At 44.4% G+C, this 513,706-nt stretch overlaps 27 protein-coding genes across 30 annotated transcripts; 15 read left to right on the plus strand and 12 right to left on the minus strand.

Moving 5' to 3' along the window:
- Nucleotides 1-5,003: 5,003 nt before the first annotated feature.
- LOC131260873 (probable serine/threonine-protein kinase kinX) lies at nt 5,004-23,407 on the plus strand. Its single transcript, XM_058262718.1, has 18 exons — nt 5,004-5,429; nt 5,509-5,637; nt 5,686-5,781; nt 5,861-5,989; nt 6,038-6,133; nt 6,213-6,385; nt 8,922-9,315; nt 9,395-9,523; nt 9,572-9,667; nt 9,747-9,875; nt 9,924-10,019; nt 21,930-21,952; nt 22,042-22,435; nt 22,515-22,643; nt 22,692-22,787; nt 22,867-22,995; nt 23,044-23,139; nt 23,219-23,407. Exons 1-18 carry the CDS (start codon nt 5,004-5,006, stop codon nt 23,405-23,407), a joined length of 2,949 nt encoding a protein of 982 aa, XP_058118701.1.
- A 2,615-nt stretch (nt 23,408-26,022) lies between these two features.
- Nucleotides 26,023-27,420, plus strand: LOC131260882 (uncharacterized). The gene is made up of 6 exons (XM_058262729.1): nt 26,023-26,448; nt 26,528-26,656; nt 26,705-26,800; nt 26,880-27,008; nt 27,057-27,152; nt 27,232-27,420. Exons 1-6 carry the CDS (start codon nt 26,023-26,025, stop codon nt 27,418-27,420), a joined length of 1,065 nt encoding a protein of 354 aa, XP_058118712.1.
- Nucleotides 27,421-30,035: 2,615 nt separating this feature from the next.
- Nucleotides 30,036-35,319, plus strand: LOC131260950 (probable serine/threonine-protein kinase kinX). The gene is made up of 12 exons (XM_058262816.1): nt 30,036-30,461; nt 30,541-30,669; nt 30,718-30,813; nt 30,893-31,021; nt 31,070-31,165; nt 31,245-31,417; nt 33,954-34,347; nt 34,427-34,555; nt 34,604-34,699; nt 34,779-34,907; nt 34,956-35,051; nt 35,131-35,319. The coding sequence occupies exons 1-12, from the start codon at nt 30,036-30,038 to the stop codon at nt 35,317-35,319; spliced, it is 2,082 nt and encodes a 693-aa protein (XP_058118799.1).
- A 2,615-nt stretch (nt 35,320-37,934) lies between these two features.
- Nucleotides 37,935-39,332, plus strand: LOC131260970 (uncharacterized). Its single transcript, XM_058262838.1, has 6 exons — nt 37,935-38,360; nt 38,440-38,568; nt 38,617-38,712; nt 38,792-38,920; nt 38,969-39,064; nt 39,144-39,332. Exons 1-6 carry the CDS (start codon nt 37,935-37,937, stop codon nt 39,330-39,332), a joined length of 1,065 nt encoding a protein of 354 aa, XP_058118821.1.
- Nucleotides 39,333-41,947: 2,615 nt separating this feature from the next.
- Nucleotides 41,948-45,786, plus strand: LOC131260980 (probable serine/threonine-protein kinase kinX). The gene is made up of 13 exons (XM_058262850.1): nt 41,948-42,373; nt 42,453-42,581; nt 42,630-42,725; nt 42,805-42,933; nt 42,982-43,077; nt 43,157-43,285; nt 43,334-43,429; nt 43,509-43,604; nt 43,684-43,746; nt 43,826-43,954; nt 44,003-44,098; nt 44,178-44,318; nt 45,484-45,786. Exons 1-13 carry the CDS (start codon nt 41,948-41,950, stop codon nt 45,784-45,786), a joined length of 1,929 nt encoding a protein of 642 aa, XP_058118833.1.
- Nucleotides 45,787-46,561: 775 nt separating this feature from the next.
- Nucleotides 46,562-48,293, minus strand: LOC131260989 (gustatory receptor for bitter taste 66a). Its single transcript, XM_058262863.1, has 3 exons — nt 48,071-48,293; nt 46,792-47,996; nt 46,562-46,726 (listed from the first exon to the last, which is right to left on the minus strand). The coding sequence occupies exons 1-3, from the start codon at nt 48,291-48,293 to the stop codon at nt 46,562-46,564; spliced, it is 1,593 nt and encodes a 530-aa protein (XP_058118846.1).
- A 1,295-nt stretch (nt 48,294-49,588) lies between these two features.
- On the minus strand, nt 49,589-51,547 carry LOC131261083 (selenocysteine insertion sequence-binding protein 2). Its single transcript, XM_058262992.1, has 2 exons — nt 50,554-51,547; nt 49,589-50,482 (listed from the first exon to the last, which is right to left on the minus strand). Exons 1-2 carry the CDS (start codon nt 51,426-51,428, stop codon nt 50,032-50,034), a joined length of 1,326 nt encoding a protein of 441 aa, XP_058118975.1. The 5' UTR covers nt 51,429-51,547; the 3' UTR covers nt 49,589-50,031.
- Nucleotides 51,548-51,853: 306 nt separating this feature from the next.
- On the plus strand, nt 51,854-52,456 carry LOC131261085 (mitochondrial import inner membrane translocase subunit Tim13). Its single transcript, XM_058262994.1, has 3 exons — nt 51,854-52,101; nt 52,175-52,243; nt 52,319-52,456. Exons 1-3 carry the CDS (start codon nt 52,000-52,002, stop codon nt 52,415-52,417), a joined length of 270 nt encoding a protein of 89 aa, XP_058118977.1. The 5' UTR covers nt 51,854-51,999; the 3' UTR covers nt 52,418-52,456.
- A 123-nt stretch (nt 52,457-52,579) lies between these two features.
- On the minus strand, nt 52,580-53,246 carry LOC131261084 (uncharacterized). The gene is made up of 2 exons (XM_058262993.1): nt 53,124-53,246; nt 52,580-53,054 (listed from the first exon to the last, which is right to left on the minus strand). The coding sequence occupies exons 1-2, from the start codon at nt 53,196-53,198 to the stop codon at nt 52,599-52,601; spliced, it is 531 nt and encodes a 176-aa protein (XP_058118976.1). The 5' UTR covers nt 53,199-53,246; the 3' UTR covers nt 52,580-52,598.
- Nucleotides 53,247-55,674: 2,428 nt separating this feature from the next.
- Nucleotides 55,675-60,273, plus strand: LOC131261460 (ATP-binding cassette sub-family B member 6). Its single transcript, XM_058263501.1, has 5 exons — nt 55,675-55,789; nt 56,985-58,257; nt 58,321-58,496; nt 58,647-58,852; nt 58,928-60,273. Exons 2-5 carry the CDS (start codon nt 57,045-57,047, stop codon nt 59,889-59,891), a joined length of 2,559 nt encoding a protein of 852 aa, XP_058119484.1. The 5' UTR covers nt 55,675-55,789; nt 56,985-57,044; the 3' UTR covers nt 59,892-60,273.
- Nucleotides 60,274-72,473: 12,200 nt separating this feature from the next.
- On the plus strand, nt 72,474-74,299 carry LOC131261039 (putative fatty acyl-CoA reductase CG5065). The gene is made up of 4 exons (XM_058262931.1): nt 72,474-73,099; nt 73,174-73,719; nt 73,796-74,053; nt 74,125-74,299. Exons 1-4 carry the CDS (start codon nt 72,474-72,476, stop codon nt 74,297-74,299), a joined length of 1,605 nt encoding a protein of 534 aa, XP_058118914.1.
- A 915-nt stretch (nt 74,300-75,214) lies between these two features.
- Nucleotides 75,215-77,378, minus strand: LOC131272347 (mitochondrial nicotinamide adenine dinucleotide transporter SLC25A51). The gene is made up of 3 exons (XM_058274054.1): nt 76,429-77,378; nt 76,227-76,356; nt 75,215-76,154 (listed from the first exon to the last, which is right to left on the minus strand). The coding sequence occupies exons 1-3, from the start codon at nt 76,905-76,907 to the stop codon at nt 75,870-75,872; spliced, it is 894 nt and encodes a 297-aa protein (XP_058130037.1). The 5' UTR covers nt 76,908-77,378; the 3' UTR covers nt 75,215-75,869.
- Nucleotides 77,379-78,027: 649 nt separating this feature from the next.
- LOC131261070 (mucin-2) lies at nt 78,028-85,994 on the plus strand. The gene is made up of 5 exons (XM_058262975.1): nt 78,028-78,253; nt 78,324-79,861; nt 79,925-80,201; nt 81,017-81,811; nt 83,061-85,994. Exons 2-5 carry the CDS (start codon nt 78,350-78,352, stop codon nt 84,914-84,916), a joined length of 4,440 nt encoding a protein of 1,479 aa, XP_058118958.1. The 5' UTR covers nt 78,028-78,253; nt 78,324-78,349; the 3' UTR covers nt 84,917-85,994.
- An 896-nt stretch (nt 85,995-86,890) lies between these two features.
- LOC131271578 (torso-like protein) lies at nt 86,891-107,564 on the minus strand. 3 transcript variants are annotated; one of them, XM_058273059.1, is made up of 4 exons: nt 107,513-107,564; nt 105,463-105,822; nt 89,811-90,337; nt 86,891-88,667 (listed from the first exon to the last, which is right to left on the minus strand). In XM_058273059.1, exons 3-4 carry the CDS (start codon nt 90,090-90,092, stop codon nt 87,837-87,839), a joined length of 1,113 nt encoding a protein of 370 aa, XP_058129042.1. In that variant the 5' UTR covers nt 90,093-90,337; nt 105,463-105,822; nt 107,513-107,564; the 3' UTR covers nt 86,891-87,836. The 3 variants fall into 3 exon arrangements, with proteins under 3 accessions (XP_058129042.1, XP_058129041.1, XP_058129043.1); XM_058273058.1 differs by lacking the exon at nt 107,513-107,564 and adding an exon at nt 107,417-107,505; XM_058273060.1 differs by lacking the exon at nt 107,513-107,564 and adding an exon at nt 107,306-107,410.
- Nucleotides 107,565-111,530: 3,966 nt separating this feature from the next.
- LOC131272475 (peroxisomal membrane protein PEX16) lies at nt 111,531-113,014 on the minus strand. Its single transcript, XM_058274216.1, has 3 exons — nt 112,742-113,014; nt 112,409-112,658; nt 111,531-112,337 (listed from the first exon to the last, which is right to left on the minus strand). Exons 1-3 carry the CDS (start codon nt 112,863-112,865, stop codon nt 111,674-111,676), a joined length of 1,038 nt encoding a protein of 345 aa, XP_058130199.1. The 5' UTR covers nt 112,866-113,014; the 3' UTR covers nt 111,531-111,673.
- Nucleotides 113,015-113,433: 419 nt separating this feature from the next.
- Nucleotides 113,434-117,948, plus strand: LOC131260914 (N-alpha-acetyltransferase 15, NatA auxiliary subunit). 2 transcript variants are annotated; one of them, XM_058262769.1, is made up of 6 exons: nt 113,434-113,571; nt 113,914-114,031; nt 114,665-116,305; nt 116,402-116,465; nt 116,539-117,197; nt 117,274-117,948. In XM_058262769.1, the coding sequence occupies exons 2-6, from the start codon at nt 113,975-113,977 to the stop codon at nt 117,583-117,585; spliced, it is 2,733 nt and encodes a 910-aa protein (XP_058118752.1). In that variant the 5' UTR covers nt 113,434-113,571; nt 113,914-113,974; the 3' UTR covers nt 117,586-117,948. The 2 variants fall into 2 exon arrangements, with proteins under 2 accessions (XP_058118752.1, XP_058118753.1); XM_058262770.1 differs by lacking the exon at nt 113,434-113,571 and adding an exon at nt 113,613-113,642.
- Nucleotides 117,949-118,509: 561 nt separating this feature from the next.
- Nucleotides 118,510-119,418, plus strand: LOC131271740 (uncharacterized). Its single transcript, XM_058273261.1, has 2 exons — nt 118,510-118,692; nt 118,763-119,418. The coding sequence occupies exons 1-2, from the start codon at nt 118,570-118,572 to the stop codon at nt 119,414-119,416; spliced, it is 777 nt and encodes a 258-aa protein (XP_058129244.1). The 5' UTR covers nt 118,510-118,569; the 3' UTR covers nt 119,417-119,418.
- Nucleotides 119,419-119,641: 223 nt separating this feature from the next.
- On the minus strand, nt 119,642-120,445 carry LOC131271741 (ATP synthase subunit C lysine N-methyltransferase). Its single transcript, XM_058273262.1, has 3 exons — nt 120,332-120,445; nt 119,890-120,263; nt 119,642-119,812 (listed from the first exon to the last, which is right to left on the minus strand). Exons 1-3 carry the CDS (start codon nt 120,432-120,434, stop codon nt 119,642-119,644), a joined length of 648 nt encoding a protein of 215 aa, XP_058129245.1. The 5' UTR covers nt 120,435-120,445.
- Nucleotides 120,446-121,012: 567 nt separating this feature from the next.
- LOC131261394 (protein O-GlcNAcase) lies at nt 121,013-125,569 on the plus strand. Its single transcript, XM_058263417.1, has 5 exons — nt 121,013-122,255; nt 122,433-123,283; nt 123,353-123,414; nt 123,812-124,365; nt 124,442-125,569. The coding sequence occupies exons 1-5, from the start codon at nt 121,052-121,054 to the stop codon at nt 125,296-125,298; spliced, it is 3,528 nt and encodes a 1,175-aa protein (XP_058119400.1). The 5' UTR covers nt 121,013-121,051; the 3' UTR covers nt 125,299-125,569.
- Nucleotides 125,570-125,736: 167 nt separating this feature from the next.
- Nucleotides 125,737-145,687, minus strand: LOC131260352 (3-hydroxy-3-methylglutaryl-coenzyme A reductase). Its single transcript, XM_058262052.1, has 5 exons — nt 145,242-145,687; nt 133,167-133,254; nt 131,252-131,827; nt 128,172-129,893; nt 125,737-127,553 (listed from the first exon to the last, which is right to left on the minus strand). The coding sequence occupies exons 1-5, from the start codon at nt 145,573-145,575 to the stop codon at nt 127,463-127,465; spliced, it is 2,811 nt and encodes a 936-aa protein (XP_058118035.1). The 5' UTR covers nt 145,576-145,687; the 3' UTR covers nt 125,737-127,462.
- Nucleotides 145,688-166,495: 20,808 nt separating this feature from the next.
- Nucleotides 166,496-168,817, minus strand: LOC131271891 (uncharacterized). Its single transcript, XM_058273458.1, has 3 exons — nt 168,653-168,817; nt 168,247-168,489; nt 166,496-168,174 (listed from the first exon to the last, which is right to left on the minus strand). The coding sequence occupies exons 1-3, from the start codon at nt 168,702-168,704 to the stop codon at nt 166,628-166,630; spliced, it is 1,842 nt and encodes a 613-aa protein (XP_058129441.1). The 5' UTR covers nt 168,705-168,817; the 3' UTR covers nt 166,496-166,627.
- Nucleotides 168,818-169,195: 378 nt separating this feature from the next.
- LOC131272101 (negative elongation factor A) lies at nt 169,196-173,665 on the plus strand. Its single transcript, XM_058273730.1, has 4 exons — nt 169,196-169,405; nt 169,801-172,965; nt 173,043-173,198; nt 173,306-173,665. Exons 1-4 carry the CDS (start codon nt 169,196-169,198, stop codon nt 173,543-173,545), a joined length of 3,771 nt encoding a protein of 1,256 aa, XP_058129713.1. The 3' UTR covers nt 173,546-173,665.
- Nucleotides 173,666-176,469: 2,804 nt separating this feature from the next.
- Nucleotides 176,470-183,568, minus strand: LOC131261329 (beta-alanyl-bioamine nonribosomal peptide synthetase ebony). The gene is made up of 6 exons (XM_058263338.1): nt 183,439-183,568; nt 179,374-179,838; nt 178,217-179,290; nt 177,738-178,143; nt 177,390-177,653; nt 176,470-177,310 (listed from the first exon to the last, which is right to left on the minus strand). Exons 1-6 carry the CDS (start codon nt 183,566-183,568, stop codon nt 176,977-176,979), a joined length of 2,673 nt encoding a protein of 890 aa, XP_058119321.1. The 3' UTR covers nt 176,470-176,976.
- Nucleotides 183,569-206,136: 22,568 nt separating this feature from the next.
- Nucleotides 206,137-207,269, minus strand: LOC131258961 (PBAN-type neuropeptides-like). The gene is made up of 3 exons (XM_058260365.1): nt 207,158-207,269; nt 206,809-207,082; nt 206,137-206,732 (listed from the first exon to the last, which is right to left on the minus strand). The coding sequence occupies exons 1-3, from the start codon at nt 207,239-207,241 to the stop codon at nt 206,548-206,550; spliced, it is 543 nt and encodes a 180-aa protein (XP_058116348.1). The 5' UTR covers nt 207,242-207,269; the 3' UTR covers nt 206,137-206,547.
- A 2,728-nt stretch (nt 207,270-209,997) lies between these two features.
- On the plus strand, nt 209,998-223,157 carry LOC131259383 (intraflagellar transport protein 81 homolog). Its single transcript, XM_058260863.1, has 3 exons — nt 209,998-210,353; nt 210,423-211,656; nt 222,723-223,157. Exons 1-3 carry the CDS (start codon nt 209,998-210,000, stop codon nt 223,155-223,157), a joined length of 2,025 nt encoding a protein of 674 aa, XP_058116846.1.
- Nucleotides 223,158-223,763: 606 nt separating this feature from the next.
- LOC131272252 (protein asunder) lies at nt 223,764-226,118 on the plus strand. Its single transcript, XM_058273918.1, has one exon. It carries the CDS (start codon nt 223,840-223,842, stop codon nt 225,937-225,939), a length of 2,100 nt encoding a protein of 699 aa, XP_058129901.1. The 5' UTR covers nt 223,764-223,839; the 3' UTR covers nt 225,940-226,118.
- Nucleotides 226,119-238,204: 12,086 nt separating this feature from the next.
- Nucleotides 238,205-456,650, minus strand: LOC131272524 (cytoplasmic polyadenylation element-binding protein 4-like). Its single transcript, XM_058274281.1, has 10 exons — nt 454,764-456,650; nt 414,608-414,713; nt 350,888-350,938; nt 334,174-334,203; nt 254,028-254,222; nt 245,749-245,861; nt 238,921-239,131; nt 238,735-238,820; nt 238,454-238,660; nt 238,205-238,321 (listed from the first exon to the last, which is right to left on the minus strand). The coding sequence occupies exons 1-10, from the start codon at nt 456,648-456,650 to the stop codon at nt 238,205-238,207; spliced, it is 3,003 nt and encodes a 1,000-aa protein (XP_058130264.1).
- Between the last annotated feature and the right edge of the window lie 57,056 nt (nt 456,651-513,706).

Below are 513,706 nucleotides of genomic sequence, written 5' to 3' on the forward strand. Positions count from 1 at the left end.
GCAACAGCAGCAGGTATTCCGCAGCTCGCAAGTGGGAGCCGTGTCCTCCACGATCACGGCCGCGGTCTCCTCCAGCTCGTCGACGTTGGCTTCAGCGTACCGCGTGCAGCAGCAACAGATGATGGGGGATATTGAGCTATTAAGTAGTGAAATGTTTCCAGGTTAGCGTGTTTTCTTTACCAAAAAACCAAAACCAACAAAACAAAACGATCAAATGATAGACAACAGAGTATCCGCCAAAGTTTAAAAAAAAAAAAAAACAAACAAAAAGAAACTTTTACCCTAACTCCATCAGACGCGAGTACCGAGCGTTTCCCGGGATCTTTCAGTTCAATCACACTGGGTCGTCCTTCAGTCGCTTTAATTTCACTTTTCAAATCGTTCAATAAGTTGTACTTTTCATTTATTATTGCTGTTGTATAATGGCTTCCTAAATACACACAAATGCGCAGTGCTCTTAGTAGATCGCTTAGAAAAATTAGCAAAACAAAAAAATAACACGTTACATTTGCCTTTCGACCTACAGCAGCTAGTTCTTCTTCGGTACACTTGCTTGCCTTTCCGGACGCCGGTAACGGCCGTTAGTGCGAAGTTTTACATTTCGTTTAGTTGTTTTAAAATTCGCTCGCCGAAACACACCCACACACGTACTTCTCGGAGGAAATGGAGCTCGCCAGTCTGGGGAAGAAAAAAAAAAGCTAAAAGGATCATGACTACTTTCGCAAAGCTAGTTTTTGTTCATAACCGTACCACAAATCTCATGGAATGTTGATCGATTTGAGTTTATGCGTTTTGTTCAAGTGTACCCCTCGTTTTTTGTGCTTCGAGTTTCAGTATTTTGTTTTACACATTCTTACCAGTTTTGCATGCGCCAATGGAAGTGAGAAACGGTGTGTGCCATCGCTTTTTTCACTAACTGAAAAACCTCTTTGATTTTCTTTCCATCTTTCTTCGCCGACGCAACAACACGACAGGCGACATAGCGTTCGATGATGTGAAGGAAACGGCCAAGGAACGATTGCACAGTGTGAGTATGGCACAATGAAGGATAAATTCGAAGGGATTATAATTTAATTTTTTTTTTTACTTGGCACTGAGCAGAAATCGACCGAAAAGGAAGACTAAGGAGAAACGACTAGCCACGCGGTCGGTGGGAGAACGCTACGAGGACAGTCACGAATTGAAGCAGTGTTATTCCATCGCACTTTCATCAAGCAGCAGCGGGGTTTTGGGATAATCGCTTAGCGAAACTTTACGCAGTAGACGACTCTACTTTTCTCCATAATTTTACCAATCTTCTAACCTTTCATAAACGGGAAGCCCCAGGGCAAGGCTACGTACCAGCGGTACATGTTATTATCACTTAGATAAGTATTTTTTGACCGTCAAATCTTAACGAACAGAACCTTATATATGCAACACGTGTAACACATTATTGTGGATTGACAATGGCTGTTTCAGCCTGGACGGAAAAGCACAGCGAACGAGACGTAGATGTACCACTACCAGCAAACACTAGAAAAAAGCGGCCAACAATGGACGATGTGATGATGATTGAAAATGGAACCACGATTCCGCAGAGGAATGCATAAGGCTAATAATCTTTTAAATCCATAAATGACGACACTCTAAAGTCTTAGCTCAATCTGTATGCTTTGAGTTGGAAGTCAATGTAACGCAAAACGGTGTACGGTAAACTTGTTGCCATTTTTTTAATCAATCAGAAAAATCAGATAATAATGTTTTATAAAGTATCAAAACATAATGAAAAGAAAAACAAATCTGACCAATCAATAATGCACTGAGGTTCGGAGGGCAGCACGTACCAGCGATCGTAGGTTTGTACGATATTTAAAAAGTTCACCAAACTCAAACCAACTACGAGATCGAATACGTTTCGATGTGAAGTAAAACAATGTCCCATGCCATGTAACCCGAACATATATCATTTGCGGAAGGCATTACCTTCGCTATTTCTGGGTGTCCTTAATTTTAGGCTTTAAGCATACGAACCCTTCTACCCGCTTTACGCTATTTAAATTTGCAAAATGTAATCACGCTTCTGTTGCTTATGGCGAATTTTTGTTGCGAATGGAGAACGAACGATGTGAAACGATAAAAATTAAGAAGAAACATACTTTACGCGGTAGTGGCGTACAGGGGGACAGAGGAAAACAGACAAATGATTACCGAAAGGGGCAGTTCGAGTTTTTCTTTTTAATAAAAAAAACAAAAATGCGATCCAATGTTGCAGACACACTCCAGTCGCAAAGTTATAGCTAAAATTTACAACTAAAGATCAAACCAAACTAAATTTGCAAACACTTTACCGAACGCGCCTGCAACTAAAGACAAAAGCCGCACCGGTACTGAGATAGATAAAACGATCAATGAAATCGACAAATGATAGCATTCTTTTGCGAAACGTATCGAATAAAAAAATACAGAAAGTTAGACATTTTATTGCAAGCATATTGCGCCATTTGCGTCTGAACAGATTTTAGGCCGAGAAGGCAAAAAAGAAACGAAACCAACCAAATATACCCACTGAGAAGTAGCAGAAAGAAAACGTTTGCGTCGCGCGAAGACAGTTGAAACGATAAAAAATGATATAACATTTAAATCGCTACCACGTGCTACCAATGAAATGATAAATGATGAAGATGAATCAACTTACTTCAACAAAACCAAAACAAAAATAAACAAACATTATTAGTGAAACGAACAAACACAATACAACACTTAACATACTTACATGGATGTACTATTTGCAAAAGCTATGAAGAATAAAAGTGCTTATGAAAATATTATAACATTAATGAGGCATTGCGTTGTCGTAATAAAAACAAAACTATGAAAGAAATGCACACAACATCCATTCCACCGTAATGACTTTAAACGAATACGTCCTTTGTTTTAATGCTTGCAAATAACTATCAATTTCACGGGTTTTCAATTTTCTGTTCTTCAAAACGTAGTAAACAACTGAAAATGTTTTTAAATTTTTCTGAAACCTTAGCTCACAGACACAACGCAATCAAACCCTCAAGCGGAAGGTAATTTTTAACCGCTAATGATTATGGTTTAGTACACCTGTTGACTATGATTTAATTCTCTCATTCTAACCTCCACTAGTAGGATGCAAACGAAAACAGATCGGTTCAAATCCAAAGGTTTTTCCTTACTTCTATAGCAGGGGTCGGCCAACTGGTTTTATCCGGCCTGTGGAAGCTTGTTCGGATGATGTTTCGGATTTGATCTCGTACGTCTTACTCGCCTGAAGGTTCGTGGTAAAGAGAGCGTCTTTATTCTAGACTACTTACAAACTAAGGTGGAATGAATGATCGGATGACCGCGTGAATGCATGAACGCATTATGATTAACATTAGGTTGGTCAGTTTATGGAATCCGTTTCAGGTGTCGGACTCGTCTGTGTCCGCCACAGGCCCATAAGAAAATTTAGATCTTCTTCTTGGCGTAACGACCTCTTGGTAATGCCTGCCCGTTAAGGGCTTACGAGACTTGTTTCCCTGTTGTACGTGGATAGTCAGTCCTCTCGTACAGGGGAGGGTCCGGTCTCGGATCGGATTCGAGAACCCACGCGTCGAGGTGGTGAGCCCCGGCGCTCATGGGCCGATTTTCTAACCGGCGCTACCGCTCGGCTGTCGCGGACCCCCACATATTTTTTTAATCATCTGACTCTTTATAAATTGTTTGCCGAGCCCTGTTTAAAACAATCGTGTTCTATGCTAAACACGATTTCGGACAATAGGGGTTCATTTCGCTTCGATGGAGAAACATCTGTGTTCTTTTCACCAATTCTACCAATCTCTTGAAATACCGTCCATCGTTTCGGTACACTCAGCACAAATTCTGTTACGAACGGACGATATGTTTCGTTTATTTTTTAGGATTTCGCTTAACCGAATTATGGCAGAAATTAAATTTGAAAGAATAGAGGTCGAATATCCCCTTTAAAGTGCGGCGAGATCGCCAGGCGCAGAAAATCGCGCCGGAAACATATTTTTTATACTTTACGATAGGGAACCTTCGGAAGAACTTGCGCGCTTAACTGAAATCAACTACGAGAAAGATCGTACATCCAACGCCTTTTAACCTGTCCAACCGCACGTCACGCTGCAGACCGGCTTCTCGTAAGAACCTTCCCTAACTTTGAGAAAATTCCAAAGGCTTCTCTCCGATGTCGGCACGTCACGGCTCGGACGGAATTTTGAGAAATTCAACAAGTTTCACACTAAAGCACCCCAATTCCTCGTCCAAAAGGAGTTAAGGATAACTCGCGGAACACCTCTCCGTTAGCGGCACGTCACGCTGCGGACCGGGTTCTCGGTTTGACCTAACTCGAGATTGAAGTATCATACGTCGATCGCACCGTTGTTGGCACGTCACAACACGGGCCGGACACGTTGATACCAAAATCGACGGACCTCCAAATCCGGCGGAAATTCTCGCGTGACAAACGACGACGCACTCGGTCGGGTCCACCTTCGCGCCCGCTCGGATAACCGCCTGGTTACAACTTCATTCAAATGTTTTCACTGCTTTTTCTGGATTCGATTCATATTGTTTTGTTGTTGATAGTTTTCAGTATGTGCCCAACGAAGTTTTCGTAAATTCTATTCTTGATTAATATCTGCTTACCGGCACCAGTTCACCAACTGGCCATGTCAACGCCAACAAATTCAACAGCCACAGGCCAAGAAAAAACAAATTTTGGTTAGTAAGATAAAACGAAAACATTACACGTAGTAAATATACACCTCAGATGGTTTACCATGTTGAACGCTGGTGCTAACTGGAACCTCAGTGTGCACTGAGACCTAAATAGAAATTGCGAAAATGTAAAATCAAACCGATTGCATCTAGTAGACTATGAAATGTAATTTGCGGCCTTCGAAACAGTCTATAAGTCAATCGCAGTATACGTATTTCATTATTTGAGCATTTGTAGCGATTAGATACAGATGCTAAAATCATACGGAATGAGATTCAAAGATTTCTTCTGTTGTTTCAGGTGTCAGAAGGAGCCTGAAGAGGACGAAAATAATCTTGTTGAGCTTGGGGAAGAAAATGGCGTTGAGCCGGACGTAGAAAATGTGATTGAGCTGGAGAAAGAAAATGAACCTGAAGAGGACGAAGATAATGTTGATGAGCTCGGGGAAGAAAATTGCATTGAGTTGGACGTAGAAAATGTGATTGAGCTGGAGAAAGAAATTGAGCCTGAAGACGACGAGGATAATGTTGAAGAGCTCGGGGAAGAAAATGGCATCGAGTTAGACGTGGAAAATGTGATTGAGGTGGAGAAAGAAAATGTGCCTGAAGACGACGAGGATAATGTTGATGAGCTGGAGGAAGGAAATGACGCAAATGAATACAGTATTCGGCCAAGAAAGAAGGACGAAGTGTTGGTAAGTAAAGGAAGAAATAAAACCTTACGTATGGTAAAACTAAATATTAGATGCTAAAACATGTTTCTCTCATGTCCAGGGCTGGCAACCTTCACTCGACGATATTGAAGAAGAAAACGCAATCGAATGCATCTCGATCGAAGAGATCTTCGAAGAAGAACAGGAAAACCAAATTGTTGAATTAAAGAACAGGAATGACGATGAGGGCGTAAGTTCCTCGGTTTTTGGACATTTAACATACTTTCTTTTTTTAAAGGAGCCGAAAGAGGACGGGGATAATGTTGATGATCTGGAGGAAGAAAATGACGCAAATGAATACAGTATTCGGCCAAGAAAGAAGGACGAAGTGTTGGTAAGTACGAGAAGAAATAAAACCTTACGTATGGTAAAACTATATATTAGATGCTAAAGCATGTTTCTCTCATTTCCAGGGCTGGCAACCTTCACTCGACGATATTGAAGAAGAAAACACAATCGAATGCATCTCGATCGAAGAGATCTTCGAAGAAGAACAGGAAAACCAAATTGTTGAATTAAAGAACAGGAATGACGATGAGGGCGTAAGTTCCTCGGTTTTTGGACATTTAACATACTTTCTTTTTTTAAAGGAGCCGAAAGAGGACGGGGATAATGTTGATGATCTGGAGGAAGAAAATGACGCAAATGAATACAGTATTCGGCCAAGAAAGAAGGACGAAGTGTTGGTAAGTACGAGAAGAAATAAAACCTTACGTATGGTAAAACTATATATTAGATGCTAAAACATGTTTCTCTCATTTCCAGGGCTGGCAACCTTCTCTCGACAATATTGAAGAAGAAAACGCAATCGAATGCATCTCGATTGAAGAGATTTTAGAAGAAGAACAGGAAAACGAATTTGCGAACGTACAGAACAGGAATGAGGATGACGGCGTCCATATTACGGTTTTTGGACATTTAACATACTTTCTTTTTTTGTACCTAATTGTAGTTATATTTGTTGTTGTTTTGTTCAATTGTTTTATAAAAATCTAATCATTTTGTAATTTTACCATTCATAAACATATGTTGTTGTGTTGTTTAAAATTTGAATTAAATAAATATATAAATAGCTGCAAAAAAAAGTGTTTTTGTTACCAGTAAACAATATCATTATACTAAAGGAACTACGAAATAACAGGGAGTTTTTTTAGTTTATAATTTTTATTTCTTTTCGTCGAGGTTCTTGGCATGTTCGATCCTTTCCGATTCCTTTTTTTGTATCTTTGGTGTTGCTCGGAATTTATTATCTAAAACACAACATCAATGAATAAATTATTACACACGTTATAACTTAGTCTAGCTAAAAACGATACCGTCCTGGCCAACGGTCGAGGAGCAAAGAGGATGAGTGCTCATGGGAGCTTTCCGGGAAGCCGGCGCACACATCAACAAGATGACAATTGCGTGTCGTCTGTGAGTGGCAATTGGCGCTATACACACACAGGCTCCCAACACCTTTTAGAGTATGTTTTCAAAATGTCCGTGGACTTTACTGCATGGAATCGACAAGAGAAATCCATTTCACTTTCCATTCTGTAGCTATTGGATATTCCGTAGGTGTATAGCGGAGTTCGAAACCGGTTCAATCTAATCCTATCAATTTCACGGGTTTTCAATTTTCTGTTCTTCAAAACGTAGTAAACAACTGAAAATGTTTTTAAATTTTTCTGAAACCTTAGCTCACAGACACAACGCAATCAAACCCTCAAGCGGAAGGTAATTTTTAACCGCTAATGATTATGGTTTAGTACACCTGTTGACTATGATTTAATTCTCTCATTCTAACCTCCACTAGTAGGATGCAAACGAAAACAGATCGGTTCAAATCCAAAGGTTTTTCCTTACTTCTATAGCAGGGGTCGGTCAACTGGTTTTATCCAGCCCGTAAGAAAATTTAGACCTTCTTCTTGGCGTAACGACCTCTTGGTCATGCCTGCCTGTTAAGGGCTTACGAGACTTGTTTCCCTGTTGTACGTGGATAGTCAGTCCTCTCGTACAGGGGAGGGTCCGGTCTCGGATCGGATTCGAGAACCCACGCCTTCGAGGTGGTGAGCCCCGGCGCTCATGGGCCGATTTTCTAACCGGCGCTACCGCTCGGCTGTCGCGGACCCCCACATATTTTTTTAATCATCTGACTCTTTATAAATTGTTTGCCGAGCCCTGTTTAAAACAATCGTGTTCTATGCTAAACACGATTTCGGACAATAGGGGTTCATTTCGCTTCGATGGAGAAACATCTGTGTTCTTTTCACCAATTCTACCAATCTCTTGAAATACCGTCCATCGTTTCGGTACACTCAGCACAAATTCTGTTACGAACGGACGATATGTTTCGTTTATTTTTTAGGATTTCGCTTAACCGAATTATGGCAGAAATTAAATTTGAAAGAATAGAGGTCGAATATCCCCTTTAAAGTGCGGCGAGATCGCCAGGCGCAGAAAATCGCGCCGGAAACATATTTTTTATACTTTACGATAGGGAACCTTCGGAAGAACTTGCGCGCTTAACTGAAATCAACTACGAGAAAGATCGTACATCCAACGCCTTTTAACCTGTCCAACCGCACGTCACGCTGCAGACCGGCTTCTCGTAAGAACCTTCCCTAACTTTGAGAAAATTCCAAAGGCTTCTCTCCGATGTCGGCACGTCACGGCTCGGACGGAACTTTGAGAAATTCAACAAGTTTCACACTAAAGCACCCCAATTCCTCGTCCAAAAGGAGTTAAGGATAACTCGCGGAACACCTCTCCGTTAGCGGCACGTCACGCTGCGGACCGGGTTCTCGGTTTGACCTAACTCGAGATTGAAGTATCATACGTCGATCGCACCGTTGTTGGCACGTCACAACACGGGCCGGACACGTTGATACCAAAATCGACGGACCTCCAAATCCGGCGGAAATTCTCGCGTGACAAACGACGACGCACTCGGTCGGGTCCACCTTCGCGCCCGCTCGGATAACCGCCTGGTTACAACTTCATTCAAATGTTTTCACTGCTTTTTCTGGATTCGATTCATATTGTTTTGTTGTTGATAGTTTTCAGTATGTGCCCAACGAAGTTTTCGTAAATTCTATTCTTGATTAATATCTGCTTACCGGCACCAGTTCACCAACTGGCCATGTCAACGCCAACAAATTCAACAGCCACAGGCCAAGAAAAAACAAATTTTGGTTAGTAAGATAAAACGAAAACATTACACGTAGTAAATATACACCTCAGATGGTTTACCATGTTGAACGCTGGTGCTAACTGGAACCTCAGTGTGCACTGAGACCTAAATAGAAATTGCGAAAATGTAAAATCAAACCGATTGCATCTAGTAGACTATGAAATGTAATTTGCGGCCTTCGAAACAGTCTATAAGTCAATCGCAGTATACGTATTTCATTATTTGAGCATTTGTAGCGATTAGATACAGATGCTAAAATCATACGGAATGAGATTCAAAGATTTCTTCTGTTGTTTCAGGTGTCAGAAGGAGCCTGAAGAGGACGAAAATAATCTTGTTGAGCTTGGGGAAGAAAATGGCATTGAGCTGGACGTAGAAAATGTGATTGAGCTGGAGAAAGAAAATGAACCTGAAGAGGACGAAGATAATGTTGATGAGCTCGGGGAAGAAAATTGCATTGAGTTGGACGTAGAAAATGTGATTGAGCTGGAGAAAGAAATTGAGCCTGAAGACGACGAGGATAATGTTGAAGAGCTCGGGGAAGAAAATGGCATCGAGTTAGACGTGGAAAATGTGATTGAGGTGGAGAAAGAAAATGTGCCTGAAGACGACGAGGATAATGTTGATGAGCTGGAGGAAGGAAATGACGCAAATGAATACAGTATTCGGCCAAGAAAGAAGGACGAAGTGTTGGTAAGTAAAGGAAGAAATAAAACCTTACGTATGGTAAAACTAAATATTAGATGCTAAAACATGTTTCTCTCATGTCCAGGGCTGGCAACCTTCACTCGACGATATTGAAGAAGAAAACGCAATCGAATGCATCTCGATCGAAGAGATCTTCGAAGAAGAACAGGAAAACCAAATTGTTGAATTAAAGAACAGGAATGACGATGAGGGCGTAAGTTCCTCGGTTTTTGGACATTTAACATACTTTCTTTTTTTAAAGGAGCCGAAAGAGGACGGGGATAATGTTGATGATCTGGAGGGAGAAAATGACGCAAATGAATACAGTATTCGGCCAAGAAAGAAGGACGAAGTGTTGGTAAGTACGAGAAGAAATAAAACCTTACGTATGGTAAAACTATATATTAGATGCTAAAACATGTTTCTCTCATTTCCAGGGCTGGCAACCTTCACTCGACGATATTGAAGAAGAAAACACAATCGAATGCATCTCGATCGAAGAGATCTTCGAAGAAGAACAGGAAAACCAAATTGTTGAATTAAAGAACAGGAATGACGATGAGGGCGTAAGTTCCTCGGTTTTTGGACATTTAACATACTTTCTTTTTTTAAAGGAGCCGAAAGAGGACGGGGATAATGTTGATGATCTGGAGGAAGAAAATGACGCAAATGAATACAGTATTCGGCCAAGAAAGAAGGACGAAGTGTTGGTAAGTACGAGAAGAAATACAGTGAGCCCAAAAAGTATTCGTCTAGACGAATATTTGGTGGAAAGACCCGATTTATAAGCCTAGTAGGCGCACAAAAAAAATTCCAATGGTCAGATTGAGTGTGGTACTGGCCAAGGCACTATCGATATTTGATAAAAATAAAAAAATAGAAAAACTTAACAGTAAAATAAATTAAAAACTAAAAAGTTGAAATTTTGCTAGTGCAAAAAGTATTCGTCTAGTTGGAAATTGTCCGCCTTCCTGTGAGCCTCTCTGAATCTAATTGATGGCAGATCACTCAAGTGACATGATATTTCAATTTGAATGAAATCTAGCATACCACGGTCTGGAATTAATGCGTTGAGCGCTCTCTTAGTCCCGTGGAACTGACAGAGTCTTTTTTGTAGGGAAACCAGCGTTTCTTAAAATAATATGGTCAGTTCGCGTTATTGAAACCTTTTCTTTAGGAGGCATCGGGAAATGAGCAAAAACTGTACAAAAGGCCTTGTTTTACCACTTTTTTGCATTGTTCTATATCGCCAAGGAATGTTTGAACATGCAAGCACAGCTCACTACTCAGTATCGATGGTCTATGACGAATTAACGACTTAACGGAAAGCTGTGCAAATGGACGTAGCGCTTAATGTGTTAATTCGGAATGTCCAGTTAGTTCACATCATAGGTCAAAAGGCGTCAGAGATAACCTTTGAAGAGAAAAACTAATCGTACGATTGCATAGTGTATGCAAGTCTACCAACAAGATAGCAAACCTTGTGGCCAGACCTTGTTTTAAAGCTCAATCGGTAATTTATCGATTCTCCAACTTAAAAACATTCGAAAATAACCAACGAAAAGGTCGGCCACGAGCTTTCACCACATAAAAAATGCAATACTGAGATGCAAACAAAGAATCTTATTTCAACGGTGAAATATGGTGAAAGTTCCGATATGGTTTGGAGGTGCATTAGTGCAGCAGGAGTGGGGCAGCTGCACTTCATTGATGGGATAAAGGATCACAAAACCTACGATCCAATTTTGAAAGACAGTTGTATAAAAAAGCGCCGAGAAGTTAGGATTTCAAGGAAGATTCTTATTCCAACAAGATAACGAGCCTAAGCACACAGTCGTAAATACCAAGATGTGGCTTGTTTATAATGTCCCAAAACAACTCCATTCGCTTCCCACAGAGTCCAGATATGAACCCGATAGAACATCTATGGAAGATTTTAGCTGATTTCCTTCGAAAACGGGCAATCTCTAACAAGGATGAGTTGAAAGGCGCCTTAAAAGCAGAATTGGACCGAATACCGCCTACCGTTTTGACAAATTTGGTAAATTCCATGCCACGTAGACTTAAAAGTGTCATTGAAGCAAAGGGATACCCTAAAAAAATATTAAATCTTAACACAGTAAGCTGGTTGCCTCGAAAATAGGACAACAATCCGAAGTAGACGAATACTTTTTGCGTTCATCATAAATGCTTTTTTTGTAATATTGCGCCATGGCCACCAGTGTTGTTAAGTTGTACTAGCAAATTTGATTGATATATACGAATTGACCAATCCTCTACCGACCATGGCCGTTTGAACGCATTGTTTGAGCCTACAACGCTCTAAAATATGGGTTTTTCAAGAAATTTTCGTCTAGACGAATACTTTTTGGGCTCACTGTAAAACCTTACGTATGGTAAAACTATATATTAGATGCTAAAACATGTTTCTCTCATTTCCAGGGCTGGCAACCTTCTCTCGACAATATTGAAGAAGAAAACGCAATCGAATGCATCTCGATTGAAGAGATTTTAGAAGAAGAACAGGAAAACGAATTTGCGAACGTACAGAACAGGAATGAGGATGACGGCGTCCATATTACGGTTTTTGGACATTTAACATACTTTCTTTTTTTGTACCTAATTGTAGTTATATTTGTTGTTGTTTTGTTCAATTGTTTTATAAAAATCTAATCATTTTGTAATTTTACCATTCATAAACATATGTTGTTGTGTTGTTTAAAATTTGAATTAAATAAATATATAAATAGCTGCAAAAAAAAGTGTTTTTGTTACCAGTAAACAATATCATTATACTAAAGGAACTACGAAATAACAGGGAGTTTTTTTAGTTTATAATTTTTATTTCTTTTCGTCGAGGTTCTTGGCATGTTCGATCCTTTCCGATTCCTTTTTTTGTATCTTTGGTGTTGCTCGGAATTTATTATCTAAAACACAACATCAATGAATAAATTATTACACACGTTATAACTTAGTCTAGCTAAAAACGATACCGTCCTGGCCAACGGTCGAGGAGCAAAGAGGATGAGTGCTCATGGGAGCTTTCCGGGAAGCCGGCGCACACATCAACAAGATGACAATTGCGTGTCGTCTGTGAGTGGCAATTGGCGCTATACACACACAGGCTCCCAACACCTTTTAGAGTATGTTTTCAAAATGTCCGTGGACTTTACTGCATGGAATCGACAAGAGAAATCCATTTCACTTTCCATTCTGTAGCTATTGGATATTCCGTAGGTGTATAGCGGAGTTCGAAACCGGTTCAATCTAATCCTATCAATTTCACGGGTTTTCAATTTTCTGTTCTTCAAAACGTAGTAAACAACTGAAAATGTTTTTAAATTTTTCTGAAACCTTAGCTCACAGACACAACGCAATCAAACCCTCAAGCGGAAGGTAATTTTTAACCGCTAATGATTATGGTTTAGTACACCTGTTGACTATGATTTAATTCTCTCATTCTAACCTCCACTAGTAGGATGCAAACGAAAACAGATCGGTTCAAATCCAAAGGTTTTTCCTTACTTCTATAGCAGGGGTCGGTCAACTGGTTTTATCCAGCCCGTAAGAAAATTTAGACCTTCTTCTTGGCGTAACGACCTCTTGGTCATGCCTGCCTGTTAAGGGCTTACGAGACTTGTTTCCCTGTTGTACGTGGATAGTCAGTCCTCTCGTACAGGGGAGGGTCCGGTCTCGGATCGGATTCGAGAACCCACGCCTTCGAGGTGGTGAGCCCCGGCGCTCATGGGCCGATTTTCTAACCGGCGCTACCGCTCGGCTGTCGCGGACCCCCACATATTTTTTTAATCATCTGACTCTTTATAAATTGTTTGCCGAGCCCTGTTTAAAACAATCGTGTTCTATGCTAAACACGATTTCGGACAATAGGGGTTCATTTCGCTTCGATGGAGAAACATCTGTGTTCTTTTCACCAATTCTACCAATCTCTTGAAATACCGTCCATCGTTTCGGTACACTCAGCACAAATTCTGTTACGAACGGACGATATGTTTCGTTTATTTTTTAGGATTTCGCTTAACCGAATTATGGCAGAAATTAAATTTGAAAGAATAGAGGTCGAATATCCCCTTTAAAGTGCGGCGAGATCGCCAGGCGCAGAAAATCGCGCCGGAAACATATTTTTTATACTTTATGTAACGAGGCGGTTGTCCGAGCGGGCGCGAAGGTGAACCCGACCGAGTGCGTCGTCGTTTCTCACGCGAGAATTTTCGCCGGATTTGGAGGTCCGTCGATTTCGCGTATCAACGTGTTCGGCCCGTGTTGTGACGTGCCAACAACGGTGCAAACAACGTGTGATACGGAGATCTGAAGTTAGGGCAAGTCGAGAACCCGGTCCGCAGCGTGACGTGCCGCTGAACGGAGAGGTGTTCCGCGAGTTATCCTAACTCTTTTTGGACGAGGAATTGGGGTGCTTTAGTATGACCGGTCCGAGTCGTGACGTGCCGACAACGGAGAGGACCACGCAGAAAGCAGGAAACTTGTCGAATTTTCCAAAGTTCCGTCCGAGCCGTGACGTGCCGACATCGGAGAGAAGCCTTCGGAATTTTCTCTAAGTTTTAGGAAGGTTCTTACGAGAAGCCGGTCTGCAGCGTGACGTGCCGCTGAACAGAGCAGAATCTAGCGTAAGCTTGGAAGGGTTTCAGGGTATTTCGGATTTTCGGTGCTTGGAGTAAAGAATTTCGGGTACTTTACTCGTAGGTGTCCTGGTGAAAATAACTGCTTTATTAAAAGTTTTGAGCGTTTATATACTAAAATGCTCCTTATCTTCTAATGAACGTAAGCGAGATAGAGGATCTCGCTCTAACATGCGAGATTTCCTGGTACGGTTCGATCCTCGTTACGCGATCTTCTATTCTACTCTTTCCGCGTGGAAAGCGCGACCTAGAATTTATCTTGTTTACTTAGGTCTTTCTAGAATCCTTGCGAGTTTCGATGTTTATGATCTTAGTTTGATCTCGCTTTCGAACGCATCGTTGCGTGGGTCTTATCTTCGTTTCATTTCGTTAGTCGACCACACGCATCGCCTAAACCTCTTGGTACCGACGCGTCGTGTCCTTTCATTATTGTGTTTATTTAGGATCACGATCGCGAACGTACCGAGAGTTTACATAAAGGATCTAAGCCTAGCGAAGTTTACGGGCGGTCCCGTTGGTACCGCGTTATCGGCTATCGCCGGTTATCCTTATTCTCGTATCCTTCGCGCTGTCCTAAACTAACGGGCGTTGGAAATACGATCTTTAACGTTGTAGATTTTAGTTAAGCGCGCAAGTTCTTCCGAAGGTTCCCTATCGTAAAACATAAAAAATATGTTTCCGGCGCGATTTTCTGCGCCTGGCGATCTCGTCGCACTTTAAAGGGGGTATTCTACCTACATTCCTTCAAATTTAATTTCTTGCATAATTCGGTTAGGCGAAATCCTAAAAAATGAACGAAACATATCGTCCGTTCGTAACACCGCCCCTCGTAAAACGCGTACATCAAGTTTTACGCAAAAATAGGACGATGTTTCTAAATATTCCTCAATTTATGATATTAAATGATTCAATTTTAGTATAGGTTGTAACTTGTCTCGGGATTGATTCTCGTTTTGATTCGTACATTTTCTGCTTCGATGCTGTGTAGTTGGGTGTCTTCGTTCTGCTAAAGACGTCGCTACGTTGCAACCTTTAAGCTACTGCGTCAGGTCATTTTAATATTGGTTTTTGATGAATTACACGTATGGAGCTGGTTGATCGTGATTCTTTGGTACCCGCCGTTTGTTGCCGAGATGAAGCTGTCGATTCATACACGGTTGTAGTTGAATATTTGCAATTACATTTTGCTGCTGGCAGGTCTAATCGTCGTCTCTTGTGTTCGAAGATGCCGGAAGGAGACGTGACGTTGTCTCCTCCGCCTGTCGATACAGATGCTTGATGCGTTTTTTTTTTTAGTCGTATGCTGATGAATGTGTTTAACGTCGATTGATTGTTCTAGGATCGTAGATGACTGTACTTTAATGCCTCTATCGATCTTGGACGCCGATAATCAATTCGACTAGTTGTTTTGCTGCCGTCGACGTAAATCTTTCGTTGTGCTAGCTGAAGCAACGAGTTTGCGGATGCATGATTTCAAGGGATGCTTTCGACGAAACCGGATGTGTTCTACGGCTCACCGGATGATTGGTGGGTAGCGTATCTAAGTCATCATACTTGATACGATTACATCGTTGTATCGGTTCGTAGGTAAGTTGCATCCATAATGAAGTATGTGGATAGTCGCCGGAATCAGCGAGATGGATGTAAATAGCGGATGATCCATCTCCTGTTGAGTATGCAATGCCAATGTTGTCATGGCGCTGCCGTTGCATAATTTGACACGTCGTCTGCTGCATACGATTCTCGAAGATGTCTCGATGGAAACTTCTTCTCGATCTATTGTTTCTGGTAGTCGCGAATGTTGATGTGATTTTAACGGGTGTAGGTTCTTCGAAGCTCGCGGCTGAAGTATCGTGTGGCCACCACGTCCTCAACCGATAACTGCGATGGAACATTTCTCCGCTGATAGCGTGCTGCGTCATCTATTGAGCAGCCTTCTGGTACCGAATTTTTGCTGAGATGATGTTTCTCAGCATACAAGTTTTTGCTCCTTCTGAATCACGTGTTGTACAAGACCTGACGCAAAGGTTGACTGACCGTTGAATGTTGCTGCAAGTCGCCAGTTGACTTCAGCGTCGTCGTGTCCAGGATGTCTGATGGAAGCACATGCTGTTGATGCGGCCCTCGTCGTCCAGTGAGTATCTCGATGTGATGAACTCCTTATTCGTACAATCGTGAGCAATCAATCCCTTTAAACTACTTTCAAGAATTGTTTCTAATGCCCTTTATATTTGGCATATTTTTATCGTATGATCTTCCTATCTTTCTTCGATGTTTTATCTATTTAATCATTTTCGAAGATTAATTGTATGCAGTATTTAGAATAATTTTTACTGCATTTTTACTATAAGTGAACTACCTTTTTTTTTTTTTAATTATTTATCTTTTTTAGTTTGTTTGAAATTCCTTTCTAAACTTCTTGGCAAGAATTTTAAGCACGGGCAGGTATTTTACCGGTTAAGCCGGTGCTGTTTTCTCAATCCTGACTGATTGAGCTTGTTTATACTTGCATTTCAACCTTCCTTTTCCTTTATGCTGGTTGCCTTGACCACTCTGCGTTTCAGCTCTTACCTTTACCGTTACCGGCTCGGAATTGTACTTATGGTCGATGTAGTTACTTGTAGTTGCACTAGAGGTGTGTTCCTGGAATTAAATCTCTTGAAAGCATATTCTATTAGTTTATTTACTTTGGATCATGTGTAATTTTCAGAATCTTATTGTATGTTCTCGTGCCGAAACCCGAGCCATCAATTTTATTTTGTATGCGAAACGCTACTCCTATCAACGAGTAGCTGTTAATGTTGATATCATTGCAATGGTAGGTAATTAATCCTTGCAAGATATTCTTAATACCTTCGTAATCATGGAAGGCAATGTCAAATTACGAGTGATTTTAATTCAATGAAAATACCTTTGATCCTCGATTATTGCCGTGGCGTTCATAATCGATTTCTAAAGGGTCCGCCTTGCATTTGGATGCCTTGGCATGTTTCGTGGCATTTTGAATTTCTCCATTTCTCCATAAACATGGATTGATGCTTGAATTTAATTTAGACCTCTTTCTGCCCGTTGTTTCAAGGGTGGTCTTTTTATGAGTTTCCGCGTGAAGAGCGACAAATTTTTCACTTTTACTATCGACAATTACCCTTGTCGTATTTTTCGCCTTCGCGTTTACCTCAGAATTTTTTGTGTTATTGTTTACCCCTGTTTGTTTCATTTTGATTTTAGGGCCCTTTTCGTTTTTCTTTTTCTCACCATCTGTTTTGTTTTTGTTAACTATGATGAATGTGGGAAGATAAAACAATGTTTTATAATCTTTTATGACTTCTACTGGGGATAATTTTCTTGAACATCCCTTCTCAACATTATTCTTCACTGTATAAATGGCGCATTTAATTAATTCAGGATCCTTGCGGATCTTGTGTTCATGGTTTTCAAACCTACTTATATTGTAAAGGAGGCTGTCGGGAAATTTATGATTATCTCGTTTCCACGATTGGCCAACTTGATAATGCCCATCAACGAATTCTATGGTTTTCTTTAAAATCTCATTTGCTTTTTTATTGTTTGTCCCTTCAAAAATTGGCAATTCTTTAAAGTTACTAAATTTGGGTAACTGCGCTAAAGTTTGTCTCTTTAGCATTGTTCCCATTGATACTCTTTCTTGAGTTCTAACCAAGCCTCGTACAAATTGGGAATCTTCAACTTCTTCATCGTCCAATGAGAGAGCATGAGAGTTCGTATTCACTGGCTTTTTAATTTGAGCTTCCGAAGAACATTTTACTGAAGCGGTTTCCGCTTGGTTTTGGTCGGCGCAAGAAGATTTTGAAGATTCCCCTTGCTCATCGTTGACTGCTACTGTATGAATTCTTTTAATAATATCTAGTAGCTCTTCAATTCGAGCTTCGAGTCTATAGGTATAATATTGAGTGGCATGGCATTTTGGACATAGCCATGGTTCAGTTTCCGATGGCTTACGAGTCTTCCTTGCGCAAGTTAAGTGGAACATATGATCACAATGATCACAACTTAGCATTGCGGAATCCTCACCATCTTCCTTCTGACATAAACGGCAATTGCCGTGCGGGTTGATTACGAAAACCGGGGAAGGCATAATGATACCCTTATACGTCCCTTTTTCGTTACTTTTTACGCGCCCTTCTTGGCGTTACGTAAATATTTTAGGGATCCCTTTTGGTTCCCTTTTATTGTCCGTTCGGACTTTAGATCCTTATTCTGAGGATCGAATGAGTGACAGAGAAAAAATGAAAAATAACCCACGTACCTGCCACTCAAATTCCGGTGAATTTGAAATAACTTCCGTTACCTTTCCTCCTTTTGGGCGTCCTTCGTTGCTGGGAGCGTGGGTTTACTTCCGAGGGCTGCGCCGCAATTGGTGTGGAAACTCCGCCGGATAATTGATTGGAACGGCGCCTTTCGCGCTTTCGCCACCGCTCCGTTTAAAGATGATCGCGTACTGTTACACGAATTATATTATAACACTGGGAACACTAATCCTAGGTTAATTAGTCCTTGCAGGAATTTTCCTCACAAGATTTTATGATCAATGTTCTGATCGTTTTTTAGGGGTGCGATAATCGCAATTCCCTATTTGTTGATGCTACTGTGCGTTAAATGGCAACGTTAGCCAAATTATAATAATAATTTGGCATTGGTGATAATTATCACGCCGAAGGAATTACTAATTCGAACTCTCTCTATTAATGAATTAGAAGTTATCATCCAATTCAGAGGAGTTGAACCTTCATTCACTTGTCCGTGTTTAATCACGGACACTTCGGCCGCCTTTTTGCCTAATGGCAGTGGTGCGGTCCGTTTGACCGAAGATATTTTCTTTTGCGTCGTCGTGATGACGCAACACCGGTAAGAGTTCTCCTTAGAGAGTCTTACTTAAACGCACTTCACTCTTCAACATAACTGGTTAACACTTACTGGGGCGCGTTAGCCCTAAGTTTAAGCCAGTTCTTGCAGGAGTACCTGCGTATCGACTACGCGCGTCGTCGACCTCTCAGTTGAGAGTTTTAATAGGTTCAAATTTATGAAACCTGTTGGCGGTTTATTCCGTTCTGGATATAAGCAGCCCTTGTCGTAACTTGTAACGAATTTTTCACGTTTTGAGGAATCACTTCTGATTTATCCTAAGGCTTAATGCATTATTAGTTCACGGGTTTTTATTTAGGAGTCACTTTTCACTCGAGTTGTCACTGGGTCCTCGTTGGCGTTTTGCCCGTTTAATGTGTCGTTATTTAACGACTATTTCACCAATGAACTGAACACTCGGTTGAATTGTTAATCACTAGATACACTTGGGCTTAATTTGCCCGTTTTAAACATGCCGTTTTTTAACGACGATTACACTCCGTGAACTTTTAAATAGCACTTGACGCCAAGCGCATTGAGCCTCTTACGACAAATTATGTGTCCGTATGCCGACGGCCTTTTTTGGGCATTCCCTTTGACGCATCGGCAAACTTATTGTTTCACTTGAAACTACGGACACTTCTGTTCTCAAGGCGACAGAAAACCTATTTTAACTGTTCTTTAGGCGACAGTACACCTGTTTTAAACTGTTCTTAAGGCGACAGCACACCTATTTTAAACTGTTCTTAAGGCGACAGCACACCTATATGTTTAAATTTTTACTGTTCTTGAGGCGACAGCACACCTATTTAGGAGAATTCGTTCTCCGAGTACAACCCGCGCGATGTTGTACTCCTCTCTGGAGCCACCATGTAACGAGGCGGTTGTCCGAGCGGGCGCGAAGGTGAACCCGACCGAGTGCGTCGTCGTTTCTCACGCGAGAATTTTCGCCGGATTTGGAGGTCCGTCGATTTCGCGTATCAACGTGTTCGGCCCGTGTTGTGACGTGCCAACAACGGTGCAAACAACGTGTGATACGGAGATCTGAAGTTAGGGCAAGTCGAGAACCCGGTCCGCAGCGTGACGTGCCGCTGAACGGAGAGGTGTTCCGCGAGTTATCCTAACTCTTTTTGGACGAGGAATTGGGGTGCTTTAGTATGACCGGTCCGAGTCGTGACGTGCCGACAACGGAGAGGACCACGCAGAAAGCAGGAAACTTGTCGAATTTTCCAAAGTTCCGTCCGAGCCGTGACGTGCCGACATCGGAGAGAAGCCTTCGGAATTTTCTCTAAGTTTTAGGAAGGTTCTTACGAGAAGCCGGTCTGCAGCGTGACGTGCCGCTGAACAGAGCAGAATCTAGCGTAAGCTTGGAAGGGTTTCAGGGTATTTCGGATTTTCGGTGCTTGGAGTAAAGAATTTCGGGTACTTTACTCGTAGGTGTCCTGGTGAAAATAACTGCTTTATTAAAAGTTTTGAGCGTTTATATACTAAAATGCTCCTTATCTTCTAATGAACGTAAGCGAGATAGAGGATCTCGCTCTAACATGCGAGATTTCCTGGTACGGTTCGATCCTCGTTACGCGATCTTCTATTCTACTCTTTCCGCGTGGAAAGCGCGACCTAGAATTTATCTTGTTTACTTAGGTCTTTCTAGAATCCTTGCGAGTTTCGATGTTTATGATCTTAGTTTGATCTCGCTTTCGAACGCATCGTTGCGTGGGTCTTATCTTCGTTTCATTTCGTTAGTCGACCACACGCATCGCCTAAACCTCTTGGTACCGACGCGTCGTGTCCTTTCATTATTGTGTTTATTTAGGATCACGATCGCGAACGTACCGAGAGTTTACATAAAGGATCTAAGCCTAGCGAAGTTTACGGGCGGTCCCGTTGGTACCGCGTTATCGGCTATCGCCGGTTATCCTTATTCTCGTATCCTTCGCGCTGTCCTAAACTAACGGGCGTTGGAAATACGATCTTTAACGTTGTAGATTTTAGTTAAGCGCGCAAGTTCTTCCGAAGGTTCCCTATCGTAAAACATAAAAAATATGTTTCCGGCGCGATTTTCTGCGCCTGGCGATCTCGTCGCACTTTAAAGGGGGTATTCTACCTACATTCCTTCAAATTTAATTTCTTGCATAATTCGGTTAGGCGAAATCCTAAAAAATGAACGAAACATATCGTCCGTTCGTAACACTTTACGATAGGGAACCTTCGGAAGAACTTGCGCGCTTAACTGAAATCAACTACGAGAAAGATCGTACATCCAACGCCTTTTAACCTGTCCAACCGCACGTCACGCTGCAGACCGGCTTCTCGTAAGAACCTTCCCTAACTTTGAGAAAATTCCAAAGGCTTCTCTCCGATGTCGGCACGTCACGGCTCGGACGGAACTTTGAGAAATTCAACAAGTTTCACACTAAAGCACCCCAATTCCTCGTCCAAAAGGAGTTAAGGATAACTCGCGGAACACCTCTCCGTTAGCGGCACGTCACGCTGCGGACCGGGTTCTCGGTTTGACCTAACTCGAGATTGAAGTATCATACGTCGATCGCACCGTTGTTGGCACGTCACAACACGGGCCGGACACGTTGATACCAAAATCGACGGACCTCCAAATCCGGCGGAAATTCTCGCGTGACAAACGACGACGCACTCGGTCGGGTCCACCTTCGCGCCCGCTCGGATAACCGCCTGGTTACAACTTCATTCAAATGTTTTCACTGCTTTTTCTGGATTCGATTCATATTGTTTTGTTGTTGATAGTTTTCAGTATGTGCCCAACGAAGTTTTCGTAAATTCTATTCTTGATTAATATCTGCTTACCGGCACCAGTTCACCAACTGGCCATGTCAACGCCAACAAATTCAACAGCCACAGGCCAAGAAAAAACAAATTTTGGTTAGTAAGATAAAACGAAAACATTACACGTAGTAAATATACACCTCAGATGGTTTACCATGTTGAACGCTGGTGCTAACTGGAACCTCAGTGTGCACTGAGACCTAAATAGAAATTGCGAAAATGTAAAATCAAACCGATTGCATCTAGTAGACTATGAAATGTAATTTGCGGCCTTCGAAACAGTCTATAAGTCAATCGCAGTATACGTATTTCATTATTTGAGCATTTGTAGCGATTAGATACAGATGCTAAAATCATACGGAATGAGATTCAAAGATTTCTTCTGTTGTTTCAGGTGTCAGAAGGAGCCTGAAGAGGACGAAAATAATCTTGTTGAGCTTGGGGAAGAAAATGGCGTTGAGCCGGACGTAGAAAATGTGATTGAGCTGGAGAAAGAAAATGAACCTGAAGAGGACGAAGATAATGTTGATGAGCTCGGGGAAGAAAATTGCATTGAGTTGGACGTAGAAAATGTGATTGAGCTGGAGAAAGAAATTGAGCCTGAAGACGACGAGGATAATGTTGAAGAGCTCGGGGAAGAAAATGGCATCGAGTTAGACGTGGAAAATGTGATTGAGGTGGAGAAAGAAAATGTGCCTGAAGACGACGAGGATAATGTTGATGAGCTGGAGGAAGGAAATGACGCAAATGAATACAGTATTTGGCCAAGAAAGAAGGACGAAGTGTTGGTAAGTAAAGGAAGAAATAAAACCTTACGTATGGTAAAACTAAATATTAGATGCTAAAACATGTTTCTCTCATGTCCAGGGCTGGCAACCTTCACTCGACGATATTGAAGAAGAAAACGCAATCGAATGCATCTCGATCGAAGAGATCTTCGAAGAAGAACAGGAAAACCAAATTGTTGAATTAAAGAACAGGAATGACGATGAGGGCGTAAGTTCCTCGGTTTTTGGACATTTAACATACTTTCTTTTTTTAAAGGAGCCGAAAGAGGACGGGGATAATGTTGATGATCTGGAGGAAGAAAATGACGCAAATGAATACAGTATTCGGCCAAGAAAGAAGGACGAAGTGTTGGTAAGTACGAGAAGAAATAAAACCTTACGTATGGTAAAACTATATATTAGATGCTAAAGCATGTTTCTCTCATTTCCAGGACTGGCAACCTTCACTCGACGATATTGAAGAAGAAAACACAATCGAATGCATCTCGATCGAAGAGATCTTCGAAGAAGAACAGGAAAACCAAATTGTTGAATTAAAGAACAGGAATGACGATGAGGGCGTAAGTTCCTCGGTTTTTGGACATTTAACATACTTTCTTTTTTTAAAGGAGCCGAAAGAGGACGGGGATAATGTTGATGATCTGGAGGAAGAAAATGACGCAAATGAATACAGTATTCGGCCAAGAAAGAAGGACGAAGTGTTGGTAAGTACGAGAAGAAATAAAACCTTACGTATGGTAAAACTAAATATTAGATGCTAAAACATGTTTCTCTCATTTCCAGGGCTGGCAACCTTCACTCGACGATATTGAAGAAGAAAACGCAATCGAATGCATCTCGATCGAAGAGATCTTCGAAGAAGAACAGGAAAACCAAATTGTTGAATTACAGAACAGAACGATCGAAGAGATCTTCGAAGAAGAACAGGAAAACCAAATTGTTGAATTACAGAATCGAATGCATCTCGATTGAAGAGATTTTAGAAGAAGAACAGGAAAACGAATTTGCGAACGTACAGAACAGGAATGAGGATGACGGCGTCCATATTACGGTTTTTGGACATTTAACATACTTTCTTTTTTTGTACCTAATTGTAGTTATATTTGTTGTTGTTTTGTTCAATTGTTTTATAAAAATCTAATCATTTTGTAATTTTACCATTCATAAACATATGTTGTTGTGTTGTTTAAAATTTGAATTAAATAAATATATAAATAGCTGCAAAAAAAAGTGTTTTTGTTACCAGTAAACAATATCATTATACTAAAGGAACTACGAAATAACAGGGAGTTTTTTTAGTTTATAATTTTTATTTCTTTTCGTCGAGGTTCTTGGCATGTTCGATCCTTTCCGATTCCTTTTTTTGTATCTTTGGTGTTGCTCGGAATTTATTATCTAAAACACAACATCAATGAATAAATTATTACACACGTTATAACTTAGTCTAGCTAAAAACGATACCGTCCTGGCCAACGGTCGAGGAGCAAAGAGGATGAGTGCTCATGGGAGCTTTCCGGGAAGCCGGCGCACACATCAACAAGATGACAATTGCGTGTCGTCTGTGAGTGGCAATTGGCGCTATACACACACAGGCTCCCAACACCTTTTAGAGTATGTTTTCAAAATGTCCGTGGACTTTACTGCATGGAATCGACAAGAGAAATCCATTTCACTTTCCATTCTGTAGCTATTGGATATTCCGTAGGTGTATAGCGGAGTTCGAAACCGGTTCAATCTAATCCTATCAATTTCACGGGTTTTCAATTTTCTGTTCTTCAAAACGTAGTAAACAACTGAAAATGTTTTTAAATTTTTCTGAAACCTTAGCTCACAGACACAACGCAATCAAACCCTCAAGCGGAAGGTAATTTTTAACCGCTAATGATTATGGTTTAGTACACCTGTTGACTATGATTTAATTCTCTCATTCTAACCTCCACTAGTAGGATGCAAACGAAAACAGATCGGTTCAAATCCAAAGGTTTTTCCTTACTTCTATAGCAGGGGTCGGTCAACTGGTTTTATCCAGCCCGTAAGAAAATTTAGACCTTCTTCTTGGCGTAACGACCTCTTGGTCATGCCTGCCTGTTAAGGGCTTACGAGACTTGTTTCCCTGTTGTACGTGGATAGTCAGTCCTCTCGTACAGGGGAGGGTCCGGTCTCGGATCGGATTCGAGAACCCACGCCTTCGAGGTGGTGAGCCCCGGCGCTCATGGGCCGATTTTCTAACCGGCGCTACCGCTCGGCTGTCGCGGACCCCCACATATTTTTTTAATCATCTGACTCTTTATAAATTGTTTGCCGAGCCCTGTTTAAAACAATCGTGTTCTATGCTAAACACGATTTCGGACAATAGGGGTTCATTTCGCTTCGATGGAGAAACATCTGTGTTCTTTTCACCAATTCTACCAATCTCTTGAAATACCGTCCATCGTTTCGGTACACTCAGCACAAATTCTGTTACGAACGGACGATATGTTTCGTTTATTTTTTAGGATTTCGCTTAACCGAATTATGGCAGAAATTAAATTTGAAAGAATAGAGGTCGAATATCCCCTTTAAAGTGCGGCGAGATCGCCAGGCGCAGAAAATCGCGACGGTAACATATTTTTTATACTTTACGATAGGGAACCTTCGGAAGAACTTGCGCGCTTAACTGAAATCAACTACGAGAAAGATCGTACATCCAACGCCTTTTAACCTGTCCAACCGCACGTCACGCTGCAGACCGGCTTCTCGTAAGAACCTTCCCTAACTTTGAGAAAATTCCAAAGGCTTCTCTCCGATGTCGGCACGTCACGGCTCGGACGGAACTTTGAGAAATTCAACAAGTTTCACACTAAAGCACCCCAATTCCTCGTCCAAAAGGAGTTAAGGATAACTCGCGGAACACCTCTCCGTTAGCGGCACGTCACGCTGCGGACCGGGTTCTCGGTTTGACCTAACTCGAGATTGAAGTATCATACGTCGATCGCACCGTTGTTGGCACGTCACAACACGGGCCGGACACGTTGATACCAAAATCGACGGACCTCCAAATCCGGCGGAAATTCTCGCGTGACAAACGACGACGCACTCGGTCGGGTCCACCTTCGCGCCCGCTCGGATAACCGCCTGGTTACAACTTCATTCAAATGTTTTCACTGCTTTTTCTGGATTCGATTCATATTGTTTTGTTGTTGATAGTTTTCAGTATGTGCCCAACGAAGTTTTCGTAAATTCTATTCTTGATTAATATCTGCTTACCGGCACCAGTTCACCAACTGGCCATGTCAACGCCAACAAATTCAACAGCCACAGGCCAAGAAAAAACAAATTTTGGTTAGTAAGATAAAACGAAAACATTACACGTAGTAAATATACACCTCAGATGGTTTACCATGTTGAACGCTGGTGCTAACTGGAACCTCAGTGTGCACTGAGACCTAAATAGAAATTGCGAAAATGTAAAATCAAACCGATTGCATCTAGTAGACTATGAAATGTAATTTGCGGCCTTCGAAACAGTCTATAAGTCAATCGCAGTATACGTATTTCATTATTTGAGCATTTGTAGCGATTAGATACAGATGCTAAAATCATACGGAATGAGATTCAAAGATTTCTTCTGTTGTTTCAGGTGTCAGAAGGAGCCTGAAGAGGACGAAAATAATCTTGTTGAGCTTGGGGAAGAAAATGGCATTGAGCTGGACGTAGAAAATGTGATTGAGCTGGAGAAAGAAAATGAACCTGAAGAGGACGAAGATAATGTTGATGAGCTCGGGGAAGAAAATTGCATTGAGTTGGACGTAGAAAATGTGATTGAGCTGGAGAAAGAAATTGAGCCTGAAGACGACGAGGATAATGTTGAAGAGCTCGGGGAAGAAAATGGCATCGAGTTAGACGTGGAAAATGTGATTGAGGTGGAGAAAGAAAATGTGCCTGAAGACGACGAGGATAATGTTGATGAGCTGGAGGAAGGAAATGACGCAAATGAATACAGTATTCGGCCAAGAAAGAAGGACGAAGTGTTGGTAAGTAAAGGAAGAAATAAAACCTTACGTATGGTAAAACTAAATATTAGATGCTAAAACATGTTTCTCTCATGTCCAGGGCTGGCAACCTTCACTCGACGATATTGAAGAAGAAAACGCAATCGAATGCATCTCGATCGAAGAGATCTTCGAAGAAGAACAGGAAAACCAAATTGTTGAATTAAAGAACAGGAATGACGATGAGGGCGTAAGTTCCTCGGTTTTTGGACATTTAACATACTTTCTTTTTTTAAAGGAGCCGAAAGAGGACGGGGATAATGTTGATGATCTGGAGGAAGAAAATGACGCAAATGAATACAGTATTCGGCCAAGAAAGAAGGACGAAGTGTTGGTAAGTACGAGAAGAAATAAAACCTTACGTATGGTAAAACTATATATTAGATGCTAAAGCATGTTTCTCTCATTTCCAGGACTGGCAACCTTCACTCGACGATATTGAAGAAGAAAACACAATCGAATGCATCTCGATCGAAGAGATCTTCGAAGAAGAACAGGAAAACCAAATTGTTGAATTAAAGAACAGGAATGACGATGAGGGCGTAAGTTCCTCGGTTTTTGGACATTTAACATACTTTCTTTTTTTAAAGGAGCCGAAAGAGGACGGGGATAATGTTGATGATCTGGAGGAAGAAAATGACGCAAATGAATACAGTATTCGGCCAAGAAAGAAGGACGAAGTGTTGGTAAGTACGAGAAGAAATAAAACCTTACGTATGGTAAAACTAAATATTAGATGCTAAAACATGTTTCTCTCATTTCCAGGGCTGGCAACCTTCACTCGACGATATTGAAGAAGAAAACGCAATCGAATGCATCTCGATCGAAGAGATCTTCGAAGAAGAACAGGAAAACCAAATTGTTGAATTACAGAACAGAACGATCGAAGAGATCTTCGAAGAAGAACAGGAAAACCAAATTGTTGAATTACAGAATCGAATGCATCTCGATTGAAGAGATTTTAGAAGAAGAACAGGAAAACGAATTTGCGAACGTACAGAACAGGAATGAGGATGACGGCGTCCATATTACGGTTTTTGGACATTTAACATACTTTCTTTTTTTGTACCTAATTGTAGTTATATTTGTTGTTGTTTTGTTCAATTGTTTTATAAAAATCTAATCATTTTGTAATTTTACCATTCATAAACATATGTTGTTGTGTTGTTTAAAATTTGAATTAAATAAATATATAAATAGCTGCAAAAAAAAGTGTTTTTGTTACCAGTAAACAATATCATTATACTAAAGGAACTACGAAATAACAGGGAGTTTTTTTAGTTTATAATTTTTATTTCTTTTCGTCGAGGTTCTTGGCATGTTCGATCCTTTCCGATTCCTTTTTTTGTATCTTTGGTGTTGCTCGGAATTTATTATCTAAAACACAACATCAATGAATAAATTATTACACACGTTATAACTTAGTCTAGCTAAAAACGATACCGTCCTGGCCAACGGTCGAGGAGCAAAGAGGATGAGTGCTCATGGGAGCTTTCCGGGAAGCCGGCGCACACATCAACAAGATGACAATTGCGTGTCGTCTGTGAGTGGCAATTGGCGCTATACACACACAGGCTCCCAACACCTTTTAGAGTATGTTTTCAAAATGTCCGTGGACTTTACTGCATGGAATCGACAAGAGAAATCCATTTCACTTTCCATTCTGTAGCTATTGGATATTCCGTAGGTGTATAGCGGAGTTCGAAACCGGTTCAATCTAATCCTATCAATTTCACGGGTTTTCAATTTTCTGTTCTTCAAAACGTAGTAAACAACTGAAAATGTTTTTAAATTTTTCTGAAACCTTAGCTCACAGACACAACGCAATCAAACCCTCAAGCGGAAGGTAATTTTTAACCGCTAATGATTATGGTTTAGTACACCTGTTGACTATGATTTAATTCTCTCATTCTAACCTCCACTAGTAGGATGCAAACGAAAACAGATCGGTTCAAATCCAAAGGTTTTTCCTTACTTCTATAGCAGGGGTCGGTCAACTGGTTTTATCCAGCCCGTAAGAAAATTTAGACCTTCTTCTTGGCGTAACGACCTCTTGGTCATGCCTGCCTGTTAAGGGCTTACGAGACTTGTTTCCCTGTTGTACGTGGATAGTCAGTCCTCTCGTACAGGGGAGGGTCCGGTCTCGGATCGGATTCGAGAACCCACGCCTTCGAGGTGGTGAGCCCCGGCGCTCATGGGCCGATTTTCTAACCGGCGCTACCGCTCGGCTGTCGCGGACCCCCACATATTTTTTTAATCATCTGACTCTTTATAAATTGTTTGCCGAGCCCTGTTTAAAACAATCGTGTTCTATGCTAAACACGATTTCGGACAATAGGGGTTCATTTCGCTTCGATGGAGAAACATCTGTGTTCTTTTCACCAATTCTACCAATCTCTTGAAATACCGTCCATCGTTTCGGTACACTCAGCACAAATTCTGTTACGAACGGACGATATGTTTCGTTTATTTTTTAGGATTTCGCTTAACCGAATTATGGCAGAAATTAAATTTGAAAGAATAGAGGTCGAATATCCCCTTTAAAGTGCGGCGAGATCGCCAGGCGCAGAAAATCGCGACGGTAACATATTTTTTATACTTTACGATAGGGAACCTTCGGAAGAACTTGCGCGCTTAACTGAAATCAACTACGAGAAAGATCGTACATCCAACGCCTTTTAACCTGTCCAACCGCACGTCACGCTGCAGACCGGCTTCTCGTAAGAACCTTCCCTAACTTTGAGAAAATTCCAAAGGCTTCTCTCCGATGTCGGCACGTCACGGCTCGGACGGAACTTTGAGAAATTCAACAAGTTTCACACTAAAGCACCCCAATTCCTCGTCCAAAAGGAGTTAAGGATAACTCGCGGAACACCTCTCCGTTAGCGGCACGTCACGCTGCGGACCGGGTTCTCGGTTTGACCTAACTCGAGATTGAAGTATCATACGTCGATCGCACCGTTGTTGGCACGTCACAACACGGGCCGGACACGTTGATACCAAAATCGACGGACCTCCAAATCCGGCGGAAATTCTCGCGTGACAAACGACGACGCACTCGGTCGGGTCCACCTTCGCGCCCGCTCGGATAACCGCCTGGTTACAACTTCATTCAAATGTTTTCACTGCTTTTTCTGGATTCGATTCATATTGTTTTGTTGTTGATAGTTTTCAGTATGTGCCCAACGAAGTTTTCGTAAATTCTATTCTTGATTAATATCTGCTTACCGGCACCAGTTCACCAACTGGCCATGTCAACGCCAACAAATTCAACAGCCACAGGCCAAGAAAAAACAAATTTTGGTTAGTAAGATAAAACGAAAACATTACACGTAGTAAATATACACCTCAGATGGTTTACCATGTTGAACGCTGGTGCTAACTGGAACCTCAGTGTGCACTGAGACCTAAATAGAAATTGCGAAAATGTAAAATCAAACCGATTGCATCTAGTAGACTATGAAATGTAATTTGCGGCCTTCGAAACAGTCTATAAGTCAATCGCAGTATACGTATTTCATTATTTGAGCATTTGTAGCGATTAGATACAGATGCTAAAATCATACGGAATGAGATTCAAAGATTTCTTCTGTTGTTTCAGGTGTCAGAAGGAGCCTGAAGAGGACGAAAATAATCTTGTTGAGCTTGGGGAAGAAAATGGCATTGAGCTGGACGTAGAAAATGTGATTGAGCTGGAGAAAGAAAATGAACCTGAAGAGGACGAAGATAATGTTGATGAGCTCGGGGAAGAAAATTGCATTGAGTTGGACGTAGAAAATGTGATTGAGCTGGAGAAAGAAATTGAGCCTGAAGACGACGAGGATAATGTTGAAGAGCTCGGGGAAGAAAATGGCATCGAGTTAGACGTGGAAAATGTGATTGAGGTGGAGAAAGAAAATGTGCCTGAAGACGACGAGGATAATGTTGATGAGCTGGAGGAAGGAAATGACGCAAATGAATACAGTATTCGGCCAAGAAAGAAGGACGAAGTGTTGGTAAGTAAAGGAAGAAATAAAACCTTACGTATGGTAAAACTAAATATTAGATGCTAAAACATGTTTCTCTCATGTCCAGGGCTGGCAACCTTCACTCGACGATATTGAAGAAGAAAACGCAATCGAATGCATCTCGATCGAAGAGATCTTCGAAGAAGAACAGGAAAACCAAATTGTTGAATTAAAGAACAGGAATGACGATGAGGGCGTAAGTTCCTCGGTTTTTGGACATTTAACATACTTTCTTTTTTTAAAGGAGCCGAAAGAGGACGGGGATAATGTTGATGATCTGGAGGAAGAAAATGACGCAAATGAATACAGTATTCGGCCAAGAAAGAAGGACGAAGTGTTGGTAAGTACGAGAAGAAATAAAACCTTACGTATGGTAAAACTATATATTAGATGCTAAAGCATGTTTCTCTCATTTCCAGGGCTGGCAACCTTCACTCGACGATATTGAAGAAGAAAACACAATCGAATGCATCTCGATCGAAGAGATCTTCGAAGAAGAACAGGAAAACCAAATTGTTGAGTTAAAGAACAGGAATGACGATGAGGGCGTAAGTTCCTCGGTTTTTGGACATTTAACATACTTTCTTTTTTTAAAGGAGCCGAAAGAGGACGGGGATAATGTTGATGATCTGGAGGAAGAAAATGACGCAAATGAATACAGTATTCGGCCAAGAAAGAAGGACGAAGTGTTGGTAAGTACGAGAAGAAATAAAACCTTACGTATGGTAAAACTATATATTAGATGCTAAAACATGTTTCTCTCATTTCCAGGGCTGGCAACCTTCACTCGACGATATTGAAGAAGAAAACGCAATCGAATGCATCTCGATTGAAGAGATTTTAGAAGAAGAACAGGAAAACGAATTTGCGAACGTACAGAACAGGAATGAGGATGACGGCGTCCATATTACGGTTTTTGGACATTTAACATACTTTCTTTTTTTGTACCTAATTGTAGTTATATTTGTTGTTGTTTTGTTCAATTGTTTTATAAAAATCTAATCATTTTGTAATTTTACCATTCATAAACATATGTTGTTGTGTTGTTTAAAATTTGAATTAAATAAATATATAAATAGCTGCAAAAAAAAGTGTTTTTGTTACCAGTAAACAATATCATTATACTAAAGGAACTACGAAATAACAGGGAGTTTTTTTAGTTTATAATTTTTATTTCTTTTCGTCGAGGTTCTTGGCATGTTCGATCCTTTCCGATTCCTTTTTTTGTATCTTTGGTGTTGCTCGGAATTTATTATCTAAAACACAACATCAATGAATAAATTATTACACACGTTATAACTTAGTCTAGCTAAAAACGATACCGTCCTGGCCAACGGTCGAGGAGCAAAGAGGATGAGTGCTCATGGGAGCTTTCCGGGAAGCCGGCGCACACATCAACAAGATGACAATTGCGTGTCGTCTGTGAGTGGCAATTGGCGCTATACACACACAGGCTCCCAACACCTTTTAGAGTATGTTTTCAAAATGTCCGTGGACTTTACTGCATGGAATCGACAAGAGAAATCCATTTCACTTTCCATTCTGTAGCTATTGGATATTCCGTAGGTGTATAGCGGAGTTCGAAACCGGTTCAATCTAATCCTATCAATTTCACGGGTTTTCAATTTTCTGTTCTTCAAAACGTAGTAAACAACTGAAAATGTTTTTAAATTTTTCTGAAACCTTAGCTCACAGACACAACGCAATCAAACCCTCAAGCGGAAGGTAATTTTTAACCGCTAATGATTATGGTTTAGTACACCTGTTGACTATGATTTAATTCTCTCATTCTAACCTCCACTAGTAGGATGCAAACGAAAACAGATCGGTTCAAATCCAAAGGTTTTTCCTTACTTCTATAGCAGGGGTCGGTCAACTGGTTTTATCCAGCCCGTAAGAAAATTTAGACCTTCTTCTTGGCGTAACGACCTCTTGGTCATGCCTGCCTGTTAAGGGCTTACGAGACTTGTTTCCCTGTTGTACGTGGATAGTCAGTCCTCTCGTACAGGGGAGGGTCCGGTCTCGGATCGGATTCGAGAACCCACGCCTTCGAGGTGGTGAGCCCCGGCGCTCATGGGCCGATTTTCTAACCGGCGCTACCGCTCGGCTGTCGCGGACCCCCACATATTTTTTTAATCATCTGACTCTTTATAAATTGTTTGCCGAGCCCTGTTTAAAACAATCGTGTTCTATGCTAAACACGATTTCGGACAATAGGGGTTCATTTCGCTTCGATGGAGAAACATCTGTGTTCTTTTCACCAATTCTACCAATCTCTTGAAATACCGTCCATCGTTTCGGTACACTCAGCACAAATTCTGTTACGAACGGACGATATGTTTCGTTTATTTTTTAGGATTTCGCTTAACCGAATTATGGCAGAAATTAAATTTGAAAGAATAGAGGTCGAATATCCCCTTTAAAGTGCGGCGAGATCGCCAGGCGCAGAAAATCGCGCCGGAAACATATTTTTTATACTTTACGATAGGGAACCTTCGGAAGAACTTGCGCGCTTAACTGAAATCAACTACGAGAAAGATCGTACATCCAACGCCTTTTAACCTGTCCAACCGCACGTCACGCTGCAGACCGGCTTCTCGTAAGAACCTTCCCTAACTTTGAGAAAATTCCAAAGGCTTCTCTCCGATGTCGGCACGTCACGGCTCGGACGGAACTTTGAGAAATTCAACAAGTTTCACACTAAAGCACCCCAATTCCTCGTCCAAAAGGAGTTAAGGATAACTCGCGGAACACCTCTCCGTTAGCGGCACGTCACGCTGCGGACCGGGTTCTCGGTTTGACCTAACTCGAGATTGAAGTATCATACGTCGATCGCACCGTTGTTGGCACGTCACAACACGGGCCGGACACGTTGATACCAAAATCGACGGACCTCCAAATCCGGCGGAAATTCTCGCGTGACAAACGACGACGCACTCGGTCGGGTCCACCTTCGCGCCCGCTCGGATAACCGCCTGGTTACAACTTCATTCAAATGTTTTCACTGCTTTTTCTGGATTCGATTCATATTGTTTTGTTGTTGATAGTTTTCAGTATGTGCCCAACGAAGTTTTCGTAAATTCTATTCTTGATTAATATCTGCTTACCGGCACCAGTTCACCAACTGGCCATGTCAACGCCAACAAATTCAACAGCCACAGGCCAAGAAAAAACAAATTTTGGTTAGTAAGATAAAACGAAAACATTACACGTAGTAAATATACACCTCAGATGGTTTACCATGTTGAACGCTGGTGCTAACTGGAACCTCAGTGTGCACTGAGACCTAAATAGAAATTGCGAAAATGTAAAATCAAACCGATTGCATCTAGTAGACTATGAAATGTAATTTGCGGCCTTCGAAACAGTCTATAAGTCAATCGCAGTATACGTATTTCATTATTTGAGCATTTGTAGCGATTAGATACAGATGCTAAAATCATACGGAATGAGATTCAAAGATTTCTTCTGTTGTTTCAGGTGTCAGAAGGAGCCTGAAGAGGACGAAAATAATCTTGTTGAGCTTGGGGAAGAAAATGGCGTTGAGCCGGACGTAGAAAATGTGATTGAGCTGGAGAAAGAAAATGAACCTGAAGAGGACGAAGATAATGTTGATGAGCTCGGGGAAGAAAATTGCATTGAGTTGGACGTAGAAAATGTGATTGAGCTGGAGAAAGAAATTGAGCCTGAAGACGACGAGGATAATGTTGAAGAGCTCGGGGAAGAAAATGGCATCGAGTTAGACGTGGAAAATGTGATTGAGGTGGAGAAAGAAAATGTGCCTGAAGACGACGAGGATAATGTTGATGAGCTGGAGGAAGGAAATGACGCAAATGAATACAGTATTCGGCCAAGAAAGAAGGACGAAGTGTTGGTAAGTAAAGGAAGAAATAAAACCTTACGTATGGTAAAACTAAATATTAGATGCTAAAACATGTTTCTCTCATGTCCAGGGCTGGCAACCTTCACTCGACGATATTGAAGAAGAAAACGCAATCGAATGCATCTCGATCGAAGAGATCTTCGAAGAAGAACAGGAAAACCAAATTGTTGAATTAAAGAACAGGAATGACGATGAGGGCGTAAGTTCCTCGGTTTTTGGACATTTAACATACTTTCTTTTTTTAAAGGAGCCGAAAGAGGACGGGGATAATGTTGATGATCTGGAGGAAGAAAATGACGCAAATGAATACAGTATTCGGCCAAGAAAGAAGGACGAAGTGTTGGTAAGTACGAGAAGAAATAAAACCTTACGTATGGTAAAACTATATATTAGATGCTAAAGCATGTTTCTCTCATTTCCAGGACTGGCAACCTTCACTCGACGATATTGAAGAAGAAAACACAATCGAATGCATCTCGATCGAAGAGATCTTCGAAGAAGAACAGGAAAACCAAATTGTTGAATTAAAGAACAGGAATGACGATGAGGGCGTAAGTTCCTCGGTTTTTGGACATTTAACATACTTTCTTTTTTTAAAGGAGCCGAAAGAGGACGGGGATAATGTTGATGATCTGGAGGAAGAAAATGACGCAAATGAATACAGTATTCGGCCAAGAAAGAAGGACGAAGTGTTGGTAAGTACGAGAAGAAATAAAACCTTACGTATGGTAAAACTAAATATTAGATGCTAAAACATGTTTCTCTCATTTCCAGGGCTGGCAACCTTCACTCGACGATATTGAAGAAGAAAACGCAATCGAATGCATCTCGATCGAAGAGATCTTCGAAGAAGAACAGGAAAACCAAATTGTTGAATTACAGAACAGAACGATCGAAGAGATCTTCGAAGAAGAACAGGAAAACCAAATTGTTGAATTACAGAATCGAATGCATCTCGATTGAAGAGATTTTAGAAGAAGAACAGGAAAACGAATTTGCGAACGTACAGAACAGGAATGAGGATGACGGCGTCCATATTACGGTTTTTGGACATTTAACATACTTTCTTTTTTTGTACCTAATTGTAGTTATATTTGTTGTTGTTTTGTTCAATTGTTTTATAAAAATCTAATCATTTTGTAATTTTACCATTCATAAACATATGTTGTTGTGTTGTTTAAAATTTGAATTAAATAAATATATAAATAGCTGCAAAAAAAAGTGTTTTTGTTACCAGTAAACAATATCATTATACTAAAGGAACTACGAAATAACAGGGAGTTTTTTTAGTTTATAATTTTTATTTCTTTTCGTCGAGGTTCTTGGCATGTTCGATCCTTTCCGATTCCTTTTTTTGTATCTTTGGTGTTGCTCGGAATTTATTATCTAAAACACAACATCAATGAATAAATTATTACACACGTTATAACTTAGTCTAGCTAAAAACGATACCGTCCTGGCCAACGGTCGAGGAGCAAAGAGGATGAGTGCTCATGGGAGCTTTCCGGGAAGCCGGCGCACACATCAACAAGATGACAATTGCGTGTCGTCTGTGAGTGGCAATTGGCGCTATACACACACAGGCTCCCAACACCTTTTAGAGTATGTTTTCAAAATGTCCGTGGACTTTACTGCATGGAATCGACAAGAGAAATCCATTTCACTTTCCATTCTGTAGCTATTGGATATTCCGTAGGTGTATAGCGGAGTTCGAAACCGGTTCAATCTAATCCTATCAATTTCACGGGTTTTCAATTTTCTGTTCTTCAAAACGTAGTAAACAACTGAAAATGTTTTTAAATTTTTCTGAAACCTTAGCTCACAGACACAACGCAATCAAACCCTCAAGCGGAAGGTAATTTTTAACCGCTAATGATTATGGTTTAGTACACCTGTTGACTATGATTTAATTCTCTCATTCTAACCTCCACTAGTAGGATGCAAACGAAAACAGATCGGTTCAAATCCAAAGGTTTTTCCTTACTTCTATAGCAGGGGTCGGTCAACTGGTTTTATCCAGCCCGTAAGAAAATTTAGACCTTCTTCTTGGCGTAACGACCTCTTGGTCATGCCTGCCTGTTAAGGGCTTACGAGACTTGTTTCCCTGTTGTACGTGGATAGTCAGTCCTCTCGTACAGGGGAGGGTCCGGTCTCGGATCGGATTCGAGAACCCACGCCTTCGAGGTGGTGAGCCCCGGCGCTCATGGGCCGATTTTCTAACCGGCGCTACCGCTCGGCTGTCGCGGACCCCCACATATTTTTTTAATCATCTGACTCTTTATAAATTGTTTGCCGAGCCCTGTTTAAAACAATCGTGTTCTATGCTAAACACGATTTCGGACAATAGGGGTTCATTTCGCTTCGATGGAGAAACATCTGTGTTCTTTTCACCAATTCTACCAATCTCTTGAAATACCGTCCATCGTTTCGGTACACTCAGCACAAATTCTGTTACGAACGGACGATATGTTTCGTTTATTTTTTAGGATTTCGCTTAACCGAATTATGGCAGAAATTAAATTTGAAAGAATAGAGGTCGAATATCCCCTTTAAAGTGCGGCGAGATCGCCAGGCGCAGAAAATCGCGCCGGAAACATATTTTTTATACTTTACGATAGGGAACCTTCGGAAGAACTTGCGCGCTTAACTGAAATCAACTACGAGAAAGATCGTACATCCAACGCCTTTTAACCTGTCCAACCGCACGTCACGCTGCAGACCGGCTTCTCGTAAGAACCTTCCCTAACTTTGAGAAAATTCCAAAGGCTTCTCTCCGATGTCGGCACGTCACGGCTCGGACGGAACTTTGAGAAATTCAACAAGTTTCACACTAAAGCACCCCAATTCCTCGTCCAAAAGGAGTTAAGGATAACTCGCGGAACACCTCTCCGTTAGCGGCACGTCACGCTGCGGACCGGGTTCTCGGTTTGACCTAACTCGAGATTGAAGTATCATACGTCGATCGCACCGTTGTTGGCACGTCACAACACGGGCCGGACACGTTGATACCAAAATCGACGGACCTCCAAATCCGGCGGAAATTCTCGCGTGACAAACGACGACGCACTCGGTCGGGTCCACCTTCGCGCCCGCTCGGATAACCGCCTGGTTACAACTTCATTCAAATGTTTTCACTGCTTTTTCTGGATTCGATTCATATTGTTTTGTTGTTGATAGTTTTCAGTATGTGCCCAACGAAGTTTTCGTAAATTCTATTCTTGATTAATATCTGCTTACCGGCACCAGTTCACCAACTGGCCATGTCAACGCCAACAAATTCAACAGCCACAGGCCAAGAAAAAACAAATTTTGGTTAGTAAGATAAAACGAAAACATTACACGTAGTAAATATACACCTCAGATGGTTTACCATGTTGAACGCTGGTGCTAACTGGAACCTCAGTGTGCACTGAGACCTAAATAGAAATTGCGAAAATGTAAAATCAAACCGATTGCATCTAGTAGACTATGAAATGTAATTTGCGGCCTTCGAAACAGTCTATAAGTCAATCGCAGTATACGTATTTCATTATTTGAGCATTTGTAGCGATTAGATACAGATGCTAAAATCATACGGAATGAGATTCAAAGATTTCTTCTGTTGTTTCAGGTGTCAGAAGGAGCCTGAAGAGGACGAAAATAATCTTGTTGAGCTTGGGGAAGAAAATGGCATTGAGCTGGACGTAGAAAATGTGATTGAGCTGGAGAAAGAAAATGAACCTGAAGAGGACGAAGATAATGTTGATGAGCTCGGGGAAGAAAATTGCATTGAGTTGGACGTAGAAAATGTGATTGAGCTGGAGAAAGAAATTGAGCCTGAAGACGACGAGGATAATGTTGAAGAGCTCGGGGAAGAAAATGGCATCGAGTTAGACGTGGAAAATGTGATTGAGGTGGAGAAAGAAAATGTGCCTGAAGACGACGAGGATAATGTTGATGAGCTGGAGGAAGGAAATGACGCAAATGAATACAGTATTCGGCCAAGAAAGAAGGACGAAGTGTTGGTAAGTAAAGGAAGAAATAAAACCTTACGTATGGTAAAACTATATATTAGATGCTAAAACATGTTTCTCTCATGTCCAGGGCTGGCAACCTTCACTCGACGATATTGAAGAAGAAAACGCAATCGAATGCATCTCGATCGAAGAGATCTTCGAAGAAGAACAGGAAAACCAAATTGTTGAATTAAAGAACAGGAATGACGATGAGGGCGTAAGTTCCTCGGTTTTTGGACATTTAACATACTTTCTTTTTTTAAAGGAGCCGAAAGAGGACGGGGATAATGTTGATGATCTGGAGGAAGAAAATGACGCAAATGAATACAGTATTCGGCCAAGAAAGAAGGACGAAGTGTTGGTAAGTACGAGAAGAAATAAAACCTTACGTATGGTAAAACTATATATTAGATGCTAAAGCATGTTTCTCTCATTTCCAGGACTGGCAACCTTCACTCGACGATATTGAAGAAGAAAACACAATCGAATGCATCTCGATCGAAGAGATCTTCGAAGAAGAACAGGAAAACCAAATTGTTGAATTAAAGAACAGGAATGACGATGAGGGCGTAAGTTCCTCGGTTTTTGGACATTTAACATACTTTCTTTTTTTAAAGGAGCCGAAAGAGGACGGGGATAATGTTGATGATCTGGAGGAAGAAAATGACGCAAATGAATACAGTATTCGGCCAAGAAAGAAGGACGAAGTGTTGGTAAGTACGAGAAGAAATAAAACCTTACGTATGGTAAAACTAAATATTAGATGCTAAAACATGTTTCTCTCATTTCCAGGGCTGGCAACCTTCACTCGACGATATTGAAGAAGAAAACGCAATCGAATGCATCTCGATCGAAGAGATCTTCGAAGAAGAACAGGAAAACCAAATTGTTGAATTACAGAACAGAACGATCGAAGAGATCTTCGAAGAAGAACAGGAAAACCAAATTGTTGAATTACAGAATCGAATGCATCTCGATTGAAGAGATTTTAGAAGAAGAACAGGAAAACGAATTTGCGAACGTACAGAACAGGAATGAGGATGACGGCGTCCATATTACGGTTTTTGGACATTTAACATACTTTCTTTTTTTGTACCTAATTGTAGTTATATTTGTTGTTGTTTTGTTCAATTGTTTTATAAAAATCTAATCATTTTGTAATTTTACCATTCATAAACATATGTTGTTGTGTTGTTTAAAATTTGAATTAAATAAATATATAAATAGCTGCAAAAAAAAGTGTTTTTGTTACCAGTAAACAATATCATTATACTAAAGGAACTACGAAATAACAGGGAGTTTTTTTAGTTTATAATTTTTATTTCTTTTCGTCGAGGTTCTTGGCATGTTCGATCCTTTCCGATTCCTTTTTTTGTATCTTTGGTGTTGCTCGGAATTTATTATCTAAAACACAACATCAATGAATAAATTATTACACACGTTATAACTTAGTCTAGCTAAAAACGATACCGTCCTGGCCAACGGTCGAGGAGCAAAGAGGATGAGTGCTCATGGGAGCTTTCCGGGAAGCCGGCGCACACATCAACAAGATGACAATTGCGTGTCGTCTGTGAGTGGCAATTGGCGCTATACACACACAGGCTCCCAACACCTTTTAGAGTATGTTTTCAAAATGTCCGTGGACTTTACTGCATGGAATCGACAAGAGAAATCCATTTCACTTTCCATTCTGTAGCTATTGGATATTCCGTAGGTGTATAGCGGAGTTCGAAACCGGTTCAATCTAATCCTATCAATTTCACGGGTTTTCAATTTTCTGTTCTTCAAAACGTAGTAAACAACTGAAAATGTTTTTAAATTTTTCTGAAACCTTAGCTCACAGACACAACGCAATCAAACCCTCAAGCGGAAGGTAATTTTTAACCGCTAATGATTATGGTTTAGTACACCTGTTGACTATGATTTAATTCTCTCATTCTAACCTCCACTAGTAGGATGCAAACGAAAACAGATCGGTTCAAATCCAAAGGTTTTTCCTTACTTCTATAGCAGGGGTCGGTCAACTGGTTTTATCCAGCCCGTAAGAAAATTTAGACCTTCTTCTTGGCGTAACGACCTCTTGGTCATGCCTGCCTGTTAAGGGCTTACGAGACTTGTTTCCCTGTTGTACGTGGATAGTCAGTCCTCTCGTACAGGGGAGGGTCCGGTCTCGGATCGGATTCGAGAACCCACGCCTTCGAGGTGGTGAGCCCCGGCGCTCATGGGCCGATTTTCTAACCGGCGCTACCGCTCGGCTGTCGCGGACCCCCACATATTTTTTTAATCATCTGACTCTTTATAAATTGTTTGCCGAGCCCTGTTTAAAACAATCGTGTTCTATGCTAAACACGATTTCGGACAATAGGGGTTCATTTCGCTTCGATGGAGAAACATCTGTGTTCTTTTCACCAATTCTACCAATCTCTTGAAATACCGTCCATCGTTTCGGTACACTCAGCACAAATTCTGTTACGAACGGACGATATGTTTCGTTTATTTTTTAGGATTTCGCTTAACCGAATTATGGCAGAAATTAAATTTGAAAGAATAGAGGTCGAATATCCCCTTTAAAGTGCGGCGAGATCGCCAGGCGCAGAAAATCGCGCCGGAAACATATTTTTTATACTTTACGATAGGGAACCTTCGGAAGAACTTGCGCGCTTAACTGAAATCAACTACGAGAAAGATCGTACATCCAACGCCTTTTAACCTGTCCAACCGCACGTCACGCTGCAGACCGGCTTCTCGTAAGAACCTTCCCTAACTTTGAGAAAATTCCAAAGGCTTCTCTCCGATGTCGGCACGTCACGGCTCGGACGGAACTTTGAGAAATTCAACAAGTTTCACACTAAAGCACCCCAATTCCTCGTCCAAAAGGAGTTAAGGATAACTCGCGGAACACCTCTCCGTTAGCGGCACGTCACGCTGCGGACCGGGTTCTCGGTTTGACCTAACTCGAGATTGAAGTATCATACGTCGATCGCACCGTTGTTGGCACGTCACAACACGGGCCGGACACGTTGATACCAAAATCGACGGACCTCCAAATCCGGCGGAAATTCTCGCGTGACAAACGACGACGCACTCGGTCGGGTCCACCTTCGCGCCCGCTCGGATAACCGCCTGGTTACAACTTCATTCAAATGTTTTCACTGCTTTTTCTGGATTCGATTCATATTGTTTTGTTGTTGATAGTTTTCAGTATGTGCCCAACGAAGTTTTCGTAAATTCTATTCTTGATTAATATCTGCTTACCGGCACCAGTTCACCAACTGGCCATGTCAACGCCAACAAATTCAACAGCCACAGGCCAAGAAAAAACAAATTTTGGTTAGTAAGATAAAACGAAAACATTACACGTAGTAAATATACACCTCAGATGGTTTACCATGTTGAACGCTGGTGCTAACTGGAACCTCAGTGTGCACTGAGACCTAAATAGAAATTGCGAAAATGTAAAATCAAACCGATTGCATCTAGTAGACTATGAAATGTAATTTGCGGCCTTCGAAACAGTCTATAAGTCAATCGCAGTATACGTATTTCATTATTTGAGCATTTGTAGCGATTAGATACAGATGCTAAAATCATACGGAATGAGATTCAAAGATTTCTTCTGTTGTTTCAGGTGTCAGAAGGAGCCTGAAGAGGACGAAAATAATCTTGTTGAGCTTGGGGAAGAAAATGGCATTGAGCTGGACGTAGAAAATGTGATTGAGCTGGAGAAAGAAAATGAACCTGAAGAGGACGAAGATAATGTTGATGAGCTCGGGGAAGAAAATTGCATTGAGTTGGACGTAGAAAATGTGATTGAGCTGGAGAAAGAAATTGAGCCTGAAGACGACGAGGATAATGTTGAAGAGCTCGGGGAAGAAAATGGCATCGAGTTAGACGTGGAAAATGTGATTGAGGTGGAGAAAGAAAATGTGCCTGAAGACGACGAGGATAATGTTGATGAGCTGGAGGAAGGAAATGACGCAAATGAATACAGTATTCGGCCAAGAAAGAAGGACGAAGTGTTGGTAAGTAAAGGAAGAAATAAAACCTTACGTATGGTAAAACTAAATATTAGATGCTAAAACATGTTTCTCTCATGTCCAGGGCTGGCAACCTTCACTCGACGATATTGAAGAAGAAAACGCAATCGAATGCATCTCGATCGAAGAGATCTTCGAAGAAGAACAGGAAAACCAAATTGTTGAATTAAAGAACAGGAATGACGATGAGGGCGTAAGTTCCTCGGTTTTTGGACATTTAACATACTTTCTTTTTTTAAAGGAGCCGAAAGAGGACGGGGATAATGTTGATGATCTGGAGGGAGAAAATGACGCAAATGAATACAGTATTCGGCCAAGAAAGAAGGACGAAGTGTTGGTAAGTACGAGAAGAAATAAAACCTTACGTATGGTAAAACTATATATTAGATGCTAAAACATGTTTCTCTCATTTCCAGGGCTGGCAACCTTCACTCGACGATATTGAAGAAGAAAACGCAATCGAATGCATCTCGATCGAAGAGATCTTCGAAGAAGAACAGGAAAACCAAATTGTTGAATTAAAGAACAGAAATGACGATGGGGACGTAAATTCCTCGGTTTTTGGACATTTAACATACTTTCTTTTTTTAAAGGAGTCGAAAGAGGACGAGGATAATATTGATGAGCTGGAGGAAGAAAATGACGCTAATGAATACAGTATTCGGTCAAGAAAGAAGGACGAAGTGTTGGTAAGTACGAGAAGAAATAAAACCTTACGTATGGTAAAACTATATATTAGATGCTAAAGCATGTTTCTCTCATTTCCAGGGCTGGCAACCTTCACTCGACGATATTGAAGAAGAAAACGCAATCGAATGCATCTCGATCGAAGAGATCTTCGAAGAAGAACAGGAAAACCAAATTGTTGAATTAAAGAACAGGAATGACGATGAGGGCGTAAGTTCCTCGGTTTTTGGACATTTAACATACTTTCTTTTTTTAAAGGAGCCGAAAGAGGACGGGGATAATGTTGATGATCTGGAGGAAGAAAATGACGCAAATGAATACAGTATTCGGCCAAGAAAGAAGGACGAAGTGTTGGTAAGTACGAGAAGAAATAAAACCTTACGTATGGTAAAACTATATATTAGATGCTAAAGCATGTTTCTCTCATTTCCAGGGCTGGCAACCTTCACTCGACGATATTGAAGAAGAAAACGCAATCGAATGCATCTCGATCGAAGAGATCTTCGAAGAAGAACAGGAAAACCAAATTGTTGAATTACAGAACAGGAATGACGATGGGGGCATAAATTCCTCGGTTTTTGGACATTTAACATATTTTCTTTGATAAGCTGGAGGAAGAAAATGACGCTAATGAATACAGTATTCGGTCAAGAAAGAAGGACGAAGTGTTGGTAAGTACGAGAAGAAATAAAACCTTACGTATGGTAAAACTATATATTAGATGCTAAAGCATGTTTCTCTCATTTCCAGGGCTGGCAACCTTCACTCGACGATATTGAAGAAGAAAACGCAATCGAATGCATCTCGATCGAAGAGATCTTCGAAGAAGAACAGGAAAACCAAATTGTTGAATTAAAGAACAGGAATGACGATGAGGGCGTAAGTTCCTCGGTTTTTGGACATTTAACATACTTTCTTTTTTTAAAGGAGCCGAAAGAGGACGGGGATAATGTTGATGATCTGGAGGAAGAAAATGACGCAAATGAATACAGTATTCGGCCAAGAAAGAAGGACGAAGTGTTGGTAAGTACGAGAAGAAATAAAACCTTACGTATGGTAAAACTATATATTAGATGCTAAAGCATGTTTCTCTCATTTCCAGGGCTGGCAACCTTCACTCGACGATATTGAAGAAGAAAACGCAATCGAATGCATCTCGATCGAAGAGATCTTCGAAGAAGAACAGGAAAACCAAATTGTTGAATTACAGAACAGGAATGATGATGGGGGCATAAATTCCTCGGTTTTTGGACATTTAACATATTTTCTTTGATAAGCTGGAGGAAGAAAATGACGCAAATGAATACAGTATTCGGTCAAGAAAAAAGGAAGAAGTGTTGGTAAGTACGAGAAGAAATAAAACCTTACGTATGGTAAAACTAAATATTAGATGTTAAAACATGTTTCTCTCATTTCCAGGGCTGGCAACCTTCTCTCGACAATATTGAAGAAGAAAACGCAATCGAATGCATCTCGATTGAAGAGATTTTAGAAGAAGAACAGGAAAACGAATTTGCGAACGTACAGAACAGGAATGAGGATGACGGCGTCCATATTACGGTTTTTGGACATTTAACATACTTTCTTTTTTTGTACCTAATTGTAGTTATATTTGTTGTTGTTTTGTTCAATTGTTTTATAAAAATCTAATCATTTTGTAATTTTACCATTCATAAACATATGTTGTTGTGTTGTTTAAAATTTGAATTAAATAAATATATAAATAGCTGCAAAAAAAAGTGTTTTTGTTACCAGTAAACAATATCATTATACTAAAGGAACTACGAAATAACAGGGAGTTATTTTAGTTTATAATTTTTATTTCTTTTCGTCGAGGTTCTTGGCATGTTCGATCCTATCCGATTCCTTTTTTTGTATCTTTGGTGTTGCTCGGAATTTATTATCTAAAACACAACATCAATGAATAAATTATTACACACGTTATAACTTAGTCTAGCTAAAAACGATACCGTCCTGGCCAACGGTCGAGGAGCAAAGAGGATGAGTGCTCATGGGAGCTTTCCGGGAAGCCGGCGCACACATCAACAAGATGACAATTGCGTGTCGTCTGTGAGTGGCAATTGGCGCTATACACACACAGGCTCCCAACACCTTTTAGAGTATGTTTTCAAAATGTCCGTGGACTTTACTGCATGGAATCGACAAGAGAAATCCATTTCACTTTCCATTCTGTAGCTATTGGATATTCCGTAGGTGTATAGCGGAGTTCGAAACCGGTTCAATCTAATCCTGCCTACACCCGATCCACGCGTGCCGGGGTTTCTTTCGCCGCTTTCGCGACACACTGCTCCTGATGTGTGTAGAGAGGTGCGTCCTGCCAGCAGATGCTTGATGTGCTGATGTTCCTATAAGTCAGTTACACGGCCAATATCGTCGCCCTGCTGAAGAGCCCCTCAACGTGGATCCAATCGTTGGACGATCTGTTCGCGTCACGGCTCAAGTTTGACACGCACGATACCGTGTTCAACCGGCACTACATCACGCACGCCACGGAGCGGACTGGTAGAGCGCTGTACGAGCAGAAAATCCGCATACCGGGCGGACGGGACACCTTCATCCCGCTCGAGAAGGGTGACGCCTCGATGAAGATGGCATTCAGTATCGGGAGAACCCAAAGCTGTACACCAAAAGCCCACATGCTCCGATGGTGGTCCACTGGCGAGTTCGTGCTGCTCGGCAGAAACAATTGAGGGTATTACAATTGGGAGGGCGGAAACGACCAACTTCTCGACGCTGGCCCATACAAAAGGTAAACAACACTTTGAAAAAAGCGATAAAATGGCTGGCCGTCTCGACGTTCCAAAACGACGCCACCTACGTGTCGAGACGATGCGCGGATACGAAACGACGCGCGTCGTTATCGTCAAACTAAGCATTTACTCTCACTTATTTAAAAAAGGTAAAGGTGAATAGTAAAAATGATTTAAATAATATGTGAAATAAGCCTTTTTAATGTGGACCAAAACAAATACACAGGTGAGCCAACATAGAAACAAAGTGGACCAAAATAGCGACAAAAAGTGTGTTCAGGAATTGATAATTTTTCAGTGAAAACATAAAATAAACTCAAAAATATGCATTTTATTGCATGCATAGACAGCTTCTTCACATTACCATACCAAGTTTATCGCTGTATGATTGGTACAATGATTGGAACGATTTCTTTTGTGGCGACCCTCCGAAGGATAGCCCCCCCCACCCTCACCCCCTCCCCCTCCCACCCTTTTGACGGAACGTTCTTAGTAACTCGCTTCGGAGCGTGGCCTAATCCCATTAGCGGATGTCCGAGCATTTGAAAAAAGGTTGCATCAGATAACCAAACACGCCGATAGATAGTTCACAAGTGCAACAACCGTTTATAAAAAATAACAAAGATGTAGCATTTTGAAAATCATCGGTCCAGCGGACCACTCCAAAGCATTGGAGGCATGGTCTCAAAGCAATGTACTCTAGTGATCAATCGAATTAATTAGCAACATAGGTCGATATAGCCGTGCTAACTTCTTCCACTAGCGATAGAGCAGTAGACGTGACGTTGCTTATTGCTGTTGAGTTGGTACTGGATTTTTGAATGGCCGCCAGGTTGAATTGGATCAAGATGATAAGATAGCTCGTAATGGCACCGGTAATCTAGAAAGAAAATACACGAGAATGTTATTCAATAATCGGCACGAAAGTTCCTCTCTAGCGCCTACCGCATACAACGTGGTCATGTCCAGGTCGAAAAATCCACACGCACTAAAGTTGAGATGATGGTTCAGTAGCTTCAGCGACAGGTGATTGACCACCTCGTAACAGTGACACTCGTCCACCACGTTCGCCAGATAGTGCATCTCGATGCCGGTGCGCTGGGAATCGGTTTTCGTCTTCCAGCAGACAAATATCGGCACCACGCACTTCAGGGCCGTGTAGAGGATGGAGGCGACCGAAAGTAGCAGCACCTCAGCAAACCGGAACAGTACCGGCACGTCCTGGCCGGTGAGACCGCAGTAGAGAAAGTAGAACTGAGCCGTTATAGTCACGAAGCCGTGCGCCATCGCAATCAGCATCTGCACGCTGTACATCCGGTTGATAATTTTCCCGATTTCGCACAGCTCATCGTGCGTCCGACAGATCAGTATCAGTTTGTTGTCCATCCGTGGGCCGATGCGTGGCCGCTGCCGTAGGTCCGTCGGAAGGTACTCCTGTGCCGGTCCAAACGTGTCCCCTGGTTTGGCCGCACCGGGGGCTAAAACAACGGCGCTGCCGTGCAGCAAGCCACCATCCGGCTTGATCGGTTCGGCGAGGGTAAGCGGTTTCCCTTCGTACGGTTTGACGGTTATTATTTTCGGAGTCGGTTGCTGGGTTCGCTTTTTCGGTGGCGTTCCAGCTAGCAGCTGTTTCTTGCGCTGCGTGTACACGGTGAATATTTCCCGCTCGAGGTAGTCGAGCGGAATGTCCGCACCGACCGATTCCGGTTCACCACCGTACTGCTCCTTGAAGTGTAGAATCCCTTGTGCGATTGCGTTCATGTGGGCGTTCATGGCATTGAACCGATGGCGAACGGCCAGCACCAGCGTCACGTACCAGATGCGGCTGACCGAGTTAAGTGCGGTCGGTATGGTAGTTACGAACCAAATCATTGACCACGGCGAGTAGACCGTTTCGAAAGAAATGAAACTGTACACCGTAATGATCGATTCGAACAGCAGCATTGCTAGTAGCAGAAAAATGGACGTTCGCTTTGCACGCCGATTGTCCAGCAGAATTCCCACGCTGGCCAGCTTCCCATCAACACGCCCCAGTCGGTCGAAGCATTCGATGAATCGTTTCTGGTTTATCATTGCCGCCAACATGTCCGTGCACATCATCAGTGGTTCCATGTAGATGATAAATATCCCAATGGCGTTGGTCAAAGTTTCTGCAATGGATAAGCAAACCAAACTCAAAAACCCACGATCATCCGCCTGGTAAAAATCAACGCCATCCACTTACTTTCCCAATCACCATCAACGTAGTTTGTGGTGGCCACATGATACAGCCCGGTATAGACCACCAAGCTGCACACTACATACACATTGCCAACAATTGATAACTGCAACACGTGGCGTTTCAGGAACGCCCACAGTGAGTAGGGAACAACGCCAAAGATGGACGAAATGTAGAAAAGTGCCTGCAGTGAGTGTAACAATCCGGGCACCGTCGGAGCAGCCGCCATTTTCTACCGGAGAATTTTCTTTGTTGCAACCGTAAAACAGGCACACACACCCGCCGTGCAGTGTTTCAGTCGCCAAGTGCAGTCGGGTTGGGTCCACGTTCGCTGCTGGTTTGTGCCTCAGGAAACGCATCCACCATTAATCAACCGCGCCCGAGGCGGTGGACAGTGTCATCAAGTATTGATGGGGAAATCATTAGCAAATTGATTAACCTGCTTGAGTCCTTCTCTGCCAAGCCAACAGGTGTACGGAACCGAGGTTGAACGTGGCAGTGAGCCTGTGTTTTTCTAATAAAGTTTTAAAGACTCTCTTCATTAACAAATGACGCAGTGAACTGTTTATGTGATGCAGGGGTTTTAATTTATAGCCATTCACTACGCAATACGGTGGATTTGCAAACATTTTCATTTACTAATGACACAACACGTGGGGTGGAAGTGGCTACTGAAAGTAATAATATGAGTTCTTCATCAGTCATGAAATTAAATATGTGAAAAGGCGCGAGTCTAACGACAAAAAGTAGCATACATTTGTAATGTAACTAAATAATAAATCATACAAAAAACAATAAATTAAACCTGTCCAAAATTGTTCTTCTTGAAGCTCTTTAATGTTCTTAAATTGCTTTCAATACAAATCAATACAGAAATGCTTTTAAATGTACATAACAACTGTGCTTTTTTCTTTTGAGAAATATTTTGTAATTACATTTGTATTAATTTCCAGTAATAACTAATTCTATCCAGTAAAAACGCAAAAATCTTTTTAGTTAATACCATTCTATTTATAATGTTCTCACAGGCTACGAATTGGGAGAGACTTTATGGTTCTACCAGTCTGAAACAAGTATCTCTTGGTTAAAAGAAAATAAATCATAAAATTATTCTTAGGACTGAAACTAATTTCGGTACAAAAAGTGAACTTATTTTTGTCAGATTAAGAATATTTGCACATCGAACAAAATAAAATCAAAATGTTAGTCGTTCGTAATGAAAATACAGTTATTTTACGCTTTTGCTCGGATAAAATAATTGCGGGCTGTAATATTACTTCTTAGGGGGTCCGCGACAGCCGAGCGGTAGCGCCGGTTAGAAAATCGGCCCATGAGTGCCGGGGCTCACCACCTCGACGGCGTGGGTTCGAATCCCAACCGAGACCGGACCCTCCCCTGTACGAGAGGACTGACTATCCACGTACAACAGGGAAACAAGTCTCGTAAGCCCTTAACGGGCAGGCATGACCAAGAGGTCGTTACACCAAGAAGAAGAAGAATATTACTTCCCACCGGCAATCGATGTTCTAGTGTAAATTATTTTCACAAGTACGCCAAGGTAAATTATAAAAATTATATCAGCAAAGAATTTTACATACGGGCGAAGCAGAAGAATGACGGGCTGTTTTTCGATATTTAATAATACGTTTATTTTGGTAGGTAATAATAGAAATTTTGTACACTTCCGCACACAAATGACTAGGTTCATTTCCAACCACTTGGATCCGGATTGGCGAGTCTCACATTTATAGGGCCTGCTAGACATGATTATAATTAAGAGATAAAGAGTCCGCCTACGGACTGGGGTACGAGCAAGGGTTTGTTTCACTATATAACCACATACACTATATGTACTGCCATGGAATGACTAGAATACGTTTATCCCTTAAGGGTATGCTAAATGCAACCTCAAACGCAACCCCGGCTACGAACGTTCGCCAACGCTTCGCGCACCTACGGCGCTGCCCTCAAATGCTACCGGAAGTGGCAATGAAATTACGATAATTTATGCGCTCCTGCTCAACGACGTCCAGAATCTGCTTGACCGTGTCCTCGCACCCGGCATAGCTTAGCATCCCAACGCAACTGATCGGGGCTTTCTTGAGCAGGTGGAATCCAATCTTTCTGCGCTTCAGGGCGAACAGGTACGGCACCTGGCTCTGGCGGCACAGCGTTTTCACGTTGTTGACCATCTGATCGATCGTGTCGTTCGGCTCGAGATCGGGTGCGATCAACACTAGCCGCACCTTGCGCAGTTCCAGATATTTCAGCACCTCGTTGAAACCCACCACGAAGCGCTTATTACTGACAGCCTTAATGGGATTTTTGGCATATGCTTTCGACTGAAATTGAAAGACCTTTACAATCATCTCCTCCGTTAGCTCGCGCAGACTATCGGTGATAAAATGATCGCAGTACCTGTATAAAGAGAGTGTAAAATATCAGATATGCCCGGGAAAATAAGGCTCCGGTCTGCATAAAATGCTTACGGTCTGAAGTTTCTCGAATGCCGTAGTGATGTCGTTTTTTGTGCGACTGAGGCAGGAGTTTTGAGCGCTGGGAACCCATTCTGATACTCAATCGAATCCCGACTTGGTGGCGGACCATCGTTAATGCAGCAACGTTCGATTGCCTTAAGAAATGGTGAATCGACCATATTCTGCTGAGCGGCCGCGTCAAACGAGTGCGTTTTAACGGGACCTGTATCTTTCTTCGGTTCGGTAACCGAATCCACATGTACCGGGGCGGATTTAGTCCCCTCGCTTGTAACCTTTCGTTCAGCGCCACGTTCGTTCTGTTCAGATGCAGCAGTCTTTTCTGTGCGGCTCTTAATAATGTCCTTCTTCAGTCGGGTTAATTTCTTCTCCTTTGGCACTTCCCGTTGCTTTCCCTTGTGCAGCAGCAGGGGTTGCTGGGGCACGATCGGTACGATCGGCATGATCGACTTCGTCTCCGTGCGGTCCCCGGCACCGGCCAGCTGCTCCCGAATACATTCCGATAGATTAATCTGCACGATGTCGGTGGGTGCTTTTTTCGAGCGCTTCTTTGTCTTCAGTGTCGGCCCCGGTGGCAGCGATTGCACGTGCTGGTACTTTTCGAGAAAACTCTCGTCAATAATCTGCAACTTTTGGCTTTTGGGACCGCGTATCTTTTTCAGCTGCTCCTCATACTTTTTCGCCTGTTTCTTCTGCCGTTCCGCCTCTTTGCGAGCTTTCCGTGCGGTCAATTTTTCACCGTCCGACAGTGGAGGAGCATTCTGGTGGCTGGTTTGATTTGCGTTCTGGGGCAAATTATTTGTGGCCATCGAAGCGGCCCCCGGTTGGGACCCGTTGTTGAAGGCCGGAGCTGCCGGGTGAAAATTCATTTCGATTTGTTGGAAAAGGTTCAAAACGATTCACAGCACTGTTTCATTTCCCTTTGGCACTAGGAAAATCCTGGAGCTTTCAATGTTTCGCCATTATTCTGCCGACGAAACGTCAAACTTTTTCCTCCTGGAAAAGGACACTGAAGTCTCGTTCAAACGATGGCCCAAGAGCTGGATGTGGCGAGGTTGCAATAATACCGATCCGATCATTCGAAGAAATCTAAACAAAATAAATTCATAAACCTCATGCTGTAAAATATAGTTTTAATAGCAAATAATGTAAGCAAACGATCAAAACAGATGCTTACAATACTGAATGGTAAATATGTGATTCATAACTGGAGCAATTTCATATTGCTCCAAACCAGCTCCACTGCTAACTTACCGGCACATCTCTAGGCAAATACGCGAAATGACACCCGAAAATGACAGATTCTCCGGCGTGTTTCGATTACACAACCGAAATACATTTCATTCTCGTAGTTCTTTTCCAACATATATTTACAATTATTGGCGGTTCTTGTGGGAGCAGTTATTCTGCAGCATTTACCAAACGACCCGACGAAGCACCATGGACGTTTCACTCGAAAATCTCTCCTCATCCCAGAAAGATGAACTGATGAGCACAATCAAACAGAAGATTGCGATAGCCAATGCTCAGGAGCTAGTGACTGTAAGTGGATGCAGCAGTAAATATGTCTTCATGCTGTTCAATAAACACATGTATTTATCTCTATTTGTCTCAGAAAATGACTGAAAAATGTTTCAGAAAGTGCGTCGGCAAACCGGGCCAAGACTTGGACGGTTCGGAACAGGTAAAGGGGAATAAACATTTCCCGTCACAGGTGTGATGGTTTTTTTTTTCAATGTTTTCTATCTTATCGTTACAGAAATGCATCGCAATGTGCATGGATAGATTTATGGATTCGTGGAACGTGGTTTCGCGAGCGTTAACGCAACGTTTACACCAGGAACAGTTCAAAGGATAATAGAACTATGCGAAACTAGTGGTACCGATGTAATTATAGCGTATCCTATGTTTAGCTATAGCAAACTGACCCTAACTGGCCCTCACAAGTACGGCGTAGGCAATCCATTAATGCCCTATTTGTTTCATTTACCAAATAGAGAATAAATTATGAAGAGATAAATTGTCCCTAAATTCTCATTTCACTGATTTGGTAGTATATTTTGCTTTTCGCCGATGTCGTCCACCTTTCCCGAAGAACACGCCTTGCTTTCCAGTGATAAATCGGTGACGGTATCGATTTCACAGCTATTTTCTTCAGCTTGATTTCGAGATTGCTCAATTAATGTTAGCAGTGCGGGCTGCTGATGTGTGTTGCTATCAGTGTCGTTGATTTTCAGGCCCAAATGACGATTCAACTGATCCTTAGTCATCGCTGTCCTTGTTAGTCCTGATTCAACCATGAAGATCTGCTTGGTATATTGTAAATTCATCGACTCGAGCATATCTATTACAATTTCTAACGCCAAAGTTTTCCCGTCAACTTGTGAATCGGAGTCCTTTTCGAAAGTGCTGGAGCTGATGTCACTTTCATTCGTACTATCGATTCCTGGTTGTTCCTTTGAGATGATATCGTACAAAACTGCACGTAGTTTTGCCTGCAATGGAATTTGTTTTGATTTGTTAGCCAAAACTTATCCCACGGCAAGGAAACATGGAAAACTTACTTTTATTTCCAGCAAAGATCCACTCTCGGTTAATTTTTTCAATACCATATCACGAAACTCTAAATCCTCGTCCATACTTTAAGCTTTCAAGAAACACTGATCACGGAAATAGAAAGCCGGTACATTCAAGCGAAGCGCTACGAATAAAATTTGTTTACATTCTGGTGACCCCTGGCAACTAGTGCTGGTAGAATCGGAATTCGGATGATTCGAAGAATCGATCTCTAGGCGGTTTCTAAAGGATTGGATCCCATTTAACGGATTCGAGTCAGATGATTAGGATTTAACGATTTAACATAGGATGGAGAAAAAAACATTAACTCTCCAAAGAAATGTAGTGGAACATTATTATTTAAGGTGTTCTATAATTACACGAACCTCCTCACATCGGGCATGTGTGACATGTTTTATTAACAAAGAAGCGATTTATTAATTGATAGGAATTGTGTAACAAAAGACTCTTTCGGTAAAAAAGTAAATGAGCCCCGGGCTTCGTTTTTCGGTCGAGGCTATACCTCTTGTGCGACGATACAGTCTGTTCTCGAGTTACGCGGTTCTCGACTTACACGGATTCGGAGATACGCGGTTTTCAAAGTTTGACAGTAGATTGGGTTTATTACATCGATTTAAATTCCTGAGATGTACAACCACACGAATAAATATGTAAATTACACATTTGCATAACTTACGCTTTTTATTTCGTTTGCTGCAATTTATGTTGTTTGAATACGCTTGCATTGCATTCATATTAATGAACAAAGAAAATTTTTGAATATTCTATGATGCATGTACACAAGAGCTCGATCTCTTAACTCCTAGTATAAACTATGTGTCAAGCAATATTCGAGATACGCGGAAATTCGAGATACGCGGATTTCTCTGGTCCCCATAATCCGCGTAACTCGGGAACAGACTGTATACCTAAACGTATGCAATTGGTGATACATTAATTCGTTAAATTCAACCTACGAGTATTTGAACCGTAGTGTGTACCTTTAATTTCGGCTACACAATCAACCTAGGGGTGCGGTATGAGGGGGGACCATGGGCCCCTGGGCTTTTATCTCAAAACTATAACAAACACTCTTTTTCGATAGACTTATGGCCTTATCACACTGGTCACCAATGGTGGCATGGAAAAAGCACTGGATTGTCAAACGACCATCGAAAACGAATGACATTGGAGTGGCTGGGGGTCCGTTGGTGAATGGGCTTACCCGTATCACCGAGCTGTCATTGTGTGGAGTTTGCTGTATCTGGCATATTAAGCTTGATTTGAAAGTGATTCATGTTTTTTAATTTTATTAATAATCAATTATAAGCATAATAAGATTATAAAATTTCGGTATTTTAATCTTAAACTGCCGAAAACCGCATGAACCAAAAGTGAATTATATAAACTCCCACTCCCAGGTGGCCTGCCTTATCACACTACCAAGAGGCACCATTGTGTCAAACTGGATGCCAAAACTAAATTTTGACAGTTCGGTGGCTTTGCAAAGCCACCATTGGTGACCAGTGTGATAAGGCCATTAGAGCAGTCTGCTCGCTGCGGGCGCGCCGCCGTTTCCAAATCATTTCTTCGGCTAAACTCATTGTTTCATGCTGTCCTTCATGTGTAGTATAATTTAAAAAGTAACTTAACATGTAGAATTATGTTGTATTCAACCTCCACTCCATTATTACCTGCATTCAAACTCCACTGCATGATTAGTTTAAACCGTTATGTTATTTTAAGCGAACCGTTAGCGATCAAACATTCGAAAAGAATGGATGCGTCGCGCTTTGCATAGCTTCAGGCGCTGAATATGAACCAGTAGGAAGAGGAGAATCTAGCCCAGGGCCTCATTTACTATTTTACCGAACTTTCCGACATTTCTTATTTTTGAGGAAATCAATTGCGTGGAAATGAGACAGAATTCTACAAGAACAAGATAGATTAACCTCAATTACCAATTTAGGCAAAAAATTGCAAATTTGTTAATAACGTTTCATTCTTTCAAACGATTTTCACCATTGACCCCTTTTGGAAGATCATTTCAAAACGCACAACTTTATGGATGGTAGAATTCATCATCGTTTCATGTTTTTGAGAAAACTCTTCGAAAACCCGGGGTTCATTTTCATTTTGACGATTAATTCTAAGTATCTAATTTGTAGTTTGTTTTTTGCAAAGCTGTACCAAAAAAAAAGTATATATAATTCTCATCCATGGTAACTTATCAATTTCAACCTCTATAAACTGTCTAAAACGAAAATGAGCTAAATGTCCCGCAACATCCAGGGATGTATCGATACTGGATCAGCTGTCATGATAATCAAAATAAAGAAAATGTTTTGGAACGTCATTGTCCCCAGTTGTGTTTCATCGTCTGCCGAAGTAGTCGGTTCTGGTAAATTCTCGCGGGGCACTTGCGATGTATAATATCTGCAAGCTGTTTGTAAATGAAAGTGCAAGAAAATAATTGAAGATTATAACACGATTTTCGTGTTAGGAAAAAGAATCCGTGTGATTGTTTGTCTAGGCGTTTTCACGTAACTGCTCTGTTGAGAAAAACTTGTGCGGAGAAAGGGAGAAGTGACTTTTATCTTAATCCCTAAGCTTTGTGCTGGCAAGTCGAAAACGGTAACAGATTAACTGAGTGCCGGAAACTAGTGTTTGCAGTGTAAGTAGTCAAGCTTTTGCCTTAGTACTTTTATGTTCTAGTGTGTTCTACAAAGCTGATGCATTCCTCATTAGGGGCGGTACGCTAGTTTGTTAATTAAATTCCGACGGAGAAAGCCTTGCATTGTCACCGTGATGTAACAAGCGGCTACTACGCTTCCGCTGAAACTATCACAAAGACAAGCGTTTTGCTAAATAGATGCGACAAATAAAATTGAAAAGGTTCAGGTTTGATGAATCAAATATTTACAATTTAATGTACAGTTTCCTAAGTTACAACGCTAATAAAAGTTACCATGGTATTTCAAATGGAAATGCTTCTTCAAACATAAAATTAAAATTACTTTCCATCGAAACATGGAGAGTAGATAGATGAATAATTAGGTTCTTAAAACATACCGTGTGCATGTTGATTAGGATAAATGATTTGCCTTATTAAAAACAATTTCGTTTATTCACGACATTCTAAACCATCTTTTACCGGTATTGCAAAATCGTCGCATCATTGTATTACTCATGGCATGCATTTATCGCTTATCTCTACAAACATGTTAAACAGCCAGCGTTGAAGTGACGAAACACTAAGCCCGACCATACATGTTGACCGATAAGCAAAGACATGACGATCACTAGACGACATCCTCCACCAAATGGTTTTTATGGTAGATCTGTAATGTTTGCTGTTAAACTAAAAACTCTCGGCCTAGGTACACAAATACAGGTCAATTGATAGAGCCATGCCCTTGTGCTGAAATTGGTTACAATGATTTTGGACCAAGGAAGATTCAAATTATTTTTGGCCTGAAGTACCGTTGGCCTGCTATTACGCCATGAGAATTGAAATATTCTGTCTTTGATCCCATTGCATCATATCGATGCTACTCAGAAGTCTATGATGATAATAATGACCTTCCAAAAACGTTGCGTTTGCATCATTTTCCGGCCTGTCTGTCCGGGTGTGAAGATTGTGCATATGCAGTCCCAAATTAAATCACCTGTTTCAACATCAAGTCGAATGATAAGCCAAGTGTATGGTCGTCGTTATCATTAACTACAGCTTAAACCTTAGATTTTCAAGCATTCACGCTTTTGCTCATTGCAGGCTTTTCGTCAGTCGTGGCACCACGCTAACACAAGTTGGCAGTTGCCTAGTACGTACATTTTTTAATTTTTATTTCCCTCGTGTCCATTTACAGCCTCATTGACTGCGGTATTTCCATTGTGGCACCACTCAGCTTCCCCAAATCGGCATAAAAATGATACAGTACTGTCCAAACGACACGTCCATGGACGTAATTTGGTTCAATCATGGCGTCTCCCAGTGCTTTATGGATACCGTTGCCATGGCATCGATCGGAGGCTTCATGCTTCTCTTCGGCACGCTGCAGCTCGTCATGTACCGGCGCTACGCAACGGAAATCAACCCGCTGCAGATAGGAAAGTCCCGGCTGTACAACTTTCAGCTGTTTTTGTTGGTGCTGCTTCCGTTACTCACAACCGTCCGGTTCGTGCTGGAAGGGTTCGTCTTCGACGGTGCGCAGGTGTACGGTTTCATGATCCTGTCGATCTCAGTAGCCCTGTTCGCATACCCGTACTCGATCGTGCTGCTCGTAAGGGAGCGGTACTATCAGCTTCCGTCCGTCCCAACGCGTGGCCATGGTTTGGTGTTGCTCGTCTTCTGGACCATGCTGTTCGTGGTGCAAAACATTGCGTTCATCAACCTAAACTATCGCGACGGATGGTTCCGTCTGGTGACGCTGAAGGATAAGGTGGAGTTCGGAATGTTTGTGGTACGATACCTGACGACCATGTTGCTTTTCGTGATCGGCCTTAAGGCACCGGGAATAACGTCGGCGCAGCTAAGCGATGAGTATCAAAACCTCGCCCAGTCGCAGGAAAACCAGTCCACGTTTCGTAACGCCTGGAGCAAATTGCGCACCCTTTTGCCTTTCCTGTGGCCCAAAAAGGATGTGATACTGCAGTTTCGTGTGATCATCTGCTTCGCTCTGCTGATCGGTGGCCGTGTGATCAACCTGTACGTGCCGATCTACAACAAAAAGATTGTAGATAGTCTTTCCGCGCGACCGATTGATTTTCGTTGGGACTGGATCCTGATGTACGTCGGGTTCAAGTTTCTTCAGGGAGGCGGTACCGGATCGATGGGTTTACTGAACAATCTGCGCAGCTTCCTGTGGATTCGCATACAGCAGTACACGACGCGTGAAATCGAGCTGGAACTTTTCCGCCATCTGCACAGCCTTTCGCTGAGATGGCACCTGAACCGTAAAACAGGCGAAGTGCTGCGAGTGATGGATCGAGGCACGGACAGCATCAATAATCTGCTGAACTACATTCTATTTTCTATCGCGCCGACCATCGTCGACATTTTAATTGCGGTTGTGTTCTTCATAACGGCATTCAACTGGTGGTTCGGATTCATCGTTTTTCTCACCATGACGCTGTATATTGGTAAGTAATCCAAAATGAAATAAAAATGTAGTCATTTTATAACGCCGGTTTCTCTTGTTACAGTTGCTACGATAGTGGTTACGGAGTGGCGCACGAAATTCCAACGCCGCATGAACTTGGCCGATAATCAACAGAAGGCACGCAGCGTCGATTCGCTGCTCAACTTTGAAACGGTCAAGTACTACGGCGCTGAGCAGTACGAGGTAGACTGTTACCGAGATGCAATTCTCAAGTTCCAGGTAAGTGTCGCTTATCGGACATATCAGCAGCATTGGAATCTAAATAGATTACTAGAGGAAGAGTGCTTCATAGAGTGAATGAATGCGATTCGAAACATTTTTTCTTTCAAATGACCTTCCTAATACTGTGCTTTTTGTACTGGACTACAGGAAGAAGAATGGCGTTCGATCATCACATTGAATATCCTGAATACCATGCAAAATATAATTGTTTGTGGTGGATTGCTCGCCGGTTCTCTACTTTGTGCCTATCTGGTCGTGTACGAAGAGGGATTAACCGTGGGAGACTACGTTCTTTTTGCCAGCTACATCATTCAACTATACGTGCCACTCAATTGGTTCGGCACCTTCTATCGGTAAGTTCGTAAATTGAAGGAATGTTTCAATTTGTATGTTTTAAAACTGTCCTTATTCCTTTCCTTCAAACACAGTGCAATCCAGAAAAATTTCGTCGACATGGAAAATATGTTTGATCTGATGCGCGAAGATCAGGAAGTTTTGGATGCGCCGGGAGCTGGTGAGTTGGCCGTTGTTCGTGGGGGGATCGATTTCAACGACGTTACGTTCGGATACAACGTGGAGCGGTACGTTTTGCGTAACGTAAGCTTCACCGTACCGGCCGGCCGTACGGTTGCCATCGTCGGGCCGTCGGGTGCGGGCAAGAGTACGATCATGCGTCTGCTGTTCCGGTTCTACGACGTCGACACCGGGTCCATATCGGTCGATGGGCAGAATATCAAAACTGTGCGCCAATCATCCCTGCGTCAGGCAATCGGAGTCGTGCCCCAGGACACCGTACTGTTCAATAACACCATCAAGTACAACATCCAGTACGGGCGTGTGGGCGCACCGGAAGCGGACGTTATTATGGCGGCCAGGAGTGCCGACATTCACGAGCGAATTCTCACCTTCCCGGAAAAATACGAAACGCAGGTCGGTGAGCGAGGGCTACGGTTGAGCGGAGGCGAAAAGCAACGTGTGGCAATTGCGCGAACCATCCTGAAGGGTCCATCTATTGTGCTGCTCGATGAAGCGACCAGTGCGCTGGACACCCAGACGGAACGTAACATTCAATCGGCCCTCGCAAAGGTGTGCGCCAATCGAACAACCCTCATCATTGCGCACCGACTGTCGACGATTATTCATGCGGACGAAATTCTCGTCCTTAAAGAAGGTTCCATCGTCGAGCGGGGTCGCCATGATGTGCTGCTCGAACAAAATGGTGTATACGCGGCCATGTGGCAACAGCAGCTAGAAAACCTGGAAGCGGGAACGAATGCGACGGACGTCAGTACGGCCACCAATACACAAGTGCCTAATGGAACACCCAACGGAACACCCAACAAAACTGCACCGTCTACTGGTCCACCAGCGCATCGTCATCCCCATCATTGAGCTTACCGGGGGGAAGTAAGTTTCCCAAAAGGTGTTGTTTATGTGCCGGAAATGAAAGGACAACGAATAGTTGGTAGAAGGTGACAGAGGAATTGTGATAGCGTAGATAACCATTTAATCGATCAAAAGATTATCTTGGTATACCAAACTGAAACGATTGGAAAAGGGAAGAAAAAATAAGCTAGAATAATTACTAAAACAGTCCTTTTAGATTCCCGCACCGTACAAACATGTGTTGGAATATTGTTTAGATGTGATTGTGCAACTCGCGGAGAAACCTTTTAATACAGCTCTTAAACTAAGTACAAGAATACTGATTATACCGTTTTCCCTTTCTTGAACAAATAGAAAAGAAAAGATCAAATAAATCGATGATGACGAAGTGAAACTATCATCTGTCTTTGTTACTTTTGTGTTCAATTAGATGATTTAAAGTTATCTATATTAATACATCGTTTAACGGATAGCGGATTGTTAATATAAGTAGACCTGATAAATCACCATTTATAAATATCAATCATAATTATGTGCGAACTTGCACACTCTGTTTCCTACCTGCATGTAATTTATGCATGTACCAGCTCATGCCGGACGCGCAAACAACTGCCCGACACAGTGGGTCACGGCCATTCTTTAGCTCTGGACCGTTTTACGAACAGGTGTCGCCTTTTTTCTGTTCCATTTCCACAGCTCCACACATGCTGGCCACCCACCAACACCTAACTGCCTGATGCTGAGTGAAGTGAAATAGAGACCCCGTTGCTTACGACCATCGTGACACCAATCAGATGAGGCCGCCTTCCGCAGCGTGGCCTAGTCTTCTGTAACACCGGTAACATTTAAACGATAAAGTTCATTAAACGGTCGAGAGAAAAAAAAAACTCATTACGCTCGTGGCTAATTGCGGCCGTAGTGCAGGGAAACGGTAGAGGTGAAGTTTAAGAGCACGTTGTCTGGCGTGGGCAAGTGCTAAACGAAAATTTCCCACTGTAACCATTCACTGCGGTATCCATAGACAGAGGCACAAAAAAGAGCAAATAGAACAACCATCATTGTGATACAGCTGGTAGCATAAGAGAATACACCTTCTTCTAATGTACGCAAATTATCCGTTGGGACGCAGATTTTTACATATTTACGCATGGACGAGGCAGCATTTTCAGCTTTCGGACAATTTGATATTTGTTCAGAAAATTTGATGGCTAACAAAGTCTTGGTTTGCCTTTTTCATTAGAGCTTCCATGATTGCAAGCACGGCGTGTCATCTTGGAATCTATAGTATTTAGTTCCTGTTCAATAAATATTGTTTTCTTGGTTCAAAAAAAAAAACGTTTGATTCTATACACTTCGCTTCACAACAGGATGTGAGCATAAAATACAATCTGCACAAAAAATAACAAAATGAAGAAAAAAATAGATCAAAAAGTTTCAAACCTGTTTTTTAACTCATTAATGTTATTTCAATTTCATATTTGCATTGTTAAAAAGTCTAAAAACAAATCTGCTACAGTATTTATTAGAGCGATCATTTATAGAACGCCATTGGACGTCTCCTTTCACCCTGTATGATCTAGCCAACTGGTTTAGTGGCTATAAGAATAATCTAATAAATGCAAAGGAAATAATGTTGTGATGAGACATGGGGGGTTAAAAACAAAGAATGATGCTGACATGCAAATTTCAAGCAAAACTTTCACAATAATGCAATTACTTAGAAAACCAACTACTAACTTAGATAAAATATGTAGCTTTTGCTTAGATTAAATGCTTAGTAAAAAACTTAGATAAAATATGTAGCTTTTGCTGAATGGGTTAGCTGAATGGGTGGTACAATAAATAATTTCCCTCTTTTCTACCTTGTGAGAACGAGGTTCCGCTGTATTGCGCTAATCTTGCACTAGAACAGACCGAAACATTAATACAGGCGTGGTGCAAACCTGCTGACAACTTGCATTCATTGAACAACCTTGTGGTTCGTGGCAGTGGCAAAAATGCATCATTATGATCGCGGCAAGTCGGTGGCCACGCTATGAGATTTTATTGTACGCTGGTGCACATGCTAATGACATACCGATCGGTGCAGAATGTGGTACCAGGCCCGCCGGCCAACGCCAAGTTTGAACCAATTTTCGGTACACACCAGGGTATTTCCGGCACGTGCATGGTCCGTTTGGTTTTGGCCGAGGAGAACAATCACGGGGCGAACCGCGAAACCACACAAGCAGCACAACAGTTCCGCGAGCATTGTCTGTGGTAACTGCATAGGGGGTTTATTGGATTGCCAGAGCATCCAAGTGCATAGGCGCCCGCCCGTTCCCACTTTCGGATGCACTTTCGTGCTGTGCTGCAAACGCGTCGGCCAAGTGTGCTGATTAATGATCTGCGAAGCAGGGACGGGCGCACATCTAATGACTTCTCAGCACCTCATGGGTCGTGCGTAACGGATGACGCTGCAAAAGCGTGCGCGCCTACGGCCGGTTTTGGTTTGTTTTTGCCAGCTCGATCCGACACAACCTTCGTGTGGCAACGCCGATCTCACTACCGTCTAAGTAACCTTATGCTGACGACGATGCACCGTTATAAGAAATGATATGTTTATTGTCGCCCGCTTGCAAGGCCTACTACTGGTGCTGAAAGTGAAATTTCGTATGGTTCGTTGATATTCAGGCTTGTCTGGAGTAGGTGACGGGATTGTGAAACGGCATCAGGTGGCTACTAAACGCATTGCTCAGGACTTTAATTAGAAGCAGCGCATATGCAACGTGATTCATTCTTCAGTCTAAAGTCGAAACAACCAAAAGAAGGCACTGATGCGGTAACACGTTCTTCAACTTACATGTCGTAACAATAATTCACACCACAGGGCGGCAAAAACCGTGGTGGTGGATGACACATCAAACTGGAAATATAAATGAAAAGCTTGCTTTTTGGACTCCCGCCCCACATTTAAACGTTCAAAACTACCCTATTGATGCAACACATACCGGTTGGAAGGCCCGTGACCTTAAGAACGAAGGAACGAAAATCTGCAGTGTGTCAATGTTGGGGTCCCTTACGGTTTTCCCGACAAACCAGCCGACTACTACACGCTCATTACATCGGCTCACTGCAGCAAAGGTATTTCTAATTACCGCTTGCATCCTGATCGATATGTCGATTACTTTTTATGAGCCGGAATTTGCACGAGGTAGTTGGCGATAAATCTGATCAATCTACAAATCACCTCGCGTGATGATTTTTAATCATTTCCACTGGTTTCCAACCAGGAAGTGAATCTGATCCCAGTAAAACATAAATTATGGACGGTTATTCAAGCTGTAAATACATTCAAATGCGTAGTTCTGTTTTTCAGTTACATTTTTGTAATGCCCGAACATATTTTTTATATTTCACCATCGTGTCCCAATGGCGAAAAAACGGTGGAAAAGTAGTACATAGTGCAGTGTAAATTCTATTTTTTTTATATTTCAAGCAAAAAATTAAAAAATCATTGTATTAAAGGCTTTTTGAAACGGGTATCAACTGAATGATTTAAAATTTACAAATGTATAGATACATATGGCGAACCATTGATGCATGCAAAATTTTTATGACACTACAATTCAAATTAATCTCAAAATCTGGCTCACACATAACACGGAAAAGTTTTATATTTAGCCATTATCTGCACGGTGGTCAATTAGTAGTACTTAGTGGAGGTGATCTCGAGCAGCATTAATCGATAAGATGAGCGTTACATCATCTTTACATCGCAAAAATTTGTTGTCGATCAACAAGCGTTACTATGATTTCCAGATGAAAAATGTCCATCTCATCGATGTCAGCGTAGTAAAGTAATCCTATTACTACATACTGAGTTTGTAATGCCAATGGATTCAATAGTCCCCGGCCTAAGTGATTAAAGCTGCATACAACGATCACGAACAGCCGCATCGTCATCCCCTTCTTGAGCGGAAAGAGAAAAAACTGGCCAGAGCGCATCTCAATTATTTGTAATCGCCAACGGCAATCTGAACACCCGTAACGGGTACATAAGATCTCCCGTACCTTAAAGTGGTAGTATCAGTATCATCATGACCTCACCAGAAGTATATAATTGGACAAGCAAACCCGGCGGTTGGAGCGTCCCTTTCGATCTTATAATGGCAAAATCTTGCAAAAAGTGAACAAAGGTATCGCCTGAAGGTCGAGGAGGTTTGTAAGATTAATTGAATTCGCGTACGTAGTCAAGTGCTACCCTCGCTGTGCAATTGTCCCACCGAATATAACTAACTTGGCACGACAATCATTAAAGAAAATACTTAAGCTTCCATCAGTCATTTTGGCAATTGTGTTACACAATAGGTTTCGTGTGGAAGTAAACCTTGTCATAATCACGCAGTATGCATGAACCGAAAGTTTAATTGAAAGTTTAACTCGCCGATGGGTTATTGCATGTAACCTAAATAAATGTATCTGATTTTAAACGGTTTCTTTCGGTTGCTTTAGGAGCCCCATGGGTGCATCTAAAACTGCATGCCGCCAGCAACCATTCACCGTTGGCTGCGGCCGTCAATCGACATGCCCAGATTAACATCACAAGTGCATTTAGATTTTCCGCCATTTGTTCCACGCACTCATAAGAAGAAAAATGCCTTTGTTTATTACTCCCAACTCCACCGGATCGATTCCGAGGAGGCAATTGGGCAATGTAAAACTATGCATACTTTAGCAACAGACCAGAAATGGAAAGGAACACATTCTTCTTACAGCCGACTATCGGAAGGGACGAAAGCGAACGTGGTTCAATGGGTTCTTTGGCGTACCAACCAGCTACTCCAATGTTTTAATACAACCACACTTGGGATGGATCTGTTCTGCCTCGCTCTTACAGCAGCATCGCCGTCGTGGATGGTCCGACTTCTCTTCGGTAATTGATTTGCGCCACTCGGAGGCGGGTATTTTGCGCGCAAAATGTTTTATTGTTTTTGAATCGTCAGATGCGGTGGGCGTACCGAGGAAAACATAACCAACACTAGAGGCACCATTAGGGGTTAAGATAATCGCGGCGAGTCGCATCTAAAAGTATATGCAAGTAATAACGGTCAGCACGGTACCAGCAAAGGTTAGTAGGACGTCTTTCTGCAGGCTATAAAAGGTGGTCCGGAACAAGTATTAGTCTGAAGGGCTGAAATGCTGGCCTTACAAATTCCAACCAAGCGAGAAAAGGGAGTATAGTTATTAAATCGCTGAATATTTATTCAATCCGTTACCCTTGTGCTTTTCTGTTCATTTTTTTAAAAACCATTTCGCAGTTGTGCTGGACTTTTAATTAATTGTAAACATTTAATTTATTTAATGTTTCATAAATCACAAATATTTTATTACTACATGCTAATTTATTAAATAAGTGTACTCACATTTTGTGAAACATCTTTCATTAATCATTAATCACAAGTGAAACATTTTTCATTAATCTATTTTATCATCAAATTATTCTTCTTCTTCTTCTTCTTCTTCTTCTTCTTCTTCTTGGCGTAACGACCTTGTTGGTCATGCCTGCCCTGTAAAGGGCTTACGAGACTTTTTACCCTATGTGTACGTGGATAGTCAGTCCCCTCGTACAGGGGAGGGTTCGGTCTCGGTTGGGATTCGAACCCACGCCGTCGAGGTTGTGAGCCACGGCGCTCATGGGCCGATTTTCTAACCGGCGCTACCACTCGGCTGTCGCGGACCCCAAAAAAAAATTATTCTACAGCTTGATAAAAATGGTAATTATTTAAACTATAGCAAACAAGGTCAACTTACTAAATTTTTTGCACTTGTAATTTCCAGCGTATTGACAAAAAAAAGTTGACATGTGAGAAACAATTAATTATCAAACAAACTGGTTACCAAATCACTATCTATTTTGAATTGTGTTATATTGAAAAAACAAATCTTATTTGAAAAAAACTTCTGCATACGCTAGTTTTTTCTTTCTCCGCACCTTTGACTAAGCGCGAGCTAAGCGAAAGAAACTGGATTTATTGGATAGGGATGGAAAAAGTTTCGTTGGAATGCACCTACGAATAATACACGTACAATAGCGTGGAAAAATGTGGTAAAAATATACCTTCCACCGATCCGATCGTAATTTCTCCAGTCCAAGTTCATTTACGGCGGGGGAAAACTGGAAAAACGGGCTACCAGAATTGGGTCGCCAGGATGACCCTGACGGGACGCTCGGGACCCACGGTCGACCCCACCGTGTGCACTGACGTAATAGCGTATGACCCGCCGGGGGCAGTACGTCGGCCGCACTAAGGCCGCATCTTCCATTCATTCCACTGGCCACCCGCCTTCTCCCACACCGGAAAAATTACGGCTTCCAACCGTCTTACATCAGTCAAAAATCAACAGCGTCACCGAAAAAAAAAGGTAAAACAAAAATTGCACGTTCCAACAGCCGAAGAGTCCCCGTGGCCCCGTGGCCAGAATGGAAAACGGAAATTTGTAAACATTTACCAGCAGCATGGCTGCACCCGTCAGCGCAGTGGCCCGTCCAAGTCGTGGGTCCCCACGGGCGTACGCTTGATGACGGGGGCGCCCAGCCTATGTGTGTGCGCGGTTTCTTCTGGTTCCGTCGGTACGTGAAGTTATATCTGATTTGCAGTCCGGAACGCGCCGTTCAGTCGCTGGTGGACAGTCTCTCGGTACGGTTGGTGGTGACTTAAAGTGGACGGCCGTCGTTTGGTCGTCGATATCGGTGCGATACCAAGCCCGAACGGCGTCGTGTTCGCCTTCCTGGCCTAGCCCAAGGCCATCCGAATTTGTGTGCAAATATATCAATCTGGCTACCGGCCATCCTTTTGGCAGCGGATTCAAGGTTTATGGTGGCGTAGCTTTTATTGACTGTGGGATTCTCTCATCTATTTGGTGTGCAAACTGTGCCAAACCAGTTCATCGCTGTGTGCTGTGTGGACTCGAACTAGACGCGGATAGTTTAAATCGTGAACTGATGGCGTGCATGGTTTCAAGAATCAGTTGTGTCACATTTTACTTTTTGTTTAATTTACAGGATATCTTTGAACGTAACACGAAGTACAAAGGTTTTTTTCCAAAGAGATTCCAAGTGATTTTGTGAAGTGACTAGTTCGATACCTACGACAAATAGTGTAACTCGCATCGTGATAAAACGTAAATATTTTTTCATATTCAATATAATCCTTGTACTTTACAAATAAGTATATCGAAAGGGTATAACAGTTTGTTATGTATTTCAAAGTGAAACGATTTTAAACCTTCTGTCCAATGGATGGCAAACAGCCTCAAATTGGGTAGGCTCTGAAGAAAAAGAACCGCCATAATAAAATTTCTACAGTTTATTGTATTCGCAGAGATCATGAGAAAAACTGAAAAACATGAGTATAATCTGGAAACCGTAAGATTTTTGAATCAGTATAAACATCGAGAAGTGGTTAAAATTTCCAGATTCAAAAACATACATTTCTACGGTTCGTTGAAATTTTGAAGAGCTAGAAACCCGCATAAAAATTAGGGTATCTTTATCTGCCGTATGCTAGATTTCGTTTCGATTTCGGCAAGAACTTGTCTTTTACTATGAAATAATCTTTGCCAATACCAAATCATTGACCGCAGGCAGTTTGCAGAATTCCGGTTGAATCTTATCATAGTCGAAGTAGTCCAACTAGTGGAACTAGCGAAATTCCCTGTGCTCATGTTTAATTCATGATTTGTGTTTTCGCCTTTTGTCTATCATATGATCTTGGGCTTCGAAAGATGAGTTCTCACCCCGCTCGAACACATACACACATACACAAATTTGTAAGCATTTCATTGCCATTGATCGCCATGATCGGTTTAGGATGCAAACGAAGCGACTAGCCCGTATTTTAGCTACACACGTTTGCTTCCAGTATTTCGTAAACCCGAAAAGAGAATTTAGTTTCAAGGTGCACTGAAGAGAAAGGATATTAATAGATGCCAGCCAATATGTCGAAGCTGATGTGCCCGTTGGGGCGAATTTAAAAGATTTAAAAAAGATAAATATTATAGCATCGAATGCTAATGGCACGCCATGCGTCAGAAGGGGCTCGCCACATGGATAAGTTGATAAAGTTAATTGATTCATTCGACTTATCGTAGGGGATGGGTAAATGAGGATGATGTGGTTGACATTGCAGCATACACGAATTAATTCCAGGAATACATCCTTTAATCTATATAGTTTCTACCACGCCCCTCGCTAACATTTGAAAGCTCACTCATTCAAACAGTTTTAAGAAGTACGCCGACAGCTGATTTTATAATTAGAGATATAACAACGACACAACCATGTCCTGTCTTATCTTTACACGGGTTTATTATTTAGTTTTATTTGTTTGAGCACACAAGAAAATGCTGTAGGTAAATGCAATAAGTAAACTAAGTACATAAACCGATGAGGGTGTTCGGTACATTATTTCCCCCCGCCCAACACACTCGTACAGATGCATTTGCATGCTGCAGTCATTGTTGTGCGAGGTACGAATTACGAATCCCCGTCGTCCGCCCTGCAGGTGCCGTATGTTTGCGACAGTCGGTATTTACAACGGTCACGTTAATGGATTCCAAACCGGGCTGATATGTGTGTATTCTTTCGCCGCCATGATTGGAGGGGATTGTTTTATCCATCCAAATGACACATTTATACCCGACCACAACTCGCGAGCCGGCAGCTCTTCCACCGGCAAATAGAAGTAAGTGAAATTTGTAATAGCTGCCTGCACGTGACGCAATACCGCGAAGGGGGCGAAGAATGAGGAGAATAAGATAATGATAACAATGTCGTATGGATGTAAAGAAAGTGTTTTTTAAAGCCGTAAAATAAGTGATAACATACTTTCAGTATTAAAAAATATATAAAGCTTTTGTCGATGTGTTAACAATTCATCAATAATTATTGAGCTTCCATGTGGACTGTATTAACAGAAAAGTTATTTGCTATGATGAAGCTAGTTACCGCTTACCTAAACAGTTCCTTTGAAGTTATTTAGTTTAACGCGTGGTACGTCCGAACGATGACGCGGAACTGTTTCGATTCCTTCAACAAAACGAGGAAAGAATGTCAATTAGCCCTGCAAACTGAAACGGATACAAAAAGTCCCTTAGTTATTCACGTCATCGATGTGCTGTCTTTGGAATATTGACGCAGTACCATGACATATTACCAACTGAAGACACCGTCGATCATGCGTTTGAAATTCAATATAGATTTAAAAAACAAAAAGCGCTACCAGCGCATTTTTATCGAAGTTGTTTCGATTTTTCAAATTTAAGTATTGTAAGCATTGTCTCAGCGAATGAAAAAAACAGCGATAAATCAATAAGTAACACCGACTAGGCATATAAAATCCCACACCTATCAGTAATGCATCCCGTCCGTCAATTATCAGGGTTCGTCGCTTATGCTACCGGTTGAAGTCTTTTGTTTGAAATACCTTCACGGGCACGCCCGGGCGAGCATCGGGTGAACGACCATCGGCGCCTTAGCGTGGCCGCATGTTTTGTCATAAACGGTTGGAACGATCCGTTTTTGGTGGACTCTTTATGGCATCCCCAGCTTGACCTTAAATTTTAATTTCAAGTCCACGATAAGCGCTCCATTGCCAAACCGATATCCATCGGTGGCCGTTTGATAGCCGAAAACAGTATTCACTGTTAAGGACAAACCCGAAACCTGTCCCCTCTCTTGACGATCGATAAAAAGGTGCATCCGATCGCGTAACCTTCAAGATATGCGCGTATGCATATGAGGTATGGTTGCTTCTTTCACACTAGAATTTTTCTAGAAATGAAACGTTGTAAAATGTTTGCTAATTGGAAATATGCCATTACCGCAGAAGGTTCACAACAACATGCTAAATGAATAATGAAACTGCGCTTCGGTGAAAAAAAAGGTCATGGTGAAATTTTTACTGTAACCGAGGTGAACTGGTACGATTTCTAGATCGCTGTATATATTAAGATTCCTGGGCCGAGCGGTGTCTGGAGTGCAGTAGTTCTTACCAAGTTTATCACTTTTCTTTCTCGCTTGCCTTGACCCTTAATTATCGCGCCATTTCTTTTGCGCCTTGCTTGATTTATAAACAGGATCTATAAGTGTCCGCAGTCGCGTGTGCTGAGCAAAGGGTACAGAATTCATGTTTTACTCTCCACTAGTGCCCATTGTGTACTTCATGACGAATACTTTAGTGGGGAGCAGATTGCATGCTGAAGAAAACAAGGTGTCACCAGAGGACCAGCACTCCTCCCTGCTGGTGCCATAAGTGGTTGGAAAAAATGATGTCGAACAGCAAGTGTAGGTCGTGCTAAGGAGGTTACAGTCGTTGGCATGCATTATAACCCTCCCCGGTAAATGTTGAACGATCGAACGTTCGTAGGATATGTACAAGAATCTCTACACTTGATTGAAGCAAAGCTAAAGCAAACCACTAGCCCGAAGATGATATCTCATTGCGTAAGGGTTGCGTCGATGGATTTGTTGGTCGTTTACGCATCGATTGCAGAAAGTATGGAAAAGGTTATTAAAACTTGTTTTTATTTTACCACCTTCGGTTGGTGCTGCACGGATACGCACAGCTGCACCGTGCCCAACTCTTCACGTACTAAAGTAATCCACTCCCGGATCAGGCAGAGTAGAAAAGTGCTAATAAAACTCCCGCACTGTATAGCACTGTAACATTTTATTATTTAATGTGCACATGGTGGCTTACCAACGATTGTATAATTAAATTCCTTTTTTGAGAGGTTCGTTTAGACGATGAAATAACGTACGATTTTGAATACTCTAACTTTTTTCCACTGGCATTAACCCCAATACGTTATCGGATGCCCGGGGTTCACATTCGTCGCATCAGGCACTATTCGCACCTACAAGACTTTTTTTTCTACGTACATTGGGCCCTAAACTGGTCTCATACCGTAGGTTAACCAGTTTGGGAGTTGTTAATCACCCCAAGATAAACGCATACGTTCAGTTTGTCACATAAAAGAAAATGGAGCTAATAGGCAAACTGATGTAAGAAGCCATAACTGAACAACATCTAAACCACGTCTCATTGTCATAACCCATTTTATTTTGATAGCAAAAAAGGTGACCAAACCTGTTAAAAGAGTTCAAGAAATTGCAAATGAGGTTTCGTTGTTCAAAGGTTGTGATAAATGCTATAAAAAAAGTTTCAATTTCAAACATTTCTTAAGCAACGAAAATAATACCTTTTTTGTGACACTCTTATAGTTGTTTCTTTTTCAAGCCTACAACATTTGATACATTTGACTTCACCGTCAAGAGTATTTTTAAGTTAAGTAAACGTATTCATTTTTGCTCCAGTCAAAAGGGAAACGTCTTTTGGTTCATGAAATTAATTGGTTTCTTTTTGTATCTATCAATTATTTTGTATAATTGCTATGATATCTAATATTTGAAGTACAACGTTTCCAAGGCGAGAACATTCCAGAATCGATACGAAAAAGTGATTGAAAAACGTGCTTGAACATTAAAATTCACCAACAGCCCTGAACAACTCAATCACGTGTATAATAGAGTAATGAAGCAAACTTAATTTACAAAAAATCTTTAAACACGCTTCCATGCTCATGATCCCTTCAAAATATCACCTGCTATGGTAGAATAATAATAATAATTCTAGAATACTTTGCTTTGGAATCTTATCCGAATGCTTTGGAGCGGTCAATCTGATCGTTTTTTTTCGAAACACTACTTTATGAAGATTTTTCTGATCAGTAAAAGGCTGCTATTTGATCAATTCGTTGACTATTTTTTAGCGTTTTTGGTTTTTCCATACACATCTCCATAATTCCGCTCATTCGTTGTAAAGGAAAAAGATCGGGTCAGAAATCTTACAACAATTTTCAGACTTACAAAAGAAAAAAATGTCAATCCAAAAAACAGGTGTGCGTAAGGAAGCAAATACATTAAAATACATTTGAAATGTAGTATCACATTTTTACAGTGAATAATGATTAGGCTAACAATGGTTTCGTTGCAAAATATACTAAAACATACAAAACATAAAAAAAACACAGTAAAAGATGAAAATTTTAAATATCCAAACTAGCAGCAAAAATGCCAAAAGATAGACAACAATTGCAGAATGCAATTTGAAAAAAACACCAGCACTTAACCGGTTCAAAATTTTGAAAAACGAAAAAGCATTCGTACATGGTCCTGTTGGTTCTAGAAACGGGTGTTTACAAAAAAAATCTAGTTTTGGAATGTAAGAAAAGGCTTTTATTTAAAGGGTTTAAAAAATATTTAGCCATTTTCGACATATTGAAAAAAAATTTAGACTCTAGTGCTAAACGAATTCACCCATTAAAAAACAGTTGGTGTTTTTTCTATGTATACCTGTTTTAATCGTGGCTTTGATTATTTGTAAATATTTAATCTCAATTAACTTTTGAAAAACAAATATGATCAATAAATACGGCTTCCATATTCCCTACACAGACCATCAACCGTGTGATCGATCGGGATTCTTTTATGCTGTGCGAGCGCGCCATCACCTGAACAGCGAAGGCGACCGAACGTTGAGCATCATGGATGAGGATCTCGCGATGACGAAGTTGCCGGACCCACAAGCGGGCAGCATCGCCGAGGCGTATGCCGGCCGGGCAATTTTTATCACCGGCGCAACCGGTTTCATGGGCAAGATTATGGTGGAAAAGCTGCTGCGTGACTGCGGGGACATTCGATGCATATATTTGCTGATCCGCTCCAAGAAGGGCGTAGATCCGGCTCAGCGCAAGGATGAGTACGTGAAGAATCTGGTGTTTGAGCAAGTGCGCGAGAAGTACAGCGATCGGTTGGAAAAGATCCGGCTCATTCGGGGCGACATACTGAGCCAAGGGCTTGGCCTGAGCGAGGCGGACCATCGGGAGCTGGTGGAGAACGTCGAGATGGTATTCCACTGTGCCGCAAATGTGCGCTTTGACCAACATATTCGACAGGCGGTCGACATAAACCTGAACGGTACGATACGAGTATTAGCACTCGCAGAAAAGATGCACAAGCTGGTGTCCTTCGTACATGTATCTACGGCTTACTGCCAGTGCAATGAGGCGGTGCTGGAGGAGAAACACTACACTGCCCCACAGAATCCGGAAGGAATATCGAAGATGGTTGGGCTGCTGGATGACGACATTCTGGATCTCATAACACCTAGGTTGGTATGCTACCCATCGTCAGCGTTTGGTCAATTTCCTCATATTGCTACGATCATTTCCTATTCGTTTACAGACTGCTGAATAATCTTCCCAATACGTATGCCTACACGAAGGCTCTTACCGAAGATCTGGTCTATCAGTCTCGTGGTAAGATACCGCTCGCCATCGCAAGACCATCGATCGTAACGGCCGCCATGAGGGAACCGCTACCGGGCTGGGGAGAAGGTACCAATGGGCCGACGGGGCTTCTGATTGGGGCCGGTCGAGGCGTCATTCGCAGCATGCACTGTAATCCCGAGTACTTGGCTGATTTCATGCCTGTCGACATGACGATGAACGCAATCATCGCAATCGGGGCCGAACGGATGCGCAATCCGCGTAAGGATGACGTGATGTACTACAATCTCACGTCGTCGGCGGACAATCCAATCAGCTGGGGTGAGGTGCTGGAAACTGGCCGCCAAGTGTTGAATGAGAATCCATTCTGCTTTGCTCTGTGGTATCCGGATGGGTCGATCAAATCGAACTACTTCTACCATCTACTCTGTGTCATCTTTTTTCACTTCTTGCCTGCCTACTTGATCGACTTCCTGCTCTTTCTCCTGCGTCGTAAGCCTTTGTAAGTAGCAAAAGAAGACCGTGAAATATCTTATGAACCATCGCGTGTAACAACCTTTGAAATCTTTTTCTTTTAGCTTGGTAAAGGTTCAGAAGAAGATATCATCCGGATTGACGATACTCCAGTACTATACGACCAAGGAGTGGATTTTTAAGTGCAACAACACCAAAAACTTGTACAAGCGGCTTTCCGAGGCCGATCGCAAAAGCTTTTATTTTGATGTCACCGAAATCAACTACAAAACCTATTTGTACGATTTCATTCTCGGAGCCCGCCAGTATATCCTGAAGGAAGCACCCGAAACGTTACCGCAAGCCCGAAAGCTGCTACGAAAGTAAGTCGAACAAGAGTTTGTTCAAATTTGAAAACAGTTAACTTGATTATCGCCAATTTGTTTACTTTTAGACTTTACATAATGGACAAAATTGTCCAGGTCGGAATATACGTCCTTGGGCTTTGGTTAGCTTGGACCTACTTCGAAGTGGTAACCGGTTCGATTCAGTATGTGTTCGACAACGCTATCGCAGGACTTCGAGGTAACAGCTACCCGTCGACTGGTGCAGTGAGGCAAGGTCTCTGATTTCATGTTGCTAGTACTTAGACACGTTTATACGAAACATATACTCTATACATGTTAGACATATTTGTAAATGTTAGAAAGTGTGTATTTTTATAGATAAATCCGATTTTAAATTGATACACGATATACATATTATTGCACTATCTCACACTATTTTCAAAAGCCTTCGGAAGTGAAAAAAATTAAAATTATTTTCAAAAATGCTCGATCGACCGAGATACAAATGCAAAGTGTGAACTACATCAATAAACACATCTCACATACGGCAAATAAGCCTATTGTCGGCAAATAAGCCTGAAAGAAACATTATTTCTTCCTTACTTTGTGTTCCTAAAATATGTTTTACTTACCTCCTTTAGCTGAAACTGCCTTGGGACGAACTATCTCATTTGAGTTAGTTTACATACCGCCGGCATTCTTGGAGTTCACGTTATAAACCTGACCAGTTCCCCGTGGCAAGTTTAAATTCATGCATTTAAATAATGACGATTCAACGACCGTTGCCTTTGAAAATAACGAAGAATTACTACATTTACAGGGGTTTATCAACATTCTTCGGTTGTGCATAACCCTATCACGATATCGTCATAACTTTTAGCAACGTTTTAGATTTAACATTGTTCTTAAAAAAAAATCGAAGTACGTAGAAATCAAATGTGTTAAAACTTAAAGCAAAGCTCTGATGGCTTGTCATTATTCTGACCGTACATATCAAACTTCCTGACTCTATACTCGAAGCCACTGGACCGTGTTGCAGTATGTGCTCGAAAATGCACATCATTTACGAAAAGGAGGTTTAGTTTAGCCTCTTAAACGATGGGGTCAAATTTGAACACATACACTATATAGTTTGTGAACATTAACTTGTGACAAGTTTGTTTTTTCAAGAAAGTCTAGCATACTTGTAACTTTTAAATTGTGCATATCATGGCAATTTTATTAGGATAGGTCACATTTTGTACGGATAACGTCATTCGCTACATATCGGAAAAGGAATTGCTACAACCATTATTTAATTACACATTAACCACCATTCACTTTATCTTGAACGTTTTATTGTACGACACAACCCAATGATATTGGGATATTATTTTGGTTTTAAGATTCGCTTCGAGCAAACTGCGGCTACATAATTTTCCTAAATTAATCATAGCTAAGCTAACCGTTGAACTGCGCACGCGAAATACAATAAAGTACAGCAAATGTGTTGTACACACTATGTAGATATTTACAAATCGATATTTACACGACGAGCCAAAACTACACTAAATACTTTTTTGTAACACGTGGTGGTGATTGGGAAAAAACAACTAAAGCCCCCTGAACGGCGAACCCGACAAGTGAAATCGCATTAAATGCAAAGGACAGAACATGCTGTTGAGGGTACATGAAACTGTAGATACGCAGTGAAACATAGATCTTTGATCGCACCGCACGGTCATTAGATGCCTTGTACTTCGTTCGGCGAGTAACTTCTGTCAAACGCGTCTGACTAGTGTATCAGAATGATCGATTAGCTAAATTTGCATATTGCAAAAGAGATGTTTGTTTCACGGTTCACTGAACTGCTTCAATAAAACACTTTTTTCAGCTGCTCGTAGGCCGTATTCATGATTCCCCAGCTAAAGAACGCACGAGTACAGTTCATAGAGACACCTTTGTACACGTTTCGTAGCTTCCGGTCGCGGTCATTGTACACTTGCTGCAGAGCGGCCCACATGTTTTCATAAGGTCCACCCACCCGACACTGCATTGTTACTTTAAGCACGTTTAGCGGGTAGAACAGGGAACTAATAAATGCACCAATGCACGCTCCGGCGACAAACTCTTGAGTACGTTGAGAAATAATGGTTGCCTGGACAAAGAGTAAAATAGAATCAATTACAGCAATCTGTTATACGCAATGGTCTTTTAACTATGTGCTTACTCTTTTTGGTAATCGACTGTCGGCTTCTTCTCTCAGTATGAAAAACATTGCATTCGATGGGCCGTTGCGCCACAGAATCGGTACTAATCCGCGGTACAACTCTTTAATACCATTTTCCATAATTATGATTCTGCAAACATTACAAAAGAAATATAGTATTGCCGCTCTGTTAAAACCTTTCACCGTATCGTTATTAGCTTACTTAAAAGCGTGGTGGGTGTTGCGATACTTTTCGTGGTAAGCGGCGTCTGCTAGCAGCGTTTGGACCCTCTCGAAAGGCATCAGTACAGCTTCCACTGTTCCAGCAGCCATGCCAGCCACTGTTTTCGCGGTGTAAGGATTCACGTGACAGTATTCTACCAAAGGCCGCCTGGTGCTATCGTACACGCCGAACATTAGCGACAGAGAAATGGTTTTCTGTGCTAGCGGGGGAAATATCCCTCGATAGAGGAAAGTCATTCCTTCGCTGCGTAGCTGGCCAAAGGCCTGCGTCAAGTGTACGCCATGTAGCATCTGCCGGAAGATCATTTTGTAGATCGGATAGGTCGCCGTTATATTCACAAATGCTGCTCCCCAGCCACAGGCAAATTCTCGCCAGCAGAATATCGGAACGGTGGTTTCATTTGCTGCTGCCGTCACCGTGGGAGGCACTCCGGCCGTTTCTGCCCGTACGATTGCCATGGTGATACGGTCAACCAGATTGCTTTGCAAACAGAATCGAATCTTCCCTCCAACAGGTGCGTGTACGTGTGTTTGTGTGCGAGTGTTTTGTGCTCATATAAATTAGCATAAAGTCAACAGCGTGTTCCTGTTTTCTCACACATCATTGTGCGTTTAAATGTGGACAGCCTCGGGACACAAATCTGTTGGCCATGCTTCGAAAATGTTACCCTTATTTCGTGGGTTATATAATTTAGGGCCACAGCTGGGTATGATTGATGATGCTTCTTTCGGTAAGAATCGAACGTCAACAAAAATGCTACCAGGCGTATCCGCTGCGCGCTATTTTTGAACTTTTTTCGAGGTCTTGACCGCAGCAAAAGAACGTTTCGCGAGATTTCGTTGCCAAACGTTTGGCTTCACGCCGACACTACGATCCGTTCATTCCTAGCTTTTACAACAAAACTCACAGATAAAATTGATTAGATCAGAACCGTCTCGTGTGGTTTGTGGTATTATTCCTAGTTTGTTTTTTTTGTTCCTCGCTTCACAAATGTCAATATCAGCTGGCAAAATTGCTGCATGGGCAGAGCTGGAATTAACTCCGATCCAAATTTGCCGAATTATTTGAAATTAGCGTTTTGTCTTGGCTTATGAGTTCCTGTGCTTTCTGAACGAAAAACAATAATTACTTTCTTTAAATTTGTATCCGCAGATTGCAAGCATCGCCTTACAATATTTCAAATTTGATTAATGTTCTTTTGGCGAATCGAAATAATTTCGGGTCTTTCCGACTGATTCAGTTATGATTCATCTTTAACGGCACAAACTGCACCGTTTTGGCAGAGTGGATTAATAAAATTATCGTCTCAAAACATTTTCTTCTTTCAATTTACGAACAAGCTCCAACAATTTCGAAACCCACCAATCGTGGGAACGAATTACAAGATTTGGAACTGATTCTGGAGTTATCGGACCTCTCTAACTCCTTGTTCCCTTTATGAGCTTACACCACTAAGTCGCAGGTGTTACGAACGAGTGAAGCAATTTTCTTCGTGCTTCATAAAGTGGAAAATTTCATGTTTTCTGCACTAGTGAAATGGTGAATCAGTGGAAACGAAAAACATTTGTTGCTTACACGTTGCTCAACGCAGATTAAAATGTTACATGATTAAGATTGAAACCGTTTAGTTGACAGCGGGTTCGATCTGCTACTGCGGGTCGTCGAGAGTCGTCGTGTAGTGTATTGATTTGCTGGCAAATTGCTGGACGACAAAGTGCTGGAGAAAAAGTGACCAACTGCAGCTAAAATATCGTAGAAGCGGCGGTTTTACTTAATAATTTATTGATCGAACGTAAGGAATCAGGTATGGTAGGCCTCCGGATTGTTTTTAATTTTGCAGCAAATAGCAATTATTCTAAATGAAACATTTCAAGGTCGTCGGCAACACCTGTGTGCAGAAATGTCTAGTCAGATTCCACCACTGGTTTGTCATACACCTCCCCCGATTGATTTCGACGACGCAGATGACGATGCCGATGATTACGGACCGGAGGACATTCCAGATGATGACGGAATTGATGTCGATGACAACAGTCGGGCGGATTGTTTGGAGGATGATTTTGGAGACTTCGCAACGGTACCACCAATGATGACCCCGAAACTGATTCCTGGCGAACCTGTGATAGAGAAGGAAACGGAAGAAGTCACAAGTATCCCGGGATTAGCAGAAACTAAAGGCACATTTGTGCCACGAGTTGGAAATGATAGCCCTCCTTCGTTGATATTACCGACAGCGAACGTTGATTTCGATGAAGATGACGAAGAAGCGGTAAGCGGGACGGTAGACGAGGAGGATTACGATTTTCAACCCTTCGGTTGCCCATCACAACCGCCTGAACCACCACCACCGGAGGACAGTGTCAGCCTACCATCGTTGCACTTCGATGCAGACACGTCGAAGTCAGAAGATGACGATCACGTCCCTACCCACCCGAACCCGAGCTCAGCTACCGGGTCGGGGATTGAGACGGAGGTTGATCTACCAGCGGTGGCCGTCCCGACGACAGCCGAGCGAACTACACCCGTAATTCAGGAGGGTGGTCGATTTGACGATAACACGGAAAACGACTTTACCGATTTTACCACCGCCTCAAACGAACGATCCTCCGTCGTGCTGGAAATACCAACGGCAAACGATGTCTCGTTCGAGCTGGATGACTACGCTCAACTGGAATCGACACCGTCGGCGGACAGCAACTTTGTCTCGCAGCAAAGCCGTACCGATTTTGCGACATTCGATGCTGATTTTAGTAAATTTGACTCATTCCAAGCATCTTTTCCGGCGACAGTCGATGATCCGGTTGTGGTAAAAACTCCACTAGAAGAAGCCAAGTCGATGCCGAATGTCGAACAGCAAGCGTCAGGAAAGAATCAATCCTCCGAGCAAGGCTTGCCAGAAGATGACTTTGACGATTTCCAAGAGTTTGCCACTTTCTCGGAACAACCTGTCGCGTCCAAGTCTGCAAACATATCGCTGGCACCACCGACGACATCATTCCAAGTAGAATCGACTAAGGACGCGTGTTCAGAAGTTGCTGTTAAAAGTGAAATGTTTAACTCTGCCCATGCAAAGCCCATTAACGATCCACCCGCGGATGAAGACGACGATGATTTCGGAGAGTTTAGCGATTTCAAGCAGTCGGCCTTTAGCAACCCGCCGATCGCTTCGGTACCTTCATTTTCACTGGAAAATGTACACAGTCTGCTCGAAACGATGTTTCCCAGCATCAATCCGGAACCGTTCAGTTCAGATACGGGTCAGCTATCGGCGGTGGGACATAGCATTCCTCACAACTCGCTACATTCCCAGCTGCAAGACTTTGACAATACAAGTGCGCTGACCTATCAGTACAGCAAGTCTACGAGCAGCAAGGCGCTCGTTACCGCACTTGGAATCGATTCGCGAAATATTGTAAGTCGTTGGGGAATAGTTTCAAGTTGGGGTTTTCCACTGAACCAATCCTTTTGTTTGCAGATGTACGGGCCTAAATGGAATAGCTCAATGCCACGATTTGCAGCAAACCTTAGCTTTAACCCTCTGGAACCGTTGAAACCGGATGCCATGGCGTCCAAAGATTCCGGTTCAGCCGCCAACGAGAAACATGCCAACGCGTCGACTATTGCGTCAAAGGTTGTGGGCCCGATGGTCGCTGGTCTCGATCCACTTCAACCGACAATTGCACCAAGCTCATCGTCGGTTCCGGCCGTGCAGTTCGATTGGAATAGCTCGGGGTTGGTGAATCCACTTGAAGGTAAGCAATCGTTCATCTACCTCGTCTCCTGTTGGCCCCCAAACTTTCCCACCGTCGTGGACACTTGTTTCGTTTGGTTTAACTTGTTTTGTTTTCAGCAATGCAAGCTGTTAACGAATTTTATTTAACGCATACATTTTTTTCACAATCATATTCACCTCGCGCCATCACCGTAACATCGTGTTCATACCGCTTGGCCTTTTAATAAATTTTATTATTTTCCCTCACCAAATGGCTGTATATTAGCGAAAATAAACTTTGTGGTCTCCCCTTGATGATGCACCTTTGAATCCATTTATATGTTAGGTATTCAAGCACTAAGATTAACAACCCATAGTGCTAGAATGGTATACAAACCTGAACATGACCTCAACCATATTTAATATTGTTCCTCTTGCGTATATAATTTAATGGCCGTTTCCTCTGATATGGCCTTTGCCTTTCATATGAGTAGGTTCCATTTTTCAATTCTTTCCACATTCGGGGAGGAAATGTTGAAATTTAACTTAGAAATCAATGTAAGTTCACTTCATAAAAGTGCCACGTCATAAAAAGTCCATCTATAACGTGTTTTCCGCTATCTATCATTGCAAACATACAATTTACATGCAAAACACATAAAATTTTGTTGCTCTCTGCAGCTTCATATTTCAATCAATGTCTATTTTCTTTTCTTTCTTTTTTCCTTTGTATCTCTGTTCATTGTTGAATCAATCAATATCTTAATATATAATGTACCAATCAACATGATCGCATCTAATGAATTCCAACAATACCCCTAACGACCCCTACAAAACCGCCCAACTTTCCCTTAGCATCACATGCACACACTTTATTATTGGACCTAGAACAGCTAGAGGTGATGGCAAGTCTGAACGATAAAATAAATGTTGATTCCTCCTCCTACCCCCCTGCACTCCGGTCCACGTCTTACGTTGCTAACACTGTGCAACTACCGCAATGTTCGCCAACAACTCCGGCGGCAACAACATCAACAACTATAACAACACCTCTATTGTTATCACCAACCTTACCACGAACTTCACCACCATCACCACCACCACCACTACCACCACAACCACAACAACCACCTATACAACCGTCTACTGCACCAACAACCCTGTTGTTGGCATCAACAAACCATACGCAAACTTACCGCCCGAACCAACAACATGGCACCGGTGGTAATAATGTTCGACAATCGCAAACGAAAATCGACGCAAATTGCTCCATTACTGCTGGCACGGATGTTAACCCTCTTCGCGCACCGTTGGATTGTACTATCGCTTTGCTTTCCTTTGCCGACGATCGCGATTTACTGATCTCCACCTCCACCACAACGCCAACTACGCCGATTGAATTTGAATTTACACCGACGGATAACATAATTACACACACTTCGACGCCACTCCTCATGCCACCGCCGGTGGGCATGATGGTGATCGGCAACACTTGCCCATTGCTCTCCGGCACTGACCGGATCACCGATCGGCAACTGGTCGGCGGTTTCGAACTGATGGCACCCGGTGCAATGCACCACCGCCCGGAACCCACCACTACTACTTCCGCTTCCGTTCGTGCGCAATCGTTTGACGATTATTTGGATCTTAGTAAGTTGCGCCAAACCTTCTTGGCCTCCTTCGTTGATGTCGTGATTCTGCGTTTTATTCTTACTTTACTTTGTTCTTCAATGCCACTGATGCATGAGTTTTGTTTTTGGTTTATTGTGCGCATAGAAACATCATCATGCTGGAACGATTTGATTCACTCTCATCTATTTCTATCTTTTTTCCATACCTTCTCCAATCGGTTACGATTTTTATTGCAAAAAACAATGCATGCCTGCATAGATTTCCGTTCTGCATGTACTTGGGTTTTTCATTTGTGGTCAAAACTTAGTAGGTGTGGATTTTGCGTTGCATGGTATTGTTTGGGTAGGGTATGTACATACTATCTGCAAACTACAGGACATCTGTTGCATGCCATGATGTTCTATTCTATTCTATTTTGATAGAGGATGGTTCCCGATTGGATGGTCATAAAATATGTATTCTTTTTGAAAATGTTGAATGACGTAATAGTTTCTACTTTCTGGATAACCAATAGACTCTCCATCATTCGCAGGAGTTTCGAGTTATTGTTAACTGTTTTTAAATAGTTACTCTTTCATTTACTGGCTAGAGACATAGAAGCACAGCGTACAATATTCAAATTAATGTACCAGCTGTTAAATTATTCGTTATCCGAAAATTAAAAATTTGTTAGTACCCGGTTGACAAAAAATCCAGTTTTTTGCAGCTATCGTGTAGTTACAGCAAGTTTTTCCATGGCAAATTGCTGGGACTCATGCTGGAACTACATAGTAGCGGCAAAAATTTAAATTTTCGCCAACCGGGTAGTATCTAAAAACCAAAAGCTGGTGATTGGTTTTAAATACAATAAATCAAGTTAAGATAAGTTAGCTTAAAATCAAAATTATTATCATTTGGAAATTTTGTCTGAATATCTAGAAAAGTCAACATAATCAAGATACTGAAGAGTTTTTTTTAGGTTCACACACTTTTTTTAGAATTAGCCGACATACAATTGATTGACCATCTAATTGGGGAAAACCCGTTATGTATTTATTATTGAAGAAATATTTACACAGGGCTGAATGTTAATAAATTGAGCAGCCCTTCATAGTGCATAAGACAATCTGTGAAGCAAAACCAGAATGCTGGCTCTGTAACATCGAGTTGGATTCTTATTTAATTTTTCTGTTTGCACACATTTTCGGCCTTGTTTTGCCATTCTCTTACCATGCCATTTAAAGTTACTCACACTTGTATACGATCAATCTTCAATCTTTCAATCAAGGTGTCCAAGAAATGCTCCAAAAAGCCACCACTGGTCAGCCCGCGGATGGGCCAAAGGGCGAAATTTTGGATCCGGAAATCCCAGAAGACACAGGCGCGACTGCTGCAGATGACATAGCAGTAATGGCTGCGGTGCCAGCGTCAGCGGTGCCGCCACCGTCGTCACACCTAGAGGATGACGATGACGTTCGTTCGTTAGATTTCACCGCCAACGTCGCCACCGCAGCAGCCGCCATCGCCACCGCTGGTAGTAGTAATGTTCAGCATGCTACCACCCTGCCACACGCGAATCAAGAGCCAGGGCCCGTTCAGCATTATCCCTCCCCACCACCACAGCAGCAACCTATGTCAATTTCCACTTCTCCCAACAACGTACCGCTGGTGCGTACCATCAAGCTGCAGGAAACACACATTTTTACGCCCAGCCGGGGCGGTACGCCGGTGTCGCGTGATATTACCGATCGTGATATTGTTGTGCGCGAGTATCATGATGTCGAGTACAGTCTGGACAAACCGTCAGCAACAACAGCTGCCGGAATCAGGAAGGAACCCGACTTTGATGAGTTCAACGACTTCCAATCGGTGCCCGTTAACGTACCGCCTTCAGCCATTCCCGGACCAATGGCAGCGTCTTACGCACGGCCGGTGATTGGACACTCCCCAACGGAGGAACTGGAGGACCGATCCGTCACTGCTCCCAACGGAGGGAAACGAAATGGTGCAGAAGATCCGATCGCTAGTGAGGATGACGATTTTACCGAATTTCAAGCGGCCACCATACCACCACCAGCGCCCATACCCACTGGTAGCGCTTCGCAGCCAGTTAACAAGTCCGTTTCGAACGTGCAACAGCACAATCGTTCGAACACTAGCTCGCCGGTGATGCTGCTTAGTCCGGCGATACTGTTGCCACAGCAGGCTTCCACACCGGCGAGTGGCAAAGATGCGCAGCATTCACGCAGTGGCCCCCAGTCGATGTCCCAGATCAACTGGCCCGAGCCGGGAATCGATCCCGATGAGCTGGCCCGGTTTGAAGCAGCCTTTGCCAAACCTGCATCATCGAAAGCACCGGCAACGAGGGCCGTCCCAGCGGCGGGGGTTCCGAAAGCAGATAGCAACCAAAGCGTAGCAACGAGCTCGAAGCCAATTTCGTCGACTGAAGAGGACGAATGGACGGATTTCATCTCGTCCAAGCCGATGCAAACTTCCGTCCCTCCGAAAGCATCAGCTACTACGAATCAGCAGAAGGCACCAGACACATCGTCGGCAACCCCGTCGTCCAGTGTAGCGCAAGAGGAATGGACTGACTTCATTTCGAGTACGCCAACGACGGCCGGTTTTACATCACACAATCGTCTTTCGTCTAGTCAAAACAACTTCAACTATTCTCGACCACCCGCCGGAGGAGCCGGTGGAGTGAAGGCGGCGTTCAACAGCTGGAACCAACCGCAGCTACCGCCGCCCCAGTTCAGCTCCTGGAACAGTAACAGTCTGTATTATAATCCGATGTCTTCACTTGCTGCGGCAACAGGCCAGCAGCAATCTTTGCCGTACCACCAGCAGTACGCGGGGCTACCACCACAGCAACAGTTCTATGGCCGACCAGACAACAACAACGCTGGCGGTGCATCGCGAGTGCCAACGCATCCCGCACACCACCATCACCACGCGTACCACCAACATCACCAGGCGGGCATCGGTGGGCTACCACAGCAGCCACAGATGCATTTGCTACCGGAACTGTCCTTCATCACACCGAACGCAGCGGCGGGTCCAACGGGTACGGCCGGGGCCAAACCAGCCACACATTCCTTTCTCAGCAACGTGATATCGAGCAACAGTTTTACGAAGAAATGATTGTTACTTCACCACGGTTACGATCGGAGCCGACGTCGTGACGTGGAACGTGAACGAGGCAGAACGATCGATACCGACGACGCCGACGACGACGACCGCAACGGCGCCCAACGGCGACCTAGTCGGCGCTTTTGTCTGCCCACGACTGCCAAAGTTGACGCCTGCAGCAGCACCAGCACGGTAACCGTTGGAGATATAATTATGTAAATAACCATACCCCGATTCCACTGTCCCCCCGGACGCCATGTCCTATGCGTGTAGCAGTTCTGTGTCCTGCCTAGCAAATCCCATTTGCTGGATTGTTCTTTTTTTTACACGTTTAGCTAGTGAGAAAATATTTATCGAAACCTCCAACTCCTTTGTCATTCTCTCAAAGGTGTTGGATTGTGGATAGTCGTGAAGGTAATTGAATTTTGAGAGCCGTGGCAAGTGTTGCCGGTATTAGCCAAAAATCGAAAACAAAAATCAAACATACACTTCTTTACCGTCTCTAAAACAGAAAACCGCTTTCTTCGAGCGCATAGTGTGACTATTTTCTCTAGATGCTTTTCTTTTACTCTTTTTCTCTTAAATTTTCCTTTCCGGAAAATTTGAAGTTGACTTGTCCAGCAAACAAGATTGGATATCATCCCCATTTAACCCGGCATCTTCGTACTTAATTAGGCGTTGACTAAAGATGAATTTTGTTAGGACCAATGTTAGTTTGTAGGTTTTATTTATCTATTACAATTTTGTACTTAAAACAAAGGCTTACCCCCTTACCCTCACGAACGAAACCGCAGGCTGGACTAGCGATTTGGATGTCCTATACTTTCTACTTGTGACCGGCTAAACCGGGCAGTATGAAATGCTACGCAATGTGTTATACATATTTTCTCGATCTGATTGTTACTGCAGCAAGCAAAACGCAAAGAAGAAAAGATGGTATTTTGTGGTCAGCGCGGAAGAGGGTTGAGGGCAGCAAATGTAGCGAGGATATGGTGGAATAAGGATAAAAAGAAATATAGAAAAGCTGAACATTTTGAAAACCAGGCGTTTCGAATGTTGCGCAGTACTTACCACATTTTAACGAAACGAATTAACTGTTGGTGCTATGATGCGAAAGAAAATTGCCACCAAGCGAGGTATTCCGTGATATTTACGCATAATTCAGAGAACATTGTTTGGCCAACGGTGGTTGAAATTTGTCAATGGCAAAGCTTCAACATCATGATTGAATCATGATCTGGTTAAAAGTTGTTGACTTAACTGTTTGTGTGTGATAAAAAATCTTTTTATCTCATTCATCAACTCATGATGAAAAAAAATAGTCAAAGTTATGGAGTTTAAAGCAAATACTTAAAAAGAAAAAAAGACATTTTAAACATAAGACAAAATTTAAAAATTCTTAAACTGTGAAAGACGTGAAAATGTGCGCAGCAATATTACACGAAAAAACACTTTTAAAAACCACTTAGCCCGGCAGATATGTGAAAGTACCATTATACTTGTATTGAATTACGGTCATGTTTATAATCTATTGATTTTGGATTGTTCTGTTGATTTTTAAACAGTTCAATTTCGTAAATAGACTGTATAACAATTTGAAAATTTGTTTGCGATTTAACACGCTAAAGTGGTCCTACACTTTTATAAAAGTAAAACGAACCTACTAACCTAGACTCGACTCCTAAAAGCACATCAAATTTTAAAATTACATTTTTAAATTAATACATTTAAATTTTAATTTAATTATTTATATTAGATTAATTGAATTGATTAATTTAACAGTTTTTTGTTGTTAAAGACTGTAGTTCTACAAAAAAAAAGGATGCTGGTGATTCTTCGGTTTAGAAAAAAAATCAAGTCAATTACTTTTTATCATTATCATTGACATACAATTATAATGGGACTGTTTGTTAATTTGCAACAACATTGGGCCTTTAAAGACAAATGGTTCATTTAGAATTCGTACTATACAAATCGGTCGATGTGTCTCTTTTAAAGCTTGATTGGTTTATTTACTTCCCACTTAAATATGACTATCACTAGTTGATTTTAAATCGATTGCTCTCGCAAACCTCTGTTGGTCGTACTTTCGTCTATATTAAAACCCTCCCGTCCCGGTAAACAAATCGGTCCCCACGTGCTGGGCTGGCTTAGTTGGGGGACCACCACCACCACGTGTCATGGCCACCGGAAACTACACTGTAGGCTGCCGTTTCGGTTCTTAAATCCTGTGCGTACTCTAACCTTCCCTACCTTCTATTTGTCGCTCTGTTTTTGTCAAAGGATGGACCTACCGAACACACAACAAGTGGTTTTCCCCCCCTTGTTGATTTAGCGTCCTTCTCCGCTACTTGCTTAATTTCTGGCAACACTATAATAACTAAGTCTATCACAGCATGTGGAAGTAGTACATTAGTGTGAAGTAGGGTGAAGTCCAGTGTGTATGACACTACGGATTCCGTGCAAATCCGGTCTAGTCTCTAGTCTACGCTATTGCTTGGCTCATTAGTATTTGCACCATTGTCGTCCATATTGGTCCTGCGGCGTGCAGATTTGCATTCGCCTTCTAGTGTTTAAAAACGGTGGCCACCAGGGCAAAGGCTGATGGCCGGAGGAATCTGCATGCACGCGCTGCACTCGTTCGTCACTGGAGCCAGTCTCGGATGCAGCGCTACCGGAAGCAGTAGGCTATGCTTGACTCAGCTTTGTACGCAAATGCTTCGAGTTGAAGAATTCCTACGAACTTAATTGCTACACCTTGCTACCGGGTCGGCCTGTCCACATTGCTAAACTAAACGTTACAGGCGCCCATCCTGCCCTGCGTATAAGGAGCGAGCAGCAAATAATGGCTGCCACGTACGATTCCTACCGCTAACAACTAATGCTATGTCCACTAAAGTTGCTAATGACAGTGAGTTACGCTACACGTGCGCTACATGTTGACTTCCCAGAGTTTCAAGTAGTTGTCCAGGATCTCCTCGTACCAGGCGCGCTTGGCCGGATCCTTGAAGATGACGCTGAGCGAGCGCAGATCCAGCTGCAGGATCGCCTCGTTCTGCAGCAGCTCGCTGAGTATCCGCAGCAAGGCGCCGTCACCGTGCAGCTTCAGCAGGCTGCTGTAGGTGAACACGTAATACGACAGCCGCAGCTTCCGGGCGGCCCACGCCTCGACGGTCGCGTTCCCGCTGGCGCACCGTATCTTGCCCATGTGCTCCACGTACCACGGCGCGAAGTGCTCGTACAGATCCACCTTCGATAGCGCTAGGACGCCGCGTGTTTTCAGCTTCTCCTTCACGTGCGCATAGTTGCGCTTGTTGAACACGAACACCTGATAGAGCGAGTTGCCCGTCACGTACGCGTTGATATAGTGCGTCCCGTACCGATTCATGAACTGGACCGCGGACGTCGTATCACCGATGACGACACTCTGCACCTTGCGACCCACGTCCGGCTCGAGCGTCTGGTTCGGGGGGATCGGTTTCGCGAACCGGGCACTGTCCCGGAAGCGGGACACCCGTACCAACACGTAGCAGTAGTCGTCCCGCTCGAGGTACTTGCTTTGGATGCCTAGCTTCTTGGCGGCCACCTCCGGGTGCCAGCCCTCGGTGTACGCACGCCACGGGCTGTCGAGCCGCTCGATCTGGAAGTCACGGAAGTACGCCTGGAACAGCTGGCGCCGGTTGTCGCAGAACTCCATGTGGAAGTCCCCGTTGAAAATGCCCGGCTTTACCTCGTACTCTTCCGTCTTGAGCAGATCCAATCCCTAGCGAAGATGAAACAAATTATTACAAACGGGTTTCATGCAATTGAGCGAATTGAGTAGTAAGGGAAATAGACAATACAATAAACCTTTTCATACTAGATGAATGAACTATCATGTACACAAATGTACTATCTCGTAAAATTCTTATCATTATTTTTTAATATTATATTATAGTAAATTAAACAAAAAAAGTAAGCTTAACATGACTAATGTAACAATTAGAGTTATTCTCATGAATGCAACGTACAATTATTTCAATCATTTGATTTCATTTTAGTCAATTTTTCACTATAAAAAAGAAAGGAACATCTTGAAACTACTCCAATACAAAAGAAAGAAGAAATTCAAACAAAAATTGAAGTATACAAAACGCAATGGTTGAATTGGTCACAAATACGGGCCAAAGCGATAGTAAATTTGCCACTTGCTGTTAATAACACTAACGAATGAGTGCCGAACCCTGCGTTCAACTAAGCTGATATTTTATGTACTCCTTAAATTGATCTACTTGTAAGGATCATCGATCTGTAAATTTTTACGCCCTCTTTCCAAGTTTTATTTTTTACACAATGTTTTCTCCTACAAACTTTGTGTGTTTGGTCTTGTACACAGCCCAAACATAAGAAATGGTATTGTAGCGGTTTTTAAATAGCCCATTACATGGTTCAGATGTCTCCCCATTTACTCAACTTCCATGGTAAGAGGAACGATTTTATTACTTGTTTGACATTGCATTTGAGTAGTAATTAGTGAACGTTTTGAAACCTATTTGGCCTTTCAAATTTTCGCTTGCCAAGGTATTACCGAGACGTTACAATAAAGCCTATTACAGTACGCTTTAAAGTCTCTTGGTGTCGTTTGGTGCTTTAGTTTGGGCTATTTCGGTTAGATAGACTATTGAGTAACTGTACATCAGAAGCTACTGTGATGACCTATTTTTACAACGTTTTGTATCTACACCGACTGGACAATTGGGCCAGCAGTAGAACTGTTCCACGGTGATGGCACGGATTTGGGCAGCGCTTTTTGCTGGCGCATGGAAGCTTACCGCCCGAGCGCACGCACCACTAGTAAACACAACCCCTTATCGAACCCTAGAAGGAAAAAGGTAAAAACTGCCGTGGGCAATTAGGGGCTCCCCACCTTGAAGATGTTGTTCGTCGGCTCCTTGAACAGCCATCGCTCGCTGTCGTTGTACGAGATGACCTTCATCGATATCGAGAGATAGCCGTAGCGCAGGAAAACGTTTACCGCCTTGCCGAGCCGCAGCTGTGACTCCCGCTGGCCGATGCATCCGCCGGGCAGAATGCACAGCACCAGGGCCACGGCGACCAGCGCTGGTACCAGCGGAAGGCTTCGTGTTGTTGCATGCTGCTGCTGCTGCTGCTGCTGACGATGGCAGTCGGGTGTCGTAGCTTTCGTCATAACTTCGGTAGATCTGTGAGGCCCGGCACACGGTTTGGGGACACCTCTAGGGCCGGTTCACTCCTCGCGTGGGGCTCGAGGATCCTCCTTGCTCGACCGGCACGGCACACTTTGTGCCCGTCCCAGTTCTTCTGGTGTGTCCCGCGGTCACTCCCGGCGTCCGTTACATTATCGTATTATCGCGGTCCTCAAGCTCGAGCGGCACGCTCCCCGATTGCGACTTCCCGTCTGGTGGCGCGCGGGTTCTACAATTAAAACGGTTTATGGAAGAAGAAAAGAGGGAAAAAGAAGAAAAAACCAAAGGTAAATTACACACTCATTACTATCAAGCTACACTCGACACGACACGAGTTTGCAAAAGGGACGATTACGAAACGAATACACACGGGAGACCTTGGCGAGTTCAAGATCACTGCCATGCGCAAACCGCGACATCTACGATCTTACAACCGGGAAGCCATGTTATTTTTCCCCCGCCTGTTGCTTCTCGTTACAACCTGTAATGTGGCGCTATTTGGTAATTGTTTACCAAACAGAAAGCGTCCGAGTTTCCGACGACAGGTGAGTCTCGCCCAAGATCAGCCCCGGCGGCGACGACAGTTGGAGGAAAAATTGCAAATTGTTGTCCACCCCTGGCCATTTGTAGCTTCTGTCTATTTTGGACCGGAGAGCCTCATGGGGCTAGGTGCAACATGCAACCGCTTGCACAACCAAACCCGTCCCTTGACCGACTAGCGAACGAATCTCCTCCTATGACAGAGATTCTCAATCTTTCTTAATCACGATAGTTTCTAAATTTTGACGATGTGGTTGGATGGTTTAAAATACCAGCCCTTTTTTTAGAAAAATACTCAAAAAGTCGGCATGTTTTGTCTAATGTCTTTAAAGTATTACCACAGCCAGTCAAATTCGCGGATAACGCGAAAATACAAGTTCCAAGGAGAATGGTCAAGTTCAACTACAGGATGCTGTTTAAAAAACCATATACAGCTCAAATTCCAAGTACAGATGGACCTATTTTAAAGTTAGAAAATATGTAGACATGCTCTTTATGCGCAAAATCCGCTTTAAGTTGCTCATCGCACGTTCCAGATTCAGACACACAGCTCTTTGTTTTGTCGATTTGTTAATTAACAGCTGATACTGTACCCGGGACATCAAAGGAAATTTAGAGAATTTGCTTTCTTAAAACACTTCGATTTTGGTATTATTGGAAAGAGGTTTTCAAATTATTGACGACAGAAAATCGTGTTATTGCTTGTGTTCGAACTGATATTCGTGTATCTCCCTATTGCCTTGATTGTTTAATCTTCCATGTCAAGTTAAATCAACGTGAATTGATAAAGAAATCTTGCATACTTCACTATACTAGATTGTATAATTTTAAGTACAGATTTTAAGATTCTATAATAACAAGCATATTTGAAATAATTAGTTGAAGTTATTACAGAAGTTTGTTTTAAAACACTTGCTAAACCACTGTTTTATTTATCGTACATAACAAAATGAAAAGTATACAATTTTAAAATTTTCTTCTTTTCCGCGGTCGATCAGTCGATTGAGAATCTCTGGTGTAGGGTTATTTGTTTCGCTATAGGCTACAATACGGGCCAGGGGATTTTACATCTTCCATGTATGGGCTGACCGTTCCAAGTTCGTTTCGTTTCGAGCGGCAGGCGTTCCTCCCACCCTCTTGCAGATGCAACACCACCAACACTCATACACCCAGCGACCACAATGCAGGTCCACACGGCGGTGCACTGTTGCACCTCATCAAACCAATCCAACCCAACCCAACCCAACCCTGTCCCGATGGAAATTATTAGCGCCGGATCGCGGCTCGATTACGAAACGTCCCCACACACAAACGGTTGGTGGAGCTTCGCGCGATCGCACAAAAAGTCAATAGAGAAACCCATACCTTTCGCACTGCCCCCACGCTCCGTCCCGCGAAGGGTTTCGCGCGATAGGCCAAAACGGCAAGCTCAAGTGTTTGACGGGGGGAGGTGAAGCAAAACAGTCTCCAACACATCGAAACGGCATTGGCTGGCTGGGTGGGCAAGATATGGCGGCAAAGAATGGCTACAGAATGGGTGGTTTTTGGGTTTTTGGAAAGCGGCACGCAACGCAACGGCACGTTCTTTTCCCGCCGCCGGCCAGCCAGCCAACACCCGTAACCGATGCCAAGGGCAACCGCAACACGCTGCAGACCGGTGATGGTGGCCGCAGAGGTGTGAAAGGGGATGAGAAAACAAATTGCATTACCCAACGGCTACCGGGGATTGCAACTTGATCGGTCGATGATCAGATCGGGGTGTGCTGCATCACGATGACGTTCGGTTCCTTTTCGTTGAGGGTCTTAACCTCTCTTCTCACTTGGCACACTCCTTCCAGCCGGATGTTTGGTGGTGGTCGTTTTCCGGCAATTGTTTTCTTCAATCTGGCTCGGTTTGAGTTTGGCTTTGTAAGTGATCTTACGTGCGCGAAAGATTCTGAGTCATCGTGGTTTTGTGCGGTCAAACCGGTTGAATTCGTTGTGCACAGGTCATTAACATTCTCCAAAGTTTTGCAGTAGCAAGTTCCTGTTTGTCATGTCGCTTAACACCTTGCCCATTTTATACGAAGCTCAACATGCTAATGACTAAGCAAAATGGTTTTTGTTCAATGGCACCATACAAATTCTATCTTGCTCCAAGGTACATGTAAACTATCCTTTACAACCCACTACATTGCTGACGTTGTTGAAAAAGAGATACAAAAATCAACCAAACATGAAAAAATTAAATTCACAAACCGAGGAACTTTATGTTGACACCTTACAATCTATGTGTTGTTCTTATTAGCACATGAACGCCCTTTAAAGTATTTAATTGTCTTCGACATAAACATAGTCCAAAAAATACATCATTGGAATATAACAAATGACTTGAATAGTAATCCCAAAGTCCACATCTTAAGGTTACCTATGATATTTATTTCTCGTAAAACTTGAAGATTCGAAAACTATTATTTAGAAATACAATACTTTAATGGCTAAGTTGAACAAACAACCAAACTGCATAAACAACATTACCAACTTAACAATTTGAGTTAAAACCTGCCGATACTTGAATCTGCCGTAACCAAGTTTTAATTAAATTTGCCTATAGCACGTAAAGAAACTAAACCAAAACCACTTAAATAAGTTGAACCATCCTCAATGTGTATGTGCAAATTTATAATTTTGTTTTCAACATGCTCACCCGTTCGTACTGTTAACTTATCTTTTTGTAAAGTAAAGAGTATTACAAATGAAATCTGTACCGAAATCGAAAAATTACGATCAGCGATCGTTACATGGTCAATTAAAAGAAGTAGCAAGTCTAATTGAAAAAGTTTTGATCAAAGCATGGGCTGGTGTAAGATGCTTCGACTAAGAAATAAGATAAATTAACCAAAAATAAGAGCATACATATGGGACTGTAGCCGAATTCAAGATCACGATTTTAAGTACAGAACAAGTCCTAGTTATATAAAGTTTTCAGGAGTCATAATTCAATTCAACAATACAAGTTTCAGACGATTTCAAATATTTCCTTGAATACCTCCCAAACATGCTAACCATGTAATTCTCTCCATCTTAAAATCCCACGAACCACACTACAACTTACATTCTGGAGCTATAAACTAGATTTCTGTGTCAATAGCACAATGACAAACGCAGACAGTTCTGATAAAAAAGCTGCCCCTTTCGAGCAGATTCCAAACAAAGCCCGTTGCAGCGTTGGTCGCATCGATGCCTCCTCCGAGCGTCGATATCCTTGACTCAGATCCAACCAGCACACACGACGCGCCATGATGTAAGAATCATCTTACGCCCGGCACCGATCTCTGCAGCTCATCCTAAAGTGCAACGGCACGTGAGCCATCGTTCGGTTCGGTGGCGAGCAGATATTCGTCATTAGCGACTAAGCAAGCTATACAACATGCAACAACTAGAATGTGTGGAAATCATCGCACTGAAAACACATATTAAACCTTGACCTCTCCGATGGAGGAACCCAAAACTGTTCGTCGAAAAATCAACAAATCACTTTGAACTTCCTTATGCGCGAGGGGCACGAAAACGGTCACCACAGCGAGCCCTTGCCCGTTGCTTTGATGACATGCTTTTACCAACCAATGTCAATGTGGTCATGGTTCGCGGATGCCATTCTTTTCAGTATCTTGCCATCCGTGGCGCCAACAGCCGCATGAAACCCGAAGAAGACCATTAATCATTGCCGTGCATTGTTGCTGCGCTGGAAACTGGAATTTCAAACCACGACAGAGTGGTCAATTTTTGAGATGACCTCGACGATCGACCGCTTGCGAACAGAAAGGGTAGTAGCAGTTAATATACCCTGGTTAATCCGTTTGCTCACCCACCGTGGTGAAGATGTCTTAGCGACTCCTAGAGTGGTGTAGATTTTTTGTTATACTTCAAACGTAAAAGGAAGTCACAATCCTCCAAGTCATGCGATCGGTTGTGTTCCCCTTCATTAACCAGTTTAATACCCAGTATAGTTGGCGTATTGCAGGATTGCGATCGTGTGGATCTCTGTTTGGGTTTCAAATTAACGTATCATACATGTATTCTTCATTACTTAAATCATAAATCACTCTTAATGACAATTAAATTTCGATAAAATGACAAATGATCTAATGACAAGTTCACATAAACATATTAGAATATATAAAATATTATTAATTGACAAAACAGATCAAGTAATTAAAGTAGCCTAAGCCTTGGATAAGTTTTTATTTATTGTGGTTAAATATTCATTTTATATCAAAATAAATTCAAAACTCAAAAACCAAATAAACTAACGCATTGTGGATTGTTTGAAATGAATGTTGTTTAAAAAACAGAAGGCAAAATGAACCTATTTGTTCATGATTTATCAATTATTGGTACATTTAAATATTGGGCGTTTGTAATGGATGCTGCCAAAACAAAATTTCTACAACATTCAGCACCACTATATCTAATGTACACTTCAAAACTTAAACAACATAGTGTTTATTTCTTTATCGAGTAACATGCAATGATTCAGCTTTATCTATAACCTCTTCAGAAACCGAGTGCCACCGACACCACAACTTACAACAAACACCTATGCATGGAAGGTGTCCATACGGTTTGGCAATTTCTTACGTCTCAGTGCACAACTATAGATAATGTAATACCGGTTCAGTTTTTGCCATCGGTTATCGTTTCATCGGTCTGGCGAGTATTTTCTTCGGCGCTGCAACTCGCTCAATCCAGGAAGTAAACCTTCACGAAGGCTGACTTGGGGGTTAGAAAAAATCAATTTAAAACTGCCACCACCGTAGGCCATATGTAACTTCCCGCAAAAGATCCCATAACAATGGTTGTTGCATCGATATCAACCAACTGACTGTGGACGATTGGACTGGATCCCGTGCCGTAACGGAAGGGGCATCGATGGGCAAACCCATTCCGCGACACTGATTTCTGTTTTTAACGAAATGGCAAGTTGGTTGGCGAGAAATGACACAAAGAAAGATAGGCGCACGTGTTTGGAATGGGGGATAAGATTTGCATCGTGCCAGACACACGATGCCGTGCCGTATATGCGCTCCCGATCTGATTGACGACAGGTTTGCAAACAACGGAGCGCGCCGTTGGAATGGAAATGTACTCGAGTGGACACTCGCGCGTCGACTTACTTTCATCGTAACACACTGACCGGCCTCCGATCGTACGCACGAGGGAAGGGAAAACAATTGGGTCAAACCGAAACCGAAAGCGGAACAATCCCGTCCCGTGTTGCAGCAGGTGGGGTGGGGGTTGGGGTTTAAAACGGGCGCAATCGACAATTGCAACTGCCGAGCGGTGCAGTGTGCAGCGCCTTTTTGACGTCGATGGTGTGGGTCGCTGCGGTACTACGGCCCCCGTTTCGGGCCACATTGTGTAATCGACGCCACACGTTGGCAACTTATTCATTCATTAGTCGGCGAAGACGTCGGCATAAACGTGTCATGTTTGGTGTAGGGATGCAAGGTGGGGGGGGGGGAGGGGGAGGGGAGCCCTTTCGATCCCTTCCTTGGCTTTGGCTTCTTCGATGCCACCGACGATGATGAGGCGGAAAACATGAGGTAAACCCGAGCAGATTAGTGAAGGCTTTGATTACAGAAACAATTACTTAACGATTAGTTCCGGCTGGCCTCCGGGGAGGTGTTTGCAACGCACGGAGAAGCGTTAAGCGATGATGATTTCCATCAACCTTGGTCAAACGCTGTGTTTTTGAGCGTTCAGCGATCGGCGATTGACTAGGGGAGTGCTACGATACATACAGATTTCAATGAACACAACATAAAGCTCATTGATTTTAAATCACAGATCAATCGATCGAGACAAAAATTATCGATTCATAGGCGACCAAAATAATAGATAAATTGCTTTGGCTACCACAAATATCCGCTTGACAACAGCTTAACGAACGATCTTGACCTGACAAAACTCCAATCCAAACTGGTCCAATTCGACTTCCTCGAGATGCCGGTTTTGTCTACCTATGAAGATATAGGCTAGGTCATCCGGTGCCATGCAAATGACATTGCAAGACAACCGGAATTTGTCGATTCTATTTCGCTGAACGCGTAGCTTAAATTCGAGCGATTTCTTACATACGGAACTGACAATCCTTCTGAAGACTTCGCTCATGAAAACTAATTGAGAAGGTTTCGCCGTTGTTTAACAAAGCCTATGCTCGTACGCTAGGCATTGAATATCCACAGATTTAAACATGTTAAATATATTCGTAGTCCCCCACAACAGGTTTCAACGATTCCTTTCAGGGGTACGCATGGTGCTACTATGTTCATGCTTTTTCGCCTTGTCCTGTGTAGAACGAGACTATTGGCCAAATGCACATTCCTTTTACGCAATATAGCATAATTTAAGTATTTATGCAAAATTGGCAGCGATCTATTCTGGCTTGAAGAAGATGATGAACTTAAAAATTCGACCCCGAGTCTCGGATGGTTGACTAGAGCACATAAGTAACACTACTTTAAAGCTCATACTTCTGATAGAAAGGCAATTTCGCTTAAGATACCTGAGACATCCATCCATCTTCTCCTGACATGCGACGTTAGTCATGGTCTTTCTTAAAGGTGGAGCCAGTTCATCCAGAATCGATATGAACATGGTATAATGTGACACTAACTATACTTTCTTAGAAAACGACTATAGACTTTTTCAAATCAAAAACATTTTCAATAAAAATAATAATAATAATCAATACGTTTCAAAACGCTTGCCTCTCATATTATGAGTATGGGATCATATGGGTTTCCTACAAAAAACATGCACAAAAACAAAACAACTCCTGTGTTTAAAGATTAGAGATACTGCTCAAAATGCAAAAAAAATTTGTGTGCATTTGAAACAGTTACAACCTCACTTAATATAAATCTATGCAAGCTTATTCGAAAATAGAACATCTGTTATTTGTCCCCCGTAGAGAGCAATTATATTGAAATAGGAAACAATTCCTGGAAGTAGAATTGGGAAAACCGTACTTGTAAATTCAATCAATACCGCGATGAATCAATCGCACCACAGGGGCTCGTAACTATCTAAATTAAACACAATTCTTCCCCATCCGGACGCCTCTGATTTGTGGCCGTCAATGAGCATCCAATTTATCGATTGACTCAATTGGGACGCTCCCATCACGTTGCGGCCTAGCGGGCCAGAGTGACGACAGAGAACTAGAAACCGTACGCTATAGAACATTGAGTTGGCATTCGCTTTTGGATCTGCAAATGTGATGCGCTTTTTGCGCCGGCGTGACTTTGGCCGGTTCGGGTGCTAATGAGTGTTGATTTTTTTTTTACTCTGTCCGCCTTTACCTTGCACGATTGAAAATCATTGAGGTTACTTCCTGGCTGACGCTGGATTCGATGCTGCCAGTGCGTGCTCGTGTCAATGCTGCGCGATGAACTTGGCGGAGGTCATCACGGCCCTGGGAAAACAATGCAGTTCCCACGTTGCTGGCCACCTCGAATAGTGATACGGTTTGCGAGGGAGTTGGTAGAACGAAACGAGAAATGTAATCCAGCGCGCGGATGAAACCGTTCTATGGTGGGTGGAAAGATATGCAAATATTACACATAAAGGTTTCATCCTCCACCCTGATCTACAGGGAAAATAATAATTAGGCCCACGAATAAAATTGTAAAAGAAGCAATTTTTGTGGATTTCAATGAATTCGCATTCATGCTTTTCAATTTGTGTTTAACAGGTTTTAAAACATTAAAGTACAGTAAATACAGTAGCAACGAGTAAATTTACAGTAGCAACAAGTAAATTTGTTAAAACATACATTACGCAAAGTTAACCTAATCATACCATATTTAAATTCTGTGACAGTTGACAAAAAGGTGGTAAAGAAGATTTTTTATTAATTTATACTAAAGCCAACAACTAGTTCGACATGTGTGTTCTAACTTTGTGTTCATTATGTCCTCTCTTGACGTAGCCAGAACGAACACGTTGGTTGAGACTTACGTCGTTCATAAAGTTTAACGTACCTTCATTTAATGAGGTTTTAATTGTCCACCACATATTATCAACGAACAAAAAAATCAAAAATGTTTCCTCTCTGAGAACCGGACAAGTTCTGCTCAATTATTTCATAAGGCGTTAATTTATCCGACAAGGACCTCAGTTTCTACCGCGACTCCGTCCTCTTACAGGTTACAGCACAGGTTATAGCACAGCTAGCATGGATCTCACTTTGCGCGTGTAAAGAGATCATAGACGAGGAAAGTTTCGTTGGATAGAGAAAAAAAGGCCGGCCTCTAGAAGAACACATCCGGTGCCGGAGTTCACCACCACCATCAATGCCAGTCCACCAGGGTGGAGGTCATTATGAGTTAATGATTCTGTTTTCCCGTTGGCTACCGTAAGGCTTCACGAGAAAGAAGTTCGGTTGCTTTCGGTTTCGTTATGATTTTGTTTCATGTCCGTTCTTTTCCAAGCTGATGGGAGTAAGTTTTTCCTGCGTCTTACGAGCAATGTTCGTACGTGCGTCCATCAGTGTTCCCCACATCCATTGCCAGGCCACCTGCCGTCCATCTCGCAGTTTCTCTTTCCGCTTCCACTGCACTGAAACCTTCCATTCCAACCTCGAACATCGGTAGCCGTTGGTTCAAGGCGATCAAAGTTCCATGAACTTCGAGCCCATCGAGCCACCACATCAGCCCGTGACCGCCACGGTGCATCCGGAGGTTGCACTGGTTCGCGATGCGCAACCGTGGACAGGATGATACTTTTTGCCACGGACAATCGGGGAAGGACAATCAACAACCCCCAACCCGTACGAGATACGAGGTGAGATCGTGCTGAAACAATCGCAACTGACCGCCGCCCCCCCCCCCCCCTTGGGTGGGAAGTTATTACAACGCACTCTTACGGACCGGTTCGGTTTTGCGGGAACAATATAAAACGGCCTCCCGGTTGATCGGTAACCTACACGCCGTAACATAAATTGGTTTTCCCATTGGGCTGGTGTAGGTGCGGGAATCGTGGTCAATAAACGTGCAACAACGGTGATGATAGACAATGATTCGCAACAAGATACATCTTAATTTCCCTTACCCTTCGCACGACGCGGAAGAGCCGATGCAGAATCCATGAAATTTTAATGTGTTTTTTTTAAAGGAAAAGGTTAAAGAAAACAACAAGTTACTAGCTTGGTATTTGTTAAGATAATAACTGAAGAGTTATTATATTGAACAACCGAATCACGAATTTTTATCAAAGACAGCCATTGGCAAAAAAGTACTCTGAATTTTAAACTCTTGTAGAAGTGGGAATTTTCAATTTCTTAACCAATTTGGCTCCTATAGGCACAATTTGTCCAAAACATAAAATATCGAATAATATAGCAGCGGCCTTCAATTATCGTAAAGTATATAAATATAACAAACCTTCTTATTTTTTCATCATGTTTTATAAAAAAAAATATTTTATCCAATTTTATACCATTTAATAAGGGATCTAAGTTTATGTCGTCCACTAGAGCGGCTACACCCATTAAGTAAGGTTCAGTAAGATTGTGCTGTTTTCAATCCTCCTAATAGTGACGTAATGGAATATTTGAAAATCCATAAAGTTAAAAAATTTATGGTTGGTTCAAAACGAATTTCAAAGCATCTAATACCTTTCTCTATGTTCGAACTGTTGTGCTAATTCACGGTTTGCTAACTCATCGATCATTTGTGGTTTCGCATCGATCCCTGCATCCAAATGATCCACCGGCTCTGATCGCGAAGGTCTTCGCGTTCGATCAATGGAGACGCACCAGCAGCGTGGTTTAAAATAAAATACGCCATCAGAGCTTTCAAGGGTGGCCCTGCCTTTTGATTGATTGGGCGCGATTGCTTTACCGCATTCACGGATCATGCACCGGTTTCGTCTTCACCGAGTACAGCTCCCCCCCGGCTCCTTCTAATGGGTCATCGAATGAAAGACTGCTAACGGTGACATTTAGGACATAAATAACCCGTTCTATTTTAGGCATTGTCCGTCAAGCTGCCGGTTATTTTTGGAGATCCGAACGATGGTCATTTATAATTTGGTTTTGTTTTTTCTCTTCTTTGTCAGTTCAGTAGTAGTAAATTAAAAATTATCGAGGAAACAACAAATGTACCTCTGGAATCAGTCTTGACTCTCATAGTACACATAATTACTTATTGCTGAAAAATCTAATCTCATCATTTCAAATTGAAACTTAAGAACTAACAAAAAGGGGTTTGTTCAACTTAACATAAATCACTTTTAATTATAAAACAATAGAATTGGCAAGCCAAAATTGCCAAACCTTTCCTCGCCGCCAAAGGTTGCGGCCGGCTCCTGATCAAACAGAACCAGTAATAACTGCAATTCAAGTTCAACCAACGATCGACGCGATCGGTAGATCATGTGATTGGGACCGAAAAATAGGCAAGGCGATCGACAAACGCTTTGTTGACCATCCTACTCTTCTGCCAACCCGGTGACCGCGAACAAATCCACCATTGTTTTGTGCGACCTAGAAAACGAATTTTCCAACGACAATCGAACATGAACAGTTCAATTTACACACTCAATACCGGAGTGTCGCCGAGCCCCGAAACGAGTGTTTCGTGTGGGTATGTGTGTGTGTGTGTCGGGTGTTAATCCCTCGCAAACCGTCCCTCGACATCCGCCACACCGACATGCGATCATTGTCCGGGCTTTGGTTAGCATCGTTTTCAAGGGCCCCGAGACCACCGAACCGAGAGGCTGTGAAATGTCAACGCTCCAGACAATAGAGCACACCGCAACAGCCATGCGAACCGCCAACACGCGATCCATCGATGGGATTGTGCATCGACATCGCATTGTCCGTCCGCAACAACATCGATATCGACACCATCGATGGTGCTGGTCCGGACATTAATTTGGGCTTCAGCCCGTTTTTCCTGCGGTGTGTCATTGTTCGGATAGGAGAGGGAGGGACGGAGAGAGAGAGAGAGGGGTTGGCCACACCGGCGCAACGGTCACGGAAGGTGGCGCGGTTGCATGGTGTTCACGAGCGCCACCGACACGGTTGACATCTCTTCAATCCACCGTGGGAGCAGTGGACAGTGTTCCTGCAGTTCGCTGGCTGGAAATGTCACTGTCAAGGTGAACGAGGTCGTTGAGGTTGAGTCCGAGGATCTAACGGTGTCAGAGCAGTGCCATTACGCAACTTCCAATATCTCTCGCGAGTCGCGTGCTTCGACGCACTTGAAGCGTTGCACCTGCGCTTCGCTTGTGTGCCTTAAAGGGTAGCTGCCCCATCAGTGTGCCGATAGGGCGAAGCAAGGCTTACCATAATCCTTCCCTCGAAATGGAGCTCCCCTGGACTGACATTGACCTGCGATAATGAGCCCCCAAACGCTTTAATAAGTCAGTGAATAAAACATTTCTCCACGCAGCTCGGAGGGAAGAGAAAAAAAAGCATTCCAATTTAGTGTTCCACCTCCACCAAGGGGCCAGTTCGATGGCTTCTGGGGCCCGTTTGCCTTGGAACGAATCTCGTCTCGTGCTGCTGCCAGGGCAGCATCCTTCACGGATCCACCAGGCGTTTCACCGGCTAGTGGGCTCAGCTGCTGTCGATCCGTTCATGTCTTCCGCACCCCGTTCGGAGTCACGCGTTTATGCAGACCCCGACGGACGGTCTGAAATATGCTAATCGGATAGTCGAAGGATGCACAGATGGCATCCGAGAAAAAAAAAGGGAGATCCGAAAAAACACACTGCCAGGGGTTCGTCGCTGAGGTTTCTGACGATGTTTCAGCCTTATCGGGCCATCGCTTGTGGATCGAAACGCATAAACGAGCCGTTGGTTGGTGGAGTGTCAGTAACGTTTTGCAATCAGGAATACTAAAACAGTCACACACACACAAAATAACAAGTTTTGGATATAGTAGACATGGACAAAGAAAAAGAAATATTCTTGGTTCTCTTGGCAGATCAATATATGCGGTCATCACAGCCATCGAAATTCAACGAAAATAATTTCCATTCATTTGAAAGTGAAACTACAGAATAGAAACTTTTGCAAACAAGTTTCTGAATATTTAATCTGTGGATTTAATATTGTTTTTCTAACATGCTGCTATCATTCTTTTCTTTATTTTGGATTGAAATTGTATGAAAAAATTAAAAAAACATGTTTTAGATAGAAATTAAAACTAGTAATCTTTCACATATTTATATTTTTACCTTGTTTATTAATTATTTAAGGAACATGCTTTGTATAAAACTATAGAACTCATCATATCAATTGAAATTTGATTTTCTAATTATTCATTAACTATTGCTTACTATAACGAGTTTTACGGATAGCTTACAATATACAATAGTCTGCTAGTGTTAGATAAGGTTTTAGAATGTAAACGCCAGCAAAATATAAAATACAGCAGCAGCCAACATAAAATGTCTACGATATAATACAAAATGATATACTTTAACGTTCTTATTGTTTGCAATAACTAACATACTAACTGGCCAAACGAGAATCGATGCATTTGTGTTATAACGCTTTTGAAAATGTAAGTTATCAAACTTACCAAACACCAACAATGCCCAATAGAAGGGTTTAGAGCCCTGATCGTGTGTTAAACCTGGTGTTTTTAAAAGTTAATTAAATGGTTTTATCGCTGTAAAACAACATGTTTAAAATGGTCTTCGAGCACGGTGAAATACCAATCAAATGTAACGAACACCCATCTCGTAAACGCATGAGTAACATTTGTGTGTGCCGCATTAAATAGCGTCAAGTACCATTCCTGCACACGTTTACGCACCATCCAAATGCTCCAGGAAATGCCAGCGGTGGCCAACACACTCGTATCGATTTACGGGCGTAATCCACCGGCGCACTCAGGCACAAACGTTGGTAAACGTTTGGAGAATGACCCCTCCGCCAGCTGGCTCAAAACGCTCGCTGTACGCGTTCTTCTGCTACAAAACCGATTCGGTAATCTTAAGTTCAGTAGGAACTCGTATCGCCTTACGCACCTCCAGGGCTCGTACCGGTGCGTTATGTGATCATCACAGCTGTGAAGGAGGTGAAGAAGATTCATCGGCCGTCAAAGCAACAAACTAACAGAAGCGGCAAAAAAAAGGCCAGAAACTGCGGACTTGGGCCACTTGACGGTTGGGTTGACGCCACCACCGGTGGCGTTGTGCAGCAAGCGATTTACATGAGACTTCCCATCGATGGACAGGTGAGTAAAAAAATTACACTTGGCAGTAGATGTAAATGGGCACTTGATGATTATATCATCGGCGGGATGATCGTGTCGCTGACCATTGCGGCCATGCCATCGGATTGGGAAGATAGGAACGCCTCTCCGAAAGAACCGTCACTGACGGCGGGTTAGAACAATGGAGCCCTTCGGATGTAACAATCTGATGAGATTTTTGATGTGAGGACTTGGGAGAAGAAGCGGAAGTACATGAAGGGTGGATCGTAATTAGAATCGTATTGTTTTTCCAACACACGGACAATTTTTGTGATCATGACGGCTCCACAGAAAACGTCAATCGTGCAAGAGGTTAAAAAATTTATTTTCAAACATCTAACAACGCTTCGCAACCTAATCCGATTTTAGCGGCCGTTTTAATTGTTAATTGGTTGAATGATCTTGACTGTATATCCAATTACTGAAACTGATTTTACGCTTTACATTACAACACCTATCTATTTGCACCTGCCTTTATGTATTCTGACTATCTTCTGCTTACAGATTTGAGCATGACGTTCGTGGAATATAATCACCAATATCCATTTGAAACGATGATTATCAATCAGGCTGCTTGCGAAACCAATGTCTGCCAACTTCCTCGAGCGCAGGCCCGCCAATAATCATCTAAAGTACCTGACCAACACAACCACGGCACCACAAGAACCTCTCGGCCGCTTCCAGTGAAATAAAAATGACGCAAATAGAGTGAAGGATGATGATGATGATTCGTTCGATGCCACACTCGGTCGTTCATCTTGCTGAAGAATTACACTTTATAGACTTGAACACACACACTCCACTTGGCGGGAGGCTCGAGTAAATGTTTGCCCAAACATCGGCCCGCGTACCGTACGTAATTCGCGATCGACTCACTTGTTAAATCCGCGACTGTTCTAATCACAAAGATGTGGAAACGATGGCTCCAACAGTCTTAGCTACCCTATCGCTGGCCCGACGGCTAGCAGGAGTCAAGTGGTATGGAATGAATAATATTGCAGATCTCAAGTGGTAGGATTAGACGAAAATTGTTTTCCGGTCTGCCAGCAATGGAGCTTGCTGGGGCCACGAAGAACGAGGAGATTACGCTTCATTAAAGTCAATGATTGGAAAATATCGTGCAATCGCTTATAATTTCCTGCTAACGCCAAGAGGAGTAAATAAGAACCTAATTCGAATAGTGCGATCCACTCAGAAAAAAGGCATCGACTAACTGACGTTGCCGGAACTACCAAATAGGGGTTCTAAAAACAGAATTCTAAATTCTAAATTCTGCTTTTCCCCCCTACGCGAAAAAAAAACCTAACGACCCTCTTTACCAGCATCTTCAAAGTCTTTAGATTGTTGGCGTTCTCCAGAAGAGTGGGGGAAAATCCATTTTATTTTTAGACATTTATGAGTCCGTCGAAATACCGTCGGTCGTCAGTAAACCTCCCCGGTTCATCCCTCCAAGCCTCACGTGTCGTGTCGGTTCGTCGGCGGAGGTGAATACCATTCTCTTTTTTCTTCCTCGCCCTCGTTAAAACTTCTTTCTTTGATGCTCTAACATTTAACTTACCCTCTTTCGGCCGGCAAGGGGCGATCTTTGCACCGTTGTACGAATTAACTGTTTGCTAAATTAATTGATGCTGCCGGTGGGCTGTTTGTGCCGCTAGTCCGTCCCTTCCAGAGGACACACACGGCTCCAGAGCATTAACATAAAACTCCACACTGTTCACTAGCTGCCGGTACTACCCCTCCTCTTGAACTGCTTGCAGATGGAACACCGTGACAACCGATCCCAAGTGGTAGTGACAGAGTGTGGTGCTCGCCGCTTCGTATCACAACATTGTCGTACACAAATTTGGGACACTAAGGCTTGCTTAACTCTTATTGCACAAGACGGTGTGACTTTCTCGTTGAACAAAAACTAAACTAGCTGCAATAAGGGAGAATAAGTAATTTCTTCACAAATATCCGAACATCTTGTTGTCAGCTCCTGTGTTCCCGGCCAGTCCGCCAGTTTCCCAGAATTGAACATATCTTGTTAGTGAGTCTGTTTACTAAGTTAATCGAAATGTCAAACAGCGTTTATTAGCAACCAGCGAACTAGCATAAAACACATTCCTCCCATTGCACTGTGCGTATCCCCCTTACTTTGCACCGGCTTAGGTCACAACGCCAACCTCATGCGTTTGGGGATGTGTTGATCCATCTTCAACAGCTCCACAAATGTGCTTGGATATGACGGTTGCAAAACACTTTGCTTGGACCGACACGAGCCGGCAGCTTTGCCATTTGGATGTCAGTTTTATTGCCTTCCTACGTGTCGGACGCAGCGCACGTTGGATTTAAATAAAAGTAACAGCGAGGAAACTGCAGTCGCGTTCGCCAATTGGTGGAACGTTTCGGTCATCAAGCTTTATTTCAAGACTGGAACGAATTTTCGATGTTCAAAGAGCTAAAGACCGTACTAACTACATATTTCAAAAATATTTTCGATCACACAGACACCATCGGTCGGGCAGGGGTTTGAGGACAAAAGTCGATTAATTTAGCAGAACAGATTTGAAGTACTCTGTTCGATAGACTAAGCACGATGCAGTTACATTTTAAACATTCCCTGGTCGATATTTTGGTAAGTTTCCTCAAAAGACGCATTTGAGTTTGTTACTAGACAAGTTTTCCACGTACGATTGCAATCGTAAATTATACCCTACACCCACCACGTGCTCACGAAGCTGAACGATAAACAACATTCACTACACTTAACAGATGTTAGCTATTCTTCGATGGATCTTCGTTGGCCCGATTCTTACTTAGCAAAGCTATCTTACTAGCATTAGCCCCGTTCTCAAACGGTATCCGAAAGGAACACTAACTTTTTCTACAACGAGCCTCTTTTGCGCTAACCACTGCGGCTATATTTCGTCCAATCGGAACCTGAACTACACACTCCGACTCGATCAGCGATCACCGATCCGCACCGAGGCAAGTCGCGCACTACTGACCAGAACGAGTTCTCGAGCAGCAAGAGCGAGCGCAGATAGCACACGCGCATATAGGAGCAGGGAGGCCCGCGCACACAACCGAAGAACTGAAAGCGAAACTGCCCGCGGACTGCACCGCGGACTTCATCGTTCGCTTCTCCGCGTGGTTCTCGCGGTTCTCGGTAATCGCACGGCACAATACAAAAAAACCGGCACACACAAACAAACTGCCACACGTCACTGCGCGCACACGAACAGTGTGGCCGTGTGTGGTTGTTGTTTTAATTTTTTTTGTTTGCTCTTCTGTTGTTCAAAGCGGCCGTGGTTATTGGGCCCCACCGCACGGGTCCATACACCGCAGACTCCAAGGTGCACGCTCTCTTGTGTACCACACCGCATACGCACACCACACACCGGTGGCGGATCACTTACACTTTTCCACACTAAGATCACCGTTTCCTGATCAGGCACGGTGGCCAAGGTGTAACGATCGGGTGGTACTTTACACGCCTCTGTAAGATTGAGGATGCGGCCAACACTTACTGCTTCTTCAGACTTGCATCCACTACACTGGATCGGCGGCCAGGTAGAAGGAAGAGGCACAAGCTGAGCTACTAGCAAAGGGAAGGTAACACTAACAGCTTGCTCCCACGGACGATCGGCGATCGTCGGACTCACGCGGCGCTACGGCGTAAGCTACTACCGTTGTACCGATGTTGCTCGGCACGTTGCACCTGGCAGACTGAAACCGGTGTCGCCGAAGATACTTGCTGCGGGGTCCGGTGTCCATGGGATCGCGCACCTCACCACCGCGTGCGGATGACGGGTGGTGCTTAACCCGAGCGCGCCGAAGGACGTTCCGGTGGCATTGTGCATGCCCGAGCTGCGCGGACACCAATACCGAACCAAACGGCGCAGACGAAAAGGCACACCGCCAAACCGCGAAAAACGCTCAAATGCGGTGTCGGTTCATGGTTGCATGGTTGGTCTCGTTTTGGCGCAAAGTGAGCGCGCTTACAACAGCTGTTTTTGCCGGTTTGGCAGGAGTCCATGGCTATGCGATGGAAGCGATCGTGGTCGTGTAAACTGGTCCATTTCGATCCTCCATCGATTCTCATTATGTGCTGCTCCATCCATCCAGCAGCGACCATATTTCAAGCCCAATAACAAACGGTAGCACACGGTTTGACGAACATAAACGAAGAAAAAGGGAACCGAACGCCTGGACGGTGGACAGTCTCCCAAAAACCACTTCCAGCATTCGCGATGATTGTGCAACCGGACAGGGTCGGAGGGATACGAAACTTTGATTAACTACATTAAGCCACCCAGCCCGGCGCGCCCGGCGCGAAAGGTAGCATGGTGCTGCTGAGGTTGCTCGGCCACACATTTCAAATGACACACCCACCCACAGAGGCCAAGAGGCGTTGCTGCCGCTCAGTCTGATTTAATAGAAAAGTCTAAAGGAACCAGGCATGCCCAAAACCCGACGGAGATCCGCGCACTCGTGGTTCCTAAACGAAGCATAAAACATGTTGGCACAAACGGCTGTAGTGCGGACCAGTTTTGTGCTGTTTGCGACCGATTGGCATTGAATTCGATAGAAATGGGCAGGATTGGTTGGATGTGGAAATTTGGAGAGGGGTAGGCAAAAATTCATCAGCATCATCACCCATCCTAACGGACGGCTGCAGACATTCAAACATCTCTCATTCGCCAACAACATCAGGGTCGTGGAGGAGTTTGCTTATTTTCCATGTCGGTAAACTTTGGATATCGGAAGATTTACAGAAACTGTTACGAGCAAAGGACAAATTCAAATTCTCCAAACAACAAAATATGGGTGCAGCATTTATGCCAACTAACAAAACTTCTGACCTACGCAACACACCTAGCAATGTTGACACAGCAGGCCCGCATTTAAATTACGCAATTTCATGTTCCCTCTAACCAGGAAATCTTTTTTAAGGAAGACCTTCTGAAAGGAACGGGCTTGGCCAAAAATACCGTACCTTTAAGCCAAACTTCATTTCATTCCTGAAACAAACTAAAATTAATATTGGCACAGGTGTACCAATTCCCAAATGGAACGTTGTTGGGGGACCTCCCACCCAAAAACCCAACAAAAATCGAGCTTATGAAAGTTATCCCAAAGTGGAGTGGTTCGTGGGTGCTGCTGATCCAGTGGATGGACCAGGGCAAATAGTGGAGCTACCAGCGACCAGTTACAAGGTTACTTTTGTTTTTGGCGGTACATGTAGCCATTCACTTACTTTCAGTCGAAATTCAAATTCTTCTTGTCGGGGGAAAAGAAAACACTCCAAACACGCCCCGCAAGAAACCGTAAGCGCGAAACACACCAAAAAATAAGCGCGAATGAACGACTAAAGCAGTGCAAAACAGAAATCCGTAAAATCCGTGCAGCATAGGCCTTAGGTTAGAGGGTCTCGCCTCGTGGTGGTCCGCAGTGCGGCTCGCCACAAATGTAGCGAGAAATCTGATCTGGTGAACCAAACGTTTCAACATCGGCGGAGAAAGGAGCGGTTTTCTGCAGGGAAGTCTATTGAAGGTTGTACACGAAGGAAAGCTTGCTCCCAAGGTCCTTTGGGGGGAGAATGCCGCTTTGAAGCTGGTTTTCGCTCGAATCGTATGTAAGGAGATGTTCAACGTTGTTAAGTTAAGGTATGGTTGGAGGTGATGAACCTTGGATATCGTACTAAAATAATATCAAATTCATATAAGTTGAGCACAATCTAGAAAACAAAAAAATAAATAAAAAAAGACACAAACATAAAATTCACAAAATTGGTTATGATTCTAACAATCACTAACATAAGTCTTATTAATTTAAAACAATATTATAATTTCTAAAAAAAATCAAACGTAAAAAGAAAATAAAGGATATGGAAATAGATTTTTGTTTCTATAAACCATCCATTAAATTGCGAAGCTTTAACGACCCGGGTCACAATTGATTAGTTTAATAATCACGATTAACCACTATTTTTGATCAATGACCATCGCGAAGTCAATGATCTGTCATGAGTACTAATTGGAAAGAATTGAAAAAAAAGTACGCTTCAAACAAGAAACATAGTTTTTACATTTAGTTGAATGCATTTTTCGGAAAATATCAAATGAACTGGATGGATAGAATCGCATTGTCAATTCATGAAACGTGCGATTTGTAATTAACCGGTAATTGACGAACCAACCGCATGTCTTCAGTGGCCTTAACCAACAAACCTAGAAAATAACTGACAAATTTGCAAATCCGAACAGTTTCGATGGTTGCCCTTCAGGTAGCTTTGCTACTCAGCGTTTAGCTGAGTTTGTTCCAGTTTGGTGCTGGCTAAAATTGAATGAAATCCATCCACAATGAACTGCCATTCGCGGAACCAAATACCGAAGGGAACCGTTACGATACGGGTGTCGTACGGCTGCGACATATTCCGGTGCATTTCATGTTTTCTTGAGGCGCGACGGACGAATTACCGGGTGGACGCAACTGGAACCACCTATAGCCAACATTTGCGGTCAATAGCACTTTTCTTGGTGCAAACAAACGGGTGGAGGGTCTTTCTTTTTTGGTATGGCCCGTAGATAATTCTGCCGATCGACAACTGAAGGTTGTGATTTGAAACCGTGCCTTCGAAACTGTCCGCGTGGCTCAACGATCGATTGCTGAAATGCCGTTCCGTCCCGAATGGGTTGGTCAAACATGTTTCATCCAGCGCCAGCGAGATGCATGGTGAAATGGTTTTCGTGGACGGAAAAATGGTCAGGTTCTAACATAGCCGATGCACACACTGCCGACATAACTGGGTCAAAGGGAAGTAAATACCATTTTTTGCAGCGCAAAATGAATCATAGAAGGAAAAATTTCACCCGGATACACACACAAATGGTTTATGAAAGCGTCACCAAGGCAGCGGGACATATGACTTAGCGCTGTGAGGACCGGGCAAAAGTGCATCGGTCAGTTAAATGCACTTCAGCAAAATAAATCCATTCCGGTGCAATATACATACTGTTACACATGATAGCGCAAACAACACCTGCACTCGAGTGGCGTTTATTTAACGGTGTTGATTTGCTTGTTTTAATGCACTGAACATTTGTTTCTCTATTTTGTAAGTCAAACAATAACGCTACTTTTGCATGGGCATGATGTCGATATCATATTTAGACGTCATTCTAAATAACGTTCAAACACTCTCGCAATAATTCTACAATAATCTATAAGCTAAGTCCCACACAATAAAAGATATGAAATAAACTATAAAATATATAAATTGCTGCAGGCATTGTATAATCCAGCTATGTGCGTAAAAGATAGTTAAAAATGTTATATATTTAACACATTATTGTGCACGACAAATGTTTCATTGGATTGCTCAATTTCTTTACCTTATTTCCGCAATCAGTAAACAGATGCAGATACAAAACAAACAAACAACCTGTCGCCAGTGATGCGCCTTGCAATCAATGCAATATAAGGGGCTCTAGCAAAGCCCACGGTTATGAGCGATACGGATTAAATTGAAGTGAATTGGTTCCAATCACCCAACATCTAAGGACAGTTTCGTCAGCGGGTGCGTCTCCCCAACCGTCACAAATCGGTAAACAACCGAAACATACTTGAGACGCACTGGTACTCAATTGGTAGACATCGTTTATTCAATATAATATAATTATGTGACAAAATAACCCCACACTGTTAACCCATAACAAGCATTATGCATCCGTGCACCAACGAAACTTAGCTTCCTCTCGAGAGAACTGCTCACCCGATTACGACTACGTAGACCACATGTAGAAGTACGTCTCTTGCCAGTGGGGAATGTAGGAAAGTATCAGCCGCGCAATGCTACCAGTCAGGGGCACATTGTTCCCGATACCGTTCAGAAGGAGGGCAATTTTTTCGCGCGTGTATCGATCGTAGAACGGCGACCGGAGCAGGTACAGTAACATCGCAACGCACCTCCGAGACAGTTCCACTCGCTGATCCTTGGATAGTACCTCGCGATTTTTATAGTACAAACGCAGGCTTGCACTGTCCAGTGCCAGGGCCACCAGGTAGCTCGTCCAGCTCTTAGTGCCGAAGCGTTTCATGCAGGCGAGGTGGACGAGCGGTTTGAATATGTATATAAGTTCCGCCGATTTCACCTGTTTGCCACCGTACAGGGCCGGCTGGTTGGCGTAGAAATTTTGGCCATCATCTACGGAAGGCAGCTTCCAAGACCGAGACATCAACGATGGCGAACAGTTGACCTTTCGCATGACCCGACCGGACCGTTTCAATACGATTCCGGAAGTTTCTCCTCCAAGATTGTCATGGAATGAAGCGTTAGCATGGGGATTTGGTTCCCTTACTGTCTTCCTGTTTAGGGCAGGAATCGGGGGATTGGTGACCATTTTGGTACTGGGACAGTACAACGTTAAAATTAATCGACATATGCACCTAAAATGATAACAATAAAACATGAAACATTCGATTATACGGAACAAGGCATCACTGTACTAAGTGCATACTTTACGACTTGTATCACAACGATAAAAAACCAACGGCCTCTTGTTCCCCATATTTTGTGAGCCGACAGTTCTATAAAAACTTCACAGTAATCGAGGGTCGTCAGAAACACTTTGAGCCGGCGGTCCAAGGTGCGTGTGTTATCGAATACTTTCTTATGTGCTTTCTCTATAATGCGATCATTGAAAAATACTAGCAAGTTCGACAACGAGTACACCAGCTCCGAGACGGCAGAGGAGTTGTTTATTTTGCCTGCAAACAAATCATTCTTAAGTTTTTTGCTTCTGACGGTGCAGTAATTCCGTTGTACAATCCAATCGTGCAAGTAAACTCACCGGCAACGAAATATGAAAGCCACTTGATGGTCAATTCGACGTCCCCCAGGGCGGACGGGTTTCCCGCTACCCATTTCACGTAGCGTTCGTAGAGGTTTTGCAGTTCCAATAGCGATGACGACATGTTGGTTAGGTTAGAGAACCTCGTTCGAAGGGTTCAAAGGTGAGAATGTATAAAAACTTGTACTCCTAAACGTGGTACATATCAGTGATACAGACGAGTGGAGATAAAATCAAAAATGAACTTTTCGGGACACCAATGTTTATCTTTAACTGCGCTTTATGTACTAGCTGTCATTGACCAAGGTCTGTTTAGACCAGGACCCGCTATGGCGGTAATAGTTTTGTCAGAATCGATTGTCAATACAGATGTGTCTTGTGTAGGAGGTTGGATCAACATTTTTTCCCCATCTGCCAGCCATACTAGAACGAATGTTTGCAAAGCCGACTAAAGAACAATTTCAAGGAAGTAATGGAAAACAATCCCTTCAAGCCATGCACATATTTGTAAACCAAAATTTAAAAAATCTATGTAATGTCATTTATTTGACAGCTTCGTTACGCAACTGGTACCGCGATTAGCTTTCTGAACACCGTATAGGAGTAAAAGGCACGAACGATAAGCAAATACACGCCAGAAAGAAATAAATAGCACTTACCGCAAGAGTTCTTCCTTCAGCGAACTGACGGATCCATGCGTCTTGCAGACGAGAATAGAGAACTGTTTCCGCGAGTTTGGCTGCGCGAGTGTGCTTCTGCCGTCGTTCGATACCGATTCTGCCCGAGAGGTGGTTCACGTTATTTTCGGAACTCTTGGATCCGCTTTACAGGTGCGTGTGTTCACAGAAACTCCTTCTTCCGAGTGCATGTCGTACGCGAAAGTGTATCCTGACCGAAAAAAGTAAATAGTGGACCAGTGCTTAAAGCACTTTTGTTATTGTACTCTGCCAATCCTGCGCTTCGTCTACCCACGGTCATTTTCCTGTAGGCATAGTGCACCGAGCGTGTGGTTACAAAATCGAGGGTTACATTTCGATAGCAGATAAGTGGTTTAAAGCGCTGCCTATGCTGCATCTCCCCGACAGTGAACCGTGTACGACCGCCGAGCATTGCGACTGGTTCTACTTTTTCTTCGTTCTTCTGCTTCTTCCTCCCGTGGGTCTTCCCTTTAGGTTTGCTTAGTTGAATTCGATCTTCTGACGGAACGGGAACGAGAGCGCAACATACCGCAAAATGCCTTCCAGTGATCCTTTGCCATCGAAGGAAAGTGCCCTGTTCCGTAAGATACTGGTAAGTAAAAGCCGAACGCATGGCAAGAATCCGATGAATGTGTAAATTTGCTGCTAGACATGTAAAATAATGAAGATTATCGCGAGCGCGATACATAATGTGTAGGTGCCTGTGTGCCTGTGTGACATGAAGTGTCAAAAGTAAAAAAATCGAACTTCATGCGGTGGACCAATGCTGTAAAATTTGAAACTCCTGCTATAAACCAGCCTCAGTGGTATCGAAAGTTAGTTTGCTAGATTTTGATTGACTTAAATTTTCACGGATCCGGATTATCTGGCGTGTTTTGTCCATTGTAGTGCGATTGTTTTGGGAGTGCTCGGTATTCGCCGTAAGCGCCGCACCTAACCTCACAATGTTTTCGGTTGTCATACCAACTTCAAGGAGATGTCAATACACCGAGTGCTCTGTTGCGGACCGGCAATATTGGCCGATTAAATAGATTGCCTAGTTTTGGTTAAAAAAGTACCTGCCTTCAAACATTTCACAAAAAAACGAACCACAAACTTGTTTGTAGTAGAATAGTGAAGAAACGTTTAATTCAGAGGGAACAGTTGGTAATAGGTAAAAACAAACGGCGAGTTGATGTACAATTTTTACTAACATTTTCTTTCCTCGTATTCTATCTCTGCACAGAAATGTTACGAAATGAAGCAATACAAAAATGGCCTCAAACTGGCCAAGCAGATCCTGTCGAATCCAAAGTTTACCGAACACGGCGAAACGTTGGCCATGAAGGGGCTTACGCTGAACTGTCTAGGGCGTAAGGATGAAGCTTACGAACACGTACGCCGTGGGCTGCGGAACGATCTGAAGTCGCACGTCTGTTGGCACGTGTACGGACTGCTGCAGCGTTCGGACAAGAAGTACGACGAAGCAATCAAGTGCTACCGGAACGCGCTGAAATGGGAGAAGGACAACATACAGATATTGCGCGATCTGTCACTGTTGCAGATCCAGATGCGCGATCTCGAGGGCTATCGGGAAACGCGGCATCAGCTGTTCAAGCTTCGTCCGTCCCAGCACGCCAGCTGGATTGGCTTTGCGATGAGCTACCATCTGCTTGGGGACTACGAGACGGCCATGAACATACTGGAGACGTTTCACAAATCGCAAACGATGGAAACGTTTGACTACAAGCATAGCGAATTGCTGCTGTACCAGAACGACGTGATCCAGGAGGCGGGCCACTACGAGAAAGCGTTAGAGCATCTGAAGACCTACGGGCAGCAAATACTGGACAAGCTGACCGTGCAGGAAATGACCGGGAATCTGTGCCTTAAACTTGGCCGCCACGAAGAAGCACTGCCCATCTTTAAGGAACTGATCGAACGGAATCCGGACAACATGGAATACTTCCGGAAGTATATGGAAGCGAGCAAGCTGACCGATACTGAGGATATCATCCAGGCGTACCGTACGATGCAGGCGGAGTACCCGTATTCGTTTTGTGCCCGGCGGTTACCACTCGACATTGCCACCGGGGAGAAATTCCATGAGCTTGCCGATGAACATTTACGACGCAACCTGCGGAAAGGTGTTCCACCACTCTTCGTCAACTTGCGCTCGCTGTACCGCGACGACGGGAAGATCAAGGTAATCGGCAAGCTGGTCGAGTCCTACTATCAAAACCTGGCCAGCAGCGGTTACTTCTCGGCTGCGGATGCCGAGAACCCGTCCGTACCGAAAGAGCCGGCATCGGCACTCCTGTGGACGATGTACTATCTCGCGCAGCACTACGACCACCTGCGCGAGTCGGAAAAGGCACTGGACTTTATCAATGCCGCAATCGAGCACACCCCCACGCTGATCGAGTTGTTCGTAACCAAAGGTCGCATCTACAAGCACGCGGGTGATGTGCTGGAAGCAGTGAAGTGGCTGGACGAGGCGCAGAGTCTAGACACGGCCGATCGGTATATCAATTCGAAGTGCGCTAAGTATATGCTACGTGCGAACCAGATCACGGAAGCCGAAGAAATATGCGCCAAGTTTACCCGCGAAGGTGTATCGCCGATGGAGAACCTAAACGAAATGCAGTGCATGTGGTTCCAGACGGAGTGTGCGCTTGCTTACCAGCGTTTGGAAAAGTGGGGCGATGCACTAAAGAAGTGTCACGAGGTTGATCGTCACTTTTCCGAGATTCTCGAAGATCAGTTCGATTTTCATACATACTGCATGCGCAAGATGACATTGCGATCCTATGTAGATCTGCTGCGGCTGGAGGACGTTCTCCGAAGGCATCCGTTTTACTTCAAGGCAGCCAAGTGTGCCATTGAGGTGTGTATAGCTGCTGATATGCGGCATAGATGTCGAGTATCACATATTTTAAAAGTTTAATACTAACGAATTTTGTCAATACATTATTTATTTTAGGTCTATCTACGACTTTTCGACCAACCCTTAGCCTCAGAATCGGCTGCAACAGATTTGGATATTGGTATGTGAGCGTGTGAAATGGTTCAAACATGTTTTTCTAATCTTGCATCTATTGATTTTTGCGCTACCCGTAGAAAACTTGCCTCCACGGGAACTGAAGAAACTTCGGAACAAGCAACGAAAGGCAGAGCTGAAGAAGGCACAAGAAGAGAGTGCCCGAAAGGAGCAGCAGAAGAAGGAACAGCACAATAGAAAGCAGCAGTGCGGTGAAGGCGACCCGGAAGCACCCCAGCTGGACGAGCTGGTACCGGAAAAACTGGCCCGCCCCGACGATCCGCTCGAGAAGGCACTAGAGTTTTTGAAGCCACTACAACTGCTGGCCAAAGACAATATCGAAACTCATCTGATGGCGTTCGAGATCTATCTGCGTCGCAACAAGCTTCTGTTGATGCTGCAGTCATTGAAACGTGCGCGGAAAATAGATGCCAGCAATCCGATCCTCCACGGTTGCATTATTCGGTTCCATCGATTACTGGAGCAGCGTCTCGCCAGCAAGGAGGACGATGACGCGCTGGACGTAAACGTCAGAACCGTGATCGAGCGCGAACGGGAAAACCTGTTCCAGGGTCATCAGACGGCAGCGGCACTGAACGATGCGTATCTCCAGCAGCACAAGGGTAACCTGGACGCGGTATATGAGGCGGTGAAAGTAATGTACACACTGGACGAAAAGCGACGGGACGAAGCGATAGCGCTAGTGACAAGTGCCGACTTACAACAGGTTCCGTTGGAGGTTCGTAGGAATTGTAATGAAAAGAGTAAATCTTTCAATCAAATTCGCTCATTTGCATTATTTTTTTTCGTTACAGAAAGCGACGAAATTATTCCTGCTGCTCAAATCGGGTTACTTTGGCCAGTGTGACGAGCAGCTGAGTGTGTTCAAGAAAATATGCCAAAAGCGGTACCCGCTGGCGGTAGTGTTTGCCGACGTTAGCGCAGCCCCCGTAACGACACTGACAACGACTCAATCGTCTAGCGCGGAAAGCACCCAAACGACGGTAACGGACTCCAGCAATACCGGTGGCCGAGGCACGATGTCCGCTAGCGAACACCAGACTCCCACTGTGTCGGTGGAAAAGTTGGCGAAAAAGCAGAACGGGCCGCAGATCAAATCAAACTAACAATTCATCCCGCCATCCCTAGTATGAACCGCTCGTCAAATATCGAGTAAACGAAATATTCTCTCCGGTTGTTGGATCCTCTATCCTCTCGTTCCTTTATTTTTAAATTCTGCCTACCCTATCCGCAAACCTTCCCGCCGGACTCACCCACCCGATGGGAAGACAAGAAGTAGAGAAAACCATACTCCCCCGGAAATGAAGAGAACCATCCATTACCGTCGCAAAATCCAGCAATCAATCCGAATGCAATAGTCGCTTTGGGGCATTTTATTTCTTTCGCTAAGCCACAAATTGTGTCCTTTCGTTTGTTTGTGAAATGAAACTAAAATAGAAAATAGAAACGCGATAGTCCAGAAAAAGAAAAGTAATCGGGTCCTGCGTAATACATTTTTAATTTACTGATTTTTGGAACACAATGCACCAGCCGGGATAAGGGGAAAAAGTGTATTTTTTTAAAAGTCAAGAAAAGTAAAATAACACATTCAGGAATATTGTTACCCCTTTCAGGCACATCGCAACAGGACCAGGTTGGTGCTGTACCCGATAAGTTTTCTGAACCAGTGGAATGGACCCAATCGATGCCCTTCTGTTTGTAAATGTTTGGTGCTCCCGAAAAACAGGACCGTGGGCCGAAAGCATTATGATCCGAAACTTTTTCCACCATTACAAAAATTAAGTAACAGATGGTTCTTTCGATCGCGTTTTTAGCATGCGAATAGAAGAAGGAAGTAATTTGTGTTGATAATTTTATAATAAATTCAATATGAACCAATCATAACCGTAATTTTAAAAATCAAAACATTTAGTTAATTCTGACAACTGACATTTTTAATGACAACTGCGGTCATAAATTGTTTATTTGCACTTTGTTGTGACTTCGAGCTTATGTGTTTTTATGGCGTCCTCATAAACGATCGCGTGAAAGAAAAGTGCCGTCGTGATCATCAAATCAAACTCTTTAAAACGCCCCACTGTTTGGACCGAATGAAACCTTTCGTCGTAATTCGTAAGCATGAAAATCAGGACAATGTTGCACTTCAAAACCTTATCAAAGAGTTTGTCATGTCCGGCGCTTGGGAAGCTTTCGTGTCCTGTTTATTTAGGGAGGTAAGTGTGTTGTGTGCTGTTCTTTTGGTAAACTTCTATAGTTTGTTAAAGTTTTTGTTTTATTCCATAGATTACTCTCCAGCTGATCGTACTTGGTTGGGCGTTGATGTTTATTTTTTTCGGCATTCCATTGTACATGTGCGCCATCGCGATACCGTGCGTGGTCGTTCTGATCTGGTTCACGGTGTACGGTAGCTACTACAACAAATCCAATGAACTTGCCCTCCGCCCGAATAAGCTGTGCTGGGTGGCAGAAGTGTACGAACCTTTGCTCTCGGTCAACGCCAAGGCTCAGATGACGACGATAGAGAAGTGCTTTGCCGATCGACCCGGTCCGGAGGTGCAGCAGGAACTGGGTCAGATGAGGAAAAGAATCATCGGTACCATCAGCTGCCGCAATCACTTAGCCATGGAAAACGCAGGATTCATTACGAGACTCGCCGTCAGCCCCAGGTATGGACTATCGCCGGTGACGGACTATCTCATTCAACGAGTGTTGCAACATGCCTCCGAAAGTCAGTTATACGCAATCGAAACAGTGACTTCAGAATGTGATCAGGATGTGCGGGAAATTTATCTTAAAATTGGTTTCAATATACGCCAAGTGTACCACAAACAAATTATCGGCAATACGCTGAAGGTAATGAAATCGCAACTCGGTATCGATCTGCACGAGTGGAATCAAAATCGGGAGGAAATCAACGTAGAAGTACCTATCGAGTAAAAATGACTTTACAATTTCATTTCATTCACTTTTTTTCTATCTTTAAGAAAACTGATATGATAGCCAGTTTGATCAATTAGTTTTGGAAGAACATTAATGCGTATGAAGAAATCTCATTCGTGTTCACTTCACATATGAAATCTACACTAATAAGTAAGTTATGATACAACGACTTTTTTTTTATTGACTAACAATGAACCGACTAGGTTTAAAAAGCGATTGGCGTTAATTAAAGGAATCTTTCCCATCGGTTTTCACCGGGCGATACACCCAAACCGAGTCCACTCCTTCGTCTATTCGGTTCTCCACCTTCATAGAAGGAAACGGAAACCGGCATGCAATGACCGTCGTGCCAGGGGAAGCTTCTTGTTGTATTTTCTTTTCCAAGTCCACCATCTAGGGGAAAACAATAAAACAAACAATTGTAAGGCCTCTACTTTTTTAGCCCCAACAAATGGAAAACCCGTGCTTACCATTTGTTCTACACCGAATATCACAATATGATCGTACGGAGCAAGACTAAACTTCCATAGGTCTTTACGATAGAAGTTTGTTTTTCCTAGTACGCCGTGGCGAAGGGCGGCAAATCTGGAGTAGTAAACCAACCATGGATTGAGCTCGACACCATCGGCCTTTAACGATCGTTGGGCACGGGCAGCTGCAATAACAATTCGACCGTCACCGGAACCTATGTCCAGCAGCCTGCTGCTACCGCCCACAGGCTTTATGAACGATAGCACATTTTTTATCTGATTTGGCGTGGCCGGTACGTACGGGAGGCAGTGTTTACGCAATGCTGGTGCAACGAAAGGGTAGCAAACAATCGAGAGACCTACAGCAATACCACCTGGAAATAATAGAAAGTGGAAAGGTTTACACAGCATGCTACAATTGTTTGACGAAGCGAATACTTACCGGTAATGCTAATGAGAATTTTCCCCGAAAGAGATGTAGACTTTCGTTCTCCGGCTTTTACCGGAGGCACGGAAAATTGGGTTTCCAATTCGTTTGTTGACATCGTATAGGCAATACCAACCCCTTGGAGGGGGATGGAGGGTACCGGCGAGTTTGACACAACTAGACATCACAAAAATCCCATGTAGCAAAAGTGAAGTGAAATCGATTTCAAAAATATCTAAATTAATTCAATTTAACAGCTACTTACACTTGTAAATGAATTGCCAAAACAATAGAAATATTTCCTGAGTTAACAACAGAAAAAATCGAAAAGAGCAACGTTGGAATATATAATTTTTATTTTTGAAGTTCTCTTTCTACAGAAAAGGATTTCTCCTATATCGGGGTAGCTGTCAAAACAAACTGTTTTTGAGCAGCATCATAGTTGTTTCGGCTGATCCTTTCTTCTTGTACTGAAAATAAGATATTAGTTGGTTGATGTTTATGTATAATTCGTTTTATCTAGTTTACGATCAAAGTGTATGCTTTACGTTATAAGAAAAAGGACTATAAAAACAATAACAAAGGCGATTGATTAACCATCTGTGTATCCGGGACATTGTTTCGAAGTTCGTACAAGAAAATTGGGAATTATCTCCTGATTTTCGGGAACTAACTAGCATTTAGTCTAAGCCAATAGATAGAATAGCGGTGGCACAAGAAACATTCGACTACGATATGGCAGAAGCGACTGGAGAAACTCCGTCGGAAACAGCACTCCCGGAGGACATAGTACTGCAAGAGAAAGTGGAAAGTCCTCCAGCCAGTTCCACCGCACCGGGAACTACTAACGATTTATCCAACGGGGAGACGGCGAACAATAGTTCTTCGGCCGATGGATTCATCTGTGGCGTTGTGGAGGGCTTCTATGGGCGACCGTGGACGACGGAGCAGCGGAAAGACTTATTCCGCAAGCTGAAGCAATGGGGCATGGATTCGTACATTTACGCCCCGAAGGACGACTACAAACACCGGGCGTACTGGCGAGAACTGTACACCGTCGAGGAAGCGGATCACTTGACCGGGCTGATAACGGCGGCACACGAGCAGGGTATTAACTTTTACTATGCCCTCTCACCGGGACTCGATATCACGTACAGCAGCTCGAAAGAGGTGGCTACCTTAAAGCGAAAGCTTGACCAAGTGTCGCAGTTCGGGTGCAAAGCGTTTGCGCTGTTGTTCGATGACATCGAGCCGGAAATGTCCAAACCCGACAAGGAAGTGTTCCAAAGCTTTGCCTACGCGCAAGTATCAGTGACGAATGAGATATATAACCACCTAAACTGCCCCCGCTTCCTTTTCTGCCCGACGCAATACTGCAGCTCGCGAGCCGTGCCAACGGTCAAGCAGTCGGAATATTTGAATACGCTTGGCTCAAAACTGGTAAAAGCCATCGACGTGCTGTGGACCGGCCCGAAGGTGATCTCGAAGCTGCTGACGGTCGAATGCATCGAGGAAATCACGGACGTGCTCAAACGGCCACCGGTAATCTGGGACAATTTGCACGCGAACGACTACGATCAAAAGCGCGTATTCCTCGGCCCGTATTCTGGCCGGTCGCCGGAACTTATTCCACTGCTCCGAGGCGTTGTTACCAATCCCAACTGTGAATTCCACGCTAACGCGATCGCCATTCAAACGCTCGCCTTCTGGAGCAAATGTAGTGCGGATACAAAAATATCGAGCTCCATCTCGTCCGATATCAAGCTGGAAACGGAAAACGAGCAGGGAATCTGTGAGGGCGATGCACCGGCATTTCTTTCCGAAAACGTCTACCATCCGCGACTAGCACTGAAGAACGCAATCGCCAACTGGCTGCCGGAGTTTTTCGAGGAAAAGGAAGCCTGGGGTCCGATTACTAAACCTCAGCCTGCTGTAACTAGTAAGTAGAACATTGCTTATTTCACGCTCGCTTTTCGTGAAAACACCGTTATCATTCTTCCTCTTCTTTGGTGTAACGACCGTTTTAGGTCATACCTGCCTATTATATGCTTAATAGAATTTTTCTTCTTGTATTTTTTTGTGTAAAATCGTTTCACCGTTTTCATCTGTATTTTAGTGGTAATGCCCATAATTCCTATTATACCATCGGTGAACACCTGCATGACACTGACATCGACCAGCACGACAACAACGACCACCTCCACCGTCCTCCCGATGCCAGAGGTAAACCCAACCCAGCTGCAAATGTTCGCCGAGGTTTGCAGTACCGTGACGAACGTGGCTGAAGCGCTACCCAACCCCATCATGAACTCGCTCGTATCGGCCACAAAGGTGGTCACTAATGAATCTCTGCCGAATCCCGTTGCGGCCGCGGTCAACAATATGGCCATCCCATCGACGATTCCCATCTCCAGCATTCCGGTGCCGATGCTGAACATGAAATCGTCGGACAACGACGATGAGCTTCCGGCGTGCGTAGATGCTTCCAGTGGGGATGATATGGATAAGCATTCTAGCCCACCGGTTGAAGCACGAACCGAAACGAATGACGCACCCGGAACGGCCTCACCACTCGAGGGCGACGCGGTGATAGCAGATGGGACGGAAGTAACACCGCTGGAGGAAACGAATCATCAATCGATGCCCGGGGGCGGTTCGGAACAGGAATCGAAAATGCTAGAACTGGACGACAATGAAGTGAAGATGGTCGATGCCAGCGAGGAACCGGAAGGGGATGATAAGATGATGACCGTGAGCGAGGAGCTGATACCGGTTGGGTCACTTCAGCAGCCCCCGGGGGATCAGATGGTGGAGGAGGACGATAAAACCGACGTTGTGTTCAGCTCGGCCAGCCCACCGGCGGCACCGGTTATTCCGGAGCCGATGGAGTGCGGGAGCAATCTGACCTCGCCAAAGCATCAGCTAAAAACGCACTTTGATGATATTATAATGTCTGAAACCACGTCTGTGAGTAGAGCTCTTGCATTCTAAGCTTTAGATTGGACATCAACATCTTGATTATTTTTCGTCTCGCAGACATGCTCGGGAACAATGCAGGTTGAAAGCTCCGATACATCACTCGAAATGGCAGAAGACAAGTAAGAAACACTGACTAATAATTTAAAATATACACAAAATGTGCATCAATCTATTCTCTCCTCTACTACCAAAAATAACTCTCCAAGATCCAAATCTCCATGTAAGGTAAATCTTACATGATTTTCGGCGTAATTTGTTTTATCCTGTTTTATTTGTTAAATCTTTTTGTGGAGTCGTTGTACTAAACACGCCAACGAATGTATTATATTACTTCATTTTGCTTAAATGGCTTAATTTAGTGTAAAAAGTGCCTCTACATTTTCCCTCTTGCCACAATTTCTACCAATATAAAAATATTATCAAACAATTGTTGCGATTTTTTTATAAAACCATCTCAACCACACGATCTAATTTTGTGGACATTGGTTTGTAATTACTTTTTGTTTTGGTTTGCAGAAATTCTCAAGAAAAGGATATAACTGCCGCTGATCTTATGCTGCTCTGTGATCTCTTTTACCTGCCGTTTGAGCACGGCTCGAAGGCCCTCCAGCTGCTGGCCGAATTTTTCTGGCTTCGAAACAACGCCTACGTTCTGTCCCAGCGCAGCAACAAGTCGCGGGCAGGAAAGCAGCGGACTGCGAGTGGAACGAGCATGAGCAGTTTGGTGGGGGTCGGCGGAACTCATCCCGGCCCTAGCAACGCCCCTTCGGCCGATGACATCTCCGAGGGCCCGAGCGAAGGAGGACCGGTGCTGGAGGGACGAGATTTAAACAAATGTGATGCCCAGGAATGGTTCCGCCGGTCGGCGTCGTTTCAGAGCCTGTGTCAAAATATCTTTCAGCTGACGAAAAAGATTGCCCGTTGCGCCAACAAAGAAATGTGCTACGATCTGTTTTCGTACGTTTGGGACATTGCCGGTGTGCTGTCGTTGCTGAGCGCGTTCGTGAAGTGGCTTGCCATGGGGAACTTTCCGGCCAACATCAATTCCAACACCCAGGGCGGATACACATGTGAGTTACCGAAGGCATGAGGTGGTTGGAAGTGAGGCAAGTACGATTTCGGTGATTTGCCTGTTTTTCTTTCTAGGGTTCAGCAAAGGTTGGAAGGAAACGTTCATGTCGGGTGATCAGGAACCGTGGGTATTTCGGGGTGGTTTAGTGGCCGACCTTCAGCGCCTGATCCCGCTCGATGCCGGTAACGATCTATTCCTTTACAAGACACCCGAAACGTCCGCCGTGAACGTGTACACCATGCGACCGTACACGTTCAGCGATGAGGCGGCACTGTACGAGATTTGTCACCGCACGGCACAGGACGGAGACGCGCTGCAGGATCGGCCGACCGAAAGCCAGCTCGAGCAACTGATAGCTGACCGTTACCTGGGTCCGTTCCTTACGATGGCACCCGAGTTTTGCATGGTGATCGAGGATCACAATGAGCAGCTGGTTGGGTACGCGTGCGCCGCCCTCGACACGAAGACGTTCATCCGCAACATGGAACAGTGCTGGATACCGGAGATGTGCCTCAAGTATCCACTGTCTCTGGTGCCCGCGCCCGGGTGTTCCGAATCCGAAAACAATGAAACCGACTCGAGAGAGGTCCCATCGACCGGCGCCGGGGGACGGGCGGCCCAAATGGTGCGTGATAGTATTCACTACTTCCACAACTTCCAGAACGACTACCCGGCGGCCGTGCTGAGCAAACATCCTTCACTCCTGTGCTGCCGCATCCTGAAGGAGTATCTCCTGGAGGACGAAACCGTTAGCAAGCGGGTCGTGACGGTACTGCTGGCAGCTCTGCGTTGCTGTGGCACCACGGGTGGCGTTCACGTGTGCATCAACCGGAACGATCGGTTTCTATTCCAGTTTTACGCGAAACTGGGCTTCGTGGAAATACCGCACACCGAAACCGACACGAGCATGTATTTGGGGAGAAACTTTTGAAAACGCATCCCAAGCCAACCGTTCGGGCCAACGTCTCACGTGTCCGTCCGATGATACCCAGGTTCGTTTGCACCGAACGACGCGATGCGTTGTATTGGTCCACGCAAACACCGTCTCTCGCAATAAGTCCTTCGTGGACGCACAGGAAAAAAACGGTCTTGAGGAAACATGTTTTCTTTGGCAAATGCTGAACAAATTTAATGTGCAAGTTCGCGTGGCGTATTAATATAGCTTATCAAATGAATAAAATACACATACCGTGAAGTGTAAAGACAAATTGTCGGACTTGTTTCTTCCTCTCCGCGTTCCGAAAGACGTACACATATGGATCTAGAGATTTTCCGTCTTATCTTCTTTCAAACATACAATCAATGGAAGATAAAAAAAACCGGAGTTCGAAATTGTTAAACTTTTTTATACAAACGGTAGTAATGTAGCTTTTTATTTGCACTAGTTTCCTACTTTCACTTTTTTATTTAGCTTATTGTTCGTAAACGTAAACGATTGCTAGACTACTGCAGAAAAAAAAAGATTTGTTGCATATCCTTGACCATTAGGATCGCCATTCGTACGATACCGGGGGTTGGGCATCTGGGTAATGGTTTGTTTTATCCTTTTTAACTGGGAACGGATTTGGTATGCGATTAAATAAAAAAAAGTTTGGAGTCAACTGTTGAATATCATCTCGCATCTGCGAACAAGGATCCGCGATTGAGTTACGATTCCCACCAGCGTGTTAGATTGAGAAGTAAACTGCGAAAAAGTACAACATTTGCAGAGTTGCAGTATACGAATCTTCTATTTTATTCAAAGTTTTTATGATACGGTTTTAACGGCTACGCCTGTATTATTACAACTCTCTTTGCACATCATCCTTTCTGGCCTTTGCTCCAACTTTTCTGCTTATGTCGTACTTTTTTTAGAACATGCATTCTGTCGTTTTTAGAAGAATAGTAGCGTTTTCCTACACCATTGCGTGCGTCTGAAGGACCGACCGGCAAGGAACGAGTGTTGTGATGAAAACGGCCGCTATCTCTATGCGGACAGGAAACGTCATCCATCCACGTATCACACTGTTTCGGAATAATGTGTTTTAATGTACGGTGGCCACGTTCTGCGCTTTTTCCATTTAATTCCGCGATCCCGGTGATTTTATCTCTAAAAAAGGTGGCAAGGGAAATGCATCCATCTTGTCCATTGTTTGATTGACTTGCCCTTTCGACGTTATGTTTGTATCCTACCTCAACGTTCAACCCAACACAACATCAAGTAGGCCAGATACTGTTGATTAAAATTAAGAACATGCTAGAGCGTCGTTCACACACACACGACATGGTTTCTTCTGTGTCTCTGTCACTTTGTTGATTCCCAAAGTAATCTTATATCTATTTTGCATTATTTTGCGCCCGTTTGCAATTCGGCAGTATCCGTCATGCGTGAAAGACGGAGAGTAAGTAGTTGACAACACTGGCCGCGGTAGCAGTTTCTCTCTTCCTTTTTCGAATTGTTAATGTCCGTCCATTTGTTGTTACCCACAAGCCAAACCCAACCCAAATGAATGCTATTTACAAAAACGAAAAAGATATCATTCATTCACTCACGGATGCGCGTAGCTACGCGGAGCCCCTGCCAGTAGCATTTAACACTCTTATATGCGTAATGCTTTCCCTACGTCTAAGGCCATACCGACCACTTTGTGTTAACCTCGCGCAAGACAAGTACTAAGGGATAGAGTAAGGTATCGGCAAGCAGTGTGCATACCGAAGAGTTGTACGTACGCCATGGTTTTGTTACTTTTCGTACGTCCCTTTGTCTTCGAGTCTTTCCCAGGCCTATAAACAATATATTATTGTCGGTTTTCGTAATGCAAGGAAACGTTGGTCTATTTGTTTCAGTGTGTGTGTGTATGTGTGTGTGTGTGAAAAATAAATTATAGTTCTATGGTGATTTTCTTCTCCATACTTTATAGATTGACCCATCTCTTGGAGACCACGTCCATTGGGTTTTTTAGAACGCGGGACGACGGGGTTGCTTAAAGCTGCCCAGCTTGACCCAGCTACTGTTTCTGCATGCGTTGTCTATTATATATCGTCGAAATTAAAGAAAGATCATCGCTATCATATGTTGAGTGTATCCGTTCTACGGCTAGAGCATGATTAGTTTGTTAGGATGAAGGATACGATTCGCCTCCTTTTGCGGGCGCCTGTATCGCTGGTGCCGGTGGAACAACATTTGGGTTGACTGCTACAGATGATCTGTGGATGAAGGTGGAAAAAGCAAACGAAAAAAGAGGGCCATACATTAGTATCAACTTTACTTCAAAGGACTTTTTAAACATCTATGTATTCCGGGCAATTACTGATAGAAAACTACTGTACTGTCGTTCGTTGATTTCATTTGAAAAGAGCACACGCTATAATTTCGTAATTTTTAAAGATTTTTTGAATCTGTAAACGGCTACTTTTTAAGTATTCACTTTCTTTTGGCGATTTTAGTTTTTTTATGGACATCTCCATCACTCTTCTGGAGAGCAAATAAATTGAGCCATCTTTAAAAATTTATTTTATATTTTTAAGATTTTGTTGGCACGATTTGTTTGGCTTTAAATTGTAACATTTTTTATAGAGTGGTCAAAAACCCGCGCCTAAAAGGATTCAGGCAAGACGTACACTACCTACATAAAAGAAAACCAGCATTTTTTCGCAGTTCATTAAGAACTGTGCATCAAATTTTCAAAACAGTAACATCTCGTAGTCCATCAAGAAATATACATCTAATTTTCACATCTTTTCTCTCAAATAGATGAACAGCTTGATTAATTAGTTTTAGTTCACATAATAATCTTTGGCGAGGTCTTTGGCGTGCACACTTACCTATTGTGTCGCATATGGCTTTTGACTAGATCGCTCGTGACCAGTGCCGCCAAAAGACTCAGTTCCCCGGCCATCACGGTGGCACAGATGATTCGCGCCAGCTGCTTCGAGTTCTCGGCCGGCTGCGTCGGGTGTGACCCACGCACGCCGAGCATATCCAGGCAGGCGCCCTGGCCGGGCAGGCCGGTACCGCCGCCGAGTGTGCCCACCTCGAGCGAGGGCATCGTGCAGGTGATGTACAGATCTTCGCCGGTGTCACCGCACGTCTCCATGTTGGTCGAGCAGTTGCTGCTGGTGACGTTCTGGGCCGGGTCCTGCCCGGTGGCGATGTAGATCGCGGTAACCATATTGGCCGCGTGCGCATTGTTGCCTCCTATGCTGCCCGCCACCGCTGAGCCGGTCATGTTCTTCAGCTTGTTGCATTGCACCAGCGTGCGGGCGTTCGTCTTGAAGATTGCCTCCAGCTTGTCGGCCGGCACGATTGTCTCGCACACGACGCGCTTGCCGCGTCCCTTGATCCAATTGATGGCGGCCGGTTTCTTGTCCGAGCAGAAGTTGCCACTGAGCGAGATGATCACCATCTCCGGGAAGACGGCCTGAATGTCGCGGAGGGCGCGCTCCGTTCCCTTCGACAGCATGTTCATGCCCATCGCGTCACCGGTGAAGGCGCGGAAGCGAACGTACAGTACCGGGCCGTCGATCGCAATGTGAAGGTCCTGTAGACGTGCGTACCGGCTCGTCGAGTCGAACGCTTTCTTGATGCGCTGGAAGTTGTCGCTCGACTCCATCCACCGCTTGGCCTGCGCCGCCAGCAGCACGTTCGGGAAGCGGATGCATGGGGCTCGCGTCATGCCAATATCCTCGACGAAGCTCGTCACGCCCCGGATCGAGATCGCTTTGCAGCCACGGTTCGTGCTGGCCACGAGGGCGCCCTCGGTCGTCGCCATTGGTACGTAGAAGCGTTTGCCATCCAGAAGCAACGGCCCGGCGTATCCGACCGGGATGGGCACATAGCCGAGCACGTTCTCGCAGCACGCGTTCATCACCTTCGAGTAGTCGTAGTTCAGGTAGGGCAGATCGTTCAGCGTGCCCGGGTTACGGCCAGCGTCCTTCATCACGATGTGGCGCCGCAGTCGTACACCCCGCTCCGCATCTCCGATGATCGTTTCGATTTTGTACAGCGGACAAACACCTCGTCCACCTCGCACGACCATCTCTAGCTCCACATCGCTCAACAGCTTACCGCCACCGTCCTCCTGCAGGATCTGAATGCACTCCTCGAGTGAGCGCGGCTCCCGCTCTACCTCCTCCTCCTCCTCTTCCTCCATCTCCTCCTCCTCATCCTCATCCACGTCTTCATCGCTGGTTGAGAGGGCCAAGACTTCGCCGTACTGCTTCTCGTCCACCACGGTGTGTCGGCGGGTCCTACGAACATAGCGCCGCTTGCCGATCAAAGTCAGCTCGCTCTGGGTGGCTTTTTCCTCCAGCGACACGGCCGCGGCCAGTGTGAACGTTACCGGCGAGGAAGGAACGTTGTTTTCGGCGGAAGCAGCGGCGGCGGCGGCGGCAGCGGCTGCGGCGGCTGCTGCTGCCGCTTGCTCATTTGCGACGGAAATAAGCAGTTGCTCGGACAGATGGTGACGGTCAAACACGACGTACTTGACGCCCAGCACGATGATAAGGCTGTACGTTACGATCTGCTCCAAACTGATGGACAGCCAGCTGAGGGAAAATGCAATGTAAAGTGTAAATACGTTAGTTCCTGGCAATGACGGATTAATGCAAAGAAAATGAGCAAGTGTGTAGACTAGAGGAAATGAATAAAAGATAAAAAATATTTCAAATCAAGTTTTCTTTTGCTTTGTGAAACACATATTGGGGTAGTATTAATCGAAGCTGAGCAAACGATTTTTTTCTTTATACGTGGTAAATGCATATTTACGTTATTTATGTTTATCAAAAAAATATATTTGTATATGGAATTAAAAACAAAAACATTTGAAAACAATAGTAAAATGGTTTAAAAACATAACAAAACTCATCAAACTTATTGAAAAACTAACATAGAATCAATGTTCACTTTTAGCATAGAACGATGGAGGCGCCTGGTGGTTTTGGTACAAGAACATTTCCATTCTAAGTCGATTGTAAAACTTGTTTTTTTTTTCTCACCATCTGTAAGTTCTATCGCTCCCTCCCCTTCCTCTATTCTATTCTTACTGTTTTCTCGTTATCTTCTCTTATTTTTTATTTATTTATTTTAAATATAGTGTTAGTAAGCTTTCTGTTAAGAGGGGTTAAAATTGTAAAAAAGGCATCCAAAGGGATCGGAAATAAATTTGATCGAAAAGCTCCTAAGGATCGAATTTGTTTGCTGTTCTCTATCATTTAGACAGTATCTCCTCTGCTAGATATTTTGAAATAAAATCACTGATTACTGAAATTACTAATTGAAAAAAATGAAGATAAAATTATTACAAAGAATTAATCAAACTCAATCTCAAAGAATCGAATCTATTTTGGCTACATACAAACCTCACTAAGCGCTTCAATGGATATTAGTAAACGAAATTTAATTGAATAGTTTATGAGAAAATAACTATATTTAAAAAAAACTATATTCATCACTTCGATGAGATTAAATGTAATGTCCACAAAAACGAGAGATCCAAACCGTATGCCACCCGGGACCAAGCGGCACAAGAAGAAAAACGAAATTCATAACAGCGGATAGCTGGATCGTTGAAGAAGCTAAAAAGCATGTCAAGATCAACAGATGACACCGATACCCAGGCCCCGCCCGCTCGGGGTCGGATTATTGCCAAGCAGTTGTTAAACAAATGGTGCAACGATGTGTGACAATAAATTTCCACCTTTTTCCCCCCTGGTGCCACGCCTTGCACGTCCCCGGAGGGTCAAGTGCTGTCCAGCGGTAGGTGAGTGTATTTTTGTCTTTTTTGTGGCGGATAAAAAATTCCATCGAAATATCGATATGTGAGACAAAAAAAAAAGTAAATCCATTGCTCTACAAATGCTCCAAATTCCATTGCATTGTCATACCCCGGGGTGCCGACACTTACCGCATGATAAACTCGGATATCTCGTTCGTTTCCGTCTTGTTCATCGCCGCCAGGTGTTCGTGCGTGTGCGCCACGATGATTTGATCGGCCGCGTCCGACTCCTTGTCGGAGATGGTGAACCGGCTCATGACATGCACCACGAACAGTCCGGTCGACATGATCAGCTTGACGCGCTGCACCACCGGGTTCGGCTTTCGGTCCTCCTCGAACAGCACGCGCCGGATCAGGTTCTCGCCGCCACACTTCTGCACCCGGTTGCCGCCCCCGTTGTGTGTGAGGTCGAGGATGAGCGACAGGCAGGCCGGATAGAACGTCATGAAGACGACGTAGTTGACCAGCGCGGACAGCACGGCGAACCCGCTCAGCAGCTCCAGCCGCTGGACGCCGGACAGGGTGCCGACCCCGATGACGAGCGTCTCGACGAGCGTATCGAGCGTGAGGGCCGGCCCGAGCACCTCCATGCCGCGCGCAATGTTCATCGTCACCTCGGACTGGTTCGCTCCGCAAAGGGCCAGCTGGGCCAGGATGCCGGCCTTCGAGAGGTCGATCAGCAGCAGAAACAGGAACAGAGCATCCCTAGGGTAAGTGAGGTAAGCGAATGCAATTAGACGTGAACCAAAAGCACAACAAACTGATCGAGTGATAATGTCCCATTCGCCTCAACCCACTTTGGCCGCCTAATTTGTCGTGACCATGTGTCGATCAGATCGACCGAAACAAAAATAAATCATTTTCCACTTTTTGCACCGATGTGGAAGCACATACGAAACCGGCCAAACCAAAGCGCAGCATGAACCACCCCGATAATGGGCAGTTTCAAGTTCACCGTCCACCAACCAACCCAACTGTCCACCACCCGCGCGTTTAATTCAATTTCCGCGCATCAAATCCGCACACCATCCGTGGTGCAGTAGGCCACCGGAGCTTTTGGGGCCGGCTTTCGGCTTTCTGGTTTTGCGCCTCAAATGGACCAAAACCGAGATTGAGGCGAGAAGCGCGAGCCAAAAAAAAAACACAACTGTAACGACGAAGGCCATGGCGTTTTCCTGTCTCACTTCAGCAACCTCCCCCAGACGTTGGACGTTGGGTGGGCAGGGAGATCGTTAGCTGATCTTGTCGCTGCAGCTGGGTGGACAAATTATGAAACTCAATGTTAAACGCGTCGATCAGCCTGCCGGCGCAACTCAAGGTTTCATGTCATTATGGTGGGCTGGCGAGGGGGCCAGTGAGGGGATTTATGAAACATGTAAAAGGAAGAGTCCGACCGATGGACACATTTAATTTGGAGAAATCCGGTCTTGCTATCGCAAACGATAATTGGCGACAATTGTTGGTCGTAAAATAAAATCAGTGTTTTGTTTTACACTGACAAATAACAACAAATCGACGCTTTATTGGCTTTGTGCGCCTACTTCGAATATCTAATTGAATTGACATCCATTACTCGACCGATAACCTTAAACAGTTGTGAACATGTCAACAATGAATTGTATTTTAATGCGCTTACAACTGCATTGTTTACTTGGAAATTGAATAATGTTCAATGAAGGAAGAAACGTGTTTGTAGCATAGAGAAGAAAAACAAATTTGTTGAACAATATTCGTAATATTTGATTGTTCTGTGACCACAAAAAAAAATCAAGTGTTTGCTTATGCAAGGGGAAATGAATTTGTGAGTACTTTTTTTTTCTCATTCACAGCATGAAGGAAACCGATGCCAGGGCAGATATCACCGAAAAATCCGTGAACAATGTTTAGCACAGCAAAGAGTTTGGCGCACAATGGTTTACCTTAGGTGTGTGTATTTGTGTCTTTTTTTGCGAACAACGTTCAACTACCAACCCCAAAAGCCATCGCCAAATGTATGCACGAAATGTATCGGCACCATTTTTCGGCTGCCTTACTGTTTACTTACTTAAGATCGGACACTTCACAGCCGAGGAAGTTCAGCACGGTCGACGTGAAGATGAAGCTGGAAAACACCGTGAAAAGGCCGGCAATTCCTACCAATGGGAAGAGAAAGAGAACGAAAACAAAAGGTTAGCAACAAACTTCATTAGCGAACGTAATCATCCAAAAATCAACACTTTTATTGTCAGGCGATCGGAAGTAGCCGAAGCTGTAAATCAACGTTTTACGATAGAAATAATGAAGACAAACTGTCGAGGCGGAAGGAATGGAAAGGAGAAAAAAAAGGACACCCGGTTCGGAGCGAGAACTCTTCTTCCTGCTAGCGTAAGGTAATGGACATTGCTTCTTGCGTTGGAATAAATGACTCCCATTTGGTCCCCCCCACCGAGGTGTAAGTGCACCTAATGTCGGAAGCGTTGCCACCGTTGTAAAGTCAAGGTTCGCCACGCTGTGTCATGGATCGTTAAAGAGGCACGTGAGTGATCGCGTGATTTAAGACAGCCTCTGCACTTCGTCTCCCGCGGGGCGCGAAGATCAGGGCAATTGTTTGGTCCGTGTTTGGTGCTTCCAAAATTTCGACCACCACCACTGAAGAAGCGGGAAGGGAGGAAAAAATTCAAAAGGGTATATCTATTCAGAGCCGTGTGCTGTCCGCAAATGGTTTGGTTCGGTTTTCTCAAGGCAAGCTGGACGCGAACACGCGTGGACCGATGCGAATGGTGGAGCTGTTGCCACATTCGCGATTAACGGTTTCTCGGGCATCGCGCATCGACGGGGAATGGGATTTGATTTTCACGGCCCTGCCATGGCCGAAAGCGTCGCTCGGTGTTTGGTGTAGTGTTGTTCCAGCCGAAGGTCGACCCGGAAGCTTACGACAAACCCACCGAGAGTGATGACGGGAACTGATCGAGCGGAAAGATTGCAGCAGAGCGGGGCGAGCAAAGAAAGAAGGTGGTAAAAAATGACATCGTACCCAGCATGAACTTTATGGAACGGCAAACCGGTAGGGAATACATATTCAATAGAAGTCATTTAGCATAAGTACGATTGCGAGATGATTGCTGCCGGTCGAACAATACGGTACAATACCGGTCAAATATTTCCGGGCAATTCATTCTCGGCGTATAGTTTAGTTGATGCTTTGTGTTATTGAGTTCCTGTATTGAGATAATTTTCAACAAAACTTTGAGCTTCACGCCAGTGATCTTAACCTGCTGGCCTAATCTTTCTCTGTCCATCATCTTACACTGCCTCAAAGTTAACTGTTCAAAAAACAAGGGAGAAAGTGTCAAACTGGTACAATAAATTAATTTCAGTGTATGTTAAGAAGTTGATAAATAAAACAGTAGTTTCTTTGTACGAAATGAAATAATATCGCTTAAGACTGGTGAGCTAACCTCATATTTCGCACACTTAAAGCATATTGAAGTGAAATAACACCCAACCCATTATTTTCCTCCACGAATTTTGTCAATTGTTCTAAACAATTTATACAATTTCACAATTTTTTCAATTTTTTTATACAATTTCACTCAACTCGCTTTGGCAGATGACCCTGGGGACATGATTGAAACCAACGATCAACGGAAGTAAAATGAAAATGAAAGTGAGAGCGTGGTAATACAAAAACATAACATTAAAGTAGGCGGTCGAACTGAGAGCAACATCGATGGTGTTATGCGAGAAAATAAAAAGACAAAAAAAAATAGAAACGGAAATAAAAAGGTCACTGAACATAAATTGTGATTTAATTTGATTTATATTTCAGTTCATCGGTTATTACCGTCGTCTCATTACTTCTCGAGGTGAAAATATGCTTCCTTTATCTTCAAACTTGCGTGTGTGGTAAATAATGAAAAGAATTAAATATAAAAAATAATATCTTGGAAAACTTCGAAAAAAGAGAATATTTACACGCTGAGGGAATGTGAACAGTTTGGAAAGTAGATACATCGAAATGAAAAGTAAATCTGGGTTCTGATATTATCAGCCAAAAATAATTGATTTAATTATCCATCTTTTAACCTTCTGCAAATTGATTTGGCACGTTGTTAGTGCGGCCCGTTCACTCATTTAATAACGAGACCATGTTAAAAATAATCGTCGAATAAAGAAATAAATTACCGAAACTGCAATCGGTCGTCGTAATGGTACACTACGACCGCAGCGTAACGGCGCAAGGAGGGAAAGGATCGGTGTTGTATAAAACTATGTGCTAATTGTAAAGAAGGGAAAAAATAATAAATTTCGTGTTAAGCATCACAGACGACGTGAACGTTGGAGCAGCCAGCACATAACGAACAATGGCGCGGTAAACCCTTGCTCCTCTCCAGGAAACAGATCCATTTCAATGGAATCCACCCGGAAAAGTAACCCACCAAGCGGCCCGGGTCGTGGGAGGTTCGAGTTTTGGCCGACCCATGCAGCGTTCCAATGCGTTCAGCCATGCGTTGATGGCGTGGCCTTCATCACCGCGTGTGTGTGTGTGGGTGTGTGAGAGTGGGGGGTTGCGATGCGATTGGGCACCCGGTATCACTTCCCCATGCAAGCTCCACCAACGCAAGAAAAACACATGAAAATATGGACGGCTTATCGGTGGAAAGTGTATTTCGCGGCGGATTCGAGCCTTCGACTCGGACCGATTCCGAAAGTTTCCCGAAACAACAAGCAGACGCATGGGCAAGGGGAAGGGGTGGGGTGAAAAAATAAACAACACTACACACCGAACGAACACACACCGGTCGGTGGGTCTTCACAGAGTGCGCACGCGGCCTAACGGAATGTGTGTCCGAATGCGCCGTGCGTGCGCCCGCCCGCGGGTTGGCGTTTACTTTCTCCGCAAACTTACTGTGCCCCAGTGCGGGCCAGCAGCTAGCAACGGCGTGCGGACGCAACGAAACATTTCTCGAGCGCTGGCGGAATGGCAACGAAATTCACCAAACAAAACCAAACTAAAAAGCCCCCCCCCCCCCCCCCTCTCCCCCTACCCTAATGGGCGCGTAATATGGGCAGTGAAAAATCGGTCATGCGTTAAGGTCCGTGTGTTTGTGGGAGGGTATGCGTATGTGCGCGACCTGCAGCAAAATGTGGACCTCACAAGAAAAGGCCTCACCATAAGCCACGGCGTCGGAGCATTTTTACCGCAACTGCAAGGGAGTTGTATGTTGAGGCCCTAACACACCGCAACGCCAAGAAACCACCTCCATCCCCCCGTAGCATGAAGGCGAATAGTCACGATGGGGTGCCCCATTATCGCGATCGCGCAAAGCAACGATCGAACGCAAACCCTGTGACAGTGACGTTACGCTTAGCACACATTCGGCGCTGGTTGCGGATGATCGACGATCGTTATCACCAACACCAAAATCTGGACCACTGCGCTCCGTCTTTGCGAGCGGCTCAATACCACGTTTCGTTGTTATCGCGCGGCCATAATTCGCGCGTTCGCGCATGGAAACGAAAAGTGTCTTACGCAACCGTGGCGATTAACGAGCGTCAGCAGAGGTAATCATCGGTGGGCAGCATATTTTCCGCCCCGATGCAGGAATGACAAGCAGCGCCACGGAATTTAAATTCGTTACTGCCAACGGTCGCTGGCCGGGGGCTCGATGGCCTATTGTTTGGGGTCGTCATATAAGCGATCCAGTTGGACAGTTATTTAGCACAATGAAGTAATCTATCATAAGGATCATTGCTGTGTGATGTCTGCTTAGACTTCCATATCCCAGAGGTTCTCTTTATTCCTTTCCGTTATATAAGTATGAGTTGGAGAGGCTCGTCAACTAAAATACTGAAGAGTAATTTACAAACATTGTATAAAATACGCACATCGGAATTTTTTGTTGCTCTGCAGCTCTTTTGAGGCTCTGCAACTCAGTATCCAAAACCCCGGTGGCAAAATCAGCATGCTTTCTCATTCTGGCGGTATCAATTGTCAATTGAACAGAATGAGAAAGTATGCTGATTTTGCCACCGGGGAAGATGTTCACAGGCTGTAGTCATTCATAACCGGATTTAATGACATTTGCAATCCTTTACGGTTTTATCATATCGCTGTGAGAATATCCTACGCTTTGTTGTGAATTTATAATGTTCGATAGCTTGATAAACGTTGAATAAAAAAAGGGTATCAAAAAATAACTAGTTTGATACGAATAAACCAAACGGCGCCATGCGAGCTGGTGGAAAACGGTGGCCGTGTGAGACGCCGCTGTTCCTTAATTGCATAGCAACTACTGATTTTCCGTCACGCAGCCAGGGTCACCGTGACACACAGGCCCGCAATGTTGTGACACGGAATGTCAATGTCGGGTTAAACGAACACTTTCGCACCGTGACGTTGTTAACTGTGTCCACACTTTCCACCCGTATCGGACCGTTGCATGGAATCGACGTATTCGAGTCGGTGAAAGTGATCCGACCGGGCCCCGGGCGACGTACGGCACACCGGAACGTGTTGCCCTTTTGTTTTACGTCTCACGTCTGCCCGGAAGTCGAAAAAATGACAAAACTGGGCAAATAATCGGCGCCGTTTGTTTTCGACTGCGCATTAACGAGTTTCCGCTATCGAAAAGTGAAGATTCGATTGACCCCAAAAGAACCGTGCCTCGGAGTTTATCATTTTGCCACAACGCACACCAACAACCCGCGGCGCGGTGGAATCGGTGTTCGCTGTCCGATTTGGAGGCGCTCGAAGGCTTTCGGCAGGGGTTTCGGTCGTGCGGCGGCCTGAATTACACGCCGTGATGCTTTGATTGTGCGTTGACTTTGGAAAGGTGTCAGCCTCCGAGCTGCACGCGTCCGCGCTCGGGCTTCTCTCTCTCTCTCTCTCTCTCTCTCGACGACCGCGCGCGCTGCTGGTGTTCGTGGATGCGGTTTGGCCCCATTAAAGTGGGTCAGTGAATCGTGCGAGGGCTCGCGAGACGGTCCAAACGCCGATATCATTCGCCCCGGTCCGCGCTGACCGACCGATCGATCGAGATCGAGATCGCTACCGAATGGTACCAGCGCGTCGGAAGCTGCATCCACACAGACACTCACAAACTAGCTCGCTCAAACGCTACAAACAAACTGCTGCCCTCTGCTAATCCTAGCTTCAGTGACAAAACAAGCCTTCTCTACGATGACCTTGTTCGGTTGGACTGATAAACGTTTTTTCAAAACCCAGATAGATTGTCCCGCTTTACCGCGATCTGTTTTCGAGCGGATTTTCTCCCGTTCCACACACTCAAACAGTTTCAAATGCCGGTGAAGGAATTTAAAAATCCTTTGATTCTGCCTTGCGTTGGGCGCATGGTTTAGTACATGGCGTAAATGAAAAAGTTGTATAACAAGGGACTCTATTAGTTGCCCTGTTTGAAATAATTTCGAACACATTTACATAGAGCAGTGAAAGTGTGGGACAATATCTATACATTAAAACATAGTTTTACGCAGGTCAATAATCTTTATGTAGGATTCCAACGTTCCACTGAATCAATAAATAACTACACAATTAATTCTTCTTCTTCTTCTTCTTGGCGTTACGACCTTGTTGGTCATGCCTGCCCTGTAAAGGGCTTACGAGACTTTTTACCCTATGTGTACGTGGATAGTCAGTCCTCTCGTACAGGGGAGAGTCCGGTCTCGGTTGGGATTCGAACCCACGCCGTCGAGGTGGTGAGCCCCGGCGCTCATGGGCCGATTTTCTAACCGGCGCTACCGCTCGGCTGTCGCGGACCCCCCCACACAATTAATTAAGGACCTCTAATTATATTTTTCCCTGAGTGAGCTGTACTGTCTTTCAAGAGCTGTGGGAAAAATGCAAAATATTCGAAAATAACCGTATAACATTTTCAAAATATTCATTAATTAAAAAAAACATGATCATTAACAATACTCGCTCCTTTTTCGTACACAACGTAATAAATTTTAAGCGTTTTAAAGCGCCGTAATCAAATTCCCAAACCCCCATTGATTGGCAATGCGGTTGTTCTTGATAACGATCAATAAAGATGTTTGACGTCACGAGACGTATTAGGAACGGTCACAGTTAACCGGTTTTACTGCAGAACTTGAGCAAAGTAACATCTACATACCGTTCGGGCAGCGTGCTGTTTCAGAAACCCGAAGCCCTAAATGTTCGGAGGCGTTATTTTTAAACTGGCGTTCGTAAATATCTACTTTTTAACACACACACACACACACACACACACACACACACACGCACACAATCCCTAGCCGGTCCAAGGTTCGGGTATAGTGGAACTTATTAGTATTCTTTTTAACATTTTAAACAGGATGTATGCAAATGAAGAAGTGAAGTAAGAATCTTTCCAAATGTGTTCATTTGCATTTGGACAAAGGAAAAATAAAGAAAAACTTAGCACACAGTCATGACCGATACCAGTGAAGGGAGATTATACGGGAACAAGAATTAGTTTACTTTAACCGTATCAGTTGTGAAGCCACGAAATGGAGTGAGATGAAAGTCACGCCAGTCGGTATAACACTGATGACACCGTTGGTCACGATACTGCCGTAGACTTGAATGCTGCGAGCGACGCGAAACGTCAGACACCCTTAGTTGGTCTAATGAATAATCCATCCCGTCACCGAATGGATCGAGCATGAATCGTTTAATGGTGCGCAGGTTGATTTTCCGATTTGAATGCCGATCCTAGCCTCACCGGGGCAGAGATATGACATAAGCGGTCGAATTGAGCAAATAGTGGAGCAATTAAAATTGGATACTTTGCGTCACGATGATACTTCATCACATCGGCTTGCTTGCATGCACCTAGCACTTCTAGCGCTATCTCTTTGGCCGACAGAATGCTGCCCTTCTTGCCCGGGTGCTGCCACCTTCGTGCCACCTTGCTTTGGTCGGTTCGAAGTTGAAGCAAACAAAAGTCATTAGTGACGTCACGGAACCATTGCGACACGAACGAGCCCACGGCGTAGAAGAAGGAAGCCTTCAGAGCTGGCCGACGGAGCGGCGTTTGTTTAGGTAAAACCGAGTACTATGGCAAGCTCCCCGCTCCGATGCGTGCGGTGAAACAAAAACGAGAAAAGATCGAAGTGAATGGCAACAATTTAGGACTTTGTGCTGCTTGCTGGGCCTGTGCGCGTTGGTGAAAGAAGCCTCGGACAAGACGGGCTAATCCATCATTTACACGCCACCCGCCGCCGCTTGCAGCGTGTTATCCGCACGATAATGTATTCCAATTTTTGACATCCTCCGACGATCCTCGTTCCTTTCCTGACTGACGGCTTTTATGTTGAGTGTTACATAAAAGTGTTCATTTATTGATACTTTCACCAGGTTGTTTCAATAAAGCGTCAGTTCTAATAGGAGGAAGATTGAAGATCGTTAGGAATTCGAATGAAAAAAAAAAAATAGATTCATTCAGATTCAGATTCATAAAACTTAATGACGTTTTGCTTCGTTTTAGTAATTCCTGAACCTTTTTATACGATATTCATGAATCCCAACGATTCATTAATGTTAAAAGAGCAGAAGTGTAAAGCCCAAAAACTGGGAAGAGACACTTTCTTTGTCACTCAATTCACGCTCATGAAAGAATCATGAAGATTCATCGAAGAATCAAGGCTTTAAGATTCGAATTCTAAAAGATTAATCTAAATTAATCTTAGGTGAAAGATTCATATGAATGAATTTAACCTCAAGCTTCATAAGGCACAACACTATAAATAACCTATGAGGACTATGAGAGGAGTGAATGAAGCAAACGCATATTTGCATAATAATCATCCTTTCGGTTTCCCATTTGGGCCGTGCGGCTCTTTTATTGGCGCAAAACTATGCCAATATTTGCTAAATAAAAAAATCCATTTGCGTCATTGGCATTCAGCATCGGGCGAGCAAAAGATGTCCGCGCTCAGGCAATATTTAGAAATTTATAGTTTTGCTCAGAGAAACCGCGTTCTAGAAACAGATCCCACATCCAATTGTGATTCGAATTTCGATCGACCTACTCATCAAGCTTTTGGGACGTCACACCAACGTTGTGGAGATTTTGGACCACTCACAGGCGGTTTTTAGTTTACTTAACACGGGCGTGATAATTTTTCACGGCGACACTTTTCCGACAGAACCATTCGGAGATGCAGATGAATCAATGCGCCTCAAAGAATTCGCACAAACAATGATGTGCGGCGGACCGCGGAATACAAGGGCGATAATTTCTCAGGATTTCCCGATGGAAACAGGTCCGCGTCATTAGGGTTTGACGCAAGTCCAGCTTGGAGGGGGAGTGGTCGATGAAAGGAGGGGTTCTTTTACCCCCAACCAAGCATCGGCATGTACGGCGATGTCCTCTCATTATTCCCCCCATCGACCTGGGAGGCACGAGCAATAAAAGAAAGCTTGTGAGTTCTTCCCGATCAACAACCCTGCGGATCGTGTTATCTCTTAAGTCGCAGTCGGTTTGACGTCATTCGAGGCGTTGAGGATCGCCAGGACGATGCGCTGGTGGTATTGACGTCCAGGGAAAACCACCACCGGGGTCGGGCTAAGATTCAGGAAAGGCGAACAGGTTTGGCAGGTTGCCTGCCAGGTGGGGATCGACGATTGTTGCGATGCATGGCACCGCCGCTACCATGGTTCACAGCGAAGATGACTTCAATTGGCCTCTGTCCTTGAACTGGTGGCGGCATGGGTTCTGGTTTGCGGCAATATGGCGGTAATCTGTCTGTAGACGCATTGCGCATGTTAATGTTAATAATATGGAAGAAATCGATCGGCCTACGATGACGTAGGTCGGTCTGAAAGGAATGCAAAATGCCGTAGCATGACGAGAACTAGGCACCTGCCTCAATCGCAAGACGCACCACGAATACAACGGATTTAACGCGTATAAAATTCCCCGGAAGGCATCCATGATCAACCGTGAGAGAAGGGGAGGGGTGCGTTCTTGTTTCTTTTGTTGCCCCGAAAGACACTTGCGACCTTCTTTGTATTAATAACCATCGCGGGTGTGGCTTGCATGTGCAAGATGCAGCGTTGTTTGCGCAAGTCCTCCAACGAGGAACGAAGGCTCGAAAGAAGTGTTTTCTACGAGTTGGAATAACGTCGTTTTGCATCAGCCCATCAAGCCTAAGGGGGCCGATCGTATTGGCAATTGGTTGACGGGTGGGAAATCGGTTTTTCGTCATACCACCAACGTACCACTGGATGACGATCGACTGCAAGAACCTTCTTCTGGTGCGAGATCGCGAGGAGCGTACGATGTGAACTTGATGGCAAGCTGGAAGGCTGCGCGGTCGTTACACAGCAGATTAAGAACCTCCACCGTGCGCCCCGGTGGCGCTACTAATGACTATGGCAAACGTTAGGTGGCCTATGTGGCCAACCTTGACTTCCTTCCACTTACAAACACTAATGCACACACAATACCGGTACACGGTGCAGGTGGTGCATGACCTGATGTGCTTGTCAACGCCGGCAAAGGGTTTCTCTTTCTCTCTCCCTCCGTTGACCCGTCGTACATAGGAAGGAAGCCGATTATGGGCGCGATGTTGGCCATGTCGCACACTTTATGCAAACGAACGCTTACGGATCTCTCGTCTCGTCGGTTTTGGCGTGTAAAGATTCTCACGCGGAATGTGCGCGATGGGCTCGCCCGAAAGCCCGAGGGTTCCAGTAGCAGCAATGTGGCCCTACACATCCGGTGGACGCGAGATGGTAACGCTTGATGTACCGTTGCCATGGACTTTGGTGTGTCAAGCGTGAGTGTGCTATCTCGGTGCGACACACTACTTCCCTGCGGTCGTGGCTGAACTTTTCAAATCGTCAAAACGGCATAACCGAAACGGGGACGGGTCGTAGATGATCTGTGACGATACCGACGGTGCGGCTTATCGTGTGTGCCGTTTGCAGGAAGCAGTTCAACGAGCATTGTGAATATGTTAAGTGCGCCTTTTTAAGCGATAGGACTATGTTAAGTACGACACACATTCAATATCTGAATTCTTTATTTCGCGAACCCTCGTGCGCACGGAAAGAAATTGAAAAAGACACTTTTTTTTTTGCAATAGAAACAACAATCAACGAAATGCTGGCTCAATCAACAAATAAGGGAGGCCCAACAAAGTCGTGGAGACCAACACCCGAAATAGCAAATCAAACAGCAACACATTGATTTAGCCTCCATCGCGCTTGTCCAAACACAAGGGTTCGTTGTTTACTAACTTCCAGCGTTTTTCTAGCGTGCATTTCCAAACTTTTGTGGGATTCTCCCCAGCCGCTGCCTCGCCGGTGCCCCGTAATCGAACCTTGACCGGTTTCATCGGCCCACGGTTTCAGGCTCGATCGTTTAGCGTACGGTACACGACGGCGGCGGTGGCCTCGAAAGCATTGAACATGAACCGCAAACAGTCCAATTTCGTCAGCTGACCGTAAAAGAGAGGAGGAAGAACAAAACGGCACCAGCAGTACGTCCCCGTTCGTGCTCGGGGCTGCAGCATCTTAGCCCACTCTATGCTGGGACAGAAGGCATACAGCATCACCGGCCACCTCTCAGCAACCAGGGTGCTAATTAGCATCTCTAACCGTATAAGTAAACGACTTTACTCTCTACGGACCTCTTGAGAGATGCCTTCTCCCATCGCGGTGGCTTTCCCTGTGCCGTCCGCGCGGGGATCTTCCGAAATAGCAACGTGCCCGCCAAGAGTCGCTAAGAGAAGCGAACGCCAAGCTATATGCTGCTCACGACAGACACTCACCACGCGGTTGGTTGTGGCTGATATCTACCGTTCCAGGTCGGTTTGGACTTGGAAACACAACAACCGAACTCCGGGCCGGGTGTAGTTTAAGCCAGCACGCAACGCAGCCAGCGTGAGCCGCCGATGGAAATTGGTCCGAGCGAAAGAGAAAATTCGTTTTCGGGTGAAACCGGGCGGAAGGTCAACGGCATGGCGAGCGTTATTGCACCCCGGAGCGGGAGAGGTTGTCGTGTTTTATGCAACCTTCCGAAAAGCGAGCCGAATAAATAAGAACCGAAAAGACAAACTTCATCTGCCCGAAAGCTGGTAGACCGGACCGATTAAAGGGCGTCCGAAGCGCCCCGAGAAGGCCGGCGTGGCACTAAAAGCCGTGCCACAAAACAACGATTTTCTTTAGCCAATGACGCTGCACGCAAACTTGCATCTGTTGGAATGGAAACAAAAAAGAATAGTGTAATAGGAACCTTGCAGTGACCAAAAGAAGCAGAAAGTCGACCGTTTCGAAGTAAAAACTAATGTCGTCTAGAAATTTGTCGCATCGTTTTGATTTTCGAATTAGAAAAATGATGATTAAAATTCTTGGATTAAATCTCCACACGGTTCACTTTTAAACATCTCTTTCCATGTGCACTATTTTTTATATTGATGCAAACGGCCACCAAAGCGTTGAGTAAAACCACACTGTAGTTTTTCAATCGCAACAGAAACAAACAATTCATGCGCATCTGTGAAATTCAAAAAACAGACGAACAGTAGTACAACCCAGTAGGCATTTGTAAAACGAATGTAAGTCGTCTGCTTCAGCTGCAGAAAAAATAAAATGATAATAATGAAAACGAAGTGGTAAAAATGGGAGCGAAAACAATTGCAGTTGAAGGGTAAAAACGGCTGGAAGACGGTTTTTCGGATGACCTTAGCTCAGCTGCGGACATTTTTGCACGACGTTTGCGCGTGCCCGACTGCAACTGGCCCATCGAAGGAAGAAGAAGATTCGCTTAGCAGATGTGTTAAATATGATGAAGGAGATTGTAGATGGAATCACATACGGATTTGTTTAATTTCACCGATAGTTAAAAATAAACGATCGTCCAATTTCATAGACCTAGGAGCTAGAAATTAGGGAGCCTGGGTGAGTAACGATCGTTTGTACTGATTATAACGACCATTTCGATTTCGACGAAAACGATTGACAAATGCATCTAACTAATCAAAACTTAACGCTTGACGGCAAATTAAATGATGGTTAAATAAACAAATCCGCGTTACAAAAACAATAGAACGATAAGGAAAAACAGTAACACCAGGGACTGGGTGATTCATAAGCGAACAGACTTTGCCCTACATTAGTACTCACCCAGAATGTACTTTGAGCCGAGCTTTTGCAGATTGCAAAAATGATAATAAACGTAGAGGATGGCCGTGCCGCGCACCACCATCATCAGGATGATGTCGATGATGTTCTGATCCGCCTCCTCGCAGTGCAGCAGCCCCTCGCCGACCGTGCGCCCTCCGTAGCGCCAGCTCGGGCACGACTGCATCCGCTCGGCATCGCTATCCGGCGGCTGGTGTGCCGTATTGCGTTCCAGCGACAGAATGCAGGCCACCACCGTGACCAGCGCCACAATCACCTCCCACGGATGGGACGCACAGAACTCGCCGTGCACGCGAAACAATCGCCCGAGACGCATCGTGAATCGGTGTTTCTGGTGTGTCGTCGCAAGGGGCAAGTCTCTGGGCGACACGTTTGGGGGCAACCCTTTGGCCTTTGACTCAGGCACAGGCACCCGAAGTGGTGCAAGGCTGCACACCGACACACAAACACTCCCTACTCTCCTGTTTCTCGATTGGGCCACGTAGGACGCGCGAGGGATAACTGGACACTGAATCGAACGATTAAACGAACTTGCACACACAAAAACACACAGGGAGACAGACACCGGATATCGAGGTGCACCAGGGCAGTTCCTCTTGAACTTGGTACCGAGATTAGAAATTCGTTTGCATCACGTTGCGTTGGACTTTGGACGCCGGCATCAGTAGCACGCGAAACAACATCCGACTACACGCGGGCGCGCGCGCACTTCTCCTTTTCGGTTTCGACGGATTTCGGAAGTGCAGAGATCGACGTATGACACACCAGACACACCGCGCCGCAATGCTGCTTTGCCTGCACTCTGCCAAACGAACCGATTTGGTTTCCCCTCCAGGCCGATCGAGAGACGATCGAGAGACGTTCGTGCGTGCGTGCGTGAGCGTTGATCTTACGGTGCTTTTCACCCTGGGAACGGGAAAATGTGGTTGAAACGGGTTGGGCCGCAGCTCGATGTGGGAACACGGTCGACACAGCGCGAAACCCGGAGCGAGGGAAAACTGGCAAGCGAACGAGCTGGCCACAAACACACTTCTTCACCGTAGCGCGGTTCCGACGAGACTGAACCGTCGGTCGTGCGATCCGCGGCCTTTGCTGCTGCCTGATCCCGAGACCACGTAGCACACAGCTGCGCTGCTGCAGCAGCTCGGTGGCCTGTTCTTTCTCTCTCGCGGTGACACACACAAACCCCGCTGCCCGGTCTGTAATGCTGATGGTGGCGCGATGTTGCTAGCGTTCTTCTTCGCGGAATTTTCCCGCAAGGGGTCGAAGTCGAGCGGACGGCGGCCTGCACACGACGATGACGTAGTGTTCCAACGAAAGGAAGAGCGCTTATTGGACGACGGAGCTTGCCGGGACCCGCTGGACTTTGCACTGGAAATGGAAAGAAACGTACATGAAGTTGCCATAAGTTGGTTGCTTGTGAGTGATAAATGCTCGATTCACAGATCGCCCTCGATCCGTCGTGCAAATCAAGGCGTGCCCTCCACGCACTCCCAAAACCCATTCAACGAGCACCAAGGAGCAAGGAGGAGGATAAAGGGTTTGTGCGTGTTGTGAGCACAAGGGGGAAAACATGGCGGAACCCCACTGTTAGATAACAGCACGCAGCAGATTCATTGATGGATACGGGACCGAAATCGACAGATGGATGGATGGATAAATGATGCTTGTTATGTATGTGCAAGGCCACACACTCTGGCACGCACGCACGCACGCACGGGGCACCGGGGGCATAATCTTTGGCCGGGCGAAGGGGGAAGTGTGCTTAACTCATCTTAAATAAATGGGTCTGAGGGGACGATTGATGCGCCCCGCGACGGTGTCACGGTGGTCTGGCAACCTTCGCGGCAGGATTGGGCCAATATTTGTCGATGTGCTTACACACGATTTATACCTGTTGCGGAAGTTTAGCATCAACTTCCCCCCACCCCGATCGCAATGCTCTTATCTGTCATCAAGCCCCTCTTGAACCCGATCTGTCGTTGGGCCGGTACGAAGGAGATGTCACGCGTTAATGTTTCCCACCATATTTTGCGCTTGGCTCCTCTTTTTTTTTCGTTCGTGTACCCAACGTGATCAGCGGGTAGATGTGAATGAGCGTTTCTTTGGCATCATGGCAAATTCAAGCCAAATTACCCAAAGCCAAATCATAATGGACAGCGGAGATCGCCACAGATGGTGCTAACTCAACGATCAACGACTGATAATTGATTTTTTTTTTATGAAAGCAAACGATGCGCACACATGGTGGAACACTGGTTCAGCTGTAACATTCTATTCTATGTATGCTTCAACGTATTGGAACCAGGAAAACAATAGAACGTAGGGGATTTGAAGCTCTCCATAGGATTTAAATTTCTGCGATGACTAGCAACTGTCTAAACATACTCTTATTTCTACACTTTTACTCATATACTTCTTTAATTCAGAACCAGAGGAATGATTCCCTGTTTGGGCTCCAAATTTTTGTAGCAGCTGATTACACATTTTGTGTACTAAAAATATAAACAGAGTTAGTATAATTTTGGTGTGTGTCTTCCCACAAATTGTGTCTATAATTTTCGTTACTTCTAGCAGCATTTTTCAAAGACATTACGTGCCATTATCCATGTCCTTCATAATTAGAAACAAAAAACAAAATCCAGCACTCGTTTTAAAACATAAAGAATTATATACACCATTTAAAATTCAAGAACCTTTGTTATGCTAGGGATATGGGATGGGTATATATGCTGCGTCATGCATTTTATGTATCATTATAACAAATAACAATTGCAATTTTAAAACTAGTGGCTGGAAGTGTTTTTTAAATTTTCAAACCAAAGTTAAACCAAGCCATTTCGATTTGGATATTGCTTGTTTTGCGATCCCATGTTTATGTAGGACAAAGGGGGACTTAAATGAACTGCTAAATGTTGTCCTATTTCACTTATGTAGGAAAGAAAACTAAACATTTTGGAAAACAATCCTTGTCAAAAATAAAACATTGCAAAACAATTCAATGGAACGGACACGTCACCATCATCCCGTGAAACCACTTTTGCAGCTTTCGATTATCTCCTACGCTTTGGGGCAGCAAACAGCAACCACTGACATAGACCATATCCCTGCCAGCGATGGGAAGAAAGTTATGAGTTCACAACCTTTGGCCGCACCACTTTTCGGTGAAATCAACAATTCATTAATTTGCAGCTTGCAGATTTCGGATAGCGAAACCATATGGTGGGTCGATATTCTGGCATCAATAATCAACCTACCGACGCAAGCAACGGCCATTTGTTTCGGTTAAGTTTGGTTTAGTATAAGTTCAGGGTACGTTGGGGGAACACGCATTTGTTTATCAACAGGTTGTGGATAGACATTTCGCGTGTCAGAGTCCATTCGATTATCTGATAAGTCTGATGGATATTTTGTCTGGGAAATGTTTGAAACCACTAAACGAGCTGTAGAATGTACCGTTTTTGTTCTAATATAATTTGTTAAGTACTTCTACTCATCGGCCAACCGATGACGCATTAGTCTTTGTTTTCCTCAAAGACGTAATTCGATAATGGGTTAGAATTTGTTCCTAATTACCAAATTGTACCTTAGTAATTAGCAAATTAGTCAGTACGCAATTAGTGTTGCCGGTAAAATGGTGTTTTTACGCGCCCTTTTCCCCGATCACCAGGGAATGATCAAAGATTAGCGGCTGCATGGCTAAAGTTTGTCTTCCATCAAAGGCATTGGAGGAGGGTAAAACGATGGTCTGCTTGTTCGCATGCTTCTCTCTGCGCTTATTAATCACTTCGTTTGGCCTGAAGATCGGCTTAATGCGTACGGAAATAGAACAACCGCCACACGCCTCCCAACGATGGTGGCGTCTTGTTGTTAACCACTACCGTAACGCATTTAGCAAGTACTTTCGATCCGCGGTTCCCGGTCTTCACCATCCGCCGGACATCCACGAGATGTGCTGAGCGGAATCGGTGCGATCGGTTCCCGGGATTCAGACTTGTAAGATTTCGCACGGAGTTTCCAGGCAAAGATGGCGCGCGGTCATTCGGTTTGTTTATCTTGGGGCCCGCGCCAGAACGGTGTTTGTTTACGTTGGAAAACTCGGGCATTTCCACTTCACGATCGTCATCACTGTTTCCCCGTACCGGCGCACGGAGATCGGCGTGAGAGTTCGCGTGTTGTTTTGCACAACACGAGGGAAAAGGAGCAAACACACCGAACGTGATTGGAAAGAGGTTTGCAATATCCGGTACGATAAGTGACAACGTGAGAAGAAATGTAATCAAAACAGTTAACTGGCCAGATGCAACAAACACGTTGATCATTACATGACAAGTGTAGCTAATCTGGAGGTACACATAAACAATGTCTATGGAAAATTTTGATGGATATTTAACGTGTCGAACGATATGAAAGTTCCATTTAATTTTTGTCGAACAGTTCACTCTCATAGTATTAGTAAAATAATTTCTAACAAACGTTAACAAACGTTCTGTTATGCAGTCCTATGACTTACCGGAAGTTTCTATGAATACTATTAACTACTGATAAGAATAACAACCCTTTCAGACGATTCAAATCGCACTGAACAATCATCACGATGATTCTTTTAGTTACTCTTTTGTAATTTAAAATGCGAAAAATGAGTTCCAGCTAAAAAGAAGATTCAAACAGGAGTTACAAAAACTCACCGTGAGGAGTTTAATTAATCAATTCAATAGTAAAATTCTAATCATTCATTCTTACTCAGTACGCGCATCACTTCTATTACCTACCGTTTCTACTGAAGATTTTTTTAGAAGAATACTAGAAGAAACTCTAATCCTGAGTGTGTATTTAGTGTTCTATCATCTCGACAGCATATCATAAAAAGATTTCTCTTTTCTTCAAAGACAAATCGTCGTACGATAAATCATTCCATTTTATCATTCGATCGCAGCATAAGGGTCTAGGTGCTATTAAACTAAACCGGTTCCAGGCGTGCCCCGCCCGAGCTGGCTCGAAAATGTGTCCAACTATCAGCCGAAACTCTACACGTGGTTAGTTGGCAAGGGTTCAGAATGACACTTTTTCTTGACAGAAACACTAAAAAAGACAACGCCAACGACCAATCCCACGCTAATTCGCGAAGACAACCGCGCTATCGCGGGGTTCTCTCGGTGGGAAAATGGAAGAAGATTTGCCGTGATGCTAGAAGGTGCTGTAAAAAAAACCCCGACCGAAGCGGTTTGTCCGGAGGTATACCGTGTTTAATTTTTGACCGGTTCCCTTCGTTTCTGGGTGGTGTGGTGGTCCGGGCTCATTAGAAACACCCTGAAAAGGGTAAATAAATGTTGCGATCACGTCTTCGCACTGGCCCGCCGGAATACTAATGGGCACTGGCTGATGATGGCGAAGGGGTTGGTGCTCCTTCCTGCGTTTTCCCTCCCCCGCGCACCCATCACCATCCGCCGCCGATCGTGGTGACATATATGACCACCCTTGTCTCGCATCCTCCCCTCCCGCCTGAAATGTCCACTAACATTCGTGACCATTCGGCACACCCGTTGCGTGGCGGAACTACTTATTCATGAGGCCCCAGACGCGCGAACATGCTAAATGTTTGCAAAAGCCGGGGGTTCCTCTTTCGTCAAAAACTGCTCACCACCGCCGCTCGCAGTCAAAGTGCGATCGTCTAGTTCTTTTTTCATTTCGCACACCGCGATGGCTTATCTGACGGTATTTGTCTTCCGCTTATTTGTGTAGTGTACTATCCTTTTTTTTTGTTCGTTTCGTTTCCCATTTTTCTACCCCCCAAAAATCCCATCAAACTTTACCGACGGTCTGTCTACGATTGTCTTCCCGGCGGGCGGATTTATCCAGCCTCGCACCCCCTGCCCTCTCGCAATGTGCTAAAAGCATCCCCCCGTCTCCCTTCATCCGTGCCACTCCGTTCTCGATCATCATCAGCATGACCTCCGGCGTGACGGCTGGGTAGTTTGTCACTTCCACGACCAATATCCGGCTCCTGCGGACGACCGCTAACGCCTGTTGCTAACGAACGCCGCAGAATAGCCGCTAGATTTATTCCCGAAAGAGAAAATGCTTAATAATTAGCTTTCCTTTTAGAAGACGAGTCCCTTTTACGGATGCTGCCACCGGGTGGCTCTGGGTTTCGGATGTCGGCAAAAGGTTCCCAAAACTTGTTCGGCCACCATTTGGCTTTCAGTGTCGTGTTTCTTCTCCAAGGAGCTTCTCCAAAGCAGTTACGCGGATGTAGTGAAACAGATGGACACCAAAGTTGCGGGCCGTGTTGTTCTTCTTCGTCTCACCCAAGGCCCTTCGCTGTAGGCGGTGATTTAAGCCGTTCGATCGAGCGCGAGCCGGATTGATCGTGCAGCGCCTCTTTTCGCCGTCATTTTCGCCCCTCCCAAGCGGGTGACAAAGTATTAGAGGGTGGAAAAAAAGGCAGCGACAAGGAATTCCGAACCAGACGATGCGTGATGTTGTAACAAAGCGTTTCACCGATACGGTGAGGAATAATTTAAATTTTTATTGACCCTCGAATATCGTAAAGATCAGTATATTTTGATTCCTTCCCCGCCGAAGGGGGGAGTAAAAAAAAAACACCCTAATGATTTTGTACACAGGCTCTTTTTTTTCTCTTTACAACACACTCCCATGGCGGTGATGGGCAACCGGTTCTTTAACGGGAAAGAGGGTCAATGTCTTTGGGTGGCAAAATTTGCATGCCGATGAAAAATGACACCTGATTTGTGTCTCATTTTTTTGGGCTCCGGCTCACCCCCGACCCGTACCCCGGTCGGACGATCGCTGGCCGGGTTGGGAAATGTGTGTTTTTAGGGCTTGACACAAAGCAGGATGTGTGGGGTGGCGCCGTGGCCGCGGCTCGCGCGACGGTTACGAAACGCTAGACCCGAGCGTCATCCTTCGCTAGGGTCGCGGCGTCAGGTCCACCTTGAGCGCCGGTGAAGGTTTCGTGAAGGCAGACCTGAAAATCCGCCCCAAAAAACATGGAAAACTTTCTGCCCGCCCAGCAACACAAGAGAGCTGATCGAAATCCAGTTTCCAGCACGCCTCGGCAGATGATACATCGAGTGGCCGGATGGACATAGCACCGTGTCGTGGCGTTAGTCGATGGATGCTGCCTGCTTTCGACGATGATCCGGTCCTTCACGGCTAAGGCTACGCGGCGAGACCTTTGATGTGGCGCAGGAGAAACGTCGGGGAATTCGTCGTAAGCTGGCGAAGGTTGCTTTCTAGTCACGTGCGTAGGCCCTGGGCGAAACCGAAGGACATCGATTCGTTGTGTCCTACCCGTATAGACCGTCCTACCGGGTGACAAACGCATCGGGCTACACTTGTCCTCTCCGGCGCGGGGAGACTTTGCGACGATAATAAGCAAACGACGTTTAAATCGGGGGCTACTGGTTCGACGGATCTTAATTACGACCTTTTCATTGTATGCTTATGCCCGATCGCCAGGGAAAAAAAACGGCCAGCACACATTACACAATCATTAACCCGCCCTGCCATCCAATGTTCCCTCCTTCCCGGTTCCCGGGAAACTACTGCCGAGCCTCTACTTGTTCGGGCTACATCTTGAACCACTTTATTGACCATCGAGCAGCTTTCACAGGCCGCTGCTTGGTGGTAAAAGTACAGCGAAGGTCAGCTTTACGCAATCATCAATGGAAAGGACCACCGATCGACTGGTAAGGCTTTTGGTCGAGGGTTTTTAAAAATATCCTAGCCTGTTCAAAACGCTTCCCTTTTCCAGAGCGTGCCGCGCCTCTGTTGCTAACCAACGCTGTCTTTCGAACACCAGACCAGAAGTTTAAGTAACACATAAAACAATGCCGAAAACTAAAGTGGTTGACGTACAGCAAGTGGACAACTGGTACGAGTTGGAAAGGAGAAAGATCCAACCGTAAGAGGCTTGGTTGCCGGCCTGTCTATGCTTGCCGGGGAATGACACTACACCCGGGGGACCCCAAATGGGAACGCTCTGCTCTTCTTACGGTACGATAAATCGGGCTCGAACCCCTTCACAGAAACACGAACCTGTGTGCTTTCGAAGCGCCAAGAGTGTGTTGATGCGCCGGAACGCTTCACAGCATAACCTACTTCTGATCAGGTCCGTCAGGCGGCGTGTCAAACCATATGCCCAACGGTGGTACATCCTCCCAAAAGCAGGCAGACGATCGTTCGACCGACGATTAACGACGAATTCAACAACCTGCCTCGCCCTCCAGGGGCAATGTACGATCGGCAGTACTCCATGATCTCCTCCTTCATGCTCACCTCGCGTTTTCCTTTCGCGCTCTTTCTCCTGCGGCGACATGCGCAGGGAAAACGGGCGGCCATGGGGAAGAAGGTTCAGCTCAGTTCATCCGCCCCGTTCGTCCGCGTGAAAGTGCCGCGCAAAATTCGAAAAAGTGAAACTCTTTTGATGACCCACATTATCATTGCCCGTTCCGATCGCCCCGGCATCGTTGCTTCGGCCGTTGCGACTGAAGCTGGCAGGATACATTTAGTTTCATTCATCGAACCGGGACCGCCACGGGGCCATGGGCTACGGGTTTGGTTCCAAATCTTGCGGGCGCATAGTAAAATCGATTAGCATAATTCGGGCGAGATAAGGCAAATTATCGAAATCGGTAGGCAATCAAAGAGAAAATGAGAAAGCTATCTATTGAACCGATGGGAGAGAAAACTCCAGTGTTCGGTATAACTTGTTTCATACAGTTCACATACGGGGTCACCGCAAACGATTGTTGGCGACTGAGTGATCTTCAAACGTGGATATTTCCTTTAGTGAATGGACAAGACTGTGACGTAAAGATCGGAATAAAATTAAATACTTAGTGAAGTTTCAAATGTCAAACAAAGACGAAACTCCAACGAAATGCATTTGCACTGCCAAGAAATGTTGAAATAAAGCAAGGTGGGGTAAAAAAGTGCATCCAGTTTTTACCTTAATTACTTTGCAAGAGAAAAACCAGTGGAGAAAAATCAGCCTTGTGTAATGTTAAGATAAATTACTGAAAAAAGGGTGAGTGGTTGGAATTTTTACTCAGCTTAGCATAAATCATTGTAGGAATCACGATCGCAATCTATCAAGTGAAGTTTGCAAATATTACGAAATTTCAACAAAAAGTAGCGAAAATAAGTATACAAAAGTATAAATAGGTTAGTTTACAATATATGTAAGAAGTCAGAACATCTCTATGGTTCGTATTAAGTTGTCGTTTTCTGGCAGTTAGCTGTTAGACACTCTCATTTTATTCTACTAGTTAGTAGAAGCAAATTTGAAATGGACGCCCATTTTATATTGGAAACCAAATATCATTACTTACATTATAAACTAAAATTGATAGATAAGACCAGAAAAATAAAATGTTGCTAAAATACCAAATATGCTCGTATACCATGCGTACACTTTATATGAGGGCACTTTCATCCAACTTGACATACGAAATCTATTAGAAACGAAATCTCGAAAAAATGATTCTCTATGTTTATTCAACAAACAAATCAATTGGCCTTCAGTAAAAAATACAAATGAATATTCAACTATTTATTACTGTTCGAAAATATAATTTCTACTGGTTGGGAGACATTATTATAAATTCATATCAACCAAAAGTACCCAATTTGTTTATTGGGTGACTATTGACCGACAGATTAATTTTATTCTACGAATAATTTCGACTCACTTTACTCTACACTTCGCCGCAAGAAAACGAAATTCAACAACCTGTTTGGCAATCTAGACGCCATATACAAGTTATCCCCCTCAAAGATTATTTAGTTTATCTGTCTTATTATAACTTTTTGCACACATATTGGCCAAAACATCTAATTCTGGAACGTGTTAAATGAGAACGAGCAACCAGTTGGAAATAAGCCTTCCGCGTTAGTTTAAAAGACGTGTTTGTGGTGGCAAGAAACCGGACACGGTAAAAGGTGGTTGGCAAATCGAAAACCAGTACTGAGCGAACAAAGTAAGCGGTAAAAAAATCATAAACATAACTACCACTCCGATGGCATATTCCTGTCCGACGAGTTGCAGGTTGTAGTGTAACACCACCGGTTTTTTTTTTAACCACCACTACGCGACACCTTATCCGATATTACACCGTTTGCAAATAAATAAAAAACTGAACCGCCCAACTGCACTTTACCGAAAATTACTGCCCGTAAAACAATGGGCAATAAAAATTTGCACCGATCAATTTGCTTTCGGGCGGCATGATGATCGGTTGGGCGTCGATATGTTATAATTGTATGCACACCCCGCCGATGCGCGTGACTTCCATGTGAATTCATTAACTATCATCCGACCGAAAAATGGCCCAGGTCGCCAGAGGCAATGCCGCGGGTGAGCCCAGAGTGTGTGTGTGTGTGCGTATTAATGTTGTGGGAAGGAAGGTTCGCCCACATTCGGGAGGGACGCTGTCCTACTTCCCGGTACCGGTGCGATGAAAGAGAAAACGTCAAACATTCCATCCTCGGGGGGGAGGGAGAGAAAGGTTGTGGGGGGAGATGGTGGGAGCCGGATCTTTCGTGCCTCTTCGCAAGGAGCAGTTTGTGGGAGAAACTGGGAAAATTTCAGGACGCACTTGCCATCAAACTCGGCCGTCTCGGGTACGCTTACGGTACGTGGCCGCCATCTTGAGCCATCGACGCACCTACCACCATCGCACATTGTTAATGATAAAATAAAATACATTCGAACACCGAAGTAGGAAGCTTCACCCGGGGAGGGGGAGAGGGTGGTAGGGGCTGCGAAGCCACCACATCACGCACGCGGTGACCGCACAAGAAAGGCCTTAAGCTGGAAAGCACGAGGCACCACCGCATGTTGAGCGAGACACACACACACAACCACACAAAGCCATGCCGCAAACACCGCGCATGAGGTAAAGGAAGACGCATTTCGACGGGTCGTCGCTGAGAAAGTGAAAGTTACGTCACCATCCGTCGCATCACGACACGGCCTGACGACAACGGTGAGGCCTTTTGCGTAGATTTCTCGACTGCCGCCGTTACCCATCCCCGTTATGGCCGACGACATCTTTCGACGAACACGCGACGATCGCCCGAGCCTGCAGGTTCCGACAGGGGGAGGAAATACTATTTTAAACGGCTAATGAACCGAACGTGTGGGCCTTACCTTAGCAAAAAGGTACACATGCAAGCCCGCCGGAAAGCGGTGATTTAAAGCCCGTTTGGGTAGTTCACACCAGATCGTGTCATTATATTCATTCTTCATACTCGTACAGAAAAAGTGGCCCTTTTTGGTATCCTTTAAATGGTTTAGTTAAAATCACAACGAGTAAGAGTAAAAAGTGGGAACATCTTACAAATAACTGCACGATCGCAAGTGCACCACATATATTTGTGTTTTAAATGCGACCGCTTTAGACTTCATTCCATGAACTGTACCCGGGAGTTATACAGGACTTTCATATTTCTCTTCAATTTGATAAGAGTTCTCAAAAGCAAAATAAACGAACTGAGTCTGGCCGTGTCAAAGTGTTTGACGATTTGGCCTTGAGTAAAATTAATTAGAAGAAAAGGTTAATCTGTATGTTCGTTTAAGCCATTGATGATATTACTACTCAGCCATTGATGAATACTGTTTAGTGTATGGCTTTGACAGTAGAATGAATGTAGCCTGTTGGATTTACACAATACTTCCAATTATCTGTGTTGACTTCCGTGTGTTATGAGAAAACAAACGGGGTGAAAAATAAAGCACATTAAGCTCCGAAAAAGTTATTTTATAAGGGATTTGCCAGGGTCTTTTCTTTGTTCTATTTGACATTTTGATTATTTGCGTATTATATTGCGTATAGTGGAACGTTCTGTTTAAACACAGTACCATTTGGTAAACACTTGCGATATACTTTTTTCTAAATATAGGAACATTGGAATTTCCGTACTGATAAGGTTCTTCTTCACACTCAAGTGCTACTTAGTTGATGCGACCAAGGCATAAAGCTGTAGCGCTCGTTTGGATGAATCATTAAGACAGCCAGCGAAATAGATTGAATAGTTGGCAAGATCACCGAAACAACTAATCAGTCGGCATAGAAATTCTTCGTAAAAATTATTACTTGCATTTAAATTAGTTTATGACTGGTGTCACTGCTCTGACGCATGCGATATTTTATATATTGAACAAATGAAATCGGACGTGCGATTTTATCGTACGATGAAATTAAAATCGTTTAAATTTATCGGATCAACCGTATGCAATTTTTTCTGTCAACCCAGCGTGATTTTATAAACCCAAAATTGAGATTTTTATCTAGAAAAGATTATCAAATTGAGCTAACTTTCTTCAACTTTAAACCCGATAAAATCGGTTGGATCGAGCATTGACAACACCCTCAGTACTTATTTCATATGCATGCGACATACAGTGACCGGCAGGAAGAAGTGGACACTTCGAATTTTGTTGATTTTCGCTCAATATTTTTTTCTCAATCCAACTAAATATACTGCAAGTATTTTTCGTGTATTGATTTACATATTTCATATAAGATCGACTAATGAGTAAGCGAAAACAAACATATTTTGATTTTGAGAAAAAAATAATAAAAAAAAAGTATCTAAAAAAACAGTGACAAGAAAAAGTGGCCACTTGTGGGGGTTCTCGACAGCCGAGCGGTAGCGCCGGTTAGAAAATCGGCCCATGAGCGCCGGGGCTCACCACCTCGACGGCGTGGGTTCTCGAATCCCATCCGAGACCGGACCCTCCCCTGTACCGAGAGGACTGACTATCCACGTACCACAGGGAAACAAGTCTCGTAAGCCCTTAACGGGCAGGCATGACTAAGAGGTCGTTACGCCAAGAAGAAGAAGAGAAGAAGAAGAAGAAGAGAAAAAAAAAATTGAGCGAAAATCAACAAAATTCGAAGTGTCCACTTCTTCCTGCCGGTCACTGTATAGAGGATTTGTTTTCTTGCACAAGTACACACCATTTAAAAGTGAACGCTAATTAATAGTAAAACAGTTTATTCAGCCATTGTGGTTCTTCGTTGCACAAGAACAACGTCGGTGCAAGCGTGCGCATATTTTTAGTGTCGACTAAACCGTCGATCACTCGCTGGCTCGGTCGATCGATCTCGCCTCAGCATGAATCGAAGCCCGCATACGATTGATATGCGATGTCCTCACACTCGTTTGAATTAGGTGCCAAAACGCTTGCGACATCTTTCGCATCGTGCAGACCTTCAGAGACCGCTCTCGGCGGCGCGTCTTTTGCGCGCCTGGGGACAGCTTTGCCAGCGGTTCCTTCATTCTACCTCAACCCGCAACCGTTTCCCCCTGTGCCCCCGCCGTTCTTGTCCCGTGTCCTTTGCATCCTTTTGCTGTGTGCGAAAAATGCGGTGGGGGTGAGCAACGGGTTGAATGTCGCAAACCATGTGTGCCATGTGTGTGCCACTATCAACACCACCACTCGTTCAAACGTGGCCGGTACCGTTTTCGTCATTTCATTCAAGTTTTCGTCGTTTTGAGCGGGCTTCGCGCTTGCTGTCTTTTTTGTCGTCGTGTCGTGGCTTCGTTGAGCCACTTTTTTGTCACCTCCCTAGGTTCCTCCCCGTCAAAGCCCCGAGGCTTTGTGAATGCGTGTGTGTATTGGTATGAAGTCGCTACGACTGCGTAACCGCACCCTGCCTCTGCCCTCTAACTTTTCCACTCGCGATCCTTCCTCGATTTCCCGACGCGTCGTACCATCGACCTCAGAGGAATCCGTGATCACACCCAGCTTCCTATGGTGGTTGCATTAACCACACACATACACAAACACATACACAAGCACAACCAAATAGTGCGATCATTCCGCGTGGTTTACCAAAAAACCACCCCGGGAATATCATTCCTGAAGCGCGTGCTTCCCGCAAAGGTCGAATCGAAACGGAGGAAATGGGTATGTGTGTGCGCCCTGCATGTCCCATCCCACACCATTTTCTTTTCTCTTGCCACTGTTTTACTACGCCACTTGCCGATTGGTTAATGGTAATCTAACGCTAACGCCCCGATACCACCATTCGTTGTGCTTCGATTTTCCACCCCGCCCGAACGGTAGGGGTGCGTTTTGCGGTGGTTTCGGTAAAACAAGTCCGACATCATGGGCCAACCGATGCAACCTCCCCGCTCGCCCTCACTTGGGCGGCATGCAGTTGCAGCTCCGTCGTGGCTCTGGACATCCATCGGGGCAAGAAAGTTGGCCACCGTTGGCCCAAAACCGACAAGTACAAACAGTACGATACGATACCCAAAGACCTGTTTGGTCATATGTGCAGTTTGGTTTGATTCTCTAACCGCTTGCTCCACGGCTTGCACCGCTGTCGAGCCGGATTGCGTCGGAATCGGCCACAGGTACCCTCGGTTCGCCCATTGCAGCGTAATGTGATCCGGAACGCCATGTTTTGATCGTCCTCCTGTGCGCCATACGCTGCTGGCAGAATGTGCAAATTAAATACTATTTTCGATCTCTTTAGCCACCGCGAACGATTGCAACGAATGCCACCCCGGGGTCTGCCTCGTACGCATAGCTTTTTGCGGCAAATCGTTGAGCATAAATAAAAGTCGTTTATTCAATGAAATGAATTGATTGACGGTTTTTGTGTATAATTTACCGCTGTTCATATATTTCACCCGTAGTTCCTGCTCCCGGGCCATACATTCGTACACCTTATGCGGCAGAGCATTCGAATGGGGTTTCGTATTTAAAATATCTCAACGTCGTAGCTGTTATTTAAGGTAAAGAATTACCATTATTTTCCTTTCACATACCTATTCATATAAAACCAGAATCATATGAATCACGGTAGGGAAAATAAACGAAACAATGTGTCTGGGAACATATTAACCATTTTTTTTTTCTCCACAAATTCATACTTTGGTATAATGTTGTAGAACTCACATTACTTTTAAAAGTAATCATCTTCTCGCTACATCAACATTATCTTTGTTTCCCTGCCGTAAGATAGGATGGCGTTTTGTCACAACTTGATTAAGCACTAGCAAATCGATTTGTTCTATTGTAAACATGTTTCGTTCGGTGCATAGAAATAAATAATTATTAAATTGGATACTTTTTATGTACCTTTTAACCCTCATCACATTAGAAAATACATTAAGATCCTAATCACATCATGTAACAATTATGCACAAAACCATATAAAATCTGGCAAACTCGTAATAGTTTTTTTTTAGTAAACTGTGGTTTGATTTGGTCTCTAAATCTCTTTACTTTATTTAAACATCCTGTTTGAGAATTTGTTTTCGACCTGTTTATTGGCACAACATTCAATTAAATGTTGTTGGGGTTTGAAAAGATTATGATGCTGATGTTGTGAGTATTTCAATTAGGTACTTCGGATGATCAAAGTTGGGTATTGATCAGTAGTATATTTCTTTTCGTATTACCTCATTTCGAAAATGTATGCGTTCTGATTCGGTACAAAATTAAAAAAAAGAAATATATGTGGAAATGAAAAATTCTGGATGAAATTACTTAACTTACATTTAAAAAAGATCTGAAGATTACTTTTATCTTAGATTGGAAATCTCCAAATGCTACCGCACGAAATCTGCATGCAAACACGGTCTCGGTGGGGATTACGTTTGAAAATTGTAGAAAAATTGATATTCACTCGGTGATTGATTGAAACCATGCTCGCCCACTGTTGGCAAAAACCTAAGAGGTTGGGAGTGAGTGGGAAAAGGAGAGAAAAAACAATCACTGCGATCCGGGGGTCATTTCACATCCATTTCCCGTCCGAAATCGTTCAACCTGGTCACGGCTCCACCCGCGGAGGGGAGAGGGAATGACTAAACTTCATCCAATAACATCTTGATCGGTCGATCGGATAGTAACCACCAGCCAGCAGCAAATCGTCGGCTGCCCCGGGGGAAGAAGTGCACATTTATCTTTGCCACGGCCATCGGCGGCCAATGCGGCAACACGGGTGTGGAATGGCTTTAATGGCTCTACAATGTACCATGACGTAATGGTACGGCGATGCGTCAGGTGAGGTGTAATGGTGTTGTAGGAGACGCGTGCAATAACGGAACATACGCGCGTTGTTTTGATGATTGCTTGAAATCCTTTTTTGTTTTCGCTCTACTGTGCGGTGTTAAATTACGATTGTACAACTGTTCGTCTACTTCGTCGGTTCGAGTGTCGAGATCGGATCGATCGAGTAAAGATGCCACATCCGTGTTACCGAAATGATGCCATTATCGGGAGTTCATTTTTTACAATTTACCGTTTATTAACTTAACAATTTATTGCCAATGGGGACGGTTTGCAACGAAACAATGTAAGTGTCTTAAGACTATTCGAAGACGTGTGTGTGTTTGTAGTTTTTTAAATGCTCCCGCCTCCATAAGATCAACCGGATTTATTACCAATTATTTGCTTCCTGAAGCTTGGGCTTTTAAGTAAGCTTCATTCAGCTTTACATCCGATCGTCCCAACACCACACCGTTACGATCGGGCAACACTTTTCCTTTCCGTGATCTATTTATGCTAATTCAGTGCTCTCACTCAGGTGGAATAAGCTCAACACTTCGGTCGAATTTTGGTTACGTCGTTCCACTGGTACGTGAAGCGGTTCCGCATCCGGGCCTCACTGGCCGGTGGTGCCCATATATGTGTAACTCAGACCAGACCCGGGCCCAACCACGCCACACCGAATGCAGGCAAACGAATGAAAGCAAACCAAAACCAGATAACCGGGCCCCAAAGGGGGTGAGCTCGAGAAAGAGAGATGCGTACCACCGCCTCGTACGTAAACAACCGGCCAAGGAACCATCTTGGAAGCGATCGAAATAAAAATCATTTTCCCCTCAGAACTGGCAGCCGGCACGTACCCGGAACTCGGCTGTGGGCCTCCGGTATGGCATGATGAAGCCCGACTCAAGTGCGCTACACAAGTGCATTATTGAATTTGGACCGTTTCCAACGTTGCCCCTGGTTTCGGGGGAAAAAAAACCGGACGGAACCCGTCGTCGTTGTGCATGTCCGCTTTTTAAAGCCTGACACACGGGTGGTGGTGCACTTCCGGAGAGATTTGTGTGATGCACGGGTGATAAGTCGGTGTTGGATGTGAGGTTTGTTTTTTTTTTGTTGCGTCGTGATTGTTAAAACGATTTTTGGCACAGATTTCGAGCAGTTACGTTCATTGGTAAAACATCCGCTTCCACTTGGCCAGTCGTATTATTTCCTGGACGAATACCCCCACAGCGTACTTAGGATATTTTCGTGTTATTCCACATTATTTCCAGATCATTAAGCAATGTACCAGCTGGTAAACCACGTGCGGGATATTTTTGGCACTGCCATGTGGTGAATGTACTTCCCCTCGAACTGCAATACTGACGGTCACTCGGGTAAATACTACATCCGGGTTAATGGGAAAAATGTAAACACAAAACGAATTGGATTTCAATGATTTAAAATGGGAAAATAAAAAAAAACACGAATATTTAATTTTTCTACGCTAATCTTGTTCTACGCAGGTGTCTTGAAGAGAAGGGTTTGTTATAGCTTACTAGCTTCAATTTATTTGTGAGTGATAGCAAAATTATTTGTGTTGCTATCGTTTCTTAACAAATTCATTGCTTTCCATATTTTACCATCTTCCCCGAGGATCAACAACAGGAGCAAGGTATTTGAAATTGACTGTTCATGGAGGGGCATCAATAGGAGGAAAATATTTCTTGGGAAAGTTAGCTTTAATATTCTAAATAAGCGTGGAATTAATATACATTTTCAATTGAACTGTATTTCTCTCAAACGAAATACAGAATTTGTTTCGTAAATTAAAATTTTAAGAAAGCGTTCTATTATTAAAATTCAAACTTCTTAGTATCTTACATATAGGGTGGCTTGTCATATTTTATAACATGTCTAACAGGTAATATAAGTAAATCTTCCCTAAAAAATATCTCTATTTACAATCAAATTGCTTCATCTCTTGATTCAAAACGAGATTCATCATAGATTTGTTATTGCCTGCGGCGTCCGTTACTGTCTTTTACGTTGGGGATAGTCCTGTCCAACAGGTTGAAATGTTATGAATTTATTAAAAATGCTAGTAACAATTGAGCTATATGTGAACGATTTATAAGTCGCTTGAAGAAATAAAAAAGGTAAAGCGAACATGTCTGAAAATGAACATCTATGAATAAGGATGGGTAAGGATCATAACGCAATCAAGTTGAAAAGTGGTACAATATGATGCAATACAAGTGACAACCAATAGCGCGAGCTAATAGAGAAAGAGAGCAACAAGGGTCCATCACCGTGTGTCGGTATCACGCGCCGTCCGTGACGTGAAGCTGAATTTTCATCTCCGCCAGAGCTATTGTCTCGCGGGGGACAAACTCCGGCGTCCTCGGTCGAATTCGATCGTGATGGTGCGAATATTTTTTCGCCATCATCCACCGATAAACCGACCGAAGGAGAGGGAAAAAAACCCGATCCACAACGGCGCGAACGGACAAGGCCATCCACCTCGCAAGGATAGGCCGAGATTTCCACACACCAGTCGAGCAACAGGGGGGAGAGCCAGCGGTTAAGTAATCCGTCCGAGCGGACATTTCTCGCGTCCACATTCACGCAGCACACGGCAGAGGGGTCAACTAACAGCGGCTCTTAGGTGGTAGGCGTTCGGCGCGACGGCGGACGGAGGCTGCTTACCAACGATTAGAAAATGTGACGTGCAATGATAAGGAAAGTGACGAATGCCGCACGAATAGCAATCCTACCTTTGCTTGCAAATCCTGGATGAAAATTCGAGAATGTCGAGAGGATGTTATCGGTACGCGGGGGGAACACTTCAGTTACGCGATGGGATAAACAACTTCCATTCCTATTTTGCAACCGATCGAACCATGCGATACGGACTACTGGTGCCTTTCCTAGCGACGGTACGGAACTGCACAATTTTCATCACTCAGCTGTCCGCGATTATGCACCTCTTTTCACCACACACTGAAACACTAGCGTATAGTACACGTGCTCCTAGATGCTGTCGTTCTTCGTCTTGCACACATAACTTTCCTATTCGAACGTTCTCGCTCGCACCGTCGCGAAAGTGTGGCGCTTACGTTTTTACAAATGATCCCGTTCGATTTGACGTTACACCGTTGGTCTCTGGTGAGCCGTAGAACAACAGAGATGCACCGATCGTTCTAGTACTGCAAGTTTGACAATTCCTCTCAACAAGCACAACAACCAGCTAGGTTTCGCATATCCGCACTGCAGTATGTGTTCTCACTCTTTCACTCCGCACAGATGTTTTTCGTTTTGACAGCGCTTTGTTTTTGTGCTGGACAAATCATCTATATCTCGATCCGAGGCGTTTGGTTGCATTGATGCTGAAGAGTATACTAAACTTTTAAGCAAATACGTGCCTGCTCTTTACACCACCTTTCTATTTGCCTGGTTTTCCAATGTTGTTGACTGAACGATTTGTTTTTTTTTTATAAATGCCCTGCACACACGGGGTTTACAGCTTGTGCGATTACGACTTTTACCATCAAAAACGAATCACAGTCACGAGGGGGAAAGACTAGCGATCGACAGCGGAATGCAACCGATGCACCTGTGCATTAATCCTCCGCTACAAAGCTTCTCTCTTTTCGTGGCCGTAGAAGCGGTAACGAGAATCACATCAGGATACACCTTCGTCGCGGGCTGCGCGAATAACAACCGCCAACGACACGCTCGGCGGCGAAAGGGACATTAGCGACTAGTTGGGCTAGGAACTCGTTTATATACACGCACGGAACACACTGCGGGCAGTAGCAACCCGTTTTACACCGACCAGAGGAACGCGACAGCACCATCCAATCGTCAGCGAATGACTGACCGATACGGTCGAAAGTTTCACTACTCACGGCACGATTGCCACAGCGGCAGCAGCACTAAATACTGCAACCCCAAAGTCGACGACGAAGCCACAACACGGACAGAGCGTTCAGCCATACGGCATTCGTACCTTCGGCTCCCCTACCACCACTCCCATAACGGTGGACGAAAAGAAAATCTTCATTTTTATGCTTTTCTCGCCCTGTCGTCTCGGCAGTTTACTTTTCAGTGCGATTCATGTTGCACAATAAACAAATCGATTAGGCGGGTGTCTATCGCGAGCTTCTTATGTTTCCGATTCGTACGAAATCGCTTTATGAATTCTATTTTCGATACTGGAGACTTACTACCACCCAATCGTGCAGAAATAGAAAAATTTTTATAAAATGTAACTATTGAAATACAATTTTTCAAGTAAAAGAAAACTCGTCCGAATCAGAGTGTTTACGAGTTTCACGATATACGCCGTTATCTGTCATGATGGGAAATGTCAATGGAGCAGTGCACTTCGCAGAAGGTAGTATTCCTAGTCGAATACTAGGAAAATATTGCAATGCATACGGAATTGAGAAACGTGTGAAGTAAGTAATCGTTAATTTTCATAAATTGTGGTATTTGGAGCCGATGAATGAATTCCTCATTGTCTCTCATGTATTATTCATATTAAAGCGCACGTGCTTGATGATTAAATGATGCACTCATGCTAAAGATGCACGTGCACACGTGCTAAAGATGATTTAAGGTTAAAATTAATGATACTAAAAAATACCTTTCAAAGAGTCGGTTGTTAACAGATGTTTTTATTACTCATTTAGATTTAATTAGCACAATAAACCAAATTCATATTTTGGTAAGGTTATTTCGGGCAAACGATTGAGTATGATAGCAGTCTCTTTCTGGTTCTTGTCGTCAGTACGTAACCCAATCTGTTTAAAATCGTTTTACTTTTGTACTTCATATTCTATTCATGCAAATAGTCATAACAATATGTAATTTCAATGGACAGATGCACGTTGTACGTAAGCAAGAGTATTTTGCGCTTTTTCGTGGCTTTGGAACACAAATGCCGTTTGTTCAGATTTTCCTTCCAATAAGGAATTTGCATGCAAATACGATGTTATCCCGAGGTGGCATCTTGCGTAGTTTTACTTTTGAGCAAAACTTCAATAAGGTGTATTTTTCACGTAGGTTGCACTCTTAAAAATAACCAGCATAAAGATAGCTCTAATTAGCATGACGATGAGATCCAGTGTTTAGCCTGTTATTTTTGTTCACAATACCTACGTTCACGTGCGCGCTTTGGGGAAGTAAAATAAGTTATTTAAAAAAGGTGAGGTAGTCTCTATCCATGTCTTTATTGCTTATTTTCATGTGGTTACTACATTTACAATTATGGACGGAATGAAGGCACATATGGGCACGGCATACGTGCGAGTTGGACGGAGAAAAATGAAGATCTTAGCTAAATTTAGAAGAATACTTTCAAAAACACTGCTGCCACCGAGATAAGCAACGATGTAAATGTGCTTGTGAAAGCAGCTGTCGAACGGTAAATTCTCCACTGGAAAATTGTGACCAAATTTTCGGTCTCCTTCCACGGATTCGATCCGTCGTCAAAGTGCATAGGGCACTGATCCCTCTCTCGCTCGTATTCGGTCATGTCGATCGCAACCACTGCTCCCTCGGTCCAGTTCCACGAGGTCACATCCTGCTTTAAATTACAGAAGGCACCGACGGCTTGCGACATCAGGATTCGGTTCAGATCTGCCCGTTGATACACCCAGCAGCGATATTTAGACAGTGGATCGAGGTCGTCGTACGTGATGAGATATGACTTGAGATTCTCCTGCCAGTAACCAATGCAGCTCATCCGATAATCCGGATCGCTGTAGATATCGATGGGACGACCGAGATAATCCACCGACAGACAATAATCCGCATCAATTGCCATTTCCTTCTGGTCGCCGTCGCACACGGAAAAGTCGGATATGTTTTGCTTGCAGCGAATGTCTGGCCGAGGGCTCAACGTCACACCGCCAAGGATACGCGTCTTGAACGGTGCCTCTCCTTTCTGGGTGAAGTTAAATTTGCCCGCCACGGGGCATCGAATCGGGACCGGCTTTGCGGCCAACAGTAGCTCGTACCGCCACTGCTCTTTGTTGTCGAACTGTTTCCACGCGCATACCGTCGAGAAGTCATCTTCGATTAAGGCACGTCCACGCCGATAGCGGATTATATTGTGGTGTTTTGGGACGAAATCAAAACAAACGTAGTCTGTCTGGCAACCATCGACCGTAAGACGAGCCATCATGATACGCGTGTCGCGCTGCTCTCGGCAAATATAAATCGTGCGTCGGTAACGAGACTGATCCGGTTTGTACGTTTCAACTATGTGCGTTTCATTGATTTTAACATCGCCGTCAATGTTCGCCGTGTTGATCCATTCGCCGGTGAAATTCTGCGGGAATCTGCAGCCCGGTTCGATCACATCCGCCTTCACCGGTGTGATGCGTAGACGTTCTGGAGATTTTTCTACCGTTTTCAGGGTATTGCATTCGGCTGTAATCGACACACCCAGGTACAGATCATCGTCACGATTCTTCAAGAAACAGCGATACTTTTCATCCTTTCGCGATTCCTTCGTGTTGGCTACGGCAAAATAGTGATTTTTGCCCACAAACCAATCACCCAAGCAGCTGTACTCAACCACTCCGTTGAACGTGTCTGTCATTCCGATACACTGCTTGTAGGTGATGTTGAACTTTTCGTTCGATATGAGGAACTGCGTGCCGGCCTGTTGGCACGAGTGGATCCTCGCATCCGGGTGATCACATTCGCCCGTGAAACGGAACCGATTCTGGTACGCAAACTGCCACACCCCTTCCAGCGAAGAACGACAGTTTACAGGGACGTAGTTTTCGTTGAACAGTGTTATCAGCTGCTGGTCGGTTGTTATACCGCGACAAACTCGATTTATCGTTGGATCTTCATTCTTGCCAAGAGTAACGCAGGCAGCTTTCGAAGGAAATTGAAGGTTTAAACAATAAAATTACTACGCATTGTAGCATTAAACATTGGTTTACTTACATTCATATTTTTCGAAGATGTTTAACGTCCTCGGGAATGCATGTAGACAATGAAAACAGCGTTGGCCTCGGAAAATAAACGTATAATTTGACCCCACACGCTCCATGTGTATCAGTTCTCCTCTATCCGACATAGTGTGGTCGTCTAGGACGGTCAATGTTGGCCTTCCAGTTTCCCAGGAGAACCATGATCCCTGGAGTATTTTCGGTATCGTTAGGTTGGATCGTGCTGATTGACCCGATGCTGCAATGTTCAGAACAGACAAAAGTGAATACCATTTAAAACTCATTAACCTAAGCGCCTATGCAGGTGCAATCCATTGTTGCAGGTTGAAGCTGGAAGGAATGTTCAGGGACACGCCCCGCCCGACTGCATGAAGCTATCTTGTGGGAAAACATATACTTACCATAGCCCAAAACTACTGCCAACAGCAGTAACTTCGATGTTATAGGCTTCATTTTAAGCCAAGCTTTGTAATAAAGCTAGTTTCACAATGTTGCACTAAATGTAATGAATCAAATTAACGAAAACATCTAGCATCAACTTTAATCGAGAAGCGTTGTTGACGGAATTAAAATCCAACTTGACGCTGATTCACATGACATTTACTGTCAAACATGCAGTGCTGCTACCTGTTCGAGAGACTGCCGTTGAACCGGTTGATAAAGAACCGCTTTAAATTGAAATTGGCAAATCAAACCGGTTACATATAAATTAATGATTCTCTACAAAGTAAATAATTTTAATTGTTATTGTAATCTTTTCTTTTCTGCTGATATTAAGCACCAAATGATATTAGCGAAAACAACTGAATGCTGGATGCATTGGCGCTGTCAAAACTGACTGTCATTTTCTTGCGTTGACGTGAAAACGCAATCAATGACTTAACCTCGTTGTATGTAGCTACCTATGTCTCGCGTCGCTCTTCGTCGTTCAGTTTTTATTCAAGATGGCGAACGTGCGGGACAGCGATATTTCTCTGTGGCTACATAATAAGCTTGGTACATCAAACGACTCATGGATAAGTGGTTCAATCACGTCTCAACTGAATAAGGAGGTGCTGCGCAATATCAAGGAGTGTTTTCCAGACCTACAGACGCAGGTGAAGCTGAAACTGCTGCTCAGTTTTTTCCAAATCCCCCGACGGATCGTCGAAGAGGTAAGCAAAAGCGATGGTATCATCGTGGTGCACACCAGAGTGCTGCGCGTGTGAATAGTCATCTGTCCCGCATCTAAGCAGTCGTCAGCAAAAACAGTTGGGCAGTAAACGAAGTACGAAATACTTTCATCGTGATAGTGTAGCTCCCGGGATCAATTATAAATAATTAATCTATGCCCTACGCGTCTCCCGCCTTCGAGCAATGTCATCATAAAGCATCCGGAATCGTAATCGGTTAATTAGTGCGAAAATAACGCAGCATGCATTAGACGTGTTTACTTTCCCATGTCAAGCAGCCGATGTTTTCATCGTTCGTCAACATACATGCAGCTACATTGGAGAAGCTTTGGGGGCGGAATTGAACCCTATTTTTCTATTTTGTTTATTTATTCTAGTGGAAGACCGAACTAGAGGAAGTCATAGAAGTGGCTGGTCTCGACTCGGAGCTATGGGTTTCAATGATAGCGGAAACAATAAAAACTCTGCCCACCGCTGGCTCGCTGAATACGGAGATCTCCGATTACGAAGAGACTCGACCGATTTTCACAGACATGGTGAACGAGCTGCGGCGGCTAGTGGGGAAAAATGCAGATCTTGGCCTGTTGCCACTCGAATGTCAGTATCTGAACAAATCGGCCCTCGTGTCCGTCGTCGGGCAGCAGGCAACGCCGGTGAAACATTTTACGCTGAAACGCAAACCGAAAAGTGCGGCCTTACGCGCGGAACTGGTGCAAAAGTCATCCGATGCACAGAGTTGCCTCAAGAAGATATCCGCACCTACAGTGCCTTTACGATCGCGTGGTATCCCACGTAAAATGACCGACACAACACCGCTCAAAGGTATTCCATCGCGTGTACCGACCGGTGGTTTCCGATCGCCTCCGACGACACCGGGACAGTCCCGGCCAACCATGAGCAGAACTCCGGCCGGTCGAAAAGACGGTGGCATCAAGCTGCTAGAGATAGGTGAGCAACCGTTAGGCTACGCCGCCGCTAAGAAACGAAAACGAGAGCAGGAAAAGGAGGAGCAAGCGAAGAAGGTGGCCGAACAACAGACTCAAAGTGCGACCGATGTGAAACCTGTTGTGGCTACACCGACTACTTCGGCGCCGGCGGTTACTACCACGCCGGATTATGCGGCCGGTTTATCCGCCCCTTCGACCGTGTACAGCCAACCTGCAACACCGATGCCAGCGACCTCCGGAAGCAAGGAGACTTCCTCCAGCATAATGACATCAACGGTAACCAGTACATCTCAAGCCACGGCGCAGCAGGTGCAACCAGTGCCACAGCAACCGCAACTGCAACCGGTGCAACGCCAACAGCAGCAGCAACAACAACAACAGCAGCAGCCCGAAGCGACAATAACGACTCAACAACCTCAGCCGCAACAGCCGCAGCAATCGCCGCAAACTCAAATCCAGACACCGGTTACTTTAATGGAAGAAAATCAGGTAGAAGTGAAGGCAGAGGCTAAGAAGGAAACCATCAGCATAGTGACGCCAACATCGGTCGCCGTTAGCTCGGTGCCGGTGAGCTCCGTACCCGTTCCACCGCTGGCCTACCCAACAACGAAAACAATAACCGCAACGATAATCAAAACAGAGCCCAGTGGTATCGTGGCTAGCCAATCGATTGCCAATCCTTCCCTCACGCTGTCATCGCAACCGCCATCTTTGGTGCGCACCGTTCCACTGGTATCTAAACAAGCCAAAACGGTCCTAGCAGCGTCACAGGCGAACATCTTAGCACCAGCGAGTACCGGGGGTGTGCAAATAATTCAAAAGTCGACCGGAAAAACGGTCAGCGCGGTGGCAGCGGCCGCTGCAGCAGCAACCAGTAGCAGCAACACCGCAAGTGGACCGCCAAAGATCGAAATCATTTCGTCGGAGTCGATAGTACCGGCGTCGTTGCACGCATCGATTCCAAAATCGACCACCATCATCAATCGCGGCGGAAATATTCTGTTCACTACGAAGCAGGTGCAGCCAAACACGACGGTCGCTTCCGGCGGGGCTACCATAATTCAGCAGAAAGCACCATTAACTTCGTACGTGCTAAACACTAGTTCGCCCGGCAAACAGTTGAACATCCAGCGGATAGTATCGAGCGTGAATTCCGCTGGTACACCGACTTTAACTACCACTATCTCACGTGCGCAGCATGCGCAGCAGCTGTTACAGCATCAACAGCAACAGCAGCAGCAACAACAGCAACTGCAGATTCAAGCACAGCAAGCTACTGCGCAGCCAACTAGGATCGTGCAGATTAAAACGGCGCCTACTGTTTCGCTCAACAACAGTCAACTGCTGCAGAACATACCGCCACTAATCTCGACCCAGATGCCGTCTGGTAACGCCCAGCCAACGATACTGAACATCCAGTCGCTACAGCAGCAAGGACAGCAGAGTCAGCTACAAATCACACCAACCGCCGTACCGCAGAAGCGTACAATAACGATAACGGCTCAAAATCCACCAACTGCTGGGATGACCACGTCCGTGGCGCAGATTCTACAGCAGCAGCAGCAACTACAGCAGCAACAGCAACAACAGCAGCAGCAGCAGCAGCAGCAACAGCAAGCGTTACAAGCGGCCGCCGGCCAACAGACAAAGTACACGCAGGTCGTGCTACCGCCGGGCGTAAAGGGAAACACGTACTACGTCACGAACACGCCCGGCGTGCAGAATGCGTTGAACCAGAAGGGCGTTATATTGCGCACGGTGGACGCATCGGGCAACACCGTGTACCAGCAGATTCCGCTCCACAACGTGTCTGGCCTGAGCGGCGCACTGCTGACCGGGCCTCCCGGTTTGGTCAAATCGGAACCGGACAAGTTGAGTCAAATACCTGCGCTCGTGCCGACCGGCTCGCTGCATCAAAACATTCCTGCCCTGACGCCAGTCGTAATACAACCGGCAGGGGTGCAACAGCAGGGTACGACAACGGTGGTTCAGCAGCAACAGCAGCAACAGCAGCAGACGACTACGATACCCGCGCTGATAACGAACATCACGCAAGCCCAGCAGCAGCAGCAGCAACAACAGCAAGTAAAGCAGCAAGTGATTTTCCGCCCCGTCGGTGGCGGTACGAACAGTGTGCAAACCATACTACCGCAAGGAATAACGCTTATTCAGCGGCCCGCCGCCGGTCAACCGAAGCTGGTGCAAACGATCCAGCAGGCAGCGGCCGGTGGAGCGACTGCGACGACGACTTCGGCGCAGGTTGTTGGCCAGCGTACGATCATCACCCAAATTCCGCAACAGCAGACGCAGCAAGTGCAACAGCAGCAGCAGCAGCAACACACCATACAATTCCAGGCACCGGGCACCCAGCGCACCGGCGGTACGACCATCCAGCTCGTTCAGCAGCAGCCACAGCAACAGGCGCAGACGCAAAGTCAACCGATACAGGTGCAGCGTATCCAACAGCAAGGAGCGACGGTAACGATTCAGCAGCAATCACAAGGCGGTGGAGCACAACAGCAGCAGCAACAACCACAGCAGCAACCGCAGCAGCCACAACAGCAGCAGCCGGGACGAAAAGGACTTTCCATATCGGTAGGGATTGCTTTTGTGCATCGCACGGGATTGTTTTCATTTTCTTTAACCGTTTACCTTTTTTCCCCTTATCGCAGAGCAAGTATTACATGGAAGCGCACGATATGTTCAAACGAGCCAACCGTGTGTCGCGGCTTGAGAAGGCCATCATCATCGGTTTCATGGCCGGCTACCGGAACAACCCTCGACCGAATCCGGAAAACATCGTTACAATCAAGCTGAACGAAAGTGTCGTACGTGTCCCCCCGTTCGCTCGCTGGGAGGGAGCGATCTCTGTCGCGCATCGATCCCGAATACTTATGCCCCGTTTGTTTTTGTTCCGTTTATTTTTTTTTTGTAGGAAAAAGTGCACCAAGCGGACGACCGGACGGCCCTCATGCTGGTGGAATCGCTCATCACGCTCGACTACAATTCAGGTCAGTGGAAAACATTCCGGAAGTACCGTGAGCTAGACCAGGCCCAGCAGCTCACCGAGGGTGGTGGTGCGGGTGGCGATGCGACCGCCGGAGGCACTGCGAGCGCCGCTGGAGCGGGCGGAGCGGCCTCCGCAGCTGGTCAACAAAACTCGGTAGTTATTTAATGTTTAGTATAGAGTGAACCAAAACAAAAAAAAAGGAAAAAACACGAGGAAACATTGGAAAATCGGAACACATTATATCATTCTGTTACACTGTGTCTGTCGCACGGCGCATTTAACAAGCTACTATCCCCCCGCGCTGCAATCGTAAAGCACGCTACTACCGCTAGTACTGCTTCTCGTTGCCGCGTAGCTGTGAGCGTAAACTATAGTGTTTAGAAGGGCATAGTGAGAAAATACCCTTAGCGAGTGGGCGAGGCGAGGGTGAATTAGGTGAAAACATTGTTAGGCAAAATATTATGGATATATATATATAAATATATATATTTGTACAATTCTATATGATAGTACATGCGGTTGAATCGAAGCAGAGGTAGAGATGGTTGGGAAACGAGAGGAATGCTTTGGCGATGCAGGATTCTAAGAATCGGGTATCTTATGTGTTTGCGCGCTGCGTCCAACAAGCACGCCCGGAACTTGTTTAATTTAGCGTGTTGCGTTGCTCAGTCGATCGCGGTCCCTGTTGTGGCTTTCTGCTTCCGGTAAATTTGAAGTGTACTGCATTCTCACTACACTTTGACACTGTCAGGAGTGTGTTGGCCGTTGCGATGGTTCATAGCTCGACGCAAGAGACAGGATTAACTGAGCCGGTTTATTTGTACAAAGTTGTCGTTATCTATACCCTATATCTTTCAGCGTATGGTAAAACCTGAAGCAGATTGGTACGCTTCCAACAATTTCGTTCAATTTGCGCATATTTTCCGTGCATCTTCTTGCATGGCATACCCTAGAGCCCAGAAGCCCACGCTTGTAATCGTGGTTTTTGAGTGGTTATGGACACCAGTTGTGCTTGTAATCAATTGCGATTGGATAAGGTTTCGATCGGACGATCGGAAAAACTTTATTTGCACATTCACTGTTAATGCGCAGTTCGCACTATGATTTGTTTTTTCAGAGTGGTTGAACATAATAGCAATCGTCACCTTAAAAATTCACAAACCCTTTCCAACTTCATAACATTCCATTCCAATTTCGTAGCATACAATTCCATCGACTTAGTGCTTTTTATTTTTTAAATGGTTTGTTCCGCAGTTTATTCACCTGGCCACCTTTCTCTGCTAGTTGAAATTGTATGTATCGAAGTTGAATGCTTTTAAAAGTTAAAAGTTGGAATACCTAAACCTAAATCCCTCCCACGAGATAAAAATCAACGTTGAAATGGATTGCTACTAAGTTGAATTGCACTGAAAGAAGCAAAAGCGACGATGCAATGGAGCATTTCGTTTTTTTAGTCTCTTAAAAATTTACGTTGTGTGTAATAGTTTGCAGCAAAGTGGGCTTTATCAAAATAAAAGAAAAATATAAAACTAAAAAAAAGTAGCTATAATTATCAAAAAGAATGCCATCGAAGGATAAATGAGGGAAGCTTTGAGTGGTTGAAGCAATTGTGAAATAACTGATCACGAGCATCCGTCAACACCAAGTGGTGTTGAACAATGAATGATCATGATGGGTGGGCATAGATTAATCGTTAGCCAATTATTGATTGCGCAGGTTATGATGGCATGGCGAATAGTGATTTTGGACTTCTGCTGTAACGATGCGACGGAAATAGTTAAATGTGCATTCATTATCGCTACAGCTAGGCGCGCGGGTCGGTATGAACCAATAAGGCAATCTAATGTTGCATTAGAATGTATACAAGCAAAACAAAATGGGTTAACTGTAGCACTTGTGTATTCAATGACTTTACACAAGCGTAAATAAGAGAAATTGCAAATAAAATGCACGTTGAACGGAGGTAGTGAACCGCTGGAAACCAGAGTGCATCGATAAAAATAGTGGACATAATGATACTATATAAAAACAAAAAACAAATCAAATTGATAGCTTTATTATTACACTTTGATGACAGCTTGTGATGAAAAAAAAAATGTATGGATCATGGATCGGTTTAAAGCTTTCCCCAGGCTGGAAACAGTATTGATCGTAAGGGATAACTATCCCAAATGCTGTGCTTGTTCGTGGTGAGTGAAGAGTAAATATGCCGTACGGACTGTGATCCTTTCATTCGAATTGGTTGCGATTTTCTTTTTTTTTTAACAAAATTTCAATAATTCAATATTTCAAAATTGATTATATTTTCTACCACACATCTGTTTGTCCCACAACTGCAATACGTGCGTTTCGATTTGTAAATATAAATCATCTGCTTTAGATCCTCATTGTTACATACTGAAGTAGCGAAGAAGCTTTTAACTTTATATAACAAAATATTATCAAACATCGTTTTGCGAATACCGAATGGATTTGCTGGTCCAGGAATATAATGTGGCTTGCCATACAGATGATGTAGTGTGCTGCCAAAATGCTCCCAGTAATCTCCCAGCTCTCTTGTGATCAGACATAAGTGAGCCGTAGAAAAAACGTCTAAGTAAATAGTGCGGATGTTTTGGTATCAATTTTTGATGGCATCAATTTAGATGAGTGTGCCTTTAGTACTTTAAGCCGATATGCAAATCAACAACTAGACGATTAAACCCACCATATTATCCCAAATCACCGTATATTGGCGTGTGTAACATCACATTTATATTACAACATCCCAAAACATATTCCCCAGCTTCGAGCTAGTTTTTTTTGTAACAAATTTTGTTTGTAAAGTTGATTTGTTTGTTGATTTGAAAAGATATATTTATGTATATAAAAAGTATATTTAACCCTGCTAGTTGCATAAAAACTGTTTGAAAAAACAAAATTCCCACTACTTCCTAGAGATAACACTACTTTTGGCAGCGATAATCGTAGATGAAGAAGGTCGCGTGTTAAAGTCCGGTACGTTAAAGGACTGCTAAAATATTGATCTGGAATGAAACAGGTATTCAGTGTTTTTTTTTATTAAAATTTTATTCATTAAAATGTGTCTCTTATCTTTCTAGTTAGCTTCCAGGGTTGACATGCACTCCCATAGCGGTGTGTGCCGTTTTTGGAACTTGTTCCTAAGCGTGGGCACACTTCCTTTCTGAACCGGTGCGCAGCTTAAAATCACAATTTTTTGTCATTACTAATGCAAAGAATGTTTGCATCTAGGATTTTTTTTTACTTTGAAAAGAGTATACTAACCGATCGCAACGAACGCTTCTATACCGTAACTAAAAAAAAAATACTGTTCGCTTAAATACTAAGGTCGACAACGACGGTTACGGCGAAGAACTGGAAACCCCATACCGAGTACAGAAGAGTAGGGTGTCGGTGAATAATAGTGTGAACCAGGGCATTCGGTGGCTTCAGGTTCCCTGTACTGTCCTCCCGTGTGCGGAGGAAGGATTGGTTGTGCGCGAATAGTGGTTTTTCTTTTTTTTATAAATAAAAATAACTTAATTCGTCGGCCGGCGGACCGACCAATCCTTAGCTTAACCGCTCGGCTCGGTGTTTCACTGCTGCCGAATGTCCTTCCAGTGTACCACCGCCCGCTGGCTGTTGGGGGCGGCCGCAAACGGTCTCGACCCGTCCGCGCTGTAGACGAACTGGTTAACCTGATAGTCCAGCATCGTCTCGTAGTGGTACACGTTCGAGCCAAGCTGCTGCGTGAGCGGGTTGGTGTTGGTGGTGAAGATGCCGGCAAAGTTTCGACGCTTGGCCAGCTTCAGCACCTCGCTCTCCATGAAGTGCATCGCTTCGATGTTCTCCTGGGCGGACAGTTCCGCACACGTGCCCATCATGAAGGAGTGTAGGATCTGGTTCACGCCTTCCGGCAGCACACTATCCCTGTGTGAGGGGAGAAAGAACCGGATATTAGCCCCCCGCCTCGCAAGAGAATGTTTTTAATGCGCCACCAAGTGCTTACCGAATCGGTCCTTCCACAAACTCTAGGAACTCAAACACGATGATCAGCTTGCTGGTGACCGTCACTTCCGGTTCGTCACGAGCATCGAAGTTCAGCGAGACGCCCACCGACCGGCCGGTTTCGTCTTTGATGATGAAGCTCAGCCCCTTCTCGATCAGGACGAGCCAGATGTCCTCCAGGATGTCCTTGTAGTCCGTCTCGTAGATCTGAGGCTTGAGCCACTGCTCCAGGTCGGCCTTCTCGAAGAAGCTCGACGTAATGATGCTATAGTGGGGACAAGTAAAGCGATCATAAGTTAGGTACTAAGCATCATCGGAGGCCATCCGAGACCCGAACCCTAAAACCTACTCGATGGTGTCCTTTTTGTGCTCCAGCGCCAGCGGAAACGCGGTCAGCTGCATGCGATAGTCGAAGCTCGGCGTCAGACGCTCTTTGGTATTGAGTTCATCGTCGAACGTGCACAGCTTTAGCTCGCGCTCGTCGGCACAGATCTTGTTGAGAATTTCGCCCAAATTGTTCGCCCCGATGAACGTGGTGATGCTGACCGGGTAGCCCTTACCGCACAGCTTCGTCACGGTGATGATGGAGTTCAGCGAGTTGCCGCCGAGCTCGTAGAAGTTGCTCGACAGGCAGATCTTGGCTCGCGTCGAACGCCCGATCACTTGGCCGACCGTCTCGAACAGGTCCTTCGCCACGGCTAGCTGGCTCACCGGCACGTCGCTGTAGTCGTACTCGATCTCGATCTCCGTGTCGTCTGAAAGTTGAGAGGACGGTTCGCGGTTGTTAGACATTGACATCGGTCGTTTGCCCGGTCACCCCAAGCTTACCGTTGTTGTTGGTGTTCTCGTACATCTTCAGCAGCGTCTGACGATCAATCTTGCCGTTGACGAGCAGCGGTATGCTGTCGAGGAGGATCACCTGTGGGATCATGTAGTGGGCCAGCTTATCCGCCAGCGCCCCCTCGACCTGCAGTCCCGTTTGATAGTGACTGTTCGCCTCGAGGGTGACGAACCCGAGCAGCGCCTGGTCGATCTCGCCGGCGTGGTAGCACAGCACGATACCCTTATCGATGCCGGGCAGGCCGAGCAGGTTGGCTTCCACCTCGGACAGATCGACCCGGTGGCCACGGATCTTGATTTGTGAGTCCGTTCGGCCCTGGTAGTACACGCAGCCCTTGCTGACCGACGCGTAGTCCCCGGTGCGATACAGACGCGCGAACGCCGGGTCGATCGACAGCGGATTGTCGATGAAGCGATCCCTGTCACGCCCGTTCACGTAACCCTCGGCCAGGTTCAGCCCCGACACGTACAGCTCACCGATCTCTTTCGCCTGCACCGGGTGAAGGTTGGGGCCGAGGATGTAGATGACCGTGTTGCTGAGCGGGTAACCGATCGGCACCTTTTCGTAGTTATCCAGCTGGCGCTTCGACTCGCACACGAAGTACGTCACGTCGCCCATCACCTCGGTCGAGCCGTAGAAGTTGCACAGCTCGTGCACACCCTCCTCGAAGTAGTCGAAGAACTCGCGGGCCAGCGATATCTGCAGTGGCTCGCCGGAGCACACCCACGTCCGGAGACTGTAGAGCAGCTTCGCGCCACCGTTGGCCTGCTGCTGCAGGGGCAGATAGAGCAGCAGCGAACGGAGCAGGGTCGGGACTAGCACCAACCGCTCAATCCGATAGCGCTCGAGCAGTTCGACCAGCCGCTCCGGATTGTTGGTGATCTTCTTCGGTACCACGATGATCGCCATACCGTTCAGCAGCGGACCCCAGATCTCCGTGACCGAGTCGACGAACGTGAGGGCCGTCTTGAACACACCGACCCGCTCGGTCGGCGAGTACGGGAAGCGGTCCCACTGCCACTGCAGCCGGTTCAGAATGGTCTCATGGTTGAGGCGCACGCCTGCAAACAATAAAATAAGGTTACCAGCACGCCTTTTATTACCTCTGTCACCGCCATTGTTTGTGCTAGTTGTGGTCACCTACCTTTCGGCACACCGGTACTACCGGAGGTGTACAGGACGAGGGCCAGCTGGCTCTCGCCGTGGCCGAGCATCGCGTCCGGCCGGATGTTGGCGTTGCTCATGTCGCTCGCGCGCTTCCGCAGCTCGGCGTAGCTGATGGCCGGCGTCTTCCCGAAGATGGCCGCATTGTCGTAGTCATCGTCGTACACGACCAGCACCGGCTTCGCCTCACCCAGTATGTGCTGGATGCGGTTCGGGGGGAATGTCGGATCGATCGGCAGGTACGCCGCACCGGCCTTCCAGATCGCCAGCAGCATCGTCACCAGCCGGTCGGTTGGGTGCATGCACACCGCCACGATGTGGTCCCCGTCGCTGTTCGCCGGCGAGCGGAAGTGCTCCTTGATGCGGTTCAGGGCGGCCGCCGCCAGGCGGTTCGCCGTCGAGTTCAGCACATTGTAGTTGATCTGCAGCTCCCCACGGCGCTCATCTGTTGGGGGTGAGGAAGTAGTCGAAGTGCTATCATGTATACTAACTTATCGACTCGAACGAATAGGAATGGCACGGTAGGAATGCTAGAGCACAATGTCAGTCGGTGAACACGGTCGCAGTGACTCTCATGGTCACTTGGAGTTGGAGTATTTTGTCACGGCAATGATTATCCCTTGCATCTAGCCTTTGTTTGAGCCATCTTGCCATTGTCTAATCTCTAGCAGAACGAACACTCACACACACCTCCCCGTCCCCTCTGCCCCCTTCCCCAGAACGTTCCGATCAGTCCCATTTTGGTTGCTCACGGCTAATGTAACAATTGTACTTGAGTTGCCTAGTCCTAGTTCATTGTCGATGTCGCCATGAGTGCGTTTTTTTACGGTATTGATGGAACGATTTTCTTAAGGTTATCAACCGCTACACCGTGCGCGCGCGCTCGTTCTTTGGCTGTATACCTCTCTCTCTCTCTCTATCCCTCTGGCGTCCCTCTCACCCGTCCCAACTGCGGCCAAACGGCTGACCAACGCTGGCAATGGCAATGCGAGCGCGCGCCGTTGCATTCGGTTGCGCAAAAACGCTCGCCGCGCAAAAAGTACGCCGTGCAACCGGTGTCGTGGTTGTGCAAGTAGGCAAGTAAGTAACCCGTTCACCTGTCCAATCGTCCGCACCACGATGGCGCGTCTAATGTGCCCGCCGCAGGGCAGGCCAACTCGCACCGGCCGGGCCAAACCCTTTCGCACCCCTTCGGCGCACTTGAAGTCATACTTGAAGTACGCGCGTTCCCGCTTAAAGCTTTCGCAGCCCCCTTTCCCTCCCATCATTTGCCCCGCGGACGGGGTGGCGGGATGTCGATTTGGCTGGGAGGAAGTGGGTGGCTTTATTGGGTAACGGCATGATGATCTTCGTTGACGCTGGTTTGGAGTTTGTCCTCCGTTAGCACGAGCTAGACGAGGTCCGGTGATCGGAGATCGGACGTGTGGCGTGGCGTGGCAAGACGCGGTGTTGTGTTTGGCTGGTGGTGGCGGTGAAAATGTTAGATGGAGAAGTGAGAAAAAAAAACACCACCCAAACACACACCCCGAAAAAAGAGAACTCAAAAAGAAACACCCAATTGCTCACGGTCAAGACGGTGGTGGTTCGGAGGAAACTCGATGAGCACGAAACAAAACGATGCCGATGGTTATTTTTCCTTGCCGTTGTTGTTGTTGTATACCGCCTGTTCCCTAACCTCCGCCGTCTCTTCGTCATGGAGCCTTTGCAAGAGGGGGTTTTTTTATGCCGTGGCCATTACACGGGCGTTGGTACGCTCGGCTCGCTGGTGGCTCACTTTCATTGGCCTTGAACTAGAATTCATGGTCCGCAGATTTCGGACCCACCCCGCTCCCGCCAGCAACCCACCCTGATCCGATGCTAAAAGTTAGTCTGTGCTTTCGGTTTCCTTTTTCTTCGGTTCACATCCAATAAAAGTACCATGGACCTCGAGGGCCTCCGCGGGCGAACAAACATGACACAGGGTTTTGGATTACCAACGAACCTAGCAGGCTGCCCGGACGATGCCGTTCAACCGGGTACGGTTGCGGTGAAAGGCACACATTAGCCGAAATTAAATGCATCGGCGAAGGTATCTAGTGGGTTGGTACCCGCTTCGTGCGATGCATTTGTCACAGCATTGATTTTTCTTGGCGGCTCTGGCAGGTTGGTGCGTGTCTGCACGCCATGCTTGCTATAGGTACCGAGAGACCAAAAACGATAACAAAAAACCTATGGATTGGTTCTTCAACGTCTCTTGTCACACGCAGACACCAATTATGCGCGCCTGATGTCATTGAACACCCTACCACCCTACACGGTCTTTGCCAATGTAATAATTATGAACCAAGCGTGCGGGCTCCACCAAGTGTCTCGCTTAAAAGAATCCATTCTATAAGAAATTATTTTCTTAAGGATGATGGTAGAACTGGCTCGATGAAATGGCTTTTCATCACCCGTCTTGGCTAATCTAAATATATGATGACTGCATTCTCGGGCTCTCGCTGAAACCTGTCCAATCGTCTTTGCCAATAATAATGTTGATCCAATTAGCAAATCATTCAATTTGAATGATTCCACTTGGCAATATTTTCTAGTATAAAACGTCCCTCAATTTGCGTAACAGGTTCTATTGAAATAGTTTCCAATCAACAAGATTGTATATTGCATGGCTGTAAATGATAGGCTGTTTAACACCTTTTTGCACCTCATATATATCATCAACTTGAGGCAACTAAACATTTCATCGATTAGTTATTTTCTTTGGTTTGCATAAATTTTAATTTAAATTCAATAAATGTCAATGTATGTTTCAGTTTTCATATAACAGCATAGCGTCACAAAATATCATGTAATCTGGAGGGCGTAAATTAATTTGGTTCAAACCCAAAGTGAACGAAGAAGTAAGTCTTACGCGAGTTGGTGTTTAGGTTTATTTTAATAGAGAGTACCGATGGGTTGTAAGAAATAGCCTCTGCGCCGTAGAACGGTGTCTGTATGATTGAATCTCATTTTGAATTTCTTTATACTGATCTAATCTCTTGCCTTGATGACGTCCTCAATTCGGAGAACCCCGGCTGAGTTATACTTCCAGATCAGGGCGTATAGATTTGAACTGGTAATAAACGCTTAAAACACGTGTACCTCACTCAAGCCTACATTTGAACAAGGTTAACAAGATTATATAGATTATTTTATATGTAAATCTTGTCCAACAGTAGCATTAATCGATGAATCTACGATTCACAAGCGTAACTATGGTAAACTGATAAAAAATACCTATCTCATCAATAAATGTTTTATGATTTTCAATAGTAATTGGAATAAGAGACTGGGACATAAGGATAAAAGTCGTAAAATCGCACGTCTTGCAATAAAACTTTGGTAGCTGCTGTTGTATAGATTAAATTGTACTGTAAATGTAAACTTATTTTTATAGTCATAATTTTAAACCATCTTCTACAAGAATTTAGAATCATTTTCGACAAGAAGAAGAAGAAAAATTTGTGAACAATATCTTCTTTTGTTGATGATTGTATAACAATAACTCGTGTGTTGTGTATGCAATTTAAAACTACGCTATAAACATAGGACCGTTTTTAAGCTAGCGCCTGTTATTTTAAACGTTAAATTTTAGATTTTAAAGTGATGAATAAAATTAGATTTTTGATAAACAATTTGATTGATGATTTGGATTGTGCGATTTAAAATGATTGTTTGGATTGTGCGATTTAAAATGACAGTTAATATGAGGTTTTCCAATAGAACGCTCCATGGCGGTGCGGAAATAAAAGAAAAACTACATGTAATCCTAACCTCATAACACCTGACCTTCGTCTAGATGGCAAGTCACTAGATGGCCAGAACAAACGTCAACCCTTCACGGCCGGTGCACCCGAAGTCACCCATGCACGGTGGCATCGTTTCGTGGTCGGTCAGTAGAAATCGAGGTACGTCCAATTGATTTAAGGGGGCGAGAGGGGAGGTTTGGGGGGGGTGTCTCCTACCAGTTGGAGGGGTTACTTTGATGTCAAAAAAAAAAAAAAAAGGTTGACGAACGAATGCTTACCGTCGTAGATGATGGCCGTATCGGTGCCGCAGAATTGGTCGACGTTAGCTTCGAAGGTCCGATGGAGCAGGGTCGTTTCCAGCGGGCACAGCTGTCCCTTGACGATGGCTGGCTGCGGCAGGGTACCCATGGTGGCCTGTGGATGTTCCGGTGGTTGCTTCGGGTCGACGGTGTCCTAGCCGGGCTGCTTGCTGATGGCCTTCTTGGTTCGACGCGTGTTTCGCACACTTTCGTCTACTTCCTTCCTCGGCCTGGAAAAAAGGGAAGGTGAAGCAAACAAATTGAATGGTGAGAAGCGAACGGGACCAAGGCTGGTGGTAAATCGTCGGTCATTTGACTGAAATCGCACCGAAAATCCTCGGAAATCGGTAAGGATTAATGGGCTACTCCAAAGTATGACCTATCGTGACGGGAGCTTTTAAGCTGCAACATTCTTCGCCCGGAATCGAGCGTCTAAACCCCGACATCATCAAAACACCACCACCTCCTGGGGCTTGGAGGTGATCGCCTACAGGGCCTCCGACCTCCCTCCGCCCCATGTTGTCGAGGGGAGATCGATTAATTTATTTGATTATTCGGCACGCGTGCCACTAACTGGTTCTGCCCGATTCGTCCTTTACGTTCGTCGCACGCCACTACATCCGGTCGCTAGCCCGGGTGGTGCCTCGGAAGGGGGGGTTGTGAGGGGTGAAATGTGTGTGAAGTAGATCCGCCTGCATTTTTTGTCGCTTTTGCTTCTGCGCCGTTCGCTAAGACAAACCGCGGAGGTTGTGCGTGAGGCCTGGCACGCGCCATTCGCGCTGATGAAGTGATACACTTTCGGCGTCCGCCTGGTGGACATCGTTTGAAGCAGCCGCATCTTGCCGCCCGTTAAAGACTGCTCAAGGTTTGCTCAAGTTTAAATCACATTCGAACGTTTTTTTGATCTTTCTGGTTGTTGCTCTGGTTTTTTTTTAAATGTTTTTGCAACTAGCTCCTTCGAGTGTTGCAGTTTTTTTGTCCACCATGTTCGCAAACGACTCGCTGAAGCTCGCCGTGTGCGTGCGTGCGTGCGTGTGTGCCTTTTTCTTTTTGGACTACACCGGTTTTCTTTTGTTCGGGCGCCTACGAACCCATTACCACCACCCCTCCCAGGGGGGTATGTCGTGGAGGCGAGTGGGTGGGCTTTTCTTTTCTTTATTTTTGCGTGTTCCGTATGTTCACCCTTGTGCTGGCGGGTGGGAGGGTTGAGTGGAAATCCCCTGCACCGTGGACCGTGGACAGCTTACATGAACTTGAAAGTGGCGACACACAGCCATCTCACGATCCAAGGTCGTCCCAGGCTGACCAGTACCTTGGCCGAGAAGAATTAATGCTCGCGGCTACTAAAACTGTGTACATACCCGCATAAGCACACACATACACACACGCTGATTCCCTTCGCTAAAAATATGCCGGGCCGAAAATCGTTCACGAGCTACCGTTTTCGTGTTGCGACGCATGCCAGTAACGATCATCGATCCTGCGGGGTGTGTTTTTTCTTAATTAATCATCATGCCGCTCCACTCGGAACCGGCGGTAGCATACCGGGCCCCGGAGCATAACCCAGCCTGGGGAGGATGCATTCTTTACAGAATGCTGCAACATGCATAGTTGCCATTCTACATGGTTCTCGTTATGGCCCGGCGGCGAGGGTAACGCGTTACGGCTATAAATAATGGAGTATGCTGTTCGTCCGGTAGAACAAAACATCCGGGATGCCCCCCTCCCCCTCCCTTCGCCCACGGGTCCAAAAGCCTGCGAATGTCCCTGGCCGCCGTCGTCGTGAATGTCATGAACGCTGTTCCATTTCGGAATTGGTTGGTCGGGCAGCATCGAGACACGCGCAGCATCGCAAACATCATTGCGCCGTTCTCCTGGTTATCCTTGGAGACATTTGGACAACCATTAACGTCAATTGGAAGGCAGTGGGCATTACAAAAAAAAAACAACCATCGCTGGACACTTTAAATCCTGCGCGTCCTACTGGTAGCCATCGATTGCGGGCTTAAGATTATAAATGCCTTGCAACCGGCCAAACGATTTGGCACGCGTCATGCGTTACACATTTTGTTTTACGTCTGTTTTGGAAGACGATCGGCTCGACACCAATCGACGACCGCTTCCGGTTCACAGGTGCGCCTACCTTTCGGATTTCTACCTCAGTGATTCTCAAATTCTCAACCTGTGATGTCCGCAACCTGCCCCCGGAACTGGAAGTCATTACTGGAAGCAGTTACGGATTTAACTGTCATAACTGGAAGCAGTGGCGAGGGGCCGCCGAAGCAGGCATGGGGCCCCAAACCTTCAAGGTCCAAGGATCATTCATAATTAAAGTAATATTGTATAGAATTTATAAATCTTCTTAATGATCGAAAGGTAAAATTTGTTTGTTGATAAAAAAATATGTTTCATAGTAAATCAATAGGAACCAATCATATATTTGGATGCAACAACAAGATTTGGGAATTTATCAAGCATAGCACTAAGATAATGCGTTGAAAAACTTAACAATTGGATCCAACTGATATCGCAATGCGTTTTTGACATATTCTGTTAGATGTTGCCATACATTTGAAAAAAGTTGCATACCATTCTTTATACAAATCGTGATTCCTTCTTAAACGAGTTATGTTTTGAAACGAATACTTCATGCGGATCTTAAAGGGGGAAGTAAAATTATATCATTTTTTATCCGGTTGGTTGAATAAGAATTAGACAGAATTGATAAAAGAAAACTTAGAGGAGACCGCCAGAAAACTTATTGATTGTGGGATAAAAGTAATAGCTAACATTGATTTTGTTGAAAATTTATCATGTTTTACGGTATTACGTAGGGGCCCCGTTCATTTTACCCGTTAGGGCCACCATGAGCGTAAATCCTTCGCTGGACTGGAAGACGAGAAAAACCCCAAAGCCACCGAGCGGGCTGTCGAGCGAACAAATTCTCCCCGTGAATGAAACTCCCCGTTTAGGAAGTCGAGCAGGAAGCGTCGAGCGTTGTTCCAGCCGGCTCGTGAAAGGCAAAGCGAAGGGTATTTGCCCCTTTCCATCGTAAATCGGTAACGGCGTCATCGTCAGGCGGAGTGACTGCTACTTATAGCATGCATGGTATATGGCCATCTACTCCCCCTCCCCAGCATCATGGTTCTGGTGGCGTGCTATTTTTGGATCCATCTCGGTACTACCCAACCTGTCAGCAAGGACCTCCGCGGCCTCCGGTTGCATTTCCGGGCTCGAATGCACTTGGCGCGAGTAAATGGGAAGCTATTTTTGAGCAATGCGAAGCAATTTAAGCTCGCCAAAAGCGCGCTGCTCGTGATTGTTGATTCGTTACGGTGGTGGTGTCGTGCTGTCCAGCAGCTTCTCCGCTGCACCGACCGCTCAAGGTGCGGTCAAGGCTTCCCGACTGGTTCGCAAGATGATATTTTTAAACCAACCCCGGAGCCGGTTTTCGGGACGGTTTATTTTTAGACGAAGGTAAAGCGCTAAAAAATTACCACCGCTTACATGACAGTAAGTGACGGTTGGGAAGTTTTCGCTTCCTGTATTTTCTTTTCGTCCTTGAAAGAACCACTGCAAGCTATGCAAGCTGGTTTTCGTGGGTATCCATAGTGCGCCGCCGGACACGCAAGTGGCTTCCCGTAAAGTTCTACGGCACCGGAATAAATTACCACCAATTGGCGCAGAATAATCAGTGTGCTGCAAGGATGGCAAGTTGATCGGCGGTCCAATTCGGAACGTGTTGGATCAGAAATAAAAAAGGGTAAAAGAGACCGAAAAAAGTTGTTGTAATTAATTGCCCACACGTCGGTAGAATTCTTAAATTGCTTCCACCCAATCAGATGAGCGTTCTGGGAGAGTTAATTTCGTTCGGTAAATTCGCATCATCAATTGAAGTCTGGCGTCGAAATCTGCGAAGTAAATAAATCTAATCGCAATTTTGCCCCCCCCCCCCCTTCCCTGCCCTCCCGGGGCCAATGGTTATGTGGGCAATTGGTCGATTGGTGGTCGGCCATGGGGTTGCAAATTTGGAAATAATTTCTGCTCATCAAGCAATTGACATAACAAGGTACCCGAAATGAGGAAACGGTCACACGAGGGTGGGGGGGGGGGGTAATCGGGCGGATGGGTGGTTTTGTTTACCCGGGGTTGGATTCAATGGCAGGAAATTTTAATTAGAAATTGTACGCCTCAAATCCAATCGTTCTCGGGGAAGGGGACCGAACTTCCGTCGATGACCTCCCGCGGACGTAAGGATTGGGAGGAGAGAACCAAGGACCACAGATCGCGCGGCTCATTACGTACCCCCCCTCCCACCACGGTGGACAGATTGAGGCCATTACGACAGAACCTCCCCCCAGCCTGACCGGGACACAAGGGCCAAGGTTGATCTTTTCCCCGGCCGAGGGGACCACACGCTGGGCGCGCTGCCGGTTTAGCGTACAAACACGCGAACCGAACCAATATTTATAATACCCGTCACACTGTTGGCCACTTTGGTGGTAATTTGATTAACCGCAAAGCTTCACCGCACCGCACATCGGCCCACCAATTGGCTCCGCCGAAGTTTTGGGTAACCGCCGACCGTGCGCCGTCGTTGGAAAATTACTCACAATTACTTTATTGAAAGATTACCACCGGTAATAGGGGCCTCGAGTTGGAGTCGGTATGTGATTTTGTTTTTTTTTTACTTTTTTTCTAACGACAAGCGGCCACTCGCCTGTGAAGGGGCCATTTCGTTTTGCATACAACTTTGCTGCCTACCGCGGGGCGGTCCGGCTTTCCTTGGGGCTTGGGTTCGGTCTCGGTTGCGGAATCGCAGCCGTTCTTTGTGCTTCAGTCTTTGATCTACCCGAATCGGCAACGCTAGGGGGTTGTGGGAAAACGGTGACATTTCTAGAGGAACTCTCGAACGCCTCCAAGTATCCTTTCGCCGGACGTTGTCATAAATTACGTCAAAACCAGATCAGGTCGCAACGGCAAAGGCAAAGGCTTGGTTCAAATGAAAAGTGTAATAAAAAAATTAAAACTGGGGACATAAAACCTCCCCGACCAGTTCCGCTTGCTAGACGAACTGCAACGGCCGGCGCAGGGTGGCAAAGCACGCCGAAGGTTGGCCAAAACGGTTTGAACTCCTCGAGCTTTGAACACCCGTACTCGAGGTGGCTAAAACATAGAACGTCAGAGGACAGCCAAGTGAACTCTCCCCTTCAATTTCCCCGCCTCCTCGGCGGGCAGCACTTCCTGTCAGTTCGCTTAATTGATCGCTGGCAGTGGCCGGAGTGCCAAATGGCACCGACAACAAATCAATTACAGTGTTGTTGGTGGTCGATAAATTATTCATTCTTAAGCCGAGCGTGGCTCTCGCCGCGGGGGGAGGCGAATGTGTGGCCGATTCTGCCAGGTGGGGCTGTATTTTTTTTTTTCTACCTAACTTTAATAAACTTCGCCTAACGCCTAAATTTTTGATACACATTGATTGCAGCCGGTTTTGCCAGAACCCGTCTTTTAGGACCCGGAGAAGCACGGATCCGTTTCGGCACGTGCCGTGGTCGTGTCCTTGATCAAATCCGGTCCGAATTTTAGCTTCCTTACCGAGCTCAATCGCTCAACTGTGATGACTAGGTGCTTTTCTTCCTGCCCTCTGTCCCTGCCGTGACACTCACTGTCCACTGGTCCGGTGTTTGATTGATCGAAAATAGCACCACCGAAACGGGAAAGGACGAAGGAACACGAACGGAGGAACCTCTTAGGAGAAATATAAATAACATTATTCGGGCTCCACTCTCCTGTGCGTGTGCGTGTGCGTGTGTGTAAGGCTACAAGTTCTCCACAACGGTTTGTTAGCACCCTTTTCTGAAATGCGTCCTTGCGCTTGACCATCGTTTGACAGGCTGTCACTGATTGAAATGGGAACCCGAACCGGCTCCGGGTTGTTGTGTACGATTGCTGGGAAATTGAATATCTGTTATGACTTTCAAAAACATGCCGAAACCCTTTTCAGGGGGGGGGGAGGGGAAAGGACATCAACCGTCCCGGGTTACCCGGAGGCCTTGACATTCGTGTACCGCGCGGTGCCAAAACGGGCCAGAACCGTTTCGATCGTAAGCCTCAGCTTTAGGATTTTCTGCCGGCTATAACGTAGATCGTTTACCGCCAAGGACAGCAGCATCACGCTATGCTAATCCATGAAATTGGCTTGGTGAGTGGTCGCGTGCCAAGGGTTATTCAACCCGGTGGCCCTGCCGAGCTGGCTGGGAAATGAAGATCTAGTTCCTCGGTTTGGTGCTGGCAGCTTCGATCGCTGCTGTCGCCTACTCCGTGGTTACACCGTGAGGCGCACGCGATCTCCCGCTAGCTCTCAGCAAGTGCTTAAGCAAACCCGTGTGCTTATGGAGGCCCTACGGCTAACGAGCTGTTTTGTGGCTGAAACTCTAAACAACCAACCTAACGATTTAATTACGGTCGAAGGTGGTTGCGGTCGAAGGCGTAACCTCTGACACTGCTCCAACACCGGAGCAACGCCGGGAGTCGGAAGCAATTAACGTGTAACATCTTCATTTAATTTGTTTGCGCCCCAGAACGGGCACGCAATCGAAACCAGTTCACTCCGTTGCGTCATCTTTCCGTCCCACGAGTTAATTCTGAGCGGGGAAACACCGCAATCGGAGTAACTGAGTTGTTTCCCCGTCCGGAAATCCACGCCAGGGATGCACCTCCATATGATGCACCGCGTATGAAACCGCGTGCGATAAGCATCGCCCGGAGCTAGTGAATGGAATACTAATGTAATGAGCAAGCAAAAGGGCGAAACAACATTGCTATCAACACAACACAACCGCTTACCATAAATTAATCGTTCAATCAATTATGCAACACACGTCAGCGGTGATGCCTCACTCCGGCCAACCGCCCCAGGACCTGATGCCGTTCGATGGCCTAGAAGGGGCAGCTGATCTACCCGTCGGTTGGGTGTATTCAAAGCTAATCTTGCTGCTAGCTGGGGAAATACACACACACACACACCCATACGATCACGAGTCAGATCAGCTGGCAGTGGCGGTGCAGCTGTTAGTGCACTTGTCGCGGTCGCATTGGAAACGAGAGCCCTGTAGCAATCGTGTTCGTTTTGCAAGCGGGCGTAAAAATTCAATTAAACACCCCCCGGGGAGGGAGGGTGGAGTCAGGGCCAAGCCATCGTCCATCGCCGGTCCGCTGGTGTGGCGCGGTTCCGGTGGGGTGGTGAAATTTCTCAGCCCGCGAGTTCACCCCAGGAGATGTTAACCCCCTCCCACCGAGCGCGAAGCAAGTCGTAGTAAATCTGCGATGGCGCTTCAACGGTCGGTTGAGATGCTTTCCGAACCCCAAGGGGGACGGGGGGTGGGGGTCGGCTTTTGGCGGGATTCGTGTCGCGCATACGCAAGCGAACTCCGAACCAGATAGTATTACTCATGTTCGCTGAACCGCAGCATACGCAGGCATGGGGCGGTGGAACATTCTTTCCATTTCCAGCCCGGCGTTATTTGCATTCGACGACACGTTTCGCATCTGCCCAGGCTCGTGAAGTCTCACCGCCTTTCCAGAACGGAAACACCACGATAAAGAAGGTGGTGATTTTTAGCTTTGCACCATGGGATTCCCGCCCATGCTGGGGGTCCTGAATTGTACGGTCGGAATTCCCGAAAACCCCCACGCGGTGATCTATGAGATTGTTGATTCAACAAAGAGTACAGACTCGTTTGTCAAAGCCTTTCTTCGGCAATCGTTTGGCAGGCAGGAAAAACCAGTCAACGGACGAGGAATTTGGTTTGTTTTGACCAATTTCCGGTTTGCGACAGATGTGACCTCAAGTTAGGATCGGAACTCCTTCCTCTAACGAATCCATTGACCAAAATATACACCTATTCCTGTCGTCCCATGCGTAGGTTGTAGATAAATCTCAAACTCTTACATTTGTCACCCCCATTATTACGAGCCCCGAGTCCGATCGAAATCGTATCGCAAGCGGGAGGGCGCAAGGGGACTTGGCAATTGGAGTTTTGATGGATGGATTAAGGTTAAGTGGCTATCTGGATCGCACGATCTTGATTATCAATATTGACTCGACTCGCTGGTCGGTTTTCTTTGCGACTTTGCATTGGTCCGCTCACTCTGAATGTCTACATAATGTACTGACCAAATATTGAAGTAGACCCTGCATGGGCTAATCTATTCGCTTTCGGGGACCCGACCCGAAACCTACCGCAGATATTAAAAATATTACCTCCACAGTAGTGGCTCCCAAAGTGCTTGTGTTCGCCCCTTCACCGACGAATGGTGCCTTAATTGGTGCACGATTTTGTTAAGCGTATGCTCTGCGTTCTGATCGAATGCTCCAGAAGGCCGATGTGATCAAAGTAACGATCGTATTTGAAAGTACACGAGGCACTTTAATTACATCCATACATGAGTTTTATAGCACTAGTTATGCCCGGTTCGGTGGAGGGTTTTTGGAGATTTCTTTTTTGGGAAGAAACAGTTCAACTAGTGTTGTGCCTAATGAATCTTTTGGTGAGATTCATTCACATGAATCTTTCACCTGAGATTCATTCAGATGGATTTATGAATCTTTAGGGATTCGAATCTTCAAACGTTTATGAATCTAATGAAACCGTAATAAATCTTCATGAATCTTTCATGGATCTTTCACGAATCTCCATGATTCTTTCATTGGTGTGGATAATGCGTTCAAAAAAAACAAGAGGTCTCTCTACCCATGTTTTGCTCATCAATTTTCACTATTGGATCATCACTTCTGTATCTTCGGGATTCTTGAATCTCTAAAACGATTCATGAATCTGAATTACACAACTCTAATTTCAACGCTTTTGCAACTGATGGTCGAGAAAGTGTGTGTTGTTTTACCGCAAATGTGGTCAACGTTTAAATTCCACGTAAATATAGATCGACCTTTGTCAAGGTAATACGGTTTCGGCCTTGCGTATGATCAACTGAGTGTTGAAGTGAGGCATTTACACCTGAACTTGCTGTTTTTGGCATAATTGGTCAAGGACACTGGCCCCGCGAACACTGGGCGTCGCTAGATGAGAGGCAGCCAGACCTTCCAGAGCACTTCTTGATTGCAATTTCGTCTCCGTTGTTGGCACTTACATGCGACATCCGTTCCCGTTCGGCGCAGGGCATGAGTTGCGGGAAAACCGTTCGATAAATTATTATTAGTGCGCCTCCATTGTGCGCCGCAGGTTCACACATTAATCACAGTGCAGTGCCGCTGGGTTTCGCTGCGGAACTGGACTAGGTGAGATTCCGGTTGTCGAGAGGTTCAGGGTCTCGGTCCCAGCTGGCAATTGCCCTCCTCTCCGCACGCCCTTTCCCATTGCGGTCGATTGGCGATCAGCGATCGACGCGTAAGCAAAAAAAAAAACAACAACACAATGTAACCAACGATGGTGTTTGTTTAGTGGCGACATAATTTCTTGTCCGTAACGCGACTGGCAATATCGTCGTCGTATCGAGAAACGTCGTCGCCGGGATGTGATGGAACGGATAACGAACACTTCGCGCCGGTACGACGAAGACGACAGTCGCCGATAGTCGTGGTGCGGAATAGTTTTGATTGGAATAAAGTGAAATTGATGCCGGTCAAGATGGCAGCGTTGGGGCGAACCTCTCCACGACCGACGGACACTTGGCCGTCACTTGAGATGAACATAGAGTGGGAAGCGATGTATGACTTCTGCCCGCAAGTGTCTTCCGACGAAGCGATCGTTACACAACGACATACTCCGTACCTACCTTCTTCGACCTGATTCTTCGTCTGTTCACTGACGAGCGGGTCTGAACAGGTGTCTAGACAAGCTGCGCAAGCTGGAAGATGTCACGATAAACACTGGAACTAAACCGACCAACGGGAACCAACGTCAAACACCAAACGTCCACACTCGACGGAGTTCTAAGTGCAAGTGAAAGCTGCAATTGGCGTGTGCGGCAGGCAGATCCAGCAGATGAAGTCGCAAATTCTAATCGATGTACGACGGAAAGGCCATCCACGGGTATATTAGCCCGTGGATCCCCGTATCTCCCTCCCACTCTTCGACTCACTAACATGTAGCTCAATTAGCTGATTGATCCTCCTTCTGGCCGTTTCCACTGCGGGGTCTCCCCCACCGTTGTGTCCCTACCGGAATACGGAAGTGAGGGCGAATCCCCGCCCGCATCTCAGCTGATGAATAATTGCATTGAGCTATGTATGAATCGGTTCGCCACGCGCCTCGATCGAAATCGTTCGATCGAAGACAACTCACGCCAATGGGTTGTAGGCATGCGAAGATAAGCGTTTGTTTGATGTTTATTGCCGCCTTTAACGCACCACCCGGCCATCGATTGCGCTTGGGATGGATCGGATCGCTAGATACCCGTTGCCGGTTGCCGTTGTTGGAATGCATGCTACGTTGCGCCACGCGCAGTAGCAAACACCAGCGCATCACGGCGTGAGGTCGGGCCCGATGCCTGATGCCGCTGACGTGAGAGATCTCCTCGGTAGTACCACCACAAAGGACAAAGATCGCACTCTGCAGCATGCTACGCGTTGTTCCGCAAGAACTGCTTCGCCGGACGCGAAATCCTTGTTCTGGGCGTTCGCGGTCTTTCGCTTCGCCAACCTGTTGCAATAGGATGCCTTTGTTGCATCAGCCGATTTCCGTCTCAAGCTGGCTGCCCCTTCAATTATCCACCCTTTCGGCAAGGATAGGACAGATCGGGCGTGCGTTGGGACGTTTTTTCTTCCCTTCCATACCACAGCTACGAAGAAGGTAAAAAAACCAAACACAGCACTCCGTTTCCTTCGCGTTCCTCATCGCGCTAGGAACGTTGGTTTCGCAAACGATTAAAAGGGTAAAAACCGGAGCAAGACATGCCACTGCTCGTGGCTCGTACGGAATTCTGCCCTGGCGCAGTTGTTGTATTCTATGCGTGACGACCTGAAGCTGTGCGTGTAGTACTCCCCCTCCCCCTCCTCACCCCTACCCTCATAGATCCTCTTTGGCATGGGTTCCATCGGATGCCCACTACAGATGGAAAGGTTCTCGCCCCTCGCCCACCGATCGCGGCAGTTTCCCGCGCTTGCAAACAATGGCAAACGGGGGTTGTACTCCACCGAGTGTGCGTGCGTGTGTATGTGTGTGTGTGTGTGTGTGTGGGTGGTTGTGCGTGGTATGCGGGGGCCATATCGTAACGCCACGATCGGACCTCGCACCGGCAATCGATCATTAAACAATTAAACCGATGTTTTGAAATTCAAATATTGAACCGATGAGGCGTGCGCTCTCCGTGAGGGGTGTGTGTGTGTGTGTGTGTAGATGGACCACAGAAGTGTTGCCACTTCGGAAAAACAACGGTTCACACATCGAACTCCCCATCCTCCCTCCGCCGAGCTGCGCGGGAGCGCGCGCAGATGCATTATGGGGAATGTGCAAAAAATTAAGCCATAATTCGAAGCAATGCGTTTAATGAATTCCTTTCGGTTCGCGCGGCGTGGAAAAACCGACCCCAAGAAGGGAGGGGGCGAGGGGGTTTGCCATTCGAAAGAATTTATCGCTCAAGTACGACAGCGCACGCAGTGGCGACCTGTTGACATCCAGCGCCGAAATGAAATGAAGCATTCGTCCTGTGTCCAAGCAAAGCGCCACGCTTGAGGAGTTTTCCGTTTTGGGTGAACCACGCACGATCCGGCGTTCAAATAATCCGGTGGTCCTCGCGTAAAACCCTCCCCGAGTTGGTGCTTTCTGGAAATATCGCACGCTAGAGGATACCGAAACACAGCGGAACGTTATTGAGCCATTTAAACACCACGGTTGTATATCTGCGAGTTTGATCTTGATTCGCGATTGATATGTACTCGCGATCGATGTATCCATCCATTTGTCATGAAACACGCTGTATGTTTGAACGGTTAATCTTTTCCTCGAGCTAATTGAAAAATTCAACGGAAACGCATGTATTAAAAAACTGCATCTGTTGACCGGACCTGGGAGGAACGTCAGGGGAAACGTTTTAAAATGCGTTCGTGTGGCTTTGTTTTATTCATGCACTTGGGGCAACCCCTTGTTTTTTTTTCTCTCGAAGTCCACCGCTTGCGGATAGTTAGTTTAGAACGAATGAATAACCATCTTTGCATAGTAGAATGTTAACTCAATTAAAACCGATAATTGATGGCATTTCAAATGAAATTGTACACATAATTAGTTTCACAGAAATATTTACCATCATCAAGCGGGGTTGTTTTTTTATCCCACTGATTTATCTTCTTGCGCTTGCGCAGGACAAAACCTTCGGAATAAACGGTGCACATAAATTTAAAGAAAGCACCCCACAATATGCGTGTAAAAGGAACCAATTCATCAGCGCACTGGTTAACTCCAGTGGCCCCACCTCGGCGGTGGCGGGGCCGGCGTTAATGGAACGAGAAAAACTAGTTTCGGACGGATAGTTCCTTTGTTCCGTCGGAACGTCGTCGGCGTTTCCTGCTGGCTAGAACAAGCCTTCCGTCGGCCACGCCGCTACAACGGTGAAACCAATTTTGAAAGGACCCCGAAGGGCGCACCGGACTACACTCTCTAGGACCTTCGATAAACGGTTGAGACATGGGCTTACGTGTGGTTTCCTGTTTCCGCCCGGCTGGCGATGGCAAATCTTCCGGTCAACCGAAGATTGTAACACGCACTGACACTTGCACAGCAGCAGCCGTTTTTTCTTTTTGTTTATCGCGTTTTCTCGTACCGGCGTGAAGAAGCTCACGAAAACTGTCCTCGCACTGTTTGGTTGTTGCGGTCACTTTTTCACGGCGCTTTCCTTGAGCGCTGAGTTTTTCACGACACACCGCACGATCGATCCGGCCCCCGGAATGGTTGTTCAGATGGTTTCGTGTGGTTTTCTTCGTTGGAAGACTTCAGGCGGGCACCTCGGAGTACAACAGTCTCTGCTAGCGTTGGCTCGGTGTTTTTTTCGATGGCGGTTTCGACACGCACGAACACTTCTACCCTCGTCCGATTTGCCCAATCACGAATCCACCGTACGCGTGGACACGTCTATTGGTAAGAAGCTTGGTTGCACTGGGTTTGCGTTTTCTATGTGTTTTTTTATTAATGTTTCGGCCACCACGGTGACAACGGTTAGCGACTTTGCTGGACGTGCTTGTTCGTGCGAAACCAAAAGGACACCGAACTTCTGCTCGGATCCGTGCTGCTGCTGGCAGTTTTCAAAACAAACTAATTGACGGCAAACTGCTTTACATTGCTTTTATACGGCCTCCGGAGCGATCGGCCCCGGGTGACCGGCACTCGCAAGTCGCAACAACGCGCGCGTTTGTTGGGCGAGATGGCGCTCGGGCGACCCGAGCTTGCCGATTCGCATCGAGCAGCTTCGTCGGGCGTTCACGCTCGGGCCGGCGATCGCAATTGCGATTCGGCGGCTGGAAAAGCGCACTGCCGCCTTGCGGGTGACTCGATGGGGGTGGGGAGGGTGATGAGGAGGGGGGGGAGGGGGGGGTCCACCTCCAAAATGAAGCTCGGTCGCGCGCTCGTGTTCAATATCGGGGATGCGATGCGTTCTCCGCTCCGCCGTCAATTAGCCTAGCATGAGATCCTACAGATTTAAGCGCTCCCCTACTCGATGAAGGATTCGCTTCACTTTGCCCTCTCGACGCGATTCTCTTCGCAACCCTGGGCACACCCGAACGCGTCACGGCGGGGGGTGTTCCGTCGGCCGAACCGGCGAAACCCTTGCCATGGGTTTCCTTGCGCCGCTCGGTGTCGCAGGGATGTGCACCTTGTTTGCATGCATAACCGGTCCGGGGGTTTGTTGCTTTTTCTTCCACCCTTTCTTGGGAATTCTAACGACAGCTTCAATCTGCGTCCCGGTGACACCCCCGGGGGCGGGCCAGATCGCCAAACTGTCGCTCAGGTGTAACAAGGTGGCCCCGGGTCGCGTCTCCGACTGCGCCAACGACTGCGAATCAAGGAGGGCAATCTGTAACTATTAGCGCGATTTTGAAATGTTGATCGTATGATATCGGACTGTCAAGGGGTGGACGCTGCACGCGCAAATAAGAACAAAAACCACCCCGAGGCAGGTGTGACTTTGATTCGAAATGGCATCTCCGGCACACGATGTCCCGATGGGGGGGGGGGGGGGGGGGGGAGGACAGAATATACTTGCCCAGCTCGACAGCGTCCCCTTTCGGCGATTGATCAAAACCAAAAAAAAGGCGCGAGTTTTACACTCCTAGCTTTTCTTGCCACACATTCTCTGGAGTCTGGAATTCCACCTGGCCGGGGGGGTTCGCCTACACAGCGCCACGGTCGGGCCTTATCAAACTCGGATAGCAAATTGTACCGACATTGCGCGCGGCACGATACAAAGTCGATGGCGGGGCCGGTTTATCCCCCGCGACCGAAGCTGAAGGTTGATCGATCGGAGCATGCACACGAATGATGATGAATAATGTAAGTTGACGGAGCGTCAGGATTTTCGCATTCGGCCGCACTTTATTTTGCCGTTTTTCTAGTACAGCATCGAGCGGGAAGACAAATGGATGCCATTAGCGGGCACAGTGTTTCTTAGTGTCGCCATGCCATTTTTTACTCCCACGGAATCGTTTTTAATGATCACCCATGTTGACTGTTTAGCACTCAGAACCAAATGAAAATAAAAATAGTTGATTTACTGTGAGGTCATTTTGCTCATCACTATCATCATTGTTTTCATTATCATCCTCTTCCCTGACATGAGGACCGATCTCGGTCGTACCTGTCGTTTGACTCTCTTGTCCTTTGCGTTCTGCGAATTTGCTATTTGCTATTCAGATAGTCAATCCTTTCGTTTCGATGGTCTAGGTTTGGTAAGGATTCTAAACAACAAATAGGTAAGTTGGAAACTAATGGACCTTGCGCTAACTCTAACATAAGTTTTCCAGCCTCTTACATTATTATTTCATACTTTTTATTAAACAGCAAAAATTAGAAATTGTTTTGTAAACATTATTTTTTCGAGCAGATTTAATTTCATTATTCATTATTCAAAAATATAAGTCTATAGAAAAGTAACCTATTTTCGTGGACAGATAACCGATAACGTGTATTGTTACCCCCCTGACGAATAATTCAATGTTTATGACGAAAAAGGTTTTTGTTTCTATCATAACTCAATTTTTACGATTTCATTGTAACAATTCATGGTTAAAAAATAGAATACATGGTATTGTTTCTGTTACAAACGTGACAGACTTTAGTCATTCAAAAACTAAAAGAGTTATGCACATTATAATATGGTAATTAGTTTACACACTCTGGCGAATCCCAACATTGACATAAAAAACAAAAAAATCAAGGGAGCATAATCACATACGAAAATAAATATTGTGAATCTTTTCTCGAGTTAGTAAAGATCAAGATTCTAAATATTTGAAAGATGATCGTTGGTATGTATAATCCATGTGATTGCCGACTGTTTGGCTGAACAAATTTGATCTACAACGTTCTTGATGAATCAGATTATAATAAAGCTATAGCTAATCGCAAAATTTAGTGACACAATTCAATATTAAACATTGCCCCACCACAACGCTTGAGAAACACTGCTCAACTCGTTCTCTTGGTTCCTGTTGTGCCATACCCTACCGGGAACGAGCTATTCATTAATCATTAAAGATTTAATAATAGCCAAGCGAAACATTAATTAAATATTCATTGCGTCACATCGATAATTATTGTGATGTATTACGTGTTCGCGCAGTTCTTTTGTAAAATGTTTCTAGCAAACATATTGTTTAGAGCAAGCTTGCAGGAATACAAAACTGGTTTGCATGATCTAAAATCGTCCACTGAGCCGTTTATTGTCGTGAAACGAAATTGCATGGGACGTAAAGGTTACTATATTATAGTAGCCGTTGGCGACTTGTTATAGGTTGTGCGAATTTAAATTCCATATAAATCACTACGAAAAACGCTGCTGAAAGCGTCATTTTAATTGGGTTATACTTTTTGCTGCCACCTTGCTCGCCACCCATATGCAGATCGCGGAATGAGGATATGAGCAAAAGCGCATAGCTAATGTATTGCTTTTGCGGAGGCACTGGATCGGAAGCTGTTGATTGGTGTTCGGAAAAGATGGCAGAGTGTGCCGCTGGACCAAAAATACGAAGAGAAAAAAAATAACCTGCTGGCACGCGACTGGCGAAGGGTAGAATTGTTAGTAGGAATTCACACCACGGCCGAAAGGGCCGTAAAGAATGTTGATAAATGTGTCCACTATTTGGTACAAACAAAAAATCGTGGAAAATAGTGCCAGAGAAAATGGGGTTGCATGCATGCTACGTTTCTGCTTTTGCGTGGTATACTAGTAGGAAGTGTCTGGAGCTAACCTATCCTATCGCAAGGGGAATCTCTTCACAGTTCCTTTCGTCGTTTCTTTGGTTGGCTATTTTATTTTTTTCGATTCGCCACAAGGTCGCGGGCACGCGTAGTTCAGGCCTACGAGACTGTGCACAAGTGCATCCGGGGGTCCGAGAGTACCTTCTCTGGGACTGTCCCTGCAGATTTGGCACAACGAGCGTTTCGAGGAGCGAAATGTCAGGTTATGGAGTTTCGTTCATTTGTTAACCTTGATGATCGAACGACGAACGGGTTGTGGGCCAGTTCCCCCTGTTGGCGCACGATAATGATGCGAAAATCAGTTCGATGGCAGCGTAGATAGGTACTCTGACGGAGCAATGGAGCAGCTGGGTATGTTTTGATTTATTATACGATATTGCGTAATCGACCGATGCTACTGTTCACTGGGACGAAAGAGAATGTTTATTGTTTCCATAAGACACAATTTTCGGTCGAGAAATGAAAAAGTACACAAGAACAACAGATTGGTTTTACAAACATAGGCGACAAATAAATATTTTGCATATTTGAACTGAAGCAAACTGATAATCGTAAAAATCAGACTCTTAAAAAATTAGCCACAATTTTAACGATTGTTTTTTTAAATTTACATCTACTATGAATAAAAATGTGTTGTTGTTTAACCAAGTTGTTGAAGTTCTTGCTACTTTACATAACGGTCGGAAATTATATCAAAATTCTTTCAAAATTTATTTGCATATTGCTTTTCTAAAGTACATTTGTTAGCATTTCTTACTTGTTCATATTGTTTTCTGTTTGGTAGTAGGTTGTTTAACGTCTAAATAAAGTTAAACGTGTAATTTTTGACAAAATTGTTTTAAATAGGGTATGTATAATATATTGATGGATAAAATCTCTTCTAAATTTAACCTTACAGTAAAAGTATACAAATATGATTGGAGTTAGTTGATCGTCTGGCATAAGACAAAAGTAAGCTAGTCTCTTGATCGTAATTTAAAAAAACCATGTCATGTACACATTTGCATTCTTCAAAGTTTTCACCAACTTTTGTCGTATGTTTAGCAAAAACTTTATTGCAACTAGAAAAAACTGATTGCAACTAGAAAATTTTTGGTTTTCAATTTTAATTCGTAGAATAAAATTTAGTGATGATCGTAGCTCTGTTTTGTTTTATTGTTTTCCATTATATTTGATTTCCATAATATAAGTACATACATTATTCTTATTGAAACAGGTTTGAAGATTTTTTTACATGGCTTCATCTCCGACATTTAGTTTATACTCAGCTGATCCAGGGTTGCCTCATAGCGCAATACTGAAACATACATCGTACGGCTATAAAGTTTATGATCCTTAATTGGACATCACGTTCAGCGTAGAGCATCGTTCCGAGTGGACTTCAACAGGAGTGTATTTTATGCTGGCCTCATATTGTTACGCACGGAATTTATTGCAAAAATGTAATGTTTCGTTCATGATCGTGGCCGCAATTGCGGTGACGGTTCGTTACGGGGCAAGGACCGATGAAAACGTTTTGCTAGGGCACTAGGGTTGGCGGGCAGCATTTACAAAAAGTGGCGGACATGCAATCGGTGATCGTGTGGAGGTTTTCCTCCCCAGATCCTTATAAAGCACGCGATCAGGATACATTGCATTATTTTTTATTAAAAGCGGAGCTGCCTGGATATCCTTCCATTCCATCGCTGTTAATTGTTTACATTCGTCTTCATCCAGCAAACAACCGGCCTTAATACAGTCATTAGAATCAGCAATCAGTTGACCGTGGGGGAACAGGGGGGAAAATTGAAAGTCACCCCAAAAGCAGCTCGTTCGCCTACCTTTTATTCCGTGCGAATTCATTGTCAACCGTCGATCTAGTCGAAACTGGTTATGTTCCCCGCGAGCATAAGGAAGCGTGGCACTAGTCCAATATCGGAAAAGCAACCCGACGTCGGAAGCGTGCCTCCTTGGACTTTAATGGGCGTCGTGTACATGCTACACAAGATGGCTTCCAATCCCCCTTGCGCTGCATTTAGCACCTCTAACGACCAACGAAACCGAGCAAAAGATTGTGCGAACTAATCGGAAGAAGGGACGGAGAAATACGACGGATTGTGGCCAATCTTCACCAACCCATTACAATACCTTTTCCTCTGCGCGCCCGCCGGTTCCGGCACCGAAATATTAGACGCGAACGCCACCAGAGAGTGGGCTCCAGTCCATTAATCCGTTCAGGTAATGGTCAAAATGTTAATCATGGGCACGTGCCGGGCAAGTTTTTGTTCTCACCTTAAGATTCCTTATTTTGCAAACAGCCGAGTGGAAAACAGAGGCATATCATAAATATCAATGAGCAGCGACCAATTGCGTCCAGTTCGAATAAAAAGGAGACTCGCTGAGCACGGTTTCGAAGAACGGACCAAAAAAAGTGAGAACGACTTTTTAGGGGCTAAAAGTTTGGGCTCGCTCGAAAACTGGAACCGACGGAGGCGAATTTCTGTTGATTGATCGTGTGTAAAATTGACCGCGGATATTGAACTTGAACGATAAGCCGTCGGTGACGTAGCAACTCTATTGCACAAGCGCATTTGATTGGGCGATGTGAAATGCAAACAAGTGCTAACCATGCAGACAATTCAAATATTTTATATGATAAAAACTGTTTATTGGTAGCGACTTTTTACAACTGTCTGAAACTGACGGCTCTTGGACCTAGAAAAAATCCTAATCTTCACTGACCCTGGCTAAGCTGTTTTAGGTACGGCGGTGATTTAGCACAGGACAGGCGTGTGTCTTTACGCCGGATTAGTTCCTTTCACAATGCCCGCCAGTTCCAGTTTTTGCATTCTTATTCCGATACATATTCCATTTTTTTGTCCATTGCTGCCAAATTACGACCTTCAGCGTTCCTACCGGTCTGCCAGCGCGAACCCCCGAACCGGTGGAAGAACCGTAAAAAAAAAACGAAAACATAAGTATTCCTGGGTTTGTTGGGGGCATTTCTTGTACTATTTCGACGTTGTGCACCGGGCACTGCTATGGCCGATTGATTCTCTGTCTCGTTTTGGTGCGTTTTTGTTGTGTTGCTCCACGAGCTCCCTCGTAAACCCGAGACAACCAAACAGTTCCTTAATTTCATGGTCATTATCGAAAAGATTGAGGCAGGAGCAGTTGCGGATCGGTTTCCCCGGGTCGGTAGCAGCGATATTAAAGGAAGGAAACATTTGCCAACATTCGCTAATGACTGACAATTCGCACAAGGAAATGGTCTGTGGCTCATTTGCCTACACGGCGGGTTTCTATTGTGCCCTGGTCGCTCCAGCCTCAATCAACGTCGCATTTTCCTGCCCATCGCAGCAGCACAGCATTTTTCCATCCGTTTTCAACACATGTTGGCTTATGTGTGTACCGGGTTAATATAAAAAGAAAAATATATTTGCTCAGCTTGAAGACAACATTTTCAATCTAAAGATAAACATTAGCACAAATAAAATGGTAATAACACAATTCAACATTAACAGAGCAGAGGTTCTTTTGCAAAATTTTAGATGCATTTTGTAATAAAAATTCTCGAACAATAACGTGTTCCGTATCGTAGACAGCATGGTGTCCTAATATTGAATACGAATAAAAAACCTACATTTTAACATTCAATAATTCAATTTAAATCTCGTTATGGCCATTTTAACGTTTTTTAGTATGTTTAAACTTTCGTGCATATTTGATGACATTCAATGTTTTGTTTTTAAGTTCTTTCTGTAATAATTAATTCAGAAATGAGTGGTAGGTTTACTTCCTAACAAATTCTATTCAAAAAAAACTTCTTTAACTTATTAAGTAGAATATTTTCCCGTTAACCTGGAATGGTTTGACGGGGTTTTTTTTTAAACTTGAACAATGACGGTTTTCAGAGCACAGACAGCTTGGTGTCATAATATTGAACACGAATTACCCAAACATCCGTAAACATGTTTAAAATTATTTATTATTCTGATTTCAATCTACTTTGGGTCAGTCTGTCAGTTGTTTAGATTATGTGATCGATAGAAGGTCTCAGATTCCGGGTGTGACTATTTTGATCACTTGATAGTTGACGTTGGTCTTTGTTTTTTGTTAGTTGCCAGTACAAACGGAAAGGTAATTGCGATCATATCTCTACCGAGCATTAGATGTGCGAATATGTATGACGAAACAACATGATGAGGAAGATTAAAAATTGCGCGTAAAATAGAATGTTTTTCGCTTGAGGGAACTTATGCATGGCACACGCTGAATTAATTTGCCCCAGGCCGCGCGGGCACAAGACTCTGCACACATTCCGATTTGCTTCCACACTTGAGCTGCACCTGTCATAAAGCTATGATCTGAAACGGCTACATACCGTCCTTCGGAGCGGTGAGCAGCAGGCCTTAGAACAAAGACACGGAGTTTCCATTTGGCAAGGAACATGGTTCTGCTGTGCTTTTTTTTTCCACGATCCTAATGCAGCCCGCGGTATACGAAAAGGAGGGTTGGTTAGTTTCGGTCGAACAGTTTTATGACGCACCTTCCGCGGCTTGATCGAGATACTAAGCTGTTTTATTAATTTTTCTTTTTCACACTAAGCTGAATTGTGCAAACCGATTGCGCCATGTGGCGAACACGCCAACCACCTGAAACTCGATTTGCATTTCGACAAACGCAGTGGGTGTATTGATGGTTCTATTAGAGGCAAATTTATGACACGGTGTTAAACTTGAAGCTGGGAAAAATTTATCTTATATTCTTGCAAACAGCATACTGAAAGATGAACTTTTCGTCCTTTTCGAGTCAGTTGTTGCACCGTTCGTGCTGATATTCCATTCTTTTCCATTGTTTGATACAGACCCAATGAAGCATTGAACCAATTAATGAACGTCATTCGACGCGATGCGATCCTTTCACTCGGGCGGGGCTCATTTCTGAAGAACGAAAAACACAATCACACTTTGGCGGCGCAGATTCGTTCAACTTTTGTTCTAACGATTCCTCCAGCGTGAACTCTTAATTGGTTTTTACTCGAGCGGATGCTTTATAGCGGCCTGCACCAGAACGCGTTGCAGCTCCTTCTAGGAAGAAACCGGTACGTTCGTCGCGTTGTTTGCGACAAACTATTGCACGTTGATTTGTGTGGTGTATTTTAAATTTTGCTTTAATTAATTTGTTTTGCGCGTGACACATGCGCGTTGTGTGCTCTCCTGTTGCGAGCCGGGTTTGGCAACAGTTCGTTTGTGCTTCGTTTTAGTTTCTGCATTAGCTAAATGCGGAAGTCTACGGTTACCTGCTGAAGCTGAATCTACATTAAATGAAACAAACTTTTTTTTAACGCTGTATGGAAAGGTTCGGCTGCATCTCGTCGTACTATGTTAATATTCCACCATATGGAGAGAAGTGGCGTGCATCCGGTAGTACAAAAGTAACAAAAATAATGGCTCCCTTTTTGAATTTTCATTTGGATTTTGAACCATACTTCAACACTAGAATTGGGCGGTTTGCTTGATTTTACATTTTAGTTTTGGAATAGATGGAAAGCTTTTTAAAAATGTTCTGACCCACCAATTCATTTTGTATACAGTGCTCGGAATCCCTAAAAAGCATAGACATTTTTCTGATACCGTATGTAACATTTTTTTCATGCTAGAGATTAAAAACGAAGGGTTTTCCACAAATCAGCTCTTTTTCCCTTTCCGTATCCCAGCTTTTTTGGTGGCTTCGTCGGCGTATCCTTGCACCTCAATTTAGGCCTACCTCTTCAGGCCTTGAGGACAGCCTAGAAGGACTTTGAAAATGAAAACCATCTTTGAAATGTGCAAGAAGTGCTTAGTATGTTGAATCATTTTCAGAATTGTTATCAACAAACGGATCGGCATAAACTTTTTTTTAACAGGATTTACAGCCTGGCCAGCACGGGTGTCTTAAGCCATTTTTCTCTGACGATCGCATTGAGCTCTCGATTCATTTCAAATTGCTTCCTCCTATGTAAAATCGTCCGGCCAGAATTCTTTCAGAATTTAGATCCAGAGAGTGATATTTCACCAAAGAAACTCTTGTTCCAATGCCTCATCGTCTCGATACATAAGTAAATGAGATCAATAAGGCGCTCATCAATTTTTTGTAGTACCGTGAAGGTGAAATTGAGATGAATTCAACCATTTAGAAATTTTGCAATAAGCAAAGTTCATTGTAACATCGAAAAAAACTGTAGCACATTTGGATTGTTTATGGTTTTGTATGTATTTTTCATATCTGCTTCCCAACAACAAATTATTATTCCGGATAGATACATTCCGAAATTTATTTATTTTGCTAAATTACCGAATTCAAAGCATCATCGCATAAGCTGTGCTTTGTTTTATTCGCTTTGCTTTAAACAGGAATTTTAAGAAATTTTTTAAATAACACTCATGCTCTTAGTGGGATCATTTTGTTTACATCACACGTTGACGTGTTACTTAATAATTTATTAAAGTAGAGAGCACATGTACAATTCGTCGAGAGGTGAGGGTGTGATTTCCGGCACACCTCAAACCGTTTGAGTTTATTGGATTCCAGCCATTCGTTTTTCGTTTTGTTTTTGTTTTTAATGCCAATAAACTCAAACGTTGAAGCTGTCCAGACCGGTCACAGTCCTACGGCGTCAGTTGGTGGCGCTGGTATCACTTTAGTACGGCAGCTGGAAAGGTAGCGGCGGGTATCCACCGTTGTACGATCGTCCCAGCCGCGGCGAGAATGGCAGATTTCGGCCCAGCCGTGGCGCAAACGGGGGCCTTTGGTGGTTCTCCCCGACGGAATCTCGCCGCCCGAGCCGGGGGGAGGTCGTGTGGTAGAAAATCGGCTGCGGTTTTCCTGCGGATTGAAAGGCAACACGTTAACGCGACACTACCACTAGCGATCAGACGGGGACGTTGACCGTTCTCCTTACGAGGTCTTGCCGTCAGCAGCAGCACAACGTACGGCGTGCCCTCGATAAGCTCGGTGGCCAGTTTTTCCGGCGACTCGCCCGCATAACCCAACGGTTCACTGTCGAACTCCTCCATCAGCTCGTCGTGCAGGTCCACCGGGATGGTGCGCTTGCCGAGCCGTGGCCCGAACCACATGGCGGCCGCCCGTTTGTTGATTCCGTCGTCGCCATCCTCCCGCCTTAATCCGTCGGTTTCGGCCGCACCATCGGTCACCTCGTGGGCGAATTTTTGATCCTACAAGAGTTTCGAGACGAATGTTACCCTTTCGCACATCCCAAACACATCGCAACACGGGGCTAGTGTAATTACATTTGCATCCATTTCCACGCTGAGGGCACTTTTGATCGCCAGATAGAGGCAGATTAGATTGAAGAAAAAATAAAATCTAAACATTTTGCTTTGAAATATATTGTTGGGCACGGGTTCGGAATTGTTCACTTCGCAAGTCGAAATACACTACTGCACTGATAGTAGGTTGGATGAGCCATTCTTATATAGTACCGGACGAGAAAGTTATCGATTTTCTCCTGATCCTGTACGGATGAATGGTAGCGATCGAAGCGCGAGTGGGTGGATTGCGAATTGATGCCCTGCAGAAAGAAGGAGCAACGAAAAGTTTCCGCGAATCTATACTCGGTTTTATCTTTCAATTTTTACAAGTGGAAAATACACGCTATCCCCACCTGCTGGTTTTATAGTTATACGAGAATTTATTAATTTGGCTCATGTTTCATTCATATTCTTCGATTTAAAAATGTTTTACGATAGTCATCATGTAGCAAATTCGTGGCTCCTCGGCAAAGGTGTCTTACAAGCATCCTGTCGGAAAAGAACACATATACACAAACCGGGTGGCACGCATGGCTGGTTCGTAGTTCGGTGTTATCCGCGTGTACTGAATGGGTAGCTTTCAGTTCCACCCCGCTGTCCAGTGACGAGCATTAATATTAATTTACGGTAGATCAGTCAGAAACGTGGACGCTTATTTAGAATCCCTTTCCCATGCGTCGACCATACCAGGCATACACACACTCATATGGTGTGCCGCGTCCCCGAATGGAGTCGAATGATTGAAAACAAAAGGATTACGGGCTCAGCCGAGGTGTGCCTGAGGCCCCCGAGGACGTGTATGCAAATTTAGCGTCCAGACGTCAGCGATCTTCACAGCGGGAGGGTTCGTTGCTAGCGACTTCCGTACGGCGCGACACTGCAGTTCTATTGAACGCTATCAGACGTAAGATGGCTGCTTCAAGTGTAACATGAACGGTTGCTCGTTTAAAGAATAGATTATTTTTGCACTCGACAGAGTTGAATACGTAGATATATAGAGAGTTGAACACGTAGTTAATATGTGAATACTTCGGTATTTTACGAAAATAAAGGAATGGGACAATATAATTACCTTTGTATGACACCATAATACGTCAAAAACAGTCCAGCTGTATTAAACACAACATTTATTCATTTACAGAGCTATTGGGAAAGGTTACTACAGCAAAATAACCGATATATTTATTTTGGTTTAGGATTAGTTCAACATTTTCTAAATTCATGTAATGGAATACCATCATCGAAATTTGTGGTATACTAAATTTGATTGAACAAGACGTGGTATACTGAAAGGCGTTCCAGCAGCCGGTGCGTTTAATTAAATATTAACTCGGTCCTGAAATACTCCAACGATGGGATAATTGGGGACCCTCCAGACTTTACCATTGTCGTTAATGTTTCTATACTAAAGGCTTGGACTAACTAAAGAGTTGGACTTGTAAAAAAATAGAGCTTGTATGTATGTTATTTAATAGTAACAGATTTTATAACTTTTTTCGTTATTTATGTCAACTACGTTTCATATCTTATGACGAATGTTAATTTAACTGCATGGGTAATATTTTATATCCATCGTTTAATTTGCCGTCCAGCGTTCATTTTCGATTAATTTGTCAAATGTTTTCGTCGAAATTAATGGTCGTTATAATCAGTATAAACCATCGTTACTCCCCCAGGATAATTTCCAGTTCCTAGGTCTATGCAAATGGGCGATTGTTTATTTTAAACCATGGTTAAAATTAAACAAATCCGTATGCTATTCCTCCTAATACTGATGTTTTTAAGCCCCTTTGAATTGTTTTACAATTTCCGATTGAATTTCGATTCAGATTCGATTATTTCTTTAAATCCATCAACAATTTTATGCGATAGGTAATTACCAGTCCCTTTTCCACTATTTGTATGGTTTTGTTAATGCGACTCTAGAAATTGAATAAATTCAGTAAAGAAAAAATAAATTACAAGTAAAAAATATCGCACCTTTCTGTTCATAATGGCATCGAAACCCCAAAGCGGACATTGGAAACTTCCCCTATTAATATCTTTCTGCGTTAAATACATTTTTTCGTTAAATACTTTATTACAAAAGATTTTTTTTTTCACAATGTGAAAATAGCTACCATATGATATTTTGAATTTCCATCGCACAATGTATTTAAAGTTACTCTCTAATTATTTAATCCTGCGATAAATTTGGACTGCGATAAGGAAAATAATTTAAATTGATTGAAATGCACACTTTTACTGGTGGTTCGTGAATCGAAGGTACTTTGCACGAGGCACAAACGAAAACATACCCTACCGAAGCTTTAAATTTGAAAATGAACAATGATTAAGCAATTTCAAAGTTAACCAAAAATACTGGCGGTAAAATAAAAGAATTCCAAAGTGAAACAAAGTGATAAATACCTGTGGTTACTTTTTCGCTCTTGCGTTTGCTCCCCGGTGCCCCCTTAAGCTCGAGGACCCAGGCTGCCGCTCATAGGTAGATCCACCGCTGGTCGCGTGCCAAGAGACCAGCCGGAGACGCCGGCTATCCGATGCTTCATCTTGTTCGCTCGTTTCGCGCTTCCTTTTTTGCCACACTTTTCGATTGTTTACAAATCGTTGTCACGTGGCGACGGTTCCGGCGGGGCGCAGGGGTTTCTCCGGTGGCTCCGTTTTTTCATGTTTGTTGTTGCCCCCCAATCACCATGGGAACCGTGGGCAGGCGGTTCGTCGCAAACAAATAGTCCAATCAAGCTTGCTGCTGATGAGTGTTTTTCCTCCGGTGTTAGTGTCACTCGAGTGTGCGGCATTCAGCTGGTTCCGCCGTGATCATGACGGAAGATTTGAAGTTAATTGTCATCGAGCTGAACAAACTGCTCGAGACGGATTACAATTTGATAACCTTTGACTCGCTGTCGCCGGAGTCGCTGCTGCAGGTGCTGGTGGACGTGTGCCACGCGTTCGGCGCCATCGAGAAGCTTGACGTGCGCGAAAACGACCCCGAGGACACGAACCTGCAGGTGATGGAGGCACTGCGGAAGGTGCAGTATCGCCCGGCGGAGGACATCGGCGATCCGGGCGCGTTCCGGCGCGGCATGGTGCGGGGCGAGAAGAAGCTGATCCATCCGATCCTTCGCTGGATACTGGAGAACCACGAGCGGGTCAAGAAGGCCGCCTACCTGGCCAAGTGAGTGTGGGTTTTTGGTGGACCTTAAAAAAAAAGGCGGTGCGTGACGACTTTTCCTTCCTGCTTTAGATTCTTGATTCCGCTGGAGCTACCGCCGGAGGCGATGTCGATGCCGGAACTGGGCACGCTCTGGGCGCAGTATCTGCAGACGATGGACGACTTCAAGGATGCTCACCGGGCGCACGAGCAGTCGGTGCACGAAGGGACGCAGACGCGCGAGCTCCGCAACGACATCAGCGCGATCGAGACGGAGATCGAGAACGTGAAGAAGCGCATCGAGCGCACCCAGACCCGGCTGGACAAGGTGCCGCAGCAGGAGCTGCTGCTCGAGGCGGCCAACAGCCTTCGGATCGAGAAGGAGCGCCAGAAGGAGCTGCTGCAGCAGATCGACGAGCAACGCCAGGGCCTGAACCGGGCGAACGTGCTGCAGGAGCGGCTGCAGAAGGAGCTGCACAACGCGAAGATGGCCGTCCAGGGGGCGACTCCACGCAACCTGATGGAAAGCCTGATCGAGGAGACGCAGGTGCTGCAGTTTATGGTGGAGCAGAAGCTACCGCAGGAGCTGCTCCAGTTGCGCTCCGAGGTGCAGACGCTTCAGGAGGTCATCGATGAGCCGAACATCGGGCGGGCGGAGTTGCAGGAAATGCAGTCGAAGATCGATGAGCTCAATCGCGAGATCCAGCAGCTCGTCGAGGCCCGGATGGCCGAGTACAGTACCCACAACGACACGCTCGGTCCGTTCCGGCAACAGGCCGCCATGGTTGCCCGAAACAAGGAGGCGGCCGCCGAGCAGCTGGACCAGGCAACTCGGGAGCTCCGCGAAGTGGAGCGCCAGCTGCAGGAGAGCCAGCGCCAGCTGCAGGACACCGTCGGCGAAGTCATCCTGCGCGGCGACGACCTGAAGCAGTTCGTCAGCACGCTCCGGGCCAAGAGCAACGTGTACAAGCAGCAGCGGGCGGAGCTGGCCGCGGTCAAGGCGGAGGTGAATGACTTGACGCAAACGCTCGAGAACCTCAAGTCGCAGGATCCGTCCCTGTCGACCACCCTGTCGCAGTTGACTGACGACGACGAGGCCGCGGCCGGCGAGCCCGGGGAGGACGGGGGTGGCCCCGGCACCGGGGACGAGAGCCGGCCGGAGTCGCCCAGCATGACGCACGGCATGACCGAGCTGGCTCGGCTCGTCGACGGCCTCCAAAGGGCGGTCGAGGCCACGCGAGAGCGCATTACGCCCCTCTCGCAGCAGCTCCGGCCACTCCGGGAGCGCGTCATCGAGCTGAAAGACGAAATGGAGTCCAAAAAGCAGGTAGGTGTGAAGCGCCCGGGTTTCTCTTTCGTGCGGTTGTCAACGTCTCCCCCACGGCGGAACCGACGAACGCATTTTCTGACCGACACCGGGTGGTGAAATTTATGGTTCCATGACAAATGGTCAGGTTTTATGGTTTCAACACCTGCTTTACGGCACCTGGTGCTGTTTCTATTGCTGCCTCGAACAGCTCACGTTCAAGGTGAATGGGCTGCATTTCCATCGGAGCTTGGCGAACGTTTCAGAAATGAGAAGTGTCAACCGGCATCGGAAAAACTACAATCAATAGCAGAGCAATTAGAAACTGCCATGTGACCCGTTGCATACCAAAATCGTAGATCGATGTATTCCTTTTTTGTCCCTCCGTATTTAACACTAATTGAACTTGATTTAATTGATTGAATTTAAACTGCTTGCGCGCAAGTAGTAGCTGAATTATGTGGTCTTTTTATGTACCGAACATAATTAATATTTACTCCAGGCTGATTGATTTGCAGATGTTTGGATAAGTTACGCTTTTTTTGTTAATCTGGAAGGCCATCGTGTATCTTAAAGGCGGTAATCCTTCACTGTATCTATTTCTGGATCAGTCGTAAGCACCTTCTAAGACGCTTGATATTTCATACGAGATGATCTTCAGACACATCACTTTTATTAGTAGAAGATTTTAAAATGAGATATACAACGAATTTCAAACATAATCACAGATGAAGGAGAAATCAGAATAAGGATTCAGTATGCCGTTTCCACGCTTCCAATAAAGTTAATTTTATTTTTTTGTAATATTGAAAAATTAACAATCCTGAAAAATGTTTGCCAAAAAAGAAGGAAATTCATGTAATTGTGGGCTATGAGATACACTGAAGACATATGCACAAACTGGTGAACAAATTGCTGCGCAATATGTTATTTATTTTTAGTTTAAATATTCTTCTTCTTCTTCAATGGCCCGCTCGCAGTTGAGCACGTCGTGCTGACATGGCCTGGTCACCAATCGTTCTCCAGGTAGCTCGGTCCATGGCTGCAGCCCTCCAACCCCGGTCGCATCCGATGTCTCGCAGGTTCTGCTCCACTTGGTCCATCCACCGAGCTCGCTGAGCTCCTCGTCGTCTCGTGCCGGGCGGGTCGCTGGTGAGCACCTTCTTGGTGGGGCATGAGTCCGGCATCCTCATGACATGCCCCAACCAACGAATCCTGCCGGCCTTCGCCACCGTCAGGATGTCCGGCTCGCCATACAGCTCAGCTAACTCGTGGTTCATTCTTCTCCTCCACACGCCCTGCTCGTACACACCGCCAAAGATAGACCGGAGCACGCGCCTCTCGAAGACTGCGAGGGCGTTGGCGTCCTCCGTGAGCAGAGTCCAGGATTCATGCCCATAGAGAACGACCGGTCTTATCAGCGTGCGGTATATGACACATTTCGTGTGCGGGAGAAGCCATCTGGACCGCAGGAGTTTGTGGAGTCCATAGTAGGCACGATTCCCCTGAACAATGCGCCTCCGGATTTCACAGCTCACGTTGTTGTCCGGAGTTACGACAGTGCCGAGGTAGCAAAACTCCTCTACTACCTCAAGTTCGTCGCCGTCCACTGATACACTGCTCCCCAGCCTGGCTCTGTCACTGTCAGAGCCTCCGACGAGCAGGTACTTTGTTTTCGTCGCATTGATCATTAGTCCAATCCTTGCGGCCTCGCGTTTCAGTCGGGTGTACGCCTCGCACACCGTCCTAGTGTTCCGCCCGATGATGTCGATGTCATCCGCGAAGCCGAGGAATTGGAGAGAGCGGGTGAAAATCGTGCCACGGATGTCGAAGCCCGCGCTTCTCATGACACCTTCCAGAGCGATGTTGAATAGAAGGCAAGAGAGTCCATCACCTTGCCTCAGACCCCGGTGGGATTCGAACGGATCCGACAGCATGTTCGAAATCCTCACCTTACACAGCACCCCCTCCATTGTGGCCTCTAACAGCCGAACCAGCTTCTCGGGGAAGCTGTACTGCCGCATGGTCTTCCATAGCTCCTTCCTGTCTATGGTATCGTAGGCCGCCTTGAAGTCGATGAAGAGGTGGTGCGTCGGGATCTGGTGCTCCCGGCACTTCTGGAGGATCTGCCGTAGAGTGAAGATCTGGTCGGTGGTGGATTTGCCTCCAACAAACCCAGCTTGGTAGCTTCCGACGAAATCTGTAGCAAGGGGCGCGAGTCTGCAGAAGAGTATCTGGGATAGGATTTTGTAGGCGGCATTGAGGACTGTGATGGCTCGAAAGTTGGCACAGTCCATTCTGTCACCCTTCTTGTACACTGGGTGGATGACACCCAGCTTCCAGTCCTCCGGTATCCTTTCCTGCTCCCAGATTTTCACAATTAGCTGGTGCATACTGACGGCAAGCTCTACCGAACCCATCTTGAATAGTTCTGCCACCAGCCCATCACTGCCAGCTGCTTTGTTCTGTTTCAGCTGCTTGATGGCACTAGTGACTTCGTCCAAGGATGGTGGGAGCACCTCGTCATCTACCTCATGGCTAATGTGCTGCTCAATTCTGCCTGCGTCGCTGCTGGACTCCCCCAATTCCGCTCCGTTCAGGTGTCCGTTGAAGTAGCACTTCCACCTTTCGATCACCTCTCGCTCGTCCGTAAGAATGTTGCCCTCCTCGTCACGACACATTGCGACGTTTGGCGTGTAGCCGCCTCGTGTCTTCTTCAACATCCTGTAGAACTGGCGAGTTTCCCCCGACTGAGTTAGCTGCTGCAACAGTTGTTCATCCGACTCCTCGAAGCGGCGCTTCTTGCTCTCGAAGAGCCGGGTTTGCTGTGTCCTCAGTCGTTTGTAGTGTTCCACGTTCTGACGGGTTTCGCGCTGCAGCATTCGGGCGCGCGCTGCGTTCTTCTCGGATAGTGCCCGCCTGCACTCGTCATCGAACCACTCTTTCCTCTGGTTACGTGGCTTATGGCCCAGTGTCTGCTCGGCTGTGCTGCTGATGACTCGCTCCACCATACGCCAGTGGTCATCGAGGGACATCGTGGCGGTCGCGTTGTTGTCCGGTAGCGCTTCCCCAAGCGCTGACGCGTAGCCCTCGGCAACAGCAGGTATTCGCAGCCGATCCGTGTTTAGGCGTGGGGTAGGCCGGTGACGCAGTGTATTGACAGCGCAGAGCTTCTGCCGTAGCTTCACCATAACCAGGAAGTGGTCCGAGTCGACGTTTGCGCCCCTGTACGTACGTACGTCGATGATGTCCGAGAAGTGCCTTCCGTCTATGAGAACGTGGTCTATTTGGGAATATGTCTGCTGTGGTGATCTCCAGGTGTAGCTGAAACGAGGTTTGTGCTGGAAGAAGGTGCTACGGATGTTCATGTGCCTCGAGGCTGCGAAGTTGATGAGCCGGAGGCCGTTGTCGTTGGTTAGCTGGTGGACGCTAAAGCTACCAATCGTAGGTTTATAGGCCTCCTCTCGCCCGACCTGAGCATTTAGATCTCCGATGACTATCTTCACATCATGTTGTGGGCAGCGGTCGTACTCCCTTTCCAGCTGCGTATAAAACGCGTCTTTGTCGTCATCGCTGCTCCCAAGGTGCGGGCTGTGCACATTTATAATGCTCAGGTTGAAGAAGCGTCCACGTATCCTCAACCTGCACATCCTGTCGTTGATCGGCCACCATCCGATCACACGCTTCCTCATAGCACCCATAACAAGGAACGCCGTACCGAGCTCGTGCTTGTCTCCACCACTCTGGTAGATCATGCAATCGCTACGGTAGGGGCGCTCCGAGACTCCTTTCCAGCGAACCTCCTGAAGTGCTACTATTTCAAAGCCGCGGGCTCTCACTTCCTCTGTGAGTATTCTGGTACTCCCGGGTGAGGTAAGAGACCTGCAGTTCCATGTACCGAGTTTCCAATCGTAGTCCTTTTTTCGTTGCGTGGGTCGGGCATGATTGGTCCAAAACGGGTATTCTTCGTGGTGACTATTCGTTGCAATTGTACAGAGGGTGGCTTGCAAGGCCTCTCCCTCCGCCTCCTATCTCGTCGGTGGAACAACGCATCCTAGCTGTTTTACGTCCCGTAGGATGCCAGGACAGGGTGTACAGCCGCCCCTAACATGGGGAACAGACGCTGGTTCGAGCCGCTCCTAACATGGAGAACAGACGCTCGGGGATGAACTACTAGCAAGTAGCAGTCCATTCCCCCTCTCAATTCAGCCTTGCCGCCCATCCGCCCAAGGGGGTGGGTTTCCCCGTGTACCCAAGCTTGGATATTTAGGCGACAAGTTACCGTTCTGTACGTCGCGGACGTATTGAGTAGGAGTTGGGGAGGAGAGCCTATAGTAGCCTTCAGGAGGCGTCGGATCCAACCCTTTACAGAACCTTACAGTTTAAATATTAGACTGTATAAATATTAGATAAATACAAATACAAAATTTAAATGCTTTATAATGCACTATTGTAAAATATGAACATTATCTCATCAAAGAGTAGAGGAACATTAAAAATTTGATCATGATCTATTGCTTGATAGCAGTTTTACAGTTCCTTTGAAGACTTGTGTCGCAGAGTTGCCTCAATCCTATATAACTAGAAATACCTTATTTTAGCCTTGAAATTTATCAGCTTGAAAGGGTTTTACTGTTTATTGAACCAATTTCTGGATTCTCGTAATATAAAACATCTTTTAAGAATTTTTAATTTATTTATAACAAATTTTTTTATTTTTTTTTAACACGAACGAGCCGCACAATTTTTAAAATTATTTAAATTAATGGAACTGAAGTGGATTTTTGAAAGTTCTATAGTGAACTGAAAAGGCCTCTTATTTAACTCTGACATAAAAAAGTTAAATTAAAAGCATAAGTAGTGCAAATAATATCGTTAAGGATAACTTCTTTTTTAATTTGTGCCTTTAAGGACATCACAATTTAAAAAAAAACATTTTTTTAGTAAACCGAAGGATGTTAATATACGTAGATGATATTATACAAGGGATAATACAGCAATTCTCAAAGCTGTTGCAAACGAAGGTGCTTCCTTATTTGTTTTCTGATTATATAGAACGTCCTTCCACCGGTCGCAAGTGTCACATGTATTGGAATCCATGCCCAGGCCATGCAGCGAAACAATTCTGGCCGATTTCCTGTATTGCATTTCCACCGATACCGGCTCTTTACCTCGATGCTTTAGAAATTCTCATCCAAAAGCAAGGAGGAAACTCTTCCTTCTGCAGGTTTATTCTTCCCCGAAATCACATCATTGGAAAGAGGATGGAAAGATTGCGTTTTCCCAATACCTCAAACGGCACGGTACACTCAGGTCAAAAGCACCAGATGCACCATATGTCCTTTGGTGCCGTCGGGAAGTTCTACCTCCAGTCGTGGGGTTTTTTCTTTGGGTCTCTGCATTGGTTTACATCCTTTTCGGTCACATGTTGGGTTGAGGTATGGGTGAAAGAGAGAGAGAGAGAGAGAGAGAGAGAGAGAGTTGAAGAAGGTACATCAAAGCAGGCTAGAAGTAGGTAGAAGTAGTCCCGTGTCCTTTCCCAAGTCCTTTCGAACACAGTCAATGTTCTGCAGTCGCACGGTGAAGTGATCACAGTCACAGGGTTCCGAGTTCCAGTTCCTCCACGTTCCACGCGATCGGCGGAAAGTGCCAGTGAAGTGAAGTGGAGAGCGGTGAAATTTGAAGCCCAAATTCGAAGCGTAAAATGAAGCGCAGTGAGATGCCTCGGCGAATCAACAAGTCGCTCAAAAAGATGGCCAAACTGAACCTGCTGACGCTGCTGAACGAGAACGTCGCCAAACCGATCACACGCTTCTTCCGGAACGACATCGTGGAGTTGCAGCGGAACAAAGCGATGGCCGAGTACCACTACTGCTCGAACTACCGAGTGTCCCGGGAGGACGCGCGGGCCCGCAAGCGGACGGGCAAGCAGCACACGGTCAAGTGTATCGAATTTTCGTGCCGCGAGTACAGCCCGAACAAGCCGACCCTGCGCGATCAACTGAAGGAGTTCACCATGAAGCACAATCCGTCCGAGGACATGGTGAAGGATCTGCTGTCGATCATGAAAGACAACGGGCTGGAAGTGTCGAGCACCAACAGCAGCAGCACCGGCAGCAGCGACGCGAGTTCCTCGAGCCTATCGATGTCGTCGTCGGCGTCGGACGCGGGTAGCTTCACCAGCGCACCGCCCGTTTACCACAACTTCGACGTGATCCCGATGTCGGTCGGACGCTTCCTGAACTTTGGCATCAAGCGCTCGATCACGAACTATCTGCAGCGGTTCGTGGACGAAAGCAACCACTGGTACATGAAGACACTCTTCCTCGACCTGGCGTTCTACGTGGTGAAATCGGAGAAGACGAAAAAGGATGCCACCACCACCACCACTACCACCGGTAAGCAGGGACAGCAGCAACAATCACAACTTCCACACTACCTGATCATCCTCGGCAAGCTGTCGATCCAGCTGGACGAACCGTTCGTGATCGGGATCTACCAGGGTGCGTTTCCCACGCCGACGATAACGAACGAAATCCTGCGCCCCCTTGTGGACGAGATGAAGGAGCTGGAGCACCGGAAGTTCGAGATCGAGTCCCGCTCGTACCAGCTCTCGATCCGTGCGGTACTGTGCGATCCGATCGCGAACAGCTTGGTGACGTGCACGGCGCTTCCGAACTCCCAGTACGGCTGTAGCAAGTGCAACCAGAAGGGTCAGCTGCAGTTCACCGAGGGTATCACCAGCTTCCCGCCGACGGCCAACCTGGCCACGCTGCGCACGGACGATGACTTTGTGTACGGGCTGGTGAACGGGCATCACGTCGGGGTGCCGGTGCTGGGCGAGCTGAACCTCGACCTGAAGTCGCAGTTCATGATCGACTACAAGTACGTCGTGTGCGAGGGTGTCATGAAGCGCCTGATGAGCCTGTGGACGACGGGCCGGTTGGACTACCGGCTGAACAAGGCCTCGCTGCGGCGCATCTCGCTCAAGCTCCGGTCGATGGACAAGACCAACCCGCGGGAGTTCCGCCAGCCGCCGAAACCGCTCGAGGCGCTCGACGACTGGGACGCGTACGATTGGCGCCAGTTCCTGCTGTACTACGCGCCGATCGTGCTGAAGGCGCACCTGCCGCACAAGTACTACGTCCACTTCCTGTACCTGCACCTCGCCATGCGCATCCTCATCAGCGGGGAGGTGTTCGTCGAGTGCAACACGTTCGTCGCGGGCCAGCTGCTGAACACGTTCGTGGCCGACTTCTCGGCCCACTACGGCCCGCAGCTGATCGACTACAACGTGCACAACCTGCTGCACTTCGAGGACGTGAACATGAAGGCGGGCCCGATGTGCCGGATGAACGGCTTCCACTACGATCGCCAGATGGACGCGATCCTGCGCTGCATCGGGGCGAACGCGTCCATCACGCTGGAGGAGATCGGTGCGCAGGTGGAGGACACCACCAGTGCGATCGTGGAGAACCAGCTGAACGAGTACCGGAGGCCGTTCCCGCGGCTTGAGGCGACCCCGTTCGGCACGGAGCTGCTGCTGAACCAGCACGTGACGCTGTCGACGCGGACGCCGGACAATTGCGTCATCACGAAGGACGGCGTCGCGATGGTGGAAGCGTTCGGGGTGCACGATGGCGAGATCGTCATCACGGGGCGTCGGTTCGCCGAGCAGACGGTGATGTACCAGGCACCGGTGACGGCGCAAAAGATGCTGATGGTGTCGGGCCTGTCCGATCCGTGCACGATCCGGGCGAGCGATCTGCTGTCCAAGGGAGTGCGGGTTAGCACGAGCCTGGGCATTGTGGTGCTACCTCTGCTGTTCCACTGAAACCGGGGCCCAAACGAGCCGAACACAAATGTGATATCTTGGGGTCGAAACCCGCCAAAGTCGTCGAACAAGTTCTCCTGTATACTCGCGTTAGGATTAGGATATATAACTATAGGGAAATTGTTATCCATGGGAAGGTGCCCTCGGTATCGGAGCCAACATTTTGTAAATAGGTGCGTTAAATATAGAACCCACTTCGGAAACAAAACATGTACAAAACATGGGCGTTACGTGCGTTTTCTTTTCCGAAAGCAAGAGCAGCGGTAGTAAAGCAATATTTTCTAAGACTTCGGTCTTCGGATATCTCTGTTCTGGGGGCAAGAACTGAAATTATTGGGGGGTAATTATTTTGCAGGTAAAAGATACCCGTTAGAGAAAATAAATATCTACTTTTGTGAAGCATCAAGTCTCTCTTCCCGCTTTTTTGCCAATTAATACCTGAATTTTAAGGTATCGTTTGTGTTGTACGAAGAAAAGTACAAATGGTTATAGTCAAGAGATAGATAGTTTTGCAATCTATTGTTTTCCTTCGTTACATTGTTTGGATATATAAATCCCTACCGTGCCATGTCCTTCAGATACATGTTCCTTCGGAAAATCAGGTGGTCTAAGGTACATTTTTTTAAAGCTCTATAATTATCTTTCATTGATCCTTCGAATTGACATCCCAGTGACAATTTCAATGGCACAAAAATGGAAAATTCACAAGACAAAGAATTTCGCCGACGAAAAACTACACTTTTTACGGACGGCCAAAGAAGAGCGTGAAGGTGGCGCATAATTGTGTCTTCCTGAGCTACCTGAGAAGGATCTTCTATTCCTACGCCCTCACCTTGGTTGGTTTCTTTTTATTGAGTATCGGGGAAGGAGGGATCAGTCTGTTCTTTAAGTCCCATCGTTCTCTGTTTATCTATCTCCTTTATTTTTTTGCTTTGGAAAAAATGAGAAAATCGATACAAGCTGCGTGATTTGCTGTTGGTGCATCGAAGGGGAAAAGTGTAAAGAAATTAACTGAATAACTGAAAATGTGCACCATGTCAAGCCGAGGAGAAACGGAGGACGGGCAAATGTTCCCGGACGGCGAATGTCATGCAGAAGATTGATCGGCTTCGGAGGATAGTTTTTCATGAAAAGAACTGACCGCCGAAATCTAAGATGAAGAGAGAAAATGAGAAAACGGAGAAAGGTGGTATTCTCGAGGTGCAAGTTTGTGCAAGGTTTCGACCGAACACCCTCGCGATGTGGATTCAATCGGTGCAATCGGTCTGGCACCGATTTGCAGTGAAAATTCCCCCGCTGGATTTTATGGGCAGCTGCACATTTTTCCGTTGACAAAACGGTCACATCAATTTAAGGTGAGGTGAGGCAATATGCACCGGCTATTAGGCAACGACCTTTCTTGCAGTCCATTGAAGAAGAATACCCAACATTTTAAGCATATCAATTCTTTCGTGTAACATTTCTTCCATTATCCAAAAACTACCAAAACAATGTTAAAACTTCCAAATCGTTTCTGAAGCCAAGCAAGCGATGTTTGTAATGTATCACACGATCTTATACTTATTTTGATTAATCTGCTTTTCCTTGTAAAATTTCAACTTGAAATTTCCATCGGTCGTAAAAACACGATAACAAACTTTCCATTACTTTGTAAATTTCAATGTATTACTTTGCGACAGGTGAACTTTTAATCTAGAAAAGTAAGGCTTTTTGGTTACTGCAGTAGTGTAGAATGGATGATAATTCAAACACTAATACTACACTGCGCCCCAAAATGATAGCCTCACCCAGTTTTTTTTTCACTCATTTGCTATTTTAAATGATCGCAAGGTAAAACAAACGACAGAAACATATTTCTTAATCTAAAAGAAATATGTTTCACTTCTAATTTATCAGAAAAAGCATTTAATTATAACATTTTGGTCAAAAAGTCAAAAAATTGAGTGTCCCATAATGATAGCCTCACTTCAAAAATCATTAAAATTAACAAAGCAACCCAGTTCCTAGCCACGTCATCAGTTGCCGAAAGTAATTTTTAAGTTCTCTTACTTTAATTTGTAATTTAATTTGAACATTGGAAGCACAAAACAACTCTAGGAACGAGAAAAAAGTCAAATTGATACTTATCGCTTTATGGCATGTCAAATCATGAGATTGGTGTACTAATAAATAGATCCACAAACGTCATTAACGATTATGTAAAAGAATCCAGTTAATAAGGGCTTCAGAAGTCTCCTGGTCGTCTTTAAAATCTTTCCTCGCGTGATAATCGGAAGATTTTTTAAGTTGCTTTCAGTTCAACCAAAGGTTGCCGTACGACAAAAAACGATTTCTGGTTGAATGTGCACAAAAATGCTGTTTTGTGAGCTTTGAATTCATGTTCTGATATTGTAAGAGAGTCCATGAAGAAAGTTTCTGCCCTCAAACTTCACCAAAAAGTCGATAGATTGGAGTTTGCTACAGCACATATGACATGGAAAAATGAGTGAAGGAACGTAAGTTGTCACTTTGTAGTCTTGTTCAAATTTTAAATTGATAATTCATGTTAGGTGGATTATATTGATGAAAAAAAGTTAAATATGGATGGATCGGATGGTTACATCCATTACTGGCGAGATTTAAGACGATAGCACGATTTTTCTATCGTCTCAATTTTGAAAGTGATTCGGTCATGATTTGGGCTGCGTTCAGCGGTCATAGTAGAAGTGAATTGGATCTTGTACCAACACGTATGAACAGCGATATGTTTATCGACATCCTGGCGAATCATTTGAAGCCTTTTCTGAAAAATCACAACACTCAACAGCTCATTTTTAAGCAAGAAAATGCTGCCGAGCACGCACGCAATACAACAAGAACTCACCTTGCACGGTCGGATATCAAAACAATGTCTTAGCCAGCCGTTTCCCCAGACCTTAATCCAACAGAAAATGTTTGTGGAAGGCTAGTTCAAGAGATTTATGAAGATGGGAGACATTACGAGACCATAAAGGACCTTAAACTTGCTATCCGAAATGCTTGGCGTTCCTTATCAGTAAATAACGTTAGAAAAATTATCGGAGAGCATGCCATCAAGAATTTTCCAAGCAATAAATCGTAATGGAGGACCCACTGATTATTAAACCATGACTTTTGAATCCATTTATGCTATTTTTGTTGATAATTTAATCAAAATCCTAAGTGAGGCTATCATTTTGGGACGCAGTGTACTAAGTTTTTCATTGCATTGCTCTCGTTACGTTTTTTCTCACAGAGCTACGATGCCCTCATCGCAACACTGGACGCCGAGTCTGCTACGATGCAGTCGAAAATAACGGAAACGGAACGTGCCATCCACACGCTGGAGCAGGAATGGCAGGAGCTGCAGCTCGAATACGAACGTTCGCAGATGTTGCTCGAAAAGGCCAACGAGGAGATGTCGGCGGCTGGCAGTGTGGGCCAGGTTTCGCTGAAGGAAACCCTTTCGCAGCAAATCCTAGAGCAGGAAACGATCTCCAAGCGGCTGCTGGAGGAGAAAACTAAGCTGATCAACAGTAAGGCCGATCGCGCCCAGCAACTGGAAATGTGGACCGACCTGCGACGGTTGTTTCAGGTCAAGATTCGTTGTTTACAGGAGAGCAAGCAGCGTGGCCCGGGTGGTACACTCTCCGTGAGTCGAGGAGGGGCGGAAACATTCACACTGCAGTGAAGCAGCGGATAGTTTTGTTTGATAGAACTAATAAATTGGTTTTATAATTGCAAAAGCATATCGTTGACCGTTGTATCAATTAACTGCAATTTCAAAATGTATTGAATTTGAATGATAAGCAGCGTCATCTGGACGTCACATATCAACGTTCTCTTTTCGGGAATTAGAGTAGTACGTGGCTGCGCTCACCAGAGGACGCTAAAAAAGCCACAAGAGGACGCTAGCGGCGGTCTAATTTCCAACCGGTTTGAACCGTGAACTCTAAGAGTAGTTTGAGTCTGTGCTCACCAGATGACGCTAGTGAGGCCATCAGATGGCGCCAGGAGTATTTACGGCATAACCGGTTCGCAGAACAGACCCCGGAAACGGTTCTTCAAGGTCATAAAAGGTCATAAATCGTAAATCACCGGGGTCTGTTCGAGCGAACCGGTTATGCCGTAAATACTCCTGGCGCCATCTGGTGGGCTCACTGGCGTCATCTGGTGAGCGCAGCTGGGTACTACTCATCCAAACGGATCAAATCCGATCCAAATCCGTCAAGGGAGCGAGTCGTCGGGTCTTCCGAATTATGCCAACACTAACTAAAAGATCCAATTGTGTAAACAAACCGATGTCGGTGGCGGAAGAAACGTGAATTTTATACACTTTTACACTCGTTGTAGGTTGATATTCTGCTTGCAAGATGGACGAAATCAACCATAAAACCGTGTTCGTGCTGGACCACACGCCGTACTTTGGAATATCATGCGAAAGCCCGATCGATTGTGATTTCATCAAGAGCAAGGTGCCGGTTCCACCGATCAGCAAGAGTTTGTGGACTTGTGCGGTCGAGGCGTCGGTCGAGTATTGCCGGATTGCGTACGATATCTTTCCCGCCGGCAAGCTGATTCGCTTCGTCGTGAGTGACACGGCCGCACACATCGTAAACACCTGGAACACGAACACGCAAAGTCTAACGCACATCATGAACGCCATGTCGATGGTCGGCGTTCCGCCCCGCCAGACGCAGGCTTCCGACTACTCGGTCATCCATGGATTACGGGCGGCCATCGAGGCACTGGCGGAGCCAACCGATTTCCAGAAGGAGCAGATGCTGGCCCATGCCAAGAACGAGAGCTTTAAGTTGGTCAACCGTGGGCGCGTGATCTGTATAACGTCCGCCCGGGATGACGCTAGTATGAAGAGCCTGGAAGACATCTTCCGGACGGTGCTCGTGCAGCAAAACTCCATTTCGGCTGGCCACAAGGAGTACATCAACATCGACCAGTGCCACCTGGTGATCATCAATCTCTACCCGGCAAACATGGAATCAATGGTATCCAACCGGGCGTTGGTGGACATTTCCCCCATTCTCAAGTCGGAGATACACTCGAACAAGGCGAACAAAATCTCGAACAAATTGACGCATCTTATTTTGCCACACTTCGATCTAGCCAGTACGACCGTGACGGGGATTCCGATGAAGGAGGAACAGAATGCCAGCTCCAGCGCCAACTATGATGTGGAAATTTTCCACGGGCGCACGGCACACTCGGTTTTTCTCGGCACGGAGCTTGTGCTGCCGCATAGCTTGAAGGAAGGTTCGGACTATGAAACCGTCACCCTAAAGTGGTGCACACCGAGAAGTTGTGGGTCATCGGAGATGCAACCGTGTTTAGCGCAGTGTAGGGTGACACCCGTGGACGTGACATCGCGGCCGAGCTCTTGTCTGATCAATTTCCTTCTAAGCGGTCGCTCGGTGCTACTGGAGATGCCGAAGAAATCGGGTGGCAAAATCACGAGCCATCTACTGTCTGCCCACGGGGGCGAAATTTTCATCCATTCGCTCAACACCGCGCGCAGCTGCCTGGAGGATCCACCGTCGATTTCGGAGGGTGGCGGGGGACGCGTGACCGACTACCGGATAAAGGACTTCGGTTTGCTTATGCAGCAACACCGGTTGGTTCCATTGAAACCACTGCCCGAGCGACAACCGGATGAGAGTTTGCAAAAGATGCGAGCTCGACTGACGAAAAATTCCCGCTACTGGCCGTTGACGCACGGACGGACGGTGCTCTATAACGTGCGGCAGTTTGTCGAGCCCGTCCTGGTACTGACGCAAAAGCCGGAAATCTCGGAAGAGGAAAAAATGCACTGCCTGAAGACGATTTACAACCTTTCGCAGCTGGAGGAACGCCAGGAAACGCTCGCCCTTCCAAACATGGGCCACCGGTTGAAGGGTAACAAGAAGGAGGAACAGTACCGGTTGCTCTGGTCGGAGCTGGAAACGATCGTCAACTACAGTGGATCGTCCCCGGCACACAAAGCGATTCTCAACTGCATCCGCGACTGCCGCCGGCTGTACCCGAACGCGGACGGTAGCGATCCGTACGAAAAATCACACACCGGTGACGGTGCGGCCGATGCACTGCGGGCCAGCGTTATACGGGCGACCACGGACTCCCCGATGTCGCCGCCACATTCGCTGGGTGGTACGGCGGGTGCCGATTCCGCAATGGCTGCGGCCGGTGCAGCCACGATCCTGCTCGGCACCGGGAGCAGCGCGGTTCCGATCGGAGGGTTACTTGGCTCACGGGGGACCGTTAGTGGGAAGAAACTGTTCAACACTGGCGCTCGCTCGCTGCTCGACGTGTTGGCCACCACGGAACGTACCAACAGTCAGAAACGTATCGATTTTAGCGGCCGACTGTGTACGCCACCGGGACAGATTGCAAAGCTGTACCCCCATTTAGGGTCGAAGGATGCGGACAGTGGCCCGGGACGTTCGGCGGATGTGAAGTAGATGCAATTGAAGATTTAAGTGTGTAGTAACTAACGTGTTTCTAGTTTTATCTAATGTGGGTTTTAAGTTAAGTTTTAATATTTTTTCATCCCGTCTTGGGCAAAGGAGGAGAAGCTGTTGAGGGTTGAGGTACAATAGTTTTAGTCTATATATAATAAATCTATTTTAATTAAATTAAATACTTTTTCTATTAGCGAAAATTTATGCTAGAGAAGCGATTGATATCACAGTCTTATTGATGGCAATTGAGTTGCTTTTAAAACTACATACATATCTCTGATATTAACATACACCCTTAAATGGCACTAAAGCGCAGAAAAAACAGCAAGGAAAAGCAATTACATACCGGATAATATTTTTCATTAACAAATAATTGTACACAGTAAATAGTGACCCCTAAGTAATTAAAATTCTTAGAAATTACATATTTATGAAAATGGTAATGTAAAATAAAGGAAAATTTTAAAAAAATCTCAAACTTTGTATTTATTTCTCAGCTTTCTCAGCTTTCCTAAAAATAAAACCAGCAGCAATAAACATCATGGTTTGGTCATTGAAAACACTTGACGGCATCAGGATATCTTACCTTTAGTGATCCTGTAAAGTGTTATTAAATTGAAGTTAACTTTTCTCAATATTTTATACTCGGTATTAAGATAGCCAATAATTTTTGAAGCATAAAAAATAGTACTTTTTTATTTTTCAGTTTTTCTTATCTTTTTCATTGATCAGTAAAAAATAGTTAAAAAATTAAACTACCTTGATAGGAATACAAAAATTTGCTCTACCTTTTTACTTCCATTTGACTTCATGTTTTTTTTCATCTGGGATCTCTTTTCACTTTCCATCTCTTATCGCCATCTCAACCCCATGTTTTGTTTCAATTTTAATATTTTTGCCACCTGCTGCAACGTGCTTATGTTTTTTTTCTCTGCAAGAATATTTATTCGTCCGTTTGCTATATCATTCTGTGTCCTTTCTGGTGGTCTTACGCAATCCTATCACTGTTGATGAAGGAGTTCTAGTGTCTTTATGGTTTGCTTCAAGTCAGTGTTGTTTGTTTGTTTCAATTGGTCTTTGCCGTTTACGTTCGTCGTTCTACTAGAAGATTGTTCGCTTGTCTTGACTTGCTCCATCCGTAGTTTATTTTTCTTTTTCGATTGAGCGCTGATGGTACTCTCCTCCTTTACATCTGTTTTATTTTTCTTGGGTAATCCTTTTTCGTTCTCATGGTTTTGATGGTCTCAGTTGCTTTGTCTCCTTTGCTTTGACACATCTTTTTGCATCGCGTTCTCGATCGTCATCTCTCATTTTCCTATATATTTTTTATGTTTAATTCTCCTTGTTTCTTTATGTTTTAGCTTGCTGCTTGCCTCCAATATTGTTACATTGTTTTATTTTCTTGTTTTGTTTTCTTCGCTAGAACCTACACTCTAAACTGTAAAAAAAGGGTCATCAAACTATGGCGTCTACATTTTGGTCTATATAGACGGATGTAATAAAAAACAGCTAGAACAGTAATAAACCTCTAAATATGTTTTGTTGTTATCGTCCCTACATGTATAATGTTTTTACGGTAGCTTTTCCCCGTGGTTTTCTTCATTTTTTTATTATAATTTATTATTATTATTCCATAATCATTATAATTCATTCATTACTTTTATTTGCTAATAATTTTACCTCTCGGTCTTATCCAATGCTTGTGTTTATGTACGTGTGTCTGTGTATGCATGTGTAGTTATTTATTTTTGCAACATTGCATTTTGCAACCATACTTCATATCTTTTTGTCGTTTGCTTCGGTTGGCATTCAACAGATGTATTGTTTTGTATGAGTGTTCTTGTTTTTTGTTAAACAGTGCGTAGCGGTGAAATCATTCATAAAATCGAACAATCGCCCAAAATAAAACCTGTAGGATAACATAATGTAGTAATCGTCAAATCCAAAGTTCAAACCAATTTTTAACATTAATAAAAGAAAACTATATCGAACTGTTTTGCAGGTTGAAAAAGTGTTTGTCTCAAAATATAACAAATACAAATAAAGTCAAACAAACAAATCGATGCATCGTGCAAACATATCGATAACAAGGAGTAAAGACAGCCACAGTGTTTAGAATGTCAAATACTTTGGAATCTGACGACGTCGAATGTTAAAAAGTAAAGAAAAAATTTACTCCCAATAGATCCTACTGTAACACACAAGAACAATTTCCGTTTGAACGCGTGAGCCGGAATCTAAAGCGCGTCTGCATGCTTAAGAATAGATAACAAAAATAGTTTTCAACGCTTAAAAAATTATTCTATCATGCAAAGTGGCAACATACTGTCCAAACATGTATGTCCCAAACGTATTTGCTAAGGTTTTACGACTGCCAGCGGGGTTTTGTGTTGTGGTTGTGTTAATGTTTCATGCTTGTTGTTTTCAATGTTCATGCTAGATCCCGTCTCCCGATTGCGTGATCCGATGTGGGATTAATGTTTCCTTTCGCTATTCCTTACAAATACCGCTTACTGTGATGTACCTCGTTTTCATGTTTTACCTCAAAAAACATTGCACAGGATGTTTCATTTTATTTTTAGAAAAATAACACAACTGCAAATGGCCGATTTCAAAACGTTTCTAAAGTAACGTAAGACGAATACAAATTGTTTTTCCACTTGCAAGAAAATGTGTGGAATTTCGTTAATATTTCGCTCCAGCTTCTTTTCCTTCCGATTCGGTTATTTATGCCTTATTATTTTTCTTTGTATGTGTGCGTGTGTTTTTGTGTGTATTTGTCATATTTTTTCAACTTCTCGTGGGTCATGGATGCTTGACGTGTTCCTTTTTCCACTCCGGATTTCCTTTGTTGAAAGAGTTATATATCTTCTGTTTTAGCACGTGTACGCATTTCTCTTCCGCTGTCTTTCGTATTTTTTGTTTTCCTCTCGATTACTTTGATCCGCCAGTTTTATGTTTGTATTTTTTGAATGATTTAGTTTTTGTTAAAAAATGTCAGCTACAAGTATAAAAAACATTTCATCTTGATCTAAAGTTTTACAATTGTGTCTCTCCTGGACGCGCGATGCCGGAAGTGTTTGCAATATTTTGCTTCTGTTGGGCATTTCTGTGGTGATCGCGTACCACGCTGTGCGTGTGTGTGTGTGTCTGTGTGTGACCCAGCGTTGTGTATCGTTTCCATTGTGTGCTTGTGTAGTGTTGTTTGTTTTCGATTGTTTTCCTCCAATGGGATTTTTTGTCCACCCATATATCATGGGTAGTGTGGTTTATTTTTTCACGTTTGCTCTTAGAAATGCCAAAATCGTACAATTGGTTTTATCATGAAGTGTTCATTTTTTCCTTTTTATTTTATTTTATATAATATATATATGTGTGTATATATATGATCTCTCCGTTCGGTTCGTCTGGATTCATAGCGACATCATCTTATTTTTTATTTATTTTTTTTCGAATGCCAAACGGTATCGTACCGTAAAGGTGTATGTCCGGTGATAGGGGGTTAGGGGGGGGAGAAAGTCATTCGCGCTGAACTGTATTTAACGTTTCATTTATATTCGTGAAAAACCTGCTCTAAAATTAGAATCCAAAATCTACTAAAAAGTTTTTACTTGATTTTGCTTACCGTGTACATCACCTTTTTCTTTTTCTTTTCCACCCTTACTACCTTTAGTCACTCTGTTGAGCGATGTGCATTTTTGTTTTTTTAGTTGTCGCTAGTTTTTCTTCATGCTTGTTGTTATAGAGTAATCGAATTATGCTTCGCTTTGAACATTCTTTTTCGCGAATTTTTAGTTTTTACTTTTATTGATTTGGTTTGCCTCCCGAAAGCGAAGGAAGATCCGGTAATTTCCCTGACCGGCATGTCTACACGGGGTAAATCGGGGGTTGGTTTTGGTGGTGTCAAAGTAATGCAACGTCGGAAGTGCTAGTTCTTGTTGGGGACGTCTAGTAAGTTATTTGAGCATTTGAAAAACGGTACGAAAAACAACACCGCTGGGTATGGTGGTTTCTATTGCATTTGTCAAGTTTGCCCTATTCATGGCAGTTGTTGGGGGACCAGTTATCCAAAGCGGCCAATAATTAGATATTCACCAACAGCCCCCCCTAGTTGCGACTTTTCTGCCCTCGTTTGTTCACCTCGAACATGTTCTTCCTTAAGGTGTTTTGATTTTTCTTTTCCCGTTTTATGTTGCTATCGAATTATGTTTATAATCGAATTTAACGAGCACATTTGTCACGCTTATAGGTGGTATATGAATCATGAAACTGTCTTAGAAAAGCTATTGTGGGGTCCGTTTGAAAGTCTTTAACAACGTGTGTGTGTGTGTGTAAGTGTCAAGTTTCTCCTCTTAACAGGATGTGGATGTAATGCAAGCAAGTTATGGCGGAGTTTTACACTCCTCTTTTTTATTTCGATACATGCTGACCACCATTTGGTATGGTTTGGCTCTTTCATCGTTTTTCAATCTTAACTCACACAACGGGTAATGTTTGTAAATCTGTTTTTGGTTTAGCTTCTGCTTTGGTTGATGGTTTCGTAAAAGCATAACGTTCGGTTTTCTCTTGCGTTTTATTTTGTCTAACATTATGTTATTTTTGCATGCTTTTCTGAATTAATTTCCGTAGGAGTGAGTAGTTGGAACAGTGAACTATAATAATTGCTATACTTATGATGTCGGTTGTTTTTATTTTTTTTTTTATTTTGCGAGCCTATACACTGACAAACATGCTTTTCCCGCTCATTGCTGCTGCTGTTATTTTTCTATTAACTTGAATTCATGAAATGTTCGCACATATGGCCATAGGTTGTTTGTTTATGTCTTCTCCGAGTTACTCTTTAACATTCGCCAGTGGGTTTTGTGTTTATGGTTTATGGTATTGCGGTAGCTGCCGGAACAGGATATGAGTACGTCTGTGCGCAGTCGGGATAGAACGATTTGTATGCATTTTTAAGGTATGTGTTTCTCGTTTTGCTAGGAATTTGACTTTCCATATCGAACCGTTTCTTGCTGGTTTGTCGGATTAATGGTTAAGTAACTATGATGATAGCGGGGAGAGTAAGAATATACATTATGCGCCTGTGCGCCTTTGCCAGCGAGCATCCGTAATTCGCATCCGTTGTACATATGGTTTGTTATCTTCCTATCTTCCTAGAGCAAAGTGTTTGGTTACACGTATCATTTCGACCGTGCGGACAAGTATTTCTAGTTAGATCGCGTACGCGTACCATTTTCGGCATTGCTCGTAGCATTGAGAGATTCGGTCTATTTTGTTTTGCTTGCTTTTAACTAGATAACGGTTCTGTATGAGTAGTACAAAAAATAGAGAAACAATCGCAACGCCTAATAAACAATGCTCATCATCAAGTTACGTTTCTTCTTTTAAGTCATCTATACCCTTTTTGCTATTCCTTTTACCGAGCCTCCTATTTCGTTTCGTGTTAGTTAGAAAAGAAGCATTTGTAACAAAACGCCAACTGCCCTGGGACCGACATGGGAGCTATTTGGAAGTGAAATAACACAATTTATGGTTGTAATAAGTTTAAAGCAGTTTTGTCGAACAAGAATGATAATTCGGTATCAGCGTTAAATTTGTTCTTGAAAGAACTTTATAAGTCTCGTGCTGTCAAAAATATTACATTTAAAAATTTAACAAAAACACAAATACTTCCGAAATGAATCGTTGTGTTGTACTGTGCAGTCATAAATTTATTTAACGCAATATTTAGTAAAATGTCGTGTCATAATGTTCGCTTTTCTAAAAAAAAAAACAAAAAGATATGCTCTGTAGTTTTTCTTAACGTACATTTCGTTGTAATGGACTGAATGGACAACCAATTAAAAATGTTTTGTAATAAACTAGCAATATTGGCATCTTACTAGTATGACACTGTACGAACCTCCCAGTGTTTTACGAGATTTTTTTTTCGTTTGTTGCAAAATGTACATTGCCGATGTGTAGCGACATAATATAGATGGTAAATGTTTCACACTACAGATAACCGACGTGAAAAGGTACAGGAAGTTTTAGTGTTTCGTTACAGATTGGAGCAGTACAAAAATATATATTTTTATCTCATCCTTATCGTTCTGTGCGTTCGATGGCCGCGTGATGGATCTTGAATTGCGTTCGTGGTTCTCCGGGGGGGGTCGGCTTTGTATCGCGGGCCTGTGCTCGGAGGTGATTTCCGTGATACTACGGAATCAAGGAATCAGGTACAACCATTTCACGGCGTTGGTTTGTTGTTTCTGCGTTCGCGTTATTCACGGGATAACGCGATTTCACTTAGAGGATCTTGCTTGGTCGCTGTTTCCTTGTTAATGCTTGCTATTATTTTTGCACTTTCCTGGCCGAATATGAACACAGTGATAGTTTGACTAGACTGGATTATTATATTTTCGGTTTCTCAAATTTTCCGATTAACAAAAACAAACGTAACGGTTTACAACGAAATCTTACAATCAAAACAATACTGCATCAAGGAATACTATTGGATAAAATCTTTGACTGCTAGGGAAGTAGGTGAAAAGAAGTTGAACCTGACGAAAAATATACACATTTGAAAGATAATAAAAGCCAACAGCTTTAAACTTTTCTCTTATTGCCAGTAGGATTTCTGCTTCAACTGCAATCGACTGAACAAAACAAAAAGTTAGTAAACCTTTCCAGCCCAATATAAAGCGCGTTTAAGAGCTTGAATGTTCTACTACGGAGGATTCTTCATTTGTAGAGGGATACATTTTCATGTTTAAAATTCCTATCCAACACCGCTATAGTTCGTCCACTTGATTCTGATATTATCCTCCCCGGGAAGTGATGGGTGTGTATGTGTGCTTTGGAGCGGTACCGCAAATTTGAATTTTTAGCTAATTTGTACTAGAAAAGTACTAGTAATTTATTTTGACTAGTTCCACCGCAGAGCCTGCTGTGTTCGAATGCTGCCTTACCGTTTCAGAGCGTTGCTAAACGGTTGCACTTCTGCTCGTTTGTTGATCACGACGCTTGCACACAGGTTTCGTAAAATTATTCTTTTCCCCATTTAGAAACAAAGTCCTACTGCCCAAGAATGAGGCTCGCGTTTAAAATACCCATACCTACGTCCCTTGCACTACTGTATCGAAAATTGAAATGTGTGGCTTTTGCCGGACTGTGCCGCGCTCTCGGTTCACTGTTAGAAAATTCTTCCGTAACAACTCAGAAGGGAAGCATGCCTACTCCGTTTACTAAGGAGAATCAGAGCTAGAAACCTCGTTGAACATTTGTGTGATTTTGATGTAGCATTCTCTCATCATTTTTGTCACAAGCCTACTTGGGGATGTCGAAATTAAAATATATATGTATACCGCTCGCAACTCCTAGCACATACCCACGTGAATTATCGAAGGGGTTTTGTTGTTTTTAAAAAGTGTTCACCTACTTGCTTTTATGCTCTACCGGATAGAAAAATATACTAACTGTTTCATCGTACCGACTCGCACACGTGGTGAATATCAACCATGCACTTTGGTCGCATCGGTTGTCTCTCTCTCACTCTCTTCACTAACCAGGGGGTGTCTAGTTTTGTGTGAAGAGAAAACTATGTTAATAACGATAAGTTTATGGTGGATCTCAGTATGCCTGGTTTACATTTGTTATTTGTTTTCTTTTATGTGACATTTTTCATAGTTATGGAAGATGAAAATGACGGGTTTTAAATCCAATTTTCGCCTATTCCACGACGCCTTTAGGGTTGATTAAGTTAATCTGCGTTTCGATATACAATAGCATATCGTTTACAACCCGAATACATCTTCGTTTTTTAATGCAATCTTCACAAGACAAACATTTTTCCATGTCCCATGTGGCTACACAGTAAAGTATTTGCTGCTCTTTGCTGTGTTACCAAATAAAGTTTCCATTGTTCGAAAGATCGATAAGAAATTGTCAATCCCTAATGTCTACGCTACCTTCTACAATGCAGTATGTGTGTTTGTGTGCAGTTGAACGTAATCGTTCCGTTCATTATTATAATTTTAAGTCCATTTTCACCACAATCACGCCACTGTAGCGTACCGGATAAATTTAAGCAATCTTTGGATACATTATCCTTCCCACCATCTGCCATTCACACGAAGCGTTATCTTTCGTTTGTTGATACGCTGGACGCTGTGAATCTGTCAATCTACTTTCCTTTCCCTTGCGTATAGTCTGCTGCTCATCGGCTTTTGCGAAAAATAAAAACTATTTTCAGCGAAACATGCTTTCGCACCATGCTCCTAAGATTGGTTTGTACTACTTAAAAAGGTATCCAACAACTCTTTAAAAAAGAAGTCAAGACATCAACGAAGTTTTGCGTCCATCCGCGCTGGACTCAAGTTTTTTTTTCTTCTTTTTTGCAGTTTGAAGTAATTCTCTAGCTAATAGTCTACTATTTGGGATTGTTTTGGGGGATATCCTTTAAACTTCGAACCCTCGTTTCTTCAGTGGGTCCATCCTAGTATTCATCGCAATCGGTCGTATTTTTGTCTTTTTTGCCTTCTGTTTCGATATAAAATTGGTTTAATACGTTTTGCAACTCTTTTACTGCTTATGGTTTTCTTAAAATGATATTTTATTCTTTTGTTTTATCAAAGAGTATATTACCTTAGTTGACCTATTATAGAATTATTTTACTCTAGACACACAACTCGCGGGAGTCGCATGAAGAAGCAGCAACAACGTACCGTAAACATTCCGTATTCTTGTTTGGCTAGTTTATAATTTTTGCCTGCTTCCGATCGTACCATAATATGTGAAGCATCAGGCTTGGCTACAGACCGATCCAGCCAGCCTCCCTCAAAGTGGACACCCTACGACTATTAGCCACAACCAATAAAGCTGGTCCTGGTATGGTACGTTCGATCTCTCGTTCGACTCCGGGGTAATGTACTCAGATTAACATGCTTAGTTTTAGTTCTAATGTTTTATAAAAACGTGTTCGATTTTGTTAGAAATGTTTTTTCAAAAGCTGGCGAAAAAAGTGATGCACAGTTTGCTTTCGCTTTGTGCAGCAACTTTTGCGCTCTCTCTCCTTCTCTCCTTCTCTCTTTCTCTCCATCTCTCTCTCTCTCTATTTCTTTCTCCCGCTGTTAAACAGTATATGGTACACGCGGTGCGATCGTCTGAATTGCAATAATTTGTTTCTATATTACAACAACCGATTCGGTTCTCACGCTACAGGTTTTGTGATTCGTTCCAGACTTCCTCTTAATTTATTACCAATTACCTATGAATACAATACATTTCCAACAAACGGAAAGCTACCCACCCACGCGGTCAGCACTGATTGTGTAGAGCCGCGTCGAACGATACCAACAGTATACACCAAGGAATAAAAAAGGGCTTTCTCCAACGAAATTAATTAAGTGGACTAAATTTTTGTACAAAACATATGCAACTTCCCCGTGGGCAAACGATAGGGTTGGTCAGTAATATGAACCAATATTCAGGTAAGTAATCAAGAATTACTACCATCGCCGTACCCTTCCGGAGGTCGACGGATTGATTTGACTAAAAGATTCTTCTATCTACGGCCTTTAAAGTGTGTTTGATTGCTGGTAACGTAGGAATAAAAATGGCTAATTTACCCATATCATTGCACACGATTTAAATGTACACCAGTCTAAATGTCTGCTGCTGTTACAAGCGCAAGATATATGCAGTTATATGTCTAGGTATATATGTCTACATGTATGTAAGGTTTCCTAAATCAGATCGATCTGGTTTTCCCTCCGCCATCAGAACTCTTGGTACAGCGGTAGTCTCCTCGTTTCACTCGATATCGAACTCGGCTGACTGGTTCGGGAATTTTTCGCCCCAAGGACTAGAGGGCGCGTTGATAATAGAAAATATAATCGCAACACACAACGACATTTAGCGGGCGCCAGCCTACAACCGATGGAAATAGGTATTCCGAGCGCCGGATGTCTTGCTTGTTCGATATCTGTTACCTATTCTATACTATCGACCTATTCTACACGGAACGTCCCGGAACGTTTGCCACGTATATATCAATAATGTACACGATGATTAGCAGCCATACGCGTTGTAGTGGCATACGTTGCCTTTGCTCCATAGATATAATGGATTGCAGAAACTAAATGTGTACTACTGTAAACTAAGTAACATTTACAAAAATAGCTTGCCTTTTCTGGTTAGTTTTGTGTTGCTCCTCTAGTCTAGCGACAATTGTAGATATGAGATTGGGGACAAGTCGGGGCCCCAGCCCAGATCACTGCTATAGATTTTATTGCCCGATCGAAGCGGTAAGTATGTGTATGTCCTAGCATAGATTATCCCAACGGTGAATGGGTTCAAAACAGAAAAGAACATAATACTTGCGTAAGCATTAAACAGACATGGTCACACACTTTCGTTAAAGATATTTTCATGCGCGCCTGATTTCGAACGCTTAAACATAAAAATTGTTGCAAATAAAAATATTTCCTATCATTCTACCGCTCATCGCGAAACATCCAGCCAATAGCGTTTATCCTAACGTAACGGGTAAAGAAGACTACTCTCTAGCTAAATGGTTAGGAAACATTCCCGTGATAACATGGGTTTGGGAGTTTGATTTGCATAAAGATTTACCCGTTATAAACAAGTGTAGGGGCTAAACAATACAAAAACGATTCACTAGACACTTGGGCAGTGGTTTCAGCGTAACCACGATATCGAGATAGTTCTCAGGACCCCCAATTGGCCGTGCGTCAAAAGGATCATTGACTCAGCCTTTCAGACTTCGGTAGATATCCTCGACGCTTTATTGCACATTCTACACTATCCAAAAACAAAACACTCGCTTCTTCTTCTTCTGGCATTGGTATCACAAAAATCGATTAAACCCCTTGGCTAACATGTTTTGTCTTTGTTCGTTTTCTTAAACAATGTCTCTACTATAGTTCGAAAGGGATTAATGCTTTCCACATCCATTCCGATACGGGCGCTGTGGTCTTTTTGCTTTTAAGAAAAAGTTATAGCAAACTTAAGGAAACGTTTGTTTCTGACCTATGGTGACTCTATTTACACAGGGGGCTCGTCGTAGCGAACCGGTTCGCCAAGGGGAACGTACCGTATGGGACGAAACACCGTGGAACCGGCAGCGCACTTGCATTAATCGATTGCTTATGATTTATTTCACCCGGGAAACCCGAGGTATTTATTTCTAGTTTCAAATTTTACAGAGCTATATTCATCCGTGGGAGTGATGAATTATTTAAAAAAATAACATATTTTGTAACGAACGGCCGAACGCATGCAATAAAATTATTAAATATTTGCTAATAAATACTATATGCAACAGCTTTTTGTGTGCTTTCTAGTATGTAGTAGAAAAGTTCACGGTTCAAGGTCCGAACGTATTTTCTAATTGGGTTTGAAGTGAGACGAACGATTAAAAAAAAAGAAGTACAGCCATGAAAGCGATATGGGCTCAGATGGCCAGATTAAGAAGGAGCTCACTTCGATTGCACTTGGGCAGGGCGGGTAGCTTGTATCGGCCCATCCATAACGAAGAGGATGATTACGGACTCACGTTGGACGTTGACGATGTTAGGGATTGCAGCTTCGCAAGCCGTTGTTTGAGAAGGTCCTCTTTCTTCACGCCAAACATGTTGGTGCCGCTACCGATGCTGCTGCTACTGCTGCTACCGCCAACGGCCAATGGAGCGTGTTGGTACTGATCAATGGAACTGCAACGACTTAAGGAGGACGACGACGTGGGTGGCACGAGTGGGCCCAGTGAGCTGTTGCCACTGGCTGCCCCGAACCGTGCCTGCAGCTGGTGGTGCTGGTGGTGCTGGTGGTGATGATGGTGATACCCACTCGCACCACCGAGAACCGACGAGGAGGAGTTCGATGTCGACGCTAGCGACGACGAAACCGCCGACGGAAGGGGCGGTGGGCGACTTAGCTGATGGTGTCGCGCGTGTTTCGATAGGCCGCCGGGAAGGCCGACGGCGGATCCACCGCCGATGACGCTGGCTCCAGCGCCGGTAGTCCAGGGAAACGATGGCGGTGGTGGTACGTAGCTGGTGGATCCGGAAAATCCGCCATTAGAGCCATTGCCGCCATAATAGAGTCCGGTGGAAAGGGCACCGCTGCTCCCGGCGATCGATGCGACGCTGCTACCGGTGGTGGCGCACCCGAGAGGGCCGAGGGAAGGGCCGGCAGTTCCACCACCCGTCCGCGCCGACGCCGGCGTCCTAGTAGTTGCAGTTGAAATTGATCGGGGTTGTTGGCGTTAACACCAACGAAAGGGCACCGCCCGGGGCCGGTCGGCGCCTTCCTTGACGAGGGGCTTGTGGTACTCGCGGCCTTCGCGCGAGTGAATCAAACTCCAGCATTGCTCGCAATAATACTGTCGAGAATGAGAACGACATCAAACATCATGAGATTATATTCGCTTGCAAGTAACACAGAGCTCGACAGAGTTAAATGCGGTTAGTTTAGCGTAATTTGGTGGCCCAGATTAAATGGACCAACAACTGACCTGCAGACAGGTGACATTGGCACAGAAGAACGGGGCGAACTTGCCACCACAACGCTGACCATGACACTCGTCACACATCTGATCGTCCAAAACGTACGGTTTCACCTCGACACGCTTATCGATATCGCCATGCTGCAGCTGGACGAAACGGGCTGAGATGGCTGCAATGTAGCTTTGCTGATTGGAGAACGCTACCCGACCAGCACCCTGGAAAATGGAGGTGAACTTAATTTTCTCCCCCGTTGTGTGTTGTGCGCGATTGCCAATTGCCCGCCCCTTACCTTTGGGTATTTCAACTCCGGATCGGTATCGATGCCGGCGTAGCACACGCCACCGTACAGGCGGTCCATAATCATGGCAAGCTCAACTAGAGAGGGAGACGGAAAAGGATGAGTCCGGGTTGAGGGGAGGTTTGAAGCCACTGTGGTCGGTCGAGTGGACGGGAGGCCACCGTCACGGATACTTACAAGCTTTCAGCGGTCTCGGTACACCTCCGACGAACACGGTCTTGCGCGGATCAAGTGGCATCGACGCGTCCAGCACGTAGTCCGCATCCGCCAGCCGCCACGGGCGTATCTGCACGGCTTTGTTCTTGATCGTCGGTGACGATACGGTGATGTACAGCTTGTCATCGTCCGGGACGCACGTTTCGATCAGCTTCTGGACACCGCGTTCCTCCTGCGGACACGAAGAGGCGGGAGACGAGAGAAAGAGAGAAAGAGAGAGAGGTAAGAGAAAACAATTTGCCAGGATTAATCGTTTGAAAAATCGCTCCATTCCCTAGGACGAGCGCTGGCCACTTATGTGGGGACAGTCGCTCCCGTGGCCCCCCTTCACACAAATCCCAAAGGTCGCTGCTTGCGCACGGAAAAATAAGCGGACAAAAACGCAGCATTCTATGGCAATCCTCTAGAACAGAGCAAGAATCAAATCACCCCGAAAAATACTTGTCATCAATCTTGCCCTGTTGCCGGTGGACTTTGCTTCAATTATCATCGCATCAGTTGTGGGTTAGTCGTTCGCTCGCAACGAACCGTGCAGTCGGTTTCAGTTTTTCCTCTACCCAAACGCATCGCAACACTGTCTACGCGAAGTTCTGCTGCTCCCTCCGCCGCTCTTCTGACGGAGAAAGATCATTTAAATAATGAGATTTTTTCCTCCAATTAATCTTCTCCTTTTCATGTTGTCTCTCGTTACACGGTGAGGATGTGTTGGCCGCTTTTTTTTTGTTGCCCTCTCCTACCGAACAAACTGCGGGGCGCGCTGCTTGCTGGTCAATGGGATTATTTCTCGGGTCAGTTTCCTTTCGGAAGGCGAGTTCCAATGGACCATTACCCTCGCGCGTCAGGGTGTGGGTGTGCAGTGCCAGGGAGGGAGTGTGCCCGGGCCAGGACCGTCGAATTAATTTAATTAAAACGTCTCTTGAGGACACACAGCGACTTTCGCGTCAGTTTAAAATAAGATGTATTTTAGCCGTTTACGTTACGTTACTTGCTTCGCGAAGATTCTAGTTAGAAGTGCTTAAGGTAATTTTTCTCCTTCTTCTTGACAGCATAATTGATCCGGTGCACCCCATAAGTTCATATTTATGAAGTGTATATAAAGGGTGTCCCAGAAAGTATAAGCACGATTTCTAAATTACGTTTCTGGAAAACGGATGACGCCAAACAGTTGATTCTTCGGGTGTTTGATTGTTTACATTCAAACCTACTAGATAGTGCATCCAAACTTTTTTTTCAACCGTTTCTGTTAAAATGCGAGGCATTTCCGTCAAAAAGCGCAAAAGCGTTCTGCACAAATGGTGTTCGACTCCTTACATTTCGCTAAGGAAATTGGCGAAATCGGTAGGTGTGAGTATCGGAGCCGTACGAACCGCCATCCAAAAGTTTCGGGAGGAGTCCAGCTTCGAGGATACGCTTAAAAGTGGTTAAAAACCAGGTCCTATCGACCAACAGTTGAACCGGGAAAGAGCAAAAGCAATCAAGCAAAAATAGGAAAGTTCCATTCGCGATGTGCCTCAACAAATGGGTACGTTAAAAAGTAACGTCCAATGAGACAAGGCAAGATTGAATTTAAAATCGTACAAAATCCAAAAAAAAAATCGAAACGGACTGCAAGTTAGGCTGCATGCATTAAACATCGGGCCCGGAAACTGTACGACAAGCTGCTGTGTGGTCAACCCTCATGCATCAGTTCGACGAAGAGTCGACCAAGACCAGACCAATTGAGATATTTTGGGCGCTAATGAAGGCACACTTGAGAAAACATGTTAAAGTTACGGAAAACATCAATAGTTTTCAAAAAAAGTGTAAAACCGTTCACGACAAGTATGTGCTGAGCCATATCGGAGGCGACAGATCAAAAGTGCGGTCATTAGAATACGATTAATTTTTTAAAAATTTTATCTCTCGCAAATAGTCCAGAACAGAACCCAAACACAATTTATGAAACAAAAATTCAGTTTCTGGAACAGGTTTTATTTTTTACCTAATTTTGAAATCGTGCTTATACTTTCTGGGACACCCTTTAAGTGTAATAAATTAAAGTCTAGTTGGAATAAAATAGGATAAATAATATGATCATTAGATGTACACGCTACAATTAATATACTTTTTACATATTTGTCCAACAATCACAGTGTTCATATAAGCCATTTGTTTTGTTGTATTATTACCATTCATCGTTCATCCATGAAAAAATATAAAAAAAGGTACGTGTTGGGTTGAAAAAATCATAGAAAGAATGCACTCTAATCATTAGAAGGTACAGTGAAATTTACTAGTTTGATGAGCAACACGATAAATTAGTTGAAGGCGTCAGGGAACGGACTAGACGAAAATCAAAAAGTTGTGTACGTAAAATAGATCTAAATGGCGTTGGAGCTCCGTACAAAGTACTTATGCAAGAACTGGGATAGAAAGTTGTCAAAAACCGTTGGATTTTATGAAGTTTTCCAATCTTTCATTCACTCGCCTGCTTTCGCCACATGCTGGCAAGGGCGTTTATCTTTACCGATGAGATCTACTTGTCCTGCTACAGTTTCATGGTTTTAACAAGATGAAACTTTTTTGTTGAAACTTTGACTCAGTTTAATGCCGTAATCTTTGGAATGCGAGAGAAAATAGCGTTGGTTGTTGTGCGTGCAGAATTCAACGGTTTAAAAAAAACGTTAAAACAAACTGGTGGCAGTATTATTCTAATACATACGAATTAAAAAATATAGTCATCGATTAAAAATAAAGACCAAGAAAATCGGACTCCGTGCAATGAAATATTTGATGTTTGAATTTGTACTAATGTATAAATACATAAGAAATCGTGCAAATCGTTACTCGCGCACATGCAACTCATAACATTGTCAAAAACGGATGTTACCACCTGACTTTGTTGATGCTTATAAAACATAAATCTTCACCACATAATGCGCTTGGAGGGACAAATTCTCCTTTCCGGAAACGTGTTTCGTGTATACACGACAACAAGCTGCATTCGGGGGCAACGGTTCCCGAAACGGCGGTGAAAACTTTTCAATTTTGTGGCAAAAAAGTGCTCGAAAAGTGATTACCATAGCTTGCGGCGTGCGATAAGTTTCCAGCGACCATATGTCGTGCACGTGCGTGGCAAGCAACGGGTTGCAACAAGTCAAGCCCCTTCGAGCATGGCATTTTCTTTGTTCGCCAAACTGGTGCTGCAGTTTGTGGGTGCGAAAACTGCAAAGCTGCAACTACTACTGTAAGAACCAAGACTGTGGGCGAGTTTGTTTTGAATTTTAGATTCTTGTACGTTACACGGGGTGTTGTGTGAACGGACACATATTACACACATGTTACAAGGAACTTCTTGCGGGGCCCATATGATGCACCAACTTTGCTGGTTCACAATTAGCCACAGGAACGAGCCGTAAGCTGGCCAGTAAGAAACCAATAATCCGGGCTTTTCGTGTGCTGATTGACAAAGAAAGTGTACCCCAAGAAAAACGAAAGCCACGACAGGCGCGCAGCAATAGGTTAGCAGACCGTTTGCTGGACATTGTTTGAAAGGTATGGGCGCAGACAATGGAAGCAATCAAAAGAAGCTATGCTCCCGATTCTTGCTCCTTTCCTGCAAAGCATACACACCCCATTTGAGATGTCCTTTTCAGCACCGGGCACAAAAACACACGCACACACACAAAGCGGTCACGGTATTGTTTTACGGATTTCCTACCCAAACCATCACGAGTGACGCTAACGGTAACGGGTCGCAAGGATTGGAAAATCGGTGCTATATTTTCCGTTTCCTCCCGGTGCTATTGTGACCCATCGGGGCGGAAACACAATTGAGCCTGTGTCGAACACGGTGAAAGTAGATGGCACGAGATAAGGGGCTGGCAAGATTCTGGAGGGATGGACCAAAAAAAAAACCAAAAAAAAAAAACAAAGAGCCAAATGTCAACAATGACATAAAAGACGATGTTCTTCCAATGGCTAAAAGTGGGGGGGGGGGGGGGGGGGGGGGTGAGATAACAAATGGTCACAAGGGAGGTGGTCGAGCGCGAGGGGAGGAGGTTCTAATAGGTGATGACTGGACTGGCCGAGCGCCGCGTTTCGGGTCTGCTAGTGTTCCGGCCGGTAAAAGAGGGTTGCGACTGGGCGGAACTAGGCCGTAAAGTACGACGAATGGTAGGCATTTATGGTGCACAAAGGAACCGTTTGACGGTCGATGATGTTGGCCGGTTTTTGGCAATTCTCTCGATCGAATAAAAGCAGGTTAGCGAGCGGCAGGGACATTGGCATGTGCTGTGTAAGGTAATATCATACAACGATTCCGGTGGTATTTTTCGTTTTCCTCCACCCATCCGCTGCAACAACGCCATCGGGTGTCATGATAAAATGCCAGCGATAGAACCCCGACTCCAACCCGTTTCGCTTTCAGGATGGTCGTATAAAAAAAAATCCAGGTTGTTTTTAGTTGTATTTTATGTTGTAATTTTTTTTTGTTACAGCAAACGTGGGAAGAAATAGAGCAGGGTTAATGAAGGACCGTCAATTTTTTAAATCGAACAGAAATCATCAAACGACCCTCCGAGTGGCCAATATTGTTGGGCGAATCAAGTTTTCCATACTCGTTTTACTTTGCTCCAAACTTTCCCCCTTATGGGAGACAAGTTTCAATATTAACACCCTGGCCCATCTTGGAAGAGTTGAACATGAGAGCCAGCGCGCTGAATATTGAGTTTATTTATTTCGAATAGGAAAACTTTTAAGTTGTAAGACAAAAAACATTCATTCGCTCTGACTGGGAGCAGCTACAGAGCTAAGAAATGGAAAAAGTTGTTTAAATCGTTTAACCTGTGATGAACATCCATAAAAAATAAACAAATCAAATTGTATTCCAAGTTGAAACAAAAGTGACAGCGTGATTATGGCCTTTCGTAGTACACTCCGGAATGGTATGATGGATGGAAAATTTTAGTAGTGGTGAAATATAAAAAAAAACAAAAAATAAGACGAAAAAAGGGGAAAAACGAAATGTAATACATCTGGACTTCAAATTTAATCGCAGGATGATACTGATCCAATTCGGATAATACCTTTTTATAGGCCAGCTGTGTTGGGAATAGGAGTGGGCAAAAGGAAACAAAACCCGGCCGGCCGGCCGACCGTCCGATCTGACAGAGCTCAATTGATTAAACGAAGTATTGCGGCCCAATTGACTAGTACCAATGGGAAATGGAAAACCTGCCGAATTTCGTTGGACCAGTTTTTCTCCCAAATTCTCGCCCCAGGTTTCGGCGGTCCATGAACAATTGGGGTTGGCAAAAAATAGCGACGAAAAAAAAACTTCCTTCAAAGGGCATGTTTCCGGCACTAGACAAAGGTTGAACACGCTCCACGACGGTAGTGGACATGAAAGGACTGAAAACGATCCATAGCTTTTGCAACTGTACCCTTGGGAAGTGTGCCTTTCTTTCTCCGTTGGTCGAGAAGTTGGCGATGGTGGTAAACAATAAAAAAGTAGAAAATCTCACCGGTCTAAGCGCTGTCGAGTTCCCAGGGTTCTGGGCTTGGTAGCGAATCCACGAACATCGAAGCTAAGATTAATCGTTAGGGGATAAATCTTCACTCGCTCCGAAGCGGTGTATGCAATGGTGATTGTTGGGGCGTGATAGTGATTAATTAGCTTGGGACTATTGTGATAAGTTGATATATTACTTCATGTGACTTTTTTCCGGCACTAAGTTTTTCTTGTAATTATTTTTAAGGTAGAGGATCAATCGCCCTCGATAAACGGGTAAAAATTGGATGCTTCAAAGTGGCATTAAATTGAGCTAAATGAGCCTGTTAGTCAAGATACTTTGGAGTTGAAATGAATCTCATGATGAAATCAAACCAGATATAAAATCAAAAACATCACGTAACTGAATTCATCAAAAACATATTTAAGTCTTAAAAATTGCACACCCGAGTTATGTACAAACATAAATTGGGCATTATTTCACCCTATCTCTAATTGTAAAGGCAGTATCTGTTTTGAAATGCTAATTTTGTAAAGGTTATTATTTTTTATCTGTTTCACTGTTTAACAACATGTTTTTAAGCAATGCCCTGAGCCTTACTCATCAAATGTTTTCCACCTTGCTAAGGTGTATTGATTTATTTCTCACTCGTGGTATAAGCATTACCCGATGGCATGATGGCGAGCACGTTCCTTAGATTTGGAACCTCATCTACCGACCGAAGTCGCCATCGGTGTGACTCATAATTCAATCAATCCTGTCATCTCTTCCAGCTCCCAGTGACCAACATACAACTGCAGGAAGGTGTAGGAGAAGTTTTCAAACTGGACACACAAACAGGCATTGGAGTGTGGAGCTGGCAGACATCTTACCACGGACAAGCCAACGAGATGGGACAATCTGAAACGATACGCAACGTCGTCCGCTTTTACATGCAGTTTCCTTGTGCGCTTGAGCTAGGCCAAGATATGTTCCCACGATATCCTACGAACGTGATTTTTAGTGATTTGTCTCTCGGCTCAACCTGTCACAGAACTGACGAGATGCTGACGCCGTTGCCGTAATCCAATTAGCACACTTTGTGGCCATTTTTGTTGACCGCTGGCGAGGCTTATAGTTTGGAACAATGTCGCCCGGGCACGGTTCACGCTACTAAGGGTCGTTGTTGAATTTCTCGAACAGAAGCACAAGCTTATTATAACTTATAACTTCGGAATTCTATTGCTAGTAATAGCTGGTTTGTAAGCGGCCACAAATTGAGATAAAGTGAAAATTTATCTAACTCCGGAAGACTTACCTGGAACAGTAGAAAAGCGTAGCCCTTAGGAGGAAAGTACGATTTGGACTCCGCTTTGTGGGGCCAGTCGACGATGAGATCCCCGTACTGATTGAAGGATGTAGTTATTTCCTCTGTAAAGAAGAAATAAAAGATAAAATATTAGGAGTTTTAAATAAACTTGATGTAGCGATGGGGGATTTAGATGATACCAGATGTCCACACCAAGATAGATATGTATATGGAATTATATTACATTCATAAATGTTTGTTTTAAATCAGGTAAGATGCTTATTTTTAGAAAATTAGACAATTAACATGACACCAATTTTTAAAATGTCTGTAGAGCATCTTGAAGCAATTTTGTTAAACAACAAAAGACGAAAACTTTTTATCAGCTAAGATATACAACTTGGACAGTAAAACTCGAGATTTTCCCGCTTAACTGTTGCACGGCTAAGAGGAATATGTAAAGAGTAAACCAAAATACAGCTCGCCAAGCGCTCTTCCAAGGATACAAGGAAAATGTTCTCATGAAACGACGAGCGAACCAACGGGACTAACCGTGTGGAACAATAGAAAACACCAATACTAGCAACAGGTGTAACGAGATGATAGTAATAAATCTGTTTATATAATAACGGCATAATCCCATACATGGCTGGGATTTCGTTTCGTTCGCTTTTTTACCCCGGGTGGGATGATAAAGCGACGTGTTGCAGCATTGGTGGTGGTTAGCCTTTTGGTCGTTCCCTGTTGTGTGTAGGGTTGCGGACATAAAAAAAATATCCGTACAATATTTAGACCACAGGTGATGATGTGTTTATTTGATTCTAACGTTATTTCTATCCAGGCCACCCACAACGAGCCCTACACGGAAGTAAATATTGAGCTTCTGTTTATAGTAATGGTTTCGGGAAAGTTAGTGGGGGAGCTTAAAGCCACGGGAATGGAAGCGACGACGAATTTGACGGGATTGGATCGTTATCCGTTGTTAAGTCACATCTGCCACTAACATTGGAACGATAATATTCGGTATTTTGGTTGAATAACTTATGGACCGTCGTAAGGCAAGGCAAAAGTGCACACTAAAATGTTTTTTCAGGGATGTTTCAGTGCGGGAAAGATTCTGATTGCTACAGTTAATTATTTTCTAGCAAATTTTCTTTTCGTGGGGAAAGTGATTCAACTACGCTATATTAAGATAGAAAAAAGGGCTCTTGTCGGAAGGGTATGCTTCGAATAAAGAAATTCCTTTTCGCCATCAACCCAAAAAAGGTACGGAATCACCGCTCGACCGTACTTTGTGGTAGTTATGTTTTATATGAACGTTTTCGTACAGTACCTCATTTGCGGAAAGACCAGCAAGACGCAGCGTGGGTTGGTGGCAGGAGCGGGCATTGCTCGACTTTCATCATTCTGATGAGATAGGATAATTACAACATTTATCTCTCCTGCTAGACGACACCGCCAGACGCACCGTCTGTTATCAATTGGTACACCGAAACGACCTGTCAAATCAATGAACCCACGGTTCCGGCGGGCTACCGGGAGGTTTAGGATCTGGACGGCGGCGCTGAACTATCACGTTGCCGCATCTCGTTTTCAGCCAAGGCAACGCGTGCGACAGTGTGTCCGGTACGGTGACTTTCCACGGGACATAATATACCCAAGGGGCTGGCTGAGAGGGAGAGACTATTCCGGGGATGCGAAACACAAAAGCGATGTAATTAGAATAAATGGGAGAAGATGATTTTCTTTCACCGGTGTGTGTGTGTGTGGGACGACGGTGTGGTCCCTGTGGTCGGTCACCAGAAGGCGGCGATGGTGTAACGCGGGCGAGAAAGTAAGTTGACTTGGGATCCGCCTAATGCCTGAGGAGACACACGGGGGCAGACGACATCGAGCCCGGATGGCCTATCATGTGGAGATTCGGTGCGACCAAAAACACATACGAAACGTCGGCTAGCACCAAAGACAGGCATGCACTCCGCCCAACACACATACACAGCGCCATATTTGCTAACTTAATTTGCCTTAATAACCATTTTCTGGACCGACTACACGTTCACAGAATTTGCGCAGAAGAAGAACATCCATCGGAGGGCAAGACGACGATGGACGTCCGATAACGATGGAGGCTTTTGTACGTGGTGCCTCCTTTCCAGTGCGGCACACGAGTGTGATGGAATTCTGTGATGACGATAATAGGGCGGTGTCAAATAGGACACAATTCCCAGGTTTCCACCCTTGCTCGAATATGTGTCCTTAACCGACATGTTTGCCTTGCCTAGGGACGTTTGCCATACATAGTTTTTCAATAGAGGATGGATCGTGTGTCGGAAAGTTTCCGTGGGTGCATTATGCCCAGCGTACCCAGTACTTATTATAACACTTGGAGGGATTTTGCCATTTCATTTCAACCGACTTACCTACTTTACTCGTTACTAGCATGCATTAATTGCTCGAACGCAAAGTAGTTGAGAGCAATGAAAAGGGATTTTCGTAGTGCGAATTGTGCCGGTCACTGTCTTTCCATCATTTCCATGCTTCGCACTGTGTGGTCCTCCGCTATCTGCACTCGGAGGAAATTACGAGCACTTTGCACTTCGTCCCTTCAGTGGCCGAATGGCGTGTCGAGCAACAGCCGGGGATCAGAGCGACACCGTATTCAGTTCAACAACGGCTTCAACCATTAGTGCAAGGGTGGGTTGATTTTCTGCCCGGTCAATGTCGAAGCAGGCTGCTGACCCTGCTGCTCGTGCATATGCATGGGAGGCAAAATAATGCAAGCATATTAAACCCGGAGGAGAGCCGGAGAAAAGGGACTCGAAAAGCCCTTATTCATCTATTTTACACTCGGTGGAAAAACTATGCATCGATTAGCCGTGGACCATGTCCACGACTGGCGACCCTTCTCAGAACCCACAGAACCCGCCGCTTGCGTGCCACTGGCTCCAGCTGGTTGGACACACAACGGGTGACGGGTGACATGCTTGCTCCCAGCAGCGACAACGAGCGGGCACCAACCAACGGGACAACAGCAGCATACTTCCAAGCAGGGCATGTGTATAGAATGTTGGGATCTGCTCAAGACGAGGCCAACGGAAAAGGTTACAGGCCGGCGTGGCATAATGAATGCAGCCTTTACGATGTCACGAGCTAAAAAGATAAGGATCGCATTACTACAATCCAATTTCGTTCGGGCGTCTCGATGGCCGCACGGGTTATGCAAGCGGAGTGGAGGAGTATAAGGAGGAGGCAAATGGCTTTTGACTTTCAATTGTTGTTGAATACTAATGAATTGGTAGAATATAACATTTAATAACTCCCTCGCTGTTTCTCTCAACTTCTGCGTCGGAGCAGCAAATTCGAGGAAAGCAGCGTTCTTAGCTGACATCTGAGATAGTTATCATGTTTGTTCTATTACGTTCAAAGAAAAAGTAAAGCAAAGTTACAATAGCTAAGAACAGATATCTACACATACAGACATGTTTTGTTAACTATTATGTATGTGGAAATAATAAATCATATGAAATCTTCCACGATATCCAAGCTGCTTTTAATTACCCAACGTAATCAACACTTTGTATCCAGGGCAAAATTACTGCGCTCGATGGCAAATTTGATAATAACAAGCAAACAACAACCGTTTTCGACGGCAAACGCCACGAACATATCGTTAGAATGACCACATATCCACACCGAGAACTCCAAGGCCCATGCAAACCATGCAGAGAGGTGGCATGATTTAGGAGATGGCCAAGCAATTCATTTAAGAATATCGTATCTTCTTCCGTTGCTGCGGTGGCCTGCCTTCGTATCGACGGTGTCACCGACCAATCTGGGAAACGACAAAGGCGCTCGTTGAGCCCTGGCCAAAGTACCGCGGAGTGCAGACCAGCGACCAACCCAAGTGACTGCCTTGGAGCGACTGGTGACAAAATGTAAATGTTGTTTGAATTGGACATTAAGCGGTATTTAATAGATCGTCCATCCACGCGATGTTCCGTAACTGGCCATACTATGGGCGGGGAGGGAGGTTGCAACATCGCGATGAGGAGCCGCTAACCGGCAACATGACGATGAAGTCTGACAAATTGCCTGAGCTTTTGCTAATGTTCAAAGGGTTGCCGTTGCCGCTACCGGGAACGCGGACTACCGTATCAGATCCTTGCACAGGAGAGCACCGATCGTGTCCATCGGGTGGTGCCTTTCATTGAAGGATAGTTTTTATGGTCGTTTATTTGATAGCTGGTATTTAATTAAAAAGCTACCGCACCATCGTCGGTGTGGTGGTCCTCAACGGGCATCAAAATCTGCGTGGTCCTGTGCCCAGACGACAAAAACGAGTATCAACACAAAGAGGTCTATTGCGCTCGATGAGTGGATGGCAAAAGGAAGAAAGAATAGTGTACCGAGCGCGTAGTGAGGCTTCGGTGGAGTTTCCTCCGCCGGAGGTCGGCTCGGGAAACAATTCGAGGCAAAGTGACCAGCACCAGAGGGGTCTGGGAGGGGGGGAAAGCGAAAAGTAGCAAAAGAAACTTTAATTGTGTGACCCAGTGGAGAGTAGTAAAACCGGTTGTTTGAAAATTCTCCATCGTACCAGGCGGGGGGGCGCCTGAGGCTCAACGCCCGTCCCACGATTCAGGATGTCTAAAAATGACTTTAATATTTCCAGTCGTCCTGTGGAACTGTGTATCTTTGCCTTTCATCCGAGTGAAAAATGCCCCTGACAAACACAGAAGAAGGCAATGAATAAAAAGCATCCTATTGAAGCATTTTGCCTCTCGCAATGGGGCAGTAAAACGGGAACCACTCTCGGCGCACAGGACGAGAGGACGAGGAAATTTGACGTCTTCATAAAATGAGCATCGTCAGGTGGATCCGAAAGGCGCATTCTGCCGTCGTCGTCGTCGTTTCGGTCCAACAAAGGCCGGCACCGGGGAAGGAAAGTACAAGCAAAGCACTGAAACCGGAAAGTTGGCGCAAGCACGTTGAAAGTTGAGCACTTTAGTGGAGCAGTTTCAAGTTTCGTTGATGGAGAAAAATGCGCGCCCGTTGAAAGGAGAGGGATTTTGGTCGATTGGTTCTGTACGATCCGCTTTCGCATGGCGGCGGCACGGCGGGAGAAGAGTCCGAAATCACCGGAAGGACGGAAGGAAAACATGAAAAATATTTCGTAGGGTATAATTTTTCTCCACTTCAATTGCACTAAGCTTACTGTCTACGACGCAGGGAAACGGCGGGCGTGGTGGGAAGTAGAAAAGAGAAGTAGCATTTGCAAGGTTTGCGTTTGTACGTTTGCATTAACGGCAACAACACGCGGTACCCACTGTTCTGTCGGCTTGGTGGTCCAACGCGTGTTGCTGAGGTGGCCACTGTGCCATGGGTACTGGGTCGATTTTTTGGAAAGGAAACACACGGCTGCTTTCAATCCATCATAGGCGAGTGGTAGAAACGAAGGGTAGGGCAACGGGCGAGAAGGCTATTATCGAACGAAGGCAGGAAACATTACACCTCTTCTTGAGAGATAAAAATGTCTCAATTTACTAGCACCGAATCGTCCCTCGTACTTTCCTTTGTACTTTCGTACGGATCCGCTTTCTTTCAAGCAACCCAAGATTATTCTCGCTTGTGGCACTTCACTTTTCCAAGGGACCAACAAGGCGGCGAGCGCAACGGTATCTTTGGATCATTAGTAAATCCTTCGTTGAATGTGAAAAATTGAGGATAAATAAGCGACAAAATTATTCTCAAAGTGCCGAAACCGTGGGATGCGCCGTGGAAAGCTAATGAGTTGTCTGTCCAGTTGTTGATGAATTTGGGGATTTGGGGAGTGCTCGAAAATTCCCACCACCCATCTTCGGGTCCGTCGTAGTTCATCAGTTAATCAAACCATCAAGATGATAGAATCCACGCGTCGGTAGAAGAAAATGAAGCCACAGACCGGTGGTGTGCGATGAAAATGTGGGCCTCGGCGTCTGGTTGGTAATTTAATTCCAGCACAACTCGAACGAACAATACTTTGATGTTACGCCAGGGGTTTGCTTTTTAATGGTTTCTTTGTTTCGAGCTCGTAACGCTATCCAGCAGAGATCCTTCGACGCGATTCGTAGAAATTTGATTTAGTTTTAGCACTGTGCGCGACGACCAAACGGTGGAATTGAAAGAATTACACTCTTTAAACACTTTCTCCGGCGTTTACTGAAAAATTAAAATCTTTTTTGAGTACTTTACGACCTACACAGAATCTGTTTGAAGGGCACTGGGAATGTTATTTCGAACCTTCTCCTCTTGCTCCGTACCCCGCCTCAAGTGCATCCGTGCCCTTCTGGTGCTAGGAAAACAAATTGTTTACCATTTCACACTTCTCTCACGGGTCAGCAGGCAGATGATGTCGGTTATTTATGATGTTTGCGAAGTTGTTCATCCCCGTAAATCATGCTTTTGTTTACCAGAAGACGCCCGGCCAAACTTTGTCCATGGCATCGCATCGCATGTCTCGTCATTTCGTCGGAGCTGCTCTAGGAATGAATTGATAAGTGTAGGATGTAAATTTCTTAACCCCACTAACGTCCGAAAACTCGACCCAGTGAAGGAGCAGTAGTTTGCCCCCGGGGGTAACATATACGTTTTACTCTTTAGTTGGCCCGATAGCAGTGCATATGTGTGTTTGTATTCGGGCGGTGTGTGTCTGAGCGTTGGAGATGATGGTCACGAGTCAGTATCAGCTGGACATGAGCCCGTTCCCAGATGACGCAGTAATTCATTAGGGCGAACAAACTAAACCAGAACCGGGAGCAAACATACTCGAGCGCCGCAGGACACTGGGCCGGCAGAGTGTTAGTATTCGGGAAGGTAAATGGCAATCATTCCTTGTTTTCCCAAGGCCTGCCCCGTGTGAGAAGCGTGTGCCCGTTCGTCCGTCCGAATCCATCGCCGACCAAGCAGGCCGTATGAAGCGAACGGTTGGGCGGTAAATGACGCAGAAGTGCAACGATAAATAACAGCAGTCTTGCAATTGGAAACATTCCGCACCCCGGGAGTATGTAATGGAGCCGACAGTTCATTGTAGTATTTCTCTGAAGGATGTTTGTACCGGGGTTTGCAAGGAAACTCATGGCTGCAGTAGCGCTGGAGTAGAGAAATTATTTTCTCAACGTAAGCAATCGTCTGTGTGTATGTGTGTCTTGTATGCTCAATTTTGGTGTTGAAGAAACTCCATAAACCACCACTTGTGTGTCCACTGTTTGACCGTATGGAGGTGTGCAGTGTCCAGAAACTCTCAGATGGAAATATTCTGTCGGGTCATAGATCCGACAATTTCATTTCCCATCGGACGTCTTCGCCGAATGGTATAACGACCATATGTGGGATGTTTTGTGGAAGCTTGAGCTCATGCAGCAAGTGCATCACTACTGCCAAGTGGACCACAAATTTCATTCCGAGACACCTTTTGTTATCTCTGAATCGAAGCAATAAACTGAATGATATGATAGCTTTTTAAAAGACTGTCAAGGTGGACCCTCAACTTCCAGTTGCAGTAAATAGCAAAAAGCTTTATCTGTTTCAATGGGTGTCACTTGCATACGATGGATACGCTATTGTTGGTTCGTAGAACATACTTTCAGTAGCCGTAGGACGACACTTGCTTTCCTTGGACGTCAAGCGAACCGGCATCATTCACGAAAAGTAATAAAAGATAACCATCTAGTAGCCGAGATTTAGCAATCACGTATTCACTTTTCATACTCGAGTGATTCCAACTATTAAAAAAACCTACTCAGTGCTGTTTTCATTTTTTTTCTTTTAGGACACAATAAACGCAACTACTACGCATTGGGGGACACAATTTGTTAGGTTAGCTTTTGAACAATGCAACAGCTTCTTTATCCATATCACCCTCAACAGTACTAGCAATTCGGAACAACTGTTTACTAAATTGCAATCAGTGTGCAGCTTTCACAAGCATCATAAAAGAAGTAGGCGGTGGGTTCGGCCGATGGAAGAAAACGCAGTCCATTTCACTTTTCGAACGAGCGTACCAAACGCAGTGGCCTTTGCCTTTGCTTGATAGTCAAGCTTGATGCTGAACAAGTAAAAATTTTAATATTCTATATTAATTCGACCAACGTTTCACAGTTCTAGTGTTGGAGAAATTTTAATATCCCCCCTCCAAAACAGACCGCTCTCCTTCGAGTAGAAGCAATTTGGACAAACCGATGCACAACGTTTGTGTTTAATTGAAAATGAAATTTCGGTGGAACCAAAACCTTCATGTCTTCAAGCTAGCTTACCTTCATCAATATCTGGCGGCAGTCCACCGACGAACACCTTCCGAGAGAAACGTTCCGTCGTTTCGGACCCATTGGAGTGCGGGGACGAGCGGGCCGGAGAATTCAACTGCAGCTGGTTACTCCCGATGAAGCCTCCGCCACCGTTTCCATCGTCATCGTTCAGCTGCTCGTCGAGTCCGGAGAAGAATGGTTTGCCTGGAAAGAAAAGGAGACCATTTGCAGATGAGGTAAAGCGCAAAAAGTGAAATATTTGCAGTCACGTTAGCGTAGGGTTTTCAGGGATGGATTTTTGTATCACACAAATAAGAAAACGGCACAAACCATGTAAATCGCGAATCTTTAGTGCTTGCAAGTATGGTACCAGTATTCGACCTAAATCGTCATTGCTAGGCGAAAAGTTACTTTTGGGCGGTTTTAATCCGGATGGATTTAATTGCATCATATTTACGCGGTACATTGAATCAAAAAGTGAACTGCAATCAGAAAACTATACAAGCACTTGTTCAATCGTTCTTAAACACTTCTGTCGCGTCTGAATGCTGCATCTAAACTGAACACACATATTTGGCGCTCTTTTTTAGCATTTTTGCAAGTCATAGGAAACTCGTGTTGTCTCTTTCGTATAACGGTAGATTATCCGCGGGGCATCTTTGTTGCCTAGCCAATGACGTGATTGATTCATCTCGATTTAATTGATAGTTTCGCGGATGACCCCACCAGATGGCGCTGACGGGACGGTGTAATTGACAAATTTGAAATAGGTAAACAATGGCATTTGTCACAATTGCACAGGTGGGATGCTGATTCAGGGACGCTGCAAGTTTTGGAAATTAATGAAAGATAAATTAATAACTTAGTTTTGATTATACCATTAAGATTAAGGGCGTTTTCTCTATTGCATAGTTATTTACACAAATGTAAAAGTTTAAAATGTTGAGGGCGAAATATCAAACCCATGGGATCAAATTAATAAATATCATTTGATTAAAAACACAGTCGACAGGAGAGTTTCAAAGCGACCGGACGTGTGTAAAGTGCTATCGACTAGTAGACAAAGGTTTTGTTTTTTAGACGAGAGGACAAAAGGACGTTTTGGACGCGTGGACGAGGGTTGAGAGGACAAGTAGGAAAGTAGGAAAGTACGAGAGATAAGAGGTAGAGCGAACGATCTCGGTGGGTGAACGAGGAAGGAGATGGGGGTGGAGGACCCCGGAGGGGGGACCCTCCTAAAAAACGGTTATGCCTTATTGGCAGAGCCAACAAAAGAAAAGAAAAAAAGGAAACAGGCATTGCATATCAGCGATGATGAGGCTGTGTACGAAAACGAACAATTTATGCTGATGGAATCGACGACACCTGGCAAGGACCTGGCTAACGCAAATCCTTTTATCCTGGCGAAAATATTCGACAAAGTTCTGGACGACAAACCAATTGAAGCACGACGTTTGAGAGACGGTAAAATGCTGATCAGGGTAAAGTCTAAGCGGCAAGCACTCAAACTGATGAAGATAAGCTCGATCCCGCATGGTAATGAAAACATCACGGTGAGTGTGAGGGAACACCCTACGCTCAACGTAGTTAAAGGAATTATCAGATGCGAAGATCTTCTCTTCTTGAGTGAGGAGGAAGTTTTGGAAGGTTTAACGAAACAGATGGTAACGGAAGTTACCATAATGAAAAGAAGGAACCGAGAAGGTGAAATCGTCAACACGAAAACGGCCATCCTAACGTTCAAGCTTGCTCGAGTACCAAGGAAGGTTGATTTTGGATTGTATCCAGTAAAGGTGGAATTGTATATACCAAGACCAATGCGATGCACCAACTGCATGAAGCTAGGCCACACTAAGAAATGGTGCAGAGGAGAAAGAGCGTGTGCCAAATGCAGCCGTAAGACGCATACCGACGAATGCATGGACCTAAAGTGCGTGACCTGTGGTGGCAATCACCACACACTGGATAGAGAGTGTCCGGATTTTATAGATGAATGCGAAATCCAGAAGATAAAAACGGAAAAAAAAGTCTCTTATGCCGAAGCTAGAAAAATCAGGAGAGAAAGGTGCCCCATGGTCCCGAGGACCTATACAAAAGTAAATAGTTACGCGAATGAGGTAAAAAAAGACAGCATGGATGATAACACACAAAGAAAGGATAATACGCACACAAAAAACAAGAATAATCAAACAGTAAATATCGAACTACAAACACAAAGTACAGAGAACACTAACACACACAATAATTACAACACGCTCAAAACAGATACAAATAGCCACACAGCCAATAGAGAACCACAAACACAGAAAACAATAAACACAAACAAAAACACAGAAAAAATGAAGGAAAAAACACAGCACGAAAGTGATAACGATAAAGAAACAATCATACAAGTAGAAGAAACAGTAACCATAGAATTTCTAGCTTCCTCACCAGAAGGGAGTATAATTGAGGAGACGCGTATGACGGATGTGGAGGACATGAACATCCACATCGCGGATGAGGAGCTGGGAGCAGACTTGGGATGCTTATAATTCTGCAAGCCAACATACAGGGATGGAGGCAGAACAAGGAGGAAATACAAAAACTAGCGATCCAAGAGCAGGCCGATATAATAACCCTGCAAGAAACATGGGTAAAGCCAAAGGACAGAGTGTCACTGCCAGGATATTCGGTAATAACGGAGAACCGTGATGACGGGTATGGAGGAACGGCCATAGCCATTAAAAAATGCTACAAGACGGGAAGACCTCTAGGGGCAGTAACTTCCAACAAGTATGTCCAAGTAGCAAGTGTCTATGTAAGGGAGCTAAACATGGTGGTTTGGTCCGTGTATGTGAGTCCCAAAACCCCCATAGCAATATTTAAGCAAGCTGTACGACAAATAATAGCCAACGTTGACAAGACAACTCACAAGACAGTTTTAACCGGGGATTTTAATGCCCACCATACGTCATGGGGCAACACATACTCAGACGCGAGGGGAAAATTCCTGCTGGAAGAGATAAACGAAACGAACCTCATGCTAGTGCACAACAGGGAGGAAACGTTTATAAGCCCAGACCGTGCGAAAAGAAATTCAGCCATTGACCTAACTGTGATACCGACGTCGGCTTACCAAAGAATACAAAGAACGGTCACGGACCTGCACGTTGGGGCTAGTGGGCATAGGGTAATTTTAATCAAAATGGAAGAACCAGTAAAAGAAAACCAAACTGTGATAGTAAACATAAGAAAAATGGCCGCCCAGATGCAGAGTATAAGTGTGTCACAGGAGTCCACCATCATGTCAATCACCAAAGATATCATTAGAATTAGAGATAGTAACACCAAAAAAACGAAGTACAATCCCAAACCATGGTGGAGCGCTGAGGTGGAGAAGGCCTGGGAGGATAAAAAAAAGGCCCAGAGGATATATGATAAAGACCAAAGCCTGAATAACCAAATAGAACTGAAAAAACGAGTGGCACGTTTCAGATATTTGAGAAAGCAAAATAGCTCCAAGAACTTCGAAAAATGGCTGGAGAAGGTGGATGGTCAGACCTCTTGCGGGAAACTATGGCAATTAATAGCCAAATGCACAGGAGGAAATAAGAGTGGAATAAGGGAGAACGTGGTACACAGCAACATAGAGATTGCCAAGGGTTTCATGAACAAAAATTTTCCCGGGAAAAAAGCAAAGACGGTCAAAGCACCAAGCGTAATCTACGAGGACAAGATCTTGGACCTGGAGAAGTGGAGCAACATTCTGTCAAAAAAGAAAAACACGGCCCCAGGAGTGGACGGTATTACGTACAGAATGTTGCAAATGCTAAATGAGGAGTGTGCTGTGCGAATAGTGGAAGAGCTGAACAAAAAATATAATCAAGGCAAAGCGGGCAACAAGCTCAAGACAACCAAAATCGTGGCAATTAACAAGCCAGGTAAGGACCCTACTAAGCCAGAGAACTATAGACCAATAGCAATGCTACCAACCCTGATGAAAGTAATCAACACGGCAGTCCTGGAAAGGCTGACGGAAACGCTGGAGAAGTTCCACACCATCCCAAGCACCTCTTTCGGCTTCAGAAAAAACAGATCGATCACCACCGCAACCAACTGGATCGTAAACGAAATCTATAAGAATAACAGGGCAGGCAAAACCACTGGGATTATTTTTGTGGACGTCAAAAATGCTTATAACAGTGTAGACACCCTGAAACTGAAGAAAATCCTGCAATCCTCCATGATCCCAGAGACTGTGATAAGATGGATTGGAGATTTCTTAACAAACAGAAGGCTGCAAATGGTGGTTAACGATAAAAAGATCGAAAGAGTTGTGTCACAGGGTCTCCCCCAGGGTGACGTCATGTCACCAACCCTATTTAATATTTATACTAGTCAGTGCCATTCCCTTAATAGCGATGGAAAGATCAGTCTAATTCAGTACGCCGATGACTTTGCCATAATCTCGGCCGGTAACCCGCAAGCAGTCAAAGCCGAGCTCCAAAGACTGCTTAATGCCCTCATCGAGCACACAAAATGGCTTGAACTAGACATTAACACAGAGAAAACAAGACTGATGACCTTTCCTAAGGATGAAGCCGCAATCGTAGTAAAACATAATGGCATAAATATTATTAAAACAAAAGTACACTCATTCCTGGGAGTAGCAATTGACCAAAAACTCAAATTCAACCGCCACATAGAGAATGAGATTCAAAAGGCACAAGGCAAACTCAACGTGATGAAAATGATCTGCAACAGGCGGAACAACGTAAGCCCGGAGAAGGCGGTCCAAGTTCATAGGGCAATCATAAGGGGGTCTATGGAACTTGGAGTAGCAATGACAAGTAATGCCACCAAGAAGGATTGTTTTAAAGTGGATAAAATACTACACCAATCACTGCGCAAAGCCACAGGATGCACAAAAACAACCCCAATCAATTCCCTGATGGCAATTGCAGCGGAAGTCCCTTCCCCGATACGAAGGAAATTCCTAGTTGCAAAAGAGATGGTGAAAACAATAGCGTACTCCAAACCAAACCGGCAACAGCTGGAGAAGTCAACAAGAAGGGGCATCCGGAAACGGAGGTCGGCACAAGAAAAAGCGTTTATGGAGAACGCGGATATGGTTAAAACGATCCCAAAAATTATGTACAATGATCTGAAAGGCTGTGAGCTTCGGATTACGAAGCAGATACCGGGACTTACAGTCAGCAAAAAGGAGGCCAACCCCATGGTCATCAGACAGTTGTGCATCGCCCACCTGAAAAAGGGTGACCAAACCCGACCCAGAATTTACACAGACGGTAGTATCACAGAGGCAGGATGCGGCATCGGGATCTACCTCCATATACCAAAGACAAAAGAAACCAAAGATTTTGCTTATAAACTGACGCACAATGTAGCAATAAGTACCGTCGAACTAATCGCCATAGATAAAGCCTTGGAAATTGCCATAGCCGAAAGACTGACACAACCGATAATACTTACTGACAGCATGGTGGCATGCAGCATCCTGAGCAAGGCCCCCGGGGAAACCTATGTGGAGGAGATGGTGCTTAGGATACTGAGCAACTGCCTATGTGTCAGGGCGTCTTTTCAATGGATTCCCAGTCACGTCGGCTTAGTTGGAAATGAGAAAGCGGACGCGTTGGCAAAAAGGGGAGCCCACAGCAGCAACATCATTCCGAACCATTGCCGATTAAAAGACGCCATCCTCAACCTGAAACAAACCATGATGCTTGAGGCAAACGAGTGGTACACACAGATGAGCTCCACAAAAGGCAAAACTTTATACAAGCTGCAGAGCACAATTGAAAAAAAGCTATGGCACCACAAGCTGAAGCTACCGGCCAAAGCGACTAAGTGGCTTAACAGACTCTTGACCGGACATGATCACAGCAAGTTCTGGCTTAACAAGATGAACATCGTAGATTCTGGAATCTGCGATATATGTAACGTACCTGAGACTGGCAGGCATAAAGTTTTTTACTGTGATAAATACAAACTAGAAAGACAAAGAAGTGATATTAGCATAGACAAGTTCGAAACAAGTTTCAAGAAAAAAGACGCAAGGTACATGAAAGACACATATAATTTTATTGTGGAAAATAGGATTACGTTCTAGAAAGAACAACAAAAACCAAAGAGGATGAAAGCGACCTTTCCCATTGCAGCACGATCAACCACCGAGTGAGCCCGGTATAAGGCCAGGGGCAAAGCCTCAGCTTCCAGTTGGAAATAGCTGGACAGCTCGACAGGCAACCGGGATGGTCGTCTGGAATCCCTAAGCAGGGACCGTAAACAGAACGAAATGACAGCAGCAAGACGTCACAACAAATGATCGAACATCACAACACATGTATAGAGCGTCAGAACAGGAGTGAACAGAAAAAGGACCACTATCAGACAGTAAAGATAGATACAGAAAACCAGGACATATGGCCTTAGCAGCCAGTCCTTAACCTATAGAGGTCTATGTCTCCAGGTTAGCTTGCGAAGGCCCAGGAAGCTGGATTCAATAGCCGTACTGGAGTAAATCCTCGCTGAAGAAGAAGAAGAAGAAGAAGAAGAAGATTAAAAACACGACCGCAAGCGCTTACCAAATGTTTGCCAAAGATTATCAATCAATCCAATTGACTTTTCGCCCCCGAAGCGACCGCTTGGATGTTTGCACACCAAAAAATGACTTCCGGCGTTATCGTGCATACACTTTTCATTTGGTTGTCTTTCAAGCCTATTAGTTCAGACGCGTTCAAAATCACATGAACCATGTTTGAATAGCTGATTGGAAAATGACGCAGATTTTAGCTGGTGCACGGGTCAACACAGATGCCAAGATTCGCTTGTTACGAACCCAATGAACCAGCCTTAGGGATCCTGGTAACGTTCCACTCGCGTTGAGCGGGGGAGGATTTTAATTGAAATTTCAGTTCCACTGCTTTGCTGTTTGCTACAAAATTGCCTGTTACTAGCATCATCAACAAACTCGATTAAGACCTAAATCGTGCCAAGCGCGTGCATGGGGTTGGGTTCTCAATATTTACGTTTGTAAATACCTACCAACCCGTGCGGGAGACCACGTTCTGTATTTATCCAATTGCCACAACGTGCAGCATAAAACTAGAGTGCGCAGTAGTGCGAGCACCCATTCCGACGGCTATAATCAAACGATTTTCACAATTTTCCCACTTTCCCACCAAGTCGAGTCACACATACAAACACAGACACACTCTAACTCCCTTGCACGCTTGAAGCGAAGTTCAGGAGGCACACAGGGGAAACCTTTCTCTAAGGGAAGAAAAATTCAACCTAACTGGTGGTTTAAGAAAACTACTCGTGTGTGTGTGTGTGTGTGTGTATGAAGTTGACTTGCATGGCATGCTCCTTTTTCTTTTCGTTTGCCCCACAGCGTTTTGTACTTAATATCTTTTCCCCATGGGGAAAAGGTCGCCCCATGTCGAACCCCATTGCGTGTGGCGCTCGGTGCATTCGGTGTACTACATTACTGCCGGGATTAACTTAAGCTCGCCGGTGGTAGTAGCGAGCGCAAAGGATGGGAGTGCGAGAAAAATTATTATCAAAATGATTGTAATTATGCCGGTAATTTGTATTTATTAGAAACGCCTACTATCGGGACGGGGCAGGCTGGTGTACGATGGAGCGTCGATTAGGGCAAGCAATGGTCCCTTTCCGATGGCTCCGAAGCACACCCACCCACCGCGCATGGCGAACGGTAAGATTGCATGATTTAATTTAATCTCGGTCCCGGGGTTTGTGTGTCCCGGTGTTGAGCCCTCGGGACCGTTTCGTTCCAGCACGGGCGAAAGAAGAGTGCTGTTTTATGGCCGTTCGGAAGACGACTTTCCCAACACTTGGCAGAAAAAAACGGAAGTTACGTGCCAAGAGCTTGTTGACATGTTCGGTCCCTGTTTTCCCGTGCAACACCGTCGTCCCGGTTTGAAGCTTTAATGAGAAACTACAAATACATCGGGCCACGTGACGGACGGGGTTGGGCGGTTGAGAAACTTTTACCAGGCCATGACTAGTGCTAAATGGGTAGGACAAGAAAAAAAAAAACAGCGAATACATTAATGGCGAAAGGTGAAATCGCATTCTATGTTTGACTAACCCATTAGAGGCCAAGGGTGAATGACGATTATCAAAATCATGATGGCGCTGGATTTGCAGCGCAACGAGGCAAATTGTCGCTACGATGGAAGCCCCATCGGGTAAATTTGATTGCTGGGAACACTTTCCACCTAACGCCCTAACGCTCAAGGGGTTCTTCGGAACTAGTTTTATTGGTTTTGTGAACAACCTTACCCTCTGCGTGCAATGGGGCACTAAAGCGCAAACACTCCAGAATGTCGGCGTGTGTGTGTGGAAAAGGGGAAAAGGTTTATTGAAATGTATATGGGAAATCGTTCAACCGCAAGGTGCCCTCCGGTTTGCGCTGAATGTTGCCTCCCGAATCAGCCGGCGGGTTCCAACATGGTGACGTGCTTGGAGAAAGAAACGAGCTCGTTGTGCGTCGATGAGGAACAATTTAATTCAATCCCAGCCACACGTCGTACACCACAATCAATTACAAACAAAAGAATGTAGCCCACATCAAACATCGTTTACAGAGTTAAATTGCCCCTACACCGGTGCCCCCGGCCTACGAACAGTCCCGCGTTCCGATGGCATAACTGGCCTGATTGCTGGTGGAACCGGTGGAGTTAAATATCATCAACCCTCTCTCTCTCCACCATCAAAGTTGCGACCGGGAAAACCATTACGTTCGCATAATCGAGAAAGTCAATTGTGTCCCTAGGAAGTCCTTCCCAAATATGCTGGACTGGAGGATCAAGGATCGCTCACGCGCCTCGCCTGTGTGTGTGTGTGTGTGGTGGTTGTTCGTGGCACGATATGTTGCGTACATGAGGTGAAGGAAATTCGCCTGTGTTCACCTCTTTGCGCACCACCACCACCGTCATAATCGGTATGAAAATGTAATTTACATTCAAAACAACCGCACACGCAGTGGCATCCCGTTTTAATTAATATTTATATTTACAACCATCATCGTCTGGCGTCCCGGCGTATGCGCTACCACGTCGGATGCCACCGGAATTAGACGGCAAGACGCCACGGCGGGCCTCATGGAGTGTGTAGGGGGTCGCATGCCGATGTTTGGTTGCCTGGTGAGCAAGCAATAACAGTAGTAAACGGCTTCGGCGACGGTGGCGTATCGAAGGATAGTTGGTAAATTACACCGAACCAGGATTCGGGAAGCACATTTATTGACGGTTCCGTATGGGACTGGCTTTCCGGGAGCACACACTGTGCGATCATCACCTGGCGCTTTCGACAATGTTCTTTTCATTACGATCGACTTTTATCGACGGCAGCAATGGCCGAGAGCGGACTGTTTTATTTTAGCGCGTTTTGTGAAACATGTCATGCCAAATATCATCCGGAGAGTGGCTGTCAATAGACAAGATAAAATTTTATCTACAGACCATTGGAGCGGATGGTCGCGACTGGACGTACATGTAAGGTTTAATTAAAGCGTAGGCAAATTTATGGAAATACTTAGACGATCGTGCGAGGGAAGTTTTATTAAATCGGATCCTTTTTGTCTCCCTCTCGACACGTGGTCAACGAGCACACGCTGGGTCAGATTTTTCATACCAATTTTACTCAGTACGCGACACCGCTGGTACGTGGCGAAGATGATGCTCGATTGGTCCTCGGAAGCGAGAGAAGAATAAAAATGGTTCCCACTGTACCCGTGCGACACACCATCATCCTAAACACGTACCCAAGGAAAGCTTAATCCGCTTCCGGGGAGCGGACACCAAGGGCCAAGCCGAGGAAGGTGCGAATGGTGCGCAAGGACGCAGAAGAAACACACCAGGCAAAATTAAATCAACACTTTACGATCTTGGCCACCGTTGTCATCGTCGTCGTCGTCGTCGTCGTCCTCGTTGGGCCCTGTAATGGCCAACGGCAAACGGCACGGCACGACGCCACGGAACATGGAAAACGTGCTGGTGGCATAAATCTTTATTGCAATCACAATGGCCACCCAGATAAGGAGGAGGGCCTGCGAATGGGAGGAGCCCCCAGCTGTAGGGTGGTGTTCCGAAACAAGTTTGAAAGTAATATTTCGTTCGACAGTCGTAAACTCGCACCCATGTTGGGGATTTTGTCTTTTCAAATCGATTCAAATATAGGTCAACGTTGCCACGTTTTGAACTGTTTCCCAGTAGTTACCCCAAACCAGCAAGGGACTTTTGAAACAGAAAATCCCTAGATTGTTGAAAGGTTTATAAGTATTTGAAAAACGCTTCACATGAGATGTGAGGTCAGGATATCGTTGGTCGATTCGTCGAAAGCCACATCTGCCTAACGAAAGTACGTAAATCTGTTTCGTTTTTCCATTTTTTTTTTCAGTCCACGCCACGTGATCGATGCTCCAAAGGATGGGTTAGGTCTTTTTTACCACCCTTTTCGTTTTGATCCACGGTTGGCGGGGACCTGGTAAACGAAAGAGAAGACAAAAATGCCTGCAAATGAATTATTGGCCATTGAAAGGTAGCGAAGTGGATAAAGCATGTTGACAGTGAGTATCTGTTTTTGCTTCACTGTGGGAACGAGGGACGGCGTGGTTTTTGTCTTCGTCCTTTCCAACTAAATCCTAAACGAGAAAACCATGACACGTTCGTAAAACCGGCTACGGCTGAGTGGTCCCACCGGGGGATCGAAAAGGATTGTGTACGAGCCTGCACCTAAACAACGCATCAACCCCTCCCCCCCCATCCGTACCGCAACCGTGCGGGGAGGCAACAATAAACTAACCTAACCACTGTCTAATCTGGCACCATCGAGCGCCGCCACAAACGTCGACAGCTTTCGGTGACATCTATGAACACCCCCCTTTGTCGAGGTGGGCGTCGGTTGGAGGACAAGCGGAAGATACCATCACCCGTGACACAAGCGCTCGACACACAGGATTGGTCGTATATAAATATTTTGCAACCGCGTCCATTGGTACGCCGAGGCCGGGCCGGGCGTGAATGTTTCGATTTCCGGCGCGGTGGTGTGCTGGTTGCGAAATATATGACCACTCATGATAAAATCTTTTTGGTTCTCGTGCTTTCGTGTGTCCTAATCGCATCCGCCGTTTGGGAATGTTTTCCACCAGTCGGCGGAACGGATCCGAAATGGCAGATGAGTGGGAGCAAAATAGATGGACTGACACAAAACACAACAAGCACGGACGGAACTAAACTGTGGAGTTGTGGATTTTTTTTCCTTCTCTCCATGTGTGTGTGGTATTTTCTTGCCAATTTAACCAACAACACCCGGACGGGGGAAAGAAAAAAGAATGACAACCGCCGAACGCCGGAGCGGAAGGCCGCTCTCCGGTTTCAACTTTCAACAGTGATAAATTACAACTCCTTTTTTAACCGGAAGCGGTCAGGGGCAATGTTTCACGTTAAATTTAATTTAACTGAAAACTTTCCTCCCGCGGACATGGTTTCGGGTGAGGGTCATGTGTGTGTGTGATGAGTTGCGAGGAGGTGTCACACATGCCATCATGAACGAACCCTGGCGCGAAAAGGGAAAAAAGATAACACGGAAGGGCGGAACGTACGAACCAAACAATAAAAAAAATCAACCCTTACCAAAGTATGAAACAATCTACGGGTTGAGCGGGGGGTCTAGCCCGAGCTGTGGTTGATATGGTCCGACCGAGTGTGGTTTGCGTTTCAGTGCGATGTTTTGGGGTGGGTTGGATGGTGTCCTGGCGTTCGTTAAACTCTTTTCCAACCGAAAGCGAAATTGCGGGATTCGTTTTGTCGGGACGGTCGGTTTCCGCGAGCTCCCGAAAAGCACCGTGTACAATTATTTTCGTACAGCTTACTTCCGCCCCATGGGACCCTGGGACGGGGAACTGACCCGGAAGTTTCCCACTGTCTGTGTGTGTATGTGTGTGTGTGCATGGATGTTTGGTTTTTATCTTACTGCTTGGTGACCATTCGTCGTCGCATGTGTGTCGTGTGGTTCACAGTAATAAAAGCTGTGTATTTTTCGGTCCACTGGTTCCGGAATTAGTCAAATGGTGAGAGATTTTTCGTCCGACCGTCAACATGAATGTCGGTTAATAGGGGCATACACAACGGAGGGATACGCCAGCATAGACGAAAGTGGCGGTTGTGTTTGCTTTCCTCGGGATTGTCTCCACACGTCCAGCGATGTGATACGATGCACGGAATGAAGCCACTGAAAACGGGGATCACCCCTGCCATCATAATCATCATCATCTGCAATGCAATACGAGAAAAATGTGTGATTAAAAATGGTACCGGAGACCATTGCCCAATAGAAGAAGGCATGTCTGGTGGAGTGGTGGTCTGTGGATTGGGGACATCCAACACCGGAACGCAACAGAGGAAGGAAACGATCTACTATCGCCACCATGCCATACCGAGTTACGCGGCTCCAAGGCGACGAACAAATGGGGCAGCAATCGCTGGAAGATCGTAATTAAATAACTTTAATAAATTTAATATCAAATTATATTGCCCTGTTATCTTCTCCCTTTCGCCGATGGCTGGGCTGTTAGATCTTCGCCCGGTTTTTGACGTACGCGGCCATCATCGAGTTTGTCAATTCACCGCCTACGTCCGTGGACCAGGAATCCGCGGAAATCCGGGAAACAGTTTTGCTGGTTTGGGAGATTGTTGCGATGAATTTCATTGTTCTTTGCGACGACAACGACACCGATGATGATGATGATGATGATGATGATACCGATGATGACGTTCGGAGCGGGGGAGAAGCGATGGGTTGTGTACTGCTGCGCAACACAAGTTTCGTAGGTTGCTTCAGTAGGAGAAGATTAATTGCCATTTATTTTTCAACAATTTAATTACACTTTTGTTGAATGGCCATCGTCCGCTTCCGTTGCTAAATATTTTAAAAAAGCGTTTCCCACGGAGTGAGGTGAACGAGTTGGGCGGTCGTGAGTGAGTGTTGTTGAGTGGTTGGCAACAGGACGACGACGGCCAAATGAGCAGTGTGAAGTTGTAGCTGGCCGCTACCTCAATCGTGCGTGGGGTGTAACAATTTATCGTGGACATACTTAATTCAAATATAATTTAATTCCTCCATTTCCGACCTCAAGCCATCCGATGCAATTATCGCGTATTAATGGTGGTCCAATAAACATAAAGATATTCATTTAAATTGGTGTAAAATTAACCATGTGCATCATTTTGTTTTTTGCTCGAGGGATGAATATGGGTTTCAGTTGAGTGTAGAAACCCTCCATCCTGCTTCATGAGCGTATAAACTTCCGTCCGTTATCGTGCGGTTCGATACTTGCACTTCGACACACGTGGCTCGGTTTGACGTGGGCGATTTATTTTCCACCGTGCACAAGCGTCAAGCATAGTTGTGCACCACCAAACTATTGCTTTTCGTCGTGCGAGAAAAGTACCCGCGGTGTTGCACCTAAAAAAGAAAAACCCTCCGAGGCATTCTAGTGGCAGGTGTCCTCCCCGCCAAATGGGAGGGTTTGAAAAATAACGATAAAAATTCTTCTGCTTGAAGCAGTTTTTCACTTCTGCTCCGGTGGTGACAAAGTAAGCGACGAGATTGCATGGCCAACATGCTGTGGACGTATGTTGGCGAAACAAAGTTTACCGGATTCGCTCTGCCTGCCGGGCGCGCTGATCTTGAGCGTTTTTTAGGGTGGACGAAACATTCGTCTGGTTGTCAGGATGCTCCTACGGACAGAGAACACACAAAATGTAAGAGGTAAAGCATCGGAATCCACTGGCACAATCGAGATATGTGTGTGTCTGTGGTATAGTTTTCGTGAAGCGCTTTAAGGACAAACAAGCGTATGGCAAATTCGAGATTTTTGTGGCTTTTTTTTAGTCGTGGTAATTTTTTGAAAACGCTCGCTTTTCCCCCTTAGGTGGGGCAGAGTTTTGTTTTGCCCCTCCGTTCTACGCTCGCTTACATTCTTTCTCTTCGCCGGTTTAACGACATGAGCAAACTTTGACCCGTTCGAAGCTGGGATGGTTGCGCTTGCGGTTGGGCTAAAGTTTTGGCCAAGAGATGCATTCGTTATCGGATGAAAATATTGTTCGAGCGCGCAACATTGAACCGCCCCGTCCGCGCGCGCCCAATCTAGTCCTGCCTCGCGTTTCGGGAGGGCAATGAGGTGTATGTTAAAAGTTGCAAAACATCTCAAACGTGGTTGAATTAACAGTAATGGCCCGTGGGCAACGGAGCGGAAACTTTTCGGCACAAAGTAAGGGCAACGGGCGAGCAGAGGCACCATTACGACATCATCATAGAACGCAACATTTTCCCGATGTTGGTTGCCGGTGGTGGTTTCTCGTTTTGAACTAAGTAATAAGGCGAAGTTTAGTACCCTGTACCTTGGGCCGGGGCATATTCTGAAAAGCGCCAACAGGCTAGTTGAAATGGCGATCAGCATATTTTTATGACCATAAAACGGAACTGCATAAAAGTACATTTATTCCCGTGCTCGGTGCCGATTGGTGGGGAGTTGTATTTTAAATGGATTACTGGAAAAATCGGACCATTGAGATTATTGTGATGAACAGTAAACGCTCAATTAAGCTTCATTCCTACCCGTTACTACCGTTCGACCGTTGATAACAATCCTTGGGATTTGCCGAGACGCGCGGAACGGAACACGCTGGGTGGACGGCAAAAGGATGGACAGATAATCCGGAAACTTTGGCTTGTACCAATTAGCTTCAGGCAAGTATTGCCTTTGTTGACACATTGAACGGTGGCAGATATTTTGCGGTGGTCTTGTTTTAAGCTAGCCAGCAACAAGCTCTCTCCCACCCTTTCGAACGGTAGTGGGAAAATTGTTGTCTATGTCCTGTCGTTTTTTTTGTGGATTTCGTTTGTGTGTGTTTCTATTATCTAGAGATACGTGGAATGGTAATGCATCAATTGGACCGTTGTGCCATTTTGCAATACCGCCAGGAGGAAATGAATTGGCGTAATTTATATTGCACATGGACTATCAATTTTGGAATGATTTATGATGTTTCTCAAATTCCTTCCAGTGGTATGCGTTCATGTTCGGGCAGGAATTTCATTATGTGAAGTTGAATTGTACCGGTGAGTCCCTGGAACCGTGGGACACGAAGCGTATCAGATAAATTTCCTAAAACAATGGATGCATTATTCTTAAAGAAAACTGTTCCACATTGATGATGAAACATTCCAAACGTTCACCTTTGAAAAGGATATGTACCAAATATCGATCAACGTGTGCTCGAAGAGCACTCACTAGGTGGAAGGTGGCTTCGTTCTTTTCTGCAATTTTACCATTTTGTTTTTACAATGTAAATTCAACTGCGATCGATACTATGACTGTTTATTCTGTTGCTAGTCCGGTTGTGAAAGTCTTTAGCTCGAAAGTCGTCGAATGTCACGCGAAGCTGAAACAACAGATGGCTACAAAAAATGATTCTGGCCCGTTACACACCCTTCACAAACCGCCATTACAAACGCCGTTGTACAAACCACCCAAGCTGGCTAGGACGCTTTCGAGAATCTAAGCCTTCCACAGTTGTGCTCGGCGGCTATTAATTCCGATGGCACATTCGGTGTTTTGTAGGCGGCTTCCGTCCGTACTTGCCAACTTCGCTGGCTCCTCTGGTGCTGGTGGAGTTTCTCTCCTAGCTGTTTTTTGTTCGTTTTTTGTCAACGAAATTTTAATTTAAACTTTTCCCGTGTGTCGTGTTTTCGTTCGTAACTGACAGAAACCGAAATTGAGAACAGTTTCTGCTTATTTCCGGCCCATAAAACCGAACCGAAACAAAACCAGCCTGCTACGCGAAAGGCACAACGGGTTGGCTGTTGTATCCGACCATCCCTCGGAGTGCGGCAGCAGCAAACCGGGCATCGGTTGGCATCGACTCCCCAAACACGCGTAGCGTTACATCGGGCCGCGGGTGTCCGTAAAAGTCTCGCTGGGTTGGGCAGGCAAATACGCCCACAAGATGAAGCGAAGTCCTCCAACCAACCAGCACCAACCCCTGGATGGTGGCTCAGGGTATGTGCAGCGTTTTCTGGAAAACGGTGAACATTTTCGAGGCCACGCTCCCGGTGTGAAACTGTAAAAACAAAGGCAATAAGGAAAACACACACGCGCTGCAAAGAAACCGGCAACCGGTGGGTGGTTCGGGCTGGTTGTTTCGGGATTGCCGCAAGTGCAAAGCTCCCGGTACACACGGGTTGGCGTCGTTTTAACGGTTGCCTCCGGAACGCTGACGTTAGGCCAAGTTCCCGACTCGGGATGTATGGAGCGTAACGTATCCCTCTCACCCGTGCGCAGCATCCGCAGGATCCGCAGGACGAGTCATGCAAAACCAGCACAGCATACATGGATGGTGAATTTTTGTTACATTGAAGATGAGAATACTTTTCCAGCTACATTTTCCGATTGGTCTGCCAGCGGGATGGATATAGAACATTTTCTCCTTTCATGAATTCTCGGTTTGATTGAGCGCAGCCAAAGGAGCACTGGACTGGAAATATTTCCAACAACTTTCTCGACCGTGTATGCGTCGACGAAAGCAACCTGTCAAAAGTCATCCGATGCCGCAGTAGGCGTTTCGGAAAGTTTTGTACCAAAACGAACCTGAACCACGAACAGACAGGATCTCCAAAAACCTGCGGAAAAACAGTTTAAACAGTCGGGTTAAGCAGCTTTGATTAGAAACTGCGCGGCAGTAACAGTTAGCAAATATTGTTCGCCCACCGGGAACCGTGGGCTTGAATTCTACCAACGGAAACACATTCCATCCGCTGTGTTATGCTCCGGAAGAGAACGTGGGTTTCCCATTACGCTGCGTTTGTCTTCCAACTGAGCTTTTGGGAAGCGCAAGAAAAGGAGAAATTTCCGATGATGATTTTTTGAACGGATTTTCTGTGGTCCCCCTTTTGCCGTGAAACAAACGATCAAACAACCCTGCCGAGAGCGAAGGTCAGCGTCAGATGATGGCTTAAACAAGCGCGAATAGAACAAGCGTGCAACAAAAAACAAGAAACGAACCGCGACATGTTCAACGAATGGCGTGCAGGTCTCCATTACCGGTCGGGGATGTTGTGGCTATTGCTTTAATAAGTTGATTGTGTTGCTTGCTCGTGTTTTAAAGCCCCAAACGTGACGATGTAACGCGTTTAGCCGATGCTGGAGGCAACGGGGGGTCGATGGTGAGGATCCTTTCATTCTGTCGATGTAACAATGTTTTTCCTTCATTTTCGTTCGAACTTTCCCATCTGTCCGAAAGTCGACGGCATTGGCTCAATCGACCGCTAAAGGTTAACGAGTGAAAACTTTACCCTGTGCAGCAGTGCGGCCCCGGAAAAAAGGGTGCTGGCTGTTTTCCTCCTTCGGCCAGGGATACTTTCATACTCACGCGGGGTCCGATGTACACACAACAAGCATTGCAAACGGGAGAAAAACACTTTCGGGTACATTCGCCAATTCACCGCATTCACGTTCGTTCGCGTCGATCGCAAAGTTTACAATGGGTGGGGGTGGTAAAGTACATTTTAAACGATAAGGAAAAAAATGCTTCTACTCAAAAACAGATTTTCACTTTGCTGTCAGTGGGAAATTTGATTGAAAACCAGACAAGCACACGCGAAGCGGATAGAATAAAAACTGATAAAGCAAAAGGTCAGTGCATGAATGTATCAAGACTTTCCTTTCCGTGAGCAGCTCGCGACGCTGATTGAATTGTATGGTAGTGTGAATGGCACACGTATTTTCTTGAAACAAAATCGAATGGTAATTTGATGAAAATTCCAAAATACTGATTTTTCAGTTCAACGAAAATACCTCAGTTTGAATTTTAGAATGTGTTATTTACAAGTGAAGGGTTGGTTTTACATCAAACCATTCGGTATCGTTTATGTTGCATAGCACAAAGTTACTTACTAAATAATTTAAGTTTTAACTATTTAATTATTAAAACATCTAGTTTCTGGAATTGATGAAATTTCTGTTTTAATATTTTTCTACGAAAATTAAGTAAAGAGCAAATTCTCGCTGTGCGTACACTTAGTATACGTCAAGTGGCGTATGTACGCCCAATCTTTCTGAGATTAGTTGTTCATATACACTTTACAGCTATAATTTTAGCAAACATTGTAAAGTGCCACGTAAAACATTGCGGTTTTAGAAGATGTATTCATCTCTTACAGTACAACACCAGCATTTAAGTATACATGTTTAAAATGGAAAATATCATATTTAAAAGAAAATATATTAATTTATCGAAGGTTGGTCCATAATATGACCAGAACTTTGCTAGCCAACTTTTTATATCATGTCTACAATCATATCTACATTAATCAAATAGAACCAAAAAACCTCAGTTCTGAGAAAAATCCCCCTACAAAATTAATAAAATTTTTAGAGCCACAATCAGGTGTTGGAAGAAAACGAAATAAAGCATTTTAAAAGCGAGCGTTTAATTAATCCATGAATTGATCGATCGAACGATCATCGTTTGGAGCGACCTTCATGGGACAGATTGATTGGGCCAAACACGCGCAAAAGTGGTGGGTGGTATAATTAGGAAACGATTGAATTTCTAATTAAATTACACCGCAACGATGTCAATTGATGCCCAACACCAAGCCTTCTCCTCGCGATTTAACCCATAAGGCCAATGCTAGAAAGAAGAGCGGAAAATGTGTTGCATAAATTGGACTAATTGCCTTCCCACGGAGTCTGGCCTGAGGCGAGCCTGAGCTGTGCTTTGGCCACTCGGTCATGGTTTGAGGAAAATTTACCACCGGTGCCGGGAATGTCCTTCAGCTACACCGAGTCAGACAGAGCGCTAGTCGACAAAAAAGGACTTACAATACCTCTCAATCAGTAGCAACAACTTTCTGCAACCGTAGGAAAATTTGGCTCTGTCGAAAATGTTATGACGTGTGACTTTTTAGGTTCGTTCCTAAAAAAGGTAGTTTTATATGGTTGAGGATCCGGAATGCGTGCTTTTGTTTTTGTCGCATTTCAAACTAACAATTATATGTATCAATAATTTTGATCAGCATCGTCACAGGGACTAGCAATCAATGCCGTTTTCTAATGATCCTCTGCTTGAAGAATCCTTGTTCCCTAACCTCACTTTTGCTGATCAGTGTGCAGTACCAGCAAATTTACTAGCATTGAGGATCGTTCCACCAAAATCCATTTACACATCAATCGTATATTTCCTTCCCTATAAATGATATGATACATCGGGAAGATCATCGTAAGCAAAAATTATCAAAGAACTATCGGGTTGTTGCACAAAGTATCATTCGATCGATATGAATCGTCCAATAATCAATTAGATTTTCATGCGGTGATTTTGTTTGCTTACTGCTGAGCAATTGAATTTATATGAACACTGGTAGCGTAGCGTTTGATCACAATTAGTTCGAACGACATACTCATCATTATCACATCAGTAATCACGTAAAATAATGCACTGTACCAAAACTCTTAATTCACGTCTGCAACACATGATCACCATTTTTGTGTAAAACGCGGTAGGGATCGACAGCTGTCAACAAGTCCAAACGTCAAATAGCAAAACGATCAGTTGAGGTGATTTGAAATTACTGTTGGCCGACAATTTCCATCTGCAAAACTAAAAGAAGTTGGAACCTAAATTATTATTCCTGTTATGTTCAGCGGTTAAATCTAACTAAACGGAAAGGATTGGGGTGCGAGAAATGGGGATGAGAAAGTCTAATATAATTAGTTGGAGTATAATTCATAGTTTAAATTAAACTTTCATTCGTGGTCTCAGCGCTTGCGGTCTTGGCCTATCGTGTGGTGAACATCGGTGAAACTGTATCGCGGTTAACGGATCACAAAACTCGCCCGCGTGTCAAAGCGCGGCCCTGGCATCGGCGAATAATTAGATATTTATCATCAATCACATCGAAATTATGCAGAACAAACAGCGAGTGGAAGCAGTAATTATCGTTTCACGTTTCGATCCCACGCCACACGGTATCCAGTCGGGTCACCCATTAGGAAAAGCCTCTACACGACCTCAGTAGTTCGCTGATGGGAAATTGAACTTTATGATAAAATCGATGCGGCTTCAGCCAAACTCCCGGTGAGCGGGAGAAATATGGCACCGGATCTCTTATAAGCCAGCCAATTTAGGAGCTTCCCTATTCGATAGCTGATTTGTTGGATACATTAACCACTCCGCAAGGCAACACGGAGAAGCCCGGCAATCGCTGATGATGAACACAAAGGCAGGACCGGGCCGGGACCAAGTGTGCTGCTCATTTCCCCTGCCCCTTTTGCTTCCCTTTGCCATGTTTTCTGCGGCTCGTCTCGTCGCATATCATATTGCCTGGCCAATGACTTTGGATGCGATGCTCTACGATTCAAAAGGATCAAACTGCACCAGGCACTCCACCGTACCGTTTCCCCTCTTTTACGGTGCAGGTGTCCAATGTTTACATCCCCAGCTCAACACATCAGACGTCGGGCGACGTGATTTATGGTGTTCGATGAACGATGTGGACAAAGTGGCATGGTTGGGAGGGTGTGCGTTTCGAAACGGCATCCTGTTGTCATCGCATTCCGGGACACACCAGTGATGGCATTAGATTGGGACCAGTAACAACATCCTCTTGCACTTCCTAAGGTGTGCTAGTGGTTCTTACCACAGAATCAGAAGCATTCTTCATAGACGGTTGCTGTAACGATTTATGTTTTCATAAATGTACTGCCTGTCGTTGTGAGCGCACCACTGATGGATGAATAACTTTGCTAGGACCTTAGGTGCAGAGGAAGAAAAGGTAGGTTTGTCACCCGTATGACAAAGTGGAGTTCTTCAGGGTGTAAACCTCTTGGTACGGAGTTGTCTACTCCTATTTGTAGAGCAAACTATCAAAATCGTCCAGGACTTGCAAGAGCTTACCTTCAGACCGACTGAGGGCAATTTCCAGTGTTACATAACATAGCCTTTCAGGTACACATAAACATAAGGTACACGAGAAAAAATGGGAACATAAATTTCCCGTCCTCTGGCAAGCGTCTCGATCTACCGTCCACTGAAAATATAATGCCGAGTTTGCGTTACCATAATTGAATGCAAAACTAATTGCAGTAAGTGCCAAACTTTCACCCCACACCAAATGGGAGTAGAAATTAAATTCAACGCTACTTCGCAAGGGTGTAATTAAAAAGATAACGGCGGTGCACCGGGAGTGGCAACCCTTCCAAGAACCCCGGAGGGGCCTCTGCTCCGGCAACCCACTAAGATGATGACGCACGCAGCCGGAAGTTATGCAACGGAGAAAATCCATCCAAGATCAGGAAGGATCCCTTTTACGCGGAAATACCTTGCGCTGCACAGGGCGCGTGCTGTAGCCGAGTTTTGACACTCGGGTTTGCTGCTGCTGCCGGTCCAACAACCGGAACGGAAATGGCCCGAGCGACGCTTAGCTCGGCGTTAATTAGACACTTAACCCCAAAAATCCGACGGATGCTGACGTTATCTAGTGTAATGAGGCAAATTTTTCGCCGTACACTGGCGGAAGACTGGGCCCCATCCGGGAGGAAATGGGTGCTGCAGCACGGTTTTTCGAGCGAGAGTTTTTGAGTGATGAAAATTGCGATTGCAGTACTCAAACTTTACAGCCTTCCCGAATAGGGCACCAGCTCGGGCAAGGGGCACGTCAGACTCGATAGGCGATAGGTCGACTCGAAAGACTTGTTGGAAATATTCGTCGCATGAAAGTTTAATTTAGACAGGCCCATAGTCTTAGCCCTCTTGCTTAAGTGATAAGCAAGATAATCGGATCGGTTTGGAATACGCCATAATCCGCTGATTTCGATTTTAAATCCAGATTCCAAGCAAGACATGATTCAAAATCGTAACCTTCGGATTATGGCGCAACCGATCCGATTTGTTTATGAAAGTTTTACAAAAAATGTTCACACGTTAGGATTTGCGTATTACTACACAATTTGAAGCAACACGTGTTTCGTTATAGGATTTCTAGACACGGTGCTATCATGTGCTGTATTCAACAAAATGAATATCTATTTAATCGCCCGTTTTTGTTGTAGGTTTATTCGACGTTGATAGTATCATCAAAGGATGTAATTTTCACCACTGACAATTATCAGCAGTAGTTGACAATATTTCCTTTTTTGAGCGTTTGGTTACATGATCGATCAATACGACTGATCGAACTTCAAAAATCAATATTACTCAAACAAAATCCATTCAATATGAAAGGGAATGGCATATGTGTATAATTTATTATTACTTTGTGAGTAAATAGCGAGTTATTTAGAAGCCAGATAAGATAACTGTGATGGCTTCCAGTGAAAATGTATTTCATGACATGTTCGATTCGGAACAAATTCTGCTGCAGCAACGAGTAATCCTTTGATTTGGTTTTTTTCATTCAAAAACACCGTGATATTGTAGGTGAAAGCAAAATAGAAACACTCGTCAATATTTTCATCTCCCCCTTGGTTGTCCTATGTTGTCCTCTAACACCAACAACTATGTTGTCCTCTAACACACGACTTTAACTGATTCCCTTTAAGTTGCCATTGGCAGAGGTGGTCATTTGCTAATAGGTGAATATGTACAGTCCGTCGGCATGCGGTCAACGAAAAGAGTTTCTGCTCCCTTAACCATCGGGAGCAGCGATTTTTTCTTCGGCATTCGTTAGCACTGGGGCTTGCGGTTGCTTTGGCGCTTCGTTTATTCACTGCGCCGCCGTATGGCGTTTGGCAGGAATTGCCACATTTTTTTCCCTCCTTTCTTTTAACCCTATGATGCGACCGGGGATGGTGACTCGTCGTTTGCGGTTAACCGAACGACAAACGCTTTGAAGATTTGTGAACTTTAATTAAAATTCCCCTCAGCTCCACAGTGCTATTCTTTTCACGCCGTCAGGTTGGGTGTGGATTGTCTAATGCCAGAGTCATGAAACCATTTCGTGCCTTCGATGATATGCCACCACGATCGGATGAACGAGCCGATCGGGGGACGGTTTTCCTTTGACACGTGTAATTGAATTACAGGGAAAAGTTACCTGCCTCGGTCCTTTGGAAAATAGTACCTGGGTCTTACCTGGAAAAGGAGAAAACGAGGAAATTGTTAGATAGTGTTTAAGAAAAATTCAGTTGAATGTTACATGGGTTTGTTGGAAAAGACACTCCGGGAAGCTTTACAAAAATACTCAATTAAAAAGTAATGGTGGAAGTTTATTACCATGCCAAAGGATACCCCATTGCTAAACGAAATCACCGAATGGTGTATTGTGTTTTCAGTTTTATATAACTCCAAGATGAACTAATGTTAATTTTTATGAACAAGTCTGGTGAAATCGTCAACAAAAGCAGTGTTGTATTTTAAATCAATTTATTTATTTTTTAAAGAAACTGATTTACTTCAACATATCAAATCTAAAACATATTTAATGATGATTGCATTCAAAACAAATCACTGGATCATATGAATGTTCTGTGTCGCCCAAACTTATCCCGTATCGTTCTGCTACAACGCAACGGGAAAAGAAATATGAAGTTGTTTCCTATTTCTTTTACATCAACTAACTGAAACTTTTTTATTATTTACAAAAGAGTTGATACTGTTCGAGCAAATATCATAACAAGCAAAAAACTTCATGAGGTTGATGAAAAGCATGCAAAGTATGAACACAGTTTCTCTCTCTTGCACAACGCTATTGTGGATCCTGTCGGTTTTCCATAAAAAGTTCCTGGTTAATCACGAACCGGTGAACGGAAAAAGGAAGTTACTAGCATTAAACAAGAAATTCATGAAAAAAATCGCTTCCTCCCTTAGTGAAACACGTAGAGGCTGAGTTCGAACCTGCTCGGAATTTATGCCACATCCGATACGGGTCCAATCGACCGGACACGCCGGGGGTTGTGTTTGGCGCGAGGGGTGCTTCTTCCGCTATTGTATTGGATTTGACACGTAAATAAACGGCGTGTTTATGGAAACGGTCCGGTTTATCTTCACCAGCGCAACCCGGAACGGTATGCAACCGGATGCGGATGCGAGGTTGTTATAAATCTTTTCCTTTTTTTCTCCAGAATTTTCCTTTTGTTTCTGTTACAGTTTTTTCTCGACTGACCGATTCGCTGCCCTAGGATTTGCCAATCATCAAAAGTGGAAAAAAATCCGCGTAAATATAAAAAGCAAAAAAGTTACCCATGGGGCTTTCGACCGAAACCGGCGTCCCTTCCTTTGGTGGTCGTAACAAGTAAACATGATCCATCCACCAAACGCTCTGGCAAACCTGGCGCACACGCAGCCCCATGGAGCTGGCGAAAGGGAAGTTTCGAGCACCAGCCACGCACCGGGAATGGGATTCAGCACGCAAATTTGCAATTATACCGGTATCGATCCTAAACGATTTCATTTCCACCCCACTTACATCGCGTGTTGGCATGGGCAGAGCCTTCCGGCACTGTTTACAATGTTGTTAACCAAATCAAAGTCCGGTCTGTTATTTGCAAAACAGCGATTCGTTTGATGACGGGCCGTGATGGTGATCGTTTTTCTTATGTACCCGGGGGAAAAGCCAGTTGTGGCACGTTGGTAGATGAGTGGGCATACATGCGTTTTGTTTTCGACTCATCTTGGCCTACGCAATCTACACGATGATGCGTGCACGAGGAGAGTTAATGATAGCAGCCATGTAAACGGTTACGTGTTTAATGTTGGCAAAGTATAATCAGAAAATTATTTTTCTTGCTGGTTTTGATAAAAAAGTTTCTTTCAGTGAAGGTTGAAGTTCAGTGAAGGTGAGTACATTATAAGGAAGTGAAGCTACCTAGATAAAAGTGTTTTAAAAGGGTTGCTTTTTACTTTCTGTGAGAAACAACAGGAGCTTGGAAATTGAATGGAAATTTAATAAATATCTTGATCAAACCTTAAATGTCATAATAACCCGAATGCAATACTCAAGAGCATCAAGATTGTACTGATCCACCATAACTGATTCGCTGACGAGATTGATGTTTTTGATTCGATTCTCTAAATCGTTTTTAATAAACTATTGTTATTAGGAAATGTGTTCTATAAAATATTTTGTTCCAATAAACCACGTCCGCAAAATTTGAGATCCATTTCGAGACATGACTAATTTGTACTACATAGTGTAGCTTAGTGAACATTTATCATGCCAAAAAACGCGTAACAAAGGTTGATTTTACATTCACCGAAGATACAGCGTGAAGAGACTAGAAACTTTGATTTGCATCAACACTGCTATTTAAAACATGATACGAAACGACAACCGTCAAACCCCGAAACAATTCGCTTCTCACATCTATCCCTTTCGAAGTCACACTTGACAGCAAAGACTCGCCGAAATAGATATCCTAACGAGGGCTGTCCTTTGCTCCGGTGAGACGGAATTGTAGTGCTCTCAAATCATGCGACATAAGTCACTGTAAGCTCCGGAAAGGCACGATGAGCCACAAACCACAGGGCACTAATTAAGACAGCACCGAGGCACCAGCAATAGGAAAGTTTTCCCATCGGATAGCGCACCGATATCAATCGAACCCATCCATCAGCAGTAATTAGTTTCATTTGCCGCAAAATTCCACTATCGAAATCGAACGAATTCTTGCGCTGGGGTTTTGTGGGGTTGGTCGCACGGTTCAGCTTGCGCGCTCAGTGATAAAAGGGACGTGTCGAAATCAAACGTTCCACCACAATTCAGTTAGCCCTAATCGTGCCACGCTGGAATGTAAAGGTTGTCGTTGGAATAAATTGGTTTTTGGAATTTCATCAAATTCCTCTATCTTTATTGCGGCCATATATCTATTGCCGTTCATCCCAAACTATTGTGTTAAAGCTTCTGGTGAGGAGATACAATTAAATTCATTAACTTATCTCGCAATTTCAATGTGCATGGAGAGATTATAGTTTGTCCATTGCCAACATGGAATAGTTTGTATTATTCTTTACATCTTTATTCCGAGAGATATATTACAATGTTATCGGAGGAACTATTATTCCCTTGGTTTTTCCGCGAATACAGATTTCCGAATCAGACACACAATGGCTAAAGTTTTAGTGGTGCGTGGCATATATTGCTTGAAGTACGAACACTTTGAAATACACTTACTCCCTCGTATGCAGAGTGCGCAATGGAAATCCCGAGCATGTTTTTCCATGCCAAACTAGCCCCACAGCTACGAGCCGTTATCGCTTTTCTGTAATCAGTGCTTTCGGAATTAGTTTACCTCCCCGCTGCTGCCCAGGGAAACCCTCGTAGGTCTAAGGTCTAATTATTCGCGTTATTTATTGTTTAACGATCACCGTGTTCGAAGGGAGCCTACGTGCACGTTAAGGGGGCCCTTGGAAAGACACACACACACACACATGCACTCATCCCATGGCGAGGATTGACCTATTTCGCAGCCCTCGAAACAAGCAGTGGGGCCACATTTGCATCCGATTGACATTGCCGCACGATGCGGCGAAGTGAAATAATTTGATATTCCATTTCCCAGCTCCAGCCGGGTGTGTGTGGGGGAACGCGTTATACTCGGGAACATTGGGTCCTATCAGCGCCCGCGTTATTACCGCACGTGTTAGCATGTCGATGGCGTTGTTAAGCGTAAAATGCCGCCGGGAAGACGCTCTCGATCGTGGTTTTACAAGACACAATCCCAAAGAATGGGGAAAGAAAAACATGCAACAACACCAACTAACTGTTGAGTGAATGTCTACCGATTGCCCACCGTTCGAACGTACGGAACTGATTGGCACTGAATTTCAAACGATAAGAATAAGCCGACTGGGCTGCCATAGGCATTGGGGGGCGAGATAAAAATCGATGCGAATGTTGTATGCACCCTTACGTGAATCGCTTCAGTGCGTCTTCACCTTTTCTCCCTCCGCCAAACCATCGGCCAATTGGTATGCTAATGTAGCTATATGTAGCGCAATATCGAGAATGAGACCGCGTACGATCAGCCGCAAAGAAGAAAATTAAAATCATATCCACGACCGAAGCATATCGCTATTATTTGTTATTTTCATTTTCATCCGCAATTTATTCATGTACATTCAATTTAAATAAATACATATTTTGTACGCTACCCCCCCCCCCCCCCCACCCCTCCCACAACCCACGGGCATCATTCTGGGCGCTGCGTCATTTTCGGTTCGGGCAATGCATAGTTTCGTGAGCAAATTCCCACCGATGGGAACGAAATTCAATTATTTTCATGTCTGTGCAGTGGATTCTTTTTTTGTTCGTTTTGTTTTTGTACATTGCAACCGCTGACCCCGTTGAATATGCTTTGATTATATGCAGTTTCTAGCGAGCGTTAAACGAACGCAAGGGGAGGAACGAACGCATCACGGTCCCGACGTCCCGACGGTTTTTGATGGGAGACGAGTTATGGCATTCTAAAATCGATTAATAATGAGCGACGAGTTTGAAATGTTTCCTGATGGTATGACTTGGGTAAAATCTGGCGTGATTTGATGAAAGTGTTTTTAAATTATTCACATTCGATGGAAGAGATTAAGGGTGGAATCCAAGTACGGTATTTTCACGACGAGTTTAAACGATCGATTCAACGTGCGTTAGTTTTTCCAGTTGTTCAATAGGATCGAGTTCTTTTGAGCCCTCTTGGTGATTTTGTTTTAATTTAAGAAAACAAATAATTTGCCTTAATATCACATAATCGTTCGCGGACGTTGTATGTATCACAAAGATTTCGATTTTAGAATTTTCAACAATATGTAACTTCATCCTTATTGACGATACATAAACTTCTCTTATTTGCTAGGTGGTATCACTTTACATCATCATGAACTTCATACAATTTCATGATATCTCCGACGACGAACTAAACAAAGAACGTGTTGTCATAAACGGCAAAGTTTCAGCGTTTTGCTAATCGTCAAAATTAAACTTATTGATCAAAACAGCATATCAGGAAAGTTTTAAAATTATTTTTTCACAACAGTTTCCAATTTTCAGAATGGTCTCTTTTTTTGAAAGTATTCATCAGTTTGGAACGGTGTTGAAGTTCCAAACAATTTTCACCCACGTCGATGGTATCAAGAACAGCTAAATTAATTACTCGATTTTCTTGGGGTAAACATGGTTGTTTTGTTATTTTGTATTTTCAGAAAATAAAGTTCTCTCCAATCCGACCTTTTCCAAAGTTGAAAATATCCTTATAAGGAAAAAAGATACAAAAGACAACATAGTGCCTTCAAATTTGGCGTGCATGGTATAAATAGGTGATTTGTTACTGGTTCTTAGAAGAAGGTGTGTATCTTTTGAAATTATGTCCAAGGTGCAAAATATAAAGCTTGACCACCATCACGACTTTTATGACAATTGAAACGAAGATTAAAAAAAAAAATAAATTTTGTCATAATGATGTGGTGATTTAATTAGTGCTAAAGCAACGCTAACTCCAATATTTACATGAAAAGAGGGTGCAACCATTGTGCTTTAAAATGCGATGAAATATATCTGTTGGCTTTTCTCCAATTAACTCACCATTACACAGGAATATAAACTAAAAGTAATTTAGATAGAATATGTCAAAGTTTTTTATTTGCCTATCATCTTGAGGCACATAATATGGAGTAGATTGTAGAGTACTACAATTGAAGATTTAATTGCTACGTTATTAACCTCCGCCAGTGTAATGCTGCCTGGTGGTAGTTACATGTTGAAGCAATTATTTACAACGGATTGAAACATTTAAAAGTTGAGCTAATAAACCCTAACGAGTGTTTAAATGAAGTGCTCGCCACTTGTGTCTGTTCTGTGTGTAGGCGTAGTGAAATATTTCCTCCATCGCACCCGAGCCCACCCTCGGGTTTGGAATGCGTACACCCACTCGGCGCCGTAGTAGCAAAACGGATGGATTCGGTAGTAAACATTTTCATCGCTCCCACGCGGATCGTCTTACATTGATTGAAATCGACTGGCAGAAATTGTCTCCCCAGTATGGGCCAGTGTCTCATTCTCTCTCTCTCTCTCTCTCTCTCTCTCTCTCTCTCTCTCTCTCTCTCTCTCTCTGTCTCTGTCTCTCTCTCTCTGTGTCTCTCTCGCCTTATCCGTCTCTCGGGAGGGACGGACGTAAATGTGCACGTATCGCACACGATTCCGTTTGTTTTCCACACGGTCCGGGGTTGGAAAGCTCCCGGAAAAACTGGGTTACGGGTGGGATTGGGCTTTTTCCTTCGCGCGCAGAGAGAGAGAAGGCGGCACGATTCGGTCGGCTGTAGCTTTTAATGCCTGCCCGGGGCTGAGGTAAGTTATCGTGCGAGGCGCGCAAAGTAAAAATCCGGCTGTTCAAAATTCAGTGGAGCAGCAAATTTTTAATCAACATCAGCTTCAACCCTCTGCTGTGCCTTCGTGCGCCCCGCTTGGCGCTTTATGGGCTCCCGATGGATCGCTTTGGCCCGACGCTGGCCGTGGGGAGTGTTTTCCTCTTGCCGAACCAGCTTTGCCGCGGTGGCAAAGTGAGACAGAGCATTGGCACAGCACGGAAGAAACCTCGGGCACGTTTAAATTGAATTGTGATCATTAAAGAGACCGATGGCGGAGGCTGAAGTGGTGCCGCTTTGCTCCATTTTTCCACTTAAGCGCATTCTTTCTGCCTCGATGCGGTGAAAGATTACCGAAATAACATAATCAAAATAGGATAGAAACTCGTATACCATCGTCGTAGCCGTTGTTTTCGCCCGAGTTGCCTCGCCAAGTTTGCTTTCCCTTCACGCCGAGGGGATGTCGCGTGCAGGGATGCTTGTAGGTGTGTATGAGTGTATGGGGTTTGTGTGTGCCTCATACATTTTACACTTCCGCCACACTGCTCCCGTGGTCCGTGTTTGCGTGTTTGCTCTGCCCTTTTGACACTCCAGAAGAAGCGAACCCGGAGCGCTCGGGGAAACGAGCACCGAAATCGAGGGCGATAAACCTCCCCCCAAAAAATCCTACCAGAGTTACCGGGGCTGCCGTATTGAAGACGCGAGGAGCCGCAAGCATCGGAACCGAATTCCGTAACAAACTTTTCCACACCTCCGGGAGGGGAGCGAAGGGAACGCGGAAAACAAGGAACAAAGTACATATAAACGTTCGCATTAACGAGTGCACGAGCAGGAAGGAAGGAAGCCGGCAAATGGTTGGCGAAATTTTATTACTGAAATTATGGCATCTTTTAGTGCAAATTTTCCATAACTTTTCATTCCGTTTTTCCGCGGTGTTTTTCGTGCGGGACGTTTTTGGAGCGCAAGTTTTGGCCCAGAAGTGTGAAGGAAAATAAAATCAACCCTCCCCTCCGGTGCGGATGCAGCGGAAGGAAAAATCGCATCCCAGGCAGTCCCGCACTCGGAGCATACGGGGCCGGCGTACGGGGTCCGACGGATGACACTGTTAATGATTCTACGCCCGACGACGTGCGGACGGTAACCGAGACCGAGGTGGATGGGAGCTGGCAGGCTAGATTATGGTTTCAGCATGTCGTCGTCTTGTGCCGTCGCTTCCGCTAGACACCTTAGGAGGAAATTCCTCCTGGCAGCCTGAACAGCCGTGGCCAGATCGCTCGGTCCATGTGAATGTGTGTCCACATTCACCCCCGCGGTGGGCGACAGGTGCGCGTGGTCGGAAGAGAAAATATGATTATAGGGGTGATATTTTACACCGCTTTTCTTTGGCCCCGGCGCTCTCATTCATTCGCTCGTTTAGTTCGGACGGTTCATGAACAGGCTAACGGCGTGGCCCGCGTTGGTCCGTGGCTGGCAAACTATTGTCCGGAGAAGGGGTTGCCGGCAAAAATGGGGTGGGAGAGGACCAGCTGGTGGTGCCTAACGGCAGGAAGTTCACTTATTAGCATACCGTACTGAGCGAGGGAAAGAAAGATATAAGAAAAACGAATAGAGAACGAGGGCTGGGTTAGGGACAAACTGAAAAAGATGTATTGGAAAACATAGTACCACGAAGCCTTCGAACGGAATTGCCTCCTTTTACCACGGGAAAGGCGTTGTTGCACCGGGATTGGGGATCGTCCTTTTTTTCTTTTTCTTCGCTTCCCCATATGTACCGCCCGAGGGTGACGTCAACCGCCCTGGAGGGGGGTTATGCAATCCGTTCCAACACACGCTTGCTCCGTGAGCTTCGCGGGTTTGGCGAACGGTTCGCGTATGCTGTTCGGTCGGATGTCGGAATGTCAAGCGTTTTCACCATCCCTTCAGCATCCAACCAGCCAGCAAAACGCAATCTCTGGTGCTGGCCGCGTCGGCTGGCAAGCCGAAGACGTTAAAACGAAATGCGAACGAACCACCACGACGCCAGACGGGAGCGGTGAAATATGATAATGATAATATTTTCGGGGCAAATCTTTTTATTTTCCACCCGCGGGCTCGAGAAATGGTTCATAAAAGTTACTGCAGGCAGCTTTTTGCGCCCCGCAGCCATTTCTGCAGCGTTGTGCGTGTGTGCGGGGTTGGGGAGATTGTTCGTCTTGTGTTTTTTCCTTGTGTCGTTCGCTAGAAACTCCCAGCTTAGCTACGAACGTGGGGTTGACTATTTCCGTGACTTCGGCGTCGCGGCATTGCGCCTCAAGAAAATCTCGCATTCCGGACGTATTTCCTAGGTGAAGGTACTTTGGAGCACAATTTGCGCTCCAGTTTTTGGAACTATGAAAAGTTACGAGCGCAAATATTTCTTCAGGCATCAAAAATAAAATGCGCAAGTTCTTTGATTCCAATTTCGTCAAATTAACTCTCCTAGAAGCAGCGTAAAGAAACATATGTAAATTAAAACTGATATTCAATGTTGTATTTATATTTTATATTTTATTGATTTAAGATGCCTGGCCCCGTTGTCCCACATAACCTGAATTGTAAAACAAAATGAATGAATATTGTTTTGTTTAATTTATCATATACATTGCTATTTCATGTTTTTAAGTCCTACACAGCCTTGATGTTTCCTATACAGTTTGTTTAAGAAGTTTTTTAAAGAAGTAAATAAAATAATTTAAAATCCGTACTGCTTTTATTTTTCGTTTTTAATTGTATTTTTATTTAAGTTCTACAGCTTTTGAGAATCTTTAGAGCAGGGATGTCAAACATGCGGCCCGCGGGCCACATGCGGCCCGCAAGAACATTGGGTGCGGCCCGCGACCCCTTTGAAACATTATATCGAAAGAAAGAAGATAACAAATGCGGAGCAATAAGTTAGCTATTGTAATTATATACCTTTACTTTTCTAAAATCTTTACCAAAATACACAATAGTGTTGAACTGCAACATATATTTCAATAAACTTGATTTGAATTCGTTAAAATTTGGAAAACGATTGAGCAACAAACCCTCTCTTTTACTCAAAATTGGTAAATTTTATAAGAAGTAATATAATATGAAAAAATGTGAAAATGTAAAACTGTTAAGATAAAACCACATTGATAAGAACATATTTTCATCACTCCAATCAATTATATGGTTTGGCCCGCGAGCCTATTTTGGGAGGAAATGCGGCCCGCAAGGTGAAACGAGTTTGACATCACTGCTTTAGAGTTCACATAAAATTAATTTACCATAGCTTGTTTGAATTTTTTACTCTATTGCAGCAAGGTTAATAATTGTCAAATTCAACTCCCACTTTCGTTCACAAATAAGAAAGTTAATAAAATGTGTAAAATCTTTGATCGGAATAATCTACTTTTTTTCTAGGGCTGTGACTGATCCTGGCTGAATTTATGTAGTAAAACCCAAACTGGTAGTATATTCCACTTTTTCTAACTCATACGTAGTTTAAATGTGGATTATTGTCACACAGTTGGCATTTTCCAAAACCGTTGAATTGGTTTTGAGTTTTACGAATAATGGACCAATGCGTTAAATTGATATCCTTCCTAGCAGCAGTGGGTTATGCAACGAAACCTATACGCTCACGGTGGCCCATAAATGCGCTTACGATGCACAATTGAAAGCAAACAAAACAATCATTTATCACCTTTACCCAAGGTACACACCGGCACAAAATCTCCTCACATCGTCATCCTTTACCTTGGCTGATTGAACAGCGATCCACAACAAAAGCTGGGGCGATGGCCGTTTCCACGCGATGGCAGCGATAAAGCTTTAGTACGCTCGCGGCAACACGGGAACGGCCCGGTACGTGAAATAACCTCAATTTCCTCGATCCGCACCAGCCGAGCCAATGTAAATTCCCTTCCAAACGACATCTGATTGAAAGCAATGACTCTTTTATCGAGCCGAAAAACCTTCCAAACCCTCCCCCACGTCCTACGTCCTGGGCGCTAGCAAAATGGCGTCATCGTAGCGCTGTTTCCGGAAATTGATTGGGAACATAAAAGTGAGATCCGTGCTCGCGCGGTTGCGTTAGCGACGACGTCGTGTAGGTGTGGGTTTTCTTTGCGCCAAGAAAAAAAAAAACACATGGTTCTCCTCTGGCTTAGCAGCTCGGTGAAGGTGGAAAATTGCCATTACTGGGACACCTCCTGGGAAAATGTGGCGTTGGTAAGAATTTCCCATTTTTTTTTCGGGATTGTTCGGGCGGGTGCTGTTGATTTGCAGATTTTTCCAACATTTGTTTGGCCCTTTTCAACGACCGCACCGCAGAGCCTTTTGTGCACGGGTGTTGAACCGTGTGAGTGTGAGTTTGGATGTGGGCAATGCTTTCGGGACGGGGCAATGCGAGACCAGAGAACACTGCACACGTGTGTGACGGGCTTTTGTAATTGATGTTCGTACACTGGATTGCCATTAGATTTGTACCGCGACGTTTGATTCATGGCCCAGTCCCCTCCTGCCCCTTGACGGTCCATCGAGCCACGGAAGAGTGCATGGGAATGCTACCGTTCCACGCTCTGACTGATGGCAGCCATTTTTCATGCTGTTACACTGAATCACCTCGCTTCCTTGGCGGGCGGATGAGGGGGCCGGATGCGGGAAGAAATAGATAAATATGTCCTTTTCTTTGGCAGGACACGGGAGCATACACAAAATGTGTTTTAACAGTACTCATCGTGGGTGAAGAAAAATTTCGAACCATGTAGTACATTTATTCACACTCAGACGCCGGATTCAATCGGCCAAACAATGCCATTGCCTCATGACCAACCACGCGGGTTGGCTGGAATGAACCAAAACGGGCACTTTCGGACGCTGAAACGAACGCGACCAATTGAAAGAAAATGCCCCACGAGAAGGTCCCGTTTAAATTCACCCAAATCAGCAAAATTCGCTGGAGAAACAAACGGAATCGCCAACCGGTGGTGGCCGGGGAAAGAAAGGATCGCCCCGTGATTGCTGCTCGTTTTCGAATCAGCAAAAATAATAACACTAATATAAAAAGATATCTACCAGCGTGACATTATCCGGCCATGTCGCCTGCCGAACGGCTGGCACCAGGTGGTGGGAATGTGTTGTAGGGTTTTTGTTTTTGGCATTTCCCTCCTTTTTTCTGCTGTTCTTCTGGCACCCGGGTGTCTGTCGTTGTTTGCGTTGACGCAATTTTCCAGTATCCGTCAGTGATAATTTTTTTGTTCAGGCCGCCACACTTTTTGGCCATCTTTTGGGCCATCGGGTGCGTCGGGCGTGGTGGAGGATGTGTGCAGCACAGGCGGTCCAAAAATAAAAACTGTATCTGACTTCAAAGCTACGCTCGCTAGCTGCTTCACGTCCGCAAGCGCAGGCTTAAATCGGATTGCAGAGTTTCTCAATGTAGGGTAAGTGCACCCATAGTGGAGCTAGTACCAATAGTGGTTGTAGTGGAATAAAATCCTAGCTCTACGCCGATATATATACAATGGAGTTATTTGTTGTTCTATGAAATGTTCTTTGATCTTCTGCGGAGTGTTAAAAAGATGAACCATCTCATTCCGTAATATATAAGCTCCAATATTCATATTTTCTAAACAGGTTGTCCCAACATGCTGCATTCCTTAAGAATCTATAACGAATATCATGATTTCCTTAAGGCTATAAATCACTACAAAATCATTAAAACCATATGATTTCGCTACTTACATACTCCAATATAATTGATTTATACGAACTTAGTGCATTTTACCATAATATTATTATATTTTTATAGTTTTTACTATAGTGCCACTATAGGCACAAAAAGCCAAGTTGTTCCTATAGTAGCCATAGATTTTTCCACAAGTATATTTTAGTTTTATTCCGGTTTTGGCCAATATGATCAGGTAAATTTAGAGATTTTATTCTGTTTCTACAAAATAAACAAAGCGGAACTGGAGAGAAGGCTCAGCAGAAGTAGCAGAAGAAAGAAAAAAGAAAGCGAGCGAAGGATACCCTATAAAGCATATACTATAGCTTTAGCTTTAATATTCAGAGCATTTTTTATGAATTAAAATTGGACATATTTCGGTAAAACAATACAGTCTTTTTGATGACAACGCATTGGTCAAGGAGTATTTTACCGTTCTGTTTGAAATATGCTTCAAAAATAAGTAATAGTCAAAATATATTCAAGTTTTTCGTACTACCACCACTATAGGAACACGATACCACAACTATAGGAACCATACCACCATAATAGGAGCGACCGACTAGGAAGAAAAATACGCCTTTTTTCGTGTATTTTGTATGGTTTACGGTGAAAATGGATGTTTTTCAGAAGAAAAGTCATGTTTCGATCATAATTGATTCAAATTTGTAGAATATTGTGTTCTTAACACTCATAAATTACACCTATTTGGTATTAACAGTACTAAGTGCACCACTATTGGTACAGTTACCCTATCTGAATTAAAGCAGTATATTTTATCCAAAGAAACAATTCAAAACTCATTTGGAAATTGACGAAAATATAGAACTTAAAAGGACATAAAAGTATAACAAGCGAAACAAAATGTAATAAACATTGTTTAAGATTGCATCTTCCAATTGTTTAAACTGCTAAATTTTCTTTGTTAACCTAGGAATAAAACTTGCAGAGCACACTACTTTTAAATCTATGTCTTTTCATTACTTATTGCCAAATTAACAATGGGTAGAATGCTATATTGCTATTTAAAATTAAATTACAGAGTTCCCAATGTTTTATTTGCTAAATTGTGAATTTATAGATTTAAGATCATCCCAAAGCTTGTTTTTAATGGCACACCTTCCCACTATGAGATTTGTGAGTTGACTTCTCTCTATTTATTTAAATATTAAGAGAATAATTCTCGTCATTTGGAAAACTTTTCTGCAAAATATTCTCTGACTCTGACACATTGTTAAAATAACTCGGGCTTTTTTTCTTCAATACCATAGTTTCTAACTTCAGCTGTAGGAAAAGTTTCTTCCTGATTGTTCACCGATGTTTTCGATTACGAGATGTTAAGCCATCTTTAACATTTGTACCTTAAGCAACCCAACGGTTGAGAATTACTGGCCTCTGTGGCTTGCGTTCGGTGTGAATTCGTCCAACTCGCCAAACATCACCGTGACAGCTCGCTCTTCTGATCCTGTGTCCTCATGGAAGGCACACTGGCAGGATGGCTCGCGTGGCCCGCGCTGCCATTTGACGCGTTTCGGCGCGCAGGCAATGGACAAGCCTCGGAGCTTGTCGTTCTTTTTTTTGGGACTTTCTACAACCTCTACCCTCCAGGAAGGACGCTTGAAGATTCGTGCCGGTTCGTTTTTCCTGCTAATTTTTTCCATCCTGCCCTCCCCGAACAGCTCCCTAACGCTGGAAGCACGCAGGGGCTCGAAATTTTAATTCGCGCCGCGGCAAAACAGGAAAAAAAACGGAAGCGAAAAAAAAACCGCCGTTCCCCGCGTCGCCGATGACGTGAGCAATCTCGGAATCCACCGCCAAAGGACGGCCAACACCGGCAGCCGGAGCATAATATGTAAATGTCATCCTATTAACTTTTGATCCGTCCGGACCGGCTGGCAAATGCTTTTACCTCGCCCGAGCCCGGGGCCCCGAGGATCGCATTCCGGGGTGTTCCAGGGCGTTCGTCCTTTCCCCCGCCCCCACCACACCACACTCTTTCCTTAGGCTCCTTTTCTTCCGCTTTTCGTTTCTCTTCCACCCTCTTGCCCTGCCTTGCCATTACGGTTGGCATTACTCGTTGTCCGATCATTTCGCTGTTATCAGATAATGTAATCTTTCTTGCTCCCGCGTGTACCCGCCCGCGCGCCGGTACCATCATCATCATTTTGCCGCCCCGTCCCGTGCCTACCAGTTGGCACAGTGGTGGTGCGATGGCTTCCGGTTCCGGCGGGATTTTCCAGTGCCTCTTTTTTCGGGGGTCCCGTAATTTTTCTGCTTACAACGACGCACCGACGGAATCGAGGAGCGTTCGTGAAGTCGGCTCGCGTGCTTCGGCTTCACGGTTTGGTTAGCTTCCTTCACATGAGAGGGGTTTCTTTTAACCGCGAAAACTCCTCACAAAACCCCTCCACACGAATCCCGGTGGATCAGCATAATGTGGCACCGGTGACAATGGACGGAATGGTTCATCCCAAAAAAAAAGAAAAAAAAGCCGGAGGGTGAAGAAAAATGTACCGATAAATTAATTCAATTACCCGGGAAGGGGGAAATTTCTCCAACAGGCGGAGTTATGTCATCGTTTCACGTCTCGTGTGACGTCACTGTCCTCTCCCTACGTTATCCTCACCGCTGTTCGTTAGTTCAATAGATGACGACAAGCATTTCAAACCAATGATGATGAGTTCCGGCTGATGAGGCGATGAGAGCAGACCAACCGACCGTTTTTTTCGCAAGTGCGTGCGAAAACAGGCCAACGGAGGCCCGGGTGGGGCGTGCGGTGGCAACGACAAGAGTAACAAATTTTTATTCAAATGAAAGTGGTTGTCATTTCAACTACCTTCCGCCGGGGCGAAAGGGAAACGGAGATCCCGCTGAGTCCGGTGGTGCGGATTCCAACCCGAGTTTCCCCACTGTGTGAACCATTCTAGCCACAACGGAGATGCGCCTTTTCCAGCCGGGGTTCAAGATCCCTATTTTCTCAACCCGGGTTCCCCTCAAATGGGGAAAACGGTGCAGCCGGGAACTGGGCAACGGGGGACGGGAAAAGTTTTCATATCGCAGACAGTTATTCAAATGCGCCCGAGAATGTCGGCGATAACGGGGAACGATGCGTATTGCTCATCCCGGGCCCGGTCCTATGAATAATTCAACTCCGGCAGCGTCCGGAGGTTCGCCCGGGTGAAAATCTCGTGTCCCGGGACCGCTGAGTCAATGTTAGCCGGGAACGCTGCATGTATATAATAATGTGTATGTAGGAACGGGCGCAAAGGCTGCACCACCTTTCGCGGTGGAAAGACACTGCCACAATTAGGCTTAATGAAAGTGCATTTATCGATGGTACGGGAAATGTCCCATTTTCTTCTCGGGTTGCATAGTTTCGGGACAAATTACCGGGAGAGAGTCTTGCAAACACCGGTGAAGATGGTTCCCATTTACTAAAGGTTTCTTTGAAACGATGGAAAGCAGGGAAGTCAGTCACTTGTCAACGGTTTATTTTACACAAGATCGTACCAAAACACGTGGCAATATCCTACCAATTTCCCTGGTATGGTGTCGACCGTAATCAGGTTTCAACAGACAGCAAAAGAACACCACAGCAAAAATAAAAGCAACAACACAATTCACCGCTTATACAGCACTCACTTAGTCCGTTCAATCTTTCAAGCATTAACGATCTCATCTCCAGCGACCGCTCATTCGGCTCTCGTCCGAAAGAGGGTAGCCTCCCTTTTTTTCCTCTCCTTCGGGATGGGAAAAAAACGCTTTAACCTTTCCACGATGCCATGGCATGCATTATAATTTGTGTTTATGTTCATAAGTCCGAATCAAATCATAACTTATTTACTGCAGCGCACACCTGAAGGAGCCCGCCGAACGTCAAGAGTGTGCTCGGCGAAAGCGTTAGAAGAGTCCACAACTCCGGCAGACAAATAAGCATTCGATCTCTCCCCCGGGTCCAAGGGTATGTCCGAGGGTTACCAACGGTTAACCTTTCGTCCTTCGCTGCGGGGGAAAAACATTGCATCCCATCCGGGGCAGAACCGTACTTCACTTGAAGGACGAGCCCTTTTCATCATCCCGGGATGGGATGTACGAGGGATGGGGCGAGTCTCTAAATCTCGGCGTAATTCAAGTGGCCGTTTGCCACCGTAAGCCCACAGCCGGACGGATGAGTTCGAAGGGTCAGGCAGTTATTTTTTTTCCCCCCAGCACCAAAACCAGATGGAGAACGGTTTCGAACCGGGAGATCCGGATTCGATCCTACCCTGGAGCCATCTTAAGGTGTACCGCGAGTGGGACGGTAGTATCGGTACGCAGGTACACAAGCGTAGTATTCAGCACTCACAACTCGGTAAACCAGAAGACAATATCCCGGGCTTGGTTCGTTCGTTCTACTTTGCCCGGGGGGAGAGGGCCGCCCGATGGTCGATGGCCTCTTTTTCACGTTTTTGGGAGCAAAGATTGGTAGTGTGCGGGAAGGGAAGCGAAACGGATTGCGGTCCCGGTGCGGGTGGTTCCGGCTTGGGGTACACCGCTATCTGCTATCGATGCTGCCGGTGTGCTTCTCCCGCTCGGTATGATAATGAGGATTGAAAGGAGTATCAATTTTCGTAGCATGTCTACCATGGGCCACCCCCAAGGGTGTGTGTGTGTGGGGGGGGGGTTTCACCGAGGGTGAGTGGTCCGGGTTGATTTGTCCAACCCCGGCAAGGCAACATCATCAGCCCGCAAGAGTACGCAAGCCCGCCGCCGGTGGTTGTGGTTTTTCACTTTCGTTTCGATGAAATGCTGCCCCATTAAAGATAATGATGGTTGGTAAATCGATAAATGGAGTGTGGCCGAAGCGAGCGGGGGTACGGGGTGAAAGGACGTTGCTTGGTTAGGGATTTCTCCAACCCTCCTACGCCGCCAAGAAGCGAATGAGCGCATTTGCAGGTGCTTGCGATTCGCGCGTTTCGTTGGAGCGTTGGAGGAGTTGTGTTATAATGTACGCCGCAGAACGCCAAGAATTGGCCCGTTCGCACGACCGCGGGGTGGAGCACGGTGGCGAGCGCGATAATGGCCTCGCCAGGGTAATACATTTTGGGTACTTGAGCATAATTGATGGAATTAAATATGGCTTCGTAATGCCCCCGCAAATGAATGCTCATCAGCGCGCCCGATATCTTAGCTCCCGCACGCTTGGCTCGAACTCGGGTATCATCATAATGATTGCAAATCGTACCGGAAAGGAGCGTTCAATTAGTGTGCGCCCCAAAAGTGGCACGCGGTTTTGCGGAACTGGGGGCGTATAATGCTGCTGCCTTTATGAAACAAGCGATCACGTGTTATCGACGGAGTAATCGGATACATCATCTGGCTTACAGGCTTTTGTTTGTTCACGCTTGATGGCTTTTCGTTAACAGTTCGATGGAAATGCACACTAAACTGATTGATATCAGGACCATTCCTCACAAACAACACTGAAATTCTGGTCACATATCTAGAAAGATGCTGTGCAATTCTAAAACTAGCACTGGTTTTGAAAAAATGCAATAAAGGGTCAATATAAACATTAAAGGACTGTTTCATTAGAATGATCAAAGCCTTTGTCAGCTTTGATTGCATATTACAGTTCTGAATTGTTGCCTGATTCTTCCTTGTAACCAAGTCACTATTGATTTTGTCCGCTTAATTACCTGTATCAGTGTCTTTTTCCACGTATTTCCATAGGCCGTACTGTCGGTCTACAGACCCTAATCAGTCATATCAACATGAAATGATGACAAGATGTCCACTGCTACTTTGGTTTGGATTCGAAACCAGGTTGAATACTCACGATTGCTTCGTAATTATTTGAAATTAAGGATCAATTTGCAATATTTTACGGTCATATGTGCTTTAGGATTTATACCGGCAGTGTATTTATAATTATATTGGTATAACGAGAAAATATAGAAGTGTTAATATAAAGACACATAATAAATTATATTTGACAGCATAGTATGTTCCAGAGGCTAGAATATTGCTTTTTTGATAAATAGAACGTTAATTGCAAAGCAAAAATACACATTGATTGTTTTGTAATTTTTTCTGAATAATTTCGAATTCTCAAAAAAAAGAACGTTTATACAATAGACATTTATACAATAGTGCAGAGTTAGCAATTATTTCGATGTGGATTTCAAACGTTTGAATAGAAACCATTTGCACGAAAGTAAAGCTTGTTGGTTATAACTTATAGTAGATTATAAACATCTGAACCACTTTGATTGGACCGAACGTTGTGAAAGTTTAGCTATTTCAGCTGTATTTCAGCTAATGTTGCTGTCGTATCAAATTTAGAAACTTATTTGTGAAAAATGCCGTAAAAACAAGTCAAATGAATGTAACAAAAATTAAGGTACATTCCGTTTATTTATCTTGTGAAAAACGGAATTTTCTTTGATGTTGATTTTAACACGAACGTCACTTGCGTAATATTTGTTCAAGTTACCACAACTCAAAACAGAATTGCTCTTGGTGCTTAAAACAACCACAATGTTGTACGACACAGAGGCGATCGTGATGGTATATCCTGAGACCAAACGTACGGTACGGACCTTACTTGTAAAGCTAACAGTCGCTTGGAAAATGTCCCTCAGCCAGTGTTGCACCGCTTGCGATAAATCAATGGTACTGATTCGTTCGTTAAGATGCGTCGTTCTCGGCGGTTTGCTGAATGGAATCAACTCTTCTTCATTCAGGCGCAGAGTTTTCAGGTTGGAAGACGCAACGGCATTGATTGGTTCGAGGTTCGAGGTGGCAATCCTTCATCGAAGGAAGCAAACAGTCGTTCGATTCGTTCGATTCCAATCCGTATCGATCCCCGGCATCATACGGCTGACCTTTGGCACAATTGCAGCTAACCCCACCAAGGGATGTGTGTGTGTCTATACCAAGGGGTGATGGGAGGAACTGTCCAGCCAAGGTTGTGGGGCCGGGACGAGCGTACCAGCGTGCAATAAACGTAATTGTGTTGCTTTTCATAGCTTCCCTCCCACCTGCAGCACACCGGAAATAAGAAGAACGACTGTCATTTTACGAACCCACCCACACTCGTCCTGCCGGACATACACCAACGCCACAACCCGATGTGCAACAATGTGTCCGTATGTGGCCATCGGCCGGGTGCCTGGTGCCCGTTCTTGTCCGGTTGTGCTAGATAGCACACCTTTCCCGGGGTCCTTTCGGGGGGAAAAGGGGCGAAAAAATCTATTTTCCCATCATGTGTCCGATTCCGGTGCCGTTTCCGGTGGGCGGCGCAGTGCAATGTAAACGGACGGTTTGCAGCATTTGCAACTGAATGCACTGTCAGTTGCATCGTCGCGTCGGTTGCGACCGACCGGGTTCGATTGCTCGATTCGATTTCCACGCCACCGCGTCCGAATTTGGTCGTCATTAACCTTTACAGCCACGCGTACGGTTCCTGGGAATGGTGAATGAACCTTCGAGCTCACCGAGGGCAGCATCCTAACGAGCCGGTCAAACTGTTGCAACCCGAAATGAGCGTGGTTGCACGTGGGACGGTTCAGCCGTTCGCGTCGTCCGATCCGTTTATCCACCCGGGACATGGGCGTGAACTACTTTTGACGTTTCACATTTTCCATTTCCCGGTATTCCGGCTCCAACGGGAGTATGTTTGAAATGTAAAACTCTAGTCTGTCGAACAACGCTTGGTAAGCAAAGAAAAATCATCTTCGTTCTTTTATAAATGTATCTTAAAATGTCCTCGGCGCGCTTTCGATGAATGATTTCTTTCCGGTCTTGCCCAGTGATACTGAAACAAGAAAAACCTTCTCCGGCTGTCCGGAACTAGGTGATAAAAAAAACGGGAACAGAACCTAAAGATACCGTCCCGAGCAGTGGCGCACCATCCAACGGTATGTTCGTTTGGACGTGACAACGTGGTCGGTTTGATAAGCTGAAGTATGGTAAACTCCCATGTTTTTTTCGACCAGTCCTTTGCATGGCTTTCATTTTAAATTGTGCCATTCTCTCACACTCTCTCACTCTCTCTTTCTCTCTATTTAATTTTTTTTAAAGCTTACGCCCGGAAGGTAACGCTAACGACTCACATCGCCAAACGCAGAAGCGCTGCCGACTTTTCTATGGTGGATCTTCCAAAGGTTTCTTGTGGCGAAGGCTTTTTTCGGTTTTGGTTTTGCCTTTTTTTTGTAACAATTCTTCGCTGTCGGCAGTAAAAAGAGACTCGGTAGCCGCTCGGAAGCCGTATTCCGGATCACTCCGGATCGCCCGCTCACACGGGGCCGGGAGTGTGAGCGAAAGTTTGAATTGCAAAATGTAGCCGCTCGTGGGAAGAGATCGAGACGGCAAAATGGCTAAGAGGGACGGACGGATGGGGGGTGTGGGGAAAAAACTTCCGCAAACAAAATCTTCCCAACTTTTTCCCTTTTATTGGTTCGGCCGGCCCGCCTCGCCCGGGGGAGTGCGGAATCCCCGGTGGGACGGACGACGGCATTGAGGTCACGCATTCAAAGACGATTACAAAGCTGATTTCCATTCGCATCGTTTGGAAGCCGGTTCGCCCCGATGGCCAACCAACCAACGGACACCCTCCAGCCCAGGCATGTGTTTGTGTGTGAGTGTGTGTGTGTGCTTGTCTCTGGGCAGTCCCGGTGACGTTAAAATGGGAAATCCATGGGCGGGATCTACTCAGTGAAGCGTGTGTCATCAAGGATCAGCGCTGGCTTAACTTTGGACGTAACGATGCGAGGATAATAATGTCCCATGATTACGACCATTACTGGCCGACATCATTATTGCGACCGGTGTTCGGTGTGAATCTGGTCCCGATGTGTCGCGGGAGGGGGGGGGGGGGCTGGTTTAGTCGACGAGTCGGGAAAATCACCCGCCCCGGGAAAAAGGAACGAATTTTCCCGTGCGTCGGTGGCGTCGTTTAGGTGGTACTCTCTTTTTTTTTTAATCAAAATACGACCGCAGGATATTTGCTCGGTGTCATATTTCACTTAGTGTATACGCACACACACACACATTGGACACCTACACGACGATCCCAAAGCGGTGTAACTAGGAAAAATGGCTTATCCCGTCGACGGTCAAGTAAATCCTTTTCCAGCTTCGTGTCGCACATCTTGCCCTTTGGAAAGGGAAAGTGCCCTCGGGGGGGAAGAGGCGGTGGGGGCGGGATTCCGGTGAAACTAGTTCGCTTGAACGATCCACTTACCTGAAAGTAGATAAAGAAGAGAAAGAAAAACAAAACGTTCACATCAGTTGACTATTATGCGACCGAAGCGTATGGCAATTTGCTTATATCGTTGTGCTGAGGGGTTGTACTTATGCGTGTGCTTCGAGGATAACGGAGGAAAATGGGTGGAACTATTTTCGTACACCCATGTTGAGGGTAATAAAAAGCGACAGATCAAGAGCTGGTTTAGGAATAAGACAGTTCGGTTTAAAAAATAAAACAATGTGTAAGGGAGTGTGCACGGTTTTGGGTCACACTTAATAACTGTTGAACCTTAACAGATGCGACTGTTTTAAATACTGTCAAACTTGTAGTTCAACCCAACACATAATGAGACCTAATACCAAGCGTACTTACATTTGGTCTTTTCTGTGAATTACAAAAACGATTTTTTTCGTTAAAAGAAGTTTATGTTTTAAATTGCACAAATTTCCCAAGGAAGATAATTGAAAGCTAACCGTTGGAAAAGTCAGTTATCGTACTTTATAATTTAGTGCATCAAGTATACTTTCTAACGTGATGTCAAGTTCAAATGTAGTTGGCCACTGAATGTTCCTAGTTGTACCTGTTTTCTTGGGTTTAAAAGTTAAGTTGGGTTTGGCCATTAGTCGGTAAAATATTATTTTTTCGAACCACAATGCCACTTTCTTTGTCCAAATTGCGTCAAAAAATACTTTACAGCTCAAAAAAGCTTATAAAACTAATAAGTTTTCAAAAATTGGAAATTTGTGACAAAAAAAAAACCAACCTTTCCATTAGTCTGAAATAATAGAGTTACTTCGGCGAAAAGTTAGCTAAAGTCTCTAGCTTTTCGTTGATGCTCATATCAACATCATCATAATGTAGAGAAGAAAACAATTTTCGAAGCGAAAAACCCCAAAATCGGATAGATTCCCATACTAATCAACTGCGGAAAACGCATTGCTCTATCATTTTAAAATTGAACTCATAAATACAAGCTCAACATTTGACGTGATTTTCCGTCCTCATTTGCCATTCGGATGACGTTTCGGAAATCGTTCGTGAATAATTCTACGCCAGCAAAATAAACCGACTGAAAGACCGTTTTCGTAAGAGTTATGTGTACCACCTGATCGAATAAAAAAAAACCTCTGGTGGATTTATTAAAATGGTCCATCTGGTTGGAATATGTTTTCGTATGGATTTATTGCATCGTGCATTTTGCGGTTCGTATGTTTTCTCTGCTCTTGTTGCCGCACCGCACAAACCCGTACCGTACACGTTTGGGTTCAGTTTAGTTTGGGATTTTGGAATTCGTTTTGCTCGGGGATCGAGGGCCCGCCGGATTTGTGGTTCGGTTTGGCTTCGTTTGACAACGTTTGGCGTTGTTGTAGCGTGTTTGAATGCATTAGGGGTGAGCTAGTTTTCCCCCGTTCGTCGTGGGGTGTTTTTTTTTCACCGGTTCCCAAATCCGTCCCCGGGACGTTTCGGGTGGGTTTCGTTTCGGAAAAATCGAAAACTGGGAGACGAAAAAAAATCTAATACGCCATAACAGCATCAGCAGCAATCGTCCCGGGGAAACGATGCACGAGGCCGTACGGTATGCCTGGCCAGAATTGGTGCATTTTCTGTCGGATTCCTCTTTTTTTTAGCTCTCCTCCCCTGCCGGTGGAACTGATAAGCCTTTCGAATAGTCTATCCTTCGTTCGGCCGGGAGACAACTCTATTGGTGGAACTGCGGGATGGTTTCGTATTTTTCCCTCCCCCGCACGTCGCTTTGCTCATGTGTGTGTGTGTTTGTGTAGGCCGGGGCTGAGGATACAATCTACCCGTTTGGCCGTTCACACCAGAGAAATAAATACGCAGCCCGGGGAAATGCAGTTCCTTTTTTCAGTCAGTTTGTGTTTATGTGTTAGTCGTTGCATTGCAAACTTAAACCATCATGCTGGTCCGGTCGATCGCCTGCAAGCTGGCTAATAGTTAGTTTTAATCGGGTTTTGGAAATGTACCGACCGTAGGGCTGTGTATTCAATTTTTGTTTGCCTGTTGGGAGGGCGGGAAAGTTTGGAGTGTTGTTTTCTTTTGGTCACTTTCCCCCACCCGGAAAGCCATCACTGGTATGATATTTCTTTCGTGTGGGAATTTGTTCCATTACCGTTGTGTTTTTCCAAAGGGTTTGTTAACAATAAACAGGCTTTTTTCTCCCTGCATCCTACCATATTTGGAGCTCGCTGTGTTTTCTTTGCGGCAGACAAGGGTTCACATTTTATTATTTTGTTCATATTGTTTAGCTTTGGAGTTGACGCCAGAATAATTGTTGTGTTCATTTGGGCTGAATAATATGTTTTTATTTCATTTCTTTTAATATTAAAATCAAATTAAAAACCAATTGAAACAGTTTAACAAACTACAACACAATCATTTTTATTGCATAAACATAATCAAGCAGCTGAAAAATCATTGCACCTTTCTACTGCCTATGTTAACCTTTCATGCTTGTAGAGTTCCTTTCACTGGCGAAAGGGTTAGGCGTAATAAATAAAAATCCCTCCATAAAGTGTTGCCCTATTTACCCACACAAGCACGTGCATTCTAGGTTTCCCACTCAGAACTGAGCACCGCTGGCCATTTCCCGGTACCGAAGGATCGAACACCGGCCACCAACAAGGTTTAACTCATTCCAGTGCGCTGGCCGCAAACAGTGAGCCCACGAAATGAACAACGAGTTCTGTGAGCAAGTTTGAAAATGGACTGGCCAATGCGAGATTCGTAGCATTAAAAAGAAGTACCATCAAATATTCATGGGTGTGTACATTCATTATTCAGACTGAAGCGGTGGAAACAAAGGGAAAGTTTAAATGGTGTGCTCGAACGAGACGCTCCACAAGCTAGAGGAAAAGAGAGCGTAGGAATAGGTAAATGAAAATTAAAAAAAAGGAAAAGCATGAAAAAGACGGATGAATACTTATGCTGCTCGGTATGCGCCTCTGTGATTGTGTTTGGCTTGGGAAAATGGTGCCTACCGGTGGGTGGGCAGCTTTCGGCGGTGCAAGTTTCGGCGCACGACGCCGTTGGAAGGAGTTTGTTGTTGTCCAGCCGGACCAACAAAAATGGCATCCATCATCGTTTGTCTTTCGAACGAACCCGTCACTCTGCGCCAGCGAAAAGCAGACGAAAGCTGCCCACTGCGAACGCACACATTCAACTTCAATCCTTCAAAGATGGAGCACGAGTGTGTGCATGCGGAAAATCGTGAACGTAAACAATGCCGGGAACGTTGAAGGGTGGTGGTGGCAAGGCAGGGCAGGACCGGCGGGTTTGTCGCACGGAAGCAAGAGGGTGTTTATTATGTATGCTCTGCTCCGATTTTAGGTAAACTAGGGACCCCGGGTTTTTCCGAGAATAGCGGGCGGCCGGAAAAGCACTGGTTTCAATTTCAGACACCACCCGCTTTTTCGGGCCTCCCCGACCGGCTTGTGCGAGTAAATCCTCTTTGGTGAGACGTTGGGCAAACATGGACCGTCGCTAAACCGCTTGACCGAGTTTTGCGAGCAGGAAAAACGCAAACGATCGCCCGGTTGAGATATAATTCCGGTTCGAATTGGTTAGTTTTTTTTTTGCTTTCACTGTGGAGGAGGTTTTCCGACCTTTTTTGTTTTGCCTTTTCGGTTGTCCCAGTGCTAGTGGGCCAGTCGCTCGTCACATTCGGTGAGTTGATTATTGCGACGCGTCCGAAAGCTTCGAACCACGTTGTCCTTGGAGTTGGACCAAAGCCGATCGCCACGAAAAGATAGGACCATCAATCAACCGATTTCGAAAGTTTCGAGCAAAACTCTCGCTCACAGTGGGTGAGATTATTTCGTGCCGATTCGGTAACCGTTGGCATCGTCACCGGGGCCGGTTCTGCCTCGGGACGGTTGGACGACATTCCTTGACATGCTGGTGATGCCTGCAGTCCACTCTTCCCCATTTTGCGTGTTTTATCTATCGCTATCAGTGTACATTTCGGCTGCGCAGTGCTTCTCTGATCGCGAGAAGTCTTTTTCGTTTGTTATGGCGCGTTTGCCCGATGGGGCTTCGGAGTTTGTGGCCGTGTGGGGTGGAGTAATCGAGCGAATCCAAAGTAAACACCCGGTTCCCGGTCAGTCCGTGTTTGAAGTGCGCACTCGAAAGAATGGCTTGCTAATAGACACGTGTGCACCGAACGGAAGGTAAACATTCAGCGATTGTGGTTTCGGCCTTGGGTTGGACGGAACGGGGTTGGGTTCTTCTGCACGGAAGGAGTAAAAAACACAAACACTCACGCTCCTAAGGCGTCTCAAATCCACAGATAGTGGGCTATACTTACTTGACTCGTTTGCAAATCAGTGAATGGCTCTAACTTAACATAACGAGTGTTTGTATTTGAAATTGTTTGGTTTTGGAAGAAATTTAAAAAGCTTCCCTTATGTTATGGGTTATTACTTAGTTTGAGTTAAACTAAGTTAGTTAGCTAAGTGAGAACACTGAGAGCTATATTTGAAAGAGTTTGTTACACTATTGAAATTAAAAGGAACGTGTTTAATATGTAGGGAAAGTAAATATTTGATAAGAAAAATTATTTGTAACTTGCACGTAGACTGGTCTTGTAAGTTGTTAATTTAAATATTTTTTAAATATATGGCTAAGACGAGAGAAACCAAATCAAATTAGATATTTTTAACATTGATTTTGACAGTATCGTCATACCATTTCATTAATCTTTGAAGCAATTTTGATGAACTTGATTAACAGGGAAGTTATTATGATAGTATCTTCTGGGATAGTCAGGACCAATTATTTTCTATTTTTTAAATAACTTGACAATACAATTGTAACTACAGGAAGTCAACACTTTTCTGCAATCTCTATATTTGCGATTATGGCCAACGAATGGAACACAATGCAGCCTTTCGAAACGCGCTGCCTGTCGAATGAGGAATGATTCGATGTTTTCATTTTTCCAATCCCATCATTCCAGAATTTTCACCACCCTCTCTGGCCATTGTTGTGCCGACGGAAGGAAGCATGAAGCAGGCATTCGGGCTTCGGCAGCAAGCTCAGCAGCGTAGGAAAGTGTTCGTGGGCTAAAAATAGACAGAGGCCATGAGGCACCCGCTTCGAGGCCACAACACCCGATCCGGCTCGGAACGCACGGCGTACGGCGTGGGTGTGGGAAAAAGCGATCCAACTTTTTCGCGGATAGATTAAAAACCTTCCGGCGGACGGACTCGGTCCGCTTTCTCGCTTTCCGTGCGGATACGCCAGGACCTCCCGGGGGGGAATGGCGATGGCGGCGAGCGGCGATAAATGTATCCAATCTGCTTCACCACCGCCACGAACAGCCCCTTCGCCAAATTTCGAACAGCACGCAAATGCTGCCGGATCTGGAACGGACCCGACGGAGCACACCTTAAGTTCTGTTGCGTGGCTCGGAGCGGTTTTTCGGTTTTTGGGAGACTGCCAACATCGACCGCATCGACCCTGAAACGGTTGGCCAGGTGTGTGTGAGTGTGCGTGTACCTGCCTGTGGTGTGATGGCGGTGAAAACTGTTTACCTACGACCTGCCGAATGCTCTGTGAACAGGTTTTCCCAAGTCGCAGACGACTCCAGTTGCGCCGCAAGAGCTGTTGCTACTTTCCGAAAAAAAATAAGTTCCGTTATCTGTGTACTTGTCGAGAGTCACAAAAAACCAAACACATACACACACTTACACATATATTTTCCCATGATTCGGGTATGGACAATCATGGTCATGGCCACGACGTGAAAAGTTTTAGTCGTACCCAGCCGAAGGATTCAATAGTCCTGGGCGAACGAGGCAAAAAAAAAAAATACCCACAAATTCAACGGCCTTCCTTACAAACATAACCGAACAACCGTTCGTTGCTTGGAATGTTGGCCATTTTCGGACCGCTCGCCAGAATGTTGGAGTGGAAAAAGGACCACGAAAATCCCAAATCTCCTAAGTGAATCGAAATGAAATGAAAATAAATTATGAGATATGTGTTTAGTTTTCGGTGCCGGAGGATGTTCCGTGCCGTTGCAGTAAGGGCTCCATCACTCCCCCCCAACCCACTCTCACCGGATGGATGGAGTGTGGAGTGTAAAAACCACCCCATTCAGCTGCTACCCCTCGACCGTTCCCATACGATCTCTTGGGTGGTTGCAATGCTCCCGTGGTAAAACTTGCCCCAACACTCGGATAATCGAAAATGGGCCAAAGTTTCGCCGGCAAACTGCGGAAAGTTTGCTCAGTATCGTTCAGTTTATGTGTGTTTGTGTTTTTGTGTGTGTGGGTTCTTGTTTGTGCGTACACAACAGCAGCCACGGTTCGCAGTTACACGCAATCGGCATAGTTCGATGATTTATTATTTGCTAGTTTTGGGTAATAGAATTACGCCGTAAAAGCTGCTCCACGGGGACGATTTAGTGGAACACGTTCGGGAGCTTAGTGTGTGTGTATGTTGCCAGTTCGGCCGGGCCTTTTTTTGTTTTCGTTTGTCAAACAACATGGGAAATGAACGGAATATTTAGCAGCTGTTATTGATTTTGATGAGTACTGTGGGTCGGGTTCGGAATCGAAATTAGCGCCATTAAATCTTGACACGCGACGGAAATGGCATAAATTGACGGAGTATCCTAATTACCTTTATGTTCGACGTTTCCAGCGTGATAAAACTGGGTCATAATCCAGGCAGTGGATTTTCGTGTTTTGAGATGAATAGGAAAAGGTTTTTGTCGGGTTTTCACTCATGAATATTTAGCAGGGATAGTTTTTATTTCTGTAATTATCATGGTTTTTGTTTTTTTTTTTGTAAATTTAAAGACAAATAAATAATATGACGCTCGAGTCAACAGACGCTGCGGAATAAATTTCAATATATTTGACAAAAAAGCATAACTACTCAAAACTTGAAAACAAACAGTCCATCGAGTTGGGTCCAAATGAGAACAGTAGTAGAAAATTGAATAAAAAAGTTTATTTATTATTGTTTATTCTCAAAACATCTCAAAATAGGCGTTGAAATAAATTATTTGGTCCACGACATCTGCTGCCACATGAAAGGAAAGTATCGGGTTTTAGGGTACCATACCTAATTTGAACGCTGAAGTGTAATTTTAATCGTTTTTGCCATTTTCAGTTTCGTTTCGAAAATTATTAGGACTCGTTGCATTACATTTATACTTACAATGTTTGCCCATTCTACATCAATTCAATCAAAACAAATTTAAACTTTTCTCAATATGTGGTCAAACAAGAAAAGTTTTGATGAAAAGTCTGCAGAACTAAGTTCGCTCAAATTGTGCATAATTTATCTTTGCTTTCTGTTAGTCCCAAACCTACACTTTACAACAAGTATCATTTAAACAAAAATAACATTAAATGGAAAAATGGATTGGGTGAGGGTGTGAGGAGAAGCAGAAGAAGTTTAGTGCAAAATGACCAACGACCAGAAACAAAACCGATTCTTTGACCAAAGGAGTAAACGTTTTGCGAAGCTTATCTAACAGAGCGCTTGTTTTTCAGAATGACTAGGGAAACGGAGGTCAACAGTTCCTCCGTTGTTTGGAAAATCAACTTTTCCAAGCTATCCATATCGATGTGCTATTGAAATTATACCAGACAGAATTCACAACACAATTTAAAAAATGATACCGAAGTCGACGATTTTATTAAGCGACTACAAGTCTTGTATTGTAGAACTTTTTTACATGTACTTTAAGCCGATCAACTTTTATTAGGTAGAAACATCACGAAAGTTCAGTAAACTCATCCTTAATGTTTCTTTCAGTTGATATTTCCAACCGATTAGCTAACCACCAGCGCCAATTTGGGAAGCTTTTGGAACAATTCAGCCGTCTAGTTCGTGCGTTCCGTTCGGTCAGCAATTAATTATCTTTCCACCCGGAAAATGGCTAGGAATCCGCTCTTCCGTCGAACGCTCCACGGCGGGCCCAACCCCTCGCACATACGCGCTCGGCCCACCGCGGGTCACCGTTAGGACTGAGGGAAGGCGTCCGGGAAGAAAAACGGCAGACAAATTATGACACATTCATAAATCTTCTAATTTGTTTTCCGCTTGCAGCGCCGGGCGGGCGTTGGCGGTTGGGTGGGTCCGTTCTGGTCTTGGGAAGTAACGGGGTAGGATCTGAGCAAAACCCGTCGACTGTCGGTTTTGTCTCGCACGTCATGATCACCGGCAGGCCTTGTCAACCCGGCGGCTCGGTTCGGGAGGCTTCTACCCCAACCCAAACACCCCGGGGTTAGCCACGTCGGGGGGAGAGGTTCATAAATTTCGGTGGCCATTCCTACCCGAAACGTTTTCCCTGCGTCTTCGAGTGGGCGTACGCGTTTGGGAGGAACCTTCATCAACAACGACCTTCGAGAATGTCGGAATGTGTTTTCCGGCGAATGGATTTACGTGACACGCCAAAGGGACGACCGAGTCGTGTTAAGGGAATCAAGCCCTTTTGCGACCGAAGAAAAAACGCCTCTCCATTCCCTCCAGCGTCTTTGTCTTACGACGTGGCTGTTACCGTTTGTTAGTGTTTGTGTAGATAACGTAACATTTGTAATATTTTGGTTGACTTTATTATTTACCTTCAACACGCACAGAGGACACAAGATTTGATCCGCAACTTTACTCACGGTTCTCAATCTATACACGATACAGATTGTCCAAGTAAAGTGAGAGTTATGCAGAAATCAAAAACTCGCTTTCAATTTCTCTTCGGGCAACATTTGCGTTGTGAGATGTTTCTTTAAACAGCATGTTTACTCGTGGCAAGGAGAAGCAAAAAGTTCACAAGCCAATAGCTTCTACAAAGTCGATGCTCTTTCAATCGACCGCTCAGTTGTCCATCGTGAAGTTAAAGCTGAAGCCCGGAACGTCAAGTATGATTGACGTCAATGTGAACGTCGAACGGAATGCGTAACGGGCTGGAATAATGCAACAGTTTGAATGATTTGTTTTCAGTTTTTGTTACAGTTTTATGCAAAAGCTTGGACGTCATCGTACGAATAACGTGCATTCGAATAACGTTCGTCCGATTATCTGTTTTTATTGATCAAAAGTTCAACGTTTGCGCTGAGGTCGATGGCGCTTTAAGGCGATCCAGTTCTATTTGATACTTATGAATTCACAATTGAAATATAAAATTCACTGTGGAATTAGTTTTGAGCAGCTTCAAGATTTCGGTATAAGAATACGTGGTATACAGATGATAATCACAAGGATTTGCTATGTTTCCTTTAAGTCAAAAACATGATAATAATTGCTTAGGATAGTAAGTTTAAAGTTATTCGTTTTACTGTTGAAACGCAATGTAAATTGTGTCCTGCAGCGATGTTTAGCATTATGGAAAAGGATAGGATTTTTTAGCTCTCCTTGAGCAATCAGGCATGAAATGGACAACTTTTATAAATAATACTTAAACCGTTGACAATATTAATTGGGTAAAACGATTGAGAAAGAATAGCAAACTTTGGTAATCCCATTAAGAGTAGCTACAAGGCAGTAAACAAGGTAAAGCTGGGGAAAATATTCAAACAACAATCAAATTTTTATTTTTTTTATTCAACACAATTTGAGCAAGCTGTAAATAATTTGATCCGTAAACTGATCCGGTTTCTTACATGAAGCTATGGAATCCTAAACCAGGCCTTTTTTCCTTGCATTCGTTTCGTATGTCAATTGTTGAGATTACTGGAGCTGAATATTCGGTGTTTAAAGAAGTGTTCACAACAATCTACGAGTTGGCAAACATTACATGTTATAAATAAAAAATAAAAGAAAACAATTTGCAAAAGAATGGTAAGGTTGTCGTAGTTGTGGACAAGGATTAATGCTTGGCAAGTTTTGTTCTTCAAAGCTATTTCACTGTTGTGTATATATTGATAATGTACAGGATTTTCGATCGCTTAAAATTTTCTCATGTGTTTCGGAACTAGTACATTAAAAATCACACTGGGTTGAAAAATACATAACAAATAAGTTTTCTAATTCTTCTGTAACGAGTTTTCTTTTTGATCTCCTTGAACAATGTTGATTGTATACATAATCTATGCTTGTTTGTGGTATTAAAGAAAATGTGCTACTATCTGCGAGAACATTGTGGGGTGTATGACAAACCACTCCGAGCGGGAAGATATAAAGTTGATTTCTGCACGTGGGCCGCATCGTAGACGTGACGATGTCTGCTCCATCCAGCATCTCATTAGCGGAAGGGATACGCCATCATTTTTTCTTACATCATACACAATAAGCCACCCCAAAAGATGATCGTTCAAAAAGCCAACTTAGCGCCCTCGGTATCCATCTTTCCCAGCCAGTAATTTCCTTCTGGCCAGCCAAGGGTAAAGATAGCTTTTGACTAACGATATCCTGTGTATGTGTGTGCTTTACGGTGATGTACATATATTTTTTGTGCCCACAGCGTGTGGTCGATATCTTCACGGGAACTAATGATCAGCTGTCATATGCAGACGGTGTGTGTGAGTATACGGCATCCCCGGTGTTGGCCATCGTTTGTTCGTGCTGTGAATGGATTTCCCACATTCAATGCACACAAACGCACATACACAACCATGTAGTACATAAAATATCTGTGCATTTAATTGTTTATCTCATGCCACGGGTTGTTTTCCTCACGCCGACCGATGATAAACCCCGTCCCGAGGCCTGCCTGGGTACCGATAGAGGGCACTAATAGCTACTGTCAATCGAAGCTGTCAAAAACGATTTCCTTCCGACCGGCTGAAGCGGTGGGCGGGTGGCTTATTAGCCGGCGGCATCGTGGCATGCTTCGGTTCTATTTTTGCCTCACTTCGCAGTATTTGACGTGCCGTTCGTATCGTTTCGATCCTGTTTGTAAACATTGCAGCTAGCTGGTGAAAAGACGGAGAAAATCGTTGCAGTAGTAAACCATCCCCTTTGCAGCCGAAGATAGAGTGCGGTTTCCCTCGACAAACCCAACGTGGTTGATCGATTGAGAAACAAAAAATCGACAGGTCTGGGGTGGAAGCGATTCCCAAAGCAAAGTTTCATCGCTGGCGTTCTTCGATTTCCCCCGTGGTATTGCCTTCGCAAAAAAAAAGAAAAGTAAACGATGCGCCGGGTATGCCGGGCGAACGTGCTGCACCGGAAGGAAGGAAAGCGAGTGAATAATTTAAATTTACATTTCCTCACCGAGCCAGAGGGCGGCGATTGGTTTCACCATTCTCCTCGCGTCTGCGTACGCCGATCGGACGGAGGGTTCCGTGCGGTTCCCTTATCACTCAATTTCCGTTACCGATTCGTCTTGCAAGCCAGTGGAGTTTCGCGATAAAGTGAAAAGTGATGCCACGAAGAAGGCAGAAAACGCGATCGGGGGAGGGAGGAGCAAAAAGTGGCAGAAACTCAAAATCGTCCAGCACGGTGGCAGTAGCGGAAAAATATTCGCTCTGTTCCGTCCGTTTACGATTGCTGGATCCGGATTGTGGGGCACGGCGAAGCAGATGTAACTTATGTAATGATGAGGGGAGTGGGGTTCCTTCGTGCAATCGCACCAGTGAGTGAGAAGGGCGACGAGGTAGCAGTGTGGTTTTATTCTGACACGTTTTGCTGGCAGTTGTTACGTTATCGATATGATTGATTAGCGGAAACATTATATTTGACAATGAGAGATTTGCTTTTATTGGTTTCTCATTTATGATGCTCTGCACACGGATGCCACGAGCAGAAATATTATGTATATCCTCCTTGTCGACAACCGATTCACTTGAAAGTATGTTCTTCCCCCGAACTCCTGCTTAACATATGATTTATTCATTAAGCCGACGGACTCTCAACCCCTTTTCCACTTCTTAAACTGGTGGCACTGGAGGGGTTTATGGGAAATAAAACTGATTTCCAACATTCATGACGCTCGACGCGGGGTTTCATTCCGTTTCGGCACCGTTCGGTTATTTATTTGCCTTCGCTCGAACGTTGATGGAGGCGCATGGTACGTCACACACCGACAACCATGCGCCTCCATCGTCATGCACATACGCGTGCCCCCACGGTCAGCCTCACTCACGAAAGCTGCCACAAGAGTAATTGTCGCCAAAATTAGTGGCTTTAACAAACTGCCAATTGCTTGGCCCAGTAATCTTCTCCGGGTCCCATTTGAGCACTTGACAGGGACTGTGTTTTATGGTCTGGCGCCCCAACCATTTAGATTTTGAATCATTTTATTGCCACCGGTTTGTGGACGTGCAATTCACCGTGGGGACGCTGGTGGCGGGGAAGGAAGAATCGTGTTTTATTTCCTTGCGTGATCGTTTCGGGTTTTCGTTTTTAAGCGCTTTATGCGAGACACACACTATGTGCGAAGTTAAAAAAAAACAGCAATTGGAGGGGGACTCCGTAATGAAACGTGTAGGAAAAATGTGTCAAAAACGAATGTAATAAAAACATCTGCTCGCAAATGCAACAACACACGCGAACAGTTACATCACCACCACATGACAAAGCGATAACGTATGGTTTGAAGATTAATCAAGCGTGACTATAAATTCAAGCCTACCGTAACCATCGGTCGACTCTTTTGGGGTGTAGGGCCCGGGAATCCGACCACCCGGTTGGACCGTGGTTGTATTGTAACAATTAACCCTTCACCTCACGCCAGCTTTTCCGCCCGACGGGGCGTACGAAAACCAAAAGCTATTACATGACGCACGGGGTTGCGCCGAGTCCCGTTTTACGCGTCGTTCGGGGGTGAAGAAAAAAAACACAGCAAAGGATGAATAATAAAATTACGCGCAATAATTTCCAGCGCAGTGCACACATCCGTCTCGTATAAAAAAATATACACACACATACACGTGAATCATCAAACGGATTCTGGAGGCAGCTTCTCGTCTATTGCTTCATCGGTTTCATTGTTTGCTGGTCAGAATGTGGCGCAGGCAGACGTATTTTGAGATTATCATGCATTACCATAAACCGAAAACAATAGAAAGTAAAGCAAGAAAAAAGTACAATAAAACAAGTGGAGTGTGAGTGGAGTGAAAATATGGTTTAATAAAAAAAACTCACACATGTAGAAAAGTGTGCGCAAGTGGAATAAATTGTGTTCGTCCTGCAAGAGCAAAGGAATAGCGAACTGCACTGCATAAACACAGTGTTAAAGCATGTTTATGGAGAACGAATATGAAGTCGATAAAAAAGTATGGCAAACGCTTTATTGCTTCTACCCCCTCTGCCCACTCTTTCGCTTAGGAAAAAGGCACCCCAGCCTCCCCCTGTATGCAGCCATTATTGTTTATTCAATGTCTTTTCCCTGCCACACGAAACCGTGGCTTTACTCTGTCAGAGTTGTAGAGAAAGGGAGTGACGGTGGAAGAGGGAGAGAGAGAGAGGGAGAGTATGAAGAGAGGTTGAATGCACGCCTAGGACACGTGTACCCATTTAGAAGAATCGCTTCAACGTGCGGAGGTGCCCGAGACAGGTGACGAGCGAGTGGATAAAACACCGCCCGGCCCGAAAGCATATTTGAGTTTCATTTTATTTGCCTCCTAATTTAATTAAATTTAATATTTTATTTGCTCTGCGGGGCTGCAGGCTGGCTGGTTGGCTGTGCGGTGCGGAGGTAGGTTGGTTGAACATGGTTTTGGCAAACTGTAAATGTTTGAAAATATTTCTCACGCACTCGAACTACACACTCGGACTCGGTGGATAAGCGTGGGAAAGCGCGGAGCTGGAGTCAAGCCAGAAAAAAGCAGTGTGAACGACAGGAAAATGGAGCAGGATCGTTAGCATACCGCACAACCGACAGGCGATCGCTGCACGGGGAGCAACACACGTGGAGGTTTAGTTTTGAAACCATGGCCGTACACAATTTCACACTTCAGCTAGCTCAGCTACCCGAGCCCGAGCTGGAGCAATTGAACACGGTGCACAATGAGTGAGTGTTGCCAGGACACCGGGAGTAACACCCATTTGCCAGCAGAACCCACTGCACGGTGAAGTGTGTTTTCGAGAGAATAATGTGTTTTAATTGCAATGCAACAAAGTAGCGCCGCGCTCGAACGAGCCCACAAATCTTCTCCAGTGAAGCGAACCATGTTGGGTGCGTTTGGTGTCCGGTGGACAGCTAGTAAGTAACTGGATTGCATGTTCATGAGCTTATTCTTCTGTTGGTGAAGTTATTTCGCTGCACCGGATACTGATCGCGTGTCGGGATGCGGGCGTAGAGTAAATTAGACCGTTGTTCGCAAATTCTCGCTTCCCATGTGTGAAGGGTCTGATGCAATTTGTACCGTCTGTGGTACACACAATGCAAATATTACAAACATTTCGATGTGCCGAGTAACGGATGTGTATGCTATTTTGAAATAAACTACCGTTCCATAAAATATGCATAGGACCCAACTTTGAATGCAGAGAGTATTAAATAAATGGTTTCTTACTAAAGGCTATAATTGCATTACGAAATTTTTTAGAATAATGTGTTATTTCGCAATAGAAACATCGATAGCAACATGAAGAACTGACTACAGGAAATTATGTATATATTGTTATGCCAGAAATATTTCCATGATAACATTACTTAAGTGTGAAGTGTGACAATTTGTCAAAATTTTTACAGAACATACTCCGGCTACAAAATAAAGAGTCTTGATAGACGCTCAAGTGCTGTTACAACCATTTCACAGAATCTATGAAGATATCGCTAGCTGGTAAAATGAAATGTTCAGTTGTGAGCTTGTCCGTGCCAAAATACGTCCCGTAAGTATTTCAGGGATAACAGTGTATAAATTTGTTGAATATACCTGTTGTTAACAGTTTTAGTAAACGCGCCACGTGTCAATCCTTCAGCACATAGAGAATATGAATTTTTAATTTTCCAGCACCGGATTAGATACCCTACCTACACTAAATCCAATAATTCCTACACGATTTGAAAGAGGTTGAATTAAATGGTCACAATATTCATCAGAAAGAGCCTTTAATGAAAAATGAATACGTCTTGTTACAATAACTTTCGTGCCATGGAATTAGTTCACTATGATTTATTTTGTATCAGTTTCATTTTGTTTTCTAAAATTTGGTATGTCAAATAAATGTCAAGATGGTACTTCAAATAAACTATAAAAAAAGCATAATATAGACGATGAGAAACGACAATCAGAGTTCTGACATTGTTAAAAGTAGTTTATTTTTACTTCACTTAAAGTACTCGATTAATGAAAAATGTGTACTGCTTTTATGCTGCATTTATTTTTTTCCTGCATTTAAATTTTCTGCAGCAATTATAAGAAATACAGCTTAATATGTGTAAAACAAGGAAAATTATTCAGTTTAATTTTATAATTTACTATTGGTAGAATTTGTATGATATTGCGTTGCGGAATGCGCAACACTTCAAAGCCACCAAAACATTCCACCATTTGGTTTTAAGTGACAGAAGAAAACTGGGACGCAGATGACTATGCGATAGGAAGACGGTTCGCGTTTGTTTGCTTTGTGCTCGATAAGAGGCTTAAAATTTCAACACCCGCAAACTAATTAATCAATGATGTCTTCGTGTTCTCGCGGTGCACAGGATTGTGTCCCAAGGGAACATCTTGTACAGCTTTCCCTAGTATACAGGTGCGGAAAGGTGAGCAGCAAATGAGCTATCGGGGAAGGAATAGCGGGAATTTGGTGGTAAAGATTTCCCGGCTCTTAAGCGGTTCCTTGTAATGGCATGGGAATGAGCAAATACGAAGGGATTAGCTAGTTTTGCATTACGAGAAGCATTTGGAGGGATTGCAGGGCATCATAAAACTGGGATTTCTGTGAGGTCACGAGAATTGTTTACATTTACCTACGCACCATGGCCTGAATCGTCTCTTCGGGAGTCGTTTAAGTTGCTTCGCAAACAAATGCCATGATTTCAAGCGGATAGGATGATCCGGACAAATCTTGACGAATCATTGCCTTTCCTTCATTTTCCCCTTCCGCTCTCTCCGTACCCATTCTGCCAATAACAAACGCTTGTGCGAATCGAGAAAGGTTTTATAGTTGATTCACTTCCGCTTCGATAAGCGGATCGTTCCAACGCTGCTGACGAGCGGTTGTGGTACATTCGCGTATGTTAAATTTTCTGGAAGCAAATCTTCCCCCTTTTCCCCTCGCGAAGGGGGCTTCTCCAACAGCCGGCACGGGATTCATAGCGCGCAATCAGGTAGATGATAATCGAGCGTTCCCGTTCCGCCGAAATTGTTTTACTACCGAACCGCCTTTCGTTCGTTCGTTCGTTCGATTTGCTGCTTCCCTCGTTGAAAAATATAATGCGAAAACGAAGAAACACAACAACGCAGCGCATTGGAATACCACCGGAGGCCGATGGAGTTTTATGGCACTGCAATCATACTGGGCCACATCATCGCGCCATCACGTTTGGGGCGAAGCGCGATCATCCGGTCAGCGCCGATATGCGACCATGCGACCATCGTGGGCCTCGGATTACGGACGGAAGCGATGCTTTCGTACCCTGGGTGGAGGCCACCAGGGAGGTACCGGGGTCACACGGGAATTGATGGTCATAAAACGACGTCGTTTACGACATCGTCGCCGTCGTCGAACACAATCCCCAGAAGGCGATAAGCCCCTCGACGGGTACAGGGATGCCAGCAACCATAACCCCGCGTCGCGGTGGCGGCCTAATCTTATCGCCGGAACGGCCCCTTCGGGTGGATATTTAATAATCGCTACGCATTGATACGCCTTCAGTGAGCCGTTAAGAAGCTATCAACGCGCCATCAACATGGAACTGCCATCGTGGAAGCTTGCGGTCATCTGTACGCTCGCGTGCCTCGGACCCGCCCTGGTGCACGGTACCTTCCTGCTGACGTACCAGAACCAGCTGGCGGAGCTGCACAAGCTGATGAAGACGGAAATTGGCCAGCGGTTCCGGCAGAACAGTGTGCTGAACGCTGGCCTGATCGAGCAGGAGCTGCTGCCGGTGTTGGCCGAGGGCACGATCGCCATCCGGAGCGCGAATCAGGATTTGATCGAGCGGATCGCCAACCTTCGTCCGAACGGTACGGAAGGTGCTGGTGCGTGTTGGGAGACGGTTGAATCGCTCGTGTACGTGTACACACTGCTGCCCCAGTGGGATCTGCAGGATTGTGCGTACGGTGGTTACTCGCAGTGGATGAGGGACGATGCCCGGGAGCGGTTCTATCCGAGGGCGCTCGAGTTGCACCGGGTTAGCAGTGAGGTAGTCAACGCGATCGTCGGAGTGGTTTCCGAGGACGACCCGGTCACGGATGCCACGGAAGTGGAAAGTCGGCTCGACGCTAGCTTGGATCACTTCAACGAGATGTGGATCGATGGGCTGCAGGATTTGGAGGAGGAACTCGAGCGGCACAACGAACGACAGGAAGCCATCGAGGCTTATATGCGTGAGTGCATCGACCGGACGATCAACACCAGTCAGGAGGACGTGGAGTACACGGTTCGGTACGCGGAGTTCTTCTGCGTTTAGGCTAGTAGAAATAAAACTATCTTTCGTGTAGATCCTATCACAAGGCTTCTTGTTACTTTATTCTTCTGCAAGCGGTACTCATTCACGTACTGATTAGTCCAGAGCATCTAGGCAAGTCTCCAACGCGTTGTCCAAGTAGTTGAACCAGTAGTCGACATCGTCGAACACACCGTCAAAGCACACCCTCAATGTACTGACAATCTCCTCGGCCACCACGGCGTGTCCATCGATTTCGGACTGCAGCACGTTCTGGTAGTTGCCCCACAGGTATCGCAGGTAGTCCAATTCCAGCTCCAGGTACTCCAGCTGCTCCTCCAACGTCTGGTGAGTGCTGTACGCCTCGGTGGCCAGGATGAGTGCCCGGGCCGCCTCACGGACGATGGTTTGCGCGTGCGAATGGAACGTGTACTGTGCGTCGGCGTTCGTTTCCTCGTAGGCCACCACAGCGCACCAGCTGATGTCCCAGCCGGTCAGATACGCGTACGTATTCCACAGGTTGAACGCTTCGTCGAAACAAACGCTTGCGTCTTCCTCCCGCTCCCACTGGTCGAGCTCAAGCTGTTCGCGCTTCAAGGCGACAACTTGACGCAACGCCGCCGTGTTGTTGCCCATGATCGAGAGGACATAGTTGTTGGTGGCCAGGATGGCGTCACCATTCTCCTCACGCTTCTGCTGCACGGCCCGTTCGATTTCGTTGCTCAGCTCGTTCAGTTCCTGCTGCAGCTCAAGGACACTCGATCCGAGTGCAATGCCAACGAGGGCCAGCGCGACGACCAGCACGATGGAAGTCTTCATGGTGCAAAAGTGGCACTACACAGATCAACAAATTGACGGTAGACGGTAAAACTACTCCCGAACTGTATCAGCGATCGATACGGCGCGCTATGCTATCGCCAAATGTAGTGCCGCGTGTACAGACCGCTATTTATGAGGTTGGGCGTTATCGAACGTACTCGTGCCTTTGGCACCGGGCTCGTATCGAAACCCTTAAAACAATCACGGGGTTACCGGGCAACAAGGGCCCCGAAAAGGCGACCGATTGTAAATTGCCTACTCATTCCCCGGTAGGAACCGAAACGCTTAGGAGCACGCCTAGGAGCTCAAGTGGGTGGCTTCGGCTCAGGTTGTACGTCAGGTTTCGTTGCGTCACTATCGAGGAAGTTACAATGGAGTTACATTGAAAACATCACTAATACCGCGGCTGTTCGTTATCGTCGCTAACCGATTGGCAATTTCGGCAGCTTTTGATCGGCTCTGCCGCGGGACAATATTTTCACGGGAACAATCGGAAAAGGTTTCCTCCATTGTGTGCACGAGCGTCTTACGGCTTGGGAGTACCGTATTGTTGGTGCCCGTGCCTAACAATGCATTCGAGACTTAAGCCGCAGTTCTTTGCTTCCGTTGCCATAAGGATACTAACAAGCTTTCCGGAGGCTTTCCGTCGGTGTGCAAGAAAATATTGAACATTATCTTTGCAAACCCCCACTGCAAGCCATTTGTTACGCACAGGTTTTAAGCGGCGTGATAGCAAACGTCTGGAAATTACCTATTATTTCCCAGTGTTCGCAGCGCGAGCGAATGTTGGAAAAATATATAGCGTCAGGTTGAGTGAGTCCCCTGGTGTCGCAAAAACAATCATTAACATTTCTTGACGGGTTCTTCCGGCCGAGCCCGGTTGAAATGTCCCGATGCGCACAAGAAATGCTCGCCCGGAGGATGGAGGACGAGGAGCGATGGATGAGGGGGGATTGTTGGTTAGCTTTATGACGGATGGCTCCCGAATGGCTTACCGGGATGGTATTTGGTCTCGTGATTTATAGTGCGCGCGATACGGAACGGGGCAAAGATAGCGGTGGGCAGCAATAAAACCGAATCCATAACTCTTATTACGATCGCTCGGCGTTGAGTTTTTTGGCCGATCGTAAAAGTGCGAGGCGCTTGGGCGTATCTTAACGGTACAAATGAGAGGGATTTTTGAGACAAAATTTATGCGACCGGAGGTCGGACGGCAATGGAATGCTTTGCCAGCCGGTCGTGCGCCGTGTCGATGGTTTTTAAACTTACACCGTACAAGCTACACGAAACATTGGGAAAGTTTGGAAGGAAAATTACCTCGGCTGGGAATGGGTTTGGGATAGTATAAGCGAACCCACGATAAGCATTTCGTACTCACTGCAACAATGTACGTATGGCCCGGCGGTCCCAAAATCGGCTGCATTTACCTGTAACGGAAAATGAACACGGGAAAAGAAAGAATTAAATTAAGTTTTGCAATTTCTTCCAACAACTCACACAGCACACATACACAACTAAATACACCCACGAGCATGGAGCAGAGTTTGTATTGTGTCGGCGCCATCCGGGCACATCCACTTTCGCCGTACGTCGAGTTTAGATATTTTACCAACGTCCTAACCGTAAAAACCCCGGAACGACCTTAATTTATCGCCTAAACCCCAAAAGCCTCATTAAGATAGGGAGTGAGGGAGGCGGAAAGATCGAGAGTGAACCTCACCGGCCGGGTGACCGGGGAAAGGAGGGGGGAGATAAGGAGCGCCGCGGGGGAGCAAGTCGTGAGTAGCAGTGAGAATTAGAGTTGAAGTTCCGAGGCGGAAAGTTACTTCAAAGTTTTAAGGGTCTGCTGAAAGTGCGGCTCGCTGGCGGAAGTTACCGAAATCAGTTTCTCAATTACATCGTAAAATTATGGACCTCGGTTCCGGCGGCCTCGAGCCCGGCCCGGTACTAGCAGGAGGAGGGGTATTAAGCTCGTGGTCCCACGCGTGCCCGGATGTGTGTGCAAATCAGCGTAGCTCTAGGCGTAGGAAAAAGGGCCGACAGACGGGATTGAAGCCGCAGCAACCGTGCGAGCGAGCAGGCCGAACGGTTTCGGTGCGAAAGGAAGCCGTCTCGCTTTGGCTCGCTTTTGCGTACGACAGCTTCCGGTTGCCACCGGTTACTGTCGCACATCATCAAACCGATGTGAATGTTGCTGCCAAGCGAGCGAATGCGATACCGTCGGAAAATGTGCGCCATCCAAAACCATCCTTATTGAAGGGCATAATCCACGCTAAACCGCCTTTGAGCGACCTGCCTCGGGTTTTTTGGTATTTTTTAAAGGAATATCATAAGCAAGCTTAAGCTCTCATTTAAAGCCCCTTTTCACTCACTCTCTCTTTTTGCCGCTCTATATTTTCGACTCGAAGTGGAACAGCTTTCGTTCGAGGGGTGATTCGCAAAAATACTGAAACTGATGCTGCCAACCCACGTGCACTTGAAGCTGTGTGAACAGGGTCCGGCCAAGTGCAAAACTGTCACAGCCGTTCGCCGGAAGAGCGGCCAAGATTTATGAGCGATTTTAAATGCTCACCTCCCCACCATTGGGCTCTAGGGGTGGAAGAGACGGGGGCGAGGAGGGGTTAAGCTCTAGCTCCGCTTGGTATGTAATGTTGTATCGTTTGTTTGTTGGTAAATCCGACCGGCAGCACTTCATCACTTCGACATTGGTTTTCGGTTCGCGCAGAGTCGAAAGGGGAAAGGGAGCGAGCCGTTAGTGCAAAAGACACATTTGCAAGTGCATTAATAAAATGTGTGTTTGAAACTATCACCGTTGCGTGGGCGCAACGCCCCATGCCCGGGCGCCTGAATGCAGCATGCAAATGGTGGAGGTTGGAAAATTTGTCCCCATGTTTTTCCGAGTGGGTCCGCGTCCCCCGAAAACTCGCTTTTCGGAAGTTTTTCCATCCTCTGTTCGTGCTTGCGGCGGGGTTAGCTGTAGATCGTTTATCATTGTTTCTGGTTGGACAAAGCCGGGAAAGCACACAACTTGTCCAATAATGTTGCTCGAACCAGTGGGAGAGGGCACCAGCGGATACGTTGTGTGTGCGACGCTCTAACCGATGGTTTAGTTGGGCATTGGAGTGTTGGAAGGTTTACCTCGCGTAGAAAAAAGGGAGAGTCCTTCGAAGTTATTTACGCTTTTAATTACTTCCTCCTCCTCAATGGTATAATCAAGGGCATTAGCTAAACTTCTTGAGAATTTTATACGGATTCAATGGAAATTGGTATAAAAATAATTATTTTTGGAGTTTAGTTCATCCCTTCAACCTTCTCATATTTTCCAACTTATCACAATGTCTGGAAAATATTGGGCGTTATTTTTGTGCCTTGTTGGTATTTAATTTTTAAAGAAAATTTCAATTCAGTCAATCAGCAAAACTAAAAAGTAGCAAATTCTGCAAAATGTTTGGTGAGTTGTTGAGGGATATGGTTTTGGTTTGGATTTAAACACAAATCGCATTGAAACTGAGCACTACCGACCCAGCTTTCAATATAACTATTTATTAGATTAATTATTAAATTCTTTTTAAACTGTTCTGGAAGAATTATTACCGTAAGCAAAACAAGACTTTGTGTAAAAGCCTTAAAGCAACTCCTATGTTTTATATAAATTATTATTCTATTATTTATTATGTGTATAATTAAAATTCTATCTCTTGAATAATACAAATAACTCTTGGCCACGCTCAATTTTCGATAGAGGACGGTTCCATCAATGATGATCCCCACTGTTACTTTTTCATAGCGCATTCTTCTCCTCGTTGGTGCATCGTTAAAAAGGCTGTGGGCTTTTGTTCCAAAACGAAAAGGTGGCCATATTGGTACAATAAATGCCAAACAACCATGAGTTTTATGGGTGGATAAGACAATTCACGTTATAAGCGAAAGTTATGGAGGGTGCATTTGAAGTATTGCATTTTCAGCATCTTGTTACAACCGTTTTTTTTCATGATCCTTTTGGTATTATGAATGCGCTGTGAACATTTAATTCACTGCACGCGTAAAGTTTATTGGTTCAGTGATAAAATGGGACCATAAAGTGGTTCAAAATGTAAAGTATTGGACGTAAGTGTTTTCCCCTTTTTTTCTACTGTTTCGAAAGGGGTTTTCAGTTGTCCATAACATTTTAAAGATTGACATGTGAACTGTTCTATTTTAAACATGGGTTTCAGAGTATGTGTAAACAATCTCCAATCAATAACCTGTAGGTGAAGGCAATATCAAAACAGCAATTGAATTTGCACCTATCTTCATCCAGTTTTGACACTCAATTACTTTCTATCGTCAAGTTTTCAGTTACATGAAACACTAACTGGGAGTACAGCCGTATTGGCCGCTAGGTAGTGGCAAGTGGGACAACTTTTCCATCGAAGCGTAAAAGTGTTCAAAATACGTGAACTTGCCTACGTTCGGTACTAATGTGTCACCTTGTGTCAAAGTGTTTTCGGTAACACCATACATTTTTGTCCGGAGGAAACTTTTCTAATTGAACGATGGTTTCCTGGAGAGGAGATGCAGGGTTGGGGGAAATCAATCGAATCGGACGGTACGGAGATAGAGGCTCCGGTATGTTTTCCTTCGGGAGACGGGGGTTCACATTCTGACAGAAATTTATTAATTTAACCTACGAAACTTTTCCAATCAGTCGTAAAAAAAGTGTTTACTCGAACATCGGGATCGGACGGCTGGCGATGACCGGAAGGGATGTAAAGGTGTCACACTGCTCTGCCGGGACGGTTCGGACGGGTGCCGGTTTTGATCAATGGGGCTGATGCTCATTTTCCGGCAGCAGGCGAGAGCATGCTTCACAGACACACACGAGGCCACCCTCATGTAATTGGGTGCAACATTTTCGGGCCAAAGAAGTTCGAGATGCATGGCGACGTGTGTTAGCTGCTTTTTTGTTTTGCAATGTTTTGACACACAGCTGCACTTGAAGTGCGTGACGGTGTGTGAGTAAGTGTTTCGGGGCCGGAGGTCGTAACACGCTGGAGGACACACTTAGGACACACCACGCTGAGGTTCCGTTTTTTTCCTTTTCCGGTTGCAGTGTGTCATGCTACGACTCCGATTACAACACCCCGGAGCGTGTGTAGTCGACATGCTCAGGATATCACAAGGGAGCCATCATTTCCTCGTTCGCTTCGGCTAGCCTCTTAGTTGACTTGGCCGCAGGAAGAACAAACTCCGGTGCAGTGGTGACGAACCGGAAACGGTCGGTTTATTTAAAAACAATGTCCGTGCATTTTCAAACACATGGAATTTGAATACACAATTTTTCACTTACCAAATCCCAATAAATCCGTCGCTTAACAAATTTAGTATATAGTAAAATATATTCAATCGGTTTAGTAAATGGAAACCGATAAATATTTGACACTTTTACTTCGATACAGTTTTAAAAACAAAAACGTTCGTGATTTTAAATGTACGTTTCGAAATTCAATTATAGGGGGTAACACTATTCCTTTTTAAAACCTCTTATCCATGTGAAATGGATAATGAAATGAGTCGAGAATGATGCTATGTATTTTTATACATAGCTTAATATGCCGTTATACTTAAATTTCATATCATTTAGCATTTGTAATTCGACAACAGTTTCAGTAAACATTTGTACTCATGTCATCTTGAAGTAATTTCAATAATGAAATAACTTCTGTATTTAACTCAGAATAAGGACAGCTTTGGTAGATTTTGTGGGAAAACCAACAACATTTGGCGTTTGCCATCACTGACTTCGCGCATCTGCTTCCTGTGAACAACGTTTAACTCTCCGAAGGCGGGCGAAGAAAAGAAAATTGTTTCCTTCCTTTCGGTGTCGCCGGTTCCGATGGCAGCCGGTTTCTTGTTTTTTATCTCATGTCCTTGTTCACTTCGCTTTAAAATATACCCCGGTGCACGCGGCGGTGCTGACTGGCCCCGACAAAGATGAAGTGAATCACGAACCTGGCGCGGCGGAACGTCACCATCTCGGGGATGCAAACGAGACAGCCCACGAAGGTCTGACTGATGATTATGATGAAGCACTCACTGTTGCCGAGCACTTTTTCCCCAGTGCATAAGAAATCTGGTTATGCACGTGAAGTGTACCGAGAACATGAGTTTTCTTTTTGCGCAAATAAGAATGCAACGAATTGTGCCAACGGAAGGGGTAACTGGGGTCTGTGATGAGGTCCGATGGGCACCGGAAATGCTGTCCCAAGATGACAAGCTCAACACGCGAGGTGAGTGGTCGATTCTCGTCCCACTTTCGGTGCCACCCAGCGCACCGGAAAACCCCCAACGAAACCGTCCCAGCGCCGTATGGTAGGACGTAATCTTCATCGTTTTTACGATCGGCGTCATGAAGCGGCTATTGGGCACCAATATTGGCGGTCTCTGGTCCTAAAGGGCTTCAGGATATGAAAATGTAATAAAGCCGGATGCGGAAGAAGCCAACGAACAGGGAGAAAGAGAAATCGGGGCAGCGGTAACGCTCTGATTTCCTTATGTTCGTCCATCAATGCCTTTCCTGCCGCCCTCGCACGTCTAGCCAGGAGGAAGATAAACATGTCTCCGTCTTGAATGTCCTAATGTATGGATCTACGTATGTGTGATCCACCGACCCAGACAACCGCCTGGCTGGTGGCTGGTGACTGGTGGTGGAAGAACCACAAAATGGTAAATGTTTCGGATATTACCGCTGACGATCGTGACCGCTTCCGCCAGCCGTTCTCGGACGTTCGCTCTGGTTCGGCGAAAAGATTTATGGATCGATTGGAAATAAGCCTCTAAAAAGCGTCCCCGAAGCCGACAGATGCTTCGGATGATGTGGTCGATACGGAAGGAAAAAGTAGGCAAAGTGGAGATCGATGCTGTCTCGAGGGAGTCACATTAGTGCCGGAGGAAGTTCGTGCTCGTGATTTCAAGCGATGGCAATCTGCGGCTCACGTCCATTAGAAGCTGATTTGCTGGGTATCGATACAAGCCAAGCTAGGTTTCTTAATTTTTTTTTTGTGGTTTTGTATATATGTGTAGTGGTATATAATAGTTTAGTTGAAACACAATGCATTTTCCATTGTGACAGAATGCATACTTTTTCCTACATTTTAAGCAGTTGTAAAGAATATTATATAGTATCACTTTTACACATCAAAATTCATTTTCATCACATTTATCACCCAATTTACTATTCATATGCCTTTAGAAATCATTCAAAATAACATAACAGCTGTTAAATTAACTGGTATGAAGGTTTATAAGAACATGTTCATGATTTATTCGTTCGTTATTAATTTATATTTTGCACGGAATAGCTTTCTTAAAGCTAAATAAGCTGTTTGAAATCTAAAATAATAGTTAATAATTTATTCAAACATAGTAGGTACACTCTATAAGCGTCACTAATAGTTTCTATAATATAATGTATTCTAATTAATGAGAAATATTAGCTTTACACTACTGTCAAAGTATAAATCAAGGACAATCCTTAGTCAAGATAAAATTGGTTTCTGCAAAATATTTTACAACTGGTGTTAAAAGTTATTCAAATATTTGTCCAGAAACTGTTATTAACGCTAGGCTGTAACCTGTTTGATGTTTTCCAGCAACGAGATCATTAGCAAAGGGCATTAATTTTGAGGAACTTGAGAGTCCATTATTGTTATGTTGCAGGATATAATTTCAATCTACTATGACATTTCGAGGACGGTTATGCGAAAGAACGGCTGGTGCATGGAGTATGAGATTGATGTAAAATTGAGTTAAATTAGAATACGAGTATCATGTATCCATTTATGAGGCTTTTGATGAGTTTGGGAAATCTATAAAATACAAAACAATATTCACCCGAAAATGTGTGCGGCTCTAGTGCACTCCAACGTAAATCCATACTTAAACAAACTTAGCCCTCTTCGAGGAGCTTTCATTGGTGGCAAAGTGAAGCGTGTGTTCTCTTAATCCAGTGCTACATCATATCATTCCGATGAATACGCTCCTCTTAATGCGAGCTTATAGTAAGCCCTGAAGAGATGGGGCATGGCGTACTAACATTTTCAAGGGTTACCAGGTGTGAGTGAGCAAACAATTTAAAACAAAAGCTTAGGTTACGTTCACTTTTCCGAACCCTTCCAAGCTCGTCCTCTGCCATCAGCACGAACGCCAACGCCATTGTTTTGTAACGCCGGGTTCAACCGGTGCACCGGCATTTTCATGCAATTCCAACGGTTTTCCATTGTTTCCGACAGGCAGAGGGCATCTAAGTGAAGTTTCGCGCAACTGCCGTTACGGTACTCACAGTGCAGGCGAATCAAACGGATCGCTCCTTATCGGGGCTTTCATTTTCCTTCCCCCTGGCGAGTGGTGGCGCGAAGGGGCGCGATCTTTTGACTGCCGTGCACTGCCAAAGGTCCTCTCGCCTTGCGTCAACGGGTGCAACAAAGTTCGCGCGCGATTCGCTCACCCATGGGGCGGCTTCTTGACTCTCCAGTAATTTCCGCACTGACGCAGCGGTGTCAGTTTCACCGAGCCAAAGTTTGGCAAACTGAGCACAACTAGTTGGCGAAATGTTAAGCAAATCCGACAGCTGGCTTTTGCAAAGTTTATGGCGCGCCTCGAGTGAGGTGAGATTTTTAATCCATCAACAGGTTTATTGTTCATCATAAAGGTGTAGACACTAGAAAATAAGCTGTGTTGAAGAATACTCCTACGCTGGTTTTTGTACTTTCATGACCATTATTTTAGTAAATAAGTGCCTACTTAGCTAATTACATAAAGAGAACAAGAAACGAACCTTTACGTCCAACCGACAAGGGAGCTGACGATGCGAGAATGATTACAAATGATTACCCGGGTCGGTGTCCCCATCACATTCACTAACATTAGCTTAACAACGATAGAAAACCACTCAATGATAAAGCGTGGACGACGGATCGAAAATAAGACTACTGGCTTGAAACAGCTAAGCTTCTAATCCTAAAACGTAAACCTGCATCCAGTTTATCACACAAACTGGATTGAAGTTATTAATAATTTAAAAAATTACTGAATAGAAACTTTTTACTGAATACAAATTTACTGAAATTATTTTGCTCGAGTATCAACTCAGTTATATAAAAATATCAATGTGTAGGTACGATTAAGATTGGTTGTTTAAATATTGATACGGTAATTGATATCCAAATGAACATTGCCACTGGCGTTAATTGGGTTTCACTTGTAAAGAGTATTTCTCTGACTCTTAAATTGATCGTAATTGCAGTGCAGGAATAAAAAATTGAAAATAATTGAGAATGAAACTTAAGTCAAAATTTTTGTGATAAAAGATAAAATTGTTGTATTGGATTTTGATCAATTTTTAATCTAAGCTCCATACATATTACAATGATTCCAAAATGTTGAAATGAATTCACAACACGAATTGTGAATAATCAGAGAACAGATAATAAAAAGGTATAGGCTTTCATGCATAGATAATCATTAAGTACACAAGATACATTTCTACACATTTGAACACTCTGGAATCTGGAAGCACTCGGAGCGGATTATGCGTGAGGGAAAGTGCTACTCCATCGCATTCCTCGCCAAATAGGGGAAGGAAAAAATAACTTTGACACCTGGTCCGTGGTCCGGAAAAGTTCGCACGAATCCCAAAGCGAGTCGGCAGGGGGAAGAAGATTTACGCCGCTGTGCCTGCTGCTGCTGCTGCTGCGCCGACTGACAGCTCGAAAACCCAAAACTTTTTGCCTGATTTTCGTCGCGCATATGATTAGCTGTGTGACCCCTGGCGCGCGAGTGACGGGGGCGATAATTTTCCACTTTTTCTGCCACGGAAAGTGTCAGCCTCAGCCGGGGCAACTGTTTCTTTCGTGTTTTATATTGGACCCTCAGTTCGGGGGGGTTAGAGAAAATGAAATACAACAAGCTGAAGCAGCCGTTCAACCACTTGCCAAAAAGTAAGCGAGTAAAAAGATATGCTGGAAACATGTAAATTTTCCTAAAAACTTTATCATTTGGCCTACTTTGTCGAGTTGGGCAAATCCGATGATGTATGTGACACGTGGGATGACACAGTTTGCGGAACGTGTTGCGAAAGTTGGCCGAAAAAGGGTGCGCGAAGACATATTGAGACGTTTTTGTGGATTGCGCGTACAGGCAACATAGGCACACGATGTTGATTTTAAAAGTGTCATGGAACATCCTTTTCTTTTAAATTTATTATGGCTCTGGTTAGAATTATGACTTTTTATTCCGTTATTGCATTCTTTTGGTGGCCTGAATCTTGTTGGTAATCATAAAAACCCTTATTGTTCGATGTAAATAGGTTTGCACTAAAAAAATACATTTAATACGGAAATACATTTTATAAAATGATGAAACTGTTAGTTTTAAGTTGTATTTCATACAAGTCACTTTTGTTGTATTGCATGAGTGAAAACGAAATAAGTCCACTATGCTAGTACCCATTAGATTGATGAATGTTTTATCATTAGCTCTTCAAGTACGCCCAGAAAAACATATAGTTCCGGATCTGCATGGTAGTATACCGCTTCCGATTACCCTACAGGACCTCTTCCTGACCCATATTTCCGGAACTAAATCACGCTGAAACGAACACTGGACCAAGTCAGACAAGCTACAGCCCATCGTAACTTCCCTTCAAGCACCTTGCCCGAAAGCTAAAGGCCTACAGTGTGGCTTTTACGTTTTCGACTTATTTACCAGCTTCGGAAGTTGCAAAAAAGGGAGTGAAACAAAAAAAAACAGACCACTAGTTGGCGCCGTACTAGCTTCGCTGGTGTGCTGATTGGCGAGTGGTGAATTTTCGTTGTGGAATTTTAATGAGGAAATTTAAAACGTGCCCATAAATTACTCCGTCCTAGTATAACTTACTTCCGCCGGCTGCCGAGGGACCGGATGAAGCCGCTGCCGAAGACAACGGAGCGTCTTCGCTAGCCGTCTTGAACCGTTTCGGCGCGAACGATTTCAAACGAAGGGAAATTTCCCCTCTTCTCTCCCCCCCTCCCCCTTCACCTGGATATCCGCGCGTGACTTGCGAACGATGTAGTTGTCAGATGCGTGGAGGGTGGGGGGGCAACTGATGTAGAGCAAGTTCGGCCCCGTTTCGAGGGAGTGCTTGAAAATTGGATTAATGTAGAACCCTAGCCCGGGCAGCTAACATTGTCAAAACCGAGCTACACAATGTAACTTAATTGTAAAATCCCTTAGCTGGAATACCATGCCAATGAGCTCCGCACAGGAGTAATGTTAAACTTCATATAAACAATGAAATGTATATTGTTTAGATCTCTTGAGTTAAATTCAAGTAGCACCTGCTTTGAAATAATGTACTTTGAAGTTGTAGTGTGGGTATTATTTCGAAAAATGTTAAACAACGGCGACCTAACAATTCTGTTACAATGCTCTTACTGATTTTCATATCAAAAGCTATGTTTTAAAAACGATTTTTTAAAGTCCAACGGTTACTATTAAATACTTGTTAAGAATAGAGTAAAAAGTAATATTCTTTCATGAGGAATTATTTATTGTTTTTAATTGTAAAATTGATGCAGAATTCAACCCAACATTGTATTATTGATACGATCGTTTACTGTAGGATACCTGTTTGTCCATATTCTTCGAGGGGTATAAGAACTAAGAACAGTCAAATTCTGGCAAAAATTATCACCCCACCCTAAAGGACAACGATAGAAATTATGCATGCGCTAACAAGCAATCACACAGCTCATCCGAAACGGGGTGTTCCAACAGGGCAGTGTTCCTCGAGGCGATACGGAAAACAGAATCGTTAGATTGGTAATTCTTGAACCGAAAGTGCTACAAACGGGGTTCTGACCCCCGGATTCAAAGAAAATTTTCGGGTTCCGAAGCTCCGGGCAGTAAAATCTGCTTGTGGTGCGTTCAATTTACGGCAAGAAAATGTAGGGAAAAAACGGTTCAAATCAACGGATTTCCTTCCAAAATTGACGGCAAAGTCCCACGAGCCGGAAAAGTGTTACTGCGGGGGAAGGAAACCTGGTGGAGCAGAAAAAGACGCATTCGACATCCGACATCAATCCCGTCCAAGGGTGGTTGAGCACTTCGGCTGAATTACCGGTGTTTCCGGAGGACCCGGTTCGCCACCATCGAGGGGTTTCATTTGTTGATTAGTGCTTCCCGTGTCGAGTGCAATGTCGAAGGACTTGCTCTACTGCCACATTCGTTCTAGCAAGCGTATGGCGCACGGGAAATCTCGGCAGCGCAGCAAACCGACCGGTCAACCAATTGGCGGGCGGACCCGAAGTGGTTCAGCGGAAATGGAGCCGCACGAAAGTGTCCACACGTACGGCGGCAGTCGGTATTTCCGTTGTGCACGATGGAGATGTTGTCCAATCGATACCGAGGGCACTCGAACGCTCATCAATAATTCGAAGTGGTCACCTATTTTTAGTGTCAAGATGAGTGCACTCTCGGCTGCGTTTTACGGTAAAGGGGGTGCCGGGGTTTAGGGGATGGAGGATGGCCTTTTGGTTTGCGTGAAATGCTCGACGTTGAAGCTTTTCGGGTTCAGAAATTTTAACTGGCATTTTACAAAAAAAAAAAAAAAAAACACGCACACACACTAAATACAGACAGCTAGAATAACTGGACAAAATAACCAAAGTGCCTCTTACCGATATTTGTAATGCTGATCCGTTAGAGCGGTATTATATTATAATGATAAACCTTTCGCATACAGACAATTTTAAATACTTTTCGCATAATGAATTGAAGAGCTGTTTTGTGCTTCATAGAATATTTCTAAATACTTAAATAGAAGAATAAAAACGCGCAAATCAAAAGCCGGCAACGTATCAAAACCATAATAGTAAAGACCTTTGCTGACTACTGTTCAAATTATTTAACAGAAACAAACTGTTTCATGATTGGTTTGGTAGAAATATCATAAAAGTTGGCAATATGATCCAAATTTGTATCTCTGAAAAATCATTTAACCTGTAAGGTTTATTGTGGTATGTGTTTTCGAGTTAGGTAATCAAGTTCGATTAGATTATCACTTTTTCATCAAAAAATAGCTGTTCTTGTTTATTTGGTAATTGAAGAGTTTATCTTAAGCATTTCATTAAAATTTTAAATTATATTCCATCAGTTCCACTTGATTGTGTTTAATACATTTAACAAAATTTCTTGTTATTTAGCTAAACTAAAGTGGTAAAAACAGTTCATTTTAAAACACTACTCTAAGAAACATTCACATAAAAAGTTTTTTTTTCAGAATTCTAAATCAATCGCCTGAAAATAATGTCTGTCAAATAGTACCTGAAAAAAATAATATTGTATTAGCCTTTATCTTGAAATAAACGAGTCCAGCCATATATTTAATCTACTTCCTCACAAACACTTAATGCATTTTTAAAGAGATCCAATCAACTTCAATTTCCATCGATTGGAATTTCCTTCGGAATTAATTTCACTGTAAAGGGGAGCCAGTAAAAAATCTAAGAAATCAATTCCACTAAACGCTGCCGCAGAAGCATTTGGAGCATATAATTCCGACCCTGTTTCGCCGGGCTCATCCATTCGCGTAAAGCTAGACAGAATTATTCGAAATCCGGATTCGTTCGGGTTCGGTTCCATTTTGTAATTTGCAAACCATGCCCATCCGCAGTGAGTCGTTTGCTCCATTATGTTGATGCTGGAATGATGTTTTTTTTTCACTTCAATTTTCGCTCGAACTGAAAAGTGCCACTACAGAAAATGAGAAAAAAGCACAAACGAATGGGCACGGGCTGGGCGCGGGGGGAGGGTGGGCAAATTTGCCAAATCTATTCCCCTCAAGCACCATGTGCCACGTGGTGACCTTTTTTTTCACGCTTCATTCACCTAACGATGACGCTGATGGTGAAGATGATGAAAGCAAGAAAATACCGTAACGCGCGGTATGATTTGTTTTCATCAACAAAACCCGACCCACGGGGTTGGCCCATTCATCTGCTTGCCATTTTCCGCCCGTTTTCAGGCGCCATTCGGAAGGTATCTTGGAAGGAACCGTCTTCTACGCGGGTTTTCTTTCTAGCCCGGTGGCAAATCGTAAATCTCCTCCCAAATTAATCGCTTTTCTTAAAACGGAACGTATCGTTGTGTTCGTTTTTATTCTCTTTCTCCTACCCTCTTTCTTCCCCGTACCTTCCAATATGACGATCAGGCAAACAACGTTCGCGGTGCAAGGCTTTACTTAATTTTCCGGCCGTTATTTTTACCTTCGCAGAAGACTGTCGATGAATGGGGAGGTTCACTTTCGAAATGAGGGCACAAACAAACACACACACAAACACACAAACACCTAAACGTCCTAAGCAAAGCAAATCAACAACGTGGTGCACTTGCAAATGGAGCTTTGGTGAATTTATAATGTTTGCACAGAGGATGCCAAGCTTTTGCAATAAGGCGCAAACATAAAGTCGATGGTGTAGGAGAACGTTAAAATAACGAAACAAAATGCTATACCGATGCGTGCCCACGGCATCAAATGTGATTACATCAAATGCTCCGTAACCTCAGCGGCCAACCGCTTTTCCGGGAGAAAGAACTTCTTTTTTGTAGCGAAGCTTGAAGCGCCCCCGAGCAGCGCAAACACTTGAGACACACTTTGCGCTGGCGGCGCTATCCTTCCTCCGGTGTCCATATGCGTATGTGTGTTTGCTCAGCTAACGGCAGGATCGTGCGTGTTCACAAACGCCGCCTCTGCTGCTCTGGTAAAGTGTGTTGTTTATTTAAAATTCACGCAAGCTCACGGCTACGCCAAACTGCTTGAGTTTGAGCCCCTCGTTCCGAGCGTTCGCAAAATGTTGGGTGGATCCGCAAAAGAAAAGCAACAACACCATACTTTCCCGGGTGGGACGATGTTCGGTGGGTTGGCGGCGGTAGTGAATTGTTGCGTGGAGTTAGTCCACGAATAAATCCCACATTGTCGGCAAATCCGCGTGCGTCTTTTCGATTGCTTGGAAGCCATAAATTTCCGCTTCCGATAAAATCTGGTCCCTTCTTTTCCGGCACCATTTTTTTCTTTCTCTCGGGCGTACATTAGTTATTCGGGGAGCCATTTCTCACACCGTGGGAAGGAGGTGGCGGGGTGGAAAGTCTCGATGTTTATTTTTTCCCACTCGTTCCAATCGTTAGGGTGGTCCACCGGTTTGAAACTTTGGTCAGACGCGTTTGCCTCATCCTCCAACGCACTCACGCACTTCAAGTGCGTGCGGCCAATTGTGAAGCATGTGAGAGATCTTCCCGCGGGTACTGTTTGCCTTGCTCTCACTTTCACTCAAGCACCTCCTGCATCTCCTCCTCGCCATCTCTCGGCAAATGACTTGGCGTCCCGATGAAGCGTCGGAAAAGTTTGTCCATATTTTTGCCATTTTATGAGAGGCCCCCGCCTACGAGCAGTGCGTAGGTACTTTGCAATCAAATTCACAGGTCATACTGTGTCGGCTTTTTTTTGTGTGTGTTGTTGTTGGTTCTCTTGCTTAGAGTTTTACCGGGAAGGAAAAGATTTCAACTTTAAATCCAATATTCCACGGCAATCTAGCGAATTTACGATTCGGAACAGGAATGTTTTCCGTGGTGGATAATGCTAGGCAATAAAATGTGATACGTAAATAAGGAAAGTTGAGCTCAAAGTTGTGCAAAGCGCTGGCAAGTATTGTGATTGCTGGGAAGTGTTTTGAAAATTAAATAATCGTTCAGTGTGCTAATGAAAGCTTGACTTTGAATTTCTCATAGACCGGTACTCGTATAAAAGACTGAGCGAAAGTTGTAACCAATGCTCACATATAATTGCCATAAAAACTGATTGAAAATTGATGAACTATGAAGGTTACTACTAGTAATTGATATTAGACTACAGAAAAAGCACAAAATCAAGATATGTTGGAAATCGGTAAAATCATGGAACTCAAAGTTGTATTTGAGAAATGAAATAATCATTCAGTCTGCTAATGCTATAACTTTGATTCTTTGAATTTCTATTTCACATAGAATGATACACGTAGATAAATATGGATTGAACGAAACATGTTACAAATATGCTAGTTTAAATGATTTGCTTAATGTGTGATGAAAGGGTGGTGGATATTGTTTTATGTGGTAATAGAAATATGCAATCAAAAGTAAGGAATAGTGATTTCACTACAAAAAACAATAACACGAAGTTTTATTCCGTTAATTTAACCAAACTCTGTAGCATTTTCGCCTTTGTTTCACACAATTGGATCGATTTTTTTAACTCCATATGTAAGAACTACTGTAGCGTAAAATGTGAACATATTTATCTTAAGAAAATTGAAATATTTTATCAAATCTAGAAAAATATTCTCTTATGTTGAATATATTCCATGCGAACAAGTGAAGCTAGGTAAAGAATTGCTTAAGAGTATTTAATTTGGTCTTTGCATATGTTATAGATCCTAGGTTTGTCCTTCTTGATTGTGGAATCCATTTTTATTGATGGAGACGCCTAGTTTTAGCAAACTTTGTTGCCGTAGGTCGATCCATCTGCCATTTTCTCCAGCACACAAGGCCCAGTAAACAACGGAAAGCGATAGGAGAGCAAGAGGGATGAACAGTCCGCTGGCTTTTCCTCGTTTAGCCTGGCTCCATCCCTCACCATGAAAAATCGTCCGTGGTACCTACGCTACAGGTACATGTTTTATTCATAAACAAATATTTGAAAGAGAATTTACTTTCCTTCTTTCGCGCCATAGCCGAATCGAAAGACAACGAATTCTTTCTCTCGCTTGGTTGGCGGTGGGGAATTCGCTTTCCAGCCTCATGCCAAAAACACGGGCGCTTGCGGTGTTGCTTGTGTTTGCTTTTTTTTCGTTAGATGTTTTCCAAAATGAATGCGAACATTACAGGAACAAAGAAACAAACACCTGCTCGATAAGAAACGATTTGAGAAATCGGTTTCCGCACCTTCACCGTGTGTACGTGTCGAAAATGTCATTGGCAGGAGAGGAAATCGTTCGCGAGTGCGGGAAAGTGTGGAAATTGTTGACATTTTTTACCCTACCTTCACTCGTTTGCGCCTCCCCCAGCGAGTCCCCTCTCCCTCATTCTTTCACTCGACGGTAGTAGGGATCAAGTTTTGACGCTCGATTCCGCGAGGGTCGCATCATTCAACTGTTCTATTTCGTCTGTTACTATGTCTTTTTCAGTGACTGGAAACTGGAGCCTCGGTAAAGAAATGGCAAAGAATTTCGTGCCGACGGTGCCCTTTGGCGCAGGGTACACGAACAAAACGGGCCAAACCAGGGGATGGGACGGGAAAAACTTCTACACAAGTACCATTTAGACAGATCAGGTGTGGTTCTGCCGAGCGACACAGCCGTTGATTGAAGAAAGCACAATGACTCCGGAATGCCGAAACCATGTAACCGGAGTGCAGTTGTAAGAATGTGAACATTTATTTTCTGGGCAATATTTGGGAAACCAATGAAACTGTGCGTTCTTACACCTACCTGGTATGAATTCGTGGAAGTCGAGTTTTCCTGGAAAAGAAAAAAACAAAAGCTATATGTTAGAAATTGCGACTGCAGTAAAAAAGGGAATTTTATGTTAAAACGTAGTGAAATATCATTGAAAACATAGGAATTTCCTAGTTTGCGAAATTTGCTATTGGAATTTGATTTCATAAAACCAATCCAATCAACCGTACAGCTAATGGATGTGAAATAATTCTTGGATGTTTTTTTTTCTAAATTGGTGTAGTATTTTTAATTTGTGAGTACCTCGATGAAATAATAATATGATTTTCATGTGTTTCAATTTTACATTGGTTATAAAGCAAAATAGATCAATTTGATAACAAAAGATGGTAAATTCTTACAATTTTTCGTATGGATGAAATTTATTACAATTTTCTAGATTACTGTTGAGTAAAATAGAGCAGAAGAACTCGAAAGAAAAACATTTTATTCAAACAAAGCATTTTGCTACACGGAATTGAGAGAAATGTCCACTTGAAAACAGTGCTTTCACTTTGAAATGAATCCAAAGGGGTTTTTCGAACCGTCAAGTAAGAATCCAATGCTCGTAATTTAAGAACCTTCCAGAAATTTCATGGTAAAATGATTCTCCACCACTGAATTGGGAGGCCCAGTTATTGTAGGCCTTATATTACCCAGTTATTGTAGGCGAGTATAACGACTAGAAGTTGGAGTGTAATTAACTTCAGCTTTTGAAATGTTCAGCTTCATTTTGAAATGCAAGTTGTTCGACTGAAACATAATTGAAGCGTTGAAGTGTTGTGTTTACTGATAAACGTTGCTTTTTTTACCTTTGGTTTTTGAGGTTTGGTTCAAAATTAAAATCAATAAACCAACTAACCAACATGGCTTTCTTGGAACATCAAAGTGAGAAATACGACGAGTGCAGTCGGATAACGTTTTCCCATTTACTAAAGTCACAACCCTTGATGATTGTTTTTGTAAAGGCTGGAAATGTGGTAGCCACTTGCCAGTATTGCGTAGTGCGATACGGTCCACTAACTTCACTTTTGCCATCCTCTTGCATCCTTTTCCACCATGAACCTAGACACGGGCCAACAACCGATCAAGACGGTCGAGTTCTTGGAGGCCATTGTTTTCTCTTGCATAAAGTACGCTATCAAGAGTTTTCCTTTCTTCTAAACGCCGCACCACTTCTGCTGCGCTGGAAGTTGAAATGTTGATAGATTTTATAAAGAAAGCCCAGAAATCATCAACTGGCTGGCAGGGGGGTGGTAGGGGATGTGTTGGGGGATGGAGCGAAAAACAATAAAAAAATATTTATCTTCATCTGGCAGCCTCAGCTCGGAGCCTGCTCAGTTGACGTGGTTGGAGGCAACACCGAGAAAGTTATCTCGACGTGTGGGGTGGTGTAGGAAATGCAGTGGGCGGATTGTTCTAACGCACCTCAATTTCTCTTCCTCTCCCCTACCCCCTCCACACTCGACCACTCTTTTCCCAAAGCATCACGGATCGTGCACAGGTACAGAAAAGGGTAAAAAGATAAACGAAACCAACCCCCGGACCTTTGCGGCCCGGGTCGACTCCGACGAGCCAGCTTTCGCTTCGCGATGGGCCTTTTCTGTTTTGTTGTCTTCCGGTTTTTGAATGTTTAATTTATGGCGCTTTTTCAAACAGATCGGTGCGGTTCCGAGCGCTGGGAGGTTTTGAGAGCTGGAAAAGGGAAGGATGGTTGGTCGTTAAAACTTTTGCGATACGCGCTGCTCCATCCAGTGGCATCCGTTGGCGAATGAACCGGGCAGAGCTTCCGTTTTCGTTTGCAAACGTTACTACCTGAACCGTACGCGCGTGAAAAGCATCCACGAGTGCGAGTGAGAGAAAGCGCCACAGTGAGAGACTTGATCCGGGAAGGGTGAAAATGATGCCGTTTTGCAAACATGGCCGACAACACCGGCTGCGCATGGGGAGAGCGGGGGGGACCCGGACTGTCGGTGCTGGATTGGATTTTAATTAAGATTTCTATCGTGCCGATGGACGGTCGGTTTGGACGTTTATTATTAAGCTAGCTAATAGTAATTATCTGCCACGCGGTCCCGGGCCACGGGCTGAGTTTTAAATCACGCAACTGTTGCCCGGATCTGGAAGGTATAAAGCAAAGCTAACGACGTAGAAAATGGTTACAAAAATCCCCCCCAACTTGTTTTATCAGATTTGGAACCGCACGGAGCGTCGAACGTTCGGTAGCGGGGTTCAAAATGATAGTAAACAGCGTACAGCGGATGAACCGATCATAAATTCGTATGATAATTTAAGTGATGGCAGCTCGATTCCAGATTAGCTTCAAGCCATATAGCCTAGTTAGGGTTAAAGAGCGATCGGATTTTCCACAGCTCTTGGCATAAATCATCTTCGAAATAGAAGGCAGAAAGAATGGGTGCCGTCATAAATCACGCCATTTGATAATAAACATCAGTTTCGATTCTTTCCTGATCCAGCAAATCTAACGAAATGTAAAAAGAATTGTAATATTTTTAGAGCTGTATATGTTATTTTTTTGCGCGTACATACATTGAAAAGATTATTCGTTCTCATAAAAAATCGTGGTGCTTCTAAAGCACTTGTTAATACCCAATATATCTCTCTAGTTGATTGTTCCACATTTGTTCGAATTAATTAAGGGTATGGTAGCAATTTAAAGGATACTACTGTTTGAGCTAACGTTTGTTTTTTTATGAACAGTCGTTTTTTTCTGGTGTGCAATTCTTGATTTGAAGCACATCTTAAATTGTTTATTTTCTTAAAGTCACGATTAAACTTGCGGAAGCAAATGGTTCCCAGTTGAATAAAACATAAATTTACCAATGTTTTTTATTATTATTGATGCCATACTCTAAATTTTAGGATTTATCCGATTTATTTAATATTGGACTAATATTAATTTGAAATATGAGAGATGTTGTTCACTAGTTAATGTAGTAAATTACAGATACAGTCAAGGCGAAACTTCTTACGTAAAAATTGTTGAATTAATATTTCGTGTATTTTATCTCATCCATTGATAACTAAATTCAAACAGAATTACAATGATGTGTTGTTATTGATCAACACTATTTCTTATAAATTTCTAGAGAAAGACTTTATTATTCAAGAAACCCCTATTTTGTAATCGTCATAGTTTTTGTACAATACAATCGTATTTTACTTAACAATTAAAAGCAGGTATAACTAGCAGATAACGGTTTTTAATTTTAAAACTACCTTGTGCATTCAGGAATAACATCTAATGTTCCCTGTATCGGCTTGCTAGCGGGCAAAAAGCCCACCAGTTGTAGGATGCTCGTATTCCTCGCGCTGACAGTCGATAATTCAATTTTTTAACTTCCCAATCGCTTCCAAATCTCCTACAATTTGCTGCTTATTCTGCTCTTCTTTTTCAATATCTCCCGCTGCCGAATCACGATATTTTGTCCTATTTTCACGTGTTTCCACTGCTTCCATCGATCAGCAGGATCTTTCGTGTAACTTGATGATTTCCAATCAATATCGATACCCATTTACCGGGCCAGTGAGTGCCTGCAGGAAATTGCTACAATCCTGTCCCTGCCCTGCCGGGCGCAGAAGAGAAAACTGGGATGGAAAATAAAAGCTCGGTACCCGAAAGCAGATGGTAGAAAGAGGTTGGAGGAGCTTGGGGCGATGTTTTTTTTCCCTCACCAGGACAGACACGGGTTGTGGAAGGAAGTAAGTTCAATTATAGTTTCACTATTGAAAATCCTCCCGCCGAATTGCACCTCCCTCCGAAATGCACAGCATACTTGCAAACACTCGCCCACCAGGAGGGAAACCATGGTCATGAACAGTTCATTTAGCCCGGCTACATACGATCCGACACTGCACTCAGCGAGACTGTGCCGTGCGATAAGAATCTCGAATTTCGGCACAGGAATTTCCAACAAAAATGCACTCCATCAAGAGACACCACGGACGGCAGTGCATTCCCGCTGGCCAGGCATACGGTTGGCATGGGTTCATTATTCATTTTATTTATTTGCTGTACGAGCAGGAAAAGTGGAAATGTGATCAATAGTCGATTGTAGCCACGGGAAGACAGGGCCGCGGGAGTGGGGTACGCGCTTCGCCCTGAAACCATTCAATCGACCCAAATTGGGAAACATCGGTTGGCTCACGGTGTATGTGTGCCTGTGGGTTTATGTGTTGCAGGGAGGCACAATCGGGACGCTCTTACACGGCTTGTGGCTGCCCGTAGCGTTGTAGAATAAGCCCACTGGGGATCCTGAAGGATCGAATTGAATTTCGCTTTTTTTGCAAGATACTCCACATGCCAAGTTGGTTTTTTTTACGCGATTGGGATGCTGTACTTTTTTCTTCTACCACACTTTGGCCTCTGCTAGCTTAGTGGCATTTAGACAGGCATCATCAGCCGTAAAGAGGGGCTTACCGAGTTCGAGTGAAACGTGAGATGCTCAGCTTTGCCAAACACTGAACCCTGCCAAAGACGGGGGAATAAAGGAAGAGCGCGGGAGGGGAAAATGTGGAGGAAGGATTGGTAATACGGCCAGTCCGTCAGGACGTCGACTGACTAGTCGTTTTTAATTTGTTTCCGTTGCATAGTCTAATTTTCTAAACTCAATAGAGGGTGCCTCTTATTGGCCGCCATTTGAATGTCCCACGGGTAAGAACTGCGAAAAAAAAACTATCTAGGTTGAAAAGGAATAAATTCTAGCGACCGGAATAAATGTACCAGTGTGATCTAATTCTTTTTGGGATGTATAACAAGTAAACAGAAAATTATTTTCAACCTTCAATTTCAGGTTTTTAAGTCAAAAACTGGCATGGAAAATTATTATTTTAAAAAAAAAGTACAAGAAACACGTCGGAATATTTTTTATTTGTCGTTATCGTTATATTTATCGAAAATTGCGCTAAGCCATATAAATAATTTTCGATAACTCGTTAACAATACATAATGACGTATGGAATCACATGAAAATCTATATCGTAATTTGAGTGTGAAACCACTTTGCAGAAGAATTATTTTCACGAAAGTAGGGTTTGAATTAGATTTCCGACGTACATACATCACTATTTAGATTGAACATTTGGCTGATTCAAATTTTGAAATAGATATTTTATATTATAAAAGGAAGCTACGCTCGTTTTTATGACCTATAACTATGTAAAACGCTACAAACTTAATGCTTCTGAAACAAGTGTAATTTCATCTTTCTAATATTTGTTAGCCGAACGAATAATACGGGGAATGTTTAAACATAAATCTTCAATAGCACAACATCTATTTATGTTCATTTGTACAATAACTTTGGGAAAAGTGTGGAATATGTTTAGCTTTTTAGACTAACAAATAAATAAATGGATGAATAAAATAAAATTACCTCTATGCAATCAAAAGCATGTGGTTTTGCGATTAATTGTGAGTTCATAAAATGAACCAGAGGCCTCCGCTTCGGACTCGCAAGGGGCATCGTAATTCGTGTATGAAATGTATCAAAGCATCTGTTTGTGCCGAGGTAACCGTTTTCTACGGGAAATAAAGCGAAAAAACTGCCCGAAATGAAACGAAAATTCGATCCTAGCAATTCGTAGCAAATTCGTTGCTGCTGCCAGAAAACTGTTCAGATTTTATCGCCAAGGCAACCCTGTTGGGCTGTTGTTGTGGGGTGAGCGCCGTAAAAGGTCAGCCAGAGCACACACTCTGCGGTTGATGACCGACTGGTTTTGATTTCTCTAGCCAACCGAGGCGAAACCAACGCTTCGTCGGCGATTGGTGGAGTGTTTGAGGAAAAGCCGAAAAAAAGGAGTAGAAACAGAGACATAAACGTGAAAAATCGATCAAGCTTCGGGCTGCGGCTTTGATTCACTTTCACTCCACCGTTCAATGGAGACGCCTCTTCGGATGTCATGTTTGATGAAAACAACTGACAAATTCAATTGAACGGCAGCCGAGAGCGCTGCCAACTGTCAAGGGTTTCTTTTTCCATCCCACCCATAGTTCAAATCGGCACAGAATCGGTAGCTCATTTATGCAACCATGGTTTTCCCCCCACCGGCATTTGATTATAGAGAAAATCATCTTCCTCGAGTGTTTGAAAACAAAGTGGAAGACATGGTGGGGGAGGGTGTTTGTAGTGATGGTGAAAAACGACGACGACGGTTTGTGCTTTGAAATTGAAAAGTGACAGTCCAATTTTATGCTTGCTTAACTCTTTCACTTGCCATTCGACAAAGCGCACCGCTTCGATCGAATTGAAAGGGAGACCGGGGACTGACAAGGTGGTGACGGGGTTTCTTCTGCGAAGGTTCCTATTTAGAAACGAAATGTCACCGACCAATTGAACGAAAGCTCTCACCCCCGCGTTGGTGTGAACAAAAGTGAAGGTGAAGGCTTGTGAAGGGAGAAAAAAAGGCAACGCCCGTTTTCTTTGCGGGATGAGAGTTTCAAAGATACCGAGAGGGCAAATAAAGCACAGTGTTCGTAGAATGTCTCCTTTTATCCTTTCCGAAACGGAATGGCGACATTTCAGTCAAAAAATGGACGACCACCCAAGGGATTTGTTTGATTTTGGGTGCGAAACGAGGTTCACTCCGAGGGTGGCCCCGTCGCTGCGATCCCGAGGTGTAGAGTGTCGTCCGATTTGCTTATTATCAGGTGCCACCATCACCGGCAAGACCACCACCACCACCATCATCATCATCATCATCGTCACGGGTAGCGGGCGTTGGAGATATCTTCATTGGGGAATGAGGTTCGTGTAAAGTCGGCGTCGTTATCTGTCGGTGTCATTATGTCGTTTTCGGGTTGTTTTTCAAGCTCAACAACCAAACGGGGTTGGACCGAATAATGACCGAAGGTAACAATTTGCATACGTCCTGCTCCTGGTGGTCTTTTGTGCGAGCTTGTCAAAAATTTCCACAAAGCCTGCATGTCACATCACTCGCTCGTGTCAGTGTAGTAGAACTAGAAGGTCTTACTGACCCACGTTAGATGGTTGATACTCTATGGGAACCAGGAAAATGTTCCATTCGAAAAGAATCCCCATGGTGGTAGGCATGAATTGAACATGTTCATGGGTTTTTTCCCACACAATCTGCTTCGCCTAACCCGTTTCAGGCTGTGTGACCCGTTTCATGGCATGTTCATATGCCTGTCATACGATGTATATTATAATTGGCCAACACCAACAGAAAGTAGATGAATTTCCAAGCCTACGCTATGAACCAGACAACGGTTTCTCGCAGCTTTAATAACAGGAACCAGGCGCCTCCATTAGCATTGAACATATTTGTAAGTACCAGGCGTCTCCATCAACAGTGTGAAGAGATTTTTAATTGAAAACTTTATCTGAAGTATGTTTCATATTGCAAAAATCATAGGTATCATATTGAAAAAAAGGTAAAAATTTTAAAATTCTTTAACCACAACTAACCCATATGGTATTTACATATTATTTATTAGATCCAACCGCTGAAATTCAGTCGTACGACACAAACACAACGTAAGCGTTCAATATTGGAATCATACTACAATCTATTTTATCAATTAAATGCGTGGAATTTATTTTTTGAATATTTCTAGTTTTTTCTATCCATCGAAAACAGTTTTAAACCGATTAAGGTTGAGTATTTGCAAACAATTGAAGACAACTGTTGTTGGCTAAATTCTTGACAAAAGAATAGATGCACTAAAAAATTGTGTATTCCAAGTAAAGAAATACGGTTATCATTTCTAAATACTGTGATTGATATGATGATAGTTTATTGAAAATTAATTTTAAACCTAAATTAAGCTGACTTGAATTTATGTTCTTCAAGTTGTCAAATTAAACACACAGGAGAGTCTCGATAATTCATGTTATTGAGTGATATTTTATTTTTTCTCACAAAATGTGTACATCTTTTGAGTTATAATCACAGTTCACACTTCAAAATTGCTTGAACAATCCTTTTGTGGCCAAACAATAAGAACCTTTGAAGTCTTCATCGTTTTAAAGAGTCAACCAACGCAGTCACCCAAAATTGTGGCCACTAGCGGACCCTTCCCAACCGATGCGTCTTCATTTGGGAGCCAAATACTCATTAGGCAAGCTATGATTGCTCTTTAAACTTTCGCATTACCATTCGTCCCCCAGCAATAGCGCCTGGTTTGCCGCAGCTACCCTCGTGGCGTCGGAGAAAAGTGTCCAAAGTTACCATAATAAACATGTTTGTTTTTGTCAGATTTCCTTGGACCATCTTCGAAACCGCAGCGAGACAGTTTCCCGGACAGTGTTCCCACCCTAGGGCAAAACACTCCCACCGGATGGCGCTTTTGCTGGCCCGAAAGTGGGCATGAGAGTGGGGATAAATTGTTTTGTCTGAACGGACAGCAGAAGGGACAAAAAACGGAACGCGTGGAGGAAAAGTGACCCCTCGGTCGGTTTAGTTTGGTCCGGAGTTTCTTCCCGCCCGGTGAAGATTCGCGTTAATGGTTATTATCCGCCCGAGGATTACCGGTTAAAGGTTTTCCGTAGGGCACTCCCCGAATGGCCACATTTGAGTCGAGTTGGTTTCGGTGGAAATTTCCTCCCGCTTTTATGTTGTGTTTTTCATCCACTCGAAAGCGTTCGACGTAAACCGGGAAAGGGAATGAAGCCGACCGAGAAAGGGAAGCGCTGTTGGAGTGTTTTGAATCAACTCCCCGAACCTCCCGGGTCACCCATTTTCTTCGTCTCTCTCTCTTCTTCGCTTCCTGTTCACTCCTGTGTATGAGTTTCCCAAAGGTCAAAGGCAACCGGACTTTCCAGTGCGGAGTAAACAGCAAACACTCAACTCATTTGAATAGTCTTGTGGATGGTACTGGTCACCATTTTACCTTCAAATTACTCGCCCCCAGTCCGACTGTAAGTTGAAAGTATGTTTTTTCTTTGTTGTTGTTGTTGTGATGTTGATGTTGGTGTTGTTGTCGGTGCTGTTGTTTGCCGCCAGTTTCACTTTCATCGTTTAGCCTACTTTGGTCCCAACAAAAGGGGAAGCTTCACTTTTTTTTTTGCTGTGTCTTGTTTCCCTTTTTGTGTGTTTCTTTTCTGTTCGAATACTTTCCTAAGTCCAATGGCTAAGTGGAGTCTGAAAACACTTCGCACTGTACAGCAATGGTAGCATCTTACAAATCCAGTTGCTGAGAAGTTGTACGACAAAAGAAGCAAACAAAAATGAGCAAAAAATAAAATACAGCAAAGAACCGGAATGACCTCAGAGGAATGGTGAAACTTTCGTTTCTGGAGCAACGAAACTGGCACCCTCTTTCCGACCACTTCCCGTAGCGGGAGTCAAGGGAGCAGCTAATGCTTACGAATTTAATTCCATTCAATTTTATTATCGCATTAATTAGGAACAAGTTTTGCTACTACAAACCGGCCCGTGCCAGTGGCGCCTGCGGCGGAGAGGTGAAGTGGACATTTTTTTCCCCCACCTAAGGGGTAAGCGTGGCCCTTGCACGGATTCCTCTCGTTCATCTTTCACCGTTTTTCGCTGCCCATTGTACTACGGAACCTTTGCTTTCGAAATTATATTTGTTTCTTCACTGTCCGGTGTGTTTGCTTTCTCACGCTTTACTTTTTCATTGGCACTAGTTTGGCCACATCCGGCACCCCCGGAAAAGGCCATCGGCTAGCCGCCTACCGCCTTCACTTAGTCCGCCGAAGAAGTAATTGAATAAGTTTGGATCATGAATATTTAAGTAGTTTTCAAAGATGCAGCCCTTTAAACCCCTTTTTCGCTCGGGCTTCTTCGGCTCCCTGAGGCTGATAAATAATGAACGCCGCCTTTAAGCTGGAAAGGCAATCGATTGTTGGTTGCGGGAGCAAACGTTGGTTCCGGGGAACTCGTGCTTTGGGGTGGGAAGCATAAATTAGAGCTATCCTAGGGCCGTTTGTGATGGGCGCGTTTGGCGGCGAATCGAATGGTGGTTGTTTGGTTTGGTTAGCTCCATTTTGGGAATTTACATCGATCGGAGAATTTTCCAACGATCCGAGTTTTTCTCAAACAACACAAAGTTCGAGTTCGAGGTATACAGGCGTTGTTATGGCGTACGAAAGGCATTCGATTTGTTTTGAGAAACATTCTAGGAAGCACATCAAATTCAGCAATAAGCCGGAAGTTTTTTTGGAAAACAACAGGAAACAGGAAAAAAGGATGCATACCAAGAAGGAAGCTTGAAAAAGGGACTCGCTATTTAGCGAGCTCGAGAGGGAGGGTTGAACTGTTTTACATGTGTCACTTTTGACGTGGCCTCCGGTGTGCACACATTTTATCTCGCCAATGTACGAGCCCGATTGCAGTGGCCTAGTTACGGGATGCGTGGTCTCCGGCCAACACTGGCCATCGCAGGCCGCCGGGTTCCCGCCAACTGGGGGAATGATTAATGGCAGTTAGCAAATGTGATGGATTTATTCTCGCTGCTCGTGAACGATCGTGATTCATGAACCATTTATTTTACTGGCACTGGCCCGGAAGGAGGAGGATGACAACGGAAGGACACTGTGTGTCCGAATGGGCCATTCGTGGCCTCTTGGGAGAAGCCTCGTTGGTGATGGAAATTAGTGTTACAGGCCTTCGACTGTCTGTCGCTTGCACTGGTAATGAGCGAGCGACGAACGGATGGCCTGTTGTGGATGTAAGGGTTGGTGGAGCTTCCAATATCGTACAATTTCTCTCATGGGAAGGAAGATTTTTTCTCTTTATAGTATAGTATGAGCACCTGGTGTATCTCCACGGAGATTTCATTTTGATTGGTCATGACGAGTAAGCTGATTTTCGTATTAGCAAATATTTTTGATTGATGTTACCATAGAACAGATAATTAAGTTCTGAAGTTACACCTGTTTGAACAAAAGCTAATGTATTTGAAACATTTCTTTAGTTTAATAGTTGCATTGGGCTTAGTAGTTTTGGAATTTGTTTGGACAAACAAGTTTTTTTTAATTATTATCCATGCTATGTGACCAATCATTGTTCTTGTTTTCGTCTCTAATTTTGTCCCAGTTGATCAATAGTTCGGTTTTGCTAATTTTGAATGTACAAAATCTACTTCAGTTCCAACATTGTTATTTAACTTTTTTCAATATTTTGAAAGATTTTTAAAATTATTTCATCCATTAAATATTTTGATCCAATCAATAAACATTAAAAAACATCACTCAAAAATATGAGGTTCAACTTAGAGGAATAGAGACTGACAGGAATGAACTGACAGAAATTGCTGCATGAAAGCTACAGTAAAAGCGTTGTAGTATGAATAATAAGGTATTACACAAGCGAAAAGGCTGTATATCCATCTCGTTAAATGTTCAAGCTGGGCATTCACAATGCTACATAGTACTCAAAATATGTCCAATTATTTTATTTGAGATTGCTTTGCCAAAAGCACCGTAATAAACCATATAAGTAAAATTTTCGTTTGTTGAAACAAGTCATACATTTCGAAAATTAGTAAAGATGCATCATTCCATGAAAAGTTCGTTATCCACTTACTATATTCACTGAGCTTCCAACGAATGACAGCATCTGCTAAAAACAACAAGCCAATCGGATGTACCACTTAAAGATATCAATCTTGTTGGTGCCTTGTTTTTTTCCGAAACCAACGAAACACCGTTTGTAACCAATAATCTTTCCCAGGGAACACTTCCTTACACCAAACTAGATTCGACAACTCAAAAAAACAAAAAGTAACCCGGTGTAATAAAAGGCGAATAACAGCAGATGGTCTTCAATTCCCGATTTCATATCCGCCCCCCGGTAAGCTTAACAAGTCCCAGCTCGTCGGAGATTCAAAGCTTTATCTGTTTTTTTTTTCGTAACTTTCCTGCCCAAGCCAACAACCAAGAGACACGAGTAAAAATAGGAAGAAAGGAAAAACCCCTGTCCGAACGACCCAAAAAGTACGACGCTTCAATCGATTGCCTTCAACTTGAGAAATGATACACAGGCGAATTGGTGAACGGCGTCCGGGTCGGATGGTTGTCACCGAAGCCACTCCGGAGCTCCGGTTCATAATCTGAGAAAAATCGGAAATTCTTTTTATTGCGACACTCGGTCAGCAAATGTCACGGATAGAAACATCCCGCAGCCGAAGCGGAAATCGAAACCGGGACGAACGGATGGACGGACGGTGGAATTCGGGTTTTTATAATGCTCTCGAAATGGTGTCTCGTTTTTTAATGCTTCTTCTCAATGGCTAGCAGTGAAAGGGCAGAAGTAGCTCGTTTGAAGTGAACTTTTTTCTTACCGGTTTGTTAAAACTGTAGCAATCTGTCCGGTGCGAAAAATACTTCCGAGAGTTTGTCCGCGGTTGTATCGGGACGCAGTGTTTCCGGTGGGAAAGTAAATATCAGAAAGCGTATCGATCGACCGTCGATACCTTTATGAGCCTGTTTATCCTCACGGAGGCGTCGACGCTGCTGGTCATATAGAAGACCATCGTGGAATGGCAGGGATTATGGCATCTTAAGGTTAATTATCCGTGAAATCATTACGACCATGCTGGTCGGTTTGGAAGGTCCTTTGGAAGCTTTAAACTCCATATCTTACCATATGGTGGCATTTAGAGCTGAAGAAACTATGTTATGTCTTGTAACGACGAGACTTGTGCAGTGGTGTGCTGCAGGAACTGAGTCAGGATGTTTCGATGAATGTATTTCCACATGCTACGTCCGGTTGGGGCGCAACTCGTACGCATTCGCAACTTACGTCCCAAATTTTGCCCACTGAAGCGAATTTAATTACGGTTTTGGTACCTAACGTCGCTTCGGATCCCAGAGAGTTCCAAGGTAGACTCGGAAAACGCCATGAGATGGTTCAAATTGAGCGCCGGCAAAAAGCCTCCCAAAGGCTGGAAGAAGGTTGTCACGCAACGGTGTGGTATGCCAAGATTTACATCCTCTTGCGTAGCATTCCAAACACGTGCGGTCAATAACAATTGAACGAAGCCATCGGTTGGCCTCTTCCGGGCAACATTTGACGCAAGCCTTTTGCTGTTCTAGGAGACCGGTACGTTTGGCTGCGAAGAATGGTTGCGATACACGAAGAACAAGTGGATGGGTCGGAGGGGGAGGTTCCAACGGCCACAAGATTGAGTGCCGCACATGGATGGCGTACTTTGTTCGGACGTCACAACCTCCCGGCTACCTGTTCTCCCGGTAATGGCTTTTTAATCGTTGATTTTATTGCCTCTTCCGGGCAGCCGGGGGAGTCCCTCCGGGACTGCACGCAGATTTTTCCCATTCGTTTATAACTTCCCGTTCGTGGCGTTGTTCTCTGACGAGACATTGGCAGGAACGAAAAAAAAATGCTATTGATTTGTCGTTTGGCTTACTCGAAACAAAGATGTTGTACGTGCCGGGTCCATCAAGGTCCAGCAGGAATCAAATAAAAAATAATAAAACACACCCGGCCAAAGCACCAACGCAAAGGAAGGTGGTTTCAGAGGCCGGTTTGGAATCAAATATTCTCAGATTGGTATTGCATAATTCAGTGAGACCAGTTATCTGTGTACGCATGAATGCATGATAGATATATTCTTCTGCAAAATAGACTCAATTAAGTAGGAGACAAGTTGGACCGTAGACCAAAACATATTTGTTGAAGAAGGTCATTAGAATTAATTTGACTTGAGAACCGATCTGTACAAAAATCAACACTATCGACAAAATGTTTTGGGATATGAAAAAAAATTGTGTTAAAATTGTATGTACCACAAAAATCCATCGATCCCCATGCAAAAAGTATGGAAAACCAGAGTATGTTATAGCAAACATAAAAATGTGCTCAACTTTTTTTTCCATTTCAGAGAAAATAATCATGTATATGAAAGCATATCATGCGTGGAAAGAGTTCCAGGAAGCTGGGACTCATGGAAACAGAACTATTAATGCTAAAAATTACAAACCAAACTCGGTTATGTTGTAGACGTTAGGGTTATCCCACAAACAACATCAGTTTGTCCCAGTGGGAGCAATTGACACAAAAAGTAATCAAATTGGCTGGATCAGTAACAAAACAGACGGATGAGGTTTGCTAGAGAGCGTTGTAAGTTATAAGAATCGATCAATATTAAGATAGAATTTGTTTTCTGCATTTCCTAGAAAATGTGATTCCTTTAATATTTGAATTGGTTATTGCTCTGACTCTTACTAAAATATGCATTTAATCTGCACATAGATAGCAATGATATATTTCTAACTAATCATAGCAGTAAGAATTGTTTCCAGTGAAATTTTAGCAGACTGGTTTTATGAAAACGATGTTCGCGTATGGTAATAAATACTAAGTAAGTTATAACATATTGATGCACATAAAGAGGGGATATTTCTACTGTCACGATCAGGATCAGGAGAAACATCTGTTGATGCATATTCATCCGTGCAGCTTTTGGTTCGGGCTTCTATGTTAGTTTTAGGGATCTTTCATCAACCAAAAGGTAATTGTTAAAACTGAAATAAAATAACAAAAATAATAACTAAGACATCCTGTCATGAAACCGATAGCAGTTCATGTGTTCAACGTGAAAGAACCCGTGAAGAAAAAAAAAGAAAAACTGAGAAAAGAAACTTCATAAATTCTACCAATTCTGTGGAGTAAAGTAAACTATTGAGTGTCAAATTCAACGAGTACAATACAAAATAATGTTGACACGGACCCAAGCAGCAGTAAAACGAGAAAACACTTACCCACCTACAACCATCTTCATGTAATACTCCCGTTTGCATAAAGTGTGTTTGGTATGAAATTACTCGATTGTCGAAAGTCGAAACATCAGCGCTTCTGGCGAAAGCGATACCAGGAAGAGCCGGCAATAGATCGACAACACAACGAATGCGTTCGTTTTGCGGTGAGACTATGGGGTGGAAGGGTTTCGTGAAACTTCGTACACGTGTTCGTGTAGCATCATAATTTAAATGTACTTTTCTTTTATTGCTGCTCACCCAAAACCCGAAAGGGCGGGCAGGTGTGCAATAACAGTAACAATAACAATAAAAATTATGCACATGTAAATGGTTCATCTGGTCTCCTGGTCTTCCTCAGCCGCGGCTCGCTTTGACGACCTGTCCCCGGTTGCGCCATTTAACACCAACCAATTCAGCATCGTTCCGAATGACAACCGGGGGCCGAGGGTTGGACGGAGTTAGCTTATTTCGGGCCCGTGGGTTTTTTTAAAATATTTACCATCTTTTTTTTTGTCGTGCTGGAAAATACTTCCCATACTTTTGCCGAACATATTCATTCCGGGTAACATCGACTTGCCCTGTCCCTGGGCTCGGCCGTGTTCCCCCGGTGTGGGATGTGGATGAGGAAAGGCGAAACGACGGGTTCGGTAAAGAGTGTCCGTGTGCCTGTTTCTAACTTTAACCAAACTCACCCGCCTGAACGTGATGGGCAATTTGCGGAATTGAAAATGTTACCACGACGAACGGGGTTTAGCCGTGGAGTCGGGGGAGGGTTTTTTTCTGTTCTGTTTTCCGCTCCCACCTCGCATTCACTGGGTCGGAAACTGCAAGGAAGTGTAGCATGATGGTGTGGAGTGAAGAAGGAGAGGAGGGGGGGGGGGGGGGGGTGGATGATTTTTAATTTTTCCAACCTCCCGATTACGGTTCCGTAAGCATTTCGACACTGCATCGTTAGCCAAACAGCCGCAGTCGTCAAAAAGTGTTTATTTTGCAGTATCCCTTTTTATGTGACTTTTCCGAGGCGTTTGGGCGTTTCTTTTGGACTTGTTTCTTTTTCCCCTCACCCTCTTTCCTTGAGCTTGGGTGAGTGTTTCGGAAACGGCTTTACAAACGTTAGTCGACTTTTAATTAAGTTTATCGAACATTTTCTTCACCTGTCCCCTGGACCGGCAGAAGACTGCTCGACTCGAGGTGCAATGGTATGGCGGCACTGATTGGCTTTCGGTGATGGTAGCGAGTTTTTCCTCAAGCATTCGTGCCCCAGTTGCCCCGTCTGCAGGATTACCCCACCCGCTTCGAACCAACCTCCTCCTTCTTCCCTAAACCCATGGTGACTTTCTACGCACGACTGTTTCCGACGTTAGCTACACGGCACGGGAAGGTGTGTTAATGGACTAATTTGCATACTTTTAACATGGTTGCCGAGGGACCTACCGTTTCACTAAGTGCTCCTTGCACTGGCACTCGCTCACTACCGCACACACAAATACACGTTGACGGACGGGTGGTTGGAGGAAGCGAAAAGAAGCGAACATGAACGCGCGCGACCACGCACGGTTTCACACTCGCTTCGGCAAAGTTGGAAATGCCATACGAATCGACACACGTCAGATATGTTGCCGGTTTTTCCATCACCACACCTATCCACACCAGTTCCACCCGCCCTGTGAAATGCAAAGATGAAACCGTACCGTTTGCATGGACGTAATTATGAAGCGGTACGTTTTTACGACCCACGTCGTCGGCCGTGTGTTAACATTTATTGACCATCAAAGAAACTTCGGACCGATTAACGGTGTGCTTGTGCAATTCGTGGTTAATAAACGATTCGAAATGGGAAAATTATTTTGCGCTCCGACGCACAACCGGGAACCCGCTGGAATCATTAGGCCTTTGGAGCGAAAAGACGAGAACTCACGCGATGACGAGACGGGTTTTACGATGTAGAAAAGATTCGGCCTCAAAAAGGATATTTGTCTACTCACCGTGTAGCTGCGCCAGCGATTGGAGGGTGTTGGTGTTGCAGTTTAAAAATCCTGTAACGAGAATAACAAGCAGAAGGGAGAAAAGGACCTTGATGAGAACAACATCATTAAAAGAAACCACCGAATTCTTGCGTAAAAACCCTTTTAAAGACGTTTCCCCGTGGTTGTCTGCCTGCATCTGTTTGTGTGTGTGTGTGTGTGTGTGTGTGCTTAAAAAAATTGGAAAAACCTGAGGGCCGACCCTACTTAAGATTCGCTTAATGGTCAAAACAGGTTGAATGGAACATGAAAATGTAATTATTTACAACCACCTCTGGATCAGGATGGGATGAAAACAGCAATCTTGGAAAAAGGCGCACGGGCGAGTAACGGGCGCGTGAATCACGAGGAAAAAGGCAAAGAAGCTTTTTTATGACACCCGACTCCCGATCGTGGTTTCGATCGAAGTGCAAAAGGCTGTCGAAAGTGTGCGTCCTGTGGTCTTGGGCGAATCTTGGGTGATTTCTTCGCGCATTATTAAATGGTTCACGAACTTTGCCTGGACACTTTAATGGAGAGAGAGAGTGCGGGAGGAGGGTAAGGAGGGGGAAAAAAGTTGACTAAGCTTTGTTCGTTCCATCAATTTCGGCGAAAACGGCATCTAATCGCGGGCGGACACTTCTTTCGCCTGGAAAAACGCCAGCTAAACCCGCGCCCGGTTGGGTTTTAATTTTTTGGTTTCACGCTGAACAACTCTTTCTTTCTCTCTTTTTTATCTCTCTCTTTCTCTCTCTTTTTCTGTCCAGATTTTCACCAACAAGGAGGAAAGAAAGGGCACGCGCTGGGTGTAACAATTTATTCTACGCCGTAGCCTTCGTGCGGGCCGCGCACGTATTATGCGTTTTATTTGCACAATTTTTCTTTTCACTTTCGTCTCCCCGCTCCGCCCCAAAACGCTATTGACCGTTAATCCGTCAAGGATTATTTTTACGACAGGGAATCCCCGGTGATGGATTCTTTGTGTCGACCGCCTATTAAATGTAGCGTCGCGAAGAGAGTTGAAGGTTGCGCCGTTGATCGGGGAAAAGCATTAGCAGGAGGACAACTTTCCGAGAATGGCGCAGAAAAGCCAATCATCCATGGGCTTCTCGGTACTACAGAAATATTCAAACGTGTATTTTAAGTTTGACATCAGCTGTAGGCAAAAATTACCCAATTTAATGCATATAAAACATAAGTTACACCTTTTCAGTTCAACCCGCCAACATACAATATTACACAATAAAGCTTGAGGGAATATCTAAACATGACATAGTACCTTCAACTGTTTATAATATACCTTTGCTCCTGATTCAATTTTGCCAGTTTTAAGGTGTATTTAAAAATATAAACAATACAAGAATCAACACTTTTTTCTATACAAATTTTGTTACTAGTAAAATTTTAGAAAATATAAATTTTGTCTGCAAATAACCTGATGATAATGAAACACTTCTACACTATTTTATTAGCAGTTTTAAAAGGCAAGAAAGTTAATATATTTAAGAAATAAAATGCTTTAAATGGAAGCCCTTTATGGGAAGCCGGAAAGATGAAACAACTTCGAAATCTCACATAAATTTAACAGTTGAAAATAGCTTCCTATTCTGTATGAAAATGTTTCAAAACTTAGACTTTCGAACAAGAAAACATAGAAAATGACAAATTTAAATAATTACTAACAGTCAAGACATTTATTATAGGTTTCAATATACAAATTTTTGCAGGCATCCAAAATTATGCTTTCTGTAAGATTGAGCGAAAATAAGTTTAATATACAGCAATTATACTATATAAAATGTAATCAAATTTAGTCGCTTTACTGATGAAACTACTTTGTAACTATCTAATCGGAAAAGTATGATTAATATGTTTTTTCCATCTAGGAGTAGCTTTTGAGCCATGGGGGGTGCCCATGGCGCAGCGGTAGCGCGAAGAAACACCACACCACAGGTGTGGGATCGAATCTCGAGTCTGGCATCCTCCGGTATTACGAACGGCTGACCACCGATCTATAATATACCGTCTTTCGATCACACAAACTCTCTTCGGAGAGAGGCCTTGTCCCACTTGGGGATGTCGTGCCACATAAAAAAAAAAAAAGTAGCTTTTGATGCAATGGCAAATAACGGAATCCGTTTTTTGACCCAGCTATCACAAAATTACACAGCTATCGATTGATTTGGTAACTTATCCAAACATTCCAAACTGTTATGTTTTAAACAATATTTATTGAAGTTTATAAAAAGTAGTTCCTTAAAACTGATTTAAGAAATTCCTGTTCTCTGAAGTGTTTGAAGCTTTATACAAATCCACGAAGAAGTCTCCCAAAAAAACGATCGAACAATAGAAACTAGCTCCAATCAATTATCACCTTCCCGCATGCTGAAAGGAAGCAAGCGAAATCAGAACCATCAATCGAACAACAGAAACAACGTACACGACCAACAACTCCCAAGCACCCACTGAAGCTAACCGGGGGTCGGGCTGTCCAACTTCCCAGGGTAGGTAGCAACCTCTACCCTGGAACCGCCCCAAAGCCCCGACACAAAAGAGTTTCTTCATCGGTTGCCATCGTTTCCTTCCCCGCCTCTCCCCATCGTACGAATAAGCGAACGGCCAAAAATCATCGCCTTTTGTCAATTGATTGATTGTCGAGAACTGAACCCTCCCCGGTGAACGAATTCTATTGTTCCCCCGAGTGGCGACCCCGGGAAGGTGGTGAAGGGGGGACGAAAATAGCGAACTGTGTGGCCCGCAGGCGCATTATTTGTGTGCGTATTATTTAGGGCCCCCCCCTTGTTTGTGTAGTAGACGCCCGACAGAAGCGAACCCAACTGATTGATACTCGAGTATCGCTAATTACCGAAAGTTGCTTTTCTTCTCCCGGGTGAGCCGATCCGTTTGGGCGAGGGTGGGCTCATTTTGAAAAATGTGTTTTCACCATAACACAATGGATAAACGGAATGAGAACGAGCTGTATAACAGCTTACGGTAGAGAAAAAACGAAATCACAGCATCCAATCAGGACTGGATGTCCACCAGGCGAGACAATTCGGGATCCTTTCCCAACGGTTTCGATGAAAACTCACTGAGCGGTGGCCTCGAGGACACACCGTTTATCGGGAGTACCGTCGGCCGGCGAGAGACTTTTCCACGCCGCCAATTAGGAGAAGGAAACTCGACGATGTGACACGACGACAATCGGCGTCCCTGATGGCTAATCGGCCATCTTGGACGGGCTGGTGACGTCCGTTCGATTCATTCGGCGCGCCCTAGCTCGGGATAAATCCCTTCGCTATAATTAATGGACGCAACCCCGATTGCCCATTTGTTTCAGCGGGATCTTAAACAGCGTTAGAGTTTATCGGCACCGCGTCGGAAGTTACGTTTATCGGCTTTCCAACGATTCCAAACCCTTTTCATCGTGTAGGAAAGAAAGGGAACGCCAAAAAAAGGTTCAAAACTAGCTTCAGTTTTTTAATGCATTTGAAAAGAACGTTGAAAATGGCCTCAAATGGGCCATCTTACGTACGGAGGGCGGAGTGAAGTTTCTCGTTGTATCTAAATATACTGGTCACAATTCCCGAAATATTGCTAGCGAGCTGAAATCCCCCTGGGAAAGAGGGAAAAAAGGATTTCCTACTTTTTCGTTTCTCTCAGCCAGATATCGAGAGTTTCGGTCGCCGTAAAGTTTTCGATTGAGATGCAATCGCTTAGCAATCTCCCCCGGTGGGAAAGAAACATAGATGCCAGTGTTTGTATTCTAATCACTGTTCGTTTGTGACCACTCTTCTTTTTTTTCGGTTTGGTTCGTATCACAAGAAAATATGTGTACGGAAGTGTCCTGCGCCCCGATAAATTGTGCGCCGTTTCTTTTCCATCCTTTTTCCAAAAGTTTCTGTACAGTTCGTGTTCGTTATTTATATTTTTTTTTTCAAAACTTCAACTCGCTCTCGTGCGTCGAGGGAAAGGAAACTAAGCGATAAGCTAGGGTTCCGGATTTCGTTCAACCCTCCCCCCCTTCCTCGGTGTTGCTTGGGAAAATGGTGAAAATTTTCTTCGAGTTATCTCCGGTGACTCGTTGCTGATAATTGCATACTTCCGGGCGGACGATAAGTATCGTTTCAGTTGTCCACCCGCACCCGCCCCGGTGGCAGGTGACAGCTGCAATACTCTTATCGCTCGTGCTACACGCTAAAACTTTTCTATTTTCGTTCCCCGCTTTTCATCTAGGTGGCGTGGTTTGTGTGTGTGTGTGTCCTCCCTTTGGTGGAAAGTAATTTTTCCTCCACTCGTTGGATACTCGTTGGTTCTGTTTTGCATTTTCGCTTTGATTCGAACACGGTGCCGTGCCACTAAGGTTGTATTCCCGCCGGGTATTCAACAGCTTTCGAGCGATTGGTCGGGTTTGTGTCCTTCTGTGTTTCACATTCTGTGTTTTTGCGTGAAGCTGTTATCGCATTGCAAATGATTGCACTCGGTTGGAAGTTGTTGTTCACACCAGTGACACATTTCGAAAGTATCATATTTCCTAAAGGTACCCGTTGAGGATGGAAGAAGAGGACACAGAGACGAGAGGTTTACAATAACAAATTCGATATTTCAAACGAAATATCGTTGTTTGAACTCAAGCTGGTAACTGGTGAAACTTCAGAACACCTAGTTATTCAAACTTTATAACATAACTAGGTGTTCAAACATGAACATAAATCCAATTGCAATAACTTGAAACAAACATACTTTGAAAAAAGAAGCATTCTCTTTGTTGGTAATAAAGGATTTGTTAGTTGTGTGTTTGGAATGAAAAAATACAAAATGCTTTTGATAAAGTAAATCATGCCAACTTAAATCATTAATACTGTTTCCTTAGCATATTGCACCTAATACACCTTTGTAAACAGGAATAACTAAATTTACCATCATAGAAAATGATTATCATTTCGAATGAAAAACGATGAAAACCAAGAACACAGGAAGTTGTTAACTCGTGGGACTTTTGCTTGGCAAATGCTTCTACGGAAAAATGAAACTGGATGGAAGAGAAATGGAATTCATTAATTTCTGCTTACGTGAGTATTCAATTTTGAGGATCCTTTTACCGTACCAGGGCAGAGGTCAGGAGATTCATCGTACCGGGAAATCTGGTACAAAATCTTTGTTCATGGTTTGGTTTTTCGTGCTCTTGCGTTTTTTTTTTCTTTTGTATGTTCCCTTCCCAGCGCACCGTTTGCTTCCTCCAAATCCCAGGTTGCAGAAAAAGGTGTCGCTGGGAAGGGCATCGGGTATGCCGAGTACGTTTCACGCCATCCTCACGCCAGCCCAATATGAAAAGGTAACCGATGTGATTAATTACACTCGAGATGTTCGGACGGTGCCGGAAAACGGAAAAACCCCGGCTGCCCACCGGCCCTGGAGAGGTGACGGGTGGACACCATCAACCGATCAGCGCTAGCAGTCATGCTATAGGCGTCCACCCGTCCATGTTGCTTGGTGCCAGGCCACCAAATGGAAGGAAGCGAATTTCTATTGTGTAATTCGTTTCATGACCGACCGGTGCGAAGGTTGCGGATGGCGCTTCCGGAGCTTCCGGTTGGCAACCGGCAAGGGCTGACGTCAGCCGTGGCCTTCGGAAGCGGATGAAAAGGGTGGCGATGCGCAATCCGGGTCCGGAAACGGGCCCCGGAAGGGTCGAGGGCCATGAGAATTTCAGCAATTCTTAAGGTGTTCATTTGTTTCATCGTTACCCCTGCCCCCGTTACGGTACCGATCCTCGCCCCGCGCCCGGAGAGGTCAATCTGGGCAAACACCTTTTGGCCAGCGCTGAACGATGTCAAAGGAAGGAATGAAAAATGAAGCGCACGGAAAGTGTGAAAACCGCGAAACTAACTTCGCGGTGGTCGCTTCCTGAACTGACAGTTGGCAGCTCGTTGTCCTGGCGGACGATTGTTAATGACCAAATGCAGTTAATGGAGTGCTTGACAAAGGATGCACTCGAAAATACAGTGGCGTCAGCGGGACAGAAGCAAGATTTTCTTTTTTCTCTAAAACCATACAATTCCCTTCCATTACTGAAAACCTAGTACTACGCTCAGCACATACTTTGCACTTATTTTGTGTTTCCATTTACGGCTGTTGCTGTAACTCCTTCCAACAAAAAACGGCAGAAACCAGCGCAACAATGTTTGAAGGCATTCAGCTTTCTCACGTTAACAATAGACAAGTTTTAGAGATTTTTTTTAAAGGTTTTGTTTTACTGTCTGATCATTGCATTGAATGAACATTGATGTTAGTACTGTCGAGAAACGGTATTATAGTTCCATTAATATAATTATTTATGTGTAAGCTTGATTGTCTCTTGATTATTTAATTAAAGTGGACTAATGTCTTCTTCAAACAATCTTCAACATGATGAGTGATTCATCAACAGAAAGATACATATTTTTTGTGTTTTATGACATTCTTATAGCTGTCTGATAACTAAACGTCTCTTGGTTCTTCAAATGAAATGGTCTCATGCCGTCTTCAAACATGTTTTTTGATTTGATGATTATTTCGTCGATTCTACTATTCAATGAGAATAACAACGGAACACAAGACATCAAACAAAGCATCCCAAAAAAGACACATCTGGACGATCAAATATGCCTGTTTTATATGTTGTATGATATTTTAAAAGGTCTTTTACTAAATGTAAACTAGATCATTTATGTATTTAAACAAAAATAGTTCTGTAAATTGAACTGTTTACTTAGTTATGTAATGGGACACGAATCTCGGATAAAATACAGAATCGATAAGTTATATTCTTCAATTTGAAAACTATTACTATCTCTAGTTACGTAACTTTAAGAATGCACTGATTCATCAAACATTAATTTATCATACAAGCACACTTCCGAGCCTATTAATAAAACCCAGAAATTAAGAACTTCTTTGTTCGCGCTTGCTCATGCACCGCACATGTATTGATTCAAAATGTCTCCGAGTTTGTCATTATTGCCGTTCCGATCTCGGGATTCGGTCGTCCCGCCCAACTTTATGCATTAATAATTTATGTGCGTATTTTATATTTATGGTATGTTTAATTTATGAGTTTAATTAAATTTTTGCTCGGCGCAGCGGCGATAAAGTGCTCATCCCGCTTAAAATGCAGCTCCATAGACTGGCGTTTAGCGGAAACCAGCTCCAGGAAGCCTCCAGAATCTTCGGAATTGGGCGTAATAGAGGGACGAGCTTTAGGGAGGGTGAATAACGGTTGAAATTTAAATTTCAAATATTCGTGTAGAAAAGTTTTCTACGTTTTTTCTCCGCTCGCCCTTCACCCAATGACAGTCCCGAACGTGACTTCACACATCCTGCGTCTGAAGGTCTGCGGAATTTGTTGTGCATGGCGCTGGGGCGCGTTAAACCGTGAGACAAGCTCGTTTATGGCCCATGCCAGGATAATTAGGAAGGCAACTTTAAACGTTATGCGGCTAGCTTGTATGTAATGGGGAAAGGCAGGTTAGGATGGTGGACACGTGTGTGCGTGCTGGAAGGATAATCGCTGGCACCGCGTAACCGGGGTAACCTTGAAAGGACACACGCATACAACGGATTATTTGTGTAGGAAAAGAGTTCATTATCTATTGCTGAAATGATACATTTTCGAGCTCGTTGGGTAGTGGGGGGATATGGTAGCGACGCGTCTAATAACTTTATCGGTAGAAGCACTAAATTATGATAATTGGTGCCTATCGCTAAGAGGTACATTAGTTCAGGGGCGTTGGATTTCAGCTGTTTAGGCGCATTGTGAACGCTTTTGCTTAACGGCTCGTTTGAAACTGTTATAAAAATTAGTGTAATTTAGTTAAAATACTTCAAGTATTTAGTTTAATTTGATCTCTTTGAAGCTTCTTTTTTGGGACAGCTCATCTTTTTTACAAAGTACCATTTTAAAGGCAATATGTATACAGCTCTACAAGTCTTAGCATTTGATGTATTTTTAGCAACAGTTGTGTTTCCCCGTCTTTTTTTATTTCAATACGTCCATGGCGCCATGTCAATCTTAATCACCTCGTAACCACGCATGGCCGGATGCAATATCGTCTAAAATATTGAAACCGACTGTGGTATGAATCATGCACACATGCACTACACAAATCCCTAGGTTCAGGTTCAGGGCTCCTCGTAAAACCCATCCCTAATCGGGCGGACCTTATCGAGTTTGAAAATTCATAGAGTTAATTGAAAAGCTTCCAGAGCACGCCATTATGATAATTGATTTATCCATATTTGATAAAGTTGTGGCCGGGCATTAGCTTGAGGCGCCGTTCTGCAGGGTTCAAACTGAAATAAATGGCGTGTCCCTCATTATCGGCGATTGGCCGCCTGGTAAATCCTTCCCCGGGTCTATTTTATGGCTCCTACTTTCCCTTCAGGAATGGATCTCTCCTTTCATTCCATTGTCTGTGCGCCACGTTTTCTGTCTTGATAATATTTTAAGAGCGCACAAAACTTGTGTGTCATTTCAAGAAACATTCAGCTTAAAGTGATTCGGAGTTCGTTTAATTCCGTTCGCTGTAAAACACTCCTACCACCCCGTTGCCCTTATCTAGTTGACATGAATTTCGCACAACCACTCAGAAAACTGCTGTCACAGACAAATAAATCTGCGATGCCCAACGTGGCCGGGTAAACTTCTCCAAGACACTTCTCTATAATGACCGTCGTCTGTTTCGTTTGTCGTTCATTTCGAATTCGTTATTGACTTCTGTTATAATTCATCCCTTGGGGTCGGTCCTTTCTGGAGCGGTCGGGCCGGAAACAAATTTGCACCGAGGCGAACCGAGCAGGGCGGAAGGGCGAAGAAGGGAAGCTGGCAGACACAAAATGGACTCTTAAAACAAACATCGGTGGAAGGCGTTGCTCGCCGGTCGAATTGGGTAGTTATGGTCGTTCCCCGTAATTAAATTTCGCCGAACCGAACGTCGGTAGAAATCGTTAGAGAATCGATTCCGTTCGCATTAGGAACGGTGTGTTCCACAAAATTTCAACTTGAGGTCGATGAGTTTTATTCAATATTTTACAAAACGCCCACTCGTTCGGGTTGCACATCCAGAATGCGTCAAATTGATATCCAGTGCACGTGCCACACTGGAACGTTCTGGGAAATGCTCCGTTTTCAAATCGATTGTTGGGAGGATTGATGATCAAAAGAAAGGAACGAAACCAGCTGCATAAATATCGTCAACTTTTCTCTGGATTCAGAGTTTCTTTAATGAACTAGAAACTGGTTCATCGTCTAACAGCTCACTATGGACAATCACGTTAATGGTGGTAAAGTATGTACCTAATACTGAATCAATACAATAGTCATATTGTGAAATACTGAATAATTAGTGAGTGTAGTTATTTGTTCGTTTGAATTGTTTTAATCACAGATATATCCAAGGTACAATGATTAAACAGTTTAGTTTTATTATACAATGATGATGAGTTTATACCCCTAGTAAATGTCGCTTTATAAATCATTAAAGTTGCAACATTTCTAAATAAATTTGGAAAATGTCGATGGTCATTCATAAGTTTGAAGAAGATGATCAAACTTCTTTAGCATCCCCGAAACGGTTGATCGATTTTGAAATGAATCAATAAGCAAAATAAATAGAAACAAAAAAAAAAAGCGGACTGTAAAGCACTTTCAGGTATTGTGATGTAAACTTCCGCTGAAACTCGAAGACCAGAAATAACAAGTTAATCTGGTCCGTTGGCATCAAAAGCTCCTGCCAGCGATTCCCTCCACCAATTCTGCCATCAACTGCGGCAAGAATTAATTGGGCTATTCCAAATACTATCGTTCGGCAAAACATCATCATCATCATCATCATCACCAACATCACCATTGGCGTCGGCATGAACACCAACGCCCAGGCTTTGCTGGAACCAGTGCCACTTCAATGAATTCAAATTATCCTTCAAGAGAGAAAAATCACCTTCAATTATCGCGCCGAACAAAAAACAAGCCATAAACAAACATTACCGGGAAAGATGGTGGCCATGTAATCGTGCAATTCGGAAAACCGGTGCTGTGGGCTTGGGAAAAAATAAATTTTGTCGAAAAAATTGCAACCAAATCCCCGACAGAAACCCAAAGGTATGTCAAAGGACATTAACAAATGAATGTTTTGGTGGGAAAAAGAAGGAGCTAAACAGACGAAAGTAAAACCAAAAAAAAAACAACGAGGACATCAGTATGCAAAAACGAAAACAAACGTTAGTCAACGATGATTGCCCATAAAATGGTGTAACAGCGATAGTTAATTACAATTTACAACCGCGACTGATACTATCGCGCACCGACCCCAATAAACTAATGATCAGCAGAGAAACTTCCCCAACCCCGCGGGCCACAAGGTGTGCGGTCGGTGTTTGTGTGTGTGTGCGTGTGTTTAAATTCTTCCTTTTTTTTTGCCCTGTCCGCTGGCAGCGTTTCCTCCACTCGTTTTATCACTTGCGCCACCTAATAGCCCCACGGGAGAGGCGCTTCCGGATGGCGGACCGATAAGCGGACCGCCGTCGGGCCTGTAACTCCCCGTGGTAATGGCGTCCGAAATAAATCAACCCCGGCTTCCGGGCCCGGCCGGTGGTAGGACCTGGTGGACCTGAACCACTGTCTTTCCCTAGAGCACCCACCGGCTACCCGGGGAAACAAACTTATTTGTGTCGTTTTAATCTCTTCGCCACCGTTTTCGGGGGAACTTTTGAGCCGGTCCGAGGATCGCCTCCGTTTCGGGGCAGAAATAATTGAACAATAATTACCACAACCGATAGTCATGGGTGGGAGGAGCATGAGGGAAAGTGAAATGGCGGTAGCGAGCAGAAGCGGGCTGGCCTGATTCGTGATTTTATCATTCGTAAACGTCCAGCAAAATCGCAACCGAATGACCCGAAAAGTATCACCATTAATAAATGATTCTCGATTGCGAAAAACAACACCAAACGAGCGTCATTTGCTCGCGCGAGGGATAACCGAGGGAAATTCGCTTCGGACGCGTACATCAGCGCATGTGGGGCACAAAATAAATAAATAAACAAGTACTCCCCTTCGCTCGCAAGCCGCTGAATACATTATTATTAATTAATTCCTAATTATTTATTTGCAAAACAGCAATAACCGTTCGCAGTTACACGCTCAACTAATTATCGACGCAACACTGCGGTGAGGTGCCCGGTCCAGGTCCAACTTCAATTGCCTGCCATCGTGCTCATCGCCCCTCCGAAAGGATCATTGACGAATGAATATCAATTAAATCCCCGAGAACCCGGGCTCAGTCCGGCAGGCAAACGCTCAAGTGCGCAAGCATTATCCACGGCGGCTTACGCTCGAAAATACGTTCACCATTTCACCGGTGGAACATTAGTAACGCATGTTGTTGTTCCTCCTTTTTTTATTTGCATTTCGAACACCCACTCCCATTGGGCTTCTTTTTGCGGGACGGGCGCAGAATGCAATTCCAATTGCGGGAAGGACGTGCCAGAAGGACTGGTTTAAATTTGCAGCTGCATAATTTGGCACTAATTCAAAAGTGTTAATCAAGTCGGTCGGCTGGCACGTGGCCGACGTACGACTGGATGGGCGGGGAAAAGCGATACACCGCTATCTGGCAATGAACTCGCGAGTAGTCGATGCAATTAAAACAAGTTTTATGAACTGCAAACACGATTAAGTGAGCTCAGTTTGAGTTGAATATTGAACTGCTTTGAGTGGTCTTTCGGCAATTTTCTTCGAAGCAATGAAGTGCCAAGCCATTAGAGATGAACAAAATGAAGCAATCATATAAAAGTCAGTGGCATTTTTATCCATTTTACACCGTCAAGCTGTTCTTCGTAATATAATAACTTTCAAATAGATAAAAATAACCATTTTATGAAGTGTTAAATTATTGAAAGGAATATTTAGCAAGCTTAATTAACTGCACATTTTTTAACGAGCTTTTCAAAGGTGTTTCTTTATTGATTGATGTTGATGGTGAGCTAGTCTAAAGTATTGAATTTAAGCTTATGTCATGAATGATCAGTTAATGGCAATAATATTTTGTAAGTATTTGATCTTTTTTTTTGTTTTTTGCATCCAACAAGGTTCGCATGAACAAACACACCAACATTATTACTAATTTGATAGAAACAATTTATGCGTTACTTATTTAGTCGTTAGCATCATGTAACAGTTGCAGCTCCGAATTTTGATTCAAATAGAAGACACTCTCTAAGAATTCACACATAGGTATAGCTAAATGGGTCATGATGTTTTCGATTGAACTTTAACAAAACATTATGCAATCAAAAAACCCACAAATACATAACAGTTGTTTAGAATTCTAATTGAATACTCCTTTTGATGTAGTAAATTTCAAAAAGAGCCCTATTTGTACAAACGGTTCGTAAATGTGCAGATTTCTGCAAATTCGACATATTAGGTAAAATAAATAGCAATTGACATTATTATATTTGCCTAAGCGAAATCATGAAAAGTTTAATGTTAAAAAAACCCGTATCAACTAATTAATTACATGGTAGTTCAAACACCCAAAGTACTAAAAATTTGATTTCAAAATGAAACAGAAGTTTTATTTAAAAAATATTCCTCCCTTTGAATACCACCACAGAGAATTGGTGAAAAAGTGTCTGAACCCGGAAGCAACTTCCACCACCCACGGGCAAAGTGCGATGGGAAAAAAGCCCATCATGGCCCATTAGTAATGGTTTCTTTCCGTTCCAAAGCGTTGTTTTTCACTCCCTCTTTCATCTGCCATCCATTCCGATGCGTGATTTCCGCGAAATGAGAAGAAACGATGCCAAATAATTACTCGCTTCCGATTCCGGCGCGGTGAACGACGCCATTTGCGTACGTTAGTTTCATTCATCCGCTTTGCCGACGGTTTGTGTCGCGTTTGTCGTGAGTGAATTGAATTCGTGCGAATGCGTGGCCATTCTTCACGGGCCTTGTGACACGAATCCGGTTTGTGTGTGTGTAAAAGGATAGCAGAGCGTACGTACGGCTGTAAAGCCGTTGAGGAGGAAATTCTGTTTCGTAATCAAATTGAGTGCCACGATTACGATTACGATCGACGGTGCGAACGAGACGGCTCGCACGCCATCGCGTCCTTCTTCATTTGCTGGTCCTTCCAAAACGATCATTTATATGTGTGTGAGAGTTTGATGTTTAACCGCACCGGAAAAATGGGAATGCGTTCAGCACCGGCCAGTACGTATGGTTGACAACGGAGAAGCTCCCGGTTATCGCTGTCGCGTGACCAAACCCTATCGTTGGCGAGCGTGCTTGCGGATATCGTCTCACGTCCCACCGCGTGGTTTTTGGTGCAATTTGGGGAAATCCTTTATTTTCACACCTTCCACCGCACCCACCGCTCACCGCAGAAGGTAATAGAATGTGGGTGCAGTGATATTTGTGGAAAAACGCATCACCTTCGACACCTTCACCACCACGTGAACGTTAATCACCTTTTGATCATTGCGGTTCCGACACGCTTGTCCGTTACGCTCGATGCCCGGGATGGAATCAGCATTCAATGAGTGGTGTATTTTTTTGCCCCGACACGTAAAGCAATGTCCCTGTCAGCCTAATGAGTAAATTGTTCCATTGTTTCATAGCTCATGCTTTTCCAATACGACGTCCTCGAAAGAGCCTTTCACGGTGCTTATGTTCAACATTGAGCAAACGATTGTAATTGATTAAAAACATCACTCTACACACACACCCAAACAACAACCAAAAACGAATGACAAACAACCCAGTTTTGCTTTTGATGATGGTGGAAAAGCATAATAATTAAGAGCTGATTAAACATTCGCCCACCAAATGGGTTACAAAACCACGGTAGGCCGCAGTTTTAAACACGATTGCTCAAAATCTCATCATCATCATCATCCACCCGGCGTTTGAGCATAATCATTCTACGATCAATCCTATTTCTTCCCCTCCTCCGCCTGCTTCTGTATTTCCTTTGCTTTGACGTCAGCATTACCCTACAATCACCCAGCCCGGCCCATCGTTCCCCGTCTTTTTTCAACCCCTTCTCCAATCGATTCCGAAGCCGTTAATCCCTTGCGGCGAGGTTTACCTCCTTCGGTTTCTGATCGATTAGTTGAGGTTGATTTTAATTGTGTTCGCAAAAGTCACTTTCCACGCCGGTCCTCCCATGCCCCTTGGGGTAGCACTTTTCCACCCCTTTTCCCCCGTAAAGGTAAAGGCCAAAGCCACGAAACTGAAAGACGTTCGGCCCAGCAAAGTCTCCCCAGCATTGGAGCACCGTCCTAGCGCGAAACTGGAAGGAGATGAAAAGGATTCGGGCGCTCGGAAAATGCCCCATGCAGGAACGTCGATTTGCCGGGCGAAACTGAAAGTCATCCCGTGCCAAGGCGCCGGGCTTCAACGTTACGTGCTGCAGGATGGGATCCGGATCCCAGGTGCTCCGTTCGCTGGTGGCGAGGTGTAGGTAAACACGGGGAAAGGTGGGGGAGCGACGGGAGCCTTAATCCATCAGATTAAATTACTTGCTTTCACCGGCGTGAGGCGTCATTCGTGCGGAGGCTTCCTGTTCAAACTTTCATCGCTGCCGAAGCAAGGGCTGCGTCCTCACTAATGCCGGGGAGCGGCTTCAGCAGGTTGGCATGGGTTCGGATGAGGGTTAGGTTCCGCCTTGGCTTGTTATTAAATTCGCACGTATGTATTTACACCAGGTTGGATTGACAAAGCTCCAAGCCTTTTGGCATCGAAGGCATTGGGCGAGTGCCCAAAGAAAACCGAAAGCAAATAGGAACTAGTCGCCGAGAGCGGAAAATTATGTATCCAAAAAGCAGAGGACAGGCAAGGATTTCGGAACGTGTGTTGAGGAAGCACACAGTGTTTCTTCGCAGTGTGAGACTTAAACTTTAACCTGGTTTTTATGAATGTCAAAACAAATAAAGAATGTGAAATCAAACTAATAACCAATAGAAGATGTTTCACAAATTTGATTTCATAAGAGCGCTTGAAAGTAAAACATTCTGTTCTCACATAAGAAATCATGTCCCATCAGGACAAGGAAAAAGAATGGCCCATTTAGAAGCGCATCTGCCGTACTCGACGCGTCCGGGAAGCAGGAAATGAATGATTGGCCAGTACATTTGTGTTCCATATAGCCCGGAGGCGCCCCACGGAGGGTTCGGGTTCGGCCACAAATGGACCACAAAAGGGTCCGCCTTCGCATCTGTCTTGAGCCGATGGCACGACGTGTGAGTGTGTGTTATTAAGATCAATCATCATTAAAATTTGATGTAGTGGCATGCAGGGAAACGACGACGACGACGACGACGATGATGATGATGATGGAGAAGAAAAACCGGCGGACGTCATGATGAAATGTCCTATGATTGTTTCAGTAGGCTCGGTCGGCGTCTCCCAGATCGGCGCAGTGTTCCCTCTCGGGCCGAACGAGGCGATTGGCCGCACCGGTGCGAGGAACTCTCGCGGGAAATGGCTGCGAACGTTCCGGCGGATCGCTTCCGAGGGTGGAACGGAAGATTCGTGCGTCGCTCGGCTTCCGGTTTCCGCCGGCCTGTTCGTTTATTTATAACCTTAATGCGTGAATTATGTCGTACGGCGCATATGCTTACGGAGAGCTAATGTTCCCTGGAGATGGCAGGTTTTGTTCGTAGGCTCCCCCCAGTGGTTGGGTTGGGGGACGAAGCGCAGAAGCGTATTGCAAGCGACAGGCGGGGAGAATGTTACTGTCCCAGGCGCAGGATTATCCGCCGAGCAGAAGGATACACACCCCGGGCTGGTAAGGTGAATGCAGATTTAAAAGCTTCGGCAACGGCCTGATTGCGACAGTGTTAGTGTTGATGATAATGGCGAACGCGGGATGATTATGCTTGTTTGGTTTCCTTCGCAAACGATGATGCTTTTTAGAAACGCGCTGCTTCTGACGCGCATCTTGCGTTCGGTTCACCGGATACATTACACACAACTTTACAGAAAAAACGGGGGAAAGGAAAAGCAGAAAAAACACAGATTTGTGGAACCCCCACACGAGCCACGATTGACTTGTTTCTCCAAACCACTGCCGATGAAGGAAAGCTAATGGAAAGGCACTCCGCACAAGCACTGCCTTTTTCCTCAATGTGGCCTTGTGGCACAACCCAACCCATGGCAGGCGGTTTCGTTTGCATTGTTTCACCGCTTCAGTTTCTTTACGTCTCTCGTTTTTGCTGCTTACGATGGCCTTCACCACGTCGAGCCCATGAGCCTAACGCACACGCCGAAGGAAAACTGAGATGAGGTTTGTGGATCAATTTAAAGTGTTCTACCATCACAGTGCGGGAATTACTTGCGCCTCAGAAGAGACCATCTATCATCTTATGACATAAAACATCATCCCTACACCCACAAACACACACGAGCACCCTCGCAATGTGTGGAAAGCCATCAAACTGTTGTTAAAACAAGGCCTGGTAAGGGAAATAATACCAGTAGAGACGACTGTAGTACCTTCCTTGGGAAAATTGTACTCGAGCGTAGATAAATGCTCCATGTGAAGGATATGACGATTTATGTTACAAGCGGAGATGGCTAACAATGGTATCAGGAGTCTCGAACATAAATATTATCGTTAAGCAGGACTTAAGCTAAGGAATTACACAAGTATTCGTATTTACAAAAGTTTGGGGTTAAATAAACGTAATTCGGATAAGACAGAATCTATGTTGTTTTAAGTCACTTCTCTTACTAAACAAACGCACTGAGCTAGATTAAGTGTATTCATGTTCAAATGCGTCGGTGAACAAAAGAAAGCTTTACTTATAAAAATATACATCAAGTTTTCATAAAGCAATTTATGGTGAAACACAATTAAATGGGATAGCAATCCATGTTTAGTAATTTGGGGTAAGCCAATATCCAATATCATCAAAATTACACCGAATTTTTAATTTACAAATTATATTTTCATTTCCTTTAAAATGAACTTTCTCAACATTTCTTTAAAAAAAACAATTGTATTGAGATCGTACAGGTTGTTGCTTTTCTTGTTAAAAACTGTTGTTCTTGTTAAAGAAATGTTGTAAAGGAATGTCACTTTTTCAATGTTAGAGTAACAAACTGCAATGTCCAAAACAATTTTTGCTTTTCAGTATTTTATTCCTATCTATACTTTCCGAATGATTTATCAACGTGTACAATTTATTTTGTAGCACATTGAGTGTTCTCAATCTGTCTTTCAATTCTTCCTTCTTTTCATACTCCTATTTTCATAATTCTTATCTGATCTAGTTATCTGATTGAACAGATAACCCACTGCCTAGGCTTTCAAACGATAAAACGATGTTTAAATTTGTCTAACATAACTTTCGTAACTCTTCTATTAAGCAGCCTCATAAAACATGCTGAAGTAGCTAATTAAGTTTCTTCAGCTGCACAAGTCTTTAAACAAGATATCATTCGAATTACTTCAACTTGTTGAAACATATTTGAGCGTAAAACGCACGTACTACGCAACTGAAAATAAGTTGATTATTTGAACACAATTTGAGCTGAAGATGAAAGAAACCGAATACGACCAGTTCGTCTACAGATGGTTCAAATGATGAAATGAAATTAAGTTCGTAAGTGTATCCTCGTTACCGGATATCTTTTTTCCCCCCAAATGGCTCTCTTGAGTTATTCATTCATTTAACGGAGCATCTCGTCCCCTGTTTGCATATTTTTAAGAAGATGCCAAATTCCAGCTCCATCGCGTGAACCCAACTTTCGGATACGAGAATCGACAACACCGTCCAAATCCCACAGGCAAAACCGGGCAGCACCCAAGCACAGTTGTTTTGGGAAATCGACCGATCGCCAACCTCCACCCCACAATTTTCCGATCCGTTTCCCCGTCACCCACTCGCCCCGTCCGGCTGAACCAATCGGTGCTCTAATATTCCCATACACACGCGCTCATAAATCTGAGTTTTTGAATATTTATAATAACTTTTTGCCTTTACCGCTACGCCTGCCTTCCGAGTCCCAAAAGTTCTCCGATAACCTTCCCCCCGTTTCCGTCGAACGAAATGCCACCAAATTTGGTCCTTCCACGGGTTTGCGGCTCGCCGGTCTACCCTCACCCTGCGCACCGTCCCGTACCCTTACGCGGGAGGAATTTTTATAAAAACTGTGTTTTTCATACCACCCACTGTGAACCCCGCGGCCGGCCAACGACCTCCTCCAGGGAAAGCCGACCGGGCCGTGGTCGAACGGCAAGTTTTCCGTCGTCGTCGTCGTCGTCGTCGTCGTCATCATCATCAGCAGCGTCGGATGGACGGCTGGCTGGACGAATGAACGGAATGTTGATCGGAATTTTGATGAAGATGCTTTAGATTCGATGGCGAGGGACGGTGAAACGGTAGCCACGGAGCCAAGGCAGCGTACACTATGCACTCCGGTTTTACTTTTCCGTTGCGGCGCGTTGTTCTTGGAAGCTTTTTTTTTTGGTTGCTCTTGTTTTAGGGTGAGGTTGATTTTCTTTTCTCCACCAGGCTTTGTGTGTGTTCGTTGTTGTTTGGGGAGGGATCATATCGCATCGTTTGTTTGTTTCCCAACCCGGCAAACTCTGGCCGGGAATAGGCATAGCAGAAGGCGAAGAGGGGGTGGGGTTGAAGGTAGGGACCCCCAGGGGTTTCGGTTATCAAGGGAAGGAATGCTTCCGTGCGATCAAACTTTGGACCGAGGGCTGGGCAGAAATATTGATTGTATAAGCACGTAGCAATGAAATCATGAGCGGAATGACAAGCTGAGCTCCGAGCGAAACTCGATCTACGTACAATCGAAATGCGCAAAAAAGGTGTTTTTGTGCCGAGGATAATTTTCTTCCATCTGTGTGCGGGTATCGTTTTCCATTTGCTGTAATCGCCATGGAACAAAAGTAATGAAAGGATCATTCCCTAACGATCGGTAGAACTGGGCGATTTGTTCAGAAATTTGAATATGAACCATGAATGTTAGCATTTCTCCATAAGCCTTGCTGACGTTTGTTCTGTTCATGGAAGCGTAATGGCTTGTGAGAAATTTTAAATTACGAGATAGAAGCAGAAATATTCTTTCTACTCAGAAAGCCATCCAGGTTCATTGATTATCTTCATATTTATATGGTACCAAGAATGATAACGAATAAAAAGCGAGTGACATACACTAGGTAGAAACATTTCAAGGACAGTTACGCAAACCAGGTCACATTCTATATGTTTTCTCAAAAAGTTTAAATCAATCAAACTTGACGACAAGAAATAAAGATGTCAGTATATTGTAAATTCGTGGATCTGAGCTCAACAAAATTTGCTAAAAAAGCAAGAAAAAGGTCTGCTTGATTCCTTTATTTGTACAGTATTTATTATTTCTATTTTTGTTTTTGAAAATAAATAACCTTACGAATTTTGATTTGAAAATAATACGTGGAACGTTTGTGTCTATCATGGCTTGACAAAGGTACGGATCAGAGCAGAAGCGAGGCAGCAAGTCGACGGATAATAACGCCGATGCAAATGTTAGATCAGACGGAAGGTTCCATCTAGCGGCTTCCGTTGCTAAAGTTCAATCCAACCAACGTGCACGGAGACAAGTGCACGCGTAATCCGATACGTAACGCATGAGTCACGCGTCAAGGCCAGCTCCATCGAATCGCTAGACTCAGCAGAGGCCTCCTCCCGTACGAGCCCTGAGTCGCGAATGTTTATCTTCTCAATTCGAAGTTTCTCAACCGGGACCGGGTGAAAGATGTTCGCTGTCCTTCGCCCCCGCCGTTTAGATTTCGTGTCGAAGAAAAAAAAGAAGCAAAGCGGAAAACAAGCGCAAGATGCTAATCTAATATTGAATTCGCAAACGGCACCGTTACCGCGGTGGCAATGACGACTTCACGTAACGAGCGAAAGTTTAATCGAAATAGGACGGGAAAAACTCCGCCCGAATTGGTGGTGATTTTTGTGCAAGTTTGTTAGCGAATTTCCGACTGCTTGCCGACATCCATCCACTGATTCGGTGGTTCACTTGTCCGCCCACCGGCCAAAACCACTCCCAGCAAATCCTTGCAATCGAAGGCAGAGGCGGATGCAGCTTTTCTAGTGTGAATGCAAAGTTGCCGAACACCCCTGTAGCGGGGTGTACGTGGGGAAAATGAGGCAGCTTGGGGGAGGGTAGTGGTCTAGTTGTTTGTTCAAGTGATTGCCGGCCAAGTGGCACTGACGGCGTATCAGCGGCGTACAGCTGATGACATCGAATTGCAACTTGGCCTCCTACTAAGAAGGCAAGAGGACGCATCAGGGCGAACTGGGAGAAAAAAAAAAGCGGATGGTCAACCTCAACGGTGAAAACAAAAACCAATACCAAAGGTTGTAAAATCCAAACCCAAGATGGAATACCGAGTGACCGGCCGAAAACGTGGCCAGCACATATTCTCGGACACAAGGCGGGCCGTGCTGTGGCGTAATCGGTGGAGTGCTAATTTTGATAACAAACCGTAACGAGATGAAACGTGACGTGAAAGAGGAAAATGGTCGTGGCTGTTGTTTTGTTTTCTGCTGCTTCTCATGGGGCGACCAAAAGCCTTCAGCTAGTCGTGCACGTTTAATAATGCACAAGCAGGAGCAGTTTGGTTTCGGGGTGCATTTTAAAATCAATTCAAGAAAGGTTAGATTCAATTCCATTCCACTGCTTAAAACTGAAACAGTCAGTTATTGTATAAAGCAGTGGTGTCAAACTCGTTTGACCTCGCGGGCCACATTTCGCCCCAAAATAGGTTCGCGGGCCAAAACGTAAAATTGATTGGTTTGATAAAAATATGTTCTTATCAGTGTGGTTTGATCTAAACAGTCAATCGTGTTTAACACCTTCAAATTTTTTAAATATTATATTACTTCTTATAAAATTTACAATTTTCAGCAAAATATAAATTTTCTTTAACACTACTGTGCATTTTGGTAAAGATTAAAAAAAAGTAAATGAGCGTTATTACTACAGCTAACTTATTGCTCCACATCTATTATTTTATTTAGAATGCTCTTGTAGTTCACGACGTTTGTTTTGTATGAACACTATTTATTCGCTTGTCTCGAAAATCTGTGTGAAATCTTTGCTCTTGTCAACCGCAATATATCGGCGTGATGTGGATCAAAGTTGTGTATCACTTTCTTACAGAAATTGTTGAAATTGACGTTCGTTCAGTTCTCTTGCAATTCATTGAATTCAACAAAACAAATTTTGCTATTCAAACAAAAGCTAATACTCAAAGATCCAAACTTTTGATGTATTGCTTCAAAGGGATCGCGGGCCGGATGCGATGTTCTTGCGGGCCGCATGTGGCCCGCGGGCCGTATGTTTGACATCCCTGGTATAAAGTATTAAAATGTGAGATTTGTTATGTGCTATCCATTGAAAGGTGCATATGATATTTTGGATTTACTTCCATTAATTTTTTTTTAAATAAACAAAGAATAAGGGTGAACATAGAGTTTTAGAAAGTATCGCAAAACGGTTTGCCACACTTTTTTGGTACACTCGTTGTTTATGAAATTTGTTTATGTAATGTATAAAATCGACGGTTTTGTAGGGCTAAAGCAAAGACTTAGATTCCAAATCAATAAGTGTTTTATACTAATATAATTGTTATATTGAATTTTAATTTACTCATGGGATAAAAACTTTTCAGAACTAATGGCAGTTAACGAGGTAAAGGTAAATTAAATACAGGAATACAATATGACAACGTTTTAAAACTCTTTAGCATGAAGTACACGTTAAATTGACCATTAACGAGCCAATATTTGTATCAAAGAACAAATCTTGTTGAAGAAAAAGTAATAGTTTCCAGAGCTTACCATAAGTAAAAAGTTATTACATTGTCTTCTCTAGTTCGGTAACGAGTCTGTTTGTGCTTAAACTTTTTCTAGTTTTGGTTCTCTAGTTTTCTCACATTGCAAAAATCCCAAAATTTTCAAATCACTAGAAATTTGTTTGTTAACTGTCTGTTGGAAAAGTTGGAATTTGGAGATTTACATCGGTACGGCTGATGGTAAAAAAGACGTGGCCGATGGACCATTCTACCTTATCAACATTTTAAATCAAATAGTTTCAAAACTGGGGGTCCGCGACAGCCGAGCGGTAGCGCCGGTTAGAAAATCGGCCCATGAGCGCCGGGGCTCACCACCTCGACGGCGTGGGTTCGAATCCCAACCGAGACCGGACCCTCCCCTGTACGAGAGGACTGACTATCCACGTACAACAGGGAAACAAGTCTAGTAAGCCCTTAACGGGCAGGCATGACCAAGAGGTCGTTTACGCCAAGAAGAAGTTTCAAAACTGCTCCGAACTTATTTTTGCTAGTGCAAGCTTGTTCCTATCTAGGGCATAGGAGGTAACAAGCCTTCAGCCCGGTAGAGCGGTGCATTCGGATGTCATATCTATATCTGGGATCTCGAGAAAGCACTTTAATCCCAAGCTTACGAATCCAATGTGCCGGCAAATATCTGATATGACAACTTGGCAGATTTTGATATTTTCCCCGCGCCCTACGTGGAAGTCAGTGTTGTTGGAGCACATGAGCGCACACTCGCCCTAGTTCCGTCCGGTGGTCCGTGTATGCCGTTTCGTCTTCTGACGCAGTGCTACCTTAACGAATCTGTGCCTACCGATGGTTAGTTTCATTTTGTTGTACCCTAGTTTTGCTTCCCTAATCTGGTATGAATGTGAACCGGAGCGCTTATTTGCTTACCTTCGAGCGCGCCGTGGTCGGCGTGGAAAAGATGCTCGTCCGACAGCAGCATCCCGGTCAGCGTCCGTGTGTCCGGTGGTAGATGATTGTCCGACCGGTACTTGGAACGATGGCGCACCGGTTCGTGGTAGCGCTGTGGCTGATGTTGATGCCGTTGGTGGCCGTAGGCCGAAGCAATCGAACCGTGAACATCACGCTGGGAGTCACTGTCGAACAGTGAAATGGAGCGACGCACGAGCGGCTTAGTGCCGATGGCACCGCCTGCATTCTCGCACTGGCTCACCGCCGGATCCAGCGCCATCGGATCGAGCGCTTGTGGCCAATCCGGAACATCGAACGGACCGAGCCTCGTCGGTTCGCCGGTGACAGCTGATGCCATCAGCGGCGAGGTGCATTCGCTCGGCGGAAGTGAACCATACGCGCGGAACATGTTGGTTCGCTGGCGTTCGTTTCTTTTCAGGGCAAAGTTTGGCCTTCTTTCGGCTCCTACTGGATATACAATTTTGAAATAACGTTTTCACACAACAACAACGCTCAACAACAGTTGCACTTTTGCGAAAGGGGTGATCAATTTTTCAACCTAATATCGATTACACACACAGACCGAACGGTGGCCCGAAACACACACACACCCTTGGCCACGAAAGTATACGGAAAACACGTTATTGGAAAAGAACGGATGGCGATCACCGATAACGGAAACACTTGGCACTATCTCGTTGCAGTAAGTTGCATAACATCGCTGACCCAACCTGTGTAGAATTCTACCGTATTCTGTAAGCAGATCAGAGGATCACCTATCACGTGGAATGAAAGTGGACGAAGAAGGAATAGTGCACCAGCAACGCACAAGTGGAACGGATTTCGGAGTCTAAGAACTGCAAGGGAAAAGCCGCCCCGGAGAGCACACCAGTTAATGGGTGAATAGTTCCCGTGTGACTATCGCCTGCAGGGGACTCGCCATACTCACGGCAACGGCAAACAGCTGCGAGTATAGTGGGCCACCCCATAGACGACGGGGCGCGGGTAACGGGGGCTTGGAACTGTCATACAGCACGCGATCACTTTGGAGCGATTGCGCGAAACGGGGAAACCGTACGCGAAGATGTGCGACACCACTAATCATCACACGCAAGCGGTGAAGCTCCGCATCGTACGGCGTCGTCCAACCCGTGGAGATGGTGACGAGAGACATATACCACGACCACGACGTTGACAGTAACGGCAGTCGGGGTGGCGGACGCGAACCGCGGGACGTAAACTACGATATACGTACGTGCTCCATACCGGTGTGGCTGAGGGTCAGCACACAAGCACAAACATCGCGACGGTATCTGGCTCCCTCTTTCTTGCGGCCCTATTTGTGACAGTGTGCCATACATCGTCTACATCAGGGGTCGGTAAAGTCCAGCCCGCTTACTGATTTTGTCCGGCCCGTAATAAAATTCAAGTGCTTCATACAAAAAATCGATCTCCGAATCTAATCCGATTTGCTCACGATATCAGGTTTGTTTTTTCCTAAAATTAAGATTAAAATTGTTGGACGAGTTGCTATGTACCACATAACTTTCTCTTATACTTTTTGTTAGACTTTTTCTTTAATCGTTTTTAAATTTCCTAGTGTCGTGAGTCTCCAACATCTGACGGCAAAAAATCGTTTATTTTCATCCAAAATAGAAGCCCCATATTTTAAATATTCAGAGACTATGCTAGTAAAACTAAGATATTTTAAAATATTTTGTGCACAGGATTAATTTCAAGTACAAATTTAAAAAAGCAATGAACAGTACAATAAACTAAAATGTATATGTTGATCAAAATTCAACGAAAATAAGTACGCAAATGTTTAAAAAAGTTCAATGACAAAATTTCAAATATTTTAGCTTATATTACTTTTTATGTAACCTTACTATTTTGAAAGTTGATACTCTATTCAAGGGGATTTAGTATTACTTTGTGTAGTAATCATTGTTTAAGGTAAGGGCTCTTTGATCATTTGGCCCGTTTTGGAAATCGTGTGCCGACCCCTGGTCTTGATCGAGGCGGTATGGTACAAGCCCCCCTCTAAACAGCTACAACAACACGCGGGCTGCCCTGATGGGCTCGATATCGTAGCGCCGGTGCGATGGTGGAACGTCACCGGTGCGCACGGTCGGACACATTGTTTTCGTTTATCATCCAAAAACCCCCCCTATTCAGCATGTGTGTGTGTGTATGGATGTGCGCCCGCGTTGACAAGATATCACCGGGGAGAAGCTGTTACGCCACACCGGGAGCAGGGTGAAAAGTTACTGGTGCGGAAAGTCCCCGCCACGACACGGCGAACTAAGCGCTACGGAAGCTTTCGGCGATGAGCCCACGATAAGCTCGGCGAGTGTGTGCGCTAATGTGACTGTGTAAGCGCAGACGGAGCCGTTCGCCGCCACCAGCCCCCGTGCATATGGGTCAAGATCAACGGTTTCGGTACTTAGCATGGCACTAATATCGATCAAGTACGATCAAAACATCGTTAGCGGCCATTTTGAAGGTTGGTGGAGCGAGGGGGGTACTATGTTTTTGGAGGTTCAAGAACACATATGGTGTCAAGAAGGGGTGGTTGTCGTATTGCATGTTGAAATGTTTTGAGGTACGCGTTAACGATGTTTTCATTTTAGTTTCATTAATCAGCGGTTTGAAGCTGTTAGCAAAACAAAATGCAGACTTCAATATTAAATAAAATGTTGAAATAATTTTTAGCGTAATGTAAATACTGAGATTTTATTGTTCCAAACATTAGTTCTACCTGTGTAATTTACCGTTCAATTAGTACATCGAACAGTACTGATTCTTCTTCCTTGTTCGCTACACCCCGCAAAAGCAACAAAATGTCACTAGTTTGTAGTTCTGTTTCAATGCTACCACCGTGCCAGATAGTAACCCTCGTTAACTTACGCGCGCACCCGTTGGCGATGTGTGGAAATCTATTTCACGTATCCAATTTCAAGTTCCCGCTTCTGCCCGACACTGTTGGCAAATTATCACACGTTCGGCCAGCAACGGATTGGCGTTGTCATTTTGTCGCCCCGAAGACGTTGACACAAACAATCAGACCCGGGGCTGGCAACGGGTTTAAAATGGAAAAAGATAAAATAAAGCAACAACAACAACAACAACAACAACAACAACGACGACGACAGCTACGGTGGAAAACCCTACGCCACTTTCATGGGTTGCTCCGTTTCGCGTTCCGTTGTAAAGATTTGCGCTCAGGTGTTAATTTGGCACCGCTCAGGTTATCTCGTGTACGAGTGCTCAGTTAAGAGGTTCGACATAGGGGTTGAAAATAGGTTGTGATAGCTGGTTTTTTTTACCATTAGTCTGAACGGGGGATATTAAAGTCTAAGACTTGAAATTTGCTGAAATTCCGTTGTAAGAAAACCATTTTGTTACTATTATATTTTTGATAGTTCCTTTACGAGGAAAGAAGTTTCATGCATGTCGACGAACAAAACTTTAACAATTCATCTACGTGAAACCGATTGTAGTACACATATTCCCTTATTCATGTGCCACTTTGTTTGAGCGGTTTCCTTCAGAAACCAACAAAATCTAGCAAAACTTCCCCCGGAATTGTGAGCTTTACGTACGGCTGACAGCTGTCACATGTGGGTTCATAGTATATGTCAAATTTATGCCTTACTAAAACTTGCCTTGTTTTATTTACTTTTTCCCCAAGCTTTGCACCGGTTCTTACTTGCCCCTGCGAACTTTAAAATCGTCCGTTTCAAGTGGAGGAACCCACCGTGTGGAAACGGATACCGTCATCCGACTGACACTGACAGACACTTTCACCAGTGCCAGTGGTCCGTGACACCAATCCGTAGGAAGAATGGACCGAATCTGAGTCACGGAAGGATCTCCATCCGGCCACCTCCAAGTGGCCTTCAATCATACGGTTGGCTCTAGCTTAATTTTACGGTTTCAATTGTTACAAATAAATTACCACTAGAGTTCTGGACTTGATTTGTCTACAAAATCTTGTTGCTGGCAAGGTTGGTATGTTTTGGGGAGTCATATTTCAAGATCATCAGCCTTGTCTCAGATGTACCGGTGTAGCAACCAACGTCGCCCAACGTGCATAGCTGAATAGTGGAGAAAGATTTCTGGCATCTCCAAAAACCTGTTTCTATTTCAACCCCAATTTCGAGGACATGTGCAGAACATTCAAAGAATGAATTCTATTACATAATTTGTCAAAGAAGAACCTTCATGCCGAAAAACAAAATAGAAAAAAGACCATCATAACTAGTGTCACCATAGCAGGGGCTATAAACAGGGTACTTTACGGGAGGAAGAAAAACGGCCCTTTTTCCCACTCCCTCAAGCTCCCTCGAGTGAACCCCCGATTTGACCCGCCCGCTCTGTGGGTTACAAATTACCGGCAGTAATCGCACTAAGTGATGTTCTGCCGGATGCCCTTTTCCAACCCTAAGTAGGTCACAGTAACGAGTTCCCGATGGAACTCGTCCGTCCATCCGTCCTGCAATTCCCCCGGGGGGAGAGCGGGCGGAAAAATGGTCGCTGCGCAATGGCGAACCGAAAAACTAATCTGAACATCGCCGGAACTGAGAAACAGGTAGTGCGTGTCGGGTGTATGTGTGATGGTATCAATTTCAACCCTGCCCTGCCCCTGTCACCACCTTCCCCCGAGAGGGTTCAGGTTTCTACTTCTCGGTCCACGTGGGACAGTTTCCTTGAACAAGGGTGGATGGGGGATGAAAGCTTACTGCTGTTGGGAGCTGCCATCATGGATATGGGAAGGCCAACCCGAATGCATATACCGGTGTAACGGGGCCGCCCTCACGCACACCCTGCCATCCGGGTGGCCATCCGTCGACGCCGTGTTTACATCCCGTCTCACGTGTAGCGTTTGACATTGGGACAAACGAATCGAACTGGTCAACGCGTCGGAGAGGCGGTGAAGCGGTATGGAAGGGTCATTAGAGGCAACGATGATGCAACTCGAGCGTGCGATGAAGTCCGATGTCATATTGCACATTGTCACCGTGCGTCGGTATGTGTTCAATTTCCGCGCTCCGCCGTAAGTTCCGTCGGAACTAAACGAAGGTTAGCCGAAACGTGTACGAAGTAGGTAAGGAACGGAGGTGCCGCGACGTGGAGAATTTATTTTCTCTACTTCCAATTCTAACCCATGCGCTTACGTGCTACGTAACGTCGTCGGGCGAAGTGTCATAGCCATGTCCCGGTCTAAAGCAGCCATGGTCTGGCGTGACGTTTCGCCAGTACTTTGGCTAACGAACGGTATGGCAAGTTTCACCCCGGCCCGTGCCCTACTATCGCAGGTTCCGCGAGGTTCTGATGCAAATGCACCCGATGCGATAACGAGCGCTATGCAAACGAACGGTGCAACAGCGTGCGATCCGCCGCACGGTCCCGGGAGCCGATCGGATCGGCTGAAGTTTGCAAATGAAATGAATTGAAAGTAATTTGCAACCGTCACTTGCGCGACGGTGGCTTTCGGCGACGGCTAATCCGGTGCCGGAGTCAACCAAGATGGAGAAGAACGTAATCCCGACCAGGTGGATGAGTCGCTAAAGGGGCGTTATCTGGCGTTTGCTGGTGGGATAGAGGTTAACTCGAGGTGCACGACATGGTTATGAGTATCGGGAAAATTTGTTTCCCTTAAATTATGCATCACACTTGCGGGGCGAAGAAAAATACAGACCTTTGCCTGACAAGTGCAAGGTTGTCTAGCGTTGAATATTGATGAAAAGAATACACCCAAACGGGGAAAATACGTTCCCATTTATCTGCACAGTTGTTCAGGGTGTTTGGAGTGGAATATTTTCTATCAGGTGATACTGTAACCAGACATCGATATTTATTTTTTTAACAAAAATTATGTAGATTCTAAAAACTATTAAACTTATGTTAAAATATAAACCTATCTTGTTCAAACGTATTTCAAATGTTAATTTCAAGCTCTCATGACCATAGGAACTTGAAGATGTATGAGAAGTTCATTACTTCACCAATTATTATATTGATCTTTACCATGATCGTTTCCAAAGTAACTTAAAACATTTTTTTTAAACTTTGGAAAAGTAATTTGATTACAATACAGTAACATGGAAAACATGGAAAAAGTAATTTTTGTTCTTTCATAATGGATACAGGTTTGTTTGGGCACAGCACATAATTAACCATGCTTTACTAGCTTGAACCATTGAAACTGACTAGAAGAAACTTTGTAAATGTGATATTTAAATTTAATTTTTCAATTGTTTTTAAAAACCTTCAAACCTTGTTTGCAAGAATTAAAAAAACAAAAATAAGTAATAAAATGTATTTTAATCATTAAAGCTAAAGCTATTCTATATTGTTCTCCTAAATTTGTCTTTACTTGTTATCTTTTATTTTCTACCCTGCTTTAATCGCATCGAATTACTAGTTTAGTAAATAGTTTTCTCCTTAAGTTGGGAACGAACTGCACTGCACCTTTAAAACTATCTTGGAAATGTTACCTAAGTTTCTAATCCATGAATTTTCACATCGTCAGACTTTAAATGAAACTCTGGCCAAAACTAAAGATAGAGTGACGGTGCCTTTTTAATAAAATGAAACATCTACTCTCCGGGCGACGGCAGGCTTGTAATTGGAATTCATAAACTTCCAGAAACAATTCACTCTGCCCAATGCTTAGCCCGATGATGATCACATAATTTTCTCAATCCAGCGGCACATTCCTGCCGGCATAGTGAGCGCCCACCCGGCGAGACGCTCGGTGAAGCCGGTGGAAGAAATCGGTAAATATGCCAAATATTTCGCTCATTATCACCACCGGCGTTAGTAAGTTTTACCATGCGATAGGCTGTTCGGTAAACTGTTACACTGTCACTCTCGACAAGCCACGGATGCTTCGAAAGTCTTAAAACAGAGTGACAAATGAGGTTGCCGAGGCCGGGTTTCAGTGGAGAAGAGAAAAATTCAATTACAAGTCCTCACTACCACGTACCAGGCTCCAATAATGGCGCCTTCCCGGGGTTCAAGAAAGAAAGAAAAAAAACCACGCCCACCCTCTACCATCAAACCCAAACGCACATTTGCTCCTGATTGCCAAACGGGTTATTTTTGCCCGGAAGTTGCGGGGTGATAGAATGTCTCCCAGCGGCTTAGCTTTTGTCGGAAATTGAAATCAACTTCTTCCCGGCTCGTAATCACTTCATTCCACGCGACACAACGACTCCTACGAGCAATTCTCCACGTTTTCTCCACGTTCAACGGACGCGACTGTCTCGATTTATTTGCAGCTCGCAGCATTCAGTGCAGCGTCGTTTCTTCCTTTCAGAATAATGGCCGGGGTGTGCGATGGGGTTCGCTATAAAATGTTGCAGTCAACCGGTACCGGCACATTCTCGCTGGCCCCCGGACTGGGTCAAGCTGGCGTCAAGCAGTGCGAGAGAGCGCAGTACGAACACGCACGTCGCCATTCCGAAACGTGACAGTTTATAGTAAGAGCGTCCCTCGGGGGTTGCCGGAGGCAGAGCAATCGTCGAATGTCATTTGCGCCCAAAGCCCCGGCCAACGTTTCTCGCAAGTTGCAAGGTTTTCCCAGGGAACCCGTAGCCAAAGGGAAACCCGTAGCCAAAGGGGAACCGGGCCAAACAAGGGGAGGAAGATGTTTCGTGCCATTGGAAATGTGCTGAAAATTATGAAACGGACAGGTTGCGCACGAAACGAGCTGAAATCAAAATGTGGCCGAGTACGTGTCGCAAACGGCAAACCGCCGGATACCGGGATAAATATTGTGTGAATCTTTTCTTTTGATAGGCTGCAGCGATTGCAGTTGGAGGTCATCCGCGAGGGATTTCCTGTTCGACCACATTCAAACCTCTAATCTCTAAGGAATGGTGCAACCAACAAAAAGTTTTCAAAAATCAACCTCGTGTTTTGCTGGTATGAAATAATAATCGGAGGCAAACAAAGTTTTATTCGAGTGCAGTTAAACCTGTTTAAAATGTTTATTTCTTCCTGAAATGGAATTACGATAATTATGCCAAGTAAAGTAAACAAAGGGAAACAAACACTGTTATCATTCAAAATAGCCGAAGAATGTTTTCGACAATAGTAAAAAGTATATGTAGAGGGACACCACCCATTATCTAAGAAATGTGCACACTATAGGATAACCAGAACAGCATTCAAGTAAATACCTCGTGCGCATAACCAATCCTAAGCGGTTGCAATGTTGCAATAATGCTACAGAATTGTTTGCATAGCTCTTACAAGTTTCAGTTTGATATGAGTTGCATTGTTCGGCAAGCTCGCTTATATACATTTGTCAAGTGCATCTATTCAATTGGAGAGGCGGATCAGCCACAACCGCTACACTGTGCTGAATTTTACTATAACTTTAAACGCTACACTGCTCCTTTACAGAACAAATTACACACTGAACCTTAAATCTGTTATTCTTTTTCTCATTAAAAGCAAATAATATAACTGACGAATTGGAAATTGTAGTTGTTTGCAAAAACAAACATTCATGGGAAGATGTACGTAACGTAAAACTCTATGTAAAATATCAGCTTTTGTACTTGTACTTAAGTTTGAATAGAGTAGTTAGCTCTTGGAAGTGGCCATTACCTGTAACGAAACAAAACGAATATGATTAGAAACATTATTTTATTTCAAGTTCGATTACGATTGTATTTGTTCGTTGCCTGCAAGAGAACTTTCCAGATGATGAAAAGAGCTCAAAACCGCAAGCAAAGTAAACTAATCGATGTTTTAATGCTTAGTAGATGATATTAAACTATTTTTCAATTGATTACTTATTTTCTAATTCGTAATGTAACATAATAATTAGATAAAATAACTCTAATAATAAGCTTTAAATTTAACCTCCAATTTTGATAGGGATTTGTTTTAGTTTAATCAATTTTGATAGTTTAATTTTGTACTATTTCTAAACGTTATCGTTAATTCCGTGGATTGAAACTTCACCGACCACTGGCTTAAATGGTAAGTCAAATCACACCAAATATGGAATAAAAGTTAAAAGTACTACAACAACTTTTTTAACTGTCCCAGACAACAATCGAAACGAAGTTTTAAACAACAGTGACAATAAAATTCAAAACATCATTAATTGAAATTTTTTGTTATAAAAACATCCAATATCCCATCAGAACAACATGTTGGATAACAATACATAATTGAACAGACTATTCAATGGTTCATGACCATAGGTATGTCTGCATGCATTCTTTGTACTTGCAAAAGGTTGTAGTTGCATTTTTCTGATAATTGGCATTAAGCAGAATGCTTATCGTTTTGTACCGGTTCAAATTGATCCAGGAAATATATGGAAACGTATTTCGTATTGGATGCAATTCATGCAATGCAATTGTGCTATACTTGAGGTTCATCGTTTTTTTTTTCATCCTACCAACGCACTTTTCCGATCTATTTTCAGCTCTAAATGGCATGCAGGATATTATGGGTCGATCATGGTTAAATGCTGTTGCATCGGTAACTGCATCCTCGGCCGGGTGAACCACAACTCAACCACTCACACAAAACCACCACTACTATCACCACCACCACCCCGGAGACCACAGCCTGCAGGTTCCGGTTTGTTTTGTTTCCGGTGCCGTTGGAAACCGTCGTCTTAGCCGACAACTTTTCACCGACGTAACCGGCCCGTCGTGCCACCTTCGAAAGTTCGGTGTAGAACCCGTAGCCCGCGCCATTCAGTGTAGTCAGAAGGGAAGATAAATTATTACTTGCGAAAGTAGGTCATCGAGCAAATGCATTGGCCGTTGTCAACACCCGCACCCGTACGGGGTGCCCATGTGAGCCACAAGAGGGCCCTCGTGCGGGCAGCTCGAGTTAGCCGGTTCAGGTGAGCAAATGATGGAGAAGCCCCTGCCAAGGGCGATGAAATATGGAACACATTTCACAAGCCGAGCCGAGCACGGTCTTGTGGAACGCTTCCACACCAGCTTGCCACCCGAGTGGACGCTAATTGTCAGCTTGTACTGTCAAGCTTGAAACATCAACAATATTCCCGGAGCACACAATGACATTTATCATCCCAGTTATCTATCGGACTAAATGGTAGCGTTCGTCAGATGTACGTAGAAGCATATTTACGAACGACAGCCGGTATAATATTTTTCCGTACGGGGGGGGCTCGGGGTACGTTGTTCAATCGGACAAGTGTCCCTTAAAGTACACTTCTTTCAAATAACAAACAACCGTTCTGGAAGACGCCGCTTCACTCGATGCTACCGCTTTGCAAACGGAACTATCTTATTCCTAATCCGGATTTAAAACGATCATTGGGTAGAATGAAAATGCACGAGGTCACATTGCATGAACAGTTCCTGGTGGAGTCGTCAGTAGGAGATGCACAACCTTTGCAACCAGGAATCTCTCCATTGGTGGAGGCAATGTTTCCCCAAGCCCAAGGATGGGGGCTACAGTTCGATTGGATGCATCCCGCATTCATCCGGTGCCCAGTTATGCCTGCTTCAAAGTAACCGCAAAGCCATTCCCACCCATTCCCAACAGCTGGTGTACCCTGGAGAACGGCAGCAGTGAAGCACGTGGTTCAGGTTTGTAGTGAGATTAGAACGAACCCTAGGAGCGAGTTCGTTACTCATTGCAGGGATCAACCAACTGCATCTTGCTCCTACGCCGGTCATCGTACGTATCGGTAGTACTCCGACCCTGACCAACAGGGTGCTCGTTCAACAGTTTACCCGATTAAACTAAATCCTACAGAGACTGTTGTAAACGGAAGCGTTCGGCCTTCGAATGGTAATATCAATAGCAATGCAGGTTGAATGCGAACCTGTAGTTTTCAAGAATATCGGAACAATCACTCCCGTATCCTGCTGATAACATATCTTTGTTAACGTAGGCCAACGGAACCCGGTTGTACTCGTAGGTGTACATGCAAGCGCACTCATTGTAACGATCGGATGATAACATCAATTATGTTTGCCATGCATCCTGCTCTGCTAATTGCCCTCGCTAATTATACACCCGTCAAGCATATTTTCTCTTCTGCTCCTTCTTATTATCTCGTTTCATTTTATCTTCTGTGTTCGCTTTCCGTGAACCAGCTACCGCAAATTAAGCAACAATTTGCAATCTGTGTTTTTTGTAAGCGAACGACCATGCATGGTCTTGAATGAAATCTACTCAATTTACCAAAACATTGTGGTGAAGCTTTGGGGAAATCTTATTTAGTTAGGTTAGTTCACTACGCAATCCCATTTATAATATAAGCATAATTATAGTGATATATTTTATCGGTTTTATGTTATGTTTTAAAATATAAAAAGATACATTATTATAAATGAATATGTTTTTAAAATTGTTCTAAGTTAAGATGAAATTTGTTGTCTACACAGCATTCTACATTTCCATCCATTCTATATTATTTTAAATTAATATACCAAATATACCCACAGTGGAAACAACCAATACTTTTCATTAAATTGAAATACAAAATCAATTAATTTTAATAGAATATAAACTATCCTATAAAAGCAAATTGGCAATTTATATTGAACTAGAACTAAATAACAATTAAGATTTAACTAGAACAAATATTTAATATTTTTTACAAAACACGGTATAATAATTTGTGAAGTGTGAAATGATATTAAGAAAAATTATATAAAACATTAACAGTACAACAGGAAGAATAACGTTGTCGGTAAGTTCCTACAAGTGACCGACAGTGGACTATTATACAAATGGCTTTAACGGTAAGTTTAGTAAAGGCGTAACGGAACTGATTGAAACAAAGTTTATCTTCCCGCAAATACCGCGGGTGCGCAAGGAGAGGGAGCCTTAAAATAATCAAATCCGCATGTAAACTTAATTGGAATCCCCGAATCCTATTCATCCTGCCCATCATTGATTGGTCCGATGTTTCCTTTCGCCTGTCCTCTCCCTTCCGAGCCGATCCTTCCGCTCCAGCCCACGGAAGAATATTAACCTAATTGATTCGATTTACTCCACCCAGTTGGCGGCCGGACCGACGCACGCCGTCGTCGACGCGCTACTCGACGCTCAAATTAGGCTTGAGAACTAATTGAAAACTTTTCCGCAACACTTGGCAGCCCGCGCGTTGGCGTTGGGTGGTTGGTTGGTGGCCCAAGGCCAATGGCTGGGAGGATGTCGACGTCCAGCTCGTAGCTCCGTATTATTATTCCGTTCTCTTTTAGCGCCCTCGGATCGCGTCGAAGTAGCTGAACCGACCAGGCTCCACGGTTGACCGGCGTACAGCGGACAAAGAATGCTGGATGCTGAATATCGTCGATGGCGATGCCGGCCGCCCTTGTGCTGATGGCGATGATAATGGGAACAACGACGTTACGCTCCAACTGGAACGCCCGGTTTAGCTTCCTGTGAAGATTCGTGACAGCCCCGAGTTCATGGTACTCAAATGATAGAGATGGTATTCTTTGCTTGAAACTCCGTACCAAAAGAGTACCACGAAACCGGCGGCCGTATTTTGGCACCATTACCGGAGCAAATAAATTCGCACCCATACACTCTTGGAGGGCTTCCTTGTGTAGCCCGTTTTTTTTTCGGGAAATGTTTTTCACCCTGAAATTCCTGCTCTTTCTTTACCTCAGAAAAGGAAGATAAACTCCCTTAAAATACAAGCTCGAACAACCCCGTAGAAGGTGAACGATTCATGCCTTTGAACGGATCGTTTCTCATTTTATTTTCTTCCTTTCCGGAACGCTTTGCGTCGTCCGCACACCGACGTCGGATGATCGAATGTTATTTTTCGATTTAGGAAAAATGAGCTTCCGTTGTTGATTTTCATTGTTTTCCTTTCATTTCGGTAGCGCAGACCGGCATCCTGGCATCGATTGCCGCTGTTTTTAAAGGTTCATTTGGGGAAGCTTCATTCGTGCGCTGCTGTGCTGCGCCGTTCATGAGGATTTAAATTCAACTGCTTGCCTGCCGGATTCGCACACCTTGATTTAATTAATCACATCCCTTCGTTCAGGTGAAGTGGGTAGACCGATCGATCAAGCGAGCAGAAGCAAAAGCAAAAAGACTCGATACCAACGCGTTATGCAATCATCAAGTTTCAGCAAAACTAGTTAAGCGTCTCTTCCGTTTCGGATTAATAAAGATGATAAATCGGTACACGCGTTTCGGTTCGCTCGGACGGTAAAAGATTATAGCTCGAATAAAGCCGGAAAACACGATTGGTCAGACAGACGTCAACATGATCCCATTTATCAGCAAGTGACAGATTTTCAATATTTTCCATCCTTTCAACTTCCTTTTGAAAGCAAGGCTCATCGTTGATCGGTCTTAATCTGCTCGTCAGATGAGAGTGTCACTGGCAGGCGTAAGACAATCTTTCGAAAGGACTCCTGTACGGAGAAGGTGCAAGTTTAACAGAATTTTGAGCATAAATTTCGGTTGCCAAGCCACTTTTTTACCCTATATTTATGATAAGAAATGGATACTTGTGTGTGGCATTCTTTAGGAGCATAATTCAAAACTGATATTAAGCGAAGGATGATTGAAAATGAACCATAAAATATCATTGAATTCATCAATCGTAAATAGTGAGCTGTTGGAGTTAATGCGTTTTATTTAAATCTTGATACCATTAAATAAAAAAGAAATGACCATCAATTTTTAAATTGAACATTCTATTTTCAGCCTTAAACCTTCTGTTCTTAGGTTAATCCTGTTAAATATAAATATAAAAAACGGTATTTTCTATTTTTGCAGCGAAAAACATCTGCCGAATGGCTGACGATATTAAAAAAAATAATATAGACCGACTAAGCCCTCATAACGTTGAGCTTCTTCAAATCGAGAGGAAAATTGTATCGAAAACTAAATGGTGCTCATTTGCCTCCTAACGATCGCTTTGCGCGATTCGAGCACAATCATCGATTCTATCACCTAAGCCAGCGGTTCAATTGTCTCGGAGCCCGGGACCGCTTCACGAACGCTCTATCCGCTGCCAATGTTTAGCTTTCCCTAGTGCCCAACCCCAATGTACCGTGCGCCTCCATAAGTACGTCCTTGCACGGCGAAAAACGTGACTCGAGAGGATATTCCCTCTCCGTGGCCGATCGGTTGAACGGCAATAGGCGAGCGTCACCAAGTGAAGAACGGTGAAGCAGAAGAGGTGGAAAAAAACATCCGCCAACTCCTGAAGTTATTTTCCTCGTCCAATCAGCCGATAAGCTGATGTGATGATAGGCGTAGCGAAAACGGAGACTCCCTAATCTGGCTAGACACGGTCGGTCGGGGCAAGGTTAATGAAGACGATGACGTATAAATTCAATTACCATAAAATCAATATTAACATATTTGACACCGCAGAGTGACAGGCGGTGAGAGAGCGCGCTTCCGTGACGTGTCTTCGCATGTCCGTTCCTTCTTCGATGGAAAAGATCAAAAGGCGGAACCGGTGCACGCTGTAATAAGCATAATGGGAAAATCTTGACAATCCATTATAATGCTTGCGTGAGAATGCCTCTTGTCGGTGGCTGCGTTTCCAACAAGGTCGAAACGTTTTTGTAGGTCAATTTAAAATAAAATTATCATCGATCAAAATGGCTACAGCAAATGCAAATTGAAAAGCGTACAGAGCGTGTGCTCTTGCAGCCGTCTGTTCATAATTCCTACTCGTTGAGGAAATTTGCAAAAGAATGAACAGGCTCAATGAGGTGTATCATATATGAAACAGAAATAAAATGGATTTGATTTTTCCCATTCCGACGATGTGGCGCAATCACTGCCGTTCGTTGGCAGAAACACGTGTGAGTTGACGTAACACAATGCGAGATAAAGAGGTTGTGCCAAACAAATATTGGAAAAATGGGAAAAACACTGCAGGAAAACCTTCTTGTCCAGCAGGGGCATTGATTTATCCCAACCATGTTCGGCACACTTGTACGGAGAAGAAGGGTTCCGGTGCGCTTGTTGGTTTCCCGATCGACATTTGCCCATACGGCTCGCTTCAGAATCAATCAACGATTGCTGATTTTAATTTATTCATCGAATTTGTCCCTGCAGTCGTGCAACTCACATACACACCCACACAATCAGATAAAAGAAAAGCATAAAAATATAATCACAACACCAGCCGGATCCGCCGCACCGTCTGGCAATGCAACGCCATTTGGCATTGACACCTTCGCCCGGGGGGTGGAAGAAAATGAGTTTGGTGCGCTTTATTTTTTTCTCCAACATATTTGCGCACAAATGAATGCGTTAATTTTCGTTTCGCAAAATTGGTAAATTATGGTTGTATGCGCCTTTCGAGCGAATATTCTTCACCACTTCTATGAAATGCTCCCAATGCTAGGCGCCCTCGATTTAAAAAAAAACACCCTGAAGCCACCCCACAAGCTTATGGGTTGTGCTTTGCTATTCACAGCAAACCGCGCTAAATAGCACAAACACACCCGGGTGGGGAAATCACATTCTGATTGATGTTTCTGCTTATGGCGATGTTTTAATTAAGGGACATATTTCAGACACCCGCTCTCGGAACCCTCCCATATTGAGCATGCACTTCACATAAATGATACGAAATGAGTTCAATAAACATGGCATTTTTATTCCATTGGCAAAACCAGTGCCGCGCTAGTGTGAATGCAGGAATAAATCAGCCATATTTCTGCTCGCAGTGGGAGTTACCAGCGAGTTCAGTTCAGTTCAGCTTGGAATTAAAACACCCCTCGGAGGATTCCAGGCCCCTTTCTCACACTCGCTTTCTCACTTTTCCCTCGCGTCCATTCCGTTTTCCTGCAGAGGCATATAGTTGTTGACAAACTTTTGTGCCATGCGTCAAACGCTATCGTGGAAATGTAGAAATCGATCGTAAAATATTGAACCATTTTCACCAAACAGCACCGTTGCATTCGTCGAGATTGACAAAGAGTGGGACAGGTAGCGGCGAGAGAGACGCGTGGAAAAACGAGAGCGTATCATATGGAGCAAAATGCAAAACAAAAACACCGAAAAAATTTAAATCACCGGTAATGTCCTCGCACCGGGAACCGATTTCGAAGTCGTGTTCGGTCGACATAATTGACCCAATGCCCTGTTCCTTCGCGCCAGGTACCCGGGGATCGCCGGCGGATGGGCGGGGTACGGGTTTTTGCGAGTGATTAAAAATTAACACCAATCTGCAACATCGGGCGACACAATAGCGGTGCCGTGATGGCGAATACGCTCCGAACCGGAGGCAAGAACCGAACGAGAAAGGGGAACGGGATTTATTCAATCGCTCATAATTAGCCGCCATCGCCGCGATTCTACGGAACGGAATTAATAACTTCCAGCACCGGACGGTGCAAGATGCAATTTAAAATATTGAAATTCATAAATGGGTCTTTTACTCTTTCTTGCTTGTCAATTTTCGTTGTACATGAATTTTAGCTTTAAGAATGTACGTAAAAATTAAAGCACTTCAATGTTCTTCCACTGGAGTCAATTTTAGTTGAGATAAAAATATATTCTAGTAACTCAGTATGGTTGGAAACATGTACTATCGAATTGTTTTTTCCGAACTTCCATCGCTTGTAGTATGTGTGGAAAATTAACATCGCCCCGGTACGAACTGTAGTTTCACTAAACCCATCAACTGTGCAAGCTCTGTGATTGGAAAACGGGCACTTGACATCCGGTCGGATTGATTTACGAATTTCCTTTTTCCGTTCGGGTGTCCCCCGAGTGCAACATAAAACACAAATTTCTCCCCAGACTCATTTTCCCTCGGTTCCGAGGGGGCCTTTTGGAAGCGACTCGGAAAATGAACCGCTGTGAGGCACACCAAGTCGAAAGGCAAAGCGATGAAAATACAAACCCAATTTCGGTTGTTACAGGACCGTTGCTTTATGTGCAGTGCGCCGCTCTGCCAACCCCGATGCGGGTGTCTTTTTTGCTTAGTCGGGCCGAGCTCAGTTTTGTTGACCCTAAAGCGCATAACTTGTGTCTTGGTGGTGGATTACATTTTTTACCCCATCGTTTTAAAGCACCGATCGGGGGTGACAACCTTTTGGTGGACCTTAAAATTCCCCCCGTACCGCGTCGGCCTTTTGCGGGTACGCAATCTCGGACTCCATTTTCGCTTGGATCAACCAAATTGCATACCTTTGCTGGTGATATTTCAGAGCACTGGCCTGGAGTGGACGGTGAAGGGATGGGACAACCCAAAAAAAAAGAAGGACCGCCAAGAAAAAGAATTCAGCAAAATACTAACCGTACTTTTGCCGTTTTCCACAATTCCCAACAAATCCACGGCATGGTGTAAATGAGGGAACCCGACAGTAAAAAAAAAAAAATAAAATATAAAAATAAAACATACCGATTCCGTAACAATTCGGCCGAGCTGTAAACCTTTCCAAGCCCCGGCTGACCCTTATTTCGGAAACATCCGCAGGGCCACGGCCCTTATCAATTTCTTCGAACTTTATTTCCCCCGGCCGAGCCCGAATACCTTCTGAAGTTTGATTTTGTTTATTTTTCTTCCGGAATCCCAACCCGGGGCTTGCTCCATCCCGGCCGCGGTGGTATCTTCCGGTCCATCGTACCGACCGTGCCGCACTCCGTCGGCCTGATTGCCTGTGTGTGATAAAATTTATAAGCAAACTATTACGGGTCCAATTAAAGGGTTCACTGGCTAACATGGCCTTTAGCAAATTATCGCTGGCCGGTCGGTGGATTTTTAAATTGCTTCCCGGCATCGCTCGATTTTCCAAATCTCGCCCACGTTTCGGTGGGTAATAGGGTGCTGATGACCCAAAAGTAGCCATTCCAGCGGAGCGGGAAGCGAGGGAGTAAATGCTCAGCCACACAGATATTTCAGATCAAAAAGGTGCAGTGTAGCGGACTGGAATAAATCCGGAGGTATCGCACCCATAGGAAGTGGCATTTAAAAGTTGTTCAGGATATAAGCCGCTTTTTCGTAATATGATTTTCTTATTTAATTTATTACAATCGCAAATTATGTAGTCGTACATTTTGTAAGAGCAACATTATAACCCTCAATTGAATTATTCCCCATTTGTTCATCCTTCTGTGAAATAGATTCATAATAAATTGGATGTTTTGAACGAAAATTACATTTTCCCCCAATTGAAACAATCGTATTTATCCTTTTGGTTAATCAAAAATAAGCTATGTAACGTCCATTTTCCTTCGCGCAAAATGTGATTTTCACTGAAGGTCATATTCTACTTGCGTAAAACCTCTTCCATAAAACGAGCTTGTAATGAAATGTTACTATCCACGTTAGCTTGCTCAGCACAAAAGAACAGTCTCATCCCGCTTGCAAATCCTAATCCGCTGGCTAGAACCATATTTTTGTGAATAAAAATTTGCAATTCGACTAGCTGCAGCTTGTTAGACCACTGCGAAAAAGGTTGCGACTTAACCTTTTTGGTGTTTCTTTTTCCTTCTTCTTTTTTATTTTATCCTTTCCCTTGCTTTCCCAAACACGAACGAGCGAAGAGGCCACTTTTTTCTCCAGCAACTTTTCATCATCACCATCGTCACGTACGCTTTTGTTTGTGGTTGATTAAATCCCACATTTTTAACGTTAAGCATTAAAAATGTAACATCCTTCGGTGAAGAGTTCCGGGTTTTCTTTTTTGTTTTCATTTTGTACCCCGATATAAAACGACGGGTGGTATGACAATCGACAGCCCTTTATGCCGGCTGGAAGGTTAAAATTTCCGCTCCTGGCATTCGTTGACGGAAAATCCCTGCGTCAGCTGGACAGGAGGTGATTTTGTGCAAGTATGCATACATTTTTTTGTTGGTTCCTGTGATAATTTACTTTTCAGGTGGAAGGGAGGGAGTTTTTTGTGGCATTTTGCTGCTTCAAACTCCTCTTTGTCTTCTTTGTTCTGGTTGCTACCCCTATTGGGTACAGTGACCGGAAGTGCCCGAAACGTAACGTCGTTTCCGGTAATCCGCTTCCGGATGCTTCGGTCCGCACGCGTGCCCGTTTGAACGTGTTTCCTGAAGGATCAGGGCTCCGAAAAAAGGGCCGGACAAGTTGATCCCCCGCCCAATCCGGTGCACCAAGTTTTCCGAGCGATCCCCACCAGCAACCCAGGAGGGATTGGCCCTGCGCTGGAGATGATTAGATGCGATAAGCCATCGTGTTGCTGGCACGCTTGGCACTATCCTTTCTGGAAGCTAGTACAGTGGAAGCCATCCCGAGTCCGTTAAAGTGACCCATGAAACCCCCGCTTCCAACCGGTCAGTCTCCGTTTATCCATGGCACGCCCGGCCCCAGGAAGTGCAAACTTCCGAATTTCATCAGCAACTATCCGGGAAACTACATTTGTTCACCATTTAGATCTATTATTAGGCACAAGATAGTGTTGATTTTCGAGCCATCCTTTTGTTTCCATGGCTCTTGGCTGTTTTTTCGGTCCACTCCGGTTGGGGACAACATCCGGCGTCAGACAGGCGGTACTTTACTGTTGTTAATCTGCCACCTAGGTCCAAACCTAAGTTTCAGACCTAGGCGTAGGGGTGAACATCATCGGCTGTCCGGGGATTGTCATAGCACCAGCATGCAGAACAAAGAGCCCTTCTTTGAACATGAAATATAAGATCACATATTTGCTAATCATTTGCTGTTGTTCCTTTTTCCTATTTTTCTTTATCTTCCTGGTATTTTTATTCACCTTGTTAGCCTCCACAACTTATCCGCTTGCTTCTCACATCCCCGTCCCGTTATTTGCTGACGTCTATTTTCGGCAGATCATTTCTTTGGGCCCTTTTTTCCGTGCGCGCCCCCATCTCCACACCTTTGCTGAGTGATAGAAAACTGATGAAAGCCAGAGCCGAATTGCGTTCCGTTGCTAGAAGATAAATTACTTTACGGAGCACAATACAACTGGTGGGAGAATCTCCCCCTCCTTCCAGTGGACGAAGGTCCCGCGCCGAAGGAGTGAAAAAAAGCGAAACGAAACACCCAAGAAAATCAGATGTAACCGATTCCATCGGCAGTCTCGGCAGCCTCTTCCAATCCGAAAGTCAGCTCACTCGTGGGCAAAACTTGCGCCTGGAATGAGGCTGCAGATTGTCGAGGAAAAAGTAATAACCGTCCGTTCAGGTTGGCCGCCCATCGGAAGGGTTACCGGTGCGAGGGATAATAACTTGCCACGTGCTCGTAGATCAATTTCTCCGCCCGGTACTGATGACGTGCAGTTTGGTCCAAGGTGGGGGGGGGGGGGGGGGGGGACCGGCCGAGAAGAAGATGGCAAGGAAGAGCCGCGGTGGTTCGGGGTGGGTGTGATAGAAACGTAGATTGCAAAAACCGACCGGTCTTGCGTTTCTCCTTCTCGGAATGAAGATTACGGACGGTGAAGAAATATTTCCTCGATCTCCCCGGTCCCGGCCGATCTGTTCAAACTCCTTCCACGGCCCAGGACACACACACACCTATACACACACGCACACAAGAGTTGAGGGATAAAGTTTTATTTAGCAGAAAGTTGAATTGACACGAACGGGATGATAACAGATGGTGCTGATAAATGTCAGGTTTGTTTCGGGCCCCGGGTACACCATCCATCGTTCGGCCGAAGGTTTGACAAGCTCACCGTTTACAGGGCCTGGTCGGTGGGATCGGGACTAGGAAAACTCTTGGGTCTTGGGACAGTTTTCATTTTCACCAACGAGAAAGCGGTCGGTTCTTTCCAGCTAGACGATAGCTGGATTTAGTGGCAGTAACGGTGTGTGTGTGTGTGTGTGTATCAAAGTTTTGTCCCAAGAACGGTTGAAATTATGATGGAAGTGTAGATAAAGCGGGGCTTACGATAGAACTTCTTGAGATGAGACGGTGCTCTAGCACCATCCGAGGTGCGATCCGTGCTGGCAATTGATGTTGCGACCTGGGAAATCTAGTTGGCAGGGAAATTTGTTCGTTTATTGTTATCACACGCGGGAACTCGCTCGCCTAGAGCCTGGGTTGTTTTGGTGCGTAAGCGACGGGAAAGCAGTTTGCAACTTTCCTAAAGCAATAATATGAAATGATTTATCCCACAGAGGGATTGGGTGCACGTAGAAGGGATAATATTATTATTGGAAAGTTATTCAAAAGGAGGTAGCTAATTTTAACCAAAATTAAAATAACGTAGAGAACAAATTTGAATGACACTGAAAACAGTACTTCAGTTCACCACTGGATAGTAAAAGAGAAAGAAAATCGTATCACAAAAGTTATGACCAGCAAAGTAGTAATAACACTTTATCATACATTTAACAGCCAAACAGTGCGAATGATTTTATCGGCAAGCAAAGATATAAAACTATACGAATAAACATCAATCTTACTTGATCCGGCGCGCCATTTTCCGCTTTCGAACGCTACGGAGAGAAGACAGACGTGACAGTGGAATGCTACATCATTCACCGTTTTCAGGCACACGCACAGGCACACATACCAACGCGCACATCTACACTGCACGTGGAAAGAAAAACCAGGACCCTTGTGCGTTACTCGACCCGTCTCTGATCGATAACTTGCTCGATTTTCCTTCTTTTCGCAAACCGATCCAACGCCGCCTTGGGTTCGTTTTTTTTTTCTTTCGTCCCCTTCGTTTAAAGGGTGCGCCCCGGCAGAAACTCATTTCCATGCGCAGCCTGTCAATGGAATCAAAATCGTTAAAGCTTGCCCGTCGGCCTGAAATATTCTCCATCCAGCCGTAGGGTGGGAGAAAATGCCGGCTGACGAAGCTTTTTATACCGCGAGGCCTTCGTTTTGCAGTTGATGTTGTCCGTGGGAGGTTGGGCGTACAATAAGGCTGCGTGTTTGTATCGGTTCGGCTTCCTACGGCCGGGAAAGCCGGTCTCAAAAATAGAAACATGACATTTAAGTCCACTAATGGTGACCTTTCCATGATCCAATAATTTAAAATTTGCTTAATAAAAGCAACGATCAAAGCGTGTACCCTTTTTTATCCTACCATCTGTTGTGAGGCTGTGAAATTGTGGATATAACTAAGTTGTTTCACGGAAAAACACACAATGAAGGTTGGGAAACCGTTCAAACATTTGTTCAATATTCATTTCGTGGATTTTGCTGCCATGCTGGCACATTTATGCTGGTCCCGCAAAATGCTGTATTCAAATAAGGTAGGGGAAGGTGGGTTGTGATGCACCGGGAGAGCACAATATTTTTAGTTGCACCGGTAAAGCACAATAACTTAATATGTAAATTAAATCCCTTCTAGGTCTTAAAAATTAACTTATCCGTAAGATCAACCAAAACTAAAATCAACGAAAAAACAATCATCAACAAAAATTTCACGATGTTTCTGGTTCCAAAATCTGACAATAATTTGAATGCAACAGATTAAAACGTATTCCTTTTTTAAATTTTTTGAAATTAAGGGGGGCTCAAGCTTCATTTCTAGCTTCAATCCTTCAATTCTTCAAGAATCTAGCAGGGCTTATTATTATTGCATGAATAGAGCAAACAAGGAAAAAAGTATTATATTATGATGTTTTAAGATAAGATGTTACAAACGAGTAATATGAATGCATAATGCAATCTTCCATATCATTCTCCCTGTCTCTGTACCTATGAAGTTTATTACGAGTAAATTTCATTACAAAACCAACGCAACTTATGTAAATTCTGGTAATAAAATTATTATATTAAAATCCTTAAATTGTTTAATGATTTTGGTTCTACATTTGTACTGAAACATTTATTGCAAAATCATGTTGTTTTATTTTGTTGGTATGGACAACATTTTGATTCTAAATTCTTGTGATCCTCGACATTACTTTGAAATCATTATTTAAAGTTTTTGTTCTACGACACTGTGCTATTACACATAAAATTCATTAATTTCTATGATTTTATAAATTAAAAGTTTTGATAAAGCGTACTGGGGTGTCTTTTTTATATGCAAGTGTGTAAAAAATATAATGTGATAATTTGGGATATTTTTTTGGATTGGAAAAAATATTGTATTTACTTAAGTGGTCCGTATCACCCTACTTCCCCTACAACCGAGATGTATTTATTTTTTCCATTAGCCTCGAAAACGAATGAACCAATACGTATTCATTGAAATCGTGTGAAAAATGATGCCTTTTCTCCCGTGTGGAGAAAGAAGCAAAAGCGCCACCGAATGTTACATTGCCTTCGGGGTTTGGGTTTTCTCCCTATCAACCAGATCGCGCTCCGGTTCGTTCCGTTTTCTCAACCCGATCGAACCGAAGCGCCCAGGCGGGGATAATAAATAGACGGCTGTATATGGTACACGCGTCGAGGATATCGATATAAACAGTGTCGGTTTTTGCTCTGCCATCTCCGAGCGTCGCCGTTGACATAGGACGTTCTACGTGGCTTCTCCATCGTTGGTTTTTTTTATTTGCAGGAAAGTAAAGAGACCAAAGGCAATCGTGTTGGCTGCATACGGCAAATGGAAACCCTAAGCCCCCCGCACAATCCTTGAGCGGCAGATTTTATCGGTAAATATATCAAATCAAATAATTTCCCTGCGCACTTTTTCCGTACACCTCGCGGCTATATGGCCCAACCAGCCCCCCGCACCTTGTGGGGAATGGTGAGGGAAAGAAAAAGATCCTCGTTATGGGACACAATCACAAGTGCCGGGAGACATCTGATGCCCCAGATCGACGAGCTCCATTGCGCTCGCGTTCAAGCCGAAAGTTATGAGCGGTCGATGGTAAATTACTCCATCCTTTGAGCAATCGAAGTTGGATGAAAAATGTCACCCCGCCCGGGAGGTGGTGTCTAGTGGTGTCCGGGAAGTAGTGGCAAGCTTAGAAACGATGAGTACAACCGAATGGGGTGAAGGCATGTTGAGCAACCCGCGGGTCCGTTCGATTGGTTTCCTCCCGAGTCGCCCATCGGGGCGCGTGCAGCCTAGGACGCTTGGTGGCAATAACGGGGTGTTAATGGGTGAATTGATTTTCTTTATAGTCACGAGCGCACGATACCGCGCACGGAACTGGAGATGCGATTGTAGTAACATCCACGGTTCGCACATCGCGCGCCCCCCGATAATCTGAGGCCGAAGCGTGGCAACTTTTGCTGACGACAGGTTTTGCTTTCACTCTTCTGCCCACCCAGACCCTCCGCTCGGAGTGGGCCGTCGAGGGCGTCGAGTACACGCTGCCGGGTGGTGATGATGCTGATGGCGCTGTTAAGGCGGTAATGGCACGCAGCACACATACACACACACGCGTACCACATGAAGATGAAAGACGACGCCACCGCCCGAAGACGGCGGATGATAGCGGCACAAATCCCGACACTCACTCACGGACTCGTACACACCCACCCACCCGCTGGCATCACCCGATCCCATAAATAGTAGCCATTTTCATCTTTTTCGAGGGGGCCATTTTCATCGGGAGGGGTATCGCCGGTTATGGTTGATAAATTTCTCGTCCCCCCAAACGGTCGAAGCCCGAAACGCTCTTGAAGGATGCTGGAAGGTAACGGTAGATAAGGGGTGTAGGTGTGATGGTAGGGTCAAAGCCAATGGCCAGGGGCTCATAAATAAATTAAAGCATGAAATACGTCTTGCGGTGACCGTAAATCAATGCTACCTACTACCGGCTGGCCCCGACGGCCATCGGAGCGATCTACGAGCCGGCTCTTTATTCTACGGTGAAGATTTTCCAACCTCCATCCTGGCTCCCCCCTCCCACCGACCGGAAATCAAATCCCGCACATTTATCCTTCCAAAAAAAAACCCCCCTGAGAGCAAATCTTCCTCTTTCCACCACGAGCAAGTGACTTGTAGTACGCCGGAATTAACCACTCGCCTTGGATGGATATTCCTAACTGCAGTTAATTTTCTTAAGTTTATAGTCGACCTTTCGCTGCCAAACCACTCTTGATTGGGGCCGGAAAAGATGATGAACCGCCCGAGGTGTATGTTTATTGGCCGGCTTGGTGGTTGTACGAGATTTGGGATTTTTTTTTTTGCAGTTGATCTTCTTTAGAAACATGTTTGATTTGAAATGGTAAGCTGCGTTCAAATAAATCAATGCCGAGTTGCAAAAAAAGTTTGATTGAGCGTAAATAAACCTTTTAATGAGATGAAATAAGGACGGTTTTCCAAGGAGCAATTTTGAATGGGGAAATTTGAATTTGTTATTTTAAATGAAATTGCCTGCTAAAGTTTCATCTTGAGAAACTAATGCATAATAAAATGAAGGCTTTCCACTTTACAACAACTTCAACGAAAGCCCCGGTTCGGTTTTATGCACTTTGGCAATCAATTTTAAATGATGCCCTCTCGGCTTATTGCTGCTGGCGCCTGGTGAAGCACGAAACTACAGGCGGGAAAGATTAAATCCCGGAGAGCAAAACCAACAAAAACAGAAAAAAAAACACCAAACCACTCCTCCCATAACGGTGTGGCAGAAAATCTTTACTAATCCCCAATAAAATTACCATCATCAACCACGAAATGAATCTCGCCCGAAAAACCGACGGGCCGAAAGGTATCGGGAGGATAAAAGGAAAAACCTCCACCCCCCCATGCCCGGGGCCACAAACCACACGCACACAGCTCCCGCTAGTGAGGTGCTGGGCGCTTGTTTGGGAAATCGCGGAGAGTGGAAAAGAAAACCCACCGTCCGTTCCGCGCCAGCAGCAGCGTGGAGCAAATGTAGTTTTGTGGTTGGGTTTTTACTTTACGCGCGCGCGGGAAAACAAATCGCCTTCACGTTCGGCATTCCCTCAGGGGCTTCTGGGGGGGAGACGGTGAGGACGTTGGTGCTAGGTGGTCGCGGGTCAGCTTTTGCGTTTCTTTTTCCATCGGAAGTAATCCTGTTGCATTTTCGTATTTCATTACCGTTACCGAATTTCCGCTGTGACTTCATTAGCAGTAAAATCACGTCCACGGGCAGCCTTCGCTGGTAACGCCGTGCACTCAGCCAGCGGGAAAGCACAATAACAGCAAAGCGAAAAACAAACACAAAATAAGCACAAGTAGAATCAAAAGGAAAAACCCATGCAACTGCGGTTCGCCGACGAATGGCCAAATGGGCCGATGGTACCGGGAAAAACAAAGTGCTCTTAGGGAGTAGGAACGAAGGGTGGGGGGGGGGGGGGACTCGTCACTCGTGCATTCGACATCGAAAGTACCTTAAAGCGGTGAAAAGCTACGAAATAATCCCCACACCACGCACCCACACAGGCACACAGGCACATCCAATGGAGGCGCCTGGTGCGTGCTATCCGCACACGAGTGCCACACATCCGACCAATTTTCCGGCCGTCTTTCACCGAAAAAGCGCATCAAGCTCGTCATCATCTACAACTTTTCCGTCGAATCGGTACGGCGTTCGCACAGAGGAGGGGAAAGACAGCGCCGTCGAACGCGGTTTGGGGTCTTGTCGGACCACACGAGCGGTGTTAGTAGGAAAAGTTTTACCATCCCACCGAGAGACGACGTACGCGAGTTGGCTAGCAAGTAGGGTTTTTTTTCTCTCTTTGTTGATGCAGCAACATTCGAATCAACATCATAGAAACTCTAAACAGTCGACACACGCACACCCGTACTCTGTGGATCACCACTCCCAAATGCTCATTAATCTGCATCAAAAGGAGCATGTTGGAGTGTTGGCTTTGAAGAGTGCCTAACGCGTGCCTATGGTCCAGAAAATATCTCCATTAATCGCACCACTGCTGGCAAATTACAAAGTTTCTACTAATTCTCATTCTATTAGCACTTTGGCAACTTTGCACTTCGTCCATGCCACAAATGAGCCCACATGTTGTGTATCTCCGTGCGGCGCAGTGCTGACGATGGTAGAGTGGCGCTGATAAGGGCGAAACGGTCCCCGAAAACTCTACCCATGCACATGCACTGGAGGCACAAGGAGTGTGGCTTTATTTTTGGAAAACCCCGCTGCAGCAGGTGTGGAAAAGGGAAACCAGCAGCAGCAATTTGAAACTCTTCCCGAGTTTCGGTTTGAGGAAAGTCCGGTGACGAAGGTTGGTTTCACCATGGACAAATCCGGCGTACGGCGTCATGTTTTACGGTTCATTGGTCAATTAACTCGCCCAACGTGTACACTTCGGAACAGGGACAGGCGAAAGGTGTTAAACGTATTTACACCGTATGTTGTGCAATTTAGTGTGAAAGTTTAAGCCAGCAAATTTAATAACTAAGTGGTGCTTTGAAGTGTTGCTCCAGCAAAGCACATTATGCACATAGCATTTTTTCCGGTAGATCGATCAGTGGTGCATTGGAAGAGCTTATTACGAGCATTCAATAAATTTAACGAAAAAGAAAGCAATATCAAAAATCCCTTTCTACGTTGCATCATGGTATTACTGCTAAGGCTAGCTTTTTTTTCAAACACGAGTGAACGAATATTTCGGAGTGTTCTGAAACAAAGCAAAGCATGTGAAATTCAATTCAATACTGCTATCACCTATAGAAAACAACTGTGAGAAAATATCAAGAAGTTAAAACAATCAACCTACAAACTATTTAACCATTATTAGATTCATTGAAAAACACCTGCTGGAAACATACAAATCTATTAGCGCGAAGGAACGAAGCTAGAGAAGCATAAAGTTTTTCACTAGCGAATAAAAATGTTGCAAATGTAAATGTTTGATCCTTTACACGCAAAGCGATTAGTGTAGAATCGATACTCCATCAATAGTTGTGTGTATATATTAAACAACATATCTTGTTTTGAAAATTCACGTAAAGCTGACAGTACTCGTCCATTTTAAAAACTTGAAAACCCGAGACAATCCTTTGAAATAAGATAGCTCTGGTCGTGAAAAAAGAAACGAAAAATGCAAGGCATACTAAAAATTTTAGTATTTAGAATTTGTAATTTTAGTATAATCATTGTAAACCCTTTTCAAAAGTTCAATATTCGTCCGATTATCGAGATGAACCATATGAGTACGAGAAAGAAATTCGGTAAGATAAACTTAAATAACGCATACATATGTCTTTTTCATTTAATATTGCTTCATCCTGGTCCTACTGCATATCCCACTGTATTTAGTTTATCATTTCTTCGACTACTTGTGGCAATCATATACCCGGATTTATATTTCTTTTAGAAATGGGATGAAAAACGAATTCATATTGTAAATAAATAACCAATCCAGGCCGCATATCTGCGAAGAATTACTCTACAGCTCTAGCAATCCGTCGAGATAAGGTTGCACAATCCACTTCGAAATGATTCCCATAGCACCTGTTGTGTAAATAAATCTGCAACAGATGTAGCCCCGTTCCTGGACCGTACCGTTACAGTCGCTCAGATACGCGAAGCTGGGCGCGGAAGTGGAAAAAAATTGGCCGGCGCATGGCGCTGAAAAGCAACAGCCACAAATCCTTCCTTGTCAGAATGAATTTTGCTGTAAGTACTGCAGCATTACCGCCGCTCAGCGAAGGAATCGCGAAGGTGGGAGGTGAAGCAAAAATACGAACGAATTGAATGAGGGAAAAAAACCCAGGACCAGGTTGTTCGAATGTTTTCACCAACGTCTTAAGTAAACCAGCCAAATCATCCCGATTTTGACAGACGAGCGGGGGACGATGGAGGGACAAAAAAAAAAGCTCACCCACACGAGTCAAGAGAAACGGTAAAGGAAACCCTCGAACAAGGGTGCGGTCGAAACATGCAACGAGGATCTGTTTTCCGCTGTCTGTTGACGGTTTGATGCCGGTTTTCACGCTACTTGCTTCTCAGCCGCTCACTTGTTGACGTATGGCTCCCCAAATAACCCACCAGCTGGCGCACTGGCCGCGCGAGTGTGTGTGTATTTATCTGCGGCTCCGATTTAGTTTCGCTTTTTTTCCCCCGCTATTTGTTTTTCCAACTCATCCAGCACCGACGCGTTCCCGTTTTAGGGAAGACCGTTTTCCTGCTCCCTAATCGGTTGAATGGTGATGTGTGTTTGCAATTCAATTTCCAATAAATCTCAATAAACTTCCCCAGTGTTGGGCTCCGTTACGAGTCGGTTTGTTCGTTTCTTTCACGTCGGCGTGGAAAAGCTCGTTTATTTCGTCGTAACACTCCTACATGCGCAGGAAACTCTAGGAAAAAAAAATCATCCTACGTTCAGTTTTCTCCTATATTCCCTCTTTCAACTGTCCGAATTTCGCGCAGCCATCTTCCGTCGAAGTCCGATTGCGAGTTTGCAAAAGATCCCGCCCGCGTTCCAACCCGGATTTTCGTTCCCCTTTCTACTTTCCGGTGAAAGGGAAGAACATCCAACGGGCTAAGAGTTGGCCGATTACGAGCTTCATAAAGTCCATTGCGTTCCAACTGTTGCCGACACTCGCATGTGTGGGCACGCAACGGAAAAGTCAAGCCATCAGGCACCGAAGCGCGTAAATAGGCTTTGGCAATGAGATTAGTGTTTCGATTTCCGGAATGCGGACAAACCAACGCAGACACGTTCATCCAAAGAAACTGCCAGAGAAAGTAACTTTGTCCAGCGCCATCGGGTATGGCAGAAACTTTCCGGCTTCCTCTGCACCAACATCGTTGGATGGAGGGGATGGTGGAGCCCAAGTTGCCGCCTGCGAGCAGCAGCGTGCTGGCATAGAACTAGTGGGCCAACATTTTGATTTGAGCCGGAAGATATTCGCACTTAATCAATCGATTTGTTTGGCTGAACTCAAACATTAGCTCGCAATGGATTTCGGCCCGAAACGCTGTTCGATGAGCTGGAAATGATAAAAGCAATACGTCCAGGCTGGAGGATTTAAATGGCAGCTTTACTGGCATTATGATGGTTTCCTGTGTTGTTCTGTGTTCAAAAGAGGAAAAATCAACCAGCGCCAATGCGAGCTGCTCTCTTCTCGATAAAAGCACGATCGATGTGGAGGTTAAGAAAAAAGGGCCAGGAAAACCAAAACAAGAAACGATCTTGATAGTGAGATTGGAAAATGGTCCAGCGGTGGTAGTAAAACGGATAAAGGAAACACTTAAATGGGCGAAACAAAAGCAAATAAATTGCGAGAAAGCAGTTCGACAAACCAAAACCCCGATCACATAACAAAGCATGGCAACGTGTAATCGTGCCACTGATAAATACAAACCAATGAACGTGTCCACCGACCGGGAAAATTTTACATGAAAATAAAGTACATGTCCGTTTGTTGCAAACCCCTCCGTAGCTTCGTAGTAGGTAACGTGTGGCTTTAGGTCATACGGAGCTACCAGAACCACTGGAACATTGCAAACACCATACCGAAGCGAGCTTGCTAGAATCCAAGATAAATAGAGCGGATGATAGTGGAGTGCAACGAGCAAGAAAAAACTCCACCGTCAGCACAAAGGAGCGGAGCAGTAAATCCCGATAGCGACGCAAACCCCAATCGAACCGATTCGTCGAATGTAAATTGGGGTGGATGAACGGGATAATTGTGATTTACTGAAACCGATTCCCGGGTTCGATTGCGACTCCGAGGGCACGCCAGCATCCACCGTTGCCCAAGGTTTTCCCGGGCACGCATCAAAGCAGCGCCCGAAGCAACGAACCAACGGGCAACCTAATGAATTGTAGTCTCGATTATCACCGCTATCGGGTTGAGTAATTTCGAGTCGCGTGCACTACGGTGAATTTCATTTTCGTTCCGATTCACTTTGATGCCACACCGAAAGCTGCACCGGGAATGAATGTATCGAATGTGATACAACGATTTTACAACTCCTGTGCGGCTTCCTGTTCAAAAGCTTGATGGATGCGATAATGAAAGTAATCCGGGAGATACTTTCAATATTTTCATTCATCACGTTCATTTGTCGCCGATTGTGCCCGGTTTTATCTGATGATGAGCTCCATTAATGAATCAACAAACATATCAACTGTGGAACCAACGAAGAATCAGCAACTGGGTATTGATTCGTAAAAACTAGTTACGGTCAACTTGTAGTATTTTCCATTTAAAAACTGCCAATTCGTTACTGGTAATTTAAGGATTAAAAAGAAGGTATAGTTTCTACAATATTTTTCAATTTCATTTCATGTATTTGTACCTTCAACTATTGCGACTTTTAAGTCCAATCCGCAAACAAATCAACTTTCTCACACATGGCGTTGGTTGATAATCGGATTAGTTTCTGGTAATGTTGAGTATGATATTTAAAAACAAAGTTCAACTACTCGCAACAACGCTTTGGAACACTTTTTCCCACACGACGCCTCGTAAATACTCTTGTTCTTTGTTGGCAAGTGCCATTTGAAGATCGAAGAAAGATTATCCTACCGATAAAACCTCCGAACGATGGTTGTCCAATTATAAATCACATAGAATTATTCTCCCGTCACTATCGGCGGCTTATCGTCAAGCAAGCGGCTTTGTGCTGCTACTTCCTTTCGCTTTTCCGGAACCCTTTCCCTGCCATCAGCCACATTTTGTTCGGATCGGCCAAAGTCCTTTAGTGAACGAGACGTTTGATGCTGCTCCCATCGCAGGTGACAATGCTTCGCGGCGTTTCGATTCGTCCTACCCGTTCGTTTCGCAGCCCTACACAGCCCTAAGCGGATTACCGACGGGAGGGAAAACTCCGAAACAAGCATGTCACGGTGATTAATCCGTGAATTTGTAATGAAATTTCACCCGGTGCAAAAACCGGAGACAGTTCATTTCCGGTCCCCGAGCCCCCGGTAATCTGGCCCAAGCTTGTTCGATCTGTTTTGTTTACCAGATTGTCGTCGTAATCTTCTGATAGGGTCTTCGAAGATATTGGTTTCTTTTGATGTTGGAGGATTACCGGAGCATGTGTAAATTCTTTCCCGTATTTTCTGCAGCACGAAGTGGAAACGGAAGATGACTGTAGCTTATTGCTAGCATCATAAATTGCACACAGCACGAAGTAAGGACTTCCCCGAACCCGGGACGACTACAACTAGCACTTCTTTATGGTAAACATCTGGACAAAAGCGATGGAACTTTTGATTAAGCTTTTTTTCACCCCCTCCTGCCGGGATACTCTTGCCGAGCAAACAGTTTTGCGAATTTTATCAACAAAAAAGCACCACACTGACGTTTGTTAGTGACCGTAGCAAGAAATCATTATTAATCACAGGAAAAGTAGCAATCACATCTTGCATGGAGCATCTGTTTCCGGAACGCCGTAGACCATCGCTAAATATGGCTGGAAGCTGGAAGAACCAAAAACAAAGTGTCGCTGGACAAATGTTGGTTAGGTATTTTTGGAAGAATGGGCTATGGTCACCGTCTTTTCTCTGCTACTAATAATGCTCGATTTGAAGAAGAAAAACCCGGAAATACAATCAAGCTTCGCCCGCCATCCATAGCCTCACGAATTGGCGCACCTCATCTTGGAGAGTGAGAAAAACAAGGTCACAAAGCACTCCACAAAATTAAACACTCTTTCCCACCCGGTTTCAAAGAGTCCCTCTCCCTTCCGGCTACAGGTAACACTCGGTTCGAGCGGAACGAAAAGAAAAAATTACCCAAACGCTCCTCAAAAATTGGGAGGAGGAAAAAGTGTGATCAAAATAGTATCCCCATTGAAAACCATGGCTTGCTAAAAACAACTTAACAAAAACGGCGGCTCCCAGGTGTGAATGCAAGGGATGGGCTTTCTTCAGTTCCACAAACCATGCTTCAAGATGATGCCGAGCGCTTCGGGAACCATCTTTTTGTTCCGGTGCGTCATACCGGCAACTTTTGTGCTGAAGAGCAGCTGCAAACGCTGGAAAGGTGGGTACGAGAGGTGTGCGACCCAGATGCAACATCAAGTGGATTGCTTTTCATTTGTCATCGGGGAACCGGGCACGAATGCGAAAGCAAAGATGCGTTTCGACTGCCGTAGCAGACGAAGAGATGATTGTGCCGAATGCTCGGGCGACATCGACGACGGAGGCAAAACAACTAATTGGACGGTAATTAGTTTTATGCCAGGTCCACACTTTTGTCTGACTCATCTGCAGAACTGGGAAGTTCGTTTCAAGTTTTCGATAGTTTTCATTGAAATCATCAGTGTTGAGAAGAAATTGTTGATCTAATGAAAAGGTTCGGTATACAACGATATAATTTCAGAGAAAATATACATTAAAGCATACAAAAACTCACAAATCCAGTATGTGCTGGGTATGTTCATGGGTAATGCTCATAAATAGGATACACGTACCTGGAAGCAGAAAAAGAAATAATTAATCAATGTTGCTATAGTAGGATTTTACGACTGAAGGTTCCGCAATGGTTGAAAAGCCAAACAAAACCTTTAGAAAGTTTCGATCATACGAATAAACTTATTCGACTGTCATTTTAATTTTCAAATATTCTCCTGCTTTCATATCCACACACTTTCGATGAATAACTAACTGAGCGAACGACTGTCATCTCCACCAGTTTGAATCGGTAAAACTTGTTGTTACGCCGCCGTGAAATCGCTTAAGCCAAAGCACTTTCGCACCCTTAATGCGAAAAGTTCGAACTCAATCCGATCAATAGTCAGCCAGTGTCAAAAAACAGTTTACAAAGTTTGGCGATCCTTCTTGGAATGCGCGCAGTGAATTCGGCCGCGAAAGCTCGGGAAAATTGCCTCAAATTTGTTCCTCATGCGCCATTTCTCTTCGTTCGACTGTAACAACACGAGAAGGGAAAAGTTTCCTCGTCGGTTGGTCGATCGATTTCTTGACGATTGGCTTAGCAAATTTGGCCGCCCTCTTGCACTTTTCTTGCTAACGGATACTTCGGCTATCACAGCTGAGAAGTGTGTACGTTTTGTCATCTGTTTTGATGGATCAGGTTTTTTGTTAGTAATGTATACAGTTGTAAACTTGTATACGTAACGTTTCAATAATTCTTATTGAAAAATGTACGAAAAAAATTAGCTATAAGTTTCTAACCGTGGTTTTTTAAGGAAACCATTCGTTATTATAATTCAATTAAAATTGTTGTATTTTTTTAACAGACTAACGCATCTTATTTATTTCGTCTCTTCTTTCTTTGAAGCTACAAGATGTGCATTCATCAAGTTACAGGGTGGGCACGCAACGAAACATTTAAATCGAAATTATTGTAATTTCCTGCTCGGCTGCACGCAATCTCAGCTACGTTGCCCGCAAGCAATACAGAGATTCAGAATCTGGCCACCACGGAAAAGCGTGACACGATGTTTGCCCCCCTTGGAGCAGGAAAACCAAACGAGCGCCGACCGAGGACGCGTCGTCTCAGTAATACGTCCAAACAGGAGGCAAACTCATTTGCATCGTCTCAAGCTGCTCGCTATCCTGTCTCGTAATTCGGACAGGTGACCTTTTCGCTGCCCATGCTTGGCTGCTAATTAATTGCAATCTATCGGAAGCTAGCAATCGGAAGTTTTTTCCCTGGTGTCGGAAGAAACGGATTTTCTCGACGATGTTTTTCGTTCGTGTTTTATACCTACTGCTGAGCCTTAATACAGCAGACTGCCTGCCTGCCCAACTGTTCCCAGCGGTGCGTTACAGTTCCTTCGGAAAGGTAGGCAAGAACAAACAAACGAATAAATTTGCATAATCATGCAGCAGGACGCACATTTCATGCTACTTTAACCGTCATTTTCTTGTTCCACCTTTTCTGCTTGGTTTTTGTTTAAATTTGTTTCAAAGAATAATTATGTTCGCTTGTTTTAATTTGCACATTTCTTCATTCTCCATTTATTGTAATTGCTTTCAAAATCATTTCCAAAAGTGTTGCAACAAAACCAAGGCTACAACATGAATTATATGAATTAAAACTGTTTAGTTTAATAAGGAGTAGTAAATCAATATGACTTTGTATCGATTACTAAAAAAGCAGGTAGTTCACGTAACAAAACGAATTTTCTTCTTCAGCTCTCACTTGGATGTATATGCATTGAACATTACTAAAATCTAAGAATAATTTCGTTGAATGAAGATTAGAAAAAGTTTCAGTGCCTGGGTCAGAGCCGAATTGTTTCATAATGACGTATGCCAGCTTATATTTAATTTCCTTTTACCTTGCTGTGTGCACCTTTGGGTTGAAGTCATTTGAAAAAACTAAAGAAAGTACAAATCACACACTGGCTCTGCTAAACCAGAGCCGCAGTCAATGTACAAAAGTTCTACAACAAAGAAGGCTAACAAAGCTCTTTGCTTAAAAATGTTGCTTATGTTGATTGCTGCAGACAAAACAAAACTAATAAGAATTCATACAGCAATTTTAATGGTAAATAAAGAAGGGAAACACATTTAGTTATTTAAAAACCATTCCAGTGTTGTGAAGGAATACTCTATTTTTGAATTCTCAGTTCTGAAAAGATAAATTATCGTTATTTATCATTCCAACGTTTACCCTTGTTTGCCGTTCGATGGCAACGCTTCTGTGGTACTTGTTTAAGAATTGTTCTCAACTTTATTATATCATAATGAAAATATCCCTACATTTCGTAACCATCGATCCGGATTTCCAGTTTTTTACACCGTTATCAGCCACCAGGCGTCTCCATGATGGATGGAACAGGACATTTAATCTATATGCAGGATAAATCAATGCGAAAATTTTAAATAGTTGAAGAAACAGTTGTTTAGATTTTCAGACACCTGCTTATGAGACAATGTAAATTGAATCAACGTTCTGTTGCATATTTCAAAATGTTTGAAAAGTTAGGGTTAGGTAGTATAAAAAGAAACTTATTCAAAGCGTACTCCAGCACGAATTCGATCGAAGTTTTGTGACAGATAAAAATAACTTCGTTCCTAGAGGGAAATTTTAATACAACCCAAACCACTCCAACCGAAAGGCATCCTTCCGACTTCCATTAAAGCATTCATTCCCTTTTCTCTCCCTCGTTTCTACAAACTCCCGAAGGATATCTCTCTTTGGGATAACTTTCACTACACCGCCACCACCACCACCACCAACCAAAGGCGTTTGTATCGAAGCAAAGTGCATATCTGAAAACCAGGAAAACCTCCCGAGTGCAAGCCCGCAACGGGAAAGTTTTTGCGAAGTGCGTGCCGTGGCCATTGTCACACGACTTGAAGGACCCGTGATGCAACCCAGGCCACAACAACCAAACGTTTACCAAGCTGTTCCGTTCCGAAGTGTTCACAATTACCTACACACGAACGATACGAACGTGGCATGTGAGGGCACGCGTGCCCCTCCGTGTATGTTTGTACGTGGGCGTGTGTGTGGTCCAGTTTACTTGCCACCTCTTCGTACTGCCAGTTACGAAAGAAAGTTTTCCACGAAAAACCTCAAACCGGAAGCCACTCTTCGGGATCGTTTTGAGGGTTAGAGAAAGGCGCAGTTCTTATTTCGTGCCATTTTTCTCAATCCCATTGCGCTTTCCGCGTTTTCTTCCCGAGCGGGCTATAGCAAGTGCAACCGCCTTATGTGCCGAACCGCTGCGCCATGGGAAAATCAAACCGCTCTTCCACCACGACCACGACCGCCAGCACGCGAGACCACCGTTTGCCAAAAGTTTTTCGCAAAACGACGAAATTCCACTTCCTTCGCATTGCTGGATGGTCTTTTCCGTCGCACGGAAAAGATGATTAATGGTTCCAGCGGTGCAGCGGCAATAACGGCGCTGCATTGAATGCATTGTCTCCCTTCCCCCTTCCTCCTGGTGCACGTAGTCAACCCCCGCAAACCTTCCAGCCGGACTTCCGGGCTGCATATTTCGGGTGGAGGGCTACGAGCTGAATGCATCTCCACCAACGAACCCGTGAAGCACGCAGCGGTTGGTTGTGCTGAGGAAAAACCACCAAAACCGGCACCCGGATCGGATCGGCTGCGGGACAGCTTCGGGCGGCTGGCAGGAAACATGGCGTGTCCGGCCACAATACACTCCGACCGAAAACCGACAAAGTTCATTTCGGCGCACTAGTTATGGGTATCATTTCATTGGGGGTTATTTGTAACTTCGGCGTCGTGGGCCACACAATGGCACTCCGGGCGAACCGGGCCCCAACAGTGAAGGTTTCGATTAGTTTTGGAAAATTTATCGCACCTCCCGACCATTGGTGCTCGGTAACCATTTATCCCAATCGGGCGCTAGTGGAGGGAAGATGTAAAGAACTGAACGAAAAAAAACCCACCCATACACACACACATGCAAGACAAATGCAACCCAAGTGGGGTACGGATTTTGCCCGGGAAAGAAAACATAATTTCCTTCACTCCTTATCATGCCCCCTCGCGTGCCATTCATGCTCCCGGAAATTCACACGACAATAGTACGGAAATATATGGAAAGCGTTTCACATTCGTCCACCATCTCGTCTCGTCAACAGCGCCGACTTCGAGGCACGTCCGGCGTCACGCCCGACCATGTTAGTGTCGAAATTCGATCAACTCACACTCAATCACAGATTCATCGGCAAAAGGTTATTACTGAACGATGCGTCTTCCGTGTCCATCAGCGTCTCGGCCAAATGTGTCGGTTCGTCGGTGGAAATGGCGAACAGATAGCGCACTCGGCTCGGGTGATAGATTTTCCTCACGCACATCGCAGTGGCATCATGCGCGAGGATGGACTTTTTTATTTTTCGTTTTTTCTCGTTCCATCTCGCCATCGGACGCCGCCGTGCGAAAAGTGGCCTTGATGGCGTCCCCACGATGACAGCTCCAGCGACGACGTCGTCGATGACGACGTGTGGAATAATTCAAATTTTCCCCAAAAGAGAAAATCGTAACGCAGCCTACGGCCACATAGACGCCGGCGGGACAGTGCGAACGACGTACACCGTCGAGCCAAACGGCATCCAAATCCCCAAAGACAGCCGGTGTGATACGGAATTCAATCTCTACCGTCTGAGCTGGTGGAAAATCGAAGCTGAATCGAGTTCGGAAGACGGTGGCCAAGCACGGCCAAACGGCGATGTTCGTAGTCGTAGGATTGGAGCATTCCTCCCTACCCTAGGTGGCGGAAATGCCACACGGGAGTCTCCGTCACTTTGATGCTGAGTGAAAAAATTTCCCATGCATATTAATAGGATGTTCTTTGATTTTAAACCGTTTATTTTTGTTCTGCCATTTCCAGACACGGTGGATCAGGAAACTGGCAGCATACCGTGTACGGTGTGCCTACTTAAGTGTCAATTTTTTTATTCAAATTCTTCTAGCACGTGTTCAGAGGCAACGATGTAAGCTTCACATTTCCCATTGCTCTTTGCAGCTAGAAAACCTTTGAAGTAAGGCTGCGATTTTCTAATGGAGTTGTTTCGTTTAAACCTACATCATAAAATAAGCCACAAAAGCTTAGTAATTTTCAAATGTTTTCAAATGTTAAATCATTCCCTTGTTTTAAAGTTGATTATTTCTTGGATATCCGATTCATAGATTGTAAAAAGAAATATGAATGCTGAAACCCGGATTTTTCACAGTACTTCTTTCTACGACTTGAGGCTAGTAGTTTATCCAGAACAATTTTTGTGCTTTTCCATTTATTTACAATAATTAGGAACCGTTTTATTTTAGAATATGATTTGAATGATTTTTGAATTGATTTTGATTTGAATGAATATTTAGAAGGATTTTAAATCATGTGTTGCGTTTTGTTGCATTTATTGGATTCAAATCTTAACACAACACGACACTTAATACAATACAAAATAGTGAACTTAGGATTGTTTGAACTAGCAAGTTCAAATGCAACTTTATAAAATGAGCTTATTAGTAAATCTCAACGGAAAAAACAATGCCACCCGTGGCGTCTTATTTATGCATTCTCTCCCGCTTTTTCTTCTGGGATTTATGTATGCTCCATGTCAAGTGCTTAAGTGAAATAGGTCAAAATATGTATTCTTTGGTTCAAAAATCCTTACAAAATAAACCAGTTTTCTGTTTTCTTTTAAACGCACAAAGAGACTACATCATTTTCCATCAGATCTTGTGCTAATTACTAGCTTAAAACATCATTTAAATTATATTCTTTCTCTATAAATCGCTTAAGTAAAAGGGTTTACATCTAAGAGCGAACGTGGAAGCAAAACTACCATCGTAGCACACATCAGAAACCGTTCTCAATGCCGCTTCCAACGACAGTCTGGTGTAAATTTCCACTGTCCCATACCATGTCAGCTGCACACTGTGCACACGTTCGTCATTTTCGCCGGCACACTAGACGTCGTTAACGGAGCCACCGCAATGCAGAGTTGGCGAGCGGCATGCATTTGCAGACCTTGCACACCGAAGAGGCGAGCGCGAGCACAAATTAGGACGATTGTAAGCGGAAGTGTCGAAGTACGCGTGTTGCGGGAAATGTTGCCTCCAACTGTTCGCACTCCGGCATGATGTATGTTTTGGCAGTGGCAACACAAGCCGGCTTCCGTTGAGGCTAGGCCCTGAACTTGCCCCTACTAGCGACGGTTCGTGCAAGGTAGAGCCAATCGGGAAACGTTGGATGCGTGCTGGGATTGTTTTAACGGGAGCCAAGAATGCTGCAAGTTTGTAGCACCATCCGTTATTCCTTGCTCCTTATTACATTGAGATGCGGCCACACATATTACCGTGTAGCTATAAACGATAGTAGTAAGTTACTGCCAAACGGTTACAAGTTTAAATAAGAAAAAATAATTGCTGTAAGCTCCGAATATTAATTGATTTCCGGCAAGAAATATCAAATTCAATATCCAGTCAAGCCTCACACAACTTTGAAAAAAACCTCAGAGGAATTCGAAGTAAATTAAAACAAAAATTCCTTAATTTGAATTCCACAACCTTGTCCATCGGTGAACCATTTTTCATCACACAAGTGTGTACCATACACGTTTTCAGATCGCTGGAACTCACACTTGATTCATACTACCAACCAATAGATCGGTCGTGCGGCCAAAGAGCAAAGCCATAAAATATTAGATGATTAACATTCCAAACCGCTCCACAGATTAACATCCCCAAACTCAGCGCTTCTTGGTTCTTTCGTTGCAACCGCTGTTTTTTTTTGGTTTCCCTTCCCTTGTCGTGTTAGTTTTGCTTCCCCTCAAAATAAAGGCGGCAGTGAAAATAGCTAAAACCTCACCAAAAACCAGATGATTAAAAATGTTCTACGTTCCGATCGTTAAGAAATTTCAATAATCTCTTACAAGGCTCTTTCTCTCTCTCTCTCTCTTCGTCCATCTGCTCGATCTGCCGATGGGCGAACCATAAATCTTCCTCGCAGGACATCGTAGCCCGGCATGCCCGGCCAGTAAGCAGACCGTCTCCACTAGCTCTTGGCTGGGGATGGAGGCAGCAAAGATGGCCCAAGCCCCCTTGGGGAAGGGAAATGGCTGATGTATGGAGTGAGGAAAGGTTCCGAGTGAAAGAAAAATAAAGAACCGTCTCTCAGAACTCGTCCCAACATATCATCGACGGGAAAGGGCGGGAAAAAAGAAATGAAAAAGCTCACGGATGACTGAGGCCGAGCGGAGTGTATGACGCACGATCGATACGGCACAAGGGTTCCGTTTTCTTTCCCCGACAGTCCCTGTCATAAAGGCCTATCCAATCTTAATTAAATTTTTCGCTCATAAAAAAAAGTACCCACAACCGTACGGGCAACGCGAACCCGAAAACCCTACCCGTCCGCCCACGTTTGCCACAGGCTCGGGTCAGCACGCCGGAAGGTGGTTAAGTTTGAGCAGGGTTAGCGTCAAGTATCCTATGGTAATGGCCCTCAAACTGGATGGCAAACATACCTCGCAATGCGAAACGATTGAAGATTACTGGGAAATGTGTGTGCCTCCGCAAAACCGGCGCAGGTGCCGGCCGCTTCTTAAACGGTCTTCACGAAATAATTGTGAATCAAAGTGTGAAAAGCATAAAAGTTTCCTATGACAGCACTATTACCCGGGCCGGTGAAACTTTGCGAACGCTCGGTGCCGACGAGCGGTGATTCAATTGTGGGGCTCACGGATGAGCGGACTTACCTTTCAGATGATCCGGCTGCGAGGCCTCACCCACGTTCCGCATGATGTCACTGAGGCAGTGCTCCAGCGAGCGCATGTCCAAACCATTGCTCAGCCCCGTCCGATCCTGGCGCCGGGTGACGAAGTGGTGTGACGGAATGGGGGAGAGAAGAGAAAAGGGAAAAAAAACGAAATAAAGTTGTTAGAAAATCCGGTCCAAACACTGTGAAGTTAAGATTGCGACGGTAATTAATGGATTTTGTGGCCAAGTTTTTCAGCATTACCCTCCATCTCAAGCCGCGAACCGAGAGCACATCCTCCGAGCGACAACGCCATTAAGCCAGTGCAATCTGCCTTGCCTACCCACCGGCCTTCGCCCAGACCAGAATTTCTCCTCCACCCTTGGTCCTCACCAAATGAGTGTCTTTCGCCTAAGGTCAACCATTGGAAACGGGGGGGGAGAACCCATTCATAAGTTCGTGTATGTTAATTTAGTCCCAAATGGCAAATTGGTACCGTCTCGGCCGTGGAAGATACCAACCGACTCGGATCGGTCGTTGGACCAGTACCTAGCGTCTAATAGCTGGGGCCGGGCCGGTGGGTGGGAGGAAGCGACAGGTAGAAGAAACTAATTTCGAAAAAGGTTAGCCAAGATAAGTTTCACTTTCATACACCATTCACGCTCGAGCGAGTCGTTCAGCCCGTAGAGGAAAATGCTGGGGAAATAAAATACCACTGCGCAACGGTATTTGCTCGCTAAAGTTCTCTAGCTGGGAGCCCTTGAAAAGTTGTCTATTTACTTTACATTCTACCGGGTTCGAGGTATGAAAAGAGGATGAACCTATGCCGTCATGTTTTGTCTACGGCCTGCTAGAACCAGGTTGAGTGGAAACGTCATAATAGTTTATGTTTTCCTTGCTCTCATAAGTGAAACCAGTTTGATCCTTTATCACGTCGTACCTGTTTAAAGCAAAGTTTTGCGCAAAAACTCAGTTGTGAAAGCTAGATGCGCGAAGAAATAGTTCAAGGTAACGCTTACATCGGTCAAAATGATTTGGGTCGATCGGCATGATTTTACAAAAACCAACTCAAACAAGCGAAGTAAATGACGTTTAGTTTGTAGTGGCATAAGTAAGGCAGCATACATTTTAATGTCACGTGTCTACACTGTTTGTATCGAAATTTTTACATTTTAAACGTTTTTGCCCATTGTTTACTTCTCGTTTATGAGCAACCTCTCGAATCAGAGCGTGAAATGAGGTGTTGGATAATCAGTTTTAAAGTTAAAATATTAATAAACTTCAACGTAGAAATAAATTTAAGTAGAATAATAATGTAAATAATATCAATAGCGATAGAAGAAAATCGCCTATAAAAAACGAAAAAGTATCACTGTTTGCGCAGATTTTTATCATCATTTTTCCATTGCTTGCTCTTCTCATTAAAGTACAAGAAAGGATAAAACATGTTTGTGCTGATTTTGCTGATACTTGCCAGAAGTATCCGCCTTTTTCCGTCATGAATCGTACACGCCGGGACAAAGAAGGTGTCGGCAATCAGAAATTTCGCACCAAAAAGGCAATTGAATAAAAGAAATATCTAACGCTTGCAAGCGTATGGAATCTGTGATTCCCGCATCCACATGGATCACTAGCGCCCACATTCGAGACATCGATTCAAGGATCGAATGTTTCCCGTGCGGAATGCCCCCGAACAAAATATTAAACACGAAATTTCACTTGCGCTCAGAAAACTGCGCCCCGTATGGGCTAAAGCGGACGCAAAACGGATGCCTTCCGAAAGTCGTCAAATCACTAAATTGGATCGAACGATACCACTGTGCGCCGGGTGACTTTCCCGCTGCACGGCATTTTTGAATGTGTGTGTGTGTGTGTTTTTTTTTTGCTGCAAATATTTCCAGCAGCAAATATGACACAAGATGGGGAAATCCGTTTCGGAGGTGGAGCAAAAAACACACAGGACGCCACGGGCAGCATCAGGACACTGCCATAATACCAACGCTCGCTCGCTAGCCATGCAACCATCCACGGAATGGCAAAACTGGGTCGTATAAATATTTTCTTATTGGATTTTAAATGAAATATTTCCGCCCGGTACTTCCCAGTCTGTGCTCCGCGAGTGTGTGTGTGTGTGTGTGTCTGTCCACTGCTTCTCCTGCCGATCCTAAGCCAATGTCAGACGGTCCTACCGTGGCCGCTTTGTCCGTATGTGCCACCACCGTTCGCGCACTTCGGGAAAGCTGTGAAAATCGAGCTAAGTTCAGCCGTTCAGTGCCAGAAAGATGGCGGCAGTCAATGACGATGTGCGGTGCCAGTCAAGACAGCTTCCTGTGCGCCTGCCAATGTGCATGTCGTTATGTGTTTTTTTCCATGAGATTTAAAATGTGTCGCCAGCCGGTAAAAGGCTTAGGTATGAGGCCTGTGCAATTCCTCCATTCCAGGATCCGAAGGTCGGGCCATGAGTTTATCAATCTCCCGAAGCGATCCAGCACCGATCGAAACCATACGAATGCGAAGAGATGGCGAAAGTTCCAGTTGTCCTCTGCTCCTTTTCTGCATCAACTCTTGCACTTTTCAATTTTCCCTCGTCCTTTTATCTGTTGCATGTCGGATTTTACGAAACCTACTTTCCCATCTTCTCCAACTTGGAACCCGGATCGGGAAACCTTCCGATTCATTCGCCCAAAGAATTCCTTACATGCGAGAACTAGCAGGAAAATGTCCCATCGATTGCACTCGGTTTTGTCCAGGTTGGGGAAAAGTAAATAGATTTCCCTGCCGGTTCCTGGGCAATGACTGCTTGGCCATCACACATGCTGCTAGAATACGCCCCGAAACCGCGGGAGCTCCTGCATGTGGAATGCATTTGATGCCGGATTTTATTTCCATGACTCGTACTGCCAACATGAGTGGATCGAAGTAAATGATCAGTTTTCCCGCGGATGGGAATTTGCAGAATAAACGTAGCATGTGGCTTGGAGCTCTGTGTGGTGGTACGATTATTATTTTCTGGACCTTTTTTCCGAATTCCATACTTTGAGCATTTCTTTATTATTGCTTGCCGTGTGAAAACAAGAGACTTTTCATAAATTTTATAAAACAAATTGAAAAATTGTAAGCATAGAGTACACCTAACGACATACGATGTTTTTATTGAAGATGTTCTTCTTTTTGGTAAAAACAAATAAATCTTCTGCAAGCCGACTTGAATTCAATCTAGTATTTGGTAAATATTTTTAACTAAATACCAACAAGTAAAAGTCAACACCACGAATGAACATCGCAAGCAAAACCAAACCAATCCCACAATGGCAATCGCGAAGAGTACATTCGATTCATTTCTATTTGTTTTCCACGCCTCGCTAAAAAAAAGCCAGTGGAAAAGTTGATAAACCAAATATAAATGGAACAGAAAAGACGAACCATGGCCACTAACTGGGAGCAAAATCGTAGAAAAACAAACCGGGAGAAATACATACGGAAATAATTCCGGGAACCAGGGTATTTGGGCTCGACCAAAGATCGAATGTCAAACGAATCCAATCTTGGCACGTTACTCGCGGGCGCGCCTAGCAGGTAGGTCATGTTGTTTGCGTTTGCTTTCGTTCCATTTGGGGCCGCCACTAAGGGCGCCAGGCACCGCTACAACGCAGTGTGCTGACGGGCTGATTGGATCAGGCAGCTGGTTCGTCAAGGTTCTCATAATAACTGAACGTTTGTGCGTTCTTTCGCCCGGTAGAACCGATGTTTCCCTACTTGCTGGAGGGCGGAGAAAAACAAATATCGTACAGGTGCCGAACGACAGCTTCTCCCGTTTGCGTTGCGTTTTCGATTGATGTTTGACTAAGGGGCGTAATTGATTAAAATCGATACACTCAAGGTCTGACACTTTGGACCGTGCCGGAAATATCTGTGTCAACGACTGTCACCGAAGCCATCTACGGGGGCATACGTATTTGATGGAGATATGTGTGTAGAACATAGAGATGAATGACCGAATAGGTCAAAATCTCTAAAATTAAAAAAAAAAAAAAATGTGTGTAGAACTTATGATATTAGAGAGTACCAGGAAATTTTCTCAAGTGTAGATGCTCGAGTTACCAGCAGAATAAATTCAATTCGTCTATAAAGGAAATTTATCAATTTCGCGATATTTCATATCCATTGCAATTGAAATTCACAAAAACTTTCACTCTACTTCCAAACTTCATCTGAAAATCATTTGTTTGAAGTCGATAGAAAACCTCTCAAAAATCTTAACTCAATCAATCCCGATGGCGTCAAAAACGAAAAGCTACACGCCAAAAGCCATCCTAGGCCAGAAATGTTTCGTTCCTCTTAAACGAAAAAACTCCACCAAATACAGTTCAGTACAGTGTTGGTGTCCTGGAGCGGGTTAGGCAAAATTCTGAACTCAACGCGATCGCTCACTGCTACACGCATCCCAAAATTCACGACAGCCCGTCACAACCTTATCAGCACGGATTCATTCCACGTGGATTTTCATTTTACCGTGCCGTAGGTAGGGTAGAATTTCGACCACATTTCGACGAATGAACCAACACTAGCACCGCCTGCCTGGGGGGCCAGAGAACTAGCGCTGCTGACCCAAAATTGGCAGCCGGCGAACCAAAGGCAAGCCACGCCGAGGTCCCTCGGGTAGCTGGGGGCTGATCAATTATGAACGATTCAATTCGCTTTTTCAACTCACCCGCCCCGGAATGTGGATAACCGATCCGAAGTTTTACGGCACGGGCTTCCCTCGTGCGGCGCCACCTAGCGGTGGATATGTTGAGTTTGTGGAATTTTGTGCGGAAATCACACACACCAGAGGCAATGGACCACCGATGGTCCAACCAGCCGTAGTAGAATCGATTTGTGCGGGATAGAAGGGGTCGTAGCAACGGTTTGTTTAGCAGTTCCTGATAGCGAACCGGACCACCCTACGGAGGAGGCTCACCTACGTATAGCTGATTGCCACCAACGCTACGGTGTTCGATGGCTTCGGACTACCTCCCGCCTGGCGAAGGTTTCTGGAACCGTACCAAACGCTGGCGCGGCTCAGGAAAAATTCATAAAACCATTAAAATTCTATAACCCACTCAATCAGACGGTGCAAGGTGCACCGAAAATTGGACAGTTGATATTTTCATTCGATTCCGGAACGGGAACCGGATGGGTGAGAGATGCCCCCGCACTAGGCTGAAACTCGGCTGGTTTTGTACCAGTGAAACTACGGCCTAATTTCGCGGTACATCCGTTGTTTTCCCTCATATGCTTAGCATGGCCAAAAGCAGCATAAGAGCGTCATGCCTATCGCGGGTCGGTAACTGTCATCCTCAGTTACCGATTTCATCCTCAGTCCTGCGACACGGCAAATCATAACCCAGCCTGCCTTCGCAATCCATCCCGTTCGTCCGTGTTGGCATTATCTGGATATGATGCTATCGGTCATTGGCAGAGTTTAGACGTACGAGCTCGCCTGTTAGATTATTGGCACTGTTATTGTAGCTATTTGGCTCTGTCACCATCTTTTGCCGCTGCTACCGACGACCGGGGTTCCGGCCGTTGACGAGGGTACACTCATAACCCAAAGGCCTTCACCGTGATGGTACCAATTTGTTGTACACCGATCGGGTATTGGAAGTACGCAGAGGCTAAACGTTACTGAGCCGTTTTGATTTATCTCAGACGGTGTGCCGGGTGTTTGAATTCAACTGTCAAACGATTGAAACGAAACAATTTGACTTGAACAGATTATGCATCAAGTGCATTTAAGCTGCTAAACATCAAGTACCCAATTTCAAAAGAAATTATTAGCTGCTTTTAAGAAACTTTTTCCATATTTTCATAGAATCTCAAGTCCATGTTTCAGTCATGCGTTTTTACCTCATTCAAAACGTTTGTTGAAGACTAACAAAATTTTGCACAACGAATGAGCTTGTTCGTTTAAGTACATACATATCCTTAATTTTATTATTAAGTAATTAATTTTAACTAATAAATTCAATAATAAATATGAAAATGGCTTAACGGTTTTTATATCCTTCAAACTATAACGAAAGAATCTATTATCAGATGTGTAATTTCGCAAAATTACGAACTAACAACCTGAATTCGTTCGTTTTCATCACTCATGTAGGACCACAACACAAGAAATAATAAGAAATCTTATTGAAAAAAGAAGACTCTTATGAGAAGAGACTTATGAACTAAAACTATTCTTAAAACATTTATCAAACGATCACAAAAAGAAACAAATAATTTCCGTTTACTTTTGTCAACCTCTATTCATTTTAAATCAAAATTTACTCAACATACACTGCAAGATTTGTGTGCTCTATAGAAAATTATCATGAATACATGTATAATACATGATTTTATCCTAAAGGAAACCACAGTTGAAACTAAAATTTTTCTTTTTGAGTTTTATTTATGATATCATTTTAAGGACATAAGGACATCATACAGCATGGGAAATATGTTAGTGATGCTAAAATATTCTAATAAACATATAAATTTTTTACTAATTATTACCGAAAAAGTTTTTATAACCAACTAAACCTCCATTCACTGTGATGTCTTTACACACTCAAAACAGAAAACGGAGAGTCTTCACTGTCTAGTAAAAACAGAATGTGATTGTTAATAAAACACTTGCCATCCTGCACGGAAACCTACCGCTACGATTATTATCTGCAACAACATTATCCACACACCAAGGCGCTAACCAATCGTCACGACGTACCGTACGAGGAATTCCAACAACCCCGTTGGTGCATCGGAAGCCATATGCAATATCGAACCCACTCTTACCGCCACGAACGGAATTTAATCAAAACTTTTAAGAACGCATGCAGTCAATCGGGAGCGAAGTTCGAGTGCAACATCAAGAACGGCCTTCGGCACCGAGTGATCCATCCGTCTGTGGTCTTAAGCCGGGGGCGTAAGAAACCCTTTGGAGCGTGCGAGGGTGTGAATGGAAGCTCTAACGTTTGCTCCCATTTTCATGCTATGCACTTATGCACTGGTTCCATGGTTTCTCTTTGCCCTTTCCCGACGCTCCCACGATTCCAGGTAGAGTATCCGGTCTCCTACGCTGTGTGATGGCGTTCGTCTTCCTTATCACTTCGCAGGGCTCTCTAAACGGCCAGACTTGTGAGCATGACTTGAAACAATCGGCCAAAGTACTATTGCTCCCCGTTTGGTAGTGTAGCCGGTATTTCCCCGGTGGTGGTACTTTCCCGGAAGCAACTGCAGCTTCAACTATAACGCGGGTGGAAAAGACTTGCCTCGTTGCACATAACCGTAAACCAGAAACGAGTTTCTTCGTTCCGGACAAATGGGTGTTCCACTAGGGTTTACAGCCCACTACTAGGGAAAGGGAAGTTCAAAGACTGTGAGGCGGAGAGCGTTCGGGGAAAAGCAGTCTAGAGTTTCAACTCTGAGGCTGCTTCGAGGATCCACCAGTTCGCGTTGCATTCCTCTGAAGCCTTGGGACGGGCAAACATCCAGAAATCCGTAGGCTTCCACCAGACGGGTTAAATGCTTCGTTTATTCTTCCATCCCGATGACTACCCTTTCCACCCTACCCGTCCACTAGCGCGCTTATAACAAGTTTCGCACTTAAATGTTCGAAGGCAGCAAGGAAAAGCGTGAAGGATGGATCGATGATGGAATCTTTGCGGAAAACTCTGCCCCACGAGGAGCGATGGTCATCAAAAAGTGTATTCCTTTAAATAACGCTCCGTTGGCGAATGCATTCGAAGCAAAGGATGGTTTCTTTTCCACCTTGGCTGGCTCACAACGAAGCGCTCCCTCGAATGCAAAAAAAAAAACCTCCAACCATTGCACTCCAGCCATCCAAGAGGCGTTCTTTGCGCGTTTTATGGATGAATTTATGTGCACGTCTCTCCAAAACCAACTTTTGCTAAGCGTTATAGCTCTTGTTTTCTTTCAGCCTCGTACCCGCCATTCGCGTAACGATTCGGCTGGGAACCCTCGAAGACGTTGCGCTGCGGTTCCTAGTACACGTTAGTTCTGTGCCTTCAGTTTTCGGGCGATACCGGCGGACCTGGTGGGCCTTTTCCCCACTTCCACTACCGGCAGTTTCAGCTGACGAGTTATTCCTCTTCCTTGCTCGTAGCCCTTTTATAGAAGGTATTTTTTATCTCCTCTTTATGTTTCTTACGGAATACATCCCTTTTCCCATTGTTGTTGAAATGCTGCTGAAGTATACGATCCCGGGCTCTACGCACGCCACGTTCTACCCGACACCGGTTTCATTGGGCCAACTAGTTCTACGTGCCCACCCCGAGCGCCCTCCGGGTGGGTGGAACTTTTACTGGCAAACTTTTTTTTACACTCCATCCTCAAGCAGAGTGCAGCATTTACTACGAGTGAAAGGAGTTTCGCCGGGCTTGCAGGGCACGCAAAACGTACAACGTGGACGAAAGGTGTAATGGCGAGCAACGGGACGGCCCTCCTTTGCAGAATGTGGTGGTAAAGATTTTAAAAAGGCAGGTGTGAAAATTTGCCGTCAGGAACGTTTTCTTCCAACACCAGCCCAGCACTTCCTGGCTGCACGGTTGCAGCAGCGTCTAATGGTTCGCTGTTGGAGAAATGAAATTGAACTTTTTTTCCTTCGACCTTAACAGACATAAATATTTATTAATAGGATGTTGAAATAGAAAACGAGACGTTTATATGACTCTAACCGAATCAGGGATCCATACAATAATATTTCTATAGCTGTTTTCATAAACAGGAGGATCCGGTGCGCTACTATTCGCCGCCTTTTAAACAGCTTCATTCCGTAAATCATTCCATTTTAATTGAATATCATTAGAAGTTTGTGCTGAAAACCACGGTTCTTTGGATTGGTGAATTGAAAGTTCGATTGAAGCTATGGAGACAGCATTTTATATAACCCTTTACTTCATTTTGTATGCAATGTTTGATGAATCAAAGCAAAGTTGATTTAAGTGAAATATATTCGCACGTATGGTCTCACGCAATAATTTGTTGATATGCCCGATTGTTGCAGACACGAGTGATTTCCACATTTGACACTACTTATTTGATCGGCAGTTATTAATGTTTTTCAGCCCACGCAGGTGAATGCTTTTGTATTTTTCCTGTGTTTCAGTTTTTAAGCCTGTATTTCATTTTGATGCAGTACTTTTACCATTTACTTACAGTTTTGATCAAAGCACACGTTCATCGTCAAATAATTTTTTACTACAACCCAAACAGAAAAAAAGTGAAATGAAAATGAGTGAGAACGAGAATGTAATCAAACAAATTGCGAAACTGTTTCATTTAAAAAATATTAATAGTTGTCAACCTCCACACCCAACCCGGAGGAATATTATTTCATGTTCTACTATCCTTTCCTTCCCAACCCCAGAGTACAACCAGACAGGGAGCAGCGCGCAAAAACCCACGGTTGCAACTTACTAACGGCCGATCACTAGGCGTCCTCAGGCCGAACGATTGAAGTTTATTGCCGTGAACGTGGGGTAACTTTAATTGCAAAATTTATTGAATCCAACGGAACGTGGTTGCGATGCCTGGTGCTTCCTAGCGCCGCCACCGACCATCGGATGGCTGCTGAAAGTGTGCTGCGTGACCGGACTCGGGTGATTCTTTGACTTTGCATAGACCGCCACAAACCGTCGCCGGAATGGTGGCGTCAATGCTGCTGGCTGGATAAACTTTCCGAGAGCACAAAATCCAGCGCATAATTAAACATTTATTAATAATAACTGTATCAAGCAGCACCCACCACCATCACCACCATGCGATGGAAAACAACTTGTATTGTATCGTTTCGCAAATATTTCGCGCAAAAGTGAACGAGTAGTCGCAAACTCGCAAACGATATTTAGAGCTAATAGGGACTGGTTGGAGTGAAATTTATCTTCCCGCAATTATACTCACCACAAACGGGCCAGTTCGGGTTAACGCCGGCTAGCAAAGCTACCAAAGCGGCAGCTAGTGGCATTGTTGGTAAAAGTGAAAAGTGGTCGGTTAAAAGCCATCATTTACCCGACGGCCTTACAGCGCATGGTTGGTGACAGCGAGCCGAGAGCGACCACGTTCCCTTCGGCCGTAGTTATTAGAAAGCAAAGGGTTTACAGATTTTTTTATGTACTCATAAACTTGCCGAAATCTTCCACTCGACACTTTGGTGGAAGATAAATGAGGGGCCAGAGAAGGAAACAACGGTGAAGAGCGAAAACAAAAAATCACCAGCCCCAGACCATCGCAAGGACACCATGCCGTCGAACGTGGGACCACGGAGATTGAAAGCATTTGGCACCGGGTCGGCGATGATAGAGATCCATTCGGCGCACAAGTTATGGTTGTGTCGTGAAAACAGCGTTGTCCCCACTCGCCACTATTGCTGCACCGCACTAGAATGTGTCTTCGCCTGCCCGAACGGAACATTCTTTCCCGGGTGGAAAGGGTGGCAGCAAAAACGGGCGGAAGAGAGTGCCTTGGGGAGGGGAAGGGAAAGCGCTCATAAAGCGTACCCATCGTTGGTGTTAACATTGTGGCTTCCAGTCCGTTCCGGGACTCCTGCCGCTTCAAGTGCTGCCCGGGACTCTCCCGGCTACAAACAGCGCACGATGTGCCGATGTACCCGGGCCCCGATCCATTTTGTGCGCCATAAACTGGCATGTAGAAAATAATTAAAAGCCTAATCAAATAGATTGTTATCTTTTCCTGAATGGTCGTCGACGAGCCCTACAGCCCCTCCGCTAGTAACGAGACTCATCACCCTTCCTGGTGGAGCTCGCTGCAGCAACATTCCAGGCGCTTTCGTGACGGAACAGGCCAACCTACCGGACGTAACGACGTCCTGGTGGGCGAGCGGGCGGGAGGGCACTGTGAAGAACACTAACCGGTCGTAAGTTTAGTGATTAAAATAATTCCTCGCCTTTGCGCCATTCATGCTTAATCTGCGAAATCTTTACGAGAGTAAATTTTTATACAGCTAGAAGCACTACGCTTTAGAGAGGGATGTTTGAGTAATTGCATGCTTAAGTAACAAAAAACAGGACGATAACTATTATCATCTTTCGCCACGGAAAAATCACTTAAAAAGGTAAAAGTGTGATAGAATCTACGGTGAACCTTAAAAATTCCCTGTGAGGTAGTAAAATATTAAAATTAATAAAAGTACACAGCGGACAAATTATTTCGATCTTCTCAGCTAAAAATATGATTTGAACAAGTTATCTCTCAGCTACACTTAAGTTATTCAAATCGAGTCGCCTTTATAAAGTGTCAGCGGAAAAAACAGATACAATATGTATAAATTTGACAAAAGGATATCCAAACTGTATCGTTTTAAATATTTTTAAATTAGAAACACTATCACAAATGGATGCCATATTCCAGCTTCATTAAATCGCTAACCAGGAATGTTAATCCACCAAAACAATGTTTCTTAAGATGAATTGGCCAACGCAAGTGTAAGAAATGACATGGGTTTTTTTCATAGGGGGGAACTTAAGTCGATCGACCTTTTGCTTAACATTATACTGCTCTAGTAAGTTATTTTCCTTCTCATTTATTATTCGTTAGGAATTCGACCCAACTCAAAACAACCAATCAAGTTTCGAGTTGTTCGCTAAAAGTGATTGTTGACATTTATCGGATGAAAACATAGCAAAGCACAGTGTTTACATATTTTGGATTGTTTAACCGAGGCGACAGAAGCATAAGCTACATTCCAGAACACGAGCTAAATCCTGAGGTGTTCCTTTAAAACGCAAGTGCTTCCACAACCGTTATCACAGCTTTAAACAGTCACGACTTCGTCGTGATTGCAATCGATGTGAAATGCTCTGCAAATAAACGTGTGCGGTGGAGCTATATCTATGTGGGGGAAAAAATATCACTACCCCCTCTCACACAAACACACCGAAACACGCGGGTACACTATTCACCCGGGACGGAAGCGAAGACGCAAGTAGAATCCATAGATAATTTAATGCATCCTCATCGCTCGTATTGTGCATGCTTTATTTAGCAGCAAGCTTTTCTCCCTCCACGTGCCTTCGTTATGAACCCACTATACTGCGTGTGTGTATGTGTGAGGTTGTGTGTGCGTTTTCTTTCTTCTTCATGCGGAAACGGGGCTACCGAGGGGCCGTTGGCAGGATGCGAGATGAAAGAAGGCGTATGTGAACACGTTGCCTGCATGTTGTATGCTTGCTTGTGTGCGCGCACGTACCGTGATTTTGCTTCCGTTTCCGTTGCATTCAGGCCGCCCAGGTCTCATTGGGGGGTAGGTACGCTGCTTGCGAAGTGGGACAAGAAAATCGGAGCTCGTTATCATTCGATTTTATGTGTATGCTTTTCTAACCGAACCGGAGTACCGATGTTCGCCAAAGTTTCCCACCCTTCCACCCTTCCCGCGCCGGGCCCCGGGTGGGCACGTACGCCAAGAATAGATTTCATGCGTTTGTTGCGCCCATCCGACTTCGTGGCCAACCCGACAAACCCCTTGTCGGTTGCGATTCCATGGAGGGAAAAAAGGGGGATTCGCCGAATGGAGACGCCTGGTCGTTCACTTGGCGGGCGGAAGGTTTTGATGAGCCAGAAATAAACTCCCGCCCGTGCGGCACGTGTGCCCGTTGGCCAGTGAGGGGTGAGCTTTCGAGCAGCAATCATAAAACACCACACATTTAACATGCAAACATAGGCGAGCGAATTAGTGCGGGTTTTATGAAGCTTTACCCATCCGATTCCAGTGGAGTGGCTTTAATCGCGAGCTTTGCTACGAACGATTTACCGTTTCGACTAATTTCCAGTGCCGCGCGTAGTGGAAATGGGCAAAGTCAGCCCGCAAACTTATTTATTGACATAATAGAGATGGATTTGTGGCTAGCCTTCTGCTTGCGATCAAGGAATTTTAGTTATTCCTGGTTAAATTGAAGCATTTTCACCAATTGAAACCTCAACCAACACATAAATTCACATGTATTAAGTACATCAAACCTTCAGGACCTAAGGTTTCCATTTTGTACCAAGCAATCATATCCGTTCGTTATTGTTATTCTTCGGAAACGCTATGTACACCGAAGACCATAAGCATTCAAAGCCGCGTAAACCTAAAACTACCCCGAGCTTGCGCTCCGAACAGCGATTATAGGTACGACAGAATCCGAATCGAGTGAAGAAACAAGAATGATTCATGACGATGCCGGAGCGAAAACTTCACCATAACCACAGCCCGGAGGAATAGGGTGGAGGAAATATCGCGAGCATGCTGGGAAGCAATCGGGTGTGCGAAGGGTACGTTTAAAGGGTGGTTTCGTCCTTCACAACGTAAACCCCGCTCGTGTTTCTCATCAATCAGTGCCAAGCCGGCTGACGAGGTTTCGCCCCCGGGTCGCGGGGAAGCATGATTGGTAGCGTGGTAGAGTGTGTAAAGCGGCACAAGTTATTGATTTTCCATGGCCGCATGGCATAATCCCCTCCACCCCCCATGCTGCCGCACCATTTCCACGCAGGCTTTTCGCAGCACAACATTACCGTCGTTACCAGCGTTGTGATGACAATTGGGTTTTCACGATTCTCTTCTTGGATATTTTTTTTTACTTTTTCCTTTTCTTTTGTTTGTCTTACCGTCACTGCTTCCCTGTTGCTTCCTGAAGACTATAATCCATTCACCGTTGTAACAGCTTTCGACATCCAAAGCAAAACGCAAAGGGCACAACCACCACCCACCCTTCCAACTCGCGGGTGGAAAAGTTCGGTAAAACTCAAAATAAAACTCGCAATACCACAAACGATGAGGTTTTTGGTTGTTTAGCAAGTGTAGTTGGTATCATTAGACGCGACGAACTTTACTGTCAGCCAACATGGGGCAGATGGGGCTAGCGAGCCGAGAGTGACAGAGCGAGCGACACACCTGCACGCACTCACGTCGAGCCATCGAGCGTGGTGTGGGTGGTAGGAAAACTTCGATGTGGACAGGAGCAAAATAAAAAAAAAAAAACAACACGATCAAATAAACCGAACTTATTTCGCCCATATTGAGTGGAGCTCGCAAAGGGAACTTTTTTGGCTTTCCACTTGAGCATGAGGGTTCGTACTTTTCGTTTCGTCGCTCCGCTTGGAAAATACCGTCCCAGGCTGCCATCGCGCCACTTTTGCCCACTCGTTCCCATTATTTGCACAGTAATGCCATCGGAAAGCGATGTTTATGAAACGATAGAATCGGCTGCAGACAGTAAACGCCAGCTCGAAATTGTTCATTCGCTTAATGGCGATGCGATGTATTTTTTTTTTCTTTTCGCTTTTGTAACTAAACCGCAAAAAACGTTACAAGTCGATTCAACAGTCAAAAAGTACCGGATGGTTTTTCTTTACGTTTTCTGCTACCTATTTACCAGCTGCTGTTGACAAGAAAGTCAATTTAAAACACGTTGTAGCTTAATAATTTCGATCGAATTCTTGACGAAGCTAAGCAAAATGTTCAACTTGTATGCTATATACATGAAAGCATGTATAAAACATTTAATAATTTAATATATAAGCACTAAAACACATTCCCTAACGCAACTTGTGAATCCCAAACATGGGTTTTTTTGTAAATTTAGTTTTCATTCTAATTAACCAAAACAATATTCACTTTTAGAAATATCGCCCATGGTTTTACTCAAATTAATCGATTCGAATAAAAGAAGAAAATCTTAACTACAACGAACATTCCTAATGTCTCTTTGCAAATTTTAGCTTCTAAAACATGAAACCGTTGATTTAAGTCTAATTCCCCTATTTAAACAATTTACGTTCGTGATTTCCATAATTAGTTTTAATTGAATGTTAAAGTTCCATACACAAGGATTTTTTTTTTAAAGTAGATCAATGCCATGTTTAATTGAATGTGTAATACAGCTTCTCTCCTGACTTATTACCATAAAAAATAACGCAGTTTTATCTACGCTGCGTAGGATTTTTCAATGAAATATCAATCTAAATCCCTCAGCTCGTGCATAAAAAACGAGTGCAGTCCAAACAGAAACCCTATTTGCAAAACTTCAGCTGTAAAAGCGTCCCTAATTGGCTATCACCATTGGCACAGGCGGTTGGGGCCACAACGATTACGTAACCCTCGAGCCCTGCTTAACCGACGAACCCTACGTACCCTAGTTCCCGGTCACAAACCGCACCGAGAGCACTGTAGCGAACATACCGAACAGGACGATGCAAGTAAATCATATTAAACATCATCACCAGAACGCAAACACTTAGCGCTGGAACTGCTGCGGACCAAACATTAGCGGTCCTAAAGGGGTTGGGGGGGGAGGGAGGTCCGGGGAATCGGCAAACGCCCCGCAGCATAGGAGAGGGAAAATTAGTGTTATCCGACGCCTAACTACTTGTCACACAGCTTTGGCCAACACACGCTCGGTTGGTAGGTGAAAGAGCGATACGATTGTACCAACCACCTTGCAGGAAAAACCAGCCACCAGCCAGCGGAACCAATGATACGGGTCACTTTTTCCCCCGTAACACCAAATGACGTAAACCGAACGAAAAATAAAAGCACCGTTCAAACCCTAATCCATCCTTTGGATCTGCTGGAAGCTTCCCATGCGTTTTTTTTTTTAATTTTTTCTACAAGTCGGTAAACCACCTAATTACATTCGGCCTTTTCTGAGTGAGGTCGGTAATTCAGCAAAAAAAGCACACACTCATACTCAAACCACCTTTTCCCTCCCTCCCAAACCAAACTGGAAAACAAATGTTCCAGTGTCCAACATCAGCACCTCTCGGTGTCGAAAAACGAAACGTCACAAGTGTTGTGTGTTGTCCTGCACTCAAGCCTTGGCCCCGCGGAGTGTTGTTTTGGGCTGCGCGGACAAGGAGGGCGAGGGGGGGGAGGGGGAGTTGTTTGGTGTGGGCGTGAGTCCGCTTGTGAGCAGAGATCACGACAGCTGAAAATGCTAAATATGACACTGACACGAAAAACATAAATCAAATCAACTCAAATTATTCCGACCCACCGACACGCGTTGGGTTTTACCGTGGCGTCGGAAATGGACGCTCGGGGACCTGCCGCCGTCTCCCGTTCTGGTTCAGCCTGCCCCTCGTCCACCGCTGAAAGTATCGGTTCGATCCACCCCCGAGCTCGGCACCAGCGTGGAAACCACCAAACGCCAACCAACGTCCCAAAGGGGAGCTGACGTGCCGTGTTAACTCAATACTCACACACACCCACACACACACACTCTCCTGGTCTATTTCCCACCCTTCACGCAAACCTCTTTCTCCAACGGCGCATGAATTTCCCCGAACTACGCGCGAACGTTACGTCCCTGGTGGGCCCTCGCTCAAAGTCACTCAAAGTAGCTTCCGTCCGACCGCTTCCGTGCTCCGGTTTCGGTTCAAGCGAGCGAAAAAGAGAATTGACAGGACGCGCTCGCTCGGTCGGCGGCCACCGCGGCCACCAAATTGGCAATGGCGCGAAGTGGCACCCGCAGGAACAAATCACATCAACATTAATATCACTCGCGCACGGTTTTTGGCCGCCCCCGGGGAGTATCCTGATGGGCTTCAGGTTTTTCTTTTTTTTTCCACCGCCCAAGGGGAAGGGACGGTCGCAAACAGCGTGATGCAAATGGCTCGAGGGAAGGAAAAACGCCTGAACCGAAAGTGGCAAAAATTGGCCCTCGAGCCAGCGCGGCGGCTCGGAAAAAGGCAAGCCCACTGAAGGGTGACGATGACGGCGTTGACGATGGGCGGTGATCATCAGCCTCATCATCAGCGTGATGGTCGGGGCCAGGTGTCAAAGGTAGGATATGGTAAATGACATTAATATGCATGAACATGCAGATGGTTTCGAGGGGGGAGGGGGGCCAGCAAGATGCGCAAGAAGCAATGAATCTTCAACCGGCCAGAATATGCCCACCTTTTCGTGTCGTTTCCTCTTTTCGAAAAGTGCCTGCAGTCAGTTCGGGCATCACCCCTTCCGCGACCGAACCGAATACAAATATTAGGCTGCTCATGGGTAGCAAATTGGCCACCTCAGCCTCACCCCATCCCCTCGGGCTCAGGTGCGCCAGTAACAGGTGGTGATTTCAATTTCTTTTGCACGGTTTTTATTTGGCACTTTGCGGACGGCTGCAAATGAAAGCAAAACGGAGCTGGCGGAGGATGGAGGAGGATGGGAGAAGCCGCACGGTAGCACGGTGCCGCACGGCAATCAATTCCGGTATTAGAATAATGTTTATTGTGGCTTGGGCAAATCGAGCTCATTGACATGCAACACGCACGCAAGGCCGACCCGCAATCATCAGCGTTTCCTGTGCATTGGTTTTTCCGACCTTCACATGTTGATCGCTTGCGGCCGATTTTCACGTAGACGTGAAACTGTCGGATGGGTTTGGATAAGGTAAATTTGATTTTCGCAGCCATGCGGAAGGTAAAAAAGAACCTTTGGGGGGAAATCGGTTTGATGGTGTGCCAAACAAATGAAAATGTAATTGATGATATTTGACGTAAACATTTTTCCAATTATCTGTCTTTTTTTCTGGACGGAAAATTCTTTTTAAATAAAATAATATCACAATAAAAATCAAAGGAACTGGAACAGTTTCAAATTATAAGGCATTGTACAATTAAATTAAAATTAATTAAATATTGCTTTGCAAAAATAACAAAACCTTCTCCCATTACTTCTTTTAATCGCTTTAGTATCAAAGTTTCGAAACGGAGAGAGACTCTTCAAAAACCTTTGCGTACATCAACGTCACAGTGCACATCCGAAGCGATTATACGGGTAAGTGTACGGCATCAAGTAGAAAACAGCACAAAAAAACACAATGTAATTTGATGATGAAACATTTTCTCCGAAACAGGCAGCTACATTAACATCAACACTTGGCCGCGTCCGGCCGTCTCAAAACGAATAAGACAGCGAGCGTCAAAATTCAGCTCACTGTCGGCAAAATGAACATCCGCTGCATTCAAGACATGATTATACCCTTGTCAGGAAAAGATCATCAGTCTAGCATCGTGTTTGATAATGCCCCGGTACCTGGAAGGTTTACGTGTTGCCGTCGTTGGGGCTAAAATGGTGCGTAAAATTAGGGAAAAAAAATCCCGCCTCTTTGTTTGGGTTTCCTTGTCTTTCAAATAGCGGAAGGAAAGCAGCACTGGAGTGCGGGTATAATTTAAAAAAAACTCCCCTCTGTTTACACTTTCGCATTTTCTTTGATCGCAGAAAGAGGAGGAAAGAGCGCAGATCTAACAAAAAACCAAAACATACTCAAGTACTCACACAAAGACGTCGAGATCTCTGAAATAATGAATAATTTAGAAACTTACCAGCAAACAGTTTGCAAAACAAAAATCAAGGCCAGCCGAAGTGATGATGTATGTTTCATACCATTCAGAGCTTTCAAAAAACAAAGCTCAACCGAAAAGCACGATGCGACCGTGGAGGACATCATACAATTTTAATTAATTTTCTACCCAACATTCTTTCGTTGCATACAGGACAAGGGTGCAGCATCCCTTTCGGGAAAGCCATTAGTTCTGCATTCAGAAGAATGTGGACGAGTGTTTGGGTTTGCTGTGTTGTGCAAAGATTCAGTGGAAAGCCTCCCCAAGAACGACAGCGAAAGGCAAGGAAAAACGTTCAAATAATGCGGTTTGTTCATGTGGTCGGATTTTCCGGGCGAATGTATTATTTGCGGTACTTACGCTAATGGCACACATTTTCCAACACTATGAGACGACAAACTCACCTGCGCGAGAGAACAAAGAAAGAAAAAAGGTTTAAAGGTTAGTTTTTCGGCTTGCCAGCAGATCAAACAATGCAATGCAATTTGTTTTCAAATTTCCTGTTCCAAATTTCAATGAAACAGCATTGACCCGTATTTGTTTTCTCTTCGAGTGTATACGTATATTTGTTGTTGTTAACAATATTTCCGACAAGTTTTTGAAAATAACTGCAGCATTTGAATTTTGTTTTAAATATTAGTTCAATCAAAAGCTTCAACTTTCAGTTAAAATAAATCTTACACCTTGCAACTTCAATACGAGTAAATCTCTTTAAGAACGAATCTGCAATTTTCTGTAACGATGTTCAATACGATAAAGTGCCCCTCACAGCCAAGATGAAATCTTATATTGTTTTACACGCTCTGTCAACGCGTCGATGATCGTGTAGTTCATTAAAGCTAACCATCGAGGCGACACCCTAACACCCACCACGCCCGAGCAGAACCGGGTGCAAGTGCAGTATCAATGCAATTCCAACCCATCTTCACATTTCAATAACCGTTCGACGTAACGTAACGGTTCAGTGGAGTTTCATAAAATTTCGATTTTCACCTCGAGCTATCGAGGTTACCGCAACCAGCTTTTATTACTGCTCCTCGCGCTAGAGGCATACCCTCTCCATTCCCGCCCACTCCATCTCTCACGACCCGAACCCCGGGAACGAGGGAACCCCGGTGCTAAGAACAAGCGTTTCCGGCACGGGGTTTTTCCCATTCACAAACAGGAGAAGATCCCTACAGTGTTTCCGGCATCCTCCCCAAGGGGACTCTTGTTACTGTAGCTCAAACAATCGCTATCTTGTTACCAACAAAGCTTGCGAGCCCTCCTCATCACCACCCCCTACCCCCACTGTCTCACTTGCCCCCAAAAACCCACCCAACGGCCGTCTTGTGATTGAGATGCACCTACGTTCAGGTCTACGCCGGAGTTCTAGGAAAACCGGTTTTGTCCTTCTTCGTTCAGTGACTCAAAACCCGTGCCGAGCCATTGCAGGGGTTCATATGTGTATGTGTGTGTGTTTGTGTATGTGTGTATGTGTGCGCGGAATTGCTTTCTTCCTCCAACGGGTCCCCCCCACGTAAGCAATTCACTTTTGAACCATTTCCACCCCAAAGGACTTGGCTCTGATTTCACGCTACACACGGCGGACGTTTATTCTTTACTTTATCTCCAGTACATCCTTCCATGGCGGGGAATGCTCCCTTCTATGGTTTTTGTTTTCCACTCTTCCGTTACATCAGTCGGTGGTACCTAACTCCAAATTTCCCCCTCACTGCTACCTTTCTTCAGTCCGTGCACTCCAAATGAATTGCTTTATAACAGCTCCCGGTACCCGAGACTTCAACGATTGGCCCACCCGACTACACTTGGACATTTTGTTTTTTTTTACGTTTCGCGCTTTTTTCCACCCTCTGTCCAACCGTTCCTAAACAACTCTTCAACGGAACCAACGATTTGTGCTCTAGTCGCCCTCTCTCTCTCTCTGAAGGCGCTTACCGACCGGACCATGAGGATGGCTTGAAGTAGTTGTTTGGCGCACCGCACGGGACGCGGTGGCACTTGGGAAACATATTTTTGAGGTGCTTTCATTTTGCTTTGAGGAAAGAACAAAAAACTTGCCCAAGGAACAGTGCCACAAGTATTGTCACCGGTTCCCCAGTAGCTTTCTTTTATTTTCATTTCCTTCCTGTGTTCGCTCGTTCTCTAATGTAGATGTGCATGATCGCCCGGCCAGACATTGTTACCTTAATCATGATCATCATCATCATCATCATCATCATTACTATTATTATCATCAGTCGTGGCACGGTTTTGCCGTTTCCCGGTTTGACGTGTGGTGAACGGGAAAAATGGTGTCACGGCTTTTAGTTCGCTTCTGCTTCAGTCATACACTGCGTCAAAGGAGTCCTGTGACGGACAAAGTATGATACGTCAAGCTAATATACCGCTCGAATGCGAGGCTGGCACAAAAGCAGGATGCGGCAAATGCATTTGCAGCTATTGCAGAGCTGTCACATCGGCTGAGAGGCCACTTCCTGCTCCCTTCGTGGTTGGTATCATTTTCCGGCTGTCAGAACAACGTCAGTACCACCAACGCGCAGCTGATTCTATTGCAAAAGTTATTAGTGCTACCATTCATAATCTGTTTCGAAGAACTAATAGTTTGGCCAAGCCGACGCTCATAAACGGTAAACTAATTATCTACCCGATCGACAATTGAGCAAATTCATCGAAGGGATTTACATATTGCTTCCCACTATTGCTTACTTTCCCGGTAATGTTTATTTCATTTTTTTTAAGTGTGTACGCGGTTTGGAATTTGCAATCCTTTCGTTTCAATGCTTGTCTCATGTTTTCACTCATGAAAAAATACGGTTTACTTTAAATTACGTAAACCTTTTAAAAGCTGTGAAAACAAAAACAAAATATGATTAGGTACGAAGAAAACGGTTTAAAGGTTAAACTAACGCTCATATATTACAAACTAAATAATAATTATATACCCAATTTACAGTTAGAGAATTCTTCGATAGATTTACATATTACGTCTCGCTTACGTTTTCTCTTCCGGCAATTTGTTTTAAGGTGTTTCTGTAATTTGTTCTGATTGATAAAAAGTAAGCTATAAGTAACGGAAGCCCTAGCAACAGTAAAAGAACAAGGTTTTGTGACATATTTGTGATCAAACTTGATATAATATTATTAATTCGGTCATATTCGCTTTTCTTTGAATTTGCATAAAATAATATAAAAAGTCATAAACAATTATGAAAAATTGCCTTTCATGAAAATAAAACATAAAAATTTGCTTGTAAAATTGCAAATCGGTTATTAAATAGCCCTTTGGTTACTTTAACTGAACTGACACTAAACTAAACTGATGTACGAAATTAAAGTTTCCAAAAATCTCACCACAGCTAGTAGTTGCATTTTGTACGGACGAGAACCGGTTTGGGTTCCCATTGAAACTAACGGAAAGGATAGCCATGAGAAAAACATGGCTTCCTTTCCTGTTTTGTTATGTATCCGTACCGGATGAGCTTGGGAATTGCGCCCCACTTTTTCATGTTTTGACTGCGGAGCGAAAATTCGTTACATTTTTCTAGCATGTTGTAAAAAGCGAAAAAACAAAATCACCCAGCAAGAAACACACTTTTCGCCTTCCCCACCGCCCCGCTACCTTCCAGTGCACTGCGGGGCCGCATCGTGGGAAAGAATTGGCAAATGCAAGAATCTGTGCCAGCCCCCTGGAGGTTTCTGGGAAAAACTTATTTTGTCGCTAATAAGTTGCATTGTTGCTGCTCATCATAGCTCGCAAGAAAGCACACTGAATTATTCAGCAGAATTGCACCGGTTCGGTGCATCGAGGTAAAAGCGCTTTGCAGATCTGAAAATTTCTGGTTTTTTTTAGATACGGGTCGTTGCATAATAAAGACAGAGGCAAATGTTAAAGCCAAGGTGAGCCAGCTTTAATGCAAAAAAGAATAATTAAATAAAAGGGTAAGGTACGAGAATTCAGCGACCTTTCGCCCACACAATCGGACCAACAAATCAAGATTAGACTTTTTGAGCTATTTTTTAAACCACGAGAAAAAGCCACGATAATCCTTTGACCAAGAAAAGGGTTTACATTTCAGCTTTGGAATTGGCTCAAAAGAGAACTTTAAGCTAGTTGAAACTCACTTTACCGGGCCGTTGGTTTTTTTGTTCTTTCCAAGTAACGCTGTAACGTTACACTCCATCGGTAATAAATTCGCCTTTGACCCAATCGGTGCCGAATGTTCGCTGGCATCATCACCCTGCAGCGCCACCGTGTGCTTCGTCCAAAAAAAAGGCAAATCGCTATGTGGCGACAGTTCATAAGCAGTAAAATATATATTTAGCCACCATTTCAGCCAGCCAGCCAGCCAGCCAGCCAGCCAGCACACCATTCCAGGGCTGGCAGTCGCAAATTTTGTCGCCAGTCTGCTTCGCCGCAGGGTGAGCCGGTGAAAGCGCAGCGAGCGCAAGAACGAAGAGGAAATCTTGAAAGAAAATTACACCCCAAAAACCAGTCAGCCAGCCAGCCAGCCACCCAACACACTGCGACGGTCCGCACGTACGACGCGAGCGCGGCAGACGTGCGCCATTTCTTTTCCATCCGCTTCCACAACATGGCACATGCGGTCGCCATGCCAAATCTTTGACTGCCCCGGAACCCCGCCGACCCGTGCCCAGAATCATCCGATTCGCTTCGATTCGTTATCCGTGATGATGCAGCCATATCCATCCCCTGCCACCACCAGCCTTCCGTTCGACTCAGGCAAGGGGGGCCAACGGGTGACCGGGGGAGCCAATCAATTTACTTCCTACGTCAAAGTAAAGTTTAAACAGCTTCGTTATCCACCATGGGCACCATTTCCTGCCCGGGACCGATCGACGACCGAAGCACCGGAAGCCGGCACCGACACCCCCAGCGGTTTGAATGATGGACGAGCCGGGCATGCCGCACCGCCATCGTGCCTTCCGCCGAATGCGAATGGAGGCGCCTGGTGCCTGACGCTCGCTGCTACCGAGGTGGCGCAATATCCGAGACATTTTGTTTTCGCCCCCCCCCCCTCCCCCCCCACGTGCGCCGGCATCGGTGGTAAGCGTCGCCCAACACTCCACGGTTGACGAATGGATAGGTTTCATGGAGGCAAAAGACAGACGCAGCTTATCGGTTCCATTACGGGAATTAAGTAATACCACATCACTTTGTTCAATTGTGTGCGGGCGCCGGAGCCGGAGCTGCTTTTATGTGCGCTTTCGTCGTCGGTGCCGGGACGAGAATGTTCAGCCTTGATCGCTGTCTTTTGTGTGCTGCTTTAAAGTCACAGAACGGTGGAAGAAATTAATCTCCTTCTATACCGCATCCGTGATGTTTGTGCCAGATCGTTGCCATTTTTTTTTTTTTATAAACCGTTCAGTAAACCAGAATACGTGCCGCAAAATAAGGACACAGTTCAAAATCTTGTGCATACCCGCTCCAAATAATAAGGAATATGTAATTTATTTTGCAAAATTTGTCCATTCACTGCTGGAAAATGCATCACATTTGCTATGAATTTTCAATAACAACATTCTTAAACAACAATCATATTCCATTTGATTGCATTCAGTTAATGACAATATTACCAGGAATACTTGAAAGCGAATCAAGTACAATAGCATCATATGAAACCCAACATCCACCAGCAAACAATTTCGAGTAATTTTTTTCGTCAAGGGCATTTAAAATTCCAACGAGAAACCATTTGTATTACGTACGATCCGTTTACAATTTCTCAGTAAGCAATAAAAACCTGCTGATAAAACAAAACGCAGGAATAAAACTTGTTTCAATTCCACGGATAGCCACGTTTTAATAAGCAATTAATAGTCAATCAAAATTTTTACAAGAAATGTTGTGCTCCTCGAAAAACGAGGTTTTATCAAAAATTTTATTTTGATGATGAGGTATTGTAGAAAACACACAAGCACTATTAAATCCCTACGATTAGTGGTAACAAGCATTAATTTGCACCTCGAAGTACAAAAGCTACGAAAACGAAATAATAATTTATCAAAGACACGTTAAGTGATGCCTATGCAAGATTTGGAAAACAAATTCTAACACAATTGAAATATATATGACTGATTCTTATCTTGTGTTTAATTATTGTTCAAAATAGTAAAAATATATTCAAAGCAAGTAACTAAAAAATTTCTGTATAAATATTATGTAAATATCTTCAGGAGACATATATACTGCTTAAAAACACTAGTTATTGAACCTCAAACTACTTATTGCTATGTTAACTACTGTTTCTGCTCAATGAACCTGGTATGAACAACCAGGCCAATGCAAATATTCCCCTCACTTTCACCACAGACCGCTTTAAAACAGATGCACGTGTTCCGGTGACCTACAGCTGAAAACCGTATTTCGCCTGTTGACCTCCATAAAAACCATTGCCGGGACAGTTTCACCCACTGGAGAATTGAAAAAGAGCCACAGGGAAATGAAACTGACACTCCAACGGTGGCCATAATTTGCAGCCAGCGAGAAACTTAGTTCCTCGCCAATACCTCGTCCCCTGCTGGGGCCAGGAGGAAAGCTGCTTTCTCTCGGTTGGATGATACCGTGGGAAGGGGAGGGGAGTTGGAACAGCAGCCACCGACAAGAGAATGTTGTATGAATTAAAGCTCAAACCTTGCGAAACTATTAGCAGAAATACTGTTGCGAAACATCCCTAATGACTGTTTTCATACTCGCTCGCGAGGCCGTAATGGTACGTCCTATGGAGGCTCATGAGGAGACGGACGAACAGGGGGAGGGGAGGGACGGGAATTCTTTACCCAGTTGGTCCCCGGAGCGCACCAGCGTTCACCGCGTTGCCACCGGCCGCAACCAGTGCAAGCAGTGGAAAGCTTTTAGTTTTCGTGCGGTTTTTCACACTCTCCACCTTTCTGGAGCGCCGGTCGATGGCTCGAGGCGACGAAAAGTAGAAACATTTGCCGACTTTGGAAAACCATCCCCATTGTGAGCAGGGGGAGTGTGTGTGTGATTTCCCTAGCGGCGAACGGGCGAACTCGAACGGGGCTGCAATGGGTGTACAATCAACTTTCCGTCCCGAACGCCCGGACGACGCGAACTGAGTAGGCATGTACATTCGAATGCGCCGAGGTGAGTAACGCGAACAGAAAAAGACAGCGCCATTGGGATGAGGTCTGGAAAAGGGGATCCAAAAGAGATGGAGCAAACTTTGCGCTAAAGCTACCGTAAAATAGGCGGCAAGAAAGCGACGGAAAAGTGCACGATTTTGTGTGGAGTAAGCCGTTCTCGGCGGCTTAGGAGAACAAACAAAACACATATCCTTAGACAAACCCACCACCACCATCCAAACCGGAACGGCCCGCGGGCGTTCGCGCGGCAATGCATTCCCACCGAACCGATGTCGAAGAAGCTGTATGGTTGGAAAGTATTTTGAATAAATAATAGCGATAGTGTGCCTTCGTGCGCCGCCACCCCGCCGTGCCTTGCTCTCTGCCTTGGCCAGAGTGTGCATATTTTTGTGTGCAGCCAGCTTAAACTTAGTGCATCGCGGGCGTTTCACCACCACCACCCCGGCACTACCGCAGCGCTTCCCTAGCGTAATGGAAACGGTACAATCTCGGTGTCCCTGGCGTTGTATCGTTGCTGTAAACAGTGCATCGAAATTTGGCTGGTAATGGCTCGAGCGAAGGTGATAATGGAAGCGAGAGAGAGAGAGAAAGACCCCGGCCCAAGCACGAGTACCGACGTTGTTGGTATGATTAAAACCTCCGGCTCAAACGTAGAAAAGAATCTCAATTATTTGCACTGGCATAAGCATTAAATTCGAGATTGCTTTTTGGAGGTTTCCCAGCCGTTCCACTTCCCCCCATCGGTCGATTGTTTGTTCCATGGGTCGATCTCGTCCCGCGGCAAGAAATACCACGCGAACTACGTAGCAAAGTTCGTGGCCAAAGATACACTTATAGCTCCGTCCGTGGCAGATATTCCGGGCGGATGGTTCCTGGTGCTGGGTGAACCCGTTCTTATGCATTTCCATCTGCGATGCTGTTTTGGCAACGTTGCAAGCCAACCCGTACCCGTCTCCAGGGCTCCTATCAAAAAGCCGTTTTTGCACAGCTGGCAGCACTTTGCCCATTCCTTGGCTGTGGCCACCGTGAAGTTCAGCGTCTCAATAACGACACTTAGGAGGAGCTTGATTTTTTTCCATCGCACGATAGGGAGGAAAAGTTTTAATTAAATTTTCCGATTCTCGCAATGCTAATACCAAACGTTGGACTCTAAGAGCCCGGCGTTTAGACGATGGGTCCCTGGAATCTTGCTTTGATAACTACCATTTATTGAGATTAGAAGACATGTTATAGTAGCGGTTGTAATAGAGGTTTTAGTTGCAAATTTAACATTTCAATTGTTTTCCTTCGTGGTTAAACATTTAGAATATTTACAAGAGTTAGAATAAATTGCAATTTCACATATGACAATCAAATGGAAATCTTACCTTCCACTTAACACATTGAATCAATAATTCCACAAGGCTTTGGGATGGCGATAAAATTCCCCTTTTGCGAATTAAATTTCAAATAATCAATGCGTTCCATAAGTTGTTCATAATTTAATTAAGCATCGTTCATGGGTTCATTTCAATAACACATAAACAACAATTTTATCAGCAAACAAAATGACATAATATAACAAATAAATAAAAAATATAAGCTAGCAAATGTTAAAAAGTGTTGCGAGCATTTGTAGTTGTTGCACGTTTCATATCAATTAATATGAAACGAAGTTGCTCGGTTGTTTGAAAAAATCTGTATTTGTTTTCCTTTTTATTTAAAAACATCCAATATAATGGATGCAGCCAATGTAAAAACTTCTTCCGATAAGTAATATTTAAGGCAATTGAACAAACAAAAAAATAATCAATTTTTTTCTCTTTTCAGCTGCTTTTTTCATAATGATCTATGCCAAACGTTATATCCTAAAATAAGTAAAATATTTAACGTAACATGTAATGTAGTAATCTGAAATGTTAAATCTTTTTGAAGCTATGCAAACTTTATTCACTACTACAGTACATAAATTTGGTCGTCTATAAAATAAATTAGCCTACATATTGATGGCTCAAGGAAAGTCTAAATTTAAAACATACTTCATACATTCAAAAATTTATAAAGTCAATCAAACTAGGAAAAAGACACATTATAATTGATTTTAACAACTCTTTGCATTGTAATTGATCTACAAATTGTTTGCCTTGCCATAGTCGGTAATTGAAACAAACTTTATGTTAACGATGTTGCACTAACGTGGTCAAAGTTCATGGTATATCCCCACGTAACATGATTTTCTATTTCATTCTAAAGTAATCATGTTACCTACAAATATGCCTCAGTCGTAATCGTACGAAGTAAACGCATTTAAAATACACGGTTATATTCAACCCTACTTAATTGCAAACAATCAACCGGAACTATATTTTCCGCTCTCGCTGAGCACCTTACCTTTACCCTCGGAAGGTGATGTTTGTCCCCCCCTCGAGTGCTCTCCAATAATCAGCTGGCTGGAAAATCATGATCGCATAACTTGACCTCGGACGCTTTTCCAATCGATTTCCTTTCCGTTCATATCTATCAAAATTTATAGCCCTCTACGGATGAAACCGAAAACCGGCGAGACCAGCGCCAGGTACATCCGGTACCGAACCTTTACCCGGGGTCTTTCTCAAAGGCGAAGCAAAAACGGGTGCGAGAGCTTGCACTGGAGGAGCCGACTACTTGGATCGCCAGTGGTTCGGGCTTCACAAATTGGCACCACCTTCAATGGACCGGGGAATTCACCTAACGCTTTTTCACGCTTGATTCTCTACCGAAATGCGCCCTTTCGGTACGTAACCGGAGGACCATCGACAGTAGCCAATCATCGTACAAATGTGCGCATAGGTGGGTGAGTGTGTGTGTGTGTGTGTGTGTGAGAGAGAATTTGTTGGAGTGAATTGAAACAAATCTACTTGTTTTTTCCGCCCCAGCGTAGGGTAAATTCACAGCAACGTTTTACCGCAGCACAGAGGGGAAGCAAAGTGAAGCAATGGAAACTATTCGATTACGCTGAAGATAGCACAGTCCGGTTGATAGAGTAAAAACAAAATACAGGTTTACCTGTGGAGTAAAAACAACATGCAACGCAGCTCCATGTAGTTTTTCCCCGGCGGCCATACCATACAAGTCCCGGAAAGTGTCGGAAACCATATGTGTCAAGGTAAAATGAACAGGAAGTATGCCCAGGGGCTGCGTTAGCTTTATCTTCCTGTACCCAAAAGAACCGCGAATGGTAGTTACGGGTAGTTTTCGGGAAGTGGTCTCTAACGTTCGGTTAGTATTTCTTGGGTTATGGTTGGTAACGAGATAATGTAAAATTTTGGGCAAAACCGCACATCGTACAAACCTCAACTGCCTGATCCGTAAAAATAAAATGATCTACCGACACGCTTTTTTCTAAACAAGTGTTGTTAAAGCTATTTTTATCTACATAAGATAATTCACTATAGATCGTGCAGAAAAATCAGTTTGTGCAAATCTATGCGCGACTAAAAAGAACCATAAAGCAATCACATCAAACAATAGGATAAGGTTTTTGTTTGCCTGGAGAATGTTCTAAATTCTTTAATTACTATCAATGCTCCTTATCGATACACAAAACAACGATATCAATTTCATCCTATATAGCTCAAAGAATAAAGACAAATCAATGCGAAAAACTGGTAAGGAGTTGTGCGCACAAGCGGTAACAACAAGAAAAAAAAAACCTTCTCCAGTCTTAAGCTTACCAGAAGCCAATTAGCATTCCCGTCAGACATTTGTCAACGTTAGCCCCGCAACAGTCGGGGCAAAGTTTTGCGGTGGACACTTTTGGCAGAATTTTCTTCTTTCTTGTTGCCAAAGCCAGGCGCAAAGCGGGTAAACTTTTGCCCCAAAACCCGGCCCCGAGGGCGGAGGGCTGACAAGAAACGGAATAAGGAATGGAAAATAAACAAATATTCTCTCACACGGAGCGCACGAACATATACACACACACACACGGATACATACAGGCAGACATCTCACACCGGGAAAAAACAGAGCAAACAATTTCCCGCTTTTTCCCGGCACTCAAAATTCTCAAAGGGATCGGAGGGTTGGCAAGAAGTGGAAGATGAAACATGCTTTAAGAAACTTGCCTCATAAGCGTGGTTTTCTTCGGAGTGGCATTGGCTACCCTCCGGTGTGGCGGGGCCAGCTCCCCGCCACCCGGCAGGCATCCCGTGTTCCCGTGTTTGGAATCCCTAATAAAATAGTAATAAACAATAGGAGATTCTACTAAGTCCCTTAACAGAAAGAAAAAAAAAACACGTTGCCAACGTATCCTCCTGGAATACTAAACGGTTTTGGCCGGGAGACGGAAAGGGGAAGGATGCTGGCGGTAAAATGTCCTCTCTTTGTCGCTTGCTCTCCATCATGGGATGTGTTTTCTTTATCCCTGCCGCGCCGTAAGCCGTTGAAACGTTGCCAAGAGAAAAGTATAAATTAGGCAGAGTAGGAACGAAAAAGCTCGAACGCGCGTTACAGTTAACCGAAGCTAAATCGAAAGGATCTGGCTCGGAGACAAAGGAATCGAGCCGAGCAGAATGCGTTGTGAATGAACTGGGAAAGAAAGTGAAATGTTTCCCCGCCACGCGGCCGGTGGAAAGGTTCTCGGAACGCGTCGACATCAAAGCGCAAAGATGCTTAACGCCTTCGATCGGCGGAGACATCGAGTCTTGCGCCAAACCCGTGCCCCCGAAGAAGAAGTCGGACGCGTAAAATGCGTCGCTCGCTAAATTACCGAAACGTGACTCATTTAGCACATTTCGATAGTAGCAGTAGTGGTAGTAGTAGTAGTAGTTAGGCTGGTGGTGGCAACTTCACTCCAGCTACCCCTGAGACCCGGGGACATTATCGGTCCTCGATTTGGGATGCGATCGGATCGGATGGGGGAATACGTCGGTATCCACCGGTCATCCCAGCTCCAACAGCTTCCCTCTCGCTAACTTTAATCTATCCCGTTGGCACTCGGATGAAAGCAAAAACCGATCACAAACGCATGAAAGGCAAACTTTGCCGAAAAAGTGACACTTCCAAATGGGCCATAAAAGTGTCTTCGTCATTCGAGCCCGGAGCCCCTTCCCTCATCTTTGGCCACGGCCAAGTAACTCCCCGGGCCGGAGGAAGCAACCGAACCCGGTCGTGCCTTAAACTTAGCCAGCACAAAGAAAGTTCCTCCATCAGTTTGGATTAGGCGTGAACGTAATGTGTCAAGCGTGGATGCAATATTCAAGGCTTCCTTTCTTGGAAACTAAACCGAACGCGGAGAGGGAGGACTGACTGGTGGGCTAGGGGATAGAAACGTTACTTATGATTTCGTAACAAAAAATACCTTCCCGTGTAAGGACAGGGTCCGTGCAGAGGGAAGGGACGGCCCCGCAAGCTATTAGGGGCACCGTAATGCAATCATTAATCGTTTGGCATTCGCCAACGTGGTTGTGAGCTTAGTGTTTTTTTTCCCTCCTCGAGGCGTTGGTTTTTGGTGTTTGTAGTGTAACGAAAGCAAACCTCTAACTAATACAGCAACAACAACAAAAAACTATACCGTTTCACAGCGAAAGGAAGGCAGTGAAGCCATTCGGAACCCGATGTAGGATGAGAATAGAAACAGAAAGCTAAGCCATCACCATTATGTCAAAAGAGTGACGACGTCACTAAGCCAACCGATGTGTGTGTATATGTGGAGTGTGGGGAGAATGTAACTAACGGCACTCCATGAGTCAGTGTGGAAATCCCGCTCCCGCACAGAAACAACACTGTCGGGAACGTGGCATGCAAGGCCACCCGGGAAACCGAGCGAACCGGGAAGGACGAACCTGAAAGTGCGCCTGCGAGTAACGCATCTGTTTCGACTGGCGCAAGAACAAACGTCGAAAGCTTCCGACCGGCGAAACCGGGTGGCTTTTCTCACAGGAACCACTCCGGGTCCGGATGGAAAGGAAGGGAAAAGGTGAGGAGGGAGGGAAATTTACATAACCAAATACCGTCCCGTCATTCCCGCCGGCCATCGAGCGACGAACGGTGAAGCGAAAGCTTTGAACATTGGGTGGCGCTTGGGTGGCTGGCCGGGATGGGATGGTGCAGTTCTCGTTCTCGTTTTTACTTCGATCCGTGCCAGACAACGATCTGGGCCGCTCCGGGAGAAGCACGTTGGGGGAAGGGCGAGCCATGATAAGGATCAACCGAACTGATCGATTCGTTTGACGCCTGCAGTGGTAACGCAGTGTGGGTGAACACACAGCGCAGAGTTGAAAGGAGCTCACAGTTCTCTAGTTCATGCGGGGAGCGGGTGGTGGTGTAACTGAAGCTACAAAGTTTGTGCTCTTTTCAAGTCTCCTCTGCCGGGCGAACATAAGACGCCTGCAAGTGATAATCAATCACGCCTACTGTCGAAACAGAAGCCCCATCGACGAGATATGGACCAGTCCCCATCCTAGGATCGACGGAAAGGGATACATGTAAACATGTGGTGCGCGGCGTTGAGAAACTCCATCTGGAAGCCACGAAAGGTGGCAACATTTTCAATCCGCAAACAAGCGGATGTTCAATTATTTATCGAAACCTCACAATGAAAGATAAATAGCTTTTTCTGGCGTAAATAATGCAAATCATTTCCACAAAAACTAAACCAACTGCAAAACATATCGAATTGATTGAAACATGTACCACAATTGGAAAGATAAAACGAAGGCAGATCAGTTTCAAAAAAAAACAATCTTGTGTAAATTTCATTGCTAAAACCCGATGATTCATCGGTAAAGTCAATTTTGTTTATCTATTTTGTTCAGAAAGAAAATAAACGTGATCCAGATTCGTTGTGAAAAAGGCACCGATGGAAACCGGTCTCGATAAACAATCGAATCAATCTGTAGAATTTTTTCTGCAATAGATCCCACCGCAGGCACGGCAATTCGGGCGGAAAAGCGGGCAGAGAAAACTTTCAAAGTGAGCCATTTGCATGATTCACGCAAAAGATTGCGAAAACACGGGAATCGAATCGAACCTAGACCGGGGAGAGCAAGATAAACTTGAACTACCAACGGAGTTTACTTTCGGTTTTGACGATTGTTTCGTTCGCCTGGAAACTGAGCGAATAAATTTGGTGTAAATAAAATAACGCTTAACAAAACAAATATAAGAAACTGGAAAGAAGTTTTCTGCAAAACAAAAAAGCAAACTTAAGAACGAAGAAACGCAGGAACTTAACCGCAAACGCCGTGTCATTACCAGATCAGTCTCGCCAGCCGTTGGCGATCCTGGCCTTAATGAACCTAGTTGAAAAACGTAAATATTGTATCAAAGTCCGATGCTGGAAAATGGAACGCTAAATTATGGCGCTAGGCAAAGTTTGCCATCGAAACTTTCGTAGCCGATCGTGTTGCTCGATGTTTCGCCGCCTTGCGAACGCAAACCCAGGCCAGAAACCGACTGGCTCACCGACGACGCAATGCTTCCATCCGGCTCTCATTATGCAACGGTCAGCCGAACAAGCGCTTTCCGAGCGGCAGAACACGGCCAGGCAACTCCATTTCGGTGTTGCGAATTTTCTAAACGATTTCAACACAATCGAGGCGTTTTTCCTGTCATCGAACAAGCATAGTTCGCTTTTCCAAACGAGTAACATCGGCCCATCATCGATTTTCTCCATACTCCCTGCACCAACAGCGGGGACTGTGCTGCGGTTCAAGGGAACTCGATGTTTTTCTGTAACGGATCGGCTACCAAAGGGAGGGCTGGGAAATGGGAAAAGCGAACCAACCAAATCGACCAGTGTAACATTCACCCGACAGAAAAACATAGTGAATAAATTACAACCAGCGACTGGAAAAGGCAGAGACCTCTGGCGACGTGAAGCCGACGGTTGTGCGATCTGGCAAACACCAGAATACGAGGCAAGGATGGCTCCATCGTCAGCGCACACACACACACACACATACATTCGAACGACATGACATTCCTAAGCGCCTCGTGCACGACAAACTTGGTAACTTGGCCTCCGAAGGAGTGAGTAAAATGTTGTAACCGAACCGGTTAAAACAGAAGACCAAGCCTCGTGCACGATTTTATTTTAAATCTTTGCTGCTTTTTCTACATAGTTGTCCTTTCTTTTGATGTTCTAAAATTTACGACAACTACGGAAAGCGTGCTAGTGTTTCGGAATCGACCGAAAAAACGGGTTAAAGATTCGCAAGGCCTTTGAAAGGCAAAATGAATTCCTTTTCTTCCCAAGTCATTTTGATGTTCTTCGCAATTAGTTCCTTTTCTTTTTAAAAATTATTGATCATTCAAATTGGAACATGCGTCCTTTATCATTCGAATGTGTTGTTCCAGCAACGCGTTGCAAAGAGGAATGTGTTCCGACATGATTATCTAATTCTACGGTGCATTAGTTTCGGCCCCGTGTTACCCTACGTTTTGTTTCCCCCCACTCCCAGGGAGCAAGTCCTTCCGCTGCCGCTCCAACCGAGCGGAAGTTAACTAATCAAAGGTCACAAGGGTTGAACCGTGGGCGAAGCGACCGGCTTCGAAAAGGTGGCCAACATGGTGGAATGGGGTCAGGACCAGTATGGCATGTTGCAAACGGTGCAAGAAAACGACGGTGAAAACCAGCTCCAGCTCAAACAAAGTCCCTCCTTCGAAAAGGGAAATGGGAAACGAAAAACATTTTCCCCAAAAGAACCCCGCACAACAAAAAAAACGCTCCTGGACGAAAAATTTCCATAATCATCCCACGTAGGACATATTTTTCATCCAGACCGACCGAAACCGATTCCTTCTGCATTTCGCGTGCGATCCGGTTCTGTTTTTGACTTTGTGTTTTTTTTGTTTCGCTTTATTTTTTGTGACTCAAAATCTGTCCTTCCTTTCCTTCGTGAGCCCCGGGGTCCAACACTATTGGCCTATGGCCCGCACGTTTCCTATACCGGTTGAGAATCAATGTACGGTACGGGAAAACCCCGTTCGCCCACGTATTAGCTTTTGGGCTAATTTTTACTTTTCGCTCCGTTTTTCCTGTATTGTTCTCGGAAGAAACGATTCATTCGTTTTTCCCTGCAGTCGCCAAAAGTAAATTGTACCGAGTTCATACTCAGCTTCAGAGCATTGTTCCTAATTTTTTCGACTTCTTTTGCTAGTTGAAAATCTTTAATGATAAACAAAACTATTTTATCTAATGTGATTCTAAGCTCATTATGGCGAAATAATTAACTTTAATTTAATAGAGTTTCTGTGTCCTATTTGTTACTTTCCTATAAATCCATTTAAACTGTAAGTAGCCCTCCTGCCTTGTTGATGATGGTCTACATTAGAAATTTTCCTCGTTAAAAGTGCCTGTAACACTAATTCCTGTGCGTAAGACCACCAGTTCTTTTTGAAGCAATAATAGTAGATGGAATAAACGGTCTAATACAAGTGAACATATGACCGATATACCCCGAAAATTTAAGAAAAAGCTAATACAGCAATCTTATCCTTCACTTTCGTACGAATTTTGATTCCAGATTACATTTCCTTCAATTGTTATGTACTGTGTATCTCACGGTCGATGGTATTTCGTTTCGCAATCGCATTCGATAACTCTGCCCACAAACATCTGACGAAAGGAGGCTTAAATCGCTTCGCCGGACCATACATGTAACCCCCCCTGCCAGCGTGAAAGCTTTCCATTGAGCACACACATTGAGGAAAAAAAGGACCACATGTTTCGCCTCCGCATCTTTCACACCGTTGTTTTTTTTTTTTTGCTGAGTTCTCTTGGCACCATTTAAGCCAAAAACCCGTCGACAAGGCAACACCGAGAAAAGGGAAAAGTCACGCTCAAAGCCACAGCCAGAACCGTTGGGAAATCGGAACCACCATTTCCACAAAATCCGCCCACGACGTCGCACGTCGTAAGAACTTTCTGTGCGACGGCTTCCCAAAAAAGAAAAAAACGCGTGTGGGGCGCATCTCGCGCAACGAAATTAATCCTGCGTGGGCTTTGCGAATGATTGAGGCCTTTTGTTGCTGTGGCACACGATGCCATTGGCACAATCGGCTATCCCGTTTTTTTTCTTTTTATTTCACTTTCCTACCCCAACCCGAACGCAAAAGTGTTGTTGTCCGGGTGGATTTCGATGCGATTCGAATGAAAAGTAGGTCAGAATGATGCTTTTTAATGACGTCATTATCCTAGGCCCACATTATCCTGCTCTCCGTCCGGGCAACGTGGTCTATGTGTTGGTTTCTTTCTTTTTTTTTGTTTATGCCTTCCATCTTGTGCCATTGTTGTTTTCCTATATCTAAATTCATCCACCGTACGAAGCCGGTTAAATGCGGCGTTTCGCTAACCGGAGCATTCATCATAAGAAAATAACCTCACGAGGGCCGAAGCGTTCCATTTCCCGGCGAGTGGCGAGCGGGAGGCACGTCGACGGCGATGATGATGGTGGAAAATGTGAAGCCTGCAATGTGTATATGAGCTTTTGCGAAATACACCCCGCTCCCGCACACGCACACCTACTGAGGAATATGCCTGCCTCATCATCCCGAGGTTTTATTTGGCGTTTCTTTTATTTTTCACCTCCACCATACTCGCTTTTGTTTCGCTTTCTGCCTCTCTCCGTCTCGGAAAATGTAAACCCTACTGGCGCTGGCGTCGCCCAGCAGCAAGGCTTTCATGTTCAGGGCCGCCCGGTTCGGCCCTTAATTCCCGCCCGTATCATCCCGTCCACCAGGTTTTCCATCCGGCATCAAGCCATCCTGCGCCCGGCCGTGACGTTGACGATGATGTGGCAAACGATGAATACGCTTGTTCCTTCCCACGCTCCATTATGCGCCTTCCGCGAGCGGGCCTCCTTGGTGGGTGTTTTTCCCGATTTCAAACGATTCGTTACTTTTTTATCTTCTTCATCCGCTCCACACAACTGAAGGTGGTAGAGATATACACACACACACACAGTGTAAGTAAGGCTCGAATGTAGACTTCAAATGGAAGCAAAAGTAAAACTTAACCATCAATCGCCTCGAGCCATTCTGGTTGGTTTCATGAGCGAATATCACGAATCCTTGCCATCACGGAGTCGTCATGTTTGGCGTCGTTACTGTCACTCTGAAAAGCAACTAAAAAATAAACTTGCAATGTCCTCCCAATGAAGTCCGATTGCGCGCAGGCCGTCCTTGGGCGAAAGCAGGACTCACAAGTAGAGCCTGCATTTAGTAAGTGCGTAATACAGATTTACTAACACTTGTCCATCTTAGGCTTCATCACCGATTCAGAACCACTCCATCCATCCGGTGCACCTCATCTCGGAAGCTTACGGAACTTTTTCCAAATATAACCTCTGCCATCCCTCCTCCTCCCTCATCCGCCCTCTCTCATCCCTGGAGCTACGGTGCGCAAAAATCCTCATGGCTTATCCCCTTTTCACACGAAAATCCTTCGAACCCATCCCGGTTCCGGCAGCCAGCACGAGTGCTATAAATTCTGCAACACTCCAACAGAGCCCCGGAAGCGAAAAGTGCACTCTACCTGCCAGGGCTCGCAGGAAGCTTCCTCATTACGGGGTGCCGTTATCGGTCTGCTTTCAGGATGGATGCACTGGCACCGGTTGCGATTAATGGCAGATGCATTTCATTAACGCCCGCACGCCCCCGGGCAAACGGTGCAACAGTGTGTCGCCGGGATTGTGGGCCCAGCGCTCCCGGAGCTTCATGTAAGTGGTCTGAATCGGGCAGCTGGATGGTTGGGAACAGCCCCAGCTGGTCAAACCCGACCGCTCCAGGTGTTTGCTTAATGTGCAGAAAAGTTGGCCGGATTTGCATCGTGCTGGGATTGCTAGATTTAATGCGTTCGAGTAGGAGTGCCATGACACGCACTGCATTGAGTAAGCTCAGCTCGGCACGTCTGAAGGCGATGGGAAGTTAATTTGTAAACTGTGTGGATTTTGGCTGGGATTTATGCTGTAAAATTGTCTTAATTCACTCATCCTTAAAACTTGGACAGTAAACGTCTCTTTGGTACATTAACGAGTTGAACTACCGGAAGAGTAAAGTTTAGAAAAAACTTATACCGAAGAGCTTCTTCCAAACAAAAATGTTAGGATGATCCAACCTATATGAGTTATGTTTTGATGCAGAACAGGTGCTGTGTTTTTTGGTTTAAATATGAAGTTAATGCACTGACGTAAATTAAAGAGACCAGAGCAAAGATTTGATTAAAGAGGAGGAAAGTTCTCAGAATAGTTTAAGGATAATGAACATGGATTAGCAAAAGTAATATCCAGCACATTTGCAAGAATAGTAATTTTACTTTATCTTATTTGTGCTGTTACTTTTTCAAAAACTTCACGAATGAAAATTTAAAAATCACCTAAAACAGTCATTTAAGGTGAGTTAACAAATTACTTGTCAATTTAATATATACAGAAATATACGAATATCATCGTGGAAAATAATTCTCTTACTAAGTTATTTATGGATTCTCATGAAATAAGGCTTAGTAATCAGACTTTTGGCAATGAAAACTTTGCAATTGAATTTTATTTAGGAAATTTGTATTTCAATTTAAATTCGATTCCTTATCAAAAAAATGTGGTTGAATCGAAATTGAAATTTTTTAAATTTTGTAACATAAATCTGAATGGTGAATGTATTACATGTTTTTGGGGCCTTCAACTTATAACTGTTTGGGGTTGAGATGGATGATAAAAAACTTACAACAATTATATGAATTTTTTTAGCACTGCAATATTTGAATCATGTCAGAATGAACCTGTCAAAACAAAACTGCTTGGTGACAAAAAAGTTAGCAGTCACCATTGTTCGTTTACTATTCTTTGAGTTATTAACTTTCACAAATTATGTTGAGATCAATTGGATGGCATTTCATCAAGTTTGTTTTTTAAACATAAAAACGCAACAGATTTTGATCAGAAGAGATGATCACAAACAAGACTAAACAATTTTTTTTGTATTTTTCATCAGTTAGTATAATTATTTCAAAATTTTCAAAGTTTCCGTTCCCTTCAACCACGATGTATGCATTGAGTTTAAACAACTATCCACAAAAATGGCATGAACAATTTAAGTAGAAAACTCATTGACATGGCCAATATAGCTGAATAAATATCAAATAACATAAAACCATTTTCAATTAATTAGAAACAAAACCATCTGACAATTTTGCCATTCTCCGAACTAAACGATACCCTTCCCAGCTGAGTGGTGTTTCTTTTTTCCACATTTTAAATACAATTTACCTTCTAGCACCATTGAGTCAACCATTCCCCAAAGCGGGAAACAACATCATTGGCTAGCGCAAACGGAGCACCTGCACACCCATACAAGCACACACACACGCACACACATTCACACCAACAGCAACGGAAAAACTCCTGTTTCCCCACAATGGTACAGCAGTTACATAAGGTTCCATAGGTTCACCGAAACCTTTAGCTGAGTTTTCGTTTTCTTTATCGAGCATAAAAATAAACCGTACAGCCAGTTGGGGAAAATTGCTACCAACTAGCATCTGCTTCGGTACGCGACGCACACAGCCGTACCACAAAACCGCACAACAACCAGTGGCCACCGTCGCCGCCAACAAAAGGAAAGCCATACAGTCTTCGCCGACGCTACGTCCGGATGCAGTAATTTTTCCTTCTGTGGCGTCTTCTTAGCACTTGGGGCGATGGTGGGGGTGGTGGTGGTGACGGTAGCCACCATCGACCACCACCCCCACCGTCTCAACTGCACCGAAATCGATAGTGACGAGGGACGTAGATGGTGAAAAGTGAAATTAAACCACCGTCGCCGTAGCACATGTTCGCAGAGAAGTTTTCTTTTTGCTCGCAGCTGGCGCCCACTAAACCGTTTACGGAACAATTTACTTTCTGCTCGTTGCTCTTGTAGTTTTCTGCGGTGGTTTTCGTCCATGACTATTTACTGCATGATTCACAGCTAACCATTTCGTTTTTGCTTAACGAGCAAATAAAAGGTGCCATTCGAAGTGCTCGAATCCGTTCTTCCTTTTTATGCTGCCAATTCGAAGCCAACATCCAGATTTTTCCCAAATCGAAGCTTGTGGTCATCAAACGGCCAAACAAAGGAAGAAAGCCCCTACACCTGTGACGCATACACTGTGGCAAAAACCAACATTGCCGCGAAGCATCTTTTTGGCAGCCAAGCCAAGATCGCATCTCCCAAAGCACGTTGTTATTATCCGATCATACTCCTCTTTCTCTATGACATTTCTTTGTTCTACCTTCCTGGGGCCGGCACAAATAAAGTCAAACAACGTGCATCCCATCTCCGCGCGTTCATCGCGAGCCACATTGTACACGAAACGGACGAAGGGTGCGGAACTCGGAAAATTGTCGCCGGATTTTCCTTCTTACTCGTTTGTGGACGATGCGCTCGGTATTGGTCGTGTGGTTCAACCATCGCAGGTAGCGTAATGTTTCAAGGTCAGTCGTACCGATTGGTCTAAAATTGGCCATTGCTTTCTCCCTACACCCCCCCCCCCCCCCCCCCCGCCCTCCCCATCCCCTCCTCCTCCTCCATTCATCAAGAGCGCGCGCGTGTATTGGCCCGCCTTGTTGTTGTACATTACTCAATCGTCACGCGTTACGTTACGTTACGCTACGGTTCAAAACAGAGATGCAAAGGCAAACTCGGCAAACTTAGTCGCTTACCTGATAGGAGGACAGGAACGGATCGCGGTTCTCGTCCATGTCGAGCGGGCCCGGAAAACCGCCCCCCATGCCACCGATGCCACCACCACCACCTCCACCACCGCCACTGCTGCCGCTGCCACCGCCAGAGGACAGTGACAGGGAGCCCGTCTTGTTCGGGAATTGAGCCGACGACGTACTGCGGCGATAGCGCGAGGGCGAGTTGGCCAGATTCGACTGGAGTGGCTGCAGTGCGTTCGACTGGTGGTGCGACTGATGGTGGTGATGGTGCTGCTGCTGCTGCTGCATGCTCTGGTGCGAATGTTGCTGCTGCTGGGACTGCTGATGGTGGTGCGAGCTCTGCTGTTGCTGCAGATGACCACCGTTACCGAGTCCGTACGGCGACAGGGACTGGTTGCCGGAGTGTGGCGGCTTGCGGGAGTGCAACCCGTTCGGACCGAGGCTGGACGCGTTGAGGCTCGGCACGGAGCGACCTCTGTTCCAGGAAGACAGAGCACTTTGCTGCTGCTGCTGCTGTTGCTGCTGATGTTGGTGCACCTGTTGTTGGTGATGCTGTTGCTGACTAGATTGCTGCTGCGACCATGGTCCCGGATTGGACCACGATGGGTACGAGTTCTTATACTGATTCTGCTGTTGCTGCTGCTGCTGCTGCTGCTGTTGTTGTTGTTGCTGCTGCTGTTGTTGCTGTTGCTGCAGCATCGCATTGCTATGGGCAGATAAACCATTGGGCGAGATGCCATGATGGTGGCTCGGGAAGCCACCGTGTGATGCTGTAATGGCGCGGCGTTGCTGATGTTGTTGCTGCTGCTGCTGCTGTTGCTGATGCTGTTGCTGCTGTTGCTGCTGCTGTTGCTGCTGGGCAGCGGCTGCTGCAGCCGCCGCCGCCGCCGCCACGACGGCACCGTTGTAGAGATTGCTTGAAAAGTTCTGGAACCCGCCCAATCCGTTCATCGAAAGGTGACCCCCGGCCGTGCCGCCCTGTCCTGCCTCGTCCGGGCCCGTAGACCACGGGCTGGAATGGTCCGGTGTCGCCCCGAAGCCGAGCCCACTCGGCGCCAAACACGAGCCGATGTGCGACGAGCCATTCATCAGGTTGGACGTGACGCTGAGGCAGCCCAAATCCGACGCCTTGAGGCTGAGCTCCTCGGCGACCGACTGCAGCTGCAGCTGGTCGGCGGCACTGTCCAGCAGCAGATTGTTGTTGGCGTTGTTCGGATTGCCTCCCGTGCCGCCGGCCCCGTTGCCATTGCTATTGGCGTTACTGCCGTTACTGCTGCTGCCGTTATTGCTGTGACTATGGCCGGTGCTGTTGTTGTTGCCGTTCGCGTTGCCCATATTGACGCCAATCGATGGCGACGTAATGCTCCCACCGTTCAGCAGGGACGACGTGACCGTCCCATCGTGGTCCGCCCCACCGCCGCCCGAGCCCAGCGCCAGCGAAAGTGAACAACCTTCCGAGGACATCGCCGTCGTGATGATACTCGACACCGACGACAGCCCTCCCACGCCGCAGCTGGACGCGGCCACGCTCGACGTCATCAGCAGCCCCTGGCCGTCCACATCGGCCCCGTTCGGACCGAGTGACAGGCCACCACCGACGGGTCCACCAACACCACCGCCACCGCTGGCCATCTTTGAGATCGTGCTGGCGTTGTTGTTCTTGCTGCGCTCACCGAGCCCGGACACCGACGACGACGAGGACGACGATTCGCCGATCGTGCCGAGACTGTCGGACACTCCGGTCCCGGCGCCAATGTCCGCCCCGCCGCCGGCCGTCAGATGCTTGATGTTCAGCAGATTGTTGATGCTGAGCGTGTCGAGCAGCGACGGGTTGGTCACGCACGACTCGTTCGCCAGGACCGAGCTCGAGTACAGAAAGTCACCCATCGCAACGCCGTCCCCCGCCGATTCCTCTGCTGGTGCCGCGACGTTTGTGACCCTCCCCAGCCGTTACTTGCGGGACTTGCGGAGGCACACACTGACGCACCTGGCTGGTGGTGTCGACCTCCTGCCTGCTCACCAAAAACCCGCGAAACCCGCACGAACGCACGCACAAATCACAAACCACAACTCACAACTACCGACCGCGAAGCACGGAACTTTTCCCAAGTACGGTTTATTTTTCTCTTCTATCTTCTATAACTTCTTCCTCCCGAACAGTGTCAATCAGTTAGACGTTAAACTTTTCGCAAACAATCACCGGTCGAGAAATCCATCGGATGCTTCCTTCGATGCTGATGCCCAGCTTCACACGTACCACAGAACAAGAACGTTTAATTTTCTAACTTTCCTCAAACACACAGCCTTGCGATGTACACCTTTGAAAGCTGGTAAGTTGTGCCACTTCACCTCTGCACTGGCATTGTTACACTACACACAAACACACACGATTGTACGGCAAAGAGGTCCTTTACCAGCACCACGGTCGTCACCAGCGTTGATAAAGTATCTGAGCACGAAAGTAGAATCAATCAGAATTAACAACCAGCATCGATAGAAACGCGATATGAACTACACTGAGCCTCGGGATGTAGTCTGTCCCAAGATCAGTACATCCCGACGGTTGGCGAAACGGTTGCTAAGTAACGACGATAGAAAATAGTCCTAGGTGTAACACTTTCAACAGTTCACAGCTTGCTAACACACGCGAGAAAGACGAAGACAAGCACACATCGATAGACTCTGGGCAAAGTAGTAGCTGTAGGCGCTCTTTAAACTTAACACTCATAGGTTTCGCTAAACGGTATCAGGTAAAATCGTGCTCTAAAAGTTTTGGGAAAACGCGTCTCCCGACTGCACCCTGTGCTGTGTGTCGGTTGGCTGTGTGTATCGCTCCAGCGAACCACGAGGGGAACACTCGGCTTGGCGTAACGGCGAGATTGCTCAAACCGTGCTCCTCTGTTACGTACAGCGCGCGCCCGGCCTATAAAACGCTCCGTCGAGCTACAGCGATCAACTTGTTCTGAAACGAAGCGACACGAATTGACCACAAACTGGTGGCGCTGGCTCCGTTTTATTCGCTATCCTGCACCCGACGGCTCCGAAGGGATGGTAGGCTTCGCCATCCACCGATCGACCCGAACCAGGATGCTACCAGGATGCTCAGCGACGTCACGACAGCGATGCTCGGGCACTCAGTCGAGAGAAAGGTCGTACCCCCCCCCCCCCCACACACACGGTGGATCCTTTGGGCCACCCACCCCCGTAACGCTGCTCGGGGAGAGAGTAAACAAACGCACATTTACCCCAGTGGCACCGTACCCTAGTGAACTCGGGTTCGGTGTTGGGACAGGCGAGCGTGCGACCGACCGACAAACCTAGACCGGCCGCGAGTACCATCATGAGTGTCGGCCCCCAAATGGCAGCACATTGCGTGTACGCCACGCGCTGACATGCGCCCTTTGCTACTCCTCATGAGCCCTTGCGTGGGAGTGCTCGGATCACTTCGGTACCCCACAAGGAACGCTTCGAGAGGAAAGTTCTCTGGCGAGTTTTCCCTCCCGGCACCCCAACACCCCAACAGTGAGCGAACACTCTTGAGTGAGAGGTTCGAGAAATTGGGGACGAGTTTTGGAGTTCTCGTCTCACCAAAAGGACCGGAAGGGCAGGATACCGTTCGGTGTTTGTGTGTTTGTAAAGGAACATAAAGTGTCCGGCCTGCAGAGACCCGCGTCTACACGCAGTTGTGTCCGGGTGTACGTGCGTGCCATTGCGACACAGACTATATGGATGCGTCTAGACGGTGGTCTAATTGAGCTCGGTCGCTCGCCCAACTGTGAAGCCTACTGACGTCAGTGAAATGTTGGCTGAACCGAATTGTGCCACCGATCGAGCCTCGTACCACCCTTACCCCCTCACCGTCCATTGACAAGCGTTTTTGTGGCCCGTATACTCATCGTCTTAATGACGGCAGCTTAAAAAAAAAAGAAGGAAAACACGTACACACACACGCAGGGACGACAATTCGGTTATTTTGGACGGAGACTCTAGGATACCGTGCTGATGGTTCTGTCCTACGAGCTGTGCAGTCGCAGGCCCTGCCGTCAAGAGGCGACCGGAACGGGAACGTAATGATAGGAAATTTTCCACTATGATTGATGCGTTCCGGAACGCTCGGTTGAGTGTTGGGGATGGGGTAAATCGAAATTAGAAGCATAGGAAAGCGTGGGAGGATGAGAAAAAAATGTTCTAGTCCAACCAGGACGCTCGCCCGCGCGTCATTAGGGGCAGGATATCGGCGTGTTGTCCACGGTTTGTCCAAAGCTATAGGCAATGATGAAATCATTGGCAGCATTAGAAAACATGCAAGCAAACATTGGCCCGGTACCGTTAAAATATGTAGCCGAGCTGGTTAATAACGATCGTTCCCTGGTGGAGCACTAGAATCTTCGCCTTGCCATTAATTCTGAATGTTACAAGCAACTGTTTTTATTATTATCGTCATGGGCACTAAAAACAAAGTACTTGTCCTAGTAATGTAAAACAAAACGTATTTACTGACTTATTAATAATACATTCCAAGTTGGTGTTGTAAGTGTCTTCTTATGTGCCTACGATATGCTATCCAGAATGTTTTTTCTTTTAAAGTTAGTGGACAGCAATGGATAATTAAAATTTAATATAACTTTGTGATTCCTTACTTGTACAAGTTTATGAATAAACTTGTATAAAAAGGAATTAGGAAATTTTCATCTTATATTAGATTATTTAAAAGAGACATAAACTTCATCCTATGCTAGAGACATACAGACAAATTCCCTAACAGAAAAAAACTGAAACTGTGTCTAAATCCATTAAAACTTGTTTCAAATGTATTCACATAGAGCCACGAGTCTAAACCCACTAGGCAGGCACCGGTTCCATAGGAAGGACCTGCTCAATCCGGCCATCGCCAAATGTCAAATAATCTGTAAACAGTTCACACGTACATACATACGGGCCAGTACCATTACCAAGAATGAAATCGCAACGTCCTTTCTGGGACATACACTATCACGAGTGACGACGCCGCCAGAGTTTTTCCCATGCCAACCGAGAACCGGAGAGCAGCACCGGATTTTCCACAAGCGCGCACACACACACCGATGCACCAATCGGAAACATTATATCGCTACGCGTATACAAGAGCATTTAGGATGGAAAACTTTACCCGTTGCGTGTCATGCGGCAGCTCAAAAGGGATGAAAATTGTATGAAACAGTGTGTGAAAGAAGGAGAGCGTTACAAAGGGTGAGTGCGTGAGAGCTCACCTCGGGAAAATCGGACCCCTCACCATGGAGTGAGCATCTCACGAAAGGGGTTTGATATTTCCCAGCGAATGAGTATGTGTGCGCAGTTCGAACGGTATCCCGTGAGTAAATTTTCCACCTCATTCATTTGGCAGCGAAACGGCAGCCAAAGAGCAGACGGCCATTAGATATAAACACAGGGAAAGGGATGGAAAATGGACGTGCGACAGAGAACCGCGTCGGTTGCCAAACTTCAGCGATGCCAACATTGCGGCGTGAAAAATCAATCGGAAAACTTGCCTCGACTGTAGGTTAGCCTGTTTCTTTGAGCCTTTTTTATCGCAATCGGATCTATTTTGATGCCGTCTCACTCCGTTTTTCTTGTTAGTTTTTCTTCTGGGTTTGCTTACACCCGTCCTGTTTCGGTTGTCCATTCAATGCCTCCCGACGATCGTTGACATCCCCCCCGTAATGGGCACTGACTCTTGTGCATCGTCTCGAAGACGTAGTAGAGCATGTCTCTTATTGTCCCCCCGTTGTTGCCATCCTTTTCCTTCTTTGCCCCACTCGGATACTCCATCTCGATCCCACCCTTGGAGGGTGCTCCTAAGAAACGCTCTCCCAGCTCAGCAGCTCGTGTGAATGAACACTTTTCCGCTCACGCGCGCGTCCTGGCACGAGAAAACTACACGGAATGTTGATTTCGGAAAGGAAAACTGTCAAAACAGTGAGCTATTTTTGTGTGCTGAATGGTTTCGTACGTCACCGATTCACCCCGAACACAAATCAATACGGGGTTGCACTGTACGGTGGTCCCGTAGGTACGCAAAATGGGGGCACTTTTCCGAATGACTTTTCGTTCTTCGTTTTTTTTTTTCGCTTGATATTTCCACCCAAATGCCACGCACGCAAGGTGATCGCCGTATTTCGTATGGTTCGACGGGTGCTGCAGCAGTGCAGTCACAATATTCACGTGCCCCTCGGTACAACCACTTTCAGCTTGACGCACTAACCCACTTCCAATGGCGAACACGCCGCCTGAATCGTTATCGGCGGCAGATAAGCAGCGCCGAGAAGTGTCGTCACCGTGCGCGTAGCAAAACTACCGAGAAAACGGGCGTATTGGACATGGTCGTGGACCCGTTAGCTATCCCGGTTCTCGACCGGAGGGGCCACCCAGTGGAGATTGCCTAAACGCCACCAAGCATACACATTTCGTCTGTCAACAACCGAGCACACTGGCTACGCATATCGGACACGACGCGGAACGCACACCACCGCACAAGGCCGAACGTCACCAGGCCAAACTGATAAGCGACCAGAGAGACTGTGGCAAAACTGTGGCCGCTATTTCGAACACTTTTCCATCCGACATACGATAGGTTTTGCGACAGTCAAAAGTTTCACCTGGTCGTTTGATTAGGTGCAGTTTTGAGCAACAGTCAGGATTTGCCAGCCAGGACTTGAAACACCCATACAGTCCAACACAGTGTAGGCTCGTTTTCACATACACTCAATTCCGGAGGTTGGCACTTTTATGGCGATATTCATCGGCAGAGATTATTGCTTTTTCGTCTTCGAATTACAACACTGGCTGCACACAAGTGTTTTTCACTACAAAAATAACCGTATAGAAAAGCACGTCCAACCCTACGCGCACCGATGGACAATGGTCTCCGTGAAAACAGCTTGAGCCAGGGGCTTGTTGTACTCCGCACTAGTCTCGCTCGTACTCGCTAGCCCACTCCCTGCGCCTATGCTGCCACTGACGTACGGAACCTTGAACCAGCGACCGAGCGCTCCGGTCTGCGTACAACAATACGCGCCACCAACACAGCGAGACCGCCTCGTTGCACATACTTTTTCCCCAAAGCATCATCACCATCCCCATCCCCCAGCTACAACAACGGCAGCTCGCACACGGCTAATCTCGACGGTTGTATGGGTCCGAGTGCTCCGGATATCGCATACACCTCGCATATGTCACACGGAGCCAGGCCGGCCTGGCTGTATTGAAATGTCAGCGCAATTAGTATCTCTACGAACCACTTACAGCGAGCTAGCGATTGCATGTGCCACTACGGTTTTGACGGTACGGCGGTTATATCGACGAATAAGTTGCTGATGGCGAGCTTGAGCGCGATGAAAACTCCACGGACTGTGGTGTGCGAGTTTTCCACCTGCACCGCACAAGTCGCCTTCCGGTAGCACCTTGAACGTACGCACCACACACGCGAAAATGGCTCTCCCGTGCGGTTCTGTTCACACTCGAAACGCGTCTGGTCACTCGTGGCGCCTGCCGTGGCACTTTTCAGCCATCGACCGATTTTCCCCCGGGCACTCGGGGAAAAGCGTTCGCTCTCACGCTCACGCGGGTGAGCGAGCTCGAAATTGGTCGGTGAGTTTGGGTGCCCTTTAAATTTTCCCCCGATCACTCGCTTTTACCTGATGCACTCGCTCACTCCGGCCGGCGCTCATCTCCGACGGCCGCTCCGGGGAAAAAGATCCTGTACGAAGCGCGTGCCATCACACCGTGTGCAGAAACGTGTACCAGTGCGCGCATGCCAACAGCTGTTATCAGAAGTGCCCGTCCTCGTCACTCATCTCACGCACGAGGTGATGCTCACGACATGGGTTTCCCTGTTTTGCCTGACGGATGCACACAAAATGCTCTCCGAAACCATACTCGAACCCGCTCGGGGACGCACGCTGACTAACTGAAGCTGCCGGCCCGACGCGATAAAACCGAGACCACGTTCCGTGCGAAGCGATAACACTCAGAAGTTGAGTAAGAGTCGAACACTCATTCGGGGTATACACGCGTACCACGAGGGGGCGGTTTTCGAAAAATGGGTGGTGGAGTACGAATGTGGGGGTTGCATTCGAAAATAGCTCAAATTTTCACAGAGCAAACAGACGGTGCGAGCATAGACACGGAACGCAACATAACGGAGAGCATATCGTACATGGCGGCCGAATTGTTCTTAGCCGCCGTAACCAAACAGCATCGAGCGTCCGTGAGCCGCAGTGCTAGAGTGCGAAGCCGATTCGGTAATGACTTAATTAGTAATTTAAATAACTAGAATTTGTTCTTGAAAATTTGTTTAAAAAAATAAAGAATATCCTTAAACAGGAACAGTTCTTTTTCGTTAAAACTATAGTAATTTTGAAAATACTTTTTTAAAAAAGCAACCTCCCGTATATAATAAGACAAACACTAACAAACTAACATACTAGCAAACTTAGCTTAAACACATTCAGAGAATCCAACCAATAAAATATTAGAACTGAAAAAAAACATGGACAAACTTTCTGAAGAGGCGGCCATCATTCGTATATCCAGTAATTTTGTTTATTTATGAAGCAATGGAAATTTTTTAAAACCATCACCATAAAGTTGTACATTTCCACAGAATTCATATAAAACCTACACAAACAAGAGGTACCCCATTGAAAAGTTAATCGAAAGAAGAAATATAAATATCATGAATGAATATCGATTATTTTGCTAATTTTGGATTATGTTTTATGTTTTATTCGCATTTCAAGTCCATAGACTTGAGTATAAAGTAATCCAGTTGATATATTAAATCGTCCAACAAAAAAAACAATATAAAAAAGTATTCAAAAATTACTGCAACAAAAAATTAAAGTTTGAAAACTCGAAAACTTAGGACGACACTAGTATAAACTAAAATCACTCACCTGTGAACGGAACATTGTCACAAAAGGAGGAAACAGATAATTATATAAATTTGCAGGAAAGTATAAACGATAAAACAGATCTGGTGTTTATCCGATTGCATGCTATTATACAACAAAAGCATATTTTAAACCAGAATCTTTATCTCCAAACATTAACCACGCCATATTTGTTCCATTTCGCAATATCAACTAAATAGTTGTCTGATTGTTCGAAAGATTTTACTGTTCACCGTTCCACTCAAATAAATTAATCATGGCATTCATTATGCACCGTTTCTGCGTTGATGCATTCCTCGTTCTATAGAAAACTACGTTTGCTGACATCACAAATGAGACACATTCCATTCCAGGCTTGTTTCGTAAAACAAAACACAAATATCTTCAATTATAGTTAACCAGCGGTTTGTTTGTTTCAGATGTAGATCATTTAGAACTTTAATCACACAGATGTGCAGCGGTTTCTGTTTCACAACCCATTTTATTGTTTTTTTTTCCAATTTTTTTGGTTTACCTTTTACTTTAATGAGCTCAACTGCCATCAGTTTCGTCATCCATCTCCCGGCGGCTGTCACTGGTGCAAATGTTGGGCTCATTCATTTCGCAAGTTTCCAGAATGTGCCCCGTGTGCGGAAAAATGGGACAAAAAAGCAGCACGCAATAAAGTCTACTCATTAAAGAAGGAACCAAACACACGCCAGAGAGACAATTTTCCTAAGCTCGCCCGATTCCGGCCGTGGTTTTTTATGCTTGTGGGTCTAATTGAAACGACTTCGAGTCTGGCCACTAAAACATCGCCACACTTTCCCACCTTGCTGGGACGTCCTGCAGCAAATGCAGGTTCCGGCAAACGGATGACCGAAGCAAAAAAAATTAACCAAGGAAAATCCACTGTGCATCCCCTACACGACGAACGAACAGCACCCGCTGAGAGCCTCGCCACACTAGACCCCATCAGTCATTTATAATTTTATAAGAGCATACCACAACCGGGACCGCCTCTGGTCGTTACCCGTCCACCTTCCCTAGCCGTACCGGTTCCGAAACGACAGGTAGCAAGCACGAGACTACCCTTCGGCAAAGAACTCACCACTTCAGAGGGTGCACTTGTGCCGCGCGCGCTAAGGCGACGAAGAAATATTTCACAACCGTCGCAAACACTTTTTCGTGGAAACGGTGGAAAGTACACACGGCCATTAATAGGTGTAAACCGCTGCATTCGTGGAACTGTGGGTAAGGACCTTCCCACCGCCTACCCCTTCCCGCCGCCCGGGTAAATGCAACGCGGTGCAGCTGAAATTCTATTCCATCCAAATGCATTTGCCATGCTTTGCTGTCCACGCGGGCAGCATTAGACAAAAACCTGAGCAGAAACGGGTGAACACACATTTCTACCGGTTGGGACAGATAATGAATGTTCACCAGCTTTGGACAACTGCACGAGGCAAAGAAACTAATACTAGGTTTGAAAAGTATATTTCACTGTAGCTGATTTTGGTACATTCGAAAACAGTTGATGTTGAAACAGAAAAAATGGTCCTAACCTTCCAGTTAATTTTAATTATTTATTTATTTCCAGTCAATAATTTCAATTATTTTCCTACATTAATATTTCCGTTAAGCGGCCTATAAATGCAACTATCCTTTGAAACTTTCTTGCAATCTTACATACCAAATCTAAAATTGTCATTTCAATAAAGTTTGCGAAATTGGCTTTTCTAAAGATTTAAAAAAAATTTAAATCACACTAATTTAATTTCAAACAAAATAAATTTTTTTAGTAAGACTGAATCATGAAAACAAAACAGCATTATTCAGTTCGTAGCAGAGAAATTCAAACATTTGTAAGCTTCGAAAAGAATCTACAATCATTGGTACTTCTCAAAAGTTGACAATTACCACATTGTGCTAATTGATGTCACGGTTAATCTAATTAACAAATAATTCAAAGGTGTAAGCTTAAGGAAAAACAGTATTCACATAAAACTAAACGAATCACAATTATTATTTTAAATTTCTTCTCTAAGAATATTTTTAAAAGACAGTTTTTACGCTTCCCAAACTAGCCTGAACTAGTTCTGATGACTAACGGAGAATATATGATCTGTATTCACAAACTGATGTACAAGGACGCTTTGTTATACAGAGTTTTTCGGCACGCAATTATACCGTTGTATGTTTGCTCTTAAACAAATTTGACACGTGAGATTTCTGCTATGTTTTAAATAAAACTGACCTACGAAGCACTATTTTGACGGAGGGAAATTTGCTGCCGCTGTAGTTTATACGCAATCATGGGCATAACAAAAACCAAAACCGCGGTTAGCTCGCCACATAAAACACCCCCACGGAAACCCGATACATTTCACAACTGCTAGTTACAATGAACCCATAGTTCCTGCGCTCCAATATCTACAATCAACAGCCAACGCATCTGTTCGCTTCCGGTTCTTCCCACGTGCGCCCGCTACCGTTGCGGATTCTAAAACTTATTGCATCCGTACGCCCCCGAAGCATGCAAACATCTTTCCCCTGCTCCACAGCCCTCTCCTCCAAGCCAACGGTGCAACAGTTCGGGCTTGCTTTTCCGGTAGCGCGCAGTCCGGAGCGCTTCCGTCCGCGAATATTTCTGCCCGAAATGGAGGCGCCCGGTGGCTGACGTCTAAGTGCAAAACGATTCACCACCCACACACACATACGCCCGGTACCAACCAGCAGGAAATGCAGCGATAACAACTGAAACGAAGCTTCAAAAGTTTGCTGTCCAGAAAGGGGTCCCCCCCCGATGGCCGGCGGTCAAAGACGGAACAGTATTAGCACCGGCAGCCGGTAGCAGTAAATAAATACCTATTAACAAACCGAACCACGCCGGAAACAACGACGTTGTTGAATGAGAATTTTCGGAAAACCCCCTGCCACGATGCAACGGTCTTCACACGGGTGGCATCGGAATCCTGGGCAATTTTTGTGAACACCAGCCCGCGTTTCGTTTCCCAACACACACACACACACACATACACATACACACACCAATACACAATTGCGAGTCCCAGCGGAAAATCGTTGTTTGTTCGCAGCGAGATAAAACAAAGTTGTCGTCACAGTTTGTTACGTTTGCTTCCGGTGGTCGCGGCCCGGAAGGAGTTCTGCCCGGGAGCGTACGGCTGCAATGGCCAGGCCGCTCGAGGTGGCAATCCAGGGGAGGAATCCATTAAAACTATTTATTTTTCTCATTTGCTGTTGCTAGTTGTCGTTGTTGTGGGCGAGCATGGCTGCCCGTTTCGAGCAGATTGTCCCCATCCCGGCGCGAGTTTTCTGTCGGTCCGGCGGAGGCACAACATGGATTTATGAAGATACATTATTTGACAATTATGCAAATATATCTTCGGGATCGCCGGGTGGTACCTGGGCGTAATGTGTCTCCGGTGGGCCTCTGGAAACCGGTCCGAGCGACCGGACTCGCCAACCTCCCGCCGGGAGGTGGTATATCAAGATCGAGTGATTATTGAACGATATGTTGCCTACCGACATTCGTGGTCACACAGAACACTCCCGACGAAATGTACACGAATGTGAAGACCGTTAATGGTGGGTAATTAAATTACCATCGGAGAGCCAATGGAGTGATGCTGCCAGCACCAGTGGCGAGGAGCAGCGCGAGGAAATTCGACACCCGCTACCGATGCACAAGTCATGCAAGCGCCACGCGGGAAGATGCGAACGTTTTCGGTACACGTTCCGCTTTCACTCAAAATGTGCATTCAATCAGCGAACGCTCGGTACAAGTGGATTAATCAGCATTAATTTCATTGCTGTATGTGACATGACTTCCGTTCCGTTGATAGGAAAATAATTTCCCCGCCGGTACGTGCCTAAGTTTTAGAGGCACTCTCGATCACGTTGGACGATGCCGAATGCGTGGATCGCCGGAGGAAGTATCGGAAGCGCGATTGCATTGTACGGAGCAGGCGATTAGAAACAGATGATGTTAATGGAATTTTGAGCACGAAGCACGGCCCAAGACTTTACGCTCGGAGATAACGTATGAAGCATAATATAAATTGATTAAAATTTTCCAAAGCTTATCGAATATTTGCATGAAGCAGATTGCACGTAGACAAGTTTTTTTTATCTTGCTCGCTATCCTGTGGACGGTGGTTTGCATCCGTAATAAGTAGAGGTGAGCATATGAAACACAGAGATGTGTGCAAATGTATTTCGGTTCTGAATTTATTGAATTTAACGTAAACGTTAAAAAGTATAAATTTTAAGTAAACGGTTCGTTTACTTGGCATTGAAAATTTATAAAGTGTGAGATTAACTCTGTAGATTGTTGGAAATTTGATTGCTTCATAAATAAATAAAATCAGAAATTTTCGACAAAAGTTCTTAACAATAGAAATATAAAGTAAATTTATCAACAAAACAAGTGCTAGTCAACCTGCAAGTACCAAACACGCATGAAAACCAATATTTCTGAGAAGTATTCATTTTATATACTTCAACGTTTCAAATCCATAATAAATACATCTACTATTCCGATCAAATTTCGAAAATTAATTTACAGAACTATTAGATACTCACCTCACAAACGCTGCATCAAAACGAAGGGTTAACAACTCTTAAAGACTACCAGCAATCTTGAAACCATAAAGCTTTAAACTTTCAGTTTTATAACATAACGTTTAACAGCACGTGTTTGTGAAGAATAAATAATATTAAAAAAATTAAATTGATAAACTCGCCGATATCACGATTTAAGTTTAGATGCTAATTCTTCTTTCATCTTTTCTGCTGACATTTCTTGTATATTTGTACCTAATTTGGAAATAAAATATTTATTTTGATAGCGTAGTGTGGGCCAAACGCTGAGAAATTATCGGGTCCGTAAAAATAACAAGTTGAAAATTTCTCAACCTGCAAAAAAGACGTTCTTTTTCTAAACAATGATTTGGCCATGCCAAGGGTGGATACAAATGATTTAAAAACGAGTCAATAACATGAATGTGATTGTCACTTCCCGCGATGGAGACGCCTAGTATCTCTGAAGCAGCCAAAAAAGATTAGATTATTATTGATTCCTGTACGTATGTACCTTTGATTTTTGTTTGCAAAAATTAATTTCAATTTGAAACACTCATATTCCACATGCTATGTTCTTTTCCTGTTTAAATTTAATAAAAAATACCAGCACATAACTGGACATGAAATTTTGATAAAACGTTAGATTATCTTGATATAAAAATCACAACGAGATACTGAAGATAAATTTCTTATTCACTTCCTGGTAATGATGAAAACAAGAAAAATTTGTAACGACATGAACCATCTTTTAGAAGGAAAATACAAGCGATTTATTTTGTCAATGGAACGAGTTCCACTCAAAAAATGCTGTATAAGGTGTTGTGCAACAAGCCTAGATATTGTTTAGACCATTATGTGCGACCAATTACCCAATGTGGTAAACATCATCAACCCATTTTGATACTTCCATTCAAACAGAAGCAGTCAGTTGTATCTGAACGCTAATCGAGTGATGATTGCCCTGTGCGCCTCAGTTTCAGTGCTGTTAGCGCTTCTTCCAACGAGAAGCCACGGATCGATTTGTATACTGCACAATTTTCACGAAAAATTCTACACGGATCTGAACTACATGGTTGATGAACAGGGAAGCTACTTCTGGTACGTGTTAGCGTTCGAGGAACCCCGGCTTCCATACCGCACCATGTACCACCTGCCGAAGGACCTCGTGGCAAACCGGAACTGCTACAGCTACGTGTTGTCCACTCAGTTTGGGGTGATTTTACTGGAATTTATGTGCCTCGGGGCGCAAACACTGCACTCGTATGTCCTGCTAACTCGTGTCGACGGGGAGTACGTTACCAAGAGGCAGTTCCCGCACGAAGTGTCCGATTTTCGAGTGGTGAACGTTTTGCGGCTTACGAAAGAAATCGTGGTACTGGTCAGCTGTTCCAGCACGCCCGACACCTACGGTGTGCTCGTGCTCCACCGTGGACCATGGCAACCGGCACAAGACGAGGCGTACTTCCGCCAAATTATCACTGCAAAATTTCCCGATTCCGTGTATCTCTGGATGAACTTCACCATGACGAGTGTTTCGGTTGGAGATCATCGCTGCAGCTGCTCCAAGGAATACACCGTCCCCATTCAAACAGTCAGCAAGGGCGGAATAGAGGACGACAAGCGGAAAGTGTTTGTCTTGGTTACGCTTGGCGCAGTGGTAATCATCACAGCAATTGTGAAGTTCCTAAAACGATTGTTTTGAAGAAAAATAGTGCACAAGAGAGCCAATCTCACAGTTTATATTATTGGCAACAATAGTTGCCACAAACTCAGCACATATCACAGTGGCACTCGTGCATACAAAATACATCAGACGCCATATGGACAAAGTATTTAAAAAGTGTTTGAACATACAAATAAAATCAAAGCAAAATTCTTAACGAAATTTTACGAAATTTAGAATGACTTACTTACTTTTATCATTTTTCAAATTTTTTATCAATTTTATTCTTGCAGGAATGTTATGATTGTGAAAATCGTGATTTGTTATCGACATATTTTAGATCCTAATCAAACAGTTTACTTATACATACTTTATCGCTGTTAACATGGGCGCATAAAACATTTGGTCAATACAAAGTGAGACATACAATAAAAGTGAAACATAAATGAAATCCTTTGTGTTTCTTAATGACAAACCATAAACTTTAAGCCAAATGTCATGTTATCTCGTAGAAGTGCATTGAAGACAGTTTGTAAAAAAAGTTAGTTTCTTAATAGAATTTCTTATGAGCCAGATAAAAGAATTTTAAATTTATAGCCCGATTTTTTTATTTAAAATATTGGAGACAGTGGGCAATATAATTAAAGGTATAAAACAACACAAATTTGAGAAAAAGCGGCTAATTTAATTAATTTTCTTTTAAACCTGTGTACATATGTCGATTTTTTTTGTAAAATGATAATCATGAAAACAATCAACAGCCGCAACGCAATTTGCATTCAGCAAGGAATTAGTGCCACACACTACAATTCAATAAAAGCACATCGATAAGCTCCTTCGAAAGCCTATTCATACATAGAAACATATTTCCAGCATGGCTGTCAATCGCAATTGGGTCCATTACCGTTACTGTAGCATTTTTATTGCCAGCTCATGGCACCCGCGCATCGATATTGATTGGCCGCTGCCGAAGCGACGCCATATTACAATGAGCGTTTTATTCTGCCCATCCATCGGCGAAGCCCTGCTGACAGTTCCCATCTCGCGACTGTCCACTGGCTGGCGCATCCGACGAAACGGCGGCCAGCAGCTACGTTGCTTTTCGTGCCATCGTCTACGACAACCGCCGGCCGGGTCGGGCGCACTCGGGCCGCGCTATTCGCATGTAATCTGCATACATTTATTATACATAAAATGTAATCCCCGGAGAAAGAAAAACGACTGTCAGCCGACAGTCGGCTGTCGTCCATCTGGGCCAATGGAAAGACTTTTCCATACCATTAGTGTGCACCGACGCTCGCCTCAACTTCGCCACCGTTCCCCGGCCCCGGGCGCCATCGTCGTCGTGCACGCAACCACGTCGGGTGTCACGTTGGTAATCGTAAGATCGTAACCCTTTTTCACCGAGGTAATCGCTGGTGTGACAAATTCACTTTTGCATTCCCTGTCAAAACCCTCGCTTAAACATGCTAAGCTTCATCCCCTCGGCTCGACTGTTGACTGGTGGCCAGATTTTATCCCTTCAGCTGCCCGTTTCCACCCGCACACATCTTGTGCACCGTATTTTGTCCCAGGTTCCGGGAGACTCCAGCGTACCGCTGCACTTTAAGCACCGGGCTCAAAACTTACACCTTTCACCGAAAAGACTCCTCGCACACGGAATTTCACTCCAACACGAACATGCAAGATGGGAGCAGATCACCCGCGGGTTCCCACTGGTGCTTCCGCATGAATCGATCGTGTGGATTACTTTTCGATCTGCAGGGAGCGAGGGAGCGGGAAGAAGAATTTCCATCCCTTTTAATTGAAATATCCCAGGAGTTATTAGCTTCGAAAGGCGAAACTTTTCCATCCATCGCACACGGTCGCGCGCAACATTGCATTCCGGTAAATAGAGGCGATTCAAGCTAGGAAAAACTCCAGATATGGATTTCCATGGCGTTCGGTTGACGTCGGCGCTTCTGCCAAAGGCGGCCGAAGGGTTTCCTTTACCTGACGCTAAACCCCCCGGGGGTTGCCACCACTACCGGCCAATCTTCTCTTCATTTCCGTGATTCATTTCTCTACCTTCCTGACGGAGTTTCGCGATGATCTCGTCCAACGTTGGTTCGTTATCTAGTGTACGTATGGGAAAGTTGTATGTATGTTTGTGTTTGTGTGTGTGTGATGGTTCACACCGTCGTATTTTTTCTCAGTTCGCCACGGAATCACACCACGCCGAGCCAAGGGTTGATAAGAAACATCAAAACCATCAGGTCGGTGCAACCCGACCAGAAACCGGAGACTTCAACCTGAATCTTTTTCTGATCGTCTTCCATTTTTTTCTCTCTTGCCGCTGTTAGACAAACTTGGAAGCTCGTAAAACAATCTCTGGTGGGAGTTTTTTGCCCCCGAAAGCGGTTGCTAACAGGTAGGAAAATTGATTAAAATAGTTTGTTACATTGTAATTTAATAAAACCGGTACCAAGCTCGAAGGGCGCGCACGGTAGGAAACCGTGAAATGGTTGGGGTTGAGTAGAGCTTGAAAGTTTTGCTCACCCAGTTTTCCATTCCACCTCCACGGTGTCGTTTTCTTCCAGCAGGTGTTTTAGTCCGGTTTCCACACTTATCCGGAAGTTCTTACTTTCTTATCATACTGTTTTCTTTGCGTCTAGTTGACCTTTTTCCAATGTATCGTTTATGTTTTGCTTCGCGATTGTCTCGCTTAAGTTGTAACGAGCAAGTTACGCATAAAGTGAAAAAAATGCTTTTGCTTTTGACACTTTTTTTTACCTTGTTACGGAATGCGAATTGCTTCGGCTAATTTTTGTCTATATTTGATGTCGTGAAATTCACCGATATTAGGATTGATAAAAGATACAAAACGTGAAAATGTTTAAACCATTGTAAATGCTTCCAAGATAATCTATGCAAAACACTTACCAATAAAGGGGCAACATGGTGATCAATAAGCCTTTTTTATCTTTGGCGCCACCGGTTCTGGCGTTCTTGTGGAGCCCAAAACATTGCCCACTGTTAATATTCAAATTTAATTGAAACATGCATCGTTAACCGTGACGAAGTGAGTTTATGTGTCTGTTTTTTATGCTCACTCTCAACCAAAATGGTGCTACCCGCAGCTAACTGTAGAAAGCCGACTTGGGTGAATATTTGAACGAGGCAGACTAGAAAAAAATGAATGTAAGACAAATGTCAAGTTCACCAGAGTCAATGAACATACAGTGGGCAGCGGCATTTGGAAAGCATCGATGTAGTGACACTGTGACTATTCGACCATGGCGTGCTGCTAGTTTGAGCAGTTCACTCGAGAGCTTGTAAGGCCACCACGAACCGGGAGGCTACGGCACGAGGCAGGGAAAACACACACAAAATTGGTTTCCATTTTTTGGTGCGCTCGAGATCGAATGTGAAACGAAACCCCTCAGCGCACCAGAGGCTCTAATCTACATAAGTAATCAAATTGTCTAGACGCTAGTGAGACGCGAAGTCGGGTGGAAAGAAAAATGCATGAAGGGCAAGCAAAGCGATTGGACCCATTCCATGGGAATGCGAAGCGCCCGTTCCGTTTCATCCGAATGTGATGTGTCACTGGAACAGTAAGCCGCATAGCAAATGAATGGAGAGAAGCAGAACGTCAAATGATTCGAAGAGGACCAAGGAGTTGCCTAAGTAGTTGAAGAACCGGAAGAATAGTTAAAAAATATTCAGCAGTTTTTGTAGTTTTGAACTGAAATTGATTAGCCTTATTTTATATTGATTTTCTTTTTATTTATAAAAAAACAGAAAAGACAAAAAGATCGCGAGTTTTCTAAACACAAAAGCTTCTCTACTTCGTAATTGTTGAAACCAAATTACTAGATCACGAAATCATTTAAAACCAACAATAATTGGAGATAGTTTGCCCGTAGTTAAAATCTCAATAGGTAAATTTTAAATCAATCTGAAAACTGAATAAAAAAAATGATCCAATATTTGATTAAAGAAACGTTTATGATAAACTCTTTAGCACCAAACCATATGAGTAATAGAACCATCGAAGTGCAAATAGCACGGCCTTTTTATTGGAAATACTTTCGATAACGTTACTGCAATCAGTTTCGGTACATACCAATATTCAAACCGAATAATTCGTGAAAAAGGAAAGCGAAATAAAAATAACATCACTAATACGAAGTTCCACTAATATTGAATGTTATAACATTCCAAACTGGAAGAGCACAATTAGTATCGAAATTCGGATAGCGGTGCGCTTCTATCTTTACTGAGTGTAGGTATCCATACTGTTGAATACTGATAATTTAAATAACTTGAAGTCTGATCCTGAATAAAGAAAAAGCAATAAATTTTATGTGTCTTTTTTTTTAGAAAACATTATACATTAAAATGCTAATGCGTATTTCTTTTTTTTTTTTTCGAGGGGACTTTATAAATATCACTGTCATAAACTAATAGTTTGCACAACATTTTGCTCTTTTCGTTAGCTTCTTTTGTTAAAGCTGTATAACGCAAAGCACACTTGTACGACGAATCCATCATTATGTTGCCACTCGGTTCTGTCCAGATGTAAGAAACCCGAACGCCCCGAGCGAGACATTCGTTTTTGCAACCAAGCCGTTGCCCCGACAATGCTCTACTTTGTTTCCCCGGCGGTCGAAAGAATCAATAAATTGTTAATAATTTACTGCCAAATTTAATCATATTTCACTTGCTGCCACACTACAAAGCCGCCGGCTGTCGTGGTCAGGGTGCTGCCCGTGTTCGTCCTTGTTCGCGGCTTTGTTTCCGCACAAATGGTCTCAAAGCGGAACCGTGACTTCCTGGTAGCTACATCCGGTTATTGCTGTCGCTGCGATTGACACGCGCCCTTACCCAAACTCGCTTACTGTTCGCTCATTGTTTTCGCTCGAACCTTGGAGTTTTCGGTACAGTGGTGGTCAGTGAATTTGGTCTAGAGATGTTAGAAAATATGTTAAAATGTTCTTATTAAACAATTTACGTTAAAATATTAATGAAAATTCAATCGAATGCAAAATTAATTCTGAAAATCAACGAAATATGTATGTACCAACATTACAACGTGTCAACTCTGCGATTGGCTCACTTTTGATTTCTCGTCAGTAGAAAGCTGATGTTGCTTGTGCCGTGTGAAAATTCCTCGTCATCGCGCGCATTACGCCTATCCCCAGCGTTCCTGTTTCCGCCCATCCTGCTGCGTTTCCCCAAACAGATGCATTCCTGTCAAATGAGAAGAATGTCTCTCCACACCCGTACGCAACGCGCATCAAAGGCACACCATTTACTCAGCATTGTCCTACCCAAAAGGCCGCTTCAGGATCTCTAATGCGTCTCCCATAGCGCATCTACTGGCAGTTCTTGCTTGAGTCATCCTCCCGGGTGAGGCTCGATTTGCGAACGGTGTGCGGATGGGATGATTTATACGAAATTTGCCATCAACATATTCGAAATAATACATCATTATTCCTGCATCCGGATACAACCCGGACCGGATGGTTCCACTGCCTATTTGGCCATTTGTTCACACTTGCGGTCAAAAAGACGTCCTGTTCACGTTCTCTCTCTCCCTCTCTCTCTCTCCCCCCTCAGGTACTTACTCGCTTGCGTTTGCGTTACGATACCAGCAAACATCACGTGGCTTACAAAACGCCCTCTCGTGCCATTTCACTACAAAGAAACTCACGAAACACGCGAAAACGGTCCAGCGGATACACGGGGACATGCTAGGGAAAGGGCCGTGGGAAAAGCACACGGAAAATATGCACACATAATTTCATGCTTTCATAAGCGTTCTTTTTGTATTCGAATGGGGAAATGAGTATCATCATCACCGTGGGTGCGTAAGCGCACCAATAATGGCATGGTAGCGTTGGTCCATCCCCACCTCTCTCACCTTCCCTTGCCAATATTCCCTCGGACAACGTTAGCCCAAAGTTTTGGAAAGCGGAAAGCAGAATCCTACTGCGGTTCGGATTGGTTTCGTTCAGCGATGTGCGCACAGAGTGTCGATTGAATCATTAACGATCAAATCATAGCGTTCTGACGTAGCGCCGGGAAATGTGCGTTTCGTTCTCCAGGATTTATAGGATGGTAACATTTTGGAGCAGCATCCGTATCGGAAGCAGAGGTTGGCAAACCGTTTTTCAAAAGAGCGGCCTTGAGCAATGTTCATGCATGTAATCGAGAATTTCAAAACTTTCTAACGGCAAGACACGACAATCAGGAAAATAAAATGAAACAAAAACTAATATGTATGTTGATCTTGCATTTGAATGAGTAGGAATTATAATTTTACATTTCGATTCTGTCTTTTAATATTTTACTAATATTTTCAAAGCTGATATAGTTTCATTTAAAAGACTTACGTGATTGCAATTCAAACAATAAGGGCACATCCTACTGCAAAGCAAAATGATATTAATTTCTATAACCAAAACAAATTGATTGCAACAGTACCTACCTTAAAATGGCAAAACGATCCTTGATCAACAACCCAGAGAAGGATCATAAAGTTGTTAAAACGCAGTTTAATAAAATAGTTTTGTTATTTGTTATTTTTATTATAAAATTGTTTGCCATATTGGCTATACAAAGTACGAATACTTAAAACATAACAGATGGGCAAACATGGACGAAAGGAAAAATAATGGGTACGGGATAGGGGCCGAGGAAAAGGATTAGGAAACAGTGGACAAGAGACGATTACAAGTTTACATCAACGAATCAAACTTTAATCTAATTTCTATGAAGAACATAAGCATTTCTGGCATTTCTGGCTTTGGCTTGCTTTTTAAAAATATCCTCCAAGAATGTGTTTGTAAAAATTGCTCACCTGTTTTGCACTCATCAACTCAATCATTGACTGATTCCCTAGTATTGTTTTGTACACTCGCAAACGAACATTCATTACATGGATGTTCAAAATGAAAATTCTACCCGTCAGCATCAACGTTGCGCTTCCATTCCAATGCATATTAATCAAAACGCGCGGCGCATGATTGTGCATCCCTACTGCTGGCGTAATTGAAATAGTTCCTTAGTCTGCGACTTACACCAGATTGCATCCCATTAGCCCGCCCACCCGTCTGGCCGGGCCGTCGTTCACGCCGCAAGAAACTAATCAAAGATCCATCGATCACTTAACTATCATGCTTCATTAGAATCGACCGCGCTACGGGCCGACGCCGCAGTCCAATCAAGCGACTCCACGCGCTAGCTGCCGAGCTCCGAGGATCCAAGGTGGTGCAGTTAATTTGAAATTCGGGACGCTGTTTTCCTTTCGAGGCAAGCGAAAAACCGGCTGGTCACCGTGATCCACTCTTCCTGCGCTAGCATAGCTTCGATGACTTTTGCAGCGAAGTATCTGCTCGCTCGCAACGAAAGCGAACTATCAATTTCCCATCGGCTTCTTCTTGCTTCCCTTACCGTGCAGGAACACCGAACACGGAAAAAGTGGTTATTCATTGGATTCCGAATACTTTACCTGTCGCCGCGGCGCAATATTCCTATCCTCGTGACCGTCGGCACTGCTCGAGCTGATGTTACTGATTCACTCACTTCATTTCCCCTTTTGCCAGCGTACCCATGGCCATCGTGCCGCACCCGGCCACGAGGAAAATGGAGTACCTGACAAAATGATAAGGAATCAACTTTCAAAGGAGCAACGCAATCTTACACTACCGGTACCGGCATAACCGCCGCTCGATATTTCCGCCGTCCTGCGTTCAATCGAGCGCCAAACGCACCGACCAGCTGCCGAACCGGCGTGGCCTGGGAAACCGTTCGCTGCGATACGAAGTCGCTGCTGCTGAATGATGTACCGGAACGGAGCTTCTGGACACGCAAGGCAGACCACGATGGACGAAGGATGGCGGAAGCATGTGTACGGAAAAGGAAAATAACAACCAGCAGCGCAACCCCGCAGCAGCGGGCCGAAGCCAAAAGGGACCGTGAAGTAAATTACTTCCATTCCGAGTTCCGGTTGCATCGTTCACTCCGCTGCTGCTCGTCCCCGTTTGTGTGGCGTTCGGTAGTACCGTTCCGGAACGCAAACGATCGAAACCGGATGGAATGAGGTTGAAAAATAGTAGCATTCGTTTAGGTGGGTAACGCACCGTAATGTACAACTCCCTTGTTTACTACCACTTGCTGCAAAAACCACCGTACCAACCTGTTTGCCAATTACTGGCGTCGAATTTCAAGGTTGCACCGAGTGTCGGGAGGACACGCTCCGAATCTTCACGGCCGTTCTTCAGGGCGGCTAGTCTTTGTATCTTGCAATTCGTACACATAACAATAAAGAAAAATACGCTGCAAAAATAATGCATCATGATGCTCAACTCCTTTCTCATTCATCGAAGTTAGTTGATGGTAATAAATGTATATTTGAATTTGAAAACAAATTTGTTATTCGTTGACACCTTAAACCTGTACAACGACCTCAACATAACCATAAAAAAATATTAAAAATATTTATTTTCAACTTTTAAAACATGGTAAGAACTTTTCCATGGGTTTTTTAAAACCGGTAAGTCGTTCTGAACGTGTTTGTTTCGAGATTTTTAATTTTTTTAAGTTGAATCGTGAAGTAGTCCAAATGATTTTGATCTGTAAAACGAACACCAGTTTTTAAGCTAATTTACTCATGGTATCATCAGATCCACCTCGATTCTGCTGCCAATAATTTACGAGCGCAACACTTGTGAATTTATGGTTCGTCATAATGGATCTAACTTTTTCATTGCTGCGCTTTATTGAAATTGTTTCGAAATTGGTTTAATGCTCCTAAACGTCACATTTCACTCATGAACACGTTAACCAAATTGCCATTGTTAACATTAATTAACATTGCAAACCAACAGCGGAGCTTACAGCGCAGTTGTCTGGCGAATTATTATCGCCGCTGGGCGGGTAGTGGTACATCTGGTGAATTTTTCTATTACACTGCAGAAACTGAAACTTCCCACCGAAGGGCGCTGGTCAAGCGTGTCCTAGTATGTCGAGACGAGGATTGGTTTTAAACCATCTGGGTCAGTGGATAGGGATGAGTTAATTGCAAAGAAAGCAAAGTAATGTTTTCTAATTTACTTTTAACGACCATTGCACTCCATCTGCGCTGTGCTTCATATGAGCGGGATTGAAAATGAAGTACAATAGAACACTCAGCAAAGAGATGCTCCAACCGTGTATTTCAGAAGTGTTCAAACGGTTTGTTGGACTAAAATGTTCATTGATCAGAAACAGTTCTAAGTTACACATTTAGAATATATTTGGATATTTATAAGACAAACGTGAACAAATAAAATGGATCACATAAATATTAGTTCAAGCTATAAAAGCTTAAATAGAGTTGAGTAGTATTAAGAAATAAATATAACCACAATCTACAGAATATGTTTGCAAGTTTTGCATTATATTATAAACGTCCAAATAAATATGCATACTAAAATGGACAGCTAACATCCCATCCAGAACCATTTCGGATAGCATTAATTGAGTTCTTATCTTGTTTTCAAATAAATCCTTCCTTCGCGTACAAAACAAAAAGCAAGATATGAAATACACGAACGGAATTTTGCTACAAAACGCAACAAAAAGGAAAGGTATTATATGTTAGGAAAGTATATTTTTTTATTGAGAAAGTATATTGTTTTATTAGGGAAAAAAGTATTTGTATTACTCACCATTCAACGGTGAATATATGTCGCATAGATCGAGAGATAAATTGTCAGAACTTTTTTGTTTACAAATGAAACATAAACGATGTTAAAAATTTGATTTGAAGCGGCATGTTTATTGAAAATAATTTTGATAATGTATTTAAATATGAAACAAATATACATAGATAAATTAATTATTTTATTAAAACAAAGCAATACGACACAACTTTTTATAATTTTCAATATTGTTCCAGATAAAAAGGCGTCCTTTTTTCGATTTGTTTTACTGTTTGTACTCCTCGCATTCTCTTAGCTTGTCTAATAAGACCTGCCAATCTGAACACGCTTTCCACCCTTTGTGCTTGGGGAAAATTGTTACCATGTTTTACGCGTCCACTGAAGAAGGCAGCGCGCACATTTCCCTGACCGAGCAATAATTTCCCCCTGGTAGTCAACTTTGGCATCACCGCGTTCGTCGACGACATCTACGGTGCGGATTGGCCAACGATGACTGTACTGTTTATACGCCATATGCATGCTCACGGTTTGGGATAAAAGTGGTTTTACTCGTAATTTACACGCGTCGTAATTTGTCCCTGTAGAGAGCAACCTACTCCTTATTTATGAAGAAACAGGGAAGTCAAGGACGTCGGGGAGGTCCCGAGAGCTTCCAGCACACTTCTCCGGCCCGATGTGCACGAGGATACCTTTGATTCCGATGGAATTTTCGGCAATAGCCGGATGAGAAGACGGTACCAATGGTTCCACCAGACAGCTCCTGCTTCACCGAAAAGAAACATGACTGTCGATACACGGCATCCACCCACTGACACACTGAAACACACGGCTTCCCCGTTACGCTCTCGCCCGATGACAAACAGAAACACAAACCAGGCGAACAAAGATCCGCTGCAACCCTTGTATCGTGGCGTTTCCGTTCTCGGGAGACCCCACCCCTTCCCAGGCTGATAGCTCCGGGAAACTCCGGGCGGTAACGGCAAATGTTTGCCGTCATTAAAATTTATGCTTCCGAGATTGTAAAACACTTGCCCCGTCGCCGTGCTCTGGTCCCGGTGGACCGGTATGTGCTAGCGACGTGCTAGCCGGAAACCCCGTGCAAACTGACGTAGGCATCGGTCGCCCGAATCCGGTCGCCGGCCACAGTTGCACCACGACAAAATGGCAACCGGAGGGCCATAAACGAAAAGACTGACTCGAGAGTTCGTGACTAAATCTGGAGACGTGTAAGCGCTTTTCACACGATCATATTTCTATTGACGGAACTCGGCCAATACGCTGGGCGAGCCTTCAGCGCCCACTAACACAACTGCACACAGGTGTAACACGGACGGGGGACTGGACATCGTTAACGAGGGCAGACTTTTTCCCGCTTCCGTGTCGTGGATAGTACGGCTTGTTGTGCGTCGTTAACCATTTTCGCAGGAGCTTCCAACTAGGGCACACATTTTGCGCTGATCGTGGCAGATTTTCCGAGCCACCATCGAGCCTAAACCGTGCACAATTAGATCAACTAGATGTTTGACCGTTACCGTTTTCTGGCACTCACTATCCTGCTTCTGGTTGTGTCTATATCGAGGAATATTATATTTATAACTTAACTTGAAACTCGACAGTCCTTCAAACAGTCCTAAAAGTTTGAAGGACATTTTTTTTTGCCAGAATTCAACAATAAACCATCATAGATCTGCTTTATGTTTTTACCATTATGTACACTTTTATTGCGATGTTTACTTCTATATTAAATTGAATCGATATTTAAAAGCCTTACAACGTGTAAATAGAATTACACAAACCTAAACCATGTAAAACACAACAATGATAAATTTAATTTACAATATTTTAGATTAAAAATAAAAATAAATTGCACTCCGCTGACAAACGCGAGTACAGGAAAATCCAAACATTCTCCTCGGGAAGTCATCCTTTTGCCCAGGGGGCAAACAAATAAATCTTTTCGAGCACGCAGGCCACTTTCGATAAACATCTGTTTCGCCGTAGAAAAATACCCCATATGGATGTATCACGAACTCATAATAAAATCGGTGTCGTCTATTTCTGGCAAACAAAATAGCTTACGTCGGGAAGATGCACCAAAAATACAATCATGTTCAACGATCTTGCCAACAAAGCGAGGAAAAAATAAAACAAGCCAAACTTGCACACACACAAACACACACAAATGCCTCGAGTCTGACGAGCGGCCCGTTTGTTGGTGGAGCACAAATCAATAACCGTCGTGCGGTGACGGCGACTGACCGAGCACACAGGCACATGCCCTCCCCATTCTGGATGCAAAACAATCACAGCCGGTTTCCAGTTTGCTTTGAAAACCGTTTTCCGAAACCAGGAGGGATTTTCGTTGAAGGATTTCACCCTCAAGGTGACCACCGCTCATGAACAGAAGCAATCATCTTGGTAGAAAGAAAGACGGAGCGCAGGAAAGAAGGAACCCGCGCCCGAATTTTTCTGCCTTCTGACGCCTGCAAAGTTCAAGTGGTTTTTTTTTTGCGGTCTTCTCCGAAAAACGGTCAAAAATAAATCGAGCAGAAACGAAAATAGACAAACAGCCACGTAATTCGTCTGGTGTATCCATAACACGCAGATCGCTGTTCAAATATAGGACGCCTCGGTGAAGAATATCCTTACGACGGTGGAAAGGGGCCGGACGGGTGCGGTTGCCAGGGGCCATTTGCAGCCTTCGACCGTGCCGTATGCCCGACATCTCGAGTGTACCACGGGGAAAGCGATTGCTTCCATCGGGCCGCAATGGATCGCAAATGGAATGGAATTTCTGCGCCGCCAAACGCTCCCCCTCGAAACGACTGCACCGGTCATAAACCATTTAATTAATTATTGTTTTGTTCGCCATGCCAAACGCCAACGAGCGCCTCGTTCGATGGCCCAATTGCATCGTTGCACAATGAAATGTTTTGTTTTATTAGTTTCCATTGTTGAGGGTGATTACGTACGTTGAAGTTGTTTTGCTGAATGATTGCTCATACAAATCCGAGCCTTTTATGGAGCAATATCGAAAAGATGCTATTTGAGCTAAGATTTGTTCTTGAGGCTAGCATAAACTGTGATGACGTTTTCTGCTCATTTTTCTTTTACATAAAGTTCAATAAATTTACCAGTATTCTATAAATGTATGGTACGGTATTCCATTCCATTCCAGTTTAACCACTTGAATGAAAGAAGAAACACTGACATAAATTGACCTCCCTTGCACACCGACGAAAGATATCATTAAATTAAACTTTAAATGCTTTATTGATTGTTGATTGAACAGTTGCTTTTGCTTTAATTTGCAGTCAATGAGTGTTCCTCCTCTAAATTCATGTTAAAAACGTCACGGAAAACGTTGATGTGTTATTTTTTCACAGCGATCTGATTATGGAAGTTCATTTTATTATAATTGCATTGTAACACGATAAACTCAATATCTAATAACACCCTATTTCAAGTGATGGTGTTGAAATAATACTTTAACTACATCAAATCATCTACAACTACGTTCGTTTGAAACTTATTATATAACACTAAGTATAACATAGTGAAATGTTTATATTCATTCCAAGATCCTTTAACACTCTATCTAATTTTACCGTCAGTGATTTTTCCCATTTTTATCCACCTAACCTCAATACTGGCTATGAGATTCAGGTTCCGTAGGAATATTTTGATATAGTAGAGCCTTTCTAGATTGTTCCAAATTAATCGAACATGTTTATCTTTATGATTGTACTAACTATGTATTAATTGGCTCAAATGGTAACTTAAAGTCCAGTGTAAGCTTTACAATTCGTTAAAGCAAGCAAAAACATTGCTTAAATTTTCAATGATCAAATTAAAATGAACAACTTCTCTAAGTATCAAGCATGCCTATTTGAAAGATGACAAGCTATAAAAAATATTCAAACCGCATAGAACAATATAATACTCGTATCCAATTTGAATATAGAATCGTATTGAAACTATTTTAACAATAAATACGGGAAAGAAAAAAAACTCGCTTTTAAAAAACTGATTTTAGAAACAAGGTTGATCAAATGAAATAAATTGCTTCAAATTGTATGTAAAGGTTGATAAACAAAGTTTGTAGATGGAGGCGCCTGGTACCCTGTGCGTGGTCTACACACTTTTTGGATATGAAACCCAACCTAACATGGTTTCAAACTTATTTTTTGAGTTAATAATATAAAATTTCCTCCACGCCAAGTTCTTAAAAAGTAAAACAGTAATAACCTTAAAACCCATTTTCTGTAGCTGTTGAAAGAAATGCTTTGAAAGTCGCTTCAAAATCAATTCATTTCAACTATGGCGAAAATAATTTTCCACTCGTGTTTCTCTGCGTTTTGCTAAAGCGACCATGTTCACCATTTAATTGCCGAGGCAGCTTCAACCACTCCCTACCTTCTGGCAGTAATTACGTCGCCCGTTGAATTATCCTCAAATGTTCCACCATATTTGCCTCCCATTTTGCCCAACGGACCGACCAAACATGTGCCGGATTGCGGGGAACGTTAAGCCAACACACTGCCGCCAGTTAACCAGTTAACCGTGGCGCTTCACCTGGCGGACGAAACTCTCGGCGCACAACAACGCCAAATGAACTCCGGCGTGAAAATACATTTTTCACACCCAAAGCGTTGGATTATCTACTCGAGCGCGGGCAAAATCTTCAATCCAGAACAACAGCTGCACGGAAGCCCACGCCATCGCCATCAACGTGGCCGGAGTGGCGCTGGAGCGACCCGGGCCGGTTGTGGTGCGATCGTCTGCGGCCGTCTTACGAGTCTTACGGATCCCTTCACGGTGAGCGCACGGCGAAAAGGGTTAATTCTCCTTCCATCACTTCCATCCAGCAACACCAGCGCCCCTGCAGGGCTCACGTCCGCCCAGTGATGAAGGAATGGTGGGAACCATACAGAACATGCTAATTACAAGTGGGAAAACTTTTACCCCACAAACAACCAACCCCGGTCTCGCACGGTGGTGTCAATTGACGGTTTGGTCGTGTTCATTGGCACTCGGGTACTGACGAGAGCAACAAGCACCCACACAGCCCCCCCAGGACGCTCCCCAGCTCGACCAGCACCAGGCGGACAGTCGGCAAGTGTGGTCGGTGTCATGTTCTCTTGCCGGTCCATCCACGCATCCGCATTCCCATTTCCCCAACCAACCTAACCATCACCGTTTCAACCATCGACGTTTGGTGCCAACTTGAACTTGCCGGTTAGAATACGGCAAACATGCACTCGCAAAATTGGTGTGCGATTTAGACTATTAAAAACTTTATCCTACACCTCGATCGACAGCCCGAACGCTGTGACGCGCTCGTACTGCGAGAGACATCACTTTGCACGAATTAAACTATCTTTCCGTATCCACCGCCCATTCCGAGGCGAGACTTTGGCAGGAAGGATTCCACGGATTCGTTCCAATTCTCTCTTCCACGACACGGTGGATGCTGCACAGCGGAAGACACATTACGGTGGTGATAGTGGTGAAGATATGACTCTTTTTAACTCTTCTTCTCCTTCCGGGACCTTCACCAGACGCGAAGGAAAACGTGCCCGCTGCGTGTCGTACGAGTTACTCAGCAAAGATAAACACCCAGGCAGCGTGGGCTTAGCGGGCGACGCCGAGGCGGTGAGCTGAGCAGTTGAGCAGCGAAGCAGCTGGTTCTGGCATCCGGCGAACCAGAGTAATGATACCGCGTCCGCTGGCGGATGGATGTAACATTAGCTCATAATTCTTCCAACACCGAAGCTGGATGGTACCGCGTCCGTTCGAGAAGGTTAGCAGAAGAAGACCATGGGAAAAAATCCACACAACCACAGAAAGAAAATTTGAAGTTTCTCTCGCATGTCTGCAAAACGTCGTGTGTGTGTGTCCTTTATGCGTTTTAGTCAAACGGGCGGTGGTAGGGAGGGGGGGGAAAAATCTCCCACATGCCCAACCTCCAGAAATCTCATTCATTTTCATCCCGAACGGTGTCACATCTGTTTCGGTGGTTTTTGGCGAAACACATGACGACACCGAACACCGAAACCTCCGCCACATTACACCGCCCGGAAACCTGAAACCCACCGAAGAACGCGAAGTGTTGACCGGGTTACCGGGCTTTGTCCGCGCGGGCTTCCAGAAACTGTTCCCAATGACTGTGTGTGTGTGTGTGTGTGCGTTTTTCTTTGGCTCCCAACATTCTCCACTGTCATCTGATGGGGATGTTGTTGGATCCTGTCTGCTTTTCATCCTTTTTTTTTTGTTGCCATTCTTTTGCCTACAACCAGTGCTGTGGAGTCGCAGCGTCTGCTGCAGCTAAAAGCGTACGGTTTCGTTCCGCTTACTTCCATCTTGCCGGCACACAATATCGCACCGGTCCACTACAACTGCTGCCACGACGTTGCTGCCAAATAATGTTGCCAGTTAGGGCTGAGAGTGTGAAGGTAGCGAACTGGAGGAAATATCCTTCTGGGAGGAGGAGGTAGGTTTGGGGTGGAAACCCGGCACGACGTAAATTCATTCGTATTTGATTTGGTCGCTAAAAAGCTGCTACTGCCCGCAAAACGCTCATGCATGACCGCACGGATTCCACCGGGGAACCAGCGAGTGGGAATTGAGAAATGGCTTTGGACCGACGCCAGTGTTGCCAGCGACAGGCCCGGTTGGGGCTGGGGATGGACTCGATGGACAATTTATGGGTCCTTGTTAGTAATACATGATTTTCGCATATTTCATTCTACGAACATGTGCTTCGTACACCTTTGTTTCGAAAAATAATGATTTAATTTTTAAATATATCCGCAAGATTTCTTAGTTGAGGAGCATTTTTATCGAAAAGAGGATATCGGTAAAAAAAATAAAACATAATCACTAGCTTAAAATCACAACGGTGCAGTAAACTGTCCTACGCTATCGGATCAAAACTGATCTGTGTAGAACGGACGGTGAAACGAACTAACTTTTTGGCAACCTTGCTCATCCACATGTGAACGTCACTAAAAACCTCTTATAAAACTCCCATCGAACAAAATTTCTACAGAAAGCTAGAATTTTTGCGCCAATGCCCAAGCAGGGCGAAGAAAATCTACACCGACAAAAACAACACCAGCAAAGGAAACGCCACAGCAAACCAGCACGGTTGGCGTTATTCTTTGGAACAAACTTTATGGGACGAATTCCTTACATCCCGCAGGATCCCGTAGAACACATGTGGCACCTCTCGGGGAGCCTTTCGTGTGCCTTTCGGGATCTCTTCATATCATTCAGCAAACCTTTTTGGCATTTTTTTTCCCGCCCGGTTGCCTTTTCATTTGTTTTTATTTTATCGTGCATCGCGTTTCAACCACAGTTTTCCCCTCCAGCGGTTGGTTTTGTGAGCGAAAAATAATTTAACCGATAATATCAAAAGTGTGCATCTTCTCAGTGCACCACCATGCGCTAGCTGACGTCGACCAAGCACAAAATTTGTGAGAAGTGAAATACATACACAAAAAAGCTGTATAGAACCATTGCATGCGTTAGTAAAATTCGATAATGATACCGTCCTACCGCTGACGTTGTGCAAGAAAGGTTCTCGCAGAATGAACGTATTAGGGTGAACTCGGGGCAAGATAAACCGTTGGGGTGAAATTATTTAATTATTTAATGTTTTATTAGTAACAAATAGCTTTCTTCTACGGCTATACAAATATATCTTAAAACTAACACAAGTTTAACATGAACTTATATACTTAGTCATAGGCAGAATGGCGACACGGGCCGAATGAAGCTAAATAAACTATTACAAATCAGTCAATTCCTGAATGAAATAGCGATGGAAAAGTAAAGGAAACACCTGCAAGAAACAGGAACACCCTTGAAAATTCATCGGCGTGGTTTAAGTTGAATCAAGCAACTTCAGAATATATTAACAAATGAATTATGTTAATTTGCGTGTCTTACATATCCTACATCTGTATTTTATGATTCTTTTTAAAATTTTACAGAAAAAATGCCTGCCCTATGTGTGCCTGAATGCTCCCGTGTAAATGTTAGAGAAACCAGACCAGTTTTCCAAATTTTATTTATCTAAATTTACTCGAAAATGTAGATATTTCCTTATCCGTATCTCACGAAAACTTCAATTTTGATTTCTTTTTAAATTTTCATTTGGATTTCAATAAATTTTTATTTAAAGTTTGAACCAAATTTACCTAATTTTTTATAAATGTGTACCTTTTGTTTTGCTATTGATGCTCAAAAAATATCAAAATCAGACAAGGAGCTCTATTTTAATAATTATGAACGGGGTGAGTCATATTAATAATCTTGTTTTATGGAGGTGCATATTGCCTCACTTTACCTTAAAAGTAAACGAGTTGGAGAAAAAAAAAGTCCACTTCTTCTGATCGCGTGGGTCGACACGAAGTTAAAATTGCAAAATAAATGTTTGCGAGTGCAACGAGCGAGCGAGCTTCCCATGAATACTGCGAGAACATGTTAGTGCTGCTATTACTGAAACCCTCGTGCAAATTATTCCTCGTTCCGTTCCACTGTTGCATCCGCCTGCAATTGGTAGGGAGCAAAAAAAAGTGCTGATCACCCCATCGTTTCATGTTATGCAATGGCACAAGCGTTGGCAGATGGTACACTGACACTGGTCAAGCAGAAAGGAGTTGGGGAAGTGTTGAACAAAAAGAGTTTTCTAAGGTCCCATTCCATACCTTCCACAAAAGGTCGAGGACAAACGATTCCGTACGATTGGTTGCGGTGTGCATGTGGTTACTATTGATCCAACTTTCCGGCTTTCGCAAGTTTTGCTTCTTCTAGCGTGCTTTCCAGTGAAGAAAACTCCTCCCAAAGGATGGGAAAAGGAGTTACGCCCAACTCCGATCGGGCACCGCGATGCCACGTGGCGGCCCCTTTTTTTAAGAGTTCTCGCCCGCAGTTGTGGCCCGCTTCTCGCACTAGACTTCTGTTCGATTTCCACTACTGCACCATCGTCGTGCGGGTCGAATCGAACGGTGAAAACGTCGAGCATTCGAAAGCAGTTCGAAAAGTGTAGTAACGCAGCCCGGCGAAAACAAACTCCCCGATAATCCCCGTGTGTTCGACCCCGCTAAAGGCAAATTTATGATGATTGTGGAACGTAAAAAAATTGACTAGCTCCAAATGCGATTTTGACGATAGCGTGTGCTATTTACGGGTGGCTGCACTTCGCCTCCTCCAATGGAAAGCGACAGCCGCGTGCGTATGTGTGTGTGTTTGTGTTGCGAGCGCAACCGCCGTTGGTGGCAACCTGCCTTTTTGTTTGTCATTTTTCCCACCGTTTAGCACCGGAACATCGGATCCCACCGCGAAATGAATCGTGGTCGAACTATTTCGGGCTCGTAACAGTTGCATCTCGTTACCGCTTCGATAACGCACTCGATGGCGGCGAAGGGAGCGTGGTAGGATGGTGGAAAATGGAGCAGGAGAAAATTTTGGAACGAATCGGAATTGATTCCCACTGACGCCGGGGGTAAGGGACACAAAACATAACGCAATGTGCCGGGGCGATAACGGGGCCGCAAGGATTGATGCAATCTGGATATAAATCAAACATTTTTATGAACCCTCCCTATATCGTCCTGCAACCGTTCTCTCCCTCTCTCCCTCACTCACTCACTCTCTGTGATGGTTCTTCGCCGGAACCGAGACGTAGCCGATGTAGGAGGAATGAAACATGGACGTACCTCATTCTACCCAATCTGCATCGGCCATGTTTGATGCCGATACCATGCCCGTCATCCGAAAGTGATAAAATTCGATCTAAAAAACCCCAACAGCATCCATGCTCCAACCGAACTAAGCCATCCAGATTAGGGACAGCCGGATCGGCGTTATTGGATTTGCACGGATCGTGCGTTGAACCTTTTTATATAGATTTTAACTTTTGTTTTGCTTTGCGTCGAACATTTAGGAACTCCTATTGCATACGCAAAGCCTCTGAATTTAAATTTCACTTTTCGCCAATGCAACCACAACAGTGGCAGACTTTTTTTCAATTGGCAGATCTGTTGCACGCTTTCCGTCACAGCAGTGCACCTACGAACCTGTGTAGCCTCCAAATTGACCACTTCCATAAGGTATAATTGATAGTTTTCAATAAGCTAACTAACAAAAAAATCCGGCCATTGCTCCATCCGAGCGTGCCCTACGAAAAACCAACGAACTATTTCCCTCACGCAAACCCGCAACATATGGCCAGAAGCGGACATTGCAAACCCCTAAACCGAGCAGCGAAAGATCGTATTCGCCCCATTTACTTTAGCATTTCTTAGCGAGAACGAAGTTCGAAGATGGCGATACAAACGGAGAAATTTATTCCACTGCATGCGAATTGCACTTCTCCCGATGCACTTCGCATTCCAAACTTAATGAGAAACGAAAAGAAAGCGGCTCCGGTGCGTTTGACTGTTTGTTTCCACTGCCGGAGTTAAAAAGGGAAACGGTGAAAAGTAAGCATTTTTCCAAACCACCTTCCCACCGGACCTGGCGGAGACGATTCTGCTCCACGAGCGATAAAGCAAAGTAATTATATTTCGCTACACGAACACACCACAAATTTATTGTTGACCAATAACCTTTGCCCGGCGGACCGCTAGGAATGCTACATCGGTGCTGCTCGGTATTCGATGGGCGCATGTATTAATAAATAAAGCTTATATTAATTAATGGAAGAAAGTGTCGTAAACTAAAAGATAAAAGAAGCAGATACGATCGTACCACCCGTCGTGGCCGCACAAACTTTGGCCGATGTTTGTGAAGTGAATAACTTTCAGTAAAAAATTTTGAAACTTTGCGAAATTTCAACAACATACATAGTTTTGTTCGACGCACCGCATTAAAAGCATAAATAAATTGACTTAAACATTCGAAAAAAAGTAATGAAAATTTAAATAGAATAACAAATGTTTATTCAATAAAAAAGATAAACTGGATGAAAAATAATTCAAATAACGCATTTATAACACAAGTCTCTTTAAAAATGGTTATGTTACACTGTTTTCAGGGCCAATTCGTCGGTATCAAGCTGTTTTTTGTTGGTAGTAGGCAGTCAATTGCACGCGCACGGTTTTTGTTTGGCATCGTTAGGAAACACTTTGGGCTTGTTAAGTTTAACTTTGCCATTATCGGTAGCAACATTGACGCGACAACAACGCGACCTTTTCTCGTCGCGTCAATGTTGCTACCGATAATGGCAAAGTTAAACTTAACAAGCCCAAAGTGTTTCCTAACGATGCCAAACAAAAACCGTGCGCGTGCAATTGACTGCCTACTACCAACAAAGAGCAGCTTGATGCCGACGAATTGGCCCTGAAAACAGTGTAATTCTCTTACCATAATATTTTATTTAGGATTATGTGACAGGACAGGATATTACAGGAATAAAAACCACCAGTTCTAAAACATTTTCACATTTCATTGAAATCTTTCATTGATCTATAGTGATTTAAGCTTAGCATTGCTTCATCGTTTAGAATTATGTTTTACCGTTTTCCGTGAAACATTTTCCTCAACAAACATGGAACTTAGAAAATAGTTTTTTTCGAAGAATTACGAAACACAATGCATATTTGCGGTCGACGAAACCCCAAATAATGTTTTAGCTTCCTGATACGTTTATTATGAAAGTTGAAAACAATCAATAATTAGCCGGCTTCACGGATATCATAACAAACGCGGCAAACTTATCAATTACAGCTGAAAACCAATGATCGAGCAACGATTAGTGCCATCGATAATTGGACGAACAATTAAACTTAATTACTGTTCACATTAAATTCAATTTCAACCTGGTGAGCAAAAAGGTCCCACAATGAATGTAATAACATTTACGTTTAACAGCTCCAGCCATAGTTTTACATCTGGGAACCTGTGTTCCACGGAATCGGTGGTCAGTGTAGAGCAAATGGATATCTACATTCCACCTCCGAGAACCTCGTGCGCTTAACCTTTCTCCATATCCTTATCACTTTTGGGAGCGGAAAATCGCGTACCACTTCGGTGTTGGTGTGTTTCCAATGTAAATTCAATTCACCCCTATCGTTCCCTGCTGGCGGGAGACGCATTCCCGAACCGACGTTTACATTGAATTGGGGAACGCTTGCTGCCACTAAATTATTCAAACTCTTCACGCTACCGAATCCCAACCTCAGCTCGCATTCAATGTCATGACTTTTGATCCATTCGTGCGCTTGCTCGAGCAAACACCAACCGACCGAACCCGGAAGACAATGTTCTTCGCCAAAAGCGCAACGCCTAGGCGCGCGTGTCGTTTGCCGTCGTAAATGGCCATTGTTCCACCGGAAAAGGGGCGTTGTAGTTCCAGGGAGTGAAAATTCGAACCACTTGATAATTTGCATAACAAAACTTTACCCCCCGGAGCAGTCCGCAGGAGCGCTCATAAGCTCATCCGGACGCGTGCTGCTCAAGTGATCCCAGATGCACTGCGAAAGTCACTCGAATGCCGTATGCCAGCCAAAGTTGCACCGAATTCGGCAAACTAGGTAACGTCAGTTTTGTGGAAACTCCTGCCATAGCTGTGGCGTTTAAGGCTGACTTGCTGCAAGACGCCATCAAGTCATGACCAGGGCTGAGGTTAGGAACATCAAACACCGATCATTGGTGGGAATTACAAAATCCGACCACCCCGGACCAACCGTACCGTTTGGGAGAGCCGGCGTAAAACCGACGGCATCGGCAACTGTGTTGCTTTATCTTTGCATACAGATTAATTAAAATAAACATTTTACTTCCTTCCAGGATGCTTTCCGGCCCGTTGCGGCCTCCCGTCAAATTCCTTATCGCCTTGCTAGGTAATTGTTGAAGGTTCCGCTCTCCTGAAGCTCGTTGTGTTCTACCGTAAAATCTCCCCAGCGTCCCGGTTCTCTACCGGGCCCTGTGCTACAGGAACTGGTTTAATGAAATATTAAATCACTCACCTCATGTTGAGCCGGCTGCAGGTAGAAGAAGGAAGGAAGAAGAGCAAAGCAGAGGAATGGAATAATAGTGGAACTGGTGGAGAGAACACGATAGACTCGCTTGCTTCAAGACATACTGCGAAATCCATTCGCAGATGAGAAGTCGAACAGATGAAAAACCCATCCCTCAGCGGAGCGTCTTGTTCGCCGAGCTCGGTTCACCGTTGCGTCCATCGTTGCCTCCACCCGTGCTCCCGCCTGCGTGGTGGGATTTGATAATTTTCTGAATAATGTTCCCCACCAGCCTTCATACTGGCAGAAGGCGGCAGGCGGCAAAGGTGAAAGAGTTGTTAATCATCATTCATGCACGAGTTCAGTCTCATATCAATTACGAATTCATTAAAACTGGGCTCACAACGATGAAACCGAACGGCAGAGGTCTCGATCGTAAAAGCCGGCTTAAGTTTCCGGCACCGGACGCACGTCCAGTGGAGGCAGGCGGAGACCCACGGGACGACGAAGCAGTAGCGAAAAGGATGATGCGGTGGTTAACAGCCCGAAAGAAGATTTTTAATCAGCTGTTCTGCGCTCGGTCCACGGCCATGAGCAGCACCTTCCAAGACAAGTTCCGGTGAGGGGGTTGGGAAGGCTGGAGATGGGCTGAATTTTACACGACAACGAATGGGCAACTTGGAATGCTGTCGGTGCAGCGCGTTTTCAGCTTTTATGCTCTGATTTATGCTCGTTCGGAGTGTCTTTATCTGCCACTACGGACCTTTGGCCTTTAATTCCCGTCTTTCACCGCACGTCTTTTTAGCTACCGTTCGAGTGGCGTTATGCTTTTCCATGCCCATGCTTTGATGGTTCGTTTCGACATCCTTTTTGTTTCGCTCATTTCAAGCATTCCCTGGGGTGACCTTTGGCTCCTGGGAAGCATTAACACAACACACTGTGCATGGAACTGACGGTGAATTAAATCGAATGAAAATAAACTCAAGTCATTTGAAATGTAGCATTCCTAATTCGCAAATGCTAAATCAAATTCAATTATTTCTCTATTTAAATTTTACTCGTTCATCGGTGTACATGCTACAAGACTGAAAAAGCTATGAACTAGATAAACCACCGATAACTTATAAACTACGTACCCACTAAATAAAGTGGACAACACTATTCTAGGGAGAAAAACAACTCTGAAAACAAACAGACTATATTGTTCGAAAGCACACCAAATCGTTCGACATCTTATAACAAACTACGAAATCTCATTGAAGTCAATATCAAGTGTATGTCACCTCTAGAGGGGGGGTCCGCGACAGCCGAGCGGTAGCGCCGGTTAGAAAATCGGCCCATGAGCGCCGGGGCTCACCACCACCACCTCGACGGCGTGGGTTCGAATCCCAACCGAGACCGGACCCTCCCCTGTACGAGAGGACTGACTATCCACGTACAACAGGGAAACAAGTCTCGTAAGCCCTTAACGGGCAGGCATGACCAAGAGGTCGTTACGCCAAGAAGAAGAAGAAGAAGTCACCTCTAGAACCCTCAAGCAACTTTTACATGCCTTCTTTATACGAAACCCCCGCAGTATTACCAACAGTATTCGTTCCCTGGTCCTCGACTCTCAACTCCTTAATTTTTTAAGTCGCTCAAACCAACCCATACCAAACATTGAAATGGCCTCTGAAAGGATCAAAGTCAGGACATCCTGGAAGTGCCAAATGCAATCAATGTTTTATTCAACATATCAAAGACCCTCCCAAACAGCTTTCAGCGACAATGAATTTTGCACCGGTGATCATAACATCCATTGTGAGCCTCTCGTCAGGAAGTGAACCGTATGCTAGGCATGTGTTTACCTTTGCCCTCTCCAGTGTTCACCCCAGGCGCCGTTTTGTTTCGAAATTTCACCCGGAAGCAATCTGCCATGGAAGCATATTTCCTGAGTGGTCTGGGTAAGATTAAGCACCAACACCGCATAATTTAACTTACAAGTGTACGACATGCACTTATTCGGGGAAACTATGCAGTGGTGCAAGTGCGTTATTACATGACGTCGTTGACTGTTTTTCCACTTTTCTTACTAGCGTGTAGGTGACTACAATCTGCAGTCAATGTTTATTTTGCTAAGTACGTGCTGGCTACGTTGTCGATTATTAAATTTTCCGCAAAAGTTCCATACCATGTGACACGTTCTCTTGCTTACATTCAGTCTTTCATTCTAGAGCTCATACGACCTACAATAGACATCACGTTATTGAGTTTGTGTTAAACGATCTCTTCGAAACATTTACATTTGCTTGAAAATTTGTTACATGAATCAATAGAATTTAGGGGAAGTTTCTACATGTGGAATGATTGATAAGATTTCCATTTCTCATATGAAATTAAATGAACTGGATCAACGTCATTTTTTGTTACGTTACGTGTTAGTTGATACTATTTACAATGAAATTATTAAACTAAAAATACAACTCAGCATAACTTGTTATGTGAAAAATAATTTTATTGTATAGACATCAAAATTATAATGCACGGGATATTGCACAATTATCTAATCAGTTTACTATAAATCGTTTTGAAGTATTATCTAAAAAATCATAAATCAACAAATGTAAATCAAGAGTCTAGACACATATGCAAACTATTTGCTTTTATTTAACATAATGCAACAGCCTTTCAATAAGGAGTTAAAAATCATTCCCTTTCAAAACTTAAAACGAAATGTCCCAGACAAATGAATCGAACACTCTGCAGGGATATCCAAAAGATGTCGCAGCCAACCACTTCAAAAGTATTTCCAAATCCTGCAGCATTTAAAAGCGCTCTCACTCCAATGCTGCATCCATTCGAGTTAGCCACGCAGGTACCAGCAAAGAAACAGAAAATAGGAAAAAAAACGGAACCCTCCCGTCGCAACCGATTTCCGATTTGTATGCTGTATACCGAATGAAAATCAATTTTCGTAATCTAGCTACCCTTCGTCATAGTCATTTAAAAGAAGCCACTCGGAACCCCATGATTAATCCCACTTTATTTACCTCAGAAGGTAGCATTTTTCGTACAGCGTGCCGGCAATCTTAAGCTTATTTTGTCATCAATTTCTGTGCCAGGCAAGAATCGTGCAAGGACGGCCGAGGCGCATACGGATAAATGCGAAAACCCCGAAAAAAGGGCTCCTTCGGCTGAATGGTGTCTTATTAAAGTCCCCCGTATCCGTCATTTACCATAAAGAAGCCATAATATCCACAAAATTATTGTCCCAAAAAGCACTCGGCGATGGGAAGAATGGTTTTCCTTTTGCCTCCTTTGGCGAGGGGAAATAAAACGAAGGTAAACCGAAGCGAAAGAAGAGCAAAAACCCCTTACTCAGCCATTAAACGTGCGGCGGAATACAGAGCGCAAAAAAAACATGATTACGAAAAGAAACTGCCGGACCGTCGTGTATATTTATTCGAGATACGTGTTGCCGTAAGTCCATCACCCGCCTTGACGCACGGAGGTTTCAAGTCGTAAGGAAAATAATTCAAGCCCACACGCTATGAAAATATTGAATGTTGTCTGCCTGCCGGTAGCGAAGAAAGCGGGCGTTTGAAATTTCCAGCTCCGGGCTTACGTGTGCGTCTCCAATGTCCAATGAAAAGCCGAACTATGAAAACTTCTGCTTCACCACGGGTGGTGGAAGGGCGACAAGAGCGACCAGGATTACATGGTCCAGCCTGGGAAAGTAAATTCCACAAAAATCACATAAATCTGCTGGACGCTGGACGGTGGTGACTTTGAGTGTCCATCAGTTGACCATTGAAACGGATCAGCAACAAAGAACGAAAGATTTTGCTTTGCGTCTCATCGCAATGGGATTTCTTTTAATGTATCAATAATTCGTTTGATTCTTGAAACATACGGCATTCGATTGTGCTGACAAACAGTAATGGAATATTAACTTTTATTTCGAAAAACTATGAAAAAAGGACCGTAATTTAATTGTTTCAAGTACTATTGCTAGTATTTTTTTTTGTTATACTCCAAGTTATCTTGGATACAGCTACCATAAAAATACTTATTCTTAAACTAACGGCCATGTTCACTCGTCCCTATGTTTCGTTCTTAGTTTTCGAACCATCCGTAAAATAAATCGCCAGTAAACTGCCACTACTAATAACCGTTAAAATCTTTTCCGCGATAAGACAACAATGGATGTTCCTGAATCGGTAACGACGCCTTTAACGCAACTGCGTCTTAACGATAGTACAGACACCACAACAATCAATGCCAATTCCGATGAATTTGGTGTAGTTAACATAAAGACAAGACGCGATCGCAATAAAACCGAAAGAAATGCGTCGTCCATTTTTGATGCCTCGTACTCTAGTGGCCGTTCAACGTGCCTCTGTACATTTTCATCGAATATTCGCGTGCAGTAAACTCGGTTGAAAAAGGTTTGCCTTCCGACCAAACCCCATAGGCCCTCGAATGATGATGGTTAGTGTAAACACCGGCATACCCCGCGTCGCCATCGCTTCCCGCCAAAGCCATATCCAAAGGACAGCTGGAAATTGTAAAACCCATAAGACAACGCGTTCGCGTTCCTCTTGTAACCGGAAGCGGGCTTTTTCCTAAACGGCGGCATAACTGCCCAATCGCTTAACCCATTTTTATGATCATCGAAACGGAACGCCCATCGAAAAGACCACCGGAACCCTTTCCTGCCTCACTGGCTGCCTTATTGGTTTCTTTTCCTTCCCCGTGGTCTTGCATGAACGGGCCCCAGGCAGGCAGCGGAGACCTCCACCATAATCGTTAGGCTTAGGGCGTTTGAATTTTAATTCAATCTTCCAATCCGTGCCCTGGCTATCTTCCGGCCGGGAGTTAATGGATTTCGAGGCCGCTTTCCGTTTCGCTTACGCACGTGCCAGTTCGCATGTGACCTCCACCGTGGAGGCTTAAACGGTTGCTGGTGAAAAGATAAGAAAACGAATTCAAATGAATGAATCCTTTTTTGCCCGTCCGAGACCCAGGTGGAGGTAATTGTGGGTAACCAAAAGGGGCAACGCACAATGTTGGTGGTTTGAACGATACAACACAATTCGGCTAAAAGGGCATAATCGGGGATCTAGTTTTGGCTCATTGGTATTCATAGTGGTCCAGGATGTTTTGCTTTTGACAGAAACAGAATAGAAAAATTTCAATAAAACGGTAGAAGTAAAATAAACAAACAACTGTGTTATACGCAAGACTATGGAAAATATAAATATTGTATTGCTTTTGCACCAAATTATTTAATGCAAATTATTAAAATTTAAACAAAGAACATGTGAACGCTATTTTTTAACCCCTTTTAAATCAAACAGTGGTTCTTAAGACAAACAAATAAAATCTCAGCTTCTAAAACGCACACTTAAATTACGCGGAAAACGTTCACTCCAACAAGACGAAACGTCCGTTTTGTCCATCCAGCAAAGCTCCAGCAAAACACAGGAAAGCGAGCCGTCATCATACAACCATTTTCCATTACGAAAATTAAATTTCCCTTCACGTCTTTGTGCAGTGACTCCGTCAGTTAGCTGGTACACTTAAAACTTCCATACGGTTCGTTCCACCTGACAGGACGATAAATCATGAAGTGCATCGTGCACTGGTCACCGGGTCTCGTATGTCAATGGTACTACCTTACCTCAGGCATGCAAAGCACATCCACTTGTACGATGCAAATTTGGTTACGGGGGTAGCGTCCAGCGTTTTAAAACTTGGTTTTCCTAAGCTCGCATGCAAAACAAGTAGCACTCTGCAGTCTTTTGTTTTATTTTTCGACTGCCATCTAAATTTTCCGTTCCCTTTTCAAATGCGTCGATTTCAAAGAAGCGTTCTGGAATTTCTATGGGAGACGATCGTTCGTTCACTGACACTTACAGAATTTACTGTACGGTTTCCTAACCTTTTCCCATAAACCAATAAGATCCAGTCATTAAAAATAAGTATATTCTTCATCAACTACTCTGTTTATACAACTGCTTTTCGACTGTGCGATATACCACAATATCCTTATCCACTAACAACACTTAATATGCAAACAAGAAGAAATCTACTGTCGGAGTGGGCTCCCAAACCGAACAGCAGAGATGTCCCTTCAATCACTTCCCCGCTCGTCGTACGCTCGATTAAGGGCAAATTAACAAACACAATGTGATAAATCAGATTCTGCGTTTGAAACAAATAACCATTTATCATACTTCCACCATTGCGAACCAATTAATCTTGACCTCTTCCGTCAGCTAAGACGAGCTTTCACCCAAAAAAAAAACACCCGTAAAAGCTGCCATCGAAAAAGATTGCACCATCGATCGTCACGCAATGACAGACTGTCTAATGGCAGTCGACGTTCTCCGGCCCCCCGGGCGGGCTAACGATAGGCTTCGTTCGGTCCCTCATCGATCACAAATCGATGGTTGATTCGCCGCTTTTCGGCGCGATTAAACTGCCGATGATGCCTGACCGCCCATTGCGATAGTGGCAGCGCATTCGAGGCGCGTATTGCTTGCAAACCGCCACCCACGAACCATTCTGTCAACGAACACCGAGGCGGAAGACCCCGAAGGGGGTCTGGCGAGGGGCACCGAAATGGGTGTTTAAGTGAAAAATTATTCTCAATCACCCGCAACGCACAACGTAGGATTGTGAATGGTCATCGGTGGGATGGGGTGGGGGGAGGGGGAGGGGGGCAAACAGGATAGTTGCCAAGGAGACCATCCGTTGAAGGACCTCATCCTCAAACCTCATGCCACGTGGTATCCAGCCGCCATTTTCCGGGTTCCGTCGTTAAGATTGATTCTCATTTTCGTCCATCAATCAAACTCAATGCTTTACGATGACTCATTTTTTCCCATCTTGTATGCTCCCCAGCCATGTTTTATTACTTCTCTCACCCCTGAGAAGCCCTCCCCCCTCCACCATCGCACCCCGCGGTTATCTGTCGGTGGCCATCTTCGAACTCAGCATTGATTACTTTGCTCGCCATTAAAATGCTATCGTTTTACACGATGCGCTAAGCAGCACTTTAACCGTGGTAAGAGGCAGAATCAACATCGATTAATTAATTTTAATGACAGACAAGCGACACCTTTGGCATGTGCTCGCAATTTTAGATCGTTTCTAAGAACAACACCTTAAGCCCGAACAATGCACCGGGAAGTTTCCATCAACTTTTCGCGCAGTTTAAGATTACGTAGCGTGATAACTAACACCTTGCGTCCGTCGTTTATGTGCCACTGGCGAAGTTGAACATCAAACAAATTCTTTTGTTTCACATGGTGGCATTCAGAAATAATTAAATAAACAAAAGCAATACCCAACGTGGTAGTTAAATTGATCTAAACAATTTCAATGCAGAAATTGACAGGGATTACGGATTTTTGTTTTTGTATTGCATTTTTATTCACATTAAATCAGATTCAATAAAGTTGAGAAGAAGTTGGAAAACACCCAAAGACCAGTTTTAATTTCATGTTAATGCAACAGCTTCTTGGCGCTTGTGCTGGTCTAACAATAATTTATTTTTTCTATGTTATTTACAGTTATTTCCAGTATCTATCGACAGTTTGCGGGAAGCTCTTCGGTTCAAGACCCCATAAAACAAATAATAAAGGAGCCAATCACATTCCACTGAGTGGTACATAATTTTTCTACACAACATTGAAGGACCACGTTCAACGGCACTCGATGTATTGACGACCCTGGTACGAATCTTCACCCCTATCTTCGTTGCTCTTCTCATGGTTCACAGCATTTTCCTCACCTGATAGCTCGGTTAAAATTTACCCTTATAAAAATTATGACCCCATAGCAATTGCATTTATTAAACTAGTCCAGAGTACTCTCGAGTGCTGGATTATGTTGCGGGGTGAAAAACGCTGGGCAAGCGGGTTCGACATGGGTTTTCTCGATTGCACGAGATACGTAAGGCGGTCAGCAAAGCACGCCGAGCGCACTCAGCCCTAAGTAGCCCACTCTCCGACGTGAGCATCGTGCTGCGAAAAGTCGAACCACCGCCACCATCTTCTTTATGACGTGCTGCTCCGGCTCCAAGCGCATTATCCTTGTCTGTTTCGTTGGCATTTATTTCTTGCATGCATTGCATTCAGCACCGGTGAAACATCCGAACGAAACGAACCCGAACAAAAGTACCGTCAACCGGGCAGCCTGTGCACATAAAATGAAATTATGAAAATTAATTTGCTGGAACAACCCCGTGAACTCTCCACGCTCGCTGTCCCCCCTCCCCGGGGACATGCTCCTTGGGTTAGGCATATTTGCAAGCCCCCAGCACCATCTTGATGCTAGATTGCCAAGCGAAAAACTGCCACTGGCAAAGCTGAAGAGCGCCCAACCTGAAAGCGGCCCAAAAGATGCTGGCACACCAAACCGGCAGCACCCGCTACCCGTCTCTATTTTCTCAGTTGTCATAATTTTCCACTCAAAAGTGAATTTTCACCTTCACCGACCCATCCTCCTCACACACCCGCCTCGGCTCGTGCTGACCAAAACACCTCAGCCGTTTTCTTATCTTCCCGCAGGACGGCGGCACCAGGCGCAAAACCCATTTGCAAAACAAAGGCCACAGCCAATGGCACTGAAAAAGGAAACCAACGGAGACTCGTTGCGCTCGCCCGACATCGAGAAGACACAAACAATAGTCGCGGTCGAAACACTCGATACCAACTAACGATGATGACAATGGTGAGAAGATGTTGATGATCGGGCAAAAGCAACATCATTTGCGCGCCACGTCGGTAGCGAGTGCAATGAGACAGGAGAAAATAAAATACCGAACACAAACCAACCAAAACACACCGGAAAAATGAGGGACCGAAAGTGCCGCGAACGTGAACCAAAACTGTGGCACCACTTCACGAGATAAAGTCGAGCACAAAATTGTCGGCCAAAGTACACTCCCACTCGGGCGGGCGGGTACGTTTTTCCCTTTTCCTCGCTCCAGCAGCATTAAGAAACACCCGGGGTGGTGGAACGTGAAGCAGTTTGTTCCACGGAAATATGGCCGCACATTGACAAACCCAATGAAAAATGCGGAATACATACGGAATGATAGAATAAAAAGCTTCACTCGGAGCAGAACGGGCGACGAAGCAAACCCCGCCCCTCCCCCCCCCCCCCTCCCCCGGTCCAATCGTTCCGGCGCGCGGGTGGTTTAAGGCACTCAGTTTATCAATTCACAGGTCCTCGGTTGTCTGTTTCAGTGTTTTCCACCAAACTACCGTTTCGTTTCGTTCCCTTTCATTTCCGCCGTAAATAGCGCTTGTATCGCTGCGCGAGCTGGTGGCCGATGCTAGCCGACAAAAATAAATTCTGAAAATGAAAACTCCTAAATGAGGCTAGAAAACTGTTATGGCCATTCGAGGGGTGCGAGGGAGAGGAGGATGAGGAGGACCAGGCGACCGATACGCTGAAGCGTAAGAGTGGGCGGTCGCTGAGTAAGTGCGCTAGCGGGAACAAGGAAAAACTCAAGGAGGAACCTGTTTTTATCACCACTTTTCGTTCGTTTCATTATCCTTACCGCCCGGCTGGGTACGTTCTTCAAGGAGCGAACCACTACCACGACCGTCCCGAGATCGGCCAACTGCACGCTTCTTCAGACAATGGCGTCAGACAAATACAAAATAGATTTCACCCACAAACAGGATCGCCCAGTAGTTTCCGCGGGGAACTGGCATTCGCCGGTGGTTTCGTGTTACGGCTGTGAAAAACGTTTTTCTTCAATTTAGCTGGCTACTCCATCTTTTTGCTATCTTTTCTCTCCCGCTTGCGCTTCTCCCCCTATCCTCTCGGACCACTTTTCTTTTCCACCGTCGGGTAACGTAAGCAATGTTGCAACACTTAATGCAAATGAATGCACTGGGAGGAGAAAAAGGAGCTGGTTAGCATAATACCATTCTGTTCCCCGTTCGAACACGGGTGCAACAGTTAGATCCGAAGCGATGCATCCTACCACCAAGCGGGCGGCTCTGAGCAGCAAGGAGAGAAATGTTCTACAAGTCGGTTCAGTTAATGTTTGAACGATCCTTTTTCCTTCCCGTTCGAACGCCCGCACACGGGCGCGGGAATGTGAAAGAGTCTATAAACTGAAACATTCCATGTGCAACGTAGCTTTTCGTACAAATCAGCGTTATCTGAACTACTGTTTCGGCTTCGAAAAGGATAAACGATGGGGAGGGGGGTGGTTGTTTTCTGAAAATTATTATCGTCCAACATCGATCGAAACTTTTGTATAATTAGGAATCACGTTCAATTTTGGGAATTTCTCGAACTTTGCCCGTTTTCCCTGAGTCCGAATAAATGTGACTGTGCAAAATGTGTGGTGGCAATTACTCAACAAACAAAAACCTATGATTTCCCTTTCCCCCATAAATTTATGTCGAAACTCACACTGGAAAGGATCATGAACAAAATATGAAGTAAAATTATTTGTACCGATTCAAAATTAGGGGGAAACTTTCCTTACTAACTGGCCGCAACTTGAATGAATAAAGAACTTCGGTTAAGAAAAGTTAAATAATAATGGAGATCCTATTTTGTCTCACAACGAGTTGAATTACTTTATAACTATAAAGAATGGATTCAGAGCAGTATCGTTTTCTTGAAAACTTGAAAAAATAGAAAGATTCGAAAACAACATGTAACGAAGCGGATTGTCCAGCCGAGCGCGAAGGTAAACTCAACTGAGTGCGTCGTCGTTCTAACGCGAGAATCTTCACCGGATTTGGAGGTCCGTCGATTTCGGTATCAACGTGTTCGGCCCGTGTTGTGACGTGCCAACAACGGTGCAAACAGCGTGTGATACCTTGATCTAAAATTAAGGGAAACCGAGAACCCGGTCCGCAGCGTGACGTGCCGCTGAACGGAGAGGTGTTCCGCGAGTTGTCCTTAACTCTTTTCGGACGAGGAGTTGGGAATGCTTGGCAGCGTGACCGGTCCGAGCCGTGACTTGCCGGCAGCGGAGAGGACCACGCAGAAGCGGGAAACTTATTGAATCTTCTAAAGTTCCGTCCGAGCCGTGACTTGCCGACGTCGGAGAGAAGCCTTCAGAATTTTCTCTAAGTATTTGGAAGGGTTTACGAGAAGCCGGTCTGCAGCGTGACGTGCCGCTGAACAGAGCAGAATCTAGCGTAAGTTCGGAAGGGTTTGGGTACTTCGAGAACTGATTTCGGATGAACTTGAGTAAGGAATTTCAGGTACTTTACTCGTAGGCGTCCTGGTGAAGATAACTAGTTTATTCAAATTTTCGAGCGCTTATAAACTATTTCGGTTACATTTGATCAATAAGTGTAAACAAGATAGAAGATCTCGCTCTAATTCCAGATTGCCCCCTGCGCATCGTGAGAAAGTTACGCGGTGTTCTGTTCCTGTCACGCGTCCTTTTTTCCTAAACGTCTCACTTTCTCCTAATGAGAAAACGAGGGGTCGCAGCGTCGATCGATATCGACCCACTTGACGCTTCGTCGCTCGATCACGTTGATCGCGCTAAGATTTTAACCCTTCATCGCGTGGGGCGTCTGGTTATCGTCACGCTGGCGTGGCTATGCTGGGGTTCGTAAGTTTATCAATCGAGTGAAACATTTTGGTTAATAATTGACCTTTTTTGGTCTCTCGAGCGCATGCATGCTCGTTCTCTTGCGACATCATGCATTGTCGCTTATTCCTAAAAGATCTCACGTGGCTTCAATGCTCACGATTGTATTCCTACTTGCTATGCACGCATAGTTTTCCATCTGGAAAACATCAAATATTTCGGGTTTTCCTAGATTGCGTCATTCTCGCTCCTTCGTTCTTTGTCCCATTTTTCTTTGTTCTAACTTTTCTCGTCTTGTGATGGAAGAATTTTGTCCCATAAAATTTCCTATTTTCTTTACTTTCTTATACTTTGTTTTTCTACTCGCGGTCAGGGGTAAAATTTTTCTATCCGTTGGTATCACGAACAAAACATATCGTCCGTCAGTAACACAACATGAAATATATTCATAAATTTCACATATGTATCGAAGTAAAGCTGCCTCTTGATGAACTAAAACAAATAGTTTTTTTAATATGAAAAAATATATAAACAAAACCAAGATTTTTCAATGCAACATACGCGTTTAATAACGTTTTTCTATATTAACAATATCTACAATATGTTAAGAATATTTTTCATGATAACAACAAATATTCATTTCAAATGGTTCTCGACTCCAAATCTAACCAGAACCAATGTAAGATTATAAATACTGAAACCATTTGATAAAAAAAGTTTGGTAATTATATTTTGCCCCACTGGCGCATAATTGATATTGCTCGAGAAAAAAGTGGAGTACCGAAAAACAGTTATCAGATAATTTTATTAACATCGTTAGCTTCAATTGTAATTACTTTGCATGCATCTTTGCGCAACAGTTTGACTTCTAAACACTAAAAAAAAGCAAAATTCCCCATAAAGCGCATAAAAACTGAAAAATTAATTGTCCCAAAAAAACGCACTCATTGCAGTAAACTGCTACATTTTCCCAGGTAGAAATGGTAATGACGTACCGCAACCGACGCATACTCACACGCCCAAATTTGCAAAACGCCTTCTCCAATTCGATTCCTGCAAATGCAAATACTTGCAAATGCTCAACCACCGACTCGTTCTATTTTCCCCGCCGAGCACAACGAACGTTCGGTGCAGATAGCAAATATCAGCAGCGTTTTGTTCATAAATTTGACATACATTTTCACCAAGAGTAGAGTCTGCGTTTCTGTTTTTTGTTCTTTTGTGATGCGCTTTCCCGCACGACATTATGCCACTGTGGTGGAGAGAAAATGTTGGTGCAAAAGAATGCATGGAATAGAGAAAAAAATATCCATGATGAAAAAACCAATTGGCATGGTGCGCCACTAAAACACATTCCCCTTTTCTTACGCTCATTGACATCGCTTGCATGTTTGGAAGATAAATAATTTAATTTAATCATACAGTGCAATATGCAATGCACTGAACGAACGGGGCCGCTCGCCAGGCAACACTCTATTTTTGCATTGTTTCAACAGCAAAGGAACATTCACATTTCTACATGAATGGCTATTGAAAGATACAAAAAGTGGTTGGATTCGTTAACATTATCTCGGATAAGTTTTTAGGCCAGATATTTCGTACAGTTCCAATTTTAAACACGCTTCTTATTCTGCTAACATCTTACTGTACATAAAGTCGAAAATTTGTTTTTCAAAGACAATTCTGATCCAATAAGTTACCTACGGAAAATGGAAATAGGTCAAAATGTATAAAAAAGGAAATGAACCGTACCCGGTTCTTCTCGCTAATTCTTATTTCAATCAATTAACTCAATTAACTTCTCGGAGGGAAAATTAGCCAACCCGTTCGTTATTCATGCCGGCAGGTCCACAAGAACGCACGTTTTCGTCCGATTGCACCGATAAGTTATCTTGCCAATCGTTGCCGTCCGCTTGCTCCGGCCAAGTTGGGTACCATCGGTTCATTCGACATCCGGATTTGGTAAGCAAATACGTCACCACGAACGGTTATTCCTACCGTTCTATCTAATGCCGTTCGGAGAGACTTTCTTCATCGTGCTGTACGTAGTCGACTGCCAGCTGTGGTTCGTGATGGTTTGCGGGTGTGTTCGGTGCCAATGAGGGGATCCTCATTCGCCCACCCTACGGTCTGTGGCTGGGGGAAAAAGAAGCGCTAGGAAGCATCACTGATTGCCACAGGATTGCTGCACAGACCGTACAAAATGAAGGCAATTAAAATATCATTAAAGAAAAACGGTCCCCACCAACGCGCCATCTGTGACACGACGCAGCGCTTTCCCGACGACCGGGCGAGTGCAGAAAACTCAATGAAGTTACGTGGGAGGTTTTCAAGTCGTCCTCTCAATATGCACCCGATCACACTATCGAACCGTCCCACGAAAGTTCTGCAAAAATTTCATACCTTCTCACTCTCTCTTCCACCCTTTCTTTGGGTGTCTGTTGGCTACCCTGGACCAAAAGTTTTTTTTATTTTCAATATGTGCTCGTCGATCACCGATCCTGTTTGCGGCTCATTTGGGAGGCGAAGAAAGAGCGCATTCAGAATGATTCACCAGATTAAATCCTTGCGATATAGTGTGACAAATGAGCTGCAAATTGATTGGTACCACCAAATTGATATCCAGAGCGCTTTGGAACACTCTGCACGTAAAACGTGACAATTAAGGAATGGCAAAGGGGACGGAAATCAATTTGGGTGCATACAAGCTGTAGCGGCATTTGAAAAAAGAACTTATTTAGCACGTAAGTGCAAAAATAAAGCACTTTACCAATGTTATACGTAACAGCCGCATACTTATTCAGCACTCTTATAGCTGTTGTAAGTAATACAGTTGATGTATAATTTATTACTAATGACCTGTTGATTATAAAGTTTATCATGAAAATTGAACAAAAACATAACATAGCATTTCAATTTGAATTTCTAAGCCGCTTGGTTACGGAATAAAATTATTCAAAATTTTGCAATCTTTTGAACAACGTAAGCTACCGGATCATTTTAGTTGTTGTGTTTTTTTCATTCATTTACAATAGAAAGTTTCGATTTTTTAATTAGAATGCAAAATAAATTATAATCGCAAGCAACTTAAAAAAGAAACGTGTTACATGGAAATTAAATTTCAACTGACCGTCCATGTAACTCACTAAATCGACGCACTGCTTGTTAATCACGTGTGAAAACTGAAGTGCAATTGATGCAAACTAGTTTGTCGAGCTCATTCTCCTTTCGGTAAACATGTAGCCGTCCTTGCTACAACTTTTCCCAATGAAAAGTGTACCCACCCACTAACCCGCGCTTCTCGTCGAACAACGTTCCACCACAGACTGTTCGCCACCAATTTATGCATACGCACAATGGAACTGGGCCACGCAGCATGCTGTCTATTTTCTCTTTGATAGCGTAATTTATTCGCACGATTGCTTTTCCAATTTACTTCTGAAATCGCAATAAATTTTTCACGCAACAAACCTCTACCCTCCCACAGCCGCTCCTAGCCAGTGTTCCAACAGCGTCATTTAAAGCCGACGCCGCCACGCAGGAAAAGAGAAAATGGCAACGACTACCATTTTGGTGCTCATCTCGAACGCATCCTTTCTCTATGTGGCGTCTTCCTTCTCTTTCGGGCTTTCTCTTCCACCTTCCCCACGAAAATCTTTTTACCATTTGCCATGCAATCAGAGTAAAAACGGTGGCAGAGAACAAGGCAAGCCCTGCCGCAGAATGGAAGCGAATCCGTATCGAGCCGAAACGGGAAAGATGTCGAAAATTTTTCATTAATATTTAAATCGTACCAGATTCAATGATCGAACGGACGGTGAAGAAGTATTCCCATATCCGATCTGTCACTTGCCCCGGACCCATTCAGCCAGCGGAAGCCCTCATCCTCACGATCCTTCACTTCTGGCGCTCCTACACGGCTGCACGCTTGTTCTCGAATTTAGTGGGACAGTTTGATAATAAATATGATTCCATTTTTTTCCAACTCCCACTCCTCCCTGAAGGGTTTTCCATCGCAGGGAGATAGTGTGATACCCTCGATTTCTTTGCAATTCCATCCGGCGACGGACGGAGTATGGTACGGAGCGCCCGGTAATGGTAAATGTAACTTTCGCGACAGAAAAGGATCGGAAACGATCACCGAAGAAAAAACGAACACGTATACGAGCCCAATAGATTATTAGAATTAGGTTACCATATTGCCTCTGACGAGTTATTGAGTGTTCTACTTTTTCCCCAGTCTCTTACGATTCGCACACAAGGAAAACAATTGAAATCGTCGTTGTACAACAATAGATAGAGAATATTTGTGAAGAATCAAAGAAATTCGGAAAATTTAATATCACATTTAACAGTTTCCATGTTTATGAACCAAAATTGTGTATAACACCCTAAACACATTCAAAGTGCAAATAAAACTGACGAGTTACGTAACAAATAAACTACACTATGAACCATGATATCAGAAAGCCACAGAATAAAAAGCGATACAAAACAATATTCTTAGTCATCACTGTAGCTGTGTGAATCTCATAAACAAATTCATACCATGCCATCGGAACGGAAATATCAAAGTGCCAAGTTGCGCCAGCCTTTCACCCGTATTCGGTGCAGCAAAAAAAAAAAAGTCGGAACCCCGAACGAATGGAGCAAATGACAAACGTTACACCATTTTGGACAAAGCTGAAAAGCAAAAATCTCCGACACGGTCATAAAACACGATGAGCGATGGAGCGTAAATCATATCGGCACATTTTTCTCACCACCACCGATGCCACTCTCGGGAGTAGTTGTGGTGGAGAAAAATGCGCGAAATGGCGTGGCAGAAGAAAAAAAAACATTCTCCCCAAACGGATATCGTCGAAGGAAGAAAGGAAGAACCCGAAACACCCAAACCTTCCTCTCTCCCACCGGTCTGGGTGATGGACACCGGGGGTATCGAGCCCGGTTGCTGCAATCGGCACCCATCATCACACCACCCTCAGCCGGCCAGGCTGTGTGGTTTGACGCCGCCGTGGCCCCGTGGTATCGTGGCCGGATTGTGGGATGGTTTAATCGTGATAAAACAATCGCCACCCAGCGATCTGCAGCCACATCAAAACAGGAGTGAACGATTTCCTTTTTGCTTGCGAGGACGAACTTGCCGCTGCTGCAAACCTGCAAAACACACAAACACAAGAGTTCCATTAGTGAACGGTAAAAACGTAAAACAATCCGGAAGTCACACACGATCCATCGCAAATGGGCACGCAATATGTCAGTGGAAATATGCGCAACGCACACGTACACACGTGCGCGCAGGAGGAACGCAGCTACCATAACGGCGATAGCAAAATGGCAAACGATTCCGATGCACCCTCAGACTGTGGGCGCTGGCAAAACATGAAGTCATCAGACTGCAATCAAAGCCTCCCATCGGAAACGATGAAGCTGGTCCGATAAATTTACGTGGCAAACCAAGCTTGAGTTTCATTTCCCTGGTTGGATTGTTCTATGCGAATATTGGTACGATATCATGTTTAATATAATTCAGCAATATTCGACAAAACATCGAAAAATAAAAACGGGTAAAAATTTACCAAAAATGTAACTATGAAATATACCACTTCCTGGCAATGATATTTTTTTCATATTTCATATTTTATTCCTAAAAGTGAAATGATGAATCCAAAAACGGCTTACATTTGTTTCTCAGGCCAGAAAACAATCCAGGTTTATTAAATAGGTGACTTGTACCGTATTACCGTACCGCTTGTAGGTAGGTTGTCGTTCTTTTATAGTTTCGTAAGTCCACTACCTTATTTTTTTTTTTTTGGGGGGTATTAAAATGATTTAAATACAAATATTCCATATTCGTATCTTAATACCATCGGCAATCTATGCCTTTTTTCTGACTAAAGTAGATTAGTGAATGTATTTCTTCTGGTGTCCTTGCGCTTGGTCAAATTTGTTTAATTTTTAATGTTTTCAAATTGTCAAGATTGTATTTCTGTGTTTAGCTTCAACACAATTGTTTGTAGAACGGGTTGTAGCCGTTCCCCCGGAATGTTACATCAAATTACCGATACTGTATGATTCGACCAGACGGACTACCACACACATTTGCAATAATTTCTTGCACTGCATAAGGCCAACCGTGGGATAACTGGTAAAGCGCAAAGGAGTGCAAAGCGTTGCTGCTTTGTTGTTCACTACTTTACCACGATTAAGTCCCTGATTTGTTGAACTCTGGCTCAATCTCATCCGCTACGACCATGCCGTGTGGCGAACACTCTTACAGTTCTGGCACGAAAAACACATCGGATGAAGCTAGATCCTTTTCTAAAACTGCTCACATACGAGCCCTCAGCTTAATGACGATGCTTAATGGTGTTTGGGATTAGTCAGATTTATGACGCACACGAAAAGAGTCACAGCGTACTGTGTCGGGTTTCTGGACCAGGTCCGAGCTGCTGGCACGGCCACTCGGTCTCGGGAACGAAAACACACCACATAGTAGTTCTAGTACGCCTTGTTGCACCGTGCCAAGTTAATTACAGGCCGCCTCACCAACCCACGGCAACCTCATATGGCGACCACAGAAACCAGGGTTGTCCTCTCCGAGATACGGGTCGGACCCTTTGGCCACGGGTAACGGTCGTTTAAACCAGCGCCCCGTGTCACGCTCACCAGCGCACTTTACCGGCGGCTACTTTCCATAATCAAACGTAAATATTTGATTTGAGCTAACTACACGTTCCATGTAATGCCACCCGCAACAATTTACGTTAAAACTGAGAGAAAATTCACAATCTTCATGTCGAAAACATATTACGCTTATCGATGGCCAAAAATACTTTTTATTCATCTTCCACAAAACGTCAAACCGTTTCGATGAATAACGTAGTTCTCCTATTGTGAAAACCAACCATTTTAATTGTGTTTTTTTTATAACGAAACCGCAGCTGTACCAATTAAATGAATTTGTTTTTGTGGTCCGTTAGGTTGACCAGGACCTGTAATTATTACTTGATCCCTGTGTTTGCTTCTTCATATCGTTTCGAACTGTTGAATAATATTTTCATTACGTTAGTTGATTGCATCAACATTACGTTAGTTGATTTTAATTTAAATTTCATTCATGTTGCAAACTACTATCATCACACGTAATCCCCACGAACGACCCCACTCAAGTAATTGTGTAACCACACAAATTAGTGTCAATAATTATTCTATAACATCGTGCGCCCGAACAACCGTTATGTTTGGTTTGGCAATATTTTTATGAAAAAAAAGAAAAGCAAAAGTAAATAAAAACGATCGAGCAACATGCCGCCTAATGTGGACGATACATTTTTCCCAGTCATCACCATATCCATCAATCGTGAAAGACATGGCCGTCCGGCGCTGGTGCGGAGCCATCCGATGACGAATCGAAGTACCATGGGTCGATAAACGTCTTCTCGGGCGGGCCATTCATCTTGAACTCGAGCTCATCCGGAAGCGAAAGGCCGAGCCCGGATGCTCCATCAAAATAGCGTTGTCGATTTCGGGCTACCCGAAAATTTTCCCATCGGATCGCCATCAACACGCCGCTGACCATATGCTTCCATTTGGGATGTCCACAGCAGCAGTCTTTTCCATCCTTGACTGACGGAGGCTTTTCCTTGGTCGACTTTTTACATTTATCGCGCCCAAGCGATGATATAAAGAGGGTGGAGTGAGTCAATAAGGTGTTGAAAACGGTGTTATATTTGATGGAATTATGAATATATATATATAAAGAAATGTGTAGTTGTGTTTAAATGCCCAAAAGGTGAGCAACAAAACCACAAGTAGCACATCGATGGGATACAACATCATATTAAAAATTAGGCTGGATATTATTTTCCAACTAAAAGGCAAACTATTACAATCATCAATATTGAAACAGACAAGTAATGAAAAAGACTGATGAACGTCTAGGACATAATTTCTACTTTTAGAAACCAAAAAGAACCATTGTTGATTGAAAAGAATGAAGTTATACAAGCATTAAAATAACGTAATTATCCAATGTCTTGTGGCTATTTTACAGTGTAAAATATTTTTTTATTTCAACAACCATTGATGAAAAGTTCTGGTGAGTTATTCATAGTCTGGATAGTTTGCACTCCAAAATCTCCTAATGATTTGAATGCACAATTCTGCGTTTTTTTCTGAATTGTAGTATAAATTTTACAAAAATTTTTTCATTAGTAGTGCCATATGTCTGTTCTTGGAAAAATTATATCCCGTCAAAATTCATTCAATTATTCATATCTAATAAAATTAGGTAAATAGTGTTTTGAAAATCCTGTTTCAAGTTTGATCCCGTAGAATTCTAAGCTACAAAACCGATGGTAAGTAACAGCCTTAGACCCCACCAGCAGCTAAATAGTACACGGTTGTAAATGCTTCTAAAACTGCTAGCATCTACGTCCTTCATCTATAATGCCACCGGCAAGGATTTCACGTTTTTCCCGGAAGTGGTCAACTTTCGGTAAGGGGAAAAACGAATTGGCCCAAAGTCAGCACCAGTAGGCTCCTGTTCCCGCAACGAAACGCTTAAAATGAAACCCATCCAACCGTGGTTGCGGGAAACTGGCCATTCCCCACTACGCAAAGCCGTGGACTGAAGTAAGTGGGATTTAAAGATCGTTAGCGTTTTGCTGGGGCCTGGCTTATTGGGGATTTTTTTTTCTTCTCTCTCCCTTCCTCTCCCTCGGTGGTGTGTGCTTCTACTTCCCTTCGAATGTGAATTCTTTTTTTTTTTTTTGGTTGATGGGCTGAAGGTTGATGGGCTTTACAGTTCCCGTTGGGTTCGGAATGGGGCGAAAAAGTGCTGAATAAACAGAAAAATTCGATTATGACCGCTGGTGATTTGATGAGACGCCTTCGGCGTCCAAAGACCACGGAACATCGTCAAGGCCCTGCCCCCATCCTCCCTCCCGGACATCGGTTTCCAAGGACTCGGCGGGGAAGAGGGTTTGCCAAACATTACACCGCGCTTGCCTACCATCCCCGTGGTTTTGCTAGTGTCCTCGAAACCCGACGCATATCTTGGAAAAACCGGACGGTGGCGGATGGGTACAGGACACTAGCTATAAGCACATGTGAACCGTGGTACTCACCGAAACCGGCTAAAACACGCATAAAAATTCCCACTTTCACCGGCACCCGGACCGGAGATCGAGAACTCATGAAACCAGAAGCCCATCAATTCGAGTGCGATTTATTGGCCTCGTGTCCTGGTTTATGGCCTGTAAACACTATTAAACATCTTTTCCATTCGGGGCTTTTTGTCCGCCGATGTCGATTCGATTGCCGTTAAAAAAGGCAAAACAATGTGTTTGTTTTATTTTCTTTCACGAAATGTGCGGGTGCCGCTGTTCTTCTTCATGACCTCCCATCAAGTGTGTACGGCCAGTGGATCCGGATATTACCAGGGATAATGGTCAAGTCAACCCTCGACACTATGGCGTCTAAGTTCGTAAAATCGAAACTTAACTCGAATGAAGAAGGGAAAATGACGAGACC

Source organism: Anopheles coustani, chromosome 3 (assembly GCF_943734705.1).
Source record: "Anopheles coustani chromosome 3, idAnoCousDA_361_x.2, whole genome shotgun sequence".
NCBI classification, from domain to species: domain Eukaryota; kingdom Metazoa; phylum Arthropoda; class Insecta; order Diptera; family Culicidae; genus Anopheles; species Anopheles coustani.

Excerpts from the sequence above, each read along its gene's own strand:
- LOC131272101 (XM_058273730.1), top strand. The coding sequence starts at position 169,196 with ATGGCGAACGTGCGGGACAGCGATATTTCTCTGTGGCTACATAATAAG. Across the intron at positions 172,966-173,042 it reads GAAAAGGACTTTCCATATCG|AGCAAGTATTACATGGAAGC; the intron begins GTAGGGATTGCT and ends CCCTTATCGCAG. Across the intron at positions 173,199-173,305 it reads TCAAGCTGAACGAAAGTGTC|GAAAAAGTGCACCAAGCGGA; the intron begins GTACGTGTCCCC and ends TTTTTTTTGTAG.
- LOC131260989 (XM_058262863.1), bottom strand. The coding sequence starts at position 48,293 with ATGGCGGCTGCTCCGACGGTGCCCGGATTGTTACACTCACTGCAGGCA. Across the intron at positions 47,997-48,070 it reads CGTTGATGGTGATTGGGAAA|AAACTTTGACCAACGCCATT; the intron begins GTAAGTGGATGG and ends TATCCATTGCAG. Across the intron at positions 46,727-46,791 it reads ACATGACCACGTTGTATGCG|ATTACCGGTGCCATTACGAG; the intron begins GTAGGCGCTAGA and ends TTTTCTTTCTAG.
- LOC131260873 (XM_058262718.1), top strand. The coding sequence starts at position 5,004 with ATGAGATTCAAAGATTTCTTCTGTTGTTTCAGGTGTCAGAAGGAGCCT. Across the intron at positions 5,990-6,037 it reads ACAGGAATGACGATGAGGGC|GAGCCGAAAGAGGACGGGGA; the intron begins GTAAGTTCCTCG and ends CTTTTTTTAAAG. Across the intron at positions 9,524-9,571 it reads ACAGGAATGACGATGAGGGC|GAGCCGAAAGAGGACGGGGA; the intron begins GTAAGTTCCTCG and ends CTTTTTTTAAAG.
- LOC131271740 (XM_058273261.1), top strand. The coding sequence starts at position 118,570 with ATGAAACCTTTCGTCGTAATTCGTAAGCATGAAAATCAGGACAATGTT. Across the intron at positions 118,693-118,762 it reads TGTCCTGTTTATTTAGGGAG|ATTACTCTCCAGCTGATCGT; the intron begins GTAAGTGTGTTG and ends TTTATTCCATAG.
- LOC131272347 (XM_058274054.1), bottom strand. The coding sequence starts at position 76,907 with ATGGCAATCGTACGGGCAGAAACGGCCGGAGTGCCTCCCACGGTGACG. Across the intron at positions 76,357-76,428 it reads AACACCCACCACGCTTTTAA|AATCATAATTATGGAAAATG; the intron begins GTAAGCTAATAA and ends TAATGTTTGCAG. Across the intron at positions 76,155-76,226 it reads ACAGTCGATTACCAAAAAGA|GCAACCATTATTTCTCAACG; the intron begins GTAAGCACATAG and ends CTCTTTGTCCAG.
- LOC131271891 (XM_058273458.1), bottom strand. The coding sequence starts at position 168,704 with ATGAAGCCTATAACATCGAAGTTACTGCTGTTGGCAGTAGTTTTGGGC. Across the intron at positions 168,490-168,652 it reads GGCAGTAGTTTTGGGCTATG|CATCGGGTCAATCAGCACGA; the intron begins GTAAGTATATGT and ends TGAACATTGCAG. Across the intron at positions 168,175-168,246 it reads CATCTTCGAAAAATATGAAT|CTGCCTGCGTTACTCTTGGC; the intron begins GTAAGTAAACCA and ends TTCCTTCGAAAG.
- LOC131260950 (XM_058262816.1), top strand. The coding sequence starts at position 30,036 with ATGAGATTCAAAGATTTCTTCTGTTGTTTCAGGTGTCAGAAGGAGCCT. Across the intron at positions 30,670-30,717 it reads ACAGGAATGACGATGAGGGC|GAGCCGAAAGAGGACGGGGA; the intron begins GTAAGTTCCTCG and ends CTTTTTTTAAAG. Across the intron at positions 34,700-34,778 it reads GAAAGAAGGACGAAGTGTTG|GACTGGCAACCTTCACTCGA; the intron begins GTAAGTACGAGA and ends TCTCATTTCCAG.
- LOC131271578 (XM_058273059.1), bottom strand. The coding sequence starts at position 90,092 with ATGACGAAAGCTACGACACCCGACTGCCATCGTCAGCAGCAGCAGCAG. Across the intron at positions 88,668-89,810 it reads CGACGAACAACATCTTCAAG|GGATTGGATCTGCTCAAGAC; the intron begins GTGGGGAGCCCC and ends CATCTTCGCTAG.
- LOC131272252 (XM_058273918.1), top strand. The coding sequence starts at position 223,840 with ATGGACGAAATCAACCATAAAACCGTGTTCGTGCTGGACCACACGCCG.
- LOC131261394 (XM_058263417.1), top strand. The coding sequence starts at position 121,052 with ATGGCAGAAGCGACTGGAGAAACTCCGTCGGAAACAGCACTCCCGGAG. Across the intron at positions 123,284-123,352 it reads TAATGTCTGAAACCACGTCT|ACATGCTCGGGAACAATGCA; the intron begins GTGAGTAGAGCT and ends TTCGTCTCGCAG. Across the intron at positions 124,366-124,441 it reads CACCCAGGGCGGATACACAT|GGTTCAGCAAAGGTTGGAAG; the intron begins GTGAGTTACCGA and ends TTTTCTTTCTAG.
- LOC131259383 (XM_058260863.1), top strand. The coding sequence starts at position 209,998 with ATGACGGAAGATTTGAAGTTAATTGTCATCGAGCTGAACAAACTGCTC. Across the intron at positions 210,354-210,422 it reads AAGGCCGCCTACCTGGCCAA|ATTCTTGATTCCGCTGGAGC; the intron begins GTGAGTGTGGGT and ends TTCCTGCTTTAG. Across the intron at positions 211,657-222,722 it reads AAATGGAGTCCAAAAAGCAG|AGCTACGATGCCCTCATCGC; the intron begins GTAGGTGTGAAG and ends TTTTTCTCACAG.
- LOC131271741 (XM_058273262.1), bottom strand. The coding sequence starts at position 120,434 with ATGTCAACAAACGAATTGGAAACCCAATTTTCCGTGCCTCCGGTAAAA. Across the intron at positions 120,264-120,331 it reads AATTCTCATTAGCATTACCG|GTGGTATTGCTGTAGGTCTC; the intron begins GTAAGTATTCGC and ends TATTATTTCCAG. Across the intron at positions 119,813-119,889 it reads TATTCGGTGTAGAACAAATG|ATGGTGGACTTGGAAAAGAA; the intron begins GTAAGCACGGGT and ends GTTTTCCCCTAG.
- LOC131261039 (XM_058262931.1), top strand. The coding sequence starts at position 72,474 with ATGGATGAGGATCTCGCGATGACGAAGTTGCCGGACCCACAAGCGGGC. Across the intron at positions 73,720-73,795 it reads CTCCTGCGTCGTAAGCCTTT|CTTGGTAAAGGTTCAGAAGA; the intron begins GTAAGTAGCAAA and ends TTTTTCTTTTAG. Across the intron at positions 74,054-74,124 it reads GCCCGAAAGCTGCTACGAAA|ACTTTACATAATGGACAAAA; the intron begins GTAAGTCGAACA and ends GTTTACTTTTAG.
- LOC131261084 (XM_058262993.1), bottom strand. The coding sequence starts at position 53,198 with ATGGACGAGGATTTAGAGTTTCGTGATATGGTATTGAAAAAATTAACC. Across the intron at positions 53,055-53,123 it reads GATCTTTGCTGGAAATAAAA|GCAAAACTACGTGCAGTTTT; the intron begins GTAAGTTTTCCA and ends ATTCCATTGCAG.
- LOC131260970 (XM_058262838.1), top strand. The coding sequence starts at position 37,935 with ATGAGATTCAAAGATTTCTTCTGTTGTTTCAGGTGTCAGAAGGAGCCT. Across the intron at positions 38,569-38,616 it reads ACAGGAATGACGATGAGGGC|GAGCCGAAAGAGGACGGGGA; the intron begins GTAAGTTCCTCG and ends CTTTTTTTAAAG. Across the intron at positions 38,921-38,968 it reads ACAGGAATGACGATGAGGGC|GAGCCGAAAGAGGACGGGGA; the intron begins GTAAGTTCCTCG and ends CTTTTTTTAAAG.
- LOC131261085 (XM_058262994.1), top strand. The coding sequence starts at position 52,000 with ATGGACGTTTCACTCGAAAATCTCTCCTCATCCCAGAAAGATGAACTG. Across the intron at positions 52,102-52,174 it reads ATGCTCAGGAGCTAGTGACT|AAAATGACTGAAAAATGTTT; the intron begins GTAAGTGGATGC and ends TATTTGTCTCAG. Across the intron at positions 52,244-52,318 it reads ACTTGGACGGTTCGGAACAG|AAATGCATCGCAATGTGCAT; the intron begins GTAAAGGGGAAT and ends TTATCGTTACAG.
- LOC131260352 (XM_058262052.1), bottom strand. The coding sequence starts at position 145,575 with ATGCGTCTCGGGCGATTGTTTCGCGTGCACGGCGAGTTCTGTGCGTCC. Across the intron at positions 133,255-145,241 it reads CGGCTCAAAGTACATTCTGG|GAATTGCCGGCCTTTTCACG; the intron begins GTGAGTACTAAT and ends TCCCATTGGTAG. Across the intron at positions 131,828-133,166 it reads TGTGAAGTGTCCGATCTTAA|GGATGCTCTGTTCCTGTTTC; the intron begins GTAAGTAAACAG and ends CACTTACCCTAG.
- LOC131260914 (XM_058262769.1), top strand. The coding sequence starts at position 113,975 with ATGCCTTCCAGTGATCCTTTGCCATCGAAGGAAAGTGCCCTGTTCCGT. Across the intron at positions 116,306-116,401 it reads CAGCCAAGTGTGCCATTGAG|GTCTATCTACGACTTTTCGA; the intron begins GTGTGTATAGCT and ends TATTTATTTTAG. Across the intron at positions 117,198-117,273 it reads TACAACAGGTTCCGTTGGAG|AAAGCGACGAAATTATTCCT; the intron begins GTTCGTAGGAAT and ends TTTTCGTTACAG.
- LOC131261329 (XM_058263338.1), bottom strand. The coding sequence starts at position 183,568 with ATGGGTACCCTGCCGCAGCCAGCCATCGTCAAGGGACAGCTGTGCCCG. Across the intron at positions 179,291-179,373 it reads TAGTACCGGTGTGCCGAAAG|GCGTGCGCCTCAACCATGAG; the intron begins GTAGGTGACCAC and ends TATTGTTTGCAG. Across the intron at positions 177,654-177,737 it reads CACAAAAAGGACACCATCGA|CATCATTACGTCGAGCTTCT; the intron begins GTAGGTTTTAGG and ends TCCCCACTATAG.
- LOC131261083 (XM_058262992.1), bottom strand. The coding sequence starts at position 51,428 with ATGAATTTTCACCCGGCAGCTCCGGCCTTCAACAACGGGTCCCAACCG. Across the intron at positions 50,483-50,553 it reads CATTCGAGAAACTTCAGACC|GTACTGCGATCATTTTATCA; the intron begins GTAAGCATTTTA and ends CTCTTTATACAG.
- LOC131261070 (XM_058262975.1), top strand. The coding sequence starts at position 78,350 with ATGTCTAGTCAGATTCCACCACTGGTTTGTCATACACCTCCCCCGATT. Across the intron at positions 80,202-81,016 it reads GTTGGTGAATCCACTTGAAG|CATCACATGCACACACTTTA; the intron begins GTAAGCAATCGT and ends ACTTTCCCTTAG. Across the intron at positions 81,812-83,060 it reads TGACGATTATTTGGATCTTA|GTGTCCAAGAAATGCTCCAA; the intron begins GTAAGTTGCGCC and ends CTTTCAATCAAG.
- LOC131260882 (XM_058262729.1), top strand. The coding sequence starts at position 26,023 with ATGAGATTCAAAGATTTCTTCTGTTGTTTCAGGTGTCAGAAGGAGCCT. Across the intron at positions 26,801-26,879 it reads GAAAGAAGGACGAAGTGTTG|GACTGGCAACCTTCACTCGA; the intron begins GTAAGTACGAGA and ends TCTCATTTCCAG. Across the intron at positions 27,009-27,056 it reads ACAGGAATGACGATGAGGGC|GAGCCGAAAGAGGACGGGGA; the intron begins GTAAGTTCCTCG and ends CTTTTTTTAAAG.
- LOC131272524 (XM_058274281.1), bottom strand. The coding sequence starts at position 456,650 with ATGGGTGACTTTCTGTACTCGAGCTCGGTCCTGGCGAACGAGTCGTGC. Across the intron at positions 245,862-254,027 it reads GCCGCCAGATATTGATGAAG|AGGAAATAACTACATCCTTC; the intron begins GTAAGCTAGCTT and ends TCTTCTTTACAG. Across the intron at positions 238,322-238,453 it reads CCAATGTCACCTGTCTGCAG|TATTATTGCGAGCAATGCTG; the intron begins GTCAGTTGTTGG and ends CATTCTCGACAG.
- LOC131272475 (XM_058274216.1), bottom strand. The coding sequence starts at position 112,865 with ATGTCGTCATCGCTATTGGAACTGCAAAACCTCTACGAACGCTACGTG. Across the intron at positions 112,659-112,741 it reads GCTTTCATATTTCGTTGCCG|GCAAAATAAACAACTCCTCT; the intron begins GTGAGTTTACTT and ends ATTTGTTTGCAG. Across the intron at positions 112,338-112,408 it reads GTTGTGATACAAGTCGTAAA|GTGCATATGTCGATTAATTT; the intron begins GTATGCACTTAG and ends TTATCATTTTAG.
- LOC131258961 (XM_058260365.1), bottom strand. The coding sequence starts at position 207,241 with ATGTTTAGATTTTATTTTTTCTTCAATCTAATCTGCCTCTATCTGGCG. Across the intron at positions 207,083-207,157 it reads GCGTGGAAATGGATGCAAAT|GATCAAAAATTCGCCCACGA; the intron begins GTAATTACACTA and ends AAACTCTTGTAG. Across the intron at positions 206,733-206,808 it reads GCTGCTGACGGCAAGACCTC|GAAAACCGCAGCCGATTTTC; the intron begins GTAAGGAGAACG and ends TTCAATCCGCAG.
- LOC131261460 (XM_058263501.1), top strand. The coding sequence starts at position 57,045 with ATGATACAGTACTGTCCAAACGACACGTCCATGGACGTAATTTGGTTC. Across the intron at positions 58,497-58,646 it reads ATGCAATTCTCAAGTTCCAG|GAAGAAGAATGGCGTTCGAT; the intron begins GTAAGTGTCGCT and ends ACTGGACTACAG. Across the intron at positions 58,853-58,927 it reads TGGTTCGGCACCTTCTATCG|TGCAATCCAGAAAAATTTCG; the intron begins GTAAGTTCGTAA and ends CTTCAAACACAG.
- LOC131260980 (XM_058262850.1), top strand. The coding sequence starts at position 41,948 with ATGAGATTCAAAGATTTCTTCTGTTGTTTCAGGTGTCAGAAGGAGCCT. Across the intron at positions 42,582-42,629 it reads ACAGGAATGACGATGAGGGC|GAGCCGAAAGAGGACGGGGA; the intron begins GTAAGTTCCTCG and ends CTTTTTTTAAAG. Across the intron at positions 44,099-44,177 it reads GAAAGAAGGACGAAGTGTTG|GGCTGGCAACCTTCACTCGA; the intron begins GTAAGTACGAGA and ends TCTCATTTCCAG.